A 555,512-nucleotide genomic window follows, 5' to 3' on the forward strand; every position below is an offset into this window, starting at 1 on the left:
AAACTATTTATTAATTTCCAGCTGAACAGGTACCATGGTGTGCTATATAATACACTGTATGTAAATCGCATTATAGTGAATGCCACTTATATGGCATTTTAAGAATATTGACCATTTTATATTTATATGGTCTTTGTTAATATATTGAGTTTATGAGACGCTCTGTGTAATGTCTGTTCTTGCAATATTTCTCAATTTAGAATAATAGGAGAAAAAGAAGCAAATCTAAACAGCACCAAGGCAACAAAGATGCCAAAAATAAGAATGATGGGCCTGAGAAGGCATCTCAAGAGCCCCAGAGAATATATGGCTGCCATCTGAATGGATGTTCTAAGGACAACCATCGTGATTCTGCCAGTGAGAAGCTGGAAGCCGGTTCTCTGGAGAACAAAAGCTCACGATTTGTAGCATTGGCGCCGGGCTGTCCAGAAATCACAGGTCAGTTCATCTGGGACAAGGCACCTTTTAATTGGCAATAGCCAAACCTATTTACATAAGGATCATAGTTTTTACTGCCATTAAGTGGAATATAATAAAAGGAAATCAGAGGGTGATGTTTGTGCAAAATGTTTGCATCTGTTCAAGTTGTGCAAGTAGATCTGTGTACGGGCACAGTTTATCTTCCAACAAGTATCTTTGCAAAATGTCTCCTTTTTTCTTTCTTCTTTAGAGCCAAAAGTCCAAACTGTAATCAGAGAGGCCCAGCTGATGCAGAGTATGACAAATATAAACACAGAAGAATACAGGGTTTGAAAATGGCTTCGGTATAAGATGGTGACAGAAGTGATCAAGTCCCTCACGTGGGACAAAGTAATTTAGGCAGTATGGCCCTGCTGCATAATGTAAAATTTCTTTATTGCCTAGTCCAGACTAGTCCATTTTTTTCCTTATCTCCCCTGAACAGGCTAGTCAAAGTGGATCTCCACTGATTTTCCCTGATAGGGAAAGGAGAGCTTTAGTGTTGAAGGAGAGCAGTCTGATAGCTGCTCAGCGCACATACCTTTCTGCTAAGGTCTACATACTGAATCTGAAGCTCTGGGGAGCAGTAATGCAGAAACTTCTTCCTTGCTGAGTTCAATTACAGGTACAAAATTACAATTTATAATAATACCAGTGAAAACAAACCCTCTCTGCAGGAGAAGCTCTATGAATGCTTTTGCCTACAATTGTCCTTTAATAAAACTCATAATTATTTTTTAGTGCGGTCAGTAGTTGTAATGGTGTTTCATCTCTTCACATTTCAGTCTTCTGGCAGCCCTAGATTGTGGCTGCTGTAGTACTTCCTTCCTGTGTCTTTAGCAGTACGTAAGACTGTGTTAGAAGAACTTCTATTGAAATCCCTTTTTCAGTGATGCCAACTACAACTCTTGAAGCTTATTTTAAGGGAATGTCCTAAATTAATAATTGTCCTGAAATGAATTGACTGCTGCTTCCAGAGGACTTTGGGGAGTGCCAACCTTTGGTCAATTAAATAAAAACTCTGCAGTGCATAGTAGCCAAATAGCAGAACTACTTGTCAAGACATTTTGTCTGAAGAATTGTGTGGGAGGTCAGAGAAACTCCTTGCCCTTGCTGAAAACTCCTACTTATTTTGGATAGAATATGCCACAAGCCAGAAAACTCTGCAGTTCCATCATATTAAAAGAATTTTTACTACTAATTCTGCAACATGTATACATTTGTTTATTCTTTTCCTCCTGATTATGTGGTACAAATATATAATCAATCTGTCATGTCAAATTTGAATTGTCCCTGAAGTGTTTTCTAGCAGGCAACAGACCTGAATTCAGGAACTTACATAGCTGTGCTGTCAGTGATCTTTTTATATGACATTGGGGTTGAGTCATCTGTTTTTCCTCTTTGACATGATGCAGTTCAGATTTGTACACATTAAGGGCAAGAAGGCTCTCAGATTTTTCCTTGTTTTTACAAAAGGCAAGGATAATACATATTACCATAGCTTTACAATTTTTATAAACTTTTAGGTGTGTCCTGACCTAGTAACTGGCCTTTCTAAAAAGAGAGGGAGAGACGGTGAAAGAAGAGGGAGGTGTGAGGAGAAAATGGAAAGGAAATGGAGAGAAAAGAAAGCTGAAACATTAATATTTCTTAAGTTTACCTTACGTAGTAAAATAAATTCCTGGTAACTTGTGTAATACAGAGAAGTTAGGAGATTCTTCAACACTACCAGGTGCACTAGAATTCCGGTCTTGCAGACAGTTTAGTAGCTACTTTCTTGAGGTCAAAAGACACAGAAGTATTACTAAATGCGTGCTGAAGTACATGGAACTAAACAGAAGAGAAGGGTGAGCAGGATCTTTCAGTTCAGAAACTGTGCCTTCATGGTTTTTGAGCAAGTCAAACAGACTGTGCTAAAGGCGTTTGAAATGCTGAAGCGAGTCCAGAGAGCACTTGTCTCACATTTTTCCCTTTGGTGTTGCAGTTTCTTATGTTTTGTCATTGTCAGTCTTGTTTGGTTTTGTTCCTTTCCTATCAATTTAATGTTACTGTAGGCATTTCACTGTCACCTTCAGACAGCTGGCACCATAGAAGTACCACAGGTGTCTGCTGACAGCTCCTTATGTTTTCCTCCCCATGAGAAACAGCATGCTGAAGCCTTGCTTATACCATCTCAGCGCCTGTGAGATTAGGTCCTTCAGAGCCATAAAAGCGTGGCTGCCTGGAAGGGACTCCAGGGACAAGAGAGTAAAGTAAGGCTGGTGTTTTCCTGTAATGTGCCACAGTATGATACGAGAGGATGTGCGGATATTGCATTTAATTTAGGTCTGCCTATTTCTTGCCGTTATTCTGTCTCTCTTTGTATTAGAAGTCTTTAGTATGATTTTTTGTGTAATGGTTTCCTGCAGGGAGTCAAGACCTGATAGAGAATCTTGTAACTCCGCGTCTTGTACCTTAATGTTTTCTTGCAGGCAAAGAATGTGAGCATCAGAGAGTGTCTGTGGAATTAAGCCCAAAGACTATGAATGGAGTAGAGCAGCACGAGCCTCTTCAGTCATCAGTTCAATCCCAGGGTAACCTAGGCAGGCCAAAGTCAAAATCTTCCTCAGTTAAATCATCCAATGCTACAAGCCAACTTGAAACAAAACCAGATGATTCAGTGAAAAAAAGAGGTAAAGCAAGTCCCTTCATTTGGTCGTTGTGTAATAAAATGATTAGAAATCTGGTGCCTCTATGAAAAAGAACAAATATATAAAGAAGAGGCATCTTGGAAACTAGGAGTAAAATCACATTCAGTCTAACAAAAATGAGCAGAAGGATTTATAATTGATTTTAAATCATATTAAATTAAATTTGAAATGGATCATTTGAATTATTTTGACAGTTATCTAATTTGAGGAATGTATGTGAGTGTACATATTTAGGAATTGAAGAATATCGTAGAACTATGGAAAATATGGGCTTGTGGACTTCAGTGGGCAACTATGTTGAATTGTTCCTGCTCCCTCATTCAGAAAAGCCAAAACCAGCTTTCTGACTTTTATGCTATTTTTTGTTGTTTTTTTTTTTTTTGTTTGTTTGTTTTAGGGCCAAACATTGAAAAATCAGTAAAAGACTTACAGCGTTGCACCGTTTCTCTAACTAGATATCGTATGATGATCAAAGAGGAAGTAGATAATTCAGTGAAGAAGATCAAAGCTGCTTTTGCAGAATTACACAGCTGGTAGGTAACTCAGCTTAAGATCCCTCAGCACCACCTAAGAATAAGGGACTCATGCAGGCCACTGGCATTGGTGATGTTACACTCCATTTATTTGTTCTTGTCAAAAAAAAATGTGGTGCAATTAAGTAACTCCTCAGCAATAAGGATGTAATATCCCACCGTTCTTTTTTTTTTTCTCCTCATTGTTTCTTCTCACGCTTCTCACTTCATTTCCTGTTCTCATCTCTAATTCATTTTTTTCCTCATTCTTTTACCTCCTACTCTTCTCTACTTTTTTTTTCCATTATAATTTTGCTCTTTCCTAATCTTCAGCCTACATGTCTTGGCCCTTTGAAAATTTGTAGCTGCAACAATTGCTTCAGTTGCAAGTTCCGTGTTGCTATATATTACTTAAAAATACATATAAAAGGATATAACTTTGAAGAAGTTTAAAGTCCTAAAAATATATTTTTGGTTTTAGGTTTTACTCAACTGGCTTTTATTTAATCAACTAGCTTTTAGTTAATTGTAAATGCCTTATAAAACCTACATTTTATATGTTGTTTGAATAAACAGAAAAAATGTATATGATTCACTTACAAATCACAGAAGTGTACAAAACCTTTTGCCCTCAATTCATCCACAATATTTATCAGGATTTTTGCAAGCATTTCTTAGGAAAGTACGATAGTAGTGGCAGAAAATTATTAACTCGGGACTTCAGCAGTGTATTTATTGTCTTCAGTGATTCATCCTGAGAGACTTCAGTGCCATTGGGCCATTGTTTCTGTATGGGTGGAAAGTTTAAGCATTACTGAGTTTGATTCTGTGGAAGATTCTGTTGCACCAAGCTGGTGGTGTACCTCACTGTCTAGCAGAAAGAACTTTGTTCCTATCTCTGAACTAAATGAGCATGGGCTGTGATTGGCAGTTGTACAAAACTGGCTAGTGTGGTCAGGAGTGTTCCAAATTACACTGTTAACATACAAAAATTAAGTGAATTTCATTGTCAACTTGCACTTTTTGTGGTAGTTTGTAGAAGTATTCTCTCAGGATTTTAGAAAGCATATATTTACTGCTTGTGCTCAGACTGCTTTGACATTTTGTTTGAGTAAACTGATAGTTGGGTCTCATTAGCTGTGTAGTCTCTCTTGCCCTCAATATTTTTTTTGCAACAGTGTTAAAATCATTGCATGTCGTATGTCTAATCTTTTTTGCCTGTAGTCACAGTTAATTGGAGTTTCAAGTAATAGTTATTCTGGTTGTGGAATAGGAGCTATCCTGATCTAAGAATGCATGGGGAGTGGATATATGCTTAGATTCAGAACTGAAATTACTCATTCTGTATACATTCATGTTTTAGCCTGAAAATATATTAAAATGTAGTGCTAAAAAAAAAAAAAAAAAGCCTAGTACTAAAATGGGTTACCTTAATAGGTGAACTTTATAGAGGAAGAGACGTGATCCAAAATGATCCAAAAGGACTGTGTAAATCCAAGTTGACTCAAAATGATGAAAAATAACCAGAAAAATGTTTGAATAGGCTTAGTTTAGTTCCACGTCCTACCAGATCTAGTACTTAAATTGCTAGGGTGGAGTCTGTCAAAAGCTCTAGAATGTAACAGACCTGTGCTCCAAATATTCAGGCCTTACGAAGCCATTTTATGTGTGTAGCACAATATTACGTACAAGGAGAATGTGATGTCAGGACATGCTTATGGAAATTTCAGTGTGGACTTTGTTGATTTTAGCAGCTCTGATGTCTAGTATTCAAGTTTTTTTTTTCAAATATGTGAAGGGGAAAAATGGTTTAAGCAGCAAAATGTATTAGTTAACTTTTGGTGAAATGAAAAAGTTCTTGGATATTTAATGTGACCTTGTGAAACAAATCTCTGAAAAAGATGGGAAGAGCTGTCTCCAGCACCTAATTTATGAGAACTTGCTTCCCACTTGCTATAAACTCACTGCATTTAGGTGGAAATGACTAGAGTCAACAGTACATTTAGCTTCAGACCTCATACATTCAACACATTGTATTCCTGGGCACATGGCAGTTTCCCTACTTAAAAGTTGAACAGTACATCACTAGTGGTAGTGGGAGGATAAGATAATTGAGTATTCAGTCTCCTGCATATTTATCACCCTCCTTGGGCACGAGAATTTCACTGTGGTACAATCAACTTGTCTGTTGGGGGAAAATGAAGCAATTCAGCTAACCGGTGCTCCTAGAATTTTATGTAGTAACCAAAAGCAAGGGTAGGCAGAGGACAGGGAAGTAAGTAAGCACGACAATGATATCTGGTCTTTTTTCTGATAGCGATTCCAAAGCTTTTTGAAAATTCTTGGGGAATCCTGCGACTCCCAGCATAAAATACCACAGCATTTTACCAGCCATAGACACAACCAGACAGGGGCAGTTTGCCCCTACTCTATGAGAAATCTTTTACGTACCCATATGCATGTGCCTGGCTGCCATGCTTCTGCTGTGACCTGGCATTCTCTTCCCTGTTGCTTTTTCAAAGACAGGCTAAGAGAGAGCTAGGCAGAGCAACCTGAATGGGCACTCTTTCTTGGACTTGTGTGTGCACCTGAAAGTTGTGTAGAAGATCCTTCTAACAGTTCTGCCTGAGGTAGTGTTTCTGCTCATTGCATCAGACTGTGGGGCTTGGGCATCAGACGCACCTCTGCGTGAGCAAGAGCGTAAGCTGCTCCAGTTACTGCTTGGATGCAAAATATGTCAGAGCACCACATCACACAGTACGGTAGGACAAGGAAGAGAAGGACAACAAACTGTTCAAGTGCAAGGGAAGGTCAGTAAAGCTCAGTGAACTCCTCCCTCACTCGTATTTGAGGCATTTGCTGCCAAGGTTAAAACTCATATGCTATAATTGTGTTCTCGCTCTTCTACGGAGACTGAATAGTCACCTTGGGGCTAAAAAGAGAGCCCCAGGAAATCTGAGTGAAATGAGTAAAGCACAAATGGAGCCACAGTTCCTCATAGCACCTCTTGCCAGCAAATCATTTGCACATATTGGGCATCCACACAGTCATATGGAGGACTGAAGAGAAACATCTGCTACTTGTCCATACAGTCTGCTTCCAACCACAAATGGAAAGCACTCTGTAGCAGTGAGGGACAGATTTAATTACTCTGTGTGCAGAACCCAACCAAAGAAAGACAAGTCTACTCTGCTTGTTGAATCTCAAACACTTTGGTATGTCCAGTGCTTTATAAAAGTCATGAAAACCAGCACCAAGAAAGAACGAAAAGGCACTTGAAAGCTTCACCATAGTCTGGGTAAAAAATTTTCTCTGACATAACACTGGAAAAGAAAAATGGGCTCTGGCACTGCTAACAATTTAAAAATATATTCAGTTACATTCAGGGAAGCATATGCTGTATGGGGAAGATAAAGCAAGTCTTCAGTTGTTGTCTAATTCAAAATAAAAGCAGAGTAGCAGTTAAATGAGGGAACTTGTTGTTTAAAAGGTCATAGTAATTCAGTGCCAAGTGATAAGCAATACTGCTAGTGCTTACAGCTGCAGAACCATGTCATCCTCTTACTGAGACCCCTACTTGGTGAAGTGTAAAGATTATGGTTTTCTGTTTCCTATAGTCCAGATTCAATGGCACTGGATGAAGACCTTTCCTTATTGGATCTGTAGTAGTGTAGAGTATGGGCAGATGTGTGGGAAGGCCAGGGCTGGTGTTGCTTTACACTGAGTAGAGTTTCTGTGCTACTCTCTGCGTTTCCAGGCAGTCTTCATTAGCTTTCTGTCTACACGTCAGTCTGCCAGCTGACATTTTGTAGTCCTTATGTGTCTACAGAGATTTTCAAATCCTCTGGCAGCTTGTTCTGACACTTGTTTGCCCATCAGTTGTGAGATCCAGTCCATAACCTTGTCAGCAGAGAGGAAAAATATTCTACCAAAAGTTTAGGTTTCCTGGAGCCCAGCTTTGTTTTCAGGTACCTTCAAAGAGCAGTGCTTCTACCTAGGCCCCCCAGCCTTGCTCACCCTGCCTGGGGGGTCTGGAAGGACCAAAGAGAGTAGCTCTGGCCTAAGGCTGGCCACTTGCCTGCAGAGCTACAGCAGCTGGAGCTTGTGCTTGCTTCTCTTCTCGCTGTCTCCAGCAGTTTGGGATTACTTTCTTTGGCTTAGTATTAGAGGAGTGAACAGATGGATCTCATGAAACTGAGGGGGATCTCTTGAAACAATAAGATACATAGTCCCCCTCATGGCTTCTTAGTCTTTTACTGAAACATGCTTAATTCCCATATTTTTTTTACTAAGCTTAGGAAGATAGATTCCACTGTGTCGTGGTCTGTTCATACTACACAGCCTCATGTCTTCCCTTTTCTTACCTGGTAATTTGTAGGTGTGTTTCTTACCTTCAGCAAAATGCAAGCACGTGGTTTTTTGGGAAGTGCAAATGAACTGTTGCTTTTGTATATGTTATTTTGAGAAAAAAAAAAAAGGAAGTGAATATGCCCTTTCTGATCTCAGTGTCACGTTAAGGAGAAATCTGACTTAATAAACACATAAAGGGAATAATCTCAAAAATGCTAATAGATTCCAAGAGCCAAAGTCCTTCTCCCTTCTCTGTGACTTTCCAGGATGCTTTTGGGAGAGTTACCTCTCCTGTGTATCAGGAGCACAAGAACAGGAACCACAGCCTTCTGCCATACCAGAGTGCATTTAGGCTAACTGTATAAAACCGGTACGATTCTGAGATACCAGTAACTGGATCAGAACTGACACTCAGATAGGAAAGAAATCCATTATAAATTTATGTAAAAGCTTTCGAGATTCTGACAAGCCATGGTGCAACTCATACCATTGTTGAAGCTTCGTAAAATCCTAAGGTGATGCCGTCATTCATAAATAAATAGAATTTAGGAGTGTTATTTTACAAGATGCCTTTCCATGTCAGTTTTCAACTTTAAATAAGTTTTTATGATAATAAATTCTTAACTGATTGTAAAGAGATCTACAAAGAAAAATTCAAATAGAGATTTAATTATAATGGCTGTACTGGTAACCACCACACTAGCTGGCTGCTGGAGAGAACAATATTAGGAAAGATACATATAGAGCAATATATAACAAACTTGAAGAACTGAAAGCCACTGGGGGTCTTTTGCTATTACCAGATGGTGCCCTATGGAGAAGAAGAATTCCAATGAAATTGATTTACTGTCTTTTGTTTAGCTGCTTACAGATTGTATTCGTGGTCAGAACTAAAATTCCTGTAATGTGGTTTGCTGTGCAAACATTGTGCTTGTTGTAATACAGTGATCAAATAACCTTCAAGCACTGTGAATGTTCAAATACAATTGAGCTAATATTGGAAGAATATTGCTTACTGAGACATTGCAAAATATGTATTGTAAGAACACCTTTTCTTGCTGTGTTTAATGCTGTAGAGGAAACTTCCAAGTATCATTTCCACGGTCATGAAACATGGCCATTTGGTAATCCTACACAGCTTGTAATCACTTGGTACAGGTCCTGATTGGTTTTATATTGACATTCTCATCACATTGTTCTAGTTCTTTTTGAATAAATTAGAGAGGCACAGTTCTGAGTTGCAGATTGGGGTGTGAGTTCTTTTGTAAAATACGCAGTTTGCATAGAGATTTTTTTTTGTGGTTGTCTTTTCACTCCAGCTGTTTCAAGTATGTTCTGCTACAAGGGAAATGGATATATGAAATAAAGGGCAGTGACGAACCATAAGCTAATCAGGTCTCCTGGATGGAGTTGAGTATCACTTGAATTCATGTGTAATCTCAGCTCAGATATAGTTGAGATCGTGACAGTACTAACTTCCTTCCTACAATTTTACAACTTGCTTGAGTTGTCGGCAGATTGTTGACCAACTCAGCTTTAGGGAGCTACTGGGGTCCGTTCCAAAGCCCACTGCCAGAGCAAAGTCACTGGAAAACAGTGTGTCCTGTATTTTTTTTTTAAGCTAAAGTTATCAGCCCCCAGTAGTGTCCCACAACTAATTGCCTGTTTGCTGCTCCAGGCCACATTCCCTACCTCATGAAAAGAAGACTCAATTTGAATGTCATGATTTGAGCTCCTCACCTGCTGAGACCACCAGTCGATCCTTCCAGATGAAGAGCCCTACTTCAGTCCTTCAGAATGTGACAGCTGGCTATGTCTTTCTCAGTCTCCAAAAAAACCTTTATCCTCAAACTGTGTACAAAGCTGATTGTTTTAAGGAAGCAAGGGAGCTTAGTAAACACCTCTAGGACAAAACTGACACATTTCTGGGGCTTAAAAGAGTTTTGAAATGATAATTTGAATTGCACCTATAACAGTAACTGCTATGACATTCATCTGTGTCTGCTGTTATGAATTGCATCAGCATATGTTTGCCTCCATGTTAGCTTGGTCCTTTTATTTCCCTGACTCTTCAGGTGCACTAGGGTTTAGCATAATGCCTAGAAGAGGTAACAGGAAAGAGAATATTCAGGGTATCTTGAAGCCTTCTGATCCTCATCAATAAGGCTATAAATCTGGTGATCTGAAGCAGTTATTTTTGAAGGAACACTATTAAAATTCCACTAAAATGATTGAAATTGTGGTGTAGCAGCTGACTGAAAACCCACAAGTGAATGTCTCTTTCACTATACATGCCCTAAATTTCATGCTGTAAACTAGAGAGAGATTAATTTGTTTCCACTAATGTCAGAACAAATGTAGAATTTGTTCTGAGTGTGAGAGTGTGAAATGAGGCAGCTGTCAGCATGATTTACCCCTATCATTGCTGTGCTGGCAACTTACTGCAGTGAGATGATGTTTGTAGCTCTTTTGCTGTGGCATGCTAGGGTGACTGCTGACAGCCTAGGTAAGCCCAGGCACAATCAGTGTCCGTTTGACAAAGAGTAGGACACTTAGGCTTTTCCTTTCACAGTATCTGAGGTGAAATATGAGTGCTATCTCCCCAGGAGCATCTCATATCTTTACAGCACGAGCATTTCCTGTGTCCTGGCCACATTTGCCACATTTGAATATTCTCTGTGTTAAGTCTCTTTCTTTATGTGTTCCTTCAGTAGTGTTGTCTCCTTCCTGAAACTCACATCAAAATCATCTAGTTATTAAAATCAAACAGTGCTGAAACCTATGCTCCAAGCTACAGATGTTCACCTGTGGTGGACAGTTGGCAAGATGCTCTCTATAGATAAGAAAGGAATCAAACTGATTCCTGCTCAGCTTCCTTAATAACTGACCCTTCTCTGAACTAAGAAAAAATGTGGCATTTCCTAGAGCTGGTTGGCTTATGACATTTCAAAGGAAACATTAATTTCCTCCATTATTCTATGCGATGTGATAGTTTGATTTCCATGCTGAGAAATGTAGCTGTACACTTCCAGATGAGAATTAGTATGTTCCATTCCTAATGTGGAGAGAGAATCTGTGTCCTCAGCTGGAATGAGTTAGTACAGCTGCCTTTTCCTCAGGGAAGGCAATCCCATGAAGATCTGTCCATTAAAGAAACTTAATTTATTACGTTAACAAGCCTGATACTGACAAAGGCACCAAATTCATTTTTTTCTCTGTATTCCTTTTTCGCTGTAGTTTTTTGATGTCTGTTTATAACTACAGATTTTGTTGCTCCATCGAAGTCATCACAGTCCTGGCCTCTACTGCTGCAACATCCAAATGGTTTCCTGAAATGTTTGTCAGTGACCACACTAAAACATTAGGACTGGAAAACTGTCTAGTAACAGATGAGATCTGACTATAAAATATGAGAAATATACCACTGCTATGACATTGTTCTTATTCTGGTATTAGAAGTGTTTTTACTTGGCATCAAAATAAAATGTTAGTGGCCAAGTTGTTTAGCCAGGATGTGTTGTTGGAGTCGGGGGAGGACAGTCAGAGAATGACCTGGGCCAAAATACAATTCTGATGAGCTCTGCTTTTGTGAGCTTGCTGCTTGAACACTTTTTTCCAGCCAAAATTTTATATAACCTGTGGGGTACACTAGGGAAGAATTTTTGAAACAGAAATAGCAAAAGCAAAAATGTGCAGACTTTTTGAAGATAGGGGAAAGTACTGAAGACGATAACAATCTTTGTGGAGGATATAAACCGAGTGAGAACTTGCGCAACTCACTTCAGTCACCTGCTGTAGAAGCGAAGGAAGTTTATTGTACCACGTAGTTACAAAAGATTAACTGAAAATGAATTAATTCTGGAAAGCTAGCTCTATTCAGATTAAAGAGCTGAATTATCACCTGACTCTTTGGAGTCCAAGATTAATGCTTATGCCTGGAGAACACTGCCAGCCAACAGGAATAAATAGGTGCTTTTGTTGTAAGACTGTTTCTTAACTGATTTTCTCTACCTTAAAAGGTCATGCTGTTTCATTTTCTCTTTGGCTTTTGGGAGCCAGTGTGACGGTGGCATGGTTGATTGATAAAACCTGAGGGTAGGACTCCGCAGAACTTTGGTTGCAAACCTCCTGCATGAATTTGGTTAATTTGTGGGAAGGTGTTCAAGAAGGCTGCGTGGCACTTGAACCTTATCTAACTGGTGAATTTCTGGCTGAGTCAGTTGTGTGTCTTCCATGTGTTGCCTACACTGCCTGCTCGTTAATTTTGACCTGTTTTAGTCAACAGCCTGTGCATCCTTCTCTCCATAAGTCTTTTGTCCTTGACTGCTGCCCACTGAACTCCATAGGATCTTACTTTCTTGTTAAGGATGTTTTAGACAAATGTTTTGATGCTGAATTTTCTGTAATGTTTTTTTTTGATGGAAGCTATTTCACATGGAAGGAAGAAAGATGAGGCAACTCTGCATGTAAACAGCTCTTCAAAACCCCAAAGGCTGTTTAGTTTTCTCTCAAAATCCTTCCTATCCTCTCTCCCACCTAAATGCCATCAACTCACATTTCAAACCTCGTCCATCCCACTGATCCTAAGAAGGCCTCTGTTTTCACCAGTATACACTGTGCCATCTTGCAATACAGATTAGATGCTGAAAGCATGTGTAGAATAACAAATTTGTGTGACAAACTACTGAGAGATCTTGGGCTGGCTCTCCCTGCCATGGCTATGTCAGATTTCAGTATGTTATATTCTGGAGATACTGTGCAGTTTTTCTCAAAAAGCAAGCAAATTTCATGTAGCTGTTTTTAGCTCTTGGAGTCCTGGTATCCTCAGCTGGGTGCACAAGCTTGCACTCAAGGATGATTTTACTGAAAGAGCTGAGAACTCCATTATTCCTTTGTGTGTGAGCCTAGATTTACTCCTGGTGTTTGACCAACTTCTTGCAGTTTCTCCCCAGCTGCCTGAGTTTACTCACCTAGGCAAACAGAACCATTAACATTGAGAGTGTTTATTAAACATGAACATGGCTAAGAATAATCCTGTGAGGGGAAGCTGGAGGGGCATACCAGTGTGCTACCCACTGGAAAGCAGTCTTGATACTTCACTGAATGATGTTGCTGGATTGGTGTTATGAATGTTTTACCAGACCTCGTCTGCTCCCAGTAGACCCACCTGATCAGTTTGCAGTTCGATAACTAAAAGTGCTGTCTGGGATTTCACACCAGGGGCTTATGAAAGGAAGAGCTTATGAGATCTTCAGAAGGCCCTGTAATAGGAGAACCACTCCTTCTAAGACTTTGGTGGGTGAGGAAGCTGTCTTCTGTCGTAGAAATATTTTTAGGCTTATTCACATCACAAACTATTTTCTTGCTTACTCTGACAAACTTTGCAAAAATGTCTCTATAGGAAGAGAAACAGCTCTTTCCATGTGCTTTTATTTCTGTTTTATTGTCAGTACAGCACTGAAAGCTAAGCCATATTAACCTGAGCAGCAGCAGAGGTGTATCTGGCTTAATTAGAAAAGGGACTGTTTTGTCATTTGCTGACTGCTGGTGCCCAGGTAGTGCAGAAGAGGTAAAGCAGGGTGACCTCCACATCTGTGCAGGCACACAGGCAGACCAGGAAAGTGCCTGGTTAAATTAACATGCACTGATTATAACTAATTTTTGAAGTGAGTGTGCCTAGCTTCAGCTTCCACTTTTGAGATCTTTTTGATTTCATTACTTCCCATAACTAAGATCTAAAGACTTTGTGTAGTTAGCTTTTGATGTTGATGGAGTTCTGGCATGGACTAAATGGTGGTTTTCTTTTTTTCCTTTTTCTTTAGCATCATAGACAAAGAAGTGTCGTTAATGGCAGAAATTGACAAAGTTAAAGAAGAAGCAAGTAAGTACAAAACACATCAGGGAACTTCTGATATAGTCATGTAAACATTTGTTTTGTTTCGCAGAAAACCACCCAATATATCAATTCAATTATCAACATTCTCGCATCTTTCGTTATATGCATATTCTTTGGTGTCAAGCTGAGAGCTTCTCTGTAGTTTATGTCTATAAGGTTTGTATATCAACGCTTCAGTATTATAACATTAAGGAGAACAAAAATTTGCATGAAGATAGATTAAAATTATTTGTTTCTTCTACTTACTTAACACAGATTTTTGCTGCTCTTTTTCTCCCTTATTTCTGTGTTTTGTTGACTACTTTATTTTGATTTCTTAATCATTGCTTTTGCTTGCTTGTCATAATTTATGTGTTACAATGCTGGAAGTTGCTAGAGGAACAGGTTATTCTGGTTTTGCATACCTTTAAGGGGTAGTGATCGTGCTCATGAATTAGAACAATAAAAAATCAAAACCCAGATGAGACATAGCATTCAAGGACAAGTAATTAAGGGAATACATTTCAATAGAGAAAGTTAAGCACGGAACTAAGGAATAACCCAAGTATTGTTGGAATGATACTTTGCCTAATGGATTAAAATACTGCTGACATGTATGCATATAATCCTTTCATTTGTTTGTGAATTTAAGACCCTCTCAAGGGGAGTAACAAATTCATGCAGTCTTTTGAATGTTTCATGTGTATTTAGAACTCTCACCGAGCTCACGAATGTATACTAGTTAAATTATAAAAAATATTAAAATCTTCTGTTGCTACTTTAAGTCTCTTACAGTTGTATATGTATGGAGATTAAAAAGAATGAGTTGCTGCAGCAGCAATTGGCTTTCGTTTATGTTTGGAATTTTGTATGCTAACTTTTCTGATGCTAACCCGTGGAGGAGTTGTGGATGGAAAAGTGCTTTTTACCTGTAGAGACTGCCATAATCAGCTATGGAGCACGTGCTCAGTTCCAGGAAAACCAATGGCAAAATTCCTATTGATGTCAGCAGACATGGGTCCAACTCCATAAACAAAAACACATTTTGGAAATCCACAGTCTGGGGATGATGGTATGATGGCCACTTCATTAATTTTGGGAAGGGACAATAGCCATTTTTGTGGAAAGTAAATGTAATTCTTATCTACAGGCACGCAAGTGCTGTATTCACGCATGGCAGGTTTCGTTTCCCTGCTTTCATGCTGACTTGACACGCAACATTAGATGGCTTCTGTACCTGTGTAGTTTCTGTTGTCTCTCAAGGCTGTTGTAGGCCTGTAAAGTGCCCCCAGAACTTTAGGCAGAAAGTTCTTGTAATACTATAACATTCTAACCAAGGCTTACGTTATTATTTTCACATCTCTTTGCTGCACTGGAGAACTATTTTAATGTGGGTAATCTTACTCTTACTGTCAATACTGAGAAAATTTCCAAACATGATCATTCCAGTTTTTGTGAAAATGGGTATTTGGCTGGCATCTCACTCAGTAGTCAGTAGGAAATGAGATCACATGGTTTGAGTGGTCACTTCAGCAAAGGCAGTGCTGACCTTAGGGAGAAACAGTATTATCATCACCTAGAATAAACAGTAAAACTATTGGGCAAAGAAAAACAGCTAGTAAATTCTTCATGTAATCCAATAAACATTTCTCATTCTTGTAGTTTGTATTCCACAAAAAGGAAATTAAAGATCAGCTGGAGAGACAGATAAATGCCTGCTCTTTCCAAAGTAGTAATGTAGGCAGAGGTTTATCAGCAGGTTGAAGGGAGCTGTGGCCACCCCCTGCCTTCCTGTAAGCTGTACCCTATGTGACACATGCTTCTCTACCGCATGATGTGGTTGCTCCCATACAGCTGTACAGCCACTGCTCCATCTTCCCTGCACCTGCTGGACCATTCTGTACTTCCAGAGGATGCTGCCATTGAATTAAATAAATACTAGTGGGTTGAGACATAAAGTCCTCCCCCCCAAAAAAATGATATTATAAAGTATGAGCTGGTTGAGACTTGCCAGGACTGCTCTGGAATTCTAAGGGAAAGGAAGGCAGGAAAGTCTCAGCATCTGCAATGAAATCTCTGGCCTTACGATACTTTACTACAGCTGCCACCCACTTACATATCTGTAGACATAAGCTGCAGACAGGAGGCTACAGTTGAAAAGGCTATGATTGCTAGTGTCTTATATGTAGATGCTGTTTTTCCTCCCTTCTGTAAGTGCTCACCCCACCAGCCATGAATCAGTCTTTTACATTAAGTCACCGTATAGGTAGCAGAATTTGCAATTTTCCACTAAAATTGTTGTATGACACATTATCCTGAATGTAAGTGGACTTGCTTTGTGACTCATGGTTAATCTTTTCCTGTAAAAGTGTAAATATTCATCACTTCCTTATACAAAATATATGATATGGACAGTAGTGAATAATTAGTACTTTTTCATAAGGACTGTTGGCCTTTGTAAGACTGCTTTGCCTAGAAGTGGTGGTGTTTGTAATACTGCTTTGCCCTAGAAGTGGCAGTTGTTCATAATCTGTACTTGAAAGCAAAATTGGAGTGCCAGTGATTTGAACATAAACCAAATATGAACAGATTTTTTTTCAGGGGAGCTATAAGCCCCTATATACATAAAACAGAACATTTCCTCAGAAACAACGCTGCTGGCTCAGGGAATGTATAATGTCTAAATGAAAAGCTGCCTGAATTGTGCTTAAGAATAAGGCACTGGAAGACTCAGAACAGCATGTCTCTGCCGTTTGTCTAAACATTGGAGGATTGGTATAACTTTGATTTTGTGGCAGCTATCCCCTTTTTGAGACTGTTTTCAAATGTCAGGCAGTTCAATTAAATACACTGATTGTCTGTGCAAGCAGCATCGTATTCTGTATGGCTGAAGTGTGGAGCATGTGTGTTTCCTTCGTGGTACAGTGTTAATACCTCAAGAATAATGAATTACAGATCAATTCAGCTTCATAGCATTAATTATTGACTATTGATATTTGGCAGTGGAAATCCTGACTGCTCGGCAGAAGAAAGCTGAAGAGCTGAAGAGACTGACAGACCTAGCCAGTCAAATGGCTGAAGCACAACTGTCTGAACTCAGGGCTGAAATTAAGGTCAGGTATTCACTTTTGCTTGAGCATGTGAGCTGTCTGCACAAAAGCGAAGAAAGTGCTATAATGCTAATATGTCCAGGCTGCTCATTCCTCCTGTGGACCAAAGGGTAACTAGCTTTCTGTGGGGAAGTTGTACCTTATTAAAGAATTACAGGGCCTCTGAGCAATCTGGATATGCTATCAGAGAAGTGTAAGCTATCCCTTCAGAGGCGGAGCAGTGGAGAGTTTTGCTGTTTGTGTATCATTTATCAGACCCAGTTTACGAGTAAACCTGATAGCTTCGGGTTGAGTTGATCAAATGCACGCATCCCAGTGAAGTGACCCACTTCCAAAATGCGGGACAGATCCACCTATCGTTGGGCACTGAGAAGTGTCATTTGGTAAGGATGTGAAAATGTTTGATTCTGCATAAAGATCCTGCCAACAGGACAGTGTCAAGAGATTGCACAGCCTTAAAGTGGACTTAAGATAAGTATTGATTGGTCTCTATAATATCTATATAGTCTTCTGATCAGAATGCAAATTACCATTAATCTGTATTTCTGCAGCACTTTGTGAGCGAACGGAAATACGATGAAGAGCTGGGCAGGTCTGCCCGATTTTCCTGTGACACAGAACAGCTGAAGACCCAAATTCAGCTCTGTGGAGAGAGTAAGTGTTGGTGGTTTATCGCACCTGTGATCTTGGAATGTAGTGTTCCAAATACTTGTCCAGGAAATGCTAGGCAGAGGTAATGGCATGTGTACTGCCAGTGCATGTGTGCGCAGCAAGTCTGACATGAGTGTTATGTAAACACAGAAGGTTTGTTGAGCATGCACACACCACTTTTACAATATTCACCGTACTATACACAGTATATATATGTTGCACAGACCATCTGCATGTACACAGTTGCCTTCTTTGTTAGAGATTTTCAGATATTACTGAGGTCAGTTGGAGTTTTCCATCTAAATGAAAAGTCAGCTGTAGTGAATTCTCAAATTCAATATCTACTTATGAATAACTAGTAAATTGGAAGCTTCTCTGTGTGAGCATAGTATTATGAGATCAATTCATGTATCTCCTGCTAGGAAGCAAGTTCCCAGCTTTACAGGAATATTCACTGGGTTTTTCAGGAGCTAAAGGTAATCCCAAATACTAATTTTATGAAACCATCTGCCCTTCTGCATGGAAATTCATATCCATCTTCTGCTCCATATATCATCTTCCTGACATGAAATGTGAGATAGACCCTTTCTCATCTTTTTCAAGCTTTTATCCCCCCCAAAAAGTAAATGGTATGGTGCTTTGTCCCATGTCACCTTGCTGTATGATATTCTATCAGCACCATCAATCAGGAGAAAAACTAGTGACACAGTACCAAACTAGTGCATTTTGGTGAAAGGAAAATAATTTTAGGAAGAAAATAAATAGTATTTCTAAGGAGTTACTAGAAACAGAAAAATAAAAGAAAAAAAAAAGATGTAGTCTGTCAATGCAATCTTGTGATTGCACAGCTAAAGAACTGACTCCTGTGAGGCATAACTGATTTAATTTGTTTTAATTTTAATAAGAATTGCTTTTGCAGAACACTTTGGAGATCTGCTAGGCCCCTATCCTGTCTCTCATTGCTGCCAACCCAGAATGTTCCAAAGGAAGGCATAAACTTCTCAGTAATGCACCCAGTTGTTCACAGTGACCTCATTGCACCTATCTCAAACCCTCAAGCTCAAGAGATTGAAAATTTTGCATAGCTTATCCTAACCAACAATATAACCACAGCTGCTGTTGATCCTGCAGTCTGTTCTCATTCAGCTACTCTCCTCAATAACTTCCAGCTGCAGTTAATCAGGAAATTAATTATTTGTACTTCATCTTAGCAGAGCATTATTTAAGTGTATTCAGGTATAGACCCATTGAAATCAAGTCAGTGAAGTTCAAAGAACAGCTGTTAGCAGGGAAGTGGTGCCATCTTCCAGTTGACAGAGAGAGCACTGGGTGTCTGGAGAACTTCTGGTCTGTTCTTAGTGACCTTAGAAGAGATAACTTACATACTACTGGCATGTCTTTGCTAGGAGCTTTTCAAGTGTTTCTTTTTGAAGCATCCTACAGTGAGGTCTATACCTTACTTAGGAGGTGCAAGTTTGAAGTACCCTTCAAGCAAAGATGATACCAGGCCTGTAGCTAAAAATAGCCATTATTGAAAGCTTTAACATCAGCAATAACCAAAACCCCCACCTCTGCAAAGGTAAGCATGTTCCAGCACAAGGAGCGGGAGTGCATTGGCAGCATAAAATCACAATGAAGGACAAAGAGGAGCCAAAGTAATTGGACTGACATTTATCCAGAATGCTTGCTGGTGGATTGTACCCCTTGTACATCTTTTCTGTTAAGAATATGTTTTTATGTCAAACACTTGGATTTGTATGTGGGCTTCTGTGTAAGGCAGTCTGTTTTAGGGAAGAGAAAGCAGTAGCATTCAGTAACAGCATACCTTACAAACCTTATGACAGAAAGTGCAGTTCCTTGTGCAGATCACTGCATTGTTTTTGGGAAGAAGACACCTAGTGGGAGAATATATGATGTAGCTTAAGTTAGTAGGAGCCTCAGAAAGCCACCCAACAAAACAGATGATGCTCAGTTGCTAAAATTACTCCACATCTTCATTCTCTGTCCTAAAAGTTGAAAAACTGAAGTACCTACTAGATAAAAGAATAGGTGTCTTTTTCTAGTTTGTCATGTGCCAGAAGAAAACAGGGAAATTACATAATCAGAAAAATCAAAACCGTAAATTAAGATCAAGAGCTTTACTTCAGTAGCCTCAGGCTCCTTTTTGAGGCACCATTGCACAGAAGCAGACAGCTCAAAGAGCTTGTGGAAATGCAGAGAGGTAGGAATCGAGGATTTGTTTGGTGTACTTCACATTCAGATACGGAATTGGTCAAGAAATCCTCTGATTTCAAAATACTAAGAAGCAGAGAGCAGGAATATACTGAGATGAACACTAAATGGTTCTTGATAGTGCTAACTTTGCCATGGTCTGTGTGAAGGGGACTAGTGTGTTGCATTCAGTTCCAGTTTGATAGATAGCCATGGTACAGAAGAGTCTTTATTAACCATTTATTTGGAGAGTCTGCTGCCTGTTGCTCTTTACTGTATTTTCCTTTTTGAAAACTATTTAAAAATACTGAAGAGGCTTTCATAGCTATTAATCGTGTTGTGGTTGGTATATATGTAAACTGCAAGCTCCAGGCTCTTCAGCTTTCATTATCAGTGAGTGATTTTGGATCACATTTGTGTGTGGCATCTTCAGGCACAACTTCCTTTGACCTCAGGCAGTAGAGAGTTACTGGCATACCATTCTCTTCCTTCCCATGTTTCTTCCTTTGTTGCCTGAAGACTCCTATTAGGAGCATTATTGATAGAACAGCAGTGTGAGGGGGCAGTCCTGACAACACATGGATTTACTTTAACTGGTTATAAGTTCACAAGCAAACCCATAGGGGCCAGGAATTTTGAGAAATTTTCTTGGATAACCAAAGCCCAGGGCTGACAGTCACCAAGGTTTTCGTACTCACTGTTGGTGAAAAAGTTTGGTGAATTACAGTGTTGTCTACTTTAGTGGAATAGGCAGTGGGTCTATTTTAGCTGTTTGCTTTGTGGGCTTTGAAACAATTCCAACGTTTGCACAACACATTTTTAATTCTTAAATAGTGCTAAACCAACTTGCAGTCTCAAAAGCCCTCTGATGTAGTCACAAGCTGAACTGTCTTCCAGCTAGCAAGGTAGCTCTCTAGCCTCTCCTTATCCTGGTCAACCTTCAGGTAGCTGCACCAAGGAAAATAATTTCTCACATTTACAGTACAAATGGACAAAGTAGTATAACCCATAGGACAAGCACAAGTCCACAGGAACCAGAGTGTTCTGGCCTTCTGCCAGCCTCGTTCCAGCTTTAGTGCAGCTCCTCCACGTAGGGTTTTTTGTTTAGAGACACCCTTAATGATGAAGCAGTTTCAGAGAAGTAAAACAATATTATTTAATTCTGACCTAGTTATCTAGCTTACTTCATTATCTAAAGTAAGACTTGAATGATGCTACAAAAATTAACTGTAAGCAGGATAAGAATTCAGCCTCAGATATTGATCATTTAACAGGTAATAGAGAATACTTTTTTTATTTTTATAGTTTCCCACCCAAAGAACAATTATTCCTCGAGAACACCATGTAGTTCGGTGCTGTCTTCACTGACCTCACATGCAACAACTGGCAAACAAAATGCACACACTCGGAAGTCCTCTAGTAATGCCAAGAACTCTGATAATAAAACAGCCAGCACTAAAGTACAAAGTCATCATTCTTCCAATCCTACAGAATCTTCTTCCCAGGGAATCCCAACAAATAAGCAGGTAAGAAACTAGTTATAAACTAAACTAAATGGTATCAAAAATATCAGGAAAATCTGCATTATTGAAAGTCTTCACTGCAAAATCAAGTACTTGTTTTTAGTCCATATTTAATTCACAATTTTCAAAAATATGGAAACATGTTTACAGGTTTCTCAGATGTAACATATTAGTCATAGCTCAGTTTTTGTGTTATATCAAAACTATTTCAATACTATTTTCTCTCTAGTTACACTGATAATGTTTTTCTGCAATTTTTGTTAATTCCAATGGCTGTATTTCTTTTATTACTTTAAGAATTCAGATAGCCTAACAATTATCCAATTTCTTTCTGTGTAGAATGGGCCTTCTAGTCAAAGACGAAGATTCAACCCACAGCATCAAAATGTCCGTCTCAATGGATCTCTTAAGCCACAAGGTGCCACTAATGAGGCAGATCAAAATAACATGAAGAGTGGCTCCAGGTCTGAACACAGAAGACAGCAGCATAACAATTTCAGACCTAAAAATAAAGGAGCTATGAAAAATCAGGAGCAGCCCGCAACTGCAAGGACCACGGAGAATGTGACACATCCAGAAAAGCCCCGACGAAAGCATCATACAGCAGACACCACAGATCACAGGCCTTTCCGAGGCAGTGTTGGCAGGGTGTCCCAATGCAATTTGTGCCCTTCAAGGATGGAGGTCTCTGCTGATACCACTGTTCTTTCAGTACCAGCTGTGACTTTGGTGGCTTAAAATGTCACAGTGAAGGCAGGCAGAAAAATCTTCTCATTTTAGTTTCTTCCTCAAGATGCTTGTTGATGAAGAAAATAAATTGGAATACAGTCATTTTAAATCTGTTGCTGCTTAAAACTTATTGGTATCTTCATTATTTACTAATTATCAAAATTAATTATACTTTCAAAGCTTTGCCCAATATGTTCACAGTTATTTTGTTGTGAAAGTACAGAATCTTACCAAAGCAGCATATACTACTTAGAAGAATGAAATCTAGATTGGAAAAATAAACTCAGAATTAAATTCACAATAGCAAAAGGCTTGTTGTAGATATGTGGTTATACAGTCAACAGTATTGTTCTTTAGAGCAGCCTGTGTTAGAAGGATCCCAGGACACCTGTGTGCTGTGGTCTGCAATGAAATCAGATAATCTTGTAGAATTTTTCTGCAATCTCTGTACACCTCTTTATTTCTGTGCATGTATCTGTGTGTGCATATATACACACACATACATACACATGCATGCACACTGTATGCACACAGTATTGTTACATACAAGAACATTTCAAAAAGCAGCACATTTGATTTTAGCTTATTATTCCATAAACAGAGATCTTTAGACTCACCTATAAATTGTACTAAATGTATTTCATATTGGTATTTTTCATTGACAAACTATTTTTATGAAAATGCTCATTTCATTCAAGTTTAGATTATATATAGTCATGGCTATTCAGATGCACAGCCCTATTCTCCATCCTTATCTTTTCTATGAGTAGTTGGATTTATTTTTTTGCATATGAAAAATCACAGGTGTTCTAGACTTGAATCCAGATTATTTTTCTATATTTTTTGCTGTAGGAACCATCTGTCCTTAATGAGAGCTATGACTAATAAATTTGTTACGGCAACATGCAGCAGAATGTGGAGGTACATATTTGAGCAGATACTACATCCTTCTGAGTTTTCTATTAAAATAAAAATCCTAGTGTTAATGTTCTGATTATGTATTTCAGAAAACTTGTTTCTTCCAAAAAAAAATTAAAATCTTCTTTCTAAAATATTCTGGTGTTTGCTGCCTCACAGTACCTAACCAGTTGTGATCATATTCAAATTACATTTGCTTAATTCAGCTGGTGTCAGTGGGAGGCTTTTGGTTTGAGTTTGGCTTGGACCAGGCTTTTGCTTTTGGCTAAATGTCAGTGCCACAAGTGCACAGAACAGCACCTTCCCATTAGAGTTGATCTTGGACAAACCTATATTAAAAGTTATTATTGAAAATAGTAAGGTGTCAGAATCCAGACCTGACATCGAGTGAACTAGAGGCCTGGGGGTCAGAATCAGAGAAGTGTAAAAGGGTCTGTTTCCCACTGAGGTCAGTAAGAGTAGGACACTTTAAACATTTATTGTTGGTTATTGCTTTTTACCCATTTCCTCTGCCTAATTTCCATTAGCTGACTACACACTTTCTTTGTACTGAATTCCACTTTTCCTGTGTACCCTCAGAAAATAATCTCAAAGTGTAAAGTGAGGTACATTCCCTATGAATGATTTTGATTCTTTTTATTTCTCTCAATATCTGTATAGTTTTCTATATGTGAATGATGGTAAAACCTGGGTTTACAAGGCAAATAACTCATCTTCTAGAATAGTGGTGATAAAATAAGTATTCATAGGTAAACACTGGCTTTTTTAGCATTGCAAACCCTTCTCTTGTCTGGGTTAATTACCTATCAAGCTTTTAGGCTGAATGTTTTAAGTAAATGGAACTGAAATTCCAAAATCTCTGTATTGTGCACACCCATCAGAAAAGTATATTTTCAAAATTTGTCTTCTGCCATAGAGTTTGACCTGTAACATCACAGTTAGAGATGTAATTACAATATCTGTATGGGTATTACACCAGAACAATATTATATTGTTACACAATTTCGGGAAGTTACTAAAGATACCTGTTGTATCTATAATGACTTTTACTCCTTCCTTATAGCTTTTCCACATAACAGGATTATTGGAAGTTATTTTATTCCACAAGTCAGCTTCCTTACAAGCAGGGTTCCTCAAAACAAATTAAATATGTAATATAAGTCATAACTCAGCACAGCAGAACAACCTTGAGCTCTTCAATACGAGCTTCTCTCTGCTGTCCTAGAGGCTTAGTACATGACAGATCCAGGACTAACAGGTAAGAGGCAGCATTTATCTTCAGACTGTGACACAAACACATATTCTTTGATGAGAGATAAAAGTGTGGATTTGGCTGGTTCTGGGAACACTGCAGTCTTGACACAGCAAATATGCTTTACTATTGCAGTGCACATTATAACTATTTTACATGGCTGGCTCTGAAACATAGCTGTGTCAGAATGGTATCCCTTTATCTTTTTACGTTTCTGCTAGTTTTTTACAGGTTTTGTACAGGCATCAGTAAGAGAATTAAGGGCTGGACAAGCCTTGGCTTTAAAGCCAGCTATTTATCTCCTTAAGGCCAGCTATTTTCCTCTTTTTAGAGAAAAATAGTTTCCCTAATTTGCAGAGCAAATACAGTTGTTTGGCATCACTGAAACATGGAATTTCCACTGCGCTTTGTACTGTCTTTTGAAAATGGAAACACACCCTAAGGCCTGGTATTTTAAAACAGGTTCAATCTTTTTATCTTTTGTGTACAGTCAAATTGAGATTAATGCTAGAACTCAGCAAAATGAAGGACCAGATATGTGGCTGGAAAACTAGAAAGATAATGTAATTCAACATAGCCAAGCTATATTAAGCAAAACTTTAAAATATTTTAAGATGTTTGAAAAAAAGGGTTTTTTTTTAATGACTTAAAGTCACTGGAAATGTTGCTCTGGAACTGAAACTAATAATTTTGGAAATGATAAGTTTGTACTCTAGTTTATACACCACTTTCCCGGGTCCTGCTGTAGGAGAGCAACATGGTCTGAGCTTGGATGGATAGCATTTCCTATGGTGAGTCTGTTTCCCCATGTAGTGACTGCGATGTATCAAGAATTTATAAATCAGCTGTACCTTTAACTTCCATGTACTTATCCCTGCAGTAGAGATATGATGGGCTCCAGAGGCCACATGCTCCAGAACCACTGCCAGTTACCTACCTGTTGCCTATAACAGAAATTTGCTAGAAACTCAAGATAATACAACTATTTTAGTATAGCAAACAACTAAGCAAACTGTACTAAAATGTTCATGAATATTGTACCAGAAACTAGAATGAGCTAAAAGATGCACGTAGGAAAGGGACAACTTTGAAAATGGTCAAATTATTGACACGTGGCCTGGTGAATTTGCAAAGTATTACTCAGCTAAGTGATAAATGCTGGTGTAAGCAGGCAGATGTTTTTCTTTTCTTTTCTTTTTTTTCTTTCTTTCTTTCTTTTTTTTTTTTTTTTTGCAAAAATAAAGTTCAGTAGGAAGTACTTAGAAAAGAGCAAAGGTTTGTAACATCAGCTGTGCCTTTTTCTGCTGCTTGACATTTTGCTAAAAGCTGTTGCCCAAAATGAATCTAGATCTTTTGGGGACTTTTCTACCACATATTTACAGAGCTTTACTTCTAGCCACACACTCACTGTTTAACTGCAGCTATGGAATAGACAGCATCACTCTCAAGTTTTTGAAGGTACAACTGGCCTTCCATTGTTGCCAGGTGAGAATTTGTCCTTGATGGATTGAGAATTGAACAGACAAATTCCTCCTACCTCCTGGATAATGTTGTCATTTCCTTTTGGCCATAGGAAGATTTGTACTACATGATGTTTATTATCTAAAAAATTTAAGTGGGTTTAAAGGAGTGAATGAACAGCTTGAAAGAAGAAAAGAGGTACCTTCATTAGGAGCAGTCAGTGTGTGAACAGTCAGTACTGTCTTGAGAGAATCATCAGTTGTTTTATTTGCAAGTAACTTGAGCTGTATTTCATAGGGAAGCTTCTCTGAATTAATACCTAGTGCACAGAAGCTCATTTAATTGTGTTGTGTTTCCATGGCTCTTCAGCTGAAAACAAGCCTGATGAAAACTCTCCCTGAGAATCAGTGTTAACATGTGCCCCTAACAGATGAAATAATGGCTGCTTGGTTACATCAAGTACAAGTTCTCCATACTCTGAAGCATACAGATAGCATTACATCTATTTGAAACACATTCTGGTGATAATAGGCATTTTGCATCACAGGTTTAATCATGGAGAAGTAATTTTCTAGAAATTAATTTGGAATTGTATTTTTCTACATGATGCCATATCATGGCTGGTTTGGAAAAACAATAGTGTGAAAGTGAGGACTAAACAGCTGGAAAATTGACTGTGACAGGAAAGAGAAAAGCATCAAAGTTCACTAGTGTAATCCATGTCACCCTTTAGAGTGCAGCTATTAAATTAATAGGTTGAATAATCTTTCTAAATATGGTCTCTTCTATAATGAGTGGCAATTGTACAAAGATGTGAAGCAAGCCATCATCACTTCAGTTGACTGTACCAGCTGATAACTCTCTGAGTTGGACAAACATTAAGAAAACTGTGGACTTGGAAGAAACTTGGGATCATACAGATTTGAGGAAAGTTTGACCTGCAGGGAACTCTCAGACTTGCAGAGTTTCTCCTCTTTGTTCCAGGCCTCAAAAAACAGTCTGTTAGCCAGGTTAAGAGATGACTAATTGTTGGATGGGCAAGTTTGTTTTCAGCTCTCTGCCTCTCAGAGAGAAGATTAAATGCTGTTTAATTTTACTCTTTAAAAGGCTTTGGGTGGATATAGACAAAGCTTTTATAGTCACCTTGAAGGTTCAGCGGTTATAAAGCTGTTTAACATCAGTCCATCCATTACAACAAACAGTTAGCAAGCTTAACAGAGATTAAAAATAATGATAAAAAAAGACAAAAGTGCTTACTTAAAAAGCCATGTTTGTATCTCATCCAATCAAAAAATCAAGTCTCTAAAAAAATAAAAAATTTGCTCTACCTCCCCACCACAGCCACTTTCATTCACTATTTTATCTGCTGAAATTAAAGGGAGTGATTTTTTTTTTTTTTTTAAACCACAAGTCAGTATGTCTAGGACAAAGATGAGACTCATTAAAGCCACTAGAATGCAAATGATATGAATGTTACATGAAAAATACTGTACTACCAGAATGATTAAACAAACCCTGAACTAGCATAGGCTTAGGAAGTCCAACAGAATTAGTCTTACTCTTGTACACCTGCAAGAATCCATACTCGTGAGCTTTTGTATGATGTTGAGAGAAGCCTACAAATTCATCAAAAGTTGAAGAGGAAGCATTGTAAAAGGACCTAAAGGTATACAGTAAAGGGCTCAGCTATTCGGTAAGTACTGAAATAAAAGTCACACAGAAGATAGTTATTTAAAAACTGCTTTTCAAACAGACTGTTTGGTATACATACTGTCAATGATGAATTGCATGCTCAAAGAACAAATTACATTGTTAGTATGTCCCTTAAGTTTTTCTGGTCTTAAGTGAATCTCTTCTGTGGGGTACGGAGAGCCTCGGCATTGTGGCTTTTTAGGCTTATTGCAGTAGTTGAAAGATTTTAAAGGCAGACTGGTCTTCAGTATATGTGTGAATAGCACAAAATTACAATATTGCTCACCTTTACAGTAACTATCATTCATGGCAAAATGTCTCCTTAAAGAGTATGTTAGCACATGAAAATTTGTTGTTTCTCTTTTTTACTTTGCAAATGAAATTTCAAGTCCTTCTGGTTATGATAAAAAGCCTAAAAACGTGATTTCTTCTAAATAACCTAGAAAATAAAAGACTTAACCAAATTTTAAGAACATTTCACTTTGGCAGTGTGATAGGACTTCTCAGCATTAAAGGCCAGCTGTATTTACTGTGTTTACTGTATTTACTTATTTACAAAAGCATTAGCAATGGCAAAACAGTACCCAATCATAAGCAAACAATTGCACAAAATGAAGCCAAATGTGGGAAACTTAAACAGCATTGGTTTAAACAACCAAAAGGATTTTTTAAAAGGTGAGCCAAATTCTGCTTTCCTTTGCTGATAGATACAGCAACTTTTCAGTGTCGTTGCTCAAAATGAACCCTAATATAAGCGAGGACAAGAATTCCTGCAGCAGTGTAATATAGAATACTAAAGCTGCACCACTGCCTGCAGCAGCCTTGCTCTAGCGGCATGTGGCACCCCAGTAGGAAATTACTGTGCGTATGTCTCAGGTCTAAGGAAAAACTGCCTTACTACTCCCTAGCCATGTTCTTCCTTCCCTGCATTTATCAATTTTCTGTGTATGAGTAAAGATGGTCCCTTTAATTGCTATTAATAATAAAACAGCAACTTATCTTCACCAAAAGTACCAGTAATTGTGCATTCAACTTAAAAAAAAAAAAATCTTTACAGTACTCAGTATATTGCACACTTGTGACAAACTTGAATCTAATAACTGGTACTCATTGTTTCTATTTTTCCCCTACTTGAAATATATGGATTAAGGGAATTAACTGTAATTAAATTTGATAAGCATGTTGTGTTTTATGCTGTGCACATATTCCTTTAAAGAGGTCAGTTGTACAGCCTGATGCAAATATAAATGAGATACCATAATATTAAACATGCTGTGTGTTTGAGGTTTTTTTAAGCCATGTTTCTTCCTCCCAACTTCTAAAAAATATTTAGAAATAAAATCAGCAAATACAATTCATTTCTCCCTGTGCTCTTCACTAACTTTTTCACCATGATTTTTTACCAAATCCTTGAATAAATGACAACACGAGATGATGAGCTCTTCTTAGGCAAGGTGTTCCCAAGCTGCACAGCCTGTCAGGCAGTCCAGCATTATCCATCCACTGTACTACTCTTAAGCTTAATACTCTCTGCTAACACAGCCGATTCTTTCTTGTTTAGTACCGTAGTAGTAGTAGGAATTTCAGCAGCAGCTTTGTCCTGTTCACTTGTTTTACTGGACTCAGATGATGACTGAGATGGTGTCACAAGAAAAAGTGGAGTTCGCTTCAGCTTTACTACACGGTTGCTTACAGGCTTTCTAGACACCGAGATCTTGAAAGTCATTTGACACGATGCTTCATCATCAGCACTCTGCTTTCCATGGGGCACCTGGGAATTGCTGGGCTCTGGCGTGCATGTTGTGGACACAGTTTTAGAAGCTGCTTTGTGCAGTATCAAACTTTCATTATTTGGTCGTTTAAGAGTTACTGCAGAATGCGAAGCACTGCAAGCAGCTACCTTTAATGAAGCAGAATTCTTGACTTTGATATGTGTACTTGTTGAGGGACCTGAGAATCTAATTGGCTTGGGACCCACTTTGCATGGTATATAGTCTTCCACTTCAGAGAAATCAATTAAGCGTCTGTAAAACAAAGGATCTTAACTGAAGAAACAGACTATGTATTTTAGGTAATTTTCTTGTAATTACAAAATCAACAATGCACAAATCTGAAGTTCTATTAATTTTTGCTGGTTCCAGTATCACTTATTGTGCTCAACTGTTCATCACAGCAGTCACGCTTGCCTTTGCATTAATAGTACCAGCAATCTCTTCTACCTCTGTAACTGATGTTACACACTAAAATTGGTAAGAAATGGTGCACAAACTGCTATGTGAAAACGAGTGAGGAAGAAGGCAGGAGGAGTTACAAAAAGAAAAAGTACTACAGATTTCATCAGATAGAAAATTCAATAAAAACGAATCTGATATATTTTATCTACAAAAATGTCAAGACCCAGCCACAAAGAAACAAAAGATTTATAATTCACATTATGTAATTTGAGAAAAGAAGAATATCCCTTTCTCCCTTCCCCCTCCGTTTCCAATATGAAGGATTAAAGATAATCAGTTTTTCCAACAAAAATGATAAAAAATCTATGTAAGAAAGCCTGTGGAGTCTCACAGCAACTATAACTATCAAAAGTAATTTTTAAGTAATTCTGAGAACCATTAAAGAACAGAGTAAGCTACACTACTATAGCATTGACATTCTTCAGGATGCTTGCATTTTGGATTTCAAAAGACCTGTGGAATGCCACAGGAATCCATACCAAGAGAGTAAAAAATATAAAAGTGCAGTATTTCTTATTATTACTCTTATAAAAGTGGTATATGGTGACACTTCAAGCAGAAAGCCTGCAAATAACCAAGTGCTTATAATGAATCTAGGAAGGTTTTCCTTAGAGCTCTAAGGTAAAAATGTATTCTCAACATCTGTAGATTGTAGACCAAAAGAACCACCAAAATAAAAGGGAAAACTTAAGCATTTGAAGACTTGGTGTTTTAACAGCTGCCACGTAGTACAGGTAGAATGTAATCAGTAACTATATTAATTTACAATAGTATGTCAAGATGGTGTATGCTTTCACCAGGATTACTGCAGATTATTAATACAGCTTTTTGGGTACAGAAAAAAAAGACAAAACAGAGAAATGGGAGATAAAAAGGCAAAGGTAGTAGTGGAGCATTCAGGAATACATGTGTTCGGCATTCAGTGCAGTGGCCACGCTTCTTCCTTTATGAGCTATGAAAAGCAAAGAATACAGTATCCTAAAATGATGGGGAGATGGGAATTTTCAGTTGGATCACTGTGCTGACGTGGCTCTATGGCTGCTGCTGAAATGACAGCGTGGCCAGAGATAAGGTGAGCAGGATCCTCCTCCCTAGGTAGCAGTAAAGTGGCTGTGGAGTGGCTCAGATAACTGTGTAGATGCATCTGCGAATGCTGCTTTTAGGTAATGTATTGAAAATGGAAGTGTTGTCAGAAGTATGGCCATAAAACTGAAAAAAAATATGCTAGTGTAAAAGTACAGCATCTTAGAAATGTGAAAATCACTTAACCTTTTCAAATTTTCAAGTTCATACACACACACACAAATCCCTGTGCTGTTTTCCATGTTTTCCATTTCATGCTAAGCCACCTGCACAGGTCAGCATACCTTTTATGAACTGGAGGCATATGGTGCAAACTGTTTTTCAAAGAGCGCTCTTCAAGAGTCCAGCATTCAATGAGCTCCTGGGGCACTCTCCAGTAGCTGACACCTGCATTTCAAAGGAACGTTGTATCACTGAGCTGAGAGAACACAGTATTGTGTGTACCTCCACCTGACTAAATTAATGCATGTATCTTATTACCTAGAATTTCAGCTTTGAAACTATGTTGCCAAGTACCTGTGCTTACAACCAGTATGCCTCTAGGATTTCCACCACAATGCTCAGGGTCCCTATCACCTCTTGCACATGGTGGCTCTCACTACATGTATTCATGTATGTTAGCTCACGTCAGCTCGTTAGAACATCAGTCAAGACTTTTTTTTGTTTTCCCTTCAAACAACCACTCTATTGGAGTTTTTACATGCCACATACTGAATTAGTGAAAACATCCACAATTTTATTATTATATAATTATTTGGCAAATCTTTTTTTTTTTTTTTCTGAGAAAAATACTAAAATAGAAGGAAAAAAAAGTAATTCTCTACCTCTTCCTTCCCAGGTGCCGAAAGCATCCATCATCTTTTTCAGTTCAGCTTCTGAGTAATAGCTCCAGATGTATTGGACATTATTTCCAGCTTCTCTAGAAATATTGTTTTTAAGGTAACAGTTATATGGTAACTCTACCTAGGTCCCTAAAAATGTAACACTGATGAAATACTGTTACAGCTATGATAGCTATTATTCCTTTACCAAATTCAAACTATGAAAGGACTTAGTAATAAATGTTTTGTAAAGTGGGTAAGAAAATATTACTTAGATTTCATTGTCATTTCCATAGGAGTTCCAGATCGCCACTCTCTTATTATCTGCATGCCTGTGAACGCCTATTGCTGGAAAAGGTATTCAAGAAAGAATGGATGTTAATGAAAAAAATAATTATAGAACTAATGGTGGAAAATTTATTATTCTAAATATGAGTCATATTTTCAAAGGGAAAACACAGTAGGAGGACAGATAACTGAATTACTATGTACCCGAACATCTCAGAATAGATATTCATTTTCCCAGCCTAAATTTAGGAGAATATGCATCTTAATTATAAACATGATGCAATATCAAAAGCTCTATCTTAATCATTTTGCAGAAGGTGTACAGTGAATTACACTTCTGACTCTGTACTGTGGGACCAAGGGAAAGACAAATTCCTTCCAGACACTCAGAAGTACAGGTCTACTAATATCTTAAAATTACTACTGTAAAAATGCATTAATATTTGTTGAAATGTACATGTTCTTTAAAGAATTACAATAATTTCATCCTCAGTTCTTTTCTGTGTTAATATTTCTTTCTGCTGTCAGAGCAGACTACAAAATAGAATCCCATTAATCACTACCAGCTTTGTGAATATTTTGGGGGACGTTTTCAGGGTTCAATGATAATTCTTGGTGTAAATATCATTGATAATACTTGATCTAAGTATCATCCTAAATTATAATGTAATTTTAAATGGTTGAGACATTTTAAAAACAGTAACTGAGATTTTAGAGCAACTGCGTGCTAGTGACCTTCTGTGGACTCTCTTGAATTCTTGTCCTTTGTGCTTAGCCTTTATTTTGTTAAATGTGAGTATTGTATTAGCTGGGTGTTTTCAAAGCAGGAAATAATCTCATTCCTGCCACTGATTTATAGTATAATAATGCTATGTTAGCTACATAAAATAATATTTAGGTATTATTATGATATGTAAGTGTTCATAGTCTCTTCATAGGGCTTTCATGACTTTGAAAGTCAACTTACCTTTTGTAGATGCTTTTACTATGAATTTTCATTCCTAGCTCCTTATTAATTGCATCAGTCCCATCAGCTCTTGTGGCATACACACCAATAATTTTACTTTCGCAGCTTGCCCCAGAAGTGCTGAGATAGTGCAGGACCCAAACTGTAGGCTTGGTGCAGACTAAATCATAAGAATCGCAGAAATCTAACAAAGCCTGGAAAAAAAAAAAAAAGCAAAAATATTAATAATCATTATGCTTAGTTTTATAAGCTTTCATTCTGGAATCTTCTTAACTGCACTAGTGACCTCTTTTAAGTATATCAAGGATGCAGTTTATCTAGAATACTGTGAGCAGTATATCTTATGGGATGGTAACAGAGAATGTCCTACAAGTAGGAAAAATTCACAGAGCAGCAACAGGAATACCTAACGAAAGGGCAAACCCCGAATTTGAGAAGAAACCTCAGAAGTCTAGAAATGCTTTATGCTTTTCAAGAGGAGATGAATAAGGGAGAGTCTAAAATTGAGAGCTATAGAGAACTATACAGTGTCTTTCTTACTACACAAGTTTTCAAAGCAGACTTGCATGTAAAAGAGTCAGCTTTGAACTGTTGCTGTATTGCAGTGGTGGAAAAGCTGGTGTACTTGATAACTGTGACTGTGTTATCAATTCTAACATTTCTTATCCTAAAATTCTGAATGAAGAGGTAATAAAAAAGTGCTAACTTGCACATACATAGTTTTAGTATCTGCTGCTAATGAATGGTGTGGTACATCTTTAAAAATATAAGGAATATACAGACCTTCTTAAGCTCTACATTTGACCTTAAAGAATATGTCTCCATTTCATTGGCCAAATGGTCAGACAGACTGTATGGATAAGGGATACCAAAATAATCTGCTTCCTCCTGCAATGCAATTCGAATCTGTTTGTCTTCAGGAATCCGAACTTCTCCATGAAGATAATCCAAAAGATATTTAAACAAGCTTCCATCTCGATCAATCAGACAGGCTCCTAAAAACATACACACGATGAACTTAAGATATTGCTTCCAACAAGTGAATACAGATTTCTCACATTCTACCAAATCAAGTAAAGCTTTTGTATAAAACTAGTTTTACTTACTTAGGAGAAGTAACTCTTAGTAGAAGTATACTTTCTCTACTATTTTAAAACTGCTACTTTGTTTCCCTGGAATACTAGTTATTTGAAGACAAAATGAAGTGAAAAATGAAGACAAAATGAAAGTGAATTTTTTGCTTGTTGGGAATGTGAGTGCTATCGCTAATCTGCACAGGACTGTGCCAATATAAAACCTCAACTATACTGCACTTAAGTGCTTAAAATGCAAAATCTCATTCCAAAAGCATTTTTCATTCTAACTGCAGATGTATCCTTTTTTATCTTTTTTTTTTTTTTTTTTCCCTATTGGAGAGGTGTTTTTTTTTTCAATTTTAGATCTAGAAGTTAAAGATGTAAAAAGTAGCACCAGCTTTTGTATGTATCAAGTCTCAACTTCTCTGGATCTTGCTTAAGTTTTAGTTTGTTTTTGTTTCTTTCTTTCTTTCTCCGTTGATGCTGAGCTCAATGACCACACAAAATCACCACTCAAACTGTACACTGCTATATATAGTGTGTTGTTCACTGCAGCTGAAGGATGACAGCAAAACCCTGCCTGTAAAGTTTTAAACATTTCAGATATTTTAAACTGCCAGAAGTGAACAACAAGAAGTCACTACTGTCTATCTACCATAGTTTTACAACTGGGCATACTTTGGCAGTACTTCCAAGTCACTAACAAGGGTGAAATCTGACTCATGAATAGCTTTACTCAAGCTTTCATATCAAACCATGCTGGTCAAAAATGCAGTCTTTACTGGGTACTGAGGCATTCTGAAACAAAGATAAAACCCCAGTCTCCTTGCATAATGAACAGACAGAGCCAGATGCCTTGGGAGAATATAGGAAGGCATAAACAGGACCCGACTTAACACTCATACTGTAGTAGTGTATTTGACAATTTTGACTGCAACAAAGCAGAGCTAAGCACTGTACAAACACGTATGTTTGCAAACAGGAACAGTCCTATGGAATTCCAATGAATTATGCATAAGTCATGCACACGTAATTGTTTTACATCCTGGTATTCAAGAAGCCAACCGATGCTCAGGAAATTGGAAGAAGAGAGACACAATAAAATGGATATGTAAAAGCATGTATTTGCCATACAACTCCCTAGGCGGAATGATTTAGGTGCAGCTTTAACATATTTACCAGATTCATCCATTTTTAGAGGAAAGCGTCCACTAAACATAGAAGCTAGCATTGAATCCTTAAAGCGGCACAGAGACTGGCGCCTGGCGGTGTACAAACATCCTCGCACGTTCAGCCGTAGGATACCCTGCTCCTCTGCAGCCTTGCCCTCTTCCATTGCATTTGCAAATGAGAATGTTAATTACGAGCTATTCCACACTGAAACAGACACAAAGAAGAGTCAATCTAATGCTAAGACCAAAATATCACATACAGATCTAAGTGTTAGCTCAGCTACTATGTTTGTTACATAGTATTGTAAATCAGCTTTTAAAATGTATCAGTGCAAATCGCAAAATTCGAAATAATGTTTACACCTTTACTCAAAAATAATGACATTTATTTTGCTGGAAAACACGAAGTTACTCTTTCGAGGCATATGGAGAGGCAGATTTGTGGTTAGTTATGTGTGAAAGGCGCGCTGGAAGGACGGCAACAAAATGCATCCTAGGAACTCTTGGAGAGCCGCCCCGCGCAGGCCCGAGCGCTCCCTCCTGTCGCTGTTGCCGCTCCGCAAGAGAGGCACAGCCCACCCAGCCCTCCGCGAGCCGCGGGCGCGCACACGCCTGGAAGGCGCCTCCCAGCCGCGCGTGGGGCGGCCGCCATCGCGCGTTACCTGCGCCGCCGCCTCCCCGCGGCCGGAGCGGGCCGGGCGCCGCCGGGCCTCCTGGGCTCCGCAAGATGGCGGCAGGAAGGGCCGGGCCGGGGGCGTGCGAGTGGAGCCACCGCGGCACCTCCCGGGCGGGGGCACCGCCGGCAGCCCCGATCCCAGCGCGCGGGGAGCAAGCAGCCTCCCGGGTGCAGCGAGGGGTGGCTTCGGTGCCTTCGTCCTCTGAAGGAAGGCGGGCATGCATAAACTCGGCCGCTCTGTAAGGCAGAAACATTTTTTTCTTTTCTTTTTAATCTTAAAGCATGTTATTAATGCTTTAATATATTTAAAATCTCCTGGGCAAGTGCAGACTGCTAGGTGCTTCCTGTGCACCCTCATGCATAACAACTTGCAGAAAGTGTGCTAGAAGCATTTTCTGGCTGTGGTACAGTTGCTTGCTGACTGAAATGCTGCAAAAACAGACACAAAGCGTCAGGTTCTCACGCTTTCCTCTCGGCCTCCTTATACAAAACATCTATAAACATGAAACCCTGCTCTAGGATGTATCCTTATTTTCCAAAACAAACAAAAAGTTCCCTCCAAAACAAAAAGACCTTACTTTCTGCCACAACATATGGTAAGAGTCTGATTCTTGTAAATGCCAAATTAATAATTGTACAAAATATAACAATGCCAAACTGCTGGGTTCCACAAACTTTCAGGAAAGTACTCAAGCTGCCTGTACATCTAGAAAAGAGATAAAACATGAAACATTAACAGTTCTTCTAAATCGTATCTGAAGCCCATTAAGAATGCAGTTAGCTTCATGCTGCATATACAGGAATGTGTCCGTATCATTTTTAAGCTTTTAGAGCTGTTACAACAGGTCTGTCTGCTTCTGCCTTTCCCTCACTCCCTCTCATCTCTACTCAGTTTAAAGGCTGATCATAGGATCCTAAGTGACTGCAAACCAGAATTCTGCTCTATTTAAGGCATCTGGGCTGCGATAAGGTGTACAGAGTGTGAAGCCTAGCAGCCCTTTAGGCTCTTCCCCCCTTCAAACAGCTGGCAACTAACTGAGGATTTTATGTGAAATGTGAAAAGTTCCTCAGCTGAATGCAAAGGAAAGTAGCACTGCAGGTGGAAGCACAGCACTTGGTGTTTTATTTTGTTTATTATCAGCAGTTGCAACATAAACATCAGCTGGAGGCAGATTGGTGACTGCTCCCTCAGGAGTTGGGACTGCTGTAATATTGAAGGAAATGAAATCTCATGACTGGATCTGGATGAAAACGCTGCCTGCTGGAAAGCAGAGGGAGGTGAGTCACAGCAACTTGACTGGCTTTCTGTTGTTACAGTTGCATGAGGTTATTCTGTTACTTGCTCAGAATCTTACAGTGGTTGCAGTCACTGAAAGCTGCCTTGGGAGAGGAAATGTACCACAGGTATATGAGGTCTACTGGGTCAAATCTGTGTTTTAAATGGATTGCAGACAAGAACAAGGTTATGCAGCTTCAGGACCATGCTGAGAAACTGCGCCAAATATTATATGGAAATTAGGAAAAAAATACATGGTTTATTATTGTTACTATTATTACAGTTTCAACCTTCCGCATCTCTGTAAATCTTTAAATAAATTAAAGCAGTAACCTTTTTTTTTTTTTTTTCCTCCACATTTTCACAAAACTGTTTACTGTAAATGTACTAATCCTTGGGCCAACTGTAGCAATCAGTATGCCTGCCTGAACTGATGGTAGAACCGGGCTCACATGGGGAAAGAGAATGCACGTGAAAGGAGTGTTAAGAGGCATGGGCTGTACTTTTGGAATCAGAGCAGACTTTGGAGGAAAGCGTTTTGCTGGGCTAAAGTACTTCCTCACATCTGCCAAACCTAACAGTAGCTGAAATGGATGAGAGATCAGTCTTGCTCCGATTCTAACATGGGAGACTCCTATGCGTGCAGGCAGCATGCACACTCGCTGTCATCTTTTGTTTGCAAATTTATTGATGTCATTTTGATAAGTGCCTTGATGCCTTGGTTGTCACTTCCTCTCTTGCTACTAGCTGAAGAGCAGAGAAAAAGAAATTTAGCTCTGTTGACAAGAAATTAGATGGATTTCTCCTTTTAACTTAATGGGACTCCTACACAAAAAGCCATGTCCATAAAGGGCCCTCTACACTACGTTGTAATGTAAAAACTGGGATTTCATGATCTAGTGTAATTCTTTGATTCAAAACAGAAATGCTGCAACGGATAGGAATCGCCCTGGGAGCTCCCTTTGTCCTGTAAATATGCTCCATTCGGTCAGAATAAGATCGTGGTGGCTGTTTGCTTTCCTGAACGGACTGCCTCAGCCCGCGGGCGCGAGGCTTTCCCGCCGACGGCTGTTGGGCTCGCACAGCCGTTGGCAGCCCCTGAGGCGAGGCGGGAGCGCTGCCCCCTGGCGGCGAAGACGAGAGCGGCCGAGAGCCGGGCGGCGGCGGGACGCGCCTCGGGGCGGTTTGCAGAGCATCGGTCGCTGCTCCAACGGACGGACTTCGCAGCCTGGTCTTTCTTGCAGTGTACTTCAGTACTTAACACCCATAACGCGGTTTATTTAAAAAATTTCATTTTAAAATTTGGCCTGACAAAGCTGATTCGGTTATTTTGTCGTGACATAAACTTTTACCTAGCTAAACTTGATGGAGTGTATAAAAGTAAAATCTGTCATCCTTTTAGTCTTCATATTTGTTAGTTAAATGTGATAATGTGACTTAAATCTTGGACAATTTTCTCAGCTTGACATACAATAAGTCCTCATAAGAGGAGGCCTAAGTTCAAAATTTGTGAGCAAAATCATGTGTCATTTGCAGATTCCTCTTGACAGTGTGCATCCCCCCTGACAAGGTTCGTTTTGATGATGGATAAACAAGCAGCTGCTAAATTATCTACTGTTTTTACTTCGGATGCTATCAGAGGACGTGGGAAGAGGGACAGAGCATTACAAACTGCAAAACTGAATGCTTCTTTGGCATCTAAAATCAAATCTAAATTAATAAGTAAGTCCCGTTAAAATAAAACTGAAGCCATTTACTCTACTCAAAATGTATGACTTCAAAGGGAAAAGCAGTTGTATCTAGTGTGATTTGCTGAATGGCTGCTGTTAAAAAAATTGGTATGTTCAGTACTTAAGGAGAGTCTGGAAGTTGAAACACATGATTCTAAGTTGATTATTTATCTAATTCTCTGTATAGTTTCAGTGCTTTGGTGTGTTAGTGTTTCAACAGTTTACGGGCGTTCGGCCCATATACCGTTTTTTATAAAAAACATGCTCAAATGCATTTCTAACATCCATGCTCTATTTATCTTGGGCATCTAAAACCTGAGGTACTAAAATGAGTTAAATCAGTGACAGTTTACAACATAGCTGTCATGGTATTATATGTTCAATTCCCATTTGCAAAGTGGCATTTATAACAAATTCTTCATTGAGACACTTAGAGAATCAAAGAATACTACAGATGTTAACTGACTGATTTAGGCATTTGTCAGAATGTACTTTGCTTTCCCAGTGAGCCAGGATTATATTCAAACACAGTTTTTTCATGCTCGATGGTTGAGTCCACAACACTATGAAATATCTCAAATCCTCTCTGCAAAAGATAGGGAAAGTGTAGATACAGCAAAACACCACTATTTCAGAGATCTCTGGTTCAAGCAGAATGTGGATTTCTGCTCCTCTTTGTGTGAATGATGCAACAAGAATTTTAATGTGATTTATGCCAAGAATATTAATTTCAGTGAAAAATAAGCAGTATAGATGAGTAATATTCATGTCCCTTAGAAATCTCCATGTTGCAGAAATGCAAATAATTCACAAAGCCAAATAGTAATTTCAAAGCACGATGTTTGGATTAACAAAGTGCTGCTGTGATTGCAGGTTTCCCTAAGCAAAGAAATGAAGCCTTGCTAATTTTTGGATGACAGGTCACAGAAGTAATAGGGTAGGACAGTGAATAAATGTAACACTAGTAGACTTCATGCTAACCTTGCTCCTTCTGGCATTGCAAACGAGTATGGCCAGGCTCATCTCCCAGTTAAAGCTAGCTCTGAGTGTACTATGAACATGAGGCAAAATGTTTATCTTGGTAACACCTTATGTCACTGGGGAAAAAAGAGAAATAGAAGTTCTTAAAAGGTTCAGTAGCAGATGTGAGTAGGCAGGTTTTCATTACGACAGTCGACGGCATATTTCGAAGCTTCTTTCTTTTGCTGAAAAAGATGCACATTTTTGCTCAAAATGTTTAAGCTTTCTATCTGTAAAAGTATTTTTTTTGTTGTTAGATGGCTGGAATCATTGTTATGCCTACAAAACAACACATTTTAAAATGATACATTTAAAATTCTTCTTAAAATATCCTTGTTTAAAAAAAAAAAATGAAACTCCACACAAGAGCAGAATCCTTGCATGAGATAAACTCAAAGCTAACAGAAGACTTCAGAATGGCAGCCAACAGGAAACAGTTTTATGTCAGGATTTGCAACTGTTCTGCCAAAAAACACAGATTAAAATATTATTATGTAGTGATAGTGCATATAGAGAGGGCCTGGAATTGGAGCTGATGAAAATGAAATGATATGATTTTGTCTTCTATAGATAATTCATCAATGTTGAAAGTGTCTTTAAAACAAAATAATAAAGCATTAGCTCTGGCTTTGAGCGTGGAGAAGGAAAGTTCTCGGAAGCTGAAGAACGAGAGGATTTTTCTTCAGAAAGAAGTAGAAAAGCTGCAGCTTCATAATATCCTGCTTCGTCGAAAACTAAACTGTTTGGTATACTGCCAATAATGTTTAAGCCTAGATCAGCTAAACCAGGCTTTTGTCTTTTATTGAAACATAATATTGATTCTTAAAATGGTGATTTTAAATACTTGCATCTCAGATTTTTGAAGCTGTCATCTCATAGCAAATCAGTGGTTCTTTAATTTTCCTTTCTTAGGAATTTTTACACTTATCAGTTTATTCATCAGTGTATCTGAATAACCATGGCTATTTTAGAGTCAGCTTCATTTCTACGTTAAAAGATACTGAAAATTTAGCTTGTCCTCAGCTCAGTGTGAAAATTTAGAACATATATTCACCTTTATATTTTGTATTTTTTAGGAAAAAAGTAATTTAAAATACATTTTTTCCTTTGTATGCAGAATAAAACTCTTAGAGAAATAGGAGCATTTTTGAATGATAACCTCTTAACTGCAATAGAAATAAGCAGTCTTTCTGAGGTAAGAATTTTTTTTTAACTGTTACTGCATCAAAATCTATGCAATTGCTCCAGGATAATATTTTCAAAATATCTAAATGACTAAAATGTTGAAATCATGCATTTTAAAACATCTAATCCTATTGTTTAAAGTAGAGGTGAATCCCTAGTATAGTGAAATCAATGGCATTTCACTGTTACCGGCAGTAAAGATACAGGATTTAATCTTGTTTGCAAAAAGTCTGAAAGTTATGTATCAGACGAAATGCAGTTACATGACATAAAAAAACCTTCCCCACTGTTCTTCTTTTGAAAGAATCTTCAGAGTTCTCTTCCTCTGTCAGACAGCCCAAGTAGCTGTACTGAGGACCAGCTGAAGAGTACATGTCAGTCAGCGAGGTAAGCTGTGTTGAATGTGGAAGCTGGTAAGTGTCTGCAGTTTATTTTTCTTACAATTAATCTTTTTATGATCTAGATATTTTTGAAATAACTAGAAGTAGATTTCTGTCTAATTCATAAACTATCTGCAACTTGTAATGATTAGGGAGATAGTGGGAGGAAATATGTGTTTGAATAACTTGCTTCTTTCTACATGAGATCTCACCAGCACAAAGCAGATTTGGTGTCATAAAAACCATTGCCCCTAAGACAGAAGCAGAAGTGATGTGCATTTCTTACCAGAGTTCTTGTTTTCTGCTTTTATATATCACTGAAGAAATGTTTTAGACAGTTGAATATTATGGCATAAAACGTAAAATCTTCACAGTAAAATTTTCTCTTTTCAGATCTGTGGAATTGCCAGTGAAGCTTCCTTTACTTGCAACATCTGCCAGAAAACAGCAAGGTAGCCTTTCTGTGTGAAATAGCAAATTATTTTAGAAGTGTCACTATTTTGTCAAAGGAAATGTGTCCAGATCCAGTCAAGTTTGCATTGTCATTGCCTTCTGGTAAAAGTAATCAAAAGTTAAATGAAATAGATCTGGTAGAAACAACCATTGACAAAATTATATTTGTAGGAGGCAAGATGTATTTTCTGTACAGATGATCTGTTTTTCAGAGCTAGGTGAGAGTTGGTTTGAAACAGTTTATGTCTGATGTGCAATACAGAAGATATAGTAAGACTCCTAAGCTGTAATACACTAATCAGAAACAGTGATCACCCATAAGCACAGGTGTCTCAACTATCACTTGTAGACTAGTGTTCATTTAAATAACACGTATGAGAGCATAACAAAATTTATGTGAATAGAATAGCATTGTGATAGCTAAATAATAGCTGCAGAGGTCATAGAAAACAAATAGATTTTTATTTCATAGAATTATAGAATCCTCAGAGTTGGAAGGGACCTCTGAAGGCCATCTAGTGCAACTGCCCTGCAATGAACAGGGACATGCACAGCCAGATCAGGCTGCCCAGGGCCCGATCCAGCCTCACCTGGAAAATCTCCAGGGACAGGGCATCCACCACATCACTAGGCAACCTGTTCCAGTGCCTCACCAACCTCACTATAAAAGAATGCAGTTTGTCATTTTCTATGCTTTCCATCCAACTTTCAGTAAGGTGTCTTATTCTGGCAAGCTGCTAAAATTTATCTTCTTTTTTTTTTTTCATCCAGAAAATCAGTTTTGCACAGAACTCAACACTAAGAGTGCATTCCTAACTCATTTCGATAGTGTACAACCTCTAAGACAGTCTGAGGAGTTTACAAGACGATATAATGATAGTTCATTGCCATTCCATGGAAATGTGGCTGAAAGAAAGAGATGTGCAACACCTTATGGGTCAAAACCACAACTTAATATAAAAGATTTTGATAAAAAATGTAGCTCAAATCTGCTTCATCGTGTAAGCAGCAGCAGCAGGAGCAACGAGGTGAATTTGCAGGAAAGTCCAAGTGACTTGTCTCGCATTACTCCTTCACGACTTGATTTTAGCAGTGAATGTAAGGAGACGCTTCCTATTGATGGGATTAAATCTGAAGAAACTGTTTATGATACTGATATGGAGTTGACTGCCAGCGATGCAGGTGAACTGCTCACAGTTGCATCAAAAGACAAATTACATAAAAATAATAATGCCAATTCTGATAAAGTATTGGCAAATTTCAGAAAAGTAAAATATTCTAAAAGGGAAAAAGAGAAAATTAAAAACAAGACTGAAGTCAGCTCAAATTTTTATGCAGAAGAAAAGCATGCTAGGACTGACAATAACATTTCAGAAACTACTGACCCACAAACTCAGCTATTCCAAAGTCAGACAGAACAGTTACCTACACAGAATTCTACAGAGACAAATACCAAGGACTGTAATCAAGACCAAAAATGTCTAAGTAAGAATAAAGTTACTAGAAGAACATATCTGGTTAACCTAGTGCATCAAAAACAAGAACAAGATGCAAATAAAGAAAATTCCTCAGAAACACTGGATGATGTGGAAAACAAAATAATAAAAGCAGACTCAAACTTACCTAGTAACAAGATCCCACATCAAGTTTGTTGTGCTGTAAGTTTGGCGTTCCATGATAACACCTCTACAGTACCACCCTTACAGCAGGACTTTCTACATGAAAACGAGAACTGTGTCAGACTGCAGAGAAACAGGAAAACCTTTCAAAACCCTTCTAAAATGAACACAGCCAAATACTATAAAGCAGATAATGGGAAATATGAAGAATATGGTTCAAAAAAGTCTCAAACAGACAGGTGCCAACATGACAGCAAGAGAAAGCAAGACCAGAAGAATATTATAAAGAGTAAATGCAACAAAAACAGTGGTTACAGACAAAGAAAAACTGAAAATGACAGTGTTAATAAAATTGCTCAAAAAGTAGATCAAAAGAGTGGTAATTCTTCACCAAGCAGATTAAAACATATATTGGCAAAGGCTACCCGTAAAGCATATGTAATACCAACTAAAGATCTTACTACGTTCTCACTTTGCAAAAGTGAAGAATTAAAAAATAAGGATGCATTATGCACACAGGCTGTTCATGGAAATAAAATAACTGAAACTCAGCAATCTCAAGGAGCTTTAGTTGCTCAGAATGATATGGCTATGAATATACAGGAAGCTAAAGCTTCCACACAAAATGTTGGCAACAAAGCTGATACATTAAAGAGAGTAGATTCCTCACCAACAGCACATAAAGAATCTAACATTAGTAATTCTTGTGATCATCAAGTAAAAGAAAAAGAGAGCCTTAGTTCTGGTATTACAGAGAGCAGACAAAAAAAGAATTATTTCAGACATACTGATCAGGGACAGCTGAAGTTTTTGGATGACAAGGAAGTCTCTCATGAGATGGATTCCTTTATGAACAAGTTAAAACCTATGGTACAAAAATTAGAAATTTTAGAATCCTTACCTGTAGATTGTTCTAAGAATATGACAGTAAATACAGGTAACTTTTTCCAGGGAGATTTTTCTGAAACGAAGCTCACACCTCTTGATAACCTTAATGCCTCCATGAACTCTATACTGAAAAACTCCAAAATTGTAGGGAAAACTGATCAAGATAAAGCACTGGATTCTGGAAAAGCAAAGCAAAAATCAGATCATACTTCTGAAGAGATTTATGAAAAGACTGTGAAACACTGTCATGGTAAGTGTATGAGAATGGGAAAAAAAAAAACAACATTTTAAATTAGTTTCTGCATGGAATAATGATAAAAATATCTTCTCTCAATACTATTCCACTAATTCCTTGCTTACAGGGGATGAAATAGAAGTGAAAAGGAAAGGCTGAAAATCACTGAAATTATTCATATATCAGTCTCAATACATTTTAAGATTGTGGTAACTAATATCCCTGCTACTTTGTAACATATTCCAAAAAGACATTTTTTCATGCAGATCAAGTAGTCCCTGTTCTTGAGGGGCAGTTATAATTGGAACCTGTATTCATTTTGCACAAGAATGTTGTAGGATTCAGAAAAGTGGGGTTAAAAGATAAAGTAACCTGAAGTTTTATGTAAGAGAAATGTGAATATATACTGTTCCCTTCATAGATGGGGAACAGAAACAAGAGTTGTTTTCATAACGTAGGCTTACAGATTCCACATGCAGTGTTATAGTATAGTAGTCTCAAAATAGGTGCAAGAGAAAAGCCATCATTTATCACGTACGTGTATGAATTTCCTCTGTGTGATCAATAGCAAGCATTTTCTGCCCCAGACAATTTAAGGTGGGTAAAGACTTCATTCTCAAAATGTGAAAATATGAGAGTTTTAATTTCTGTTCCATTCAAAAACTGCATCCCATATGTTCTCATCTGGATATAGTAAATCTAAGACTCGTATCAGCAGGGAATGTACATTCCTGGAAGAAACTGAAAGGAATACAGATTAAGGCTGTGTTTGTTTTAGCTTGGATTGGTACCTGCATTAGATCTCTGCGCTTTCCAGGGAGTCTGTGATGCACTGAATACCTTAGAATTTTTTTGAAATTTGGGGCAATGTAATAATTTCACTATTTCTCCCAAGTTATCAAAATATTTGTCTCCAAACTAAGTATTGAAGTTTAGTCTGGCATTCTGCATTTGATCTTAAAAAATTTTGCAAAGTTGATAGTGCTTCTTCTGAGGCTGGCTGCTTCTTAGTAGGGTATTTCATTTTGACATTTTCAGTGATTGAAAATACAAGGCATCTCAAATAGCTCTGTAGTATACAGTTTTTGAAGATAAGGAGGTTCACTTAATCACCTTGCTGTGCTTAGTTTATTCATGTATGCTCGTGGAGCAGGTGCAAAATTGAAAGATGTTAGTTGTAGAGAATTTTTGTACAGTTTGATTCCTCCAGATTAGACACGTGTGCCCACCCCCTGTATTTAAGGCCATGACCTGTCTGCAGTTTTGTTTTTTTAACTGTAACATTATCATAGAATCAAAGAATCATAGAATTAGCTAGGTTGGAAAAGACCTACAAGATCATCCAGTCCAACCACCCACCTACCACCAATAACCCCAGTAAACCATGTCTCTCAACACTACATCTAAATCTATATCTTCTATTTAGATATAGATATAGATATTATATCTGCTAGCTGCAGATTAGGGCACCTCTGGGGCTTGATTCTGTCCCAAGAGTCACATAGACCTCAAACAGCTCCGAACTAGATTAGGTTGAAAGCTGTTGTAACACCCTTCTCTTTGATCACATTCTGTTCTTTGCAGAGCACCTTCAGTGTAGGAATAATATCCAAAGTACCTGAATTATAAGAAACACAAGGGCTGCTCTGAAAGCAGTATTTTATTATTTTGGTCCATGACATCAGAGGCAAACAGTGGTTGTATGGTCTGACAAAATGGCGTCTGACATAGATGTGTGCATGAAATGAAGGTGTGTCATTGAATTCCTCCATGCGGAAAAAATGGCACCCACTGACCTTCATTAACACTTGCTGAATGTTTATGGAGACCAAACAGTGGATGCGAGCACAGTGAGGTGGTGGGTGCTGCATTTCAGCAGCGGTGACAGTAAGCGTGAAAGACAAGCCACGTTCCGGATGGCCATGCACAGTGGTCACACCACAAAATGAAGACTGTCTCAATCCACTCATCTGTGCCAATCAGCTAATAGTGATGACTATGTAGGAAAACAGTGTTTTGTAGCTGAGAATGTGCTCTATCAAATAGTGTTATTGTGCTCCTTGTATCCGTTGTAGTTTCCACAGAAATAAATAGGAAGCATGACTTTTGGAGCGACATATATACTAATGAAGGGTAATTATGAATTGAAAATTTACTTAACAGTTCAGAAAATATTTAAAATGAATCATATGAAATATTTTTTTTCACAGGCAGAACAGCTTTGCAAGATGTGACGAATACTAGTGAGTTTTCTCACACTTTCTTACCTAAATCCCCCCAAATTTTAGAAGAGAACTCAGCAGAACCAGTTAGACGAGGAAGACCTGCTATTTGCTACAAAGAACCCCCTCTAAACCGGTGGGTATCTATCAGCTGGGAAGGGGTGGTTTTGTTTGTAGTACATAATTTAATGAAGACTTGCTATTAAAAACCCAAAATTCCTAAAAAACTGGACTATTTATTTTGCAAACTGGAGTGGAATGATACTTGAGTGTTCGTGTAAAAAGTTTCCTGTTAGTATGGCAGGATGACATAATAAACTTACAATTAAACTTTTTATAACTGTAGCGAATAATGATGAGTTCTTACTATTTATCATGGCATACACCCCTTTGGAGGTGTATAATTGTAAACATTATACTTAAATGTTATACTTTTGCCATAAAAATGTCCTTGTAATATTGGCAATTGACAAGGTAATTTCTGTAATGATTTTACAGAATTCTGTGCTCTTCCTTTAGCTAACTACATCTAACATAATAAATCATTTAAGATATTTTAATTTTATAATTAGTTATCTAGCTCAGTGTTCTTACTCAATTTAGTAGCACAAGATATCCAAGATTTTTTAAAGATACAGCATAGATTGTCATAGCTATTAAAATTTAAAAGAGGATTTCAAACATCCATTACTAAAATTAGCATATTTATACTTACGTGAATAGACCTAAATCTCAATGGACTGTTAAGCTGAAAATAACTCCTGAACATATTCAGACAGCTTAGCCACCAGTTTTTGGGTTTTGTTGTTGTTGTTGTTTGTTTGTTAGTTTGTTAAACCCAATCAAAGAAAAATTATCCTCTGTTGTATATGTATTAATAGATTGCATATTCATGAGCAAAAGACAGTATTGAGATTTCCCCATAGTAGTCTGGTGAGTTAAAGGGTTATAGCAATTCCTTTTACAAGTCAGGTGCAGAAAGGAGTATGTTGGTGAAAATGAGAGAAGAAAATAAAACCACAAACTCAAAATTTCACACAGCATTTTCATACACTCACAAAATACTTTCATCTACCCCTGTAAGGAAACAAACAATTAAGTGAAGCAGTGAGACTGAGGACAAATAGAAGCTAAAAGCAAAGTAAGAAGTGTCTATCGTTTTACCACCGTTTGTTTGTTTTTCAGAAGTATTTATGCAATGGTGTTTGTAAAACTAAAAAAAAAAAAAAAGACAAAGGGATTAGAGTTGCATTTTTATTTTACTAATTTTAATTGGATGCTAAATTGATGCTGTGATACTATGCCATTGACGCATTCTCCTTTTGGATAATACGTTTTTGTATTTCAGGAGAGAGACAATAAAGCAAAAATAGAAAAAAAAATTGGAATTAACTGATTTTTAGCATTATTTTCAAAAATATTATTTTATATGCCTTGCTATTTCAAATATATTTGTTTTCCATAAAATTAATTTCTTTAGTGAATCTAACTTTCAGTGGGATTATTTACCATTTGCAATTATTATTATAATTACATAGATGTATGGTGATACTCACATGATATTTTCAATTTCTTTTGTTCACAGAAAATTAAGGCGTGGGGACCAGTTTACAGATACACAATTTCTGCATTCCCCAGTCTATAAAGTAAAAAAAAAAAGAAGCTTTAAAAGTAAATCAAAATTTATTTGAAGAAGACAAGAGAATTGCCCTTATGAACAACACTTCTGAAATGGTACTTTTTTTTCCCCCCAAAATATAGTTTAGTAGTATAGAATGCTTATTGTTCTTTGATAGATAAATGTAAAACAGACTTCAAAGTGGAATTTCTCAGAAAGGACCTACTACATAAAAGACACAGAATTCTTCACCAAAGAAGGCAAATTCAGGTTAGGATACAGTCTTGTGTTCTGAATCTTTGCTCAATAATTTATAATCTGTTCAAAGCATTTGCAGCACTTATTAATTTGTAAGAAAAGTGTAAGTTTTAATGAGAATAAAAAAAAATCACGTTTGGGAATTTTACTGTGATTTCTTCATATGTACTACGAGTAGAATAATTTATCAATGCCAGCTGGAACAGATATAAGCATCCCAAATACAGGTGCAGAGAGCCTTAGGTTTGTTTGCCTTTTTTTTTTTTCCTTTTTTTTTTTTTGTGGTTGTTGTTGTTTTCATTTGACAGAATCACACTGAAATTTGAATGACGAGATCTCATTTTCAGGAATGGTAGACAGAAACTCAGCATCCTTCATACGTGCCATGACAACCAGAAAGAAAATAGCACTACATTAAATGCTTAGTATTAAATAGGATCCAGACAAGGCAATCCTTTGAGTTTCCAGTTGAGAGTGTGCTAGTGTGACAAATACTACAACCGTACCATATCACTCAGCTATCAGTTTTTAGACCATTTTCCCTCTGGATCCTCATCAATCAATTCTGCATTCCATTATGCCTTGTCATCAGACAAATGATTTTTGTGGGATTATCTAAATCATAAATGCTGGCAGCTGCAGGCTGTAACTCACAACCCACACAACTTCTGTGGATTATATTGGACCTTAGATCTCATCTGGTAATCTTTTATATGTTACTGGTGCTATTACATTTGTAAAGTTTAAAAAAACAAACAAAAACCAGTACTCTTTGTACCTCATTGTAGCTTGTGTAGCATTGTAACCTGAGTGGGTGAGAAAAATCCTGGTTTCTACAGGTTTGAAAGACAAGGTGTTTAAGAATAGTCAGCATGAATTTATGAAGGGAAGATCATTCTTGACTGACCTGATAACCTTCTGCAATGAGACAATTAGTTGGCTCTTGACAGCAATTTTGACAGGATTCTCAGCAGTCTTTTTCTTTCAGAAATGTACTGTGTATGTTGCCACATTGGCAAAATCATTATGAAGAGGTGAGGAAATGGATGGAAAGATAGGATCCTGCACTTTGGCCACAGCAACCCTAGGCAACGCTACAGGCTTGGGGCAGAGTGGCTGGAAGGTTGTGTGGAAGAAACAGACATGGGGGTACTGGTCGATGCTTGGCTGACCGTGAGCCAGCAGTGTGCCCAGGTGGCCAAGAAGGCCAATGGCATCCTGGCTTGTATCAGAAATAGTGTTGCCAGTAGGAGTAGGGAAGTCATTGTCCCTCTGTACTCAGCACTGCTGAGGCCCCACCTTGAGTACTGTGTCCAGTTTGGGGCCCCTCACTACAAGAAAGACATTGAGGCCCTGGAGCGTGTTCAGAGGAGGGCAATGAAGCTGGTGAGGGGTCTGGAGCACAGGCCTTATGAGGAGCAGCTGAGGGAGCTGGGGTTATTCAGTCTAGGGAAGTGGAGGCTCAGGGGAGACCTCATCGCTCTCTATAGTTACCTGAAGGGAGGTTGTAGTGAGCTGGGGGTTGGCCTCTTCTCTCTTGTAACTAGTGACAGGACGAGGGGGAATGGCCTCAAGTTGCCCCAGGGGAGATTCAGTCTGGACGTTAGGAAATACTACTTTTCCAAAAGAGTGGTCAGGTGCTGGAATGGGCTGCCCAGGGAGGTGGTGGAGTCACTGACCCTGGGGGTGTTCAAGGAACATTTAGATGTTGTGTTGAGGGACATGGTTTAGTGGGAAATACTGGTGATAGGTGGACGGTTGGACTGAATGATCTTGTAGGTCTTTTCCAACCTTGGTGATTCTACGACTCTATGATTCTGTTACAACTTGTATTCCCTGTGCAGGCACTGCAGCAGTGACACACAGTGATTTCGTTTGGTTGTTTGTTTTCTAAATGGTTATTCCTCTCTATAAGTCCATGTTCCTCTTCTCAGGGGAAAAAAAAAACCAAAAAAAACAACAAAAAACACACAATCTTTTGGAGACAGTCTCAATTATTTTTTCAGTGAAGGTCCTGCCTCCATTACTACCTGCTGCTGTTTTGTTTCATGCAATTTTAAATCGAACTGTAAGACCTGGGCTTTATGCCTTATTTTCTTCAACTTGTATTAGTATAGATATCTTTCAGAGTAAGAAAGGTTAAAGTAAGTGACCTGAAAGAGGGTGGAAGTTACTTTAAGTACCTCTGAAATCACATCACTGTCATTACAGCACTTGTTTCATTGTTTTCCATCCTTTTGTTGCTCAAGCTGCTCAAGTTGATGCTATACACTGAGATTACATTTACTTTGTTATTATTTAAGATCAAGTTATTTTATTTATTCTACAAAATGGCCACTCACTTTAGGCACTGCATAAGAAATGTTGGATTACCTACTGAATCTTCAATAAATGTGGTTTTTTTTTGTTTTGTTTTTTTTTTTACCAGATCCACTGGTACATTAGAAGCTCTTGCAAGGAAAAACTGATGTAAAAACAGCTCATAATATTCCAGATAAAAATGCATATGTAGCTGTCACAGGGATTAAGATCTTTTTTTTTTTTCTGATGATAAGGTACTTTGGACTTCTTTTTATAGCATCAAAGTTGCTTTTTTTCCTCATGCTCATGCAATTATTTTTTAATATATATTTAATAATTTAGTTTACCACTGAAAGATTTTGATTGTTTTAAATTTTTTAAGAAAACTATCTTCAATACACTTAAACGGGAAGAGGGAACAGTGATTCTATAAACCCACAGTTGTGCAAGTAGCCCTTATAAATGCTTAGCATACCTTGAAGTTAATGAAAAATATCTTGCGAGTACAAATTTATGCAAAATTTCGACGGGGCTTATGAACACTAATTACTGGGTTTTATCACAATTTAAAATTACTTTGGAGACTTAACTGTTACATAGGTGGCTCCAAAAGTAATGCCTCCTGTTTATTTCCTTGGGAACTATAACAGATACAAAGAGCAAAGTAACACTACTTGATAGAGAAAATTCTCAGCTACAAGACATGATTTTCCAACAAGAGTCTGCATGCTGCACTTGTGAAAGCTTGCACCAGCAGAAGTGACCCACTGTTGCCACCACTGAAATGCAGCACCCACTGTCTCACTGTGCTCAGTTCCACTGTTTGGTCTCCATAAACATTCAGCAAGGGTCGGGGAATGTCAGTGGGTGCCATTTTTTCCACATGGAGGAATTCAGTGACACACCTTTGCTTCACCCACACATCCATGTCAGGCACCATTTTGTCAGACTGCCCCTCTGCTGCCATCTGTCACACAGCAGCAACGTGTAACAGGATATTGGTGGGAAGGTTCAGTCTCTACTGCCATACTGCCAGCATCTTCCTCTGACACTGTGGGCCATCATAACAAAATAGGAGGCATTATTTTCAGAGCAGCCCTCAAAGAAAGTAATAGCAGTTCACTTAGTTCATTTTGCTTTTCAGCAACATGTGTTCTTTGAGAAAGTGGGACGTGTGTCTTAATATTTTAAGATACTTTAACAGAATGAAGTAAATTAATTTTGTGATCAGCTCAAATTTAAGAAAAAAAGCGACTTGTAACTTTTGGGGTCACTTAAGCAACACTAATTAAGTAAAGCTACACAGCCCTTCTGTCACCCATAGACGAATATGTCAACTCAGAGGAATAAGTAAGCTCTCCTTCCCTGAAATGCCTGAAATGTGTTCTACTCCTCACATCAGTCTGAAATACCTGAATTTTCCTGAGAGATTTTGCTCTATTTTATTAAACAACAAAGTTTTCTACTTCACTAAAGGTAACTGCAATAGCCATCTCTTATCTGACCAATATATATATAATCATCTCAGACTGGTGTGTGTGCGTATGTGGCAACGCAGAAGGACCCTGAACAGTTCAGTGAAGAAAAATCTGGCTGCAGTTGCAGCCTTAGAACGTGTAGCCTTAGAACCTCTTTTGTGTCCTCCATGTAAGGATATATTTTAATATATAAATAACGCAACACATTGAAATTAGTCAGGAAAAAGTATTCCGGAGCTTGCATTTGAAAATTTCCTACAGTGGCTGTAGGACATTTAAATAAACATTGTATTTACTCAATAGACACCCACCTCCTTCTGACTGACTCTGGCCAAGCGCCGCTTCGCAGGGCGCCTCCCCCGGCTCTGCCGCTGCCCGTCCGCCCTCTGCGGCGCGGCCCCTCCCTGCTTGCCCAGAGGCTTTCCGGCTGCTGCCGCGACGGCGCGGGATTTGCTGCCCTCGGGATTCCGGGCTGGGACGTAACGATGTCTCTGCAAGGGGCGGTGGGGACTGCGGAGTTGATTTTCTATGTGAATGGGAGAAAGGTAAGTGTCGCTGAGAGGGAGTCTGGGGAAAGAGCAACTGCTGTTTCAAAAGTAGCCCTCAAGGGCGTGGGCGCAGATAGGACTTAGTTTTCTCAGACTTCGTCCTCAGGAGAGCATACCTGAATCCTTCCAAAGACTTCGGAATGTGAATCAGTCAGCTAGTATTACTATGGCTAGCTAGTTCTCTTGCATCTAACAAGTACTGTAAGAAGGGGAGAAGCATCAGAGCTGGACAATTATTGCTTAAAACGTGCCATTTTGACTAGTTCTGCTGAGCTTAGGGGAAAAAAATGTATCAAAATGAAGTGCACTTTCAATTGGCTATCAAATTTGGCTGATGAGTGAACTTTGTTTTCATTTGTATGTGCCTGGCTTCTTGTCTGCAGTGGTTATTGGAGAGGAAATTTACAGAGGCACAAAAGTTAGTCAACAAGGTTCAAGTGCCAAAATTTAGTCTGTTCGCCATTGTAAAGGTAATACTGCAAGAGCGAACCAAAACTTGTTTTTGATTTAATGCAACTGCAAGGAACTAGCTGATTCTAAGCGATGGAATAAGAAATCCTCTAATGGAGACAACAATGCAGGCATTTTTATTGCTCTCAGTTGTTAGTCTAGTAAGATAAATGAAAGTTTATATAAACAAAACTAGAAAAAAGTTACTCCTGCTGACAGCCTTAGAGATTTCCTCTGGTCTTCATCCTAGTAGGTTAAAGTGCCAGAGAGACTTTTAAATCTGCAAATGATTAATTCTTTATGCTATGCTACCTCTATTGTGGCAAAGTCCTGTTGCATTTTTATTTCTAGTGTGTTTGAAGATCAGTTCCCTCAGTATGACCTTTCAGTGAGCAGCATTTATTTTTAGTAGATGCTGGAAACGTATCTGTCTGTGAAGGAATTTTCAAAGTCCAAACTCTCCTGTAGGCTTTGGCAATACAAGTAGTCCTGTGAGAGGGAACCAGAGAAGGTTTTTGTTCTGGCTTTGTGGTAATGTAGCCTGTGCCCTAAATTTTGAAAAGCTTTACTTTCTTAAAGTTTTTTTTTTCCTATTTCCTGCAGATAATAGAGAAAAATGCCGATCCCGAACAGATGCTGCTGTTTTATCTGCGAAAGAGGCGTATCCTTTTCTTGATTATTTTTTCCTTGAAGTCACTCAGTTGAAATCCTTCTTCAAGCAGAATTCTCATAAATGATAATGAAAAGGCTGTTTACCGGGTTAAAGAAGCTGTGACTTCCCTAAGATAAAATAGCTGTATTAAACAGTATGATGGTCTTAAGTCAAATACTCTTCAGTGAGCTGCTGTGTTTTTAGCCTAGTTTCCTGAACAAACAAGCGATCCTATTAGGCACTATGTGCATCTGTTTATCTATCTGTCTGTTCCTAAGAACTTTTTGGCCTGTATGAATAAAGCTTAACAGAGTAGTAGTCTCCACATTTTGTAAAAACTCTCTCTCCCTGGAAAGAGGAAAGACCTTGTGATGATGGCCTAAGTCTGTTGGAATTTTGTAATAATGTTATTTTCTTCTAAGTACTCCAAACAGATTTCTAAACTCAAAAAAAAACAAACAAACAAAAAAAAAAACAGGTTTCAATAGTAAGTCAATGTGAACAAGTATGTTTTTAAAACAGAAAAAAAATAGTAATTAACAAAACAGAATTTGAAAGGACTAGAACTCACACTTGCCAGTTTTCTTTTTGCAGACAATTTCCTCTCCTGTCTTGGATTCAGTCCACAGTAGAGTTCAGTTGCTTTCTGTGTTGTTACAAATTCTGCTCTTGCTCTGATCTTTCCCTCTCTTTCTGTTCACCTGTTCAGAGGTATGACTGTGTGTCTGCTCTCAGCTGTTAGCAATTTTCTGGAATTTGCTGCACCAAGAGCCCAGCGTTCGTAAAGCTGTTGTGTAATACTGTTAAGTAATGTGTTATGTTTAGGGACCCTGAGCCAGGATCAGAGAGCAGATGTGAAAAGCAGAGTCTCCCCTATTTGGCAGCTTCCTAGGCTGTCTCATCAAACACGTCCCTAAAGGACATAGCGACAGGTACCATACACTAGAGAATGTACACAACAGAGAGTTTTTATAAATGTCTCAAAAGAAAAAATTGAATTGGAACATTTTCATTACTGGTCAGTCATAGGGAGGAGCCTGGAAAAGAATAAGTTTCTGTAGTTCAAGTACTTAAGAAGTTATTCTTCAGTAATCTGAACAAATTCAGGCTCCACTGAACCAAAAAACATAGCTCCATACCAACTTTACCACAAGAGTTCTACTTCACTGTTTAAAGCACATTGGTGAGTGAAAAAATTCAGGTCCCTTATGGCACCTTAAAAAATCATTTAACCTTGCTATATCTTTGTACTCTGTCTTTAAAACAAGGATAAGATTAATTTGTTTTCAGGAGCTAGTTGATGGTTTTACTTTATAGTTCAGATACCAACGTAGACTATTCCCGCATTTTGTTGCTTACTACTGTATGATAGTGTGCCATTCCCTAAGATGTGCCTGCACAACTGTATCTAAAACCACTCAGCCAGATTGAGGTACTGATTTTTTCCCTGCAAGCTTCCAAACATGGTTGAGATAAAATGACTAGGAGGACAGCTAATTTTGACTATAGATGGGCCTTACATTTCCAGTGGCACTTCTGGGAAAAAATTGAAATATTAGTTTCAGTGTCCTGCTGTAAAATTATTGTGAAATTATTTCATTCCCGTTTCTGTCCCTGCTTACTCTTCCCCCAAAGGAATTCAGAATTGAGTTTCGTATTTCCTTGAAAACAGGATTTTGTGTCATTCCTTAGCTTCAATCTTTTTTTTTTTTGCTAAAAATTTTATTCCAGTAAAGAAAGCAATCTAATATGTATGCTATTGAATGTAACCAATTATGGATTTCATCAAAATTCAAGAAAAAAGACAGCCTTCAATCTTCATAACAGAATAAAAGCAGAAATAAAACTTTTTTTTTTCCCTAATAGCGGAATTTCAGTCCGTCTTACAGGAACTAAATATGCCTGTGGAGGAGGTGGCTGTGGTGCCTGCACGGTGATGATATCAACTTATGAGCCAGCTTCAAAGAAGATACGGTATCCTTAACAAGAAATCTGAAAAGCTCTATGCAGTATTTTATGGTTGTGTTACAGTTTCCACATATGAATGTATGAAACTGTAAAAATACAGTTGTAAAATCTGCATTTACTAGTAAAATACTCCAAAGGAAGAGTTGATTTAATCTGAAGAAGGATACTATAAAAAATTCTATTAATTCAACTGTGCTATGTATTTGCTGGTACATTATGCTGAAATGCTTCATTTGCTAATATATGCAGACAGCTGCAGTGAGGAGTTCTCTCTTTAGGAGACGTTAATATAACATCCTTTGTACTGACCCCTGGAACATAGCTTTTCTCAGCAGTTTTGTCTCATGACTAGTGTGAGGATAGGGCAGCCAAGAGTATGAGGTGGATCAACCCAGCCTTCTGGTACTGAACTCCCTCTCCTCTCCAAAAAAGGACTTTGAGCCTTGAAGTGCTAATAGATGATGCCTACTAGTTTTGTCATTAAACTGAAAGTGGGAATAAATTACTTTTAGATTGGGAAAACTTCAGTCACATTGTTAAACAGTAACGTTGTTGTCAACGGAATGTTTTTTAGAGGGGGAAAATGTCAGAACGTGCTAGTTGTTCCTTTAGACAATTGCATTCTGTCAGAATGCAATACAAATGAAATGTTTAATCTTATAATAAGAGTTGAAATTTAAAAGAATCAGAATGACACTACCAAAAATAAACTTTTAAGCTATGGTAAAACAAAACATTTTATTGTTAATGATGAAAAACTTTCCAGAATTTTCATTTTTACACATTGTTCCTATTTAGAATGATATTATTTTTTCATTAGAATTTCCTTTGGATCAGAAATTTGAATTTCAGTTTATCAGCAGAGGACTTGCTTCCTGCAGAGAACTACACCAACTTTCCTTTCCCCACTTTCCTCCTCCAAAACACACGTGAAAGGTGCTTGGGGGTAGGATTGATGAGAGGACAATTGGAAAAGACTGAAGTATTAAGGAAGATATAAATTCTCCAGAACTGTCAGTATTATGCCCTTGTTGATACAGTCTGGGGACAAGAGACACAGCTAGTAAGGAAACTCTTCTATATTGCCTTAGTCTCCTCTTATTCCAAATGATGGCAATGACTGCCTTATAAGTATAAAATAAGTCCCAATTTACTGAAAAATAATATTCAGCTGTGTTTAAGTTCTTTATTCACCTTAATGTTCCAAAGACACTATTCAGCAAATGCGTGCTTGCTTCCCATTTGTTACTTGTATGGTATGGCAGTCACCACAGTGGAAGGTGTTGGAAGTACAAGAACCAGAATTCATCCAGTGCAGGTGAGAATACAGTATCACTATGTAAGAAGAGTACTGATTGCTTCCTTTGTCTGGACTATTTGTAGTGACAATGTTTTTAGGGCATGGGAGTTTCATATTTTGATTATTCTCCCTGTTAAATGACAACAGAAGGCAACACAAGTTTCTGATCGTTGGTTGGTTTATGAAGACTGATGATGTATGGCTCATGATAGCCCTTGTAATACTGACATCCTGATCAAATAGTTAGTACTTAAGATTTGTGCCATTAGGGCTAATGGCACGTCTTGGACAATGCCCCTTCTGTGATGTAGAAGAGACAAAAGGCTACTGAAGGTTAGTTAGTTTCCTTGGTAATATGTGCTAGGGCATCATACCCAAAATAATTATTTGACAATGCTTAAATTGTTTTCCTTAGTAGTTCAGAATTACTTTCAAGACAGCATTTAGTATGGATTTGTTATTTATGAAAGTTTGTTACAAAGGCAAAGTACACTGAAAAGAACGCTATTCATGATGTTTCATTTCAGGAAAGGCTTGCCAAGTGCCACGGCTCCCAGTGTGGTTTCTGTACCCCTGGAATGGTGATGTCCATATATACTTTGTTAAGAAACCACCCAGAACCAACTTCAGAGCAGATGACTGCAGCTCTGGCTGGCAAGTATTGTCACTTCTAATTTGTACTTATTTCATCGAACCATTTTCTTCTCATGCTTTATGTATGCGAGTGCAAGTCTGTGTGAGTACACATGCCTGTATGTACTCTAAATTGTGCTTCCCAATAGAGTTCATATTATTCCCCATCATTCTTTTCTCTTGGAAAATTAAGTATGGAGTTGTGGATTGTTTCAGGGACAGGTGTTAAAAATGTCCTCATTTGCATCTTTTGAAGTGTTTTAAATCCAGTGTGCAAGAAATAACAGCAGAATGGATACATAGCTGTACATGGAAGTTTCTGAGATCCTGTTGCATCTGGAGTTGAGTGTGTCATAAGCCTTACAGGAGGAAGGCCCCTTTGTGGTAGGAATTAAACAGTCAAATAAGGTAAAGACATATGCAGGCCATCTTAAGGGCAAATTGAAACATTTTTTGCAGGTAGAATATCCTCTGTTATCTGTTATGCTATAAAGTCATAGCGGAGGCAAAGGCATTTCCTGTTATGATGAGATGAATTAGGTGGGAAGGTATAATGCTCAGCTCCTCCACTATTAAGAACAGATTGAAGGGATGGAAAAACATTTTAAGTGGGTGAAGAACCTTCTACAATCTCTTATCTCCTGAATACTAAGCTGTAGTCAGCATTCCCTCTAGTGAAGCTCTTACATATTTCATATTCCACTTTGAAACAAAAGCCTTTTTTCTCAGGAGCTGCGAAATCTTAAGTCTTGTGATACTGTGATCTTTTTATCTCTTTCAGAAGGCTGACACTTTCCCTTGAGCTTCAAAAACACAAATCTCACAGAAAAGCATTTTAAACCCATGTGCTTTAGAAAAAGATATGTTTGTTAATGATTTCCTTTTTCCAGGGAACTTGTGCCGCTGTACTGGATATAGGCCGATCCTAGATGCGTGTAAAACCTTTTGTAAGGTAAGAACTAGTGATCATAGGAGTACTTTCATCACTATGTTGTGATTGTTAGTACTCTCTAGAGTATTAATAGATTATGCCTGTTAGTTCTGTCACTATGTTTATGAACTAATATTTTTCCTGTGGAAATAGGCGCTTGAGGAGCATGAATTATTCTGAAATACAGTGTCTATGTATGTACAAGTCATGAAGATTTTTATTAAGATAATATGTGTCTAGAAGCCTAACCTGTTTAAAAATATAATTTTTTTTTGATTGCCACAAATGAACTTGGTGTCTAGCCTGGATTATGAAGGGCAATCCAAAGTAAGCAACTGGTTTTTTTTTGTTTTGTTTTGTTTTTTTTAACCATTGGTCAGTACCGGCAAAAATAACGTCGAAGTGAAAGAAATAGGAGACTGAACTGACTGGATAAAGGAAATAATGCAGAATGTGTGCTCTCACAACTCCACCTGATTTCATATAGTATAAATTATTTTCAATTAAGGACTTTGATATCATAGGATTTTAAGATATTATTGGATATTGTTTCTTTAACACTTCCAATTTAGTTTATTATTAAATGTCATCCAGAACTCCATTGAAATGTTAGGAGATACTCTTAAGTGAAATCTAATATAGGGAGAGAATGGCTAAAGCAGGCTTTAAATCATTGCCATTATGGGAAATATTCTACTGATGGAATATTCCTACTTTAGGAATCTGTTTGCTGTCAAAGTAAAGCAAATGGAAAATGTTGCTTGGATCAAGAAGAGGATTTATTTGACAAAAAAGAGAAGGTAATATTTTAAGTATTGTAACTGTCCTGGTTGGATATAAAAGAGAATTTTGCATTAGCACTTGTTATTAAAGTATTCAAGGTATTTACATCCTCTGCCATTTTAATCTACGTTATTCACCTTCTATAATATTGCATTTGTTATATGTAAAATCAGATATTTTATTATTCCTCACAATCAGTGTGGAAATACTTATAAAAATTAAGATTTATTTGTGTATTTTTATGTAGAGGAGATGATGTAGCAGATATTCTCAGCTTTACTTATACTGTAGTCATTGCATTGTATGAAAAATCAAGGCGTATGTGGAACTGCCTAAAAGCAATAAGTAGTGATGAATTAAATGTAACTGAATGTGATGCACTGAATGTAACTTAAGAAACTAACTGTTGGCTTGAGTGCAAAGAACTGTTATGTTCCTAAAAAAAATGAATGTTTAAAACAGTATTATCTGAAATCTCATCCATGCATATGTTTGACTTTGTTCTTTTTCTTTCAGTACTATCTAATCTACTTTTCTGCTTTTTGAGTATTGTGGGTTGCCGTGAAACCAGCTACTTTCTTACAGCAGGACTACACGAAGCCACTAGTTATTTCTTTAGTTACTTGCCTTTACACTCTGCTGTGGTTTAACCCCACAGACAGCTAAGCATCACACATCTGTTTGCTTGCTCTTCCTACAGTGAGATGAGAGAGAGAATCAGAAAAAAGTTAAAACTCATGGATTGTGATAAAGACAGTTTAATAGGATAGAAAATGAAGGGATAATAATAATGATGATGATAAGAGTACACAAAACAAGTGATGCACAACCCAGTTGTTCACCAGTTGCTGACTGATGCCTAGCCACATGGCAGACAGTGTCCAGCCTCTCCCTCCCCAGCCATCTCCCCCCATTTAAGCAATTTAGCATTGAATCCAAAAGGTAATAGAGTTACTGATTTTTATACCAACCTCTGTGGAACCCTTACAGTTTCTTTTTCATTTTGTATGGAACTAATAAGGAGAAAAAAATCTTGGTCTTGTTTTCTTCCTTTTTTAAGGTGTCTGTCAGACTATTTTCACCAGATGAATTCCAGCCTTTAGATCCCACCCAGGAGTTTATATTTCCTCCAGAACTAATGGTAATTTTTGCGGCTTATAGTCTACTCTTAAGCTCTGTATTTTCCTTTATAGTAGTCCATAGTTCAAGACTCATTTTCAATCCATATTTAGCAGTGATTCATCAGAAGAAATGTTATATCATCTTAAATATCATTCTGGATTGATATTATTGTATTCCAATGATTTCACTGATTAATTACACTTTTAAAAAAGTCATATTGGGAAACTGAAGATGCAGAATTAATCATTAAGTGAGAATACAAAGAAGTAGCCTTAGGCAGGTTTTCAGAGCAGCACCTGAATTTACAAATGCTTCCCAGCAATCGGAATGACAAACTCTTTTTAACAATGCCTTTTCCCCATTTTGTCATTTAAATAATTTTTTTCTGATCTTTTCTATTAAAATGTCAGATGGCCACTTAGACTGGTGAGTGTTTAGCCCCAGTGGTTCAAGCATGGCAAAGACACAAGCATCTGAAATAAGGGCACCGAAATGGAAAATGCTAATAGTCCATCATTACTGACAGCAGCATTTGCCCTAGAAAATACAAAAACTCATCGCTTTGCATTATTGTTATGGATTCAAAGCCAAATTCTCTATAACTAGTTGTCTGCTTACAGACAGAAGCTGTGAACAGTGAGGTAGGCATTTCTGTCTATGTATTTGTACCAACACTAATTCACAAGCTGTTTCCAAGTGATCAGTGAACAGTGCCTGTCCAGGCATCCATATGTATGTATAAAGGGATGCAGCTGCTGGTATCACTGGTAATCTCCAAACAAACTAAGTGTGCAAGTACCTCCTTAAATATTTTGAATCACTCTACTATTAATTTCAGCAATTGCAGACCCTATTCATACATTTTTTTTGTTTGGGGGGGAGGTTCTTATTTTTATTATTAATCTGGTCTGTTAGCTCATTGGAATGAATTGAAGATGGTTCACCCATGAAATCTAAAAATTCACCACTGTGCAAAGGATCAGCCTGGCAGTACAATTTCTGTGCAGTTTTGATTGATTAAATAGAACTGCCTTATTTTAAGATCTTTTTACTTCCAGTCTCATAGGTGTCTTATAGACCCTGCCAACTGTATATATTGTAGAACCATAGAATGGTTTGGGTTGGAAGGGTCCTTTAAGATTGCCTAGTTTCACCCCTCTGCTATAGGCAGGGACACTTCCCTCTAGACCAGGTTGCTCACAGCCCCATCCAGCCTGGCCTTGAATGCTTCCAGGGAGAGGACATCCAATCCACAATCTCACTGGGCAGCCTGTTCCAGTGTCTCACCACCCTCACAGTAAAGAACTTCTTCCTAATATCTAGTCTAAATCTACCCTCTTCCAGTTTAAAACCATTTCCCCTTGTCCTGTCACTATGCGCCCTTAGAAAAAGTCCCTCCCCAGCTTTCTTGTAGGCCTCCTCCAGGTACTGGAAGGCCATGTTTAAATGTGTAAATCTGCTATGTTTCCACATCAGAGAATGGCAGAAAATCAACCGAAAAGGACTCTGGTTTTTCGTGGGGAGCGAATGATGTGGATTTCTCCTGTAAGCTTAGATGAATTACAGGATCTGAAAGCTGCCCACCCCAAAGCACCTCTTGTTGTTGGGAACACTGGTGTGGGTATGTACAGTCAGAATGTCTTCTATTACCATATTTTCACTGTGCATGCAAGGAGTGGGGCTACTTTTTTAGTTTATTTTGCATTTTCATCACTGTGTTGGAATTGTGATTATGGAATGTGTCTTTTTGTCTAAAGTGCCTTTCTGTTTGGTAGGACCCGATATGAAATTTAGAGGTGTATTCCATCCAGTCGTCATTGCTCCTGCCAGGATCCCAGATCTGAATGTGGTGAAATGCACAAGTGATGGTCAGTAGACTTTTCTTTGTTCATACATGGGAGATTCCTCTGCAGCAGGGGATATTGCTCTTTTCCATAGTGCTGAAGGTGTTGAGTTGCTGAACAGGAATCCTGGGCTTCCAGCATAAGCCTCAGCATGCTTGGTTATTTCCTGTATCAAGGTGGCTGTGGCCACTGTGCGCGATACAGGCTTTTATCTTCATAACACAATACAGTCCTGATCAGAAATGCTATTAATAATAGTACAGGGGCAGTTATCCTGGTAATACTAGTTCTGGTGCTAAATCATGCAATATTTGATTTATGATCTCTGTACTATAGTGTGTTTTATAGCACGGAGAACCACAGAGAGTGTTAGCAACATTATGCAACTATGCATAATGTTTTTTTTCCTATGTTAAGAAAAAAAAGCTGTGATTTAAAAGGGATAGATAGTATACACTAACTAGTCCCAGTGTCAAACATGAGAGTATTAAATATCGCTAATTAATTCCCTTGTACCTCGATGTATGTATTTAAGATCACTACAGAGATTTTTTTTAATTGAAGTAAAACTAGGTTTTAGTTTCAAAATAAGCTCTATTGAAATTTGAAACAGCAACTAGAAATAGATTTGATAGTATGGTAATGACATACATAAATTTAAAATACGTTGTGCATGTTTACTGCCAAGGTTTTAAGGAAATTTAGGCCCTATGTCTAATGAAAGTTACTTCCTCAGTGCCTGAAGCCACTTTCTTTGAAGTAGTTGTCAACGGTTTACCGGCATTTGGCCCGATTCCATGACAAAGGGGACGGGGGATCCACGGGCCCACGCCCCGGGAAAAGGGAAAAGGGGAAAAGGGTAAGGAGATGGCCCTGAGAGCAAAGAACAGCGGCAGCAATCTGAGGAGAAACAAACTAATTTACTAAATAAAATATCGGAATGCAAAACAACACACTATAATACAATATAATTACAATTTAAGCTGATAAATCCAATACTGAGAGAGAGAATGTCCCAAAATCAAGGTAGGCCTTACTCTACTACCGACGATAAGACGGCTGGAGAGCGAGGTGCTGCCAAGATGAGAGACGGCGGAAAAGGGACGCGGTCTCGTGATCTGCAAGTTTTTATACTGCGAGCTTTTATCTTTTCCCTCCGGCTGGAAAATGGTAACAGAGGAGCAAAGTACCGTGGGGACTGTAGTAGTCCTTCTCTTCTGAGAACCAGGTATATCCACTACATGATGTTATGATGTGGAATACCAATAACCGAAAATCACAAAACCATGACAGTAGTAAAGTATATTTGATGTTTCCAGTATTGCATCTAGAGTGAGTATCTTTTTCAGTTCACTTTAGTCAGCTGGCTCAAGTCGATGACAGATTTGTTCTTAGCTGGCAAGAGGTTGGGAACTGAGGAAAAAAATGTAGGAAGAATGTTTACTGTATCTTTTATTCTGTTAAAAAAAAAAATGTAGTTATGAGGGAGTGAGACTTAGAACATGTCTTATGTTCACAGCATGATAGAGACACAGTTTAATTTGGCAACAAGGAATGTTATTTCCTCTCTTTAATTAGATTTCAGTGCAAAGGATATTTTGATTAATTTTTTGTTTGTTTGTTTAAATACACAATTTAGTGTAGGTTTACTCAATTAATAAAAAGCCATTTTAAAAAGGTATGTCCTTTGGTTTATATTTTTGATTGAATTCCAGTGCCCATTCAGAAATTTCTCACTTTCCATAACTAAAACCTATTAATAACTTTGAATTTAAAGGCACTTTACACTGTTTTATTGTATTAAAAAATTTAAAAATTGTAATCTTGATATACTAATTTATCACTCCTTAAGCAAATGTATACAGTTATAGGTTATCTTTCTAGCGGGAAAAAGAAAAATACAGTATTTAGTGTTAGAATTACTTATTTTGTTGCAAATGCTACCTTAGAACAGTAGCAATGATATACATATTGAAAGTGTTTGAAAAGAGAAAACGCCTGTTGAAGTTGCCTCACCTTTGGGTGAAACCTCACCCAAGCACTTATTTAGTCAAAGGTTGTGCAAGGAAAGCAGGTGGAAGGAGAGAGTAATGTTCTCTCATAGTACGTGTGTTGAATCATTAGCTCAGCTTCATCATTTCATGAAACTCTACCCTCAGTCACCTAAACTGTGTCCCTCTAACATGCAAAAACTCTTTGCCTTAAATCTAACTGTATTGCATTTGAGAAGTCCTGACTGTAATTTGAACATAGTTTAAAACACAGGCAATAAAGCAATTGTTACATTATGCTTTCATAATATTTTGGTTACAGGTTTAACTCTAGGAGCTGCCTGCAGCCTCTCTCTGGTGAAAGACATCTTGAGAAATGCAGTTTTGGAGTTACCTGAAGAGAAGACAAGGATTTTCTATGCTGTCTTGCAGCAGTTAAGAACGCTGGGTGGAGAACAGATAAGAAATGTTGCTGTATGTTGTACATTACTTTCAGTAACAGTTGCATGTGTGGAACAAAACTATGTGAAATTGCTTCTGACTACGTGTAAAACTTGCATTTTAAATTTTTTAGCTGTTATTTTTTTTTCAGTGCATCTTTTTGTTTTTGTTTTCGTTTTTTTGTTGCACCTAAACTTATGGGTGATCTTTATGGTGTATTGTTACAGTGAAAATGGGAACCTGATGGAGAGAAATAACATTGATTTTTTTTTTTATTTTTTATTTTAATTCAAGTCGTTAGGTGGAAACATTGTAAGTCGAAAATCAACCTCAGACTTGAATCCTGTTCTGGCAGCTGGCAATTGTATGCTTCATCTGGCTTCAAGAGGTAAGAGATATCCTTTCTCTGTACTAGTGCCAGAGGTGCTGGATGGTATTGTATGGGGTGTGAGGTTGGGTGGTAATGGCTGTTGAGTGTTTGTAAAGGAACCCTATTCACATCTGTAAGAGAAGCAATTTACAAACCAAGAACATGTCAAAGATTCTCATGTCAAAGTAAGCATTCGGACCAGCTGGATCTTATGTCCTTTTATGGGCGGTGAATTGCCAAAAGCATTCCTAAAACCTCACTACTTGAGTAGCCCACTCCACTGGTAGTTTTCTCTGTAGTTGGTACTTTGTGCTAGCTTTAAAATTACCCCCTAGCCCTGACAGGAACTCTAGTTTTTTGTTTTTATATGAACTTTCAATACAGGAGCTGCTAGTCCAGCACTTTTCTTCCATGTCCGTTTCATCATTTTCCTTCCATCACTGTATACTTCCTTCTGTTAGCTCATTTCCCTGTGCACTCCTTACCATTAAAAGAGTGATGAAATTATTGGTAAGCATCAGCTGTCTTGTGGCTTGAAACTGCATGCTCTCCTCCTTTCCAGATGTCTTACATCCTTTTTTGATTCTATGATTCTAAGACCTATTTTTGCCCTTGATCAAGACTGAGCGTATGTTGCCATTTCAGACCATGTAATACTTTATCCAGTGCCATGAAATAAATATTCTTTATGGTTTTGCTTCTGTGCCAGGGTTTCTTGGAACAGATGCACAAAACAATTATGCTGTATGATTTCCATGACTTCTTCCTGCATAGTTTACCAGTGGAAGTCAGAATACCTGTTGGAATGCCTTCTGACAAATGAAAGCACAAATATTTGCATCCCTTAATTCAGCAACTCCAATGCTATGCCTATTTATTTGAGTGATGAATAGAGTTGCTGACAGATATCTCTTTCTGTTAGCCTGACAGAATTTTACTGCTGGGATAGGTTTTCAGGCATTTTCACAGGTTTTTAATGTATTTCTTCACCAGGTGGTAGTCAGTGAAACCTAGGAAAGGTGGATTGTTCAAGAAAAAGAGGTTGCATAAACATTCTTTATTCTTCTTATTTACCTTAGTTTACAGTGTAAGAGAAAATGCGTCTTCCCACATCCCTGGCAGGCTCCCAGAGGAATTGGACAATGTATCTATACAAAATGTATTATATGAAATTGCAAAGGCAAAATTCCAGAAACACCAGTGCTGCTATTTTTAACAGTGTTACTTTTCAGATTCAAAACTCAGAAAAATAATGTTTCTGTACTAAAACTTTACTGTTACAGTAGTTATGTAATTATGTTATGTAAAAATTTTAGGAATGCAATTTGAATGCTAAATGATATTCTAGGGTGAATAGGCTACTGTGTTGTCGTTACATGGAGCATGAAAAATCATGAGGAAAGTAGTCTTGCTGCAAAGCAGCCAGTGTTGCTGTATCAGACTCATTGATTAAAAGAGGTGAATTTTAATATATGAAACTCTTAAAAAATGACACAGAAGATTATCTGGTTCTAGAAAGTCTTGAGATGGGTCAAATAGATAATAAAAAGAAGTCAGTTTTACATTTTTACAGCAGTTCTCTCTCATTCAGTAGTCTTACACCCTTTACTTCAGCAGAAAAGGTTGTGATGACAGTAGCTATAGAGATTTGGAACAGATTTGACATGAGCAGGGGAAGAGAAGCAGTAGTGCTGGTAGATATGTTTACGGAACAGAGATAGTTCTCCATATTTTAGAACTCTGGGATTATGATACTATGGAATCTATGGAGCAGTCATACATTTATAGAGTATACTACTGGTAAGATGTTATATAAACTCTAAAGCTGTTGTTTACTTACGAAATTTGCAGATATTTCTTGCCTAAACTAAAACTGTTTAGTATATGTTTTTAGCACAATTGTACAAAAGCTTCCAGGTTAATTTCTTTTTTTTTTTTTTTTTAGGAGGAAAGAGATGGATTCCTTTGAGTGATATTTTTGCAGATGGAGTTGGTAACAATAGTATTATGCCAGTAGAGGTCTTAGTCTCTGTCCATATTCCCCATTCTAGGAAGGTAAGTCACTAGTGTGTTTAGATTTGCTTCATGATCACTTAGAGACTTAAATAAACAGCGGGAGTGGGGCATAATGCCTATGTCTAAAGTAATACTATTACTGCTTGTTTTTTGATTCCTTACATTTGATCCTGTTAGTGTCATACTAACTCCCAGTTTCAGTGAAAAACAATGACTCAGCAAGTAGTTGGTGATATATAGAGTGTGATATTTAGACAAAAATGATGAGGGCAATAACAACTGGTATTTAACTACAGAACGGGTTCTTGGACAAGCTGTCATAGTTTTCTTCAACACAGCCTGTTCAGCTGTGATATGGTTAGCACTAGGCAAATAAGAATTGTCACCTCTTGAGGATTTTTCCTGAAATTAGTTAAGACTGGACATGTGTGTGGTGCTCCTGTAAATGTTTCTGAATTGAATATTAACATTTAAATGATGATGTTTGCAATGGTGGATATGGGATCTTAGGAGAGAATTATGGGTGATATTACCTGAGTTAGCTAGTGCCTTGAACCTTTAACATTTTGGTCCCATTCTCCCCTTCCTTCCCTCTACATGATCCCTGTTTTCCAACTATCATGGGAAAGTTTAGTCATCTGAACTGTGTAGGCAACAGAAGATCAAGAGGGGGCTGCTCGAAAATCAGAAGGATAAAGCTACTGAAAATTCAACAGCAGGAAGTGTATGGTACTGAATGCTCAGGGAGTTGAATTTGTGCTCTCCGTTTTTAGGCTCTTGCTTCTTGTAGTGCCAAAGTATGTTCTGCTTTCAGATGCTTACATGTCTGCAAGTTATTCACTTCTGTCTGATCTTGTTCAGGGAGAGTATATCTCTGCATTTAGACAAGCACCAAGAAGAGAAAATGCTCTCCCAATAATTAGTGCTGGAATGAGAGTCCTTTTTGAAGAAGGTACAGACAAAATTAAGGATTTGAGCATTTTCTATGGAGGTGCTGCCTCGACAACAATCTGTGCAAAGAAAACCTGCCAGACACTTATTGGAAGGTAAAATTCCTCAGTGTTTTCTGCATCTCAGAATAAAGAGATTTTCAGAGCTTGGTTGTTTTTCCTTGGAGCATGAAAGGTACTTACCTCGCTGATGCAGTGTGTATTCAAGTGAATGACCTGGTCAAGCCTGAATGACATTCCAGGATTTTTGTGTTTTGGAATCCACTCCAGTTTGAGGTCTGCAGAGAGATGTAAGATATGAGATGTGAAATAGGTAGATGAGGTATACACAGTCAGCTCTGTACCTGGAGCAAAGCAGTGGGAAATGATGCTGGGTCTTGTTGGTTTGATTATAACCCTATTATCAGTGCCCTTGATTTTGGTTCTAATAGATACAAGGAGTGAGATTTTCAGAGGTGTCAAACCTTAACCTTTTCAATCTCTCTTCATCTATAAGATCGTAATAATTTCTGAAGTTGATCCCTGACATTCTGTCCCTATTTGCAGCATCTTTCCAAGGCTTAGGAAACAAAATCTACAAATAATTCAAGTAGTATAAAACCATTTATCTAAATGGAGCTCCACTGGACTATTCTAGCAATTAATACACAACTGTTGCACTAGTTAAAATACTCTTTTTTTTTTTTTTTACCACTTTGTGATTCAATTTACTCTAACATACTTATATTGTGATATCTAGCATTGTGTGACTATGCAGAATTAACTATGTTTGAGATACTTCAAAGAAAGCCTCATCAGAAAACATGGAACAACAATTGAGCATTAATCAGATCCCTTAAAAGCGTCTCCAGTTTGCAACAATATTGTCATTTTCTTTTCTCTAAATATGGGGCAGTATCTCTGGAGTAATGGTAATCCATAAGTGTTAAATCAACTTTCTTCTGGCAGTGGACTCAATTTCATTGACTTAGGATACCTCACGTCTGTGAGCAACATTGACCAACGCTGTTTCAAAATTGAAGGCCGTCATTAAAATCAATATTTTGGTTTCACTGTAAGCAGAACGGTACAAAGATATTACTGATATATATACATATTTATTTACTTATTTATCTTGAGCCCTAGTCTGATGATATCTGTATTATTCCTTCTGACAGATACTGGAATGAACAGATGTTGGATGAAGCTTCCAGGCTAATCGTCAATGAAATATCTCTCCCAGACTCAGCCTGGGGTGGGAAAGTAGAATATAAAAAAACCTTGATAGTTAGTTTCTTCTACAAATTTTTCCTGGAAGTATCACAGTCATTGAAGACAATGGTAAATTAATTCTCCATGTTTCCTTTTTTCCAGTCAAATGGAAGATTTTTATTCTATATGTTGGTGTTCATACTTCGTACAGTATGCTGAATATTTTCTTTTGGAGTTCAGATCTACAGATAAATGTAAACACTTAAATTCCAAAGAGATTTATGGAGAGGTGCCTGCTAAACTTTTTAGATGCCCAAAAATCTTTGTCTTGGACATTGGGCTGTAAAAAATAAATAAATAAATAAAATTAGCAAGGTTAATGCAAAAGTATATCAGTATTAAGATCTCAGATCCAAGGAAAACATGCATGAAGTCTTCTTACTCCATCTGTCTGTAGTTAAAAACAAAAATAAAATAAAAATAAAGGCTTTGAAAAACAACTGTATGTGTTAAACTAACCCTCCTTGTATGAGTTGCTGAATGGGAGAGGTGGACTCTAAAATTTCACTGGCTCAATACATTCTAGCTGTGATTTATTTATTTTTGTCTAAAATCTGTTCTGAGGAAAAACATCCCTTTTGTCTTTCTTTTCTGTATTACCTTAAGCTATTTTCTCTATTTCCATTTCTTAGATAATTTACTATTATCAGGATTTATTCTATACTGGTTTGGATCAGATCTAAGAGCAAATCTCTTCTGACTGTCTCTACTTTACTTCAAACACACATATAAATCTCATTTAGTGAAATCTTAAAGCTCTAAATTATTTTCACATTGTCATTTCAGCGCCTAAACTGTGGGAATCTTGAAAGAATTTTTGGTATAAAGAGCTTGAATTTGGTGATTTCTGTTGTTAGCTTTATGATTTTGAATGTGAGCTTTAATAGTAATTTACTTCCTTTTTAGGACCCTTGTCGCTATCCTGGCATACCTATGAAATATGGGACTGTCCTAGAAGACTTCCAAACCAAAATGCCCCAGAGTATCCAAATATACCAGGCAAGTGATTTCATTCTGAGATTGTTCTGTGCTTTGTGAGACTTGGTAAAAAGTAAAAGTTCAAGCAAGACTCTCACTTACTATAAAGCTCAGGTATAAATTTTCCAAAGGACTGAGAGCAACAGGCACTGAGTACTTGATTTTAAGTGTATCTAAATTATAAAAAGCTTGCGTTCTGGATATACTGAACTATAAACAGCTCACCAAAGATAAATATTCAGAATAAACCTTATTGTCAGCCTGCTTCAAGCTGGTACATGGCTGTGTTCAATCTGTTTGAAAAATCTTAGACAAAAATAAAAAACATTGACAATTCCAAGAATACAGTAATATTCTTGTCTCAAGTTGCGCTTTTCCTTGGCTTTAAGAGGGCTCTTAGTTCTTAGTGTAGATTTAGGAATCAAGCTGAAGTTTGTGATAGCAATGTGCTCAGATTGTTAAAGGAGAAGTCAGCAGTAGATGGCAGCAGAGAACAGATCTTGGATTTTCTGAGCTCTTGGGAGTCCTTGTGACTAGATCTGGATGGGAAATCCAGCAAGGTAAGAGTTTTGATCTTTTCATGTAATTAGTAAGAATGCAGATTAAAAAAAAAAATCAAGTTGTTTGAAACCTAAAGAAATTTCAAATGAAATTTCGGGAAACATTTTTGTTTCAATTTTAGTTATTCCTTAGAATAACTTGTTAGCTTTAAATACTTATTTGTTCAAGTCATTATCTACAACTTCTGCAGACCTACCTTAAAAGTAGTTTAGTGGCAGTACAAAATTAACAAAAGATCCAGAATTAAGGAAATTAGTTTTCTGTGGCTTTCTACAATTTATTCCTGAGCTGCACGAAAGTGACTTAACAACAGAAATGGATACATTTTATTTTTCTGATCAGCCAGCACCGAGAAACACAGAAGATATAGAAAACGAGAATGTCTGTTTTGTCACTTGAAATTTCTAACTTTTGCAAATTCTTATCTTCTACCTGGACTTCTTCATATGAACCTGTTATTTATTTATTTTTAAGTTAGGGGAAAAAAAAGAATACATATCTTGAAAGATAAATATGAGATGAAGTTTAGATGGACTTGCTGAGATAGCCATTTGAGGAACTTCAGTCAGTCAAGTGAAAAATGTCTTTGGACTAATAGCAGAGAATGTACCAGGAAGTGCAAGAGAGAGAAATACAGTGAGAACACTTGTGTGCTGGAGGCCATAGGAGAAAAAAGACTTTGGGACCTGAGGAAATCACTAGCTCTAAATGCAGAAAGTGAAAAAGTGTGATCACTGACCCAGAAACTGGAAAACTGGTTTGAAAGTGGACAACAACTAGTTGATGTGGCAGAATTATCTAGCAAAACTAAATTAACTTTCAAGAAAACCTAGAAAAATAATGTTAATAAGGTGTGACATTCATACACTGTTGTAAGGGAATAAAATTGAGAAGGAAACATTTAAACATTTTCTGTCTGATTTACACTGATAGCACTCTTTCGCTGAGGGAGATAAATCCTACAAACCATTGCAAATTGTGGAAACTAGAACACCACGAACTGGTAGAATACAGAACAGAAACGTGAGAATAATTCAGAGGAGTCTCATGACACCAATCAGTGAGGGAGAATATTGGCCTTCTAAGAAATAGCTGCTCTTTGTATGACTTTGATGTAAGTGATCATGGAAAACGTACATTTAGATCAACCTGTACAAGGTTCTTGGAAGACTCCTTGGGAGAAGTGATTGGAGAAAGCCTCAGGAGCAGGAGTCTAGTTCTGCATCTGTTTTCAATATAGAACCAAATGATGATAATACAGACAGTTATTCTTCATCCAATTTTCTAATTAATGTAACATAGTATTATTTTTAAACTTTTGGGGTTGGTTTTTGTTTTTTTTTTTGTTTTTGTTTTTGTTTTTTTTTGATGATACAGGACGTAGAGCTGAGTCAGTCTCCACAAGATCCTGTGGGACGGCCTATTATGCACCAGTCTGGAATTAAGCATGCCACTGGTGAAGCAGTTTACATTGATGATATTCCTTCTGTGGATGGGGAGCTCTTCCTGGCTGTTGTCACTAGTTCCAGAGCTCATGCTAAGATTGTGTAAGTATTCCAAGCGTATCTGAAGAAAGTGTTACTATGAAGTCTGATGTTTTCAGAACAGACTAATGAAGTTGAATTATCTGTATACAAAATAACATATCTGATACCCACAGTGGCTCAGGTGTTGGAAGCAATATTATCATGGAATCACAGAATCATAGAACGGTTTGGGTTGGAAGGGACCTTTAAGATCATCAAGTTCCAACCCCCCTGCTATAGGCAGAGACACCTCCCACTAGACCAAGTTTCTCAAAGCCCCATCCAGCCTGGCCTTGAATGCTTCCAGGGAGGGGGCATCCACAGCCTCACGAGGCAACCTGTTCCAGTGTCTCACCACCCTCACAGTAAAGAGCTTCTTCCTAATATGCAGTCTAAATCTACGCTCTTCCAATTTAAAACCATTTCCCCATCATAGAATCATAGAATTAGCTAGGTTGGAAAAGACCTATAAGATCATCCAGTCCAACCATCCACCTACCGCCAATAACCCCACTAAACCATGTCTCTCAACGCTATATCTAAATGTTTCTTGAACACCTCCAGGGATGGTGACTCAACCACCCCCCTGTGCAGCCCATTCCAGCGCCTGATCACTCTTTCAGAAAAGTAGTATTTCCTGATGTCCTGTCACTACCCGTCCTTATAAAAAGTCCCTCCCCAGCTTTCCTGTAGGCCCCTGTTCACTCTAGTAGAAGACTCTGATTGGATTTACATATATCATGTATCATGATATTCATGTTATATTCATATTACCAATCTTGCCAATTCTGTCATAATTTTTCACATGAACTCTCAATTTGTAGAATGTTTATTTGTATATTTGATATCTATATAGGCTGTAGAGCCTTAATGAGTTGCAATTATGCAGATTTTTATGAAATCAATACAGTTTAGGCAGCCTAGTGGGTGGATAATTTCCCTGTCATGTTTAGAACATTTTCTAGAATCACAACAAGTTACTAGAATTTTTAATTCCCTTTGATCATTTCTTTGCATACCAGGGAGAGAAGAAAAAGATACGTCTGATTCTGACAGTATGTACAGATTCTGTCTGTACATTAAATATACCTCTGATTGTGTTCACTCTCTGTGTGCAACTCTATAGAACTAATGAATTACATTTCTATCTTTCCATGTACCAATTAGGTCTATAGATACCTCAGAGGCTCTGAAGGAACCAGGTGTGTTTGACATCATAACAGCTAATGATGTACCAGCTACGAATGAGTTTCACTACTCTGATGATCCAGAGATTGTATTTGCAAGAAACAAGGTTTGAAAACAATCTTTTTTAAATTTTTTTAAAATATTTCCTTAATTTCTACTGTTTCTTCTTCAAGGGTTTATAATGAAATTTTGCCTGCTGCCTCTTGAATTTCTGTATAGTGGGTATGTCAAGGAATCATTTTAGGCATATGACATAGATTCAAAGAATGTCTAGAGTTGGAAGGGAGCCATCAAGCCCATGGCTCTACATAAGATTACCTAAAAATTAAATCATATAACTGAAGATGTTGTCCAAATGTTTCTTGAACTCCAGCAGGCTTGGTGCTGTGATCACAGCCCTGGGGAGCCTGTTCCAGAACCCAAATGCCCTCTTGCTGCAGAACATTTTCCTAAGACCCAGCCTGAACCTCCCTCATGCAGTTCCATGCCATTCCCTTGAGTCTTGTTGCTGTTACCAGAGAGAAGTGCCTACCCTTCTGCTCCCCCTCACAAAGAAGCTGTAGGTCATGACAAGGTCTCCCCTCATTCTCATCTTCTCTAGGCTGAAGAAACAAAATGACCTCAACTGCTTGTCGTATGTCTTCCCATCTAGACCTTTCACCATTTTATTTGCTCTCCTTTGGATACACTGTAATAGTTTTGTCCTATATGTTGTGTCACCCAAAGTTGTACACTGTACTCGAGGTGAGGCTGCAACCATGAGTGGAACCAGTGGAACAGTAGAGATTAGTATGATAAGTTCTTGTATTTCCCCACTCCTTTTTTGACTTTAAAACAGCTGATGTGTGATATAATCTGCCAAGAGAAATATGTATAAATCAGAGGAACACATATTAAATCTCACAAAATCATCTGAGTTGTTGGGAGGGTGTATTTCATTTACACTACCAAATCACTTGCAGATTTTTGAAAACCTTGTCTTTCTTGGTTCCCCAAGAGTAAATGTCTTCCTTATAATTTGTTAGCTTCTTGGATGAGCTAAAAATACAAAGTCCTAAGTCAAAACAAAATTCAAAAAAAGGAAACATTAGTAGTTGTTATGTGAAAGAAGAATTTCAGAAGCACGTACAGGAGCAATTTAAATCCACTGTTCTATTATATGATGTGTATTTTACAGGTAATTTGTGTGGGTCAGATTGTCTGTGCTGTAGCTGCAGATTCATATGCTCATGCCAGACAAGCCACTGCAAAAGTGAAGATAGAGTATGAAGCACTGGAACCTGTGATCTTGACAGTTGAGGTACTAATCTCTTCCTTTCTCTTGCTTTTTCACTGTTTTATCTATTTAGATAATGGAAACAGCAGTCTGTGCTCCTCACTTGCTTTTTGGACATGTTTTTCTAAGCAAAGAAGGTGAAACTGAACATCCAGTTAACTAGTTTGTCAGTAACTCTATAAATAACTTCTGAACTTTTGACTAATTTTGACCACCTGTAATATATAGATGATAGTCTCAAAAGTATTAAGGTTACACAAGTTTTGTAATAATAAACATAAGAGTAGGAAAGAAGAATTTTTCTTGCTGTTCCTAATGAGGAAAAAGTAATGAGCACTCTGGTTATTTTTAATTCTTTTGGTAGCTGTCAACTTGACAACCAGCATATGTATATTGGCTGAACAATCAGTTCCTGATTATTTGCAGCACTTTCTATCTGTTGACTAGTTAGAAAGCTGACAAAGCTAGGCTGGAGATGTAGGAACTGTTAGAGGAATGTGTGGGAAAATATATTAGGGATATGGAACATCTTGGAAATGTGATGTGGAACTCAGGGATAGGTAGAAATAAGGGGCAAAGGACACGTTCACAGGGAACTAAAACTAAACAGTTCTGTCAATCACTTTATGACTTGTTTACATAATGTGTATGGAGTATAACAGAATAGTCATTCTGATATAAAAATAGAGGTAATTTCTTTTTAAAGGCAGGCAAATTATCGTATCTCTGAAGAGAATGATATTCTTCCTGAGAGTAAAATGCCATGACAAACTGAGAACCTTCAAAATACACTAAAATCTATTTCTGTTTTTCTCTACTGCAGGATGCTATAAAGCACAACTCGTTCTTTGAACCAAAAAGAAAATTAGAATATGGGAATGTTGATAAGGCATTTGAAACTGTTGATCATATACTTGAAGGTAAATTGCAAGCTGTATTTGATAAGAAGTTGTTGTCAGTATTTGATCTTTCCTGTTTGTTCCTCAAGTGGCAATTTGACCTTTTTTTCAGTGATGTCACATGTGGCTATAAAGCCTGAGAAAGCTCTTGGCTGTCTGGAATGAAAGTGTGATTAAACCTAGTAGTTTTGAGGTCCTGCTTCATTCAAGTTTTCTGTGTCCTCTGCCCTTGAGATAGAATCACAGAATAATTCAGGTTGAAAGGATGTTGTCTAGTCCAACCTCACTCTCAAACAGCTCTAGTTAGAGCAGCGTACTCAGGGCCACATCCAACCAAGTTCTGAAAATCTTCCAGGATGGAGATTCCACAACCTCTACAAGTACCTGTTTCAGTGTTTGACCACCTTGATGGTGGTTTTTTTTTCATATGTCAAGTTGCAGTTTCTTGTATTCACTTCACCTTTCACTTCACACCTCTGAGAACAATCTGACTCTGTCTTCTCTACACCCTCTCATTAGGTAGTTGTGGACAACAGTAAAATTTGCCTTTAACACTTTTCTTCTTATGGCCAAGTAAATTCAGTTTTCTCATCTCTTGTTATACATTCTGTTCTCCATCACCCTCACCATCTTGATGGCCTTCTTGACCTGGTTCAGTATGTCTATGCTTTGCTTAATTGATCTGTGTTTTATTTAATACTGCCAACATTTGTAGGCAGTATTTCTATGCTATTAGTCAAGTTCTGTTGACGTCACTGGAACAAGACCAATTTAAACCTGTGAAGAATTTGACTTATGTTTTTATTTTAAATGTTGCTCCTTTTGTACAAGATACATCAGAAGATTTGACACTGACTACCAGGATTTACATGATGATAGACAGTATTTTTTTCCTGGTTAACTTTTTCCTGTCCTTTTTCTTCAGTAATAGTTGTGGTTTTTTTCTTTGGATCAGGGGAGATTCACATTGGGGGACAAGAACACTTTTATATGGAGACTCAGAGTGTGCTTGCTATTCCGAAAGGAGAGGATAAAGAAATGGATGTGTTTGTTTCAACACAGCATCCAGCATTTATCCAGGTAATGCAGAGCATTCTCAGAGAAAATGGTTGAACTTGTGATAATAGGGCTCTTTAAGTGTAAACCAAATCCATCTTAGCAATTTAGAAACAGTGGGAACGTGAATTTTCACATCTGGATTATCCAACAGGAACTGCTTTGTATTACTGCTATATCCTGTTATACTCTGACCACTCTGTGCTGACGATAAGGAGGAAGTAAATGTCTCTTATTCCAATTTGAACAAAGTACATCTTGCCCCACTAACGTGTTTTTGAGAAACTTCCTGTGGAGTTTCTCCATTAGCTTCTGTTGAGGTGAGGAGCAATCAGCACCCTGCAGTCATTGTGCTGAGGGATGGAGCAACTCTTATTAGCCGTAGGGGAAACTGCTGCTCCATGTCATAATGGTAAAGCAAACTCTGATGCAACATATGGTCTGCATAGCAATGGCTATGGTACGTGAAACTGATACTGTTTCACAACAAATGCTGGCATTTTGTGTTCAACACTCAGTTCAGCTGGGCTTTTCAGTTTCCATTACCTTACTGGCAAGAGCCAAGAAGCATGAGGAACTTTGAGAAAATGATGAATATTACAGATTTGAAGCAAGAGTATGCCTGATATTAGCAAAGCTTTAGATTATTGAAAACAAAACTTTTAACTAAAATTTAAAATCATACTGATGCTTTTGTTAATAAGAATGTAAACTATATTCTAATGATTTTTTGTTAGACATGAAGCTTCTCAGTTTTTCATACAGAAATTATTTACTTTTTGATATGTATATTCTTCTGTCCATGACCCTTTCACAGTCACCATGGCAGACATTTTGAATGAAAACACTGCTGAGTGTTTCTTGTTCTCTTTTGCTTGCTTTTTAAGTTGAGGTAAAGGAAAAAATCTTGTAAGGTGATTTAAAAAAGCAAACAAACAAACAAAACACCTTTATAGCCATTCTCTACAAAAGGTTCTTAATTCAAATTGCAACTTTAGAGCTAAAAGCAGTCCCTGATGCTGATGTAAAACTGTTTCTACAGGAGATGGTAGCTGCAAGTCTAGGTGTTCCAGCAAACAGGATCATGTGCCATGTTAAACGAGTTGGTGGAGCTTTTGGTGGGAAACTCCTGAAAGCCGGTTTACTGGCATCAGTTGCTTCAGTGGCAGCAAATAAGTAAGTGTGATGTGTGTATATTGGGATATGAAGAGAAAATCGAGTGAATAAGTTTTACATCTTGGCTAAAATATCTTGTCTTTTCTCAAAGTTGCTAGCCAAGAAGTCATAAAATCCTGACTATATACATTTCTTAAGACTTTCCAGTGCATTTCTTTGTTCACTTTGTTAGACTGCTTAGGTTGCATTAAGCAGCTTCAGCTCATCTGAGTTGAAGGGACTTGAAGAAATTGTGAGTAGTGTAAGTTAGAAGTAATCTTGAAATGGTTGACCATTTCAGAAAGACCAGTTTCTGAACACTGAAGCTTTGTATATGTATTCAAACCCTGACATTAACCATCCAGAAGTGAACTGGATGCTGCTGTGACAGTGGAAGAGTTCATGAGTGGAACTGCTGTTAGCACACTTAACAAAGTTCAGTCTTAAAATTGGAATTTCATTAACTTTCAAGAGGTGAAATTAAAAATTCTGACATGATTGTAACTGCAAAAGAAAGTGAATGCTGGATATAGCCTTATGCACATATTTAAGTCTATTAAAATTCAGTTTATACTAAAGCTCAGTGCGTACTTTTATGCATTGCTGAATCTGGACTCCTAATTAATAGAATATGCTAATACTGTTAATAATCTCTTAGTTTGTCTGAAATTCTTACTTTTCTTTTGTTGATTTAGAACCAGCAGAGCAGTGCGTCTTATTCTGAGCCGGGGTGATGATATGTTAATCACTGGTGGCCGACATCCTTTTATTGGCAAATATAAAGTGAGTACCACAGGAATTTAGTGAAAAAACACCTGCTCATATTCCTTGAATAAGGAGTTCAGTGTTACCAGTTAATGCTGTTTCTTTTAATTAAAATAATAATAATCAATTTAAAAACAAACTAGCCAGGAAACAAAGAGGTAAAGTTGCTTTACAACCTGTTTCTGCCTCTACTTCTGCAGAGTTTTGTTTTGTTTTCTAGTTCATTCCTGTCCTTTTATATCTCTTTCTGTCTTTCTGCCTGGGACCTGGAAGGCAGGCTAGCTCAGACTTCTGCAGTTCTTTTTAAACTCTACATGCAGTTAAGTTCACACAAAGGAGCAGCTGTTTTTTTTTTTTTTTCACAGAAACAGTGTGATGCATGAAAAGTCACTCTCTGAAGGAAATTTCTTTCTTCATTGCTCATGAAATGTCATTACTCCTAACAGTTTATTAGGGAAAATTCTGTCTACATTTCAATCTCAAATACATAGATAAAGCAGAAGGAATTGTCTAAGATGCATCCCTGAAGATGAAAAAGATTTGTAGCTCATGTTGAGAACTCAGCAACTATCATTAATGGCAACAGGTGAAAAGAGATGTAAGATAAACATAACATTTCTTCATTAATACAAGCAAATGTCATATTGCATCTACCATCTTTCTTACGGTTAGAAAGGAATTTGACTCTGCCTGCTGTGGACATTCCTAGGTGACACTTCAGCCATCTGTTGGGCAACACACAAAAAACACTGGGCTTCCATGCTTCTTCCTTTACCAATAGGCTTCTTGTTTCCTGTATCTATACATTTTTTTTCCTCTCTTGTCCTATTGCAGTTTCAGTAGTTTCAGAAATTAGCAGTGCAGTATGAGCCTGATTATGTGGCTTACATTTATTTGCAAAATATACTAACAGTAAAGAAGTAAATGAATGTCAAATATCTAAGGTAATTGGTGATTCATTGTAGGTTGGCTTCATGAATGATGGTAGGATCAGAGCTGTGGATGCCAAATATTACATTAATGGAGGATGCACCCCTGATGAATCTGTCCTGGTAAGGATTTTGTAAGCTGACAAGTCTTGTAACAGGGAGAAATCATTAGCTGGAAAATGATGAATATCAAACTCACTCGCACAGGTATTGTATTAGTCTTTTGATGTAAGGACTCTGTTGTTACTGAAAAATCTACACGTAGCAGTTTACCTTTCCTTATTTAGTTATGTCAACTACTTCTTGATGTTTTCCTACACATTCGCTTCATACATGGGCTCTCAGGTTTGTTTTCCCATTACAAACATGTCAACAATGTATTCATTTAAAAATACATAGTATCTACATTTGTGCCTGCATAAGGCTTTGTGTCTGCAAAGCTGAGCAGATCTGCCCTAGCCTTCAGAATATATAAACATAGTGATAATTGTTCTGTTACTAGCTCCATGCGATTCTGTCCCAGGTCTGCACTTATTGTGCTGTGTACAACAGTTCCTTGCTTATAGGTCTGCATAGTACAAAATATTGCTAGCTATTTGCACTTGCATAGGTTATTCTAGCTGTAAGTGAAACATTTTTTGAGGTTGCTGCCTGTATGGGTTACTGCCCTGCCTAAAGGTATTTTCTGTGCACTGAAATCTGTCAGTGCAATTGCCCATACTATTGCTGCCAAACCTGTTTCTGAAAATAGACCTGGCTTAGAAAAATAATCCATGTTTAAAGCATCAAGATTAAAACAGACATTTCTAGGAAGAAACTTGAATATAACTTAGCATTGTAGTATAACCGTGTTATATTCACTCTGGTTCATCAGTAACCCTCTTAAGACTGTTGTGCTTCAAACACACCCTTTCTCTGAAATCCATAGAAGTTGTGATTGTAACAAGAAAAATATGTCCCTCATTTTCATCCCACAAATAGCACTGCAGCTTATGTTTCCTAAGTGAAAAAGTAGCATTATATGGCGTTATCCATATACATAGTTATTACAGCAGTACTCTTCAATTGTTCATATACAGAAATGTTTTGAAGTTTATTGTTTAAAGCACAGTAGAAATTGTAGGAATTTAAGGTTAAATTTACCCTTCTGATAAATCTACTGAACACTGAAGAGAGCCAATGGCCTGACTATGAGACATCAAAAAAATTTTAGCCTATTTATTTTGATATTGAGTCTCAAAGTCTAACTAGAGATACCTACTATGGAATTTTCCTTTTCTTGTGTTTTTTGTCAGGTGAAACCTCTAAGAAACAAACAAACCCAACAACAACAAAAATCACATAAGAACCAGAAGACTGCAATACATAGGTTTTCTACAGGAACCAAACCTTAACTGTGAATTTTGATAGGACATGATAATTCAGAATTCTTTCATCAGTTCCTTTCACAGCTTCTGTTGCTTTAAGTCTGTTGTGCCTATTTCTTAGTTCTGTATGGCTTTTAATATTGACGCAGGAGCAAAACCAATCTTAAAATGAATAATCAGTTACATCTTTATGACTAGCTACTGACACTCAACTACTAGTAACATTACCTGTTTTCTATGAATATCAGGTGAAAAGAACTGAAATGTAATATCATGTTGATTGAGAAATGACTGAAAAAAATTGTATGTGTGCGTAATGATTGTCAGAAAACTGAAGGTCTTTCTATGAGATGAGGAAGATTTAAATGTGAATCTGAAAGAATTACTGTTCTGAAATTTAACTCTACTTGTTTGTTCCCTACTTCAGGTAGCAGAAGTGTCCTTATTAAAAATGGACAATGCATATAAGATTCCCAACTTGAGATGCTGGGCTTATGCATGCAAAACAAACTTGCCATCAAACACAGCATTCCGTGGGTTTGGTTTTCCTCAGTCAGGACTGGTGACAGAAACTTGGATAACAGAAGTTGCAGAGAAAACAGGTTTATCGCCAGAAAAGGTGAGAATAAAAAGACATCTTCTCTCCTGAAATGAAATCTGTGAAGTTAAAATTGTTTGGATTAGCTCAAATGTTTGAACAAATCTTTTCTAAGTCAAACATGATTTGTGCTATAATTCTTTCTTTTTAACAATGTCTGATTGTTGAATGGTAGCACGCTTTTTAAAACTGAACCAAACTGCCAATTGTTCAAAAAACAGGAAATAAACTTGACTAGTTGTCTACTAGTACTCCCATATGGTCAGTCTACCTTTAATGTGATTGTGTTGTCTGCTAATTTTATTGTTTCAGGTTAGGGAAATGAATATGTATAAGGAGGATGAGCAAACACACTTCAAACAAAAGCTTGATCCACAAAACTTAATACGGTGTTGGAATGAATGTATGGAGAAATCTGCATACTACAGTAGGAAAACAGCTATTGAGGAATTTAACAAACAAAATTACTGGAAGAAAAAAGGGATTGCCATTGTTCCAATGAAGTTTCCATTTGGACTCGGCTCACGTTACCTTTCTCAGGTTAGTTTTTCTAAAGAGTAAATGAGCTCAACTTTTCATTTGTAGAAGATTATAGTTACTCTACCTTATTAAAAAAAAAAAAAAAGTAATCTTTCAACTTCTGGAAAGCTATCATTCTGCTATTAGCTGTTGCTGGGAGACCATGCTAGCTTCCAGCTATCTGCAAACTGAGATCACAGTTTTTTGGTCTTCAGGACCCAGGCAGCTTAGACCCTGCCTACTTAAAAGTCAGCTTTGTCTCTTAGGATGTGATATAGATAAAGGACAAATTATGAGTATTTTAGGAATGATTGCAAAGAGTTGTTGGGTAAGTTGTCAATTTTAGAAATAGCTCTGGACTTACTCTTTCTGACCATGGGATTAAAGTGGGAGGCTCTTCTTAGACTTAACCCTTTGAAGTCATCAAAGATTAAATTTAAGGAAGAAAAGGAGGACAGCAGTATTTTTGGTCAGTATATTTGTTTTACATTGGTATTCAATACTTTTAAGAATGAATAATGTTTTATCAGTTGAAAACTAGACATTTGACTTCGTTGTATCATATTGAACTGGCCTGTCTCTATACAGAACCTTTGTAGTCTACAGCACCTACTTCCCACTGAGTCCATAACTATGCTGACCACTGACAGCCTGTCAAAACTCCTGTGTCCAAAGGCACTCAAATATCAGTTAGAACCACTAATGACAGAGGTTCTTACAGCTTTTTTTGAAGCTATTGGGATTCTATTGCTAAGTCTGGCTTTATTTCAGGATCTTGCAACAGCAAAAAAGCAGACCTCCAAGGATTTGTATCATTTTCTTTTGAAGCTTTTTTAAGGGACTAGCATTTAAAATGTCACCTTCTGTTCAAAAGTGTTAAGCAAAAAACTCCTTTCTTTTTTTGATCCATCACCATATATAATGATTTCTCACTTGAATAATCTTGATTTATTTATTTTTAATTTATTTTAGGCTGCTGCTCTGGTTCATATTTATACAGATGGATCTGTGCTTTTGACACATGGTGGAACTGAACTGGGACAGGGTATTCATACAAAAATGATCCAGGTAACAAATGATTATTAACTTATACTTTGCCTGTTACATAGATAAACAATGGAAAGTTTTTCTTCTTGCGTATTTAGTGTACTAGATTAACAATTTCTTCATTATTGTTGTTCCTGCTGCTTTACACCGGTAGAGTTGGAAAGCAAAGGTGATAGGGATGGCAGAAAGAGAAAAGATAGAGAGAATATACTGATTATTATTCCAATGATATGTGAAGAGGCTTATTAGAAATAAGATCTTTTGATCTTTAGGGGATAGTTCTATCATCCCTTTTGTATTGCAGAAAAAGTCAGTAATCACATTAGTATACTGTCCAAAGAGATTATATTACCATCATCATCTTTGTTTACTCAATAATTGGAATAATTGAGACATAATCTCTGAAGATAATTAGCAAGCTGAAGAAAGCTTGGGATCTGGGCATGCATAATTTATCCTCAGTCATAGAGGATGTAATCAGCAATTCAGGATCTGAATGTTGGACTCCAGAACCTCAATCCAGAGTTTCAGTGCAGCTTGAACATTGTCCTTCTGTTCTGTCTCTTTATACTGACAAACTCAGCAGAATGACTACAGCTGGAGGCTAGAAGAGGACGTGCTAAAACAGTATCTTTCCTAGTACTACTAACTTCTAGCAAGTACAGAGGAATAGTTGAAATGTTTAGAATGTTTCTCAAATAAAGAAGAATATGTTCTTCTTCCTGAAACAGGTTGCTAGTCGGGAATTAAACATCCCAATGTCATATATTCACTTCTGTGAAACAAGCACCACAACTGTTCCTAATGCATGTGCTTCAGTAGGATCTGCAGGGACTGATGTCAACGGCATGGCTGTGAAGGTAAAGTGTTTAGCTTAGCAAAACACTCTGTTCCTCCTGGTATTTAATGCCTGCCAAATGTTAGGTATTTGTGATTCCATGGAAATTGTTTGAGATTATTAGTAATACCACTGAAGATTATCAACAATTAACGTTTTTTCTTGGCAATATCTCAGTAATGGTGCTTATGAAATTTCAGAATATGATCTGAGCTTTCCTTCAAAAGGCTTATATTTGACCAAACCCTTGCTTCTTCAGACAGAAGCAAACAAGTCCTCTACAAATGTTGTATTTTATTCCTGTTCTAAATTTACTTATTAGTACTGATTCCAGCCCTTTTAACTCAAGCCTTCATGAGGTTTGTGCTTATGAAGTTAAAATGCCAACTCCTGCCATGCTTGTTCTAAATTACAATAAAGGATATATTAACTAAGCAATAACTAGGACATATCTTGAGTAGTACTTTATTTGCAAAATTTATGTCTGTTAATTTTGTGTTGCTTTTTTCTGACTTCTCTCCACAACCAGGATGCTTGCCAAACTCTTCTGAAACGCCTGCAGCCTATCATTAATGAGAACCCAAAAGGCAACTGGAATGATTGGGTAAGAGACATGAAACCTCCTAAATGTGTTTGTGTGCTTGCAGAAACTGCGATGTATATTGTCATCTGTTAGTATTCTCAGCCTGATAATCTTAAAGCTAAAAGCTTTAAAATAGGTTGGTTCACAGAATATTTGGGGTGTAGGTGCTTTGTTTGGATGCATGTGAAATAATCCCTAGATCATATCTAGCTGGAAAGTAAGGAAAGCTATCTGTGGAGTCACATTTGGAGATTCTGGAGTTTTTTACACAGATAAAATGTTAGCTTGTGGAATAGTGTGACCATCCTCAACTTACACTTAGACTATTGCAAAAAGATTTTCAAAGTGTATGTGTACAGTGCCAGTTTTCCTACAAGGATGTTCTTTATTTTTCACAAATCAATAAGTAGAAGCCTTCTCAACCTCATCCTTCTATCTGCTATGTGCAGCATATTACGGAACTGCAAAAAAGGTAGCAGGAATGCTTGCTTCCATTGCTCTGATTTGTAATTTATTATAATATTAGTTACATTTGCTGTAAGGTAGTACAGAATTAATGCTAAAGCTATTCGTATTAATGGCTTGCATCTGGTATCAGCTTGAAGTGGTAACAGTACTTAAGGCAAGGCATTTTCTTAACTAAAAGTTTTCTGCTACATCAGGTATTTCTATGAAGATATGGCTGTGAACCTAGCTGTATTAGTATGTTAAAGGAAAACATTATTTCATTTATTATGAAATCATTATTTCTGATGACCCAGTATTACTTGTTATCCACAGCCTAATAAAAATGACAATCCTTATGTTGAGGCATTTACACATAAGTACACCAGGGTGTTTCTTCTCATGGGATTAAATACTGTAGTAACTGCAAAAAATAACAATATGTTCTTGGCAGTATTAATTCCTGGCAACAGCAATTAATGTTGGGATACATGTGGTAACTTGTTAACTGACAGCTATCTGTGCAAAAATAAAATCTAGTGCCAAATCAACGTGCCATGTCAGCGTGGATAATTCAGACACCTAAAACATTAGCAGCAATAGCTAACCTAAGAAATAACGTTAAACCATGCAGAGAGATCATCTTATGACTTGCAAAGTAAGTAAATTTAATATTTTAAAAACTCAAAACTTCTTTACTTGTAATCTGCATCAATCTGACGTGAAAGTCACTGAAAGGAAATAAATTTAGGACCTCATATTTCTTTTTTTAAGCCTCTGGCAGAAGAACACTGCAAGGAACATTTCTCTTGTTAACTGTCATTTTTATGCAGATACATTGTGCAGAACTTTTGTCTTAGTGACATATCAACCAAATCTGTTCAGCTGACAAAGAGGGACCCATTTCTATTGAATCTGAACAGGAAAGTCAAGCAGGACCCTTTCTGACTCTAGTGTTGCCAGCAATAAAGATTTTGTAAGAACACTACTGTTTAAAGGTCTGTTCCCTATTGCATTTCCAGAAGAGTTCAAGTTACTCCTTCAACTGTTTTTAAGCAAATAGATGCATGTTGTGTTCCTTCCTTACTCCTTCCTTGGCATACAACAAAACTTGCCGTATTTTTCAGATTAAAGAAGCCTTTGAACAAAGTGTGAGTCTTTCAGCTACTGGCTACTTTAGGTGAAGTATTTTTGTTCCTTTAAAATGCATGGTCTTAAACACCAGGCCTGATTTCTGATAATACCAATTCAGTGGATGTGAGACCCTGTCCTTATATTTTATGTAAGTTTTTAATATATGAGGAGGTTGGAGTATAATGTTCAAGTGCTAATTTGTGGCTGGCTCTGTCCAGATTCTCTAGAAAGCATCAAGAGAATATTTCATCTCATATTTGCTCCATGATGCTTCCATTAGAAAATCAGGAAACAGTGAGAAAGTGACTGCTGCCCATAACAGCAAATATGCAAAGTTGGATACAGTTTACTTACTGGAAGCTATATTACTGTATACTATAAGTTGTGCTATATTTTCTTTACATTTTTCCCCTCAAACATGATCACACTATTTTTTTGTAAAACAAAGGAAAAAAATGTGGCAGCACTAGAACACACATCTGGAATTGTCAACCAAGCGCACTTGTTATTTTAGTTTTCACTTGAAGTATTTTTAAACTTCTGTGTGCTTATGTGCTTTGTCATAATGCAAACATTTGTCATTCGTTGTGGACTTTGTTTCTTCCATCAGAGGTTACGATGCAAATATGGACTGGGAGAAAGGGGAAGGACAGCCGTTCACATACTTTCTTTATGGAACTGCTTGTTCAGAGGTTGAAATTAACTGTTTAACAGGAGATCACAAGGTAATAACTGAGCATCATGTAAGTTTTGTAAATAATGTGACTGATCTTCCTCTGGATTCTTTGTGTCACTCAGTGTTCCAACAGCTATTCAGGTTTTACATGAATAAAGCACCTGTTTTCATGTGATAATAAATATATTCTTAGAGTGAATGCAAATTGCGCTGATGTCATTCTACTCTCCTCCAATCTCAACTGGCTTCTGACACATCAATATCAATGTCATACTGTTTCACTTTTGGATTATGGCAGACATCTGGCATATTCTCTGCCTGTCCTCTCCCTGTTAGTCAGCAAACAAATCACAGCAAAATTAAATATTCTATTTCCAGGCTCCTTACTGTTTAGACAGGTAGATGTCATAGCCTACTGATCATACACCCTCTATATGTACTTATTTCCTTGTGTAAATGGAAAAAATCTGAGATGGCTATCTCTGGCTAAAATTCCATTAAAGCTGAGACAAGCTCATTTTGCTTGCAGTGAGGTATGGGAAATTATTTTGAAATTGTATGTATGCATTTTAGCATATATTATTCCACTGAATACCAACTCTAACCCATATTGTGTTCTTATGCCTCTACCCTATCCATCTCTGTCGGTAATATGACACTGAATTTTATTAACAGAATCTCAGAACAGACATAATTATGGACATTGGATGCAGCATAAATCCAGCTGTGGATATAGGACAGGTATGTTCCAAGAATTTCCTGCTGTCTGATTTCTATTAAACTGATAGTCTTATCTGAAGTGAATATTTCTCCATTAATTCAGAAAATATTAATATGCCATATATGATATTAGTAAGTTCTTTACTTGCAGTCTTTCCCCATTTGTGTCAATGAGGCCTGAATTTTACCCATGGTCTCCGATGTTAACCTGCAGTACTTCCTCCATGTATATGTGTTCGCTATCTTCTGGACTTAAATCTTGTTTGTGATCTGCATTCTCTGATTTCTCATGTTGTTTAATCTGCCTTCCTACCTGTTAGCAGAGAAGCACATTTCTTCATTGCGGGCTGGTCCACAGGCTTCATCGTTCATCGTGAATGCACTTGTCTCTGGTATGAGAGAAGAGTATGAAAGCTTTTCCCAACATGGTAGCCACAAAATGTTGAAAAATCCCCTTAGGCAAACAGGAAATAAATTGATCTTCTAACAGCCAGTGATACAAATCAGTTCTTGCCACAGTTTTACCTGTCTTAACGAACATGAGTATGTAATGTTATGTCTTTTCTTATTTAAAGATTGAAGGCGCCTTTGTTCAAGGCATTGGACTTTACACAATGGAAGAATTAAAGTACTCTCCAGAAGGAGTCCTATGTACTCGGGGTCCAGATCAGTATAAGATCCCTGCTGTTTGTGATATTCCAGAGCAGTTTAATATTTCCCTTCTGTCATCTTCCCAAAATCCTTATGCCATCTATTCATCCAAGGTAAGCAAGCCATCACAGGACTTGAGTCTTATATCCCAGGACAATCAGAGAAATTAATATAAAATAAGTATATCTTCTTAAGTATTGCAAATAGGTCTCCATGCAGTTGCTTTACTTTTTTGACGTCAAGGAAGCTAGTATGAAAAGACATAATGCAAGATATGAGGGTGGATGACATGCATCCCAGGGTCCTAGGAAAGCTGGCTCATGTGGTTGCTGAGCCTCTCTCCATCATATTTGAAAGTTCATGGCTGTTAAAAAGTGATGGTGAACTCCCCAGTGACTGGAAAACAGAAAGTATCACTCCCATTTATAAGAATAGGAGGAAGGAGGACTCAGGGAATTACAGGCTGGTGGGCCTCACCTCTGTGCTTGGGAAGATCATGCAACAGATTCTTCTGGAAGACATGTTGAAGCACATGAGGAACAAGTCGGGTGATCCGAGACAGCCAGCATGGTTTCACCAAGGGAAGGTCATGCTTGACCAGTGTAGTGGCCTTCAGTGATGGAGTGATGGCATCACTGGACAAAGGGAAGGCAACTGATGCCATCTGCCTAGACTTCTGCAGGGTGTTTGCTCCCCTACCCCATCCTTATCGCTAAATCGGAGAGATATGGATTTGAAGGATGGATTATTCATTGGATAGGGAATTGATTGGCAAGTTGCAGCCAGAACTTTTTGCTGTGTAGCTTTCATGGCTTGCATGTAGTAATTATAGGGTTTTGTTAACAAGCCATACACAGAAGCTGCAACGTAAATTTAAAGTTTCAAAATATGGTGATAGACTGAGGATTTAGAATGAAAATAATCAGGAAATTAATAGGGAAAGGATAATGACAGTGAGAGCTTACTTGCATGTGTTAAGCAGTAAGAAATAGGAATGTGTATGAGTATTTATATATGAGATAGGCTCAAGTATTCAGCTGATAGAATCATTGCTTCAATTTACACCAGTAAATATTCTTGTCAGTTGCAAGTAGTAATGGTAAATCAAGATGAAGGTAATTCTCCAAAATTTCAGCTGTTCCAGGTATTAATTATACTTTTAGAATTCAGTAAAATAGCATGATGGGAGGAAGAAGCATGTTTTTAAGGTGAAAGTTATTAAAGAACAAATAAGCCCTTTAAAATTATTTAAAGCTGTCTTTCTGACACATCATTTATTTTTTTTAATCTTGTCTAGGTTAAGTGATTACATAGTTGATTCTATAAAGCTGATGCTAATATCGCTCTTCAAACAGATTTTACCCTGTTCTGTGAACGTCTCCTATAATTACCCTCAGAACTCACTCTTAAGTGTGATTCTGTCTTCACGCAGCATGTTTGGGGAAGATGTTTGGTTCTCAAATTGTAACAAGCAGATTGCAATTGCAGTATCTCAATCAAACTCAGATTAAAATATTCAGGATTTCAGCACAATGTATAAGAAGTTGCGTAGATTTGGCCTACTTTTGAGATAAGGAACGACTGTGAATCTTACGTCTGAACCAATGAGAGAATGTAGAGACCATTGAGACCAGTGTTTTCTTGTCTACGGGGAATTAGCAGGAGTTCAGACTTTTTTCTTAGCTACACCTGTTCAGGATTCAGATTGTTTTAATTTAATTTGTTATTTATTCTAAATTTCAGTTTAGCAAGAAGCAAAAAAGATTTTAAAATCAAAATCCAGTATCTGAAGCCAACCTTTTTAAGTCCCTGGGAGCATCCAGCAGCAGCAGACTTGATGTCACCTAAGCCTGCTTCCACTAAATTTAAGAAAAGCATTCTAAAGAATGAAACACTTTTGAGTCACTAACATCTGAGCCTTTCAGTTGGTATTGCTATGGCACACATTTCTCTCATTTCCTCTTTTTTTTTTTTTTTTTTTTCAGGGGTTAGGCGAGGCAGGATTTTTCTTGGGATGCTCTGTGTTCTTTGCATTGAGGGATGCAGTAACTTGTGTGAGGAATGAAAGAGGACTGGAAAAGACCTTCACACTGAACAGCCCTCTGACTGCTGAACAAATACGAGCAGCCTGCACAGATGACTTTACTAAGATGGTATTGGGAAGGTGGGAGAATGGTCTGTTTTATTATCTCTGAGTAAAGAGAACAAAATAAGCTTTTGGGACCTCTGAATGGTGAAGTACCTAATGATGTTTCCAGCTGGGAATGCTTTATATACAGCAATATCATACAGCCTCTTCCATTGAAGGCTCCTTGTAACTGAAATATCTGGTAACAGGTCTCACACGAATAAGTTATTCGAGCAAATTCCTTTCAAGCATTGTTCTGGAATTTATCTGATTTTGTATAATCTTTCTTTCCCTTTAAAACATTTTTTTCAATCCTTTCTCTTCCTGAAGCCTTCTCTTTTCTTCTGCATGGCAAATTCCATAGAGATTTAAATAACTCATATTACCAATGTGCGCTAGATACTAGATCAGTCTCCAAGCCACTTCAGCCTCCTTCAAGGTATTTTCTCCCACCGACTTCCACTCTGCACTTTCACCTCTTTGTGTTACTACTTGCTATGTCCAGAGCTCTTTGGGAGAAAAGCAGATCTAATGAAAGAATACAGAAGAAAAACAAATGAAGTGATACACTTTTAATAATTCTAACCCTTCAGATTCACTGTTTTCTGCAACTGTTTACTGTATGGCCTCTGTTATGGCCATTCTTCTTCTACTTAATGTTAGATTTAGTCTATAAAATCTGTGAAGCAAAGTTCTGGCCAGTCTATGCATCCAGGTTGTGCCCTGAAACTTTGTGGCTTTGGCATGGAAACTTTTGAGCTCTCACTTACAGATTACTCTCTTAGTATTTCTTTGATTGTGGTACATGTCACTGACCCCAAAATCAATAGGTCTATGGACTTGCTTTCATCCAAGAGTTTGCAGGAGGTGAGGCCCACCAATGCAGAAACTCTGCTTCTCTGTCCCTGTCACCCTGATCCCAGTTTTGCCTTCCTTCCAGTTATCATCTGTGGGTATCTTCTGTGGAACACTCTACTGGGCAACTTAGAGGCACCTGATAAGGACAATATCAGAAGCTTGTCAGTCAAATAATACTAACATGTAATTCTTTTCATATCTTGTTTGTTTTCTTAGATAACAAATGATGAATCTGCTTCCTCCACTCCTTGGGCCAGAGTGCATGAGACCTGAATGGAATTCCAGCTACTGATTTCCTGCCCCAATATGCACTAATCAACTCACATAAAATAAAATATTTTCTCATTTTCAGAATAGAAACATATACAAAAAAAACACATTACTCTTCTGTCAGTCTTCATTCTCTGTCCAGAATATTCACTACACCACTTCAGTTACAGCATTTAATTATTAGAAATATATCTCCAAACATATGTATTCCATAAGAAGGGTCTGCTGAATGGCTCTGTTGCACAGCAGCCCCAGAAAGATCAGTTAATATGCTGCTGGAGAAGAAAGCTGAGATGTATTATAAAGGTATGTTATTCCTTACTACCATTTATTACATATAAGTACTTCACAGGACATGATTTTTGAGAAGTTTCAGCTAATATTCCTGGGATTGAAGTCTTGCAGTGCAGGGTCTGTGCAGAAATCTTTGTTGAAAAATTGGAACCTTGTTTATTTAATTCAGTCTCTTTTTGATAGCAAGTGATGCTCTGATTTGTAGTAAAGTCAGTTTAGATTTGTATTGGTACTGACACCTTTGTGTTAAAAACATACCGGGAACTAGTGTTATAATTTTCTATTGCTATACCGGGCAAATTGGTATGACTGACCTATACAGATAGGAGATTAATTTTATCCTCAAAGCTGGAAGAGTCACTTAGATGTAGTTTCCCATTAGGACTTCCTTTTTGTCATGGAGCAGCTCAAAAGCCTCTGAACTTAGTGGGAAAATTCACATGGAGTTTAGTATGCTTTATTTAAAAGCCTGAATGAACCTGTCTCTGGAAAGGATTCTTAAACAGTGCTTAATTCTGTTCTCAGTACTATATTGAGCTGTGAGAGTATAGTTAATAGCTTTTCTTTCATTTGAGCATTACTGTGATTAAAAATGACAAAAACAAACACAACAACAACAACAAACAAATTAAAACAAACAATTTAAAATCAGCAAAAGAGGATCTGCAAGTATCAGTCATCTGATGCTGCCTAGGCAGCACACAAGTAGTAGCAGCTGGAGACAGGAAAATATAAAGCAGCACTGTTTAGAATGGTAACAGAAATGTTGGTGTTGTTAAATTTGAAGAATGTATTTATTTGTAATATAAGACAAGATCAAGAAATTATGTAGAATATACCAAAATTAATATATTATGGAAGCTTCAGTCACGGTTTTCAGATTTCAACATTAGAATCCATGGAACTGAACTCACTGAAAACTTTAGCCTTTCCTCTTATCAAAGCGCAAAGTTGAAATTTCAATTCTGAATGTGCACACGTACCCACAAATATCCAAATATCTGTGGCATTTGGATTTGGGGCTTTGATGTAAGATGCATCCATCGTAACACAGAAAAATTGTTACTTTTTCAGTGTATGTATGTGTGTAACACAAAGTAGCACTTGAAAAAATTGTAGTATGTTCTTTCATAAAATTGAACGATCACACGTTCAGCATGGTGATTTCAGTGAACCTCTGCATCATCTATTCCTTACTGCCATTTATAATGAAAATCAGTGGGTCTAATTGATTTGGCACATCGACCTGCAGTCTCTCATTTCACTTCTCAGTTTACCACAGGCTATTTTCTCTTCTTGCCTTTCATACCTTTTATCAGCTGATACAGTATTTGCGAAGGAAACCATGTTAGCTGGTCAGACTTCTTTTGTTTTGGCTGTTAAAATATGAAATATTTGTTGTTGCACTTTGTGTCTCTGTAATCTCTATGAGTGGGTGAAATTCGTATGCTTAAACCTGGGGATCAAGTGCTATTTTAGACGTGATAAGACAGCAGAGACATAGGAGAGCACACAACTAGAAGATATGAGATTGTAACTGGAGGCCAAAAAGCTTATAGCAGGTCATCTGAAATGACACTGGAAGTGTGGGTTAGGCAGCTGAAGCCTTGTTGGTTTTAACTTCTTTTTCTTCGTTTTCATTGTACTACTTTGTGTCTTATATATGTTAAGAAAATTAATAAAAAAAATGTTCATGCTGCTGACGTAATTAGTCTTTCTGATTAGAGAGATCTTTTGTTGTGCGGCCTTGTTAGTGACAATTTACAACACCACACATCAATAATAGTTCCAAGCTAAGGGTAAATCCTGGGATACGCTGAAACAGGGACCACACGAAATCAGTGAACTGGGGAAAGTGCACTATGTCTGTGCCTCTCCTATGTACCTATGTGTCATAATAGGTGCTGGTAAATTCCAGGCAAGTCAATTATTGTACAAATTGTGGCCCAGCTCTTACAGGCAGTGTCACCCCACCTGCCATGCTGAGCTGTTTGTACTCCTCAGATTCATCGTGTTCTAGATCTGTGCTTTGCTATCTGCAGTACAGATTACATCTGCTTATCAGTATTTTTCAGCTACTATTAGCAAGGATTCCTCCCTGCCTCTTTACAAGTGACACTGTTTTCTGTTTGTCTCAGTGAAATCTAACTATATACTAAACACGTTTTTGTGGATTTTTTTTTTTAATGGAAAGATACTAAACAATCTCCTGGCTTTAAGATAATTGAAAAACTGTGTGGAAGCTAGAAATATCAGCTATTAAACATCCTTTTGTCGACACTATGCCTATAAGGGATATTATGAAATGAATTTTCTTGGAATATACAAGTGTTTAGGAGGTGGGGTTTTTTGTTTTGTGTTTTTGTTGATATGTTTGTAGTATTAAAGATTTGCAGACACAAGGAGCTACATAAGCACAGTGTTAGGTCTCCAAAGGCATGGTGTATTGGATGGCTGTGGACACATTAATATACATTGTGCAGAAGCACCCAAACTGGAAATGGAAGGTAAAAACTTTTTTTTTCTTTTTCTTTTTTTTTTTTTTTTTTTGTGGTAAAGATGTATTTCTATAAATATGTACCTTCATCACTCCCAACCTATGTCTGGAGAATCTTCAACACCTAAAATATCGGTACTAAGTTCTGATTCGGAGTCAGGTGCTCTGACAGATAGGTATCGGATGTCCAAAGTCCAGTATTAGATGGGGTTATTTCTTGTCCTTTAATCCTGCATATTGTACCTGCAATGCATGAGGAATACCACAGCAGTGCTGCAGTTGGCAGAATTCATTAAGGCTTTTGCATGCAGTACCTTACGACTTCAATTTTTTCATTGTGATAATTCTCTTGACATATTTTAGGGGCTAAACCACTAAAGAATCAGCAAGTAGCTCTGCTGGGAGTAATTTCCTTCTAATGGGGAACAATAAAAAGACGGGGAACTGACTACTTTGTCTTGCAATCCTGAACTGTTTCTAAATGGAAGAGACACCTTTGCTGTATAATATGAAAAAAAAAAAGTGACATATACATTAAAAAAGGAGAAAGCCTTGAAAGTCATGCACATAAATTAAAAAAAAAAAAAAAGCCAGCTGTAATAAAGCATTATGAGATTAATGAGCTTGTTTACTAAATGTGAATCCAGAGTAAAGAGAGAAGATTCTAGAATACCAGATTGGGTTTTGGAATATCTTTCTCTAAAAACTTAGCATGTACAGTGTATGATCAATTCATAATGGCAACTGCAGCAGTCAGGCTATTGAGCTGGAGTGGCGTAGAGATAATCAGTAGGAAATTTTAAAGCGTATGTGGTAATAATCCTGATTCTGTTGAGATCTGGTTACAGGAAAACACTAACTATAATGCCGATCAGTGATAGACTAAAGGAGAAGCACAGGTTTTCGATTCAGGCATTCCTAACTATTCTACACTTCATAACATTAAAAAGAGACCTTGCAGATGTAGTTCAAACCCAGAAGACACTCCAGCAGATACCTTATCACTTATGTTACAAAGCTGGAATTAGAGGGGATCTTATTCTTTTCAAATTTCGGCTCACCAGAGAAGAGTTAGAGTGCAGAGTGCGAGCAGAAAGTTTGGTGCACCAGCACCTTAAAATGCATTACTTGCTCTGAAAGTACATACCTTACACTGGCTCCTCCCTATCTACCTGATTTGCTGCTCAGCCTGAAAATAAATTCTGTGGGACACAGAGCAAATTTGGTTGACTTGAGTCAGAGTCATATGACCTAGGTGAGGAGCATGTAGCATTTCATTAATTTCTCACAGTGTATACAGCTTTATTTTTCAGATATTAATGCAGCATCATGGCTTGCCATGACCAACAATCAGATGACCTTGTCTTTTTTGTGAATGGCAAGAAGGTAAGTTTTTAAATGCTATTTTTTTCCTTTGGAAAATTGCTTTAATATTTACTGTTTATGTTATACTGGAAAGCTGTTATTCTGGAGCAATATTTCATTCATAGGTAAACTTCTTGTTGTGGATTTGATCTTCTTTACAGCATCCTGTTTTCTCCCAAAGGAACCTGTGGGCTCTTCCTGACTTTACTCTCTGTCTTTACTGTGAATTGGGTTATTGGATTTCTTTATGGTTTCAATTCAAGACTGAACATTTTTTAATTCCCATTGTAAGAAATCACACTTAAGCATTAAGTCATCTGAGAGAAATTTCAAGATCTTATCTCTGTAACTGTTACTTTTGGCTTACATTAGCCCAGAATTTTCTAGGCATCCATAAAAATTCATTGGTTTATTTGTTGCATTAGTGACTTTAAACTACATTACATGGAATTTTTAGAATTATAACTAGTTACTATTTACTAAAACTTGACAGTAACATACTCCAAAAGTTGATGTAGTTGAAGTGAACGCTACTAGTGTAAGGATGTGCTGTTTGCTAATATAATCTCAGAAATTTAGCAAAAGAAAAAGTTTTTTTTTTCTATTTTTAATGTCAAAAGCTCACATTTCATTTTCTAGTATTTTGTCACCCTTTCTGATTTTCCAGTTCAGGAAAAAAATGAGTTTCTAACAAACATATCACCCAATATATATTAAAAGCTGAAATGAAATAATTTGATTACTTCATTAAAAAAAAAAGTTGCCATGTATTTTTCCCTTGTTTGGACAACAGTTTTATATTCGTGAGCAAGAGTACTGGGTTAAAAACAAACAAACAAACAAAAAAACTAGTTTCAGGTGGATTGAGGAAAAGTGGTTCAAATTTTTCTCTTTTTTAAATCTGTCTTTATGTGCCAACTACGCTTAAATGTATTCTCTTTGGGGGAAAAAAAGGCCGAATTTTGTGCTCTTTTATATTTCGTATAGAAGTATCACATATTACTTGTTGTTATTTAACCAGTAGAAAAAAAATATGATCCTAAATAGCCTATATTATTACCATAGTTTCATCATAGGTGAAAATATTTTGAAGCTCAGAACATTTCCTTTTCCTAGTTGCTCCCTTCTTTGGTGAAGGTGGGAGTTTACTGTAGCACTTTTAGTAATCTCTGAATTCCACAAAACAACGTCCCTGAACTAGTTGGAGCTGGTAAGTTGGAGCATGCTGCTGATATAACAAAACTGTTGAGAGAAGCCTGAAGTGAGATCTCTCTTCATTCTGCATTGATAGGTCCTAAAATAAGTTTTCACACTTTCTGGAGACAAGACAATACAAGTAAGTTAAAACCTACTGATGATATAACAATGTTCTTGAAACAAGATTAAAGCAAAGAGTGCAAAATTTCCACTCATACACATTAAACTTCACTACTCTCAAAATATACTTAGTTATAAATCCTTCCTACTCTCCTTATACTAAGAAGACTGCTTTTATGCTGCAAACAAAAGGGTTAGCAGTGACAGTATTTTCATACACACAAGTCCATGGCTTTAAAACTAAGGGATTTCTGATTCATGCTGATATGAGTCAACAAAGGATCTAGTAAAAAGATCTAGTCTATTCTTTTCCATCCAGTGTTTACTTAGCCTCTCTTCCCTCTCACTTTTCTGAATAAATCATGATTTCTATTACTTTAAAGGGACATATTTCACCAGTACTACCTGACACAGATATTGGAATATCTGCAGATGGTGATCAAGTGTCAGGATCCTGTTGCTGAACAAACAGACCTTTTTAATCTACAATCACAGCTCTTCAGTGTCATAGTTAATCCTTGTGAGAAGGTTATGCCCACTCCCTAATACATAATCTCTCTTTTTTTTTTTTTTTTCTGTGATGTAGGTAATTGAGAGGCAGGCAGATCCTGGAGAATTACTCCTGTATTATCTAAGAAAGAAACGTATCCTTTTGTTTGAGCTCTGCCTTTGAATTCTGCAATTCTGTGAAGTATTATAATTGAGGATTAATATGGTTTGTTCGGAACAGAACAATAAGTAGAAATAAGAAATCTCACATTGCATTTGTTCTTGGCAGAGCAATCCAATGCTTTATGTGCATTATTTTTTTGGTTACGTGTGTTTAACATTATGAAGTCTGAGTGCAGCTCTTCTAGGTCCTGCCCAAATCCTTCTTTACAGCTTCTCAAACAACAAAAAACCTTTCAGTTCATTTTCCATTAAAATCATACCTAAAAAAACCAGAGAACTTCTTTTATAGTAAACCATTTATTTAGGCCCCAGTCCCTTAAAGAATTCTGCATAAGCATATTTTCTTACTATCTACTTATCTTTATTTTTTGTCAGTTAGGACTTTTCAGGTTCCTAAACTGGTGTAAGGATTCTACTGACTTCAGTGACAGTTATTCTAAATAAAAAGATGCCATGCAGGTTGCAAAATTAAGCATCTTTGTTTAGCATTTGATATCCCTCCATGCTGGAAGTGAAACAACATTAACATAAGGATTAAGTGGACAAGGGCAGTAGTGGAAAATACTTTACAAGTTGTAGCTTTTTTATTAGCTTGCATTGTTCAAGCATTCAGTGGAATAATTAGCATCTTTTTAACAGTCAACCACAGTACGATTACTGTTGTGATTACTAGTATGAGTACGTACTGATTACTAGTGGGAAAGCATGAGGACAAAAATTGCACTGAGCATCTAGAAACATGATGAAATTAGTTTGTAAACATGATCTAGTACCAATAAGCAAAACGGATCCAAATATACTTAAACAATGGGAAGAGTAATAGGACTGTATATCATTCTGAAGAATGGAGGAGCTAAGATGAAATGAGTCGGTAGATTCCTTGAACTGCATGGCACCATGACAACAGACAGAGGAGATTATGAATTGAAGGTGGAACTTTTATACTGAGGCACATAATGGAGAAAGTCCTTTCATACAGAACTTAGTCTTGCGCATGTGAGTATTGTGTTCCTTTTTGGGTACTATGCTCCTTTCATGTTCAGGAAGCAGCAGGGAAACATAATGAAATCTGTTGTGACTGTTTTGAAAATGGAAGATACAGATAATTATGTATAAGGCTTAAGAAAGTATTACGAGTAAGGCTCATAAGAGAACCTATTGCTTTATTTCTTCAACATGTTCCAATTACAGGGTACTGATTTTCAGTATTTTGGGGCTTTACCAGGTATTGACTATTGAGGCTGAAAACCTCTGTGTTAGAAGTTTGCCTTGCCCTCATTTCTCTCTGTTCTTACCCTTCTTATCTCTTTATTTGCTTTGTTTTCATCTATCTTGTACACTTTTCTGTGTGTCTGGAGCTATCTGGTTGGAATATCCCTCATCCTTACATGCATAAAACAAGGGAGACTCAGCAGAATATAAAGAAAAGATGACTTCCGCATCTTATATTTTATTTCTTTAACAGTCTCCTTTTGCAGTCCGTCTCTCAGGAACAAAATATGGCTGTGGAGTAGGAGGCTGTGGTGCATGCACTGTAATGTTATCTACATATGACCCAGTTGCCAAGAAGATACGGTATCCTCACACTGATATTTGGGAAAACTCATGTTCACTTGGAAATACTTGGTTTCATTCCATTTAGATAGATCCTAGGGAATTCTGGTACATATTTAAAGCCTTACCTATAGCCTTTCTCTACAAAATAGATTCCGGAGTTGTTGGTCCCATTATGATGCAGTAACAGTTTGAGATCCCCTGTCTCAGATCTTTGCAAAAACAAAACAAAACAGATCCAAAAAAAAAAAAAAGTTCTTTATAATTTGAGATTTCTGCAGCCCTTTTATCATCTGCTTCTTCTGACTCTTGTGCTAATTTGAATATATGTCACTGTCAATAAGTCTTTACTAGACATTTCCCATAATCATTACTAAAATCTCTGTGGGCTTCAGCAATTAACACATTGTATTGTGATTGTAAATTTTTGTCTACAGCAAGGTTAGAAGTTCTAATTTCTTTCTCTCCCTCATTCTTGAAACTTATGTCATTTGGAAATGTTGTGTCTGACTTTCTCACTTCCAACTCTACTCCTCAGGTTTTAATAAAGCATGTGGTGTTTTTTTTTTTAACTTTACTAACTTTCTCTTCTTTAATTAAGAAAGCTTATTGCTTTGTGTGTGGAAAGAAATCCCACCTGCAGGAACATCATGCCCACTCTCACAATCCAAGTGCAGGATTTTGTATTCTTGTGTATTCTTTCCGCAGTGTCTTCTTGTAGCCCAGTAGCTGGAGCATGTACCCTTTATTTCCTCCTCCATGACCCGTATGACAAAGCTATTTAACACCACAGTTCTCCTTTACACCTCAAAGACACCATCCTGCCAACTCCTGTCTGCTCCCCATATGCTCACTGCATGGTGCTGCTGTTACTACCGTGGAAGGGGTTGGAAGCATAAAAAACAGGATTAATCCAATTCAGGTGAGAGCACACTGAACAATGTAGTACACATAGAATGATAATGAGATTTTCCTGTCCTATGTCTGTAACGGAGATGGGATTTGTGAAAAGGTACTGTGAGTTTGTACAATATAGAATCTCTGAAAGAATTCTAGAAACTCTGAGTTTTGTCTGATCTTTTTAAATGAACAGGAGTTATTGGGAATTCGGGTAGTAATTGCTGTATTGTTGTGGGTACAGGAAATGGAATACGGAGCATGGAAGTTTTCCCTAACGTACTGCCATGCAGGGATTATATCACAATCTCCACAGCACAGACCTGTCCATTCCTGTTTCGTGGCATGGCAATTTTCAGAAGGGATTGGGAAGAACAAAGAGCACTGCTCAGTTTCAATTATTACACCAGCATGGCATCTAGCCAGCTCATTGAGGACAACATGCTGCTTATGTTGTGGTACGTGAGGAGTTACCCAAGGTAGCAATTAGTTTGACTGGTATTCAATTAGACACATTTTCACTTTGTGCCAGAGATCTCCCTTGGATTAGATCAGCTCTGTACTTCCTTCATCTACTTTGTCCACAAGAAACATGATCTGACCACATTGATTTAAGGATGTTTTCTATATATTCTCTTTTTTTCTCAATATTGTTTTCCAAGGATATTGGCTCTGGGATTGGTCTGCAATTAAGCTTTGACAGACAAGTTCTTATGTTCTGGCCTTCATGGTTATGGCTTATATTTAAACTGAAAGTCTTGGGTTCTCATTCTGCTCTCATGTCAAGGAATTAAGTTCATGAGTGTCAAACAGTAATACTGCGAGCCAGTATTATCTTTTAACTAGACGATTGCTCTTAGAATTTTCTCATGAGTTGTCGTGGTGGGATAGCAAAAAATGCTGCTCCTTATCTAATGTCTGTTGGTGACAAACCTGAAAATGGTTATTCAGAAAGCCAGTGAAGCCATATGTTTTGTTCTAGGAGAGGCTTGCCAAATGCCATGGCTCCCAGTGTGGCTTCTGCACTCCTGGAATGGTGATGTCCATATATGCTTTACTGAGAAACCATGTGAAACCTTCCATGGAACAGATAATTTCTGCACTGGATGGTACATTTCAGATAGAAAATTTTAAGAAGTATAATGAGACGATAAATATTTACTGGGGTAGCAAGTGTGATATGACTCAAAAGCAGTAGATGATGTTTCAAAGTGTGTTTTGTCATAACTACTGTGGTATTAAGGACATCACAAAGTCATTAAGCCTGACTATGTATTCCTGAAAATCCCTGCATTTAGAACAGACTGTTTTTATAGCCCTCCTACATCAGCAGCCTCAATATAATGCAATATGATTTCAGTGTTACAATCAATATAATCAAAAATAGATTCTTTCTTGTCTTCAGTGGAAGTACGTCACCTACCAATTTTGTAAAATCCCTATTAAAAATTTTAACAGACGATTTCAGGGAAGATAAAGGACATAACGTTGAATGTTGGCTCTTCAAGATTTACTATGATAGATGAAGCAACTTGAACTCATTTTCTAATCCCAAGTTTGCTAACAATCCCATAATTCCCCAAATAATTGACCCCTCCCATTAAACAGTTTTAACTTCATGAAAGAAGCACCAGAAATTCCAGCAGAGATTTTCCTACTGCTATTAACTGTATATGAAAACCATGATAGTGGCCGATGGCAGTAGTTTTTTGATTGGATTATAAAGTCCAAAGATTTTAGAGACAGCAGTAGCAATAGTAGTAGAGTAATTGTAGTATTTACTCTTGGATGCCTTTGTCATTTATTTTTCACATACATTTATAAAAAGTATTTCATATTATTATTAGAAATGGTTTCTGAAATAAGACATTTCAATGATACATCATAATCACTAATAAATAATATTTCTTATTTTTGCAGATATGGTTTTTCCCATTAGGGAGTTAGGGACATAATTTTCAACATTTCATATCTATAGATTTCATCCCAGACTGTTCCAAATTCTGCCAGGGCTTCCAAACATTTTTACAATTTCTTATGTTTCATTATGTGATTTATTTCAGGTAATTTATGCCGTTGCACAGGATACAGGCCAACTATAGACAGCTATGCGCCTTTTGCTAGGGTAGGTCAGTGTTTTTGAATGTGTTTGTTATTTTGAGACTGTTGGTGGGATCTGAAAAGTCTGAGGTTTCCTGAAGAACCTGCCTGAAACATAGCTTAATTTGGAAATTCTTTTTGGTTGAGCCTTTGGAAAATTTGACTCTGTTTTCAAATGTGCTAGGTACTTACAGTTGCTGCTGACTTTAGCTTTGCATGTACTCTTGCAATGAACTTAAGAATCCTTTACATCAGCTTCAGACACTTTGATCTAGGTGCCACTGAAATAATTGTGAGCTTTTTTCTATTCGCTTTATGAGCAAAGAGGCTCAGGTACCCAAAAGGAACTCACTCCTAGGGGCCCCAAGTTTCAAGAAGCCTCCTGGACCAACTTATTGCCTGAGTAAATAAATCTGCTTTGGAACAGGAAAAATCAAGGTGGTAATTTACAAATAAATCACAAAGTTGCTTCACTAGTTTTATAGAACAGAATATGATTTCTTTAGGAGCAAACATGTTGCCAGCTGAGAGGAACTGGACAATGTTGCTTGGATCAGGAAGAACTTGGGTGCTCATCTTCTGGAGTTCGGGTAAGATACATTGAATGTTTGTTGGTTTTTTTTCATTCTCTCCTATCTGCATTACAAAATTTGTAGAAAATGGGCCATCTTTTCTGTCCTTGGGTATTCAGCCCAGACTGAATTTCATGCTTTGGGTACTGGAGAAAAGTAGCACAAACATATCTGCATTTCTGTATAGTCAGGATGAAGATTACAGTGCAGAGAGGCATGACTTATTTAGTGACTTTTTTCAGTGAGAGTGTGGACCTCACTTTTACACATTTAAGTCTACTGCGTTCTGTGAAGAAGAAAACTTTTGAAGAGAAACACTCTTCTTAAAAAAGCTGGTTTTAACATGAAGTTGAATTTCTTTAACAGAAGTTCTGCAACCATCAGCATGGCTTGTTTCTGCGTTCTTGACACGCCAACTCTGAGGAAACAAAGCTGTCCCTGTGCAATATTAGTTTGTGCTTCTAAAGATTTTCATAAACCTTACTGTGTGTTAGTGGGTACAAGATCTTTAAGGAAAAAGTGTCTTCTGCATTCTGCTATAATTGATATATTGGAATTGATTGAAAACAGTAGAAAAAAAAGCATTGTTTTACTCTTACTCTGTACATGGCACACTTTAAAAATCACTCGTATTTCTTCTGGTAAGAGTCCAAGGGGTCTATAAGAGTACATACAGGAACACCGGTAGACTAAGGCAATCCTCTATGTGCAAATCTGAATTTGTTGTGTTTATCCACCTGCAAGCAGAGACCACAGTGCCCTAATATGAGTCTTCCTTGTTTCGTGATGGGAAGTTGAATTCCACAGATGTAATTATCCTGGCTGAACAACTTAAAGGAACTCTAAAGTAACTCTTTAAAGTAAAATACCTTCGGTGATTGGAGACAAACCTATTTTGTCAGTGAAAAACCTTAGAGCTGCACAGACTGTAACTGGATGTGTGTTTGTGCACCTAAATGTATTGTCTCTGCCCATGTAAGTATTTAAATTGTTGGCCAGCTTCTGCCACAGTTATTTGAAGCACAAATTCAGCTATGTAGTAGCTGCTGGTTATAAAACAGCACTTCTTTTTTGTTCTCCCTTACTTGGCTGTCATTGATTTCTATCCCTTTTGATTGCTTTCATTCAAATTGAATAGCTGTTGCTTAGTTACGATGAAACTGGAATTTTTTGCCATTTGATCAATGGAGTCAGTCAGTAGACTAGACTAGGTCATTCAGAGGCAGGTCTTGTAGTTTCTGTGGTCATGATCTGTTCAGAGTGATGGGACGTAATGGCTGCTTGGGGAAGGGATGAGACTAGGGTATGTCAATCTCTTTCTTTCCTTGATATGCTTGAGACCTGTTGCTTTCCAGTCTGACAAGGTTTTTAATTCTGAAGATAAATCGATGGGGCAGAAAATCCTAAACAGTGCTAGAACAGTCTCTTTCCATGTAAACTACTGAAAGCTCAGAAAATGCATAGCCTCATGTCGACGGTTTACGGGCGTTAGGCCCGATTCCGTGACAAAGGGGACGGGGGACCCAAGGGCCCACGTCCCGGGAAAAGGGGAAAGGGGAAAAGGGTAGGGAGATGGCCCTGAGAGCAAAGAACAGCGGCAACAATCTGAGGAGAAACAAACTAATTTACTAAATAAAATATCGGAATGCAAAACAACACACTATAATACAATATAATTACAATTTAAGCTGATAAATTCAATACAGAGAGAGAGAATGTCCCAAAATCAAGGTAGGCCTTACTCTACTACCGACGATAAGGCGGCTGGAGAGCGAGGTGCTGCCAAGATGAGAGACGGCGGAAAAAGGGACGAGGTCTCGTGATCTGCAAGTTTTTATACTGCGAGCTTCTATCTTTTCCCTCCGGCTGGAAAATGGTAACAAGGAGCAAAGTACCGTGTGGACTGTAGTAGTCCTTCTCTTCTGAGGAACAGGTACATTCACTACATGATGTTATGATGTGGAGTACCAATAACCGAAAATCATAAAACCATGACACCTCACGAGTGGCCTCAGCAGAAAAGAGGTATCTGTAGACAAGTAGAGAAAGCTCATTTTTATGATGTGCTGCCTGCAATTCAGTTCTTGCAAAGATAGAGATACTTCAGCAGTAAGTCTGCTCAGATGGACTGCTACATTGTTATCATCTCAGACTCTGTCAGACAGCTCATTCAAAGTCACAGTCTATGAAAAGAACCTAGCTATAGCATCCAGCACCTCATTTTCCCACAGTAGATATTTCACCCATTCTTGTTACACATATGCTGTGACTAGTTTCAGGAAATACTATAAGATATTTCTTAACTCTTGATATAATTTAAGCTAAGGCTTGAGAGTGCTTATTCTGATAGCCTCCTATCTTACAGCAGTTTGTGATAACTAAACGTTAGAAATCAATTTGCCCACCTCAAATTTTTGAATGGAATTCAGCTCATAAACTGTCAAAACTCAATGTGACTTCAGCAAAGAATCTCATGTTTTGGCAAAGACTTTCAGCTTACTCTGAAAATATTTACTCTCCATTTTTACTCCAATTTCTTTGCAGATTTGTTCCGGTCTTTGCAGTCCAGAAGAATTTCTACCCATGGATCCAACACAGGAGTTTATATTTCCTCCTGAACTAATGGTAGGAAGTACTTGTCTTTCATTTTTGACTTTTGTTGTCATGCAGGTGTGACTGAGTTCCTGCAAATACTGTAGTCACGATGACTCTATACTCAGATAAACAGAAAAAAAACATTTTTCATCACACATACTGAGGCATTTTGATGTGGATAATTTGTATGTCATTATTGTTCCAAATTGCTTATATTTTCAAGAAGGAAATGGTTTGCCTCTCCAGAACAAAAATGCTGTTTACAGTGTTTTCCTGAAACATCTCCTTACTGAGAACCATTTAATTTCATACGTTTTTGTGGCACACAGCATTTTGTTATAAAGTTCCCACATGAAATGCTCAGTCTTTTCTGTCTTGTAATTCTCTGTCAGATTCAAATGACCACAGGACCATTGTTTCCTTCCAGCTGGCAACCTGAGACTGGACTGATTGCACGAGAAAGGATGGAGAGGGAAAAAGAGCGTTTATGGCAGCAGTTATTAGAAAGTCACATAAGGACAGATGGAAACTTGAAAGGAGGATGTGTAAAGTGCTGCATGGCCTATGGCAAGAGAAGAGAGCTGTGAAAATGATAGAATAGGGTGTTACCAGACCAGATCAAGTGGAGTCCAAGCAGGCAGGTTCAGGCTGTTGTTTTTCTTTTTAATCCTCATGTTTCAAAAACTTCTTGTGAAATTCCTTATTTGCACTCTTGTTGCAAATATTCCTGTGTACTTCTCACTGCTATTACGCAACCACCTCAAGGACTCAAAAGTTCATTTGTGTCCTTGGAAGCCAAGGCCTGATTTTTTGATTGGTACAGTGTTACAGAAGGTTACTTTTTGGCAGTTAACTTTGTAAACACTTCAGTTACAGAGTACAAGTTCTGTTTTTCACCATTTTCTCTGAGTGCAGAACATGCTGTGTAAGATACAAGCTTGTTCATGTTATCCTGAAGTGGAAGTAGGATTTACCTTTTTGCTACTTGACTTGCCATTGGGAGGCTCATGCTGTACGAGTGCAAGCATTACATGGATATTTTGCAACCTTTATACTTGGATTAAACATCTTTGCTAAAATGCTCTTGACTCAAAAAGCTGTTCATCAAGAAAGGAGATACTGTCGTCTGTTCTACATATTCAGATTAAGTTGCCAGGAGGAGTGATCTGTTTCTTCAAGCTATGTGAGGCCTACAGTGTGACCTAGAATGATTATGCCAAGTTTGTTCAAATTCTGTTGAAGTCTGTTGCAAGCTCTCAGCCAATTTAAATAGGTTGGCCATAAGATCTATCTGAAATTAAGGTTATTTGATGAATTGGAGCCCTGGGCAATCTGATCTAGTACCTGATTTAGTGGACAGCAACCCTGCCCATGGTAGGGGGGTTGGAACTAGAAGGTCTGTAAGATCCTTTTTAACCCAAGCCATTCTATGATGCTATAATATGCATTAAATGTGTGGATACTGGAAAAAGCACATAAAACACAGATGTGAAGATGTGGAGAGCAATATATAAGTGACAGATTCTTCTATGGCAAAGGAGTGCCCATCCACTTATTATGACTGAGTCCACAAGCACAGTGCTCCTTTTTACATGTATTTCAGGCTAGTCTTTTATATAGAAAACCAATTCTTATTGCAGTAGTTCTTCCATTTGCCAACTGGTCAATGTGTTCATTGTTTGCAAAAAAAAAGATGTTTCTCAGTGGTCCCTTTTTGCATATTTTGAAGGCATGATTCCACATGGTACTTGCTGAATATGGTAAGAACGTCTATGGTATTCTCAGTGGAATAAAGGAATAAATTTAGCCTTGTAAGACAGGAGGTGCCTTAGGAACCCTTTAATTTAAAAATAAATAAATAAATTGCAAATACTAATCAACCAGCCCAAGGAGACTGTATTTCCAAACAAATCAGTTCTTGCAGATAAATGAGGAAGTAGCTACTTTTATTTAAAAAAAAAAATAAATTCTGTATCACAGAAACTGATCAGGGTCTAGCAAGGCAGACAGGAGACATCTGGCAGATGGTGATACAGTGATCCTCCCTGACTGACAGAATACACTTGTTTTCTCTCACAGATGCAGTGGCATCCTGATTTCCTTCAAAATCAGATCACATTGCTCTCTTATTTATTACATTGTATACAAAGGGAAACTTTCAGAGCAAGAAAAAGGAAAACATAAGACTAGTCTACCACTAACCCAGTGTCTCTTGCAAAGTTGTCTAGTTGGCTCTTAGCAATAATATAGTTATAAAAACTCAGCAGTGTACAGCACTATATAAGCCTCAGATGAAGAACCCCATTAATGTCTCATTATTTATCATGACAGTGTCCTAGATAGTAATATTATTGTTTATATTGACATTACTCCAAACCAACAAAACTTTATCATTTCCACCACAGAGAACAGCTCAAGAACAGCAAAGAAAAACTCTAATTTTCTGCAGTAAGAGAACAATATGGATTTCTCCCTCTAGCCTGAAGGAGCTTCTGGAGCTGAAAGCCAATTATCCAAAGGCACCTCTGGTTGTGGGGAACACCAGCATAGGTATGGAATGGCAAAAGACCTTTTGACACAGGGATTACATTATCCAGTGGGCACATAACTGAGCCCCATTTAATCTTCTGGGGATCCTAAAAGCATTCTCTCACCCTAGTGATTGTGCTTCTATATTTAGGCCAAGGTCATTTTCTCTGATTTTTTTTTGCAGCATGTCAGAAACTAAATTAGGACTAGTAACACCATAGCCTAAGCACAGGGTCTACACTAATTTCTCTAGTAACCTCAGAGAGAAAATTGTGTGAATAAGGAAGAAGTCACTTAAGCTGAAGCGTAAAATATATCCCATGCACATTAGCCTGAATGTAATAAAAGAATGCCCAAGAAAAGAGCACAGTAACCCCATATGTCATGATATCTAGGTGCTGGCTAGTTTCTACATACTGTTGACAAAGATGAGAGGTTTTCTGTTTTTGGAGGTTTTTTTGTTGTTGTTTGCTGGTTTTTTTTTTTGTTTTGTTTTGTTTTGTTTTGAGGTTTTTTGGGGGGGGAGAGCGATCAACCAGGAGGCATTTCTCACTATAGATAGAGACTGTGGTTCTTTGCCAGTCTCTGAATTTGCAGTTTATGAAGCTGACTGAGAAAGATGCATAAGTCAGTTCTCAGTTATAGTTGCACTACAAACTTCATTGTGGCATTTGTCTAGTAATATACCCTCTCATCCCTCCCTCCCTCCCAACCCCTCCCCAACCATGATGTAGTACTTCACAAAGCACCAGCATGGCAAATCTCTTCAGTCTAAAAGCCTTAAGTTCCTTCATATTAAAAGAAAGCTGCCTTTTGTCATTGGATAAGGCTCTGACAGCTACTGCAGAGCAAAGCATGAGGTTTATTATAAAGAGAGGTCATGAGATAATCTAATTACTACATACATACACAATTTGGGGAATATACATATATATTAAAGATGCTGCATTAAGAGAAAACAAGAGAAGCACAGAAATGATGTAGCTCATATGTAAAGGTGGAATTGAATACAGCTCTGAGGTGAGAGGTGAAATCTAATGTGATATGGGAAAGGGCCAGAAACCAGTTCAGAGGAACATGGAGCAAAAGTCAGGAAAGAGAATATTGAACTTTGGACTTCAGATCAGCCTTCAAACTGATCTGAAAAGACCATATGAGGAGAAAGTACAAAGGGGGTTCGGATGAAGTGGACCAAGGAAAAACTATAAAACATGGCATTCAAGACACTACATAATAAAAAGTCAGAAGACTTTGCAACTACTTAGTTACAATGCTTTTGAGCTTTGCAGTCTCTGTGTCAAAGAATATGGCTGACTTTTTAAACAGGTCTCTAACTATGGAATTGTACTTTGCCTTGCAGGACTCAACAAAAATGGCTGTGATGTCTATCATCCAATCATTCTCCATCCTTTGAGGATTCCAGAAATGCAAGTTGTGAGTATCACAGATGATGGTAAGTCTCCAAGTTATCTCTTCTAATGGTACAAACAATGATGACTGAATTGAGTTTTTTATTTTGACACCAGAAGCAATAAGAACCATTGACTCTTATTTCTGCTGGTTGGTTTTTTGCTTTGTTTTTGTTTCCTCCCCTGTAGTAGTCATTTTACTAAGCCTATTTAACCAATTTGTCAGTTTACTTATGGTCTGGAGATGATGATGGATGGTGACAATTCATGGGACTGTTCTGCAAAAGTATATTTGTTCAAATCTCAAGTTTCTGCAAACAGCATAGGCAGTGGAAGGCCCTACATCAGCCTTATTCCTTTGTTTTAACTGGTCATGAGCCTTTCAGTCACAGCCATTTGTCTAATAAATGTTGCAGAACCTTAATTAGGCTAGGGTTAGATTTTAAATACAAATTGCTTGACATAGATTTCTAACCCAAAATAGCAGAAGATTTTCTTTGGAGTGGTTGGGCTTGGTTCTCAGCTAGTAGAAATTGTCATAGATGTGCTGATGTGAAAAGAACTGAGTTAAGAATACAATGCAGTAGGCACTTCGTGCTACTGAATGAAGAAATTTCATCTGTAGCAAAATATGAAATGCAGCATCTTCCCCATGGGAAATCCTACTATTAAAATCAGAGGAAATAATATATTTAAATAATTGCCTCTTTCTCTCCTTATGTTCCCTACATCTACTGAATTATAAATGCAACTCTGCATTTAAGCCCACTTCCATAGAATTTGGCCCTATTATTCATAAAAAGCTTTTCACAACACTTGAAGACTTTTCTGCATACTTCAGAGTTCAGTGAAATCTATGGTAGTGGCTTCTCTGATACAAGTGGGAATGTGATCAAGTGTTTGGGGCTCATTCATGAAGAATTCCAATAATTTTGTCATCATTCATCCTGATTAATCGACTAATGTTCATGTGTGTCTTTGGGGATACACTGCATAAAAACATGGTGTGCATTTATATGTTCAAATACAGAATGTAATATTTTTCAGATATATGTATAGTGGGAAACATTTCTGAATAAGCAAACGCTATTTGCAGTTCTTGTTGCATATAATATGAAGTTTATCTTACTCTTATTTCTCTGTCGTTCTACTGACAAAAGCTGTCTACAATAGCAAGTCTTTAGAGGCCTTATCAGCTATATACGTATTATATAGTGTGGAATTATGATTTCATTATGTAAACTCATTTGGTTTCAGGGATAGTAATAGGAGCTGCCTGTTGCCTGGCCCAGCTCAGAGATATTCTCATGGAGACAATCACAAAACTCCCAGAGGAGAAAACAAAAATCTACCAAGCTCTCTTGAAGCAGCTGAGAACTCTAGCTGGAGGGCAGATCAGGAGCATGGCGGTATGTATTCAGCTGTGATGGGAAGTAAGTCAACAATACAGATGTATCTTTATGAATGTCACTTACAAATATATGGAGAAAAACTGAGTGAATCTATGATAAGCCTCATAAAGCTAAGTATTTAATACCATCACAAAAATTATATGAAGTAATATGAAATAAATGGGAAATAAGTAGTCAGCAGGGTCAAATATCTTGACAGCTGTAAACAGAGAAACTCTTGTTTTCCCCCCTGACTGGCTGAGCAGAAAACAGAAAGAGACTGAGCAAAGAAGAAAAGTGAAATTCTTTGGAAAGGTACTGCAATCCTGGTGGCCAATCATACTTTAGTTTAACTATGGACACATAGCTGTTTATATGTGAGGCATCTCTGATCTTTTCCCTGAAAAGGGAATTTCCTTACCTCAATACCTTGCATTTATGCCTCCAATTAAGAAATTTGGCTATCACTTATTTTATTGGGCAGAAAAGTAAACCTGGTCTTTCTCAACAGAGATGATGATGAAACAGGACTTTAAAGGGAACAATAAATTAATCACATTGAAAAGTACAAATATAGAACTTCAGTTAAGATTAAACAAAACAAATAGAAGATCTTCCAACAGGCCTTTTAAGTGAATTAAATAGGGTTATGATGCAGATCCCTGTTACACATGAAGAGGACAAGCTAAAAAATAATCTAATTGTTTGTTAAAGTCTTTAGGAGGACACATTGTAAGCAGGGGATCAGCGTGGGACTTGAACCCAATCTTATCTGCTGGCAAATCTGTTCTCAACTTGGCATCAGATGGTAAGCTTTGAAGTTCCTGCCAGATATCTTTGCCAGATGGACAGAACAGTGTAACAGAGAATATAACTATAGGTCATTCGTTTTCAAATGCAACACTACTGCACATCCCCTAAATGAATTAGATTGGTAATTTTGCTGAATGGAAGACAACATTGTCCTGGCTTTTTCCTCTCGTAACTGGCAAGAAGCATCTACCAGAAGAAAACACTGCCTGCGGGCTTCAAAAGACAAAAGAAAACCTCTATTAATTTCATGAAGGTGAAATGGGCAAGTGTGACAGGTCTCTGGATGTGCTGCTCCATTTATCAGACAGGTGTTTGCTTTTGTTGCTCTTTTGTTGTTCTTATTCTAAGAAAAACTGGTTCATTCTCCTGATGTCTTAGCACGTAGAAACTTCTGTTGAAATCATTGGTACTTGTGTGTGTGTGTAAATGTATAAATAACACTTACAGTAATCAAGCCCAAGCAAATTCCATCCATGTCACATAAAATCTGCAGCTTCTTTGGAAAATCTTGGCAATTATTTCTAACTCTGAGCTAAGCGTGTCCAGGGCTCATTCTCTGTGCAGTGCTTGATAAGTTCTTAAAAGCTGGGTGTGCTTTAAGTATTTAATAGTCTAAGAGTTTTTGAAAGAGAGCAGAAAGAGAATAGCTGTACTTAAACCCAAAGTGTTGTTTTTCTGATTATTATTATTAGCATCTGTAAGATATCAGTTTTCCAGAAAATATAACGTACTTGATATTTTTTGGTGGGGGACTATAGCATTCATGTAGGGAAAATATTGCACTTAACCTATATGATAAAGATTAAACTTTCCACTCGAAGGACTTTGAAAGTCTAAGGCCAGTTCCTAAATGAAGGTAGCTGTATGCTTTTAAGCCTATTGCAGCACTGTGGAGCTATTATTTTCCACTGAAAACAATGCTCACTGAAAATGTCAGCACTTCTTTGTGCATCTTCATTTAATTTTCACAGCTGCATGTTTGCATAATTATTTTTACTCACTCCAAATGAAAATAATCCAACTTATATAGATATTCTGGCCAAGTGTATGCTTTTGCACAGATAAATGTGAATGTTTTCTTCTTACTCCATATTCAATACATTTTTCTGTGACAGGTGGCAAACAACAGATTTTTTTTAAATGATCAGTTTCTTGCTGGCCGTAAGCATGCAGACATAGAGCCCAAGGAGGTCATTGTTTCTGTTCTTATCCCATATTCTACAAAGGTAAGATCATTGATGTTCTCTCTGAATTGTTCTGTTTTGTGGTGTCACTTTGTCTTATAGCTAAAGAGAACCAGAGAAAAGACCAAAATCATCGTACGTTTCAGTCTAAATAATGGACGATAGAAGCATTCAGTGCAGCCATTAACTAAAGCAAAACTTTAATAATAGGACCCAAACTGCTGTGAGCAAAGGTGACAGCATGTGGCTTTAGGAAGTTAGTGGTGGAGGAAATGATGTCATTGTTACTGTGTTCTTAGATATCCCTCTAGTGGGTGTGAGGAAAAGTACTAGGCAAGCAGGAGATGCAACTGCAAGCAGGTATTCTGTGACTGAACTTAATGAAAAAGTAACCATAGGAGTAGCTGCCAATCTGACATCAGAAAGTCTGTCCCCAGAATAGTTACCCACTGCAACACTGCGTAGTAACATATGTGGCCTCATGCTGGAAGAGTGCTCCAGCCTTTCAGAAGCTGCCAGCCATGGCAGGTTTCCCAAGAAAAAAAATTCCACAAGCCGAAAACTGCAATGGGATAATCTGCGCTGGTAGCCGCAGCAGTGTTTGGACTGTGCAGAAACTTGGAACCTCAGTGGTAATTAGACAGATAAGAAGGCTGGAAGAGAAAATGAAAGAAGAAAGGTTTAGTTCCCTCCACAGAGTAAGAGGGAAATCCCATCTGCATCATCACATGAGAAATAAAGCAGTCATGGAGGGTCTTCTGGACAGTAGCACTACTGGTGTACTCAAAATGTCACTTCAAAGAGGAGGAAAACTATCTGTCAGCAGTCACATGAACAACATTTGAGATCCAGCAGCTTCACCACACAAAATTAGCCCCATTTCTGGGGGGAGACTGCTTCTGACATTTGCTTCAGTGTTGAACTGTCTCTTTCATTAATTCTGCTGACATAGCAAAAATGCACATGGAGCTGTGTTTGCAGCTGGGACTGCCACAGAGTCTGTCTTAATGAATATTGTGCCCTTCTCAGTTTTCATTCCTAAGTCTCTGTTAATTGTACTGTGAAGCTGCTGGAACAGCTGACCCTGCGGGAAACTTTTTATTGTTTTACAGATTTTCCAGTATCTCAGGGCACTGATATAATCCTGGTCCTCAAGGTGTTGTACAGCATCACAATATCCTGACAGCTGAAATAGAGGCTCGGATTTCAGCTATAAGCGAGCTCAGCAGAATTTACGTTGTTCAGTGGATTTCAGTAAAAATAAATGGAATAACCTGATGCAGTATCTCTCTGATTGTTTATTTGCAAAGCTACAATATGAGAGGAAGAGGCAGCAAGTGGATTAAAAACTTTGTTCAGCAGAAAAATTAAGTATAATTTTTAAAAAATCAAGAAATTTCACCCATATCTTTGTTTTGTTGCGAAACTGAGAAATTTTAAAAATCAAGCTTTGGCTGTTTAGTATCAGTTCATCACAAAAGGCCTTCAACTTCAGACAAGAATTTTTGTTCTTTTCAGAGACTGACTTTTTTAAGGAGTAGAATCTTTTACTGAGTAAAAGCACAGACAAAACACAAATGTTGGAAGTTTTTCACTGTCCCTGACCATAATGTAATTTATCAGAAACTCAACAACAGAATGCACCAAAGATGTATTTTCATTAGGTGTGTCTGAAGTGTGGTCAACTCCAGGCTCTTTGAAGTGTTAGAAGGATTTGATGGGGCTTTAATTAGCAGAAACATGGACAAAACCATTTTTTTTTGGTCTGGTTAGCACTCAGCAGAATACAAACTTATCTGTCTCTTTAGGAAGATGAGCAAGAAGGATTTAGAATGACCTCTGACTATATCCCTGATTTCAGATATGTTTTCTCCAAAGTAAACAATATGAAACGTGATCTGAAGTCTGCCAGAGTAGCTTGCAAAGGATGCTGTCAGAAAGAGTATGGACCCAGCAAACAGGCTAGCTAAGGTCCAGAAGGTTTTGGATCTTGTCTGCCATGGATCCACAGTATGAAGCAGTCATTATATCCCCTTTAGGATTTGTTTTTTTGCTTGTTAAATTGTTGCAATCTTTCTGCGAAAGACTGACATTTACTGGAGATGTGAATGGTATCTAATGCAATGTATTTCTCCAACCTCAATCAGGGCATCTTGGTGCTAATGGAGCACAAATTAGCCCTTTATAATATTTGCCAAGAATATTTTCATTAAATCCAGATCATGTCCACATGGATTTTATCATCAGAAAATGACATCAGATAAAATACGTGAGTAAGGCTTTCTATAATTACTGTTCTGACTTGAAGACACATTCCCGTTTGCAGGATGTTGACCCAGGACAGTCTCCACAAGACCCTGTGGGACATCCCATCATGCACCAGTCTGGTATTAAGCATGCCACTGGTGAAGCGGTTTACACTGATGACATTCGTCCAGTGGATGGAGAACTTTCATTGGCTGTGGTCACTAGAATTAAAGCCCATGCAAAGATTAAGTAAGTAAGAAGAAAAGTATATATACATAAGTATTTTGGGCACATTCTCTCTTCTCATTATCTGATTTGGCCATATAATGAAGTATGCAATTACGCACGAGTATGAATGTCCTTACTGTGTGCTCAAAATAGTGTCAGATATGGACAGAAGAGTTCATGTTAACACATTCACCCCTTTTAGTACAGAAAATGTAGGAAGTATAGTTGTTCTTAGATTTTGAATGTACCGGTACTAGAATTTAAAGAGGTATTTTTGTAGTGCACGCACAGCTGCTCATGCTTTTGTTTTATTTTTTCTCAATATGTTAATCAACACTCTTCCCATTTCTTTTCTATGTAAAGGTATTCTCATACGTAAGAATATGATACTTATGGAATAGGTTTCTGTCCTGAAGTTCATGTAATTAGTTACACTAAAAATATTTGTACTATGTACTGTACTCATATATGCGCGTGCTCTTCTTTCCAGATCAATTGACATTTCAGAAGCCCTTCAGGTGCCAGGAGTGATTAATGTGGTAACAGCAAAAGATGTTCCAGGGAAAAATGGCAATGATGAAGAGGAAGCATTTGCAAAAGATGAGGTATTTCTTGCTCTTGGAGGAGTGCCTGGACATTTTGCTTCAGTCATGTAAAAAATAAAAAATAAGAGGATTTTTTCATACACTGAAAGATATGGGATCTGCACAGTCAGTGTGACCATATATAATGTCCAAGGCCTCAAGCTGTCTCCATCACAACCGATACTGCAGGCTGGCATTTGCAGTGGGGCAGGTGTAATTCCTAGCATGTTGCTCTTATCTCTCTCTTTCCTCTTATCTGAGTTTCTTTCCTCTCTGAGAAGGAAAGCAGCCTGCACCATATGGGGTTTAACTTGATGCAGCATCTGGCCACTTCAGGATGGCCATAGGGAAAATGCCCATGATCACTGCTGTCAGCAGCAGATGAAGGATGCCAATACTATTTCTCACCTAAAGAAGTTAAGTCTGCAGTGGAATAGCATTATTAGAGGAACAGAATCTAAATAATGGCACTGTTTCTGTTTCCACAGAACACTCTTTGTACAGAAATGTAACCATTCCTGTGTTTTTTTTCCTTGGGTAATGTATGTTGGTGTGTTGCAGGTCATTTGTGTTGGACAGATAATCTGTGCTGTGGTTGCAGAGACACTGACTCAGGCAAAGTGTGGAGCTAAGAAGGTGAAGATAGTGGATGAAGATCTGCAGCCAGTCCTCACCATTAAGGTAACAATGCATCTCCTCTTCCTTGTCTGACAGAACTCTTCAGTCACCTCGTTCACTATTCACCTCCTTGTGCAGGATTTTGTCAGGCTTTGAACTTTTTCAAAATAGTTTTTAAAATATTCAGAAAGTGTTATGGGAAAATTTCCATGCCTGTGGGAGCCAAATTCGTGGCAGGAGTAGGCCAGTGTAGAATTAGATTAGAGAGCTTATGTTTGCAGAAATTCTGGAATCACACATCCTACACACATGTTCTGAAAATCTTCGAGTCTGGGTCGCCTTCAATAGCAAGGAAACTGACTCTGAAATATTTTCAATGACTCTGAATGCCATTAACACTTATTAAGTGTTTCTAATCTAGGAGATGGACAGAATAATAAAAACTATGAAAAATAAAAAACAGAAGCTCTCTGATGGTGGAAGGGGAACAGTTGTCCTGCTCTTTCTAATACATAACTGCAGCCATCTGTCCATCTGAATAAAGGATCATATGGATAATTAAAGATTGTACTATATAAAAAAACATCTGAGTGAATTATAATTGTCGTGTTCTTTTTTTCTTGCTGCAGGATGCAATAAAACATAATTCATACATTACTAAAGAAAGGAAACTAGAAAAAGGAGATATTGAGAAAGGATTTAAGTCTGCTGATAAAATCATAGAAGGTAATTTGTGCATCTAGCGCATCAGGAGAGGGAGGGGAGTTGTGCTGTTCAGAATCTTATCACCAGCTGGTGGCTGAATTCAGATTTTTGCTATGCTCTCCAGAAAATTTAACAACAACTCTGCTGTTGACTTTTTTCCCCCTTCACTGGTAATCAAGACAAAATGAACACTAACTAACCCCTGTTAGCAATTTTTCCCTGTGCTTTACCATTCCTATGATTAGAAAGATTATTCTCACGTCTAACTGAATTTGCTGTAACTTAAGCACTGCTACACTGTTCTTACTTCTGTGAGCACGTAGCACAGACTGTTCTCTGCCTCTTTGCAGTAGTCTTCCATGGATTTCAAGATTCATGTCTTCCGGCACTTTTTGCGGCTGAGCCTCCTCAATTCTGTTGATCTCTCCATACAAGTTCATGACCTCTGTGATTTTTTTTTTCTGCTATTCTATGGACTTTTCCCAGCTGTTCCCCATCACTTAATGTCATCTTCTAGTGGAATCAGTTCTGATTCCTACTGCTGCTGCATAAGCATGTGTTTTAAGAATAACTAATCAGGCCTAAGGATGGAATAAAGTAAAGGTCTCAACACAAATCTGAAAGAATTAGCTTTCATGTTGTGATATACTGACAGATTTCCCTCTCTGAAAGGAAAATTATACGAAAAGATTGTGTTGGGTAGAAATGGGTAGGAAAAGTGAAACAGGATAAGGGCATACCGATGGGGAGAGAGAATAAGAAAGAAAGGAAAAGGGAACATTTTCTCTCCCAGAGTATTTTAGAAGAGAATATATTAGAGTCCTATTATAACAGACAAGATGTAACCTCCTAAGGAAGAAAAAGCATCAGCTATTAAATAGAATCTGATCTTATCCTGGGGAAATAAATACAGCTAGACAGGGTTTTGGTAATTGGGCATCTTTCTCCTAAATAAACACATATTTCCAGAAGGTGTAAACACGAGATAAAAAGAAATGAGAAATAACTGTGATTATATTTTCTTTCTGTAACAGAACTATTTTTCTGACATATATATTTATGCGAATATAAATTCCCTCCCAGTTCACTTGAAACCTTGCTTAGATTTTCCTATGATTGTACACATACCAGGTGAATTGCACATGTGAGGACAGAAACATTTCTACCTGGAAACAAATAGTGTGCTTGTTACTCCAAGAATGGAAGATAAAGAAATGGATGTGTATGTATCAACTCAGCATGCAACAGTTGTACAGGTAAAACAGTGTATGTTTCTTACCTGTTTCTTACCTTCCTAAATAACTTTAAACCTGAACTATCTGACCTGGAGTTCCTCTCATTATTCTGTGCGTCTCTTGAAACTCCTTAATTCTGCTCCCAATTCAGATTAATTGAGTTGTATATCTTTTTTAATAAAAATAAGAGGCCTGACTGCTAATGATGAAGCTGAATGTAACAGTAGGTGTTATGAATAGGAAGCTATTTGTTTTATTCAATCCAGTGCAGACAAAAATGAGCAGAATTGATATGGGATGGATAATGTGGCGGTAATCTCATTGAGAAAGACTAATTCTGCAATAAGTATGCAGAATTTATGAATTATATGAAATAATATGGGAAAAAAGGTTAACAGGTCTTAGCTGACAGCATAGTTGGATTATAAGACTATAGGAAAAAAGACTTTCAAAGAATATGCATAGGTTTCTACATATCCAGTATCAGCTTTTGCCATTAAGTATTGACTAGCGTTTTTTACACTTTCCATGTCAGAGAGATATTTTCAGAATGCAGTGATCTGTCAGCATGTTAGCTGCAGTCTCTAGCATGCTGTAAACAATCACTCTGTTCCATTCGATTTGATATTTTAGTGGATGCCTTATATGCAGATGCAGATGAACTCTGCGGTTCTAAGTAGAGTTTACTGTATCTGATAACAAAAATCAAACTAGCTTATGGTGCTTTTGTTTCATTTTGGCTACTCTTCAAAGATTGGATTGTGCTGTCATTAGCATCTCATTAGCTTGTTCGAAATTTTTTTTTGGTATCCACAGCAACTTTAGATTTCTGCCCAGTGTACTTAAGCTTGTTAGCTTCTAATATATAGTTAGCCATGAAAAATAGATATGTAAAATAATGTATTTTGATATGTGATAATTCTTGGTAAAATCACAGATTTCACTTTTGCAGAAATTAGTGGCTTCAGCTTTAAATCTCCAGTCCAACAGAATTATGTGCCACATGAAACGTGTTGGTGGAGCATTTGGTGGGAAGATAACCAAGCCTTCATTCTTTGCTGTAATTGCGGCAGTGGCAGCTAACAAGTAAGTTGATCTCACTAAAGAAAATGAATGGTTTAACTAAATCAAATTTGAAATGATAAGACCGAAATAGAAAGGAACTTTGAACCTGAACCCTGCTTGGGGTGTTGGCTTGAAGACATGATCTTGCTTATCTTTCATATCAGTAAATCTTGGATAGAGGGTTGAAAATTATCTGGAATTCTGGCAATGGAATTCACTTACTGTCCATCTGACAGCCAAAACAAAGCCTTCGCACAGTTTTTCCTAGGGCTCATCTGCACAAATCCCAACAAACCAGGCCTTTCTCAGGTATAGTGGATTGAATCTCATTTTATGTATTTAGTGAAAGTGTTTCTCATCCTGAAATCCTTATTAGGGTTTATTAGGTGTGCTCACATCGGCCCTTTGTGCCACAGGTTTTCACTACTCACATTTCCTTGCCCCGTTATGTGCATGCTTCTTGCACCTCCCAGTTTAAAACACTAACTGAAAGTTACTGAAAAGCACTGTCCTTCTACCTTGTTTCTGTAGCAGAAAATTTATATTTTATCATCTGAATTAGCATTAATGATATTAGCAGGCATGGTCAATAAAATGGTGGTCAGTAAGAAACTGAAACATAGAATGTATTGCTTTACAGCCACCTCTTGGAGTTTTGGCCATATAAATATAATGTCTTTTCCATCTTCATAGATAAACTGTAATTAAAGAGGACTTATGTTTCCCTTAGGACCAGGCGCCCAGTCCGTTTTACCCTTGAAAGAAACATGGACATGTTAATCACTGGTGGACATCATCCTTTCTTTGGAAAATATAAAGTGAGTGACAGGAGACGTTATGTTTCTCAATTAATGGGTAATAATTTCAGCTGGGATAAATCAGCATCATTTTATTGACTGGCAAAAGGCAGCAAGAAACAAACTCCACCTCTTCTGAAATACTAACCCAGCACCAACCTTGCCCTAGTCCTAAAAATATCCTAATACTATGAATAAAAACAAAAGCTATCCTCCTAATCCTACAGTCCATACAATATCCTGTAATAAGCAAAAATATCTATCCCTTTTCTTTCAAAATACTGCTAACATCAGCCCTACCCCATGCTCATATGACAAGTACTTAAAACAGAACTGAATACAAGCCACTTCTGAGACATGAAGCCAGCTCTTCAACACACTGGAAGATTCAGTTAGTAGGAAAACTCTTCCTTTTGACTTCTTTTAAGTCCTCAAAGGTAAGAATAACTGAGTAAATGAAGCCAGCTCTGAAGTCAGCTAGGCAACTGCTGCTAGCAAGTGCAAAACCCTTCTTTTAGGTTTTGATGTATGATATGAGGACACTAAAACCCCCCAGGATAGGGTTTATGAGTCAATATGGTTTGGATAAAGAAGGTCCAAGGAGTTCCTTTCCTACTGATTCTTACATGAGCTATAGAGCTTAGCTAAGAAGTAGGGGGTGTATTTTCATTTTCTTTCTTTCTGAGAGAGACGAGGTATATTTTTCATTTTGCTGAAGATACTGCTTTCAAAGATAGTATTGGTTATGTTTAGGCTAGGTTTAGAACTGGCTTGGGAAAAGAAAAGAGGAAGGTTTCATTTTGTGTTAGATTTTGTATTAACCATGGGAGAAAGAATGGAATTGAGACTGACAGATGTCAATAGTGTACATATTTCATACTCTTCTAGGTATCTATTACCTAATTGTAATTGAAACTAGGATAAAAAGCACATGTTGAGGGGTAGGATTTGGGTCTTGGGAAAAGTGGTTAAGCACTTGGTTTCCTAACATAACTTTGATGCATGGACTTTTTAATGCATGTACTTCAGGAAGCAAGATGAGGGCTAGTTCTGTTGAGGGAAGAGGTGCTGTAGCAAAAATTGGTCATCTCTATATATTTGATACTAGTAATAGCATAAGAACTGTGATTACAGAAAAAAACTGAAGGAGGTTTTGAACTATTTCTCAGTATTGCAGGGGTGACAAGTCTGAATAATTGCATATACTACGTATGTTTATATCAGTCACATGAAACTGCCAGGCTGGAATGCAGCTGTTACCAGATGTGTTTGGAAATAAGCCTAATATAAGTGGCCTTGTTCTCTGGCTGAGGTGATGGTGATGTTTTAAGTGATGATGAGCAGTTTATTTTATGTTTGTTAGTAGCTTATTAGTAGATATTTTTGACAGTGGCTTTATTAATATTAGGACTTAGGCTGCAAGTGTAGGTAGGGATAAGAAAAAGAAGGAATGAAAGGTAATCTATGAATATAATCCTTTATTTAATTGATGAGGATACTGGAATTATTTTCAGATACTATCAGCGTTAGTAAAGCTTAGGAAAAAGAAAAAAGGAGACTTTCTTGAGACTGACATAGATACAAGAGATAGAATGAGAGCAGCTCTTGACAAGAGGTTCTTGGCTTATAATTAGCTTTGCTGAAGTAATAAAGTGCCTCAGTATTTCTAAGACCACCATTAGGATTAGGATTTGAATAAAAATTGTGATTTCTTGTATTTCCATGAGCCTTGAAGTACCACGATAGCTCTCTTAGAAAAGCAGCATTTGGCTTATGTTTTATTTTACTTCAGTTACCTTTTAATGAGAATTGCCATTATAGGTTTAGACTTGTATTAGGGAACCCATCCATGTCCTTTGGGAAATAAAAGCAAGAGGACTATGATTTATTTCTGGATCTTACGTGGATATTTGAGCTATGATGAGTACTGGGTCATGCCTTATATTTGGCATGTGTTTCAAACTTTTGATTCTCAAGTCATCCATCAATAATTGCTTAGGCCAAGTAAGACTTTCATGAATCTAAAATAAGTATCAATAGTGGATAGGATGTATACTTTAGATGTAATTTTGAATCAAACATTGTTTCGGTTAGAGTTAAGGCTATTTTTATAATTGGGACAGTTGGGATTCACAAAGAAATTGATGAGAGGAGTGTTACTTACAAAATAGGCCCCAAGATTTTTTGTGTGATGTTGAAAGGGTTTGCAGTTCATTTCCACAGAGATCCTTCCTAACCAGGGATCTCTGAGATTATGGTTACTGCTAGAGGGGCTGAAATAGACATAGAGAATTTATTTTCTCCTTAAATAATCTATGAGTCTCAAAGTTACTGCTAGTAGCAACAGCTTATGTTTACTTCAGTTCCAGATATTGATTACCTAAGTATTCTGAGAAGGATGTTAGAAGCAGGGCTAAACTTGTGAAAAAGAGATAACTGAGAGTTCATTTTTCTGCTGAGCAGAAGAAACCATTGATTAATCTTATTAACTCTGGTGCAGTTATTCAGTAACTATCTATCTTGAAACTAAAACAAATATTGTGATTTATGACCAAGATTATGGTTTTGGATAAAAAAAAGGAGGAATAATTATGCTTCTCACTGAATTTTCAATAACCTCCACAGACATAGAGTTCATATTTTATTTTGATGTAGTTATAGTTTCCCTGTTTTTCTCCTAAAATTGGGATAATGGGTACAAGTTTGAAGGAGTACGAATGTTGACCCTGACCTCTCAAATCCTAAATCTAACACTTGCCCTACCCTTTGTTTTACCTAAATGCACTAACTGCCCAAACTACATGAAACTGCAGGAATTGCTTAACTATGTTAAGCAAACACCACTTGCCCCATTACTCCCATCTCTTATCCTATCCTTGCAGCTATGCAGAATTTAACCAGCAACTGCATTCATCTTCCTATTCTTAATCCTGGTGAAGGTGCATCACTTTACATGAGTTAACAATTTGGTCTCTAGTTATTTTAAAGTTTTCTTTAACTTTTTCCATGTAAATATTACAAGATAAACTGAATATAAAACCTATTTATTTTTCAGAGAGGAAACCGAAACTGAAATTAAATTTTATGTATGTTTCTGAACATATAATATGCCAAATATATGCACCATTTATTCACTTTATTTTGTTGTTTAGGCAGTGAAATCATCAGAATGGAAGATGATTACAAAAGAAATTCTTCAGAAAGTAGAATAAGCAGAATCACAATTAGTATTTTTTTTAGTGATCTTGTCATCTTACGTCAAGTCTCTCTTCATATGTAAAACAGTGGTGAACAGTCTTTTCAGATTCTGCATGAATAAAAGGATAGTCAATGGTTAGATGGGAGAACAGTTTTGTGGGAAACTGAGGCATTCTGATGATTTGTAGCTTTTATATGTATTTTGCTCTTGGTTTGAATATTCAGGTCCAAATATGTACCATCCTATAAATAGAAATCCATGAAGGTCTTTTTTCCAATTCAGTGGAAAAAAATCCCACTGTGTTCTGTATTCTGAACCTCAAGCTGTATTTGTTAAGAGGTTAGCTTATTCCTAAAAAGAAGTTTGAAATACATCAGAGGAAAGACCACTAATGTATTGGCTGCAATATTACAGGTTGGATTCATGAAGGATGGTAGAATAATAGCTGCAGATTTTCAATGCTATATAAATGGTGGCTGTACAAAAGATGAATCTGAGTTGGTAAGTCCTTCTTCACTGATACTACATGCACAGACTAAACTGGTCACAAAAAGAAAATAACAGCTCTTGGTTCCAATTATTTCTGTTAAGAATATGCCTGTTCTTGCTAAGTGCAGCTCTTGCCTGCATAAAGTAGAAATGCATCTGTGGCCCAGATATTGTTTAGAAAATGCCATTAAGGCAGTACAATATTTCTTGTCAGGTGATATTAAACATTGAAAATTCAGATTTCAGAAAATTTGGGACATGAAAAATGCAGGTCTGTTGAATGAGGACAGAGATACAAGAGGTTTTATTAAGTAGCCTATTATCATAAAATTATTCATTCATTTTCCCCAAACTACAAGTCTGTTTTTTTTCCCCTCAGTAATGCTTTTTCGTGTTATTGTAATTCCTATGATTTAAATGCAGTTTATATACATCAGTGTAAGAAAAGCAGAGCAACAGGGCACCTAAGTATAGCACTGCTCCACCTTAAAGCAATTGCATCTCATTGGTCTCTTGAGAGTCTTTAACAGGTTTCACCATTTCTTTAAAGGAAATGGAACCATTTATATATCTATAATCTCTTATTACAGGTGATTGAGTATATTGTGCTGAAAGTGGACAATGCATATAATATCCCTAATCTCCGAGTCAGGGGCCATGCCTGCAAGACTAATTTGCCTTCTAATACTGCCTTCTGAGGATTTGGGTTTCCTCAGGCAGGTCTGTTTGTGGAGACCTGTATTGTGGCTGTGGCAACACAAACTGGACTACCACATGAGAAGGTAAAGTAACTAAGACTGCCAAATAAATTATGGAATAAAAGAGAATCCTAGGACCTAGACTTTTGGAAGCTCCTTGTTCTTAAGTCAGTTCTTTTAGGTCCAGATCTACCAACTGTACTTGAGCTCAGTGGTACTTTATCCAAGACCTGTTCTTCCATGGAACAATACTTGGTATAGTAGAGGTAACAGTGGACAAAGCCAGCCCAGGATCTGTTGAAAAATATTTGACGATTGCTATTAGTATGTCCAGCTTGAGTCAAAATAGCATCATCTCTTGCATTGTGTGACCAGTTTCTTATCAATTTGTGCACGTTCAGCTGTCACCTGAATCTCAGCTTGTTAGAACTTCATTCTATCATCTATCACCAGTCTAGTTAGCTGGATCCTGTCAGCTCAGTCACCAGGTTGAATTGCCACTTCTCTCTTCTCCCCCCTGGAGAGGCAGTTTCCCAACATTTTTTTCCAGTCTGTGAGATTTATCCTTTTCTTATACATTGCTCAGCCTGATGTAACCTTTTCCTTCTTTGCATGTACTTGAGTAACAAAGCTGTGGTTCATAAATAATTTTCCTTTCCTAGGATGCTAACCATCATGTCTTTTCTTATTTCTTTGAATCTCTTCCCTGTCCCGTTTGCTTTGTGTCCTTTCTCACATTCCAGGAGAGCATTCAGACGTAACTGTAAAGACCAAACAGTTTTTTAACCTTAACTACTGCTCTTGCTTATCCATCTGCTTATCTCCCAGCCCACACTTGCTCCACAGTTTTCCTCATGTCAGCTTTGAGCAGCTCTAGACAAGGCATAATGGTTTTCTTATGTGCTATTAATTTTCTCTCCCCACTTTTAAAAGTCTTCTTGAGATTTACTAGGTGTCCATTTTACTCTTCATTCATCGCTATTGACCTTTTCACCTAGCTCCATGTTGTTCTGTTCTTGTCTAGTCTTATTTACAATCTGAGTTTACCGTGTGTCATGTGAACAATCCCATTGGCACCACTGAAGTTCACGGACATTTTACCTGACTGAAGAGATCAAAACACTTAGGTAGTGATTTCCTTACAGAAACTGATAAAATATTGCATTCTATATGGTTGAGTATTAATTACGTTACTATATTGTTTCCATCCCTTGTTGGATGCTGAAGGCAACACAGTGACCAATGATTAGGATAAGGCTGAGGTACTTAATGGTACTTGGCCTCGGTCTTTAATAGTAAGACTTGTTGTGCCCTGGGCACACAGCCCCTTGAGCTGGCAGATGGGGATGGGGAACAGAATAGGCCATGCACAATCCACGATGAGATGTTTTTGGACCTGCTCTGCAAGCTGGATACTCACAAGTCCATGGGCCCAGATGGATTTCACCCTAGAGTGCTGAGGGAGTTGGTGGATGGGGTTGCCAGGCCTCTTTCCACCATCTTTCGACAGTCCTGGCTAACAAGGAATGTCCCAGATGACTGGAGACTAGCAAATGTGACTCCCATCTTCAGGAAGGGGTGGAAAGATGATCCTGGTAGCTACAGACCTATCAGTCTCATCTCAGTGCCAGGGAAGGTTATGGAATGGATAATCTCAGGATACATTGTGGATCAGTTAAAGGTCATCCAGGGGATCAGGTCCGGTCAGCATGGGTTTATGAATGGTAGATCGTGTTTGACAAACCTGATTTCATTCTATGACAAGGTGACCCACTTAGTGGGTGAAGGCAAGGCTGTCGATGTGGTCTACTTGGACTTCAGTAAGGCCTTTGTCACTGTCCCCACAGCATCCTTGTGGAGAAGCTGGCTGCCCATGGTTTGGATGGGCATACGCTCTGCTGGGTGAAACACTGGCTGGATGGCTGGGCCCAAAGAGTTGTGGTCAATGGAGTTAAATCCAGTTGGCGGCCAGTCACGAGCAGTGTCCCCCAGGGCTCGGTGCTGGAGCCTCTTCTATTCAACATCTTTATCAGTGATCTTGATGAGGGGATTGAGTGCACCCTCAGTAAGTTTGCAGACGACACCAAGTTGGGAGGGTGTGTTGATCTGCCAGAGGGTAGAAAGGCACCACAGAGGGACCTGGATAGACTGCATCGATGGGCCAAGGTAAACCATATGAGTTTCAACAGAGCCAAGTGTCAGGTCCTGCACTTAGGTCACAACAACCCCAGGCAACCCTACAGGCTTGGGGAGCAGTGGCTGGAAAGCTGCCTGACGGAAAGGGACCTTGGTGTGCTGATGGACAGTCAGCTGAATATGAGCCAGCAGTGTGCCCAGGTGGCCAAGAAGGCCAGTGGCACCCTGGCTTGTATCAGGAATGGTGTGGCGAGCAGGACTAGGGAAGTCATCCTGCCCCTGTACTCGGCATTGGTGAGGCCTCACCTCGAGTGCTGTGTTCAGTTTTGGGCACCTCAGTACAGAAAGGACTTTGAGGTGCTGGAGCAGGTCCAAAGAAGGGCAACAAGGTTGGTGAAGGGCTTGGAGAATATGCCCTATGAGGAGAGACTAAAGGAACTGGGGATGTTTAGTCTGGGGAAGAGGAGACTGAGGGGAGACCTCATTGCTCTCTTCAAATACCTGAAAGGTGATTGCAGTGAGAGCGGGGCTGGTCTCTTCTCAGTGGTGACAGGTGACAGGACAAGGGGAAGTGGCCTCAAGTTGCACCAGGGGAGGTTTAGGTTGGATATCAGGAAAAACTTCTTTACAGAGGGGGTTGTTAAGCACTGGAACAGGCTCCCCAGGGAGGTGGTTGAGTCACCATCCCTGAATGCGTTTAAAAACCATTTGGATGTGGTGCTTGGAGACATGATTTAGTGGTGGGTTGTTAGGGTAGTATGGTTAGGTTGCAGTTGGACTTGATGATCTTCAAGATCCTTTCCAACCTGAGCAATTCTATGATTCTATGATTCTATGACATGCCGTTATGTTATGTGTAATATGTCATTACATTATGAAGCCACATTTATTTTCGGCACGTTATAAATTTGTTTGCTGTTTAGGTTAGGGAAATAAACATGTACAGAGGAGTTAAGCAAACAGCCTTTAAAGAAGAATTTGATGCAGAGAATCTGTGGAAATGTTGGAAAGAATGTCTGGATAAGTCTGACTACTACAGCCGGAATGCAAAGCTGGAAGAGTTTAACAAGAAGAATTACTGGAAAAAAGAAAGGGATTGCCATCATTCCTATGAAGTTTTCTGTTGGATTTAGTGCAACCTACTTTCATCAGGTAACTTTTTCAAAATGGTGCTTTTATTGTCTAAGTTCTCTATATTTCTCTCCAAAAACAGAGAAAGTGTAGTCTTTCAGGTGGGCATGAAAGAGGAAGAGAAAATAATTATTACTAGCTAGAATGACACAAAGTATCATCCACTGAGCTGTACTCACTTTCAGAAAGAATATCACTGTATCCAACTGACCTCTTCTCACATGTTCACTCCACGTATGTCTATCCACCTCACAGAACCTGGGTCTCAGATTCCCAGCATGCTACACTTACTCAGCAAAAACCTAAATAATTCAGCGTCAAATTGTGGAACTGTTGATTGGCTCCTTGTGAGGGAAATGGTCACTCCTCCAGTTCAGATAGTCCCAGCTATCTGATAAGTTGAAGTTTCCTGCTGGAATTTCTTGTGGCTCAAGATGATAGCACTTCTGGGAAAATTTTACACTTTTGTATTCTTCTGGTAGTGATAATGGCACGTTACTTTTTGGGTTGTGTTTTTTTTTTTTTTTTGTGGTTTTGTTTTGTTTTCTCATGTTGGTTGGTTGGTTTGTTTTTAATTCATGCCGTGAACCAGAAATTCTCTCAAGTGGGTTCCAGGTTAAAGGAACGAATGTTGTAATTTGTTTATGGAGGTGCAATGCATGAAAAAGTAAATGCATGTTGTTTGCCGCATCTCTTGATTGTTTCTGGACAAATTTGTAGATTAAGTGTTTGGAGAGAGATTCATATATTTCTTTCAGTAATGTTCTCATGGTAAACATTGAACCTAGGGATCACAGTTCACTTGATACAAAAGATCAATGAAAGGCATAAGTAACAGTTACAGTTTACCAAACCGTTCGAAATAAAGGGCAGGCATTGTGCTGATTTAAGGTCTAGCTTTAAGTCATAGAGAATAGGTTTATTGTTTGCTGTGGTCTCTGTCAGCTGAGACTGACTGACATTAGCAAAATGTTACCTGATTGCAAATGTCACAAGTTGACACCAGAGAGGTCACATGACCATTATTTCTCAATGTAAAGGCTCTCAGGCTCCGCTGTTTGCTCTCTAACTGCTGGGAGCTGCTCGCATGCTGCAGCGTGCAATTCTGCAGAATTTTTCTTTCCTATCCACTTTTTCCTTCACAGGAGTGAGTGGCTTGTATGGACTGATTTCTTTCATCACTATTCCTTTGAAAGTTCTTTATTTCTGATTTTACCCATGAATGAAATTTCATTGCTTCCATTTCCAACTGCTTGTTGCATTTCCTCTATTTAGTAGCTAGGGCTGCATCAAAATACAAGCGGAAAGTAAATTAGGTTCTAAGGCTCTTGACAGCCTATGAGAGAGAATGGAAAAGCAATTGTCAGTACCCCATGAAAATTATATACTGTAAACAATAGTTGTATTACTGTCCTGTGTGAATACATACAAACGAAAAATAGTAGAACTAATCTATTGGTTTCAGAAAAACAACAGTACAACTCTGCTACTCTGTTCTAAAAGAAAAAGTTCTGTAACGTTTATATTCAGAAGATAACTTGCTATATGTCCAAAATGCTTTTGCCACGTTCAAGTTCTGCTCTGTCCTTCTCTTACTGTGGATCTAGGGCTGCAAGTACAACTAGAGCCACTATGTTTCTGTTGTCAGTTTCACAAGAAAACAGATATGATTTTCTCTAACAAGAACTAATTACTGTGATCCCTACAGAACTCCTATTAGCAACCGCTAGCTCATTTAGAATCCACCTTGTTCTCGAGTGGTGAAATTTATTGTCAGACTACTGGAGAATTTGTCCTTGTTTTTGGTAGTATACTGATTCTTGTGAAATAAATCCGTCTTTGCCTTGTTCTTCTTATGCACATTCTCTGTCCTGTACAGTAAGAGAATCACTGCGTTTCCATGTCTTTTTTTTAGGCTGGTGCTCTTGTCCATATCTACGTAGATGGGTCTGTACTAGTCACTCATGGTGGCATTGAACTTGGACAAGGAATTCACACTAAGATGTTACAGGTGAGTTAGAGTTACCATCTGAGAGTAAAATGCAACAAGAAAGATAACTGAGCCAAAAACATGGATGACACTAAGATGTGCAACAGGCAAATTCTGTATCAGTAAGAAAGTTAGGTTTAATGTTGGGTTGTTGCTTCAGAGTTACTGATGATGAAAACAAATCTAGGAAAAAACACATCTATAATCAAAGTAATCTTTCAAGGTCAGGATAGTAGCTGAACGTCTCTGTGATATCCCTCACTGATACCAGGATGGCACGGTGAAAACATGCAAAAAGGATTCAACAGTTTTTTTGCTGAAGGAGATAAACTGCTGAAAAATTATAACTTTGCAGTGTATCCAACACTGGTGATAGCATCAGTCCATTTTTATGCATTCTGGTGTAAACAGTGATACATGAGACTGTGTGCTAAATAGGTACTCTAGGGGTGAAAATGAGACCATTCCTTCAAAATGAGTTGAATGGTATCTAAATGTTAGAATGCTGAAAAACACTGAAATATGAAAACAAACTAGCAAAGCTGTTTGAAATGAGCTAGAAAGGAAAATATAAAAATAAGATTTGAAAATCCATGAGGACACATGATTTATTGTTAAATCTTGGTTGAAATATTTCTATATATAACCAAAACCTGATTAAATAGAGCAATTAATTAATGGCAAATATATAATATTGCATTGTATTATTTTATCCTATCTTCTAGTATCTGAATTTATTATTAAATTATTTGTAGTACAGAATAATTGCTAAGGAAGACTTCAGCATTGTCCTGCTTATAGCATTACTGTTGAATTAGGTCATTTCTCTGCGTGCATATGTAGAGAGAGATGAATGGCAGTGCCTTATTTTTCCTGATTTGAAACTGTCTCTTCAAGTGGGACTGGATATCGTTGTTTTTTTTTAAATTTTATTATAGATTGCCAGTCGTGAACTGAAGATACCACTGTCATATATACACTTCTGTGAAACAAGCTCAACAACTGTACCTAATGGCAAATACACAGCAGGATCGGTTGGAACAGAAATCAGTGCAAGAGCAGTACAGGTTAGACATTGCCATTTTTTCACATGATCATCCATTCTGTTAAATAATGAATTCCCCTTTGAGAATTCGTAACTTCATCTTTATTTTTGAGCAGTTTTCAAAAAGCATCAGTTCTTTTATCTCAAAACTTCTGTTGCTAGTTTAATTTATATGCACAGTTTAAAGTAAGGCAAATCATAGAATACTGTTAAAAAGAGTAGCTTTTTAAAGCTTTACTGTATCAGATATACAAATTTTGTTTTTTGTCAGATTTAAGTTAGGGAAAAGTGTGGATCTTCAATTTATTCTTAACATTTGAAGAAAATTTAAAGGAAAATTTGGCATAATATATGTATTAGGCACTTTTTAAATAGTCAAACCGAATAACCTTTATCCACTTAAATACTTTGGGATCAATTCTGCTTTCATTTATTTCAAAAGAAATCATTCAACCCACTGGTTTATCTAGTAAATCAAGATAGAAAGGGAATCGGATCCTCTATCTTCTCTTTGTTTATGGTTTCAGTAGCAGCCTAGTGTGTGAACAAGTGCTGCTTTGTAGCTGGCAGCTAGCAGAGGAAAGAAATTGTAACTAAATGAAGAGAATTATGAACTACAGAATGAATTTGCTAACCCAGATCAGCCTTTCTTTGAGCAGTTACCAAGTAAGAGTAAAACACAACAAGTTGAAGGAGCATTTAACAAACTAACTTCAACAGGAAAGCACTTGAATTTCTTTCAAAACACCAGATAGATTTGGTTTTGTGGTGCTTAACTTCTTCTCTAGCATGCTTATCAAATCCTTTGGAAGCGTCTAGACCCTATCCGAAGAAAGATTCCTAAAGGCAAATGGGAAGACTGGGTAAATGTCTCTCTTTGTTTCTTACTATTAAATTATGATGAAACCATGGGTACAGTGTGACACCTGCCATTGTTCTGGAGGGAGAAAGGAGCCTCTCTGTCAGTTAAGTAAACTGGAGGAGAGGAAGAGAACAAACAGTAGAAAAGCAAGTGATGTAACATAATGCCCTAGTATATCTGGCCAGATTTAGAGATTGTCTTTTGCAATGTGTCCCTTCCTAAAGACCTGTTCAGGGCACAAGAGAATGTAAAGGTTTTACTTAGGCTTCCATTTTCTTTAAACGATTTTTAAAAGCTTCATTTTTTTCTTTAAATATGGTAAAGAATATCAGAAAGATTTTTACAATTTTCTGTCTATAATAAGAAGTATGCCTTTTGCAGATCAGTGAAGCTCACAAGAAGAGCATCAACCTTTCAGCTACTGGCTATTTCAAGTAAGGAAAGCTGTTAGTCTTTTAATCTCTTGTCATCAGAGATGCCACTTGGTCAATATGTTACAGACAGGATAAAACTGTCCCCACTCAGCCTTCTCAAGGCCATATCTGATGCAGCACACAAACCATGAGGAAGTTGCTTGGACCAAACTGCACTGTTTACACAACAGGAAGTCATCTTTCCAGCCCATACTGATTTCAGAAGTGTTTAATATCCCTGTTAGCTAACCAAGGATATAAAAGATTTGAAGGTGGGTGCACAGGGTCTTCTTCAAGGCCAACTACAGTAGAATACGGGAAACCCACAAGGATTTGACTTGATAACCATCATGATTGCAACCTTCCTATTATCCCAAAGAATTCAGTGCAGCAGATATTTTTCAGTGGTGCAATATCCCAGATTGTCTTTGACTATGAAGATCCTATGAAAGTAGTTCATTTAGGGGGTTTACTTCTCATGTTAAACGGTTCCCATAGTGATTTCAACAAGGATTATTTATGAGCATGAGGATAGTGGAAGGAGGGTATCTTATCAAATTCATATTATCTGAGGGATGTTTTTATTTCCTCTAGAGGTTATGTAACAAACATGAACTGGGAAACGAAGAAAGGCCATGCATTCCCATATTTTCTCTATGGAGCTGCCTGTTCTGAAGTAGAAATTGACTGTCTGACAGGAGCACACAAGGTTATGGCCACTATCATTACATTCACATGACATTTTTTTTTCTCATGCTGATTTGACAAAGAAAAGAGAAACAGCAGAACAATAAATGGCTGTAGAGTCCTTTATAATTTGTTCATCCTTTGATAAAATCTGTTGTTAAACAGAAGGATAAGAAACTCTATGAGAACAGCAGAAAATAAAGAAGATCTAATGTTTCTATCATCTATGATGGCTTCAAAATTCAATTAGACCTTGTGGACATCATCCTACAGGTTAGCTTTTCAGTAACACAAGTCCAGATCATTAGTTACAGACCTTTTTTTTTTTTAACAGAGCTACATTTAAAACAGGAAAAATAAAGCAAGGATTTAGAAGGGAAAGCCACTGGACTTCATATAAGAAAGCTCAGTAGACAATTCTCTGTCCCCTTCTCTACATAAGGAACTTCCTTATAGGTGTCAGTGCTTCCACACTCACTGCAAAGCATGGGAAGTAGTTAAACATCACTTCAAGCAATTAAGTTTCTGTCAGAGAACAAGCAACAAATCTGTTCACAAATTCATTATCATTTTGTTACACATTGGATGTGCACATTACATTGCAAGTTTCAGACAATCATCAAAAATGAATTATGTGGATGAGCTCTCCATCAGCGTAACCTGTCTCAAGTAGCTCTCATGTTTCAGAGTAAATTTGTAATACTTGTCATTACATATCTATAATGAGTGAGACTATATATTGCTTAGCATCCCTTTGTTGTTGTGTATTTTAAACACAACTTTATAACACTTTTTATTTGTTTAACAGAACATTAGGACAGACATTGTCATGGATGCCTCTTTTAGCATAAATCCAGCTATAGATATAGGACAGGTATGTACTTTTACAGTTTTGCTTTTTATCAAATATTGGTGCAGATCCCTCTTTATATCTAAAAGATTGCTACTACTGGTCATCTTTATGTCCACCAAAGCCTAAGACATGCTATGCATTAATGATCAAGGAGGCTGGACTAATTAGATGCACTGTTCATTTTTATTTGCAGCTATAAAAAATACTAGGTTAAGTTTTCTATGTCTTATTTATCATTTGAGAAGTGATGAGAGAAGGGGAACCACCAGACCTCATTTGGAAATGTCTTCTAGGAATAGCACCCTGAACCAACTTGTGACTTTTTCCTGATCAATTTACACTGTCATAGAATTATTGACAGAGGGCTAAATCTCAGCCACCTGCAGGATACTGCTGACTTCAGCTTCATGAAAAAAAGTTGTGGACATGGAACTGACGTTTCTTTAAAGGTCCTGTATCCATAGCCTTACATTATGGATTCAGTTATCTACACCTGCAGACAAACTGAATAATGACAAAAGCGGTGACACTCGCTAATAGTTTATAAATAAGAAAGTAGTGATGAACTCAGAAATGTACAAAATAGTTGTCATTTCTTTGCAGAATCAAAGAAAACACTCTTAAGAATCTGACTTAAATTTAAAAAACCTTTCTTATCCCATTTATTTATCCTATTACAGGCTCATCCTTATATACATGTTCTTTGTCCAAATGATTATGCTCATTCTGCACATTCAAGGATTATCAAATCTATCAAATAGTTCTTTCCTAGTAGTTCAATACTATGTTCATCTTGCACCAGTGTTTCTATCAAGTATTGTGATAGCCCAGAGGTCTCCTCAGCCATTGTTCCCTCCTACTTTAGGTTGGCCTGTGTTTTTCTCTTCATATCCAATTTATCAGCTACTTATGTCTGACAGATTGTTGCTCTATAATGTATTCTTTAGCTATCCATAAATCTTTATAAGAAAACAACAGACGGGGCAGACTATTTATGTCATAGATCCTGGGCAAATATCTCCTCATGGCATTCCTGTGAACAGTAAGCTTTAAGTCAGTGGATTTCACTCAACTCAGTTTTGCCAAAGCAAATCAGAGGTAACTACACTAGTTACAGTGAATTTAGCCAGGGATAAGGAAAAGCAGAACTTGAGCCAATGGAAATATTTGTGTAAGTCAGATGAGGACAGCTTGATCCTATTTCAGTCTACATTGGCTAACTTCTACTTTTGGAACGAAAGATGCCAGTTTATGTGTAATCTCAAAAGGTCTAATTCTATGTATGTTTTTGTCTTTTCAAATGCCTGAATGAGTTGTAGAAGTTTAACCGTTTTTCTTTGTTCAGATTGAAGGGGCCTTCATTCAGGGTGTTGGTCTTTATACATTAGAAGAAATCTACTTTTCGCCAGAAGGAGAGCAGCTCACTCTTGGACCAGATACATACAAGATCCCTGCAATCTGTGACATTCCTGAGCAATTCCATGTCTATTTACTGCCAAATTCATGCAACTCAATTGCTATATATTCTTCCAAGGTAAGTATACCAAGCCCACTGTTTGCAAGCACACCAGGTGATTCTGCTGCAAAACCTTAAGTGGGTGTATAGTATGGTAGGTGCTTTTTTTCCCCAAAGTAATTCCAATTTCAGATATGGTGCTTAAAGGTGATATGTATTTAAGTGGTGAAGCACTGTTGTTCTGAGCTTTTGTATTAATTTTCCTCCTATGATTTATTGGCATTACAGTAGCACTTAAGACACCCTAATCAAAATTGAAATTTTTTTTGTTCCTTGTTGTTGTGCTATGCACTCAAAGCAAAAGAATCCATCCTGAAGAATTTAAAGTGCCTAACAGGAGAAAGGATGAAAGAAGGAAATACTGTGATGCTTTTTAAAAGTAGAGAAGTCATGAGATGAGAGATTAAATGACTTTCTAGAATCTCATGGAAAATCTATCATAGATTTGGGAATAGAGCCTAGTTCTTGCGTTAGCCATTGCAGAGCCCCAGCCTTTGTGTTTCAAGAGAATATTATCCTCTGAGGAAGCACCCAGTTTGTAGCCTCAAAACAAAAGCAAAACCAAAGCACCTCAAAACAAAAGGGGAAATCAGAGGAGTACGTAGGCCTCTGGCTACTGAAAGGCAGGAATGCCCACTGTTACAGCCTTGAATCTAGAGTAGATATGACAAAGGAATAAGAATTTCCAGAAGAAAGTCCACTCGAGATGCTTATATACTTACCTGGTATAAATGGTTAAACAAACTCTTCCAGATGAAGAAAACAGATAGAGATGAAGAACACAATATCAGGCTTAGATGGCACAGACTTTGTCTGTGCAAGAGGGGCTAAAGGGGGCTTTATTCCTCAGAATAATCACTTGGATATAGAACAAGTAGTTTATGCAAGCAGTCATAAGTTATTTCATGGCTTTATAATGTGACAGCTGAAGTCACACCATACAGCTTTTTTGTTAGTGTAGCTATACTGTAAGTTTTAAAATGGTCCTCACTAGCCAAATCCTGGACCTTGATGGTTTTCTAATTTGAAAGCTCTCAGAGGTCAGAGTAAAGCTGCTGAATTTGTATATGCTGGACTTGACCAAATACTAAGCTACTGTGAGTCAGTGTAGTTTGGATAACTATAGTGGAGATGTGACAATTCAGCTCTGCTGTTAGTTTTTAAGCCAATGTCTCCAGCTGCCTCTCTCCTCTACCAGGGCATGGGTGAGGCTGGATTCTTCCTGGGCAGTTTGGTGTTTTTTGCAATACGTGATGCAGTGGCTGCTGCACGGAAGGAAAGAGGACTACCCCTGGACTTCACACTGAACAGCACCTTGACTACTGAGCGGATTCGTATGGCCTGTGATGATATCTTTACTAAGATGGTAACAGTATTTTCATTCCTTTCATGAGCTAGCTAGCTTCTCAATACTCCTCTTTAATCTGGGTAGACATAGTGCACGTAGTCTGACCAGTGCCAGAGCCGCATCTCTATTCTTCAGTATGCCACAAATAGCAGAGCTATGCATTTTATTTAATCAGTGGCATTTTTCTCAGCTGTAATATGAATTGACAGCCAGAGTTAGCAACACTCCAAAGCTCTGAGGTATCTGTTCTTTTTCCTCAGAGGTGATAACTCCAATGCAATTAATCTAAGGGCCCTTTAAAATACTTCTAGGATTGTGATCTGAGTTTGTCTTTAGTGCCACTTAATTTGCATCTCTGTGAAGAAATATAACTATGTCTAGACACAGAGTAGGTATGCTTCCTCGCTTGTTCAAAGCTCCCAATCTATGCTAGTTCCACTCTAAGCCATGTACTTCAGTTTCCTACATTTCTTCCTTAAAAACCAGGAAGACGGAAGTATGTGCAGGTATGCATTCGGGTCTTGTAATAACATGGAGTTAGAATATGGACTGGTTGCACAAGAGCACTCCCAAATACAACATTAGAGATCTAGGTATGGTTTCATGCAACACCAGTGGCAGTGGCATACACAGAATCTGAGGGTGCAAATTTAAAGTATTCACTGCAGAGGCCTAAACTGGTTTGGTCCCTGTTACATCATGTAAGCTCATTCTCTGTGTTATGATCTGATAAGTATTCCTGGAGCTATTTCAATGAATGTATCCTCGATTTTTATAAAAAGGCTGAGACTAGCAATAGCTCTTCCCATTGTACAATCCACTTCCAGCTAAGTTTACAAGTGCCTTCAGCCTTGACATTCAGGTCATGCTACCTCTTCTTTCTTTTCTGAAATGAAGCAGATGCTGAAATGATGGGATCTAGGTGGGACAATGGATTTTAAATGCTCCAAACTTACTACATGCTTTCAGTAAACATGCAAAATACCTATTTTCTGCCTACCTCAGATACTATAATTTCCTGTAGATTTGATGTGTAGGTTTGAGAACTGTACAGCTTCCCAGTCTGCAACTGTAACATATTGCCATTTTTCTGGCCATTTTTGACGTACTCTCATCTTCTAATATTTTCTCAAATAGAGGAAGCAACCAAAAGGGTTGACTGTGCACTTCAATCAAAATTTCCCCCAGTTGCTGAAGCTATTTGGAGAGCCATCTATGTACCTTCTCTGCTTTCTTCCCAGAGTAGGACCTCAAATCTACTCTTCTTGCATCTTGCCCTTCTCTCACGAGGAATTGGCAGAACAGAGCTGTAGCTGTTGGAGAGTGCTTCTTTTTGTGAGACTGAGGCAGGAGCCAACTTAAATCCCCCTGTCTGTCCAAGCCAATGAAGATCATACAAAAATAATTTCTTCACAAAGGACAAGAGGGGAATGACCATATTGTTTTCTGACTTACTGGTTTTAGGCCACTTCAACATGTTTTTCACTGCACTCATCCTTTTGGCATTCTATAAGAAGATATATCTGGTGTTGCGTAATACTTTGTCACTTGCCCCACATTTCTGTCTAAGTTGAAGGAAAAAAAAGGAATTAAAAAAAAAAAGAAAGGAATAAAGCATGGGAACAATTATCAGACAGATAAATAGCAAAGGTTTTGCAGCCATTCTCACCACAGTCCATGTCCAATCAGAAAGTGAACTCGATGAACATATTGCAGACAGGGAAATAGGGAAATACCAGACCAAACTGTGCCAAGATACTTTAATGTAGCATTCAACTTAAATCACTACTCCACTGAGAACAGGAGCTGCTGTGTTTTGACCCAACTTATTTTTTGGTAGATCTGAGGAGCCAGAAGTCAGTCTGTGCAGAACATCAGGGACGCATTTCTGGTATAAAATCTAAACAGGGCTGCTTTCAGATCTTCTCTGGTATCTGGTACACAAATCTTCTGGTATTCCAGAAATCACAGACTATTTCCAATACAGTTTTCAAGCTAAAAAGAGGTGCCACACACTAAGACAATATTCCACTTTTGAAAGTCTAATCAAAAGCCCCACGAAGCTGAGTTTGAACAACTGTGTTATAACATAGGCTGCAAATTTCTCTAAGAAAAGGGACAGAAGTTGGCTTAGGCAAACCTGGAGGCTGATGTCTCTTCCACTAGCAGCCATCTGGAGACATTCTCACCTCATCCTGACTAGAGATTGGGACTGTGAATTCCACATCCATTCACTTCTGCTGCCTTCTGCGCACAATATCCAGTGATCAAGTATTTTGCAGTGATAGATTTTCTCATATTAGTAGAAATCATAACCACAACCAAGAACCTTTGTCGTCTAGGTATTGTGCAAACAGTTGTTAACTGCTTAGGGTTTAAATGAAGGTGACATTTCTATCCTGTCATCTGGAATTGATGTTCTATCTCTACCCTCAGAAATTTAGGATTTCCTTGCAGACATCATGGCCTCTAGGTCTTAATGCAGTTCCATTAAACCACATTGCACAACTGAACTTCATATGTCAGTTCCTCCTGTGAGTAACCTGAAACTTTCAGGCAGTGAACGTACCTGTGCTATAGAGATATATCCTTAATTAACTGTTCACAGTTGACTAGAGGTAAGTTGTTTGATTTCACAAATCTTCATTATGTGAAAAATCTTTACTATGTGGGTTTGTTCATGCAATTACATTCAAATGGTTGCAAAGGAATGTGCATTTGCAAATTACATAAAATTTTCTTTCCACTTAGCAAAATTATGTTTTCTTTACATTCTTTCAGATTCCAAAAGATAAATCTGGAACATATAAGCCATGGGCCATTGATATATCCTAAGTGTGGAATAACCAGGTGATTCCTTCAGCAACTTACTGACTGAAAGTATTCCTGCAAGAAAGAAATATAACTGTAGTACACACACACATATATTTGTAGAACAAGGTATACGTGCCAGCCCTAATGTACTGCCAACTAAGACACCTCTCATTTTGAAAAATATATTTCTTTATAAACTGAATTGTTCTCCATGCTATACTGGAATAACTCTGGAGTTACTCCATGAACTTTGAAGAATTTGCATGCAATTTTGAAAATGTCTGTAATAAATCAGAGTTAGATACTGTACAAGTTAGTGATGGACAGCGTATCAATATTATAGTAGAATTGGGATTCTAAGAGTACATACTGGCAAATATTTTCTAGACTATAATATTACTACCACGGTAACCACAGTAATAGTCCAGTATAGTTTTTTGCTTCCTGGCAGCCCATCTCAGGTCTCTACTCCATACCATTAGATCTCTCTGAACCACTACTGACTTTGACCTCTCTCAGAGCTGGAATAAAACCGCTGCTATTCATTGTATTGTCAGTGTTCGCTCCACCTCTCCTTTGTCTTATCCAGTTTTGCTCCTTCTTTCCAGTGAAAAGGTGAAATAGGTCACAGCTGATGCATTCACCTGCAGGTGAACAGAGGGTATGAGGTACAGGAGATGTTCTATTTCAGATAAAAGGACTGAAGTCTTCTTAATTCTGAAATATTTTGTTTTGAAATGGGGTCACTCCTTGCAATGCTAGGTAGATATTTCATAGCAGATGTGCAGCAGGTGACTGAGCTGAAAAATCTGGAGGGGAGCAGGGCTAGGAGGGAACAATGACAATAGAGCAGTCTGTCATTAAAACCAGGTGTGTCAGCTCATGTTTAACTCAACTGTGCCAAACACTATGAGCACTGTGACAGACATGTTAGAAAGGAGGTTTTAAAGTGATGTAGTGAAAGCTGTATGAATCTTGATGGAGTACGTCCTTGTGAGGAGAGGAGACTGAAAAGCAAGTTCAGAGGTACTTCAGAGAAAACAAAGAAAACGTCTGGGATGAATTGAACCGGTATAAATATCCATACAAATGAATATTCAACTTTCACCTTTGATAGTTCAAAGTAATGTAAGTAACAGTAGGAACACATTTCACAGTGTCATTGTTCACCAAAACGCTTGCAAAAACTCAAGTTTTATTTCATATCCTGCACTCAGTTACATAAACATGTCTAAGTTAATTTCATTTATTTTAATGATGAGTCTGCAGGCTTAAATTAGTTAATATAGAAGAGAGCGTGATCTGCACACAGCATCAAATAGATCATTTTATCTACATCTGTAGCAGTACAAGAAGATTATATGCCTTTACAAATAAATTAATATTCCAGATAATGAGAAACTTGATAGCTTATGTTGGTAAAGTTTTCCTTTTATTTTTTTTTCCTTTTAAATCTACCTCTTGATAAATTGTGAGGCACTACAGCTAATGAGTAAAACTCAGCTGGCAATATGCTTTGCAATTTCATAGTCTGAGGCTTTTATTAATTCCTGCAGTCAGTTCCTTAATATGTCTGTGTTCTTTTCCTTAAAATGAGATTTTCATAGTCTGATTTATCTTCTTGGCTTTTAGTTGTGATTTAGACAAATGCTCTCATTTTAGAATGAGTATCAGAGCAATCCCTGCCTTGGGTTTAATATGAATGAAAAGTACTTGCACATCCTACATCTGAATTTGATCTTGCTTGGGGTATTTTTGGATGATGTATTTTCCAGATTTCATTGGGCCATTAACTGGAGTTTTCTTAAATAAGTCTTCAGTGAAAGCATACTTGCAGGGCACTGTCCTGCTACTTGTGACGCTGATCTATAACCAGTACTGTTTCAAGGAAAAAAAAAAAACAACCCAGCAATGAAAACAGTGTGAGAAGTGAAATCTGGCTCCTATAGATAGTAAGAATGTCCAGTGTTTGGTCTTACAACTTGAAGTGAGTGACTTGGCGAGCCTCGTGTTTCCCCATCATTGTGGTTTAACCTGGCAGCAGCTCAGCACCACACAGTCACTCATTCCTCCTCCCAGAGGAATGGGGAAGAGAATAGGGAAAAAAAAACCAACCAAGTAGAACATGTGGATTGAGATAAACACTATTGTCTAAGACAGAAAAGGAAGAGAAAGGAAAATAACAATAGTAATGGTAATAATATATATTTACAAAACAAATGATGCACGATGCAATTGGACATCACTCAGCAACAGATGCCCAGCCAGTCCCTGAGCAGCGGCTGCTCCCCTGGCCAATTTAAAGTTTTTTCACATGATGTCATGTGGTATGGAATATCCCTTTGGCCAGCTTAAGTCAGCTGTCCCCTCCCAGCTCCTTGTGCCCTTCAGTCCCCTCACTGGCAGGACAATACAGAAAGCTGAAACATCCTTGGCTCTGCATAGCCACTGTTCAGCTGCAACTAAAATATGGGTGTGTTATCAAATTTGTTTTTCTCCCAAAGCAGAAACAAAACATCACACCAGACACCATGAAGTGAAAAAATTACACTGTCCCAGCTGAAACCAGGACACCCATTAATCTGCTGCGGTAATGGCTTTCATAGTAACAGACAAACTCAGGGGATTTGGTAGTCCTCTTGTCCTAAATCTGTAAAGTACAGTTGTCTCAATTCCAAAGTACAAGACATACTTGAAAGACACTATTTGCAGAGTATTTGCTCGGGCTGTGTGACAAAATTCTTGTCTCCATGACCACCAAGGAGCCCAGAGGCACAAGGGAAGGCAATTACTCAGCTAGAGAAAGGAGCCCCTAAGCCCTTACCCTGACTCTTCCTGGGGCTGTCACAGAGGGGCCATCACCTCCGTGGGCCATGGGGACACTCAGCAGAAGAGGGTGTCCAGAGCACTGTCCAGACTGGGGAGGGTTATGGCATAAGGTGGTGTGGAATTTATTATGGGACGGAGGGAAAACCAACTGCGGTCTAGTACCTAAACCTACAGTAGAGCGATTAGGTGAGAAACCAAAGGCAGGAAAAGGGACAGCTCATGCTTTTTAAGGGAGGAACAAGCAGAGGAAGAGTGATAAGTAGGTAATCCAGGCTGACCATTGGCAGACAGGTCAGCACACTTGTCTGGTTGTACCCTATGTCTGACCAGGACAGCCTGTCCTGTCTAATTAAACTCCATGTCTGACCATTTTTGTGGGTGAAGAACTATGTTCTGCATACCTGTGCGCGTATAAGAGCCAGAAACAGGAGCACACGTGGTGCCAAAAACTGGAGTAAGAGAGGGTACATATATCAATGTGATCTCTAGCAGATACCAAGCTGGGCTGACCAGCTGACTGAACGTGATTCATAGTGCGTGGGTTGGTGTGTGCAGGGAGGTCTGTGTGCCAGCAACTGGCACGGGGTTGCAGACCTAGGGCTCATACCTGCAGGTACCATCACAGGGGTAGATCTGGAATGGACAGACCAAGTATGTAAGGCCAGCTACCAGAAGGGTCTGTACTGTGTATCTTGAGTACACTTGCCCTATAGAATGAACAAAATACTGATTTTGTTTCTTCTAAGTTTTACAAGTGTGGGAGTGTAAATAAGTGAATGCCAGGTTGGATAACAGCGCAATGCCTGTAGTACAGGCAAACACAGACGGTAGAGGGTAAGCACCCTTGCTGGAGATACAGTCTGAATTCAACATAATCAACTTTATGAGGAAGCAGGATCAAGCACAAGTTAACCAGTTGTGCTAGCTGAAAGAATATCACAGATAAAAAATATTCTTTTTCAGGCTGTAAGTGTAATCTCTTGTAAAATATAGAATTCTTAAGCTATTCACTTATGAATTCATATTTGCTTTCTTAAACACATATTCCAGAATAAGGTTTTCAGAGGACCAGCCTCAAATGAGAAATTTGAGGTGTATTCCTCAGAAAGAGAGTGACAGATGCAGCTCACTTTGCTGTCCTCTGGTGCTGTCGCACATTAATCTCCTGGCTTTCTTCTGAATATTTACAGTTCCTTACTAGGCCAGACAAGACATAAGATTCACAGCCAAGGAAATCTGTTGGGATAAAAAAAAATAAATGAGGCTGGGGGCAACCTTAATTAAAGCCATGGCTGTGCAAGTGATCCCATTTTCTCTTCATAAAACATAATGACTTGCTGTTTGCACACCTGGTAACTTAACAGCTCGAGAGTTTTAGCCAAAGGAACACTACACTTTACACCTGGTGGAAGTTTGGCAGCTGTGTGAGCTCTGGGTTAATCAGTAGTTTGACCTTTTAGGGAGCAAGAAATTCAGCAGCAATTGCTTCTCCTGTCCTCTACTAGCATGTTGTGTGTTGTTAGCTAGTCTTGCAGATATCTCCATCTAAGCATTGCTGCATATGATTTTTTAGACTTATATGACCATCCTGGTTTTGTTTATGTTGTCTTCTAATGGATGCACTGCTCTACAGCGTGCAGATAGGATGAGAGCTGTTGCTACAACTGCTGGTAAAAGAAGCTGTGTGTTACCTGAAGGAAGAGAAGGCCTGTGCTCCTGGAACTCAGAAACATGATTCTACACCAGATGTAAGTAGTTTTTAACCTATAGCTTTGTCTGTCTAGACCAGAATACATAGTCTTTTCAAGGTGATATTATAATCAAGTTTGGAGGAAAAGAAATTACAACTCTGATACAATTTTAGGAACTAATAGTTTTACAGCTCTTAATAATCAGAGGGTTATGATCAGCAGTGCAGAGTCTAGTTGGAGACCTGTAACTTGCGGTGTTCCTCAGAAGTCGGTGCTGGGTCCAGTCTTGTTCAGCATCTTTGTTGGTGACCTAGATGAAGGGATGGAGTCCATACTCAGTAAGTTTGCTGATGATACAAAGCTGGGAGGAGTGGCAGATGGCTGTGCTGCCATTCAACAAGACCTGGACTGACTGGAGAGCTGGGCAGAGAGGAACCTGGTGAGGTTCAGCAGAGGAAAGTGTAGAGTCCTGCACCTGAGGAGGAATAACTGCATGCATCAGTACAGGTTAGGGGCTGACCTGCTGAGGAGGAGCTCTGCAGTGAAAGACCTGGGTGTCCTGATGGACGACACATTGACTACGAGCCAGCAGTGTGCCCTGGTGGCCATGAAGGCCAATGGTGTCCTGGGGTGCATTAAAAAGAGCATGGCCAGCAGGTGGAGGGAGGGGATCTCTACTCTCTACTCTGCAGTGGTGAGGCCACAGGTGGAATACTTTGTCCAGTTCTGGGCTCCCTGGTTCAAGAAGGCAGGGATCTCCTATAAAGAGTCTAGCAGAGAGCCACATGGATGATTGAGGGCCTGGAGCATCTCCCATATGAGGAAAGGCTGAGAACTGTGAGGGGCCTGTGACTGTTCAGTCTGGAGAAGGGAAGGCTGAGAGGGGATCTCGTAACTGTTTGTGAACATCTAAAGCGTGGGACTCAAGTTGATGTGGGTGGACTCTTTTTGGTGGCATGCTGCAGTAGAACAAGGGGCACCGGGCAGTAACTGGACCATGGAAAATTCTATGCTAACATAAGGAAGAACTTTACTGTCAGCATGACAGAGGACTGGAACAGGCTGCCCAGCGAGGTTGTGCAGCCTCCTTCTCTGGAGGTATTCAGGACCCATGTGGACGCCTAGCTGTGCAACCCGCTATAGGGAACCTGTTTAGCAGCAGGGTTGGGCTCAACGATCCTTAGAGGTCCCTTCCAACCCTGCAATTCTGTGATTCAGTGGGAGGAAAGGTAATATGTATTGGACTGATGCTTTCCACGTGATGCCACGTTTCTGCAGAACAGCTCAGTCCTAGTGAAGGTGTCAGTGGCCACTGGTCTGGGCCTGGTGCTCCTGAGGCTGTCTTCCTTAACCGCCATGCCGTTACAGCTTCACAATCCGGTCCTGCTGTGGGTTATTTAACTCAGCACCAAAACAAACGACGCTTTTTTAGCAGCCTCGGGAATGGGCTGCACGCTGGTGCTGCTACATTTTTGAATCGCAGCCGCCATGCTGGTGAACAGCAGCCTCGGCACACGTAGCGAAGTTGACGGAAAACAGGCTTTACCGAACGCCCGGGTGGGGCTGCCGCTGCTGGCAGAGCGGCCGCCCGACTCCGTCTCGCGGCACCGCCGCAGGGGCCGCTGCACGCAGCCGCTGTGGCAATGCCCGCGCTCACACTGCGCCGCCAGGGGCGCTGCCGCCCGCGGACTGTTCCACGCGCAGCGCCGCGCGAGGGGGGGGGGGGGGGGGAACCGCAGGGGCTGCCGCGTGTGACGCCGTCACGGGGGCGCGGGCGCGTTCACTGCCGAGGTGGAAGGGATTCTCGGGCGGGGGGTCCCGCCAGGCGCCGGGGCGGCCGCGGGCAGGCGTCCCCGGTGAGCTCGGCCTCCTTCCCGGCCTTCCGCCCCCTGCGGCGCAGCGCGATGGTCCGTCCCGGGCGGGGCGCGCCCTCCCCCTCCTCTCGCGTTGGTTCCGCCCGCCCGGTTCCTCCGCCGCCGCTCCTTACCGCCGCTCGCGTTAGTCTCCGCTCCGGGCCCTCGGGCGATTTCTCTCTACATTAAAGTCGGTGAGCAGCGGCGGGGCAGGGGGGGCTGGGGTGGCAGCGGCCGCACCGATCGCGGCGGGGCGGGGTGTGGGGGGATCGCTCCGTACCCCCACGCGAGCAGCGGCGAAGCGCCGCCGGGTCGCGCTGCGGGACGGGTGGGACGGGGCCGTAGCGGGGCCTCTCTGAGGCGGGAGGGCGCGCGGTGCGGAAAATGGAGGGCGGCGGGAGGAGGAGCGGCGCGGCGTGGGGCGCGCCGGGAGCGGCGGCGGGGGGAGCCCGAGCGGCGCTGAGAGGTGTGCTGTGCTGTGCTCCCGCGCAGGGCGTCTTTTATGAATCAAAAGCAGCAGAAGCCGACGCTATCGGGGCAGCGCTTCAAGACCAGGAAGAGAGGTAAGGGGCCGCCCGGGGGGCCGCGGCCTGGCGCTGCCCTGCCTTGCCCGCGGCCTGCTGCGCGAGAGCGCCGGGAGCCGCTGCGGGCGCCGCGTGGGGGGGAGTGAAGCTGCGGGAGCGGGGCCGTGGCGGTTGCCGTGACCTTGGCTCGAGGAACGGGTCCTTGGGCCCACGCTGTGCGTTCTTGGCCTGAAGCAGCCGCGCGGTGCTCCTCGGTCGCGGGCAGCTCCGGCGCAGCCTGCTGCGGGTCTCGCTTACGGAGCGGCCTCTGAGCGGGACGTCGGTGCGGGGCCGCTGAGAGCTGCGTTGCCATGTAGTGCTGTACGGGGACCCGGCTCAAAACAAAACGGTGAACCAGCCGTGGAGTGTGCGGTGCCTGCGTGTTGCACAGAGACGCCACAGGCAGAGCTAACGGCTGAGCAAGCGTGAGGAGTGATGTGGGATGTATTTACTGGACGTCAAAGAGAAGGTCGGGGCAGCTCTGATGGTTCCCATCTGTGTGGGAACCGTTAGGGCACGGCCTGAACCGGTGATTGAGCACCTGGTGAAGGGGTGTAGCCAGCCCTGGGAGCACACGTGGAAGCAATGTGGACCTGGGGTCCACCCCTCCCTAACACCTCATTTAGGGGCTGGCAGCCCCAAGGAAAGTATCTCTTCTTGGAGATCAGCAGCTTTAGAGTGCTCAGCCAGCCCTGATCCTTAGACAGGGGTCAGTGATTCCTTTTTTTTTATTACCAGATCAAGACCGCTACCTTTCTTGAGTGACCTGAAACTGGTTTAAAGCAACTATATGTGCTGCCTCCTATCCTTACACCGTCTGACACCCTTTACTGATGTCCTCATGGTGTTCTGGGTCACACTGATGACAGTGAGGGTGCAGTAGGCACTGAAGTAGTAATGGAGGGGCACAGAAGTACCTGGTAGCATGTAGAATCGACTTTAAGTCCTTTAACCGTTGCTTGGCTTCCAAGCAACCCTGCAGTAATACTGAGTTTTATAGGTCTGTCCTGGAGAGCAACTGCTTTACTATTTTCTGACCTCCACCCTGCTGTTAGGGAAGTATTGTAACTTGCACTGAATGTAAGGACACTGACTGCCCCTTAAAAAAATCATTTATTCAGGTGCTAGCAATGCTACCTAAGCTGTTAGATAGCGCTCTAGTAAAGGCTTACAGCAGAGCTCTTATTTTATCTGAAGGCTTTTCTTCCTATGGCTTGCACAGCCTAAGGACAAACTGAGATGAATACAGCTGAAGACCTCTTCATGTAAGGCTGCCTATTATTTGGGTGCTGCGTATTGTGCAGGTCACTCCAAAAGTAATGTCTCCTTTGTATTTCTATGGAAGCTACAACAGATACGAAGAGCACAATAACACTACTTGATAGAGAAAATTCTCAGCTACAAAACACTATCTTCCAACACAGTCACCACCATTAGCTATACTTTTTCACCTGCAATGAACAAAGCCTGCCTGCTATGCTCCTAAAAACCTGCACCAGTGGAGGTGACCACTGGCACTACTGCTGAAACACATCAGCCACTGCCTCACTGTGCTCACATCCACTGTTTTTTTCCATATATGTTCAGCAAGTGTTGATGAATGTCAGTGGGTGCCATTTCTTCCACATGGAGGAATCCAGTGACACACCTTTGCTTCATCCGCACTTCCCTGTTGACACCATTTTGTCAGACTGCCTCTCTGCTGCCATCTGTCACACAGCAACAACATGTAACAAAATACTTGGGTGGGAAGGTTCAACTTCTGCCACACCACCAACATTCACCTCTGGTGTTATGAGACAACATATAAAATAGGAGGCATTACTTTCGGAGCAGCCCTCATAACTATGTGAAAAGGCCATGACCGAATGATTTATCCCAAATGTAAAATTGTGTTCTGCTTCAAAATAATAAAAAAGAGTTAATCATCTAATCTTTATTTAAGACGAAGAGGTTAGCTCAGATTTCTGCGTTTCTGCCCGGCTCTAGGAAGGCGATGGCTTTTTGTTTAACTCCGGCTGAGGAGGAGGAGGTATTGGTCTTCATGGCCAAAAAGCACAGACTGTCAGTTGGCCTGTACGTGGTAACAGGATGCAGTGTCTCAGTCAAAGTATTTCATCTGAAACGGTGAGAGGCCCAAAGGATTGAAACGGAACTTGAGTAATGGGGTCAAACAGTCAACGTTGTAGGGCATGTGTTAGGAATTACCTCCTGGCATGTAGCTAAGCCTTTGTTTTGGGGGAAAAGTTTGTGGTCATGTGTGAGCAGGGGTGTAAGAATCAAACTCAGAAATCAGGTGGGTTTTGTTAGGTTTACATCATCACAAATGACTGCTCTGCATAGTGAAAGGACTGAGAAGTTCATTTAAAGGTAAATAAGGTATGTTTTAGCTTTTGATAGCTTTCAGAGTTCCTTTGCTTGAGTGCTATTAAATTGATATTAAACTTGTTATTATTGGCCATTGAAATTCATGTTAGGCTGCACTGTTAGGTCACTGTGCTAGTAACTCCAGTTCTCTAGGGAGGCTGAAAAGTTCACAGCTCTGTTTTGCTTCAGGATTGATAGTGTGTAGATTTCTTTTTGTTTTTTTAAGACTAAAAGAAACTTTTCACATGTTTAGAGACCAAATAAATGTGTGTGTCAACTTTAGTTCAACAAACGCTTGTCTTTGCAGATGAAAAAGAGAGGTTTGACCCTACCCAGTTCCAGGACTGCATTATTCAAGGTTTAACTGAAACTGGCACTGACTTGGAGGCGGTAGCAAAGTTTCTCGATGCTTCTGGTGCAAAACTTGACTATCGCCGCTATGCAGAAACGCTTTTTGATATCCTGGTGGCTGGTGGAATGCTGGGTAAGTACCCTTCGATGGGGTTGCTGTCAGATTTCATTTACTTGACTTTGGACAGGAGCTTGCTGTTTTCTGTCACTGTAAAAACTCTCCCAAGGAGCCCATTGGATACGTAGAACAGAGTTTGTTATCTGTAGCAAGCTGAGTATCCCAGGCCTAACTCAGCAGTCAGATTACTGCAAAAATACTCTGTATACCGTACCATGCTTTTGCTTGAGATAGTTTGCCTTCTTGAAAGTGTAGGCTATACAAACTTGGCTTAAAGAAAGGCATATTGGATTTTTTTTTTAATTTTTTTTAAACCAAGAGTGAAACTTTATGTAATGAAGCCCATTTCTGCTAATGGGAAACAAACGCTTGGTTCATATTCCTCATGTGTGGTCGCAGAGCCAATGGAGTTGCCCTGCAGGATTCTGATTTGATCCTGTGTCTTGTGCACCCTTCCCTGCTGTTCTGCAAAGTAACATTGTTTGCAGAAGAAACTGAAGTATCTTGGAAGTGCTATTTTAAGTTTGTGTCTAGCAGCAGTGAGGGCATGGTGGGCTCTTAGCATTTATGTGGGAGTGAGAAACCAGGCGGTGGCCAAGTCAGCAGAAAACATATGAACTGAGGAAGTGAAATGTGATGACCAAAGGTATTGTAAACACATACTTGTGTGTCAAGTGCAAAGAATGGAAGGGGTGCTGACCAACCAGGCAAGAAGATGAAGATAGATAAATGAGGTTGAAAAGTGCTAAGGCAGATGCGGTCCTAGATTTAGACTTCATGTTTGACTGCTGTTCAGTGAGAGGGGATTCACGTGGCAGGGAACTATTTAAAATACAGAGTGTGAAGAGGACTCTCTGTCATCTGCCTAGACAGAAACAGTCCATCTCAGATTGTAGCATTTGTTGCCCCATATACTGGGGTGGGGAAAAGGACTTCAGTGAGAAGTTTGGCAGTTGTAGAAGACTTTCTGTAATGTAATAGAATTCAAATGACCTAAATGCAGAGGGGAGGAAGAGGGAATATCAGATTCTGGGCTACAGAGCATGTGATGGTCCTGCAGTTGTGCAGCTGGTTTGGGAAGGCACCTCTGCTGCATGTGCAGAGGTCTGCCGGTAGTACTGGAGAACTGTCAGGTGACTAGCTCAGACAAATGCCAAAACCAAGGCTTCCAGAATGGTGCAATGTAACAAAGCATGCCTGCTTATCCGAAGGCTGTGTGTTAGAACGGTGTTATGTAGGCTGAACTTACTGTGCTACGTTTGTTTTGGCAAGAGCCTCTCTTGCTGATGTTACAAGAGCTGGTCATGTGAGAAAGTAGGCTTGTCTGCCCCATGGAGCATCACTGCTTGGGAATCTTAATGCACAAATTGGGGCAGGTTGCATTTAGATCTTAAAACCACTGCATGCTGTTAGGAAATGTTTTTTCTCAGAGTGAGACTGAGGGGAAAAATGCATTGCTGCATTAGTGGTGATAGAGGGGGACTTGTGTTTAACTTGCTCTGCATAACAAGCAGAAGCAGCTAAGTAGACTAGTTTTGGTCTTCAATCAGGCATGGACAAAATAAGAACATACCACCTCTTAAAATTCTTAACACTAGTGCTTATTTCCATCTTGAAGTCTTGTTTTTGTCTGCTGCATAACAAATGGTTCTCCCTTGCGTGTGGGATGGCAAGAACTTGATCACAAGGTGTTCTGACACTGAAGTTGGTGACTGGAATTCACTCTTATGAAGCAGACTGGGTACCAGTCAAATGTCTGTATTAAACTGAAGGAGAATGCTGAGAAGCATCTCCTGATTTTCAGCCTAAAAAGCTGAAATTACCTTTCCAGGCTAAAGTTTCCAGCTCATCTCAAAGGCACCGAATTGTGAATGTGCATTTCTAGGTGTTTAATCTCCTGTGGTGACTTATTTGGTTATTTAAGACTGATGTAGAAAGCAGCAGCGTTGCAGAAGACAGTAAAAAGTTGCTAGGATTAAGCAGCTTCTGTGTTTTCCTTTAAGGGAAGAGGAGCATGTATAGTCGTATTAACTTGCTTGGGCATGAACAAGATGTATTGTCAGTCCAACTTAGCTGTAGAGGGGTTGGAATATTTAGGTGTTCCTATCTAAGCTGCCGATCTAAAGTTCAGTGCATCTACAGCAGCAGAGCGGATAGAAATGCAGGGGTGTCTCTCTAGTGATGCGGTTGTTCTCTTTACCGTGAAAGGACAATATATTTTTCATGTTATGAGTATTTGATTCTTACTGAGGAGTAACAGCATTAATAACTGAAACCCTTCCTTAGCCCCAGGTGGTACCCTGGCAGATGACATGACACGCACAGATGTCTGTGTATTTGCAGCACAGGAAGATCTAGAAACCATGCAAGCATTTGCTCAGGTGAGTTCTGAGATGAGTATAATTTTACTTAAACCTTTCCGTGGTCAAAAATGAAATGTTTGTGCAGTTGCAAGTTCAGGTAAAATAAAAATGTATGGCTTGAAGAAGCCTCCTAGAAACCTCTTGGCTTTGGGCACAGTAGAATGGTACTATTCTAAGCAAGAAGTGCTCTAAAAGAGTTCAGACAAACTGTACTAAACGTGATTCCTAATTCTAATTAAATGATAATCGAGAGCATTTCAGACACACCATCTCTTTTCAGGTTTTTAACAAGCTCATCAGGCGTTACAAGTACCTGGAGAAAGGCTTTGAAGATGAAGTCAAAAAGGTATGGAGTAGATTTGTTTTGGCAGAAAGATAGGCTTTCAAATTCTGCTGATTAGTCACTATATGGAAGAGTTATATAACACAATAGATTATTAAAATAGGACAGAATCTTGTTAATTGAAGAACAGCAAGCTTGAATGACTATTGGAGAAGACTGACAGTGTGCTAGCAGTGCTGCTGGTCAAGTAACAAAAGTAAACCTCAAGCATGGATGTCAGAACTCTTCCTCCTCTTGCAGTTGCTGCTGTTCCTGAAAGGGTTCTCAGAGTCTGAGCGGAACAAACTGGCCATGTTGACGGGTATTCTGCTAGCCAATGGAACACTTAATGCATCAATTCTCAACAGTCTTTATAATGAGAACTTGGTAAAAGAAGGTAAGTGTTGCTGGCTCCTCTGTTAGAGGAAGGATGATGGGGACAGAATGCAAAGCTTTACTGTAAGTAGGTGGAAACCATGATGACAGTACGCCCCTGCAGCTCTCTGGCTTCATCTGGTGATAGCTTTACTTTAGAATAAGCAAAGATAAACGTGTTGGCTCACAACCTAGAAGGCCTTAGAATACTCCTCGTTTAGGGAACTTGCGCGTAGGGCTTCTCTGCGCAGTGCTGGGGGCTGCAGTTGCTAGTATTGCCCTGCAAGTGACTACGGTGTTCTGGAGAGGGACCTCTCGATGCAGAAGGTGTGCTGTGTCCTTGGACTCCTTCTTAAATTGCAGAAGGGAGAGTTTAGCTTAGTACAGGGAAGCCCTCACATTGCTGAGCTGTGAGAGGAGTCCAGCAGGCCAGCAGTTGTGTCCTCAGACAAAAGTACTGCAGACTGCCAGGGCCACCTCTGAGTGCAGCCATTCCTTGGGGCGAGGGTTTGACCCAGACCCAGGTCTGGGTGCCTTGTACACACTCAATTCCCCTTGTTTTGAATTTCAGTAATATACTGTTCCTGTTTCACAGGTGTTTCTGCAGCTTTTGCAGTCAAGCTCTTCAAGTCATGGATAAATGAGAAAGATATTAATGCAGTGGCTGTCAGTCTTCGTAAAGTAAACATGGATAACAGGCTGATGGTGAGCATTGCTGCCACTACTGATTCACTTCTGAAGGCAGCTTGATAAATAGCTTTCATCAGCAAAGTACTTGTGTTTCTCTTTTGAAAGGGTTGTATACTTTGTTTTCAGGAACTCTTCCCAGCCAACAAACAAAGTGTTGAACACTTCTCCAAGTACTTCACTGAAGCAGGACTGAAAGAACTTTCTGAGTATGTTCGGAACCAGCAAACTATAGGAGCTCGAAAGGAGCTGCAGAAAGAACTTCAGGAGCAGATGTCACGGGGAGATCCATTCAAGGATGTATGTACTTGTCTGCAGGCAAGGTGTATATGCGGCTGGTTTTTTTGTTTTGTTTTTTGTGGGAACGTAGCTCAAATGATCTGAAATGCAATAGTATTTAATACTAACCTGAACAGGATGTATGTCTAAGTAGATACTGAGCTCAGGGACCTAGTTTCCACTAGCAATTGCGACTGGTAGCAGTGTGTTTTGGCTTTGTGGTCTTTCCTTAATGCCCTGAGTCTGGCTGCACTGAAAGCTTCCAAGCTGTCTTTAGAACAGAAGTTTCAATGTAGGTTTTGGTCATATGTGACCTACATGATGAATCTTTTATTCTCTCTGACAGATAATCTTGTATGTAAAGGAGGAGATGAAGAAAAACAACATCTCAGAACAGACTGTGATAGCCATAATCTGGTCAAGTGTGATGAGCACTGTGGAGTGGAACAAAAAGGAGGAGCTGGTAGCAGAGCAAGCCATTAAGCACTTGAAGGTATTGTAACCAAGTTGAGGCTTTTGCATCTCTAGAGGTAGGGCTTGGACTTCCTTTTGTCTCCAGCTCTCTTTCTAAGTGAGTTGAAACCTCCAAGGACCATAATGCAGAGACAGCATTAGATGGGGAGCTCTTCCCCTTGCAGCTGTAGTATTGTTGTTCTTGCTGTCGAGGTAAAAGCTGTATGACTTTGGCAGAAACACTCCTGGAGAAGTGTGGGAATTGCTTCCCCCATATGTGGGTTGTGAATTTCTAAGCAGTGGCTGATTGATAGAATCATGCTTGAAGCCAGTGTAACCAGGTGAAAAACATTAAATGTTATTTCTCTGCATGGCAACTTGTTTTTCCTCATTACAGCAATACAGCCCTCTACTTGCTGCCTTTACTACCCAAGGTCAGTCAGAGCTGACTCTTCTGTTGAAGATTCAGGAGTATTGTTATGACAACATTCACTTCATGAAGGCCTTCCAGAAAATAGTGGTGCTCTTCTATAAAGGTAAATCCCTGTGGGATTGATTTTATTTTCTGTTTAAGCCTGGATTGCAGAATGGTTTGGTCCTGGTAAGGCTTTCAGGGAAGCTCAGTGCTATGACACTGCTTTTCCATCCAATAATTTTCTACCTTCAGTTTGCAAGTGTAGAACTCTAAAATGGAAGTGTAGCTACTGCAGTCTTTGGCACATGGAGAAGTACTCTGGAGAAGGAAGGGTGCTGCTTGTCTCCTAGAGCAAAGCAGTAAGACTTCTATGCACCTAAAACTTAGGAAATCACTGTAGTTAGTTATGTGTAATTCCTAGTTCTCTGTCTGAACAGGCTGTGAACAGGCAGAGATTGAGACCGTCAAGGTGCTCTAGGGCTTCTGCTAAATGGCTGTTGAAAAGGTATTATTCGAAGACATGCTTGTGGGCCTGTTGAAACACCACAGACACTTAATCTTCACTTTAACAAGTTTCCTTATATTGTATGTGTAAACTGTAAACAATTGAAAAAAGCTGGTGTGGTGCCCTTCCAACATCTGTTCTTAGCGGTGGACTGAAGCTTTCCTCAGTACATGAACTCAGATGGCTGTGAAATACTCAAGGCTGTGTTACTACTAAGAGGGGAAGTGCAGCTTCTAGATGCAGTGCTCAGAAAACCCACAGCAACCAATCTGAAATGTGCAGCTCTCAGAACTTTAGGACTTACTCATAACACAGGTATGTCCACCATGCCCAAGGAACAACCACAAATACATGTTGAAATTTCTAGGGGAGGAAGCAAAGGCTGCTAGGTAGGGTTGTTTGCTAACTGGTTTTTGGTGTTTTGTCCTATTAACATCACTCTTGTACATCTTACAGCCGAAGTTCTGAGTGAAGAACCCATCCTGAAGTGGTATAAAGATGCACATCTTGCAAAAGGAAAGAGTGTCTTCCTGGAGCAAATGAAGAAGTTTGTCGAATGGCTCAAGAATGCTGAAGAAGGTAATAAAAAGCTTAGATCGTGAGTTCCCCTTCATTTTGAGATGCTTGGTGCTTTGTTTTGTCAGGTAGGGGGCACTAATTGATTCCCTCAGAGTAGGAGTGCCCCAGTCCTGGCTGGAAAAGCAGTCCCTGAGGTTGAGGGCTGCTGGGCAGGTTGCAGGGGGCTGAATGCTGTGGCCGTGGGAGGGCTAGCCTGGTGGCAGCGGCTGATCAAGGTTCTCTCTTGCAGAGTCCGAGTCTGAAGCGGAGGAGGGTGACTGACCTCCAGAACTGTCCTCAGTAAAGCAAACAGGAGCTGTAGATAAGTGTCATGTCTCATGTGTCCTTCTGATTCTTACATCCTACCTCCCTGTATCAAACATGATATAAGGGCTCTCATGGCAAATTTATTTTAACTGTTTTCTATAGTTATTGAAATACTGGGTTTAGTTTTTAAAACCATGTTTTAAGTAGGTAGTTTACAGGAGCTATAGATTTGACTCTAACCTGCATTTTGTCCTTTCAGTTATATTCTACCTCCTGTATTTTCTACTGTAATAATGTAATTTAAGGCCTTCCACAATTAAATTCATTTTACCTCCTTGGGTTTTCTATCTGCAGTTGAGTAGACATGATTTGGTAAATGAGATTTATGGCAGTTCTGTTTGCAAATTAAATTGTAAAAAGCCTCCGATGTGAAGAGGCTGTGGCTTGTGTGATAACTTGGTGTGACACTTTAATCCATACTACTTGCTCCAGATAACCCTGTTAATTGTCCATCTTCGTAAAGTCTTTGTCATCATCTCTTTTCCTGTACTTCCAGCATAAAGTAATCTTAGAGTCCAGCTGTTGCATGAGGTACCTGCCCCACTGCTGGGAGCTCCTGTGGTGGTGGTGACCTCTGTAGCTATGGTGGGGTATGAAGAGTGGCCTCTCTGAGCCTGCTGTCACAGCTGGTGGCCCAAGTTCCTAAGGGACTGCACCACTTACTGCTCAGGCTGATACGCAGCCAAGGATCAGTTTGCAGCTTCTCTCCTAAGCAAATAGTGCTGTTCTGCATGCAGCTGCCCAGGAGCTTTCTAGAGCCCTGAATGAAGCTGCTCAGTGCTGGGGCAGGGCTGTGCCTTGCTTGTGCTGCTTGTTACATACAGGACTGCTGGAAGGTAAGCTGAGCAAAACCCTACCCCAGCCCCTTACAGGGGGTTATTTTATGCTGGTAGTTGCTATATGAAACCAGATTATCTGTTCACTAAAACTTTGTCTGAGTTCTTGAGGGCAATTCTCAGGAAGCATGTAATTCAGGAAGGAGCTGGTAAAGACAGTCTACTGTTGTAAGCTAATAATGAAAAGCTGAAATATTCATAACCTGGAGTACATCCACTAACGTGAAAAAAGTGGTGATCACAGTGCAATCTGTTTAATACTACAGTGATCTTCCTTACTTTGTACCTTTTTTTTTTTCAAGCAAATAAAGGCCATTCTTACACTTAATGCAGTGGTGTCTGTAAGCATCATTAAACTGCACCATTAGTCCTCAAGTATTTTACTCTTTCTGTGACTTAATTATTCATCCTTTTTAGGAGAGACCTAGTTAATAGGTAAAAGAACACCCTTATGTTAAGGTTAAAAAAAAAAAGCGTACAGAGACTTCATTTATAAGGAAACAATCTGGTTCATCTCTTTTTTTCCTTAAATACCTTTTATTTCAACAACTGCATTAAGTATCCAAAAATCATAATACAAAATAGGACATTTACAAAAAACAACTATACATAATAAATATTTAAAATCTTCTATGTTTCTTTGGTGGACTGATACCATCTGGACAGGCCTGCTCTGCTACAGGAGATAGCTTCCTTTTCTCTTGTTTCAAGGGGAAGAAGAAAGGATGTTTTAGTGCTTCTTCAAGTGTAATTCGTTTAGCTGGGTCATATTCCAACATTTTTTGAATGAGGTCAAACAGGTTCTCATGGTCAGCGTCCCTGCATCTCATGAATTCCTACAACACCACAAACCATGTTTTAATAATCTCCTAATTACAGTTCCCTCCCCCCAAGCCCTTTCCCTTCCATCCCTTTACCTTCAGTGGCTTACAGCGCCTTGCGACGTATCTTCCTGCAGAGCTGTGTTCATCCCAGTCCAGCTGGTCATGATGGAAATACTTACATTTCCTTCAACAAAGAGCACAACTTGTTATTTAAAACCTGTTTCGTCCCTTCCCATGCATCTTTATCATCATGTTTCCTCACACAGGGAACTAATCTGAGAATATTCCACTAAAGAGAAGGCAGCTTATTAAAGCAAAAAGATGAATTTACTTTTTTTTCCTGTTAAAACCTGAAAGTACTGCATTTAAAAATGAGGCAATCAAGGTAGAGAAAAATGACAAGTGAAATTACCTAGTTTTCTGTATCATGTGATTTGGTAAAGGCCCCAGTATTCGTTCCATCATTGCCAGGTGCTCTTTGCTGTCGTGAGTCTAGAGGAAAATGAACATTTCTCTTATCATTACAGCAAGTTACCATAACCTGATTTCTGGACTGTACACTGCAAACAGTAATCAATGTCCCAGAGAGCCTGTAGTCATCTATAGTATCTACAGTAACTTAAAATAGATTTTTTTGTCCTCTTAGTCCTGCCTTGCCTTCTCTCTGGTCACAAATTCCACCTTTTAGTACTGCTGTCAAAACAACAAAACAAAACATGCACGTATTTGAGTACGATCTATCTGATGCCTGTGAGAGACGAAGCCACCTCTGTTATCCCTTCAGTGTGGCACAGCAGAGAAGTATAGCACAGCTTTTTGCAACGCCAGCTGCCTCGAGGTTTTTCCCACTATCGGCACTGTATCTCCAAGGCTCAGTTACCTACCGGAAATACCGTGAACCCAAGGTAGTATTCGATGAGAATACATCCAATGCTCCAAACATCACATGGTTGTGCCCATCCCAATGCTGTGAAAAGAAATCCGGAAAGCTCAGGTTAGACCGAGCTACAAACAATTGAACAGCTCAAGCAAGGCACACGTATTTCTGTAGCACAGTTCCAGACAGAAGGTAGCACAGCTCGACAGCATACAAAAATCCTCCAGGTAAAGGAGCTTGGTGTGACAGACTTCGCAAAGCTCATTACCACTGAAAACATGAAGTATTCTGCCCAGCCAGGAACAATTCTGAACAAGACCTTTTTCCCGTTTTCCGTATTCATCACCACTTAAAATTTATCAGCACTGAACTGAAAAGCACACTACCTCTCTTGGACCAAAAAGAATTCTACTGACCTAAAATAACTTCAGGAGCCCTGTAATGTCTCGTAGACACCAAAGTGCTGTGATGCTCATCATCATACGTTGCACTCCCAAAATCCACCACTTTGATGTCTGGATTTTTTAGCGTGCGCTCATCACGTTTCTGAAGTGAAACACATCATGAGATGCAAATGACGAAATCAACCCTGAAGGTTGAGGGGAAGAAGGGAAAGATGACAGCAACTTACCAGTCTGGGGTTATACTCTTCTACATAATCAGACTGGACAAATAAAATATTTTCTGGTTTCAGATCTGTATGTGTCAGTTTGTTCAAATGTAAAACTGCAAGGTAACAAATACGTGTAAGTTAGCAAGACCCATGAAGAAAACTAAACATATTAAAAAAAACATACACACATATACTTACAGTTCACAGATTTGCAAATCTGATACGCCATCTGTCTAATGTGGTCCAGCCTAAATGGCAAAAAGCCATTCTCTTTAATAAAGTCATAGGTACTGAGTCCCAATAGCTCAAAAACAATGCAGACATGTCCGTGATGCTCAAACCATTCCAACATTCGGACACAGCGACTGCAGAAAGCAGGAAAATATGAATTTCAGCATATGAAAGAAGTGAACATCACGTGACGTGGACAACTATGGGAAATAACCCTTCAGAGGCCTACTATTCCCCTACATATAGCTCATCTGCTTCAAGCAGCAGAGCTTCAAAACAAACAGAAACCCTAACGAATGGTTGTTCCGGGTGAGAAGCTCTTGTCAGCTCAGGAAATTAAAAACAACCAGACCATCAACAGAAGGCATTGCCACGCCAAAAGCAACAAGAAGTCCATTGGAAGCACTGAGACCCTGCGGGTAACACTATAAAAGAAACAAACATAAATCTGGGAGAACCAATTAAGCTTTTCTAAAACTTACAACGAGCATTATAGGGAAGATATACTTCCATGTTGCTAACCTGCCCACGCATGAATACAATTTTTGCTACAGCAGATGCCCAGGTCAGCTTCACAGGCCTGAGGAAGATCAGCTGGAAAACCAATCCAGAAGTAACAGCCAGAGCCGGGCAGGCCTGGGCAGCCCTGCACTGCAGGACAGCTTGTGGCCCAAGGGGCTGGGGTACAGCCATGCGTGGAGGAGAATGCAAACAGCCCTTTTAAGGAACAGCACAGGCGCTCCAGCTCTCAGTAACCTGAGATGACTCAGGAAGAAAAATACTCAAAAGCTATTATGTAGTCATTTTGAGTTCATAGCGGTAGTTTGCAGGTGGTGGTTGGTGCTCTGGTTCTTTCTTTCTTTTCAAGAACACTGGTGTTACAGAAAGTTACAGAAAGTGACATCAGAGCAATCTTAAAGTAATGTACTTACTATGTATTGCTGGGATCTGATGCATTTAAATGTTCCAGTACTTGTACTTCTGAACGTGCTGCTTCAGAGTACCTATCCACATTTTTTACTATTTTCACAGCTACATGTCTACCCTCCCTGAAACAAACAGGTTAAATAGTCATTAGAAGGAGTACTTTCAATTATTCCTTAATTACCACCATATACATTGTATAAAAACAAATTTAACCGGTGAACCTTACCAGATAAAGCATTTTCAGAGAACAGCTTAGCTTGGAAGTAACCTTAAAGTCCACCCAGTTCCAACGCCCTGCCACGGGCAGACTCTCACCCACCACATTAGGCTGCCCAGGGGCCCAACCTGGCCCTCAGTGCCTCCAGGAGTGAGGTGTCCACAGCTTCCCTGGGCAGTCTGTGCCACTGCCCCACCACCCTCTGAGTAAATAACTTCTTCATAATATCTAACCTAAATCTCCTATCTTTAAACTTAAGGCCACTTCCCTACGTCCTAAGACTATCAGACCACATAAAGTCGCTTGCCTTCATGCTTGTAAGCTCCCTTCATGAACTGGAAGTATATACTTTTAATAACAAAGGTCCATACAGACACAAGCACAAGTGAAATTTAGCCTCTCAAGTATTAATTTTTAAAATATACTCAATACCTGGTGTATCAGTGGTATTCTTAAAAGACTGATACACTAGTTTACCTCCTGCAGCTGCCTCCAGCAGCTCTGCACAACTACTACATCAAGGTGCTCTCCCTAGAGCACAGTGCAGTACACATTTACATCTGGGAACAGGGAGAGCCTCCTGCGTCCAACTCTATACCTCACGACTGAAGGGGAAACTCAAACTGCAACTGTGCAGCAATGGGGATGTGTGACGAAAGAATGCCTGCTAATAAGGCCTAACTGCAGAAAAGGTTAAACTCTCTGGAAGCAAAAATGCCAGGCACAAAATAACTTCACATAAGCGGGTGAAGCTTTACTTGCTGAAGTTTCCCAGCATGATATTAAAGCAACTGCAAAACATGAGCACTAGGTGCTCCTTCTGGCGAGTGGAACTGCCACTGGGGCATCAACTGAATGCTGAGCCGGGACAGCCCGTGCCAGCACTCACAGGCCAGGGCTGATGCGTGCAAATTTGAAGAACTGGCTCATGGCACATCTTTGGAGACGCTACCCAATGCACCGCTCACTTATATCCTTTCACATTTAAGAACAAATGTGTGTTTAATTCTCCTCAATGGGTACGGCAAAAACTCTCCAACACCAAACAGTGCATGCTCCAAAGAACACGCAAGAAGCCTTCCCCAAAAGGAAATTTTAACAAATGGAGCAGTCTGATCTCCAGTTCCAGCCACAAAGCATTTTTAACTACCACAATAATATCACTCATGAATTAAAAAAAAAACAAACACCAAAACTGTTAGGCCAAAATGCTAAGAAACACACAGAGCAACCTATGAGCTAGTAAGGATAAAATCAATAAAATCAACCCGAGAGCACTTCATGAACCACACTGTGATTTTATCAGTACAACAAACGACGGGTTTTTAGAAAAAAGACTTACGCTTTGTGATCGATGCATTCCACCACTTTTCCAAAAGCACCTTCACCCAAAGTAGCAACAATCTCATCTATAAAGAAAAAAACCATCAGCCCCAGAAGTCGTAAGTTGCTCAGCCATTAAAAGAAACAAGCAAATAAAAATATAACAGAAAAGGATAAAAGCTATCACTGAAGGTTATTCTAGACTGTGCTTCTTTAAAAATGTAAATAGCTAGGTTGAGAGATGTTACTGGACAACTCTCATCAAGGCACATTTACAGGTATCTCATTCTAGCACATTAATTTCATTTACTATTTTGGGGGGGAAAAAAAAAGGGAAAAAGGAAAAAGAAATACATTTAAGTTCTCCAGAAGAAGATTAACAATCCCCCCTCCCCCCAAATAAAACAGAACAAAAAGAAAGAAAGAAAAGACTGCCAAAGCCCCCTCACATCTTACGCTAAAAGAAATTACTATATCTGAACGTTAATAAATTTTGAAAAATATTCTATACATCTTGCACTTAGTACGTCTCCACTCTGACAGATCAGGTGACCCTCCTCATCATCCTCTACACTCCTGGATCTTTTCCTTCGATGACTCCTCTGAAACGGCACCAAGATGGTCCAGCCAATCAATAAACCCGAGTCAATTCAGGTCAGAATGCGAAATTCATTCAGCGGGGAGATATTCGGGCATTCAGATACACGCCAGGCCACAAACGGTTGGCAGGAGCAATTTCAAATTCAGTCCCCAGAAATTCACAGGGCACATAGTTTATGTTACAGGAGAAAAACATGGCAAGGAACAGATTTTCAGATGAGATACTCAAAGTGGCAAGGCAATAAAAAAATACAACATTGTTTTTTCTTTAAAAAGATTGGTTCACTGAATTTTCATTTAGGTTTTCAGTGCCCTTATTTCTTATAGCAAAAGGATTTAATAATTACATAATATAAAACAGCCTCACGGCTAAATGAAAATACCCCTCTTAAGTAACTGAGTTTAAAATCACTGCTTTGAAAATTCAGTAACAGCTTTTCCTTACATCATAAAAATACCAAATATATTTACTTTAGGCTGTCTCAGCTGAAGATATTAAACTATAAACCCTACGTTCAGCTTTTTCAACAGTTAAATATATAATAAAGATCAGAAAAACTGCCCTGCTAGTGGACAGTCACTGTACTTATCTGATTCTACAGATGTGTAAAAACCTGACATTGTCTCCTTGCTATTTCAGTGATACAAGCTCGAAAGCAAGTCTGAAAGTTTGCATTTGGACTTTTAAGTAGGGCAGAAAGAAATACTTGACATCATAATACATTTTTAAGGCATGAAAGTGATGCCTGCACGAATACTCCAGTTGATGGTTTCTACTCATTAACTGGCTCAAATTACAGCCAACGAACAAAAAGCAAGACTATGTTCTATGGTGTTACAAGACTACAAAGTATATGTTCTCACTACAGATTAAAAAAAAAAACAAACACTAACAAAAAGAATTCTCAATCAATCAATACAAACAAAAGGGCTCATCTACTGATATCATTCACAGACTTCTCCAAACCCCCTCAATTTCTGCTGCCCAGGTGGGAGCTTGTCTCCCTAAGACACAACGCCCTTAGTTACAACTGGACAAACCACCTGTGAGTGACGGTGGTGGTGGCAGGTGCTGTGCTGTGTCCTGTACCACCGCTTGTAGCAGCCCTTCCCGCTGCGGCCCAAGGACCTGCTGCTGTGGTGGCAGTGGTCGCTCTTGTCGTGCTCGCGGTGCTGCTGCCCGCTGTCATAGCCCTGTGCGTGCTCATTCCTGTACTCCTCCACATAGCGCCTCCGCTTGTGGTGCTCCCGGTCATTTACGGATTTGGCTTCTGAACATTTACTAGAAGCAAAAGAATACACAAATCCAATTAAATTAATCCCTGCATCTCCACAGAGACATAGAGTTGTTTGAGTTGGAAGGGTCCCTTAAAGATCACTTAGTCCAACGCCCCTGCAATGAACAGAGGCGCCTACAGCTCCATCAGGTGCTCAGAGCCCCATCCAGACTGACCTTGAATGTCTCCAAGGATGGAGCATCCATCACCTCTCTACGCAACTTGGTCCACTGCCTCAACATCCTTACTGTAAAAACCTTTTACATTACATCCAGTCTAAATCCCTCCTCCTTTAGTTTGAAGCCATTTCCCCTTGTCCTGTCACCACAGACTCTACTAAAAAGTCTGTCCCCTTCCTTCCTACAGCCCCCCTTTGTGTACTAAAAGGCCACTCTCAGGTCCTCCCAGAGCATTCTTCAAGCAGAACAGCCCCAGCTCTCTCAACCTGACCTCGTAGGATAGGTGTTCCAACCCTTGGACCACTTCTGAGATCCTAATCAAACCAGTTTTTTTTTTGTTTGTTTAGGCTGCAGAACATGAGTCCTGAAATACCTCCACCACAAACCATCGCTACGTTCCCCGACAGCCGTGTCAGAGTAGGCCAACCCCACGGCACACGCCCACAGGCACCAGACCGCAGCAGCCCTCACCTGTGAGGCCGTCTGGACTTCTCGTGCCTGTAGTGCCTGCTCTCCCGGGCACCGCTGGGCGATCTCCGCTTCCCCTGGCGCTCACTGCCGCCGCGCCGCCGATCCCAGCGTTCCTTCTCGCCCCACTCGGGCTGGTTGTTGCGCTGGGAACTTCCCATCTGGAATCCACGCAACGTTTTCTTTTTCAAAACGCACCCCCAGACGGGGCGTCCCCACGGAGCGCAGCACACAGCGATCACACGTTCCCCCCTCCCTCCCCACGCGGTCGCAGCCCTCGCTCCCCCACGGCGGCGGCCGGAGCCATTTTCTCAGCCGCGGGGCGGACACACAACATGGCGGCCCGGGGAGGCGGGGGCCGAGTGGTACCCGACCGGGGCCGCACCGACTGGCAGAAGGCCGCCTCCGCTCTCGCACCGCGTCCCTCAACCCCTCCGCCCGGCAACGCGGCCCCGCTCCTGTACCTCAGCAGTCTGGACTGCCGCCGCGCTCTCCGAAGCTGCCGCCGCGCTCTCCGAAGCCGCCGCTACCGCCGCGCCTCAGCTCTCGGCCACGACAAAATGGCGGCACCGCGGAACCTTGTGAAGCGGGCGGTACGTCACACAGCGGGGCGGGGCTGAGGCGGAGCGTGGCGAGGGGGCGGGGGCGCTCCCCCAGTGCCCCGCCCGCTGCCCGTGCCTGCACGCCCGCTGCCGCTCCACAGGGAGCAGAGGGGGGGCGCGTACGTCTGCGGAAAGCTGCTGGGCTCTTCTGCTAAGAGAAACCAAAACGTTGTCTTCAGCCCCCTGGCAGAGAGTTTTTTCTGTCTGGAACACTGCTTTCACCTAGGGGGAAAAATTAGACAGGGTACCACATTTTCTGAAAAAAAAGAATAGGGCATGTTAATATTGACACAGGAAGGTTTCAGAAAGCTGGCAGTATGCAAAGGCCATGGCTTCAACATCGTACCACTATTAAAGATGACAGAAAAGAAAGATTTGCAAAATATCTATACATATATATTTGAAAGTCTTATTTTACAAGTATAAAAAGCAATGCTTAGAAGCCAAAATCAAGTCAATAAAAGTCAAAACACACCCTGGAAACATGGGAACACAAGGCTCCCCTGTGACAATTCCCAAACAACATCACAGTTCCCAAAACCCTGCATTCAGCATGCCAAGGTGCAGCCCATCTCAGACAACCCTGTCTGATGGCACATCAAACGCCGCCATCCAGCAGTCACTCTGACCAGCCTCTGAAGAATGTGTCACGACTGTTTGTGGCTACAGAGCAAAAGGGTTGGCATGGATGGTGATATCTTTGATGCGAACGTCATTCAGAGGTCGGTAGGTTTTCTCATTGACAGGCAGCTTCTCCAGCTCATCCAAAGTCTCCAAGCCATCAATCACTCTGGAAGAAAAGCAGAACCGCTCAGAATCTCCTCCCTCCTACCAATGACTTAACTTGCACAACGGAGGCATCTCAGAACACTGTACAGTTAGCTAAGTGTCACAGTGCAAAGACTCTACAAGCAAATGATACAAAAATAAGGCAGCCAAACACTGTATATGGCACATAACCTATGACTCACCATAGCAACAACAAGGTACTGGTCATACCAAACTTCACTGTGCATTACTAAAATCCATGGCTGGCAAATCAATTTCCAAACCTGTGATTATAATTACTACCTTCTCACTCAAAGACAAAATTGGTAAGAACCATCCACAGCTGTGCAAATCTAATGGCACAGCAGTGTTCACTGCCACATTCACTGAATAAACAGTCTGGCATAGTTCCTGTCAGAGAGTCCACTCTTTTCTAAGAAAGATCTCCAAAAAACCCCAACTTTCAATCACACCTCTAAACAAACTCAACAGTGAAAGAAACACCTATGCTCAGATGCCTATGAACAATGCAAGTGGAAGGGAACAGCATTATCAATTTCTACCCTTTTCCTTTGGATATGTAAGACCCTGAAAAAAACAACTTTTTCTCAGTAAGATTCACAGACTTCTTAAAAACAAGCACAATAAAAGATATTATCATGATTTTGAGATCGAAAAAGCAGTATTTGAAAGACTCAATTAAATGTGTGCTTTAAGGATGGTATATTACCAGAAGCTTCTATTAACATAGGAATATTTTAGAATAACAATGCATCTTAAACAATCTCATCCAATTTCATAAACTGCCAGTTCCACCTACACAGAAGCATGACCAGGCCAGTACTACACAAATTCACATCTCTAGTTCCACAGCAGACCATTGCTTCTCAGCAAACCTTAACCAGTGTATCCAGTTGTTTTGGAGTTTGTATAAATCAGGCTGCACCCATCTGGGCATGGTATGAGACAGCAAGCAGGAACAATGAGCTTAAAAGAAAAAAACAACCAACAACCCAACTCAGCTCCATTTTTGAGGTAATTTTTAATATGCCAATTTCCTCTGATTTCCCTACTGTTAAGAAAAATTGAGCAGCATTTTGCAGTGACTAATCCTGGTGACAGTGGGAAGCATACTTTCACATATACCCATCCAATATTTTAAAGAACTTCAGAATCTGAAGCATCTAAATTTGCATTGCATGTGATTTTTATATATACATGTCCATTAAACACTATGGCAAAGAGGCATACAGTAGGATCACTCACTTGCCAAAAACAGTGTACTTCATATCGAGGTGCGGTTGCTTGCCATAAGTGATGAAAAACTGCGATCCATTGGTATTTGGACCATTGTTTGCCATAGAAACCACCCCACGGACACTATGCTGAAAGACAGAAAAAACTGAAAATGAATAACCTGTGAAAGCAGAACTTCAACATGTACAATGTGCTCAGTGACTTGACCACCAAATCACAGAATGGCTTGGGTTGGAATGGAACTTAAAGTTCACCCAGTACCATCACCCTGCTGTGAGCTGGCTGCCACCTGTCAGATCAGGCTGTCCAGGGCCCATCCATCCTGGCCTTGAGCATCTCCAGGGATGGGGCAAGCACCTGGTACTCTTCCCAAGTATCATTATTAAAAAGAAATCTAGTTGGTTTCAACCAACAATGTGATATCACAACCCATACTTAGCTCCTCAAACCTGCTTTTGTAATTAAAAAACACTTCCCAGCCTCTAGTGCATTAAAAATACTATGTTACAAATTATTTCTACATCTGATTTTCCTTATGAGAACTCTCAAAACTAACTTGTCAAGTAATAAAATGCCTGTTTCTGTTTTAATAACAAGCTTTCTAACTTTTCCTTGATTATACTTCATTTTGCAATTACAACACGGGTATTTAATCCAGCACAACACTGAGCATACACCAACCTGTAAAGAAAATTAATCTGAAAACATAACGGCATATTGAGAGCACAGAAATACCTTTAGGTATTCACTGAATTCATCTTCAAACTTCTTGCCCCAGATGCTGGTTCCTCCTTTCCCAGTGCCTGACAAAGAAATACCACAATACATTACTGGATTTTCAGATTGGAAAATGCAGTAATAATTTAACACTGTAAAATTTTACAACAAAGGTGCCAGATACACCCTAGCGCATTTGAGCCAGGAACCAGGTTCTCCTGTCTTAATACTGAGCGGAGCCATAATTCTATATAATTGCTTACTCAGAAGCAAAACAAAACAAAAAAAAAAAGGATATATCCTCAAATTAAACTCAGTATAAGTGCAAACAGACACACATTTGAATTAGACATTCTCCTAAGAAGCTGATGCTGCCTGTGACATTTTCCCAATTGCTTTAGAGGCAATGTAGCTTTCTAGCCAGAAACCATAGCAGCAACTGTTACCTTTTCAACTGCTGGTAAGTCAGTAGAACCATCATATTTCGTGGAAAGAGTTGGAAAAATTAAAGTTTACAGAATGTTACACTACTGCATTAGATTATTTAGAACCAGGTATTGGCTGCTTCTCTGTAAGCTCACATCATTAAAACCTCTATTAGCAATACAAGATATTTTTAACTTTATTTACATTTTGTTTTTATAAGTATTATTGATGCTTACAATTTCCTTGTATTTCTTGGTATTTTATTTATGTTTTACTTTTATACTTATGCATACTTTTCTACTGTGAGACTCTGACAAAAGAATTTACCTAATGGGTCCCCTGTCTGAACCATGAAGCCCTTTATATTCCGGTGAAACACGCAGCCGTTGTAGTAGTTACTAGCACAAAGAGCCAGGAAATTCTAAGGATATGAAACAAACAGTATGAATAAAACACACAGAAATAATATTCTCTGTTACTAAAATGGCAAAACCAGAAGTAACACTTTTGCCTCTGCTTTGCAATGTGACCATGTCATGGCATTTGTCCCCTGTCCCAGATCACCGCTGGCTATTAAAAAGCATAAATAGCACTCAGGCCTCATCCATCCCTCTTCAGGATTTTTGCCACTACTATCAACAGTACCAAACGTAATAAAAAAAAAAAATCCACAGGTTATATGAAAAATCAAACAGGCCACAATGAAACCGTTTGTGGATAATATCAGCAGATAAGATGAGGTGAGAAACAGGTCTGATAGGAGCTTCACAAGTCATAGAGTGGCTTGGGTTGGAAGGGTGAAAAATCATCTTGTTCTAACTCCCCTGCAGTGGGCCCAGGTGAACCTCATGAGGTAAAACAATTCCAAGTGCAAGGTCTTGCACCTGGGTTGTGGCAACCCCCACTATCAACACAAGGTGGAGGATGAAAGGATAGAGCACAGCCCTTCCAAAATGGACTTGGGGGTACTGGTGGATGGCAAGCTGGACATGAAACAGCAATGTGTCCTTGCAGCCCAGAAAGCCAACTGGGCTGCATCAAAAGAAGTATGGTCAGCAGGTCGAGGGAGGTGATCCTGCCCCTCTGCTCTGTGCCTGTGAAGCCTCACCTGGAGTACTGCATCCAGGTGTGGAGTCCTCAGTACAGGAGAGACAAAGACCTCTTAGAGCACATCCAGAGGAGGCCCACAAAAATGATCCAAGTGATGGAACACCTGCCCTATAAGAACAGGCTGAGAGAGCTGCAGCTGTTCTGCCTGGAGAAGGCTCCAGGAAGACCTGAGAGCAGCCTTTCAGTGTCTAAAGGGGGGCTATAAGAAGGAAAGGGACAGACTCTTTAGCAGGGTCTGTGGTGATAGGACTAGGGGAAATGGTTTCAAGGTAAAGGAGGAGAGAGTTGGACTGGATACAAGGAAAAAGCTTTTTACAGTAAGGTTGATGAGGCAGTGGAACAGGTTGCATAGAGGGGTGGTAGATGCTCCATCCTTGGAGACATTGAAGGTCAGTCTGGACAGGGCTCCGAGCACCCTGATCTAGTATAGGTGTCTCTGCTTATTGTAGGGGTGTTGGACTAGATCACTTTTAAAGGTCCCTTGCAATGCAAAAGATTTTATGATTTTATGATCTATCACCAAAACAGCTGTAAAACCACAAGTCTTTGTTACAAGCTATATTTTCAAGAAACTGCAGTTTGTCTTTAGAGTTCCTGTTTCCTTGGTTTCCTACAGAATAAAGTTAAGATGGGTTGAAGAATCACTATTCAGTGAATCCCACAGAATAATGCAACAAAACAGTCATACTGAATTATGATTAAGTTGCTCCTTCAACACTGTCACGGACAAAAAGGATTTAAATACGGTTGACAGCACAAGGCCATCTCGCTTGAACAAACAAGAGGACTGAGGCATGTCCATAAATATCACTTGCATTCACATTTTTATTCTGTAAATGTGTCATAATTTTGTAATAAATAACTTCAAGCCTCAGGTTTTTGTTTAGTTATAAAGTAACCAATTTCAATGTAAGCTTAATTTTACCACAGAAAAGAAAAGTTGGGGTCTCTGTCAAACTTGGAGTGATTCTTACTTCTTTTTTAAAAAAGTCCCATCTGTTTGAGTGTGAGCAAACCAAGGCAAAAGTGGGAATCCCAGACCATATCCCACGTTTCACCTTAAGGGCAAAGGACACTTTGAAATACACCAGAAATTGGAGAGAAATAACTCTCAAGTAAATCTTACCTGGTGAGAAACAGGCAGCTAAGCTTTAGGCTCTATGATACAGCATGCAAGAATACAGTGGCCAAGTTCCACACCAACTTAAAATGGAATATTCTATTATCTGCAAATATTAGCTGGAACAGTCACGCCTCCTGTTCTGTGGTCTCCACTATTATTGCTTTGCTTCAACACTGCACAATTCCACTCCTGTTATTCAACTTACTTCACATGTTTTCGGTGTTCGCTCACAAAACAGTTCAATTTTAATGTCTCCTACATCAGTGTGTAGCGTGACAGCCTGAGAAAGAGTCACAAAACACAATTAAACCAGCAATGAAAAGCTAACAGCTACAGTTTAGATTAATTTCCTGCTTCCATCAAGAACAGGAGCAAGTTCCCATTGCACATAACCGCTGTCACTGTTTGGCCACAGGCAAGCTACTGTCAGAAACCTTCCATATTTGCAGTGCAATTACCAGAACGTGTTGGTTTCAGTTAGTTTCAGGCCAAACCAAGTTTGCCACAACAATGTAGAAGCTCTGATATGTGCTATTACACTTCAGAGACACATGATTCATCCAAGAATTGGACCTATACTGTCACCTCACTGCAAATTTGAAGAACCAAGGTAATACCTACTTTGGGAGGTCATACTGCAGTGCAATACCCTACTGGTTTACAAGCAGAGGAAGAAGGGATGGGCATTATTAGACTACAGCCTTCTGAGTGAAGGCTAATTCTGAATGGCACTACACATAACTTGCCCCCACAAACAAATAACTCTACAAAACTACACGTTTATCTTAAAAAATTCATAAACAATCTTCACAACATTTAAAATGCCAGCTACCCAGACACGAAGGCATGGGTGTCCAACCTTTTGGCTTGCCTGGGCCACGCTGGCAAGCAGAAATTGTCTTGGGCCACATATAAAATATATCATATAGTTTATGTATATAAGTAACAAAACCTTTTTATAAATGCATTTTTAATTAAAAAACAGAGAGCAACAAAACCATAAAACTAGTGGGATATTTGACCCCGTTTTTCTCAAACTAATGAGTCAAGGTCTGGTTCAATGGAAGTGGCTACAATTCTTACTGAGTTCTCACAGTGTCTGTCAAGAGATTTTCGATGAAATATTACTCTTCCCCTCTTCATCCTTGACAATAATTGTTCACAAATGTACATACTGCCAAAAACTGATGACATGAATAAGGTGTGATTGTGAAGTGAGGGATATTTTTCTCTGGTAAGAGAGGGCTTTTAAAAGTCTACTAGACTTGATCGAATTTTTCTTTGAGTTGAATGTCTGACTGCAACTCTACACATTCCATTTGAAAATTCACAGCTAATTTATCTATATTGACTGAAATCTGAGTTGCAAATACACCAAAATATTGATGATTTTTTTTTAATCTTGAAATCTTCTCAAATTCCTTTATCAATTCAGAAAGCATGGCTGCATAATTTTTGCTGTTCATAGGACTGTGCTTAGCCAATGCATCAAAATGCATGAAATCATTTACTATAACTTGAGCTCGCCATAATTTAAGTTTAAATTTCAAATGCTGTTATGGTTTGAAACATAGCAGAGATAAGTTGATTTTCACCTTGAAGATACACATTTAACTCATTTAAATAAGTGGTCAAATCCACCAAAAATGCTAAATGTGTGAGCCATTTTTAATCTTCAAATTCTGACTCAAATTTCCTTTTGATTCCATAAAGGACTTGATTGCAAATCATAAAGTCTTTTTAGCATTCTACCCTGACTTAGCCACCTTCCTTCAGAAAAGTAAACGATGTCCCCATAATCAGCATCCATACTTTTAAGGAACTCCCAGAATTGAGAATGATTCAATCCCTTGGACTTTATGAAATTCACTGCTTTGATGACGATTTGCATGACATTACCATTTTTAAAGCTTTTACACGTCAATTTTTTTTGATGTATGATGCAGTGGTAGTTCACCAAACTGAGTTGCCGTTGGCCACTGCATCATTTTCTATTAATATCATAAATCTCTCTTTTTGACCAACCATCACTGGGGCACCATCAGTAGCTATACCAGATATACTAACAAAGGTTAAAGAAAATTGCTTTAATGTACTTTTTAACTGCTTCATACAAATCCAGAGACTTAGTAGTGTCCTTCAGTGGCACCAAAGAAGCTATTTCTTCAGTGACATTATATTTGTTATCAATACCTCTAGTATAAGTGCAAGCTGAGCCATAGCTGTAGCATCAGTACTTTAATCTATCGTCAAACAAAAAAAAGAGAGATTAGCAGCTTTTTTCTCCAAATATATTTTGATAGATTTCCCATTGTTTCTTCCATTTGCCTGGCTACAGGCTGGTGAGACAAACTGCTTTCAGAAAAAAATCCGTTTATTTTTTGTCAGGGCAAATTATATCTGCCACACTTTGCATAATTGCTTAATAAACTCACCATCAGAAAATAGCTTTGACTTTTTTGCAACCAGATTTGCTACCACTTAACTACCTTTTATATTAGAGTCTGCTTGAGTTGTAACCTTTTAAAAAGATTTTGTTGCATAGAACAGGAGATACTGTCTGTAATGGCCGTGAAGGTACTGCAAACAGTGGACACAGTTTAAGACACACATTCCTATCTCTATCTCTAGCTTGCTGAGCTCTCAGAAGCTTGCAAGTGTACAGTGCTGCATTCACTCAAAAGGGCTACGTGCCTGCAACTCGAACAATGCTTTGGTGGGAAAAGGAACAAACTGGGTTACCAGCTATTAGCCAAACAAGGCTTAACATGCACTATCTTAGAACTGAGAGTCTGACTATATTTCAGACCGATTCAACTGTAAATTGACCTATTTTCTTTTTCACCCTATCTTTTAAAAACCTGAAATGGAATCCTGCACTTTTCATTGCAAATTCTTCACAGCATCAGAGCACAACGCATCATCATTTGAGATGCAGAGCAGCCATTCACTTTCCAAGACATGAACATTTCAGAAAACACAGAAGTACATAAAAAGTGCTATAGCTCTCACCATGTCTGCTCATCAAACAGCTGAGGTAGGTTCGTATATAGCAACTGCCTGCAAAGGAAACACACGACATTTGGTTCACCCTTCCCCCAGCCCCGTTTATGATTCTGAAACGCCCGTGCGGCTCTGAGCTGTTTCACCACAGCGTTACGAAGAGGTAACTGCACGCAACCCCGGGATGAGACTTCCACCTCCGGTACCACCGAGCACACCGCCGCGCCCCACGGCCTCGCACGAACCTGGCGGTTCCCCACGCCCGTCGCTGCGCAGAGCCCGCCCCTCGGCCTGGCGGAAGCGGCGGAGCTGGGGGTGAACTCCGCCCCACGGCCTCGGCCTGCTGCGGCGGGAGCTGTGCGCGGAGCTTCCGTCCGGCACGCTCAGACGCGGAGTTCCGGGCGGTGCGTTTGCCGGCTCGGCCCCCTCCGCTCTTCTCCCTCTGCAGGTTCCGCATGCTGCTGCTCTGCCGGCCCCTCCGTCGCATCCGTGCTGTGGGCCGCCCGACCTCCCGCTCCTTCATGAACCTCGGGGAGCTCGTTCCCGCCCTGAATGACTTCGCTTCCCTCTCCCTGGCTGAGAGCTGGGACAACGTGGGGCTGCTGGTGGAACCCAGCCCTCCCCATGCTGTGCACACCCTGCTCCTCACCAACGACCTCACCGAGCGGGTGATGGAGGAGGCGGTGCAGAAGAACGCAGACCTCATTCTCTCCTACCACCCTCCCATCTTCGCTCCGCTCAAGCGGGTAACGTGGAGGACCTGGAAGGAGCGGCTGGTGGTCCGGGCTCTGGAGCACAGGATCGGGATTTACTCCCCGCACACAGCGTACGATGCCGTACCCCACGGAGTCAACAACTGGCTGTCCAAGGGACTCGGTGAGACTGTTCAAAACAAAACAATACAATATTGGTTCCAATTACTCAGCGGTATTTATCACATCCATCAAATTATTCTGTGCAGGAGCCTTGCCTCCTTGCTTTCCTTTCCCCTAGCTTTTACAAGTAATACCTTGGAGTGCTACAAACCAGCTGCGAACACCAGAGGACGCTTCCAGGTGCCTGTGTGCTATTGGACACAGTCAGAACAGGTGCAGCGTGTTTACTGTCTATCTTGGTTAAAGAGTTTAGGCTTCTGACTTTAAATCACTGCCTGTAATTTATAAATTTGTAGATAATCTCATTGTTCCTACATGACTTTAAGTATCTGAAGTTCTTTTAGGCTTTTATCTTCTGCTGTGGTTTATAATTGAGAACAGCTGTACCTTTTTCCAGCCTGCTTTACAAACCAGAAATGATTTTTTGGTACAACTGTTAGGATAAAACTTAATACCATTCAAGAATAACAAATGATACGTATCAGTCACCTTATTTGCACTTAACTGGACAAGAGTCCTAAGTTCTAGTAAGGGAAAATGGATTCAAGTGCAAAATTTGTTCAAAGTTGCCCTTCTTTGGGATACATGCTAAATCAGTATCAGCTACATCATTCAGCTTTCTAAAACCAGTCCTCGCTGTGTTTTCTCAGGTGCCTGTACTTCTGTCCCACTGCACCCGTCGGCCGCTCCAAGCCATCCGACTGAGGGCACTCACCGCGTAGAATTCTGTGCAGACACCACCGAGCATTTAGAGACAGTGCTGTCCAAAATCAAAGACATCCCAGAGATCTCCTGTCTCACTACCCTCCCTGTCAGGTATCTGCTTCACTCTCTAACGTTGTGTTCTTTCTGTTGCTTGAAAATATTAAGTTGCTGGAGCTGTGTTTTCCTGTTTGTAACCATTTTATTCCTCTGTGCAGCACTGCTATTTTTTTTCAGCAACAGATCCATACATTTTAAAGATAATCATCCCCTTCTGATCAGTCTGTGTTATGCTAAATGGTAACTATCAACTTCATGTAGCATCACAGGGATTAAAGTGGTGAAGAGTGTTAACAGGAAATACAAAATGAGTACAGTTGAGTTAAATTCCCACGTCTGTTTCCTCCAGGAAAGTAGACTAAGCTAGACTGTTACATCTTTTTTTTTTCTTTTTCCCCTTTCTCTGCAGCAGGCCTCTGTGACAGAACATCCTTATTTTCTACGAATACAATGCTGAAATTTTATCTAGTCTCTTAGCAAGCACCAAACACATCTTTCCTCAGGGTTGATGGTGAGGAGCAAACCCGAGTCAGTCTGAACTGCTCTCAGAAAGCACTGCTGGAGGTGGTGGCGTTATTGTCCCAGAACAGCCTTCTTTATCGCAAGACTGAGATTCTCTTATTACAGAAGGTAATAAAATTGTACATTGCTTCCAGTGAATGTAGCCTGTGGGAGCTGACTGCCCTAAAAACTGAAATCCAGCAACTGCTGGCTTCGCAGGTTTCCTATGCTGCCTGTCAGTGCTCTGAAATAAATACATCAGTTTTCCAAAACAATGAAAATGACCATGTGCCCTGAACTAATTCTAAAATTGGTTCCAAAAGCTAGTGTAGTTAGTACGTTATATTCAATAACATAGATTTTTTTTTCCATAAAGTTGAGAATTGTTTCTCCTTAATGCCAATATGCTTATTTTTGTACATTAAGGAAAGTAACATGAACTGCTGAGTCAGCTTTCTCACAGTAGTTTGAATTTCTTTTCTCTTCAGCCTCTTCTTCCACATACTGGAATGGGACGTCTCTGCACGCTGAGCGAGCCAGCCTCCTTGTCAGACATAATTGAGCGTATCAAAAGCCACCTAAAATTACCCCACATCCGCCTCGCCGTGGGAACAGGCAAAACACTTGGTAAAGAAACCTGCCAGTAACACTGCCCATTTGAACTAGTGCTCCAGGAATAGAAGCAGTGTGTGTGTGTAGGTGTATGAAATATCGCTGCCTTGGACAGTTTTATTTGCAAACAGTATGAAGCACTGTCAAAGGCGAGAGGCCGCCTTTTAGGATGTTGGTGATAAAATCATGCAAAAAGAATGTTATTTGGAATGTCATTTTTGACTGGAAAATGTTTTATGGTGCTTGTCACTGTGAAGCAGGCACAGCATGAGCTGAATATGAGATACCATTTTTCATAATTCCTAGAATGAATGACTTAAGATATTTTCCCCCAAGATATCAGACTTAAGTGTGTACTGCCTCATAATATGAACCCTTATGCGACTGACTGTTAAATTTAAAAGCACCTTAAAATAGCAAAGATGCTTTGTGGTATCCTTCTGAACAAACAACCATCCATGTTTTGATGAGAGATAAATAGTGACAGAGAAGGTAAACCATCTGTCTCAAACTGTGACTCACTACTAAAGCTTGGAACAAGTATCCTTTCAACCAAGTTATGTATCTTAATTTCCAAGAAACACGGCTGTTAAAATTCTTGAGAGCAAATCTGTTGAGAAACCTTTGCATCTTATGAGACAGAAGCCTTGTTACAAGCCCCTTAACACTATCGATCACACTTAAACCTTTTTTGAAGCTCCTCGTTATGGTGTGGGATTGTAGCATATGATTCCACCTAAATCAGCAGTATTTATATGGCAACATACTGTAAAATCTTAATTGAATTTGAAAATTATGTGCCTTACCCCCCCCTTCCTCTTTGTCTTGAACATAACATATATATGGGAAATTAAATTTCCTGTCAGTATGACATATGCAATAGCTTAGAATCAGCAGTCATAGCAAACACATTTGTAATGGCATGGAGCTCTCAGCTTGCATTGAAATCAGCCTTTTGAAAGCAGAGTTAGGAGACAGTACATCTCGGAGTGAAAATGCTCCATTGCTAGTTTGGAAAACAGATACAGTGTAACTTCAGAGTTCTGGAAGGAGCAGCAGCCAATTAAAGAGTTCAAATGCCGAAGTAACAGTGCATCCCTATAAAAGAACTAATTTGCAGTAGCCAACAACCAGCCATGCTGTTGGAGTTCTCTGCAAACTCTCCCACCCCTTGCAGAAAAATTTCTACACCTCTTTGGTACAAAGAGGTTTTTGCTTATTACAGATGTTGTGGGCCTATGACTCTTTCAAACTGTCTCTTCCTCCAGTAAATGTACCTTGACCATAAAATCAAGGTGTTACTATTAATTGTTTCACAATAACTATAGTGACATGAGGGCTAAACAGAGGGAAAGGAGTTAATTATGGCACCTTGCATCCTGCAGATTCTCCAGTGAAGAAAGCTGCTCTGTGTGCTGGTTCTGGGAGCAGCATCCTGAAGGGAATGGAAGCTGACCTCTATCTCACAGGTAAGAGACTACGTTGTTTTGTTATCATTATAAAAATAGGCACTAGGAAAAGAGAGGGTTGTATGGCTGTTGAAAGATTTGGCAAGAAGAATTACTTGTTAGAACTGAGAAATAATAAATTACTGGAGTAACAACAATATTAGAGGTAACATGGATCAGATGGCTGTATGACATAGTGATGGTTATTTGAAGTAAATGTTACTATACATGCATTTTTTTCAACACAAAATCAGTGTCTGATGGCAGAACTTTCTCTTGCAACTTTCAGTGTTTCTTCTTTGGTAAGATACAAGTTATTTCCCCAGTTCCCCACAGAATTCTCAAATGGAAAGCGGAAAATAACATTGTCTACAGAATCTTTCCAAAGAAGATACATAACAACAGCCACTGTATCTGACCAAAAGGACGCAGTCTATTATGCTCTTTCTGACAGGGCAGCAGATACTCCCCACAGCCTGCTCCACAACGTAAAGAATGCCTTGCATTCTGTGTGCTTAATTTAATCAAGTTCTATGGCAAGGCACATTCCGTCTCCCCCTTACATACAGCACTACAGTGCTGATCCTCAGACAGCTCTTCACAAAGCTTCCTCAGTTGCTGTCCTTCATCGTAGCAACCCAGCTGAGCAGATGCATGACAGCTAGACAGTTCACTTTCAAAACCACTCTGCACACCATTTCCTGCCTTAAGTAGTAAAATATACCACTATTCAAAGACAGCACGGAGCTTCTGTGGTTTTGTCTCAATTGTACACTGGGGATATCAGCTGAAAGACCTTCAAGGGACATTAGAATAGGAGTGTGCCGTATTCTTATACTGAGGAGATGGCGTTGCTTTCCAACTTATGGGCTTCTTCCCAGCTTCTAGCTGAGATTCTGCATGTACTGCACAAAGAAATTATTCCCCTCAACTACAAGGAATCTACATGACATTTCTTTCTCCAAATGGCAGGAGAGATGTCCCACCATGACGTTCTGGATGCAGTTGCCAATGGTATAAGTGTTATTCTGTGTGAACACAGTAACACTGAGCGAGGCTTCTTGTCAGAGCTGCGTGACATGCTAACTATCCACCTACAGAACAAAATCAACATAATTCTGTCTGAGAAAGACAGAGATCCCCTCCAGGTGGTGTAAGAGGGAGGAGGGGAAAAAATGAAGTGAGAGAACACAGTCAAGAGTTTAATAGTATCTTGAACAGACCTATCCAAATGCAAGCTGAATGAAGATGCTCTGAATTGGTTCAGTATAGCATTGTATTGAATGTTCACCCAATGTTTGGGATATAAATTGTCATCTGTCAGATACATAATAAATTCTTGTTTCAGGCTACTGAAAGGTGATTTACTGAATAACTGGGCCGCACTTGAATAAATTTACTATTACTATATATTATTATTACATAACCACACCACTCAAGGGTTAGTTTGGGTAAAATACGGAAATCTGACTTACTTCCATTTTCAAGCTTCCACAGCTGTTCTACCTTACTATGGTTATGTCAATACAAATCACTGAAATTTTAGCCAATAAAGCTCTTGATAATAGTTAAAGCGGTATTGATCATTGGTTTGCATTAACAGTTTTAATAAGACACAGCTCATATGCACATACAGAGCACAATTCAGGCATTTGGTGCTAGTATTCAATTGCAAAACCTACCATTACTACAAAAGTAAGGGTGGTGATTGGTTTGTTTTTGGCTTTTTTTTTTTTTTTTTAAGTGGAGGGTCTCTCTACTAAAAAACTTTAGAAGTATTTTTTTTTTAAATATGCTATAACTCCCATCCCATTCCCAGTGGGATTAATTGAATGTGTTTTCGCTTTCTTTTAAAAGCAATTTCTATACTTGCAGCTCTTAATTACAGGATTCCTAAAACTGAACAAGTAGCATTTCCACCATCAATAATGATTGGAGGGGTTTGGTGCTTCATTTGTTTCCTTTTTTTAAAAAAGAAAAAAAATTTCCCAGATGAGTATCTTACTATCTCCGGATTACATACACACCAGAACCATTTAAACAAACTGAAAATACTTCCACTGCAAATTTATAAATATCTGAGTGACAACTTTTAAAATTTAGTTAATAAAACTTGCTTATTTGGCAAGGCCTTTTCCGTGCTGCACACAGCAACTCAGTGCATTTGAGTCCTATGTGAACCTGGAGCTTTGTCTGAAGACTTCATGAAGATTTAGCTGCAGTAGTTAAAATTATCAGGATTCTAGGAAATATTTCTTAGACATTCTTTCAGCTGAGGATGGTCTAATTGAAGACCATGCTCGTTCTCAGTGGAGCACTGCTAGAAGTGCCCTAGTAAAATGTTAAGAAGCTGTTGTGCTACATAGGCTTTCCCAGCAGTCTTACATTGCCAAGATGTTGCCTTGGAGGCAGTCTCTCCAGAACTTTGACATAAGGCTGTGACCACAGGCTTGCCACCACAAGCTGTACTTTAATACAGCTAACCACACTGTCAAGCATTTTAAGACCCTTCTTTCATACCTTGTTCAACAAAACAACTTCAAACCATGAAACAGCCAGCCTGCTTCACTTAAAGAATACGTTACTTGTTCAGCCTTCTAAGTATACCTAGCAGAGTGATGTGATTTATAGGGAGGTCTCAACCCACAATGTATAAAGGAACTGGTCCTACTTCTTTAAACTGACTGGAATCAATTAATTAAATACTCTTTGGGAAACTTCAGTAGTAGGGAGCGTTGCTGCAGCCTGAATCAAGTGTTTACGTTGCAGTTTTTCTATCCTAGAATACAAATAGAATTCTCAGACATAATGGAGATGATGCTTTAACTGTAATTGCATATGTCTTGTTCTGTTTAAGTATAAAGGGAGAAAGATAGCTAAATTCAGTGTTACTGAATTTAGTAATTCAGCTGAATTACTCAGCTGAACTGAAGCTGCTGAGGCTATACAAAAACAATCATTTTGATCAATGACACAAAGACCTCTGATAGGCTGAGAATCAAGGTGAGGCAAAATTTCTTCCTTCCCAAATAAAAGAGGGGGCTGTACACCTGTCAGAGCATTTGTTTTTGAACTCTACAGTTAACGTAGGGTTGGACAGTTTTAGTGGTTTTGATGGCAGCCTAAGCAGCAATAGGCTGGATCTAACGTGTTTTGCAGTTTTGGAATTGCAGCCTGTAAAAAACAGATGCACATGCCTCCAAAGGAGAACATCAGTTGGAAATCATAGAATCAATTGAGTTGGAAGGGACCCTTAAAGGTCATCTAGGCCAACTCCCCTGTAATTAACAGAGAAATCTACAGATAGATCAAGTTGCTCAGAACGCCATCCAGACTGACCTTCAATGTCTCCAAGGATGGAGCATCCACCACATCTCTACGCAACTAATTCCACTGCCTCACCAACCTTACTGTAAAAAGCTTTTTCCTTGTATCCAGTCCAACTCTCCCCTCCTTTACCTTGAAACCATTTCCCCTAGTCCTATCACCACAGACCCTGCTAAAGAGTCTGTCCCTTTCCTTCTTATAGCCCCCCTTTAGACACTGAAAGGCTGCTCTCAGGTCTTCCTGGAGCCTTCTCCAGGCAGAACAGCTGCAGCTCTCTCAGCCTGTTCTTATAGGGCAGGTGTTCCATCACTTGGATCATTTTTGTGGGCCTCCTCTGGATGTGCTCTAAGAGGTCTTTGTCTCTCCTGTACTGAGGACTCCACACCTGGATGCAGTACTCCAGGTGAGGCTTCACAGGCACAGAGCAGAGGGGCAGGATCACCTCCCTCGACCTGCTGACCATACTTCTTTTGATGCAGCCTAGTTGGCTTTCTGGGCTGCAAGGACACATTGCTGTTTCATGTCCAGCTTGCCATCCACCAGTACCCCCAAGTCCATTTTGGAAGGGCTGTGCTCTATCCTTTCATCCTCCACCTTGTGTTGGTAGTGGGGGTTGCCACAACCCAGGTGTAAGACCTGGACTGCCTACAGCTCACCATGCTACTTTTCTAGCAGATATCAGGATGGTTGAAGTCCTCCAGCAGGATGAGAGCCTGCAATTGTGACACCTCTTGTAACTAAAAAAAGAAGGCCTCCTCAACGGGCTTTGCTTGATCAGGCAGCCTGTAGCAGACTCCAACCACAAGGCTCCCTTTGTTGTCTCACTCTCTAACTCATCCATAGGCTTTCGACTTGCTTGTGGCCATTCTTCTCAGACAACTCTTCACACTATTCCTTCCTTGATGTAGAGGGCAATGTGTCCTCCCCTCCTTCTGTGCCTTTTCCTTCTGAACAACTTGTAACCGTTGATAGCCACACTCCAGTCTTGGGAATCATCCCACTAGGCTTCAGTGATGGCAGCATGGTTTTCTAGTAGCACAGTGCCTTCCAGCTCCTCCTGTTTCCCAAGTTATGCATATGTTGGTGTAGAGGCACTTCAGCTGGGCAGCCAGCCTTGGCGCCTTCTTGGAGGATAACTCCTTCATTCTTTTAAGTAACTCCTCGAGTTTCCTTATTGCCTTCTCCTGTTGCCTCAGATGTTCTGGAGAAGGAAGCTAGAGAGGTACTGCTGGCATGTACCGATCACACTTCAGCAAAGTTAAATAGCTCCTATGTTTGAAGAATCAAATTGACAGTGGGATAAGTAGATATCCCATGTTTTCAATACAAATCAAAGTCAGGCTGTAAACCTCTCTCCTGTTGCTTCTGTCAGTGAGGGGTATACCAGTGAGAGGTAACAGTATTATTCTACGTGATGTTTTGGTTCTTTTCTGAAGCTATATACTGGCATTACAAGGCATACAAACTATTACTAATTTTGATACCTTAAAAGAATATAAAATACTTTTCTTAATTAGTTTGAAGTCTTCTGCCCCCTTCATGAGAATTTGCCCAGATATTTGACATAATAATGAAAATGAGGCTTTCACATAATTTCCAGAAAGATCTCTGTCTTCCTGTAACATAAAAACACCTGTGGAAGATGAGATAAGCTAATGAAAATTAATAAAGTACTTTATTTGATTGATTTGAACTATTACAACATTGAGCTGTAACACAGCTACCAAGTGTTAGACATTGGAGTCCTTGAAGTCTGATTAGCAGACTACAGTTGATGAAACTAGGGCTTACTCTCATATACCTGAGAAACACAGTGAAGAAAAGCTGTGAAACTTCAGCACTCTCCCAACCTCTAAGGGCTACAAAAAGGGAGAGCTTGTAAGTGGCATTTAAGGCCTCCTCCACAATCAATGGACACTCCTAATGTAAAAAAATACATATATACATTTTTTTTTTTCAGTAAACAAAACTTCACAGCCTCTTCATATTTCCAGATAACAAGTTGGAAAGTAGATGAAAGAAGCTGGAACCTCTCACTCTCACCAAGAGGTAATCAAAATTGTGATCGACTCAAGTTGTTACCTAAATCCTCTTATAAAAGAATTCCATCTTGGGGAAAAGTCCTTCAGTTCCACTGCCAGAATTTAATAAGTTACCCACAGTATCCCAAACGTGCTCATATTTCTTGTGCAGTCAACACAGGTCTCTTAGCATTACAAATCTTGGCTTCTTCATATGCTGGAAGCCAATCTTATCTAACTGGTAAAGGAGTGCCAGAAAGCACTCAGTTGAGAAAAAATCCATCACTGGTACAAACTAAAGCTCTGACCATCTAGTGGTTTGCAATTCCCATATGAACTGCTCCAACCAAACCTTTATGTCTGTTAAAGAGCAGAAGGCACAATCTTACCAAGTTAGTTTTCCTGACTGTATAGTTGGCTACGTAGATATGAAGAGGGCATCATCTGAGCTAAGAGACAAAGCAGATAAATCTAACCTCAGAGCAAGAAATAGCTTGCTTATAGAAGTTAGCATTCCAAACTACCTGAAGAGCTGAACAAGAAACATTGTTCATTACAGTTAATATATTTCAGTAAGTAGTCCAGCAGCTTTGAGGCTGAAGAGAAAGATCTGAGAATAGGCCCCTCTCCAGCAGCCCTTGAGAGCAATTGCCGTAGTTGTTTTGGGAACAGACTGATGTTATACATCTTCATCCTCTTTCTCTAAGAAGTCCGTCAAGGTACTGTCATCTACAGGTATTAATAAGTACTCCACACCATCAGCTCCCTGAGAACAGACACGCAATATACATTCTGTTAACATCAGTGCATAGTGCAATGCAAGACATTAGATAGCACTGCAACACTTACTTTTAATACTTGCAGCTGGGGGAGAGCTGGCAAGCATTCTAAATGACTACATTGCTAAAACCAGGAATATTTCCCCAGAGCAACACTGGAAATGCACAAGTACTGAGAAAATGCAAAGCTTCTGGTAGGCTATGCTATTGTACCACTACACAGGTCCTCAACACAATATTCCCACATCTAGCATTACTACACTGCTTCATTATTAGGAATGCTCTACACTCTTCTGCCATGCAAATACAGGTAGCTATTTGAATCACACTGTCAGGCTCCGATGTCCATTACCTCTCAAGGTCTTCAGGAAGTTGTATTCCACAGAGACCTGTAAGTTACTGAGTTAACTAAACCACACTGTTGTTTTTTTTGTTTTGGTTTTGGTTGTGGGTTTTTTTTGTTTGTTTGTTTGCTTTTACAGCCCCCTATCCATATGAAGAGTGCTCACTGATTGGAGTTACGGAAAGAGCTGCCATTACAGAATCTCAGCACTTTGCTAGTCCACAGGTACTTCAAACTGCAAAGCCTCACCGTGAGCCATGCACTTATGTCTCAGGTATACTTTTAAGGAATAAAGAAGCTTTTTGTTTAAGTCAACTGAATCCCCAGAATTACTGTCTTTCCGCAACTCACCCGCTTGGTCCGAATGAGCTTGTGGTCCCTGAATTCTGTCAGCTGTGCCCTGAGTGTGAGGTCACTGTTTACAAGAAAGGCCTCTCGACACTGCTGGTAGAAATCTTGGAAAGAGAGGCCTGTAGACAGAAGGGTGAGAACAAGGAACTGAAATGGTAAGTTTGTCCCATTTTTCCAAGTCTAACCGTATACGTTTGTCCCCACCTACAAACATTGCTTTGGCTTACACCACAATGTTTACAGCAACAACATCACTTCAAGTACACAGCCAAGCTAATGTTACAGTAATCAACAGAAAACAGTTGATTTAACATTCCAGTCACCCTATCTGCCTAATAGAATTTTAACAGCACTTCCCAACATAATGAATCTCTCAATTTCTAACTCCTCTACCTCACTTCCATCTTTCTGCACCATTAGCATGTTGCATCTGTTAAGACCATGACAGAGTATTCCACACGGATCCTAGAAAGCAGGAACACGCTGGAGATTACTTAGGAACAGCATGGAAACTGCATCTCCTGTTTTTCCCTGGTTCATTAAGCACTATTGTTGTGTAAGTTCATATCCTCCCATGATTTAATTTTGTAACCCCACAGTCCCCAGTGGTCCTGATAATGTCTAAACATGAAAGCAGACAACACTAAAAGGAGGCTAGAATCCAGCTAGTCTTCAGCACCAGTAGAAAGACAGTCTATACTACTGAGACTCACTGAACCAACGAGTACAGCTCTTTCATTGCTGATGATGTAACCTGCACACCAAAAGCCAGTGCCGCTGTGACTGAGCTAGCAATGCCACCCCAAACAGGTGAGGAAACAGCAGGTATGCACCTGGGTAAGACGGGTTGTCCTTGTTCTCCAGCTGGTACTGAGCAAGCAGTCTGAATATCCCCCTAAGCAAAGGGATGAGAGAAAAATAAAAAAAGAAAAACATTAGCAAATATTAATTTATTTTTCCCACATGACCAGGACTCTGTGCATGCATGTAGTTGCTGGCTAAAGCTTGCTTCCATTTAAAGTAATCAATCACATGAAAACCAGATCCTGTTGTTTTCATCTTGAAAACTGCAGTCAGAAAATAGGGATTGCCTCCTGGTATGCGTATGCCTAACAGTTAACACAGAAGTCCAGAGTAACCTAGTGAAGACTAGATCCTCAGCAGGTGCTACTGTGATGACTATCAGTGTCTTACCTGGCATTGGGAGTGAGGCTGCGCAAGACATGTGTTAGGGAGCTCAAAGCCAAAGATCCAGATTGCTGTACTAACAGTGAGTTTTCATAAGATGTTTCTTCCACATAAGGATTAAATGTGGTTGTCTCATACCAAAGCCAATTGTAGAGGCTTTGCTTCGCCTGATCCCACACTAGACAGAGAGGAAAAAGAACAGACAGAAGTTGGAAGGTTAGCTTTTTTCAGGTATCAAATAAGCAATATTAGAATGTATTTATATCTACTGTAGTATTTGAGGAAAAAAATGTATGCTTGTGAAATTCACGGTACATGCACCCAGACAGTTGCAGTTCAGGCAAGACAATTCTCTGCAACAGATTTGCACACATCCCCTTTTCATACCAGCTTCGTGAATATACTGTAAATCATTCCAGAATCAGCAGTGTGAAAGGAATTTTTGATAAAATTGTTTAGATGTAGTGACAGACATAACATTCAATCTCCATTTCAGTAAGTCATTAAATCAAAGGGTGCCAGAAGCTTGGACGTTTGTTGTTTTCTTTTCGTAAACGTTTTTTTGTTGTTGCTTTTGTGGCGTTTTTTTTTTTTTATTATTTTTTTATATTATAATCAGAGACTGGTAGTTCTTAGCATCTTCATACAGTTTGGGTTGCACAAGGCCACAGTTCCAATCAGGGCTTCCAGCTACTTCAGCCATACATACATCACTAGGTCTATTTTGCACACCAAGAGTAATACATGAGCTTATGAAACATGCTCAGCAGGCCCAAAGCAGAATGCAGATTCTACATCAGGCCCAAGAGGACTCACTGAGAGGAGCATTGATGTGATCGATAGAGGCAATGAGGTAAATGCTAGGCAGAGAGGATAACTGTGCAAGGATCTGCTGACTTCTTTCTCCTCTCAACATCTGGCTGTCCAGGTTATGAATGAGGACATAGAGCTCTAAAGATGAATCTGCAAGGTCAGAAAAAACAGCACAGAACCAATCAAAGAAACTGTACACAAAGCAGTTTCCCATTCCCAGTGCAGTCTAGGACACGTCTATTCCATCAGGCTTGACATTCACCACTCCAGTATCAAATGACTTTCTTGTACAGCTTACTTCGGGATTGTCCTTTTCGGTATGGTCTTTAATCCTGTCATTCAGGTCACTCAAATGTATTTCAGGAGGGAAATGTAAGCACAGTTGTTCAGCTGCTTTTGAGTTATAGGACTAGGATCCTTAAGTCCCTTCTCACACAATGAAAATACACCGTCTATTCAGGACTGGATCCGCAGCACACTAACTTAATTAGAAATCTTTCCCATTGAGCACTCAAAGAAACTGATAAAGATTTAGCTTAGATAATGCAAATAGTAGATGTTACGATTTCCAACTTAGCTTGTTGCTGCTGAACTCATTCCCAGGAAACAGCTTTTTCCTGTTTTTCCAGAAACAATTCCGGAAGAATAGCCAGTTCTTGTGCATATGAATACACACTTGGCTGCCAGTGGAAACCAAGAGTTCCTCAGACTCCCAGTCAGATCAACTGTAATAAATACATGAGGCTGATCTATGCAGATTCAAGTGGGTACTGCTGTTAATCAGTTAATCTTCTTCACTTAGTCCCACCAGAAACATTAAGACAGAGGTGAAGAATGAAGTGTCCACATTTTAACATTTATGTCCTACAAAATTAGGATTCCACAGCAATATCCCATGTATGCATAAGCAGAACAACCTATATACAAAGAGAATTCAGCAGGCACTCAGTGTGTCAGTACCCATTTAACTTTGGTTATGAAGCCATTTCTAAACTGACACTTCTGTCTTTTACTTCATCTTAATGTCAGTATTTACATATGTTAAAATTACACTACTACTCCACTAAACAATGTACATGCAAGCCTTAATTCAGCCTATTCTAAAATTTATGGAAATACCCTCCCCAACACCATAATTTTCCAGAGGAGCTCAAGGGACATGGGATCAATAAAAGTCATTCAAACTGTTTGCAAGTTCTTCATGCTGCTCATTTCATAGAGGTTTATATCAGGTCCTCAAGCAGTGACTCAGAACCATCTTCCCTCTTTTAACTGCATTTTAGCTATCCTGTGTTCCATCAAGAAACATGACTACGGAAACACCATATGAGTAAAGCATAGAGGCACCATGCTAAATGCAAAAGAGATGAGCATTTCTGTTTGCCAGAGGGCTGAGTAGCCTCCGGTTTACCAGAATACTCACACCCTCCTTCATCCTTTTCTACAGAATTCTGTGTGTTAAACACTGACAGCTTGGAATCACATGCACATTTATTCCTGGTCATCAGTAGTGGCATAAAAGACAAGACAAGAAAACACTAGCTACAACAGACTAAGAAACTGTAACAGCACATATAAAAATAATGACCAAAGAAAATGTCCAGGTTTTCCTAATAGTAAATAATGTCTACTGTTTACACGTTCTTAAAAAAAAAAAAAAAAAAAAATCAGTCATTTTACCTTCTTTGAATCTTTTCATGATGAATTCAAGTTGATCGAGTGGGCTGCGGAAGGTCCCTATATGGTCCAATACCTCCTCTGTGATGGAGTTGAGAACCTAAAATAGAAAATTGCAGTCATCACTGCCCCCTTCTGAAGGGCACTGGCACTGAAGGACCTAGTGCAGAAAATATGAAAGTTACTCCTTGACTGTCATGACAGAGATACTGCTATTTTTACCATAAAAGTTTCCCCAAATAGTCAAAATAAAAAATTGCTAGTACTTCTCAGAATTATGACATAAAATAACTCTTTAGACTGAGGAATACTTTACTGATAAGAATCACAGCATTTATTTTAAAAATGCAGTGGTTCAGTTCTTTGAACTCTTAAAGAAGAGATGGGAATTGTTCTTCATTCAGGTGTCTGTTGCTACAGGATGTAGGAAGCTTTCCTTAATGTTTTACACTGAAAGACTTTACAGGTATCTGTAAGACAGGATGGCTAGATAAAAATGAGCTTTCTCACACTTACAGATTTCACAGTGATGCTGGGGAAGTATCCATTAACCACAAGGTGAACAGAATCCTGGAGCATAGATGTACGAAACTTCTCTAACAAATCATGCTTTGAGCCAAGTCCATAAAGCACGATATTAAAACCCAAGCTGAAGAGAACAAACATACTGAATAAGAGAAGTACAAGTCTATTCGTTCTGATTGTCATTAAGCAAAATGATCAGTTGCAATCCTGCCTCTAATAATTGTATGTTTCCAGAAAATGTCAGCTCCAGGCTTAACTTCATCTCATAGCTGACACATAACAATGGTTAAACTAGATGATCTTAATGGTCTTTTCCAACTCTAACCATTCTAGGATTCTATTCTATGATTCTGTAAGGTTAGCTGCAAGAAATCTGATTTATGGCACATCCGTTCCAGTTAAAGTAGCGTTTTAGCAGACTGGAGGCCCAGGAATTTAACGAAACACCTATGCAAAACAATGGGATTGTCTGAGAATGATACTAGAACTGCATCTTCAACATAATGAAGACTAACAAACATTCAGACCTTCAACAAGTGATTAAATGTTTACCATGGGTCACAGTCACTACAAGATCTTTCTGAGGAATAGGAAAAGCATCACCTTGACCAGAAGTACGTGTCAGGTCACTCAAAAAGTACTGAACAAAGGCAAGGTGTTGAACAACTGTCACTGACTTCAATATCACATATGGACATGTTTCTTTTATCCTGACGCATACGTCCAAAGGCTGTTGCTGACATGAGGGTAAATTTACTGGCAGTGCCTGTTTGCTAGGCATCTTCAGTGGTTCTCACTGGATACTTACTGTAATTGCAGCATCCACTTCGAAAACAGGGACTCATATTGCTGGTTTAACTCTTTAATTTCAGCAGCATAGGTAAGGGGAGATTTTTGCAGAAGGTCATGCAATGTTTGCTGTGTTGAAAAAGAGGTAAGGTGTCAGTAATTCAAAACTGGGAAAAAACAGGATATATGTCTGGAGTCCTTATAAATACCCCATTAGCATGCTCTCCAGATAGGGATTACAAGGGTTTTCACCAATGGCACACACAATTCATGTTTCTCTATGTACTTCCCTGTAAGAACTAAGTATAGTTTTGCTACTGGAAAAAAAAAGCAGACAGTAAATGACCTTATTATGGGATAGTGTAACTAGACTAGGACTAGAAATGAGATCTGTGCCACTACTGCACCATGTTTTATCTTTTCCTGCTGAGTATAGGAAAACCACTAGGGAACCACATGGACATGCTCAGAACTTAAAAGAGCATCAAACAATGTAGTAAGAAAATACCAACATCACAACCTTGTTCAGAGGAACAAGGGCTCCAGTCAGCATGCTTAGCAATGGTTCATATGTTTGTGTCTGCAAAAGAATGCTCATAAATATCATCATAGAAAATAAACAATGCAGAAAGGAAATAATTTGAAGCCAATAGCTAAATATCAAGAATTTCAAATTTCAAAACATTAAGAATCTAAGGATTAACTCAGCTTTAAAAACGTGCCGAGATGTTGGTGTTTGAACAGCACATAACATAACAAATGATATCATATCTACATTGGCCTCCCTTTCTCTTCAATTTTAACAGCTTTGCTTTTCATGTAGTAGATAGTTTACTCTGGAAAGAACACAACAGGCAGCTGCAGCATATCTATCAAACATAAAACACTGAGAGACAGAACTGCTAAACCTTTCTTTAGTGCCAGCAGGAGATCTAACACTGAAAGCCTTGATTTTGCTCCAGAGCTGTTATGAAAGAACTTGTTGAGAATCTAGATGTTTACTCCAGGTAGCAATACTAGATGACAACAGCCATTATACAATCTCCGTATATGGCATCTTTAAAAAACAAGATGGGCACAGAAAACAGGCACCTGTATGTACTTGTCTCTCTGAGGTACAGTTGCTTACTTTCAGTTGGCTGTAGAAGTGGCAATGAAATGGAAAAGAAAAAAAAAAGAAAACAGAACAACAAACCAGTAGTTCAGTCACATTTAGACAGTTTATTTCTTCTAGGAATTGAAAGGAGATAAAGTGGTGATTCAAACCTAAGTGATAACATTTAGAGCTGTCCTAGTCCTGCACAGGGCTTTACTCCAAAATGCACAGATGAAAAGGACTCCATCTCCTCTACACATAATCAAGACCGCTTATTTAATTGAAAAAAAAAATGCTGGTTTGGTGACTTTTTTTTTTTTTTTTTTTTTTTTTTTTTTTTTTTTACAGCAGGTCTCTACAACTCCGCTTCTCCTCCAAAATCAAATTTTAACCTGTTCTAGTAACCACAGTTTTTCAACTATCTGCTCACCTGATAATGCCTTTCCCCCACACTTCCCCTTGTGTCTCAAGCCCAAGCAGCTAGGCAATAGCCCACTGGCACTATTCCTGCTCAGAGCACGGAGGCATAAGGGAGATACGACGCTTGAAATGCTACCTAACCCCTGCCAACATCAGTGTTACCACTGAGAATTTCATCAGCAGTTAAACTGAAAATAGCAACATTAGACAGTTTTGATGGAGGGAATCTTCAAAGAAACCAAAAGCTCCGTTAGTTGTGTGATTCATTCTTAAGTGTACCTGATTCAATCTTTTCCTCCGTAACTTCTGCAGCGTTCGGTCCGAAGTGAGCACTTTGGAACTACTGTGAGCTTCAAAGTATTCCTCTACCAGGTTGCTCTAAAAAGGGACAGGAAGATCAACCACACTTTTGCTAACAATTCACCCTTCTCCCTTTGTATCCACAAGCACGTATGAAAATGACCAGTATGAGTTATCTTCTGGACTTTATTAATCCTTACTCTACATTTGCAAAACTGGTCTCTACAGTAGCATTCCGCCAAAGCTAACCCATTCAGATGATTCTTTCCCAGAGATACAAACAGAACAGAACACACTGCACGGGGGATCCATTGTGCTGGAAGGAAACAAAACAAAGCTGAATGCCAAGCCAGAAAGTAAAGTGTAATTCTTTCGGCACTACAGGAATCAATTTCCTCATCATTTCTCAGTACAAGGTCTTCTCCTTCACACAAATCTTAGACCTTCTCATTTTGTAGCTGCTGAGACCGCATTAGCCCACAGGCTCACACGATGCCCGTCTAGTAGGGATTGCTCAGAAGTACAGCAAAAGCCAACACAGCTGGTTTGATTTGAAATGACCATCTCTTCCCCATGTGTGTTCACTAACAGCACACTGTTACTGAACATCCCTTCACTCTTGCTGGCTCAGGGGTGTTCTCTGCACACTCACCATCTTGTCCTTTTTTTTGGATAGGGTTTTTCTAGGAGGCGGCGTAGATACAGCCTTAGTTTTTGCTGGGGTCTTCTGATGTGATAAAACAGTGCTGACCTCTTTCTGGGCTTCTTCCACCTCCTCTTCTTCTGAGCAGGAAGCAGAATATTCACTCTCACTTTCTAATTGAGTATCTGGAACTAGGGGATAAATTTAAGGTTAAAAGCAATCAATGAATTCTTACACAGAACACATTTTGCACAATCTCTCTCTCATATATTCTCTAGATGGTTTTCAAGAACATGATTCCTAAGTATATTTCAGAGAAAAGTAAAAACAAAGCTTAAGAGGACACCAAACACACAACCATTTTGTTCCTAGTTTTCAACTCAATTCAACTCAAAAATTGTTTAGTAAAGCTCTGCCCACTGATACCAACTAATAAACATAATCCCATCCTAAAAAGTGAATAAACATGGACAATCTCTTAGCATCTCTACATCAGCTTTTTCCAAATGCTAATCATGCAATCAGTTCTAGATCACACTCTGCAAAAAAGGTTTTGTAAAACATCTCTGTGAACAATGCTGATTCAAGTGCACAGACATAATCAGGCTGAGTCTTGGTCTCTCAACACAAAAGAAATAGAATGCGAAATGTCACGTACTGAACTCTCCCCTGCTCTCAGCCTGAGCATGTGTAGATAACCAGTTATTGAAAAAAATTACCATAAGCAATTGTGCCAAAGTGAAGCGTCAATACAGGTAGGATTACTCAGAGTTTTGCCTCTTCTGATCACATCTCTGAAGCTCAGCAATTGGGTGCTTCTAACCTTTCTACCCCACTCCTGTGCAGCAAAGTGTATGGAAAAGGTCTACACGGACTTCCCTAGGGATGTTTCTATTCAGTCTGCAGGATTAATCAGACTGCTTCAGTTTGGCAGCTGAAAGCCCACAAGCAGCTGAAACGCCCTCCTCGGAACACAGTGCCTCACTGACGATGGAAACTGACTACGAAGCTTCATCTTTACCTGCTAGCCTCTTCCGGAGCCTGTATGGTGTGGTAGACACAAATTCATTCTTTTTAGTCTGAATTAACAGAAAAAAAAAGAAAAAAAGAAACACGTGCATTAGAAGAAATCACACATACCTCCCCAAAACAGCCTTCCACCAAGCAAAGAGTAGAATCACATTAATTTCCAAGCTGTTTCAGCCCACAAGAAACTGGGAGAGAAGAAGCAATAAGTTCCCATTCACAGCTAAAGAGAGGCAGGATCAGGTTCCAAAAAGGCCTTAATTCTTTCAAATAACATCCTGGGATAAGGAGCAGAACACTATGAAATCTTCAACAAGATGCCAACTTCAGCCCCTTAGCAAGAGGCAGACAGAAGACAAATTGGAAGTGTTTCTGCTTCCCTGAGCAGTCATCTATCTTCTACATCACACTGTGTACTCAGGATCATTTGGATCTCAACTATGAAAACTACCAGGACAGCAGCAGACCACTCAGAATTCAGAGCCCAAAAGGAGCACAGAATAAGGAATCTGAGCTGCGCAGGCTCACAAAGTTGTAGTGGCACACATTCCTTACACGTGTACAAAACACGCACCTGACAAAGACACCAGATCAGGCTTGCAATACTTATGAAATATCTTTGTTAATCTAGTCAAAGCAGATGCGGCATCATCAAGCAGCGAATGTGGCATCCCAAAGCTGCATCTCTTACAGGCATCTCTCATCCATGAACCTTATTCTGCAAAAAGCTCAGCACACATTTCTAGAACGATGCTATGCTGTTTCAGGACCTCAGCTATTTCACAGCATTTGCTCTCTAACCACTACAACTGACATGTGTAGACTGTATGTCTCTGTAGAATCACAAAAGAAGACATCAAATTCTGGGATATCTTTCCAAGTATGACAATTTATGTGGGTTTTTTTTGTGTGTGTTTTTTTTTTTTTAATAAATCAATGCTAAATTAAGAAGTGGAACAGCATCACCATTCTTATGTTCTTGTTCTAACAGCACTGCTATCCTTATAATTAAGGTTGTTTCTTCCTTTGATAAGAAAGTGAAAAGCTACGAGTTTAACTGCATATTAAGAGATTGTTTAACATCCTCATTTATGGGATGCAAGGAAATAGTCTCCACCCATGCTAATTAAGCTGTCAGATTCACTGACTAGCACACTGATTCTCAATTCCATAGCCTTGATTAGTTCTCACTTTAGCTACCTCGCCTTGGATTAGGAGACATCTGTAATGTGGGTGAGGCTTTTAAGGGGTCCTTACTTTCCAGAACTGCAGTAATTTGCCAGTTCAAGTTTTAAAAGCGTGCGTGTGGCAGGGGTGGGATATAATAATAAATCAGAGTATCAACGCTCACCTTCTGCTGAACTTGGTTTGAACTTGAATGTTCTGCAAAGCAAGAAACAGAATAGTTCAGAGTACAGCATATTTTCAGAGACACATTCTTATTATTTTTCCCTTATTTTTCTCTCCTATATAATTGCCTTTATCTCAGCCCATGGGTTTTACCTTCTCTTCCCCATCCCACCGAGGGGGAGTGAACAAATGAATGTGTGGTGCTTAGAAGCCTGCCATGTTAAACCACAACAGAAGTTACACACGTACATGCACACAATCCCACTCAACCCATTTGGCGCTCGACACACCAGCCCAGCTCTTTAATTCAAGTGCAATCATCTGTGTTGAACACAAAGAAAATTGTCAAGTGTGACAGCAACAGACGAGTGAGAAGTTCATTTTCTCTGCACCAGAAGTACAGAATATAAGATGCAACAGACAGGTGAACAAAAGGCCATGCAAATTCAGCCTACAAAGTTAAACAGACCAGAATTCTCAAGCATCTGCTTCACTGTGCAAAGAGGAACCTGTTCATTCAGCTTCAGTTCCTCATAGCATCGTCTACTTACTGCTGCTTTGAGGGGTTTTGGCAGTCTTCTCATGGCACTCGGAGGGATCAGGTACAACACTCTGTCCTGGTGTCTGGGCTAATTCAGAGGCTGTAGGACATGGAAGGGAAAGAAGTTTCACACGTCGGGTACGAAACTTCCAACTTGGATTTGTCAGCAATGGAGTCATGCATCAGAAAAAAAGCCTAAGTTCTAATTTCCTCATTATTTTAGAAAGTGCACAAGATACATCCTTTTTTAATTTTTCCTAACCCTAAAGATTAACGTAACACTAGACAAAAATTTTCAAAACCCAAATTCCTCAGTTAATTCATTTCAAAGTACTGCTTAGGCAATGACAGGGCAAGTTTTCTCCCTGGGGTATAGTACATCTTCAACATTAGAGAAATGCTCTGTTACACCCACTCAGTTCTTTAACACTGCTTGACTGGACACAGTGGAGCAGCAGGTAGAGCAAACACACCAGTCCCCCAGGAGGTGGGTTCTTGTACTCTGCTTACCTCTTTCAACTACTTATCAGCTCAAGCTGAAGTTGAATCACTGACCTGAATACGGAATGCCCTGGCTAACAGTCCACCAACAAATACAGCCTCTTATTGTACTACTTGCCTAACAAGTTGCTATTAATTATCTTCATATCCGTCTGGCTCAGTTTCAACGGTGTTTAGCCATCTCTGATGTCCCAAACCCATCCATCTCTTTAGTCAACTCCAAGTTCCAATTCCAGCCTGCTAGATTAAAATAATCAGCAGCTCAACTACAGGGTATCTCCTGAAAATGGAAGGCATTGACCCATCACCACATACCAGGAAAGTTCAGTGGTATGGGTCAGGAACTCTGAGAAGCAGTTTTCAAACTGAGCCATGGCTCCAAGAGGGAACACCAGTGAAATGTACACTGCTGTACAGATGTAAGAAACAAACTTTCCTGAGACACAGCAGAAGCCCAGAGGAAGATTAGAGATGGAAACAACAGTTCCTGTATCATGATATGAAAGGAAAACCCTACTCCTTCGCAGAATATAACAGTAACTGTGAAAACCAAACACCACTGCAGTTCAGATGGTGCTGGGCAAACAAAGGACTCTTCACGTGAAAAGAAGAACTGTAGTGACAATGGCCCAAGTGTCTCATTTGGGCCAGAAGAGCCCGCTCTCTTCATCACAGCCTGCTTCTTTTAAGTCCACAATTAGACTAGCAAGCACTCTGACAGGCACTTTGTGTAGAAGAAATCCCCTTCCACAAAGCTAATACTGCCTTTTGGGTTGTTTGTTTGTTTAAACTCTACATAATTAGTTATTCTCACATATCCTTTAAAGATACAAAAATAAAAGCCCTGCCATCCTTTGGCACATATACACAAGCTCTTCTCACAGCATTAAGAGACTTCTAATTTTTAGGTATTTATTTATTATAAGCATCTCTTATCCCCACCATGCCTTTGCTTTGCCCTAGTGCTGAGCTTCTGTTTCTGAGGAAAACAGATTCAGAGCTAGATAAAAGCTACTGGAATAGTGCAAACATATAACTTGAATGAAAAGAAGAGATAGATCACATTAACAGAGGTACTTAAAATAATCACAGCCAGAGCAAGATGAAAGAAGAAAGAGGAAAACATACCCAGCTCTGCCATTTTGTTGGAACGTTTGGGAGTCTGGAATGTGTAAACTTCACCACCACCTACACTTGAGCCGTTTGTCACTGATTCTGTGAATAGAAACATTACTTGTAACCACTTTAAAAGCACTAGTATACTCCCAACCCACATAATAGGAAAGGTGATCCTTTATTGTTGGGCTCAAAGGACTTCACACTGTAGATGCTATGAAATCAGTATCATAAAAACAAATTCTAGAAATCATTATCCTCTCCTCTGTTACCACAAACACAGCTAGAGCTGGCCAGTTCACAACAGCAAATTCATAAACATTGTGTCTTTTGACACAAAAAGAATCTCCCAAAGTAACATCTGTAGTACGTCCCCTGTGCCCCAGGTACCTTCACCACATATGCCTAAAGCAGCAACATAGCTCTTCTCTTCCAGGACCTCCTGAGCTTCATCATCTGAGACAGCCTCAAGCTTCTTTACAAATCTCTTCGTATTGACTATCAGCTGAGTTTTGCCTTTCTGAACTTTAATACCTGCAATTGCAATAAAAGCTTTTTTAAATGAAAGCTGTTATTTTATTACTTCTACTGCAGTAGTACACAGCTGCCTCCCTTCACAGACCAAGACACTGTTGGGCAAAATGCTGCACAAATGCAAAGCAGAAAAGATTAGCTGCTACCAGAACAGCTGGTCCGTATCAGGCAGTCAGCTGCCACAGAGCCGTTAGTCACTCCTTTATTAGGGAAGCTAGCCACTGCAGCTGGTAGGAAGACAAGAGCCTCATTTCAGCACACACCTGCTTCCAGTTTGGGAAGAAATAGCAGTGACTCACACGCATACAAGCTCCAAATTGGATGCAAAGAGGGTGCATTTAGCATTCCCGCCCTTGCCTATGGGAGGGTAGCAAACTAAGAAGAGCTAGCGTATGGACTACCAATACGCCCACAGACAAATGTAGGCTGGGAGACTTCTGAAAACCGTCCATCTGATCAACGCTCAAAGCAGGACCAGCAGCAATGTGCATCGGGTGCTCTGCCCCTCGCATAGACACGTTCTGAGGATTTCTGCAGACCGCAATTCCAGATGTTACAAGCAGTCAGAACTGCAGCACAGGGCTCTTGCAACGACCGGCCCGGACCTCATTCTGCTTTGATTCTGTCTGTGCGTTCGAGCACATCAGGTAACGAGAGGAGAGGCGACCGGCCGGCGCCCCGATGCCAGGCCCCATACGCACGTTTCCCACCAGGCAGCTGCAATCAGGACTTCGCACCACCCTCAGCTGAGGACACTCGCCGCAGCAACCCATTCTCTGCGCCGGGCGGGACACAAGCACAGCGCGGAAGAGACAGCCTGAGAGGAGGGTGGCTGAAGGCCTCACCTCGCCGGCAGCCACCCCAAGTGCCGGAGGAGGGTTAGCTGCCCCTGTTCCGGAAGCGCCAGCCCCGCCGTACCTGCGTCGTCAGCGATGTGCCTCACAACGTCCTCGTCGGGCACGAACTTCACCTCCAGGGCGCCGGCGCTCCGGCACTCCGCCAAGCTCATGGTGGGCGCCCGGCGAGCACCCCCACCTCACGCACGTGGGCGGAGCCGCCCGGCCGCGAGGGGGCGCTGCCGGCAGGCGCCCACGGGGGTACGCGGCAGCAACCGCCTGTCGCAGGGCACGGGCCCGACCCTTAGGCCTAGGGCGCCTGCCTCTTCCCGCCCTCACCTCTGGCGGCTCACCACGGGCTCCGGGCCACGCATTGCGGCTGCGGCAAGAGCCTGAAGCAGGTTAATGTGCCGACCGAGTACCAAATCCAGCGCCCTCCCTGAGTGGGTGCGGGACGCCCACGCTGTGAGGACAGCCGCCTGCCTTTGACTGACACAACGCCTCAGCCAATCCGCGATCCAGTCCCCCGGCTCCCGCCTCCTGTCGGCGGGAAAGGTGAGAGGGCGGGACTTCCGCTGGCAACCAAGCGCGCGGCCGCCCGAGGTTGCCGTGGCGACGCGAAGCCGCCTGAGGAAGGCTGGGGCCCGCTCCCTGGCGCTGCGGTGTCGGCCCTGATCAAAGCCGCTCGAAGTTACAAAAACAAAACCAACTCAGAGCAGCTCCAGTTCTGTTCAGAAACAGCACAATATTTATTTAACATCTTTATATATTTATATATATATAATTTTTTCTGCATTGCAGATTGTGTCGAGTTTTATACATCTCTATTTACAATGATTTAAAATAATTATATTTCATCTCTGGCAGGTATTTACAGAGTCAATAGTAACTACATTTCACATTTCAACAACAGTCAACAGCATTAACCAGTTCAGTAAGACAGTAAGATAATGGCTTACATGCACCAATAACATGATCTTCGATACGTGCCATCTTCAGGTCTAAGAATGAGGATTTCCCTGGTCCCAGGCTAAAGGACATCACAGCAAAGGTTGCGGCTGCTCGAAGCCTGTGTGGTTCCATCCCTCCCCAGCACCTCCTGACCACGCAGGCTGTATCCCTGCCCTTGGGCCTAGTCTACCTGTCCGCAGAAGTGGGACGTGCTGCTTATGCTCCTTCTGCGACAGAGATCAGAGTACGTAATGTTAAAGTAGTAAAAATCCTCAGAAAGCTTAGTTCAGAGAAACAAACCTGGTATGACAGAAAAAGTAAGAAAATAATCTTTTAACCCTTGCAGAGTGTTTCTTTTTGCTAGTAAAATTGATGGTGTATCCTGTATTCTTACAAGGACAGTGCAGAGCAAAAGATTCATTGTAAAATAGAGGAGTTACAAATTTAAAAAATGCAGCACAGGGTACTTCGATTTAGGCTTTTATAGCAAATAAAAGCTACCCTAGTAAATCTAAAATGTATTAAGAGTATCTGATTTAATTATTAAAAATCTTTATTAGCTTTTTTCCTGGAATCCTCGATATGGAAAAATGTTAAATTACTCAATTTTATTTAATCATATGTTGTTTCTTCATAAATAAACCAGTCAATTATATCCATCCTAAAAGTACGCACTTTCTGCAAGTAAACAGTAAGAAGTCTTGTTTCAAAGTAATCATTAAACACTGGCACACAAAAACACACAGACACACCCCAGTACTATCTACTAAAAAGCTTTGAGAAGTGGTTTATCTAGAGTGATTGCTAACTCACATCTACTGTATACTTCAAGCCATAAAGTTTCTAATACTCAATTTTTTCATAAACAGCATGAAGGTCTAGCACAACAACAGGAACCACGTGAACTAAAAGGACAGTGTCAGAAGCCAGTACTCGTCACTCCCAAGTCCCACCTATTTTCAAACAAAGCTCATTTCTCTTTGAAAAGGTGGTTTCATTCATACTCATTTTTGTTTTCTGATCAGTTCTGGGGAGGATGAGGACTATAAAACACCGGGAGCTCACGACCAAGTAATTTTTTAATACAGCTTAATCAACTTTGCCCATCGTGCACAAGCTAAAATGTAGGCCAAGGTTTTACTGCACAGACACAAAGTTTTACTGTACAAGTGTTCTCACACAGCAGCTCCCCACAGGAGTAGCTTAGTAATCCTTTATGATAGAACAAATAATTTATGGACCCATTTTAAAATTCGTTTTATCCCTAAAACGATCTATTTTAAAAATCTGATGACTACAGTAAAAAAAAAAACCAGATGTGTTTGGTTTTTCGATTCTAAAGAAAATAAATAAGGAAGGCAGAAATTACTTGTGATTTTTGTTTTCTTCACAAGAATCTCAAATAAAGTCACATAACATGAGACAGATTTTTACTAAATCCATTCCTGGCAGCTGTGAGGTACCCTCAGTCTTCTAGAGCTTGCTTTTAAACTTTGAATGTATTACATGATAGCAGGCCTTGACACTTGCCAAACTTACAAGGTAAGTTAATCAGAAATGGCTAGCTGTTATGTTTTGAAAATTTGTTCCACGATTTGGTTTATTTTAAAATAAAATTTTATAATGACTAAGTGGAAATCATCATACATATCAGTCTTGCAAAATCCATTTACTGCTTGCTTTCATTAACTACCAATGAACCAAGTTGCTCACAGCTCTCTGCTGCTGTCCATCACTGTTTCAGAGGCAGGTGAGTATTTTAGCTCTTCAGCTGATTACAACATGCAGATTTTGACAGACTGGTGTATGTACTCATAAATGCAATATCGATGTTGGGATCTGTTCCCCCAAATCACCTACAGAAAAGCTTTCCAGAAGTGAAATTTATTCAAGAGCCAATGGGAAAACAAACTAATACTAGTTTGAGAAATTAGGATAAATTTGTCTTAATTTAATAAGAGAAATTAAGGCCCATACATTGGCAATAAGCAGCATTTAAAATACCAGAGAAAACACAAGATATTGATCAATTTTATTTATGCCAAGAATGCAATGCAAGTACAGAGGATTAGCCCTCTGCTTTTGGTGCTTGAAAAGGACTGATAATTTATAACTTTAGTTTAGTGATTGTCCTAAACAAGCCATTAAAAAAAGAAAGAAAAAAGAAAGCCTGTTTATTGTTCTGATACAAACTATTCCAATGACATAAATGAATGTTACGAATGAGACCTAGCTAATGGTTTTAGTCCCATATGAAATATGCCAAGGTAACAATATCTTTGGCAGTGACAGAATTGAAAAATTTAAGGATAAGACTTTTAGATCTCCAAAAAACAGAAACATCTTTTTGCTCTGTATGCAGCACATACATTCCATTCAAGTATGTTCCATTATGCTTTCCACACCTCCTCCAGGATTACGAGTTCAGTATCAAGTTTGTACTGATTAAGAATTTTACTCAAAAAGTTATTCTTGGTTACCACTTGGTCTTCAAATAACTTAAATTTGCAAGCCAAGTCAAACAAAAATTTCCGGCTTGTGACCAAAATTAAAACCCTTGAACATTTAAAAGAGATAGCCATTGTTTCATGATAAAATAGGACAAGATTAAACTTTAGGTTAAAATACAGCCATAGCATAGAATAATCTACACCAAAATTAATTTTTGAAAATATAATTCTCTGAACATGCTATACATTGAACGTTGAGGAAGATCTCCCTGGAACTAAAATTTTCCAGGAAAATTAATTATGTTCATTAAAGAAGTAAAACAAGCCACATGTATCTGGAGACAGAAAGGGGTAAGAGTCGGGGCCACCTTTCTACAGAGCAGCTTTACCACCATTAAGGTGCAGGTTTCCCCCTTAATCTTGAAAAATATGTTCATATTTACATACAGTATACACACAGTTGAGGCAATTGATTGTCAACACGTGACAAATGTATGTACCTACCCACACACAAGTAAACCTCACATGGTGAGAAAAAACCCTGTCCCAGTAAACTCCAGTATTCATAAGTAGTGCAAATAAATAAGTTGTCAGAAAACATTTTTTCCTTGTAATTTTGCTGTCAAAACAGATGACTAGTTATGTTCAAGCTAGCAGGAGCATGTTGGAAATGTTAGATTTAGGTAACTGAGACCAACACACTTGCAACTTGCAATCTGCAAGTAACTACGTCTAATGTTACAGGCTGCAACATGATGTTCAGCATTACAGAATGAAGTACACTTTTAAAAACTCTTTCAAACTCACATCAGAAAGTGTGTTCAAAGAAATTTGCATTTAAAACGAACAGTGACATAAAAAGTCTCCAAATTAAAACTTGCAAGAATAATAAAGCGACTTAAAACTTTATCTTGCCACATTCATTGTAATAGATACTTCTACTTCATCACTTTGTGGCCTGCAGGACAAAAAAAACAAAAGGGATCAACACAGAACTAAAAAGCTGCTCACAATAACCTCCTGAAGAGGCAAACCGAAGTCTGATTTAGCAATCTTCTTAAATTTATAAAGCCCAAGGAAAACGAATTGTAAAATGGCAACATATTGTAACATAGTAAAAACTGTATCTGTGTATCAAGGGATAATTCGTTTATCCCTACTTACATGTGTATAGACATCTACATATAGCACCCGCACTTCCTCACCTAAGAATTAAAAATATTTGCACACAAGTATGCATGCACACATGTAGTGTTCTGCTTTTCAACCTTCTTTTATAATGCTGAAATATTGCAGAAATTTCAATCTAGTGCCTTATATTGAGTACCAAATGTTCTAAAACGTGACAAAGCCGAGTGAATTCAGGGTAAAGAGGATTAAGTCTAGATATTTGTCACTGGTATCAGGAATTTTGAGCATGCTTTTTGTTGAATATTTAACACACAATCAGAAAACCAGCAGATTATTCTCTCAGCCCAGATCCTAGACATTTCTAATTTTATTACCACCACAGTAATTTGAAGTGTATTGATGTCACTATATAAAGTTTTGCTACAATCTTCACACACCTTGGTATAGTCTGAGATACCCAGAAGGATTAGAGAAAAATGTGATACACAGCAGTAGCAGAGACTGCTATTACAGTTGGTTTGTAGATAATAGTGACGACTCACTAAGGCAGATGTTGACCAGCACGTCTGGAAAATGACAAAACAACCTCCCACAAATGAAACATTGCACTCAGAGGATAATTTTGATAAGTTACAGATGCTGCACATCAGTACACAGCAAAAAACATTTATTTTTAATAGGGATGAAATTGAACCCTTTTTAAAGTTCTAAATAGGGTAGGTATATATATATGCATATATATATATATATGGTTTGTTCTTGTGTGTGTGTATACATAAACAAACCAAAATAAAATGAACTATAACAAAAGGCACATCATCAAAATGAAGACTGCAAAAAACATCTTGATTTGTAGTTTTGCTGAACTTTTAACTACTTTAAATTGATGCATGTACATTTGATTTCCCCATCTGAAGTCACTGGGCTGTCTCACTTTCCTGAAATAGTGTAACAGGGTGGAGCTCCACTCTGACAAGTATAAAATATTCGTTTGTAAAATTTGGCCCAATGCCAACTTATGTGTCCTAAAACTTCTATAGGAATGTTTGTAATGACAAAAGCAGAAACAAGACAACCTTAGTAACAAGCAACCCTATTTTTAAAGGCATAGAAATATTAAAGTAATTCCTCAAAAAGCTGACATTCCTGACCTTTCCCTTCCCAAAGACTTAAGCAAATCATTTGGTCCTTATCAGTTCATGGTGATGGCACTTCAATAGAATTCTCACTGTGATGATCTCTACAAAATATAAATTGGTACTTTCAGGGAAGAAACTACTATCAAGCAAACTTCTGTAAAACCATAACTTGTGAAACACCTCCACCAACAAAACCTGACAAAATAAATTAAGCAGAGTCTAATCATAAGCAGCTTTTTAAAAAAAAAAAAAAAACAAAAAAAACACAGAAAATCCCTCACGGTTTAATCTCAACTATGCCTTAGTTCTATCTGTGGTGGCCCTTAAAGACTAACCTAAATTTTGAAACAGCAGCGCTTTCATTCTGATGATTCTATTTTTTAACTAAATTTCTGTATCAGTCATTTAATTCACTTTTGTATGAATGTAAGATCTGAAGACTAGAATGCCAGATTGATTTACTAAGTTACAAAAAGCTTTCAAATACTTAAATGAGTTTTAATGTAAATTTGAAAGTTCTATTTGAAATAGAAGTTCTAAAGAAAAAAATAAAAAAATTATAAAACCTAACAATGAAAGTAACACCATGTTATTGTCCTGAATTTCTTAAAGACACTCTGTCGTTCAAAGATAACCTGCTATGTCTAACAGCTTATGTTTACTCTTCACAGTGACAATGAAACCAAAGTGCCCACATGAAGACCATAACTCTTTTCTGTGGATTTACAATTTGTAAACTTCCAGGATATCATACATTACTTAAGAATACAGGATGAACTTTCTCCTTTTCTCTCTAGCAATAGGACAGAGAGAGAGAGATAGGACGACAAACATTTTCCTACACAATCAGAAATGTGCTTCTAAGCAGTGTTCTCTAGCGTAAGTACCAGCCAGTGCCCACCATTCACACCAGTCATATACATTCAAGGCTTGGCTCAATGGCATGAGTTCTGCATTTTCTAGAGAAGGGGCCCATCCACTAAAATAATGATCAAAAATCTAACAGATGATAAATACCAATGCAATGAACTGTGATCTTTCTGGGAAAAAAAAGGACTGTCAGTACCCCTTCGCATAAATGGTGTTTCTAGAAAAGCATGTCACATTAAAGCTTCTGTGTTTCTAGCAAAAAAAAAAAAAAAAAAAAAAGTCTCTATCCCTGAGACAGTCCCTTAAGAGGATGGTCTGTTTGGACTGCAAGATTCTCAATATGACTCCATGACTGGATTTAGGGACACTGCAGAAGAAGCTGAAAGGGGCGGGGATGTCTAACATCCACGATACTGTAGAAAGCAGCCTGAGAAATACTCTTTATCCAAATGCACCTTTCAACTCAGTGATCACCACCTCACAAGAACAACAACAAACACCACCACCACCCACAACAAAAATGGAGCAGAGCTAGCCATTAGTTCCTGGAAACATAGTGTTTCCCTCCCACTTACAAATAAATTTCTTTAACAGCATGGTCTTGTCTAAATTTTAGTCTACATGCAGAATGACCCTGTGTCCTGTAGGGGAAGACATATAACGTTACACATGGCTACAACGCCATTAGAAGTGCATTGTAACCTACGTTATCTACTTACAATCCTCTCTTTGAGGGAAAACAACTTGGTAATAAGCACATCTCAGTTGCTGAACATCAAAAGCTTCTCGGATGAGAGACTAGGGGCAGGCAAGAAAAAAAAACTACCCTCATTTTAATGAAAGTGCTGTAGGCAGCCAGGAGCAGCAATGACAATTCCCTCCCCAGAATTGATTGCACAGACTCAGAGAGGTCCAAAGTCACATTAGAATCTCTGAGGCACTCCTGGTTCTGAGAAAGAAAAGTCATGATCCAGTAGTCTTTGCAGTACTGTAGACCGAGAAAACAAACCCGTTTCTATTTCTTAACAAAGCCAAAGCATCATCTCATAGGGATCACATTCACCATTTCCGCCGGTGTCTCCAGTCTCACAGTGTTGAAATGGGACTGATCAGCCTACGATGGATTGCACATCACCCAAGGAGAAAGGAAGGCATGGAAGAAGGCATACAGTACATTATATACTGCTTCACAACCATGTTTACAAGGGGGCAGAATGAAGGTGGGGGAAGAATTATTGCTGTTTCAGTAATACAGTATGATAGCTAAACCAAATCAAACAGGATCACAACAGTCAGTATTTTCACACTGCAGGATGATGGTTCTTGTTTTGCCTAAGAATGAACTTGTCTGGGGATTTAGGTCAAAGAGGGAGTCCTAACAAAGGGAGTTAAATGTTACACCTGGGATATCAGCTGCATATTGAAACTTGGAGATCGAGACTGTTTGGTTAGGGGAGCTCCTGGAGGGAGAAGATCTTTACCTTCCCCAGCGTGGCCTAGTCGGTCCTCCTGTAGGCTGATAGTTGAAAAACGATTGGTGTTGCCAGCTGCTAGATTGGTAACACCTTCTGTACCAACTCCAACACTGGAGCCTGCTTGACTACCATTCACATAGTCGAACGATTTACTGGAGGAAGCACTGGCAGTCCTGATCAGGCTCAAACTGTTGGCTTTTGGCACCACTTGCCCAGCAGGCAGGCTGAGGTGTTTCTTAGTAGGTGTCATCTCAATCATATCTGCACCAAGGTCAGTGGATTGGTGCATGTACTGCTTCCGAGCTACTGAATCTCGAGGGCTGTCGTTGGATTTTGCTGCAGAAGAGGTTTCTTTATCCTTAGCAGAACGTCCACTTGCCGTTTTCCTTAAGCTGCCCTTCTGGGATACAGATGATTGAGGTTTGGTCCCAACTGGCTGGCTGCTAAGGGATGCTCCTGATGAAAATCCTTCATCAGCATCATTAAGGTTCACAGATTCCTCTCTTCCATTTACACCTTCAGTATCTATTAATGAAAAAAAGGAACAACCAAAAAAAAAAAAAAAAAAACACAACCCAAACCAATCAGAACACACAGTAAGCATTCAAGTTACATGAATACAGAGATGCACAAAGAACATCAGAACAAACCCCCATTTGCTGATCCACCTGTTTTCCACTTGCTAAAAAATTCCTGATTCTCAGCCAATAATCTTCTTGTTAAAAATAGCAGAATAATGGAATGTGACAAGTACTTCCTGAGCCTGATTTGCTCTTCCTCTGCATTACTTTCGTCAGTGAAGATTGTCTCTAAAACTATGTCTATCAACACAGAAGAATTAGACCTTGTATGGCTAATTTGTTTTAGTCCTGTCTGTGAGTACTGGTATTCATTCTCCTACTATATATACGGGTATTGTTATTATTACCATTTATTTTAAAAAAAGAAAAAAGGCTTTTAGACTATTTTATCCTAGTTTGAGGCAAGATCTGAACGTGTTCAAGTTCTTTTCTGGTGTGTGCTTGGTAAGCTTCAGAATTAGGTTACTTCCTAGGCCAGCAACAATGCTCCAACAAGAGGCAGAAGGCTTCTGTTGTATGTAGCCGGCACTTCAAACAATGTGACTACGCGAGTATATGAGTAACCAAATTCCTAGTTCCCTCTCACGGGGCTCAATCCTCCCTCCATTTCCAGCAATCCTACCTAGGTGCTTCCACATCATATTTGCTTTAATCTCAGCATCAAGAATTTTAAGAAAAAAATATAGTAATAGAAATTTAACATCTGAAACATTTCATGTTGTACAAGAAGCTTTGTGCTTTGGAATGAGATTTTAAAGCTTGTCAAGCTTCTTTCTTAAATCCTTGTTTTCAGTCCTATAATATGATTAGGGCTATACATGAATACTTTTTTTTTTTTTAATCTTATTCCAATCCTTTTTCTAAGCTCCAAGTACTTAAAACAAGTTATTGTTTCAGTACTGAACAGCATTTAAGCTTCAAAACTGAAAATTGAGCTTGATGTCTTGTTTCAATGGGAAAAATCCATGAAGTTTAACTATATTTGCAAAAAAAAAAAAAAAAAAGAGATACTCAGGCTGTAAGACTTTGCTTTGCTAAAAAAAAAAAAAAAAAAAGCTCTGAAGCCTGAATTTTTCTTTTTTCTTTTCTTTTCTCTTTTCTTTTTTCTTTTTTTCTTTTTTGTGAGAAAACTGCAAAGCCTCTCTAGCAGCTTTCTTACAGCTGTTAAGCTCTCTCACAGTACCACTGTACTGCTCTACCGGCAGTTTGTCCAGCCAAATGCACCACCAAGGAAATATGTTTCTATTTCATTTGTGGAATGGAGCGGTAAAGATCTAAGAGATCGTAATATTTGAGTAGAACCTCATCCTTTCATACTCATTTCTAGCAGAGCACTACAAAGCATTTTGCTATAGTGAACTGAACAGCTGCAAAACCTTCATTCAGTATTGCTTCCTCTGCGTAGAAGAAACATAAGCCTGATCTAACTTCACACTTCTGAAATGTAAAGCAAAAATAAACTTCATGGGGAGGCTTTACTACTCTCTTTCATTTAAACCTAATTCTCTTTTTAGGAAGCTTTGCCTTTGAATTACCATTATTGTATATCAGCTTATAAACGCCTTCTCCAAATTAGACCATGCTCAGGCCTCTCTCAGCAATGCAGTATGAGACTGTTCTGTTGTTTTATATAGTTCTAACTTGACTTCTTAAGCCTTCTACAAAGTATAAAGATAATATAGTTCACGCTACTGCAGTCTTTCTTCATTGGTAAAATCTTTAGCCTCCTTAGAAAAAGAAAAAAATTAGGATTCGAAGGCTATCATTAATATGAAGAATGCTTTACATGCTTTAACTTCCTGTATCCATGTTTAAAATATATACACGCTCACTTCTCACTGTTTAGTCAAACTAGACCCTTATTTTCTCACCAAGACATATAAATATTTTCTTACATTAGACAGCAAGATATTCTATTCACCATCCACCGCATCTCCCCCCTACCTCCCCCACCTCAACCTTCCCCACACATAAACAAAGATGCTAATAAAAGAATGATGTAACTGGAACCTACGAAAAGAAAGATAATTATTTCAATAAACCGAAGTAAATCTTTCTTTATAACCATGCAAAGCTGGATGAAAGCGTGTTTGGTTACAAGCAGCAATTATAGCAGCTGAAGTCCCCTCTCAATCCCTTTTATTCAAGAAAAGACGTTTAACTTACAAAATGCTGTCTCCAGACAATACTGCTAAGCTTTTTATTATTATGAGAACATTATTGCTTCCTCACAGTTCATGTCAAAACATTTCTGAGGAACAAAATGCTAGAACACATGTTCCTATTCAGGGACAGTGAAGCAAAGGGGTCACACAGAAAAAAAGTGTCATTTCATCCACAAAATTTAAAGACAAGACTGAGAGGGGTTGTTGCAAGCTTTTTGATGCTGCAACTAGACAGAGGCCCAAGCAGCTCAGCAGTGCTAAAAAGTGAAGAAGATAGAGAAGACAACATGCACGAGAATTACTGTCTAGTCAGATCCATATAGCTACAGACGTTCTCAGTAGGACTGAAATAATTCCATAAACATAACCTTTTCCCAATACATCTATTTTTCCTCTAAAAGTTGCCCACAGGAACAAACAAAAAAAGTTCCATTCTTTACACACTGTGTTTGGAGGTAAAATAAGATGAAGTCACAGAGGTTTGTTCGTTTGTTTTTCCAAGAGACCACTCAGATAATTTTGAAAAGAAAACAAAACTCAAAAAGCCAAGCACTCTCTACCGTAAGTCCAGAAGAAAAGAAGACAGCCCAATCTAACAGAAATCACATCAACTGCACTGCAATTGAGATTCCTGCTGTTCCTTATCAGGATAAATCTTTCTCTAAAGAATACATTATCAGTATCAGTATGTAATTCTGTAGGTGTAGATACAGCATTTTCTACCGATTCAAAATAGTGCAGAGCGGTAGCTGCTACCACTCAGAAGCAAAATACCTTTTATAGTATTACTGAGTCATTCTTGAAGTCTTTGGTCTTTTTGTAATTATTGGGTCAAAACACTGATTTGAAAAGAAAAAAAAACTAAAATCCTTAAGTAACATTAATTCTATTTATCCTTTCCATATCTGAACATTGAAAAGTAATTGAAAATGATCAGTCTCTCATTATGTTGTTTGATATCAAAACTTATGAGAGGATATTCACTAACCAGAACTTTCTGTGAAATCAGTATCAATAATAGACCAGTATATACACATACAATTCTGTACTGATCATCAAGCCAAACTCCATTCCCGTGCCTTTTCCCAACTAATATTAACTAGCAGAATTCCATTCACCCAAGCATGTAATTATTCATTGCCAACGTTTGAAGTAGTTAAGTATATTCAACCAACTTTAACTGAAGCATGTGGAATTATCACTTCTCCAGTAACATCTCAAATGGTATAGGTATCTGGAAACAAATTAAGACTAGAAGGCCACATCTTTTTCAACTTCTTTCTCACTTCCTATCTCTTCCAGAATGTTCTCTGCATCTGAGGACTTCTCCATATCCTTCAGGTCATGCACATGCAAAGGAATAAGATCAAGTGAACCAGTGAAGTTTGGAGAAGGCCATACTCATTTACTGAGCATGCTCAAACCCACTATGCACCAAGGAATAGATTATAATTCCATGCTTGATAGCAACTCTGATTAAGGATAAGGATTGTGGTGACACTACATTGAATCTTCAAATTCTCTAGATGATTGTTTCCAGAAGAACAAATCCGAAGCCTATGTAGCTCACATCCGAATCTACAAATAAATCTCATTTATGATCAGCTGTTATGCTTACAAATTTTGGAAATACCAGAAGACTGTTCAGATAGAAAAGGAGACTTAAAATACGAAAATATGTTAAATAATGTCTAGCTAAATTTATAAGAAATTAATTCTCATTTCTGATGAGAAATCATGATTCAAATTCGGTGCTCAAAGCGATACCTTTCATGGAATAAAGATGACAAAATAAACAGATGAACTGAAGTAAAAAAAAATCTCTACCAACTACCGTATCTGCTATTCCTGATTGTAGTGTGGGAATATGAAACCCTACAGCACTTGTGTGGACAGCACAACTGAGTAAAGAAGCAATTATTGTTTCTAAAGTGTTTAGAAACACAAGCTTTTCCTTTTCAGTACTTGTTTTTACAGCAGTCAGATCATTCATCTACACTAATTGTAAGATTATGAGTGTTCAATTAAAGGTTGACCATCAAATAAAACCATTAATAGTTGTGAATCTGTCTTAGATAGGCTTGACTTTGTTCTTGGAAATTTAAGAGCACAGACTAATAAGACATTATTGGAACTAAGTTGTCGCCAAACAAATCCATTTATACTCTATACTGTCTATTCTTCAGGACTGGATTCATGTTCATCTGGTGCATTTTTTCCTCTGAATATTAGATTAAACATGCTCAGTAATAGAAAGTTTCCAAGCAATCCCAAAGCTCTTGGCTATTACCCCTGTCATTTTTATTTGATTGTTTGCCATGCCAAGCAGCCTTTCACCACACAGATGCAAGCCCCAGGCCAGCCCATGTGATAACAGAAGGTAGTACCTGACCTGATGTTAGGTATATAGGGGATGCGTGTATTGCAAAGAGAAGCTAATACACCCTGGGATAGCGGAAACACACACTAGAATGGAAAGAAGTTCTGCTTGGGGATAGGGAGCCAGGATCCTCCTCCAGCAATTGCCTCACTGACTTCTGCCTCCTCATCTCTGTCCTACCCTCTGTTGTGGCTGCTGCCAAGGTGGGCTCCGGGAAGCCATGCTCAGGGGTCCTGCGCATCAGCACCTCCCCCTCTTGCTCACGTTTGATCCCTAGGTCTGTGGAGCCGTGTTGGATCGGTGAGCCAGGTATGCTTGAGTCAGCCTCGTTTGAGAAGTCAAAGCCATCTGGGATTCAACATATAACATTTTAGTGCTTTTCTGTTCCTTTCTTGGCATTCCAACCCAGGCAGGGAAAATAGAAGATTTATGTGGACATAGAACAAACACGAAACACTACTCATGCTTAGTTAAAAGTTTGTGAGAACACCCACAGAAAGGGACAGGTGGGCTATACTCCACACCAGAGACTAGAGAATGAATATAATGGCAGCTACAGTAAAGACAAACATGGCCCAGAGTCCTGAAAATAGAAGACAGTTGCTTATTGTCCTGGACATCCTGATTCACCTGAGGACCAGAGATCATTAAATATTTTGGCACATGGTACAGGGAAAAGAAAAAAAAAAAAAGGAAAAATGTAATACTTGCTTTCAAACTCTTGTACCCTCAGTTTGTTTTTAGGTTATTCTACATTTTGCCTTCAGTCACTATGCAGCTTTTTTTAAATTTATGTTTCATACATGCAGAAAAGAAAGCTTTCTAAGTTTGACAAAATGATTTTAAAGCAGGCTTTTTGCTACAAATTACAACAAAGATTTAACCATATGAAGGAAAACATTACTGTATATTTACTGTTGTTCTTCATATGGTCCAGCATGATTCCACATGATCTAAGCATTCAATAAGGAATGAAGAAAAACAGAATAATTTTAAGATATCCAAAACTACTTTATGACATGTCCCCTCTGTAAGCTGGGCCATACGATGCTAGGAGTATGATGTTCATCTCTTCCATCTCCCACCGTCTTCAGTGGCTGTGGAACCCTACCAACGTCTGAATAATAACATTCATTTCCCAAGCTATTTAAGATGGGAGGGCAACTGAGTTTCAGAGTGGATCACAGAAATAACTGAAATTGTACACTAAACCCTACCACTACAACTTTATGTTCTGTTATAATGGAGGAAAAAAAGACTTTGTAAACAATTTCCAGTCTCTCTTTTTTTCCCCCCTTTTCTTTTTAATTGTTTTTTTTTTTTTTTCCTTTAAACATACCTCATGGTTTTTCACCAAATCAAAATCAAAACAAACACCCCAAATGTTCATGATCATGTAGTGCTCTGAAGATGTAAAATACTATACACTGTTATGGAGAATCATTTTTCAAAAGGAAAAAAACAAAAACAACCATGACCAACTGTTCCGCAAACATTCAAACTCAGAAGCCAAGTAACAGTGATGGTGATGAATACAGTACATTACAGTACCTGCCACTGGAAAAGAAAGCTCACCTTCTCTCCTCCAGCGGTGACGACGGATAGAAGCTGTTGTAATGGCAGTTCGAGAAATCCTCGGCACTGTTGGAGTAACTTCTACTTTCAGTACCTTCTGGCCTTCTTGGGATGCATCAGGAGCATCAAAGGGCAGTGAGTTCTTCATGGCATTTGCAACCTAAGATGAAAGTAAAATGCTGTACTACTACCATCACTGACCATGCTAATGGCAGTATTACATCTCTTTAGATCCAGAAGGGGAAACAACCAAGAATAGTTAATTACACCAGATCCCAATCCAGATGGACAGTCCCATCCCCAAGACTCACAGTTGATAACTAAGTTGAAAAGTCATCACAAGCGTATTCCCAAAACTACAGCCAAATTTTCTCTATTTTTACTTTTTCCATGTAAATCATTTTGTTCTACGTTTGACATCTGTACTAAGAGTGGTAACAATCTACATAATAAATTCTCCATCCAAATGGATGCAAAACAACAAGAAAAATACTATTAATGCTGTATGACAAGAATGGTCACAGCACAGGAGACACAAGACCAGTTTCCACCCTCCACCTCCATAGGTCTCTACGGCATGTAGAGTATTCAGCAAAAATAAAGCTGTTTTACACAATGTTTTAAAGCTTCAGAAAAAAATGAAAGTGAATTTGCCTTGATTTTCCATAATCCTATTGACTTTATACAACCAACCAGCAATAAACAGACATTTTATACCTAACATTACAGCCTCTATAATATATCTTTTATATTTCACAAATATCTGACCTCCTGCATGGTTCTTAGTCCTCATCTAATGAAGATAAATAAGTAAAATAAGGAGGCCAGAGATAACTGGACATAAAGTAAAACAAGCATGGAAAGTGTATGTAGTTAATTCCTATAAAATACTATTTACCAATTGTTTTTATAAGACTTTGGGTAGTCCCCATTACAGCATGTAATAATCATTATGAAAAGTAACTTAGTGTTGTCTCCTAATGGATTTTCTCTTGCATTAGAAAATGAAGTTTAAAAAATAAAATCATTTTGCAGTGGTGCAACTTCAGAGATCAGAATTTAATGTATGACAAGAGAAACACCCCAAATAAATGTGCTTTGCAAGTCTTAATTATATGCAATCTACCTGTTAACCCAAGACAGCAGGAACATAAACTCTTTACAATAGAAATAAAACTATAAGGTGACAATTCTGTCCACTCAAATGAATTACAGATCTGATTTAGAATACACAACTTTGAAAGCTTTTTTCTTTTTTTCTTTCTTTCTTTTTTTTTTTAATTGCATAGTAACTTGTGCTTAGCTGATGGAATAGTATCAACTGTTTAGAACATTGCTACAATCCAGCACTTCCTAGTTTTATGCTGAAAGTAACATTTTCATACATTCCTCTCCACCAAATGAGAGAATTAAGATTCAAACTTCATCCATGTTGTCTCGATATTTTGAGGTTGCCAGAGGCCTTATAAATGTAAGGGACATTCTACTAATTCCCTAAAACTTTCAAAGCCCGTATGCACCAAATCTGCTTACTTAATGAAGTTGTCTTCGGTTGGTATTTGCAAAAACACAAGCAAGAAGAAATGTACTAAACCACTATAATATGATTCTATCAGCAGAACCATATTTCTATGATTTGCCTTGTGAAGATCTCAAATAATGTTCAACAAAAATAAATATGTCAGCGCATATAGTATGCCATAAAATCTACATGAATTGAAAGTGTTTACTAGTATCACAGTAAAATAAACCATCCTAACCATCCAGCAGCCATGTGAGAAAATGAAACTCATTCGAACAGTAAAGTCAGAGGTGACAAGCTATTAACTAAATCTAAGACTTTTCACTTCTTAGGAAGCTACAACAGCTGCCACATAGCTGATTCTGAACTTCTCCAGCTTCTGTTGTGATCTTGTAACACCACATCAAACACCTCTGCTGACTCTGTGTCTGACTCTAAAGTAGCCTAAAGATTCTTGGCACCATTACAGGAAACACTCTTTATCATTCTGTCTTCCACTTGTCCACTTCCAATACAGCCTTTGCTAGTTAATTCTCTCAGATTCATCACTTGTTAGCAAATTGCTCTTCTACTCATATGTAGTCCTTCTTCCATGCTGTCATCTTGAAATGATACAAACCTCACTGTGGTCACCCTAACCTTGACCTCATTAGAGACTCTGAAGCTCATTTCTGCTGTACTGACCCAAAGCGCATCAAGCTCAATCACATAAAGTGGTTTGCCTTCTGATCCTCCACTTTGCTAGAGTTCCACCCTCTTTTGAATAGGTACCCCTTCGCAGTATACAGGATTAAAATCTGAAAATTAGTAGTAAAAGGCTTTCGCAGTAGGACTTGAAAGTGACACAGCACTTGTCACAAGTACAAATTGTACCTCTGGGGATCAAGGAGAATCATATGGAAATAAAATTAAGCAACAGTAAGATTTGGAAATAATCCAAACAACCAGCGTGAAGAAAACACAGCCCTTCTCTGTCAGAAGGGAAAACAAAGGAAAAAAAAAAAAGAAAAAAAAAAGGAAGAAAGAAAAGAAAAAAAGAAAAAAGCTGCAAAAAAAACCCTTTGTCTTCACCTTTCTTAATACTAAGACGCATTGATCCAGCACTAAAAGGTGTGGTGTGTCTCATCATTATGATGACTGATTAGTATATCCATAATTATATAAACAGCCTGGGTACAAAAATATAAAAAGAATCCTACTATGGAAGATGACCTAAATATTAAATGGATTTCAAAGAATTTGCTGCTGCTAGGCGATTGTAAGCAGAGATCTGAACTTGACCGAACTAGATGTACAGATGATATTTTATTTGGTGAAGTAGTTTTGTGCTTAAAATATACAGTTTTATGCTGCTATATTATTTACATCTCCTGGAGACTACAACTAGATGAAAGGACTCCAACCTTTGAAAAGATCTGGAGGTTTGCATATATAGTGTGAGGCCAAAGATATGAAGATCATCTTTTTATAAATCTGCTGATTTCTTGAAAGGTGCTTTTCAAAAACCACTGTGAAATAAGCTGTGAAACAAGGCAAGGATAAGAGCGAGAAAAAAAATACGCAGATGTATATGCACATATGTGCATGAAAAATCTGACAATTAGGAAGTGAAAAAAAAATTGGTGATGTCATGACATCACCAAACAATGGGTTGGAGCAGCAGAACAAATGTTGTAAAAACAGATGCTCTAGAAGATTCTTAAAAGTCATCTCCAAAGACAAAGTGATTAAAAATGAATAATCAGGACTGAAAATTGTCATGTCATCAATTGAATTACATTCCAGATCCTCCTACACAACTTTTCAATGTTGTATTTTGATAAGAAGGTCTAATACGGCAGATTCAACATTTAATTTAAAACTTTCAATCTGATGGAGCAATGAGTCATTTTGAAAAGGAACCAGCTAATATACTAATTCAGTGGATACCAACCATTTAAAATGCAGGACTCTCAGAAAGCCTGTAGATAAATTTTGTAGCCAATATTAATTCATCAAGAGAATAATTTTACTTGATTTACTGGAGGAGAGAGCGATGTCAGATTGCCACAGAAAAAAAAAAAGCTTTTCCCAATCCACTTTTTTCTCAGTTATGTAAAAGCAATTAAATTTACTTTTGTTATTTCATAAAAGCACCAAAGGTTTCTGGCCACAATTCAGAGAAACTGGGATATTCTATTCTACTTAGTTTATTTTCTTTAACGTTCCTTCTTATTTTAAGTCTTGCTCCTACATTTCACATAAAATAAAAACCTTACATTCCTCCTTTTCCTTTGTCAACCCCCTTATCCTCCATCTGTATCCTGCTCAGTTTCACCTCTTTCCCTATTTCTTTTTTTTTCCCCGAATGATCAAAACAACAATTCTATTGGGGGGAAAAAAAAAAAAAAATTGATCATATGAACATCACTTCATTGATGGTCCACTGAAGAAGTTAAAGATTATGATTTGTGTAACTTTAATTAATTAAAATCTGACCCTGAATCTGGATAAAGCTCCTCTTCTCTTACAGTTCTATCCTCTTGCTGTTTTTCTGCCGTGTTATTAGTTAAACCACATAGCATATTCTAAAGTCTTCTGAAGGTCTAGATACAAAGCATACGCCTTTTTCCAACCAGTGTCCTGTAATATATAATCATTCAGTTAAGCTTTTTTGAATTAGTCATCAGTAGCTGGTGCCAAAACAACAAACATTTTGATCCAACTGTACTACATTAGAAAATACTAGCTTTCTGCATCAACAAGTACTAGGAGAACCCAACACTCAAGCAGAAAAAGCATGGTGTAAATAACTATGTTGAAAACACCAGCTGTTAACAACCACTTGCATTTGGGAATGCAGTAAATGGCCACAAATGCTTTCATTATGAGTCCATTTCAGAAATATTTCCATACTCTTCTTGATAATCAAGTCCATAAATTTCAGCAGATTTTTTTCTTACCAACAGAGGTTGTGAGTAAAGTTCAAGCTGCGCTCTGTAAATTATGTCCTCCAATACCTCCTGGCCGAGATCCCATTGACCATTATATCTAAATGTAAAGAAACAAATTTATCTTCCACATCTTAGGAACTCAGATTGGCTTTTTTTTCTGTCCAAATTCAGCTCTTCCCTTCTTCCTTTACGTTTTGTACTATAAACAGGTAAGTTTTGTATTACTCTTTTTGATATAATGAAAAAAGATGCTCCCTGTCACCTCAAAGTGAGACAAAGCTGACACTGTAATCAGGACAAACTTAAAGAATGAAAAATGGGGTCATGATATAATGGTTTACTTAGTTCTTATCAGAAATGGATTTTTGCTACCTCAGAAGCTACTGGCATTCAAGAGGACTGCATTTCATCAGGCTATCTTGGCATCCAAGCTCATTATGCTTGTTAACAGGAGGTTATCTGGTGGTAGTAAAAACTCAGGAAAAGATGAAGCCAGGAGCCTCCTTCACTCCAGTACCTTGTGCTGGTCCTTCACCACCTACTCCAGTGCTGACAAAGATATTTTCAAATTATCAGTTGGCTGAGTGAGTAAGTAACAGGAAATATGCTAACTGAGTTAGATCCTCGTATCATATTAGGTTAAATTCATTTATTCCAATTTTAAAACAACATGCATTTATATTTTAATTCATCTAAAACCAGTCATTTCTACTACTACCAAAAGACGATCTACTTACATAGCATAATAGACACCTGTGAGCAGCTGTACCATGAAGTCAGGGTCTAACACCACTCTACCACAGTGTTCTTTCCAGCGTTTCTCGTGCTGCCGTGGAAATCCACTCACACACAGCCTGAAAAAAATATACCATTGCACCAAAATGTTGGTGCTAAAATGATTTTAACTTTTAAAACCTGTTTTTCAAAACATAAACTCACAATGTAGAATATTACACTGTTGCTCTTCCAATCATTAAAGCAGTTTAACAACAGTGCCTTGAGATATAACTTGCTGATAATCCAGAGTGTTATTCCCATATAGCCATTAACTCTGTTTTCTTCAAGTCATAATCAATTTCTAAAGAATAAGAGTGGCAAACCTGCCAAGATACCAAGTACAAGGAGGCTGTGAATGCTTCATCCCTGGAGGCATTCAAGGCCAGGCTGGATGTGGCTCTGGGCAACCTGGACTAATGGTTGGCGACCCTGCACATAGCAGGGGGGTTGAAACTAGATGATCATTATGGTCCTTTTCAACCCAGGCCATTCTATGATTCTACGATTCTAAGACTCTCCCAGAAATTCAGTTAACAAACCCAATTTTCTATAAAGGAAACATTTCAGTGGTATAGAACAGAGACATGTCATCTCCCATTTTATGTACGCTGCTGGTTAACAAAGATACCTTATTCTTGAGAATTGCTTTCAGCTGCCTTCTATTACAAATAAAACCAGAATTAGTTATGGCCCTTGACAAAGGGACTGTCTTGCCACATACTGCATAGCACTGACTCTACCATTAAGAAGAAACAACACACCAGATAGATTTATTCAGAACTTTGACATTCAAAATGTATATGCAGAACATAGAAACAATACATGGATATTAATACATTCAATGTAACTGTATTGTTTGTTTCTCTCATCTAGTAATCTGGTACTGTGTAGATTCATTTTCCCCTTTAAAACTAGGGAAGTTATTGCATGGACTCCATGAGCACATATGGACACTAAGCAAAACAGAGAAAAGCAAAACAATGAAAATACCAATTAGCCACACACACACACACACACACACACACACAAAACAAAAAAACAAAAAAAACCATAGCCTTCAAGAGAAAAACAAAACAAAACCACAACACAAAGAAGTATTTCACTGCGTTAATGCTCTTATCAGAAAATGACAAAAAATGAAAGGTAATATCTAAAAGGTCTCCCAGCTATCAGCTTTAAACTGAACCCATGCAATCTATTGTTTTGAAATATGTTTTGCAGCCTCAGCAACAAAAACTTCATTCTGGAACGCAAACAGTACCACAATGGAAATTAGCTGCTGACTATGTACAGTCCAGTCTTATCACCAATGCAAGGTACATAGACCCAAGTAAATATGCTAATGGCTTTTTAGGCTGCACAGCAGACCGGGAGCACAAAAGCTTTGAGAAGAAACCACAAAGTGAAGCTTGTATACAGTTATACAAGGAGGATCCAGGATGTTTCCCTTTCAAGATCACACCATTCTATGGAGCAAAATGATTCCTGCTCTAAGTGTACACTGCTTAGATTATAAACTACCACAAAACTAGTGAGTGTAATACTCAGAGTATGAGTTAGAATGGAGTTTACTGTATGGTTCCATTAACATGTCCTCAGATGAGCAACATCATTGCTTGTTTTAGCTGAATGAATACAGCTGTGGAAAGTTAAATTTAGAAGGTTAAGGAAAATGACTGCAGCTTAGAATTCAAGTTGAAATGGGATTGTTGTATTACGCATATTACACAACTATGATGGCATAACACAAGAGAAAATTACACAACTTTTACTCAGTTCTTCATAAAATAACTTTATTGTTGGAAATAGTTTGCTACATCCAAATTATTGCTGTTGCTGCATTGTTTCAAAAAATAAAAAAAATCCTATGTTGTCTCTCTCCTCTCTAACCAAAGAGTAGATCTAATTTTCAAAGGAAAATTCAGCATACTTGCCAAATTCAGCAGTTATACCTCAAATGAAGATGATGGAAGCACACCAAGAACTGACCGGTTTCTATCATAAATCAGAGGAGAGAAACAGGCTATCATTCTACCTGAATGTGTGTTACTACAGAATACACATTTGTCAGAAGCTAGTCTGATCCTTTATTCTTATGTAACTGAATTGCACGTAATTAATTTATTTCAAGGCAGTACTGCGTTGAAGAAAACAAGCTAAATTAAACATTTTTTAAAGAGATCCCTCCTATTGGAGATAGGAGTGAACTGATCTCATTTTAGACTAAATTGCTGGTAGGAACTGGCAGATGGGAATATCAGAAATACTTCAGATTTTTCAGAGCATAAAGCAGGGATCTTTGCCAACCAGATGCTTTTAAGGCTGTTCAAGCAGAAGATTATATAAAGGACATGTGTAAGAGTTTGAGAAATCATGGTACTGAATTCTCCAGAAAGTGGGATATCATTACTGAGGGGGACAAAACAAAAAAAATACACAACCTAAAGCATGGAATACTGTACCAGCACTTCATTTAAACTATCCTCAGGAACAAGAGTTTAATATTTGGAAGCAGAAGAAACTAAAGGTATCCCTCACAATATTCTGAAACTAGCCATACTGAAAAGTACCTGAATGATATATAAATCCAATACATACAAATCAATCTGAGTAGCTTCAGAAAATCTTGCCCAATTTTTTTTTTCCTCCAGATAACAAAAGGTTAAATAACTGGAACTGGAAATCCAGTGCAGGAGTAAAATAATCCAAGTACAGCATCAAATTTCCAAGTAAGGCGCAGAACTGACCAAAAGTTGTATTCAGTAATTTAAAACATGTAACAAGTAAGTTTATTCTTTTCTGCTAGATGAATATTCACAAATCTAGATGTACACTGAAAGACTTTCAAAGGCAAGTGTCTCACCTGGAACCCATCCTACAAAGGGACTGGTAAGAAGAGGCAGGCATATAGACAATAGCAGAATTGTAGCACAGCATGAGAAAGCTCAGCACCTCAAACCTGAAAAGAGACAAGATCAAAATCTTGCATGGTTTAAATTCTTAATATTCCATCTGAAATTTAAAAAAATAATTAAAAAACCTTACAACTCAGTTTGAAAGTCACCTCCAAGGAAAAAGTGTCAGAAATAAACACACAAATCCTGAAACTCTCTTCCACTGTAACTCATTAACTTGAAACAGGATATTAAAGGTTCACTTTAAATTATTACTGAAAACCATTAGCATATGCAGGAATTATCAAGGAAATGACATGTCATAAAATTTGTCCAGGTTGCTACAGAGCTGGACAAGCCTGCAACATTTTAGAAGTTATTTTACTAGGTTTTCCAGAGCTAGTTTTAAACACAGGTAAAGCTGAGAGTCACTAGAACAGCAGGGCACTGAACCAGCTCAGAATCAGCTCTTCAGTGTGCAAGAGACCTGACTAAAAAGGCTGGTGGCAATTACTAATAATGAGTTGAATCGCAATCTACACGTCCTCACGCAGTAGAAACAGGAAATCTTGTTCCTGAGGTTTTTCATCCTCACTTCTTTGCATGCATTTGGCTCCATCCCTTTCTGTCCCGTGGAAAAGGCAATGCCAGCCTTCTGTTACACTTTCAGTAAAATTTGAGTAGACAGGCATAAACTCAAAAGATACTCCTGACAGACACAGAAATGACAGCGAAGTTATTCACTTCTAAATGAACTATTAACACAAAAAACTGGAAGCAAAAAGAAGAATATTCTCCAAGTTTACTGGTTTACTCTCTATTTCCAAGCACTAAACATTAAGAAAGGACTGACCACAGTCTATTTGGTCTTAACGTTTAATGACTTTTTGATCGTCTAGTGAAGCACCACAAACGTTACAATGCATCCAACCTACCTGTTCTGTGCTGTGAAGGTTTCTCTTTGAGGATGAAGATCACTGTAAACTACTCTAATGAGATCATGCTGACAGAGAGCTCCTTCAGTTAAAGCCATGGATCCAATAGTAGAGGGCTAGAAGTACATGGTGAGAGGGAGAAGAAAACAAATCATAAATAAAAGGTCTCCAAAAGCATTGAAACTCCTAATAATGGAATCATAGAATTATAGAATGGGTTAGAAGGGACATTTAAGATCATCTAGTTCCAACCCCCCTGCTATAGGCAGGGACACCTCCCTCTAGACCAGGTTTCTCAAAGCCCCATCCAGCCTGGCCTTGAACGCTTCCAGGGAGGGGGCATCCACAACCTCACTGGGCAACCTGTTCCAGTGTCTCACCACTCTCACAGTAAAGAACTTCTTCCTAATATTTGGTCTGAATCTACCCTCTTCCAGTTTAAAGCCATTTCCCCTTGTCCTTTCACTACCTGCCCTTTTAAGAAATCTCCCCCGGCTTTCCTGTAGGCTCCCCTTCTAGGTACTGGAAGGCTGCTATAAGGTCCCACTCAGAGCCTTCTCTAGGCTGAAGAGCCCCAGCTCTGTCCTCACAGGGGAGGTGCTCCAGCCCTCTGATGATCTTCATGGCCCTCCTTTGGACCCACTTCAATAACTCCTTATCTTTCATTTGCCAGGGCCCCAGAACTGGATGCAGTACTCCAGGTGGGGTCTCACAAGAGCAGAGTAGAGGGCAGAATCACCTCCATCGACCTGCTGGTCACAATTCTCTTGATGCAGCAACCTAGGATACAGTAGGCCTTCTGGGCTGCAGGCGCACACCGCCAGCTCACATTGAGTCTTTCAACAACCAGCACTCGTAAATCCTTCTCCTCAGGGCTGCTCTCAAGCCATTCTCTTCCCAACCTGTATCTGAGCTTGAGATTGCCCCAACCCAGGCATGGGACCTTGCAGTTGGCCTCGAGCATGTCAACTGCATCACTCAGCTTGATGCCATCTGCAAATGTGCTGAGGGTGCACTCAATCCCACTGCCCATATCACCTACAAAGACATTAAATAACACTGCTCTCAGCACCAATCCCTGAGGAACGCCACTCATCATCTGTCTCCACTTGGACATTGAGCTGTTGACCGCAACTCTGAGTACAGCCATCCAGCCAATTCCTTATCCAGCAAGTGGTCCATCCATCAAATCTATTTTTCTCCAATTTGGCAACCAGGATGTCATGCAGGACAATCAACCAAGTCAAAATACACAGTTGTCTTTTAAAAATGAAAATAATTACAACATCTAAAAACATTACATAATTTCATTATCATCAAAAGCATTAGAACAAGTGAGAGTCATTTTCAATTTTGATCATTGCATAGTCATCTAAAGTAGGTTTGTCCTAATTGCACAGGCCTTTTGTACAGCAAGAATAGAGAAAGAAAAATGATTCCTAAGTTCAACTTGTGTTAATGAGGAGTTACAAAAGGAAATGGATTACTTTTATCCTAACACTTAAGAAGCAGCCCATTTGCAACTACAACATAACTAACATAATTAACCTCTGTACAAAGTGGGCACTGTCAGCAAACATTTTACAACATTTACATTTCTTTTCTATTACTGCTACTGATTTAGATTACACCAATTGTTCCAAGATAGTAACACTGAAAACAGGATGCAACCAAAATGGTCTGCTGCTCCAAACGGATGCAGTTTTCATTGCTCTAATAGACCCAAGTCTAATTTACCATAGCAGTTGTCTTACCTCATGATATATCGAGGGTTTAGATAATGAAGGGATGGTGAAAGATAAAACTTTGTTGTTTCCATCTTTGTCAGCAATTTCCTGCATTTAAAACAAAAATAAACAACAGGAGAGAAAAATAAAAAAAAGTAAACAACAACAACAAAAAACAAAACTACAAAAAAGCACAAAGAACAAAACTAAGACAGGATTTGGAAAACTTACAGAACTCCTAAAACCCATTTAAAAAGTAAGAAGTTAGATGCTCTGATAAGACCTAATGGGAAAGACCGTCATCACTGACTGCACTTAAAAAACATCATTGGCTCCTTGATCTTCCTGACTTTGTCAAAAACCAAGAAGTAAAAGCTTCTCTAGCCCACCTTTACATTATGACATTTACGTATAATAGAATTGCATAGTGGAGCAACACTAAACTTTAAACCTAAATATATAGACACATGGGGGTTGATGAGTCACTTGATGACAGAAGGACAGTACTTCAAAATGAATGCACTACAGAGAAAAGGTGAAATCAAGGAGACTGGTGAAGTCTCCTCAGGAATTCTATCAGTAAGAAATATACAGTGTTTTCTCAAAAGGTTTTCAAACCAATTAGATTTTATAGTTGACAGGCTACTTACTACATAAGCAAAAATAGCAGTTTTTAAAGCCAATAAACTAAAAGCAATTACATAGGACATAGGACTGTATCAGAAAGCAGTCTAAAATCATGCTATCGTGGTTTTATGATTTGTGGCCAGTATTCCACATCATAACATCATGCAGTGCACCAGGAGTTAAAGAGTTAATGCTGCAGCTCTGGTCTCAGAAGAGAAGAGTGAACTACAGATCCTGGAAGACTTCATTATTCCGCTTCCATTTTCTGGTTGGTGGGAAAGATCAAACTGACTAGGAGTCATGAGGCTTCCCTTCTTTTTTGCCTGCCTTGGCTCTGTGTGCTCACTGACCATCTTGGCTACAGCATTAGAGTAAGGTCTTTGGTTTTTCAACACTCTTTCTCTCATTTATTTGATTTATTAGCTTCAATTCCAATTAACTTGCATTCTGTTACTATAATTAGTAAACTAAGTTTGTTTTCCTCCTCAGATTACTGCCGCTGTTTTTTGTTGTTTTTTTTTCACCTCCTTGTTACTTTCCCCTTCCTTCCCCCTTTCATTTGGGTGGGCTTGTGGGCCCACTGTCACCGACACAGATCTAGAGATAAAACCGTGACACTTGCCTTTCCACTTTGTACTGTGAATTTCCAAACAATACGTTGAATCATCCAAGTTTACATGAAACCCTAGTCCAAGGTAACACAGTTCCTATAGTGGGTTTTAATGGTCACAAGGGGAAGAAAACTGATGGAATTTAACACAATGCAAAGGATTTATTGTTGTCCTTCTGAAGATTGAGAAAGTAGCTTTACTCTTTCAGTATGTGTAGATGTGCAGAAAAATATCAACAGGACCAAAGAAAGAAATAGAGCTAGTTATTGTCCATTTTGAGGTCTCTTTCTTTAGCATCCCAAAAGAATATGAACTACAAGTTTCAAAGGGACCACAGAAGGACTTCTATGAGAAAACTGATGTCAAAGATGAATATTCAACCTAGCAAACAGTACCAAAAATCAGCAAGCGGGACCCTCTTTTTTCTCCATTAGCATAAATCTAAAGTAACTGGATTTTCCAGTTGTTAGGGGTGATCTAGACATATAGCAGTAATTTTTTTTTTTTTTTATTTTTAAAGAATCACAATGTCTCATTGGTCTCATCACAGGTACAAAGAAAACACAGTTAAAAGAAGTTCGCTACAATATGTAGATCGAAGGACAACATTTTGGTATTATATGCTTTATAGTTACATTTAAAATCACACTTCCACTTAAGACAGTGTCTACCTCAGAAGTACACATGCATCTAAACACTAGCATGCTCAGTAGTTTCAGCTTCAAATTGCCTGTAAAAATAAACTATTGAGAGTAAGACAGGAGGGAAGAGGAGAGAGTGGTACAGGAAGATAGACCAATGACATACTGATATGCACGTAAAAGTTGTATGTTTCAACATTAAAGAGGGCTACTTCATTTTCTTATGCATACAAATACATAACACTAAGAAAACCCGTGGGATGATCCTTTTGAGTTAAAATGTTTGTTCCAAATGGATTTACAACCAATAACAAATGTTTTTGCAAACATGCTTTTACTAAACCTTCACAACATTATGCTTTTTTCTAAATATGCTTGAATGCAGTCGCATTCTAATTTTATATCTACACGTTGTTCTAATAATTTATTCCTACCAGTCAGTGATGCAAAACTTCAGATCAAAGCTTTCCTCAGCCATCCGCCCATGCCTCACTTACCAAGTTGTAAATGCCAAGCAGCAGTGCCTCAATGCAACCATTACTTTGCCTATCCCTGCTGGCAGTAAGACGTAGATACACCCAGATCAGCTCTGGCAAAAATTGCAGTGTGAATCTCTTGAGCCGAACTTCAGAACTACGATATAGTTCAAAGAGCTGGTGGCAAACAGGCTCCAGGAGCTGTGAAAAGACAAAAAGGGTAATGAATTACTCTTAGGCCTCTCTAATGAAGGAGAACACAATATCAAATATATGGGCTACACAATGCAGCCACTGAAGTCAGTAAAGATGACATCTGTCACTGTCAAGTAAATGAACAAACTAAAACAATATTTGTATTCATTTTAAGGAGATCTGTAAGTATAGACTTGAGGGGAACTGGTATGCAGAATTGGGAAATGTGGCTTTACTACAACCATCTTGGTCTTTAAGAATACTGTTTTCTAGGGATGTCAGTATGAGATTTACTTTGTATACAGATAATAATTTAAGGTATGTGACAGATTAATGGCTTGAACTACGTGGAACATATTAGTTCAGGGGTGCAGTTATAATGTTTAGTACATTTAGTACAAAGGTTGGAGATTAGTAGAAGCTACTGAAGATAAGTCTATTGACAGAAACACCAATTAATTTCTTAATCTACTCCATTTTAGTCTCAAACCCAACAATTATGTATTTGCTCAATATAATACAAATAGCACAATAATTTGTCTAGTCATCAGGATCTTAATACCCAGAATTTCACATAGGGTTCACCACCACTGCTCAGAGGTGTTCTTTGATTTGTTGCGAACTATCCTCTAAAACCCTTTTAACAAGTTCCTTGCTATCATCAGAGGAGAAGCAGATAAACATATAATGCCATAAATCTGTATGACTGTAAAGCTTAACATAAACCTATTTAGACTTTGATATTTTACTCCAGTACATCACAGCATAAATTTTGACAGAATTTCTATCAAGATAGCTGCTTTAAGAGAGCATCAATTTTACAGTGCTCGAGAAAAGGTGAACGCAGTTCCATTCCTAACCCACAGTACCCTGGCCAATGAAGCATGCTATTTACACCACTGATTATGTAAGTCATAACATCACATCTGTGTAAAATAAAACTTTGCTAGCAGTCAAATCTCTTATGCAAGGCTTGGTGTAAGCACCTTGTGTAACAAGGCTTCTGATGGACAGTCTAGTTACTTCAAGCTAAAAGCCTGTTTTTACAGCAGAAACAAAAGCAGACTCCTTCAACAGGGGGAAGGAAGAAAGCTGACACTAAGACTGCTGACAGCAAAATTCAGTAGTCTGGAGCACACAGATTTTTATTAGCTATAAATGTAAAATAACTCAATACTACATCTTTTATTTAGGATCCAATGAAAATATAAGCCTTCTACTGCAACCATTTTGAGAGAAAAGACCCTAGCATTCTTATAGAGTATACATTTATTTATTTAGTGTATTTATTCTAACGTTTCACACATGAACAGCACCTCGTGTTTCAAAGATTTACAAGTAAATGTTTTAATATTTACTCAGTGCAAATGCTTATCTAACACTAATTATTAAAAGCATTTGTTACAGTAGATGTTCTAGTCCTCAGAGACAGAACTGTATCCATGTTTTATGAGAAGTCTAGCACTGTTCAGATGCTCAAACAAAAAAGAGAGGTTAATAAATAATTCAGAGATCACCAAACACATGTTTATGTTTTCTTTAAAAGAAAATATGAACAGGAAGCTAGTGTTAAAAATAAAAGAGGAATCTCTATGGAAATAAGAAATACAAATGCATCTGCGAGGAGATAACAGGTACAAGATGAGCTTAACAAACATTATCAGAAACTAGACATATACAGTGGCATTGCTATTAATAGTACTTCTATTAGATTAGAGATGACAGTAGCCCAAAGCTGTTTCCTATTTGAAATTAGTCAGTCTAATCCAAATCTCATTAAAAACAGTGGAAAAGAATAATTTGTTTTAGCTGAAGTCAGACCAGACTCTACCAGAGTTAATTCTACTAAGTTACTGAGTTAATTCAACCTACCTTAAATGAAAATTTTATAAAATTAATCTTAATTTAGATCATTTTGCCTAGAGAGATATGGCAATATTCAGTCAGTGGTACTGCAAGCCTGTAAATACTCCTCATATCTCATAGCTGTGACGTTAATTTTGCAAAAGAGTTAACAACTGCAGCAAGCCTTTTTCAGCGAATTCTCCTAGGGTAATGTTCAGAAGACATTGAATAAACAGAGGAAATGAAACATTTGTCACCAGTAATGAACGTATGAATGAACAGGCATAAATTTTTTCAATTCCAAAAGATCCCTTTGTACGATATTACAGAAAACTGAATAGAACAGCTAAACAACAAGCTAAATAGTCTATTAGAATAATATCTCTTTTCTGACAAACCAAAAGCTTCCATTAGAAGAGTGCTCCTATTAGCATAAAGACCAATTAGCGTAAGAAACAAAACAAGATTTTTTTCCTAACATAAATACAATACGCAACAATGACGTAATTTGCAGACCTCATTTTCGCACCTCAAGAAGATTCACACTAGTCATGTTTTAAGGAAGCTGACTATTAGCTTTTATGTTTGGCTTATTTTACAAGGTTATCAAATCTTAAGAGTCATTGCCAGTCATTTAGGACGAGAGGGAATGGCCTCAAGTTGCCCAAGGGGGGATTCAGGTTGGAAGTTAGGAAATACTGCTTTTCTGAAAGAGCGGTCAGGCACTGGAATGGGCTGCCCAGGGAGGTGGTGGAGTCACCATCCCTGGAGGTGTTCAAGGAACATTTAGACGTTGTGTTGAGGAACATGGTTTAGCGAGAACTGTTGGTGACAGGTGGACGGTTGGACTGGATGATCTTGTAGGTCTCTTCCAACCTTGGTGATTCTATGATTCTACCATATCTTGAAGTTCAAAACTGAGTATAAAATGCATGACAAAGACTGGAAATGTTTGCTTCTTAGATAAATTCAAACACAACAGGAAATAACACACTCATTTTAGACTTAAATATAATACAATGGATGAAATTAGTGTTATTTGAAGATTACTATGTCTGGAAAGTGCTTGGCATTGCAAAGGTGATCATTTTGTTTCAAGGCTGAGCTTTCCAGGTTAAAACAAAATAGCCACACATGAAGAGTCAATATTTAAATTTCATTACTACGTTATTTTAAGATGTATATAACATTTATGTCTATAAGCAGAAACCAATTTAAATAATTAAGAAACTACATGAAAAGAACAGTACTTCAAAACGACTTTATCTTAGAAGGCAAATATTAAGCAAATAAATAAAATAAAAATACATTACTCAGTTAAATGAGCCACTTATGAGCAAAATCACACTCTCCTCTTTACGTAACTTCCTGTTCCAGTCATTATCTTTATCATATTAAGAAACTCCTGGAATTTCCTAAGAGGTACAAAGTAACAGTTCTATTTAACTTGACAGTTTGCTTGCCTTCATTTGTTAGCTCTGAAATTGGTAGACAGATGTCAAACACGAAAAACACCTTAGTTGCTTGCTTTTGTTCTTAAACATGCTGGTTTCATGCTAAATCAACAGTCCTAGTCTTACCAAGAGAGTACTAAGCGATTTTGGCAAAATTCATATTTGCCCCAAGCAGTAACCCCCTTTCAAAACTTTGTTAAATAGGTCAACTTTACAATGAAGTTGTACTAAAAAACTACTTGTCCATCATGTTTAAGAATTCAGCTAGTATTTTTTGTAATGGTTTACCACACAAGCTTTAGCTTCATAAGCAGTTACCTTTCTAATAACAAAGGAACAAAAAAAAAAAAAAAAAAAAAAAAAAAAAAAAAAAAAAAGAAGAAAAATCACCAACACCCTATAAGGCACTTGAAAAAAAAAATCTCAAAGCCAAATATTACCAACAGAATTACACAAAGTAATGAATTTATTGTATACTTTTGTGAGAGAGTTCTGCATGAGGTTATACTCCTCACACGTAAGTTCAGAAATACATATTGCCTTAACAACCAGAACTTGAAGTTAGTCACAAATTTGAGATCATGCATTTAATACTTGAGATCAGAATCAGGCCCAAACAGCATCAGCAGTTCCAAAGAGTAGAATTAGACAAGCATCAATGTGCAGTAACTTAAAATCACTCTCAGACACTTAAGAATGTGCTTTTTTGACAAATTTGTTTCTTTGTATCACAGAAAATAAACCAAATGCTTATTCTCAGAGCAAAGGACAACACTTAGATATTCAGAAGTCTATATGCACATACACACACAAATACATCTAAGATGCTAGAAAGTAACAGTAGCAATGGTGGCTTCATGTCAGAGGGAGTAACAGTAGCTTCAGTACAAAGAAAAATGTCACTACGCAAGTTATTTGTAACACACAATCATAGAATCATAGAATGGCCTGGGTTGAAAAGGACCACAAAGATCATCAAGTCTCAACCCCCCTGCCAAGTGCAGGGTTGCCAACCACTAGACCAGGCTGCTCAGAGCCACATCCAGCCTTGCTCTGAATACCTCCAGGGACGGGGCATCCACAACCTCCTTGGGCAACCTGTTCCAGTGCGTCACCACCCTCTGAGTGAAAAATTTCCTCCTAATATCTAACCTACATCTCCCATCTCAGTTTAAAACCATTCTCCCTTGTCCTAACACTATCCACCCTCGTGAACAATTGTTCCCCTTCCTGTTTCTACACTCCCTTGAAGTATTGGAAGGCTACAATGAGGTCTCCCTGGAGCCTTCTCTTATCCAAAATAAGCAAGCCCAGTTCCCTCAACCTTTCTTCATAAGAGAGGTGCTCCAGACCTATGATCATCTTGGTGGCCCTCCTCTGAACTTGTTCCAAGAGCTCCACATCCTTCTTGTGCTGGGGGCCCAGGCCTGGATGCAGTACTCCAGATGGGGCCTCACAATAGCCGAGTAGAGGGGGACCACCACCTCCCTCTCCCTGCTGGCCACTCCTCTTTTAATGCAGCCCAGACAGAACATAGTTGGCCTTCCAGGCTGCCAGCACACACTGCTGGCTCATGTCCAGCTTCTCATCCACCAGGACCCCCAAGTCCTTCTCCGCAGGGCTGCTTTCCAGGAGTTCTTCCCCCAGTTTGTATAAATACCTGGAATTTCCCCGGCCCAAGTGCAACACCTTGCATTTAGCCTTGTTGAACCTCATTAGGTTCTCGTGGGCCCACTTCTCCAGACTGTTCAGGTCCCTCTGGATGGCTTCCCTTCCCTCCAATGTATCGACTGCACCGCTCAGCTTGGTGTCATCTGCAAACTTGCTGAGGGTACACTTGATGCCATCGTCTATGTCACTGATGAAGATGTTGAAGAGCACTGGTCCCAAGACTGAGACTTGGGGAAATGAAATGTTCCAGAAATGACCTTAACACCCACAAAGTGGTGTTTTTTGGTTTTTTTCTTGCATGAGAATTAAGTAATATCCTCTAAGCTCAATCAAGCGTCCAGCTTCTAAAAGCAGCTGAGCTGTATTTAGTAAAATAAGAAGCTTCCTTAGTGTGTACGCTTGCCATTAAATCTATAAATATACAAGAGATCACAGATGATAAATCAAATATTTTGAATTTTTATCTAAAACAGTTTACACAGCAGAGTGGTATACTTGCTCAATTCATTTAGAAGGCGCATTTCACACACTCCTCCAGAAACAGTCATGATAGAAGCCACTGGAACAGAAAGCATAGCTTTATAGCATCATTTGCTAAAGGAATTACAGACAAGGGTAAGATTTATTTTTTTTTATTGTACATATTTATATTTTGGAGTCCTGTTTCTGCTCTTGTTTGCAGTAGTTTAAACCAAATTTCACAAACATTATACTAGTATAAGCAAAAGACCTGCTTATTTTAACTGCATATAGTGAGTTATACACCAATTCTTTCTTCCACCATAATAAGCCACCAGGTGAGATGCAATTAGTCTTACCGGGTTTCCACTGTAAGCCATACTTTGTTGCACCTGAAATGTGTTTTCTGGGGAAAAAAAACAACTTGCAAAGTCAATTGTAACTGTCAGATGTGGCAAGTAAAATTTAGTAGACAGCATAAACTGTATTTTTGGGAGAAGATGATGTTGTGTCTTATCAGAAAAGCATTCAAGTGAATGTCAAAATGGAAGAGAATAATAAAAGGGATGATACACCTGTCAGACCACATCAGAAAAGAGATTGTTCCTCTCAAAGTTCTCTACATTCAATTACAGAGGTGGAAGCCATACAACCGCGAACATAAGTCTCCTACCTCATTATTTGGGTCTTGAATGACTTTATAAAGAGCTGGTACCAGTGTTTTTTTTCGGTGCAACGTAGCTGCATAGCTGGAAATTTGTGTTTCAGGTAATGCCTAAATTTAAAAAAAAAAAAGTTGCTCTGATAAATCAATGTTCACAAGTACAAACACATTCATCCTCATCCCAATATGAAGAACAATTCCTGAAGTTGAGTAAGTTTTAGAATTTGTAACCTAGTTCATTCAGTACCAGTTCTGCTCCATATAAACTGCATTGAGAGGCAACATAGCAACGTTCAAGGTTATCTTCAGAAGCAGTTTCAGATTTACGTTTCAGAAAAATTACTTGATTCAACTTGAAATGAAGACACTTTGTTTTCCCAATATTTCTTATTTAACAGACACTTTCCAAAGACTTGATTAATCAATTACAGCCTAAAGCCCCACCACGGAATTATGTCTGTAGATTTTGCATCCCTGGCACCTCAACAAGTTCCTAATAACACTATATAATGAATTTTTGCATATCAGTGATGTGAGGAATTACTAATTATTCATTTCAGTAACACATTAATATTATATCAGTCATGAAATCCAGTTTGCCTGCTTATGCATTATCCGCTGTTTCATCCACCACAATTATAAACATGCAGAACAGCTTAAAAATACTTCAGATTCCTCTTGATAAAACAACTCATTTATGCAGACTATAGGAATAAGCAGCCAAACGCTTTCTTTGGTATTTTCAAAACTTCAAACATCTATACTGATTTTGTTAAAGGCAAAACAAAGAAGTTGCTCAATCAGGAATGTAGGTAGTGTTATCTAGCTATCAGTTACATTCTGTCAACTTGATTTACACACTAAGATATGCTTTAAAAATCACACTGTTATAATAGGCAGTGTTTGGCTCTATCATTCGTCTTAGCTCACCTTGAATTCCGACAGCCATTCTTCCACCACACCCCTTTCAGATCCCAGCATTTTCTTACTTCTGTGTCTTCTCTCTTACCTTTACAAGCAAAAGGAAAAAAAAAATAGTAAGGAAGAGTTCTGGTAGAAATACTTTTTGTAAAATCCTAACCCAATGAAAATCCATTAATAATTTCCTGAAAGATGTATATAATATCCAACAACATAGAAAGTTGCGCTCCTGACAACTGGTCCTATTTTCAAACAATGACCAAAAACTGCTCTCTTCAGACTCTTCTTCTGAACTACTGCACTATAATGGAGGGGAAGGTAAAAGAGGCACTCAGTGCTTCAGGCCAAAATGTACGTTATTTAACACAAACGTCATGTCGTTCTTGCTCCCTTACCAAATATAGCGCAAAGAAAAGAAAAGCAGACCAAAGTCAATAACATCATGGAACAAACGATGTTAGATGATGTAATGACAGTTCTAGATGCACGTAATAAAGAAGTTTCATAACAACTGTTATCAGGAATTCTAATAGCAGAATTTCACTCCCTAAAGCTTGATCTTAAAAGAATTGCACAGCTTGAAAGAAAAGCTTCACAATTTAGCTCTTCTAACAGTATGTTGGAATGCTCAGGAAAAAGAAAAAAAAAACAAAGAAAACTGTCAGGGACAATTGTTTTCCATTACCATAATGGTAGAATTCTAACATGTTTCCAATTTTCACAAATTGCTGGTTTGCTTTCAATTTTTTTTCAGTCATATTCTTACGTGCTCAAACTTACTGTGTATAGCTTCTCTTGTTAAAAAACACAGCTACTGAGAAACCTGTCCTAAATGGGAAAACACACATGTTCTGCTGATACACAAGATCAAAACACTGAACACTGGGCCCAAACCATCTTTCTTTCAAGTACAACTTGTTTGAAAAACAAAACTCAGTTTCCTTAGTTTGCAGCAGTGATATTACACAATTTCATTCAAGAAACTAGCAAAATCTGTTCTGACTACCTTAAAGAGAGAACATAAGACATGAACTAAAGCAATCCTTTGGCTCTTCGTACTGTGTTGTACAGGAGAGCCTGCGTGTGCCTGTAGTGAGAGGAACACTAGGAAGAGCTGTGGTCAAGAAAAGCACCTGACACCAGCATTTATGAAGACCTTCTGACCTAACAAGCAGCAAACAGAACAGACAAAGAAAAATGAACTGTAACAAAGCAACGTTATTCTCTGTACACATAGTTCCCTTCCAGCATCCTGTGCTGGGTGATTTGACTATCCCAGTTAAATAATAAAAAGTTCTCCCAACTCCTTCACATTACTTTCAGTATAGTATTTACAACATGGCATACGTAGACCTTAACATTCTGATAACCAAGTAAAGAAAATACACATGAAGAAATTGGAAGAGTCGTCTTCTTCAAAAAGAAAAAAAAAAACCACCATGAAAAGAGCAAAAAAATTACAATTAGCAAAAAAAAAAAGAAAAAAGATGCAATGTAATTTAGGTCAGGCACAATCTCTCTATCATGGAAGAAGATAACTATTTTGTGCGTGTGTCTATGAGCTAGCAGGGCTTTCCATTTGTTTTTTTGAACACTGCAGCACATTCCTAATCATATAGTTAATTTCATTAGTCATATACAGGAAGTCTTAAAACATTTAATTAACACTCCTGGCTTTACTGAAATGCAAATAACCTAACAGGGTTTTGAGCTCATTGTGTCTCCTTTCAACCGTTGCTTATGGGTCACGACAGAGCGATTGGGATAAAGCTCTTACCCTGAGTACGAAGTGACTGGAAAAAAACAATCTTAAGGGGATTGAAGCTGTGAGGAATTCAGATGGACTTAGATTACATCTCCAATTTACTGAACTTCTTATTGCCCCAAACTATGAGGGAAAAAAATGAACAAACAAGCAAAAAAAACCCTACTACAACAATTTTCCTTCTCACCATTAATTATTGCCTTATCCTTCAGAGAGGAGCTCTGATTTGCTAGCCAAGGGATAAAGGAGAGCTGAATGAATTGCTATTCAGAACTTTCTGATGCTTTTTCAACTCACCTGGCAACACAACTCAACACATACTTATTTGGGTAGGTTCAACAAAAGCTTAGGACCAGCAGTTTAACAGCTGCCTGAACAGAAACAAGAATGTGAAGAGATGCTGTATTTTAAGACATATTTTAGTTACTTTTTTTCTGTGGTTTTTTTTTTAGAAGATGATCTAGGTATATCACAGTTACGTGCAATAAAGCTGTCACACACTGTCAGATACATATATCACTTTTTTTCTAAAAATCTATAAATAACCATCAACACCAAAGCATTCCTTAAAAAAAAAAAAAGCAATCAATAACAATAAATAAAACTTTATTTTTCCCCTTAATACAGTCACCATTCTCTGAAGTTCTTTCAGCCTGAAATGGGGAGAAAAGAGAAATGCTTCCAAAACCAGATGATAACTGGCAACTTTAAACCCATAAATACTACATACAAACAATGTCAAAAATAACTAAGTGCTACTATTGGTAGAATTTGTTGTAAATTTCATAGGAAAAGGGCAGCTGAAGATGAAGTGAAATCTTTACTTTTTACAGTTTTCTCCCAGGTGTGTTTTGGAAACTATTTAAGCTCAAACAAAAGTTACGGTTCTGATAAATAAGTTACATCATGGAAGACGTGTGATAAATGGCTTTCAAACAGCTGGCTAAGATGATTGGAATCACCTGTCTTGGTCTTAGAACATTTTGGCTTTGATTTCCTAACAAAGAACTGCACTTAAGAACAAGTCAGTGCTTTTTAAATAGAAAATGACATGAAATACAATATAAAAACTGTGCTGGGAAACAGTAAATTCCATGTCATGCACCTTTGTATAAATGAGGCTGCACATCTCATTTAGCAGTTAACATTTAACTTAAAGCATCACAAGAAAAGCTACTGAAGAAGTTCACATTTAGTTCAATTTTAGCTCACTTTGTCTGGAAAAAAAATTCCACCTAAAATGCAACATCCAACTTTACCTCTCTTTAAAGAAGTCAGTTTTCTAAAGGAGGAAGAGGAGGAGAAACGCAGCAGTTTTTCAGCCTGGGATGCATTTGTCAAGCCTTCAAATACTGTCCTGTTTTCTGAAAGATGAAAATTAACTGATTATCACAAAGTAAGGAGAAATATAATAAAGAAACAGTAATGTGTAAAAAAAAAAAAGTTAAAAATTGTTTAACAATTTTTATCAAGTCTACTAAAAGCATGTAGGTCTTTCTGTAACACTGCAATTTGCTCTTAAAAACAAAAACCAAACAAATGACAATAAAAAAACCCTCAGCTTTTGAACAGGGGGAAAGAAGGGAAAGATTGCCTACGTGAAGTACAGAATGACGTCTTCCCAATGTGGAAAACTTTTACGTCTTAGTGGTGCACAGTAGTACAAGCACATTGAAAAGAAAACTGAAACAATATTTCATACAATGAAAAGTGCAAGGAAGATTCAAAATTAATGAAAAAAAGAATTACTTTTCTAAGAAGTGAATTGAATTGGTTTTATGATTTGGGAGAACACATGCCTCTTTAAAAGGTCCAAATCATAACTGGAATGTATTAAAGACTCTTCCTTACTGTCAGTGTTCGTAACACTTATTCTCTACAGAGCTAAAAATTCCAATTCCACTGCAAGAAATCTTACATAGTGCTAACATTCACGTTTCACTGCAAGATACTTCCTTTCATGCTGAGCAAAAGGTGAAGAGCACACAGATGAGCCTAGTATAAATTAGAGGATTTCAGTATCCAGAGACCTCTAACAGAAAATTAAAGTAAACGAACAATGAGTATATTCCATTCCATACTGCTTTTCCAATTAATTACTTTCCAGCTATCAAAAATGTATCACCTCCTCCCCTTTTATTTTTTCTCTCCATGCCAACAATTAGTACTTTCTGTTAGCTTTTCCTTTCAGACTACATTGCAATTCAGATATAATTCAGATCCGGGCTGCATCAGAAGAGGGGTGGCCAGCAGGGTAAGGGAGGTGACTGTCCCCCTCTGCTCTGCCCTTGTGAGGTCTCAGCAGGAGTACTGTGTTCAGCTCCAGGCTTCCCAACATAAGAAAGCTGTGGACCTGTTGGAGTAAGCTCTGAGTACGGACACGAGGATGACCAGATGAGCACCTCTCCTAGAAAGACAGGCAGAGAGAATTGGGGTTGTTCAGCCTGGAGAATAGAAGGCTTCAGGGAGAATTCATTGTGGCCTCCCAGTATTTAGAGGGGGCCGACAAGAAAGCTGGAAAGGAACTCTTTATCAGGGAACGTAGTGATAGGACAAGGGGAAATGGCTTTAAACTAAAAAAGGGAATACTTACATTGGATCTTAAGAAGAAATTATTTATTCAGAGTGGGGAGACACTGGAACAGGCTGCCCAGAGAAGTTGTGGATGCCTCATACTGGGAAGTATTCAAGACCAGGTTGGATGGGGCCCTGGACAACCTGATCTAGTGGAAGGTGTTCTTGCCTGCAGCAAAGGAGTAGGAACTAGATGACCTTTAAGGCCTCTTCTAACCCAAATCATTCCATGACTCATTCCATGTCTATTTAGCCTAACAGAAAATCCCGCAATAGCTGTTTGCAAAACAATCAGCATTAAGCTGAAAACTGAACCTATGTAGGTGACAAAATTCAGGTGCCACTTCATATTATAGCTAAGCTCATCTAGTGGCTAGCTTATATGAAAAATGAAACGTCCACCTTCCCCACCAGTATCCCACATACTTCTGTTCCAGAGTTTGCACCATACATCTGACCTGTAAGCAGGCCCTGTTTGGGGAAACTATTTCAGTGTACATCAGCTTTACAACCATGGCCATGCCTGCTGCCAGAAGACAGGAGCTGTCTTGAAAGTAAATGCTGAAATAGAGCTTATGCCACGCCCTGTAGAAATAATGTCAGATATGAAACTCTATATGTGATAGGGTAAGATTTTAACAGTTTGACTTACAGTATAGAAGTACAGTGCATTTTGTGTATTTATCTATCTTAGGAGAAAGGGGGAAAAAACAGCCTTACATAACAGATTTTTTTGTAGCATTTCTACTGTGTGGTCTATCCATTTTCACACAGTGAAAATTTCCTACATTGCCTCAAGTGGATGCTTATATAATAAATACAGCTGGTTGTTCTGATCCTTTCAGACCATTTTTAACAGAGCGTACATTAAAGACTAATAACATAAAATTATATCCCAGAAGATAAAGCACTTGATCTATATGCCACTCTCACAACACCGTTACAAGAAAATGTAAGCGTGCTGTGAGACTACTACAAACTATTTTTTTCTCCAAGGCTACTTTTGTATTCCTCTCAGGAGACTTTTTTGGATGCTAAGGCTTGCTTTGCTCATATGACTTAAAAAGGATGTAGACAAGCAGTTCTGCTGTATCATTTCAGAAGCAGTCCACACCTGCTTCAGCTAGGATTACTATGCTAGTTCAACTTTAGGACAAACAAGCTCTTCCCTTCAAATGACTTGGATATTACAAACAATTGTAAGGACTTGTACAAAAATTCAAGTTAGTCAGGACATAGCTTTACAGCTCTGACTCCCTATGTAAGCAATGAGCAAAAGCTCAGTGCCCGATGGCTGTGCCTCCCCACTGTCCCCACCCTAGAGCCAAGCTGCCCTGGTGGAGCAGCAGGCACTTCCCAATCTACTCAGGCTCCAGGCTGCACCAGGCATGCTTCGCCACTGCCTAGAAAGGAACGCGTGCAGAGCAGTTGTGTGGCTGTCTCTATCTGACACGCAGACACACTTTGGGATTTTCACTCCAGCATCTGTAACGCTTGCCTCACGGTTACATTCACTTCTAAGCTTGCCATGCACAGTCTAACATTTGGAGAAAAATAAATATATCAGACACCATGGGGGTGTGTCTCTAAGATAAACTGGTTCAGCAGCATTAAATCCAGAGCATATTTATTCAAAGGTGAAGCAGCTTCAACTAAGAGTACTGAATTTCATTTCCAGAGTGTTCACGTCTCTCCCAAAGCAAACAAAATGTTTATTTTAGAAGAACTAGTTCTTTTCCTACTATCACTCAAAGGTTCTTAAGCAGGAATCACAATAACTAAACAGAAATTTAGTTATTAGCAACAGCAGTAACTAAACACACTCCAATATTTTGACATAAGAACTGATTGTTTCAATTCCTTAAATACCACACAAGCAAGTCTGAAACCATGTTAAAGCAGAAAAGTTCTAGATGGGAACACAGTCACTCAATGTTAAAACCAAATATAAGAATTAATTACTGAAAAGTTTCCCGTAAAAGCACTTGCAATCATCATCATCATCTTCTCTTGAATTGGTTTATCCAGCACAAGAAGTGTCAGGATGACGCTACAGCTTTTCAGTCTTTAGACCTGGCACCTTTAACGCTGAAGCTACAACATTCTGCTCTCAAAGGAAGTCACAGCCTTACATCCTACCTCTGCCAGTTACAGCTGGGATCTAACCAGCATTATACTAAGCCAAAGCGTTCTCCAAACTAGCTCACACTATGCACAAATATTTTAAAAATAAAAAAACCATGGATCCACTCCTGATGTTAATACAATAGCAGCCTAGATATTTAAGAACTTAACTTTCATTGGGATATATGAGACCGCACTATACAACTTATGACTTGCCGGGTACACTCACAATGAGAGTTTGCTGAGGATCAAACCAGTTAGAAAACGCACATAAAGCAAGAGACAATGGAAATGAGGTTATCAGCTGACTGAAACACCATGAGATGACGCTACTTCTGTTTAAATGACCATCCTTCTATTTACTTACACAGAAATATGTTCCTATTTTAAAGAGCCCCTCATCAGTTCTTTGAAAATATCACAATTGGAAATAAAATTTATAACAGAAATACACTATTGAAACAATGAAACATAAAGCGTGGGTAACTACTCAAAAACTTTAACAGTCTACTGTGATAGAAACGAGAAAGGGAAGGGTTGTTTGTAGGTGTTTTTGTTGCTGTTGTTTTTACTTATTCTAAAGGAACTTGGATTTTATGTTGTCTTCAAAACAAAGGAGAGCATTTACATAAATAGGACACACATTTCAAAAACGAGAATATTTCTTGACGTTTATATGCTAGATGTCACAATGCACATAATGTAACCGAGTCACAGCTGCATGATGATTAAGAAAATCGTGTATTTTGACCTCAAGGTCTATGGCAAGAAGATTACGCAATGAAAATCTGGAGCAGGGAGAAAACCGAACAAGAGCAAAGCTTTAAGTAGTATGATCTCTCTCCAGTGCCACTTATGCAAGAGAACACTACAGTCTGACAGCAGGCCTAAAAGAATGGAAAACACAAATATCAATACAGGTTGCTCTTCCAAGCTATATATATATATACTCCTCTCATATATATAATTCATTATTAAACATGGAAAGAAGTGTATTTAAAGAAAGGTTTTTCCATGCTACATCTATTAAGAAAGAAGCATGGAAAGCATCGACACAGCACCTTTAGTCTGAAGTAAATCAGCATTAAATTCCCTTGATTCAGAATGTTCAAGGGGAGTAAAGACATGAGACAAGGTTGTCGGAACTAAATAGGAAACACCCTCCATCCTCTCCTTCCCCTCCGTTACAAGGCTGTAACAAACTCTAGAGAAAGGAAACGGGGCAATGCGTTGACAAATACAGATAACAGAAACCAATCTGAACGTCTCACGTTGAGTTATTCTTGAGTGCAGAGGTTTAAAAGTCTGAATGGAAAAGAACGGAAAATTCATTCAACTAAATGAAAACATCTGCTGAGGAATTTCAAAGCAGCCAGAAAAACAATCAAGTTGTTTAACAACACAGAAGTGGTACAAAGTAATTCTGAAAATATGTAACCAGAGCACACAAAATTGATAACGTGCTCTTATTTGAAATACTGGCCCACATTTGATTCAAAGAGCCTGAAAAAAAAACATACATCAGGCAGAACAGTGTCTAAGAAGCAAGTAATGAAGACAATGATAGTGAAAAATAACTTCTAACCTGAGATTAAAGATATAGGATTAATTTCAAATTCAAAGAAAAAAGACCATGCATTAAAAGCACTTAGAATTAAGTGGCAGAGAAGGTAGAAGGGAATTCTGTAAGACAATAATACAAAATAAAACATTAAAATATAACAAGGTGAAAAAAAAAAATAAGACTCCTAACAAGAAGAGATTTTATATGAACATTTATATAAATATATACTTACACAAACAGGTATTTACAATACCCTTTCTACATTAGTACATCTTAAAAAAATAAGAAAAAAGTAGAAAACATAATGGCATAAGCTAGTACTTAACTGATTTGCTTCACAAAAAGTTCTCCTAGGAGCATCTCCTTCCTTAGCAGTTCAGCAGCAACATCTACATCCAGCTGCTGTTGGATTGCTAGACTGTATCGAACAGCCACGGTATGGTCTTACTTCCATAATGGAAAAGGGACAGTATAATCCCAAAAGAAACAAGATCATCCTTTCCAAAGAGGAACCAAAATGCCGATTTGATAATGTTTTATGCCATTAGCTACAGGCCTCTACAATGAGAAAAATTCAAGGATTACTTCTGGCATTGATTTTGGAGTGTACATATTATTATAATAAACATATTTAAAAATAGCATTATGACTGCCTTCAATCCACCTATATAAATATATTACGCTATAGCAGTCATATTTAACTCACACTTACATAAGCTGCCATTTTGACAAAGACACCAGAAAACAAATTCAAAACCTGTTGTAATCAACGAAGCAGAATTACAACTTCATCCGTGTCTTAGAAACAGTACAGAACTCCCTCAGCCTTAACAGCTCCACAGCACAGAGCAAAGGTAAAATTCTACGAGGCAGAAAACAGATAATGGCAGGAAGAAAGAAAAGGTTCTCTGAACGGTTAATAACCATCAGCTCAAGCCTTCTTTTTGTTAGAAAGAGTCCCTCTTCCGACACCAGTTTTTTGGTAATTTGTCAGCTTAGCAGACAGATATGCATTCCAGCTTTAAAACACTAACACTGATGTATTCTACATGTAGGATTTAGGGCCTTATTACACAAGCCTCAATCTTGCAAAGCACTCAGAAAAGACACAAATTCCATGCCTGCTTTGACTCATTAGCAATATCGAGGCTAAAACAACATTTCATAGCAGAGTTTAAAAAAACCCATAACTATAAAGCTGATATTCATACTGTATTGCACAGAGCAGCCGTGGAAAGCAGCAGAAGTGACTTCAGAGAAAAAAAAAAAAATTCTATTTGCCTCTCAGAGTCTAAGGACCTGAGGAAAAAAATAAAAACAAACAGCCATACCTTGAGCACTTGCAGCTCCATCTCTCTCTTAGGAGTTCATGCAATGAATGTAGCAGAAAAGAGTTAAGACAATCTAGGTTGCGGAAAGACATTGAAAGTACGCTTCTACTTTACCTACATGATTTTGGTGACAACAGTATACGGAAGGAATTATCCTGCACCCTTAAATATAGCAGCACACATTAATTATTCTATTGTGAAGACTCAACACGCTTAAATATACATACACACGTAGGCTTGCCATAGAAATTTTACCTCATACATCCTCTCAGCAGTAGTTTCCTTAGAAACTATTTGATATAGTCATCCTACACTAAATCCTCTTGTCAGGACCCTGTGTGATAACCTATCCAATGCTAAACCATATAGCCTTTTCCTTCATAAGCATCAGTTCAAACACAGTAACTCTTCCCATGCCAGTTTGTCTGCAACTCATGAATTTCTTCACATATGAAAAGGTTTCATGCAAATTTCTTTCCATGTAACCTGCCCGCCCTTGGTTCACAGTTTTGGTTGATGAAGTCAATTACATCAAGGAAGTTCTCTAAAGACAGTAAACACATAACAGAAATGTAGTCTAAAACAAACAAACAAGACCATATATATATATATATATATAAAGGCTAAAGGAAAGCATATAATTGGAGGCTTACACTTGCAAAACCATAGTAAATAGACACCCAGAGCTAAGTGCAAACAAGGAACAGACATCAGTTAGACGCAGTCTTAAGACAGACCGTAGGAACAAAAACAAAACAAGGTAAGAAATCCCCACCATACACTTCCGAACAGGACTGCTAATGTACCAAAAAAGATAACAATCTTGTCGACAAAAGAAAAAAAATCTAGAAATATAAGCTCTGGTGTGTAAGCAGCCTCCCTTTTTCAAGCCATGACATCCTCACTTGATAGAAATTAATATGTTATATGATGAAAATAGCCAACAAAAATGAAGTGTTCTACCAGTTTCAGACAATTAAAATATTAATATGTTTCTTGGTGCAGTGTATGCGTCTGACTGCTATTCACCTGAACTAGAGTTTAGGTTACATACTCATTATTTACTTATCCTCCTTCCCTTCACCCTAAAAATTCCCAAAGCAAAGTGACACAGAGGATCCTCTGCATTACTTGTGTTGCAAGGAACAAAATTCCTCATTCTACTCTTTTCAATTTCAGATGGTAAAGCCTTTGGCTTTTAGAAGTATGGTGTAAGAAAATGAAGCTGAGGTGTCAGATTCTCCCCCCATCTTGCACATATCCACAAACTCTTAAACAAGTAGATACTTGAAGTTTATTTCAACTACACCTAAAATAGGGTCATATTACTATTTTCAAGTCATATATTAAGAACACAAAGTTCCAACATACAGTTTCATAATACCAGCTAAAGGTCCCTGGGCATTATGATATATTATTGCATGATCACCTAAGTTTCATACGTACTGAAGCATCATTCACACTTAGGATGCACAGTTTATAAAGGTAAAATTAATTCTGATTGACGTTCTGGTCTTGCTTTTCCAGTACAAATTCCCAGACATGTAAAAGCAAACTGAACTATCAATACATAGTTACGTGGGACATTTCCGATCCCAATACTATCATCTGGACAACCTCAGTACAGCACTAATCTCTTCCACTTGACAATATGTGAGGCAGTTAAGCCCCACAAACAAACTCCGAAGAGGACTTAAGGTGCACACACAGGGTGCTTGCTCTTCTCAGGTGGAGCACAGTAGCATCAGAATTCAGAAAAACGTCTGTATCAGCTTTCAGAGTGAAAACTGCTCAGAGTATAGCTGCTTTTATTACTTCCAACTATTACTTTACAGAAACAAAGCATCTTCATCCAGATAACAAATCACAGTCTTATTCCGGTGTTGATCATTTTCAGCCTTATATTTGTTTTCTGAATGTTAAGAGAGTCAAAAAACTGCAAAGAACAATCCCATGAGGTGAGAAGAAAAATATTTTTGATTTGTATTATTTTGTATTTAAATTAGACTGACTTCCATTTTACAGAACAGAATTTCCACAAGCAAGAATTAAGATATGTGCCTGACCATCTTAATCCTGTACAACATAGATCCATTAATTGCTGCTTTGACATGAACTATCCACGCAACTGACCCGACTGGTTAAGGTGACTGTCCCGTACAAATCGAAGCTCGTGACCAACCCTATTAACTTCAGCAAGATTCCTCCAGAATTGGAAGTTTGCTTTTTGCTGGACTCCCCTCCATGGAAACATGGCAAAGAAACAATGCCTCTAAAGAAAACAGAACTCCTTTTAATCACCATATTCGAAGTCCTCATTAAACTGAAACTCAGCTTACTGTATGACCAGCATTCTGTGGCCTATCCCATGGAAGTGTAAGTTAATTCCCTGTGAAATAACTTGATGGGAACTAAAGCATTTGTAAATGTAAACTAGTGCATGATCTACAGAAGTTTCCTCTTTTGCTTTGGTATGAGTTTAATAATTAATCGTCACTGCTGACTAGTTAAGTACAATGCATGTTGTTTACACAGCTGTTACTCTTTTACTCTCAAGCTCCCATTAGAACAGGAGAGATTGACTGGTCAGAAGGCAGGATTAGTTAACATCTTGGTGTGAAGCGACTCAATTATTTATTTTTTTAAATAGCGAGGAACGTAAGTTACTAGCATACTGGGACTACTTGTTTATCCATTTATTTGGGTTTCAATCTGAAACTTAAGTCTTTTTTAAGGCAAACTTTTGCATGCAGTCTCTTTAGGAATGCGATCTAAACCCAGCATGACTTCCTCAAACCAGCCAGACCTTCCGTGTGCCCTGTTCGGCACGACTTTCCACAATGCTTTCCGTTTATCTAAGCTACGGATCGATACCAAGGGGAGCAGAGGTGGGAATGGGGCTTCCACAGGCCTTCCTGGCAGAATGCAAAGCAGTCACAGCCTCAGTGATTTCAACTGAAACGCATCACAATATTCCCCACATCAGCCATTGCTGAATTTCATACAGGAGTGAGGATGAAATAGAGAAAAGGGGCGTGACAGCATACTACTATTTTTACGTACATCTTCTACTCATGGTCTGAAGAAAATTAAGTTTTTGTTAAATACCGTCCCTAATTTACTTTCAGAAGCAGGAGGCCTTTCAATATTACTAATAGCTACAGATTTAACTGAAAATCCATGCCACTAGCTTCATGGGACCCTTCCTTCCTCCAATTATGGTTGGCATGGAGGGAGGAATGAATTTTACAATGTTCTACAGTTTCATATACACATTTTCTTGTAACAACTCCCCCCATCTCCCCCTCCAGAAAAAAAAAAAAAAAAAAAGCAGGAATTCTCACTGAGTACTCAATGTTCTAAACTTCAGCCGTTTTTACATAACCTCACCCATAGACAGAGAAGCTCTGGGGCTTTGTTTGTAATACTAAATAGCTTTCCTGATTAAAACTAGCTTCAAAAGCAGTTCGTAGGACTGTGTTTTTCCTTCCCTCAAGTCTCCTGAGTAAACTTACCTTTGGAAAAAGACCAAAGATGGCTTTAAATGCAAACATGTCAAAGAGTTTTACTACTGCTTTTTCCAACATTAATCAAAAGTGACCTTCCTTAAGAAATTCTATGCTGCTCTACAAGTAGCAATGGGATGGTGGGAAGGTTCAACCTCTACGGCCATACCACCAACATCCACCTCTGACATTGTGGGACAACAGAATAACATAGGAGGCATTACTTTCAGAGCAACCCTCATACATTCACAAGAAATACACTCAACATGTACGGGGCAAGTTTCTTTCCTTTTTTTAAAATAACAGTACATACTTCTGACCTAATATTTTCTTTTTGAAAAAAAATGATATTGGCAATACAGCCAATTAGGTTCATTCTCTTCAAATACATCAGCAACAAAAAAAAATTAATCAAAGCCTGATTTTAATTAAATAGTTTTTTAAATGTCCCACTGCACTGCTTCCCCATGGATTTCTGCCAATAGAAATCAGGAGTATTTACTGATGTGCAAGCACCAGGCTCCTGAAATTTTTTGGTCATACACTTTTGGTGTAAGGAATATACTATTCTAATAGCCTTGATACACATGACACCTCAGAAAATGAACGCGGATGGTCTTTCAAGGGGAACTTCGACAGAAAGTTTAGGAACCTTGAAGTTAATGGCACGCAGGCAGTGGACCTGCACAGCATTAAGTAACTACCTGAAAAGTAAGGTTGATCAGCTGCACACACACAGACACCATCACCAAGAAAAAAAGCACGCACTCCAAGCGTGACTGTTTCAGTGTGCAAGAAAACCACTCTGAACAAAATACAAATCCAGGCCCTGGTACTTGCAATTATCTGCACATTTGCACTTAAGATCATCATTCAATAATTACTTCTTATCAGTGAGCAGCAGGAGTTTCACACTCAGGGTGGAAAAAATCTTCATGCTTTTTGCATTATTTGCCAGCTACCTAACCGATGTATTAAGATGATTTTTGTAGCTATATTTTAATTACTTTGTTTCCTAATCTGTCCTGTCTCATTTGAATAATTAAAACCAAGAAATAAGATTCTAATTTCATTTTTCACGCAATAAAAAGTAAATGCTAATAGAAACCTTTTTCATTTTTCATAGATGCAAGGCATACGCAGAATTTACTAATTGCAACATTATGCATTTCAGAAAGCTGAAAAGTCTGCATTCACGGAGACAAAAAGATAATCATCACAATCTACAAATCTGTTCAAAGCCCACACGCATTGCTACAGCAGAATTTCCCAATAGTTCACAGAAATAGCAATAAATAACTATTACTAGAGTTCTGCGTAAAGCCGGATGATGCAGGAAAAATATTTTTGTCTATCTCAATCCATCCAATGGAACATGAATTTGAAATACCTCAAAATTTGCTAAAGATAAAAACTCTCTAAATTGTGATTAAGGTTTCCTCATTAGCACAGTAACATTCTTCACTTAAGATCTGTTAACTCCTCTCTCCCGCCTCTCACAAAACCAAGAATGCCGTATTAAAATAAGTTAGCAAATACCGTTTCTGGCACATTACAATGATGGGAGCATCATCAGTGGAGATGAGCACTTGACTGTCACACCCACGCATACCTCCACCAGCCAAACACGGTAAAGTTCCTACCAAACGCTTCAGTAAAACGACAAGCAGCAGTGCTAAAGGAGTTACTTTCTAGCAGCTAGCAAGAAGAGAATCACGGCACCCTCACTGACCAACAGATCATTTTACAGCTTTCTGCAGCAGACTTCAAACCTTAGCTTATTAGAGGAAATAAACATCTAGAGCCATCCCCCTCCCTATATTTCTCTGAACTTCCTTCTGTTTTTCTCACATCCAGTCCAGTGCTTTGGTCTTCAGCACTGACAAACACTTGCAAGTCAGAAAAGAAGGGCACAGAGGAAACAAACCAAAACCAACCTTTGCACACTTGGTTAATTATACATTGCTAAATAAAGATGTGTGGATAGGACGGAAGACACCCAGCGACAATCAGCACAACACTGACTACACAGTGTCAGCAGTGGCGCCAATCAGTGCCGGCCAGCAACCCCTAACTCAGCCCAGAATCCATGCACAAACCTTAACCCGATTAGGAATCTGAGCAAAACAATTGTGAAATCCCATAGTTGCACATTTATTTTTCTGCTTTAGCACCATCAGTTTTACGCAATTCAATACTGAAGTAGCTAGGGGAAAAAAAATTTATATAAAGGTACAGTTAGTGTATAAACATTATTATAGAATTTACTAGATCATCTCCGACAGTTTTTTGTTCAGTTGGTTGCCTTCTGCATTCCAGACTTTAAATTTGAGCTAGCTTGACAAGTTAAAAAACTAGGTAGAAAATGGTAACGTTTTAACTCCAGCTACAAAGGGAAAACTACTAGTGCAGACATTATAATTCTTTTCATGTAACCTGTAAAAAATAACGGCTAAAAACACAGCAGACCTGTAGCCCGGAGAAAGTATTTTACCTACACAGAAGGGGGGGAAAAAAGCAAAGCACTGTTAAGTGAAGAGGTCGTGCAGTGGCTCCTGGAACACAAGACATGCGCGTGTAACGCTGCTGCCATAAGAATGACTTAAATGCCTAGACGTCTCAAACACATTTTCATTTTTCTCTGGCTGAAGTGACTAAGAATCCAACAGTTTTATTTTTGTATGCACAAAGAATGACTGCTGATGTATTTTCCCCATTGATGCAGAAAAAGCAGACTTTGGGTGACAAGTAGCAGGTATTCTCACATAGATCACCCTACGTATTTCTAGTCCACTCACCATCCACACAAAAAGGGAACGTGACTTATTTCTCCACCTTGGCCTTTGGAGATTCGTGGACAACAGGTCGTGTCTGAATGGGTCACAATCAGATGAACAGACAGGGCTAACGGTCAAGGCAAAACATTTTCCAAGTTTGATTCTCTCAAGTGCTAACATCTGTTCTGGTGAGGAGGTAACGAAAATCTTGTTTCAGTCCTCACTCATAAAAGAAATCCCCAAAGCAACAAAAAGAAAGCTAGCAAGTTCTCCTCTTCCACAGGTAAACAGAGGCTGCTCAAACTCATCCGGTGTTTACAGTCACCCAGGTGAAGGCAAAGCTGAAGAATCACAGCAGATGAAATGAAATGCAGCAGTGCATAAAACTAAGCAAACAGAAAAGGCAGCAGTGTGCTACCAGCTGTCCTGCTTGCTGGGAAATGCAGGCAACACTTCCAACTGAAAGGAAAGGTTCCTGCCACACAACTTCCATGAAATTAAACGGCCCAGAAATACAGTTCACGAATCCTTAACTTAAATTACTTCAGTATTCTATGCGCTTCTTTTCTTTCTTCATTCAGCTGAGCCTTCACCCCAGGATTCCCATCCCTGCTTGTGTTTCCAAAGGTCATACTGAATTGTTTAAGAGATTTTCATGAAGCCACTGCTACTCTGACACGGCAAAGATTTGTGTTGCTGTCTACTGCAGTTCATTAACGTGTATTAAATTATGAGAGCAGCTCACATGAAGCCTGACAAAAACAGCACCGTGTTCCGTTATCTACCCAAGAAATTACCAGAAATGTAGTTTAGTAATTTCCAGAAACATAAGGATGTTACTATTTGAAACTATTGCACAGACGTATCATCGACAAGAGCAGCTTACCACATACCATGGTTTGTCAGTTACACAATTACTAAACAGAACGAGCACATAATTAACAATCTAGAAGAAGCTTTTGAAGCCCAGCAATTTTGACTCAGGCGTGCTCTACGCCAAGAAGCAGCAGCAAGCAGCTTAAAAAAAAAAAAACATTAAAAAATGCTCACACGTAAGGAACTACTCATTTTTCCATTCCAGATCTAAACGCTTGCTCTCTTCTGTGTCCATATTTAGCTCACATCTCTATGCTGTTCCGGCTCAACTGAATAGCTTTAAAAAAAGAAAAAGCAATGGAAAGTTCTCCACTGTCACATACAGAGAAATAGGAGCCGGTGCTAGGATAAATCCTTCATCAGCATACCTTACACTGCCACGCAAAAGGACACGCTGTTATTAACAGATTCCTCAAAAACTTGTGTAATTTCACTCAAGTAAATGGATTGTTACCAACCATATGTCTGTCTATCTCACTGCTGTTATTAGAATACGAAGAGTAAGAAATGATATTAATACCTCCTCCACTTACCCTTATACTATTCCTGTTGGACAAAGAAAGATTTGTACTATCAAGACTGAGCTCTATCTACAAACACAGGCATTAATTTTGTCTGCTGAAATTCAGTTTTACAGATTTGTAGCAAAGTAAATACGGTTACAACAGAAGCCTGGAAAGTTAAGCACGTGACCTTAACCCTATGGAAATAAATGTAAATCTAGCACTGACTTTAACGGTACCAAAAGCACAAGGAATTTTCCTCTGCAAGATCTGGATAGCAGCTATCCAAACCTTCCCAGAGGTTTGACATCGGTCATTAAGTTACGAGCAAGATATGAAAGGCCGGCACAACTATGGCACATTAAATGCTAATCCGGTGCAATACTACTAGCAACCATCTTTCCAAGAAAGAAACTCCACTGACAAGAACACACCAGATATAAAGCCTTCTTCACTATATTCAGTCAGTCAAAAGAGTAAAAAAAAACAAAAAACACACACACAACAAAAGAGACTACCGAAAGCAAACAACACGTATTTAGAAACTGAGTTTAAAAGTCTTTACAAACTCAGCCTTGCACAAACTGTCTTCAAAGGAGTCACGTGTCGTAAGTCCTCATGTAACAAAGGTAAATCAAGACAGGAGACACACATGCTAAAAAGAACAAAATAAAGCCTGAAGTACTGCAAATCATCCTTGCAGCAGCTAATACCGCTGTACATAGCACAGCCCAGTGCCCAGCTGCCTACAGAACAAACAGCAGCTCTACCCAGATGCTGCTTTCATAATTATGAAAAACAAATGAACAGAATTGTTTCTTCACATTCAGGAATGACTGATTTTAAATTACTGTTTTCACAACCACCCACTCCCCAGGATTAGTCCAATTTGAGACCTGAAATCCTTTATATCAATCTGAATTACACACGCAGAGCCCCTGACCAATGTTTTCATGCACTTTGTATTGCCTGTCCAAACAAACAAACAGGAAGGCAAAGGCAAAACTGTCAGAAACAAACCCGTCCATGCAGTGACTTTTTAATCAAAAGAAACCTGGTGGGGTTGCCTTGTTGTAACTTGGTTAAAGCCGAAGGAGCATATACTTCTAAAAAATGTAACTGGACAATAGTCCAAGGATTCAAGAAAAATTAAAAATAAAAATTTGATCTGCAAATACTTCACACATCAGTACCTGAAAGTAAATTTTCATCCTCTGCTAAGTAAGAGGAAGTTTAATCACTGCAACTAGAGGGGGGGCAAAAAAAATCCAACTATTCTAAACAGGGAGGATTTTTAATAATTTTTTTTTGACTGCATCTGCGTTTCCAACAATAAAGCATGAGGGACAGCAAATGCACGCAGAAAAATTCTAAGAGGTTTCGAGCTACTTTGTTTCCACACGAAAAAGAATGCTCTTTAAATTTTCAGAAACAAATTAACTTAAACCACCTCTGAAACAAGATCTGCTATACTTATGCTCAGCTCCCCACAAACGAGTGCTTAGGATATTTAGGCAGGTCGCTTGAAGAACTACTAAGAGGATCTCTGGATTTTTTTGTAAATTAAGTTTCCTACTTTGTGGCCCCATTCCCAATGGGAACGCAGGCAGGCACGCAGAGGGGCTGCTCTCCAGCCCCTTCTAAAGCTCAGGGTACTCTCAAAACTGAAGGAGACGGAAAGAAAAATAAGGAAATAAATTATATTGGGGGTAGGGGGAGGACAGATTTTGCACGTATTTCACCTCATTCTCTTTCAACACATTATCACCTCAGCTGAATGGCCATGAAAAACATAATCAGTCATTTAAACCTTACAGACTTTCCAGACAGATGTAGAATAATTCCCCCTAGCCTCAACAGTTACTGAGGCAGGGAAGAAGAATGGAAGATGACCTTAATCGCTACACTTGAAGGTTCATAAACCACTAAATAAAGGGAATGGAAACAGAAAAAAAAAATCCCAAATATTCCAGCATTGCCCTGCATGAATCAGCAAACTACCGTCATGTAGCCTGCACAAATGTCCATGTCACGTTTCACTGAAATAATTCAGTGGAATAGTAATGTGTAACTATTTAAAGAACTCACAAACCATACACAATGCAGACACCAATAAAGAAGACCTAACTATTTCAATTTACTGAAGAATCACAGTAAAATAAAAGCAGAGCAAGAGTAGTCAAATTACTGAGATTACACAGAAGAACACTGACTTGACGTTTCTGGACTGCAAATATCAGCCAACTTGATTGTATGTACGTAACATTATTGGGTAAGTACTCTGTCCTGCAGTAAGAAGCTCCAAAATAAGCAGAAAGAGTACATTCCTGGAAGAGAGTTTTAACAGGCTTGAACTATTGCAACTGCATCCATCAGTCCTCTGCTGAACAGTACTGTGCTGCAAGGGGATTTAGAAGTCCCAATATTCAATTCTGGGAGACAGACAGACAGACTGACTGACAAGGGAGTTCACCCTTTACAAAGGACATTCATCTGACATTTTAGTGAAATCTTCTTCCAGATACCTCTGGTTCCTTATTTTCCACTCAAAAGGAAGATCAGAAATTTAAAGTCTAATATTCATATTACTCTACAAAATGATACCAAGGGAGCAAACTCACTGCAGGCACTGGGAAACAGGGGCGAGCCAGACGGAGTGCAGAAAAACAGAATAAAATCAAGGAGAAGAAAAAAAGACTTGCCAACGATCATTTTACAGAGCGTCTGAATTGTGACTCCTGGTTACACATCTGTTGAAGTAGATAACTAATTTTCACTCCCAAATAGAATCCATAACGTGAGGAACACTGGATTTGAGAGGAAAAGACCATCTCATGGCAGCAAAGTAACACCGTTGTAGAATTCAGCTTAATACTCCAGAAGGGTACAGGAAATCTAAACTACATGACATTGGCATAAGACAAAAAGATGCAAATTAGTTTAGAAGTAGCTACATGGTTTGTTTGACATATGTTCCATCAACGCATAACTTATTCTTAGGACGCTATTAACAAACATAAATGTCACTCAAAAAACATGTGTAAGATAACCTTTCTAACTTTTTTGGCTCTAAGGAAAACAAAATACTTAAAAGCCTACACCCAAACTCATTACATTTTACAAAAATAGTGTGCTAACAGAATAATGACTAGTGGCCACACTGCAGTTCTTCTTACAACACAAAACTTCTATTCATTATTGATAACCTGCAGCATGTGTTGGAACAGTTTGCAAACTGTACGTAATTCTGCCCAGCACCCAATCGTGACCTAGGTTTATATGTGCTCTTCTCTGTAGTGCTGCTGGCAATAGAGACTTCTGTTTTAGTATATAACAATATTTTATTTCATCAGAAGTGCCCTTCTCTCTCTTGACCTTGTATTTCAAATTTAAAAAAAATAAGGTCAAATTCCATTGGAGAGGGAAAGTCACTCCCAGAAGTATATCCACCGATTAAAGTTGTGTTTTGTTTTGTTTTTAAAGAGAAAAATAATTTAAAAAAAATCAAATTATCTGTCTTGTTATTAAAAGCACGAATTATCCAAGGAAAGGAACAGAGAAAAATTTGACCATTTTAATAGTTAATTTTCAGTTAATGATGCAAGCACAAATTCAGAACACTGTCCTGCTGTCGGAAGAAACTGCATCTATCTGGACACACATTGAAATATAAGAAATTCCACTTAAACATAAGAAAAAACTTCTACAGGGTGAGAGCATTTAAACACTAGAACGTGTTACCTGAAAAGGCTGCGCACCCTCTTCCTTTGGAGATATTCACAGTCTGAGGAACCTGTCCTAGCTGACCCTGTTTTGAACAAAGGCGTTGGAGTACATGATCTCAAGAGGTCCCTTCCAACCTTAACCATCCAGGGATTCCTTTATTTATGAATCTATATTTCTGCCAAATAAGATGATAGAAGAAAAGGTCAGGAAAAGATAACAGATTATTCAGATAATACATGACGCCGACAAGCCTTTCCTAAAGTCACTGTCCCTATTTTACCCTTCCTTTGCACCCTACATGAAACATCTGAACAAGCTTACACAACTCAGAAGTGAATGTTTCCTTGAACACAAATTTGCGTGAAATTTTACCTACCATAAGGAAATAACTGCAAAGGAAGCACGGGGAAAAACAGCATTAAATAAGAATTATTTCTTGTAACTGCACCATCTGTAAATGTAAATACCTGACCGAAGCAGCAAGTCAAACTATGACTGATGGCTGCACGTGCTCAGATCACTTCCTTCGCAAGAGTCACAAGACTTCTACCTAAAAGATAATCGCTATGGCAGATGGCCTTCACTAGGAGTCAGCTGGGGAAGCCTTCAGCTTCATTGCCAGATACTAGTCCGTATCTTTATATGAAGGAACAAGTGCAAGAAAATTCATAAAACCTAGAATTACTTTCAAGCCCATACAAGCGTTTGACCGACCACATCAGCCTGATTCTGAACTCACATCAATCTGCTTGGGAAAGAGCCAAACAGTTCTGTTCCTCCTCCTGCAGAAAATAGGGGGTATCATATGAAGTTCTCAGATAACAAGTTCAAAACAGAACAGAGCAATGACTTATTCACACAACATGAGAAGTCCGGTGGTGCTTGCTGCCAGAAAGGTGGTACATTCAAAACCAATACATGGACTCAAGAGTTTTAAAAAATTAGGTACATCCATGCAATAAAAAGCCATACAAAACATCATCCCCACAGAGAGACTGGGACAGCCGACCTAAGGAGTAAACCGATATGCTTGCCTAGAAAAGAGCGTAAGAATAGAGCATCCGCTGTCAACTACTGCTTAGTTGTGCGGCACAAGCAGGATTGAAACAATGGTCCTGTCACATACCAGGATCAAAGAGCTTTGTTAGGCTTCAGGACAGGATGGCAGATTAGCCCAGCAATACAGTTCTTCCTGTGAAAAATGATCTCTGGGTTGCCAAAAACACAGAAAGGAACAGTGTTGCTCCAGCACATCACTTCTCCTAAATCAAGGTGAAACAGTGGTTTGAGACCGATACGACACATAGAATATTTAGCTCAATTGCAGCTTGAGAAGATAACTAGCTTTCTCACCTTCCATAGTGTTTCTAAAAAACATCCGAAGAAACCTAAGCAGCTTAAGGAAAGATCTTTCCATCATTATTGCAATTAAAACAGGATTGACCATTTCATTCAAATGACAACAGGCTTCTAGTGAAGTATAATTAACTACTGACATAAATCCTGAGAAAGTAACATGCAATGTCAGGAGAAAAACATGCAGTGTTTCACTTTAAGTGGCTCAAATATGTATTAAAATAGTAAGCCAGAGAAAAAAAAACAAAAAGCACCCTCAAAATTGAGAGTACTTCAAGTCACCGTCAGTCACACAGTTCTCTAAGTCAGAAAATAATCACGAAGAGCATACCACTACACACAGAACATTGATACGGAAACTACTAGTATGCACACAGAAGAACAGTAACAATGATGCATCTGGTAATCTAGAATACATACTGACAAAAATTTCTGGAAACACAGGTTTCTGAAAGCTATCAAGAAAGCCCTGCCACCTTCTCCTAATGCGGTAACCATAAGCAGGAATCCCAACTAATTATAACTAGCATGGCTAAACACACATTAATGTAACCATATCCTAGAACACTTAATTTTCAGAAATTATCACCATCACAAATAGTACCAAAAAAAAAAAAAAAGCAACTGAATAACCCATAAAGAGCACTGATTATTTTCACACAGAATCCCAATGACCTTCTCTTCTCAAAGGACATTCAGTATGTTCTACACAAGATAAAGACTTTTCATATTTTAGCTCCTTGTGTGTATTATTGTTATAGTCAAAAATAAATAAATAAATAAAGCGAGTAACTCAGCAAGGCGAAGTTTCCTTCTCAAAAACAGGCTACAGCAAGACCATAAGGCCCCTTAAAGTTATTCAGACTCACTTATTTGGTGAAGATACAGTGTCAGAAAGCTTCCTTTATCACTAGAACAACACATACCCATATTTGCAGTCTTTCATTTTGGAAAGAATAAAGTCCATGCTGAAAGACAAGGCAACTTAGGAAGTAAGGCATTAAGAAACCTCACTACAGAGCAAATCTATAAACTGCACAAAGTTTGTCCTATTAAGAGGTTTTACGTACTTAGTTTTGAATAGCTGTTTCCCCCTACTCTTGTTCAATCCTGACATTTATAGCGTGTTTGAAGGTGAATCTTGCAGAATGTACTCCTCTGCTATAACTCTGTTTGACCACAGTGGGTCCCACAAAGTCAGTATTCTGTGATCAGTAGTGAACATAGAAGATGATAGACCCGTAATATCAGTATGGCTTCATGGACAGATCACCAGGCTGTACTGCAAAGCACCGTGAAAAAAAAAAAAAAAAACAAGCAAACAAAATAAAACACAATAAAGTAAGGCTAGGAGCTTTTTTTTTTTTTTTTCCTTCAAAAAAGGAAAGCATCTTGCCTGGTATCTAACATGTTCAGTGGTCACTGAAAAAAATATTCAGAGTAAAATAACGGCATTCCACAGCAAACACTAGACACTGAACACATACTCTGTAGCTTTTCACCACAATAAGAAACAAGAAATACTTCAGAGATATCAGACAGAACTTCATTATCCATGAAACAGAAATGGAAATCCCTGGTACTCAACAAATAAAGAATCCATCCCAATTTCACCCTCCTACTTTACTGAAAAACTAAGGCATCTTCTCTCCTCCTCACAGGCTATCTCACAGGGAAAAACATCCAGTGCTGAAACCAGACAGAGGCAGTCTGGATTAAACAGATGGCACTCAATTTAGAACAATTTCACTGTTAATAACACAATAATGACACTCATTCTGGAACACTTCTCATGTCCTCCTAATATCACCACAAAAAGCCTGAAAACTAGAAGCAGCTTCACATCAGGTATTAAAACACCAAACCTGCAGTCAATCCTAATGTTCTGCCAGTACCACGCTACAAAACAGTGTTTATTCTCATTCCTATATGTACATCAGAAATGGATAACCTAGAGTTTGCATTCAGCTACAGAGAAACAGCATTACCATAGCATTAAGAAACGATTTAAGATCAAGTCACTGAGTGGCTGTCTTTCCACATTTCTTTCCAGACAAATGGTACTACATATTCAACCTTGAAGAATATAGACAAAGAAAAAAAAAATAGTTACTCAAATAGTGACACTATCAACACGTCATAATTATATATATCAATGGCATGCAAAACTCCAGGCTCCCCAGCGATGAGCACTCAGTGCAAGGAAGAAGCAATCTCACCGGAGAAGCAGGTACTGAGAAAACCTTTAACTTTCAGTTACCTTTCAGCGCAGCTCCAGGATCTCACGCCGTCTCCCCACCTCCCCTATGGAAACAAACAGCGATGCCCTCTCAGGACACACCCGCTAACAGCCCCCCCCCTCCCCTCCCCTCCCCTCCCCTCCCGCTCAGCCTAGCGGGCCGCTCCAGATCTCCCTCCCCTGACAGAGGCAGCCCCCGGGGGCAGGCAGCGGCCGGGCCGGGGGCGGCCGGGCCCAAGGCTTACATAAGTGCAGGGACGCTGCCGCCCGTCCGGTGCCCAGGAGCCACCGCTTGAGAGGAGAAGGAGGCCGAGAGGAGGCTCCGCGCCTCAACGAGCGACAGCGGCGGGAGGAGCGGTTCGCGCCCCCGCACACGGAGACCCTGCAGGCTTCCGTCCCTGCAAGAGTCAACGAGCAATAGCCATATCGGGAGAAGGGAGCAGGAGAAAGAGGAACCCCACTGCAACCCCTGTCCAAGCCCCGTCACCCCACAGTTCTGGCGCGCACTCTTCCCGCCACCACCCCCTCACCCCTTCCTCCAGCGCCGCTGCCGCTGCCGCCACCTCCAGCCGCTGCCAGCCCGCAGCCCAACAACGCGCCCGCCCATTGGGTCGCTCCCGCCCCAACAAACCCCGCGCTGATTGGTCGCGCTCTTCCTCGTCCTTCGATCATCCCCCCTCCTCCCCCCGCTCGCACCTCTGCTTGAGCAGGCGGTGTTTCTGCGTCCGCGTGAGCTGCCTCGGTGAAGCTCCGCGGCGGTAGCACTGCGGACAGGGGGGGCTGAGGGCAGGCAGCTTCAGTGCTTCCACCAGCACAGGGCGGTTCGGGGGGGGGGGGAAACAAAGCGGAACGGAAGCTACGCGGAACTCTTGTGTCCAGCCGCGCATCCGTTAGCGGCTCCGTTCGCTGACTTCCGCTTCCGGACAGCGGTTGTGTCCCTGGCGGAGGGCCGTGGAGCGGGCAGGTACTGAGCACCTGGAGCGGGGACCGTGGTGGGGAAGCAGCCGCTGCCCGGTCTGTAGCACTGCTCACTCTGCGGTGCCGGGGAGAGCGGGGCTGTCCCAGGGCAGGCCGTGCCGTGCCGCCCGAGCCCTTCGCGTTCCGTCAGGCCGCCAGCTGCACCAGCTCTGGGCCGCGGCCCCCTTCTCGGGACAGAGGGCACCCGGCTAGTGCCGCAGTGCGGCTCGAGGCGGTGCGTGGGCCACTGGGGGGGGGTGCTCGTAACCCCAAGCGGTAGGGGGTAAATAGTGGTAGGAGAGCAAGGTCATGAATTTCTGTGGCAAGGTTATAGAGAGATGGGTTTTATTTATTTATTTATTTATTTATTAGGATCAGGAGACGTTTTTCAGGTAGTAACAGTGTTATAGCTCTTGTTCAGATAAGCTGTTCCATCCCTTTGGGCCCCTGCAGCCAAGGCTCTTCCAGAGCTGCAGGCTTTGAAACTGTCACCTTGGCACCGTTGCATTCCAGGCAATTCTCCTAAAAACTAGGGCATTAAGTCAGCTCTTTGCTACCAGATACATGAAGTCTCACTGCATTGTGAAAATAAAGACTTCAAAGCCATCACTGAATAAAATTGTAATTACACTAGATTCTGAAAAACAAACAGTGGCTATAGGGTTGTACAGAGTTGTTTTTTTTCAGAGGCAGAATGTAAGTTTTCCTAAAACAATATTAACTACCAAACCTGCAGAAGGGTCTGGAGGAGTCTCAGGGGAGACCTTATCGCTCTCTATAACTACCTGAAGTGAAGGGAGGTTGTGGTGAGCTTGGGGTTGGCCTCTTCTCCCATATAACTACCGGCAGAACTAGAGGGAATGGTCTCCAGTTGCACCAGGGGAGATTCACGTTGGACATTAGGAAATACTTCTCCAAGAGAGTGGTCAGGCGCTGGGATGGGCTACCCAGGGGATGGTGGAGTCAACATCCCTGGAGGTGTTCAAGAAACGTTTAGATGTGGTACCGAGGGACATGGTTTCATGGGCAGTGTTGGTGGACAGTTGGACTGGATGATCTTAGAAGTCTTTTCCAACCTTGGTGATTCTATAACCCTAAAACCTCTTAATGTTTAACACAACTATTTCTAAATGTAGTTGTACCTGCATCCAGTAGTATAACTTTAAAGACTTTATTATGTCTTACTGTGTCCTGAAATTTTAGAACTTAAGTTTTAAAACATTCTTAGTGACTGCAAGAAATAAATGCTCTTTAAGCAAGTATCAAAGTTAAACAACTCTTGCCTACTATTTAAAGAAAATGATCAATTTTCTTACAGCATAAGTGAAGTTAATGTTTTAAGAAACATGTCTTTTAACAGCTTCCAGCTTATTTGCTTTATTTAAGGAAACAAGATTTTTTTGTCAGAGGGTAGTTTAGCTGATTATCCTTCTGCTGGATGTGTGCATTACAATTTATGGGTCAATGATACAATAATGCTGATTGCATTTTTAATCCGTTGTTTCAGCTGATCTCATTGGTTACTGTTAGTTTAGTATTAGTGCGTGAGATGCACTGGTTTCACTGACAGTGCTGAAGACTGAAAAAGAAACTTGCCGTTTAACTCGTTTCTAAGATCTGTACCATTTCATTTAAAAAAAATGTTTCTTTTAATTAAATAGAAAAGGTCTGCCTTTTTTTTCAAAGTAGTATTGTTGAAGAGATGGTGGCAAAAAACAACAATAATAACAATAAACATCTATTTGCTGCTGTAATATGAAAATCTTCTAAGTGTTCAGTGTGCTATTATGGATGCTTTAAAGCTAGCAATTTTGCCTATTTTTAATATTGTTATATGTGCATAAATGTTTTTAATAAGCTACCATTTCATAAGAATTTTAACATCTAACGTAATGCCCTATTCTTTTATATTTACATTTAGATCTTCCTCTACTATTCTTTTTTTTAAAAAAAAAAATTTGATAGTCAACTGTGGTGAGTGAATGTAGATTCAATTAAATTGTTTGAGTAATTCACAGGTTTTCCTGTCTTTGAATTCCAGTTATTTGAAGGTGTTGGTTTAAGCATGATAGTATTCTATAAAAGTGTATGTAGGTCACTAACTTGAGATTACTTTTTTTACATTCTATATAGTGACTTGTAGTTGTGAAGTTATCTCTACTTCTCAAGCCACGTGGCTATTTTTAAATTCTAAATATGGAATCAGGGATATTTTACTGAGTTAGTATGAGGAAGAATCTGTAACATAGTTAAATAATACACAGATTCTTCCTGTTTCTGGGCAACGTTTGTGTTATGTTAATGCTGCGTATTTCAAGGCCCATGTTAATGGTCTTTTTTTATTAGCAAAAATGCCATGTTTTCTTTCCTTAAATAAGATAATGTTATTATTTCTTTGGAAATAGTTTTACGTGGAGACTCTTGCCTTCAGACATATGGCACATTAGAGTAGCCATGAATGATTTCAGACAAAATAGCCAACTGTTGCTATATATGGGAAATAATTAATAAAACCAAGCACAGTTTGCTTCTTTATCACCTGCTTCTGAAATGCAGTATAAAGTCTCTTAGCTCTTTCTTTCAAAGGCACGCTGTTCACAAAGCAGAAGAACGCTTTGCGTGCAACGTTACTGCTTTGGAGTGTTTTTGTAACCACCTTGCTCATCCTGTAGGGGATATGGGTCCTTCCAAGTGCATGGAAAACAAGCTGACACTCCCTGAGAATTGAAATTTATCTTTGCTTGTAGGTATGGGGCATGGAAGTGAACATGGCCACGGCCATGGCAGAACAGAACTCCCCGACTACAGACAGTGGAAGATAGAGGGTACTCCACTAGAGGAGGTCCAAAGAAGGTTGGCTAAACGGGGTCTCAGGGATCCATGGGCTCGGTAAGTGCAGGACCTTCAAAAATGGTACTGATATGTTGTCTTAACATTGGTGGTTTTTTTTCCCCATTGTGAACTGTGTAAGCTTTGCTCAAGTACTCTTCAATCTTCGTGAATGAAATACTAAATGTCCTGTGTTGTACAGCTCAGTTTTCCTGTAAGAGAATAGCTGCTCGTGCAGTTTTTATAGGAGCCTTCAGAGCAAAGGTTTTACCTGTTAGCACTTTTTTTTTTCTTGTAGTGAGTTGGAAGTGATCTGTTAAAAACTCGCATAATGCGACGTCTGGAGGAGCTTGAGGTTGACAGCAGTCTTCTCCATATCTGTAGTAAATGTACATAAACGTACATATTCCTTATAAATGTAGATTAAGCTGTGTGAAAGATGTCATATTTGGAAATGTCTTTTCCAAATAAGTATGCTGTACTAGCAACTAGTAGACACTCTTCCGTACTAATATGCCTTCTCCCTGAGTCACAGAAACCATTTGCACAAGAGAAGAATATGATCTGTGAACATAAATACTTTACCCCCTCAGTAAAACCTGCCTGCGACTGAAGTGATGGTTCTGATCTATTTGCTTGCTTATGCGCGAATAATGTTTCTTGTGTGTTGTTTTCGTGGTTGTTTTTTTTTTTTTTTTTACCTTTTCTTAAAGGCTACATCCTTAGAGGCTCAGTTTCTTTTCCATAGATTATGCTGGTTGCATGTGTTTTGGTTGGAAAAACTTTTCTTTTTAAGACTAAGCTATTCTAGATGTTGTGTAGGGTAGTAACTGGCCTTTGCAGTTACTCTATCCCTTGCAGGTGTCAGTGCACTACGTTTCAGAGTAAAATCAGAAGATGCAACAATTGTGTAACTAGTTTAGGGAAGTGAGTCTGATACTGCATTTGTGTTACTTGCATCTCCTGTAAGCTGTACCTCTTAAGAGTTAAGAGCTGCTAACATGAACTTTACTGTTACTTGAATACTTACATGATAGAAGTGTTATCATCTCAGTGCACGTCCAGAAATAACCTCCTATTTTTTTCAAACAAAGAACTTTTGTCATGTTTATCACACTGGCTCCACTGATCTTGTTTTATTCTTTTGGTTTTACTTTCCTTTTAGTAATGAAGCTTGGAGATATATGGGTGGCTATGCAAAACCTGCCACCTTAACAGAAGTCTTTACTAGGGGACTCAAGTGGGGATTTGCAGCTTTCGTCGTTGCTCTTGGCATTGAGTATGCCCTGTTTCCCCCAAAGAAGAATGGAGGACATCACTGAAGATCAAATATGACAGTACTTTTCACTACTAAAATGTACAAAAGCCTGCTGCCCACTGTACTTATAATATGCATATTAAAGTCTATTACAGATAAAAGCGTGTTTCTTTGACTTTATTGCACTTTTGTGAAAGGATCAGGAAGTGTAGCCGAGTGATTTCCTTTACTTCAGTCTAGGGAAGGAAAACAAGGAATATATATACTCTTGGGTTTGCTGTACCATCTTTTAAAGGAAAACAATCAGCCCTGCTCTTTTAAAGTCCTGCCAACATAGCACTGAGTGAAACTGAGAAAGTGTGATGCTTTTGAGAGAAAAAATTCTATTTTATTCCTTACAGATTTAATAGCTGTTATTTGCTGGTAAGGGATCTTGCATTACTTGTTATTTTTTAAAAGTATAACTTACCCACTTTTGTCTCTCAGTAAGAAGTAATGCTACCTTAAAGCTTTAAAAAGTACCCCAAACTGCCCCAAAGTGTGTGAAAATACCCAAACATATGCTTAATCATATTGAAGATGCTAATTTACAGATGCTGTGCACCAAAATAAACTGTTCTTTGTAATATTCAGAAATTAAAACTCATGTTTCTGGCACATTTACTAATACTCATACTGATACTCAGCAATAGCTGTACCTTATCTTAGTATGACCTCCAATATACTTGAGTGTAAATTAAGGAAAATGAAAATAGAGAACAACTGTTTTTTTCTAGTATACAGTTTCAGTTATAATTTTGCATTAATACAGCTTTCTTACACTATTTTAGTTTTTTTATATTTTTTCCTTTGCATTATTCAACAATTCCTAGAGTGCTTTTTGGATGCCTGCTGCGAGCAGAGCTAGGAATTAGCACTGGCTGGATATCCTATTTTAAATCTTTGTTATGCCCTTAGTAACAAAAGAGAATGCAGTTATACTATCTAAGTTTTCAATTCAGACAATAGGGTAACTGTGTCACTGAACAGAAAAGCAAAACTGATAAATGTTATGTACCAGCAGACAATTATATACTGTGCTTCCACTGTGAATAAAGTGGAAAGTTTCTTGAGGTAGCTATGTCACATGCTGCAGGTTTATTAAAATAAAATTGAAGCGCCTTTCAAATGGCTTAAAAGTACCTTTAAAAAATATATATTTACGTGACATTTCTAAGTGGAATTATAGCAGAGCTTTATTTTTAGAGCCAATAAGCATCTGGTGTTGTGAGAGGGCAGCTGCAGTGTTCAGTGGAGCTTTACATCTCTGTGTGACATTGCTCAAAGCCCTGTTCATAGGGCAAATAACTGTTTTACTGAATTTCTTTTCTTGCCTAAGTCTTTTTCAGACATCTCTATGCAGTTCAATTGCTCTGTGGAAAAGCAAATCAAGAACATACTGTGTAAAGTCCACTGCACAACTATTTCCACGTCGTCCCTTAGGTAGGCCCACAAAAAGCATATACATTTGCAAAAGCTAATACTCATTTTTCTCCCCCCTCTATCTGGGCCTAAGACTAAGTTGTTTAAGATTACTTCTGAACAACAATCTAAAATTCAGTTAACTACTAAGAGTCAACATTACATGGACTATTAGTGAATCTTAGCTTAAGGTGCACATTTCTCATTTCAGCTGTTCTCATAGTTACTTGTGCTGTACGTGTGTGCTGACACAGCTTTCCACTGCCTCCCAGCCACAATGCCACTCTTCCAGAAGCATAATCATTATGCTTCTGGAAACTCTGCAATAGTTGCTCTTGGTTTCAGTTTCTTGTTGGTAAAGCTTGTTTTCATATTCTTCTATAAGTATGCTTTTTATTGGTCTCTGTTCTATACTAAATGCTTCAGAGTCTGAAGTGAGGTTGCTGCAAGTTCCTGTAGGATCAGTCTTTTAAAACATTAGTCCTGCTGCTTCATTGACATAGGAAGCGGTTCTATTAAAAACAAGCTAACATTTAAAGGTCTCTTCCAACTCAACTGATTCTACTCTGTGATTTACACCAGCTGAAGATGCATTTTTCTTATCAGTAGCAGATGAATGCAGATTTAGAAGTTACTGCAAGCACATTTTCAGAATGCATAACATTGGTGTGCTGCCTATCTTAATTGGGCAAAAATATTGTAAGATACTAATGTGCTCCTCTATAACTTTTTCTAACAGATCGTTTGGTTTATCAAGAGTTTATTGTATATGACCATGATTTTACATAAATATACTAGGCATATCAGCTGTCATGCTGGACGAGCATCAGTAAAATTCATTAATTTATGAATCACTGTGGGATCATTCAGCGATGTAATAGCTAGGCAGCATTTCAGCCTCAGCCCTTAGTTACTGCCTTAATTTACGATGAACGTATTTTGCCAATATTGTGGAATATAAAAACATTATACACAGACAGCTCCTATAAGATACACGAAATAAAAGTCTGTATCATAATACTAAGCTTTCCTGAGAATGGAGTCCTACCTGCCAGCCTCACGAACGGAAAACCATGAAGGTAAATCTTCACCATCGGAAAAACCGGCGTCAGACGCCGGCCGTGCAGGCGCGCCCCCAGCACGCCTCACCCGGAGCCATTGCGCGGCCGGCGGGAGGCGCCGCAGCCTCTCATGTGGCAGCGGCAGCCATCTTGAAGGAGGGGCGGTCAAGGTTGCGCAGCTGGGTTCGCTGTTCTGAAGGAAATGACAGAACCAGAAGCGTAGCGCTTCGCTTGCCTCGCTCCAAAATACTTAATAGCCGGAGTCACGATAAATTGTAAGGGCTGAGGAACGTGGCGCGGCAGAGAATAACGGAGGGTAAGGCAACAAAGAGCGCTGCCCTCGTCCCTCAGAGAGGGGGGATCTCGACCCTGAACAGCGACTGCTGCTATCCACGCGCAGGGGCGGCTGAGGTCTCCAGTAGCCTCGGGAAGTATGAGGGAAAAGCATTTAAGTCGTATTCTGAAACATAGAAGGGTGTCACTCGCCGCCCTGCTCGAAGCCCCGCCCGTTTCCATGCCGGACCTGGCCCCGCTGCTGTAGACGAGACCTTCCCGGCGCGCTTGGGTGCGTTATACTTCCCGCTCTTCTTTCCCCGTGCCCTTCTTTCCGCACACCCTGCGCGCTCAAGCCAGGCGCAGCGCGCTCCGGGAGCGGGCTCGGCTGTACGCGGGCTAGCCGCGCCGGATGTGGGGTGCGGGCCTACCCGTGCTCCCGGGGAGACGTGAAACCCGACACTGCTTTCTTCTCTGGCCGGTTTTGGCTTGGAGACTTGGAGATTCGTTTCGCTTCGTTTTTCCATGTGTATTTAAAGTGACTAGTAAGAAAGTGGAGTGGAAATGTACATAAACTCCCTGGAGTAAAGCCAGTTTTACTTAGTTTATTTTGATGAGGAAGACTGGGGAGCTTGCCATCTTTAAATGGCATTTTGCGTGATCGCTAGTGATGAACATGGAAAGTTACTCAAGCGTGGCTGAGGAATAAGAAGTGTGAGAGGTTCTTTCTGGGACTTCTGCTTTCTCTTCTTGTTCTTTTACAGGGAAATTTGAACGCATGCTGTGTAGTTTTTAATGCTGAACAATGGCAGATCGTACAGATTTGAAATGTAGGGGCTTCCACATGAGCTTATCGCGTGAAGGAAACAAAGAGCATTTTTCAAATAACTATGCCTCTGATGTTATATCCTGTTTTTACTGCTGCAGAGGCGGTTGCGAAATGTCAAACAAATACTGCCTGAAATGACAGGCTCACTTAGACCTAGTTTAGAGCGTGAAGCCTTTCTTGATTTGTTTTGAAAGGCTTTCTTAACACGAGACTTGAGATATGACCCTATCCTAATTAGTACAGCATGCTATTTGCCTTGCTAATCACACTGATATTTTTGAATGTTCTGCAATATCTGCGTTGCAGTCATGGGAGCAAAGGTTTCAAATATGGTGTTAAAACATCGAAGAGTAAAATTGAACCCTGTACAAACATAGCAGCCTCAGCTTACTAATGCTGGCACGGAGTTGCAATAGCGTTGCGTGTCCTTGTGCATGAACTTTTAGTATGTTTTACTTGCTGCATAAAAAAGATGTCCTTGGTTTTGGTTCTACTCTGTATGGACTGTTCACAGCGTGAAAAAGCTCAAAAACAAGAGCATGATTAAGTTTATTTGCATCAGAGAAGCTGATTAACATGCTGGTGGGTTTCTGTCTGTTTCTCTAGTGTGGAATGGAAATGACTTGTGCTTTAAGAAATAAACATGTTTGCTTATACTCTCAGATGTTTATTCTAAAAAAAATCAAAAAATCTTCTGAACCTTGTTGACGCAGTCACAAGTCTGTATAGACTTAGACAAATAGAATTGTCAGAAAGGTAGTTTCCTGTGCAGTGTTTGAGAAATTAAACATTAGGTGTCAAATTTAAAAATCTTACGTTTTGTTCAGGGAAGCCTGAAAGTAAATGAAGACCAGAAATTAGTATTCAGGCACACTTTGATGTTAGCCTCCTTCAGTTTTTTCTCTCAGCTGTTTTTAGGGGACAGGAGGACTGATGGGTCCTAGAATTGATAGTTTTATTTCTAGAGATGCTTCAAGTATCAGAAGAGCTCTTTTTCTGTGAAAATTTGGAGTGATAGTGAACTAAAATAGCCAGACTTACAGAAAACTGCCTCCCCCATCAGTTGTTTTCCCTTACTGTGCCTGGGGCTTTCCTAGTTCCTTTAACAGGAGGAAGGAAAATTATTTTTGTGCTCTCTGTGTAGGCCAGTGTCTTTCATTTACTCCACCCCTAATGTGACCTTTGAGTATCGGTGGTGATCTAAGACTTCAGCTATTTGAAATGATTAACCGTCTTCCTGCTCCAGAAGCTTTGCATTGAAATATTTACTTACTGAACACTGCACTGAATAGAAAAATGTTCAGTATTTTGTTGTGGCAATATTGGCAAATCACATGTGCACAAGAGCATGCAACCTGCTGGGGCAGCTTTACCTCTGATGACTATGAACTTTCATGTCTTTCATGTTGAGAAGATATACCGTTTTTTTCTCACCTCACGTTTTTGGACGCAAAGGTAATAATTCTGTTTCAGATACTGAAGCTCTTCATGTTGCTCTTAGTCATTCCCCACTGAGAGCACTCAGGGAGGGAGTGCTATAAAGTCATACATTTGAATTCCTCAAGTGCTTTTGAAAATCCTGGGTGTAAGTCCGTGGGGGGTGCTTTCCTATGGCAGTGTTTTCCGCCTCCCCTTCTGGAATACATTCCGTCTCACAAAAAAGTTTTTGTTTTTCTGTGGAACTCACAAGTATCTGATGTAAGTTTGAAAATCAAAAGTTAACAGTAAAAATGCTTTTCCCCTGATAGAACACTGCACAAAACATTACAGTTCATGGGAGTGGATTCCCTGCCTGAAAATTTTCCCAGTGTGCCCTTCTGCAGTTATACCAAGCAGATCCTTGTGTGAAACAGCATGTTCAAAAGTACACTCATTTTGTCTACTCAGTTTGTTTTTGTTGGAAACACTTCAATTACTTTTCAGCTTGTTCCTAAATGATGCGATGTAAGGAAGAACACTGTGCCTGTCTCTTTCGGGTTCTGAAGAACAGAAGTGTGTCTGAGGATGTGCTGCTTTTTCCTGGTTCTGTCCTGTAGCAGGAGTAGCATAATCATGCATTTTCTCTACATGTTTAAAAGTATGTGTTGAATGCACATGATATATGGTACATGTAGAATCGACTGTTTAGGAGACTGATAAGCAAAGGTTATCTACAGCCTTGTTACTGTCAGCTGCTTTTGAATACTCTGTGCTTCTGAAAATGAGCTAAAGTGGCCTCGGTGACATTTTGAGTATTGCAGATACATTAGGTCTCATTTGCATGGTGGTACAGAAGCGTAGGTGTATTTAAACTGAGTAATACTTGGGTCTTCTACTGTGATGAATTTATGGTATTTTACAACAGAAACTTGTGTTTTGCTTCTGAAGGTGGCACCTTGGGGTCATTGCAGCTGCTTGTGTTAAAATCCCCTAGTGATTTAGACGTGTTACCAGAAAGATGAATGTGATTATTTTTTGCTTTTTTTTCTCTTTAAATAGTGACGTCTTTTCCTGCTACTGTGGCTGTCATAAAGTGGACGAAAAATCCACTGCAGTCTTTGACTCCATAGAAAATATGGCTCACTAGGGTAGATGTAGATAAAGACAGACTTTGCCATAGGAACTTGAGTTTGATTTGCTGTTTCAGTGGGTAGTAGAACTTACCCTATGGTTTACTCAGATCCAGCTCTTACACATTCTCTGCGTAAAGTCAGTTAAGTCCATAGAATTATTTTTTCATTTAAACAGCTCTGAAATGATAATTGATTTTAAAAAAGCTTTCAGATGAGTTCACCTTATCTGCATATTGCACAGACACAGTATGTGATGGTGAATGTGACTTCCAGGGCCGAAACTGATTTAAAAAAATGTTATCCTGGTCTTACAGTCTTACTGTGTATTAGTCCTTGAAGCTCTATTGGGTTTTGTTTTGCAGATTGGTTTACACAAAACCATATGCAGTGTGCTGCTGAACTGCTTGTAAGGACTAAGATTTATCTTCAGATTGCTCATTCAGATTTATCTTCAGATTGCCCAGCAGTGTGCCCAGGTGGCCAAGAAGGCCAATGGCATCCTGGCTTGTATCAGAAATAGTGTTGCCAGTAGGAGTAGGGAAGTCATTCTCCCTCTGTACTCAGCCCTAGTGAGGCCCCACCTCGAGTACTGGGTCCAGTTTTGGGCCCCTCACTGCAAGAAAGACATTGAGGCCCTGGAGCGTGTTCAGAGGAGGGCGACGAAGCTGGTGAGGGGTCTGGAGCACAGGCCTTATGAGGAGCGGCTGAGGGAGCTGGGATTGTTCAGTCTGGAGAAGAGGAGGCTCAGGGGAGACCTTATCGCTCTCTATAACTTCCTGAAGGGAGCTTGTAGTGAGCTGGGGTCAGCCTCTTCTCTCTTGCAACTAGTGACAGGACGAGGGGGAATGGCCTCAAGGTGCACCAGGGGAGATTTAGGCTGGACATGAGGAAACACTACTTTTCTGAAAGAGTGGTCAGGCGCTGGAATGGGCTGCCCAGGGAGGTGGTGGAGTCACCGTCCCTGGAGGTGTTCAAGAAACGTTTATATATAGTGTTGAGAGACATGGTTTATTGGGGTTATTGGTGGTAGGCGGATGGTTGGACTAGGTGATCTTGTAGGTCTTTTCCAACCTAGCTGATTCTATGATTCTGTGATTTCATCTTTCTCAGTGTACATAATAGGGATCAGAGAGGGACAGATAGAATTTCCACAGTTAGTGGCGATGGAAATCGATCATAGCACCCTAGTTACTTTGTTAATCATGAGGGTTTTTTTCTTTCTAGTTTTGAATTTTTATTTCGGTTTTCAGTATGGTGAAATGTGAATATCACGTGATGAAAGAGGTGCTCTGTGGTTTTACCTGTGCCTTCAGAGTTAACCACTTGGCGTACTGAAGGTTGGAACTTTTTCTTTGGGTGGTTCTTTGACCTTTTTGACCATGGAGAGTGTGGGGGAGGAACCCTTCAAACCCCAGTAACTCATTTAGAGTGCAATCACTTTAAGTGATATTAATAAATAAGACAGTCTATACATTCCTGAATTTGAAGGTAACTAATGTGTAAAAATATTGCGTTATTGTGTTTTTTTTTTAACTTTGAAGTGCGTACCTGATAACAGTGTTTTTATATGTGGTTGGTTTGTTGTTGTTTTTTCATTGTTTTGTCTACAATGGGTGGTTACATCACATCTTAACACTTAAAATGCTTCCTTTAAAATGTCTTGAGACATTTGGGCAGGAGACTGAGTGGTGGGCTGTTGGAAAGAGGTCAGAGCTTTAGACTTCAATTGCAGTTCTTATTTCCAGAAACCCTTGAAATAGTCTTCTCCTCAGCGATCTGATGACTCTTGTTTCACTTCCTATGGAATTCACAGACTTGTATTAAGGTAATTTTACTTTAAAAGAACTTCCATTTTTTTTTTCTGATTAGTATGACCTACCAAGTACTTTTTGTTCTGTAATGAACATCTGGGAGAACCCCTTGAGAACAGGAGGTTCATGTAAACTAAGCTGGCATTTTAGTTATAAGTGACATATGACAAATAGGAGAATTAACTGTGATCTTGTGCAGTAGATTTAGAACTTTTTATTCCTCTTCCACAGAATTACTTACATAAAAATGCATACAGTTACGACTGAACGCCAGAGACATGCTGTAGCAGATACGGACTTCATGTCATGTTGGCCTCCTGTCTAAAAGAAGGAAGGCTGGCAATTTTAAAGGGACATTAAGAAAGTGATGACCAAGTGCCAAGTGCCAGCTGTCCTTATTCACCAGATTGAACAAGAATTGGATAAAGAAGAAGATGAGATGATGGTTTTCCTGTGCCGAGACCTTGCTCCTGACTTGGCTACTGCTGACCTTAGAGAGCTTCTGGTGGCTTTGAATGAAAGGGATCAATTATCTCTTCTTGGTTTGTCTGAGCTGTTGTACAGAGTTAAGAGATTTGATTTGCTGAGGAGGATCTTGAAGACTGAGAAGACAACAGTGGAAGCTAATCTTACCAGGAATCCCAGACTTGTCCCTGATTACAGGTATCTATTTCAGAAAGCTACTGTATTTTCTTCAAAATGTGTGTTTGTGTACTTTTTGGTTTGTTTAATATGTCTTGAAAGTGAAAGTAAAGCAGAAAAGAATGTCATATAAGAGTTATAATAAAAAGATTGTCAGGTTTAATCCCTAAGATAAACCTTAGTAACTTGACAGTCAGGACATTGGAAGCATCTGTCTTTAAAGGGTCGTTTATCTTAATTTATCAAAACTGTGATGATTGTGTAGTTCTATACTAGAAAAAATGATGCTTTATAGAAGCGTCATTAATTGAGTATATTGTCTTTTCTAGCTTGCTTTAGGCACGCAGCCTCATCATAGCTTTTCTCGGGTGACCTGTCCCTTACTGCTCTCTTCTCTTTTGGCTTTAAGAAGCTTAAATTAAGAGGATATAGTGATCTTCCCTAAAGGATTTCAGGAAGAAATACATGTAATCATAAGGAAGATTTTCCTGTGTCAACATCTCACTGAAATAAAAACCCTATCGCTACTAGGTTAAAAGTGAAATATGTGTTACATTGTCTTGTATTCTCTCTCTTTATCTCTACTGAAATATTAAGGAGACTTATATTTCTCCAGCAATCAGTCTGAAGTAACTCAGGTGCTGACAAGCAAGGTGAGGTATTTTGTAATTGGATATTGGAGCAGAGTAGTTTCGTGTTTGGTTTTTTTTTGTTTTTTTTTTTTTTTAATGTTGTTGAACTGGAAATGTTGCCTCAAGACTGGAATGTGGGAGAGATGGGGTAGTTGAACAAGGATAGGATCTTGTTAAAAACCAGTCCTTTAGAAAAGTCTCAACTTTATTTCAGGGTACTAATGGTAGAGATTAATGAGAATCTGGAAAAAGAAGAAGTGAGTTCTCTTGTTTTTCTACTCAGAGATTATGCTCCTCGAATGAAAATGGCAAAAGATAAGGTAATACCTTTTTTCTCATCTTTTCCTCTAGAGCGAAGAGGGTTTAAAGTAAAAAGGGAGGTGGCTGGAAGGAGCAGAGGTTGTACCACAATGGACGGTGATGGAGGATTAGGTAGAAGTGTGAAAGTAGAAGCGGCTTATATTTCATTCTTTTGTTGATGTTCTTGTTTTTAATGCAAGAAAAGAAGCTAAAGAAGTAGTTGGAGGGAACTCTGAAGAGTTTCTGTAGTGAACAGGGTTAGCATGAGTCTCAAAGGCAGAAGACACACTGTAAAACCTTTCTTCAGTGTTACTAATTGGAAAATTCATGTCTGTAGGATCTCAAACCTGTGATAGTATTAAATGTGTCTTGATGTGCAAGATCACTTTTTATGTTTGTGCTCTTGATAGGGTTTTCTTAATAATGTCATTCTTTGTATATTTGCATTCTGAATATTTGTTCCGAGTGCCAAATAAAGTGAGGATTCAGAAAGCTGGACCACTGTGCGCACAGAGCACTGAAAGCTCCTTTTGAATTCTTAAAATTAATCAAAGCAGTGTTCGGACAACGCTTTCAGAAATGTGGTTTGGGTTTTTTTGAGTGGTCTTGTGTGGAGCCAGAAATTGGACTATTTTGTGATAACAGTTTGGTTTTCTGTTGCTGTTACAGAGTTTTCTACGTCTAGTTATTGAACTGGAGAAACTAAATTTGGTGGCTCCAAATCAACTGGATTTGATAGAAAACTGCTTCCGAAATATTCACAGGATAGACCTGATTAAGAGGATTGAGAAGTACAAGCAAGAAGGTAAAATACTTTTGCACTGCTTAGTTCTGATAGTAAGGATCCAATGTAGTCTTACTGAAGACAAAGTTACAAGTTGGAGTATTTGCATGCTCCAAGGAATTGGTCTTTTCATACAAGTCCTATATCATAGTGTATTTCTCTGTGTGTTTCTGTTCAATTTTCAGCTTTCATATCCTCTGTTCGTTCTCAGCCTGTGTATGTAAATGCCCTTCAGGCATCTCTCCCTAATCTCAGTCTGATTGATCCTCCTTACAATTCAGGGGTAAGTATACAATAACTCAGGCAGATCCTTTATATCTAAATATTACAAGAAATTGAGGATTCATCTTTGCAAAGCCCAAGGAATGAGAAATTGCTAGAACAAGAATACTGTTCAGGTTATATTTGTGGTTTCTGTTATGTACTATGTGTAAGGCCTGATAGAAATTTTCTGACCGTCAGATCTCTTTGTGGCAGCTTCTGTGATTTTTATATTTTTTCCTTATTTTTTCTTTGCAAAACACAGTGTTCTTCTTAGTACTCGTGGACTTTGCAAAATCTTGGGAAAGCAGCTTTTAAACTTTAGAAGCAGAAAGTTATGGCTTGCTTTTAGCGATAGCTTTTCAGCTGTTTTCTTTGCTTGTGTTTATTTTAATCTGATTTTAACCAAAGTCTCTCAATATGTCAAAAGTCACCAACTCAATTATTTCCAGTCAAATCCTATTGTGTGCAGCATTGTTTATGTTTGAATTAGGTCTGCTGCTGTAATAGTATTGACCTTTCTTGAAGTCTTTAATCTTTCATAAAAATGTTTTCTGATATGTATTTAATAAATACGTATCAAGCTTACATACAAAACACCGCTGATCCAATTTGCTCTTACAAACAAAGCAACAGCTTTGTTTTCCAAACTACTAATGGGAAAGAATTTGCACTGACTTTCCATGTTGTGAGAATATTATTTTAGTTTCCTTTTGAATTTTATGAAAGTTTCTACTTACTGCTATATAGGTAACAAAACTTGTATCTTTAGAGGGACTTTTACTTGTTTTACTGCCATAGGAAATAAGCTTTCCTTTGCTGTTCTTGGAAAACTGATAAATTTTTGAGGATTAGAGAATTTTTCTCCTTTTTTTTTTTCTTTAATTGTTGTTTTAAAATTCTAAGTAGTGGATAGCTTTGAATCCTAAGCATGTAATCCTTTTGTTGAGTTTAAATATATATGTATTATCGTGTGGTATTTTGAAAGGCATGATTACTAGTTTTGAAAGAGAAAGGGAAACTAAACTTTTCTTCATTTTAGTTTCAGAACACGAACAAAGAAAAATCACAAAATGGAGAAATCTTTTTTCAAGGTAAGAGTATTGTATCTAATCTTTGCTGTCTAAAGATCAGCTGGTTTAGAGCTGTATGATGAATTTCACTTATTGAAAGAACAGCTTTTTGGTGGCTTTGTTTATGGCTAAGCCAGTTAATGTCACCAGGAGCAGAGAGTATTTGGTAACTCTGAAAACTGAGCCTTGTCTTATTCGTTTTGCTTGTGTTGCCAGATCTTAAAATTTTCTTGGAATTGCTGGTGCCTTCCAGTTAGACCACTTTTAAACAGAATAAATATTAATAAAGTCATGGAAGAGGTTAACTAACCAGCTTTGGAGGGCAGCGTAGTGCATCTGTTCCCATGAAGTCTTGACTAGGAAGTTTTTGCATCAATTTAATTGTGGACCCTCCACCAGGCCAGCCAGGAAGTTGTCCAGTGGTTACCAGGTTCTCACCATGTGTGTTGTAGTCTTTTGGGGAACTCAGAATACCTCTCAAATACGATGCTTTTAAAGAGACTAGTTGACTGAATTCTCTCAAAGTACGGGAGAGATGGTTTTTATTGCTTATTGTTGTGTCATTTTCTTTTTCTAGTCATTAGTAATGTAGAGTGCAATCCAAACAACGTTTTATTGTGAACGTTTTTGTTGTTTTTCTGCTTCAGTACCATGCATAGGAACTAGGAGATCTAGGTGAGAGAGAACTTGACCAAACTGTATAGGTTCCTTTTTAACTGATTTGCTGTCAAGGAAATAGCACCAATACCTACACACTGAGATTACTTCTGTATGTTTTAACCACAGAAGAACCAGTCCACACGTCCATTCAAGAATCAGGACCAGCATCACATAAGGTAAGAGCTTTAGCATTTATGATGCATGTATGCATATAAGTTTAAAAAAAAAAAAAGTAGATATTTGTCTTAGTTTTCCTTAGGTTGTGTTTAAACTTTTCCTTAACTGCATGCAACGAGAACTGTATGTACATTCATAGCTTCATTGGCAATAAATAGATTCTGTGAATTGCTTTAGCAGAATGCAGTTTTAATGTAAAATATTTGCTGCTAATATGCAAGCAGTAGTGTGCAAAAAGCATCTATGTATATTGTGCACGTATGAGCAGAGGCTAAGTAAAAACCTGCTGAAAATCAAACCTCTTGTGTCTTTATTAGAAGTGACAGGGCTTCTTTGTGTGCAGTAAGTTCTGTTCTTTAATTCTTTTTCATCCTCCTTACTCTCCAGACAGGAGAAATGCTTTCAGGAAAATAATGTAGAAGTACTACAGAAGGATCACTGCGCTCATAGGCCAGGTCTTTAAAAAGCCTCTCTACCCTGTCTTCACTCTCGAACTTCCTTCTCTCGTTCGTGGTCCAGTCTTTGTTTATGGATCGTTAATGTAATAAGACAGAATAACAGAAGAAGATGAAAGTTAAGGTCATACAGGAAATAGGGAAAAAAAAAAAATCATGAATCCATGTCTCCTGAAGTTTTGTTACATAAGTAAAACATATAGGTATTCCAGTAGATATGCTTTTACTAGTTACCCTATGGAAAAGCAACAGAATATGGTTGAAAGGTCTATAGTGATTAAACACAAAAGTACAAAAGAATCCAGTCTATAAGCTAAGAGAATGACATAACAATTTGGTATTTATCTTTTGCTTTCCGCAGGTGTTGAATGATCGGTACAGAATGCAAAGCCAGCCTTTAGGAGTATGCCTGATTATAGACTGTATTGGTAATGACACGGGTAAGTCTCTGGAAATTAAAGTTCCTCGTTATTCTCAGATAATTAGAACAGTAAGAATATTATCTATATTTTTCAACCAAACTAGAGTCATGTAGTCTTGGTTAGCTTGTCTGTCAATTACAGTTAGTCGTCTAAAGAATAGAGTTGGGAAGCCCAGCCCAAGATTCTCTAAATGAAAGAACTTAACAGGGGATCGGCTGATGTCGGGGGAAGGAAATTACATCCAGAGAGACCAGCAGAGTACTTATGCTACAGCCATACAGCAGGTTATTGGCAGGGATGGTAAAGAAGATGTCTGCCACCATTCCATAAAAATAAAACTGTTGCAGGCTGGAAGTGTAATCATATTGGACACCACAGATTTTTGAATAGCTGAAAGCAAACGGTCCTTTATTAATAATACACCCGGTCCAAGTTGCATGTTGCGCAGTTTAACTGAAACTGTCAAAATAAAAGGAAAAAAAATACTTCTAGAATTCAAAGTAATCGGTATCGTGGTTAAAATGTGAATTCTTCTGATGTCCTTAGCAAAAATAAGAATCCAAAAATAAGGTCTTTGCATAAGCAAAAAAAACAAACCCACAAAAAACAACCCCACCCTTCCCACTACCCAAAAAAATCATTGGAACACATGAGGCTAAAATTAAAATAGAATGCTTGCTGCCAATTTTTATTAGGCTAGGAAATACAGGAGAAGATCAGTGAGATATCTTTTTTTTCTTTCTTATAAGGACCATTAGCTGACAGATCAACTACAATTATTGACGCAGTTAGTGAAGAGAAGTGAGTGCAGCACACAGACACAGAAAGCAAAATCTTGCTGTCTGCTTGATAGTATTTTAGGTAAATTATATAAAATAGTACAGTTTGGTTTGCCAGTTGGGTTCAAGAAACTAAAATTAATTCAGGATCCTGCCAGGTGTGGACGAAGTACAAGGGAAAACACTGAACTTGCATACTTGCAACTGGAAAACATCCTTTGGAATCTGTCTTTCTGCCTATCCCAGCAAGTTTATGAAATACCTTTGTAGCAAAATTAAATATTTTTTTTTAAAAGCCCACAAGAATGCAATTACTGTGTATAGAAACTAGGTTGTTCAATCTAATGTACTTCATTTCTACTCTCAAAAAGCGTTACGCCAACTCTGCCCCAAGAAAACAAAGCCTGACAAGAAGTGAAAGACAGGGTCAAGGGTAGGGCTTTTGAGACTTTAAATAAAACAAATAAGTAAATTCTGCTCTGTGAGGAGGCCTACTTGTTCATTTCTCCTTTCTTCTCACTTTTACAGTAGCTTTAGAGAACAAACACTTTTTGATACAAGAAACTTATTTTTCATCTGGAAGGCAGTAAGCTATAGTCTGGTCCAGGACTGAAATATTTACTTAAGAGTTCAGTTTCTTTAAAGCAAATGTAAAAAATATTGCTTGAGAAATGTCAGTATAGGGAGCTAAAGAAAACGTGAGGTTTAAAAATGGCCTTGTTTACAAAGGTACCTCTTCAGATTTCTTTGTAATAGAATGTGAGCATGCGTTGACCTGAGTTATTAAACAGGAATATTTTACTGTGGCAGGCCTGAGTTCTTTAGATGAAGCGGTAAGTGTAAAAGCAGAGAGGGCACATATGCTTCAGAAAACAGGTAGTAAAGAAGGAACTACTATGCCTGTTCACAATCAGAGGTGCGTAAATTTAGATCTACTCTTCATTTGAAGGAACAGATCTTTTTTACTGGCAATGTAGACTCCTTGATAATTGGTAATTGCAATGAAATACAAACATATGCACAAAGCTTAAAATGTGCTGTTCTTGTGCTCATGTGAGCACTTCAGTATTTGCACAACAACAGGAAGTGTAAATATGAATAAGAAAATCCTGCTGACTGGAAAGGACAGAAATGGATTATGTGTTCAGCAGATTTACATGCAAATCATGGATTTTCTGCTGTTGTGCCAAGATTACTCAAAGCAAGCCTTAGTGTGCCTCTGTCTCCATACATTTGTATAGCACACAGAAGGAATTAAACCATGTTTGTGTCTCAGATTTTTAAAGTTACCCTCATTAAAATGAGCATGTGCAGGGCATATGACATTGTTTCAAGGAATGTTTTAGAAATGTGTTGACTACTTGAGAGTTCTCATGACACACTGCTTCTGAAGTCTGAAAATACCAAAGAGAGAAAAGGGCAAGGAGAAAGTTAGGAATTATATCTGTGGCATGCATTAGAGTCTGCAGCTATCCCAAGATTTAATATGAGGAAGCTGAACCAATGATAAATGCTATAAGATCAAGTATCACAATGATTAAAAATGCTCAGTACAAACAATATGAATTCATCAGATGCTGATAAAGTTCAAATGAAAATTCTCCTTGTTTTTCAAGCAGACATTGGTTCCTCTTGACTTTTTCATTTCCATTTGGAAATCAGGTTTTATCCTCGTCTTATGAATAGAGGGAGAAGGGTAATTTTTGACATAAAGAAGGAAACTCCTTAAAAGACACTGGTGGTTTGTTGGGGAATTGTTGCTGATCTAGGGTTGCTGCATGTAATCTCTTGTTTCGTCTTGCCTCAAAGTGAAATTGCTGTATCTCAAACTTGCCATGCGTAACTTCCAGTTGATTTTTTTAAGCAATAGTATCAGCTCTGACAGTTCGGGTTTATTATTTTTAATTGTGATACTTAGTGTGTGTATGGTCTAAGGTGCTACCGAGGTTTGTATCTTTGTTTACGCGCACGCTAGTGAGATAAGGGAATTACAAGAGCACTCTCCTTGCTGTAACTTTCTTTTTGCGTATGCACTACTGCCCTCTAATGGATGGAGTGCTTCATTAAGTATCTAACTACTGAATGGTACTGAGTTACTCCTGGGGAAAAATATCTTTTGAATCGATCATGTCTTCCACCTGAATTTTCAGAGCATATTTTATTGTCTAAAATAAAGGACACTTTCTTTTCTACTTCCAAACAAGTGTAGAATACTTTTGAAATATTATACAAAATTTAACAAAACCCTTTTTGTAGCTCCCATTCATCACCTCGCTATAATGCAGTGTGTTTCTACCTTGTATGTTGTTGATTAAATTTATTAAATATGTTTTCTGTTCTCACTATGTACTTTTTGAGGGGAATAGTGTGCTAGTGCAACTCCTGCTTTGCTGCTGGTTACCTCTGAAATTAGCTTTTACTAATTAGCCATTGCTAATTAGGGATTGTTAAACTTCTGAAGTCAAGGAACAGCCTAGCTTCTTGGGACTGTAAGGCACTTTTATTAAAGTGGTACTTGTTATCTCCTGTTATAGTTATCAGAAGCTGTATGTGGGCAATGTATTTATGACTCCTACTAAAGATACAATGCTCCAGTTATAATTCGTAGTAACAATCTTCTGTTTCTCTGAATGTTTAAATACATTTGTATTTAACCAACATCACTTCTATATTAATAAACATCCCAAGTAGTTTTTCAGAGCGTAGCACGCTTTCTTGCAGCAAAAGTTAACATGGGTAAAACAGATAGAGATAGACAGACAGATGTAAAATATATTGCTGTCTACAGTTTTAATTTTTAGGATATTGTTTAGCATTTAGTTTCTGAAAATGCCATTTTGTCATCAGGCTTGTCACAGTTCTCCACCTGGAGCTCATCACATTTATAGAATCATAGAATTAGCTAGGTTGGAAAAGACCTACAAGATCACCTAGTCCAACCATCCACCTACCACCAATAACCCCACTAAACCATGTCTCTCAACACTATATATAAACGTTTCTTGAACACCTCCAGGGACGGTGACTCCACCACCTCCCTGGGCAGCCCATTCCAGCGCCTGACCACTCTTTCAGAAAAGTAGTGTTTCCTCATGTCCAGCCTAAATCTCCCCTGGTGCACCTTGAGGCCATTCCCCCTCGTCCTGTCACTAGTTACAAGAGAGAAGAGGCTGACCCCAGCTCACTACAAGCTCCCTTCAGGTAGTTGCAGAGAGTGATAAGGTCTCCCCTGAGCCTCCTCTTCTCCAGACTGAACAATCCCAGCTCCCTCAGCCGCTCCTCATAAGGCCTGTGCTCCAGACCCCTCACCAGCTTCGTCGCCCTCCTCTGAACACGCTCCAGGGCCTCAATGTCTTTCTTGCAGTGAGGGGCCCAAAACTGGACACAGTACTCGAGGTGGGGCCTCACTAGGGCTGAGTACAGAGGGAGAATGACTTCCCTACTCCTACTGGCAACACTGTTCCTGATACAAGCCAGGATGCCATTGGCCTTCTTGGCCACCTGGGCACACTGCTGGCTCATGCTCAGCCGAGCATCGACCAATACCCCCAGGTCCGTTTCCTCCACACAACCATCCAGCCACTCTGCCCCAAGCCTGTAGTGTTGCCTGGGGTTTTTGCGGCCAAAGTGCAGGACCCGGCACTTGGTCTTGTTGAACCTCAAAGTTCATTTAAGTCCATTTTATATAATAGTAAGCATAAATGACTGCAGTAGGTTCACTTTTGACAGATGAAAACAAGTCTCTGTTGAATTATGTACTTCTCTTAAAAAAAAAAAAAAGAAAGAAAGAAAAACAGTCGAAGTAGCTTTGAAAAGTTAAATAGTTGAAACAGACTTTCCCTGCTATTCAGCATGTTCCTTTTCATATCAAGTATATTCTGTGGGAAGCATTTTCTAATGCCCTCTTGCCTGATATTTTAAGTCCTAGAAACGTGGGATACTGGCTCTAAATGAAAGCACACTAACGTCTGTGGGATTAGGAAAACATTCCATGCCACAAAACAATGCCTTTGTCAGGAAGTGCATAAATGATATTAAAAGACAATATGCTTATAGGATATATATAATGTACTGTGTGATCAACACCGAGTACTCTTGATTTTTTTAATTACTGTGATGAAATAAGCACCCTGTTTCTAGTGATGAAATACTATAAATTCTGTAATCCTTAAAGATAATTTAGACTGAGTGTTGAGATACTACTGTGACTTAATTACATCTTTCTTTTCTCAGATGTTAGAAGAGACCTTCAGAGGCTTAAACTATGAAGTTCATTGTCACAAGTACTTAAGTATGACCACCATGAATAAAACATTGCTTGAAGTTGCAAGGTTGCAGAAGCACAGGATTTGTGACAGCTTCGTTTGCATATTGGTCAGCCGTGGAAATGCTCAGAGCATCTTCTGTACAGACCTCACCTTTACTGGATTCCCTTTAGAGCAAATAAAGAAATACTTTATGGCAGACTCATGTCCTGAACTCCGAGGAAAACCAAAGCTCTTCTTTATTCAGAGCTACATTGTGCCAGAAGATGAGCAAGAATGTACTAGTCTGGAAGTAGATGGAAATGATAAGAAAATCATCTCTAATGCGAAAATCCCCTTGAAAGACACTATTCCCCAAGTAGCAGATGTCTTTTGGAGTCAGTGCAAGGTGGACGTGTCTACGCTAGAAAAATCTCCAAGGTCATCCTCATATTATCTGCGTTGTCTGGCTGAGCTACTCTGCAATCCTCATAAAAGGTGAATAAAAATCAGGAAAAAAAGAACCTTTTTTCTAGGACAGCCTACAGTCTTCGAGAAAGTTCTGTTAAATTTCATCCTTCTTGGTCCTGAAAAGTGCCTTCATGCAATGTCCTAAGTTAAAGGACAAGTGTACCTGGTCCTGGAATGATGTCACAGGAAGGTAGTCTAGAGTGAGAGTGAAGCTTCAGATTCTAGAGGGTAAAATAAGCATGTTATGGCACTGAGATTTGTAGAGTAAAAAGGGAAGAACCTGGGTGTAATGTATATCAGTGCTATAGAGTTGAGGTCTTCAGGCAGGATTTGAAATCATTCTTCTCCAACTTATGAGGTGTACACCTAGCTTCCTGTCAAATTGAAGATTGCCTCTTAAATTATTAAGAATGACCTTGCTTGCAGATAAAATGTCAGTGTCTGAGTTTACTCGGGAAAAAGAGCAGTTGAGAGGGGAGGATTTTGTTCTTCATTTAAGTATAATTCACCCACACTGCGGGAAGCCACGAGTTTTTCCAATTTATAATCTTGAATTAAAACTATCAAAAGACATTAATCTATCCAAAGAGATAACCAAGGAGATCTGAGCAAAAATCAAATATGCTTGGATATATACATTTACCAACAAATATTTTCATTGTACAGCTGATCTACCAGAGCTAGCAACTGTTTTTCAGTGTAGTTGTGGGTTAATATTTAGTATTTTTCACAAACCCTGAAATCTTGTAAAGAAAGCACAGATCATCGTTTCGTTAAAATCAATATCACAGCAGAGATTTGGGGTGTAATGAATTTATTTACAGAACGCATATTCAGCTTTGGGTTTTAAATGCGTAACTTCTGCAGTAAAAGGCTGAAATTTGAAACTTTCTCCTCACTGAGCCTATAGTTATCTTCCATCTTGTGGATTCTTAAATAGTGTCTTGCTTCTTTGTCTAACAAAAAGCTTTCCCTTCTGTTGCTGCAGGAAACTCTCTATATTAGATATCCATACGGAACTGAACAGAAAAGTCTACGAATGGAATAAGACAACTGACCCAAGCCAGCAATACTCACTTCTGCTCCAGCACACACTGAGGAAAAAACTTTTTCTTTCTCCCAGTTAACTGCTATTGGAAAGGACATGTCTGAAGTAGCTAATGAGGAACACTTCCTCTGACCCAGTTTCAACCACACTTTTACTTCAGACATTATTACTGCACGTGTGCCTATTGCTACCAAACCCAGCTGTTTAGGAGCATTTTAGGGTGCTTCTTTAAGCACTGTAGATTTTAATATGAACGACTGAAAGCCTGGATGGTAACAGCAGCTGTTGTATAGATCGGCAACAGATCTTACCAGCAAGTGCAACAGGTAAACAGTGTGGAAAGAGCTTTAAACTGTACAGTTGTTGGATTTTCCAGGGTTCTGTGTTTTTATTGTTTGGTTGTTTGTATTTTAGCGTTCTTGATATCAGTGCACTGATCTAGGGTTTTCCTTTGTTGCTTAAAACGAAGACAGGCCAGTGCAAATCATTGAAATTCAGCATGCAAACCATTGAAATTCACTGGGTACTTTCTCATCACTTAAAACACGTCAGGAGAGGATGCCTACTCAGCATACCTCCATAGACTTAAGCAAAACAGAAGTAAGAGAGGGATGGCCTTTTTAAATAATTTTGATTCCATCTGTGTGGTGTATTAGAAGTTCTAATTCACCCAGGATCCTGTATTGTCAGTCCTATCCATAGTACACAAGGATTGCATGCTAATAAATCAGACAGTCTGACATGTTTTGTGCTGTGTTCTCCACTGATACAAAAATGACTCTACATGTAGCAGGGCTTCATGGTAGTCTGTGCAGTTTAAAAAAATAAATATTGGGATTTTGGCAGGGATGCTGAAATGCAATTCACTGTGTGGTACCAGGCAGAGTTGTAGAAGTACACTGTTTACCACATTTGAACCAAAACGTAGCAACCACTGCTTCTTGAGACCAAATGAAATTATCCCAACACCCTCCCACACACACCTCTTTTGCTTATGGAAAAGTTTTATCAGTTTATTAACCGTTTAGGTTTTTTTTCCAAGTTACTCTAATCCCCCAAGAAGAGGCAGTGGTGAAAGTTGTAGCGTTTTTTTTTTTTTCTCCAATAGAACATGTAGCAGCCTAACACAAAAAGTTCAGCTGACTTTGTTATGTAACAGTATAATTTGGGTGAGTTATGTTGAAATTTATTGATGAGTTTATAGCATTCTCTTCCCTACTTACATAGGCTACTTGCAAACTTTTAATGCTACTGTAGTCTCCTGACCAGGAAAAAATGGATTTTTTATTCCTCAATATTATGTTGTACTTCTAGATGTTGGCTTGACATTGTTTTTGATAACCCCATGTTTTATTTATTCTTTTAAAACAAGCTTCTTATATATCAATTCAGATGGAAAACAAATGAGTTTTCAAGTAGCTTCTGTAATTGAAAGTTAAGTCACGTTTATCTGGCTTAGTAGATATCTAACTCCATTAAGCTCACCTAAGTCCTTCCTTGTTACGTGGTATAGGTCCAGTTTCTTCCTGGCTTAAGAGGTTCGTTCCTAAACCGCTGATTGAGGAGAAACCCACTGAACAGGTTTTACCTTACATTCTTTAGCCATCTATATAAGATGTTAAGATCACAATATGTATTTATTTATATGAATATACAATTTTGTATAATATATATAAAGTACGTTTTATATCATTACAATGAAGTCTTCGGTTGTTATGTCTTTAATTTTGTAAATTTTATAAATTTGTTTTTTGTATTCTATTTTTTGTGTTGATGTACAAAGTGAAATACATGATTGTGATGAAAAATGTTTGCAGAAATTCGAAAAATATTTTGCTGTATTACAGATTTATGTATCATACTTCTATATTTCCACTTGATAACGTAGTTTCCCTTTGAAGAAAAGTATATGAAAACTTTTTAATAGCTTTCAATTGGAAAACGTAACTCCTAATTGTATCTTAAATTAGGGGCACATGTATTATTTGTGTTACTGTAATTTTTTGTAGGTCCAGGTATAAGAAGAAAAATGATAGTATCTTTTTCAAAGTCCACACATTCTCTAAAAACTTGTGCACCGTAAGCATTAACGTAGAAAATACTAAATCCAATTTCATTATGTTATAGGTCTGAAAATAAATGCATTTGTAGTGTTGACGGGGAAGGTCAATTCTTCCTTTCAGTTTCTACTTTATAAGAAAGAGCCTGTTAAACTGTCTCTTTCCATACACTAATTGCATATTGCTTCTGTCTTTAATGGTAGCTTATGTCTTAAAATTATATTCTGATGTATTCCACACACGAAAGTAGAAAACTTTAGAGCTTTGCATCAACAGAAGGGTCTATATTGTATGTGATAGTTGATGAAAATAGCCTTCACTTTTAACTCTGAATATTTCATAACTGACTAGCTTATAATAAAATATAGCAAAGTGTAATTTTGAAATTCTACCTTGCTGATGTTTCTTCCATAGGGTGAGAAAAGGATTATAAAATGACAAATTTGGAGTCTTATTAGTTCCTATTGTGACTGGTAAATGAAGCAAATGGTGTAGCAAAAAATTTAGACTCTTCTGTGGCTGTGGAAATCAGGTTTGATTTGTAGTTGTCATATATAAGTATGTGATATTAATAAATGTTATTCCCTTCACAAATTAACTTTATTATTCTCCCATTTTCCTTACTAGCTTTTACATGTGATGAGTACTTCTGCTGCCTTATAGACACCAAATGCAGGGAGAATGGAACCAAGAGGAGGCAGAGAGATGAGGGAAAGAAATACTGAAAACTCAAGCAGAAATGAAAAAGGGTGTGGTAGAGAGAACCAAGAGAAGAACAGGTAGGGAAAAGAAGATACGGAAGAGATGTACAGCATCAATATTGGAAGAAGAAAGGAGAAAAGGTAGAGAGGAAGTAAGAATAATAGTGGATATTATTAAAAGACCTGAAACCTTTTTTTTTTTTTTTTTTTTTGAGTGATGCTAAGTCCAACTATCTAGTAAAATATTAGCAATAGGATATATTCTGTTTCTGAGGGCTTTGGGACAGTATGGGTTTGTGTTGAAGGTTGAGGTGTATTCTCTGCTGTAGTGTAGTCCATATCCCCTTTCTTAGGAATAAAGGAAGAAGCACTGTTTTGAAAACCTGTGGAGACGCCTGTAAATAACCCTTGTAGTAAAGTAAGGAAAGGAGTTGCTTTGTGTTTGGCTGCTTAGATCAGAATTGATCACAGTCCTCTAATGACCAAGGTTTTGGGGACATGTATCGATGTATCGTGCAGCATTTGTGGGTGTCAGCTACTGGATTTCTACCATGAAGTCTTGACCATAAGTAATTCTTAACCCACACTAGTACTCATTCTGTAATCATTCATCTAAGCAGCATTTATTGCCTTTATCTCTCATTCAAGAGTCAAGAGTGAGTAATTGATTTCCCAGACTCTGTGAAAACTAACAAACACTTGAAATCAGTACTTACTAATGTGCAGGAATTTTGCAGTGGCAGAAGCTGTCTGTCACCTCTCCAGTAGATTTTCGCGCCCCTCCATATCTGTGGTAGGGACTTCTTGTTCTTGCTGCGTTGTCTGTCTAAAACTTGAGTCTGGAAACTGAGTGGATGCTGGGCCTAGGTGGCATCAAACCCTACATTCATTTCAGATGGTCTAGCTGAATTCTGTTCAGCAGCTAAAAGAAAAGAGCGAAAACAATTCTGGATTCATCATAACTGTGTTAGCATAGGAACATAGAAAGTGGCAGGTGCCGGTGGAATTTAATGGGCTGCCAAAATGCCTAGTTTTCTGAACCTGCTGTTGAACAAGGATAAGCAAGCCATACCGCCTCTGCTTCTGCATTGTTCCTGCTCAGAGCAAGGCTGTCGGACTCATGGCTCCATGGCATAGTTTCAGTTCTGGTTTCTGAGAGCTGAAAAAGAAGTGTATAGTACTTCTGTATGTGCTGTATATACGAAATGGGGAAAAGAATTGTCATAAATAGATGATGCTTTCCCATTGGCTCAGAAGCTGTAACCCTGAAAAAGGAAATGCTTTGGTGCTTTACTCCAGTCTTGAGTAGCATGATTTTTCTGAGCTTTAAATCCAGTTTACGTTATACCATTACATATTTGCGTCCTGAATTACAATCAATGCCAACTCATGATTCAGAAAAAGTTACATTGAAGAGGAGCTTTGCAGTGCTCACACTGAGGATGCAGTATGCTGTCTGATACTCCTTCAACTCTGTATAAGAAGTAGCAGTGACTCCCATTATGTATATTTGAGTCTGAGAATCTTTATATGCTTCCTGAGAATTTTTTTGTGATATGCACAGCTTTAAATTTCTGACAAGCAGCATGATGTTGCTGAGAAGCTGCTGACTGTGGGGGATGATGTCGTGCAGTCTGTCTGCTGTGTACGTGATTATGTTCCATTTAAACTGTATCTTCTGTACCGAATTACTTGACAGCTTGTCTCTGTAGCTATTATTGGAGAATGTTTTCTCAGTTTCTGTGTTAGTTAAAAAGAAGTGGAAAGTATTTCTGGACATTCTCAGGATTGTGCCTCTTTCTGCGTGCTGTATTTTTTCATTTGCGTTACTCTGAGAGTGTATTTTCAGTTTTTAATTTATATAAAGAATGTCAAAATAAATGTGATTTCAGTCATTGCCATTAGTAAAATAGCAGCATGAGTTAGCAAAATTTGTGCTGTTACTGCTAAATTTCAAATGTTTGCTTTAGAACTGATTTTCTGAAGAAAGTTCCAGCATGAGATTTGTCTGTGTCCCATCAGCCCAGAGCACCTCTTGGAATTCTTGGCCGGCGGATCTTTTGGCCCTTTAGCGCTTGCTAAAGGTGGCTGTGGAGCTACCACCGTCCTGTAAAAACGAAGTGAGAGCATGACGGCCAGAGCACCCCTTTGTTTCATGGAGAATTCACCGCCGGCTGCGTGCTGGGCAGCAGTACGCGCACGAAGGGCTCGTGCAGGCGCTGTGGAGGGGCACCGCGTCGCCTACAAGGGCTGCGCTGGGAAGGGCCCGTTCCCCGTCCTACCGGCAGCAAAGCGCCGGAGGGATGGCCCCGAGTACAAGATGCATTGAAGCCGTCTCCCTCAAGCACTGAGCTCAAGTTGCACATGCTTGAAAAACTCGGCCTCTGCCTTTTTTTTTTTTTTTTCCCCTAACATAAACTGCTTTAAACGGCTCGATACCAAAAGTGAAAGTAGTAAAATAGTTACTTCTCGCTTTTTCATAGAATCATAGAATTAGCTAGGTTGGAAAAGACCTACAAGATCATCCAGTCCAACCATCCGCCTACCACCACTAACCCCACTAGACCATGTCTCTCAACACAACATCTAAATGTTCCTTGAACACCTCCAGATGGTGACTCCGCCGCCTCCCTGGGCAGCCCACGCTAGCACCTGACCACTCTTTCAGAAAAATAGAATTTCCTAACGTCCAGCCTAAATCTCGCCTGGCACAACTTGAGGCCATTCCCCTTTATTCTGTCACTGGTTCTAAGAGAGGAGAGGCCGACCTCCAGCTCAGTACAACCTCCCTTCAGGTAGTTATAGAGAGCGATAAGGTCTCCCCTGAGCTTCCTCTTTTTCTAGGAAGCGTCGCCGTATATATTTTTTTCTGACCGTTTAGCAAATTTCCTGAGCTCGGGCCCAGGGCTGGGAGCTCCCTAAGTCCCGGGGCCCCCCGCGGAGGGCGCTGCCCGTGCGGCTCCGCACCCTGCGGGGAGGAGAAAGGGCGGCCCGGCGCTCGGCCGAACCCTGCGTGGCGCAGCCGCGGACTAGCAGCTCGTCGCGCTGGGGAGTGCGTCCCCATGGGCTTCACCCGTTCGGCTTTGTCCCGCTTTGCTTTCCAGCCCCGTTCCTGGGAATGCCGCCCGCCCCTTGCCGCGGTGCGGCGCGGTGACTCATCACGTGAGGCCGCGCCTGGTCGCGGGGTATAGAGCGGGCAGCGCTGCGGCTCGAGCGGAGCCGCCGCCGGGAGAGGGGACGGGTGCGAACTTACTTCAAAGGTAAGAAAAGAGCGACCGAAACGGAGAGGGAACGAAAGAACGCTCCTTCTTTCCGCTGCTGTGCCGCTGCCACCGGGAGCCGGTTGCTCCCCTTGTTTGCAGGGCCGCGGGCTGGGCTTTGCCGTTCTTCTGCGGTCCGTGGTCTCGCGTTCTTTTAAAATCTTTAAGTCAGGCAGTGTTCCGTTCTGTAAAACGTTAGAGGCAAAACCAGTAATTCGATAATCTTCCTTGCTTATTTTATGTGAGTTTCTTTCCCTCTGGATATTTTGCGAAACGTAAATTAGAGCGGCAGATCCGTCCCCTTTCTGCTGCGCGCGTTGATTTTGTGCCTGCTAATGCCCTGCTGGCGGAGCGGTAAGCGTTAGGATGAGCCGCGGCGAACCTGGGCGGGGAGGAGGTCCTGGCCCTCGAGTGTCGCTTATAAAATGCGTAAGTGGTAGAGAGTTTGAAGAACACGATGGCTGTAGACCGAGCGGCGGATTCAAGCAATGAAGTGGTGGTATCTCCTCTCCTAGAGCTGCTAGCAGGGAGGGCCAGGCCTTGCTGCGGAGGGAAAAGTTGTTACGGACAGCTGGTAAATTCAGCACAGGTATGGTGGCCTTGAGGATATTCCGCACTCAAGCAGAAAGTGTTTGGAGTCAAGAGCGTTCCAGGAGTGGCAGCAGCAGCACATACTTGAAAACTGTTTTAAAGGTAGATAAATAGATAGAATTTGTTCTGGGTCTTGCTTCAATTCGATTTGCCGATGAAATGATTGTGTACACAGTTGTGATAGCCCAATCAAGTTGGGCTATGCACAACTTGACCCTCTTCTCCTAAAGCTGTGATTTAGTATCAGATTTAGTTCAAATCATCGGCTCTAAGTTATGAACAGTCACTATTCAGTTTGAACCTAGTTTAAATGGGCTTGCTGCTATAGGCAGGGATCGATTTAACCTAAGTTATTCTGCTAAATGTATGTGATTAAAGCATCAGAACAAGGTTTAGAAGTAGCTTGGCTAAACTGATCTGAAGTCTGATTTACTGCGAAGTGATACAGTTTCAGCATATGTGTCAGATCGCTGGCCGACATCCAAACTGTTCTGATAGTAACTGGTTTCTTAAAAGAAAAAAGTTTCACAACATGGAGTTCAAATTGAGGAGAGACTGTGAAGAACAGTTACCAGGCTATTAAATTTTAAATATGGGAAAAAGTGATCTGAGGGTTGGTTTGTTTGTTTGTTTTTATGTGGTCTCTGACTCATGACTAAGGGACAGAAGAGGGTGCAAGATTCCTGGAACCTGGCAACTCTCTTATCTGAAATGTAGACAATGCTTGTATCCTAGCTGGGTGCCAGGACTTGGAATTCTATTTTCTATCTATCCTTGAACACAAAATTGCAAAAATCTCTATGCCCCCAACACGCTATGATATCCTTTGTGATCTGCTGAGCTGCTGTCCACCCCGATGTTTCAATAAACCTGAATTTGGAGGTTCTTCTTTGCTCACTCTGCTTCCCTGATTTTTTTTTTTTCCACGTGCTCTCTTACGTAGAAAGCTTGGCTCATTCCAACTGCTCTGAACAAAAGACTAAGAACCTACCTGCCTGTTTGGGTAGAAGGAAGGTACTGAAGCTCTTTCTTAAACAAGCTTCCCTATATAACATTGCACAGGCAAAAAAGAACTGCGTAAGCTGCATAGAAGAAGTTAGTGCCTAGAAGGATGGTTAGTCTCTATTAGGAACTTCAGTAGGATTAAGTTGCTTGTACAGAGGTTTTTCTGCACTAAATGCAAAACAGTTTAGTAGCAGATCAAGGCATAAGTGATTTTACTGCATTCTCCCCATTGAGAGTTGTAATAAGTAAGCAGGGACTCTTCCCACCCACCAACAGTGTAAAGAAGTGAAGCTCTGAATTAAAGACGACAGAAAGAAATAAAAAAGTTTAGGTCGGAAGGGATCTCTTGAGGTCACCTAGCCCGGATCTCTGATCAGCACAGGGCTGACATCAAAGTTAGGATTGTTTAGAGCATATGCCAAATTTGCTGTCTGTAGTTTTATGCTTGGAGAAAGAAGTATGTTTCAAATTGATTTAAAAAGAAACTTCTCTTTTGCAGAGAATTCAAGTCTTTCAAATCTCATTGGATGAAATCTTATTATGAGGACTGCTGGAGATTCGACTGTTACCAACGTTTAATTTGACTTTCAGGCAGAGATCTTCAGCTCCAGCAACATGGAGGATGATGTCAGCTTGCAGTTTCGTCAGCTGCTCCTGCTCATTGATGAAAATTTGGGGGCTGAAGATGTAGCAGCATTAAAATTTCTCTGTACTGACTTGATCCCCTTCAAAAAACTAGAAAGTGTGCAGTCAGCAGTGGACATTTTTCAGCTTCTTATAACTGAAGATTATCTGAATGAGGAAGATACGTTCCTGCTAGCTGAACTGTTATACAGAATTAAATATCACTCCTTGCTCAGTAAGCTTGGCTATACCAAGGAGAAAGTGCAAGAATGTCTGCATGAGAAGGGAAAAGTGTCTCCATACAGGTAAGTTTGTAATGAGATTCTGTTCTTCCCATTACTGCCTTCTGTGACATTCTGTTTCCCTTCCCTTTAATTTCTCATATTGCTTTTAGTTTCTTCACCATCTGTTCTACTTTTGTGTCACTGGTCTCTCTTACAGGCAGATGCTGTATGAATTGTCAGAGAACATTACCAATGAGATGTTGCAGGAAATTGTATTCCTCCTGAGAAACAGTCTTCCAAAGCGACGCAGAACTATTGTATGTCGGGGGAGAGCCAAATATGTATATGGCAGGGAGGGAAGAAGGTCGGTGTGGGAGTGGAATGGGAGGAGAAGCGTGAGAAGTCTTTGGCAGAAAAGATGATCTGTGACTAAGCTGGTCAATGTTCATAGAGTTAGCAAGGAGGAAGCTCCCTCTCCTGTGATGTAAAATTGACTGTTTGGACTTTATCATCTGCTTCTCCTCCTATCAATAATGGGATTATTTGAGACAGACAGGGCTGAAACAAATGGCTTTAAGTTCTAAGGAGGAATAAATATATTTTATTATTTTCTTTATCAGTCTGCTTTGGAGTTGCTGATTTTATTGGAAAAACAGGGTCTTTTAACTGAAAACAATGTGCAGACACTGGAGGAAGTCTTTAGAAATGTTTCACCTGATCTCCTGGAAACAGTAAACTGCTACAGAATGGCAAAAGGTGAGAAATTCAGTCAGAGAATACACTTGCTAAAATGCAGGAAGCTCTACGAGGGTCTGGGCATCTGAACCTTAAGATGATCTGTGTGTGCTTTACTAGACTGGGATCGCTCAGTGTCTTCACACACAAGTTCAGTGTAACTGTCCCTAACTTGCGTTAAGTCATTATCCTCCCAGTAGGAAAATGCTTGAATATTTGAGGCCACGCAGAGCAGGCCAACACATACAGAACTGGCTGAGAAACTAAAAATCCATTTATGGACTTTTATGTTGTGCCACACTCCTCAGTTTCTGTGTGGGTAGCATTCAGGTGATGATGACTATACTATAAAAGGCACTTCGTGATTTATGAATGTATACATCTACAAAGCAGTTGCTTGCTAGTAAGCTGGCAAGGCAAGTTGTGTATTTGTCTGATACGTGGTAACTTTAATTATTAAATGTGTGATTGGTGTTCTCAGGCGGTTGTACTACAGTTTGTGATGCTGCTACACTTAATGTCCTATGGAGTGACTATAAGCATACTGGGGAAAAGGTTCCACTTCCATTTATTTTAGCAATGGGAAACAAACTCTGGGAAGCGTAAAGCTATGTCTCAAACAGGCGTGAGAGCACTCAACACTTCAAGAGATCCAGTCCCATATGCTTCTTCTGTGTGTTTCAAAGTTGTTTTCCACTTTAATATACCTTTCATTAAGTATAGATCTGCATTTGCTCTAATGTGCAGGTTCATAGGGATTTAAATAAAAGGCACGTGACTTCTCTCACTTATTTTCTTTTTTTTGCTCTTCTTAGTGTCTCTGCCTCAGCAGGAGAATACTCTGCCCGTCAAGGAATCTTCACCATCTCACACTGTAGACATCAGAGTATTCTATTCCCCTCAGGTACACTGGAGCACATGCTGCCTACCAGGCTTTTGGTGCTTGGGGTTTGTTTTCTCTTTGCCTTCACTTTGAAACCATACTTGGTTGGCTCTGTGTTGTTTCAGTAATTCTTTCCACTTGATTTAGTAAGGGAACAAGCATATTTGTTCTGCATATAAGAAATACAGCTGGATATAGCATCAAATAGTTTAAACTGAAATACTACTGTTGGTCGTGTGCAACTGAGGGAAAAGGTAATATTAGAAATGTGAGAGAGAGGTATAAGGAGGCCTTCTAGAGAATGGGCCACGCATTGCAGATTTTTAAACTTTCATCTGATCATCACTAAACTATCTCCAAGGATTAAGATTAACACCATGTATTGACAATCAGTTCAAATAGCTGCTTCTAAAGGAATGTTCCCATTTTTTCAGTGTACCTGTCCTTACTCAGTCAGGTCCTTTCTGCAGCTAATGATGAAGCAGATTAGGAAACCTAACTTGCATGGCTTATAATGGATTTCTTTTTAGGGGAGGGAGTTTTATTCCAGTTCTGAATGAGGAAAGCAGTGGTCTTTTTGACGATACTTCCCAGAAGTGCAGTCCTGGTAGACAAGAGCTGAGGAGAATGGGCTATTCAGTATCAAAAAGGCTTGCATTACTGCAGCTTTGAGTTATATTTGCTCTGCTTTCATGCATTGCACTTGGCATGATAAGAAAATTAATGTTCTATTACAAAAACATAGATTGAAAAAAAAATTAAACAACGTACTATCCAAGAGAATTGACAGGGGGCAGTGTCAGTCTTTTTTCTTTGTTTTTAGTGATTGCCCACCCCTATACTGAAAGAACATTTGGAAGTAAAAAAAAAAAATTATTTGCTGTTTCTCTTTATCCTTTTGAAAAAAGTTGTTTGCAGCTCCACGAGATTTGCAGTAAGTGAAAAAGTCTTTTGTAGTTTCATTATGCTTCCTCAGTAGCATAGAATTTAGTATTTTTGTTACCTGCTACTTAGAAAGCTTTGGTGCTGATTAAGCCTATTTTGCTAAAACAACTGTGGAAAAAAAATATGTATATATACACACAATAATTTTAACATTTTATTTCCCCCACTCAAAAAATAGGAGACCTCAATCAAATCTGTCAGTTCCAATATCAATGGTAAGACTTTCCAAAAACATATTCAGTTTTATTATTTTTGTTTAATTTTGCATACTTTTATTTACTGTAGCAAATTTCTAGCATTTGGTTTAATGCAACACACTTACTTGATATCTTACCTTGAAGGGTCTTCTGCTTTCTGCACTAGTAGTTTTGAAGGATTTCTGTTCTAATGTAAATGGGAGAAGAGAAAATTGGGAAATCCCATGCACTTTGTTAGTCATTTACTAGAAACTAACTAATGTGTTTTTTAGTAAGTGAAATAAAGGTTAGTCAGATTAGTAGCAAAAAGATTGTTTGTTCTTCCTGAGAAGAAAAAACAAGTGCTCTGTTTAAATACATCTGGAAGGAATGGATCACTGCGACTGTTTATAAAACTGAACTGTTATTTTTTTTTGAGTGAGACTTTACCTCAGACTTCTTTTGCTATATAGATCAATGCGTTGAAGAACCTGGGAGCCCATGGGAACATGCTGGAAATGTAAACTCTGTACCTGGCAGGCAAGGTTTGTCTTCTCTTAGTATTTCAGTATTAAGCTATTCTTATTCTTATGTGCTGCCTGAAATTTAATGTGTTATTTAAAAGGACCACACCAGTTCTTGTAGCCCTTTCTGCCATACCTCTGGGACCTCTATAGAGAAAATGAGAAGATGCACTGGACTTCACATCTCTTCATTCCGGTTCAGGAATGCCAGTTCTGTGGCAGTTCTTCTCAAACGTTTGCAGAACTGTTACAATGAGCAGAAAATAAAAGGTCTGAGGACCGAGAGAAGCAAACAGACAAAAATTGACTTAGTGCCTGGCACCTTTGTACACTAGAGACAGTATAACATGCATGGTTAACGTTTGCACATCTTCCAGTGGCTTCCTGGAGTAAGTGAAGTTAGTAAGAGTACCAGTTGAGGAAGTTACCAGGTGTTATACAGTGGAAATGGACGTTTTGATTGCATTAAGTAGCCTGTGATAGGTACAAGAGGGAGGGGAGAGTTTCAGCAGGTTCAGAAGGAAACGTAAATAAATTAGCAATAAATTACAATTTGGATCGGGTCTCTGAAAGGATTCTGTGCAAATAACAGTGGATGGTATGTATACAGCTGTCTTTGTGACTCCACAACATATTGGCCTGTTACAAAGTGTCGCAGCACAACTGCTGCTGTTTTCAACTTTGAACTTCTTTGAATGCTGCTTGAAAGTTTTGTCTCAGAGCTATTATGAATCACTGGGGAACTAGAAATATTCTGTAATGGGAGCTTCAGTAGTTAAGTCACAGATCCTTCTTACGGTGCAGTTAATTTCTAATTATTTCCAATTGAAAAATTAATTTGGCTGTTGCAGGTAGAGTCTATCATTGTACCACAGATATCTTTGATCTCTAAAACCAATGCAAGCAGAAACCTTGCCTTTGTCATGAAAATACGTATAATAAAAATAACTGGAGACATGTCCAGACATGTTGTGCCATGTACACGACAGTGCTAGCTCATATAGAAAGAATTATTCCTTTCAACTTATCACCATTTAAAATATAAACAGGGCTGTACTGTAGCTAAATTCCTTTTTGCTACATACACCAATATTGGATTAAACCTCATAAATGTTTATGCTTTTTTTTCCTAGATAACAAAGCACCTAATCTTACACAAGTCTTCTCTAAAATGAACCTGGAGCTGTCTGGAGGATTCAGCAGTGTAGAAAATGAATCCAAGGTTTGAGATAGCCTCTTAAATGATTATTTGTGAATATGTAGGTATGTAAGGTCTCGATCCCTGTAGTGGCATGCAATGACATGTGAGATTTCTCTGTGTCTCATGGAGTTTGCTAAGCAGTCTGATGAACTAGAACATTTCGCGAGTTTTCTAACCTTGGAGGTCAGGAACTTAACAATATTGAAAGACACAGTAGAGGCAAAACGGGCATATTACCTTTGGTGCTATACACACACCATTATCACCCTGATGCAGGCAAATCATCTGGCATAATCTTGTGTTGCATTTTTTGGAGATGGCAGCAGAATGTGCAGGTAGAAACAGAGACAAACCTGTGGAACAAAATGGTGGAACTCTAATTTTAACCTGAGATTGAATTTGAAGGGATAATATTTGAAGTTTTGGTGACTTCTCAATTTTTAAAGCACTGTTTCTTAAAAGAGGGGTAATTTTTAAGTCTCAGCAGAACTGCTAGTGTGGCAAGTTTATTCATATGTGAGATCTCTGTTCTCATTGCATCCCTTTCCAGAACCACCTGCTGTAGGCACTCATCAGTTCTCACCAAAATCAAATCAGATGTCTAACATTGTGCAGTTTGAGGGTAAACCCTCTGCCACTTCAAGTTAAAATCTTTTCCTGACATTGGAAGACTGCTAACCCCATTGGCAGTTCAGATTGCATACAGGTTACCAACTCAGTTGCTAAACCCTTCCTCTGCACTTTGATGGTTTGGTGATAGTGTGCTTGAGACTTCATCCATGCCTCTTCACACAAGGAGGCATCGTGAGTTCCACCTTGTCAAAAATAACCTGGGGTCTTAGACACTTCTAGTGTTTTGGTTGCCAATTCTTAAACATGTATTCCTAGAGATCACACATCCATCACTTCTGTTGAATAAGTTCACTGAAGCTATAAGCTGTTTTTCTTATCCTTTCTACAGATGTCAAGTTACAAAATGGATGGGCCACAGAGAGGAATTTGTCTTGTTATTAATAATGTTAAATTTGATGGGGTTCTTCAAGAGAGGAAGGGTTCTTATAAAGACGCCTGTAAGTTCATAAAGATTTTTGAAGGGTTAATCTATTTTCCCATGCAAGCTGATTGTCTGGTGTTGCTCTATATTTCATTGTACGTGTTTCAGTAAATATTTTTAAACAGTAAAATTTTTTATATGTGTTACGTCAATTGCATATCCTTGCGGGAAGAACTAAAGACTGAGTAACCACCGAGTTTTTCATAAAGTTGGATTGTTCTTTAGTCATTTTGAGAATCCCTTTTTATTTAGTCTATATTTATAATAAAGAATTAAAACTATCATTTTATATAATATAATGCCTAACTCCTTAAGCAAGCAGCTCCATGTGTACTCTTCATTCTGTTTGTCTCTTACTGATTAAACTCTATAATAGTCAAAACTGCAGTTGGAAAAGAACGGTCTAAGAAGGTTTCAAAAGAGATCTCCCTAATTTCCAGGTGTAATTTTGAACTCACTTAGTTTGTGATTGTACATTGTACAATGTCATTGCATGTTCTGAAACTTGTCGAGAAGGAATCAGTTACTGTATTTGAGCTGATGCCATCTTTATTCCATTAACTTTTAGTTGATAAGTGTAAGGATGAATTTGCAGGAGGATCAGTGTATGAGGTCTTTTACAGTTAAAATCAGCTTGCATGATGACCATAAAATGGTTTTCTACTGCCTCAGTTTTTCTTTTTATCCTTAATTACAGGGGAATTAGAGAGAGTATTCACATGGCTTGGTCTGGATGTGAGGATTTACACAGACCAGACATCTGATCAGATTATAGGACTGATGCGAACGTGGCAGCGTTCAGAAGATCACAAGGACAGGGACTGTTTTGTTTGTTGTATTCTTTCTCATGGAGAGTCAGGAGCAGTATATGGGAAAGACGGGAAGCTTGTATCAATCCGCATGATCATGGCCCACTTCACTGCTAAACAATGTCCACAGTTGATTGAAAAACCCAAACTATTCTTTGTCCAAGCATGCCAAGGTAAAGAGATACAACGTCCTGTCTATGTTGAACCTGATGCACGAGTTCCTGACTTCTCTTCTGTACAACAGAGCATTTCTCCTTCTGAAAGTATTCCTGAGGAGGCTGATTTCCTCCTAGGCATGGCCACAATTGATGGATATGCCTCTTTCCGGCATGTTCAAGAGGGTACTTGGTATATTCAGGCCTTGTGCAGCAAGCTACAGTTGTTGGTACCAAGGTAAATACTTAATTATTTACTTAGCTCTTTTATTAAAAAAATGGGGGGAACTTCCCTTTCTTTTTTTTTTCTCTAAAGGCAAATTCAAATAGTAACACTAGTCCATGTTCTGAGATAGGCAAAATCAGTTAAACTGATGGTTTGATAATTCGTCTTTGATAAATTTACATTAACACCACGAGTAGCATGGAGTTAATCAGGTCAATGTGAAGCTTACTGGGGAGTAACCCCAACCCTTAAAAAAGTAAATAAATAAATAAACCTCTCAAAACCTCTGAACTTCCGATCTGTATCATATTAGACAGAGCCATCTGTTTCATAAGTGGATTTAGGTGAAAATATTTTGCTCCATTCTTTTTCATTACTGAGTGTAAAGTCATACAATCATAGAATGGCTTGGGTTAAAAGGGACCTCAGAATCATAAAGTTCCAACCCCCTGCCACAGGCAGGGTTGCCAGCCACTAGATCAAGCGCTAGAAGTCAGAAGGAGAAAAAGTTTTTTATTTCTAGTATGACTCAGATCAAAAGAAGGGAAATTTGGAAAAAAGGATGTGCTTTATTTTACCTTTTTGTTAGCTTTTAAATGTTTATACTATAGCTTCTAGATTATCTGAGAGGTGTTACGTAGAGAAACTGAACCACCTGCTCATTAATAAACCATTTTTTATTTTTGCTTTCTTTTTGGCTGCAGGGGTGAAGATATTTTGTCCATCCTTACAGAAGTTAATGAAGATGTTGGCAGGCGTGTTGACCGCTATGGGACGAGGAAGCAGATGCCCCAGCCAGCATATACCTTAAGAAGAAAACTTATATTCCCAATACCTAGAGACCCTCCTCCTTCACAGTGATATTGAGACTTTTTAAATCCATCCTATTGTCAGCACATCTCCTTAAATGCAGTTTACCACAACACCTGTTTAAGGCAGTTACTCAGACTCCTGAGGAACTGTTAGTGTCAAGGCAAGGCCTCTTCTTTTTTTTTCTTGCCTAAGAAACTTTGAAGCTGAGCTGGAAGAGATGCAATTAACATAATCTGTGTGCCAGCTATTTACATCAGAGTTTTCAAGGTTGGGAGAAGCAAGTTTCTATGATGTTAAACATTTTTGTACTGGCACAGACTGTAGGTGTAAAAGTGTATTTCTGTCAACATAAGGATTGCATATGTAGCCTTCTATATATTCCTTTATGTCCAAACTAAGATGTTAACAGTCTGTTTTAGGCTCATCAAATTTTATTTTGCATACTAGTAACTTTTAAGCCTACCTCTAAAACCATAAGCCATTCACAGAGAAAGGCAAAGTTAGGTATGAAGAGGAGAAAGTTTAAGTAGTAGGCGGAGAAGGATTTCTTTCATTTCTAATTTAAATTACTTACAACTATTGAAATCACTGAGTTGTTCCGCAGTTCACACTGATACCATCTAATAGCTAACATGAACCTCATGTACAAGGAGATGTTTCCAAAATTGAGTGTAGACAAAGTGCTACAGTATTCCCTCTGTGAAACGTTGTTAACCATCATTTCTACATCACTTCTTGTAAGAAAAGTTAGGGTGGAAAAGTTGAGCGCTGTGAAATAATGATATTCAGCATTGTATCCGCATACACTGTTCAGGCTGATTAACTTGAAACGCTGAATTTTCTGATTTCTTGTTTTAAGATCTAAAATGCATTCAAATGGGACACAAGGCTCCTTATTGATTAAGCTTCTAGGAGAGTATGTTTTGGAGTGAACCAAAATAATGTAATGTTATTTCGTTAGAAGCATTTATTATGCATATCTGTGTCCTTCCTGTTTGTTACTGAATTTAATTTGTACTTCTTTTTAAGAACTTGGGAGTGTAAAGAAAAAAAAAATTGTGCTAGGCTAAAGCTTATCCTTGCTTCTGCCTGCCTACCTGCAAAATAGCATGGAATGGAATAGTATAGAATAATTCAGATGGAAGAGGCCTTCAAAGATCATCTTGTCCAACTGCCTGACTACTTCAGGGCAAAAGAAAAGATAAAACATATAATTGAAGGCATTATCAAAATGCGTCTTAGGTACTGACAGGCACGGGGCATCTCTAGGAAGCCCCTTCCAGTGTTTGACCACCCTCATGGTAAAGAAATTTTTCCTAATATTCAGTTTGAACCAACTCTGGGACAGATTTCTGCCATTCCCTTGCATTATACCTTTGTTGGCCTGCATTAATCAGTGGGATTTTTACGACTTAGGCTGAAGTGAAGCTTAGTTTATTTCAGCAAAACAATGATTGTTATCCATAATTACTAGCTGTAAAATAGCTCAAAACTTGGGGTGAAAATGTGAGAGAGCGTGGACTGGTGCTGCTGGAAGCAATTTTTTGTTTGCAGCGTACAAGATTTTTAGGAGGAGAGTTTTGCATCATCCAAAGCATTAAAATGCAGCCAATCTGCCAAAACATATTTGTTATTTTTTGTCCTTATGAACTGACATACATTCTAAGTCAATTCACGACTCCATTTTAGGTCTTCTGAATTAGTACAGCTGCTACACTTGAAGTTTCACTTATGTCACAGGTAGAAAATATTTTGTCTGCTAGTAGAATATGTAACATTGTAGTAGAATCACCAAGTGTCTGGCTCAAAATTAACATTCAGATTTGGCGCACTCCTCTTTTGTATGTTTAGGTAGCAATTGAATTTCATCAGTACAAGCACTGACAAGAATCTTAGAATCATAAGAGTGATCTGGGTTGGAAGAGACCTTAATGAAGTCTCTTAATGAGGTAACCTTAATGAGGTTACCATGGTGTAACTGCATCAGTGGACAAGGGAAAAGCTGCTGATGTTGTCTGTCTGGATGTCAGTAAGGCCTTTGAATGAGTTTCCCATGCCATCCTTCTCTCCAAATTGGAAATATATGGATTTGACAGGTGGGCTGTTCAATGGATGAGGATCTGGTTGTAAGATCATACCCACAGAGCATTGATCAATGGTTCAGTGTCCAGATGGAGATTGGTGACAAGTTGTGTCCCTCAGGTCAGTACTGAAACTAGTGATCTTCAACATTTTCATCAGCGACACTGACAGTGGGATGGAGTGCACCCTCAGCAAGTTTACAGATGACATCAAGTTGCGTGGTGTGGTCAACAAGCCTAAGAGACAGGATGCCCTTCAGAGAGACCTAAATAGGCTCAAGCAGTGGGCCCAGGTGAACCTCATGAGGTAAAACAAATCCAAGTGCAAGGTCTTGCACCTGAGTTGTGGCAGCCCCTGCTATCAGTACAAGCTGGGGGATGAAAGGATAGAGCACAGCCCTGCCAAAAAGGGATGTGGGGGTACTGGTGGTTGGTAAGCTGGAAATGAGACAGCAGTGTGCCCTTGCAGCCCAGAAAGCCAGCTGTATTCTGGGCTGCATCAAAAGAAATGTGCTCAGCAGGTTGGGAGAGGTGATCCTGCCCCTCTGCTCCGTGCTGGTGAGATCTCACCTGAAGTACTGTGTCTAGATGTGAAGTCTTCAGGAGAGTAGTGGACCTGTTACAGTGTGTCTAGTGGAGGGCCACAAAAATGATCCAAGGGATGGAACACCTCCCCTACGAGGACAGGCTGAGAGCTGGGGTTGTTCAGCCTGGAGAAGAGAAGGCTCCAGGGAAACAGGACAGCAGCCTTTCAGTATCTAAAGAGGGCTATAAGAAGGAAGGGGACAGACTCTTTAGCAAGTTTGTTGTGATAGAACAAGGGGAAATGGTCTCAAGCTAAAAAGGGTGAGATTTAGATTGGATATATGGAAGAAGATTTGATATAATTTATTTACAATTGGATATAAGTTATTCGGAAGATCTTTAAAGTGGGATTTGTATCATTGACGAGTCCTGTCCATACTGACAGTTTTTGTGGAGGAGTGTTTTATCCTGGCTTTTGCCAGTAGAGGCCAGTCACTATGCTGAGTAGTCAGTTGCCTCAGCATTTTTCACTTCCTGGAGGCCAGCCTTTCTGGTAGAGCTGAATTCGTGGTGGGCTGCTGTACAAGGAATTAATTGGATCATCAAGACAGTTCTTGGTGAAGCTGGAGGGGCAAACAAGAGCTGCAGAAGAGCTGAGGGAAACTGGAGAGACTAGAGGTTAATGAAAGAGCAGGAATATATTAGGGAAGGATGAGAGAGAAATAAGAAGTGAAATCATAAAAACAGGAAGAACAGGACCAGAAGGGGTGTTCCCTGGAAAGACTGCATGATGGGAAATGTCTCTGTCTGGAAAGAGCTATCTTAGGCTTGGTCTTGTCTGCAAATATCTTTCATACTTCGCTGATCACGGTATTTTGCCTCCTTTAATCTGCAACTGGAGTCTTGATTCATTTAAGACACAGAGCTACTGATGAAGGAAGAGAGACAGTGAGGCGTGGGATGACTTGAGACAGAACTGTTTTGGACCTGAAGATCAGACAGTGCTTGTTCTGATCCTCGGCACCACTTCGAACCTTTGGATAAAAGGAAGACTCGTGCCACTGAATGTCAGACAAATTTTCTGAACTCTTACAAGTGTGTGCCCTTTGGAAGAAGTTTGTAGGCCTCATTCTATTGGAGGGTATGTTATAATTTTGAGTTTATAAAGGTAGGTAGGTTGAAATCAATGAAAGGTAGTTTTCATTGTGAAATTTGGATGTATTTCTGTTCTCCTGTCTCTTTTCATAACACTGACTTTGAGCTTCAGATATGGATGGAGGGTTTGGTAGCTGTACTGATTGCTGTTCATATGTTTCCCAATGCATGGAGGATACCAGTGACCAGCAGACCATACTTGGAACTTTATCACTAAAGGCATCAAAGAGGATGTAAATGCCGAAACATAAATATTGTTTAAATTCTTTAGCAAATGGGGAAATATGAAATAATTTCAAAGGGATGTTTAGCCTTTCAGTTTCCTGTATATACGGAGTACTGCTACTGTATATGGTGCTGATACTTCACTTTAGGAAGTAACCTTCCATAAATATGCTTGTTAAAAGTAGGCTAGTTGAGTTTGTGTGGGACTTCAGAGAATGGAGGTAGGATGTGGAGGATCTGGTGACACAACAGGACAGTGGAACCAAGATATTTTTAAAGGGGAAGATGTAATTAATTCATGTCTCTCCCACTATCTTTTAATTAGGATTTATAGTTAATCACCATTTAACGAGCAGTGCCATATGCTAGCAAGTCCTACGCTGTTTAGTGTGTACTCTCAAAAGCTTTGGTTACTTTTGTAAGTTTACTCATTTTTCTCACAACCACTGTAACAATTTCCTGAAACCAGAAGAGTGATAAATGGAGAAAGAAACTGCTGCATAATTATCACAGCTTATTGCTTTGATGCAACTTCTGTTTTGTAAGTCATGTGACAACACAGGCCATAGTACAACATCCAGTACTTTTCCTGAAACTTCAGAGACAATGACTTTTCAGAGTTTCACTTTTCAGAGTTGTTTTAGCAGTCTCCCAGCCTGTCTTCCCATGTAAGTGAGTTAAAGTGGCTATTCATGGTGCAGAAGGAACAGTTTGCTGTTGTATCAGTTGTGTGTTTTAGTGAAGCAGAAGAAGACAGATGCAGTTAAACATTGTTTTAGTGCGCTCCTGTATTTACAGACCGACTTAAATACAGTCTGTAGATGGCACATCTGTACTAGTTGCAGTAATATTGTGGGCTTGAAACTTGTTTCCTGACTTTTTATTGTGCTCAGAAGCTGGATGCACAAGTCAAATTTAATGTTTCTAAAGCTGATGGAGTGGTAGGTGGTGAGTGGTGGAGGAGGATGATATTTGATATTCAGTAAAACAGAAATGCTTTGACAAGAATTCTCCTGGTCTTTTTGAAGAGGTTGGCATGATCTGTACTTGATTTGAATATTGAGAGATGGGGACTGAATTTTACTTTCTGAAGGTGAACCAAAACGGGAAGGGGTGCTTTGTTTACACTGACCAAGGTCAAGAGCAGTATATTGAAGCAGCTAAATAGCTTAGAAAAGTTGTGCTCATATGGGCCCTTACCTTTGTTTGGATGTAAAACCTTTGTCATAGTGCAAAATCTGTCAGTCTCATTTACTGCATAGTCTGTATTTCACATTTTAAGTGGCTCTTGCTCCCAAATGGAATCATAAGAAATAACAAAAGAAACAACAGCGACTTGCCAGGATAGTACATCTTACGTATCAGTACATTCTGTTATAGAAACACACCATAGGAAGCAAGAAGGACCTGTGACTTGCTGTCATTTTTATTTATGTGCAGTTTTTGATGTTCTTCCTTAAGTCCAGAGAACCAAAAGGGCTAAGGGTCAAAGGTATGTTTGCAGGACAGCCTCTGCCTACTGACGTATTTTTTATTATATGTATTCATCTCAGACTATTCTGCACGGCACGATACCTTTTATAATCATGTTGTTGCACTACTGTTACTGACAAACCAAATCAAATTCTCTCTGTATTTAGATCAAAATCTTAATGTGAAATGAGTGCAGACTTCCGCAAACTCCTTTTTGAAATTTCTGAGGCTTTGGTCACAGAAGAACTGGCAGCTCTGAAGTTTCTCAGCTTGGAGCATGTCCCTGTGAGGAAGCAGGAAGATATTGAGGAGCCCAAAGCTTTCTTTGAAGTGCTGCGGGAGAAAGGGATGATCAAGGTGGGAGACCTGTTCTTCTTGAAGGAGCTGCTCTACCGGATCGATCGGATAGACCTTCTGGCTGCCCACCTGGGCTCCAGCCAAGAGGAGATGGAGAGGGAGCTCCAGATCCCAGGCAGGGCAAAGGTGTCAGCCTACAGGTAGGCACAAAAGTAGTATACTTTTGCAAGAAAAATGTACAACAGTTCTGTTGTGTACTGTCTTTCTTGTTTTCTGTCTACAGTATTATCTTACGAATACCTCAGGATAATTGTATTTATTACAGAATGACTACCTGACCTTGTGAGTTTGGAGACCGTGTTCTACCTGCTGCCACATTTACTTCTCATAGCTTTATTAATCAGTCTTTCTCTGTCCTTTAATGCCAGACAACTGCTATATGGAATTGCTGAGGACTTAGATCCAGAAGATGTCAGGAGTGTAAAATTCCTGCTGCAAGAAAAATTACCAAAGAACAAGCTACAGGACAATGCTGTAAGCAAAATGATCTTGATAAGTTTCTTGCAAAGCTAGCTCAGAGTCAGCCTATTTTAAGACAGAAGGAAGGAGAGACTAGTGCACTCATGAACATTCTGTTCTTCAAAGATTAGTGATGGTAGCCAGCAGATGCTCCTTGACAGCACGGACCCTTTTTTCTCACTGCTTTTTATTCTCCTAGTCTCATTTTGTCTCCACCACATGCCTCGTCATCTTTTCATCTTGCAATATTTGTCATGCTCTTCCTTTTATCTTTGCTTGACACTTGTAAGGCATTTGTGCATAAGATGTATCTAGTAAAGCTGATGTTTGCTGGAAGAAAAACAATGTTTTGGACATCAAGAAATGAATTCTCAAGTGAGTTCCACCACAAATTTTTGTGTGTGACTTGGTATGTTTTCTTCTTAATTGTAATTTGGGGTAACAGAATTTTGTTAATTTCTTCGCAAATGTATTAGGAGGTTTGGTGAGCTAGTCTAATAGCTGTTTTGTAAATAATGAACAGTGCTTTGAAAGCATTTGGTATTACAAAGAAGCTTCCTTAAAAGTCCTATTTGTATTGTAGCACCTATGGCAAAATTAGCAGATTTACCACCAACTTGGTGGACTAATCCACTTTAAATAACAAAGTCACCCCTGAAGATATTTCCTGTGTTAGAAAATGTAGAGTGGTGCAGCTAAATGGCTTACAGCAGTTCACTTGAATCCAGAAACACAAGAGGATGCTGTGTTATTATCTGCTTAAGTGTTTTGCAAGTGTTGCTGAAACAAAGCAGGATAACCTAGCCATAGGCAATTTCTAGAAATCTGGTCTTTATCTTAGTGATTTGTTTCTTCATTCACATTGCCTCCTGACCTTTGTTTTAATGGAGTTTGGAGGAAAAATAAATTGATCTTTAAGTTGATTAGTCTTTAGGAACTGAGGATGTTGCTTTCTCCAGAAGTGCCTAATAATGCAGTTATTGAGAGTCACTGTATGATTTTGGGTTATGCACTTTTTTCATTGTTTTATTTCTTTTCTTTACCAGTCAATGTTGAAGGTATTAGTGGAAATGGAAAGAAATGGGATAATTAAGGAAGATGACCTAACAATGCTGAAGAGTATATTAGAGGCATTTAGAGAAGACCTAAAGAAAAAAATTGATGACTATGAAGAAAAAACAAAAGGTAAATCAATTAATCAGCTGTTTAGGAGGAGAGCTGTTTTTTGTGGGGGTTTTTTTTATGGCTCTATCCTTGGGATATTAGGAATGTAGGATAAGGGAGACTTTTTAAAGTATATTAAGATGAGCAGAACAGGTCTTGTTACCCATGGTTTCTAATGTTCTCTGCTATTTCACTATCACATTATATTTTCTTGTACCTCTCCCTGAAAAATGTTCTGCCCCTTGTAAGTGGTCTGCTTCTCTGTTATCTTTACCTTAAATGCAAAGGAAGCAGCGCAGTGCTGTTTTTGGATGAGTCCAGTTTTTCAGTCACTGAAAGAAAAAGGAAGTGACAGACAGTTGCCTTGGAGAAACTCATCTTGTGCTGGGAAGTTCTCAGCATTGTTTTCTGTTAGCCTGCCTGTTTTCTCTTAATTGAAGGAGAAGTCAGTGGAGACCAGGTTCTTGGCTAAAGTTTGACCATTTGCTTTCTATACCAGATGTGAAATTTCAAGAACTTCAGTATATCTGGGCTGTTGCAGCTGAGGTGATGGCTTATGACACCACAGATGGGCCTTACTCTGGGACAGAGGATATGTTAACCACCACCAACTGAGATGTGTTAAATGTTTCTCCAGAACCTCTTTTCAATTGACTCAGGATGGTTGTGTTTCCTTAAAAACACATCCATACAGCCAAGGAGTTACCTCTGAAGTTACTGATTAGTTCCCTATTGGCATGTCTTTGTGCTGCTGACCTATGCTTGTGTCTCTACAAAAGCAGAAGAAAATGGCTAAGAAAGGCCAGGATAAACAAGCTCCTTGTCAGGAGAATAACTTTTTAGTATTATTGGTATGGTTGGTTTTTTTTTCCCTTGATAAGCAGGAAAAGAGCATGTTTGTGGTTTTTGTTTTCCTAACAAACTAAATTTAAAAGGAGTATTGTGATTTATTTCCTTGTGTAGAATCCTGGGTATAATTATTTATTCACTTATTCCTGGCAGTTGTATTTAAAGCAGTGTTTTCTTGCTTTGAGGAGATTTACGATTATGCTAGTGTTCTGCATGCTTGGTGTGTCTACCGAATCAAAATCCTCTAGAGAAGGGACAGTAACTTCAGAAGTAAATGAGTTGGCTGCAGTGTATCACTATAAAAACGGGTTTACTCTTTTACTTATGTATCCCATAGTGGAGATGCTAGTGAATGGCCTTCCTGGAGTGACTATCATATTCACATTGCTATTATTTGGATCTTGCTCCCAATAAAAGAACAAAGAAATTGATCAAGGCATGCACTACATTCTCACAATGACTGTACCATCTCCTGTCTCAGGCTGCTGTGCGTGCACAGGCCCAGAAGTTTGTTTCTCCCTAATAACTAATATTAAGAATATCTGATCAGGGCTATACAGTCTTAACACAACTGTATAATTTGTTCCAAAGGACACTCTGCACAGCTTCATCCCTCCATCTCCATCTGTGCTGGTGTTTGTTTGTTTGGTGTTGAAATATGCAAAGTGAAATATTTATCCTTTTAGTCCTAAAATGTTCTGTTCATCTCCCTCTTAGAAAATGATTCTAACGAAAAACTGAGCTTTCCAGTCTGTGTGTCTATGCATCCACGAGGACAAGGAGCAGAGGGTGGGACACCATTCCTGGTGAGAAATACCTCAAGATTGCCTTTGAAGTATTTGTCTAACACTTGGGAGCAGGGGGCATAAAAATTTAAGGCTAAGTGAGTGGAAGAGCTAAAAGAGAGGGCTTCTGGTTTTTACGTTGGCCTATGAAGAGTTGCTGTTTTCAAAACAAGATCCAAACCTTGACCTTTAGTGAGGACCTGGCTGTCAGCAACCTTTTAGACAATAAAGGTCGCTTTCCCAATTGTCATGGGAAGAAAACCAATCTTAAAGAGACTGGGACAGCAAAGTCCTGTCCAGGAGTATCCTGGACAGATGGGAAGGGGCCAGCAGCATCTGTTATCTTGCAGAAAGCCAGAAGGACTCTCAGAGTGAATAGTATAGTGCAGAAACTTTTTCTCCACATGTGCAGATTTTAGTTAATACTTTCTCTTGTTCCAAAATCATATTCTAACCAAAGAGAGAGAGGAGGAGGGTTTCTAGAAGAGTGAGCAACTTCTTCTCACCTGTACCTGAGGCTAACTTTTACTCTTAAGCTTTTTTTCTTGTAGCTTTGCCCTCATGACTTTTCTTTTTGTGTGTGTTTGGACATGAAGGAACATATGTACATAGCATATTTCTCTTTTGGGTGATTGGCACTGCTTTCTTACATGGTTTCTTTGTTTTACAGCTAATGGAATCATATAAGATGGAAAATAACCCCCATGGTTACTGCGTGATTCTGAACAACTACCGTTTTCAAAATCCAGATGAAACCAGAGAAGGAACAGTGGAAGATGGAAGTGCGTATTTTTTAAAATCCAATGACTTGTTTGTTTGTTTGTTTGTATTACCCTCTGGAAGAGTTATCTAATCTTCACTGTGAAAAATGATTGCTGCCACTGAGCTCCTTTGCCTCCAAATTAACTGAAGTGACAATCACTGTAGAATTTTGAATACACCATTTTCAACAGTTTAGCTGTTGTCTTTAAGAAGGAAGCTGTTTATGTTGTCAGTAAAAAGCATCATCTTAATTGGTCATATGTACCAAAAAATGACAGAGATATTACTAATTCACCCTTTCACTTTCTGATTGCTTTTAATTTTTACCTATTGTAGAGTAGCATTTTTTAGGTCCTTAAAATCTTTCAATGTTTTGTTTGCATTAGAAGATATAGCTTGGCCATGCTGCAAGCTGAGAAAGCATTCTAGTTTAGTCAGTATGGGCATCTATTTGCAATAATGCTCAAATAAATGCAGTTATTTTCCTGCTTTATAACTTCCCTTAATGCTTGTTTTGCTGCAGGAATCACTTCTTTCTCTTAATAAACTAAGATCTGTTTCACGAAAGCACACATCACTGATGTTTTAACTCCACCCAGCTTGTCTACATGCTTCTTTCTTCCCAGCTATTTTATCTGCCCCTACACAATGCTCAAGTCAATATTTGCTGAGAAGTCCACGTAGCACTCTGTCCTTGCTAGCACATTAGCAGGTTACCCTACTTTCCTTCTTGCTGCATTAATCATACTCACAGAATGAGGGATCTATTTCATTTAAGAATGGTAGTTTGTAAAGAGTTATTTCTTCCTTAACTAGCTAAGGGTTATTCTTAAGCATCTGAGATGGCTATTAGAATAGTGAAAGCCTGCTTTAAAAAAAAACAAGTACGCTTCACTAAATTGTACAGATTAATTTTAGGATGCTTTGAAACCTGCATTTGTTTTAAATAGTAATGTGAAACCCGATTGTGTAGGTGTTTTTGTTTTATTTTAAAAAAAAAAGAAAATTAGGTCATTTACTAATTAGATATGGCAGGCTAAGAGGCAGTCAGGTGAATTTATTGGTGGGATCTAAACACTTCTGCTATTACCTGTTCTGCCACAGAGAGCCTGATGTTTCAGCATCTTTCTTGTCACTGTTTTTGTTTAATAAGTACCTTCTGACTTTTTTTTTCCCAGAGGCTCTGAAGAGAGTATTTAAATGGCTTCAGTTTGACACAATTGAGTACATGGATCTAGAAGCAAAGCAAATGCTTGCAAAAGTTAAAGAATACAGCAAAAAAGATCATAGCAACATGGACTGTTTTGTCTGCTTCATTCTTTCGCATGGTGAAAAAGACAAAATAAAAGGTGTTGATCGTGAACTTGTAAATATTAAAGATTTACTCTCCTGCTTCAGTGGATCTAATTGTCCTTCTCTTGCTGGGAAACCCAAGCTGTTTTTCATCCAGGCCTGCCAGGGCTCTGCAGGTCATCCAGCTGTCACAGTAAAGGAGGACTGTTCTGGTAATCTTCAGACGGATGCTATCCCTCTGCCTTCCATTCCTGACCAGGCTGATGTTCTGGTTGGCATGGCTACTGTGGAAGACTTTGAGTGCTACCGTTCTATAGAGACGGGTAGTGTTTACATTCAGTGCCTCTGTGACAAGATGGAGTTACTTTGCCCACTGTAAGTCTATTCTTAACCCAGGTACAGATTCAGAGTTGTAATGCTGGAACATTACATATAAGCACGTGTGTTTATGTGTGTGTATGTTCTTAACATTTTTTTGACTGATAAATGATTTTTCTTCCAGTACACCTGATGAGAGGCAAATTTGTTGGGCTAGTACATAGGCAGAAAAGCTGTATTCTTTACTCATAATTCTCATTGTTGCCTCCCTCATAAATTTGATTTAGAAGATGGAATTTTTCCTCCAGACACTACCTTCTCATGATGTTCAGAGGGGGGGCTTGGTGAATGCATACATTGGTTCTGTTTCATTTTATTGTGCTATTCTGAACACAACATAAGTAGAGGACTGTGTTAGTTTGTAAGGTTCCTACATGGTAGGTTGTTTTTAATCCCCAAAACGTACTGAATTCTTTGGTTACACAATGGAATGTGCAATTTTAGTTGCAGGCAAGGTGAAGGAAAGATAATAGCCTTCCAAGATCTCACTTTATTGGAGCAAACATAGATCAGCTTCTGGCCAAGCAGCACATACTGTGTATTTTAATGTAACTTTTCTTCATTTTTGTTCAAGACAAAAGGATCTCATAACCATCCTGACAGAAGTGAGCAAGGAAGTGGGAAGAAGAGTATTAAACGGGTGGAAGCAGATGCCAAAGATAACATCAACCCTACGGAAACAGCTTATCTTCCAAATTCCACAATGCCAGTCAACTGAAAAGCAGAAAAATAAGAATGTCCTCAATTAGGAAAAGCTTCTGGAATGGAATTCCACAGGGAATTTAAGAGAACTTGCAAGAGAAATTGTCTGGATCCATGCAGTTAGTTGCTGTCCTGTGAGGAGCCATCTGACCTACATTTTTCAAATGCCGTGTCTAATGAGTCTTCTCAAACTTGAACTGGTAGGTTTCCTAAGGCAGTGGAGGAGTAAGGACTTGCTTTCCTGTCCTACAGAAGCAATGAAGTCTGTTCAGCCCTGATCTTAAGTGAGGAAGCACCTCCAAGCAGTATGATTTTTAAGTGCTACATGCTACTGGAATGATCATTTCTACCTGTTAAGAGAGTAAGTCCTTGAAATCTGAAGAAAAGAACAGAAGATCCAGAGTGCCAGCTCCCTTCCCAGGGAACTTGTTTAAGGCTATAACTGATTTGCCCAGAAGTGAGTGACTGGGTATCTCTGGAAGCTGTGTAGTTTTCCACAGAAAATATCATCTGTGTCCAGAAGGACCAAAAAAAGATGATTATTATATGTCTGGTTCTTTTCCTTCACGCTTTTTAAATTTGCTTTATGTTATTAATTTGCATCGTTGGGCAGCATTGCTGGTTAGGATTTTTAATAATATGTTCCAATTGTGCTCTTTCTCAGAGTGCTTGGGAAGCACTTTTGAAAGGCTGTTGACCACTGGAAGTAAGGTCCAACTCCATGAGGTTCACAATTCTGAGATGCTGTCACCTCCTGGCAACTGGCTGTAGCTTCTACGGGCTCCAAATCTCTGTTGTAATAAATGCTGTTGGTTGTCACATCATCCTTGTTTGTGGTGTTTTCCTCTGAGGAGCTGACCGAGGGACAGTCACAACAAACCTTTGCTTCAGCTGAAGAAGTTATTTTTGCTTTCACTGAAGTATTCTATGGCAGCCACTCTGAGGGAGGGGGGTGGCATGTTGATATTCTTTCCTTAGCAGATGGAGAGATGGTAGAAAAGAGTAAACTTAAAGTTAGGACATTCTTCATAATGGAAGCTGATGCCAGTGAAGCTGTTCTTACTTTGTATCTTCAGTAATGTGTACGTAGTATGTGGGAGCCATCTGGAATTCTAATGGCAACTTCCCTTTTGAGCCTTATAACAATATAAAGGATTGATGTGAAATACTTCATAACTTCTGCTTTTTTAATTTGGGTTTTTTTGGAGATCTGTGTCTAGCTATAATGCAGGGATTCTTTATTCAGTCCTGTTTGTCTTTCTGAAGTGAGGCTTTTTAACTCCTAATTCCTCACAATATGTTGACCGCTTCTCTGCTTACCATTTTCACTTTCCAAGTGAAAGAGACAATGTCTGTTCTTAGAATCACAGCTCTGTTCATACAGGTTTCATAAATAATAAGTAGATATTACGAGCACTATATAAATGAGAATGCCGTTTGTGGCAGTTGTTAGCAGAAGGTGTTATGGGTTATGATGCATTTCTATAGCTGATGTTTGGTTAACCGTTGAGGAAATGTGACAATTCACATTTTTATAGCATTTTCATAAGTGAGACCTTGCTATAAATGTAGTAGTTAATTTTTGAATGTTGTTTTTTTAATTTTATGGAAATATAGTTTAAATGAAATTGCTGCTTCCTCTGGGAGAAGCTTGCTGGAAGGCAGCAGCTTCTCCATTAGAATTAAGAGAAAATATTGCTGGTATTAGGGAAGTGGTGAATCTACAGCATTTCCATTCCTTTCTGTGTCTCCATGTGAGAGTTCTGTCCTCTCAGATTAGGTTCTTTAAATTCTCCTCATGTGGAGTAAGTAAATGTCGAATATCAAATTTACTTGTTTGGCGTTACTTGGGGTTTTCATACAGTAATAATAAACATAATATCATAAAATAGGAGGCATTACTTTTGGAGAAGCCCTCATACTTACAAGTAATTTCAGGAAGAAGTCATACTGTGAGTTGATACGTGGCTCAATGAAGGAGAAAACGCACTTTCATTTTTGTGATTCTGAGCAAAATAAATGCACACAGCCCCATGGCTGAGTGTTTGCAACATTTCCATCCATATTTCATAGAATCATAGGATGGCCTGGGTTGAAAAGGACCTCAAAGATCATCAAGTCTCAACCCCCCTGCCAAGTGCAGGGTCGCCAACCACTAGACCAGGCTGCCCAGAGCCATGTCCAGCCTGGCCTTGAATGCCTCCAGGGATGGGGCATCCACAACCTCCCTGGGCAACCTGTTCCAGTGCGTCACCACCCTCTGTGTGAAAAACTTCCCCCTAATATCTAACCTAAATCTCCCCTGTCTCAGCTTAAAACCATTCCCCCTTGTCCTATCGCTATCCACCCTCACAAACAATTGATCCCCCTCCTGTATTTGTTGCCTTCTACCAGAGCTGAGAGGTATGAAGGAAACTTGAAGGCTGTACTATTTCCTGACTGTTTCTTCTCTGTAGCACAACTTGGGGAAAAGGGAGGAGCAATTGCCTCACTGTTCAGAAAGACCTCAGCTATAGCTATTCAGCCTGCCTTTCCTTTTCTTCAGCTCATGTCTGGGAGGCAGACCTTTGCGCTGAAACAGTGCTGGCACTTAAGTCTGTTATGTTTTCAGCCAATGACAGCATTACCAGCAGGAAGTGGAATCACAAGCTTGCCAGGAAGGCAAGGCTTTGTTAAGTCCTGCAGAGGTAAGCTTGAAAGCAGGCAATCAAAGTGACGCTGTTCAGGAAAGAAAATGCTGAGAAGAGTGGGGGAGGACTATTATCTGCTTAGGTGGACAGTGTTCATTCAGAGGCACTAACGTCTGCCCTTTGATTTGCATCTCCTTTTCCTATTCGTTCAGCTGAACGTCAGTTTAACATCAGTGTCCCACAGAGCTGTTGATGCCAGCCTTCCCTGAGCAGTTTATCATTCTCTCAGTTTTTAGGGTAACCTGGTAATCTGCTGCTGCCGGAGTGGGTTAGTGGCATGTATTAGGAGCCTGCCTGCTCGCTGCTGCCTTCTCTCATTGCATGGGCTGCTGTAAGTATATGCGTTTCCACTACCTCTGTAAGAGTTCACTCTTTTCAAAGTTTTTAAAGTGCTGACAAGTTTGACTACTGGGGATTTTTTATTTAATTACTTATTTAACTGTTTGCTATGTTTGTCATCTGCAAGATCTCCCACAGGAAATCTTGGAAACTCATGAAAAGTGGGAACAAACTCCACGCCCCTTAGAAGATCCAGTTGTGCAGCAGGGAGTCCAGAGCTAGAATGTTCTCAGGAAATTTTCAGTGTTGAGTGAGTCCTTGCTGGCCACCCTTTTTACTTTGACCCCTAACTTACATGGGCACACGTTCTCTGGAATTATTCAGATCTACCTTTTTCTGCTAAAGATGCGTAAACTTACAGAGAACATGTTTAGTTTGTAGTGGTTTCTGTGCAGTGTACTAAAAAATAGTTGAGATCTTTGGGAATTCCCAAGTACTCATTTGTGTTTCCTGTCTGTAGCTGTGCCTTTGCTTACTGCTGTATCTGTTCTATGACAGCCACGGGAATTCCCCAGTCCCATGATGTGACTGGCTTTTGCGGTTCTCAACTGTAATACATTCCTAGCTAGATACAAAGCTATTCTGCATGTATCTTCAGAGCTTGGCCTAGGTCTTTTATATCAATCTGATGTTCCTGTAGCCACTTTGTGTTCAGGCTGCTTTGTCCAGACATGTCAGTACGAAGAGAAGAATCCATACCTTCTGCAGTCTACTAAGTAGAAGGAATTTCTTTTAACAGGACTTGAGGGAATTTTAACTCATACACCATTAAAAAAAAAAAGTCTCACTGCATTCAGATTACTTCCACCTTTGACCCAATCTGTACGCAGGCAGTACTCAAATATCTTGCTTAGGGCTTTGAACACTGGTGACTTCTGTGATAATAATGTAAATATTTCTGCTTAATTGCTGTGTTAAAGGTGAAATATCCAATTTGGCAGATTCTTTTGAATTGATGGTGATAAAAATGCTGTCTGCATAGCACCTGTGAATATCAATAATGTGAATAACAGTGCTGAACTATGGAATACCTCTGTAGAGATTTCTGTCTTTCCCAGGGAAGCACTTGGTGTAACCAAGTGTGAAAATCTCACCCCAAAGATGTCCCTCTGGGGGTGGGAAGAGACAACACTTCTCTTCTTTTGAGAGGGGAATTTCCCAATAAGCGACTTCCAGCAATTACTCCACATAATCGATCCTGTGACTACAGTTGCTCAAGCCTCACAATATTTAGATGGAACTGGGGAGGGCATATGCAGCCTTGTTATGAGGATTAGAGCTCAAGGAGCTCTGGAGCTGTTCACTATTTATAGGGTAAGGTGATTGGCACAGTCATAGTAAGTAGCAGAACTGTGTTATCAGTCCTGAACAGAGCCTTGGGTGTAACACCCAGGCCAAAGGAGGAGGTTGGGGGCAGGGGGAAGCACACTCTCAGATTACTGTCCAACATGGTGTCGTTGTTGTTTGTTTGTGGGTTTATTTTTATTTTTTTTAGAGGAGTGTAAGGAAGAGGTCCTGTTTTAAAATCGGTGCTGAGTGCAGCTTTCCTGCTGTGGTGTTAATGTTCAGTTTCAGAACCATGAAACTCCAACTAGTAGAAACACCTCCCTCCTTCCTCCTGTGATGAAATGCCGTCTGTGTGTTAGAATGCGTAATAGTGGTGATGCACCATCCCAAGGTCTCACCCCATCGTGCTGCTTCCTGTGGGCCTGCTCCTGCTGCTGAAAGCCTCCAGCAAATCTTGAGGGCTGGGAAGGGAGTTGGTTCAGTGGCTGGTGCCTGTTATTAGAGATCAGGGTTGATCCAGCACACTGGACTGAGTGTGCTGTGCTTCCTGCCAGCAGCCTGGGGATGGCTTGCAAGAAGGAAATAGTGTTCTGAGATTCTTTCAATAGTATTAATAATAAACAGCAACGAGTTGTTAGTCTAATCCCTTAGACTGTGGAAGTGCGACTGCAGCAAATGCCCAGGCAGAGGGAGAGCTCCTGACCTTCATAAATGAGTTCAGTTTTCTTAAGACTCCTTTCCGTGCCAGAAATATCCTTGGGATGCATGTGAAGATAATGGTGTGATTTGAGCTCAAACTCTTTCTGAAGAACTCTGAAGTCCTCTTATTTACTGTGCTTAACCACTGAAGTGCCACTCTGGCAATTGATTTTCATGTGCCTCTGTGTGTGTTTCTTCTGAAGTACTTCAGCACAGAGGCAGAGCTCTTCCTTTTGCTTCCCCCACGTTTCCGCTTACTGGTTTTGCTGAGTGGGTGTATGAATTTTATGAAGCAAAAAGGGAAGAATTCAAAAAAAACAGGGGGCAGTGTTTATGTAAAACAGTGCAGAATGCTGTGTTTTGCATGTAATACAAAACCAGCCATGTATGTAAAATTCGCAGTCAGTAGTACGTGTGTTTGAAGTGGTATGAGAAATCTCTCTGCTGGAAAAAGAACACTTATCTGGTATTGGCTTTTTTTTTTTTTTTTTTTTTTAATATACAGTAAAGAGAGTTGTACTGGTATTTCACGGTAAGAGAAGAAAAGGAAATATGAAGTACGGCGCTGCCCAGGCTGAAGGGGAGAGCTCAGCATCTGGACAGCAGTGACGCCTGTGGAGATAGGCGTATGGGAGGTTGGGGCTTGTGAGCGCTGACCAGCCCCTGCGCACTCCCACAGGCCATGCCAAGCGTACAGCAGGGATTTTCTACTTCCTCAGCCTCTTTCTATTTTTTTAAATAGTGCTCCGTAACTGTGAAGGGAGACGGCTTCAGGTGTGTCAGAAAGCTCCTCTCTGGCAGACAAGTAGTTTCTGAGTGGAACTGTGGGTTTTGAAGTCAGGAATCCAGACAAAACTACAGCTCCCAGGAGCCTGGGCGCTGCCTCCGCAGCCTGGAGGCGGGCGGAAGTGCAGAAGTGCAGCTGCACGAGGAAGTGGCGCCCATCCCGGCCCAGGGTTGGAGCTGCTGCGGGGCGATGGAGTTCTCCCAGCTGCTCTATGTGATCAGCGAGGCGCTGGACAGGGCTGAGCTGGCATCTCTGAAGTTTCTCAGCCTGGAGCATGTCACTGTAAGGAAGCGGGAAGATATTGAGGAGCCCAAGGCCTTCTTCCTAGCATTACAGGAGAAAGGGATGATCGAGGTGGGAGACCTGTTCTTCTTGAAGGAGCTGCTCTACCGGATCAATCGGATAGACCTTCTGGCTGCCCACCTGGGCTCCAGCCGAGAGGAGATGGAGAGGGAGCTCCAGATCCCAGGCAGGGCACGGGTGTCTCCATTCAGGTGAGCGGTTGGCAGTGTGGGTTCACCGGGGGCCTGGTGGCGAACACTGGGCAGAGCCTGACCCCGAAGCTGCTTACTGGGGATCAGTTATCCTACTTGGGTGGGTAGGTAGAAGATTTTTACTGATCAGATAACACCAGGGTAAGGTTTGGTAAAACACAAGCATCTCCATCTTTCCAAGGAAAAGCAGGTGTAAGCAGTAGAGAAAATTTATGTCCAGTAAAGAAGACCAAGCTTTCTTCTCTGAAAGAGTCATGAGACACTGTAACGGGCTGCCCAGGGAGGTAGTTGAGTCACTGTGCCTGGAGGTGTTCAAGAAACATGTAGACGTGGTACTAAGGGATACGGTTTAGCGGGGAAATACTGGTAGTAGGTGGATGGTTGAACTACATGATCTTGGAGCTCTTTTCCAGCCTTGGTGATTCTGCGATTCTGAGGTAATTCACAGCCTACAAAGGCCTCCCCGCCTGGGTGCTGTGGGCTGCAATCAATGACTGGGTGTGACTGTCTCTGCTCTCATATCCCAGTGCAGAAAGTCTCCGTGCAATTCTGATTTGGGGAAAACAGACCTTTTTAGTTGCAGCCAGAAATGGTTTGACTTCAGTCTGTTCTGGGACTAATGTCCTCTGATTAAAAAGGAAAAAAGCTGCCCTGGGAAGGCAGCTGGGGGTGCTGAGGGGATAGTTCAACCGTACAGTGTTAAATTGTGCTAAGGAGAATGCTACAGAACATAATGAAACTGTCCTCCACTGTTCCTTCTAGGTATCTGCTTTTTCAGCTGTCAGAAAACATCACCAAAGATGACATGAAGTGTTTCAAGTTTCTTTTGGGGAAAGAATTACCAAAATGCAAGCTAAGCCCTGAAACTGTAAGAAGTGCTTTTTTTTTTTTTTCTTTTGTTTTCTTTTTAATTATTTCTATAATATGTAGGAGCATAAGAGAATCACTAGGGCTATTCCTGTAATGCTTTGGTTCTGTTTATTTCCAAACCCAGAAGAAAACCCCAAACAGATCTAGGCAGAGATCCTTAATAGAGCTAAGGCACAAGAGCTTGGAGTTGACTTGCATCATTGCAAGAGATCCAGCTGCTTTTACACTATGTCAGCCTGCACTTTGGACTGCTAGGTACTTTGTTCTACCTTATCTATCTTATTAGCTCACAGCATCTCTGAGCAGTGGGAGGGGAATATGTTTGTTTTGGGAAGATATTTTTAGTCACTGTACTTTTAGCTTTTGTCGAACTACTTTTAATTGAATCAGCTTGAGGTGTCAACTGAGACAGCGAGACTTATGGTGGGTCACTTGCATTGTCAGTACATTAAAGCCAGCTTGGGTGCACCTAAACATGCTGCAGCTTCCTTCCCAGTAGCAGCATGGATCTGCCCTAAGAGCAAACTACCTTTCTGATCGCTCAGACAATGCTTGAAGTTTTCATGGAGATGGAGAAGAAGGGGATTTTGAGAGAAGACGACTTAACAGTCCTGAAGACTATTTGTGGACAAGTGGACAAGAGCCTGTTGAAGAAAATTGAAGAGTATGGATTAAACTCATTGGGTAAAACAAAACAAGGCCTCTTTCCCATAATTTTTATTCTTGAAGTGACACATAAGGCATCTTACAGGACTAATAATGCTTTTCAGGTGAAGGAGAGATGCTTGTAACAGAGGGGCGAAGAAGCAGCACAGGAGCCCCTGAAGGTAACTGAAACTCCTTCAAAAATGAACGTTTAGATCTTTTGCTTTTTTCCAACTTTTGGACTCTCTACACTTCTTGCATCTTGCCTCTTTAAACATGTGCCTCTCTGAGAAGTGATCAGGTATCCAGTTGCTTACTAACTGATCACAGCACTTTTTAAATGCCCTTTTAATTGTTTACTTATGCATGTTTTTTGTGTGTATTCAGACAGTGCCATATGGCTGGCATCATCTGTGGCACCTGATTCTCTGGGCAATTGTGATCAGTCTTCACAAGTAAGTCAGTTTGTGTCTTAGAAATGTCACAATTTTGTTTCAGAAGAGACCATTCCTTCAGGAAGTAAACAGTTATTATAAGCACAGGTGTTTAGTGCATCTGTGTTTTTCTGGACAGTGCCTTTCTCTGTAATGTCCCTTATTTTGAAACTACGTACCAGGCAGAAGATGCAGCAGCATTAAAACTTAAAAAATGTTTTTAAGGATAGAAGATACCCCTAACTTATAATACCAGGAGACAGGCAGTAGGCAGATCAATAGGCACAGAGAAGTGGGTGAATGCAACGCTTGTGGGCTGAATGTGATGGTGGAGGCTGGAAGGGCTGGGTTCTGTCTTGCTGTGAGGCAGCACATGGCCAAGTCCTGGGAGCAGAGCTGTATGGGGAGAGCTGCCCAGATAGAAAGCTAGCTGGCTTTTTATCCTCTGTGCCACTACAAGGACTGAAAAGCAGTCACAAGAAGTCTCTTTCCAACAGCTTGAAGTTTACAAAATGACCAGCCGACCTCGGGGAGTGTGCCTGATCCTGAATAATCACAATTTTTCAAAAGCCAGGAAAGCAGTGCCAGAACTCAGAAAGATGAAAAATCGGAATGGGACAGATGTGGATGCAGGTACAGTGAACATTACAAATGGATTTGCATATATTCAGGGAAAGTAGACTGTATGTAAAAACAGGAACCATTTTGTGTTCTGCACTAGGAGTCTGAAGTTCAGGCTTCCATGTCAAGGCTATGTTTCTTGCAGTGGTGGACTTGCACACTACTAAAATACACAGAATCAGATTTGCTGGAGAACCAGAATTTTAGTTCATATCCAGCTTAAGAGCGAGTGGGGGATATGGACTTCAGGCACTATTATACTGCTGTTCAGGAGGCCTCATGTTAGCAGGCTGTCCTGCAGAACAGCAGCACAGCTCATTGGAAGTCCTAGGGTCTGTGAAATGGGTATATTTGCACTACCTAGACCAGGAGAGAAAAATCCATCAGCAGAGTTATATATCAAGCACAGGAATGGGCTATCCAGGGAGGTGGTGGAGTGTCTATCCCTGGATGTATTTAGGAGACGTGTGGACATAGCCCTAAATTGCAGGATTTAGTGATAGGATTGAGTGGTAGGTCAGGTTGATGGTTGGACTCTATGATCTTGAAGGTCTTTTCCAACCTTGATGATTCTATAAGAAACCACCCCTCACCTATCTAGAGCTGAAACAACTGTTAACAAATAGCTAATGCATCCACTCTTGGGGAAAGGAGTGGCACTGTTTGACATGTTTTACAAGATTCAGAGACTAGCTGTAAAGTTGTGTGAGAGCTAACAGCTAGGTCTGCACGCTTCCCTTGCAGACACAATACTGAACAGCAAGATCACAAGGAATTCTTTTAATGAGTAGCAAGGGAATGTAATACAAATAGGACTAGTGGTCAGACTACTAGATTATTTTTAGAGAAAGTGTAAATACCTGGATAGCAGGATGGCAGGATTAAAAAAAAAAAAGGTTTATTTGCAGAAAGTGTCCAACTCTTAGAAAACTGCTTTAATTCCCCCTTGGTTTACTTTCCAGATGCTCTCAAAAAAGTCTTTAGCAACCTTCATTTCATAATAGCAGAATACAAAGACTGCACTGCAGAGGAAATCCGTAACATAGTGAACACGTATCGGTGCATGGACCACAACAACAAAGACTGTTTTGTTTGCTGTATTCTCTCTCATGGAAAAAAAGGCATGATATATGGCGTTGATGGGCAGGAAGTACCTATCCAGGAACTGACCACTTCTTTCACTGGGCAAAATTGCCGATCACTTGCTGGAAAACCAAAAGTCTTCTTTGTTCAAGCCTGCCAAGGTGATGCTTATCACAAAGCTGTAACCATTGAAACAGATTGTGAGGAGCAAGATTATTCTCTAGAAACAGATGCAAAATTTCAGCTGGACTGCATTCCCTCAGAGGCAGACTTCCTCTTGGGCATGGCTACCCTGCAAGATTATGTCTCCTACAGAAGCCCAAGCCAGGGGACCTGGTACATACAGTCACTGTGCCAACACTTGGAGAACAGCTGTCCTCGGTAACTATACTTCCTAAGATACTTTTTGGCAACACCTTTATCTTCCTTCTGAAGGACAGGAGTTTGATTTGGATGCAGAGGTAGATAACATGCAGTGGAAGTGATCACTTGAGTGAAAAGAGCAATGTAGAACAGCAACACTGATTGTTTGAAGCAGTTCACTCAACTGCTTTAAAGACTGTTTAAAGCAGAAGCCATTAACATGGACAGATCAAGATGACATATGAGAATGCATCTGATGTTACATCCAAATACTCTAATACAAAACTGCTTGTATTTTTTGCAGAGGAGAAGATATTCTCACCATACTGACAGCAGTGAATCAAGAGGTGAGCAGAAAGATTGACAAGTGGAATGCAGGGAAGCAAATGCCACAGCCCAGTTTCACACTGAGGAAAAAGCTCATCTTTCCTATAAACTAAATGAGAGCAGAGGGAGAGGGCACTGCAGCAACCTGGAAACCACTCATCTCAGCTAAGAATTTGGTAAAACATCAGCCTGCTCTCAGCACATATGCAAATGTTTTTATTGGTTACAGATAAGGAATAAAAGCTTTATGAACTTAAGAGTTAATTTGTGTGACACTTTTTATACTTAAAAGCATCTCAGAGCTGGTCTCCAGTTTGCAACCTTAAAATAAATTGAGGGCCCTTCCAGATGTACCATGTTTCTGTTGCTTTATTAAGATACTTTTCAAATACAAATTCATACAAAGCCTTGTGTATTTTTTGTTTAACTTTTTGTAAAATAAAAGGCAGGAGGACTGCAAATTTTATAGAATACATCAGCTCGCATCAGCATTTTCTTACACCCCCCTTTGCTTTAAATCATTCAGACTTAGTCTCAGTTCTCCTCAAGAAAAAGTCAAGCACTTGTCCTCCAGCATCCTCAGCTGTGACCTGCATTTCACAGTATCCTTTACCTATAGTACTCTTAACATTCTAAACAATTGCATAAGTGCAGCATTATGCTTATGTCCTGTTATCCTGTGTTCACTTACTGTGCTGACCTTCGAGTCTCCATTGTAGGCAGAGCAAAAGAATAATTTATTAGATAAGTGAACAGCTCTTTAAAAACATTGCCGCCTTTGATTACTATGCACACAGTAATGGTGTTAATGTGACTATTTAGCTGATTTTAGCTAAGTCTTCAATGAAACAATTCTTGGAGCCTAAGTACTTGCCTGGATTCCTCTGCTGCATATTTCTTCACTCTTTGCTACCACTGTGACCTTGTTTACTTTGGATGTTCACCCTAGATTTTCTCTCCACATATACTTTTCAGTACTTTACCTTTTACATCACACTTGTATTCTTCAGCAACTTCTTGGACTCCCTACCTCCCCTGCTATTCTAACTGTCCTGCTTGTCACACTGCAGATCAGCCAGCTGGGGACCAGGTGCAGCCAATTGACTGGAGCTGCACAGTTCCCTTTCCCTTGGGTGGAGGCTGGAATTTCTTTTAAGCCTGTATTGTTGACAAAATTTAAGTGAGCCCAGAGATCTTGAAGTCAGAAGAATCTGGCAGCACACTTGCATAGGCAACTCTTGCCTTAAGAATCAAAAGAAAAAACCTACAGGAACTACAAACAGTTACCAATTCTGAGGGAAATAAACTAATTACTTCAGGAGAACAGGATACAGGATATAAAAAATCTGGAGGAATTTTCCAGCAAGACTAATGCATCTCATAAGCAAGGTCTTACTAGGAATCTCCTCATACAATGAGTTTGGCAACTCTTCTTCAAATAGGCATCAAATCTGTCACCTTTCAAACCTTTTCACAATTAGTTCCTTCTTATAAAGCAACTATCTCACCAATTCACAAGGAATCCTAGCAGCTCTGCAGACTAATTACACTCATTCATATGAAGAAAAAAGGAAATTCCCTCTACCTCTTACACTCCTGCTCTTGTAACAAACATGTAAAGCAACACAATCAACAGCAGTCAGGCTTCAAAGGGTCTGTGTGTGCTGCCAAGGCACACATATTGCTGTCACCTGCAGAGGCACCCCTGCCATTGGAATGGTGCTCCAAGCAGTTAGAAGTGGACAGCCACAGACAGGCCACAGCACACGCAGCAAGGTAAACATTTGCACATTTTAGACCGACCCTCATTGGTGTCAGTTATTAGCTGCACACTAAATTCTGCAGCGCTTACCTTAGGGTAATCTCATCACAGAGATAAACTACAGTTAGCTGGTGGTTTTCTTCAACTGATGGAATTTTCTGCTTGATGCTTCCCTTAGCAGCAGGTATTTTGCTTTCTTTGTGAAAAAGGAAGAAAAAAACTGTTTTTTTTCTTTGTAAATCTGAGCAACATCACAACTAGTAAATACGAACAACAGCAAATTCTTAAGGTGACTTGTGACAAACAAACAAACAAACTACCAAACACCAAGTGCAACTTTGAAATAGCCTAAATTTCACACAGAGTTAGGACATTCCTTTATCCTCTCACGTGTATTCGCAGGTTACACTCTAGTAATGCAGCTCTAGGTATATCACCACGACTTCTTACACAGACATGCAGTTTTCTAGCTGCATAAATATGGTGAATATTAGGCAACAATGTAAGTTGCGTACGTACTGGCAAAGCAAACTTGGGGAACTTCTTTCGCAATGCAGATGCTGGCATTCTGTTTGGTGGCTCAACCCTGCCTAACCATCTGTAGGTATGACAATTGCAGAGACCTGTAGGAGAAGAATCTCTCTGCAGGATGTCCAGCTCAATCTTCAGCACATGAAATGCTGAACTGAAAAGTCAGCTTCAATCGGACAAGGGTTCCAGTCCTTTGCCATCCTCTCATGTCAGAAAAGAAAGTAAGCTAAATAAATACAGGATACTTACCATAGGATAATAGTGGTTCCTAATTTCTTGAGAGGTTCTGCATACAGATTGCTAGAGGAACCACTGTCAGTTATTAAGTTAGACAAATTCAAGTAAAAATCTGTTAATTGCAATCAATGCCGTTCCCATTCTGTACCATGGAAGTAATTGAGCATTTTCAAGAAAACAGTCTGAGCCTTTTTGCCACAAAAGCAACTACAAGGGCATGTATCGGAGACATGCACAACTGCAGGCAAAAATTGAGCGCCTCTGTGCATACGGAATTTCAGTGAGACCTGCACAAAGGGAGTACTCTTCAAGGATAAGTAGCTTGGTTTCAGTCTCTGCTCCCACTTTATCACAAGTACAGAGGAAGGCTAATAGAACTTCAGTTACTGAGACAGGAAAAAAAAAAAAGGGTAAATCACACACTTTTCTGTAAAAAGCTCAAAACAATCTTCCCTTGAAGGTCTGAAGAAAAAAAACAAGTGAAGAATATATACTTCCAAATAGGGGACTATAAAATAAATGCAAACAAAGCCACTGACCTAAATGGATACTTAATTCTAGCAGAGTAGCCCAATGTCTTTTCTGTTTCTTGCTACTTGTCACAAAATTGCTAGAAGAATGCAGCATTAGCTGCTGTAAAATGACAGCAGATAAAAACCAAGAGAAACAGAGTACCAGAAAACATAAGCATATTGATTTCAATTGATGTTCACATTCAAATATTCTGTCTAGAAGTTGATGAGCTACTTGTGATTTTTTGTGAAGTTTTATCACTCATAAGTAAAATGTTTTTCAAAAGGCAGCAGAACGTACTTTTAAGTGTTGTTTTCTAGATTTAACCAACACAGCTATACTGCAATCAAAGTCTGACCACAGCTTATATTGCACATCTATATTTTCTTTAATTGCTTAAGTATGAGCACAAATGCAAATAGACTAGCACAGCCTGATCAAGTTTTTGAATCAATTTCTAAGACAGCTTTTATATGCAACAATTATGCAGACACCAACTCACTGAGTCTGTGTGCCAATCACTAAATTCTAGCCAACTTTCAAAAAAAACTCTAATTTTAGTTTTCTTAAATAAATTGCAGAACAGATGATGACATCCAGAAGACACCACACAAGATGACCAACATATTCAAAAAGGACATGTTATATGTATTTATTATGAAATTTACATTCCACCATGAAACAACAGCAAGTGCAAAAAGTAGATGAAAAACAACAAACGTTCCCAGACCGTTCAAACATTGTGTGTAATCCCCTCATGTAACAGCCAAAGGAGGCTCAAACCTATCATCTTCATTCCCTCTGTACTGCTCTTTGAATGAAGCAGACTTTTGACTTCATCAGCCCACAGGTATTTTGAGTGTGAAGGTATCTCCAAGTTTATCAAACACAGTGAAACTTGAACAGTACGTCTATACAACTAGAAAGCTATAAACCTGTACTTGGTTTAAGCCAACTTGAATAAATGTAGACACTACAAGAATTTCCTTCCCAGTGTCTTGAACTTTCACAAACATGATACTTCTTTTCTGTGTAGTATCTATTTTTTGTCTCAAATTTGCAAGGTAGCAGAGCATTTGCCAAGTGCAGTTCTCCATCAGTTCACTCAACCAAATCACACCTGTGCAGGACAAAAAGATCCTGAGCAAGATCTCAGCTACCTAAGTCATCCAAGTTCATTTCCTCTTTTGCAGGAGAGGACAGAACCTAAATGAGTTCCTAGAATGATGGCAACTTTAGTATGTTATCAGAAACACATGTGTTTGTCTGCTCGATTTTGGCACCAAGAAGTAAACTTGGAAGATGTAGGAACTTTCCCTGTTGCTGCAAGTTAGGCACATGTATACAAAATGCACAACAGAATTTCAAAAGCACTGTACCACAGCATCAAAAAACTGGATGAATACAAACACAATAGTATTCAAATTCTTTGATCAGCTTCCTGCCTTGTGTAAAGTATCCGGTGATCCTACAGAAAGCAACCAACCAACCCTGCAAGATATCTGTCAGATTGTTTGAACGGAGCCAGTTTGTCTTGCTAGGCTACGGAAAATGGAACTGTCCTGAAAAGAAACGTGCATTTAATTAATGTGCCACTACATAGCTTTTAATGGAAACGTGGTCTGCCAAAGGAGTTCAGATTTAATTTATTTTCCTTTTTCTGCTGATAACACAAGCAATGATCAAATGGCTGGAGTTATATAATGAAGCTAGTTAGAAACACAGTGAAATAGCTTTAAAAATGATCTGTCTCTTAGATGCATTCCTTGTAATAAATGTACATAAAACAAACAGACTTTTGACACATTATATACTTCCCTGTTTATACCAACGTATCTATTCTTTTGTCAACTCATTCATTAGTCCAATGGGGAGCAAGAATACCTCCCCCCAGCCCTTTCAATCTTACCTTATTTAGCTAGGTAAGGCCCAGTGCACAGTTAAGGAAGTACAAATACAAATACTTACATGAAGGAATTAAATATTTTTCATTAAAAAAAAAAAAAAAACAAATAAACCCGTATATAGTATTTTAAATAAAATTCACCTTTCATAAGATTTTGCTTAGAGAGCAAAAGGCAACTCCAGGAGTTCCTGAATATTTCTGTGCGCTGCTGACAGACAAGTTTCTGCTGAAAATCCCTGTGCAAGTTTGAAGTGGTTAGTCCTTTTCCTTTTACAAAAAAAAGACTGCTATATCAGTCATCGTGAGATCCATAGGGCTGTAAAAGCAGAAAGGCCACATAATAAATCAGTTTAAGAAACTTTCTTTTCCTGCCCTACTCCACTTAATCCTTCAGCAACAAGGGTGTGGGTCATTTTGGATGTGCTGTATGCCAAATGCATATCAGTGTAATTATACTAGTGCTTCACACCACGCATCCACAAAGATGCCAGCTATGTCCCACATACACTAACAGCCAAGGTAAACACTGGCTGTTCTATCTAATTGTACGGAAACTAACTTTAAAATCATTTAAATATGTTAGGTACACTGAAAAAAAAAACCAAAAAAAACCCCACAGATTTAAGAACCTGTTCCCATTCTGGTCACTGGCAAAGATCTATTCCTCCAAGGAATGGGGGACAAATACTTTTTCTTAAGTTATATTTTACATCTATTGTAGATTATTCAGTTATGACTAGAAGCTTGGTCAGGAAGGAATCCAAAAAGCAGGATAGGCAATAATACCTTGCTGAATGTCACTCTGAAACCAGATTTCTCCAGTGGTCTTTTCTTTTGAAACAAAAAGTCTCCCTCAGTGTTAATTCAAAAGCAGGGCCAGAACCACTTTTCATCAAACACATGATTTCAACACAGGCCAAATTGATCTGCATTCATAAAATGCTACAAAGAACACTAAATTTCATCTTCCATTTTCTGAATACAGAATGATAAATTTTGATCTTGATGAAATCTTTCAAACAAAACCCTGCCTAAAATCAGAAATATCTGAACAAAAGGCAATGATGTTGCTGCCAAACTCTCCAATATACAGAATGTCTAGCTGTCAAGAGTCAGATTACTGATTTTTCAAGCATTTAGCTAAATGCTCTCTGCTTATGCCAAATGAAAATAAACTCTGAATCAAGCACCTAGTTTTTATTTCCCTTTGCAATATTGAAGTGTGCCTGAGATTTTTCTTTGTATGTGAAAAAAAGATTTCTTAGCTTGAAATTTTCACCCTAATACATACTTTTCTGCTTCTTAGTTCTCATCCATTGCACTTTCCACTGTATGCTTCAGAAGCTCTAGAAAGAAACTTGTGTAACTCACTAGCACAATTGCACTCTTTCAAAAAAAATAGATCCTGAACATTCACTTTTGTCCTCAAACATCCAATTCAAGGTTCTCTCCTCTGTTTCTCAACATGGGGATTTCAAAAGAGTAGTTTCTGAACTAGAAAATACTAGAATTAAAGTAGTTCCAAGTTTTTCTATTTGCTACAGAGAAGAACTTGGAGAAATGATGCTGGTCAGACCGATTATTATCTTAATATTTGTATTCAAATGATACAGTCTGACTGCTAACAAGTTATAAATACTATAGTCATATGGTAGAAAAAATAAAACAGCACCTGCAAGGCAGTTCTACAAGTACAGTTTAAAAGGCTAAAATACTGAAAACATCTACAATGGGTCTTTTACTTAAGCTAAGACAGATGCTGGATGGATCTCAAAACTAAGCTTTGGTATTTTCTTTCTTCTCTTATCTTCCACAAAAGCCTTCTGCCCCATACCCAAACAATATTCTTTCCTCCTTGATCCCATCACTTCTCTCTCTCCGCTCTTTAAACGTGCACATGCCTTCTCCTACTCTTCTGTAACACACCTAACCATTCCTGCACTGGATGTTTATCCCTCTTGAATTATTTACTATGCCAGTTTCCAGAGCAATCATTTCTCCTTTAGGATATCCATTTTTGATGACTGTGTGCAAACTGTGGCCCCTAATGCTCCAATCATGGCTGGAAGACTCTGGTTTCTTCTCAGTCCTGCCATTAAGTTGCTACCTGCATTTAAAAACACAGCTGAGTCTGGCCTCTGCAAGCTAACTCCTGCCCCCTGATTCTTCTTGTGGTCCTGTGTATCAGGGGGCTTGACCACCCGGGCAATACCCAGCCTCTTCAGCCTGTCCACGAGGTTCATCTTCAGCTGGCCTACATCTGGAGCGTTACGGGAGGGCTTTAAGCCGTACATTTCCTGCAAGAATGTTTCTGCTGGTCTTGAAGCCAGGAAATTTTCTGAGTGATGCACTCGAGACTCGAATGGTGGAGGGGAAGGACAAGGTGAACGTGAAGGAGAATTTGGTGGAGTAGAAGGAATGGGGACTGTTCGAGGGGGCTGTAGCAGAGGCTGTTTTTCTAATAGGGGGCTATCATAAACCTTGGCAGAAATGCCTCGTTCTTGCAAGAGTTGAGCCAGACTGCTGGTACTGCTGAGGGTAGTAGCTGAATCTCCTCTGTTGGTGAGAAATTCTCCAATACTAAGCCTGTAAGACATGGCTGGAGTGCTCACTACATGGTTTCCATTGCTGTTGCCACTATTTCCAAGTGAAAATGAGGCACACGTGGTGCTGAAACAAAAGTGAAACAGAGAAGATACATGGATACATGCATTAGGCATCTTTGTAGTTGCTTGGCTCTATATTTGCCAATTTGCTTTTAGTATATGAAAGGTTCAAGAAAAAGTAAACTTGCTATTTTTGACAGTTTCAGCTTTAGTAGATTCACTATTAGTGTTCTGCAAAATACCTAGAAGGTATTGGTTGACAAAGAGGTTTTGACGTAAGTACCAAAGCATTTAACTTTCATATGCAATTTTTAATGTCTGAACGTGGAGAAGGGAAACAAAAATAAATTGTTACAACACTAACCAATAGGTTTTTTTTTTTTTTAAAAAAAAAAAGGGCAAAAAAAATTCCTATTTCATTCTGGAGAATTTCAAGTTTCCCCTTTGTAATTGCAATTCCTGTAATGAATAACGTTTTATGTGTAGCCTAACTATCTTGGTATTTTTTTTAAAACTTGTCCATATAACAAAAGCCAGAATGCAACCATTTAATTCTATGCAGCAATTCTTAGGATGTCAGCAGTCATCATACCTGGGAGTTACTTGGGTGACATCAGATGGGTGAAGGATTCTACAGGTAGTAAAGGTATACGTGGAATTTGTTGAAGACAGACACTTGCCAGGATTTGAGGCTGCAATGTGGAGAATTTACATCCCATGAGGTTAAAAATAGAGACTGATTATGATTAATGAAAGCAATGTTTAAGATGATGTTATTATCACTGGTAATTTGTAGCTTTTTTTTTTTTTTAAGACAACAAAGACAGTATTGTCTCAAGGTCAGCTATTTCAGTTGAGAAAAAGATATTACTTTTTTTTTTTTTAATCCATTTACTTTCTTGCTTTATGTTTTTTCCCCATTTAAGATGAGGTGAAACTATGCTTTTCAAATGTTAGTAACATCAATAACAACAGAAGCTAACCAGCAGTACAAGAAATACTGACATCCAACTTGAATCGAAAAGCAAGAATCGTTCCACACAGGCACAAGCTTCTGTCTAACCTTTATGAAATGCTCTGAGATGAGAACTGGAAGTAGTATTAAGTATTAAGCTGTATTTGAACTAGCACTTTGAATTACTGTAGTAGAGAATTCTGCAGAAAATGAAGTATAAGGAGACATACTCGTAAACTAAAATCTAACAAAAAGTAGAGTACTGATATGAAATTTCAGTCTGAAATCCCACACTGCAATCAGAGAGCTCAGCATATAGACAGTGATGAAACTCATGCACTAAGAGAAAGCAGGGATGTTTTTCCCATTCTTCAACATCAGCCTTCCTTTGGGATTTGTATTTTGACAAAAACAAGATCAGTGTTTGCAATACATAATTTTCCCATGAGGGGTTTGATACAAATTTGATGTTAGGATATCCATCCTCACCTTTGTAAGGCACTATTTTCCACAGAATCTAAGCTTTGCTCCTTTTACTAACAAAAATAGCACATATTTAATAATTAAATGGAAGATACCAGTCACCTTCAATTAGAAGGTCTGTTAAGATAGCTGCTTAGCATACAGTTATTCAGATTTAACCTTATCCCAGGTAAGTTTTCCAGCAGTGTTGTACCACCTCATTAAAAAAATGACGCGGAAGATGAACATCACCCTTCTACAACTCCTAGCACTATATTCTGCAGCACGCAGATGAAATTGAGAATGTCTCCCTAACAAATTTACTGCAGACTTGAATGGGGAGGGTGGACAATTTGTATAACAGCCAAAATGATCAAGGCATCAAGTATGGATTAAAACCACAGAAATCAGTGTAGAAAAGGAGGAAAAAAAAAATCACTAACTGTGCTTCTTACCAGCGAGTGGTACTGCTACTGAAGTAATAGGTGGCAGGAAAATCCCTGACACTGGTTTTGCCACTGCATACTTTTTTTTCTCCGGGAAGGATTGTTGCACTTGAAATGTTATACCTCCTTCCCCTTCTTCATCATCATCCTCCTCCAAGTCAGAGATGCGGTGCACAGAATCATCGGTCAGAGGGGTAAAACCCTTTGTAACAACACCTGGTCTTGGGTCAAGTATGGTGCCTAGGTTGGGTCGAGCAAGCTGCTGCCAGTGAAACAGGGTCTGAGATCCTGGTGCGACAGAAGAGAAGAGTTTCAGAGAGCAAATACCTACTATTACATCGAGTGACAAGAATGCTTGATCACAACCATTTCAGCCAACTGGTGCTGATGCTGAAGCGCACAATGCACTTGGATGGCAATGCTAAGAACCAGAAAAAGCCTAACATTTAGCACCATAAAAGAAAGCCAAATACAAAGTGATACTGATGAGCTAGTTGACACATAGCCAACAATACTACTTCTTCCCCTTATTAACTATCATATCTGTCAATACACACAACAATGAGTTAGTTGGCGAATTAATGTCAAATTTTTCCCTGCTGATAGAAGGAAGATTAACTGCTCACCTTCAATGGGCTTGACAATTTGCAGTTTTTCTGGTAGAAGGACACGGAGGTTACTGGAGCTGGCAGAGAGATCACTGAATTCTGAGTTTGTACCCAAGGAAAAACAACTTTCTGTTGGTGTACTACAACCACTAGCTCCTTCTTTCTGCTCAGTCAGCAAATGCATTTTTCGATCCCATTCCTTCTCAAAGAACTGCTTCTCACTCAGATAGTTCTGGTGACGGAGGGAGAGCCTGTGCAGAGCTGTGACTAAGTCATTGTCTCCGGGGGTTCCTGGCTGGCCAGGCTTATGCCTGCCCCTGTGAAAAACCAGAAATAATAACAGATATGGAGACCACTAAATTAAATATTTCTCCCTTACATAGCAAAGGTCCAGCAGGGATTTAGTTTCAAGTGAATCAGTTTAGAACGACAATAACAGGCTTGTTTCCTACTTCAAATTCCTCTCAGAGCTGCTCCTCTGGGTCATCTGTGCATGGCTCTCCATCTGCAAGCCAGACTGAAAAGGCTTTGCTGTCATAACAACACTTGACCTATTAGATCCAGGGATTGGTAATGGAGTAGGAAAAGAAGAAGAGCGGCCACGAGTAACATTAGCAACTCTGACAGTGTCAAATACTCGTTTCTGTTGACTCCTGCAGGAAAAAAACAAGGAAACAAATGTGGGTTTCTAAAAGCATTTCTAAAAGGATAACAAATCTTTGCGCAACAAATTTGCCATAGACTACAGAGATCTGACTAAAAAGATTTAACCCCAGAAGAACAGAATAACCTAAGATACTCCTATTTTAATATCAGAATTAGTGCTTACTTTGACCTGGAAGAACAAAACAGTCTATTGGTAACTATCTGAGAAATTTTAGGAGCTTATATTTAACTCTTGCTCAGAAGTGTGGTCTTCAGGAATAAGTCTTCAGAATTTTAGAAATTATTATTGGTATTTAAGCTATAGCTTCATTTGCCAGATAATTCTTCTATAAGTAGTCAAAGTGATAAAACCAGTGCTGCGCATCAGAGAATCTGCATCATGTCAACGGTTTGAAGTCTCAGAAATCAAAGAATGAGATAACATTCTTCCAGCAAATTTCCAGCTTACTCACGGAACCAAATAAGAATAATAGGTTTCAAAGTTGAAGTCTACCACCTAATGAAATCTTTTTTTTAAGCTACATAGAGAACATTCTGTAGAATGAAAATTCACTTATAAATTTCCCCAAGTCAGTTCACCTTACTTAATACAAGCATACAGAAAAGTACTGAAATGTCATAAAGATAACTAAAAACATACTTTTGCTTGAATAGGAGAGATTCATCAACCTGACTCAATTCCTTACGCATTGTCCCTTCAATTTCTGCTGCAAGGGAATCCTAGAGAAAAAAAAATGAGAACCAAAAGAGTTGACAAATCAAATACAATAATTTTAGCAGAAAACATCTCTTAAAATACTTGAAAATTTTCAATTTATTTCTCATCGATATGTTTCACACAGAGTATAATGCATTGACCTTCCAGTCTCTGAAGGTGGGGAGAAGTAGGCTTTACACCACAAGAAAACCTACATAAAACTGTTCAGTTCTCTTTAGCAGAATCTACCTTCTTAGTACTCTTTATGCTTGTTTCTTAAGATAAGCTACACTTGGTAGGACACCTTCTCAAAAGGTCAAAACATACACGAGGGATTCTGTATACGCAGAATGACCAACCAAAACCTGAAAAATTCCCAGCACAGCCCTGAAATTTGAGTACACTAATCAGAATATTCCTGATACTAAGAAGAACAAAATAAATGCTTTTAACTAAACCAATGGAAAAAATGTTATCTTCAGCAATTAGTCTAACACATTTCTGATTATGCTTAAAGTTTAATTTCACAAGATAAGAAGATAAGGACATAAAAGCACATCATAAGCTACTCAAAGGAAAAAATACCGTTTGAACTGTCAAAAAAAAGAATGGTTTGTTTCTTAAATACCATCAAGTTATAAAATTTAACAATATACTAGCACAACTTAGCTCTAACAACTGAACATATCAAATCCTGCCCTTCAAAGTCGTGTAAAAAGGAAGTGCCATCTTAATATCACAAAATGCAAGTGAATGACTAATTTACTGAACATGAAATTCTCAGAAGTGCACACCTTCACAAAATGAGAAACCTCAGCTCCTTTGCCTATTACAAAATAGTTCCCACTGCAGTGCCTCTAACAGCTGTTTACTCTAGGCCATTTGTGCCAGTAGGTATACAATATAGCAGCAGTATTTATTACCATAGGAAATGTTCTACATGCCTGAGGGTGGCAGAGACAAGCAACAGAGCTGGCTCTGCTGCGTAGCAACTTCACTTCTTCTTGTGATTCATGCAACATCCCCAGACACTCTGCGTTCCGATCTTGCAACTCATGTAACTGAAAGAGAAAAGACAACATGATAACATTAAGCTTCAACAGAAGCAAAACAAAAACGCACAGTGAAACTGAGCAACCTGTATAGATTGGATGGATTTGATACTGTATTTCTACCATTACACAGCACATGACAACATCTGAAATTGAAAGCAGTAATAGACAGAAGAAAGACATTGAGCTGTTGGAGAGGGTCCAGACGAGGGCCATGAAGATGACCAGAGGGCTTGAGCACCTCCTCTGCGGGGACAGCCTGAGATATTTGGGGCTCTTCAGCTCGGAGAAGAAGGCTTTGGGGGGGACCTTACAGTGACCTTCCAGTACCTGGAAGGAGCCTAGAGGAAAACTGGGGAGGGACTTCTTAAAAGGGCAGGTAGTGAAAGGACAAGGGGAAATGGCTTTAGACTGGAAGAGGGTAGATTTAGAGGAGAAATTAGGAAAAAGCTCTTCATGGTGAGGTTGGCGAGGCACTGGAACAGGTTGTCCAGTGAGGCTGTGGATGCGCCCTCACCGAGAGGGCTCAAGGCCAGGCTGCACAGGGCTTCAAGCAACCTGGTCTAGAGCAAGGTGCCCCTGCCTATAGCAGGGGAGTTGGAATCAGATGATTCTAAAGGTCCCTTCCAACCCAAGCCATTCAGTGATTCTAGGACTATGCTCAGGAAAACACTCACACCAGTTTCAGCGGTGAGGGACAAAGTCCAAGTTAAGACTCAAAAGAGTACAAAATTAAAACCAAAATACATTAAAAAAACTGCAAATACCGTAACTACAAATGCAAAAGAAGGAAGAGAATTTCCTTAAGCTATAGTGAGCTACAGCACTGTTGATGTAATCAGTAATATTCACATTAAAGCACTCTTTTTCATAACAATTAAGAACAGTAAGTAAAATCTATTTACTTGTAACATCCTTTTTGCCTTTCAGACTCCTATGAACCATGAAAGTATTTGTGCAGACTTAACTAAAAGCAATTATTCTTTTCCTCCAATTATTTGACTCCTACCACAATGAAAAATGAATAAATAAATAATTTTAAAATAAGTACATAGTAATTAAAAAGCAGAAAGTTCATGTTGTCATTTAGTTTTATTTCTCTTGTATTCTGTTACATACAGAAATGCGCACATGCACTTTAAGTACCTCTGCTGTCAGTTGTCTCTGAGCATCTTTGGAAGCTTGTAAGTGAAGTTTCAGCTCTTCCTTCTCAATCACATGCTGAAAGCACAAAAGAGCGTTTATTATTTTCTTAGCTGATTCCCTTGAGTTGATCCTCTGCCATACTTTCCTGAAACAGTCACAGTGATGTAACCCCCAGCCTGCAAGTCTATTTTCACTCACTGCAAGCAGACGTGTGCTTGTGTAAGCATGCACACACACTTCATCAGCACTCCCTTACTTCTTTGAGTTTATGCTGAAGATCCACAATCTGAGACAAAAGGGATGAAATCTCTTCTTGGTAGCGAACCAACTCCTCACTCTTCTCTGACAACTCCTCTGTTATTCTGGAAATCTGAGCATTTGTTTGCCCTACAAAATATAAAAGCATCTCAGTCAAGGGCTTTAAGGAATGCAAAGGAAGAGAAAAAGTTAACTTCAAATGTAGGTGTAACATGATGAAAGTTGAGTATGCAGAAACTAACGTACATAGCAAAGATAGGATTAATGACCATAACATAACCAAGACAAGCTGCTACAGATTACTTCAAATGACACGGAGACCTGCAATCAAGACCAGGTTTATTGGAATATGCTGAAGAAAGCAGGCTGAGTTGATCTTGCTATAAGCTACCATTCGCTGTAAGCAAAGAGATTTTTTCCACACTAACGTGTGGTAACTATGGTTATTGGTAACAACATAGCATACATCTCTTAATCTACCTTTTGATTCTAATCACTATTTGTTCCCCAAAGACCCACTGCACACAATTTCCAGTGGTTTTTTTTTGTTTTGTTTTTCTTTGAACGTTTCCTGAAAAAAAAAAAAAAAACCATGACCAAGCACCTCAAAAGGCTGAAGTATTTTATACAGAATCTCTTGCTATGCTTTCAGGGCAAGTGTAAAAATTCATAATAAAGTCTGATGAATCCTGCATAAAAGGTCAGACTACATATTTAGAAGCATAGCCTTAAAGCAAAAAATTATTTATTTCTAAAAAAAAAAAAGAAATATTTCATAAATATTTCATCAGTCAGTGGAATTTGAGTTGGAAAAATGATTCTCTATAAGTGCTCAATACTTATCTTTTGAAGCAATGTAAATTAGCAAGATGCACCTTCAATTGATAGCGATTATTGTATCTCACAGATTTGCTACAGGATAAAATCCTGACCAAGGGCCTGTAGGCATTTAATCTCATAGTTAGGATCACTTTCCTGAAGACACAAATTTTAAAGCTGCAGAGTAGGCATTCTTTGGAAGAAGATTCTGTGAGCCTAGAGTGGCTAGTAAGCCTATATATGCTATAAAGTTAGAAAAAAACAGAACTCATGGAAATTCTCATTGAAGGAAAATGAGAGAGGTTTTAAGAACTTAACATGTATTTGCAAAGGATATAAGGTTTTGCAGACAAAATAATAAATTAACAACTAGCTAGGTATCAATTCATATTGTTTTATGGTTATCTTGAAAAAGAAGAAACAAGCAGCCAGTCTTCTTTATGGTGGTTGCATAGAAAAATAAAAAAGCAAACTTAAAATATGGGTTTATTATGCACAAAAGAATCAGCCCATATAAAATGACTATTGATTAAAAAATATTATACAACCATCAAAAAAAACCCCAAAAAACAGAATAGCTGCAATTTTCTGCAAGTAAATACACCTCAAAGCAAATGTAGACAACTGTTCCAGACCCATTAAAACACTTGACAATTTAAACTCGTCTATTTTCCAGTGTCTATAGTCTTCAGTTTAGGAGGTTTATACACGAGGTTTTGTGCTGAAGCTGAATACCACAGTGAAGCTTTATGGAATACAAAAAAAAAAAAAAATGTCTGCACTTGGTAAAAGAGTAAAACTCAAATAACTGGCAGAAATTACTGAAGCTAATTTTTTAATTCGGAGATAAATAAGAGAAAGTTTAGGCAGCCGGTGTTCAAGTACTGGTTATTGCAAGATACAGCTTGGATACTCACGGAGCTCTCTGACACAGTCATTGACTAACTGCTGTTCCTTCTCTTCATACGTAATGGTTTCTGTCTTCAGATGGCAGGCCTTCAAAAAAAAATTATTGGTTTTCCCATTTCAGTTTACGCGTACATATGTTAATGCTACAAGTTTTATTTAGGACATTGTTGCAAGTGAAGAATCTGCCCTCTCGCTGTCTTCATGAGGATTTATTTAATCCTTAATATTGAACTAAGACATAATATCAACACAAAAGAATTTCCAAAATACTGCTACTAATTGCAGTCAAGATTTACACCACAACAGGCCACAAACACTTGAGGGTCTGATACGCCCACATTCTTCAGCTAGGTGCTCACATAGATTCACATATTCCTTCATAGAACATAAGGGTATTGTGAAAGGAGTAAAGGTCTCTGAACATATTAGTAGTGAAGGAAACAGAAGGATGTGGAGAGTGGAGGAAATGTGGTTGGATATGATGTGTATACAGTGAAACAAAACAACTATATGTTTCAAGAGAAGCCCAGAAGCTAGATTTTTAAACAATTCTGATTTATCTCACATCCAGCATATGTAGTACATACTATAACTCAGCAATACCTTCGATCGGAGAGCAAGGTTCTCTTCTTCCAACTCCCTGAGTTTATCTTGCAAGATATCCAGCTGCAAGAGACCTTGTGATACACTGAAAGACTCATTGAAACGAAGTGGTGTGGAACAACTAGAATCTGTTTCGCTTTCCTCAGAAGCAATTGAAACAATACGAAGCAGGTCGTCCTTCTTTGACAGTTCATGCTGCAGCTGGTTAACCTAGCACAAAACAAGATCGCCAGCTTGTGAACTACTGCAGCTAAACACTATTACATTGTATTATTTACGCAGCCTCTAAATTCTTGGGATATCACTGCTCTACTCTAAAATGAGATTAAAAACTGCTCACAGGTCACGATCAATTTATTTATATTTGCACAGAAGATCCAGGCCCTGTTTGTCTTACAGGAAGTTTACCAAATCATAGTTTTAGCACTGTAAAGGAGACTGAAAATTTAAGGTAATACAGGAATTGACAACACAGCTTACTAATTTTATTTTTATTTTTTAGGACAACTCACTTCAGATTATTTTTCCAGCTGCCTTGTTATATCTCACATTTTAACAAGCTAGTATCTTTTTGTTTATGACCACTTTTCTGCAATGTAGTTTCCTGGAGAAAAGAACCAGTAGATATCTATGTATGTCACAGAATGGCCCCCTCCAGACTATATAGTAAATGTACTGTAGGACAAAGAAAAAAGAGAGATGAGACAATCTCAAATTAAAATGAATGCCATTTTACATATTGATATTTTTACATGAATAAATAAGCCTACGCTGGCCTACAGCTATTGTATGTATTTATTACCAGCATACTGTTTAATACAAGCAGCTGAAACTATTTCACTATCATTCAGCCTACATGTATTGTCCCCAAAGATAAAAACCAAAACTTGGGATACTTCATAGGTTGTCAACTATGCAATCCTTTTTTTTTTTTTTTAAAGCAAGAATAAAGCAAGAAAAGATTAAATAAAGAATAAGTGCTTAAAGGAAAAGATGGAATGAAGATACAGAACAGAATTCTCTTTTCATGTTTTTTTGTTTTGTATTGTTTTTTTAAATATTTAAGTGGAAGCACTCCATTACGTCAATTCATTTTCTGACTGTTTCTTCACTTGGGAACTTGCTGTGTAAAAGGTCACAACAGACGTCAACTACATAGTTTATTTTTACTTATATTATTATATCCTTAGTTTAGTACCAAGATATCAGACTGATGGTCAAAACAAATACTTGAAAAATGCAATTTTGCTCTAGGTATATCATAATAACACCTAACAGTCTCACAATTTCTCAGTAACTACCACGTGCAGACTTTATAGTCAATCCTTAGCCCAAGAAAGTTGACTGAACTATGACAATTAGGGGAATGATTTCTAAGTACACTACATAGTTTGAAAGCAGCAATCATGTGTTCACAATGGAATAATATATTTCTATTAATCCCACTTCTATAATCATAAAAAAAAAAAAAAAAGAATCACTCACTTGATCTAGAGTTTGTCCTAACTGTTCTTCTAGTGCTTCATTCTGTTCTGTCAACAAATGGTTTCGCTTAAGCAGGGCTTGTCCAATTCGTGCTGCCAGTTCCAGGTCCTGATCTTTCTGCACATAAAAAGAGAATGAATGTCTACTTTTGATCAGATAAAGCGTAAATTCATAGTAATTTTAGATTTTCCTAGTTCCTGTTTAATGCATCAACACTTTGGATCTCTGCTCACTATCAAATGCATTGGTTCTGCAACAGCGTCAAAAAGAATGGTTCATACTTCATCATTTTGATCCAAAACACATCCCTAACTGCATTTCTCTTGCATAGTCATTTTCAATAACAGAGGGACAGCATCTAACCTAGGTATAGTTTTGTTGAGGTTATATGGGCCCTGTTGTATCATTCTAAGAATTCACATACGCTTAGTTTTGTTGTCTTTCAAGTAACAACTTCTGCAGAACAGACTGCTTAAATGGAATAGTGATGAGAGGGTAAAAGCAGGAAAGCAGAAGAAAACTGTCTCGTCCTTGTTACTTGCTAGCTCCTGTGAGGCATCCATAGTTCAGCTAAATTCTGTTTCTGAAAGGATGCAACTGACTAGGCAGCTTCTCATGACCCATGTGTTTGATAAGCAGCTCATGAAGACAACTGAACCAAGATTCCCAGTAGCTGAATAATTTCCTCAAATATACATCCTCATATATATTAACACAGCATTACAGAGATGAACATACCTCAGCTAGCAGATGTTTGACCATATCAGCATCACTGTAGGTTTTCTGCTCCACATTATCTGTACCTAGAACTGAGCAGAGAAGAAACACACTCACTGAAGCACCTTAATTTAAAAGGGGACTGCTGGGAAGGCAGACAACTAAAACAAGCAGAAATACAGGAATCCGTTGAGGAAACTAGCAGAGACTTATGAAAATGCATTTTAACTTCAGAAATATAAACAATACTAATTTGAGAGACTGATCCAATGAGGTATAGAGTATTTACAGCTCTCAGCAATATTAGCTAGAAGTTGAAGTGCTTGCACATCCTGTAAAATTAGAAAATGGAGAAGAATCTTTAGATCAATTTTTTCAATACTACTAAGCTATTAAATCACCCATCAGGCTGGGGAGAAAGGGAGAGTAATGCACATCCAAATATAGCTGAAAACACCCAAAGACTTCATTGAGAACAAGTAGGACTTGAAAAACAGGACTAAAGGGCATGAAGAACATGAGACAACTCTGAACAAAACTCCGTGCTAAAACATAATGCCCTATCCTGTTCTAGTTCTTGTCCTGAGAAACAAAAGATGCTAGTAAAAAAACTCTTAATTACCTTGCGCAAATTTGCAAGATCCAGACAAGGAGGAGGGAGGAAGTTCAATAAGAGCTATAGTAACAGCAAATGAAAGACAGAAGAAAGAAAAAGAAGAGGAAAAAGAATTAAAATTTAAGGCAATAGTCTACTGGGTCTGGCTGGGATGGAGTTAGCTTTCCCCACAGCAGCGCATACACTGCTGCGCTTTGCACTTGTAGCTAGAACAGCACTCATAGCAATAGACAAAATATTGGTGTGTTAAATGGTGCTGGCACAGCATCAAGGCTTTCTTCCCCCCCTGAAAAAAAGCCCAGTAGGCTGGGGGTGGAAAAGAGGTGGGGAGGGGACACCACCAGGGCAGCTCTCCTGAACTATCCAGTGGGACATTCTGTACCGTGTGATGTCATGCTCAGCAATAAAAGCTGAGGAAAGGGAGGGAGAGGGGGGACTCTTGTTATGAAAATGTTTTCCTGAGCAATCACTACACTGTGAAACCCTGCTTTCTAAGACACAGCCAAACACTGTTTGCTGATGGGAAGCAGAGAATAATTATTTCTTCCTCTATTTCTGTATGGCTTTTGCCTGTTGGGTTTGGGTTTTATTTTTCCCCTTTAATTAAACTGCCCTTATCTCAACCCAAGTCTCTTTTCTTCCATCTTATTTGCTCCCCCATTCTTGTGACAAGGGGGAGTGAGAGAGTGGTATGGTGGGGTTTAGCAAGAAACCACCACAAATTGAATGTTTATTTGCACACATCCACCACCACAAAAAAAGTAAAGGGATGTGTAAAGCATACCTTTTTTCATTCCTAAAACGTTCATGGAACTTTTAAGGAACTTAAACATGATTCTCTTCAGGATTAGAATTAGATACCTTACTTACAGGTGAAGGATATTTATGCCTGTTAAAGCTCAACAGAAATTTGCTATTTTCTCTTCATGGAATCATGATCAAAAAGGCAAAAAATGCAGCAATACAAAATGAATAAATATGGAAGTATCTGCTTCAGCTGAAGGTGTAAATTTACCTGTTTTGAAACTAATTCCATCACCGCTGCATCATGAAATTAGATTATTATTGGATTTGGTCTAGATCTTTTTCTGATAATTTTATGCCTTGTTTAAATCTGATTCACGCTCCAAGTGCATCATGGTATTGGTTCAGAGTGTTTTTGTCTTTGTTCTTACTGAGGGCTGCTGATGTAGTTATGAGACAGTGGAGCTACACTGAAGCGTACAGTAACTTTATTAATATATATGATGTAAGCTATATCCTTTGCATAGGTAATGCCAACAAATAACCTGGCATAACATAACACTAAGGCGGTGCTTCAGAAAAAAATAAGTTGCATTTTGACATACGAAGAAACTTACATAGTCTTGAAAGACAGGAGAACAGAAAGAGCAATACAGAAGAATAAGATTTACTGAACTGTTTCTGTGATAGTGTAACAGGGAAGAAAATGAAACTGACAAGCCTAATACTTTTTACCAAGCAGAGTAAAACTTTTACCAAGTAAGCATAAAAAACCAACGCATGACATCCAAATATTAACAAGCTCTAAACTTAAAGCAGTGATATTTACTAATTCTATTTTAAAGTGGGGTGAAAATAGAAAACCAGCTTCACAAAATGTAAAGTACTTACCTGTGGTGAGTCATGCATTTTGTAGGACAGTTTTACTATGCCACTTCCACATCGTTTGCCAAGGAGGCACTCATCTTGCTTACTAATATTTTGAAAATTCAACTGCACACAAAAAGAACTATCAGCCCTTGTAGGCAGAATATTATATCCAGTTCTCCTGTGGAGAAGTATTCCCACCAGATGACTTCAAGTGGAAGCTTCCACCCATTGCTAAATCAACTTAATAAAGATCTATGCTAATTACATACAGGGTTACTCAGATACGTAGGTTCCTAAAAACAAAGATATCTGGTAAATGAAATCTCAGAACTAAAAGCTTTGAAACTCAGCTCTATAAAACCTTTGTTAATTTCCTTCAGTACAGAATCAAAATTGTACATAAGTTTGTTATACCACTGTCTTATGATCACTCACCTTGCCACGTGAAGGCTGCAAACAACTCTTCACTTTGGTTAATATTCTTGTTATGCAGTGCCATGTCCCTTTATTCACATATACAAAGTAGTTCTAACGACAGACATTTTCTAATTCTAGGTTTCGTATGCTACCACAGTTGAAACAGAAAATATTCTTCTGTCTCAAAGAAAGCGTTCTTCCACTTCACTGGAAACGAGGTGAGTGTCAGTAGGAACTCACCCAGTCACTGGATCAACCTGCTAATAGGCAGCAGCAGCCATAAAAAGAGGAGGAGTTCAAGTGAAGTAAGTAGTGTGTTGCCATTTTTTTCCTTAGATATTGACTCTAAATTGAATCAAATCGTAAGTTCACCATTCTTTATAGGAAAAAGTTGTCATAATGTTTCCATACATGCATAGAGAGAGGGAGAGAGATACACATAAAAATCCCTAGTTATGCTTCACGACTATGACCATCACACTTATTCCCAATTTCAGTCAATAGTAAGAAAGATGCAAACTTCAGCTAACAAGTGATTCAGATGTGATTGCAACTAGATCCTGATTTGTGTTTCTGTCTGTCCCGGACCGTGCCAGTATCTTCTTGTAAGTTACTAGGCTCAAAAAGGCTCATATGATGACAGCTCTTTGGACAATTTCTCAGAGAAACATAAACCATATTTATCTTGAATTTATATGACTTGGCAATTACAACAGTGTACTTAAATCATCATGACAGGATGGCTTGGGTCCAGTTCCAACCCCCTGCCAAGGGCAGGGTTGCCACCAGTTAGATCAGGTTGTCCAGTGCCCAACCTGGCCTTGAATACCTCCAGGAATGGAGCACCACAGATTGCCTTGGCAGCCTATTCCACCATTTCACCACTCTCTAAGTAAAGAATTTCCTCCTAAAATCTAACCTAAACCCGCCCTCTTAGTTTTAAATCATTCCACCTTATCCTATCACTACCTGCCCAAGTAAATGATAGAATTAATTCTGTATGTTATATCTAACTGCAATGTTTTAACTTAATGTGATGCATTTCACATCCAGGTTGGGTAACCAAACTTCAGTATCACATACAGAAGTGTCTGCGTGATATTAAAATGCAAAATTCTAAGACAGACTCATTCAAAAGATTCAGTTTTAGACAGAATTTTACAGTCAGAGCACTTTTGAGAACGCCAGGAAAACTGGTGGCTGTTCCAAAGAATTCTCACAAGCAGCTCACTATTTTCACAGAACAAATTTCTATAGCTAAAAAGAACTTTTTGGTGGGTGAAGGAGGAAGACACCAGTTTCTGTAGTATCTTGACAGCCAAACAATACATGACTTAAAACCCCTGCCTCTCACTGATTGGAAATACAGGCGCACATACACTGAAGAACCTTCTCTTGGAACTCTGCTTTATCACACTTGAAACGCAGGCATTGATCAGAGACACATTTGATGTCAAATTGCTACCAGTACTGACAGACTTTGATCCCATCTCTTTATAATTAAAACTCTGAGGATAGTACACACCCCACTGACTACACACAATCACTTCAAGTGAACTATAAAAACGTTCATTCAACTCAAAATTCATTCGTGTTTGCAGTATTATTATCAGAAACAGGCTGGGCAATAATCATTAGGTGGCTTTCAAAACACTTTCCACAGTTAAAAAAAATTCCAAGCATGAAAGTTCAACTGATAACAAGATTGCTTTAAAGTATGGAATACTATATTTGTAAAAGGCAATATGTTACTTTTATTTAATCATTTGCTACATGCCCTGGGTGGAGGCTGAAAGCACAAACAACAAAAAATCCCTGTTCAGAGGTGGCACGTATGTGGAAGAGGTAATCATCACAGAGAAATAGTAAGTTAAATCTAAATACCAAGTTCATTCTCCCAGGTGATTTCTTCTAGCATATGGAGGAAACAGGACTTAGCCATTTACAGAATCAGGATTCTTAGAGTTGGAAGGGACCTTTAAAGGTCTAGTCCAACTCCCCTGCAATGAACAGGGACAGGCACAGCTAGATCAGGTTGCCCAGGGCCGGATCCAGCCTCTCCTGGAAAGTCTCCAGGAAAGGGGCATCCACCACATCACTAGGCAACCTGTTCCAGTGCTTCACCTTCACTGTAAAGGACTTTTTCCTTATTTTCAACCTGAATCTACCCTCTTTGAGCTTGAAGCCATTTTCCCTTGTTCAAAGAGGGTAGATTTATCTGAAAGTGCTTACAATGTTTTCCGCTTTTTACATGAAACACTTGAAATTACAGTCAAGTAAGTGTTAAGAATTTTTTCCTGCAACCTTTCTATACCATTTCATTTTTAACATATTAATGGTTTCTCCACATGATCTGATGTTATCCATTTTCTTCTTTATGATCTGCTAGCTTTAAGGACTGCTGTAATCACAACTGCCTGGTAGCAAAAAATTAGTTATTTTCAAAACTAGAATGCAGTGATGAACACTGATCTAGGACTCACCTACCTGGCTTTCACACAATTTATATCCCCAGAAGAAATAACTAACAGCATCTTAAAAGCAACACTGACACCATACATCAAGGCAAACATCATCAAAAGAATCACAGCATCATTAATATCCCTGAAAACAGAATCACTGCATTTGCCGTACCTCTTACATTTCATATAATCTAGCACAATTTTAGGTTCCCCACTCATCATATTTCCGAACTTGTTTCTAAATTAAATTTAATGATCAGGCAGCCATGTGACATTCTAGCTCAGGTCTAAGAATGGCAGAGTCATACTAAAAGCACTTCATCCTAACTCAGCTTTTTGTTCCACTTGTGCTAAAGCGTCCAAATTTGAACATTAAATATAAACTGATTAATGTTACAAGGGTACATTTTTCTCTTCAATAAAAAAAAAAAATCCTTAGGCCCAGATATACTCACTCACGTAACGGAAGGTCTCCTCATCATGAACTGGAGAAGAGATTTCAGGAAGATGACCATGGCGTGTAGGAGACTGAACCCAGTCTTGATTTTCGTAAAGATACAGAGAGTCCACTCGTAACTTGTAATCTGGCAACTGTTCTTCTAGCATGCTCACCAACTCTACCTCAGGAAGGTCCTCAGTGGAGCAGACATCTAAAAATGATTAAATGCCAGTAGGAGAACATGACTATAAAATATACCACATATTTAATATATGCTACAGTAGTACTGATTCTACTTACTGTAACATATATTTTATAATATTCATATATTTTATATATTTGAGAAGAATTATTCTGTACTGAACAAATGACCAGAATACTTATTGATTTGTTAATTGATATTACAGTATTTGCAAGTTCCTCATTCCCAAGTTACTGCAAAACATCCTGCAGAGTTGTTTTATCCATGGATCCCTCTGATTTCTTGAATATGGTATGTGTAACGAGTTTCAGTTTCTATATTTTCCTGCTTATTGAACTAAAACAGAGACCTGCATTTTACCGATTAATTTTGTAAGGTTTCATTGGCATTAGCATAGTTACAGTTCCCTTTCTTGAAGGAAATTCACATTTTCTTTTTCTTCCATTTATGCTTTTGTTTGCCAATTAACATAGGTTTTAATAAAGTGACTACAAATAGCAACTGAATAATGCCTTGAAATCAGGCAATTTAAGTATACAATTCTATTATCATCCATCTGGAATCACAGTTTATGTGAACATTGTACCTAAAAATTCTGAACAGGAAATTTAGCTCTTCCTGCTTTTCCTTGTCTCCAATTATACTGCAAAAAAGAAACATTAACCCTAAGTTGCTAAAATACTGCATATCAAAGGTATACAATTATTTTTTGAACATCTCTACTAAAGATGACGACTATCTTCAATAACTTCCAATAAAAGAAATATCAATAATGACCATCAGTACTGAATCAAAACATCTCAGTGTGGAAACTGATTTTACAAGCCAATTAAAAAGGACTTACCATTTTTGTTCATTTGCAATACCAGATAAGAAAAACAAAGAATGTGAAATCCAAGGCTGTTTTCAGGTTGGCGATCTATAAGATATTAGATACATTCAATATTTGTTCCAGGATTATTTCCCCAACTCACCAGAGATGCTCTCCAAGATCCCGCGATCAAAATTCATGAGTCTTTCTTCACAGTTCACTTCTTTGGAAATTGCATTCTGTAATCAGAATGTGCACTGTCCCTTTGTTGCTTTGGTAGAAAGATGGCTTTGGTTTAGAGACAGAGTAATTAACAGCCATCAAGCTACTCAGACGCTAACAAATCTGGCATCAGTTCACTTCTGTAGACTGGTTCTTATTCCAGATCTCTTAGGACATACTCATTTCATCTGAGGTACAACTCATCAGCAGAAATATCTATAGGATATTTCATAAAAGCTGAATAAGATTCTCAGCTCAGCCATAACCTAGAAGTAAAACAAAGAGAGTGCCAGAATTTAACAGATGTCACTCATTCAAATGAGACAGCTCAATTTATATGACCTCACTTTTTTCAGTCTATTTCCTCTTTGTATCATCATTTAACTCAAAAAACCCCAAACATTTTAATCCTTAGCTTACACATTACATCATTATATGTTAAGTTATGGCGCTAAAAAAATGTCTTCTCCCCACACTGATAAGATTCTGCTCTGAGCTTTCTATCTCAGCTCTCCTCATATGACAGATGCTCCAGTTCTTTAACCCCTGCAGGACTCGCAATTCTGTCTGTGTCTCTCATACTAAGAGCCCCAGAACTGAACACACAACTGCATATGTGTCTCACATATGGGACAAGGGAGAAGGATCACATTCCTCAACCTGCTGCTTGTGATCCTCCTAAGGTAGCCCAAGAAGGCTGTGGACCTTCCTTCTTACAAGGGCACATTGCTGGCTAATGGTCTACTGATTGTTTACTAGAACTCCCAGGTCCTTTTCTGCAAATATGCTTTTCAGGTTGTTAGTTCCCAGTATGTACTGCTACACAGCTTACTCATTCTGGGGTGCAGAACTTGGCATTAGCCTTTACTGAACAAGAGGCAATAGACAAAAACTGAAACGCAGGAGATCCTGCCTGAATATTGGAAGCATTCGTTGTTGTTCTTGTTGTTTGTTTGTTTTGTTTTTGACATTGGATGATACCTATTTAAATCATTGTTTTATTTGTATTTGGCTAGTCATATAACAAAATACAGAGGAAGAATTTTTTTTAAAACAAAAAATTGGTAGTCAAAAGGAACCAAAGAAATTTAAATAAAGAAATAACCAAAAAACGCTATGCTAAGTATGGTATAGTTATTTTCCATAACTGTAGAAATTTGTTATTATGCAAGAAGTGCACAGCTGGGATGATTTGATAATACACGAGTCACTGTAGAGCAAAAAAAAAAAATCAGAATTCAGCTGTTTCTTCACAACTCTGATTGAATCTTCCTTTGAGTTTTAATAGCTTAAAAATCAGTGTCGCTTCCTCTCAAGACTGGAGGTAATCTCTCTTTTATGTAGTCCAAAGCAGAAACAGCATTTCTCACAGGTCAATATCAGTTCAGCCAATCATGGGAAAAAAGTAAATAATCTGAGTCAAAGTTTCCAGAGCACCATGCCGATAACAAGCTACTGACTTCAAAGGGCAACCTCTTCTGCAACCCCCTTAAGAAGCAAACAGCATAGAAGTCAATACCGCTGCCTTCAAAGCTTCTCATAGCTTTATTCCAGTGTGCCATGGGGTAACTACTCTGGAAATTCAACCAGGCAATACACTGCGCAGTAAAACCCTGAAGGAGGCTCCCTGACCCTTTCAGCCTGCAGTACCGCAACTACAGAACTATCCCTGAAGCGCAGCTTCCATCATCAAGTTCCAGCTATACTTACATTCACACAGGTAACACCCGCAACATTTATAACTTGGCTTTAATGTACATAGCTCTACTATAAGAAGATGGTTAGAAATTCAAATTAAGTAGTTAAGTTGTACTGAGAGATACGCCCAAAGCAGAAGCCAGAGACTTTCTCAGGTATTCTCTTACTCCGAATAAAAAATAAAAATCACACAAGTTGGAAAAAGTGGACAGTGAATATGGAAAAGTGTCACACAATTTAGGTCTGATATTTATAATGAAAAGGATTAAAACATTAAACTTTAAATGCTTTTGCTTACATCGAAACACTGAATTTAAACTACCTCTGTTTGACATTCAGAATCAGGAATTAAAAGTCAAGTATGGCATTGACTAAAATCACAACACAAATGAAAATAATTTGAAAATTCATCTTGTGTATAGAAGCTAAATGAAGCGCAAAGCGCTAAGCAAGGTAACTAATTCAAACTGAAAATTGTATCAAAAAGAAAAAAGAAGTAAGAAAGTTGTTAATTTGGGGAAATAACAGCTAAGTCAATTTTAACTTGACTGCAGCCTTGTCATCTATACAGCAGGTAAGACTACCTGAAAAGCAGAATTGGACCATAAACTTTTCTTCGATATTTTGCAAAGAACAGAATGCAAAACACAGCACCAAGCGACTGAAAAGCAGAAAACTACATGGACCTACTTAAAACAATCCGTGCAGTTCTTCCTACTTTGTCTAATCTGTCCTCTCAAGGCTCAAAGGAAATAGTACTATCAGAGACACGGAAGAAAACACTTCTTGTTGTCTGAATTAAAACCTAGTTGCTCCCTTCCCAAATACAATTTTTTGTTCAAATTTGAAAGTGAATTGTCTAAAAAGCAGATGATTTTTCAGGGTGTAAAAATAGCTCCGCTGTCATCTTTCATGTTCTGCCTCACAATTACGTGACAAAACTTGAAGCACTGTAATACTTTGCTGATACACCTGCCATTCTGGGCCATTTATTCTTAGAAGAACTGCTTTTACAGATCTGGAGTAGCCTCTGGCTTCAGTACTACATTGCAGTGTCAAACTGCACACCCTAAGTGTGTTCTTGGTGTGGTTTTCTTTGATTAAATATTTAAAATTTTGAATGCTAAGTGCTTCTCTGTATATTTTATGATCTTCATCACATAGCCACACAAAACTCACTGTAACCCAGGATTAACTTAGTTGGCAAATATGAATTTTGTCAGAAAGAAAGAATTAAAGTTAGCTCTAAAACCCAGGCCATTTTCCCCTTACAAAAAGGAACAAAGGTTTCAGCCTCCCGTTGGACTATTCATTAACAGTAAAGACATTCAGAAACATTAGTTATGAATTAAAAGACATCTCCTGTTCTTTCTTATTTTGCTGGACAAGAAGACAGCCGTAGAACTTTTTCCCTTCTCCGTTCCCTCTTTCACAGCCATACATGCCTTTATTAACCACCGAACAGTAAAAAAAACTCGAGGACTTGTGTCATAAACTATCAAGAGCAGACTGTGAGTGCAACCACAGTGCACAAAAATTGCTGATTTAGTACTTTTATTACTTCACTTTTTCACATCATTGTTAAAAGATCTTATAAGAAAATGCCTTTTCCACCGCTAGTTTACTATACTGTTTTTACACAAGCGTACTTGTCATCAGTTTTATCCCCATTCCCCTCATACGCCCATTTCCCATTGATGTTGGAGTCTCTTAGAAATAATTTAACAGAATAAGAGAAAACCAAGTAGAATTCAAATGCTGGAGAATGGTTTACATGCAGAAATGACACCCTCTGCAGAGAAGCTGAAACATAAGACAACATGTTATATACAAACATGAGATACACGTGTATGTATGTGTATTTCCACGTGCTCAAAACTAAACTCTCCATCACACCACGTGTTTCAGAATTCAACTATCACCTTGCTTGAAACAACAAACTAAAACAAAAGTGCCCGTGGTATGCTTAAGCAAAGTTTATCTTGTATAAGTTAGAACTAAACCTAGACCTTTTGTAGGTGCCCCATAGAATCCAATTTGCACAGAGATTTACTAGATCATCTGTGCATGGAAAATAGACAAGAGATGAAAAAGAAAGGCAGTGCTGGAGCCTACTCATACCTAGAAATATTCTAGAAAGTGTGGATGACTATCGCTTAGGGCTCAAGCAATGGTCTGATTGTTCACCAATGTTATAACGAGATCTGACAAAGCTCTCAAGGAGAATTATATAAAACAAAACCATTATAACTGAAAAATAAGAATGGCTGGAAGACCATGTTAAAAGCATTAAGAGAGATACACATCAATTTTCTAATCAGTGTTGTCATTGTGGCAGGGGGGCTGGAACTCAATGAACCTCGAGGTCCCTTCCAACCCAAAACATTCTATGATTCTATGAACGTGCATACATTCAAAAACAAAACAGAAACCACATATTCCATTAAAGCACTGGTATTTCAACATCATTCCATCTCGGTAGCAAGGAGAGAAAAATGATTTCTCTTAAGAGCCTGGCAGGAGACTGCAGTGATTTTTTCTTCAGCAAGTCAAAAAATCTCAACCAAGATTAACTTGCAAAAGCAAGATTGAGGAAAGTCTCAGAAAAGTTGAAATAGCCATGAAATAATACAAATGAGATAATCTGCTCTTTTTAACTGCCACTCTGAACAAGATGGATGTGAAAATGGCAGCTGTGCCATCTTATTTCAGAACATAACTCTGAAGACTTTCTACCACTAGAGAACTCTGTTACTTCAAATTACAAACATCTGAAAGCAGAGATGAGCTGCTTTTACAACAGGAAAGACTAGATAAGCAATGTAGGCATTCATTTCTTCCTGCATAAAAAACTTAAAAACACTTTCAAAATACTGGCATCTATTTTGACAACATCCAAACTCAAACAGAAACATGCTGTTATTTTCTCTGTTTGCCATTTGTTGTGAGCATCCGCCTTCTCATCAGCACCTGGAAAGACTAAATGAGATTTGCTCCTCTGTGTAGTTACACGATGCAAGACAACAGGCCACAACTAACACAAAGGAGATTTCAACAACAAAGAAGAAAGCAATGCTAAAGCAACGCTACCTCTCCAAAAAGAAGCCCAACGAACAAGTCAGTTATTCTAGAATGCCAAATTTTACCGTTACATTAATACGTTAAAAAATAATTGTATCAAGTCATTAAACACACTGGTTTTTATACTACAATTAGAATGCTGTCAAGTCAGCTAATAACAAGAAAAATATTTTGCATTTCAAGGTTAATGAAACAGTTCTATTCTTATAGCGAGCATGACCACGCTAAGTTGTTGCCAAAGCATTCCTGGGTCTCCTGCTCATAAGCAGAAGCCAAATCTTCCAGCAGTATATAGTAGGAGATGGAAGACAAGGGAACATACACACCAGAAGACAAGTACCTGTGAACGTGAACTTTTTCAATCGCAATTACCACTTGCTGTGTGCCTCAAAGCTATATTATTTTCAGCTACTGCTATCCCCACAGAAGCCTACTTTAATGCTTGTTTTTCCTCTCATGCAGAGGAATTATTGAAATAAATGATTATTTCAAAGAACAGGCAAACACAATCCTAATAACAGATACTCAGATACTACTAAGTAATCATAAGCAATCGCGTATCAGACCATTGACTATAAATTGTAAAAACTTCCAGAAACAAATTAAAAAAATAGAACAAAACCAGAACCCCACATGCACGTCCTGGACATTTTTTGAACTTGGGGTAGGGGTATGGGTTCAGAGGGGAAGCTGGAGAACATCTCTCAGAAGATGATGTGTATCAAGGGGGTCACAGCACTGACCGTAGCAGTTCTCTCATGATCTTAATTTGGCCTTAAGCCAAGCTGGACGCTTTTGCTCCTTGTCAGCCCTGTATCTCCATCCACAGCAAAACTAGCTGTTCAGTACACAGATATATGCTTTATGTCTGTGTATACGTGAAGTGCTAAACTTCACAGTTTTCGACTAAAATTTTTATGAAGTCTTACATGCTTGGAGATTGTCTATATCATCCATACCACACAATGTAGAAATAACATATACTTAATTGAATTCTATCTTTGGCAGAAACTGTGAGTGCTACCTACATGAAACAACCATATAAGGTTTTATCGACTCCCAGTTCTTTTTTATAAGTGCATGATTATAACATTAGTGTGTACACATTCTTGCAGGTAGACCTTTAGTGGTTTTTTTTTTTTAATTATCCCTTTCTTTAGAGAAAAAAAGAACTATATCTGTTAGTTTGGGAATATAAAAATGCCACATACACTCTCGAAGCAAGGGCTGTGCTCGTATTTCATTAAGGGTTTGTTAGAGGCTTCTTTAAGAATTGAAGCTTGTTGTCTATACTTCAGATGAACTTAATATTTCCCACTGAAATCACTAACATTTTCAGGTTGATGCATAGCTGGATTCAGCCAAGCAAGCAGTTTAAATTTCTTAATATATACTCTAGTCAGCGCTCAGAATTTTAATCATTACAATTCTGTACTTATTAAAATAAACCAGACTGATCAATGTGACCCAGCCATCAGAGTCCTGCTAGCAATCTAACTAGATAAAAGGGTCTGTCATCTCCTTTGTAAACATCTCCGTGAAAATGCTATTTTTGTAGCTTCCTGGAAAACTTATCAATGAATCACATGTCCATCCTTCCTGAAACGCTGCCTTTCAACAGCACGATATTCACCCCAGTCAGCCCTCTATTATATTAGATGCAAACTAACAACAGAATGTCCAGACTTTCCAGCATTCTGCTTCTTAAATCACATTTTCAAATCCTCATTATAGAAACTTGATGAACTGATACAGATCTAATAGAGGACACTATCACTGAAGAGCTCTCAAGTTTCAGGTATTGGTAATTTTTTTCAAGTTACCTTCAGTGTTAAAAAAACAACTAAAAGAAAAAACCTCGAGGATGCATGCCTTCAATACAAGAATGAGGTAAATAGCCTACATAACTGCCCTGAAACGTATTTATACCAACTGCAAGAAAATTGAGATTCAAAGCATAGGCAATGTAGACAAGAAGCAGAGGAGCAGAAATGAATATTGAGCACGTTTAGCCTGGTTGAAAAGCATTATATACTAGTTGTTGGAGGCACATTTCCGTTTTGTTCCCTCAATTCCTCCTTACCAGCCTTCCTCCAAACAGACAAACTGATGCCTAGCTTTATCACTACAGAGTGCCAAATGCCTTCACATCTAAGTTACCACACCGACTCTGTCTGCACATCTAGTCAGGTTGTATTACCTGTGGGTGGGAACTGGAAGGGATGGAGAAAAGACCAACATGCCTATAACCCTTGGAATTAATGAGATCTAGCTTTCCATGTATTTGTTCTACTGTTCTCCTTCCTCCTTTGTCCATTACATTAAACTCTAGGTATGTTAAGACTAGTGGTGGAAATGTATGTAAAGAAGACAACAGATTAACTTCAATACTTTCTATATGGTACTCTTAGCCAACAAGCATATGAAATGAAATACAACCAGCTGCAGGCTTTAGTGCGTGCCTATCATTACAGCAAAGATAAAAGTCCCAATAAGTGATAATAAAATACATACTTACAAAATAAAAAGTATATGAAAGCAAACCTAAAATTCACCATGCTGTCTTGTAACATTGTGTTAAGGGTTATTTCATAGTACCTGATGTATTTGAACCACATTCTCACTGCTAGACAACAGCTCTGAAACGTAACAAAAAAGGATGTTTTCAACAGCCTACAGTTGAAGATTACTTTCAAAAATAATAATAATACAAGGGTGCAGCTCCATGCAGCATTTTTTCACTGGGTGGTCAAAAGGAAAAAAGCTATTACTGCAGTTTACTCAGAAGCTGAGAATGCACCACTATAATTAAAAAGCTGTCAGAAGCCTGAATTGCCTCGCCCTGAAGTCTAAACAAAACCTGAGACACAACTGATACTTCACCAAGCTTCACCTTCTATGAGCAGAGACATAGCCCCCCGTACGGAACCCATGCGTGTAGGAGCACTTTTACCACAGAACGAACTTGGCGGCACGCTGAAGGTCACGCCACGCACCGCCTGCGGTCACGGCCATCGCCACAGCAAAGGTCTGGCATCTGACTGCAATCGGATACGTATATACTGAAGGCATGAAACTTGGCATCATATATACCTATGTTACCGCCCGAAAAAGATCTCCGCCAGCCTCACCACAAAAAAGGATGAGGGCTGCCACTTGCCTCCCACTCGGAACAGCACAGCACAGCATAGCACAGCTCCCCGCAGCCACAGGCCCGCAGCCGGGGCCCAGCCGTGCCCCGGTCAGCCCTCGCGCTCCTCGGCCACAACACGCACCCGCTGCACCTCAGCAGCCTGCACTGAGAACTCGCAGAGCCCCCAAAAGCGGCACAGCCACCCCAAATCAGCGCCGAGCAACGCCTCACCCGCCCTACGCGAGCTTCCTCCAGCGCTCCGCCTCCCCTCCGCCGCCCTGCGCCTACAACTGACAGGCAGCCGCCCTCCGTGCTATAAGCCGGCGACCGAGGAAGCGCAGCGATGACTTCCGCCCGGCCGTCGCGGAACTACAGGCCCCGGCACGCCGCGCGGCGCGGTTGGGCCACCCGCCGTCAGGGGCCGGCCCCGCGGCACACCGGGCCGCTCGCTGCGGCGGCCCCGCCAAGCCTCGAGGCTCCGCGGGGTTCCGGGCTTGCGGCGGCGGGTATGAGCGGGTGCTTCCTCCTCTCCGTGGGGCTTCCCGGCCGCGCTGAGGACCCAGGGGCTCCGAGCCGGTCGCTCCTCCGGCGTTGCTGTCGGGGGATCCTGGAGGGCCGGGAGCGGGGGGCGGTGCGGGGAGCCGGGTAGCGCTGTCCGGGCCGCCGCGGCGCCGAGGGAAGCGAGGGCCGGTGAGCGCCGCGGGCGAAAAGTACGAGCTGAAGGGAGCCGAGCTAAGGGAGGCTGGGGGCGTTTTCTCGCGTTCCGCTCCTTTTGTCACGGACTTCAAGTCGGTATCAGGCAGAGATCACTTAACTCGAACCGCTTCAGCCGCTCAAACCCTCAAGTAGGAGCTACGGACCCGCGTCAGCAGAACCGCAGTAACGCAGGTGGTACCTGGGCATTGGGCTGCAGGGCCTCCGCAGCTCACGTCTTTCTGGAAATAGATGGAACTTGGTCTGCCCTGCATCCGAAGCTTTAGCCGAGCTGCAATGACTGTCAGCTCAGCTGTGCACCACTGTCACAACCTGCAGTAGAGTGAAAGGCTTAGGTTAGGGACTTGACCCAAAGCCATAACAAAAATGGACACAACATTAAACTATGGAATTAAAAAAAAAAGAAATAACAGTGTTATTAGAACAAACGTGGATTAGGGATGCCTCTGCTGTCCGGTTATACTCCTGCATAGCTCTGAACAAGTTCTCCAATGACTTTAGTTTAGCATACCTGAGATACTAAGACATCCTCACCTTAGCTGTTGTAGCTTAGTGTTCCAAGCAACAGGGTAGCTAATTCTGTATAATGGAACAAGATTTCTTTTGCCAGGTATAACAAGGATACTGTAGCTGTTACTGAACTGGCCAACATCTAGAGGTATCTGCGTTTTTTTCTTAACCTGCCACAGACTTCTTCAGTGAAGTGGGTAAGTCAAGCCTAACTTTTAATTCCTAACGGAGCCAAATACCTATTAAGGATCTCTCAGTTTTTCATATTTGAAAAGGAACTGCAACATCTCTTCAAGGATTTATTTGGGGTAAGAATATTAAGGATTACTGGTGGCTTAGATACTTGGCAGTAGGTGGCTGTTTGGTGCTTGTTCACTTTTCAGTGTTGCCTAGATTAAAGAGCATACATAATTTTAATGAAGGACATAATCAAGCTTAGGTCCTTGATTAACAAAATTATCGGGTTTGGATATAGTAGTTCACCTTTTGAAGTTGACTTTCAAGCAATAATTACATGTTAACATGGAACTACACCCGGTGGCTGACTTTGTCAGCTGTCAAGTAGGATTGATTCAACAGAGTAGAAGACTTCCATGAGGATCATCAGGTAGCTGAAAGTAAATGAGGTAGTCCCACTTTATGCTTCAGAAGCTGTGATGTGCTTATTAGACATAGCCATCTCTCTTTGTCCTCACCGTGTAAGCTTTCAAAGCGTTGGACAGAAAAAAGTCTGTTGGAGGACTTGTAGTGATTTTGATCTGTAAGGGAGCTTGAGTGCTGATTCTGTGATGTGAAAAAAATCAGTTGTTTCTCCTCAGGTTCCCTACAATAGTATTTCTTCTTTCAGTTGTGAAATGTGAAGTGCAATAGCTTCTTGCTTGGTTTTGTGAACTAGTTCAGCTGCATGCAGCTGTGCTTCTTTGAAATAGTTTTTTTTTTTCTTTCTTATGAACTGCTAGTGATGCACAAATCCATTTCTGTCTTATTTTTTACGCAGTTGACTTGCAATTAAATTGTTTGTTCAGAAAGAGATCTTATTACCATAAAGCCATAAATTCAAAAGGAAAACTCTAAGTTGGAATGTAGCTGGCATACACTTGATTATGGAGTTTGACATCTATATGCTGCTTAAAGGCTTACTAGACAAGCAGGCCTTCCCAGTGCTGTAGAATTTTCAGTGTGTGACATAACCGAGAGGAATGCCTCAATGTTCTGATTTATAGAAAGATTTACTTTTATCATGGGTTCACGTACAGTCTTACATTGCTACTTTAATTTTTCTAGGATCAATGGGTGTATATGTCTTTTCACCTCATCTAAAGTGGTTCCATGTCTTGTTTGGTAAGTTTATATTTAGGAATCCTTGGTAGTTGTACCTTGTTAGCCAGTGATACCTTAAAGTGAAACAGTTCTGGTGAAATGTTTTGCTTAAAGGGGATTTCCACAGTTCAGAGATGTTGAAACTTCCTTCTGTCAACTTTTAGTGAAGACTGTTTAGTTCCCAGTCTACCATATGCTCTATATTGGTTTTTAACCTCTTGCATGTCTGACTCGTAGCCGAAAACTTTCTGAACTACAGCTTATTGGGGTTACTTGTGTTGTTTTCCCACTGCCGTGTTTAATAAATTGCAGCAAGACCACTAACAGCTCACTTGTTTCTTTTCTCAAGGACTGTTCCTGTATTCTGCGTACACCAGTTGAGTCAATCCGACCAGAAAAGCAATCTCAGAGCAGCAGCCATGAATCCCTGGTAAGAAAAACAAATAAAAAAAGCATTAACTGGCAAAGTTCAATACAAAGTTGCACATGTGGGGGGAAAAAAAAAAGATCTCTTTAGCGAGCAGTTAATAAATACTAACAAGAAAAATAACTAGAGTTCTTTGGGGCTTCCACTTCAGAAGATGACTGTAGTTGACTAAATATTACTCATGATCTTTTACTAGTTTAAAAAACAAACCAAACAAAAAAACAGTAGCTTATTTATGTAAGTCTCAGTGTCGTGGTAGAAGGACCAGCTTGAATATTTTGACTTCAGTACTTGATCTTAGCATTCTAATCGATGCTATTTATGCATTAATTTTAAACATAAATGTACATAGTAATTCTAAGAACCGTGTTTTTCTCCACTGTTAGGCTGATTCTGAGCTAGCCTGGATTCCCCCATCTAAAGGAGGGAATGAAATGATATTTTGCTCTTCCAATGTCTCTCACTATGAACTCCAGGTGGAAATAGGTAAAACAACTGTACCTTAAGATATTTATTGTTCTTGCAGATGCATTCTCTCTGTAGGCCACTGCTAACTGCAGTAAATATTAAGTTTGGAAAATGTATTATCAGCTGACTAAAAATATTCTTATCTACTATCCTCTGTTCATGAGAAAAGCACAGCTCATCTTATCTCAGTTACCATTTGCTTTAAAATATAAGACAAATCAACAATTATCTGAATTTTTCTTTTGATGTTTGTGCATTTGGACATAATTTTCCTAGAATCTGTGGCACGTGAACAATAAATACAACATTAAGTAACATCATAACCTGTAATTTGGCTACTTGAGTTGATTGTCTTAATGATGGCTGCACTGAATCCCACTGTGCAAGCTTAGAATCATAGGATTGTATGAGTTGGAAGGGGCATTTAAAGGTCACCTAGTCCAACTTCACTGCAGTGAACAGGGTCACCTAGACTAGATGAGGTTGCTCCAAGCCCCGTCCACCCTGACCTTGAATGTCTCCAGGGACGGAGCATCCACCACCTCTCTGGGCAACGTGTGCCAGTGCCTCACCACTCTTATTGTAAAAAAAAAAAACAACTTCTTCCTTATGTCCAATCAAAATCTCCCCTATTTAAGTTTGAAACCATTTTCCCTTGACCTATCACAACAGACCTGCTAAAGAGTCTGTCCCCTTCCTTCCTTCTTGTAGCCCCCCTTAAGATATTGAAAGGCTGCTATCAGGTCTCCCTGGAGCCTTCTCTTCTCCAGGCAGAACTGGAGCTCTCTCGGCCTGTCCTTCTAGAGGAGGTGTTCCACCCCTTGAATCATTTTTGTGGCCCTCCTCTGGACACTCTCTAACAGGTCCACGTCTCTCCCATTTATTCTAATGTATGCGCTTAAAGGATTGTTAATGTAGATGCATTACTGATGCTGACAAACGTTTAGATGTCCTTCGTTGCTCTAAAAATAGCAGAACCGAGCTTTAACTAATTTGTGGATATATTTTGCCACAAGTACTTAAGTTGTGGGTGTGCTTAAAGAAAAGATCACGCTGATATCCATTGCATTTTCAGAACGGTAAAGTTCTCCACCTATGAAGAAAATCATGTGGTGACTTACTACATTTTCCAATATTAAGGTATTCACTTCTGGTTTCAGGAAGGAGATTCAACAACTTAACTTCAGTCTACCTTGCACGGCATACACCTACAGGCATGCAAGTTGCTGTAAGGATCACAGACCTGGAAAGCTGCTCAGAAGAGCATCTGAAAGCTTTACAGGTAAAGCAACAGCATTTCTGAAGACACTTTTGAACACTTCAGGGTTTACTAAACAGAGGTAGCCTTCATGCTTTTACTGGGAGATTGAATTCAAATTTTTGAAGGAATAGAAAAAGGCACGTGTAAATTTTAAAGAGTTGCTTTTTGAAGAAACGGCTGACAAGTGTTCTAGAAATACTCATATAATTTTACAACTTTTCCTTTGAAACACATTTTGTACTCTGCATTTAACAGCAAAACTTACAACTGCGAACAAACTAGACTTCAGAAAAAATGCAATCGTATGCAAGTTATTTGGATTTCTATTGCAGGCTATGCTCATCATGTGCAATTTAGTATAAACACACACAGGGGACAGTTTTTTCTATTGATTACTGACATAATGAATGCTCTTAGGAAGACAGTTGTTTTGTGATTAATACATCCATTTTCATTTAATTCCATAGAATGAGGTGGTTTTATCCCACTTTTTCCAGCATCCCAACATAATGACGCTTTGGACAGTGTTTACAGCTGGTAGTTGGCTTTGGGTCATTTCTCCATTCATGGCCTATGGTAAGAAGTGTTAACTGCAATTCTGGAATAAGGAAAAGAACTGATGAAATTTGGGCTACACAGTTCACAAGTGCTTTTTCTTTCAGAATCTCCTGTCTCATAGAGAAGGAGAGGGGATAAAAAGGAAGAAAAAAACTCCAGCAGATATGCTTTCACAAACCACTTGTTTAGATAAGTCTTCTGTAGATCATCTTCCTCTCCAGAACAGATTGGCATTTGAACTGCATTAAATTGCACTTAGTCCTAACACCCACAACATATGGAGTGATAAGTGGGAGACGCATTTGACCTTACAGAATTTTTTATTTTATCAATAGAAAACTTGTTGGTTTCAGTGCAGGTTTTGCCTAGGCTTTCAGCTAGCAAGTGTGACATGAGTGTAATCCTTGGTGAATGCATCAGCTGCATCCATGTAAGCGTTCTTGACGTACCACAGTCAATATAAAGATGAGAATGCCACTCTTGATGAATATATACAATGAAAGAGGCATAGATGAGAAGTTTAAGGTGGCTTGTTAGGCTTAGGGTATTTTTCCCCCTGCTTCCAGGTTCTGCTAGACACCTGCTGAAGACTTACTTTCCTGAAGGAATGAGTGAAGCTTTGATAGGGAACATTCTGTTTGGTGCAATCAGAGGATTAAATTACATGCACCAGAACGGCTACATTCACAGGTAGGACAATGTCAATGCCATAGGTAACAATCAGATTACAGCACCTAGTTTGTTAGGAATTTAGTTTAACTTCAAAACCCATTTTCAGTTCAACTGTTGTCTCCTTTCCTTTTTCCATATATTTCTTATGGCAGATGCAGACACAGTGCAGGAGCAGGTTTTTTGTTTGTTTTTTTTTTTAATAATACAGCAGGATAGATAAGCACTTCCTTACTTTACACTCTTTGCATGGAAGGAGAGAAAACCCTTCTTCAATGTCTGGCAATCAGTTTTTCTTGCTAATTATCTCATGGGGTGTATTAAAAAGACATACTCAAAAAAAAAAAAAAAAAAGCTCATACCAAGTGAAGACCGCCCATGAAAATAATCTGCTAAACAGAACTGCATGTAAACCCCTCAATATAAATTAATGAAAGATTTTCATATTTCTACTTTAACAGTGCTTTGAGTAATTTGTATAACTAAAAATTACCACTTTTTGTTACAGGAATATTAAAGCTAGCCACATTCTGATTTCAGGGGATGGACTGGTTTCTCTCTCTGGCTTAAACAACCTCTACAGTTTAGTTAACAATGGACAAAAGTCAAAGGTGGTGTATGACTTCCCTCAGTTCAGTACATCTGTGCTTCCTTGGCTGAGCCCTGAACTACTGAGACAGGTCAGTGTACAATACACTTCATTCTTCCTATTCCAAGTTAACAGGGTATACCCAACTTCTACCTTACATCTGCTTGTAGAAGTGTAATGGAAGCTGCTGAACTGCAGCAAAAACAAAAAAAAAAAAACAAAACAAAAAGACCTAGATGAACTTGTCTCACTCCGATTATCAGAGTGAGAGGAAGTTCTTTGATATATGCATACCCGGCGTGAGATTAAGAAACAACGGTTCAGATGTTGGTCTGACCAGTTTATTACAAATCCTAGTCAATCAGGGAGATGGGGAAGGGAAGGCCGGCGATGATTATGAATTAAGGTGATGGGGAAGGGAAAGCGGGCGACAGGAAAGATAGAGAAGGAGCAAGAATTACTTAAAGCAGGGATAGTTGCCACCAAAGATCCAGCAGCCATTCTGATGGTCCGAGGCTGATACAGAAGCAAGAGTGCAGGGGAGGGCAGCAGCAGAGCGGCCGGCCTTACGCAGCAAGCAGGTACAGCGACAGCGAGTCCAGGAGAAACAGGCAGGTCTCAGGTAGCAGGCCCAGGAGAGTCTGACAGCAGGCAAGTATCCCGTCATGAGGCATCTGATGTCAGACACAACTCTCTTAGCTGTAGGTGCCTTTTTTTTAATCCTCTTCTTCTGACAACGTGGCATTCCTGGGCACTTAGGTAAGAGTCATGTGCAGGCATTCCTGGGCACTTAGGTAAGAGTCATGCGTAGCACCCCTGAGCATGGAGGTATGGTTATCTCCCTCGAGATGAGCCCATACAAAAGACTGCTTCTCAGCCATTATGCTGCTACTTATCTCTCTCTCCTTGCCCCTGACCTGCAAATCTTCAGACAAAGGATTTCTCGAACTTCGACCAGGACTTGCCTGGACTTGTCTGTCCGTGTCCAACAGCAAGCTTTGAGACAAAGGTGCAAAAAAAGAATAATCTCTTACAGAACTAAATTCTCCTAGAAAGAACAGGTTTTAAAGCTGTTGGTAAGGTGGTTCTGTACAGCTGAGTCTCTGCCTGATTCTCTTCCTGAAAACTAGAGCAGATTCTATCTTCAGTGCAACGTCACATTTTTGAAAGAAAAAAAAAACTGTTTCAATTTGTTAATTGCCTCAATCCTGTGTAGATTACAGAATATTAGAATCGTGTCTTGACACTGACATTTGTATTTCTGTTTGCACCAATCAATGGCTTTAGTGTTTAGTCCAGTAAAGTTTTATTTCTCCTACAGGATTTGTCTGGGTATAATATGAAGTCTGACATTTACAGCGTGGGAATAACAGCATGTGAATTAGCCAATGGACATGTTCCATTTCAAGATATGCCTCGCACTCAGGTATGATGCTTAACTCCATTTCTACTTCAAAGGACAGTGAGATTTTTTTTTCTTTTTTTAAATAAAGCATTACTGAGATAACCCAGTGCTTTTACTGATGAAATGGCTCCTTTTAGTTATTTCAAACATGCACGTTTCTTGCTAGAGTATGTAATCCTTTCTTTGAGATTCACAGCACAGCCTGAATAGGTCTATGGGTGGTACACTCTTACAACCTCTGTTCCTTTCTACTAGATGCTGCTGCAGAAGCTGAAAGGTCCCACGTACTACCCTTGGGATATAAATGCCTTCCCCCATGGGGAATCCAGAATGAAGAATTCCCAATCAGGTGTTGATTCTGGAATTAGTGAGAGTATGACACACACAATGACCAGCGAAAGACTACAAAATCCTGTTTCCAAAACATTTTCCCCTGCATTCTACAACTTGGTAGAACTTTGCTTGCAACAGGACCCTGAGAAAAGGTAATGGTCTGGTGAAAACTAATTTTGTGTCATTTTAGTCTTAGACCAAGTCTAGCCCACGCTTTAGGATACAGTAATTAGCTGAATACTGTTAAAATCAGAATTTCAGACCAGAATTACTACACAAAACGCTACACTTACCTTTGGTCTTGTACTTTAAGAACTGTCTTATCTGACAAAGGAACCATGCTTTTAAGGCTTTGTTTGACTCCCTCCAGGCCTGAATTTCTTATGGTATGAATCTATTTTGTGTTGTGGTGAGACAAGTAAAATTAATTTTAAACACGCATTTTGTCCAAGAAATAAATGGCAAACTTAAATATATGTTTGCAGCATGATGTCTTTTCTGAATGAGACATAAAATACCTTGTTAAGCAAAAAAGTAAAAACAAAACAACAACCTTTGAAAGTAAACTCATCTCTTTAGTAGTGCCCTTGTTACAAATTGAGACATAGAATGTAGGAATTCTTTGCTGCCTTTCTCATGATTCACATTTGATCACATAGATTAATAACCACACAGCTTAAGCTGATTTGTCAGACTCGCCTCTTTTCCAAAAGCAGCATTTAACTTTCCAGAATATAATTGTATTATTCATTTTATGATGCAGGCCATCAGCAAGCAGTTTGCTTTCTCATACGTTCTTCAAACAGGTGAGTTCATTAAATTTGTATTAAATGACACAGCTATCAAAAATAATCAAAATAAGTCCTAAAATATTAGAGTTGGATTACAAAATAATTAGGTCAGCTGGAAGCAAAAACCATTACGTAACAGCTCATCTGCTTCAGACAACTTTTATAAAAGGGTACTGATAGGACACATCATTAGAAGAATCTGTTTTCCCTTTGATAATGTTGGTTTAACTTAAGTCAGCCTAACTGATGAGAAAACTGGTAAATATTCTGGATTTCAAGCAGAAGAATTCCATAGCTGATGTAATTAGTCATGAAAGATGAATTCAATTTTCTGTAGAGTGAGGAAAGGTAAATCTCTTATCCTGTTTTCAATACTGTAACATGCAAGAACGTGGCTCTATGATTTTTACATGTTTTTAATTAAGTCAGATACAAGGTTATGCAGACTTATGTGCAGCTCTCTTTTGATTAACTTCTCTTCTTTGTAGGTAAAAGAACAAACACAGAGCTCACTACTGTCCCTATTACCGCCTCCTGCCCAAAATAACAGATCAGAGCTCTTGACGCTGCCCTCAGCAGCAGCTGAGGCTGAATTTGGATGTATTACTGCAAATCAACATGATACAGACTGGGAATTTTAAGTAGATACCAAACAATCATACCTCTCCTGTGCTTCAAAGAAGGAAAATGTGATTTCTACTTGCTGCTTCAGTTTGTATGGTTACAATACATTTAGACATGGTATACTTGAAAATGCAGTTTAACTGGCCATATTTCCTTAACTTCATCATATGTTTCTATCATGAAGTACAGTATGCCTCATTTTTTTTCAGATCACAAGCAAAACTGCATGTAGGGAACAAGTGAATTCTTATCTCCCTCTTTCAAAATATTTCTTAACAAACATGAGGGTTCCTGCTGTATTTTTACTTTATACTGCACTTTTTAGCTCGTATTACTGCAGTCCAAGTGCCTTTCTGAATTCAGGCTTTGTCTTTTGTCTACAGTTTTTCTTCAGTAATCTATTCATCTTTCATTGTTGCCTAAATTATCTTAGTGAGGAGGAATCTTCCATTTTCAACTCTAAAGCTGAATCTGCAGAAATGAGTTTTTTATACAAATGTTTCTCTCTCACACCTCCCAAAAGGCATGTTGCTCAGTTGACATGCTGTCGGTGTTTGCCCTAAATTAGCTATCCCTCAAGTCTTTCCTGCAGTTTCAGTACTGTATGTTGACCAAAGAAGCTAGCTGAAAAGATGACTCACACTCTTCCATTTTTCTGCATTTTTAGTACAGATTTGTGCTTTTGCATCTCCATTTACTGTTGCATCATCTTAACAAGCAATCTGAGAACCTCCGATAATGTAAAGAAAGTCTTAAGTTTTTTGAAGACCTGTTAAATGATCTGAAGTCACTGTATGTGTTTTTGTTTATACTGAGTACCTGTCCACCACCAAGAACTATCTAAACCCTAATATTGTTTTCTCAAAAGAACTTACAAAACAAAATTAAGCTTCACCAGTGTTGCTGCTTGCAAACATCATCTGCAGTTGGCTTCCCATGATTTGATTCAGCCAGGGCAAGTATTCACAAGAATCTGAGAGGTTTTATTGTCTCTTCCCTGATGAAAAACCATCCTTGTGCCTACAAATCACTGACTTCTCATCTCTCACACTACACCAAGCAACTCAAGCTGAACAAAAGCAGCATTTTTTTAAAAATAAAAAAATAAGCCACAACCTTATCATGTTTTATAAAAAGCTGTGTCCCAAGCCACTACTACTTGCTAACATATGTTCTGACAATAGTGAAAATGTATAGATAGTGAATGGATACATTTCAGTTTTTCAACACATGGAAATTCCACTGTGAAGTACTCAAATCTGACATAGTTGGGCCAATCTGCAACCAGCCCTGCAAATACTACTGCTTTGCCAGAAGCTTCTCTTCAAAGCCTTGAATGCCAAATGACTGGAAGGCAAGCCTGAGACACAACCAATTCTAAATAATCACACTGAAGTACTAACAAATTACTTGATGCTACTCTTACGCTGTGAAGGGAACTCATAGTTCAAAACATAATAAGTAAAACTAAGCTTAAGAGCCTCTCAATAAACTTACCTTGTTTGCCTTCACGTATTTCTGTAATTCTTGTACTCCTATTTTCACCACAATTCAATCATACCGACAGCTTCTTGTTACTGCAAGAAATGTTTCAGATTTATGTCAGTCATTAGTTAAGAAAATAGTTGTCTAAGCTACTAAGCTACTCTTGTTAATCATAAAAATAGCTTGTGTGCTCTTCAGAGAAGACATTAGTCTCTCACGAACCCCAAAAAGTTCTTGATCCCTAACCACTGTAAATCTTGATTGTTTTAAAATAAACTATATAGCACCTACAAGTATTTTTAAGTAACTGTACATGCAAACCCCAAGTCAAAAAAGTGAAAATAGACATGAAATTGCACATACTTTAATTACAGATGTCTGAATGAACATTATTTCACTGTTTTGTTTTTGTTCTTAAGAAAACCTAATGCCAAATTTTCAGGCAGCTGAAGCTCTAGTGTTTGCAGGCTCACTTGAAATAATGGTACTCCGCACTCTTTGTAAAAATAAACTTGAATACTAGGAACAAAGCGAAGTAAAGTATAGCTGACTTAAACAGCCAAATATTCCAGTAGAGTTACTATGCTGCTATCTATCTCTTTCCATAGAAAAAATAAAAGTACTTTTTTCCAAACACTGGTCCAGTTCGTGTACTGACGTAAATTATAAAACTGCACTTCTTTTTCTTAAAAACCTCATGAATCCTTATTGTTAGAATGGCTGAATTTTCAACAATGTTTTCAGTCAAAAGCAACTAAGAGGCACTGTGACTTCTAGAGATTAGAAAAATAACAATAAATACTTGATACTAGTCTCTGGATTAAGTTTGCAGAAAGATTTGTTGCAGTTCTGCTCACTAACTCTAATGAGTTAATAAGTAGTGATACTTTCCTCTAAGGAATAATGTAAAATATGTTAACACAAAAATGTATTAATGCATGAGTTAGCACAGAAAATGCGTAACCATCATACTGTTGAAGAGGTTTCAACTGCATGGCACTGAAAACAAGTTCTTGGAAACTGAAGTGTATTCCACTGAAAATCAGATACAGTGCTACGAAGAAGTTTTTGCATGTAATTTGTGTTTTCAAACTCTGAGATACATGACCTGCATTGTGAAAATGCAGGTTGATGGACTTCCTATTCAAAGCTGACAAGCTTCTAAGCACAATAAATCTCTAATTTCTCAGAACATCCATTTATTGACCTTTACTCATACCAATTATATTTTGCTAGTATATGAACTAGAGCTGAAGTCAGACTTAATATTCTCAAAGAATCTTGCATTTAAGCTCAATGTGATATATTTTAAAAATTTTCATACATTCGCAAAATGTTCTCGTGCCCTGTGGAACAGAAATTAATAGCTGGGTTACTTTCACAATTTTGACATTTGTAGAAATAGAACACAAGGTGGTGGTTTTTCTTTGCTGCCATCTTTGCTCTTGGAATGAGTTCAGAGGAGGGCCACCAAGATGATCAGAGGGCTGGAGCACCTCTTCAGTGAGGAAAGGTTGAGGGAACTGGGCTTGTTTAGCTTGGAGAAGAGAAGGCTCCGGGGTGACCTCACTGTGGCCTTCCAATACTTGAAGGGAGCGTATAAACAGGAGGGAGAACAGCAGTTCATGAGGGTGGATAGGACAAGGGGGAATGGTTTTAAACTGAGATGGGAGATGTAGGTTAGATATTAGGAGGAAGTTTTTCACTCAGAGGGTGGTGACGCGCTGGAACAGGTTGCCCAGGGAGGTTGTGGATGCCCGTCCCTGGAGGCGTTCAAGGCCAGGCTGGACGTGGCTCTGGGCAACCCTGCACTCAGCAGGGGGGCTGAAACTCGATGATCTCTGAGGTCCTTTTCAACCCAGGCCATTGGACAATTCTGTGATGATTCTATGATCTTTCTCTCATCTAGCATTTAACACTACGTAATGTAATGAAAAACTTGCCACAATGGAACGCTTATGTTATGTAACTTCATCCTGAATATGGCCATGCTATTGTGTTTCCTACTGTCTTGGTCTAATGACAGACACAGCATTTTGTGAATGTCTGAATGGATGAACACAGGAAAAAAATGTGATGTAGTCACAATAAACTTAGAATCATCGAATCACCAAGGTTGGAAAAGAACTACAAGATCATCCAGTCCAATCATCCACCTATCACCAATAGTTCTCACTAAACCATGTCCCTCAACACAATGTCTAAATGTTCCTTGAACACCTCCCGGCTTGGTGACTCCACCACCTCCCTGGGCAACTTGATCTTCTATATAAAGTACTTCAGTAAATATCCATTGGAGAAATGATTGTTTCTTCCAATTGATTATATCAGTGAACAAGAGCAAGTATTACAAAAATATTACCAAGTTTTACCTTACCTCTCTTTTCCCAAACCTCTCTTTCTACTCAAAAATGATGTAAGCAGTTTTTAGCCTGCGAAATCATGGACAAATATTTAAAAAACACTGTTCTAAATGTCTCTGATAAGAGGGAGGTACCAAGAGTAGGTGACTTACATGCCCTATCTTTAATGCTAGTAAGTAGCTTTGCTAAAGTACATTACGTTGTCTAATAAACTCTCTAAAACACCTAAGCTAGCTGTAATGACTTGTCCTGATGATGGTCTTCCCTATCCTGTATGACTAAGGAAGAAATACTAAAAATCAGAAATCCTGCACAACACACCCTGTGAGACTGACCTCCAAACAGTAGGAGTACAAACCATACTGTGAAATCAAATCATTTGGTGCAACAGTGCAGCAGAGATTTAAGGATTTAGAAAAGAAAGCACTGAAAATTGAGGTGCTCTACTAATAGGCAGGTAGTAGAATAACTATATGGTTAACTATGGTAATTAAAATAATTAAATCTGTCCACAAACTTGAGATTCGATGAAGGAATAAATACTAGGTTTAAACTGGTTCCTATGGAAACCTCCATGATTCCCAAAAGCAAGCAACTGATTCTACTCCACCGATCAGTTTCTTAAACATGCTAGTTATTGGAAAGTCTCACAAAGTTTCTGAAAAATGCAAATAACGTTAAGTTAGCTGCAATTGTGTTTGGTTTTCCTTTCTCTAAGGTTTTGCATGCTTTTTGCTTAATGGAGACTTTCATTTTATTAGATTGTTTAGCTAGATTTTAAGATCGTCATGGAAGAAATTATGTAAACAAGGTTTTAGAATGCTTCCAAAACTCTCCCTGCAAGAGCATATGAGTAGTTCCGGCTAAAACATATGTTGCTTCTGCTTTCTGCTGCTGACGATCTTGACCTGCCCTAGGCAGCAGTGCCTCCAATATCCACCGGCGATCTGGCTTTGGCCTCTATTGATGGATCTTACGAATTCTTTCGATTCTTTCGTTGCATCAACTTCGTTTCTGAAAGTCTTTGTAATGTGAATTTTTATACGTTTTTTAAGCGTCTCCCTCACCCGTCCCCCTCAGGGAAACCAACCCATCCCCACACCTCCCTCCTGCTTCTGTAACCACTTGCAGAGAAACCTCCGCGCCGAACCCGCCCCTCTGCCCGGCTCCTCCCCTTCCGTAGCACCGCCCGCACCTCGGAAGCCTACACGCCTCCGTTGTCTCGGCCCCTTCGTGTCGAAAGTCTCCAGCGCCGATTGCCCGGAGAAGGAAGGAAAGGCACTACCGAGGTAGCCGCGCCGCCTCCCTCAGGCGGAGCCCAAAATGGCGGCCGTGCAGTCGCACCGGCTGTTAGGCGCGCGCAGGGCGCCCCCTTTTGGCGGGAAGGGGTGTGGCGGCGGGCAGCAGCTCCGGGCACAGGGAACTCAAGATGCCGGACAGCACTTCGTCATAGAATCATCACAGAATCGTTTGAGTTGGAAGGGCCCCTTAAATGCCATCTGGTCCAACCCCCCTGCAATGAACAGGGACGTCGACAGCTGCAGCAGGGTGCTCAGAGCCCCATCCAGCCTGACCTTGAGTGCTTTCAGGGACGGGGCACCACCACCTGTCTGGGCAACCTGTGCCACTGCCTCACCACCCTTATTGTAAAAAACTCCTTCCTTATGTCCAGTCTAAGTCTGTTCTGGCCTACCATAACCCTCCTGAAGTTCACCTCAGTGCTGGCAGCTGGAATGCTCCTGATGCAATCCAAATCTCAGAAAGCACAGACCAGTGAGTCTACTCGCTAGTTCTTGGGGTTTTACAGTGCTATTTCTGGCTGCAGAAGACCAGTACAGTGGCAGGAGTTTGCTGGTGGAAAGAAATGACAGCCATTACTTAACACCAGTAGTGGAAACGGACTACAGAAAGCAATGTTTTCCCATATCATCTGTTCAGAGCTTGTATACAATAACAGCATTAGCACTGAGGAAAAAATGAGTTAGACTGATTTATTTTAAATAGACTAAACATTTGGAAACAGTACAAAGTAGTTCAATAGTCGTTCAGATCAGTTCCTCACTTGTTTCAGATATTTAAAAACAAAAAATTGGCACTAACTTCTCTGCAATTTCTTCTTCAACACAAAATACTGTATTAAAAAGAACGGTAATGGAAATGCACGAAAGCATTTCAATTAAGGCTTCTACAGATAATGCATGTTCTGTAATTAAACATCTATTCTGTAAACTTTAAGATGTTCTTAAATTTTCCAAGTAACTACACACACATACAAAAAAAAAAAAGCAGTTAAATTCCATTGTGAGGCTTAATGGAATGAAAAAACTACCTTGTAAAAGAGGTAATTAGCCATGAAATTGTTTATCTAACTGTGATTTCAAATGGCAAACCTCAAACCTCTTTCATTCATCTAGGTTTATACTCAGGTCCTCAAAAAAAGTAAAAACTAGGAAGGCAAGTCTGGCTTGAACTATTGATTCCATCAAGCCAAATAACTTAATTGCTGCTCAACCACTGTATTTCACAATAAGAACAAATCTGGCTCCTGGCTGGTATTGCTTTGTTCATGAGATACTTACAACGCCAATTCCTTGGAATAATTTCAGAAATGAAATCAAGCAGCGATGTTATTTCACGTTTCTCTATACTGACTGGATACCTTTGCACTGTTGTGTTTGAGCTCCGCACCTTATGAGAAAAGTTATACTTTTTATCACATGCCAGGAAGAAGCATGAAATAGCAACTAGAATCCATTACTAATCGCATCTTCAGGAGCTCAGCAATTCTGTAAACCAAACACATGACGCTTGAAGAAACTGTGATGTGCATTTCCCACTTTGCAAGGAGATCGACTGTGTGGAAACCTACATGGGAACACTAAGTAATGCCTCGTCCCCCATCTCCTACACAAAAATCACAAGAACCTCCAGTGTAACACTGATGGGGAACAGCATCTAGAAACTCTTCATTGTAACGTACAATGCAGTACTAGCCATAATTGAGCTTCACAGTCTTGCAAGAATACAAACACAACAACCGTAACAATTGACAAAAAAGTTAAACAGTTCCTTCCCACAACCAAAGTGAATGCCCTAAAATAGAGCCAGCAGCTATGGAAAATCTCCTTTCAATTCCAGTAGAACTTTTTTTTTTCCCCTTTAGAATTACGTAATTACTTATTTTCTAGAATTACTTAAATTTGCTAGATAAGCATACTAAAACTCAAATTCTTGACAGGACAGAAGCTGTCCTAGTTATTCATTTTCCCAACCTCGTTTTAAAGCAACTTAGGCAACAGTATAGAAAGTTACTGGCTCTTTTAACACCTCCCTTCCACTCTTTCATCTGGCTAAACTCACCATCACTTTTATAAAACACAGTAACCTCGAGGGAACTTTGACACTGCACTCCTTTTAAAACCACTCTCAGATACATTAAATAAAATAATACAAAACTCAATACATATTATAATATAAAACTAGTCTTGTGTGACACTTGCACAAGAAAGGGATTACAGACTAGCTCTTGCATATGTCTGCTAAGAAGACTGTTTCATCCTGCAAGATATCTGCATTTATTCGCTTAAACTGCTTTCTTCCTAAGATTTGTTTTTATCTCTAAGGAATAACTTAACCAAAGGATGTACCTCAACTGCTATCAGTGTCAGTAACAAAACATAGATTGATGATGACAATATAACACTGTTGTCAAACAAGCACTGAATACCAGATCTTCAGCATCCACCTATCTCCTTTGGCTGTCTAGGTAGCAATGTTTACAAAAGTACCTTGACTTTATGTACTAGAGATAATCTACTTTATAAAACAAAAAGCAGATGTAGAAAAGATTTCAGTCACATTTGGATATTTAAAAATTAGCATACATAAAAGATCCATGAAATATATACAATATAAAAATACTTTTTTTTTTTTATGAAAGTTATAATACGTGGTTAAAATACAGAAAGTGTTGAGCCATCAGTTACAGCTACAGCGTGAATGTTCCACACTACGGCTGGACTCTGGGTATGATAACTCCCTGGGGAAATTCCTCAACTTCAGTATGAAACATCAGTTCTGAAAGAAAGAGAAAAGAATACTGTTTTCTTGAAGAAGTTTCACCTGAATAGGATTTCATTATTCCAGAAAAGTTCTCTGGAATTTCGCCAAGCCTCCTGCTTTTCTTTGTAGTCCTTGTATCAGCAATTCAGGAATGCAAAGAGCCACAGCTGTCTTTAGAAAACTATCGTTGTACCCCTAGATTAACACAACTAGTACTGACATTAGCAGCTGATAGTAGGAAGTAGGCTTCAGCCTGGACACTTAAATTTGTATTTGAAAGTAAACTGAGGGATTGTTCAAGTTTTAAAAGTGCCAGAACCAAGAAGGAAGATTTCCATTTAGAGACCTGATTGTTTATTGTTTACCAACAATTCGTCAACGTGGCAAAATTACACAATCTGCATGTGCAGCACTGTAATTTTATCCACTCAAGTCTGAAATTCACACACTTCTTTTTGCTATGCCATTCTATTAGTATTTCTCTACTACTTGGGATAAATCCCAACAGAGTTTTTCTCTTGAAATTGCTGAAGCAGATTACCTAATTTTAGTTGGCATCTGTAAATATGTAAAATCTCATCAAAACCTGGGCTAGATCACGCCACCGTTTTCCTTGAATAAGCCTTTTATTACTTAAAAATGACTTGTAATTACAATTTAGACATCTGCTGTAAGTTTTACCTTCAATGATTGTAAAAGTTGCCAAATAGTTATTTCTTTTTAAACTAATTGAGTTATTAGAATTAAGCAGGGTAACTGGATCCAGCTGAAATATAGAAAGCTGTGAATTAACATTCTAGAATAATCTGAATAAGCACATTTAACCTTCATTGGCCTCCCAGACACAAATCTGTTCCTCGGTCATAACATTTCTCAGTACTAGACTTGAACACCCAACGCAGACTGCAGCAGATAGAAGTCTGAACAAATTTGTTTTTGCCAATTAATAATTCCTACCTTCACTGTGGTCTAGTTCTGGTCGATAAGACAAGAAGATCCAACTTGCCCCAACTAGTATAGACACTACCAGATTCACCACAATCCATGGCTGAAGAATTTCTTCCTCCGTACCTGCAGTCCTGGGAAAAGCACATCAACCCATCAGTCAGGGTACACACCAGTATGCACATATTACATTAATAATTTCAGCAGAATATCATAAAAAACAACTTGCTAAGTCAGATGTAAAAATGCCACTATCATCCCAATGGTCCAGCTTTACAAAGATCTGGTAAAGAGTGTGTATATCAAAGACAACAACTCAGCTAAGAAACCCTGTTAGCGCACAGAGAATGTTCAATTGTAGATTTCAACAGTACATTCCTTTCCCTGGCCAAGAAATAGAAAATAAAAATCAAAATGCATTGTCAGATTTTACTATGGTGAAAGATATCAAACAAAGTCATCAGTAGATCTTATTTTAATCACTTCTTTGCGGGGCAGCAGGGCAAATGAGCAGCAATTCAGTGAAGTCTGCCTGGAAACCAGTGCAAGGACTTGTGGACAGATACTGTAGGCGGGACAGGATAGGGCTTTAGGTAAAGGTTAGGATTTAAGTTGGTTGATATCTTTCTTACTGTCATTAATAGCAGCAGGTTGAAGTTTTCTTACCAGAAAGTAAACTTTTCAATAAACACTTATAAAAGCTCTAAAAAAATGGAAAAATAGCTAACTGCATCTAGCAAAAGAGATTCTTAAAGTTCCTGCCACACTTGATGTTCTCAGCATCATTCCAACAAGATCTTGTTCAAGTTAAAATAGATCTGTGACCAACGTGACTGAGACCAAATATGAGTTCTCATTTCTGAGTGAAGTTTTCAGAGATTTAAGACGCACTCAGACAAAGGCAGATGTAGTAATGAAATTCTTCATTAATACTTTCTTACGTATATAACCTTTTGGACCCACCGATCTGACTAAGGTTCATTAGTGAGCTATGTTACAATTCACAGAAGACCTTTCTGAGATTTCCTACCAGATGCTGCCATTTTCTGAAGGCGGTGTGTAGAGGTTAATTCTGTCACATGTCATCTGCTGACTTAAGGATAAGATAAGAGCAGTGAAGTACACTGGAAGAAAAGGAATTAGCAGCGTCAGGTATAATGCAAATAGAAAATGCTGTCCCATCATGACGTGATAATTATCGCTACATTTTCTTTCATTTCACTGCTTCCAATGATATTGCCTTCTTTACTGCATTCTCTCTTCTTTAGCGTTCTTCTCAAAATCTAGGTATTCTGACCCATCAAAATTGGGTTTCTGCTCTTCTGCAATCTACCATCTACTTCAGAGGTCCCATCTTGTGACTTTAGTTTTTGCTACTTCTGTGTTTTGTATTCGTAAGTGGGGAAACAACCATCCCAGCAGCAGCATCACTAATGCTATTACTGAAAATACTTTAAAAATGTGCAAAGTGTTCATAATCCTCGAATACCATTTTCAGCTGCTCCCTAAGTCACTCATTTTAAGGTAGAAAATAACCATGGAGAAAAAACCCACTGAAAACAGAATGCAGAAGTTCTCAGTTTACTTTCTTTTCTAGGCAACTTCCTACCCACTTCAGGATACTTACAGAATGAAGCCAGTGCTGCTGGGTCTAGGGTAAGAAAACCCCTCAGTGCAACTGATGCTTTTGCCAAATCAATCCTGATTAGAAAAACAAGAGTCATTAACACAGTCCAATAAGATAATAATATTGTTCTTCTAACAGTATTCTGTTGCTTTTATTTTCAAGATACCTTTTCCTGCCTGTGTTACAGTGCATTAATAAGCGACCACATTGCATACACAGGCAATGATCCTCATTATGCCAAACTGAAGAAAGTTTGAAATTAAGGAGGATGTTCCATGAGTTTAGCAGCTTTCACACTGCAGTCAGGGAGAATGTGGAAAGATCTGCCCCCCCCAGTCCTTACCATTCGTTCCGGTGTCCACACCACCAACACAGTTAATGTTAATAAAACTACTTACAAACCTCACACTGGAACAGGAGCAATTAAGAATAACTCAGGACTCCTCCCAGCCATCACTTATTGAAAAAAAGACAATTTCTTCCATAAAACAGATTCCCTCCCTGGCTTACCATGCTGCCAAGGAAACAATCCAATCACTAAAATAAACTTCTACGAAACTACTCTGTTTATGGCATTTTTGCCCCTCTTTATGTTTGTTCCCATCCTTGAGCCATAATGCAGAAACACCAGCTGAGCTAGGAAAACTGTTTATATAGCTAGGTTGCAAACCTAACTAACTGGATAAGGGACTCACATGGAAAGTAACCTAACAGAAACAGCAGCTGCTCTCCACCCCTCTCCACCACAGCTCTCCCATTTGGTTCGCTTCTTGATTACTCAGACAGCACCAGCACATTGATACAAGGCAGCGGGTAATGGACAGAAATGAATAACAAAAGCCTGAATATACAAGTACACCTTTTAACTATATAATCAACTACGTGCAAAATCATTCTCCAAGAGTATCTCATTAAATTATCAACAATTTACCTGTCAAAGGCTGAGACTGTACTGATAGACAGCAACAAATAGAACAAACTTTGAGCAGGGTAGGCTAGCATCTTATACTGCTGGAGCAGATTAGAAACCGTGGTAAGCTGATTTCCTGCCAAAATGTAGATAACAACGATGTTCCATACAGCATAGCCAGCAAGAAAGCCGTGGCTAAAGAGTCCGATCACCCTGAATGGATAAAAAAACATCTGAGAAGTTTAATACCTTGAATTAGAGAAGAACTACAGATGGAAAAGGCCTACAAACCCACCCCTTCAGTCCTGCCACTGTGATAGATTGTTTTCAAGTGCTTTTTTTCTGATCTAGTTTTAAAAATCCTAAGCAATGGGACTTCTGCTTCCTCCCCTGGCAGACTGCACCAGGGCCTGAGCACTCAACCAGGAAAGCGGACGTGTTTTGCCTGGTCCTGTTGCTACTCCCCTTTACCACTGCTACAGGAATCAAATATTTTCACTCCGTCTGCTCCTTCATTTTACCTGTAGCTCCCCAAGACTACTGCCCCTTTCATCTACGCAATGCTCTTTAATTAGTCCTTGAGAGAAAGTCAGCCTTTTCAGAATTTCTTCAAACTGTAATTGCCTTCCTTGCTAACAAAAACCTGAGGAGGAAGCACAGGTTCCCAGGCAAAATACACCAGAGACATGAAAAAGCTGTCATCTTCCCATTCTGAATCACAATACAACCACATATGAAAAAAAAAATCATTTTTTACTTCTGTGTGGAAATTTATGCCCAGTCCAACTTCACTCCTTCTTTTTTACTGGGAAGCAAACAGATATTTTAATTCTGCTCACATCACAGCCAATAGGTGAATCTCATTTTGTTTATTCTGTAGGTCCCTAGTATTTCCGTTATCATACAGATCTCTTTCTATTCATATTTTCTCTGAATCTTTGCAATACGACTTTCTTAATTAGCTTCAGCTTATTATTCTTTTTACAGATCGCATTTCAAATGGGTGTCTTGACTAGAAATAGATATTACTGTCAACAGAAAAAAGCTAGAGCACTTATACCACATGCATACCCAACCACCACCTGTTAGAAGTATCCAAATGAAGTAAAGATACATCACAATGATAGAAAAGAGGTACTAACATCTTAAAGAAAGAAAAAAAAAATCAACACCAGAACAATTTCTGTTTATTTACATCAAAATATTAATCCATCACCTGAAACTTCGGTGCACTGAGAGGGCGACATCTCTGGTGGTCCAAGAAGACTTCACATCCAAAAGCACGTTGATATTTTCAGTGGTTTTAATCAATTCTGCACGGTCAGCTGCTTGAAAACGCCCTAGAAGGATGACAAAGTTTATTTTAGAGAGTACTGTCACCTTCACTCAACATTTTTTACATTAATTCTTGAACTTCCTACGAAGATAAGGCTGTGGGTGTCAAAATTTCCATCAGACTTCTTCTCCCTCTTGCCCCTTTTTCCTTCCCTGTCAGCTTCCACTCATAATGATGCCTCTGTCAGCGTGGTGTACCCTGCACAACTGGGGTAAGTATTCAGCGTTCTGTACTTAAAAGAAAAAAAAAGAAAAACTACCTTCCACACAAAAGATTTTTTGCAATATAGTAAATACTTCTCAATGCGCTGTGACAGTGTTAGGTCAAATAAGCTCAGTTCTGCACTATCAGTTTTTTTTCACCCGCAGAACTCAAAAATTCAGTCAACACCGCAACACTACCTGAAAGATTACAATGTACATTTATTTTCAAGTATTTTTTGCTGGCAAACTTCCTTTTCAAATTCTGCCCAATAGCAAAATACTTGGATTTTAAATACAATCATATGTTCTTCAAAACCAAGAATTTCTTTCTATTAAATAAATCACACAATGCACTTACGATTTTTTTCAACAAACACCTTGCTAACAGGCTGGCTAATTCCAGTGGGAGCAGCAAACACAGGCTGCTGATCTGGGCTCCTCCTGTGCTCATCTTCAATAATGTCATCCTCCTCCACTTCCAGATCATTGGAACAGTGTGTTTCTGCTGCCCGAGCTTTCCTATTATCACAAGTCATACAATGGGGCAGAAAAAGAATTAGAAAACTTACCATGCCTAACTTCACTGATACGAACAGATCAAGCTACTGACCGGTGTATTACCCCCATTTATAATTTTAAAATTATCATTCTCAGTGAAACACACTAAATCTTGATGTGGGGACTTTTCTTCCAATGTAGATACCTTCTTGCATCAAAACACTAAGTTGGGAAGAAGTACAGGTCAAGAGATTAATAATTAGAAAAAATATGTAAAACTAAATACAAGGCCAAGAGAATGGATGCTTGTGGTAGGAAAGGTGACTAGAATGTTGTAAAGGCATGGCTCTTGGGGAAAAGGCCATTCAGGGGGACAGAAAAGCAGCTGTTTCTCAGAAAATTAAGAAAAATACAGGAAAAATGAAAGAAAGCAGTTAAACATTTTAATTTTTCATGCACTGAAACGTTAGGCTCATGTTAACATATTCTGAACTGAAATACATCCAGATATGCATAAAACAAACCAGTGAAGAAAGTGAGATCTTAGCCCTGGACAGGACTGCATGCATACAATTTGGTATTGTGAACTTCCAAGATCCTATGTCTACGTAAAAGGAACACTAAAATGTTTTTCAGCTACTTTTACTATCACAGATATTCCAAATTATGAGCTATTGATCTCACTTGGTTCTTTTTCTCTGTTTGCGGACCACTGTTTCTTCAGCTTCAGGAATGTCCACACCATTTCCATTCTGAAATAAGGATGCAATGTTCTGCTGGGTAAAGGATGTCTCAGAATCTGGAGATGTAAATTAAGCCACATGAAAATTTTACAGCTTTTATAGAATTAGAAACACGTTCACTTAAATACATAAATATTTATTACATAAACATGGCAGAAATGGCAACTCTAGGCTACCATTCACCCAGAGATTACTTCCACTTGTTACAAGAACACTCGATTTGAAATGTTTTAACCTACGATGCAAACTGGCCAGTCATATTTTTGTCACTAAGTTTTATCAGCCCTCTCTGCAGCCTACCATTATTTCACATACCAGGAGGTACTTTCTTTTTCTTGCGCTTCCGCTGAGGAGGGACATCCTGAGGTTCAGGAGTTAGGGGCTCACTGCTTTCAGATGGCCGACGAACAGTTGCTTGGACAATGTCATCTAAAAACCAGAAGAAAAGCTCCAGCAACCTCAATTCAAAGCCACTGAGAAAAAGGCAAGAAAGAGCTGCTATGTGTTATATAGTGTAGAGTATCTGTATTTGCCCAGCTGAGCCGAAAACATACTGGCTAGAATACATAAGAGATGGGAAGCAAATGCGGTAATAAGAATATACAAGGTGAAAACATACAGTTCTCATTTCACCCTCACAATTTCATGTCTGGGAGGAAACGTAGGTATCCAGGAAGTAACACGATTCCCATTCGGGTGTACAACAGAGGACTGACAGAATGGAATCTAATACAGGAAGGAACAATAGCTCTGTATTTTTCCTTTCTACATGCAAAGACAATAATGCAAGGGACAGAAAAACTAACAGTTTGTTGCAAGTTGATTCATACAGACACGTCAGTGTGTTAAGGCAAAATGGTGTAATATTGAAGGGGAATTTAAATTAATTGCTGAACAAACAGCACAAGAATCAAGGAGGAACAAAGAAACAAAACAATTTTGAAGAATGTTTACTCCAATCTGAGAGGAGAACCACTAAGCTTTGGAGAAACTACATTTCCATGACAGGTTAACATGAAATCTCATCAAACATTCTAGCATCAATTGGCATCATTTGATACAGAAGGACAAACCCTGTTATAATGCTTTCGAGTATTGCAGTTTTTATCAATAACAACTAAATGTACTTTTGTTTTCACTTGAAGCAACAGGTTTCTCCACCTTTTGTAGAGTTTTACTGTGCTAAAATGGAAAATTAACCAGCAAATTAACGGCCAAAGTCAAAGTATGTTTTACATCATCATTCTGCTTACTGGAATAAACAGTCACAAAACTCGATCCTTGGGAAGCCCTGCTGGAATCAGCTCCACTTGTTGCGTTTAACAGTTTTACAGTGAGCCCCATATTTTGCACTCTTTTAATCAAATAAAGGAGATTTACCATCACACAGTCCCAAGTCAACTGATTCAGAGAAATCCAGTAGATTCTGTCAATAAATTTTGCTTCATCAAAACAGATCAGACTTGTAATTTTGCTTAAAAGGATATGCTTATTCAGCAGACACACTTCTTTTAAAAATGCAAAGCTCTGGTGTTAGTCCTCTTTCATGCTCTCAACTCTCAGATGACAATGGAATGGTTAACTTGCAACTTTATTTGGCCGAGGACTTAAGTTGAGACAATTTGTTAGACTAGTTGGACCTTAGCTCATTCAAACACTTAACACACTCAACATCGCAAGCAGCTAACAGATGAAAGTGACTGTTTAATTAAGTATCAAAAAATTCAGAAAGGAAAAAAATAGGAGGAATAAACATTAAAGCATTTTTTTCAGTTCGTTATTAAAATTTGCTCTATGAGCAGTACTGGGAATTGATCCAGGGAAAAAGAGAAGAAGATTGAAGAAGTTACCTCAAGGTAGCACTACAGACTTGCTCTAGAAAGACAGATAGTATTGTGGAGGGGAAAAAAAAGCGCTTTACACAAAATCAATTTTAATAAAGAAACAGAGAAAAATACTGTTCCAAATTAGAGTACAAGACTGAAAAAGGTGTATTTGTCAGGAGCTTGGCTGCTGTGAAGGTATCACTCAGGATTACAAACACAGTTTTCAGTCTTGGTGGAACCTTACCTAAAGGAGTCTTTCCTTTGGGCTTTCTTTTTTTGGGACGACTGAGTGGAATGTCATCTGCAGAACAGAAATGTAAGTCAACGTGCACAGCATGGAGAAGCCTCCATTTCCTTTTTTTTAACAGTCACACCATTCCAGGTTAAGAAAGGGAGACTTTTTTATAAGTGAATACATCCTTCACCTTTTACAGATAAGATGACAACTCACCAGTTTGCACAAGCAGGAAAAGTACAGTACGTAGCAGGAAAGCAAGACAAGAAATCTGTCTTATGGGCAACAGAGGCTATATATGCATAGGCACATGCGTTAAGTGAAAAACTGAATGATAATCTGAATAAAAAACTTCTTCTTTAGAACATAGTGACAACATTCCAGTTACCTTAAGTCAATATGGCACTAGCAGTCAGTAAAAAGAACAGAGGAAAACACCAGATAGTTCTCACAACAGCAGCTCAAATACCCATGCAATTTAAACAATTATCAGCCTGCATTTAGGAAAAGTGTAAGGACCAATCCTTCAAGAGAGGATGAAGTGACACCAAAAGGAACTATCAGTGTTTATGATTCTCTTTGATGACAGAATAACTCACCCTGGTTTCCACTTCACATTTAATGAGAAAAGGCGTTGAAGAGCAGTGCAAAAGGAACAAAGGTAAGAAGAGAGTTAGTTTTTAATCAACTACAACTCACAACAGTGACATTCTCTCATCCCCTTATTCTCATTCCTATGTCTTTTTATTAGTATTGCACACAAAAGGGTTAAGTGTACAAAGCAATCATCTAGACTCAACACTTTGTTCGTGACTGTGCAGTTTCTTGATTGGCCAGCTGTAGATCAGATTAAAAGCTATAATCACCTGGCTAATTAAAACTTGTCTGACATGTAACAAACTAACAGAAGTTACGAAACATTTGAATATATACATTACTAAAACCACACTATCTTTATATATTGCCAATCATGAACATCACATTTGCCCTGAGGTACTCCGGGGGAATTCTGACATATCATGCCATAAAAATCTATAGAATTGCTCTTCCTTCCACACTGCCCATTAAAATGCTGGGGAAAAAAAGGCCAAATTTCTCCCTGTATTACGTCAAACTGGTAGACACCTATGCCTCCATTCAATAATATCTAGCTTGATTTCAAAAATCCCTGTCCTGAAGGATTTGTGATTTAAATATACTAAAGAACTTGGGAAGAAAAAAAAACAGAAAAAAAAAACCAAAGAGTTAAGGAAGAAGAAAGTGAAAAGAGAAACATCAATAAGACCGAAGTAGATGCTAATAAAACTGAAGCTGCTATTTGTCCAACACTTTAAAAGGTTTAATCTATCTGTATATGAAAAACCAGGCAACCCAGTAAATTTTCTCAGCCTCTGAATACTTTAAATGCTTTGTACTCCTTGTAAGGGATTCTGGAACAACAAAGTAGCAAGAAAAGCAAACCTTTTTAAAGCCACTGTGACTACGCAGATACTTATCAAACTCATTTTTCTTCATTTCATTTCCTTTAAAAACACAGCTGTAGAGAACCACAATAAATCCTGTAGAACGAACTGACCTTACCTTGGCACTGGAGGGAGGGCACGCGGGGGGCACTGAAAGACAAGAGAAAGACAGAAATCAGCTTCTGCCAGGGTGAAACCATCCCCAGGTCTGTTAAACCACTCCACAGAAAACAGCTGCTTTGAGAGGCAGTAAGAACACAAGCTATGTTTTGCCGCCTATGTTTCTGAAATCAGATTCTAAACATCTCATACATGACCAAACACACACATAAAAAGTAAGAAACAAGTGTCTCCCGTTACCAATCTAAAACTCAGTTCTTGCACTGGATGATTCCCATCTAGATACAGGAAAAGTAGTTTACTTGCTAATTTTGTATTATGTAATTATATTTAAGAAGTACACCATAAAACATTTCCCACGTTCCAAGATTTCAGTCAATACCAGCAATACAAGAGGCTGTCCAACCGGTAAGGCTCAAGGACCCCCAACTTACCACTTGTTTTTTCCCCATACCATTGGAAGAAGTTCCCTGGAAGAGGCACTGTGAGCAGTTCTCCACTCCTGACGTTGCTCATGCTGAAGCTCCGTTAATTCTGAACTAAAAATAAGCTTCTGGCAGCCCGGATTAGCTGGCTGTGAACCTGTCTGCCCCCGGGCCAGGGCCCACTGCTACTCCTATTGGAATCAGTGGTGGCTTGCTCTAGCAGCAAAGCTTGTCCTAAATGGTACCTGCCCCGAAACCGCATCGCTCCACGTGCTGGTAAAGGTCTGGGCGAGTGCTACTTGGGGATTTTCACCTGACAAATGAAACAAACTGTGTGAGGAAGCACTTGCAAGGGAGAAAAACCTTAAGTTTAGCTGGGGCTCACTGCTTTCATTGATTCCTACATTTGGGCGGTAACTATCGTTAATTATTTAGGAGAACCAACTTTACCATTCAGGATCTCCAGCCCCTTAGTTGCAGTTCCTCAGGACCCGGAGGAGCGCGCTGCAGGCGCACAGAGCGGGGGGCTGCTGTAGGTGACGGGGCCGTTTGGGAGCCACCAGCCTCGCACACTGCGCACTCCCGGCCCTGGTGCTGTTCGGTGAGCAGCCGCAGGCCCACGGGAACGCGCCTGGGAACCCTCCAAGGAGGGAATACACCCACGGCCGGCGATCCGTTCAGGGAAGCAGAGCGAGAGGTGCAGCTCCGGTAATGCAGCATCAGCAGATGCGTTTCCCCTGCCAGCGCGGTGACCGAGCTGCCCCCGCGGCACTACGGGGGTCGGTTCTTCAAACTCCAAGGTTTAAGAACACTCAACACTGACGAACTCTTTACAGGCTTAGAGCTTGTCATACTCGTTTTCTTGCGAACGCATAGGGACGGAAATGCGAACGCAACGAGGGAACGCGCGCTCTCAGCCCCAGCGCAAACGAGCGGCCCCGCGGCACCCTTTCCCCTCTGTCAGCTCCGGGAGGAGCCGGCACCGCTCCCACCGCCGGGGCAGGCCCTCCCCGCCGCACCGAGCCGCCGCCAACGCCCACGCCGCGGCCTAGGCCAGAGAAGGCTGAAGGCCCGGCCCCCCACCACCCTTCTGGGGGGTCCCGCCGCGCCCTCACCCGCTCGAGGCCCGCCCGCGGCTCCGCCATGCCGCGCCCGCCGCCGGTGTCCCGGACCCCGCAGGGAGGAGGCGCCGCTCGCTTCCGCCCCGCCCCGCCGCGCTGCTATGGGAGCGCTCCTCGGCCGCAAAACCGGCCGCGGCGCGGGGCTGCCTGCCTGGGGGGAAGTAAGGCCTTTTCCAAACTGGCGTTCTGGCTTCCTTTGCCTTGTTATCACTGACGCTATTTGCAAATGAAGTGATATGCTTTAAGCGAAAAGAAAATAAAACTACAAAGGGCATGAACACCTGATGCTGTGCTTTTCTGGCAGCTGCCTTTCAGTTTACGTACCACTGCTGTGAGGGGCACAGTGCCAGCCCGTGCACCAGTTCCTCTTCCTCCCCCTGCACTCACCCCATCCCAGGGCCGTTGTGGGCTCTGCTTTCCAGTGTTTCTCACCAAGGACACTGGCTCTGACTTCACAAGAAGCTGGCACGGTGTTAGCTGCAAGAGTGGGCTTTCTACATGAATAACCTCTTTCTAGGCAGCACAACTTTCTCCAGTAGATTTTCTCCAAGGAGAACTGGGCCGACAGAATAAGCTGTGTCCTCAGGGTCCAATAAAACTGTGAACTGAGATGAAGAGAGGAAGGAATTTGTTAGCCATAGTCACTGTACCCTTTGATGAAGAGAACGTGCTGCCTTCATAGAATCATAGAATCATAAAATTAGCTAGGTTGGAAAAGACCTACAAGATCATCCAGTCCAACCATCCACCTACCACCAATAACCCCACTAAACCATGTCTCTCAACGCCACATCTAAATGTTTCTTGAACACCTCCAGGGACGGTGACTCAACAACCTCCCTGGGCCTTGCCTCAAACCAACAGGAAAAGGGGCCTTGGATTTGATTACCCTCTTTAATAAATCCATGTTTTGTCAGTTTTCATTCACTTGAGTTGATGGAGGAAGAGCCAAACCCTGCTACACCATGGTGGCACCTGTGCCCCACCGAGTGGCCTTGGGCATGCATCCATCGTTCACAGCAACCGCCTGCTGGTATGCGATCAGCACTGTCTGGGCTGGTGCGGGTCACATGGAGGGCAAAGCAGTGTGCTAACTCAAGTTATGGCAAATAATTGTGTACATTTTGATACATTAGCTGAACACAGTGAACCACAGAAAAATATGCAGCCTTGCTGTCTGCTTTGACACAGGAATTTGAGAACAGATTTCAAGATTGCAAAAAAAACCCAGTATTTTTGGTCCACTTGCGACTACATTCTCTGTTGACATAAACGTATAACCTGTGAATTTTCAAACGGAACACACAGAGTTGCAATCAGACATTCAATTCAAATAATAGTTTGGTCATATCTCTTTACCAGACTTTTATAAGCCCTCTCTTACCAGGTAAAAATATCCCTCACTTCACAATCACGCCTTATTCACATCATCACTTTTTGGCAGTATGTACATTTGTGAACAATTGTCAAGGATGAAGTACAGGAAGAGTAAAATTTCATCCAAAAATGTCCGATGAACACCTCGAGGCCTCACTGAGAATCGCAACCACTGCCATCGAACCAGTCCGATGCATTAAGTTTCACAAAACCAAGGTCACATACCCCACTAGTTTTATGTTTTTGTTGCTCTCTTTTTTTTAAAAAATGTTTTAATAAAAATATTAAAAACTGTTTGGTTTCTTATACAGTAACTACATTGTATATTTTATGAAGGCTGCTCTGAAAGTAACACCTTTGATTTTGTTACATTGGCCCACAGTGTCAGAGGTGCATGTTGGTGGTATGGCTGTAGAGGTTGAACCTTCCCACCAATATTCCATTTCATGTTGCTGCCGTGTGACAGATGGCAGCAGAGGAGCAGTCTAACAAAATGGCATCTGATATGGAAGCGTAGAAGAAGCAAAGATGCACAATTTAATTCCTCCAAGTGGAAAAAATGGCACCCATTGACACTCGCTGAACGTTAATGGAGATGAAACAGTGGATGTGAGCACAGCGAGGCAGTGAGTGGTGTGTTTCAGCAGTGGCAAGTGGGTCACCACTGCTGGTGCAGGTTTTGATGAGCATGGCAGGTAGGCTCTTGTTCATCACTGATAAAAATGCATAGCTAATAGAGGTGACCACAGTGACAAAACAGTGTTTTGTAGCTGAGAATTTGCTCTATTAAATAATGTTGTTGTGCTCTTTGTATACTTTGTTGTTTCCATGGAAGTAAAAGAGGAGTCATTACCTTCGGAGCAGCCTACGTATATTCAGCTCAAGACAATTCCTCCTTACTCAGTGTGGTCCAAGCAAACCAAAAGGTTGGACACCCATGAGTAAATTATACATATACATGCAACAAAATAGATTTTTATTTATTCTTGTAATGGAGAGCTTACAGTGTTTCCTTTTTTATACAAAAAATGGATGCAATTGTAGCATAAAAGCTGAACAGCTACACAGAACATAGTGTGATTATATCTTCTATAGCAGCTTCTTTTCTAATCCTCTTCCAAATCCCTTGCATACAAAGATAAATTCTCACAATCCTGACATTAGGATTATTCTTGAAGTAAAACATAATCTGTAATCTTCATGGAGCTGCCTGTCACTCTGAATTATGTCTGAGTATCTGAGCATATCCATATTGCGGGGACCCACTGGGGCTCGTCCTGTGCATGATGGACTGCAGACAGCAGTTGTGCAGATGCTTCTTGTAAGCTGTCATTCACAATCACTTGATCAAAGAACTGACCAAACTGAGCTTCCATTTTCTTAGCAGAATCCTCCATCTCCTGTAGATCTTCTTCCTGTGAGACACAACAAATCTCTAAAGCTCTAGTACTGTAGAGAGAAACAATCTGCATGGCATCTACAGAACACCCTGTGACATGTAAACAAGAGGTGAGTAGACAAGACAATGCTAGTGTACGTTATTTCAATTTACAGTTGCTATAAAAACTGAAGAATGTTGGCTACAATCAGTTCCAAGCTTCTGAAACATCTGATTGCCATGTTTCTGAAAGAAGTACCTTGAGCCTCAGTATGTTCCACTTGCTCTCTTGCACATGTTCTTACTCTGCATTTTAATTTACCTTCCCCATTGTCATGTTTCTTTCTGTCATAGCAATTATGATTTATTTCCATATATGGTTATGCACTGAGGTCTCTAAAGCTTTAAGATGCTAAGCTTGATTACGACTTGCATGGAAACAATGGTGACAAATGCACTACATAATGTAAGTGCAAGCTATGTATTTCCTACAAGCGGGATTTGTGTTCTATCTATAGAATTCACTATGGAACAGATATCAGTACTGTCAGTAATACATTATACAGCATTTATACATTATACAGTGATACATTACATACTTAAAACTCACGAAAAATACTTTATTACATCACTGAATGAAGCATATTTGATCCATATATTTCAGTACAAACAGTAAATGTATGTGTTGGCTCAACTCTTGTCACAAGGCAGCTAGTTGAAACTGAAGTCTCCTCGTATAAGGACATTTGACCCAAATGCCTCAATTCCTTATGTACAAATCACAACCCTCCTACTCCAAAGCAAATTTAGAGGAAAAAACCAAAACAAATAAAATGAAAAAAAGAACTTAGATCTGATCCTCAAGACACAAACTTGTAAAGATGTAATCAAGTAGCACAGTAGAATGCATTATGTTCTAAACACACAACCCCAGTGTAGCATGTTGGGTCTCTTCCATTCCCACATCTCACCTTGAATTTCATGTTCACATAATAATCTGTAATGATTCTGGCATTTTTACGAGTTTGCCTCATGCAGCTTATGCTGGATGGCTTGATGAATATAATATAGGGCTTTAATTCATGAGTCCGAGCTATTTGGATGCCCTGCAAAGTAGAAATAAAAACAAGTATTTCGGGTGTATTCATCCCAGTTTTATTCCAATAGAAAGCCAGTTGTTTACAATGTGCTATTATCTCCAGACCTAGCAGTAATCTTTTCCACAAACACCTACTTTAAAATGACCTCACTGATAATCCCTGGACCAGACACTATTAAAACAAGTATAGCATACCAGTCACTTAATTCTGCTTGACAACCTTATTAGGAGATGCTTTCAATGTCAGTGAGTACCTGGACATGGCCTTTAACAAACTGACAACATTAAAGAGGACTCTGACTTTAAACAAACAAACAACCTCCAAAAAAACTACTGCGGCGCTACCTTTGGAAAAGTATTCTTGGAAAAGAAAAAAATAATGAAGATACAAATTGCACCATGTAAAGTTGGCCAAGCTATCTCATTTAAAATACAAGTACGCAACTACACAGTAATCCTCCTATCTCCTAGTGATTACTAAAGAATAGTTATGTACCATTACTTCATATCCTTACTAAAACTTGTCCACAAACTCACATTCTAGAAACTCATGGTGGCATATAATGTTGAAGCAGCAAGATTAAGTTTCTTCCCTTCTCCTCGCTCTTGTTCAGGGAAAGTGCAGCAGAAGAAACAGATAGACGTTTTCAGCATCAAAATGAAAACCAAAGCGTAGCCTTATCTGCTCCTACAGCAGTTTGGATTTTGAGTAGTACCCCACAGGCAAGTAACTTTAAAAAACAAAAAAAAGCGCAAACCACTCCTAAACTAAGGCTCAGACCAGCTCAGTGTAATAACAGCTTCCACACGAAAGAATAGTCCTTGCTGTACGCAAGTATGAAAACTCCTTTCTGCATCATTCCACCTGATAATGCAGCTGCTCACTTGGAAACAAATGAACAAGAGAATTATACTGATCTGTATGTACTTCTCACAGTAGTACTTCTCCCCCTAAGACCCACGCGAAGATAAATCTACTATTAATAAACACTGTAACAGGAAATACAAGACAAAGCATCTAACAGTGTTCCAGTAGCTCATGAATGTATATAGAATTGTTTTTCCTTCCAGGAGATACCAGTTATAGATTCCCTGCCCCCACTACAACTCACCTGTGGTTCCAAATCTATTACGCAGATCTTCCCTTCATCAAGGACTGTTCTTACTGCATCAATGCTGGTGCCATACAGGTACCCTTTGTATTCCCCATATTCCAGCATTCTGCAACAGGGGTGAGAAAGAAGGAAAAAATGAAAGACAGCTTCAGTCTCAAAAAGGTTCCATTTAAGTGTGAAACTTTCCAAACTTATCCAGTGATTGAGAGATCATAAAGCATAATGAACACCACTCAACTTCTACCTTTGCTCTTGCCTGCTATACTAGGCACAAAATCAAATCTACTACAGCTAATATGAATGTCCCCAAAGCTTGCATTTTTTACTTATCTTTTACTTATTTTGCTATTACAAATAATGTGTTCGGGGCTTGAATTCTAGTGACAAAAAGCTTGTCAGTTATATACTCAGTACTAATAACTTCATAGATGAGAAGATCTCAAAGCACTTTGCATGGCTTAAGGAGTATAGCTGCTCATGCTAAATTGGCCTGCTTTAGCAGAGAGACTATTTAGTCACAGAAAGGAACAGTTTTTAAAGTTTGGCTCTTATAGCTGAGGTGCTTACATGGAGATGTCATCGCTGCAGAGGTTCCACAGCACAGATGTAGGTTAGGGACAGGCCTGACCTGCTCAATTGTGAAAACCAGACCAGTTTCTAGGAGGGCTTATAGTCCTAACTTACAAATCACACCAGACGAGCTCAGGACTAGAGACCACACTTTTAGAAGAATTCCAGGATTAACTGTAGAGGAACTTATCTGCAACTGCACAAATGTTTTTTGAAACAATGGGCTCAAGTAATTTGACCAAAATATACACGAAACTTACATAGCAAGTGTAAGGAGAGGAGCCCAGACTTAAGTCCTAACTACAAAACCATTGGCTCTTGTATCATGTTATAGTTTACCTGTGGCTATACACCATGTTTTCAAAAGTTTCCTTTGATACATAGTGATATTCACGACCATTCATTTCATAACTCTTCTGAACACGAGTGGTGTCTGGAAGTAGAGATGGAGTAGAAATCAACTGCAAGTAACTTCTTGCAACGTTATAAATGAAAATAAGAGAGCTTTCATGAAGGCATATAAATCAGTATTTTTGTAAGAAATAAAATTAGCTGTGTTCATTTTTCAAGTCCAGAGCCAAAAGCCTTGTCTACTCTACTGGTTGACCAATAGAAAATCCTTGGAAATTTGCTAAGCTATCTGTATTTGTTGGAATGGAAGAAGTATAGAATCATAGAATTAGCTAGATTGGAAAAGACCTACAAGATCATCCAGTCCAACCATCCACCTACCACCAATAACCCCACTAAACCATGTCTCTCAACGCCACATCTAAATGTTTCTTGAACACCTCCAGGGACGGTGACTCAACAACCTCCCTGGGCAGCCCATTCCAGCACCTGACCACTCTTTCAGAAAAGTAGTATTTCCTCATGTCCAGCCTAAATCTCCCCTGGCGCAACTTGAGGCCATTCCCCCTTGTCCTATCACTAGTTACAAGAGAGAAGAGGCTGACCCCCAGCTCACTACAAGCTCCCTTCAGGTAGTTATAGAGAGTGATAAGGTCCCCCCTGAGCCTCCTCTTCTCCAGACTGAACAATCCCAGCTCCCTCAGCCGCTAGGTATTCAGATTAAATAAATCAGGAACTTTTTGGAACTAGTTGCCTAATTGCTTTTCCTCCTCTGAGGTGAAGTAGATTTATGTTCATTCTGAAACATTCCGCAAGCACTTTCATATTTGCACTTTCTTCATATTTGAGATCTTAAGCATAACAGAATTTCTGAGTTTTCAACAAGCTTCTGATTGATACATTCCCTGTTTACCTGTTTACCCAAATCAGAAGAACCAAATAAGCAAAGATAGAAACAATTTCTATGATTAAGTCAGAAATTAATCTGTGTCTCATGCGAGACCAGGAGGCTAATAAGGAAAGCTGCAAAGCCTATTAAGCACCATCTTCAGCTGCCTTCACTCTCATATCTGATCACCTATGAACTTACAATATGCTTAAGGAATACTCTTATTTCTTTATCTACAAAAAGAAAATGGCAAAGATTAGAGAAAATCATACAGATTTGTTGATACATAAAGCTTTAAACTTCCAGGAGCTGTAACCTGAAAGTACCTTGGGCTGATTTACCAGAATAGAAAGATAGTATTTTAAACCAACTTTTATCAAAGCAAATGACTATGGCTTGCAAACAGTAATATAGTAAAGAGTATATGAGTACCCAAAGGCAAGAGGTAGGTACCTGACATTTCCTTACCATTTTTCAAGGGGGTGGGGGAAAGAAGAAGAATATTACATACGAGGCACAGCACTTTGAAACTCTTGTGGGTTGCTTGCAATAAGCCTTCGCCTTAGCTCATTCACACCCACTCCTGCAGGACCTGAATAGTTGGAAAAACAACTAGTATTACTTAAAGGCACTTTTTTGCATGCATCCCCCACATTTTCATAGAATCTTTAAGGTTGGAAAAGACCTCTAAGATAATAATCATTTTCTAACATTTTGCACATACATAAGTGAATTGTAAATACAATAAACTTGTATTTTTGGGTAATAGGCAATGACCTATCACCAGAATAGAAATCAGACTGCTACTTGTGTTGATGGATTATTTAGCAGCAGGTAATCACTCTATAGTTTTATCTTGGGAACTCAAAGCACATGCAGTTTCTGAAAAATATACCAGGATGTGACTAAGTATCTTGATGGATAAGGGTACAAATCACTTCCCAGCAATACAGTTAATTCTAGGAAGCAACTCAGCAATACCATTTTGATAAAAAACATTAAGAGTTTTTAAGACCCTCTTCTTCCTACTGTCATACCTGTGTATTTTTAATTCTAGCTGTAGAAATGCTTGCATGTAGTTATGTTTTCCTAGTGCAATACAAACGTTTTTCATCACTTTATGTATCAGTCCCACCTGAGTATAAAACTGAACCATTTCCATAATAAAATACATTTTCAACCAGAATTCACAACTATATGGTTTCTTCTGATGACTTTGCTTTTTCTTGGCATGTTCTTTTTAAGAAAATTGTCTCGAGCAAAGATTATACATACATTAGAATTTAAAATCAACAATGGATAAAAGTTACAAAACCAAAATCATTCTCAAAATGTCGCTTTCGGAGCTACCTATGTTGTCCGCAGGCACTGCCTGTCACAATTAGCAGCAGAAAATCTCAGCTGATCGGACACAAACTGACCATTTCCTCCCCTCCAGTACAAGCTGTGATTTTTTCATCAGAAAGTAATTACAGCTTACCCACTAGTACAATTAGTCTGTTCCGATCTGCCGGGTGCCGCTGGTACCTAACCACCTCCTCATATGGAGCTGCAAAAGTGCTGTAGCAGCTGCTAGGGCACCGAGCACAACATGACTGCTGGTTGGCCCGGGACTTCCTGCGACACAGGCGCATACTTCTGCGGAAACCAGCTGTAAGGGACAAAGGCATCAGCACTAAGAACCGTAACTAAAATGCAAGCAGTTAGTTTTGTAGCCTAGAGTGTCTCTTTCTAAGCTAAATATCTGCTGCATTTTTGAGCAGGGTAGAAGTTAGTTAATTTCATTAGTGTACTTGGTAGAACCTCTGAGTGCTAGAAGAATAAGGTGAAGTCTCATTAAAAGGTACCTGAAAATTAGCCCATAATTAAATGCCACAAAAATATGCCCCAAACAAGCCCAAAGAGAAATTTATAATCATATGAAGTATCAATAGAAACAGGTCAACCAATTTTGGGGTTTTTCTTTTTTTGAAGGTCCACTCTGCTAAAGCAAATCGGGAATTTAACGAGATTTTTTCTTTTTTCTTTCGTTTTCTCTTTCTTCATTTTCTTTTTTTCTGCTCCAGCCTACAGAATGAATACCAATATTTTAGAGGTTACTATGGTTTAGTAACAAGAATAGGTTTATTGCTTCACTTTACTATCAAACTCTGAGAACTTCACTTTTACATCTACTTTTCTAATGAAAGCCCTCATCATTGTCCTTCATGCATGACAGATAACAGAACAACGTTCTAATAAAGATAATCCTGAAGTAAGGGAAATATAACAGAAAGTCAAGTTAAATGGTGGCCATGTCTCAGTAGAAATCTATCAAGAACAGAGGTTCAAATTGAGAGGGTAAGTACTAGCATGAGGAAAATGGCTTCTTGAAATCTTGAAAACAGAGCGAGCAGAATTCAGTTCAGTAAGTCATTAGGTAAAGTGAAAAACAAATAATGTGATTTAAACTCCACGCAAACATTTAATCTAGATCACGCCCCAGACATCTTACTTATCTTTAGTCACTGCATACCAATGAAGACTCGTTGACCAAATTCACCAAATTCTTCTTCTTCTAGAATAAGAACAAATACTCATGAAGGAAGAAAAGGAGAGTGAAAGTTTCAAAGCTAAACTGCTAGCAATTATTTCTGATCCCATAACAACAGTGTTGCAGTAAACACAAGCTAGTATTACAACTAACCTAGTTTAATAAGCACACTACACAATAAAATGAAATATTCAAACATGACCGAGTTTTCTGCAAGAGCTTGGAAATTAAGCTTGAATTAATTGAATTAAGCTTAGAAAGTCATGGTTTTTTTTCTAAGTTAGATCTGAAACTCAGTGTTTTATTTGTTCAATTTCAAAGATAACTAGATGCCAGACAATGTTTTGAAATACTTCAACTGCAAAAAAGTCCACATAATTTAAGCTTTGCAGGTGAAACCTAGCTTACAAGAATGCTTCAGTTACAACATTATGATGACCAACAACACAGTCAGAAATAAGAAATTTAGAATAACGATACAGGTCAATTTCTGCCCAACAGCATGCCTGGAAAATGCAATGCACATCTGCTCAGATCACTCAGGTGATCATTGTTTTTTTCAAATAATCTTTGGATCAGATATATCTGTACCCCAATATTCCAGAAAAATCTGTTCATTTTGTCCCCATTCTCATGCTGTTTTTTTTAATGATGTAACCATTTTGTCAAGTCTAAATCTCCACATGCATTTTTTAAAATTAAATGTCTTCTACAAAGCTCAAAAATATTACTTTCCCAGTAGATCAATGCTCTACATCAATTGTTTTATTAAGGTGGCAACTAAAAAGCCTGGTAACATCAGTGTTTTATTTCTCTTCAAAAAGGTCTCCTAATTTTCCCCTAATCAATGCATATAGTTATTCAAGCCGTATATTCCCTTTGCGAAGGCTTTGATAAACCAAGAAGACATAGGTATATATTTAAATGCAGTATTTGTTCCAGAACAAGAACATTATCTTCATTTGCAAAGCATCTAATGTATCATATTTTAGAACTCATCAATTGACTGGTCGTTATCTCAACAGCAAGCAGATAGCAAAACAAGGTTAGATGCATATTTTTTAGGCCTGTGCACTCCGCACTACTCACAGCTTTAATACACAGTTTCATTCCTACTTCCTACACACACTAACAACTCTTTGTTTATGACTGAAGAAAACCCTGCTTGGCACAGAACTGCTTGTCTACAGCAAAGTTCAGAGTACTGCACAGCTCATCTGTCTATATCCTTTCTATCCTCATTCATTTTGAGCTGTCATACAAATCATTTTGAGTCTGCTTTATCTACCCTCTCCTTCAATGGTATGGAGTGCAGCACAGAAACTTACAGTGAGCAAGCATATCAGTTATCAGATAATGTAAGAGAAGTATAGTTTCTTGTCATACAATATATCCTGATAAATTCTAATAGACTGCTAACTACAGGAGTTAGAGGAAAAAAAGTTAGCATTACCTTCTTTAAGCTCCTCTGAGGGTTCAGACAGAGACAGACAGAACAGTTAGTATGGACTCTTTTCTAAAAACTGAAATGAAGAAAACCAACCAGCACAGACCAATGAATTTCAGAAATTTGGGAAACGGGTATTGCAGGCTTTAAATCCAAAATACGCCCAATGAAGCATGGAGCGTGGATGTTCAGAATGAGGCTCATTCAGTATTGTACTTCCAAAACAAATCATACAGACAGCCAGCTACTTGTTAAGACGTAGGATAGGAAATATTTGCTTCCTTATTCCTCTAACTGTTTAGATACAGCGCAGAGCTGACTCAGTGGTGAGTAAGGAATAGGATTTGCAACAGTAATCCCCAAATGCAGTTATCAGGTGTCCTAGCCTGAAAACAAAAAAAACCTGTGTAGATTTGTCTTAAGAGATTTGGGCGTTGCCTGAGAGGTGGAAGAAAATCAGTGATCTGCAATAAAAGAAGATCCTTCTGGCAAGTCAAATGCAGAAGAGCTGCAGGAAGAAGGAGGTGGAATGACATTTTCTCCATAGCACTGCGAAATACCTCAAAGAAATTTAGTAGTAGAAGACTTACTTTAGTGGAAAACACATTTATTTCAGAAGACTTAAGGTTTTGCAGAACTCTGAATATGCAATAGATAGGTAGCTGTTACCTAAAAGTATTTGCTTGGTTAAAAAAAAAAAAGCACCTTGATTGACTTATATAAAGCATTCATTTTATAAAAGCACTTTTCTTTCTTATATTCCTGACTATGCAGACAATCAAGAATACAGTACATTTTTCCTCTTTACACATCAACAGCTCCTACAGGCACCGCAGACTCAGAATAGCTTTGAAAGCTAAAATAGTATTCTTGTTTTTGCCAACTGCTCATTTTTAAGCCACTTGATTTTTTTGTGGACAGTCATCTCAAAGCAAGGAATTCAGAGTTAGGTCAAAGGAACTTACCAGACTCAAATGTTTCTTCATCTTTTTAATAATCCGGATAGCAAAGATATTAAAATAAATTCAAAAATTAATTATTTTCCTCTTACAGAATTTCAGAATTAGAAGCTGATTTTCTAGCTCCTATCAGTCTGCTTCATACACATTTCCTTCTACACTGAGGTCATGTCTGAATTAACTGCCCAGTCTCTCTCCACACAGTCTTTCTCCTGGAAATCTGTTTAGAAAATGTTTATTCCCCAATAGCAATGCGTGCAGAAAGTGGACTGGCGTAGGAAATGGAAGACTCTTTGTATGCAGTCTTTTTTTTGTGTGTGTGTGACAGCAACTCTACAGTACCTACTTCTGTGTGAGGCTAAGACACTTTCAAACCCCTCCCATGATGCCAAAAGTAACCCAGGCAAATACCTGAGCCTCTGGCTAAGGATGTGACAGTAAGGTACGTGAAATTAGGGGACTCTGGTCACCATATTCAAGGCATTTCACCATGCATGCATTATCTAACCCTGTGAAGCACCAGGCACCTGATGGCAATAAATCTAAAAGCATTTATAAACAATACTGCTTGGGGCAATGTCTCAGATTTTCAAAGTTACATTTAACAAATTTAACACGATACAAGTAATGTGCTAGCAGTTTTTCATGCTTCTTAATGCAATCCAGATGTGGACTGTATTAATTATTTCAGAAAACTGCAAAAAGTTCTGCAGCAGGTACTTACAGGATCACACCCCCCCTTGAGAACTTTCTAAAATACCTCAGTAGAAGGAAGAATGAGCTATGCCACTTCAGGAAGTGTGTCAAGCTCACTCTCTTCATATATACTATTTACCTATAAAATCCTATTCTTGCTCAGCGCCTAAAAATGTATTCACATCAGCTCAGACTCTTGACAGTGAATTGTGTGGGTTCTTAAAGATTACAATACTCTCTGGCATTAAATAATCTAAACCGATGTTGTCGTTACACAGCCCAAAACCTGAACCAAAGACACTGGTTCTCATTCAGACTTTTTTGGGTGGTCCTTCATTTCAGCACATTTCACTGTAAGCAGTCATTCACTGTACACCAGAACTGCAGAAAGCTCATTTTAATACAGTGACGTATGTCTCCGGAGTATGAAAACAAGAATTTTCTACAGTTAAGTTCACTTGAAGAATGATTCTCTTTACGTAGGAAATAAAACCAGCTTTGACTAGCTATTACCTTGAAGTGAACAATAGTCTCAAGTCAATTCAGTTACCTGTTTCCACACACTTCTCATCAATCTGCATGTCATCCTCTGCAGACAGATCAACACAAACACAAAAAAGTTATTCGGATTAGGAAAAAAATGGAGGGAAAAAACCTTACACACATAATGAGACTGAACTCAGACAACTGAAAGAAGAGATCTGAAGTTCAGATCAGCTTTAGACATATTTATGGATTGCTAGCACTGCAACCACATCTTCCTAATGTTCTCTATCTTTAGCAAGCAGAAGGCTATTCCTTAGCTAGTGCTCTGAACACATCAAACTTGAATTCTCTTTTTGAAATAATAAAAGGTTTAACACGGTAGTAGCTCTGCTTACCCTGTGAAAACCTATTTATTAAATATTACCATTACAGAGTACAATTTTACACTCACTCCATCTTCCCATTGCCTTTAGGTCCATCTTCCCATTATGTTTTGCTCAAGGAAATGGTTTTATTTGGTTGATTTTATTTTTACAAAGAAAGAAAAATAAAAGATTGATTCAGCTCCCTCTTTATGCCCAGGTCACACCAATTCATGTCCTTGAAATCCAATGTCATAGATTTGGGCAACCTCAGGTTTGTGTGTTCTGCTCTTGTGTGTTCTACAGACAGGCCCAGCAGGAGCTCTTTTCCAGCTGACCATGTTCCAATCCCAATAAACTCCTGCTTCCATCCTAAGTATTTGCCCAAAGGTATCCTTTCAAGAGGTACTCTCCTAGAGTTGCTCACGTCATCTTCTGAAGATGGAAGAGAGGAAGGAAAAAGCTGTTTTTCCCTCCTCTAAGCACCCCATCCAAACTCTCAGTTCCCCATCAGATAGTGCATAGCTTAAGCTTGCACTTCTGGACAATGTAAATTTCCACCACTTCAAGCAAACAAAAGGGTTGCATGCAAAACGTCAAGAACTTAGCAAATACATGCAAAAGAAACTCGAACTACCTTATTTCTGGCAACTTTTACAAAGCCTAGAAAACCAACTGCTGTGTTGACTCTAAGCACAGAAATGCAATATAGTCCAGACACCATCTCCTACCTTCTTCCACAGTGCTTACTATCCACAGTATATCCATTGAAGCAGTTAAAATGCAATACAATTATGGTAAAAGATCATTTCAAGTCAGAAGAATCCTATGCAATGAAGCACTTAATCTAGGAGTTATCACAAGAGAAAAAGAGTATTATACAAGTATAAAGAACCATAGGAAAAAATGGAGAGATCGAAAACAGGATGAATGTTCTTCGTGTGTGGGAAAAAAAACACAAGTTTATGGAAAGTTAAATTACGTAGTTAGAAGAAGATAATGTTTCTGGATCTCCCGTGGGCAATGTAGCTTAACTTATACCTTAAGGAAAAAAATACTCCATTCTATTCTAAACATATTGTGTGTCATGTTCCAGTGCAGAACTTTTATCTGTGCCCCTAGAAAGTCATGAGGGTAGTACCATTGTCACTTCAGACCTGACTCTGTGGGCACAGAGGGCTCCTAGGTCTTAAAGATTCCAGAAGGAACTGAATTCACAGCTTCTCTGTCAGGCATCAAGTGCACTGTAGATGACTGCAACCACCACCAGTCCTCCAAATACAACTACCATTAAGTAATTATTTTCAAGGGAATACTTAAAACACTTCTGAAATTACAACATGGCTCTAGATAGAAATAATGTCTTTGACTTAAACTGAATTTGTATGAACTTATAATTTCTATACTCCTGGAAGCAGAGACAAGATCTTTCCTTCCTGCTCTATCATTCAAATAACTTTTCACTCACACATTGATGACTTGAGACAGAGGTGGGGCTGGAAGGGCTGAGACCACCAGAATTCTCGCTGCTTCCTGCATAGAAAGAAATTAAATTGAAAAAAGAAGAAAGAAAGAAACCAGTCCACAAGGGCATTATGCTTCAGCCATATTCACAGAATATTTTTAATATTGATCAGTACTGAGCTGGTGCAAAATGCCAAGAATGGAAATATTAGCAATGTTTTAGCCCAGTGCAGAATACTGAAGGAAAGCTACATGCTATCAGTACTGTTTAAATGTAATTTCCGAATCAGCAGCACAAAAGTATTTTGAGTTAACGTATAAGGACAGGCACATTAGCCATTCTATTCTACAGACTTGCAGAATTAGAAGAGAACTTTTTGCTTCCAGCCTCAGCCACAACCTGGTATGATTTTGACTTCCATTATAAAAACACAAGTAGGTTTATATAGAGTACAAATCAAAGTTTATGTATGATTGCTTGGCCTTATATTTTCCTGAGGCAACACAGATGGGACACATGGTTAGAGGATCAAACTGAAGAAGTGTGCTGCAGCAGTTTAACTTCTCTTGGATGTTTTCAGAAACAAACAGTGCGTTATTTATGTAGAGAACAGGCAGAGGATCCTTGCTCTTTTTCTGAAGCATTTCCATTTATTTGGTGAAATAAGTTTTGACTAAAGCTGAAAAAGTCACTAATGTTTCAAAGGACATCTTATAAAAAAACACACACGTTTTTGTTAGATACAGCTATATCTTTATACCTTACATTTTAGTAAACCTTACATTCACTCGTCCCCTCCAATATATATTACAAACACCATTCTAGAGCTCTTCATTTCCATTAAAACTGTAGCTTCTACACTCCACTACTAGAGGGCTTTTAGTACAGAGACTAGGTAACTGCTGTGAACTTAAGACTTCAATTTCAGATTACATATGTGTTCTGAAAAGCATTTTCTCACACACACTGTTAAGGATGGAGAGAAAGAAGCCAGAGAACAGTAAAAGGAAATATGCTTGTCAGAGGTAACTGAATCCTACTGCTATGATTGGTGAAAGTTTATGTAGCAAGATTTTAATAACTGGCTTTTTTTTTTTTTGAGACTAGAAATCATAAAAATTAAGACTACTTTACCTTTTAAGAAGATGGTTTGAGGGTATAAGTCCAGCACAGGCACTGAGATCTGATACTTTCCTGGCCTGCCACCACAAAGCGTCATTCTGGTCCACAATCTGGAGTATTTCGCCTTTCTTAAAAGGCAAACCTGCATCAGCACATGGTATGGCAGGATCTTGTAATGGCCAGTAATCTGCCATTGCTCGCACATACAGCTGGTAAAAAACAAGGAAACAACAACAAAAAAAACACAACAAGATACAACATAACGTTTATAATCACAAATACAAGTATGTCTGCTAGTTAAGTCTGTTCATGATGAAGTTGAGCTTTAAAAACAAGATCAAGCTCTGAATCCTATCAATTCATTAAGGAGGAGAAAAGGGAGAGTAGCAAAGAAAGAAGACTTGTAAATTGTAAGAAGAGTTGAACTTTGAGCTTTAGATAACTCTAAAAATGTCTTTATTATCTGAAACACAATTATATTTCAGCTTACTCACTGCTTCAGCAACAGCATACTGATATTAGCTGAGAGGTAGTCAGCATGGCAAGTAACGTTTTAGGGGCTGCAGTAAACTTCTAAGCAACACCACATCTTTGCATCATGCTGTTAGACAGACATTATTCTAGCAACTCTTTGCAGTAGCAATATAGAAAAAAGAGCATCTCTTACTGTTGTTTGGTTGCTGACAGGACGATCAGAAACTGGAATCAACTTAAACATAATTGTCCCTTGAGAAAGAGCCTAAATGATTAAAGAGAGGAATAAAACGTGAGTGGCATTCAACACAAATAGCCGAACTTTGTCACTCAAACTTAACACAACATGGCTTTTATGTTATTATATTACACATGGAATTAGGTAGACTGTGTTAATACAACAATATTATATTTTTTCAAAAGTAAAATCAAGAAGGAAACTTCAAAATCTTATTATTTTTAATTCAATGAAAAAGCATGTTCTGTTATAAATATATGCAACTTCAACATGAATTCATACCGAACTTTTCTACTGAAAAGTAATTTAAATTAGAGGTAGGTCTGGTTAGACAAGTGATGTAAAGGGGGAGGAAAAATATTCAACATTTGAAAATTAAGCATTCCAGTTAATCTTAAAATTACCTAGAAATAGTATGTCCAGGGAAATAACACACAAAGACTTGACACTGATCACGTATAGTATCACCTTCCTCACTGGCACTAATACTCTGCAGTGAAAAAACCTGAAAGACTGTGCACAAGGTTGATAAGTAAAAGAGCTCAACAAATTTCTTCAAAAGAATTGGACAAGTGATTGCCATTGCACTTGCATGCAAGTGAAGGCATGTGACTTACAAGTTTATTCACTTCACACTGCTTTAGTTCATTCTGTAAGGTGGAATCTTATTAGAATAGAACCTTTCCACCACATTTTTGTGGAAGATGACCTGACTTACAAGGAGAATTATGCACCAGTAAAGTTTGAATAAATTAATAATTTACTATTTTTTCCCCCAGAAGTTGGGGATGGAAAGGTCACAATTAAGTTAGATTTAATTTTGTTATATCCACATGTTGGATTTTTAGGCTTGAATTTGCACAAGACTGATTTTATAAGCAGCTGCAAATTTAATCCATAGCAATGCAACAATCTTTCTAGGGGGTGGAAGGCAGCACGGGTAGGGAAAAGGAACTGTATACTGTTACCCCCAAAGTACAAAGAAGATTTAAAAGAGATTCGGTACCAGAATATTAATAACTTGTTCAGGTTCAAGTCCATCAACAGAAACTCCATTTACTTCCACTAGTTTGTCTCCAGCATACAGCAACCCTTCAGTAAGAACAAGGATGAAAGCGTAAGCTTTATCACAGCATGGATAATCTTGGTGGGGGGGTAGGGAAACAAAGATATACCACAGCTTTAGATGTCATCTGCAGAAGTTTCCACACACTAGGTACACAAGAATACACTACGTTGCTCCCGAATAAGAGTAGAGGATTCTGCGAGATGTGACAACTTGGAACATTTCAGTTTTTTTATTTAGAAACACAGAATCATTAAAGTTGGAAATAACCTCTAAGATCATCTAAGTCCAACCATCAACCCATCACCACCATGCCCTCTAAACCACGTCCCTCAGTGCCACACTAATCTTTTCTTGAAAACCTCGAGGGACAGTGACTCCACCATTCTTGTGGGCAGCCTGTTTCACGTCCCCTACATAATATGCAATCTACTGATGATTTGCCTTAAAAGTTTATGTAAACGTTTTAATATAGCTTCCTTTCCAAAAATCATTTCTGAGCATCTTAATAAACCATGAAACTTGGAAACAGACCTTTAGAAATTCCTAACTGCTTGGGTGCTGAACAATTAAGAATATCACATTTTCTTTCAACTTAAAATATTAATCAAATCGGGATGTATTTGACTACTGCCTACAGTTTGGGTTTCCTTCCCTACACAGAATCCAGAAAAACTAACAGAAACTTTATAATATTACAGTTCAGTTTTATTTCTTATGTTTTACATTTTAGTTACATTTCCCAAGGAACACAGAAGGCATATAATTCTAGGATGACAAAGCAGTAATGTTTCCAAGGGAAGTTTTTTAAGTTTGCTTAGCAACAAATGCTACCAAAGCATTTAGTAGACTACTGCCACAAAGTATTACTGCACATTCCTTAGAGCCCTTTATCTTACAGAAAGTTATCTATAATTCTATTTCTCCATAAAAGAATGAGCTGCTAGCTTTATACTACATTGTAGTTCTGGTTGTTACTGATCAGTCTCATAGTAGACTTACGTGACCTTGCTTCCAGCATCTGAATAATGAAAAACAGGATTTGTACCTTAACTCTCTCAAACATATCATATTCTTATGAAAATTAAAGCAGTATACATCACTGCATACACAGTGCTGTCTAGTGTATGCATGTCCTTGCTCATAAGGGAAGGCTAACTGTAGAAGTAAAGCTATTGTCTTACTTGAAAAATATCTTATTTCACCTTGAATTTTTGTTATTACCTTGTTTCAAATAATACCTACCACTTCTGTCTGCTAGCCCACCATGGATCACACGGGCAACTGTTATGTCACCTGTTATCTCGTGGCGTTTAATAGTGGCACCCTGGCAAACAAAAAAACCAGTTTCATCACTGAACATCTTCTCAGTTTCCTTTCAAATTACAGGTCTGATCTCTTTTGCAATGACAAGAAGGCATTAAAGGATAAATGTATTTTTTTTTAAAAACCACACAGATCTAGGAAGAATGTATCAACAGTAGCACTATTGCACAGTACTAAGTCATCTAACATTCTCAACTCCCATCATACTAAATTAACCTCAACGTCTGACTCTGAGAAATCTTTTCTGAAGCTGATTAGTCAGAATATAACATGTTTTCAGTTTGTAAGTACAAATGAACCTTTCATTCTATCCTCCTTTCTGTCTTCACTGTTTTGACCAAGGGAGTAGCTCTCAGTTCTATTTACATTTTAAATTTTATGGGATAAAAGCATCTGTCAGATGTTCAGACCCCAACTGGACAAGGCCCTGAACAACCTTCTCTAGCTGTCCCTTCACCTGAGCAGGACCAGATGGCCTCCCAGGGACCTTTCCGATCTTAATTCTTGTGAATCTCCAATTCTATAAAAACTCAAGAATACACACAATCTGTGCAATATTCCTGGAAATAAAGCAATATCCATATGATGCATTATTCAATACTTGTGTAAGCTGAAGTGATTTGACAGATATCAGACAACTCCCTAACCAGAGGTTGGTTGTTTTTCACTAAGCAGACAATCCTCATGGCTTCCTCATTTTCAGGTATGTTGTCTGGCAGTGGTGGAAGTGTTGGTTCAAAATCTTTCTGGGCCACAGTATCATGAGCAGATAGCAAGGCCTGTTACAAGCAAAAACAAATAAACAAATCAACCCATCAGCAAAGATTATACAACAAAACAGATTTATTTATTTTAAACAGTGACTGGTCAGGAAACAGAAATCAGAGGCTAAGTTCCTAAGCGGACAAAGGTCCCTTTCACATACAGACTTTTTCTTCTTTCCTTTTGGCAATTCCAACTGTGAAAAAAGTATCAAGAACAGATCCTCTCTGTGTTTCCTCTGGAAATCTCACAGAAGTTGAAACATTTCTATATTGAGCTCTTAGATAAGAATATAGGTTTTACACACAATATCAAGGAAACTCTGATTTTACATGCCTGCATGAACTGCTCAGAATTTAACTTTTTAAGAAATCTCTCTCAAATGTAGCTGTTAATAAAACACAGCCCAGAGCAGGTACTTCAGACACACAGTCCCCAAATGAATTCTCAACTAGGTTAGCCCATGACTAGGAAACTAAGCCTTTTCTGGCTTCTTTGCCAATTCCCGTGAGCAGCTGGTCATCTGTTTCCATTCCCACTGCAGACATCCCTATGAAAAAGCTTTGGATTTTCTCAAGCAGCACTTACCCTAAAGTGAGGAGCCCTCAGCAATCGCCTTAGCTCTTTGATCTCTCCAGATGGAGGGGCTTCATGCAGTAATTCTACCACCTGATAAAAATAAGAGTAAGCACAGAGATCGATTCTGGAGGATGATTAATATAAAGGAAATTCTAAATTAAGTTGAGGAATATGACATTGTAAGAGTCTTAAGTCCTGCATGTTATATGACTAAAAGCATACCTATACTATTTTCTCTAGAATTGGACCAAACTAAGTCTGGCTGCATGTTGTGCAACTGTGTAACACTTAATTTGATTCAGGCACAGTGCCGTGTGCTCAAATTACTTTTTTTCTATGCCTCAGCCAACATCATCACTACTGTCAGTTTCTCCACTTAGTCATTAATTCTCACAATAACCAGCTATTAGAAAAAAAATCTAAAAAGCTTTTCAAAAACCTCATGTCAAAGTGCTTTACGCTATCCATAACACTGAACCACAATGAGATAGGAAATATAAAAATAAATAAATATAGTCAGTGGTTAAAGCAAACAGTTCATGATCTCATACAGTCAGGGCTTGTGCAGCCTAATGATTACGGCTGTGTATATTTCCTTTCCCTCTCTTAACACAGTAAGTTATCAACTGCTGAATAGGTGAAGAATCTTTCCAGTTCGTATAGTGTACCCAGACCTGAGACACAAAACAAATACTAGAACATTGTTTTCTGCAGCTAAGTTGACTAATTTGGTATTAGTAATTAAAGCAATACATGGTCTTACCTCACGATTCAATGCGTGTGCCTGCAGCATGACAGGAACTGGTCTTTTTCCAAGGTAGTTTTGGAGACATTCATAGATCTATTGCATGCCACAACAGACAAGACAATGCAATGATGGCATCATCTGTTTACTTGACCATATAGATACATACACAACATAGCAAAGACAATACTGTATATTTCTAGGAATTTGTTATTTCAACTAGAGCCAGAGAGCTTGTGATCTCAATCTTTAATGCCTATTGCATCTAGAATTTAGTCTATAAGTAACTGTTTTTCCACATGGTCATTCAGCTAGCCAGTTATGCTTTGATTTTTAATTTTCCAACAAGGACAGCTGATTACATAGGACAGTAGCAAGACAGTGTCAATTCTGACTAGTGGCTTGCTTCCTCTTCCTAGTTGAAGGTCTGATTAGGAAAATAAATTTAATATCAAGTAGCTGTATTTAAAATGGCCTTAAGGGCATTCTGGAATTTTTTTCTTATTTCAATTGTAAAGATTTTTAGAATCCTCACTGAAAGAAAAACAAAATTTGTACAGAATTTGTTTTATAAAGAGATATAGTTGATTCAGACAGAAGTACCAGCCAAAACTCTGTTCTATAACACCACACAGTGTTCAGCTGCATGTCAGATCAATACGATCAAAACAAAAAAGTATGATTTCATCAATATCCATGCCAAGCAGGATATGTAGCCAAAGGCACTTAAGAGTGGAAAAAGACAGCTGAACAGTGTCATGTACAGCCTGTGCCTCTACAGCCCTAGCCTTAATATGGACGCATCAAGTAAAAGAGCTTTTATGTCTAAGATATATGGAAAAAAATATATACTTTTTGTTAAAGTTGAAGTGGTTTTGTTTACCTGGACTGTTGATGTTAGTTCTAATATTAGGACAAGGAGCAGTTAATGTAAACTAATTTTTATTGCCTTTACTTGGCAAAATAAAGTAGCTATCACCTGGAAACATCCGTCTTCATAGCTGAATATTATTTTACCTTTAAAAGTGCTTGCAGCCAGCGAGATCTGAGCAGGTCATATAACATGCCAACACCATTGACATCTCTTTTACAGAGCAAACTCAGTTCTTGTAGCACTAGAGTCAGAACATGAGATAAACCTGAGCCCAAGAAACAGAAAAGTGCAACACATTTCAGCACAAATAGAAGATCAACCAAAGCTAATCAGTGACCCATTCGTCTGAAAAGCAACTTCTTTATACTTGCAAAAAATATACACTGGTTTCCTCTGTCCACTTTACTTGTTTTCACCAATAACTCTGTTGCATGAGAGCTTTCTTCCGTTATTGTTAGGTCAATACTAGCAATTTTAAACTGGCCTGTGAGAAGAACGTTAAGGGAATCCCACAGATATCAAAGCCTAGGTTCAAGCTCAGATCTCCTACCAAAAGTGTTAGGCATAACAAAAACCCATCTTGTTCTTTTTATAGACTTTTCTTTTGGATGACCCACAGTTTGGGCCAGGGACCATGTCTCTTTTTCCACATTCAAGAAATGCAGACATTCTGGTGGATATCACTAAAAAAAATGCACGATCCTTCTAAATATATGCCATTGTCAGACACCCAGAGCACTTCACAGAAAACAGGAAGAGTTGTTCTTAGTGCTAGAAGCAATATTTTATCTGTTAGCAACAGTATTCTAACACAGTGGAAAAAAACAAGAAGCCAGTGTTTTTCCCAAGGAAACAGAAACTCCAAGGTGACAAATAGTAGAGAGATGTAACACAAAGTCAGGTCCAGCTACAAACTATATTTTAATTGAGAGCATGGAATTTACTTTTGTCTCAGAATTAACAACAGATTGTTTATGATGTGTGATGCTCTGCTCAAGAAACATGTTTATGACAACACCAATATACCACCATACTAAACGCTGTATTGATTATGTATGCTACTAGTACTCTTAAAGAGACCATAAGAGTTAGGATGCCTAACTTACTCTTAAAGTCAAACAAAGTTGGCTCTCATCTTTTACACCTTCTAACTTTGTATTCAGTCACAAGGTGTCTCTACCTTTTAATGACAAATACAACACAACTGTAACTAATAGATTTACTGAGTAATTTGGTTGTTGCTTTTAACAAAATTAAACATGTTTCAAGGTGTAATATTGGAAAGATGCTGAAATAAAATCAAGACACTAATAGCTTTTAGTTACATCAAAGTCAACATAGTAATTTCTTAAAACTACAGCTCATCATCCAGCGAGCCCAGAATAACTGAGTGCTCTCTGCTGGAGACAGTATAATCAGCTGCCATTATCCAGTCACCACAAGCAACTGAACACAGAAACCAGCTCTTATTTCTCTCCTGAACAAAATTTTTTTATAGTCACTGACAGTTAACTGTTCCCTATTTCCTGTGTCAACTCTACACTGTAATGATGCCAACACTTACATATGATCTGTCCTCAACTTTAGTTTCAATGAGCTATTTTCTTTACACAATAATTCATACAGGTACTTCCTTGCTAAGCTTCTCCAGATGGGACTTACCTCAACCATCAGGCAGAATTATTGATTATCCCAATTGGGAAGCCTGGAAATGTACCTCATTACCAAAGAAAGCATCTGCATCAGGAAAGCAGACATCTAAACACTTAAAAAAATAATGATCTATCAATTCTGTGAACCCTGACTGTAAGCCCCCACAGGGAAATATATCTGCAAAACACAGCCGACTTTAAAGGATTATCTTCTACAAGAACTTCCTACTGCCCAAGAGAACATTGCTTTTTAAGATCTCTTCCTCATTACTCATTGCCTCCCTCTGAGAGAACCTGCACTAAATACCTCCAAGAATGCAATCCCTACACAAAGTAAGCTCAAATAAAACAATATACATGCTTCCACATAGAAGCATTAGTCTTAGAAATAAAGACAGCCATTTACTTCAGAAGAAAAAAAAACCTTCTTACAAATTAGAATCTTTTCATACAGCTACAGAAATCCTCGACTTTAAGCCAGAAACAACTGTCAGAAATTCTCTTCTGACACTCTATAAATTACCTACCACCATTAGAGACAAAAAGTAATTCTGATTATTAAGTAACAAACCTTCTAGACATAATTAGTCTTTCTCACAACTCACGAGTCACATATGCACAGAATAAAACTTGTTGCCAGTTTTCTTGGAAAGAGAAATGCAAGAGTTACAAGTACCATTATCTTGACTGCAGACTGCTGGCACATCCATTTTTTCTTTCATTCCAGGAGATTCCATCTATGTTTTTGAGTACAGCATTCACGCCAAGTAGGGTTCACAACGACAGATGCTGAACTAGGGAAAATAGCATGTTCATACTGGAAAATCATCAAGTACATTAAATTGATACAAAAGTAGACCAACAAAGCAGTGGCAATCATTTTTATTTTTATACATGCAACAATAGGTTGCAAGCATAAATTGAAGGCATGAGCCTCAAGTGTACGCTCAAGTTACCCACCAACACCCAAAATGCAGAGATAAACCTCAACTGCAATATATCGTTTTATTTCTTCATGGAGTTGCCATTAGCTTGCTTTATTAAGCTATCTAAAATAACAGTCTGCTTGTATTATTTCTGTTCCCCAGCTCTAAGCACGCTACCATGCAAAGTTATTTTCCCAAAGATTTTAAAAGCTTGTTTTACATAGAACAAATACGTTTTTACACAGCTTGGAAAATAATCATATTCAAAAAACAAATTACATTTATTCTTGTTGTTACCGACATTATTAAAATTGAAAGATTCAAGGGCATGATTTGGCAAAGAAGGGATCACTGTTTAAATCAATTAAATGTGAGGTCTTTGAAAGGATTTGTTTCACAGTCATTTCAAATTTTCCCTTGTATTTCCTCAAAGTGAATTAAAACAAACAAAAAATCCCACACCTTACCTCATCTGACTCAGTCATTTATGACTGATTACACTAAGTGATATTGTGTCCTCAGACTAGAAGTGGAGGAAGGTTTCCAATCTATTTCTAACAAGAAACAATGCAGTAGGAGATTGCCTCAGAGAATTCTCAGAATTCTTCATTTAAAAGCTGCAACAAGTACAGAAATTCCTCAGGTAAAGCAGTACTTATTTCTCTTATTTACACAGTCCTGTACTGACTGATCTCTCTAGACTTGTGAGATAATTTGGCGTGTTTCTACACCAAAGCATCAAAAACCCATGTATGAGAGATATAACAAAGATTCTGAATTAATACACATCTTAGTTCATCCAACTTCAAATAATGTTTGATACAAATTTGGAGATATTGTCATGACTGCCATTATCATAAGATTACTCTTGAAGAGCTAAGTATTTGAAAGGGTCACTTGAGAATTTTTGGAGTACAAGTTAAATATCTGCAACATCAGATATCTGAGCACATCAGCCAACAGTGAACAGCAGTATGACGTTGTACACGCAGTGAATGCCTTACCAAATTCTGTTAAATATATGGTAACTTATCTGCTGGATTAGTAAAGCAAAAACGCAGCCATTTTCCTCTAGATTGATCAGCAGACAGAACACCTCAAAGGCAAAAGCAGGAAATGTATTACCTTGATCTGCTTACAAAAGCAGAAGGCATTACTGTCACTTTTACTGCACATCTTAATACTTATTTTTAGACCATTTTTTTAATCTCCTGTTGAACCCCAGAACTGTTTTCAGAAGGCACTGGAAATGAAAGGAGGAAAAAACAACAGTAGTTAGGAGATTCTGATTCAAACATTTTATTGCTGAGTATTGGTAATTCTTTACAAGCTACCTCCACGGGATGCTCAGGTATACGTCTTGATGAAATTCCAATCCAAAGACCGCTTTTACAATTATGATTTCTTCTTGCAAAGACCAGCAAATGCATAGTTTGATCTTTCTCCACCACCCAACGCAACGTTTCCATTTATTTGTTGCATTATACTACATAATTGTTTTTCCACTGTGGAAAAAGTATTTTTCCGTATTTTATCTATGTAACCATTTATGTTACACTGAATCCTCCTACCACACACTCACAGAGAACTGGGTTTTGAGCCACAATCATTATTTTTCCCCTTCCAATATTCTGTTCTGTTCCTTTAAGGTTTTGCCTTCTCCATTGTTAAGCTTTCTTAAATCCATCATTAGGCAGATCAAGTAAGCAGGCCATATAAACCTAGCCATGAATACCTGTTTCTTAATTACTGAAGACAGTAGGAGTAGGCCAGAAATCTTTGCTGTGGGATGGGTTAGACAAGCAAAGAGGAATCTGTACACTGCAAACTACGTTCAGGACATGGTACTCTGGTTTTCACTGAATATTAATATGGAAACACAAATAAGCCTCAGCTTCATTGCTCTGACCGACCTTTTTGGTAACAAAGAGAAGATTGCTACCTTGCCAACTACCAAATTGCTTACTTAAAGGAAAAACTAATTAAAAACTACCACTGCACCTTCCTTTCCTGAGACATACGCACACTATAAGGGGAATACTTGAAGTCTCCTTGACAAGCTTACTGAGCATTTTTAAAAAGGAAAACTACTCAATTTAAATTTGTCAAAATTAATTGTTTGGAATACTGAAGACTGCAAATTAGCTTGAAGGCAGAAAATACCCTTATGCTTTTGTTGTAAGTAAGCCACAAAAACCAGTAAATTGCAAAGGCAAATAATAAGACACAGCATCTTCTAATGATATGCCCTATGCAGAACTTTTTTGTCCTGTACTAAGTGAACTTAGAGTAGTCTCTCCACTAACATAGACCACCCTCAAGTGAGTGTAAAAAGAACTACTTGCTTTTGTACACTTTCAATACTTGAAAGTGCTTGAATTTAAAAAGCCATCTGAAACATAAGCAGAACAAATACATATTTTAAGCAAAGGCTGAGACATCCCTTGAAACCATACATATAAGAATAACTACTGCAAGCCTGAGGTGTTGTTTTTTTTGTTTGTTTGTTTTTTTTTAAAAAGAACATTCATTGACTAAGCCATTCTACAGTATTTAGACAATCACTCTCGCATATGTAAAGCTGCTGATTAAAAGTAGTATGTTACTCCTTGTAACTAGATGTATCTGATGATATGATTAATCCTCCTTTCTTCTAAAACAAATACATATAGCTACACTGATGGTGCTATTATCTTGTTTACATGGTGGTAATACCACTAAAGCACCACCTCCTAGAAGAGCATCACACTCAAAGAAGAATACTTGAGCGCAGCAAACCATAGTCCTGTGAAGCAGGCAGCTTTACTTCCAGCTGTTTATTGCTAACAAGCTGGGCTGAAAACAAAACTGACAAGACGAGCACATTGATCACTAAATCAATTTAAATAGTACAAGGTTAGTGAGTTCATAGAAAGAATTTTCCATTCACATCTCTTCTACAGAATCTCTCACTATACAGGAGGTAGTTCCCTAGACTGTTTTTACAGCAGGGATGATTCAGGGATGAAGTCAATTTACTTTGAGCAAAAAGATTCAATGTATGCAGTACCTGGCATTCAAGTCAGACTATGCTGTGAAGATTAGGAATGAGGAGAAATTATCTTTTTAGTTCCTACTCCCTATTCATACACATCTCTAGTATTTAGCTAGTGGGAACTAAACAGCTACCACAAGTTTAATTAGTTTTGCCATAGCTATGGAAAGACATTAATTTCACAACTGCATGGGGGAAATGCATCTGTGTAGCACAATGGTTTCAGTACAGCACATAATTTCTTACCTGCGAACAGTGCAGAACACACCATATTCAGCTCTTGCAGAATTTCTGGAGAGAAAGAATATTTGTTGGATGTTAGTAAAGCAAGTATCCTCACTGCCCTAGCTAATCTATGGACATCCTCTCCTTTCTAATCCGCAGAAACCTAACCTTAGAACTACTCATTACCAGGGAGAACAAATCCCCTTAACCCTTTTCTTGCATAAAAAGTGTACTTTGTCTCTCTCTTAAGTGGTTTCTTACTCTCAGCAACTTCCCCACTTAATAGGACACCCAGCTTTTTATGTATGTTTTCAGTTACCATGCCTACAAACTACAACATGTAATACTGTAGCCTCGACCTTCCATTGTTCCTTACAGGATTTCCACTGCAACACGGAATATCCAGCTTTCAACTCAAAAATAAAAATAAAAAGATGAGGAAAAGAAATTAATTACCATAAGGTAATAGAGATAGAAGTCCTTCAGGTTAACTCATTCCTCAGTTAGATATAGAAATACCAAATCAAAGCTGCTGTGTATTAATTTCCTAATGCATCACAGCCCACGTAGGCTGTAAACTGGAATCTGTGTCAGAAACACATTTAATCCGAGGATTCTCTTCAGCCAATAACTAAGCTATATGTCAAAAAGGCAAAAAAAAAAATCCATCCCAGGCTTCTAATAATCAGCAAACTGAATTAATAAGTGATATTATTACTATTTTTAAAGTAATTTTTGCATAGATAGAAAAGGCAGATTTTTTGTCTTTTTTTTGAATTCTCAAGTTTATATCATACACAGTAAATGAAGTTAAACATTTTATGTTGTTACATATTTGTAGCTACACCATCTTTTTGAATGGCAGGAAGAGAATGGAAAAACATTCCCATCTGCAGGTGCATTCTCAGTTTAAGGCAGAGAAGCAATATGGAAGTAAAGTCAAACAGAAAAGGGTTCTTCACATGTCAAAGCTTGTGACTGAAATTATACGTTCTTCTGAAATACCGAAAGATGAGGATCACTGATGCTGAACAGTTACAAGAAAAAAACCAGATCTTTTGATGATTTGCACTCCTACAAAATGTGAAATAAATAATGAGTTTACCTTTGCAGATGAAAATTGGTTTACCTGGTTGTTCAGCGTAACTCCTTTTCAAGAAGCAATTCTGCTCCTGCAGTTTTCAGTTAAATATTTTTCTACATTGAATTCTGAGAGATGACTGCATGGAAAGGCACTTGCACAAAAGGTTAAGCATTAGAACTTGTGTCTTATACTTCAGTATACTCTCCACCCCTACTCATACATCTTTTTTTCAAAAAAAATTCCCAAACATTTGATAGATTGCCTTTTAAACATGTTTTTCTTTATCTCTCATCACATTATTCAGTATAATTTAAGCATAGGATTGAGATAAGAAAAATTGTTCATGAAAATGAAGAGGTCTATTATCTCTATTGCTGGTTGCAAATACAACAAGTATAACAATACAGGGCATCGCTCTGCCAGCATGACTCTCTCCCTTTAGTTGATAATGCTAAAAATGATTTCAGAAGGACCAATCTTTTCTTACTTTATTATGAAAATTGCTACATTACAGCCACTGTTCAAAACAGTATTTTGACATGGGGTTTCTTTCCATTTAAGTGCCAATACACAAGCCATGATTACTATTTCAAAAATATTATTAGCATTTTCTATGGTAGTTAGACATCTTAAACCATTATGACATTCCATAATCAGTTCCCCCCTCCTCATTTTTAGTGCCAGTCATGGTAAAGAACAGCTCCTACAATACCCAAATTATCCAGTAGTGTTATTCATATAAATTAAGTTAACCATAAACCACAGAAGAACACACACACACACACAAATCCCCCAGGGAAATTACTTGTTCTCTAAATGTTCAAAAATGCACCAGTGTGGTCTTTTTTTTCATCCTGATATATAAGTGACCAAGTAAGTTAACAAGCAGAAGTCTCAAACCTAATTCATTGTCAGCTTGTTCAAGAGCATGTTCCCATTGTCTTATCACATGGGCTTCTAAAGAAAGTTTGTTCTTAGACCCCTGGTTAATGAAACTTAACACTCTTCAGACTGAGTAATTAATTCAGTGCCAGAGTTTGAATTGGTCAGTGCCTTTTTAATCATTTCATAAACAGAAAGCATGGTGAATGCCTGTATATAATTCTGGCAAACAGGCAAGTCCATAATAGCATATTAATACTGCATTTTCAGTAACTCTCTTTCACCAGGATGCCTCAGAGCTTATACAGCCAAAACACTATAGGATATCCATTATAAATACTAACATATTTCTATTCTTAAATAAACCAATCTAATAGATTAATTCAGGAAGACTGAATGGTTCTGTGGTGCAATTCATCCTGTTTAAACAGCTCCGCTGACAAACCAGGAATAAAAAAAGAAACCTACTGCTTTAGAAGCCATGCGATCCAGACTTTTACACGTACTCTATGTAGATGCCATGCCTTTTTTTTAGTATTTTTAAATTAAAATGAGTAAATGATCTTTTAGAATAGGAAATTATTTCCTCTTGGCAAATACTCAACAAATCAAGTTTTGATCTTCATCACCACTTCACAGATAGCCTCTGGCTGCAGTTTTCCAATATTAAAATTGAAAGTTCAGACATAACTGAATGTTTTCATCTGTAACAACAGAACTGCAACATCAGAGTATTCTCAGTTTTAAGTGTCATGACAGGAAATAAAGTAGTATCACTGAAGTTGACTCAGTAGATAATCCCAAACAGACACGTCGTAAGCGGTGGTCTAGGTAAGCTTTTCATGTTGAATCTGGTAGTAGCATGCCTGAATAAAAACAAAGGTCATTTCAGCATATGTACCAGCTCTCAGCAAGCTGATAAAGAATCATATACAAAAAGGTTGATTTCTTCCCACCTCCCCCAGCCCTCCTTTCCTGTTCAAGAAAACAGGACTAGGCTTTCAGAAAGCAGGTATGATACAGTAAAATTGCAAAATAAAACAATCCTCTGACACTGTAAATAATCAAAAAGAACAGGAGCTTTTAAGTTAAAAGTTATGTCCAACTCTTTATTAAGAAAGATAGCATGACATATGATCTGGGCCTCTGAATAAATTTGTGTTTCTCCACTTTGCGAAGTAGAAGTACATTTTTTGCTTACAAGTCTTTGCCCTTTGACAGAAAGACCTCAAAATGAAAGCATTTCCCTACACTACAAGTATGCAGGTATTAATACATTTCAAAAGCGCGCAGATTGAAAAGCAAAGCTTCTGTCTGCTAGAGAAATACTTGAACCTTAACTTCCACACCTGATCTGCTGCTATTCACTCCTTAACGCTGGTTCAAATACACATTGGATCAGTCACAACCAGCAACTTTATATGTTTCAGTAAACACAAAATAAGATCCTGCTTCTACTAAATAGATTCTCGAAGAAAGTTTAAGCAACTAAGGCCTTCCTTTTTGCAGTACTGCAATAGGTATGAAAAAAAATTCTGCATCCAACTCCATTTCCAATTTGCACAGACAGAAAAAACAAATCATACTCAATTTACAGTTCAGCTTTAGATTTTTATTTTTCAGATTAACAGCCTCCCCCAAAACAACTCCACAGCAGAGCTCTACACACCTGACTTGTCATGAAACCCACTTGTTTCAACAGTTTTGATGAAACAACTTACTTTCACTATGGAAGTCCTAGCTGTACAGTGGATTATTATCAGGAAAGACCCTCCCCTCCTCCATGCTTATAAAGAGAAGGATACTAATTAGACTGTGGAAAACGAAGATGACTTATTTTACAAAATTGAATTCTTAAGCCATCTTGATGTAGTCTGACTTAAGCATTATCAGAATTTTTAATCTCAAAAAAAGCACCTCTTTCCAATTTTTATAAAAGGAGTAAGGTTTCATAAATTGCAAGAAAAAGAAAGGTACACCTGATCATATAGAATAGTCAAGAGCAACTTGTTTTACACTTGAATAAAGTACAGTTGCACATTGCACCATTTTCTTAGCAGTTTCTATAATTGTTAGGCTATCCTAAGCTTTAAGTTTCCTTGCTCATCCTAGATAAAAATTAGACAAAAACTTAAAGTTAAATCCTGATGTTCACACAATTGACCTAATTCGATCATCACTGCTTAAAGCTGATTAATTTCCAAAGAAAATTTTTTCATAACGCTGAAGAATTTTCATACCTTCAAAGTGGTAAACATGATGCCTTGTTCCCCATGTTGCAGGTAAGGATCCATCAGGTCTTCAATTAAGTGCACCTCAGACCCCAAATTCCTTATCCTGTCACATGAGGGGGAACAAAACAGAACAAGTGAAGACACAGTACATGATAAACTGGGCAAGAAATAGTCTTTTTCCTAACCTCATTCTGAGATCACAGTCATCTCAGTTTTGACTCTCCAAAATACATCAGGTCAAAGCAAACAACTAAACCAGAAATTTTACTGAACTACAAAAAGCTAAGAATTAGTCCTATAATGAAAAGCTTGAGAGTTTAACACAGGCATGAGTACTAAAACGGGCCATGCTCAACTTGTGCCTGATGCCAATGCTGGCACCTACCTGGCTCGTAGCACCACATAGAGAAAAACGGGAAAAAGGTCATCCATGGACCACAGAAAATCTTCCTGAAGACTCTCAAGTACGTTCTGAGATATCTCTTCAAAAGTCTGCTGGATTACCTTCAGTTTGTCAGCTGGCGTAAATGTGGTACTGTTTGGAGAGCAAAAGCAAAACAGGATAACAATAAGAAGCAATGTATCTGCATCTGAATTTGGAAGACAGTTTACTAACTAGCTTTCCCCCCATGCAAGAAGATAAGCTAGATCATTCATAGCAGAACAGTCACTGCTTGCAAAGGCTGCGTAGTACACCCCAGTCTATAGCTACCAGTTCAACGCACACTACGCCAACAAGACTATCCTCACAGTTTAAAGCTAGTTAAACACTGTGGAAGGGAAGGGGAAAAAGACTTAAGTTCTTACAACAGAATTCTTTATGTCAGCTGACAGACCTAAGCCATCCCCATATAACAGGTCATTTTATCCTAACTGTTTAAAAATTCACATGCATATTTCATTAGATATCCTTTTGCTTTTGAATTTAAGTGTCTATAGACAAATTTCTCCAATAGTCACCCTTACAAGGCTATACGTCATTCCCCATCAGGAGAATTTTTAACATTTGTAGTAGGAACTCTGAAACTTCTAGCTTGCCTAAAAATAGACCTTGCCTACCACGGTGAACAAACATAAGGAAGAAAAGGATCACAGTTAAGTAGATGCCATTAGAGCAGAACTAGTAAAGAACTAAAAGACAAGCTTTAGAGAATTACCTGATTTGCTGTAAACATTCAACTGCAGAAGCAAAGCAGGCATCTTTTGTATTTGATGATACCTGCGTAACCATGAGAAGATTTGTCATTCAGGTTTAGCAACCCACTCTTCAGGGAAAAAAGCAGCATATCACGTAACATTGTCATAAAAGACTTTCAGACTTCCAGTGCAAAGAGAAGGGAACGTGCCTGGAAGCTAAAGTCATCCAGGAAAGCTGTCCATGTATTTACGTGAGAAGTCCTACCAGTTAAAAATCACAGATCAATACACTTGGAGCAAATAGAAAAGAACTGGTGTAATTGTGAGCTCTTCATAAGCAGCTGAGCCTACAACTTTCTAAATGAAGGAGAGAAAGCATAGATGGATGCATAAAGACCCAGAGAAATTCACAGAAATAAGGTAACTGGATGAGAGAAGTAGATAAGCAAGATGTCTCGCTGAACACATCCTGTTTAATAGATGGATGACCACAGCAAATAAGGTAAATAGTTGCAGATAGCATCGGACACTGTGTAATTCAAAGATATGCTGCGTAGTACTTCATAGTGGAGGGGTGCTGCTCTATAACAGAAAAGAAACAGCCCTAAACAAACAGATGGGTAAACATTTCAGGCAGCTAATAAGAATTCTTGCTTAGTACCTAAAAATACAAAAGATTTGCAGCAACTCAACGTATTATTCATGAATTTCGGAACATTTCAAGGCTAAGTGGAGGCGTGCATCATGTTTCCTCAGGTGAATCTTGAACTCTAAAGTGTCCCACCATTCATGTTTTGGGAAAGAGGGGAGATAACTTGCTGGGAACCCACAGTCTCATGGAAAGGGAGGATAAGCAGCAGCTTTGGTTATTACTATAAACCTGTAACATTTCACTTCTATCAAGGAATAGCAGATTGCTCATGCTCAGCAATTAGCATGATCGAAACGATGCTTACAATAACTACAAATTTTGGCCAAGCCACAGTTATAAAAACAAAAGAGATAATCTGAAGGCAGGGGGATCTAAACGACTGCAAGAAACTCAGAGGTTTGAATAAAAATAGGCTGGCTCATAAACAGATGTGTTGTGAAATACACTGTAAAAGTTGAAACTGTTCAGAGTCATGGTTATTGAAATAATTATTACTGGAGCACAGAGACTGAGCACTATATTACTACTGTTCAAGACCAGTGTTCAGCCTCTGTCAATACGATGAATAAGAATAAAAATAATTCAGTTCTCCTAATCAGAATACATGTAATAGCACAACTTTCAAACAGCTTGAAAATCTGGTAGACATTTTTTCCTCATACATTTTCATAACTGGAGACCAAGCAAAATGGTTACAAATTTCTTCCTGAACTAGAATTTCTTACAGAATGAAACTGTATATGATAAAGCTGCACAAAGAGCTATTCTAAGTAATCACTGATGTAGCTTTTAAGTAGCAGAGACATTTTTTAGGGATCAAGATAATGCAGCATCTCTTCAGCAAAAAGGTTTGTCAAAAGTTCTTTGACCTATTCTTTATGACTTCAACTTCTTTAAAGACGAACTGAACAAAGTATACTGTAAGTCAAGGCCCAACGAACATACCTTTCTACTCTCACCAAGGATGGATACAGTTCCTGGCCAAAATTTCCTGCAAGAAACCCGAAACAATCTATTCAGATAACAGAGCCTATTGATTTAAAGTATTATTTACCTTATGAAAACAAAGTTATCATGCTCTTTTCTGAGTCAGAGCATCTCTTCCAACAGGTAGAACTATATCTAGCATGGATAAGTGGAAAATACTCAGATTTGAAATGCCTCCCTCTAGTTTTGTAGTGATACCAATCCTCATTCCCCTGCTCTCCCCATTTTTTTTTTTCTTATGAGAGAAGCTTTGATTCATGCTCTCAGTCACAGTAATTAGCTTGAAGAGATATTTACATGTATTTTAATCAGAGAAATGAACTCCAGACAATCTTTGACTTGCCTTATCTAATAACACACCATAATCTTTCTTTAAGTTTTGTTTTAGCGTTGAAACATACTTACACTTGCACTCCAAGAAAACTTAGAAGAGCCATATCAGTTTGTTTGTTTAGACGTAAAACACATTCCCAGTAAACATCTTCCTCACGCTCATTGTCTAAGGCATATAACATAAATAGAGGTGGATAGAGTCGTGGCAGTAGTACAGGGAGCAGCAAGCCAAAACTGGTTACCACATAGCTATAAAAAGAAGAGGAAGATGGGGTGAATAGAAAGACACCAAAAAAAAAAGACAACTATAAAGAAAGAATGAAAAAAATTGATTGGAAAAAAAAATTTATTTTAGTATGAATTTATTCTATGAGGAAAGAATAATATAGAAAGTACAAAAAAATCTGTGCTGAGAAATACTTAGCAGTAACCTTTATTTGTAGTCCACACACAGAGCGCTCACTGGGGAGCTGTAGTTCATGTTTTACCTGCATATTCAAGGTAATCATTTGGCTCCCATTCTGAGCCACTCCACTGACAGCTTAGCTTTACCTTCAAAGCACAAGCTAAAAAAAAAATGGGTAAAGTCCCCGCAAGTTGCTTGACCAATGTGAAGTCATTGGTTTCTTTGCATCAAGCTGTAATCTTAACAGGGAAAGCTGAACATCGGGTACCTACTAACACCATCTACACAGATAACTGGGGTCTTCTCAGAAGGTTCTCTCTGCTGATCCCTCCTTCCTTCTGTTGCCCACAACTGATGTGGCTATGGACAGGACAATTGTGGAATCAAGGTTGAGCTCCACGTGAAATTTGCACTTGACCTGCATTAGCCCAATACTCATATTCCAAATATTCTTCTGAAATCCAGGCCTAAGTTCAAACTTGTTTCTAAATCAAAACCAAAGGAAAAAACATCTGCTTAGATCCACAAGCTAAACATAGGGCTTTTTTGTTGTTGTTGTTGTTTTTTATCCCTCTCAAGGAAGAACTGTTAACAGAAGATGAAGTGAGGCCTTCATTAGCTCACAGGGGTTTTTCTGCTTTATGTACCCTGGCTCAGGAGATTCTGATCTGGAGTCAGATTTGCCACTGCAGAATGATCGCCTTCCCTTTATTTCCGTCGGCTGAAATGGAATTGTGCTGCCCTCTTCCGGAAGATCAGGGAACAAGAACCTAAGAGGCAATACAAATGGTAACATACGAAAATTTGAAGCAATTTCCACAAAATGCAGCATAAAAAGAGATTATTGGAGATGAAAGATTAAGTCTCCCAAATTACAACATGGCATGACTAAAACAGCACAGATAATGTATGTACAGTACCACCCACCTGGAATAAAACTTAGAAAGGCTATACCCTTACACGTCAAAGAGACCTCGGCCACTCTGACATCACCTCCCTACAGATAAGGCTTCTAGTGGTTACTAATTTGGATCCTGCCAATCTCAAAGCAAAAATACTCCATTTAAAACTGCAATTGCTCTGAAGAATCTAAGCAAACACTTGATATCAACATGGATGAGCCACATTCCTAATAACCTTACTGGAATATGCTGCAATTTCCTATTCTCGCTACTCTTCTAAACCCTTTGAACACTGTCTTCTCACAGCATGAATATCCAAACACGCTAAATTAGAAATCTGTACTGAACACTCCTCACCCGCATTCTGAAGTGCAACGTGGGATATATGTCACTGGATTAAAGTCTAATTATTTTACTATTATTTTGATAGAATACTGAAGACATCTCAGAAAGTTTAAGGAAATATAATCAACATCCAAAACAGTGCAAAAATGCTGGCACACTTAAACTACATAAACAATAGACTGTTTCAGTATTTGAGATATTTTTTAAAAAGTCAGCAGTAGTTTGACTAAAACACTGGAGTCTCATTACCTAACCAATTGGAAGATGCGCTTGAGATAGGACTTGATCTCTCTTACTGCCTCCTGCAGTAATCGTCGATTAGCTCCTACTCCAACATAAGTCATTCTGTAGACAGCTACTAGTGTTTCCACCAGCTTGCCCAATGGATGGAGAGGAGTATCACATGCCTGATGTGAAAGACACCAATTGCCTGGTCAAATAGGTCAACCCGCTAGGCAGGCTGAAGAAAAAAAGCAGAACTAGAGACAGATCAGAAAACCAACAACACAATTTGAAACAAAATATTACAGCTACATCAACAAATGACCATTTGAACTAAGAAATTTATGTATTAGCTGAATATGGGCTCTTACACTGGTCAAGACAGTACAAGAGCGTGCTACTGCTTGAATAAGTACAAAAATTAACAGGATATAATCGACAAGTACTTCAGGATGCTCTGCTAGGATCCACTGCATAAAAATCAAAACAGCAACTGAGAAGAAACGGACTTTAAGGAAATATTCATTAGATACACGGTGATTTCAATCTTAGTTAACGACTGTTAAACTCGGTGACTTAGGAAGTTATATGTAAATATGAATGAATACAGCCTGGACTATAAACATGCAAATATTAAAGGGATTCAAGGAAGCTCTTACACAAGTTGTAGCTCAAATGAATTTAACATAATGCCTTGCCAACAAGCTATGTGAACATTTGATAATCACAATACCTTTATCAAATATTTTTTTATATTTTCATATTTTTCCAGGGTGAAGGCACCAATGTGTTGTGGAATGAATTCCAGACTTTCCAGGGTCTGAGTATGAGAACGGCTCAGTAATTCTGGACTGCATTTGTAAAAAGGACAAAGATGTACCGATTATTTGAGACATAGAGTAGGAATAAAAACTGAAGCTAAACATGGAAGTTACCACAAGAAAGTGACAAGCCGCAAAAAAAAAGATGGCAGAAGTACACATAGAAAACTAGTCAATCCTCTTATTCCCTTCAACTTTCAAAGTCTTACTGAATCCTTCAGCCTGAACTTCATCTTCCATACCTGCTGCTCAAAAATTCTGAAACTTTACTTAAGCAAACTGAATTTGAAAAACACTGTGGAAATACTCATCCACAGACTCATTTTTATTACAAAATCCTAACTCCGTAAAAATCAGGAACACAGAAGACACCAATACGGACCCTGACAAGACATCCAGGAACTACCAGCAATTTGTCACTACACATTTCCTGGATATCAACAGTATTTACTAAGAGTCACACTATTAATTTTACAGTAAGTTTCTTGACATTAAAAGCCAGCTTCCTGCATTAGTCTTCTGAGCTCGCTTACAGCTATTTCTCTCTTTCTTTGTATAGTCAAATCTGCTAAACGAGCCTTTTGTGAAACATCCTGAAAAGTCTATCCCTTTTTATTGTGTTTTTTTGTTTGTTTGTTCATTTGCTTTATGGCTTTTTTTGTTGTTGTTCTTTTGGTTTTGTTTGTTCTTGTTTTTTTTTGGGTTTTTTTTTTGGTTTTTTTTTTTTTTAAATCTCATGGAAAAGACTATTATCCAAGAAACCTTTTCTTCCTGCTCCTTGAATTTCCATTCATTGTATTTTCCTGATTTTTCTGCACTGATTTCAGTTGTGACAACTGAACATTCCCTTATCAGGCTACCTGATAAAGATCTTCCAGTAGTAATTAGCTAGCACCTTATTAATACAGACTGAATAATCTACCAGCTTGTAACCACCTGAACTAATGCTAAACACCGTGTCCCTGAAAGAGAGATGTTTGTATTAAGAGTTCTGTTTTGATGTTTTGTTATTGTTGTATTCACAACACACACAATTTTTAGTTTCTAGAGTAGAGTACAACTCCAATCTCTTTCAATACTTTCTTCATCTTGAAAACTACATTCCCTAGGAGCCAACCTGTCTTTGTGTTGCCGTCGGTTGGTGGTCAGAGCCACTGCAATGTTGTCCCAAGCCTTCCATCTATCACCCTGGCCTGGGCTCTCACAGCCAAGCTGGTTCCAGCATTCTTCAAATACAGCCTTCCATTTCTCATCAGGAGGCACTGCCAGGATCCCAAGTTTCCGCCTAATAAAATGACCAGTTAGTCTGTTAAAATCAAATGGTCTGTAACAACACTTTTAGACTTAAGTGGTTTCCATAGCTAATGTCAACCAAACATCTCAAAGAACTTTACCTTAAGCTCATATACTTAATAGTTTCTTACCATTTATCACTAAGAATAAACCTAGTACTTGAAAGAATTTCTTGACTTAAAAAGAGGTTAGGTAAACTTGTATTTATACTTACCATTCTCTTTCTTGCTGAGTAACAGCTCTGAAATATGTATTAATCCATGTAACTTTATAATCTACTACAAGATTGAAATGTTTTTAATGCCTATGTGTGGGAGCAACTATGAATGTTACTACTTTATGCACGTCAGTCAATCTTTTATTGTTCCAAAAACACCTTGTTTAAATATGAAAAGTACTTATCTGTTTTACAGTAAAATACAACATACCGTGATTGATGAGTCTTATCTACACCACTGGTGTTCACTCAGAAGATTTGGACACATTCACATAATAAGAACATAGTACGAAGATATCCCAAACATCTCATGATCTTGGAATGTACAAAATAGCCTAACTACACAGATAAACAACAAAAATCGATCTATGGCTTCTGTCCCAAAAGTATTATCTACAGATAATGCTGCATCACATATCAGGGATGAGGTGGTAGAAAGCAAAACAAGTGCAGGCATCTTTTCACTGACAGCCATTGTTCAGGGATTCTCTATACACAAAACCAAGAACTGCTGCCTATCCATATTCAGTCATAAAACTGAATATAGGGCTTCAAAAAGCCTTCAGAAAGCAAATAGAACTGTTCAGCCTGGCAGTGTTTTTCTTGATTTAAATCAAGTTTCAGAAACTGTCAGACCTTTCATAAATACCTTTTCCCCACCAAATTTAGATAAGAACTAGCAACACTGACATTTCTCCATGCTTCCAGTCTCATGAAGCAGAAAAAGGCAGCTTACAAGCTTTTTCACAAATGACATCAGAAGATTTTTCAGTCTCCAGAGAGACTGAAAAGCATTGATGAAACCCTTATTTCACAAGCTATGTTCACAAATACGTACATACATTTATTCATAGACTCCCTACTGGGGTAAAAACAGACAGTTGCTAAGGTTGTAAGTGTTCAGTACAGCAGGGAGGCCTGTGTAACTCCATGCCCATTGTGGGTGTCAGCACTGTCAAAAGAAATTACCAGGGAATGCTTCAGGAAGCATACCAAGAAGTTATCTAGATTAAAACAGTTGTGTTTCCCATTTTAATCTGAAATTTGAGAGTAAGCTTCAAAGACACTGAATTCTGCACAACTACTACTAGTATTGCAGACCAGTACACAGCGCTACTAAACACTGAACTTTCATGTACCGCTCTTCTTAAAATTTACTTAAGTTTCTTCTACTCAAAGATTATGATTTAGATAGAACAAATGTGCAGTTTCTTTCCAGAGATTATACAACTGCTACAAATAGTATTACACATGCTTTGCAAAATTATTTTTGTTAAAATGCCTTTTGTTTTATTTTTGGCAATGGAGCAATTCAAGTATTTTGAATTTCTGCCCTGTTTGGAGGAGTTGTAGTAGTTAGCTAATTCTGTCCAAGCATACCCTTATTGACATTATTAAATTACCATCAGAGTCACTAGCAGAAGGTAGAATACTCTGTGAATCATTTAATCACTCAAATGTAACTTCGTCTCCCTCACAGATATAATCATAAATCATTAGATACGAACTCAGGTTCTAACAGCCAGTCCAGATATAAATAAAAAACAGTGCGACTGCTGCAGGCCAGTAGCAACACGTCAAGTATCCTGTAATTTTATACCATTACTCAAATAGTAATGAATACCACAACAGCTATGAAATAAGGTTTTTTCTTATTTTTTAGAGAGGAGAGAAAAGGAATCAAAAAGGAAACATCTTCTCAAAATCTCATTTTTTCTTTGGAAAAAATAATTTAACCAGCCTCTGAAAAAAGCAAAGGCTTACATTAGACAGCATTACTGAATCACATCAGAAATTATTTCTTTTTCAACACTCACAATGCTTTAGGCTTATCCTTCTCACTCTCATATAAGCTAGGCTTGAAGTAGGTTCCTGTGATTTTTATTCCAGATCCCCACTCTCCACTGAAGAGACCTTCAATATAATCTCCATTTGGCAAGGTCAGTGTTCCCTTGAGAAAACATAACAAAAATTGAACTGAAAGCCATTGGGAAACAAAGTACAAAATTATTATTATTTTAAAGGTAACAGTTTACAAATGATTGTAATATCCACCTTTCCACTCAGAGTCCAGTTATCTGAAAATTCCCCTTCATAAACTGTATCATCCTCAGAAAGCAGAATGCCAGTCCCCTGCGAAGAGAAACATAAATAACAGAGCTGTAATTATAATAGAAGGCCAGACTACAGATCTAAAGATGCACTGAAATATTTGCTACTAATTCTTAACAAGTTATTTTTTTGTGGGTTTTTTTTTTTAAGCAACTTCCACAGTAGTCATAGGTAAAAAAAACACCAGGAACATAGACAGATAAAAAGTAAAAAAAAAAAAGAACAGTACAACAGAAGGTTAGAAGAACAGAAGGCTTACACAATTGAACATATTATTATATATGACCAGCCATCTACCCCAGAAAGGTACTACATCTAGAGGACAAGTTACTGTAGCACAAATCCTAGCGCTCAACTCACCATCATTTTGTTAGTGCTGAAGGCTCCTTCATAATACAATCCAAACTGAGTAACCACAACACCATTGCCTTGGCAAAGGTCATCTTGCCACATTCCCATATACTTTTCTCCTCTGAAGAAAAAATTAAGTAGAAATAATGCAGCTGAATACATATCTTCTCTTTCTATGGATTTATTCTGGTGTTTGACCATCACAAAACACATTATAAATGAGTTATATATCACTTGCTACAAGTCTGTCAATCCAGTTTCACTAGATTAAAGAGAATAAGTCTTTTTGATAGAAAGAAACTCTAAAGAACTTCCTTTAACAATTCACATTACAGATTGGCTATATCCAAGCAAATTGTTCCTGATTGCCTGAAACAGCTAAAGCCCAGTTAAGATCAATTTCTACCCAAAGGAACCCAAGCTGTAGTTACAGCAAATAAGAAACAGAGAAGCGTAAGTCTGATCCAGTTCAGCAAACAAGTTGCATGTGAAAAGAGATCTTCAGCTTCATTAGGCATCTACCCGACATTTTTGACAGTTACTTAGAACAGATGCAATAAGCTTATTTTAGGCAGTCTGCTGCAAAAGTTTTTATTTCTTTACCTAGGCTGGATGACTCAAATTGAGGGGATAATAAAAGAAATCAGAATGTTCTACGTGGGGAGTAAGAAGGAGGCCTACAAAGTCAGCTGACACTTGAAAATGCTATTAGAGCACCACAAATTTAAGGAAATAGGTTATATTGTGGTAAGCTTCTGGACAATATCTCTACGAATGCTGCGAGAAAAAGTGATCAGACAGTATTAAATAGTCTTTCAGTCTATTTAAAATACTTTTTTTGTGACCATTTCATTCCTCAGAGGTCAGATTAGTGTTTGAAACTAAGAGCAAGTTCCAAATCTTTTGAAACACTTTCTAGTTTTTCTTAAAAAGAACAGGATGTTTTCTGTACACAAGCAACAAACAGAATTAACTTAAAGGACATTCTATTTGCTTTTAGAGGGAAGCTAATGATCCATTCAATAGAACTCTGCTTATTACAGAGCAATTTGTGTCTAGTATCCCCAAATAGTTACAGCCAGAATAAGGAGATCAAACCCAGGCTTTAATCTGAATTTAGGAATATCTTCCAGAAGTTTAGATCAATAACCTAGCAGGATTCTGACCTGATCCATCATGCTGACTACATGGGTTTCTGTTGGGTGACAGCTTCTTAAAGAGAGAGGTTCAGCATGTTCAGTTATCAGATGGACACTCAGAATAGAAGTACTGCTTGCTCAAATGGCTAGTTTGCAATAACGACAGCAAGTTATAATAAGACTCTGTAATTATGCCTCATTTGCCTGGGCTGAAGAATAAGAAATGAAGAAAACAAACCCTTTAGCCACAAGTGTTTGCATATATCCTCTGAGATCAGAAAAAAAACAACTACTGAGATTTGAGGAACTCTGGAATAGAAAGTAAATAACACATTCTCTTCCTCACCCACCCCCATGAACTGCCACTGCATACACAAAATTCTGGAGGTGAAGGGAACTGCCAGGAAAGCTCCCATCTCTTCAGTTTGTCCTAGCTAAATGAATAAAGCACTCAGAGACATTCCAACACTAGACTATAAGAAAATACCACCACCACATATCAAGACTAAACGCAAAACTGAGGTTAGGCAATACCTAGAGGTACTCTAGCTCTGTTTCAAGAACTACACACATGCTTCTTTCACCTTCAGTCTTCTTACTATTCTGCTTTGTCAGTGAGCTTTCACTCCAGTTAAACCTAAACTGGTTTCTTGAGCTCCAACCAAAAGATCTCTTTTCAGAAATGAAACAACATTGATTTGGAGACCGAAAAGGCAAAGTTACACTGATCTGTGCTCAGAAAGCATTTACTTAATGTATATTTTTAGTGCAATCCGGAAACAATTCTATTTCTGAAGTCACCACTTTACTAACCTGCTCTGAGAGGAAATATCTTCCCTTCATAGCACTGACAGAATTAGTCTACAAAATACCTGAGTCTGAGCTGAAATTTAACTTAGTCTTGTATAGCAGGTCACTGAACAACTCAGTCTTTACAGGTCTGAGATCAAAGAATACTTCTCATAATATTCACAAAGCTTCCAACACTAACACAGTATCCCTCGCTAAGGCACCATATCCAGCGCTAGCTTTCAGACAAGAGTATGGCAATAAAGACATGCAAGAAATAAATCTGATTCCAGATACAGCAAGAAAAAGAAATCTCTAGATTCATTCTTAAGACTATCGATACAGAAAGTCTAGTGCAAGTAGGAAAACAAGACACCACTGCAAAAAGAGCAGGAAAGAATTTGATCAGGTAGTAATAGCAGTTCTAGCACACAGGCATGTTGTATCAGTGCTTAAGAATTCAAGCAACTCAAATCTTACCTTGTAATATCATCAAAAACCCCATAACCACTCTTCTTATCCATTGTCCACTGTCCAATGAACATACTGGGAGAAGAAGAGGTCAGCTTCCCGCTGCGCAGGAGACCATGGCCGTGACGCATGTTATCCTGAAAGCATCCTTCATATACTTCACCAGAAGCATAGCTATGAAAGAAAAAAAAACCTAATAAGTAAGATTCCTGTAATTTGATGTCCCCTTTTTTCTTATAAGAACTACGCTTCAGCCATACCAAGTAAAAACTATTGTTAAGGTATATTTGGGATATAAGTGAGCTTTGTTGTTTTAAAGGCAACTTCTCCCCAGCAAGCAAGACTGCTATATATTACTCATCTCTGAAGAAAAAAGAAGAATATCATGAATTATTGAAAGGTGGTAGCAACTGTAGAATAGATGTTAACAACAGAACAAAAAATGAATATAATTGTGAGCGATTTAAAGTAAAAGCAGAAAATAAACTAAGCTAAATATAGACCTATATACATGGGGCTGGTTGGCAAGAGAACAGAGAACCAGAAAATCAGGCCTGCTCTCCCTTCTGCAATGAGGGCAACACAAATGCTAAGTTACCTGTAGACTCCATGCCCACACATTTTGCCTTCCTTCCAGTAACCCACATAGTGGTCATCCTTATTCAAGGCTTTATTTGGCACTCTGTATTCACCATACCTGTCAGTGCACAGAAATGGAACACAAGCAGCTATAATACCAATGCACTTCATCAAAAGACACAAAACCCATCCTAAAATCAGAATGCTCTACATTTTTGTGCATCTCTAACTACGTCAGTTACAGATTTATGTAAAGAGAGAAAGCAAATTTCAGCATCATTAGTTCAATTTAGTCAGTACTGCTTTTTCTGCTGTTTGATTAGAACGCTGTTCTAAGCCTTCCCCTCTCTACCACACTGCAGCATTCTTCTTAGACTTCCTAAAGACAAGAGGCTTCTCCTATCTTATGTCTACCTCGGTTGTCTTCAAGTCTTGATAACTCAAATGCACCATTATTGCAGGGAGAGAACATTTAAAAAGAAAAAAAAGATCCTAGCTTCCAACCATGCTCAAGCAGTTGCATATAACTGTTCGTATTTTCACTTTGCCCAAACAGACAATTGATTTGTAGGGCTTGGTCTCATGAAGAGATTAAAATTCTGTTATAAAGATTCTCCTGTTATAGTTTAACATTTGCCAATAGCTAAGGTGCATGTTAACAATCTGCCTGCAGCCTGACCACGTTTCAATTTCTCCTCTGACTCGATACTTTGAAAACACAACTGGAGTTCAATAGGATTCCTTAGATATTTTAACCCTGCCCTGCACAGACATGTCTGCTCACAAGATTCATGTAAGAATGCCTTTGGAAAGTTAACCCTGTAGCCTCAATAATGCCGTAAGCAGATTCTTAGCGATGGATTAACTCAAAGCTGTATAATCAACTATTAGTTTACTTTCAAGAGGTCTCACTTGTTTCATAAGATAAATTGAGAATGTCCAGGACTCACTCCTATTCATCCTATTCTCAAACTCCTCTGACCTTATTATCTTAGTCATCAGGATTATACACTTGCCTCATTCATTTTAAGATCAAAGGCTTATTTCAAGACTTCATCTCCTTCCAAAATTTTTTTTACATCCCTGCTCCACCAGAAACATTGCAAGAAAAAAAAAGGCAGAAGTTGCATCACTACACTGTATGAAAAGCATTGCCTTTCCTAGAAGGAAAAATAAAACACCAACTGGACATTTTGAAAGAACACTGCAACACGAAACATCAGTTATCTACATAGAGGAAAACCTGACTGTAGAGTTTTTAACTAGGTTCCTCTGCTTAGTTCACACCACCTACTCGTTCTTTCTCAACTGTTTTGCCACTCTCTCTCTCTCTATCCTGCAGCTGATTACCACAGTAAGTTTCAGTTTTTATTAAAGAGCAAGTTTTTAATTGTAACTATATAGTCTGCTCTCATTTATCTCTGGGTAAATGAGAGATTATTCAAGTATCAACGCACACGAATATCTTAACATACATAACCCTGAGTCAATGAGATTCACTGCAAAACCTTTTAATTAAAGGATTTACAATCTTCTTATAATCCTTGTTATAATTTATACCAAAAGGTATTTCTTGCCCTCTCCCTCCACAAGTAGTGGGAGATCTTACCCATCCTCCAGCCCAGTTCGGAAGGTCCCTGAGTACATTCTTCCATCAGCCCACTTTAGGATCCCCCTGGAAAATACACAAAGTTTTAGGTGTGTACCAGATAATCAGCTCACTCAGCACTTCCCAAATAACTTCTGTGAATAAGCCTACTTACCAATTCAGTAACTTTGTTTTTGACTGTTATGTTCAAATGCTTTTACCTGCCATGGGGTTTTCCTGAGAGCCATCGCCCATCGTAAACAGCATCTTTAAATCGAGGGTCCTTATAGAAGGTGTATTTGGCACTGCGAGAAATAGGAGGTTCCTGTCTTGGAACATTCCCACCAGCTCCATACAGAATTAAATCAGAGGTCCCTTTAAGGGCCTGATCCACTGCTTGGCTTATTGCCCTCAGCCACTTAGTCTGAAACAGAGTTTTAATCATAGAATTTAGCTAGCATCTGTTTTTGCACTGAATCTCTTCTTTACAGCAACTATAGCTAACTCCTTTGTGCTCTGCAGTACAGTACTGCTACTTCTCCCTGTTTGCTTTTACAGTAGGAGAGAAAACCTCCTTCATATTACTGAAACCATGACAATTTTGTAGATATGCCTACCTTTTCCTGTGGTGTTGCAGAAAGCAGAACAAACTGTTCTTCTGGTGTTGTAATCTTCAATCCATTCCTACAAGGAGGGCGGGGGAGTTATTTTAATCCAGTGAAATTTCATCCCAAAAAAAGGGCAAAGTTCCTTAGAGTATGAATATTGTATCTCCCTTCCCCCGGCCCACTAAAATTCAGTTTAACATTAGGTCATGAGTGAAAAAGCAGAAGAAAAGACTACTGGCTAATCTCTTGATTCTACCTTGTTGTTCTTAATTTTTTTTTTCTTTTAAGGAGAGAAATTCAAGAAAATCTTCTGAAAGAAAAGGGACTACACATGATTACATCCATCCCATTCCGCTCCTAGTTTACAGTAGTTGTTTACAAAGCCCTAATCCTCCCACCCAAGACATCTGATTATTTCAGCATCACAGCACAGTAAATACTCATACTCACACATTACCAGCTTCTTCTGAAAGAGCTTCTACCCACAGTGTGGACAAGGCAAAAATATGATGCGTTGAAAACTGAAGGCAAGGAAAAGGGAAACTTCACTACATACCAACTGATTCATTATCCCTTCCCCATGCTTTTTCTGAATATACATTTTTTCCTATAAGGACTAAGGAAAACAGTATTACAGGCTCCTCATGGATGCCTTCCTCTCTCAGAAATAGCCAACAGAAACCATGCCAACCACAGGGCAACAGCAAACATACATTTAAAGAAACATCAGTAGATCATTTCAAATTCCTTAGTAAACATGAAAAAATACCACTTTGTGTTAAGAAATATTGTAGTGAATAGTGCAAAAAATTACTTTCACTGTACGAAAAATGAGTCACACTATTTGAAAGGAAGTTTTGTTCCTGGATGCAAACTGGCTTACCTGAGCATGCACCAGAGCATCATTAAAGAGGATAAACCAGTTTACAGAGAATCTTCCAGCATGCTGTAGGGACAAGCCCCTATTGCTGCTTTCACAGATTAAACGACGGTCTGGCTTCCGCAAAGAATCCTACAGGTAGAGGTGAAAAATAGTCACAGATGTTTACTTCCCACTGATTGTGATTTAAGGTCAGTGCTATTTGTTTTTCATAGTGTACTTTCATAGGCCAAAACTTTCTGAAATTAGATTACTACAGCAACACAAGCCAGAAAAACGCAATCTGCAATTGAGAGTAGCATACAAAACAGACACAGAATATAAAGTTCACAGCAAGACACAGCAGCTACTAACAGACTGACAATTGTCATCGTACCGTCATTTTCCCAGGAAATGTCTTCCAGAAGCTAAGTGTGTATTCTGCTTCTTTCCTTTTTCTACCAAGATGGACAGCAAGGCTCTCATAACAAGAACTAGAATCTTGCAGCTTCTGGTACTCTGGAGATGCCTAGGGCACAAAGCAAGATAGATCTGACAGAGTTTCTGAGGACTCATACCAATAACACTAAGCCGCAAGACAGCTATCCCATTTTATTAAATTAGCACCAAGTGTATGACAGCTGATCAGATTAATAAAATAAACAGTGGAAGCTAGGTTATTTTCTTGGTCACATGTTCTCTTGGTGCGCCAGGAGTTTTTAGACCACATAAGTTCCATGAACGGTAAAAGCAGAATGATTAATACACAATTACAGGATTTATTTACTTGCAGCTTAACAAGATTTAGCAGAAGTACTAATAACTTCAGGAGTAATGCTTCTAATAACCACATTGGGATGGACATACAAGTAGTTTTTGTTCCTGGGTAGCCATCTATTCTTTCAACAGAATAGAGTTGTATACATCTAAATATACAGTAAAGTCTATCTAATATTTACACATTATTTTCAGTAGAGTGCTAAAGCCAAGGATCACTACACTAACAATGGCAGATGGAAGTGAAAAGCAATATGCAAACATCAAAATAATGCAATAAAAATTTGCAATTAAGCATTCAAGCACACTAACAAGTTCTGGCAGAGTAACAAGATTCTACCTATCATGTAGGTAGAATCTTCATGGTCCACAGAAGTGTGGCTTAAGAATGTGCAAGTAAATGTGTATGATCTTTCCCTGTAGCAAATCTGAATCCAAGCTAGTTTTGCTGAGGACTAAGCTACTTCTAATTACCTGGCATCTGCTTCCCACTGCTATTTCCAAGCCATAAGTTTCGTGTGCATATTTTTTGAGATATAGATAATAAAGACAGCTTACCACTTCAAAGCACGTGGCAAGCTTTAGCAAGGTTCTGGCATAATCATGAAGTCGTCCAAATGGCATGAAAAACAGAGCATTTAGAACTTCCACTAGCTGCAGGTTTTCCTCATTATACTCAGACAGTTTCTGTAACAGCTCCTGGTTTTTACTCAAGAAATCTCTAAATGATAGGACCATCGGGGAACAGAGGGAGGAAAGAAGAATGACAGTAAGACATCAGCGATGTTTTGCATCAGTGAGCGCTGTGCTAGCAGAGAATGAACCTTCCTGGATTTTCATAAAACAAGAATAACAAAGGCAAATGCATGCTACTAATTAACCCATTCCCAATTTAACTTAAGCAAGTACTGTGATAAAATCATGTAGCACTCTACCAACTGCAACACAGGACTTCAATTCTGCTCTCACAAGCTCAGTCATTACGCTAGAGGAAGAAAGCTGATTTAGCTGCCCCACTTGGAGAGTAACTAATTGCCTTTTTCCCCTTTGACACTTGATCAGTAAAAGAGAAAACACGTGGAACGTTTTAGCCTTTAACAGTAAAGTAGTGAGTTTCTACCAGTGTTGACTCATACAAGAAGGCCTGAATGAATCTTAACTTTGCTCCGGTGCACTTTCCTAAATACAACCAAATAATCTCTTCCCCACCCCTGTTGCTCAAGAAAGCTGAGCAGTTTTTCCCCTAACTAGAAAAATTACATCCTACCTCAAAGAAAGGCAGGAAATCTGTTCAATCCTCAGTCTGACTTCCAAGAGGGAGAACTAATCTAGTTCAGAGAAGAAGAGGGAAATGATTCTGAAGACAATGCATTAGTACACAAGACCAGGATTTCTTCATTAAAATGAAAACAAACCTGCTTTTCCCTCTCCTTCATGATATCTGTGTGTACACGTGCTGGCACACAACATATCTGCATTAATATACATCCAGCTGGGAAGCATTTAAACCACAAAGTGCAAGAATCAGGTGAGGGCGAGAAAGTAAGCTCCAGGGACAAAGAACCAGATCAGAGAATTGCACAGCACTCTCTCTAAAATTCTACATGATTAATTTGATGTGCGAAATGGCATCTTATGTATCTTGTCTAGGTCTGCTAATGATATTTAAGAACTCTCTTGTTCAAGAAGCATTAAGGAGAGTCATCTTCAGAGAGAAGGTTGTACTTTCAATTGTAAATTTAATTATTTAACTTAGTTGTAAATTTACACCAAGTCAACCACTTAAATGGATGGCTTACATTTCTGAAGTGCTTTGAGATCCTCACATGGAGGTCTCTCTGCAGGAAAGTGTTAAATAATAACGGTAAGTACATATGTACTCTTATCCACATTTATATACTACATATGTATATAAATAAACTTCCCACTGAAGCCAGCTGGCTTAAATAAGAAGTTAAGACTACTTTTAACTGTTCATCTTCTGGAATATCCTGGAATATCCAGAAAAGACACACTGACATAATTAACCATTCACTGAGACAGTATTCTCTGGAAAAACAAAATCATTATCTGCAAATACATTCTTGACTTCCCTTTTCAGGTAAGGGCCAAAACTTCTATGGCATCTGCTCCCTGAAATCTCAGGACCCTTAATAAATACTGTTCATCTAATGAGACCCTGGTTGCAGTAGGAGAAGCTGTGATACCAGACAGTGCCAATCGGTGTGAAGAATTCAGTATACATAATTTCAGCATCCAGAACTTGTCACTGCTAATAATAGATGAGCTTATACTTGAACTCTGATTTCTTGCAAGTCACTCTAAGAATCGTGACCACTGTGGAAAGATTCTCAATCTTTCTATGCAGTAGGATTTTGTATTCAGTCATTGGCACTGGTCCTCAGGTGCAGAAAATTCCTTGTGTTATATACCCTGATATTTCAAAGAATTTCCAGTACCATTGCTTATGCTACAGTCAAAGTGTATCACAATCAGCTGTAACAAAATCACGTCCAGATGAGAGACTTCAGGAAGGAATGAAAACTGGCAGTTCTTCCAACGTCAGTTAAAAAATACTCCTCTGTTGCAACAATTTCCTCACAACACTTTCAAAGTGAAAGCTGTACAGCATCATTACTTCAATTCCTAGGCATAAATACTATTTAACCAAGAAAAGGCTATATTCTAAGATCTAAAAGCACAATTTCTTCTCCATGCTTAAAAGCATCTATACAATAAGCATCTCTGATGCAGAAATAGCGTGCTATTTTTCCATCCTTTTAGAGAGCTTCCATAAACTTAAAAGAATTCAAACTAAACAATTCACAATATCTACTCTCACTAACTCTTAAAGAAATGTTTGCTGCTCTGTATATTCTTGAGAGCAACATTTGAAAGTATAAAATACTGACAAACACTGAATAGATAATTGAAAACTTAACCTCAATCCTACGCTTTCAGGAATTATGTGAAATCCACTTACGCTTCTTTCAAAGAATTTGCCATCATTTATGATTTTTTTTCCTCCTCTCTCCTCATCTTGGTGTTATAGCAATTGAAATAATTAAGCAGCATTTTAACATGAATTATTATCACAGCTGAAAGGGAGAAACTTTTTTCTTCACCTAATGGAAGATGAGTTAATGTACTCAAGTATGCTCAGGCAATGTCACCACATGCTCATTACTATAAACACACACACACACACACACACACACACTTCTTTAGAACATTCTTCACTAGTTGACCGAAAACTCCACATAACGGTAAAAGTTTGCTTACATTGCTGGCTTTGCAAGAAGCGTAAATCCTCCCATTACCAGGAAATTTGTTATTGAAGTACAATATCTAAAATGGTGAAGAAAAAGAAACCTTTAGTTTCAAACTAAGAACAATCCTGAAAATAGCATCCTTGTAGTTTCCAACAGCATACCAGTGAGATCTGTATTATCTGCTATACAAGTAATCAAAAGTCAAAGGACTTGAGAAAATATCAAACACTGAAATACTCCATGTTATCAGAACATGGAGTATTCACTTTCCATGCAAAGGACAGGATATGCATTACTATTCTACACTGTTGCTGCCAGAGGAACTACTTTACAGCAGAAACTTGAATTATTTTTGTTTCTCCAAATTTGAACAAGTACTGAATAGATCATCTGTTTCAACAGTTTAATATTGTTAGCTTCTAATAATATTAAAGATATAAATTTCTCTTTTTGTCCTATTCATCAATTTATCCTTCATTTCTTCCCTATTAAAAAAAATCAAAAAATGTGACCATTTGGATACAGTTTGGACAACCTGCTCTAGATGGCCCTGCTTGAGCAGAGGGCTAGATCAGATAGCCTCCAGAGGTCCCTTCCTTCCCTTGTAACAAAAACACCATTCACACCAAAAGCAGGTCTCAGTTTAATCCAATTAACTGATAGTCTTTTATGTGTCTTGATGGATCCTTGGAAGATTGTCAAGACTCCACACTGAGGAGCACGCACAGGATTGATATCATATGCAGATAAATATTTAAAGAACTAAGAAAATAGAGGGGAAAAGCAGAAGCTATGCAGATAGCAAAGAGCAGATATTAGTGCAGTGTTTGACAGGAAAGAAGAAGAAATTCTAGTAATAATAAGAACCAATTCTAGGTATCCATGTTAAAAGGAAAACTGCAGTCAGAACATGGATGAAATTGAGAAAATTCTTGGCCACTATTATGAACAATCATTTGATAAACAAAGATGAAAAGTTTCTTTCAGGATGATATGGCTTAATTTTATCACCAGTAGAAACAATAACTTGGGTTTAAGAAAACGTGCAACTGGCTGCACATTCAGAATGCTACTGCATAACAAGTGAATCTTTTAAGTTTACAGTCACAAAATCTTGTTCCTTTATGGATTTTCAGATATCCACTAAGATAGACTGCATTCAGATAGGATACTTTTAGACCCTTTCCTGTTAAGCCAGTATTTTTCACAAAGCCTGTAGAGACTGAGTTTGAGATTTCTGCTACACATTTGGATGAAGTTATCCAGCAACTGTAGAAGTTATAGAGGAGAAAGACAGCAAACAGTTTAATTGCATAGAATTCCTCTACCAGAACAATTAAGATAATAATAGTAATAAAGATAATTCAGACCAAAATTTGAGCGCTAACACAGCTTTGTCTTCTAGGTGTAAGCTCTGCTATTAGCGAGTACCAGACAAAAGAACTGTTCTTCTGGGAAACAATTTTTAGTTAATGACTTCTCAAAAGACATTTTGTAACCACAGTAAATCCTAAAGGTATTCTTACTTAGTGGCTGAGTAACAGCAACTCTATTACGTTATATTAGGAGATCTTTAACTATTAAGTAACAAATATGTCATGCTTTACTGTTATATGTGCAGCAATCAATTAAGTATTCGTACAGAGTTTTACATTCCTAATGCTTTCCTAAAGCCGAAATTGTCCAGTGTGCATCACTAGCAAAATTTGAAATATATAGCTCACTACAAAATGAACTAGTCTGTGAAAAACTGTAAATTTTAAATTGCAAGAATGTAACTTGAATTATAGTTTCTTATATAACTTTCCTTATGATCTATTTTCTCCTGACACAGGGCTTGCTGCGGTCAGTAGATTAAGCCTGCAGACACTCAAGATGAGACAATCAGATACTTACTCAGTGTAACTATCCAAAAAAAGACTGGAATGCTTCAGGATGGCCAAACTCCTGGCCTCTTTAACTCCATGAAGAAAGCTACTTAAAGAAGCACCATGTTGACCAATGAGATAGCACAGCTTGCTGAACCTGCTTGCCATTTCCTGCAACAACTGGATTGTATTTGCATTGCCTAAATTATCTGTAATAAATCAGAAAGAGATCTAGCTTATGTTACAAAAGTAGAACACCTATTAGTAAAAGAGAATTACCCCAGTATGCTGTTTGGATGTTTTATCGGCCCATTTCACTTACTGGCAGTATTATCCATAATCAGGAGTTTAATGAATTTACACTACATAATGGTTCAAACAATTATTTCAGATGAAACAGTTAGGAAGGCACAAATACTAGTAACATCACGCAGATGTCAAACTGCAGCTATGTTACAATAGTTAAGCCAAACGAAGGAGAGGAAAAAAAACCTTGGCTCTGACTTAGAAATATGTAATGACCTAAATCGCGCATGAAGAACTTTATTGTAGAACAGAGGAAATGATACCAAAGCAAATATTTAAAAGTTTTTACCTAAACCTAGAAGAGGTCTAAGAACCTGAGATTTGATCTCACTCAGCCTGAAATAAAACCTTCTCTCAGTAGAAGCCAACTCGTGCAAACTGGCAATATATCCCATTATGTTTTTGTCTACCAAGACCAAACAGTTGTCTCCACCAGCTATCACATTGCTTATATATCCTATCTGAAAGACAAAACAACGACAACAAGAAGAAAAAACGGCTAAAATTTGAAAGTAAAAATTAATAGATAAAAATTAGGATGACTGAGAATAAAGGCTATCTTTATTAGTGCCAAGTGTCACTGAAGGTAGTTAATACTTAAGGTCAAGCAGTCCATTCAATGGCTTAATACAAAATTAATAAGGTAGGAGAAACATTTATAGTCAATGTTGTTCATTATACTAGTACTAACAGTCTAAAAAAGTATTTTAAGGTAACAATCATTGCTTGTTTAAGAGATTTAAGAGACAAGGACCTTAAGTTTAGTCACTTTTAGAACATGCCTATGTAAACAATGTTGATAACAACATAATACCACACTAGCTATTTTTTCTATTAATTAAGCTCTCGTTATCCTCATTTCCTGATGTAATTGTGTTATGAACTACAGTGCATTCTCAACCTGAAAGACATCAATTTAATTGCTAAGAGCAATATTACAGTATTAACAAACTAGACTAATACTAATACCTGCACTAATACCACTCGCAGCTCACAGCTTTTGGAAAAAAACTTCTCTAAGGTCAGCATGTGTGCCACTAATCTAATGCACTGTGGCTCCTCATTAACTCTAGTTCACATGCAATACCATATCATAATTCAGTGTTTGAGCTCCACTTCTCTTTTTTTTTGTTGTTAAAAAGAGGATTCCTTAGAAACGTGCATGTACGTACATATGAACAAACCCAGTATAAAAATTCATCCCACCTCAAAACCTCTCTCCTACTGCTTTTCTGCTAGATCTAGGGATGTAGGAATGAGGCACAGATTAGCTGAGACAAAAGAGCAGCCTTCTACCCAAAGCAGCTCTTTTTTGCTACCTTAAACTCAAATTAGCCTGAATGATACAAAGAGATTGCAAAGACATGGAATCAGAGTATACAATCCCTCACCTCAAGCCAACTTCTTGGTAGCTACAGTGAGATTCAGCTTGAATCAGTATGATTTCTACTAACTTAAAGGAAATATCACTCACCTTACTACAGGATAGTAACAAAACTGGATCCTTACTACAATTATTTTCACTCAAATTATTTTCTGTTGTTGCCTCTTGGCCACAATAATATAATCCAGGTTGGAAGTCTTCCTCATCTGCTAAGAAGAGAGAATACTCTGATCCTGCTGCTGTACTCCAAACACCATCACCACACACCTGAAATTCACGAGGAAGAGGAAGAATTAGAAATCATCTCCAACTGGAAGGAGAGTACCTACAGCTTCTAGACACACATGCAAGTAATACACCTGATAACAAGCTAATGTCTCACAATAACTGCTAATTTTTCCAACATCAATGTCTTGTATCAAGTATATTTTCTGTACTTCACTGAAAGTGATCTCTTTCCACTTTTCTAATGTCTGTTTCTTTTAACCTTTACATTATAAACCAATTTTATTTTTAAGTGGCTATTGGGTGAGTTTGATGAAAGTTATGTCTCCAGTCTTCCCTCTCCATTTGACTGTGAAATCCATAAATAAGGGAGACAGCTAACATGCTGTATGTTAATTTACATAAGGCTTAATCAGAACAACTCTGCCGCTAGTTTTCTGGTGTTTGCCTGTCTTAGTGGAAAACAGGCAAGGATCCGGTCTGACTCAAAAATCATTATTAACCTATTCACTCAGCGTGATGAAAAACCCAAAATAAACTGAGAACCCTACTACCAAAACAGTAAGATTTAACTAACAGCTATAGAAGTACACAAGAAATATGGTCATGACCTAGCAAAACTGGAAAAAGCTAGAAGCATTTGTTTAGCTATCCCATAAAAGTAGAACAGAAAAGTTTCAGAACTTCAACATCTGTATCAGATAAACCAACCGTAAGGCAGGAGTGAAATTAGGTAAGACAACAAAACAGTCATGTTTCTCAGTATTAGAACTTCTACACAGTCAAAAACAGTGCAAGTGTATATGGAAGATTTCTTGGGTAGATTTTTCACAAGCTCATCTAAGGATAATAGTTACGGCATAAACCAAAGAAATCAAAGAACTCTGCTACTATGTATGAAGATTCAAAAATAAGGTCAGCTTTTAGAAATGACTTTTCATTCACCTTTGTAGGAAGAGATCCTAAACTCAAAGAAGAAAGATACAGAGCACAAAATACCTTTGCAAGCCGAGGGACCGTTGTTGGGGAGTTCACGTGACCAAGCTGACCAAAGATATTACTGCCCCATGAATATACCTGTAAGAAACAGCTAAATATCAGTATTTAACAGCTAATATACATAGATGAAATCTGAATTGTAGTAGCACGATGCATTGAGTGTGCAAATATAAGTCAAAGGTATACGACACATGTACCAAGAAGCTCTTCCCTAATTTTTAGTCTTTCTGAATGTGAGAAGATAACTTGAGAATAGCAACAGAAATGCAACAAGTCATTACAGTCTTTAAACATAATTTTGATGGCCCACGGAGAACTTAAATACAATCAGAATTCCATTAGGCACACTGCTTCCGAGTCTCCTCCCATAAACAGAAACTAGAGCTTACAAGTAAAAGAAACACAAACCTAGAAAACATTCAACATGACAATAACGTGATAGATGTGCAATAAATGATGCAATAGCACGTACCTGGGATTTGGCAGTGAGTGCTAAGGAATGATGACCACCAGCAGAGAGCTGAATCACTTCTTTACCATCTAGACTTTTCACACATAGTGGCTGAAGCCTGCCAATTTCCAGAACCCATAAAGAAGAGATTAAAGAAAAACCCACAAAGTTCTTTCTTTTCCTCACCCCTCTCCCACAGAACAAGAGAAAAAGCAAACATATATTAAATCTTTTGGCAATAAATTAGCTTAGTCAAAAAGGCCATGAGGTGCAAAAGTAGACACAAACGTCACCCTAGGTTGGACAATAGAGTCAAAATATCACCAGAACTCCAAGCAATTGCAAGGGAGAAATTCTGACTAACTGAAGTTCAGGAACAACACAGCATGAGACATGTTTTGTGGAAGAATTTAGGTCAGAACACCTCAAAGAACAAGAGCAATGCAAGGCAGGTGACCAAAATTAAATCGGATACTTAAGATTTTCTAGCAATCTACTGAATAAAGCAACGTTTATCAAAGAATCCCACCTTGGCAGAACATCACCATGTCCTAGCTGTCCATCCTTCCCCCTTCCCCAGCTCCATACTTCTGTTCTTAGAGATGGTAAAAGAGCATCTGCCTCACCACTGTAGGTTGGAGTCAGAGCTACAGTCCTCATTTTTGCCCGTCCTACCTTCCGTAACAGCCTAGGAGAAACTGAAAACATGCCAAGAGAAAGAAACAGCTCAATTTTAAATACATCACTTACACAAGCATGTTACACAGTATTATCCGAAATCAAGGCTTTTTCAAGAAGCCTTGATTAAGATTAAGAGCAAAGACTGATGTGCAAGAAGATAGTCTATTGACAAGAAGAAGTAGGGTATGCGCTAAAAGCAGATGGATCTCAAGTAATTTTTACCAGCCAGTAAAGGTAACAGGCATATGAGAACTACGCAGTTACACTGAAGCAAATGTGCCAAAACAAACTATGTATAAAATAAGTATGCTTTCAAGGAAAACATACACTTGCAGCAAACAGAAGTATTCCTATTCCTAAAATCTCTCTTCAGATACAAGACTGATACAGAACTAAGCTACATAACCACATGTTCAGAGCAATTAACACCACTAAAGCCTGTGATGGAAAAACATCACCAGCTTTGAATCCTGGTGGTGAGAATTGGAATACTTCTAAAACCATCTCAGTGCAGCAGGGATCAGAGGCCACAGATATTTCATCTGCTATACAATCTGCACAAAAGCCAGTCATTCTGCAAGAAGACACCTAGACTAACACAATGGGCCCATCTGATGAATAACTTTATATTCAATAAATGTTGTATTTTCAGTCATAATCATCCACATCACTATAGATTTTCAAGTCTTTTTTCCATTTTTTTTTATTTTTTTTATTTTTTTTTTACCTTGGGATAACAGACCAGGCAGTGAAAGTCTTCGACTTCCTCCTTCTGATTCCTCCTCTCTAATATCTACTAAACTGGAACTCTTCTTCCCCTGCATTGATTCCAGTTTGACCTGCTCTTCTCGACTGTCTTTTAGAGCTTCAGGCCCTGTGGAACCACTGCCAGGTTGAGGGCCTGGTTCATTTGAAGGTGTGCCATAGAAGTTCATTACTTTCTTCAGAGACAATGCTCCAGCTTCATATGTAGCAGCTACTCTCACACCAACTGCTGATGCACAAGAGGCCACCAGGCTGTTTAAGGCAGATCCACTTGTACCTGGAGGACCAGGGATACAAGCACCAATTTGTTCTCCTTGAGAAGGCTAAAATAAAATAAAAACAACAACAAAATGCAAAGTATTATACAAGATAACATGTAACAGTGGGCTGATTCACTAATCAAACTAAGAGCTATACTGAACAAGACATAAGAAAGGTTTTTTTAATACTCTGGAATAAACTACTACTAATCCCTGGAATCACAGCTTAAGACTGAGCACCACTTCTATAGACTTGAACAAAAACACCTTCAAGTGTCTTCTGGACTTGCCTCATTGTAGTTCGTTCATAAGGGGCCATGGGCTGTTTCTTTGTGTGTGGTTGTTTTCGGGATTGGTCCCTATTCATTGCACTTTATAACCTGGGAGATGAGGTTTGTTGTTGACATTTTTGTCTTTCCAAAAAAAAAGTGAAACATTACACGAGCATCCATGAGTCACTTGAAGAGCAGAGATAAAGATGCTCAGTTCTGTTAAGAATCAGTGAATCAATTCCACATCTGTCTAATTCCTGGAACTGTGTGAGAAATACTATTTTAGAAGTATTCCAAGAACAAGAAATCAAGACGGAGCATGAAACTACTTGTTTCTGTAATTTCCTAATGGCAGGAGTGCTTCACATGGTTCTGAGGAGTTCACAAGAGCTAGACTACATTTGTACCAGCAAAAGGAAGGACAATTGTGTCTAGGTAACATTTACTAAATAAATGTCCCTCAACGGGGAAACAGAACACGTTGAAACACCAGATCATGGGACAGTCTCTTGATCTTAATACTCCTTACTTTTGTTTTTGCAAGCAGTGGCAATAACAAATTCCAGATAATTGTAAAATGAATTTAAGACATTTATATACACGCATCTGAAACAATGAAAGAAATTTTCTTATTTCTGCTTTAACTTTTGCATATTGGACCAGAGTAGCAGCTTACCTTACAGAAGTTACCTTTATCATAAATCATTATTGTACTCATGTAGGTACTGCAAAGACTGAACTGTATAGTTTCACATTAGATTTTAGTCTAATAGCTTTTGGATTATATATACTTTTCCCCCTTCAATATACAACACTTTTTTTCCAAATAGTAGAAATGGTGATATTTTGTCAGGGAGCTGGGAACAGTGTTTCTTGAACCTTCACATCAAACATCATCAGTTCCTTACTAAGAAGTTCTTAATTAACTGTTGTGCTATAGCATCAAAATAGTACTGTTGAACCACTTCCTGCATCACTCAAAACAGAGTGGTATTTACGTAATTCCCATCCCTGTTTGTACATTTGTGCCACCCTTAGATTATTAACATTGGAAGCCTTTTATTCAATGTTTTAACATCAAGAAATTAAACAGATTTGTGAGGAATCCATTCCATGCGAAGGAAAGAAAGTTTTACCTTAAATGTAAATTTGACAATTTCCACACAAATGAAACCCATACAACACAGAAGGGCTAGAGAAGAGAATGGCAAATAAGCTTACTTGGTTTTGGTACTGTGGAGCACGAAGAGTTAAGACTATAGCACCATCACTGCTACTCTCATCAAGGGGCTACAACTCAACAAAGATGGGGGACAAAAACTCTCCCACTTCAAAGTTGACAGCCATTACTGAGATGAAACACTTTGAAACTATAGGAACACCACAGCTCCATTAAACTGAGTATCTCTTTTGTGATAAGAGTAACATCAAGAGTAACATCTATAATGAGAGTTACAGCACTCTAAGAGCAAGCTACTAGCTACCAACCTGCTCAGATTCTGCACAGATATTTTTCTCCAGGCTCTCATTTAATGTGTGATCTGATAAACTGATTAAGTACTCTTTCACTTCTTTTTTGTCAGAAAGCAGAATATTTCCGGGGCTAGAAATTCCACTGTCTTCCTGTCCATCGTTGCTGGAAAGCAAACTCGCTCCATCAGATTCTAAAGCAACAAGTGTTTGATCTTCCATAAGTGGTTTCTTACAGTCTTCGCTCTGACTACCTGTTACACTTTTTCCTTCCAGGTTTTCCAGTGAAGAACAGAAGGCATGGTTTTCTGGTTGTTTATCAGCCAGTGCAACACCCAGTGGGCAACAGTGACTATCTGAAATGATTACATGATCTTCCTTGTCTGTCATGGTAATGAGGAGTTGGCTGCAATGATTGCACCTCTCTGGAATAGGCTTCATCTCCTGCACAGGGAGACACTGTACCAGAGCCAGGCTGTGGTAGGCTCCACAAGCAATCTGGAGCACAACACGTCCTGCCAGGTGCTCTACCTTCTGCGGCTTTGTCACTGGGAAAGTCGTTGTTATAAGACCCAGCTGGCAGCCACTCCCCCAAGCCCATATCTCTCTGCTTAGTGATAGTGCCAGTGTGTGTTCTTCTCCACATGCTAGCTGCAAAATCCTTACTGATAGCAGAGGACTGGTTTCAGAATCAGAAATACTGATAGGTTGTGGTTCTGGCACATATGGTTGATTAGCAACTGCACACTGTCCAGAAGAGTTGTTCCCCCACATGTACACCACACCACCTTCTGTCACAGCTCCATTATGGAAGCTGCCAGCTGCCACTGTAATAACATGCTGCCCAAGCAAGGTATTTTCTAAAATGGGACTATTAGCACAGAACTCCTCTGGTCCTGATCTCCAGGGCAGTTTTCCAAAACTGTAGACCTCACCACCTATTAAAAAAATAAAAACAAAAAAAGTCATGACTCTAAGGAAGTTAAATCAATACAGTAATTTGAGAAAACTCGATGATAAGTATCAATTTTTAGCTTAATCCCATCTCAGCAGAACTGTGGTTATAGATATAGGAAGATTGCTGTTTGCTATCCGCTACTGCTGCTGCTAAGTTCGACGCCAACTTTAATGGGAAAACAAGGCTGCTAGAAATCCAGAGAACTTACTGTAATGTCTTTTTTGAATGAAATACACTGCATAAATATCATTTTGAGTTAAGACAGTTCAGACTACTTTACCATTTTCAAATGGGAAATCCAGAGCCATCACAAAAAGAATAGGAAAGAAAACACTAAGCGCTATTCCAACACAGTTTTAAGCCATTTATAACTAAAAAGGAAATACTGGCAACATTAAAAAACAGCACCAAAGTTGTGCATGAGACTTGCAGATGTAATCAATGAAACATTCTAAAAGAAAGGCTGGTAATAATTATGTTATTGCCACAAATCTTAAAAATGAACATATTTATTACCTTCTGTTAGAAGTAAGCCATGATCTGTACCAAGGGCTGCCTGCAGTACAGTCTTTCCACCGAGGCCTGGAAGCCTTTCTGGAGTTATAGAGCAGGAACCAGCCCTCCAAATATAGACCAGGCCTCTCTCTTTGGCTCCTTCTGCCTCTTCTGAGCTACAAAAAGATTGGAGGAAGCACAGGAGCAGCTTAAAATTTTCTGTGGTACTGCAATACCGCAGAAACTTGCTTTTCATGTATGTAGGAAAAACTTAGAAGTTCATATATTAGTTTTAAATTCAGGATGTCAACATATTTCATTTACAATTCGGTAATCTTCAATTAAATGCTATTTAAATTTAAAAAACACTTAATTTAAGTTCATTAGTTTTCCATCTTTCCTTTCCTACCCTCAAAGAAACAGTTACTAGTAACCCTAAAGACACACTTATTTGCAAATAATATAACTAATTACATATTGTACTTGTTGCTCACAGCAAGGAGATAAAAATCCATGCACAGTTTTGCCACTGTGGGTATGCTGGGGCAGATAAATGCATCAGCTCTTTTTACATATAAGCAACTCTGTTCCTGTCTACAGTGAGATTTACATGAACACTTCCTAGGTTAGAAAATAGAAGGAACACTTCTCAGTTGTTAGGTTTTATTCATTATTTTGCATTATTTAATTTTGGGAAATCAAGATGTAGAGGAAAAAAAACCATTCCGGATCTTTCAATTCTTAGTGACTTTCTCAGGTTCAAATGAACCAGTCATTCATATCAACTGGAGCAAGGAAAAGAAACAAGCCTGAAACATCATGGGAGTATCTGGGCTCACAGATGCGACCGCAGCTAGCCAAAGGTTCTTTAACACTTACACTCCAGTTCAAATGCTCAGTCAGCAACTTCTCCAGTTCAGCAAAAACAAATTCTCTGAACTTTGACAGCAAGCATAGTTTTAGTAAATTGTGAAGCCACCTGGTATTCTTAAAAAAAGTTTTTTCAAACATCAGGAGAGATTTTCAATTTAAATTAAGAGTTTCCTTCAGATTTCCAAGTTTATATACAGTAGACGCTTATCCACCCTGCAGGAAAAGTAGGCTTAGCTCTTTCTTTGGCAACTGTCAAGTCACTTACTGCCTACATAAAACAGTTCTTGCAGCTTGCCATGAACCTGAAGTTAAATGCAAAAAGGTAACAAAAGAGCTTTAATGGAACAGCCGTGTTTGTCTAAAATAAAGGCATAAAATAGCACATATATTCCATTACTGAGGCAAACTCAGAAAGTTTGTCTGAGAGACAACATCGTGGACAACTTCTAACACCCAAGAAGCACATTCAGAAGCCATAAGCTCTATTCATGAAGACCATTGATTTTTATAAACTAAGTTTTGCTCATTGTGGTGCACTGGCTGAATAACACCTTTGTACAATCCGCCTTTGGAATGGTTAAGAGTAACTAAGAGTAACTGAGAGTAACTAGCACAAGACTGAATTATGTCTCTCTTAGCTGTAGTGCCTATCCTCAATCTCTTCTTCTACATAAGGAAAAAAAAAAAAAAGAACACGATGATGACAAACAAGAACTCTTTACGATTCAGGTAAGTAATGTAACCCAAATGACACGCATAATATTAAAATGCAGAGCCCGTCCTACATTTTAGATGCAGAGAACTTGAGTTTAGAATATAAGTGCATTTAAAAAGAACCAAGTAACATATAAGCCAGAAAAAGAGGCTAGAGATTTGATGATCCCCAGAGCTCCCTTCCAATCCCTACGGTTCTGTGATTGTGTGATTCCGTGAAAAATCCAACACCGCAGTTCAGATACTTGGCTACAACTAGAAATATGGACTTTACCGAGATGGGCGAAGCACATCAAAGAATTCAACACTATAATATAGAGGGCTTTTGTCAGCATACCATGCATTCAATTTAGTTTACAGCCTTATACTTAGGATTAAATCCATTTAATAACCCTTAGAGATCAGTGTGTGCATACTTATACCCCAGAATTTATTACAAGATACTAATTTTCCATCCCAGGCAACAGAGACGATTTTACCATTCACCAGGCAGCGTTACTTTTAAGCTTCCATGTCCACAAGGTTCAACAAATAACTGACAAAAGAACGTGCTGTTTTAATGAGTTGACTGTTCCAGACATAACTGAAACTAAAGCTACATTACTGCTCTCTCCTTCAGCTTAGTTTACACAGACAGTATGCTGACATTACTACGTAGTTTTACAGAGCAGTCATTGGCTGGCACATTTCCAGGAGCCTCTGTGGCTTTACCTAGCCGCTCACTCATTCTCACCTTCTTTCCTGTGAGTCCATCTGTCAGTGGCAGCACTCCATCACCATCAAATCATCTTTCAAAAGCAACAGTCTCTCCACAAACTGTAAAACAAAACAAAAAAATACCTACAGCTATTTAATCGCAAATAACATTAAACCAAAATAATAATAACAGTCCCAGAACCCCAAGAAACAAGCAGCAAAGAGTTAGAACCCACATGTAAAATCAGTAATCATTTCCATGGCACAGGGATGGTTTGGTTCACTCACACAGAGCTGGCAGACAAAGCTAAGCAGCCAGACTTGTCCTACCTACTCTTCTCACAGTAGGTCCATTGTAAGGGCAGACTGATCAAGATCTAGTTCAAAGGCAGAAAAGCTTCTCTCTCTGATTCTCTGTACACATTCAAAAAACATTAAAGCAGAATAATTGATTTATTTTCAGTTTAAGAATTCTATACTTAAGCAAAATGTATAAGGCAAGTATATTTGTATGAGCAGAAAATGGCCAGGAATTCAATCCTTAATCCTGAATCAAATAATATTACCATATGTAAGAGAGTACAATTCTATTAAAGCCTGTGCAGGAATGCAGAGAACCAACTGAAGAATTCAAAACATTTCTTTACAGAGTCCAGTAGCAGAGTATCTATTAAAATAAGATAAGACAACAGCAGCCAATGAGAAGAAAGCAGCTGCTCTATTTAATGCTATTATCCTCTCCAGTTTTGAATTTTGGAAGTTTACACTCACACCTTTCCATCTTCTGAAAGATACCTCTGTATTACTCATCTTGTAAGAAAAGTGACAGTACAGAGAAATTGTTTCTTATAATCTGTTGGGTAGAGAGAGAGTTGTATTTTTCCTTGACGTACAACCTGACTAGGTGAAGTACAAGGTGAATTTTAGTTACATTAAGGAGCACACGTGATCACATTTATTGAAATAAGTTTCAGACAAATTCTTTAGGCCATTTTGTCTTATCACAGTTGCTGCCCGATATCTGCTGCAACAAAAACAGCAAAATAATTGAACATAATGGCCTTTTAAGACAATTCATCTCCAAGAAAAAAATCCAGGATGTTTGAACCCCTTATATAGAGAAAATAGACAAAGTATGTCCAGTCTTGATCACAAGAGACAATAAACACAAAGCTGTAAACTGCATACAGAAAAGTTTCAATTCACACATGAAAATAATGCTCATCATGGTGACAAATAACTGAAGTAACTCAAATTCCAACATCTTCTAGCACTAGGCTGCTCTGACTAATGAGGCACCAAGCAAACCTTCATAGGCAGATCACCAAGCAAATGGTTTCTGTTTTCTAACAGCAGATATAGGACACCAAAATAGTGATTTGAGCTTCAGGATTGACAAAGAACAGATAAGAGTCACAAAAATATAAAACAAAATAGAAAATTTAAAAAATCAAATTAATATGATAAGATAGTGTAGCAATGAATCATATGTACTTTGCTCTTAAAAAACAGCAAGTCAGACCAGACATTCTAGGATCAGAAAGAGTTGCATTCATCATCAGAAAGATACTGCTTTCAAGACATTTCTTCCTCAACAACAACAAAACAAACAACCAAACCCACAACTGTCAATTTTTACATTAACAGAGAAAGTCTCACAAAGATAAAGAAACTGTCATGCAACACTTCAGTAATACAAATGTCGGTGAAACATCAAAAGAAACAGAATCATTCATTCCTAGAACTTCTGTTTTTGTAATGTGTTCTTGCTTGGAATAAGTCCATTTAGATACAGTTTTTACAATTTCTTTTATTGAAGATGTTGGCACTTCTTTGGGAAGAACTGTAGCTTCACATATAACTTCCTAATGCATTAGATGAAGCTTTGATAGAGTCATCAGAGTATTAACAATTGTATCATTTACATCATACATAAATACTTACAATCAGATAAATTAAGTCTTAAGACCCTTGGCTTCTATCATTGAGGAATTTATTTTTTGAGGGCTCAAAGATCTGTCTTTCTCACAAGGTTCAACCGCACAAGAATTTACTATATTACTTCTAGTAAAAAGTTCTGATTATAAGTGGAAAGTTGTTTTTTCATGATCAGAACATGCCATTTCCTATTGAGCCTATCACCTAATTTCATTTATATATAAATGATGTTGTAACTTTGCAAATACATTATTTCACCCAAATTGTTATAAGTAGCAAAGTTTAATATTCACAGAAGTGAAAAAACAGATACCACATATCATTGTCATGGTATGAAAGACTGGTATGTTATCAGCACCTGCACTGCTCTGCCCACACACTTAATTTCTACGTTTTCATTTCAACACTGCAAGAGAAAAACTGCAAACAGTTCCAAATGGAGCCAAATTATGAAATGGATTTTTGTTATAAACAGATGGTCGCCACTGTGACACTGATGTCATGGTTTCCACTAGCAGAGCAGATTGCTAATTCAAGTTCTCCAGAAATGAAGCACTACCACACGGTAACAACTGTTACGGCAAGGAACGACCTGGTGTAAACATTGATCTGATTACTACAGGACTACGGCGCTCACTGGACGTTGAGTACTGAGTACCACAGGTATAAAAGTAACTTCATATTCAAAGCTGAACAGAAACAACATGTACACCTCTGACTTGCGAGAACAATAGAACTGCCATCAGCCTCAAAAATATACTGTCATCAGGTAATTAATTAACCTGCTACAATTAACGTGTAACAACTAATACTGCTATAACTTCCCTATATGTTTACTTACTGCTACAGTGCCATAAAGCCGGTAAGCATGTAACTTATACTACGAGGACTGCAAGTTTGTTGCGCAGTTATCTGCACAGCTGCAGAAAGCGGTTACCTCCAAGCTTCCTAGTTCAAAGCCAGGAGCTGTCACAACACCAGTCTTGCCTACACTTAGGTTCACTTAGTATTAGCTAAAAAAACTGGGATGCAAATTATCTGCTATACCAGCTCAATCAATAGTTAAAGGTCTACTAAACAGCCAAGAGGCTCCAAGATTTCTGAACATCCCTCAGCTCTCTTCTGAAACCGCATCTTCATTCAGCACACATGCAGATGCTCTCCCTCCTGAACCTGACAGCTGGTGACTACAGCTATTTTTGTTAAGCCAACGTACTGCAACAGCGGTGGCAAGATCTTCACCCCAGAGAGGACCGGTCCCTCTACAACTACTCCAGTTGCGCTATGCCACCTGTAGCTGCCAGCCCAGCCGGGCCGGACTGCCACTAAGGGGCTCTGAAAGCTGAAAGTGCACTCAGCCCTGAGCAACCGAGTCAGGCGAAGTGAAAGCACTCTGCATCGAAAGTGGAAGGAGATAAAGAGGTGACTTTAGGTGACCTCCTCATACTGAAAGGGAAAAACCCTTTAGGAACCTGTACGAACACATCCCAGCACCGCTGCCCTGCGGCCCGCCGCAGAGCCCTAAGAGCCGGCATCTCTGCCAGCGCGGCCCGGCGGAGGCCTGCTGCGGGCTCACCTGCGCAGCGCAACGCAGCCCCTCGCCGCCTCCCACGCTCCGGCCCAGGCCCGGGATGCGCACGGAGCCCGCGCAGGGCCCCTCAGCAGCGCGGTTCCGCCCGGCGCCGCGTTCCAGCCCCTCTCCGGCAGAGGCCGGCCGCGTCCCCGCGCCTCCCCCGAACTTCCCGCACCTGTTACCCTCCCGCCGCCACAGCGGCTGCCGGAGGGCCGGGGCCCGTCGGCGGGAAGAGCGAGGGCGAGCGACGGCTGCCGCGCGGCCGCCGCGGAGGAGCAAAACGCGCCGCGCACCCCTTCCCGCGCACCGCCTCGCGCCTCACCGGGCCGCACGCTCGCTTCCACCGCCCGCCAACGCTGCCGAGGCACGGATCAGCTGGGGGACGCGGGGCGGGGCCTGTGCCGCGCAGCGGGCGGGGCGGAGGAGCCGCAGCCGGGGGCGGGCTCAGGAGGCCGCGCCGACGGGTCCCTGCCGGGGACAAACGCCGCCGTGCACGACCGTGGTGGAACGCTCCGCGCTACTGCGCCGCCCTCGGTGCCGCGCGCTGCGCGTGACCGCGGGGTGGGCGGCTCGTGTCGCTGCAAAACTGCACGTTTTGATTGTGCTTCAATATATTTTCAAAGCCCCTCTGTATAAACGTGATCATAAAACTCAAAAATGCCTTCCTGCATGGGGAGCCTTGCAGCGATAGGCAGCCAACGCTCGAGCAGCCGGTCCGTGCTGCGCTCGGACACGCGTGCTCGTGCCTAGACGCGCGTCGGAGTCAGTGCCGCGTTCTGATGGCTGCGAGATACGCGGGGCCTGGAGAGTAAACGAGAGGCTCGGCTCCGCGAGGATCGGTACTTAGCAAATTGCTGCCAACCAGGGATTTAGCAACAGGAAAGAAAAAGCATCGAGAAAACACACAGAAGAAATCACAGCTTGCAGGCAGGCCGGTGCCCTGGTGCCATGCTGTGGCTGGCTTGCACGCTTGCAGAGAGACACAAAAACTTCCCTGCCTTCCCAAGGCGTTTTTGCTTAAAAAATCCTTTTGCTCGAGAAAAGAGAGTTATTGTTAGACACCCAAACAGTAAAGCAAGGGGAAGACTTCATATGACGCATTCAAATAAAGCTGAAAAACGTCAGGAGCCAGCACAGCTACTGCAGTGCACTCCGCCAGCTCCCTCTCCCCGGCCGGCCCTCCCGTAGCCCTTCCCTCGCGCTGCCGTGGGCTGGGTGCTACGCCAGGGCAGCTGCGTGCACCTCCTGCCCACAGGTCCTGAAAGAAGGGGGCTTTCTTCTGCATCAGTGCTGCTCACCCACGCTGCTCAGATAGCCCAGCTTAAACCTAATGACGTATAGAACTGCAGTGGCTATAGACATGAGGAAAGTCATGGTCCGTTCCTGTATGAAACATCAATTACCTAATCTACTAAACATCAACTACCTAATCTACTAATTGCCTAATCTGTTACACTGAGAGTTGCTTAAGTGAAAAAACTTTGTGCCAGCAGGTTTGGATTTATTGCCTATTCTTCCATCTTTTGTTATGAAAATATGTTGGATATTTTTAGAGGACACGTACCCAACACACTTAAGTCAACAGAGCTACTGCAGGCATGAATTTGGATCGCCACATGTTGCACTTTAAAAGAAAAACTGCAGAAATCATACGAATGCTTGAGGCGGAAGCCTCATGCAAGTCATATGAACAGCTAGAGGGGGGAGCAAACGAGAAAAGAGAGAGAAGTGCTAGTGGGACTCAGGACAACACGGGAGACATGCTGTGTGTGAGTGCTGTCAGGGCGCGGTGCTGCAGTTGCTGCTCTGAGGGAAGAGGCTCCCAGCACAGCCGACGCATTCAGCACATGGAAGCAGCATCTAGAGAAGAGGTATTTAATATCACTATGCGATAATTCTGCACTGTGGGAGGTTGTGCCTGGGCTCTTCCCCTTGTTGTGGAAGCACAGATGTTCACATTGGCTTCTAACTAGACAGCATCAAACTTTGCAGCTTCGGGCTTGCGAAACTGCTGAGAGAGCGCTTCATACCTTAGATTGCAAGTAAGTTCCTTTGATGTGATGATCTGGGAAGAGATTGCACTCCAGTAAGCTCTGTGACACCGAGAGATTATAAAACAGGGAGGGAGCCAATGATCTACAGTTCTAGAGGAGGCATCATGCCATAGATTACAAGTCCTGTTGTGTTTGAATCCAATGATAATGCAGGCATCCATGCCATGTAGCTGCTCATGAGGGGCCTGCAGGCTGCCTGCCATTCCTTACTACTGGTTTTATAGTTCATGGCACCGTTATGCAGTATGGGCCAAATTACTGGGCCGTGTAAGCCATACAGTGGTGAGAAAGGTTTAACGTGGCAGGGGGGAGGAGAACAAGATGACATAAATTTAAGCTTCTTTAAATTTTATTCCTGCATTTGTTTTTTATTCCCTGCCCTAACAGATTACCATCTGAAAAGGAATAAATCAAGGGTAGTATAAAATATCATGTAATTAGAATGATACTGATTGAAGTTTCTTCAGTAGTTACAGCAGCTTTATCTCGGTGTCTGTCAGAGTGAGCGCTAACGTTTACCAACACAGAAACATACAGACAGTTGTTCCCCTTCTGGATGTCTCAGAAATCATAATTGAAAAACATGAATGATGGGGAGGGAGCTGAAAATGAAGTGCTTAAAGCCAGTGCAGTCAAAGAGAAAGGAAAGAACCACCCCGGTTAAAGGATTGTTCGCCAGTGATATGGTTTGCCTTCTGTTCCTGTACCAGCTGAGGGATGTAACCAGAGCAGCCCTTCCTGTGCCCTCACTGCAGCCACAGCAATTCCACACTTTTCAGAGTCAAAGATGCAAGATGTGGAGGCCTTGGACTTACACTGATCCTTTCCAAGAACAGGATGTTGTGGAGAGGTTTAAATGGGTGAGTGTGTAGCATCCACAATGACTGACAGAAGATAATTCATCCTATGATTATTCCAACCATGCATCTGTATTTAATTGCTAAATGACATGCTGGTAGCTTCTTGTTCTACACAGCAATCTAAAATACATACCACTTTCTTCATGAAGCAGAGGCAAGGCATTCCGTTTGGAGCTGCCACATCCTACATACATCTGGAGAAGCTGTGTGAAGGGTCCTCTGCAACTGTTTACAAGGGGATCAGCAGGTGAGCATGGATCACTAGTGCTGCTATTGCATTCCAAGTGCCTACCAGTTACAGAAATCATAAGAATAAGCTTGAAGCTGGTCAATTCAGAGTACTTGTAGGAAGATAAAGACTAATCAAATGTCTGGCTTTGCTTTTAAGTGGGATATTTGCAAAGCCCCATCCAATTTTTTCAGAGAACTTCTCCACTTCAGCAATGGAGTCTCTGCCAGCACACTTTGCTGCACAGCAGTGTGCCAGGGAGACCAGAGATGGAGCAAGGGTTTTCCCTGGAATGAGGAATTTCTGAATGATAGCAAAATTGAGGCTGAGGGCACACTGCCGTCACATGGGGGCAGGAAAGCTGTGAGAGGGAAGAGTGGGAGCACTAAGCCACACTCCAGAAATACCTGCTCTAGCTGGGTGGGCTGGTTCCATTCTGCTGCTCAAGAAAACAAGAGATTTGCAACTCCTTTCTAAGCTTGGCCTGGGAGGCAGAGTGAGCCCTAACACTTTTGCCTGGGTGTGAAGCACCTCAGGAGCCTGTTAATGTTGTCATCATGCCAAGCACTGAGGTGCTTTGTGTGACCTTCCACTCTGACCTGACAGGATCAACGGTCAATTGGTGGCACTGAAAGTTATCAGACTGGAGACAGAGGAGGGAGTGCCCTTTACAGCCATTCGGGAAGGTAAGAAATTAAGAGCCTTGTCAAACACTGGTGAAGAGTGTGGGGCATCATTCTTGAAGAGTATTTGTTTTAATCTGAAAAAAAAAAACCTCCATGTGACAGCTTCCTAACTCCTTTCTTGCTGACTGAGTGTACAAGGCTGTGCTTCTCGCAAAACTCTCAGTGTCTTTATCCCCTCATGAAGGAGACCTTTGTGTTGTAAGGGGTAAGCATATGATAGAAGGAGGGGGAACCTGCTGGCCAGTGTATTCCCTCATGTGACAGACAGATACAGCCAAGCCTGTGGTAAGGAAAGGGCTGGCTGCAGCCACAGCTTGTCTGTTCCAGCAGTATAGGACCCCCTCACACCTCCTGCCTGCTATCCAGATTGCTTTCTCACTACCATTTCTAAACCCTTCTGGCAGTGGCAGATCAGTGACCTGCATCTTGCCAGGTGGGGCTACTGGGTGTGAGACAGGTTGCCTGTAAGACGTATCAGATACAAGTTCTAAAACTGGGGGAGACATGACAGGAGATAAGTAAATAAGTCTCCTGCCTAATGTATATGGCTTGATGAACATGCTCTGTGATGAGCTGTCATTCTTCTTGTCACTTAATTTTTAGGAACACAAGGCTGCTCTTGTCAATTAGATTATCACCACTTCTTTTGCAGCCGGGGCACTGAGAAACAGGGAGACACGTTTTGTCCTAGCTACATGGAGAATCAAAGGAAGAACTTAGGCTGCAGCTGCAGACTCTGGCCTCCTTATTGCTCATTCTAAGCAATGGAACAAACATAGTATACATAATAAAGAAGTTTCTTACAAGGCATGTCAAAGAGGGGCTAGCTTTTCAACCTCTATGTTTTCGGAACAGATTTAAGATTTTATTTAGTGGGCATCATCTTGTTTGAAGTCTGATGCCTAGCTGATGCCATACCCTTTATGGCTGTGTAAGAAGAGAGAAGCCTTCCCTCATTGTCCATATTTTGAGCACGAAAAATAAAAATATAAATGACATCAATGATGACATGTGTCAAATCTGCTCTCCAGAGCAGTTCTTGGATGCTCCAGCACTGACTGTGTTGGGATCAGATTTCACCTTTAATGATGTACTACTCTAGGCAGAGCTGGACTCACCTGGCTTCTGTTCTGTCAACACACTTCAGGTCCCTGGCATCAATCCTGCGGTGTGCTATGCCCACCTCTGCACTAGGACTTGAGTGGATGTAATTTCATGGAAGTCATGCAGCTTCACCACAATGAATTCTTTAACAGATCCAGTGGTCAAAGGCCAGAGAACCTGGCATGCAAGGAATTCCTGGAGGGACAGGGAGAAGTCAGTCGTATGCACTGCTTGACCCTCACCCACAAATTACATGCTTTAAAAGAGAAGAACAGCCTTTGTACCATTAGCCACAGGGGCAGCAGGTAGCTTCTCCTGTGTTTGCTTGGGCCCTCAGCTTAGTCCTCCTGTCAGAGATGCGTACTGACAGAAATGCCCATTGCACATCCACAAGGTATCCCCAGGCCACTCAGCTCTCTCAGAGTTAACAGTTTCAAAAAATCTCGTTCTGCTGTCTCAGTGTTCAATACTGAAACAGGCTCAGATTCCTTCTGCTTGGCTTTAAACACCTAACTATAACACATGCAAAGTGTTTTTAGTGCAGAGAGGCATAGATGCACAGGCTGTGGGCTTGCCCAGTGAAGTCTAAACTGTGCTCCTTTCGCTCAACATACAGCCAAAGTTACTGTCCTCCTAACTTAGAGGCCTCTATGAAACCCAGAGTGAGCAAGGTTAAATCCAGACACAGCTATACTGCTATTGTTTTGACAAATGCAAAGCCACGCAGCCACCTCCACAAGCGAAGTCTGCTAGGAAGTAGCAAAGCACAGCAGGTTTTGCACTAGGCGGTCATGGACTGGAAGTCTGCTTGGTGTTAGCACAAACACAGCTGATACCTGGAAGATTACACATCCCAACTTGAAGAGAAATACTTTGAGTAAATCCAGTGCTTAATAACATTTACCTTTTCAACATGGTGAGAAATTCTATCGGTCACCTTCACAGAGCACTGGGCAAAGTATCTGCTGCTTTCTCAAGTTCTTTGAGAAAGAAATGCTTTTGTTTAAGTGCTTGATTTTGGTTGAATGCATTTATGTGTCCCTACAGACACAAGTTCACAAACTGCCTGCTTGATTAAGGTTCTATTTTCATCTGTGCAACTATCCCAAGAGGACCATAATCCAGTTTCTTCCTTTCACAGAAGTATGTAACCTTTGCACCAGTCTGTTGTCTCGTGTCAGTGAGAGCTACGCATGTAAGAGGCCACACATATTTTGTTTTCTACTTCTTACTGCAGTTCAAAACTAGGGTAGATTTTGTTGCTGCTGAGATGGAGTGTTAGAGGCCCGATGTGCCAGCATTCAGAGCAGCCCAAGCACAGAGGGACTCTGACATCAGACAACTCCATTTGAAACTCAGAAAAACCGGAGATGTCAGTGGACTCGCTCCAGGCTTATACCAGTGTAATTAATATGAGAAAGTTAATAAACTCCTTAGCTGATTTCTGAGTGAAAGCAGAGAGATACCAAAATATGGCTTTTTACAGAATGGTTTGTGCTGTACAGTTTGCCTACACTCATTTGCTGCAGTGTTTTTGCTTTGTGTTTACACTTGTAGCCCACCAGTGAAATAAGCCTTAAAAGCTTTATCTGCATAGAACTAATGACATTCTAAAGATCAGCACCCCTTTAGCATGCTCTGCGGAAGGACAGGCTGAGAGTCTTAACTTCATTCATTATGGGAGAAAACCAGGGTGATCTCATGAAGGGCCGACTTTAAATAGATCTTTTGTGTACTGCTGAGCTTTGCAGCATCTGACACCTCAAATTTACAATGTAAGTCCGTAGTGCAAACAAAGCACAAGATTTATTCATGTGGTGCATTCTCTGCTACCCTGGAGGAATGGCACACTGCTGACAAAGAGCCACTTCACCCCAGGAAGCCCCACAGAGCTGAAATGGTTTTTAAGTTCAGTTCTAGCTGTAGCACCTGACACCGCAGCAGGAGGCTGCAGAAGCAACCAAGTGAGGAGCAGTTCCCAGGAGCCTGATTCAGACACAGGGGCTGAATTCTTCATTTCACTGTGGACCCTCTGTACTGCTCCTCTGGAGCAACAGCTCAGTCTGGTCACATGGGATTTTCAAGGTATCACACAGCCAGGTTAGCAGTCCCTTTTGATAGCAGATAGGGTCTGGCTGGGTTACAGCCACAGTACAATTACTGGGTTCACAGGAAATTAGGTACAATGTGGAGCATATTTAAGGTTCATACCACAGTGCACTCGTGGCAGTACCAGCGGCAGTTTAGCTGCAGCAGGACCAAGCTCCATGCAAGACCTAATGGACATTCTGTGCTGCTTCCAGCGCTTACCAGGTATCCCATACTGCTCAGCAGTCTCATTACTGACGTATGCTTAGGCCACACCTGGCTATAAAGCTTTTAGAACCAGTCTAAACTGTTAGGCTGTAAGATGCAAAGTTTGCATTGCCAGTCTAAAATCCTTCAAATATTGTTTGTTTGCACTGTTTGAAGCAAACTGTTGGAGCAGCTCTGAGGCTATGCTGATAGATAGTTAGGCCAATAGACAAAACATGCCAGAGCTGTATAAATTACTGTGCACTCAGTGACTTCGTCTCTGTTCTTTGTGTCTGAAGCTGGAAAAAGTTACCAATGTGCTAAAAGCACCAAGCTAAATACAGCTTAGCATAGACTGATTTCTTTTGGCAGCTTTTGCACCAAAACCTGGAAGCTGATGGAAACCTGCGTTTCCCCAGAAGTCTACTAAGGGCCTTTCTGAGGGCATGTGCTGGGAGGTGGATGGCAGAAGGAACGTGAAGCTCAGTGGTGACCCAGATCCACTGCACTCTGGCACTGGGAGCTCCTAGCCCCTGCCTCTCTCAGCGTTTGCCTGGAATAAATGATTTCTCCTTGGCTGAGAAGCTGACAGCTGAGGACTGCAATATACCTCTCAGAGAGGATGGGCTCCTGCCTGGCCCAGAGCACTAATTCCTCCTTCTCTAAGGAGCTGTTCCGTCCTCTTCCGCATTCAGTATATGCTGCCTTACAGAAATGCCGAGATTGGAATAGTTCCCCCCAAACTTTATTTTCTGCTGCATGTATGGTCTCCTTGAACTTGCAGAAGCAGTAGTGAAGCTGATCTTACTTTTATGTTTCCCCAGCTTCTCTTCTCAGGCATTTGAAACATGCCAACATTGTGCTGCTCCATGACATTATCCAGACCAAGGAGATCCTAACATTTGTCCTTGAGTACATGGTGAGTTATTCTTTTTTCTGGCTTCCTGTGAAGCTAGTACTGGGAAGTACTGGGAAGAGACCAGTGGCTGCATAATGAATTTGTTGCATTATGAGACATCTGCAAAGAAACAAATTGCAATCCTTTAGTGCAGTGACTGATTTCCCTTCTTGATCTCCTCCTTGCCACACACAACTTTATTTTTTTTCTTTCAGTGTATGCAACAGCTGTATGCAAAAATGATTCCACATCTTGTCTCCACGAGGGTGGCAGAAACTATTTACATCCACTTCTGCCTTGACAATACAATAACAGCACTGTTTTTGAGCCACAGCAAGGACAGGGAATAATGATACCAGCTCACATCCTGGTATCAAATTTGTCCCTGACTTCAAGTGGCTCACCAAGACCAAGCTGTAGGATACTATAGTGGGTAGGGCAGGATGCCAATAAACAAGTTCTCTGCATGAGCTTTACTACATTTGTTGATTTTGCTAACAGCTATCAACAAAATTATGAGAATGTTTTATTCATTCTGAAATTTTATAATTAATTATAGCACAAGTATGAATTCTGTTAACTATCAGTTTCAGGCCATAAGCTGCTCGGGAGAGATAACAGGTCAGCCAGCTCCCCAGTGTGACCAAGCACATAGGCACATCCTTATGTTTTGCATCAAATTAGATGTTCTCCAAGGTCAAAGTGATACCTTCATAATGGTTGTATATTTTTTCTATGTACAGAAGAGACGCAGTTGGTAAAAGCACTTTACTCTCATAGTTTTGCCTCAAGTTATCTGCTTTTATTTAGCACACAGATCTGGCACAGTACATGGCCCAGCATCCTGGAGGACTTCATCCTTGCAACATTATGGTGAGTTCCTTAAAAGACTCATATCCCTTAAAGTATGAATGAGAATGTTGTTTTCCTCTGTATATGGTAATTGTAAATTGCTGCAGTGCTTCAAACATCTTTAAGCTCTTACTAATTTATATTTGTCCCATATATGGCAAGCACTTTGGAGTAAAGCTGACTCCAATGAAGATGTAACAGACTACCTCTTGGTCTCCAAAGTCTTTCTGCAGTTAGTTCTCCTTCCCATTTCGTAACCCTAGTTCAGCTTTTGTGGACAATGACGTCTTGTGGCAAGCAAATTTGTCTTTACACAAATTTGTATCTTCTTATAATTAGAATACATTATTAATCTCTCTAGTTAAAAGCTCTCAAATGTCACTCTCTCCTCATCTGAAAGTGTCTTCATATTTACAGTCATTTAAACCTCTTTTGTTTCTGCCACAGCTTTTTGGGATAGGTTGACTGGAACTGAGCAGAGCTGAAGACGTACCATTACTTTGTAGATTGATGTTATAATAGTCTCTGACTGTCCTTTGTACACATCTTCACATTTAATTAATTTTCAGGCTTTTTGCTGCACACTGACTTACAGTTTCAATGCAGATGTCCTCGGTGAATGCCTGGGTCCTTTTCCTGAGTAGCGTCAGTTAATTTATCTTACAGCTGTCGACAATAACTTTGTACCTTATCAAACTGCCTATTCATCTGGCTTTGTCAGATCTCTCTGAAGTTTCTCACTGTCACTTCTTATCTTGGCTAATCTAAATACTTCTGTCATCTTCAAATGCTGCCACCTTGTTCACATCTTTTTTTCAGACAGTTGTTAAGCAACACCAATTCTAGTGTAGTTTCTTGGGGCCCTGAATTTTAACATCCTGAAAGCTCAGCTATGTCCAAGATGCGGCACTGTAGTTTTGGCGCAGATCTCAAGGGCTCTGCTACCAGGCAGGCTTGTAAAGCACATGGAGTACACAGCTGCAGCATGTACCCCCTGGCATTTGTTTGAGTAAAACTAGCCAGCTGCTCTTCTTTCTTGCCTCAAACCCTCGCTGTCAGCAGAAATCAAACTACAAAAATGATTTACTGTTCCTTTAGGGGGTTAATCTAGTTTGTTTCATTTTTGCTGGCAAATGTTGGTTGTTTTGTTTTTTTTTCTCTGAATGATTCCTATTGAAAATGATGCAAGTGTGCAGAATATCACGGGGACATTTTTCTGGTACAAAAATGACCTATGGGTGTCACTGTTTATCTTCCTCTTCAGGTTAAGCTTCTGGTGAAAAATATCTCTTCTCTGATAAACTCTATTTATATACTTCTATTGTGTTTTGTTTTCTAACCAGTAACCAATTTCATACCTTGTTTCTGCCCAACTTATTTTACTTAAGGCTTATTTATACTGCCACAGTGGTAGGAACTAGATATTTCTTTCTAGCTTTCTTTCTTGCTTGCCTTTCTCCTTTCTTGATTGCCTCATTCATCCATCAGATCCTGTCGGATATATCTGTTCCAAACAGGTTCTCGTGTTTTCTCCCAGCTTGAAGATAACAGCTCACATTGTCAAATGAATCAGTTAATTCACTGGTCAAGCTCGGGCTGGGGAGAGGCAGTGTAGGTATGAGACGCAGCCCCACAACTCCCCCTGCTGGTGCACCTGGCTCAACTGGGAAAAACTTCCAGCTCCTTACACCTTCATTCTGCTTAGCTTTATGTCTTTGTTGGCTGTTCCGAAAGCTGAGGCTGTGTTTTGGCATGTAGGTCCTGCAGTCAAACACTCCACTTCTAGAGAAAAGCTGAATTTCCAAAATGTGCACTTAGGCACTGCGTTATAATTCCCCTCATGGAGAAATATTCCACCCGAAAGCATCAGGGCAATCATACCCCACCATAGTTTTCTATGTCTCAGCCAACTCTATTCATTTTTGAGATTTTTACTGGTTTCTCAGGTGCTTGGTCTCTGCTTTGTTCCAGGACTTATAAAGTTCAGAGCTCATGTATCAGTGCAAAGTCACACCAAATCATTTCAGTTTTTTTGTTGGCTTTTTCAAGCTGTTCATGTTCCAGCTTTTGCGAGGCCTGGCATACATCCACCAGCAACATATTCTTCACCGTGATCTGAAACCCCAGAACTTGCTCATCAGCTGTCTTGGTGAGCTCAAATTAGCTGACTTTGGTGAGTCACAATTTGTATACTGCTAATATATCTGCTCAGTCTGAAGCTTTAGCATGCAGATAGATCTGTATCCACAGCCAGTTAAGGCACAGAAGCATAACCTCTTACTGAACTTCAGGAAAGTATTTCTGTGGTCAGTCAAGCCTTTCTTGTCTTTGCACTGCTAGCTGCAGGGAGTAACCTCATTTAAGTCAGAGCAATTACTGCCACATAAAACTGGTTCAAGAGAACTGAGAATCAACCCCTCTCTCTTCAGAAAATCATGTGACATGTAAAGTCCACAGCAATGTACTGAACAGAAGGGCTTTCTTGGCATCAGTTTGTGATGGCTGCTTCAGTCACACATGGTAAAGCCCAGCACAACGTAGCATATTGCTTGATTTGATCTGCTGCAGAGGTATATTCCAGACACAGTTTTTTTTGTTAATTGATTGTAATCTGCATTGGGACTGCTTCTGTTTATTGAACTGAAAGAAAATAATGTTCTGTTTCCAATTATTATTATCATTTCTGTGTTGTACTTATAGAAAGACTGTACTGTCACAGCACTCAGTATTTTTTATTCTGGCAGGCCTTGCTCGTGCCAAGTCCATCCCCAGTCAGACATACTCCTCTGAAGTGGTGACGCTCTGGTACTGTCCTCCTGATGTTTTGCTTGGAGCTACAGATTATTCTTCTGATCTAGATATCTGGTACTGACCTATGTCAAAGCATCTGGGGTCTTTTGGGAAAAAAACATCTTTATCTGAATTAAATGAAGTCAACCAAGTTACAGTAGTTACAGTTGTAAGCAGAGGAATTAACACCTGTGAGTAGAAAGTGAGTGAGCAGGAGGGAGTTTTGTATTGCAGGGTTCATAGACGTTTTGGGGAATGGTGTCACTACATATCAGCTATGGAGTTATATAAATCTGATCTGACAATATTTATAAAGTATGTAAATCTCATTGGTGACATTTATGAAGCACTTTCAGGTCTTGTGTTTCCTTAAAGCACTTATGGTTTTGTATATATGTGGTTGGCTGAGTCAGTGGTAGCTTTCTACAGCCACAGCTTTGTGAAGAAATGATGAATGCAGTCACAAATACACAAATGACGACTCTGGCCTTCGCAACAAAAGATGGCAGTAAAGGGCTTCTGAATGGGTCTGGAGATAGAAAAGTGTCTGAGATGTTCATTACTTCTGAAATACTTTGTCATTCATCTTAAAGAACATCTTAGGTGTACTCTGCGCTTCATACAGGAGAAGAACTGTCTTCAGTTAAGGCTTCTTATCTTATGAGCTCTATCACAAAATCTTAAAATGGCTGGGAATCACGGGAAGCAAACTACACAATAGCAGAGCTGAAGGGAGAGAGGCTACTGAGAATGGGTAGAATGCAGGAGAGGATAAGTGTTTCATAGGGGTCTCACTGAACCTTTTGGGATGGCCTGGATGTAGAGCTGGGTCTGAGTGTGCATCCACTTTCTGGCTCTCTTCTGCACCAACATGAACCTGCTCCCAGCAACACAGTCCTGACTAATTCACGGACAATGTGAATCTCATGAAGGAGCAGCAGGGCATCTTTATTCAGGGCAATTTTACTTCTGTAGATAGTACTGCAGTTCTGCCCTTTCTTCAGACCAGTTGATCCTCTGCCTGTGCATGTCACACTGAGAATTTACTGCTGTGCAGAGTTGAAGGCTGTGAAAGGGTGGGAGCACAGCAGGTTGAAGTATGCATAAGAAGAGGGCTTGGTACATTTGCAAAGATCCCAGCCACCATCCCCTGCCAGAGATCTGCAGCTTATTGGAGACTCTGATGAACTAAGTCTGGAGGGCAGTTCAGGGAAACAGGAGATTTGTTTGTTAACTTCCCTAGGGCTGATGCTAATTTAATTGCTTAAAGATTTCTCTGAGGAGGAAAACTTTGCTAAATTCTAATGGCTTCCAGCTGCTAAGCCAGTCCAAATAGTCCTGACTTCTCCCTCCCACTTCTTGCCACCTCTGCTCTCCAGACAGTCTCTCAGGAACATCTGCTGTGTTTGAGGAAGATCCCTGCCTAGCAGATTGGAGGGTTTGCATTAGGTAGATGCTGGTAGTAACCTGTATTTTTCTCCTGAAAGTTGGGCCTTGTTCAAAGCCCTGGTTGCATACATAAAGCCTGGTGTTTCTGCCTGTGCAAACCCAGCATCCCCGCTATATAACTCTGCTCTAGTGCAGTGAATGGCAACAGAGGGCTGGAATACAAAGATCTCATCCAGCACTCTGTCCAGCTCTAACAGCACAGTACTCAGTCCCGCTGAACTACATTCATACTATAGGCACCTTTGTTATAATGCCTCCAACATTCCAAGTGTTGGCCCTAAAGAAAGATGTCACGCTGAGAGAATAGAGAGTTCTTCAGTGAGCTCTATTCAGTAACTTCCTCTAACAAGGGTCATTTATTATCTTGATGTGCACTGCATTTAAGCTCAATTTTTGTCTATTAGGAAATAATGTGAATTCACACAGATGTTACTTGTCTGTTGCGAAGAAAGGAAAAAAAAACTATTTCTTTTGGATACCGCAATTTACATGAAGGCAGGTCAGAATGCCCTTGCTAATAGCATGAGACAGTGGGTGTTAAAGCCTTGGTTTAAAGAAACCAATTACAACAAAATAAAACATTATGGCAATTCATGCATAGTGTGCTTTAGCAGTAATACTGTCAGTGGGAGGCACACGGGAAGTGAATGAGGCCTTGAATAGATGAAGAAAGAGATACAGAAGGAGACTCACTAGCTCTTGGACTAACTAGAAAAGCTGCTTTAATCTCTCTGCATCTTTTTATTCTCTTTTTCCCTCGCTATCTCTTCAAGACTTTAGGAAATTCAATTAAGGGATTTCAGGGAGACTGACAATGTCTCCCTGAAATGACACCAATGACACCAAAGGCTTTATGCATGTGCAGTGCTAGTTTTCAAAATTGAGTTTTCAACATCATGAGCATCTACAGTCATGGCTTCTTTTCAGACAAGCTTTCCATGTAATTTCTTCTAAGATAGTTGCAGGAATCTCCCCAGATAGATTCACCTAGAATAAGAATTCCTATGCAGTCATTTGACACAGATCTGCCAGGCCCACTACAGCCTTCTCCCAAGTCTGGATCGCGTTGCCCTATTTTGTTGAATTGGGAGACTTAGGCTGGGGGCTCCAGTGTGCAGCACTGCCTGGGGAGGCATGAGGTGAAAGATATACTTGTGGCTAAATGCCAAAGTGCAGTTTCCCAGTGACAGAGAAACTGTGGAGAGGAAACTGTGGGATGCCACAGAGATACCTTAGATCTTAATCCTGATTAAGGTGTTTCTCCATTGTGTGATGCAGCGCTGGAGACTGAGGAGTAATTGAAGTGTCCAAATCTGCCCCAGGGACTGCAGGCTGATGTGATGGGGCTGTCTGAACCAACCCTGTTTGTGTTCACTCAAATAACCAGTTATACTTCTCCTGTTACTTTAGCTGTCAGCATATTGCTTCTCATGCATGTCTGGTGCATGCTGAAACATCATGCCTAGGCCCCTTCCTGAAAGACATCGTGAGGAGCTGCAGATGGTACCACTGCCTGTTGTTTTCTTGTGCAGGATGGTACAATGTCTGCTTAACTTAAGAGGCAAAGGAGAAAACAAACTGCTCTAGGGAGTACCACAAAGTCCTTAGTCTTATTTGCACCGGTGTAACTCTACTGCTCTCAGCAGGGTACTTCTGTCTGACACCAGTGCAAGGGAGACCAGCACAAGCACCGTATTCTGTCTTCCCCTCTCACTACTAGGAACCCATTAATGAAAATACACCAGTCTCAGAGGGATACAGCAAGTGTAAGGAGATAGCTGTGACTAATGAACCGCCACAGAGCAGGCAATGAAGGGCTGCTCTGCATTTCCTCCTCCTGGCAGAATTTGTTGTTAGACCCCATCTAAGTCCTCTGCAGTTTATGATGCACCCCTTGCTCTGCCCCAGTGCTTCCCTAGTCTGCTGTATGGAACTGACATGCTTTGAGAAGCTTGTGGGCTTTCAGAGGTGAGGGCACCTCAGGAATGAACACCAGAGGGCTAAGGGGAAGAGGGGGAAAAACAAATCAGTTCTGACCTAGGACTAACGCTTGAGAAATATTTAAAAATAAAGGTTGTTTTTTGAACCATCATCATTAAGAGAAGGATCTTCATAATGCTGCAAGGGCAGTACCTGTAACTCTCATATATTGGAAGGCTTCTGGAGAGGGTAATCAGATGACTAGCACCAAAGAGGTCTTTTTTTCCAAAGTCCTACTTTAACACATAGAAAAAACTGCCTGGAAAAAGAGGTGGGTGCCCATATGTCACTATATTATTAGTTCAGCTGCTTCTGGACTTTTTGTAAGGAAAAGTATATTTCAGCATGGAAGCACACGGAGGTAGCAACAGTTACAATTTCCACTGGTGAATCAATGCAGTATCAAGCCAGCATTAAAGGAAGCTCATCAGCTGAGTCACGCTACAGGAAACAAATTGTTCTTCCTTTCCAGCTGTTGTGGTTGCTCTGCTAGCTTTGTCTTTATAAGAGACGCTGAGGTTGAAAGGCATCCAGATATTATTGGAATAAACCAGGAATACAAATGAGAGCTGTATCAGAAGGCAAATTTGTAAGAACTCAGAAGTTGTTCCTCTCCTCAAGCTGACAGCTTGCCCATTAGCAAAAAGACTGTTTCATTAGATTTGAATTTTTGAACAATTTGCTCTTGAGAAATTAGCAAATGCTAGATAGAAACTAGAAAAATATAGGGAAAAAATCCAGAAAAAAAAAAAAGAGAGAGAGCCTTCTAGTTCTTACTTCCATTTATTGCTCTGTCTGGATCATATGCCTTCTCAGCAATAATGGAAACCACTGCAAATCTGGTCCACCTGCCATGAACTCTGTTGCTTCAGATCTTTCATCAGAGCAATTTAAGTCATGAAGACTACATTCACAGGACACTTTCACTGTTACTAGATTCAGTTTAGAAAACAGCACAGCACTGTTCATCAGAAGTAATCTCTGCAGAAGGTCCAGTGCTATCTCTGACATTTGGGGGCTATATTGAATCCATATGAAGTTTCTGCTGCTGCCAGTCTAATGGCCATTTCCAGCTAGGATATCAGAACCCAAACTGTGGATAAATGTCAGGATTGCTTGCTCCAGAAACATCCGGAGTTGATTCTCTTCACAGCACAAATCAAGAGTATCTAAATTGCACTGACCATATGTGGTTAGACTTGTGCAATGGCATCAGTGGATTGCAGCAGCCCCTGTGGTTGCAAAATAGGGTGAGCTATCTGGGTATGTATATCAGCTGTGAAAACAGAGGGTTATTATGGCATTGGTCTCAGCAGAATGGGCTCCAAAATAATATCTAGTAATGTGGTAGTACTATGAAACACAAAAATCTGTGTTGCAAAAGCTGTGGGTGAAGTTTCATGATAAGCCTGGATTGCACACTTGACGAATAAGGAGCTTAGCTCACAAGACCCAAAGTGCATCAGAGTTGTTTGTGAAAAGAGCATTAGATACAGATCTGCAAAAAGGCTTGACGTTACCTGAGGATGACCAAAATGAATACCAGAAATGAGCTGCATATCAGGCTTTCAACCGACCACAGCCAAGTGGGAAAAGCATCTGCAGCACTGCAAAAACAGCATGTAAGGTGTATCTGCACTACAGATCACTAGAGGAGATTACTAGTCGTAGCTCAGCAAGTGAGACTAATATTGTTAGAGTCAGTTAGACAAAGCTGGAGTTTCAACATTTAAACTTGAAGGACTCAAATCTGGTATAACAGGAAGATGAAATTTGAAAGGTTGGGCTGGGGCTTAGTGAAAAGGCAGAAAACCTGGAAAATGTTTAGAGGGAAAAGATAAAAAGAGCAGAGTTTTACACCATATAATAAAAGATGGAAGCACCTGAAAATAGATAAATCTATCCTGACCACAACTATCTAATCATTATTCCCAGCAGGACTAATCCACCTTAGTATAATTAAGCATTTTTTGCAGGCTTTGGTGTGTTACGGTTTTTTTAAGCTGGCTGGTTTGCTTTGGCAAAAGCATAGAGCAGAGGATGACATAAAAATAGGATTACTTTAACTTGCCTTTGACACTGAATTCTTTATGCTGTGAAGTCTTGCTTTCCGTTTTTCAGAGAAGGGCTAATTGCTTCTGAAGGGAAATCACTCTACTGGTTAGTGCTTCTGTGTTTTATCTGCATCTCATGTACCCTTCTAGCCCATAAACTGTCTAGTAGTTCTCCATTTATTTTTCCTACTCTTGTCGCACAGATTTTGCACCTTTTTCTCACAGAAAACAACCTACTGCTGCGCAGGCGTCTGCCCTATCTTTTTTAAGGTGGGTTTTTAATAGGATAGATTGAAAGAGACCTGAAATAAAATGTTTGCTGCTGGGAAAAAAAAAAAAAAAAAAGATGGTGCTTAGTGAATTTCTTTTCCAAGGATATCACCTGTCTTGTTTTGTTGGTGAAGGGTGTTGTCGTCTTTTTTTAGTTGGCAGTGCTGATGAGAAAAGCAGATGGGACCATAACTCACAGGCAACTTTGACTGCTCTATGCTATTCTAAAACATTTATCCTGGAAGGATGCAAATGTGATGAATCTCTAGTCTCCTTCGGTCTTATTTTACTTGCTGGGTTTTTAGGTCAAGTGTTTCAATGTGTAGGGCTTAGATGAAGTTGCTGATTACTGCAAACAATTGGGAACAAGGGCCAGATGCAAGCACTTAGAACGGTGCTGGAAGCCCAGGGCTGTATAGCATGGTCTTTCCCATAGGAAGCAGAGTTTTTTGATAATGAAATACCCCGCCTAACACCATACCATGGAGGTAGATCAGCCCTCACTGAAGCCTTCACTTACGTACATGTATGCAGACACCTCACGTCCTGCATTGCTTCCTATATACACACACTAGGTGAAAAGCAGGTGGATGTATACATATACACATCAGACTCATACTTTTTACATGAGATGCAAAACATATAGTATTTACAACTTATGTCAGGATTTCAGAATTTGCAGATCGAGATTTATACATTTCCATTCCAACAATTGCAATTTCTCCCTTGCCCACCCCACACTCATATTGTGCATAAGATGTATGTGAGTGAGTTAATACCTTGAGTTTCTTGCAGGAGTGCGGGCTGTGTCTTTGTTGAAATGATCCAGGGCCAGCCAATGTTTGCAGGAACTTCTAGTGCTCCTGAACAGCTGGAGAAGATCTGGATGGCGAGTAAAATATACCCTGAAATGGGAGAGGAAGGAATCTGTTGCTCCAGCTCCCTACTTAATTGTGAAGTCTGGAGCATAGGTCCTGTGAATAGCAGAAATAATTTGGTCCAGTCTGCCAAGTTCATAGCAGACTTTGTAACCCGTTTTATATTTGGCAACTTTCTTACAGACACAGGAGTAAATTAAATGACTTTCCTTTGATGTTTGTCATCTCATCAAAAATTTAAAGCCAATTAAAGTGACATCAAATTGAAAGAGGCATAGAAGGTGTGCAGGTACTGCAAATTCTATTCCTTCTCATTAATTCCTTTGCTTATTGTAGGATACTGCACACTATAATCTCACAAAGAAGCTCTAATACCGCTAGTAAACTACCTTGGAAAATGGCAAGGCCCAGGGTTTTTTTACAGGTCCTTTGTTATATTGACTTGGAACATTTTCTATCAACCAGATTATGGTGCAGACCTAGAGACTGCTTTGGCATAATGAAAAGTGTGAAAGATATTTTACAAAGGGAGCAGTGAATAAGAAGAGAGATATTTTAAAGCCTCTTAAGATGACTTTTCTGCCGGGGAAACAAAACCACATTGCTACGCCCTCAGTGCTTCTTGGCAAAATTGAGACAGTTCCTGGCACTGGTGGATTCTTATGTTCCTGACTGCTCACTGCTGACCCCACTGCTGGCTCTCCAGAAAGGTCAACCCAGAGGTTCCCATTGCGTTTTGTCATAGGTATCTGCCCTTTCACATCTCCCAGGGATTTACTCTTCTGCACAGGCTGTTTTCCAAAGATGGGGTTTCAAAGGAGAATGTGCAGAAGACTTAAACTTGGGAAGTGGTGAGAGAAGACTTTATAGCCTCAAGTTTGTTGAAGTCAAGCTTTTACTTCTTAATTCCTTCATCCAGAAACACTCCTGTCAGGTTGGGTTTTCCTCTCTGCTTCTAGCTAGAATTTGTTAAAAAGACATACGAGCAAGTCTAGTTATTAGACTTGAGTTCAGTTCACTCAAGTAAATGCTGAATTCTCTTTCATAGAAAGTGAATAGAGAGAGTTATTGAGGAAAAAAAATCCATACTTGGCCAATTAACACAGTTCAAAATCAGGGCAGGACTCAGTTTCTCAGTGTGAATGAAGGCTATCCTTCCACATATGGCTGAAATCTCTGGATACATTTCCTATGGTTTTACAGTTGGAGAGTTATAGCCCTATCGTCATTTCTCTGGTATTACAACTGATACCGTGATTAATAGGATTTGTGCTATAGAAGGTAAAAACTTATTTAAAAATCATGAGGAAGCTTTAAGAGCCATGAAATAATTAGTGCCTTTCACAGTAGGTTTTATGTTTTTATACAGCCTGGAATGAGACTCTGGGTTAGACCAAGATTTCAAAGCTCCTTAGAGGCTTTCGATGTCTAGCTTGAGATATTTCGCATAGTCGGAGGTTCAGAATGGGGATTCCTACTGTTTTCTAATAGTCAGCTCCTTTCATGTTCATAATAGAGGCATCAGGCACTGGTTTAGAGACCGTTTGCATTTGTGTGCATGACTCTATGTCATCCAGAATGCTTATCTCCATGCAGGATTGTTGTTTCAGACACCATATAGGCATACAGCTGGAAAATCCCCATGCTGTGAAATATGTTCATCCTGTCAAACCATCAGACAGTCTGACTGTAAATTCACCAACACTTCTTCTAGAGGCAAATACCACCTTAAGTGGTCTCCATCCTCCTCTCTGTCCCTGGCTGTCTTTCCTGTCTGTGTTACCCCTCACTTAGAGGAGTTTCTATCACAGCTTGCAGCCCAAGCTGCCACTGAAAGTATGACTGGGTGCCAATGCCAGTGGGCAGAATTAGTCCCCAGTGCAGTGCTGGCACAGGAGGACACTTCCAGCAGCGAAAGCAGCTGAACACTATGACCCCTGCACTGGTGAGCATATGCGTGAGTGACACCTGGCAGTGAAGCTGCATACACCTTCAGTGATGTTCCCAGGAGTGACAACATTAAGTCTCAGCAGGAACCCCTCTGTTGTAACTTCAAGTGCTAAAATGTGAATGTCATCTATGTACAGAGGTAGATCCAGTACCACCTAGGGCAGTGCAAATCTGTGCTGGGTCACAGTAAAGGCCATAGTTTCTCTCCATTGAGACCAAGTTGTCCAGCTCTGCACTGATGCAGGGTATGACATACTGAGGCTATTGCTCTTCTCACTCTCTTTTTTTGTTTTGCACAGGTATTGGGGATCCCAACTGAAGACACCTGGCCAGGAATATCCAGCCTCCCCACGTATAAGCCAGGTAGGCTTTAACTCAGAAGGATACAGAGCTTTTCATCTGAGCCATTGACCACTTAAGAATTTTTGGATCATTAATTCATATTAGGAAAAAGCCAGAGTTACTGAATCCCTTAAACTACTTAACAACAGTGTTGTTGTAAGATAGTGGCAGAAGATACAAGCAAAAGTACGTGCGTGGCAAAACTGCCTCACTGAGATACATGTTAGGCTATGGAAGACTTCATTGTCTCAAGTGCTAACAATCTAGTTAGTCCCCACTCCTTGGTGCAAAGGACCAATGTCTCCTGTTTTACACTGGAAAATCTGGCAGGTACCAAGGGACATAGTTTATCTGAACTCTCCTTATTTTTATGGAAATTAGTTTGGGGCCCTTCAGCCTCAGTTTTAAAGGTCACTGTCCCTCATTTTGATGTGGGCAAGGTGAGAAATCTGTGTGATTTATAAAGCTGGCTTCTTTTATTTCCACATGGGCTGGTAGAGAAGTCTGTGTCCTGGACTTCAAAGGGCCAGTTGTCTCTTATTTTGATGTGGGCAGGTTGAGAAGTATGCTTTGAAAAGCTAGCTCAGTCACTCTCCCTCTCCCTCTCTCTCTCTCCCCCTTTCTGTCTTTCTCTCTCTTTTTGTTTAATGTTTTCTCTTGGGAAAATATATTCAAGTGTCAGTGAAGGGGAAATGATGAGCACTGATTCTCAGCCTCTCAGCAGGATCATTCTCTAAGAGAAATATAAAAGTGAAATATTAAAAACCCTAGAATGTGAAATCCACCCATCTGCAGTCTAGCCATTCTCTCTCTCTCTCTTGTACCCTAAGAGAGTGGTGGGGGGAGTCTGTCTCTCTAGAGGGGAAAAAAGAAGAGCAGGGGGAAGAGGAGGAGGGAGAAGACGTGCTTTGAGCAAGAGGTTTACAGGTTTAGTAGAGCATAGTAACATCTTTTCAAAGAAGTGGGTGTTGCTCTGTGACCCAGTCCAAGATGCTCCTCCTTTGATTCTGGTGCATGAACACTAAACAGCCCCCATTTTCACATGGTAGCCACGACTGGCTGAACAATAACCTGGTCTCACAGTCGAAAGGGCTGGAATCCTTCACACAATTAGCTGAGACACATTAATCAAACCAGCGTGAAATGGGAATGTGTCGCTGTCCACAGCAAGTTTAATTTGGATAAGGAGTCAGCACAGAGCAGACAGCTGGAGGAAGCACTTTCTTCTCTAACTTGCTGAAGGCTTGGTTGGGTACTCTACAAGTTGTGAAGGGATGAAAGACACGTTCATGCGTGCAACAAAGCGATGACAATTTTTTTGACAGCAGTCATCTCTGCATACAAGGCCAAAAACTCTCCCGATACTGTGTTGAGAGATACTTGAAAAGTGGGAGAACTAATGGTAAACTAATGAAGAAATTAGCAGAGACAACACAGAATATCTGGGTGCCTAGAACTGTCCCGAACTACATGTAATTCATCTTAGCAAAGTTTTGCCTCAGCAGCAGCATTGTCCTCTGCCACAGCGGAGGACGCCAGTGGCAAGGCTGGGAGGGGCTGACAGGCATCTAGGCAGCATGGCAATAGCTCCAGTCAGTATAAGCAGTTTTCAAACCTGAATTGCTTTCAGACTGGACAGAATGCTTTGTTAATGGACTACAGTGGGGCAGAAGTGCCCTGTGCCATGATGCTATTATGCTGGTGGCATTTGTGGCTGGAGCAGACAGAAATGCAGGAACTGGTGCAGGAGAGGACACCCTCCTGTGGAAGCATCCCACCGTGCTAGCAAGAACATGGAAGAGGGGTGCTGAGCCAGTGTTTGGGACAATACCTGTGCCAACTGGAGAACCAGCATCCTTTCCCTTCCTCAAAGCCTACCAAAGGGGCTCTGAGCTGCTCCAGCCACACAGTGGAGCCAAGCACTTGGCTCAAACCTGGGATATAGAAACCAGCCTGCTTAGAATAAGGCTGTGCATATGTGGTTAGACTATGCTCTAGTCATGAACTAAACCAAGTCAGGTTTTGATGGGGCTTCCAGTAAAAAGGCAAATAAGTCTCTTTGTTTAAAGTTATTTGCTTTAAACATGCCCTGAGTACTTCCCCCCTCTTTCCTGAGGCACAACGGCTGCTGTTCCCCCAGGACACACTCACCAAGTGGAAGCTCTGGAGCTGCTTGAGGAAACCTTCCCTCCTGAGGTTCTTCCCAGCCCAGTTGTACGAATCCCAGTGCCTGGGACAGTTCAGATAAGCAAACAAACTTTGGAAGCTTCCCCAGATCTGATGGCTTGAATGCTTTTAGCTAGTCCTATTGATGTTTGCAGTGAGCAGAGGCAGCAAACAAACAAACAGGTTCCTGCCTGAGGCAAAGCACGAACACGCGCAAAACAAAGCTCTGAGGTGTGATCCTATTCTCATTGAAGTTGATGGCAAAACTCCCACTGGATTCAGCAGTGTAGGCTCAGCCCCAGACTGAGGTTGTTACTGGAAGGGTTCCTGGGCCAGGTGGATTAGTAGGAATCTTTGAAATGAAAGCTGGAAACCTTTAGATGTTTTCCTGTCACTACTGTGGGCTTGAGCACATTCCGCTGCAAACCCTGAAGAGGAGATAGAGAGTGTGAGAGTCAGGCACGCACAGGGCAGCTACAGAAGGAGTGGCTCCCCTGGGCCCTCTGTGGAAAATTGGCAGGGGAAAGCAATACTTGTCCACCGGTGCCCCTCTGCCCTCTTGCACAGAGAAGCTCAGAAATGGGCCCCATGCCCATTGCCTGAAGTTTGAAGAAATCTCAGCCCATGCCCGAACCCAGGTGAGCAGAGAGATAGGTGAGCAACTCTGGCCAGCCCTGTAGCTTGTGATCTCCTGCTCTCTCTCCACCAGAGATCTGGGGCAGTGAGTTATGCACAGCTGTGCAGCCTCAAAGCATGACGTTTCCCCGGCTCTGGCTTCAGAACTGGCTCCTGCAGACTGCACAGTGCTGGGAGAGCTCCAGCCCCATGTCCCAGGGCACTCACTGGCCCTCTCCCCAGTTTCCTGTGCTTAGGAGCCCTGCCCGTAGCGACAAGGCTTTGCCCTGTGTTTGTTCATTTGTTCTGTTCCCCTCATTTTGCTTTCCCTGAAAGAGGCAGTTGTAGCTCTGTTAACACTATTTTTGAAAGCTCTCATGCTGTGTGAGCTCAAATCCTTGCATTAATCTACTGCTGTGTTCATTTCACTGCGCTGAAAAGCAGGGAGTTTAAATCCCCTCTAAACACCACTGGTGACACCAGAAGGCCAGTGTTTTGATCCAGCCCCATTAATGGTTACAAGTTTGAATCTAGACAGCAGGGGTCAAGGGCAGGAAAGGATTAGGAATCACAGCCCATGACGTTAAGCTAGTGCTTTTGCCACACTGGGAATACTGGAGCACCCAATGCATCGTTTTATGCCGCATTTTTCTGACATTTGGATTGTAAAGAGGGGGGGCAGTGCTTATTTGTTTATAATGTAGTGAGCTTGCTGTGAGTGAGCTGTAACTTGCTGTGAGCAAGTTTTGCTCCTCTGTTTATCACACAGACTGACTATAAAGTTTCCTATCCCAGGTAGCATCGCTTCCCTTTGCAGGCTCAAGGTGCTCACTTGGCTTTTTCAGGTGCACCAATAGTTTTTATATTAATCCTTGTTTTTCAGATGTCTGCAAGCTTTGCTATGCTGAATGACATTTAGAAGCTTTCCATAGTCAGCTCTTCCTCCTGAGAACATTTTTAGTATCTTGCTTTTCCAAAACGCCACCGGCAGATGGAAGCAACAAGCAGCAGGCAGTGAAACACAAACATCAAATGACATTTTTGAAAATGCAGATGAAGTCTGAACTCTGAATGCTGCTTTTTTTTTAATCTCACGTTTTATGCTGATGCTTCATTTAATAAATTGGATGGTTGGAAACTGAATTCTAAAGTGATGAAATTTTTATTGTCATAATAAACTGCATACGGCTTTGATCCCAAAGGGAAAAAGCTGTGCTGCAGCTAAGGCACAATATATGCTGGCCAGGCTGAAGGGAAACTCCCTATTTGCCTGGCACTGGGCACAGGCTGCACTTTACAGCCTGCCACACGGGCAGAGCTCATCCTGTCCTGCAGCCACAGAGATTTCACTAATGAGAGAAATTTTCTCTGTGAGCCTTCAACCTCAGTGCCTTCATCCAGCAGCACTAAGCATCCTATTTCTCTCTCTTCATCAATTAGGAAAGTTTAACTTTTGTCCTCTGGCTTGCTTGCCTCATTATCAGTTCATTAGCCACTTCCACCTGGGTTTTCGTGTAGGGAGGTATTTCCTCATTAGCACACACTGCACTGCATACTGATAGAAAATAACAAACCAAGCACTACCTTTCAGATCTACTCACACTGTTAAAAAATCCAATCAGCCCTACAGGATCCCATCACTTCGTGTGTATATCTATCATCACTGTAAGATGATTAAATCAGTAGTTCATCTGCTTTTTTCAGTGGTATCTCTCACCTTTAAGGAATAGATGTTTACGCTGTTTTACAATTTTAGATTGGTCTTAATCTTTACAGTAGGGAAAATATTTACTGCTCTGTTCTTACCCTGCTCAACACAATGGGGCCTCAGAATTCTCTACGGGTTTGTCTATATGGGGTCAGTCAGGAGAGTAATCTGAACTGATTTAAAGTGGATTAGTTAACTGCATTAAATCTCAAGTAGAGACACAGTGTTTTCTTACCCATATCTTCCAGTTACAATCAAAGCTCTGTCTACTCGAAGTGGCAAGTTTGGCTGTCCTCACTCGAGCAGAATTCTGCACTGAGAGATTTGTTTGGACTGGGACAGCAGTAGCTGGCTCACTGACTCTTATACTGCCCCTTGTAGACAACTGTTAATCTCTGTGTTACATAAATGCTAAATTATAGATGAGAATCTTGCTCAAGACATAGCAATTTGAGTATTCCTCCCAGTTCCCAATAAGCGAGCTGGTATTACTATCTGTAATGTAAGGAAAATCCTGTTTCCTCTTTGTTTCTCAAAAACAAAATGATGTTCCAGTTAGATTTCACTGAGACCTTTTGCCCTGCCATTAGCAACTGAACTTGCATTTTTTTAACTTTTATATTAAACTCCTTAAAGTATATTAATGTTAAAATATTTCAGTAAAGTACAATATTTAAGTAATTTTGACATTTTTATTAAATATTAAAGGGATTGGATATATTGCCATGAAACATTTCCATCTCGGTGAATCAAAACTTTATGGCAGAGTTGCAGCATCTGAAAATTTTTGGCAAGCTCAGTGAAGAGGCAAAACCTGAGTCACACACACACACACACACAAATCTTACGCCTTTCCAAAGCATTTTAACTCAATTTTCTCCTCTTTTTCCTGGAAGCTTTACATCTCTACTCGGTACAGACAATTTATTTCTACACTTTTATTACAGTTGGGGAAAAGAGAAGGAAGGAGGACCTAGAGATATGTTAATAGCGATCCAAGAGGAGCGTTCTGCCAGAGTTAATCTCAGTGATTGACCAGGAAAGAGGCTACTAAAGATATATAACTTCTACACAGTGGTGATAATTCCAGAACTCTGGCACCTAAGCAGTCATGAGTCTTATCCCAGATTATACTGCCATTTACCGCTTTACAAATTACTTTACTATTTGGGTGTAAGAGAACGCTTCAGCTGTGACCTGTTACTTACACTGTGATAGACAGGTTTAACAACCTGCTTGCCTGGCTTAATGGTGAAAGATTGCTGCTGGAAAGGTTAAGTGCTGAAAGTTCAGCCATTTGCACTTTTTCAAATTGTCTGTGCATCAAGTCAGATACAGAGTGACCCAGCCCCAGGACCTGCTGCTCTGGAAATGGCTGCACAGGCTGAAGGCAGAGCAGCCTCCTGCTTCATCTGCAGCTGGACATTTCTGTCCCTGAACAGTGTGGCTGAGCTGAGCAGCTTGGTGTGCTCCCGGGCACAGAGGGGCACATGCTTTAGGACTTTGCAGGATAAGGCCCAGCCAAACCAGAGGCTGTTACACACCAGTATACTGGCAAGAGAGCAGTGGTGCTTGCTTCCGGGTGGTCTTGCTGCTGTGGGGTATGCTTATCCAGACCCCAGCTGGAAGAGAGGGCTACACCACTCCTTCTGCTCCCCTTGTCATGGCTAGGGCAGCTTTCATCTCTGCTGTCAGCATTGGTGCTCACAAAAATGTGGCTGGGTATAAGTTACAGCCTTTCTGATGCAAGAAAATTTCTTCATTAATCAGCTGCAAGGGCATTCTTCCATGTATAAGCCATTTATTCATATCTAAGTTTGAGAAAATTCATGTGTTGTAAGAAAGCATTTGAGGAATGTGTTTCTCCACATGTTCCATACTGTTTAGAAATGTGTCCTAGAAGAATGGCAACAACAACACAGCTTCCCAAAACTGCAAACTCTGCAACGTTCCAGTCTGGTAGAGATGCTTGAATCAATAAGTACAAAGCATGCATAAAAATGGTTAACATGATGAATAATGAACTTAGTGAGGGACTGACAGCAAGAGCAGTGGGCAAAAACAGAGTAGGATCCAAGTGCTTTTGCTTTGTCCCCAGTCCTTTTGCCAGATTCATGCAGAAAAGACCCACGTGCCCACATAGGAATACATGAACTTCAGTAGCCCTTGTAAGTAATAGCTGGGGATGCAGGCCTGCAAACCTCTTTCTGCTTCCTCAGCGTGAACGCTTTGGGGACTGATGCTGCATTTATTGAAGTCAAAGGAAAGACTCTCACTGTAACAGATGGAGGCCCAAGGCCTGTATTCACGATGCATGAAAGGAAAGGGTTACAGAATTGGAACAGTCTTATTAACATCAATGCTGATACTCAAATCCTATAGGAATAATGTATATTTATAAATATTAAGATGACAGATTCTATAGGGCCCTTTGAAATTCTGAGCACATGTTTTTGTAAGGGCTCAAAGAATGAGTTTTGGCTTGATTTTTGTTTCATCCTGTGATTGCATATTACACTTTCTAGCACTCGTTGCTTCCAGGAGACCTCAGAGACTGCGAGTGATCTGTGACAGGTAAGCTACCTGTAACGGCAATGTCAAAATGGCCTCTGGGTTTATTTGTTTCTTTATGCAATCATTTAACTTGAAATGAGCTCTTTTGGCAAGCTGAGGAAGAGCAGGGTAGCTCTGTAGTAAAAAGTACATCTAACATCAGCTATGCAACTGGTTTTGAGAGATCGCTGTAGAGGTAGGCACATACTGGGGTTATTATTCTCTGAGGAGGAGGGATTGTTCTCAGATAAGCAGCGATTCAAGGACATTATGTGCAGCTTTTTGTGGGGCAAGGTTTGATTCAGAAGGTCCTGCTTTCCCAGGCCCTTTTGCCTAGACCAAAGACAGGCTTTGCACTGTCCCAATTTCCATTTCTAGAAAAATGCTGTAGGAACATTGCTCAACGGTGGTAAGGAAGACATACCAGGGCAGCATTTACACAAGACAATGAAACAATCCCCTAATTAGTTAGGAGAGGAAAATTCACATTCCTCAGTAGCGAAAATCTACAAGACTAGGGCCTTGCTTACATACCTCAGCTTGAACAGGCATCCACACCACCAAACACTCCTGAGTCTGTAAAGGAAAGGAGCATTTTTCAAGCATTTATAATGTACATCTGCACACAAGCGTACATGCATGCATACATATATATATTAGTGGAATAAATGTATCAGCAGACAAAGTGCCCTAACAACTCAGAGAGTCATTAACATAGCACCCCCCATACTGATTTTGATGGGTCTCTCACACACAACAAGCTTCATAGATGCATAAAAAAGGATAGATAGGATCTGTCCTCAAGACTCTGGTCAAGAATCAACTGTTCTTTGTGGATGTAGCCACATTTTTCATCATTGCTGTTCATTATCTGTTTAGCTCATCACTTCAGATTCACCGCTGCTCAAAGGAAATATGCTGTCCTTTAGAGCTGGGTTTCCCAGACTGTTCTGAATTGCTAAACAAACTTGCTGAAGTTTTCAGCAAAGCACAGGTAGCCGAGATGCCAGCCACTGTCACACACATCTTCAGAAGGACACAAAGCTCAGTACATCCCAACCCCTGATAACACACATCCTAGAACAGAAGAGACCCTCTCTCAGTCTGAACAAAGAAATAACTATATTCCTTGAAACTCTGCTGTACTGCACTTCTGAGTTTTGGCTGTGGTCCCTTGACAGGCTCCCTCACTGCTGCACGCTGACGGGCCATGGCAGAGCTCTGGCCGCATGTGGGCTAGCCCCAGACCTGTGAGGCATCCTAAGGCCATGTTAGCACGCTCAGCTCTTGAGAAGGAAAGAGCTGCTTCACACAGACCGCTCAGCCATGACTCTCCATGGCCAATTAAGAAATCAAAGGGGAGCTCTGTGCAGAGATTGGCTGTCACCAGGAAGCCTCAGCAGTGGTGGGAAGCTGCCAGGGTGGCAGCTTGCATCAGCAGGGTTGCGGGGCAGTGGGCTCGGGTAAGACCCCACCATATCCTGAGTAGTATGGATATAGTGAGCACCTCTGGCTGGATGCCTCAGCTCCCTGTCTGTCCCTGCACCCCCAACAGCAAGGGTTCAAACTGTTTTGTTGGGGGTGAGAATTCAGCCCTTAAATACCACAGTGAGGCCGGATACCTTTTACAAATGCTTGTTAGACATTTTATACCCTCAGAACAAAATTGCTGGCATGTCAGATGCCTCGTGCAGGGAGGGGAAGTGGAGGGGTGGGGGATCCTGGCCATGGTCTCATGGGGATGGGGCACTGGGGGCAGAGGGAGGAAGCCCAGCAGAGTGGGCTCCATGGGCCTCCTGATGCTGAAACATGATCAGAACAAACAAACAAAGTAAAAGCATTAAAACTAAATGACTGTTTTTATTTGTTTGCTTGTTGTTTTGTTTTCTCTCCTTTACTTCCTTGTCCCCAGCTGCGTGCTCCTCTAGGAAGCAGCCGCTTGGGATTAGCTTCTGCTGGGCTTGGAGCATGTGTGTTGCATCTATTTTAGTCTCTCATCCTGGAAGGCAGACTCATCTCCCTGAATCCCCAACACATTTTACAACCAGATACATAACTGATGGTAGGGTACGAGACGGGGAATAGGTATTTCCTTTAGTTTTTTAGTTTTGACCTCTGGTCTGCTCAGTGGGCAACTCAAGTAATTGTGTGCACTTGCACTTCTCCCTGTAAATCATTAACTCTGACCTCTGACATTCCAGTTATGCCATGTAAGATGCAACTCACCCAGCAGCATTTTCCCCTTTACTCACAAACTGCTTTAAAAAACTAACAATTAATTTTCAAAACTTCCTTGAAAAGATAAGCCTGAGCTGAGATCCTGGATCTGTTCCCCAACATAACCAAGCTAACATGGCAGAGCAAATGTCCTCGGAAGCCATGTATCTGTGATGAGCTTATCCAGCTCCTGTGGGTCACCATCTCTGCCTCAAGCTCTGAGAAGTTCTGGGTCTAGTTTTGTTCCAGCCTTCTGTCCTGTGCTCATCTCCTGCACTATTTTTCCCCCTATTTTGCTAGGCTGAGCAGGGCACCAGCAGCAGAGGACTTGGCCTCCAGAATGCTCACAGTCTTCCCTCCAGGGCGAATCTCTGCACAAGATGCCCTTCTTCATGGCTTCTTCAGCCCTCTGCCTCCTCAGCTCTATCAAGTGCCTGCTGGTAAGCCGACCCTTGATTTCACCTCACCAACAAAGACCTACTTAACATGCCATTCACTAAAAGTTTCTTCGGTACTTTGGACCTGGACATCTCATTTCCCCCTGCCCTCCCTTCCCACTCCTGTATGCTGCAAAGTTTACATCCCAGTGCAAATTCCACAGCTTGTTTTTCCATTTTCCTTCACTCGACCACAGAGTTAATAAAAGAAATGGACCTGGATGGGATGTGCCCACGCTCCACATTCAAAGCTGAGGTCTATGTGCTTTGAAGGGCTGTTTCTCCCCCATTCTATAATCCCAGGGGCCCTGAGCTTTTCCTCAGGCTGGCTCACGCTGTGTATTCAGTGTAACTGGCATGCTGGTCCCTCCTGATGTCCTGAATTCCCAGCTGCTCAGCATGATGTGCTAGCCCCCGTTCCCTTGGACTGCTCCTCCTTCTCTCTTTGATCTTTGGAAGCAACAGCTGGTCCTCGTACCCTGTCACACCATTTCTCCCTCAGTTCTACCTGCCTTATTTTCTTCTCCCCTTTTCTTAAGCACACAGTTGCATATACTCATCACATACATCTACCTTTCCTGCCCTGAGCTGATGATAAATATATATAGGGTATCACAAGCTATAGGTTCTGTTTCTCAGTTGGGAAGAGCTCCCTTCCATTGGGAGACAGGCCAGAGAGCCCTAGCATTCTCTGTTGTCTCCCAGGCACCAGCTATGCTGGTTCGTTTTGTGGTGTTTTTCTTTTAAAGATAGGGGCAATTAAGAAGAAATCTTCTTAGGCTGTGTTGTCAAGCTATTTGAAAACTTAATTTCTGGCTTCTGTGACATATCCCAAGTGAAGGAGCAGCCAGCAAGCATCTCTCCCAAACTGCCGCCCTTCTGAAGGTGCTGTGTGTGCGTGAGCAGGAGTGAGAGACATCTGCATTCCTTTTCTGTTCACCCAGCCACAGAGCACAAATCTACTTTGACACTTTTAGAAAAATGAAAAGATGGAATCTCGCAGGAGCCTGCCTGTGCCGGGGGTGGGGGGGGAGGAGGGGAGCATGCACAGCAGGAGGGAAGTTGACTTTTCTTTATACATATAGGGTTTTTTCCATGCAGAGTTTAAATTATGCCTGATAAAAGGAGTTTCGTGGATGTTTCAGTTCTTTCAAACCCTCCTGGCTTCCTCCCAATTAAATGAGGTTTGTCAAAGCCACAGGGCTCTGCTGCTGCCGGAGAGGCGGACAAGCACTTCCCGCAGTGACATCTCCAATCCCCAAGGGAGAAGATGAAAGTGTCAGTGCCAAGAGAGAGAGAGTGTGGAAAAAAACAGGTACAGAGACAGGCAGTGTGAGAGTAAGGGAAAGAGTGAGGAGAAATAGAAGGAATGAGAAACAGATTGGCATAATGTGTCAGTTTCTCAGACACATTTCCAGAGATTTATTTCATCTGGATTTCTATACAATCCCATATTTATTATCCTCCATATTGCAGCAAGAAATACCTTTTGGACAGGTGACTGCATGGCAATAACTTAGCAACCAACGTGCTGGGGGCAGAATCAAAGTGCACAGGGCAGAAACCAGTGCAGTATGGTCATGCAAGACCATATTCATGAGTGACTCATTAAGCCTGTAAAAATCAGGCAATTCTGAATAATTTCCCATGTGGTCATCCCTATTGCCATAATTGTGTAAGACATTTGTTCTCTTGTGTCATTTTAGTATCACTCTATTTCAGAATTTAACTGTATCATTTTAAAATTCTGGTTGCTATGATAACACAGCGCAGGTTTTAAATATATTCTGTTCCTACTTTGTTCTGAAGGATGCTGGCTATTAGTTCCCATCCTCTGAAGGAGAAAGTTAAAGCAGAAGGGCAAAGAATGAGTCGGAGATGAAAGGTGAAAGGAGGAGGAGGTTGATCCAAGGTGTGTGAGAGTAAGCAGGAAACAACATGTGAAAAAAATAACACGTTCCTGTAAGAAATTATTTTCTATTGTTATGAAATAATTGTAGACATAACTGTCCTTTTTATAAGATGCTATGACAAGCTGGAAGCCAGAGGATATTTTTCAAAGGTCAATTCCTGGGAAAAAATAATTGGAGAAATCAGAGTCTCAAAGAACCCCCCCGAATAGCATCTTTCTCATTACTGAGGAGAATGCGAATGGCCAGAGCCTGGCTGCTGCCCTGGGAACGGGGAGGGGAGCAGGGGGCTCTTTGCTTCCTGGTCGGCTCCCAGAGTGGGGAACAAGTTGCTGTTGCTTATACTCATCTGGATACAAAGTGCTAGGAAAAAAAGAGTAACTCATGCTGCAAGAGAGAAAGACTTTGTCCCCTGATAGCATTTAGTGTCCTTTTTCTGGCCTAAGCCAATCCCGAGACAATTATCTGCGCAGTGTAGCCCTGTGCTACAGCATCTCTGATAAAACTTCAGCCTAACCTTTGCCACCTGCTAAAGCAGAATGTTTTCTGTCCAATTAATCATTCCTGGAAGAAAGATGAGATCCTTGAATCAAGAAAGCAAGAGCTGTGCTCTCAACCCAATGTCAGTCCTGAAGTGCAAAAGGCTTCCTGAGAAGGTATTTCACTCTGCTGTCAGGTCAGACACAGTAACAACTGCAGTTTAATATTCGTAGTTATAAACTTGGTTTATTTCCATCTGTTTTGGCCACAAATGCTTTAAAGCAGGCTGGTAGGCAGGGAGGGTGGACAGTGGAATTTGGAGTTAGCATGGGTGGGTTGCCAGCAAAATGTACTGTGAGAAGAGCTCCAGCCACAAAGCTGTAGATCAAATTAGGCTTGCTCCTTTTGGGTACAGATGGGCTCCCCAAAGCAATTGAAGATCAGTGTGCCAGGTGATGATAACCCTTTCCTGTTTGTCCTAAAACTTCCCCGTATTTAGGCCTTCAGAGACAAGGAGGGGGAGGGAGTTTTGATTTTGACAAAGAACTGTCATTTTAATGCTTGCTGCATCTAAACTTGCACAAAGCGAGTTTCGGTTGCAAGCACTGCCTACCAAAAATCCCAGTTCCATTGGGATTAGCTAACTCTGGTAGTTGTTAACACAGGGCATGTATAAAGAAGAGCTGGCTTTCACAGACAGCTTGTTTGGGTTGGCTGCTTTCCCTGTGTTCTACATAGCTGAAAGGTTTTTACACTCATATTTTTTTGGTTTGTGTGCTTTGCCACCTCTGTATACAGAAAATGGACATTCTTCACTGAAAATCAGATACAGACACCTAGAAATTGACATTTCCACCAGGTGTATGAATCCGGTTTATAGTGGGTCTATAAGGGAATAAACCAAAGCTGGTGTTGAGTAGCAACTCAGCTGTCACTTCTGAACCAGAAGCAGTCTTTTCTGTGAGCTGATAAAGTCAATCTTCACTTAACTCAGGCAAAACATCCCTCAGCTCTTGTGGCCTGATCTCCACAGTAGTGGCTTGTGAAAATGCTGGCAGGACTCTGAGGTTTTATATTATGTCATTAAGCCACCATCCTCAGAAAGAGACACTGCAACCTCACAGATGTTTCCAGGAAGCAGCATGCCAAGGGCACGAGCCCCTGGAGATGTTGTCCTGCTTAAGCTCTTCCCTGGGCATTGGCCTGGAGCAGCCATAATGCTTGCAGGTTCAGGAGCACAAGGCAATGAAGAAGAAAGGACAAGAAGGAGGGTTTCCTTTGCTCACTCCCCAGCTCATGCTCCTGCAAAAGGATAACTGGCACCAAGTTTGGCCCACATGACTTGGGGAAACAAAGTCCTACAGACATGGATCAAATGCTCTGACTCCCATTGATCTCTAGCCAGAGAATCTCTATAAAGGTCCTATTGTTCAGGGAGATGAACTGCTCTGGGAAGGAGCACTGCTAATACCCTTCACAGAGGCAGACACTATTGTATCAGAGGTTGGCAGACATTTTTCAGTGTTTTGTGTAATTGCAAAGTTATATCTAAGGTTTATTTAACTTTCATTTTCCTTTCAATGCTCTTAAATGCAAATCTGAGAAGATTTAGTTGTTTGTCGTGAAAGACATAGAGTCTGGAAGTCCCGTGTACTTATTTCCCATCCTCAGGTGCACTTCTGCCTTCAGCCAGTTATCAGCAGAAAAGAGCAAATGGGGATGCAGTGATCAGATTTCTAAGGCACAAAAGTTAAAGCTAAGTTTGAGATTGTGACAGCAAGCTAGGAACTCAATTAGCCTGAAAGACAACTATCTCATTATCTTTCCTAAAATGATATAAATACATAAGAATATAAAAATTTAAAATAAACTCTCTCTCTATTGACTGTCTAGATGACTGAATTTCACTGCTCAATTTCTTTAAACACCCACTTTAGTATTTATTTATTCTAAGCGTGAAGCAGCTACGATAATTAGACTGTCAGATTTGGTAAGTTAATGAGGAGTCACTGGAGTGGAAGGTTTTGCATTTGTGAGATTGCTGAAGGAGAGAAGCTCCGTGCCTTTGCTCTATCTCTTTTTTCTTTTTCTTTTTTTTTTCCTCCTCTGCTGGGTGGGAAGGAGAGAGCTTGGCAGTGCGTAGATCCATTTGAATCCTTTTGATTAGCGGATTGCATTCCCACCACTGTTCTACCAGATAATATTTTGCTGGCTGCTCCAAGAAAAAGAAAAAGAGAAAAGAAAAGAAACCACAGATGAGATTTCTAGAGGAGGGAGCCTAGATTAAAGAAATCCTTTTCCAAAAAAATCAGGAGGAAAGGAGATATGAGAAATAGGATCCTGAATTAGTTTATACTGTGGGTAATATTGCAGGAGAGTATTAGGAAGGTAGCTCAGTGCAGGAAAAGGACCGCTTTGCAGCTTTCTCCTTAACCTGTTGTTGTTTTTTTTTTCCACAGGACAATCAGTGCTTACAGTTCCAGCAGTGAGACTACAACCTGAAATCTGTGACCTGTTTGTTTCTTATCATAAAGGACGTCTCTCAAAAGGTTCAAGCAAGTTTTGGTAGAAAGCAGAAATGACTGACTAATTCTTGGGTAAGCATGTGGTTGCCGCTGTCAAAGCTGCTGCCATCATCCTTTAGCATATGAATTCCTTTATGCACTGAAGGTGGAAAAACAGAACCAATACCCACTGCTGGAGCACCACATCCCAGGCTGAGGACAAAGTGGAAAGTCTTCTCACATTCAGAGAGAATAGGTCAGCAAGCCAGTGGCCCCCAGTGCACAGTGGTATCGTGGGAGGTCTGGGTTTGTTTTGTCATATTCCCGAATCTCAGACCAGTGCCCTTTCCTCTGATGCCTCCCCAGTCAAAATATGGTTTCATTTCCACATTGCTTAAACTGACCAAATTGCTTTGTTTGCCTTTGTCTATGTCTATTGACTTCACATTTTATAGCTTACTTGTTATGATTTAACACACAATGGAATTTGCTCACTGAAGTACCAGAAATGACAAAGAGCTCTACCCAGGGGGGAGAAGAGCAGTGTCGTAATGGATGTTATGGCAATGTGTATTCTTCCATTGGAGTGATGAAGCCATAGCTCCACCTTTCTTGGGTTCATCCTGTGTCATAACACCCTGCCACAGTGAGCCTCTGATCAGCAAACTGGAGTTTGTTGTTGGAGTCTTTTTTCCCTCAGGACTCCATACAATGTTGTGGCTTGAAGCAGACATTCAATCACATCAGTATTTCTGATGTGATTTGGTTACTCTGCCACACGTCATACTTTGATTTCATCTATATTACTGTATCAGCATGATGTTGGACTAATGTCACTAAATTGATCCGCCTAATTTTCTGATAAATTTGCTTCTTATGCATGTGCCAGAACCTGAGCAGAGCTAGGAAAAATCCCTCAGGTTTGTAACGTTAATGGTTTTAACTGATCTGTATTTTAGCATGAGTCACTTTAAAACATCCACGTCCAACCTGCTAGTTTTATGTTTTTGTCACCCACTTCTTTTTATGTTTTAATAAAAAATATTTAAAAATAAAATACGTTCTGTTATTTATATACATTAACTATATTACGTATTTCATATGCAGCCCAAGATAATTCCTCTTCACTCAACGCATCTCAAGCAAGCCAAAACGCTGGACACCCATGCTTTAAAATGTTCCAGCACCAACATTTATCTCCTTTTTGTTACAGAAAACCTCTATTAACAAAAGATCGCTTAAAATCACTGTTATTGAAAGAAATTACAGGAAAATATCCTTTCTGTATATCCTGTCTCTTTGTTATTTTGTGCATTTTCTAGCAGCAAGTGTCCAGTCAGTGTCACCAGCTGAGTCTCCTTGCAGGGCAGACATGGAAGCTGGTCTTGAGGCCAAATTAGCTTGACTTACTGTCTGCAACCCAGCTGTGATAGCAGGACAAATCTCAGCTATACCCCTGTGCCTTCAAATGCATGTAGATGGCGTTTACTGCTGTGAGATCAGGTCCCAGCACCCAGTGCCTGGTCTCACAACCTTGCTCAACCCCATCTGTCCTCATCACGTGGACAACAGCAGACAGGACAGCCTCAAGTCCTTTCGAGAAGGAGGAAACATTGCCAGCCTTGTGGCCAGACTGGATTTGGAAGGCAGCCTGAATTCATTCCCTGCTCACCTGCTTGGCTGAGGGCAGACAGGGCAGATGTTCCCTCCGTGTGATCACTCATCCTGCCATAAAAATGGCTGTGAGTTCCGGTAAGGCTTCTCAGACAACTCACTTGAGGAGGTCACACATGCTTCAGTGTTTACTGACTTGGTTTCGGCCAGTTTTACCTGATTTGGATGCTATTTCACAAACACAAAATTTAAAATAGTGAAACTATGAAAAAAGCAGGAGATTCTCTTAAGTGAGTTATTGTTTTGTTTTGTTTTGTTTTTAATGTTAACCTGGCTTCAAAGTGACTGTGTCCCTTTTTTTAAGCTCCTTACAGAACATACTAAATAAGCTTAAATGTCAGCTCAAGTTTTCTTCTGGAGTTAACTACAGGAAAACATTCTATAAGTGATGTTTTTCAGATTATTAAACTTTTTTTTTTTTAAAGAAAAAGGCATCTGGATTTAGACATGCAAGCAAGGTTAAAAATGAAGCAGTAATTGTTTTGTCATTTTAATAGGCTACCAACGGAAAGCAGGGGTTCTGTGCACTGTTTCAAATCTAATCAGAGGTAGATAGGCATCTAAGGCTCAACTGCCTCATGCTGGTGCATGAGAGAATGGAATTTCCTGGGAACATAATGAAACTGGCCAGCCTTCTTTCACTGGCCAACCTGAGTTAAGTTATAAAAATAGACAAAACCAAATAACTAAACATACCAGGCTCAATCATGAATCCATGGGCCCTGAGCCACACAGCAAGAGACAAAACATCATCACAGTCTCCTCCTTGTTCTCCTTCTGGTTTCAGGAAGGGACCAGATAGTGCCAGGCGTCTATCCCAGGGTGATATACACTCCATGCCATTATACCATCTATCTTCTACTCTATTCCACCTTTTTTTCTCTCTGTCTGCTGAGAAGAAATGTATGGATTCCTGGAATCTGCTTGCTTTCTCATGCAAAGACAAAGGAAAGTAACTGAAGTCACCGGCCCCGCAGAATATTTGGAATTAGGATTTATCTGTCCTTTTGATTCAGGACTTAGGCCATATATTTTTATGCTAACAGAATTCCTTTGCAACGGGAGCAGATTCTATACTCCATTACAACAAAGACCTTTGAAATAACTTTTCATATTGATGAAATGAAGCAAAATCCTTGCAGGTGTAAAACAAGGGCAGAGTCTTGTCCAGAGTGGCTTATTTCTTAAAATCACCTTTCACCAGAAGTGAACAAAAGCGTGCAGATGCCCTGCCTGTTGTTTTCTCAGAAAGCAACGTCAGAAAGATTGACTTGGCAATGAAGATGTAACAGCAGAGTCTGGACACTGGACTTGCAGAATAAACGCAGCCATGTGTCACTTAATAGAGAGATCCCTGGACCAGAAGATCGATGTACAAACAGGACAGATGGGTACTGACAATTGAAAGAATGTAGAGGCTGATCCAAGGCTTACAGAGACCTGTCATTCTTTGGGTTTGCCTACAATCTACTTCAACAAAAGAGCTCCTGAGGGAAGGAGAGGATTAGTCAAAAGTTGAGAGAAGTCTCCAGGGAAGATGGCTTCTTGGATAAAGCTGTCAACAAAAGGAATTGTTTAAGACTATTTGTTATAATTTCCTAGAGGGAGCTTCTGCCATTGCTAACGGGATTACCAGCATACTGGTTCCACACCAGCAGAGCATTAGACATATGCATTGCAGACTGGTTGCTTAGAGCTGAATTCAGGGGTCTTCTTATACTGGGTCCCAAATGTGTGGAGGTGCTGGTGAGCAGAGGGGAGATGGCAAAGAATTAAGATGAAGTCAAACACAGGCCATTTTTGGTCCAGCTGTTGCAGAGTCCTGGCTCATTAATGAGTTACCAGGGCGTATTAATCTCCTTGATCTCAAGGGCTGCTGGCAGGCTATGAGAAGGAAAACTAATTTGAGGTGAGTGCTGATCAGGATACATGGGGAAACGAGCAGGAGCTCTTTCCCAGCTATAATTACTGTGAAATTCCTCATATAATTTGTATTGGAAGAATCAGAAATACAACTCACTGCGTTCATGTACTAGGATGCCTGGTTTCAGTTATCCAAGATACTTTCTCTTCCTTCTGCGTCCTTAGAAGTCAGAAGCCTTAGTGTAATCTCATAGCAGATCTGGGAGGAAAAAAGAATACAAATCATTAAGGTGTAGGTGTGCAAACTTTCTTGAATACTTCTTAGGCATCTGAGTAGTGTCACTGGCAGGAGTAGGGCAACTTCTCTGAGCAAGAATTATGCAGGGCATTGAGGTATTAGGACAAAACCTGTTACGGAGCTATGACAAGGCACTGGAGAAGTGGGTGGCAGCCACAGAAAGAGATGGAAGAGGTCATTTTGGGTTAAAGGAGCTACAGTTCCAACTCTACCCTAGTCCACTGAGTGCTGACTAAGCACTGCATATATAAGCAAAAAGCAGCACAGCTGTTTATGTTCCCCTTTGCCCTTGCTATATACATAATTGCAGAGGAAAAAGACATATAGGCTAGCTGCAGGTACTGCTCAGTTAAGAGGACCATTAGTATTCCTTATGTTACTGTTAGAGTCCTCAATATTCTGTGCTTTGATAAAAAAGCCAGCTATGTCCCAGAAGTTCTTCCAACTCTAGATTGTGTGGATCTAGATCTACCAAACACCAAGCACTCGAAGTGAGTACAGATGCCTGACCTCACTTTGCAACCCTGAAGATAATTTTGTGTCCATATCAGGACTTTATGCATTTTATTTGTTTTGCGATGAATATGTAATTACAGTGACCTCACAGCAGCATAAACAAAATCTGACTAGAGCCTATAGCATTCTACTTGGGCACATATCTCTGTGTCAGCTTCCCACGTGCAGGTTTATTTGTGGAGAGAAGGGCAACTGGAATCTCTTTCAAAGCAAAGCAACAGTTCTTAAGCACATCAGCACTGGCTGCTGCATTGCAAAAGCTTCTAAAAATGCTACAAATAAAATGTCTTTTAAAAGTGGATCTGTTTTGGTAAGAAATAGCTCTCCAATTCTGAGTTACACTGCACTGTAATATGCGTGTTCAGAGTGTCTATAAATGATGCCCAGCTTGGACAGGGAGTTCTGCATTCCTTTTGCTCTCTTGGGGATGGCAGTGAAGAGCAGTGAAGATGCAACACCTATAATGCCTGTCATGGTTATGGCTGGATATCTACTTCAAATTGGGAGACACTGAATAATTGTTCAACAAATGTGAAATAAAAGGTTTTTGTTTTGCAAGGGCAGCAAATGATCTAATGATGGGAATTGATGCACTTTCCTCATGGTGTCTAGAATGGTTTCATTTTTACATTGCAGCTACCCCCGCAATGGACAAAGTTCTTATGCTAAATTGCCAAAGGGCCAAATGATACCTGATGCTTTTGTATCTGGAGGGCAGGAAAGCCAGGAAGACCGTGGCAGAAGGATGTGCTGCAACCCAGCACTCTTCATCTGTTCATTAACCCAACATCTGAGGCCCAGTGCCTTAAATATGTCAGACCAGAGAGATGACTGCCCCAGAACCACCTGCCTCCCACGCTAATGGACTACTGTTTACATCAGGAGTGTTCATTTCAGAAGATTCTCCATCCCATGGTCTGCCCAATCTCAGGCACAACAGTTCTCAGAGAAAATGGATGTTGTGTTGTAACGAGTCAGGAAGAGTGAACAAGAAATGCACTTGGATCCATGGACCAAGTTAGTGCCACCCAAAAAGGTGGTCATTATTCCCCACTTCTCTCCCTGCTTGTATTGCCACAGTCTTTCTCTTTTGCTCTTTGGTGCTTTCCTAAGCCCCAGATGAGCTGACTTAATATACAGGTGGAAAATGGTTCACTCTTTTGCTGGGTTAGTTTTTCATTGCTATAGTGAACTGAATCAGATTACAAAGGAGTCAGACAAATACTATGGTTTGTGCATAGCTAAACGTGGAGTGGGAAAGGAGGAGCAATGAAAGGCCATGAAGTTCTGAAACTTATCTCCAACCTGCCCACATCCAGTTCTTGTAGCTGGTCACCCCCTGAAACATCTGGATGTTTCATATTCTGTTTTGAGGTAATGACTGAACAGGTTCTGGTGAGTTAGTGCTCAGGACTGCTATGATGTACGTCGGCTCATCTCAAATCTTTGTCTCTGCTGGTGAAGACCTCACAAAAAATGCCAGACAGTGGTGAAGACTGACCTGTCCTTTTTCCAGAGCAAACTTCTCTTGGCAGATGCAGGATGCCTTGGTAAAGCAGGTAAGAGTTTATAAGTGCAAGTAAATGGGATTTCTGTTCTTGAGGGTTTCTTCTCACCACCTAATAAAAAATTGAAAACAAATCTGAGATTTTGGAGAAATCCTCTAATTTAGAGAACATCGTCTTTTATGTAAGGAGAGTTTAACAGCAGACTTAAATATTTGCTTTAAAAACATCCTGAACTAAATGCAATGACTTTGCTCCCAGGCCAAGATTCTGTTTTACTTCAGGTCAGAGCAGGTCTATTGGCCAAATTACATATCCCCAAGAAAAAAATCAGAGGGCTTTAATACTGGCAGAAGCCTGTCTGTGGTGGCACAAGTGGGCAATGCTCTTTAAAGGGGAAAAAAAAAGCACCAAGAAAATCCTCCGCACAACCCAGAATTGCATTTGGGGAGCACAGATGAAAGCCCTGATGTGGGTCATGTGACAGGTGTCACTTCGGTAATGATATTGGGGCAGAGATAAAAGTCCTCGCCGGCTGGTCATGTGACACCGCTTCATTACTCTCACAGCAGGTGGTCGGAGAGTCTCAATGCCTTTATTTTTTTATTATTTTTTAATTTTTTTTATTCTGTGATAATGAGAAAATGTTTAAACTTCCATCCCTGTGTTTAAACACTCCTTCATGCTGACAGCAGCAGGAGATCCCTTGATCAGCTGTCAGATTGGAAAGTGCAATTTTTCTGGAAAGTAAACAGCGTGTTTGCCAGTTGGAAATCATTTTCTGTTTGTTGGGACTGCGAGTCGCAGAGTGATGGAGCCGTGTCACTGCATCTGACAGCTCAGGAGCAGGGAATAGAGAAGAGCCTGAAAAATGTTTTTTAGACTCTGCCTCTGACAACAGGAGCCTGAGATTTCTGATGCTTCGCTATTGTTATTGTGTGAAAAAAAGAATCACTTATGGATTTGCTTCTGAAACTTTTGAAGCAGTGGCACTGTGTCAGCATGAATATGTGGGACCTTCTAAAAGAAGCTCCTGCATTTTAATAAAAACTTTCAGAGGAGAAAAGCAAACGGGATGCACAAAGAACTGAGCAGGCGTGGGGACACATGGTGGTGAAGGTGGCCAGATCTCATTCTCAACGGGCAGGGAAAAATGAAGAAGTCCCCTTATATTAGAAAATGTTTCGTGTCTGATGTCACACAAGCTCTGGGAAGTCAGAGGAGGTTTCAGGTGAGATGAGGAAGGGAAATGCGGTCCCAGGATGACACCAGCAGCCCTGGGGCTGACCAGGCCCAGCTGTAGGTGGAGTGCAGATTGCACTCTTCTTCCCGAGCACCTGGGACCCAGCTACGTGCACTTCGCAGGTTAACCACTTTTATTTTGTTTCCTATTAGACAAATATCTCCTCAAAGTCATTCTCATAAAGAACAGGACATACAGATATAATGCACATAATTTTAATTAAAATTATGGTTTGAATGAGCGTATGCAGAGGCACACAAAGCATTTTTCCTGTGCAGACATAGACAACACCTCAAACGCAGAATCAACAAGTCAACCTGATTTCAACACTGGGAAAGTTAATTACTCAGAGCATGGCTTGGATCACGTATTAGATATTAGCAGCAATTACGTTACGTGGAGCCTTGGTAGTATCCCAGCCAATGTTTCCCTCTGAGGGCTGTGCTGCAGAGTCCCACAGGTGTGTTCTCCCTCTTTGTGAAGCTCCCCATTAAGAGCTTCCTGGGTATTACCTGTCAGGAAGATTTGCCTCATTAGAGCAGAACACCTGATGCCCTATTGCCATTTCACTTGTCCCAGCAAAGTCCCTGAGCTGGTGCTCTGCTTCCAGCTCTGCACTGTGCGTGGCTCTGGGCCCCAGGTTGGTAGAGCCCCATCCTGGAGCGTGGGCAGGGCCTGACAATCAGCAAAAATGATCCCAAGCAAAAAGATCAGATCCGAATCTGGCCCTTTGTTAGCAGTCATTAAAAAACATAGCGCTTTTAATAGGAGCTTATTCAATTAGCAGACTAACAGGCTCCATCAGATAAGCAGGGGATTTCCCTGGGAATCTGAGTCACTATGGCACATAATGCTGAAGCTGCTCCAAGCCTTATGATTAACCCTCTCCGCACTGAACCAGATGAAGAGGCCAGATCTCAGGAAGGGTTCACTTCTGGTTTCCTAAGGGAAAAGGAAAAGCTCTCCACTCTGCCTGTGCACCCCGAAAGGTGCCAGTGCTGAGTGTGACTCACACATGCGGAAGGAACCCGGAGGATCACGGCACCAAACTGTAAGTGCTGCAGACAGGAGACTCGCCTGATCTCTGATAAACACGCTGACATTTGGCAGCCTGACAGCTTCACAGTTCCATAAGAGTCTTCCTAATTAGAGCCTGGGTGAGAAATAATCCACAACTTGAAGTTTGTCTCCAGCTTCCTCGCTCTACTTTTTTTTCTCCCTTTCTATGCTCTTTCTCCCTTTTCAGTGTTTTCTCTCACACATTCTCAACACATCCCCTCCCTCCAGGCGGAAGCTGTTTGAAACACCAAGCAGGAGGAAAGTTAATTTTTGCCTGTCCTCTCGGCTCAGAACGACTCTCAACAAAAGCACCTCTCTTGCATTCCAGTGTTGCCCTTGAAGGAGACTGGGAGATAGCACAGGGAGAGGACAGGACATGTGGAAGTTAATAATGAGGCAAAGTACAACTGGTCTGGAAGAAAACTAAAGCAGTCCCATTCATTCCTAGTAAGATTTGTAGGGTAGACCTAGTGCTCCTAGCAGCGGAAGAATGGGGACTCTGGGTCAGGATCCAGCCTTGCATTTCACTTTGCTCCTGTTGCCCAGCGCCGCAGCAGCTGGCCCCAAACAGTGCACTGCAACAACTCGAGCTTCATCTGCAGCCAGGCTCCGAATGCAGCACTGCCCTTAGGTCTCACAGTACAGTGATGCTGTCATATCACAGCACAACATTGGCCCAGCTGGTCTTACAATGAAGTACATCTTTTAGAGATATGAACTGTTACAAGGGCAGATCTTTAAAAGCTAAATTACATTCCAGTCCTTTATTCCATCACAGCCATGTTCCCCAAATAGTTCCAGAAAAACATCAAAGGTAATAACCTCTGAATTTGAGATCACATTAACAAGCAACATCTGCTAGGACAAGTATGACTCTTGTACTGTATTTACTGCTCAGGAGGATATTTGCTGACAGTGGGGTTGCTTGTCCTCTGTTAGTAACCCAGTGTCTCTTCCAGAGTAAAAGGATGGATCGCAAAGTTGTTAAAAGACAACAGCCAGCGTGTACTCTGTAATGGCTGGGATACAAACATAGAACCCACTTTATACTGGAGGGTTGCTCCTATTCACTGTTCTCCTCAATTAATACAATATTGCCTGGATAGCCATGAGAAACCCGCAGAAATTTTGGATTCTCCACATACATTCCACAGGACAGTTCTATGTCACCACCATTCCTGACAATGACACTGGGCCAACACCTACAGATATGTAACTACTAGCTCTCTCCAAAGCAAAGAGAGTTCATTCAAAATATGCACTTGAAGCTATTTCCAGGACAAGCATATTTGTTGCTGAGATATACTGGTAGATCAGTCTTATCCAGATGAATCAAGGGTCCTTCAGGAGTGTTCTCTTTGGAGGTTTCGATTTGTGGGCTTTATTACAATTGCCAGTGACCAAGTGTTTCATATGCTGGAGATGTCTGTGAGAGAAAATACACCTTGGTAATGGGGAGAATTCCACCCTATATGAGGACGGGAGAAGTCTGCGAAGTTGTTCTCATCTCTAATGCCTGTACTGTTAAGATACTGAGGCTGAGAAAATTGTCTGTTAAAACGATATTTCCAACAAACAGATGTCTATGAAGCAAGCAGAGCTGGCCCCTGAGGTTCTAACAAATTCCCTGAATATATTGTAGCTGTGTGTTTTGTACCACCCCTTTCCAAAAATGAAGCATGGATTAGTACACTCTATTTATAGAGTGCAACCCTCCCAATTGCTCAGAGCATCCCTGAAGCTGAGGGAGATGAAGCTGCGTTTGTAGCCTGACACAACCTCTAGGGTCCATGTTCCATCATATTAAAATTCTGCCTTGGAGCACAGTAGAAACCTTGGGGAAAAAATGCAAGAAGTTGTTCTGGACCCAAGATATCTGGCCCCATGCCAACCTAGATATTCTGCACGATATGTCAGTATAGATATGAAGAAGGAGGACACAGACATGGGGAAAAGCTCTCTGGAAGGCTGACGGGAGGAGACAAAGCAGGGCAACGGTGGGCAGCTTACGCTCTGGTCTCTGCCCCTCAGGCACTGCCTTTCTGTCACTGCAGAGCGGCACTGGGGTCAGAAGAGCAGCATCTTGCAGATGAGTGTGTGTTTGATATGAACCATTTTAAAATTCATAGGAATCAGCGGCCGTGAAGATTAGCGAGGAGAAAAGAAAAACATTGATACTTCTTCAGTATTCAGTATATAACATTCACTTTTTCAGAATTTTGGTTATTTAAACCCTGTTTAGACTAAGTCCTGGAATACAAGTTGGCAGCCTGACGGAGTTAATTAAAAAAAAATTTTTTTTTGAGGGATTCACTCAAGTTGATATAGTCTGTTGTTTTTTTTAATTTTTGATGGTTTCAGATGTTTAAAAAGAAATTTAAAATAAACAAACAAAACCCAGTTGAAAATTTGGCAAGGGCTGAACCCTTTGGGATGAATTTTCCCAGGAGAAGCACAGATCTCTGATAAGTGACAGAGAAGATGCCGCATTTTGCAGCTGCAGTGCAGATCTGTGGCCTCTCTGGGGACTCACACAGTCTAAACAGGGATTTCTTCAGTTTAAATGCCAGATCCGCTGAGGTCCCAGTGGAACTCTGGAGGGGCATTACCTAGGAAATGGGGCACATTTAATCCATTCCATCATTAATGCAGAGAACAGTCTCAATATTTTTGAAAATCAAAAACATGCATTATGAAAGGTTCTTCATGCCTTGTGTAGATTAAACATCACTCACTTCCCTAGGCAGCAGGGCTGCAGTTTGTTTGTGATATATGGGTCCTCCTGCATCTGTATGTAAGCAAGTGACAGCTGGAAAGCTGGCCTGACTGGGCAGTTTCCTGAAGGATGTGCTGAAAAGTTTTGTTGTTTGGTAACCACAGGTGCAAAAGGAAAATAACAGCTTTGAGCAGCGTGGTCTAACTTTGGTTTCAGCCTTCTCATTGGGAGCAGTTGTTTCATTTTCTTAGCAGAACCTTCCCCACTAATGAAATCTGAGGCTATTTTACAATTTGACTGGAATTAAAAGCAAGAGGATGAAGAGATTCTATGGCTACTGAAAAGAATTATTGAGTTCACTGCCATGCAACAGTACTACCAAGGCCAGCTCTCTCTCTAATTAATCTGGGAACAATCCTTGCAAGCCAAATACAATGCTGTTCCATCTGTCTCTGAGTAGTGCCTGTGTGGATGTTGGTGAGCCATGGGTGAGCGGCATAAGCCTGCATCCTGCAAGTGCTGAAATGCCATGAGGCGAACTACACCATGCTGCTCTGGGTGCTGCTGAGGTCTTGTCATCCAACCATCTCTGCTGTACACAAAACCCTCTCAGAAGCCATTCAGCTGGACACAGACCTGAAAGACTTTGTTCAGCTGAAGGCACACAGTCTGCAAGAGGCCTGTAAGTGGAGATGCTGTTCCCACTGCAGATTCTATGCAGAAAGAGCCAGGAGACGAGCCTGAGGGCAGTGGTGAGGCCACAAGCTCCAGGCTGTGTCTGAAGATCCGGCAGGCAGAACAAGGAGACTGCTGCGGGGCTGCGTGTGAAGGCGAGCCGAGACCCCAGGAAAGAAGCAGCCCAGCCTGCAGAGAAGGGGCCATCACAGCCTGGGCATGAGGAATGGATGCAGACAGGCCGCGAGCCCCACTCTGTTCTCAGAGAGCTGCCTGCCTGTGCTGGGCTGCAGCACGGCCACCACGGGGGGGCAGGTTCTGCTCCAGCTGGTACCACCTGGGGAGAGCACTCGGCCTGGAGGGCAGCACGCTGTGAGCAGACGGTGCCGTGGGCAGCTGAGGAGCAGGTGTCCCAGAAGGGATGCCCTGGGGTCCTGGCCAGGGGAAAACATCCCCTGAACGCGGCCCCACTTGTTCTGCCCCTTCTCTGCATAGCAAGCACGGCTGGCTGGAGTTCCCTTCAGTTTTCACCAGTGAGGGAGGAGGAACGTGGCCTAATCGTGCAGATGTTGCCCACCTCCACCATGGCTCTGGATGAAGGTGGAAAGGCTGTGAGTCAGAGACGCCCACCATTGGTATCTCCGTGGGCAGTGCCCATGCAGTGAGGAGCACGGTGCTGTGAGCACCTCACAGTGAGGAGCACTCTCAGCCCTTCCTCCAGCGATGCTCACAGTCTGTGAGCCTGAACTGTGTTGAGGCCGATCCTGCAGCTGGCACTGAGGAGGAAAGGCAAACCTTGGGCAGATTGCCGAGCATCCAAAGCACTTTCAGGAGTCTGAATGTATCCTTCACTGCCAGTCTAACTACAGCTCTAATGAGATTTGAAGCAAGCCATTTCTTCTAAACAATGGCACTACCTCATTCTAACCCATTTAGATGATAATCTGCTCTTCCAGATATTAATATTTTCATATTAATGTAGATCCTTTTATCCCTGTAGCTTAGTGCTGGGTTCTGATTTATTAATAGCTGGCTCCCTCCGGACCGGGGGAGCAGGATGCTGCATTGTGATGAGCTTAACTACTCACTGCTCCCCATTAGGAAATCACAGACTAGAACTTCAGATTTGCAGAGAGAATTAGGTTGACTTTCCCTCATCCCTTGAAGCATCTATCTCAGTCCTGTTGTGCAAAACTCCTGGCTAAGAATCACTCTTAAATGAGCCAAGCGCTCTGATCCAGGTTCAGCCCACTCGACTGAACTTTTAACAGTATTTCAGGGAGCAAGGGCTAGAGCAGAGGTAACAAATTTCACTGGCTTTCCCATCAAATGGTGTCAGGGCACTTTTCTGGAGGCACCAGCAATATAACACCCAGAATTAATGTATTTATTATTTTAGAAGAGCTCATGTTTTTTTAATGTCTCCCAGTTTGAAGGAAGGGTTGAAAGTAAGGGCAGCCTATTTGCATTGTGAATAAAGTTATCTGGCTCCTCCGCCCCCGGGAATATGCAGAAATAAATGCCTTCTAATGAACCCTGGGGGGCTTAAGCTTTGATATGGATCTTGCCGGGGGTAGAGTGGACGGGAGAAGTTCTCGCCAGACTGAAACCCAGCGTGGCATGGGGGTAGGCAGCCTTCCTCAGAGAGAGAGGGAAGGAAATTGGATTATCTTGCTAGCAGTTGGTGTTTTTCTGTCTCCAAGAACTTACAGATGAGAGGCCCCAGTTGGGAAGTTAAATTCAGCCCTCCGCAAACAATAATGTTTTTTTCCTCATCTGAATAAAAGAGATTTGCCTGTCCAAGTTCTGCAAACTTAATTCTCTTGCTCTGGCTGGACGCAGAGCAGGTGGGCAGGTAAAGAAGAAAAATTGCAGGATTTGAATGTTGGTTTGGTGGCTGTTGAAAGTGTTCCCTATGTGTGTTTGTAAACACAGATTACTCTCTGAATGTGACATCTGGCTTTCAAGGAGCTCCCACAGCAGGCAGAATCACAGCGGTACACACTTCAGTTCCCTCAGACAAATCTATTGTAGGACAGAGCTTTGCAGTTTACAACACACCAAATAAGCTCAAAAAAATGCAGCTGAAACCCCTTAATAGAGACAATCTGGTTAAATGGGTTGCTTTCTGGGAACAAATTGTTGAATAAAAAGAACACCCTGGCAATGGGAAAGTTTTCTGCGTTGCCAAGAGGTTCCATAAAAAGACCATTTTACAGTGTTAACCCATTCGCTGTACAGCCAGAGCTTAGTGCAGAGCACCCCATGCTGCCTGGAAGGCAGCAGCACAGAGAGATGAAATAGAGCAGCCATTGACAGGAATGGAGTGCAGCATCCAGGGTGCATGTAAGTGTGGAACGGTGCCGTGGGGATGCCACAGATGATGCCAGCCCTAGCAGCTCTTCCCTCACGGTGCAGACACAGTGGTTTCCTATCAGAGGGGGCTATAGCAGGGTGCTAAGCAACCTTCTGGGTGCATAGGATGTGCCAACGAAAAGGCAAAGAGAATCGCTGGATTTCCGTCCTCTCCCAGAGGAGAAGGACAGAAAAGAAATGACTCTGGAAGATAACCTGGACAGACATAAAGTGCTGCTGCTCTCGGTTTTCAGTGCAAAGATGCCACACCAGTAAGGTTCACAGGATTGCAGCATCCTTGTGGCCGTATCCTGGCTCTGGCATCACTGATTTCCAGGCCAGCAGTGCGAGTCTGTGCCCCATGCTCCACTGCAGACTGAGAACACACCTAACAAACCTCATGAGGAAGCCCGGGCTGCCATGCCGCACATGGGCTAGCTTTAGCATCCGCCACTTCGGTACCAAAAGGTGTAATGGAATTTTAATGACCACAGATGGCCACAGCTTCTGTTCTATGTCCTTCCGAGCCCCCGCCTCCAAATCACCCCCACGCCACCACCATAATCCCCTCCCAACGTGCTGGGACAGAGCAGTGTGCCCGCAGTGCTGTTCCCGCTCCACCTGGGTTTCCCTACCAACAAAGACCACAGTAACGACATGTAAATATGGGCAGCAGAAAACTCTGTAAGTGAATGCGGAGAAAAATACTATGATCCACCTCCTTCAGAACACTCCAAATATGTGTCCTCGGGGTCTCAAAGACACACATTAGCTGGGACACCTTGTTTTTGTACTGGAACACGAGATTCCCACATTTTTCCACAGGCAAAGGAAGCATGCCCAGATACAGTTCATAGCAACTGTGCACATTTACTGTAAGTAGTGGACAGATGTTGGCAAGCAGAGGGTGAAGAAAAGCATGTACTATTTTCTCATTTAAGTATATAGGAAAATGGATCCTCCTACCCAGCTGTGAGCCTTTCCAGAATACATCCTGGAGTACAGCTGATGTATGTGCCTCCCACAGCTCGCAGGGTTTGATGCTGTTCCAGGCGTGCTTCATGGGGAGTATTCCATTCAAAATAATTATCAACTTGAATAGACTAAGTACCAATCTATGTGAAAGCCACTTTGGCTGCTGCCTGGGAATAGATTACAAAGCACATTTGGCTATTGTGTGCACGCTTGTAAATTTTAAAGTGCTGGGTGAGATCTGAGTCTGGAGAACATCAGAGGATCTGGAGAGCAGTAATGAAATGTGGAACCCAAATCTTTCTGCTTCTTCCTCCCAGAGGAGTCCCGGGCTCTATTTGGGAAAAGTCACCACCAGCTTCAGTAACTCCTAATAAATCTCACACGAGCTTCAGATTTGGGGATCCCACACAAGAAAAACCTGCTCCCAGACTCTCATCTCCCATCTTGGTTACATTAATTTCTCCTTGTGGTCGTTCCTTGACATCCATAATGCTCCACCTCCAGCCCAGGCAGATCAGAGTGGCTCAGATCTGACTCACGCAGCACTGCCACCACATTGCTCTCTCTAAATCCTTCCACTGCTGCACCCTGTGCATCACACCACAGCACACAGCTTTCAAGCTTCTCTCTCATCCTGATTCTTCTTATTTACCTGCCTGATCTTCTTCTCCACTGCCAGAAGTACGCTCCTCCAGGGCTAGCTGCCTGTTTGCCTCATTTGCTTGCATTCCCCACAACTGCCTTCTTGCCCCTCAGAACAGGCCTGTCCGTGAAGGTCTGAACAATATTGTCTTGGCTAGACCCTTCCTTAGTATGAACACTCTTTGCAGTGGACATAACAATCTGCCTAAATCAGTCTGAGGCCTCCATACTTCACATCTCCGTGGTTTTCTCTTAGAGGAACAAGGACAGTAGTTTCTGAGGTGCACCTCAGTGTAACAGATGAGACAACATTCTGTGTAGTAAGAGCACGCAGCAGGCTTGAGGGGTGCCCCACTGTGCTCTGGACACACTGCCAGCCAAGGTACAAACCTGGATTCCCCACATATGGTAGAGGTATGCAGTCTAGGCCACAAAGCTTTGAGATTTAGGCTGGTGTTTGAACGTAGTGGTTCCCCGTATTAGATCAAAAATGCCACAGCCTTATGACATGGAGCATAGATCCAGCCTGAGCTTGCTCTGCTGAGTGCATTTAGAAAATGCATTTAGAAAATCTAGACAAGTTAGTCTGAATACTCTTAAAAAATTCAGACCAATCAGTTTCACAAGGCAGGGCGCTGCAGCAGGCCGTGTACGCCCGCCTATGGCAGCCCACTCTTCCTGCCAGCTCAGGTATGGGCTGCCCACCACAGCCGGTCTAGAGCTGACGTAACAGCACAGTATTGCACACACTCCGCGCTGTGTGCTCAGGCTGCTTTGACAGAGATGCCGTTGTGTGTCCACGACCAACCTAGGTGAAATGGAGGCTGCTGGGTGCTCTGTTAGTGCCCAGACCCACAGTGCCGGTGAAACGTGTTGGCGGGCTCTTTCTTCCAGGACACAGCAAAATTATCTGTGTTTGCAGCTGCATGGTTCATCCTGCCGCAAAGATTTCATCAAAAACTGAAGCAAGGGGTGTTGTGTGGACTGCAGGCAACTCTGAGACTCCAGTAAGGATAGCGGAGGGGGGAGCGGCTAGCATTGCCAGCTATCCTTCTGAGATGAACACTCTCGTAGGCAAAGATTGACTGCACTAAAGCACATCCCATACTGTGAGTGAAATTGCACTGCCTGCAATAAAACTGACTGGTAACCAGTCACAAACACAGCCCAGCCTGAGAGTTCAAGTGTTTCCCGCACACAGAAACAAGCAAAAGCGGCATGAGGTGCTGCATCCCAAGCATGGGGAGTCAGTGGGATGGGCTGGCCCAGGGAAAGGGGCACTCGGGGAGGCACGGAGTGCCCCTTCTCCAACCCCGCAGCCCTGGGGAGGGCTATGCAGCTGCAGAGAGTGCTCGTGGAGGCAGAGGAGGGAAGGGGTTAACCGGATTCGGGTACCCCCTCTCTGTTGAACTCATTGATTCATTTTCTCTGTTCCTATTTCTTTCTCTCACTTTCTTCTTCTCTCTCTTGCAGACTGATTAAAAACTCTTTGAGTTTGAAGGTTTTTGTGTCAAAACAGCTCAGCTGCCAGCTGGGTGCCAAGCGGTGAATATTCATGGTATTTAAATGTGGCGGTGCGGTGGGGGCTAAAGGACGGGCTAGTTAGCTCTTTTTAGATGGAGATTAGCTGCCTCTTTGCTCCTAATCACCGCTGTTGTTGAAATATTACAGCTTCTGTTACAACTATTAATGTCCTAAATGAAGAACAGGCTCCTCTGAATAACATCAAACATGGAACGGTCACTTCCAATTTCAGCCGGTTTCTCTCCTCTCCGCTAATGCGGGCTTCCGTTTGCAGCCGGAGGCCGCCTGGGCCCCGCAGCGCCGCCTTCAAGCCCCGAGCAGGGGCCGCGAGAGCCCGGGGAGCCTGTGCCGGGGCTGCGTGCTGCGGGGGGCGGCAGCCGGCACGGGGCTGTCTTCTACTTCGCGAGGTGGCTGCTCGCAGTCAGTACCAGCCGCAAGGTGATCCCTCCGAGCCGAGCTTTCAGAATCTGCTGCTATAACTGAGAGCCTTGTTCACAGCCCGGCACGGGAGGGAGGTAAATGGGCTTTTTCTTGCACCTAGGAAGGGTCTGCGTGAGCGTGGGCCGGGGCCCATCGCCGCAGCGATGTGCGGGAGGCACAGTGCCCCGCTGCTCCCAGCGCTGGTATTTGCCGGGGACAGGATGCAAACCGCAGCGCTCAGCCCCACCAGGAATATTATTGATGGTGAGGTAAGCTGGCAGCTCCCGCCTGGGCTTTGCTCAGATAAAACTCCCACTGAAGCCAGAGGCTGAATAACATTTGTGACGGGGCGACGTGAGTTGGTCCTTTCACAGCAGTACCTGGAGGGAAGCCTGACGGAAAATACTTTGCAGCAAAAACTGCCCAGATGTCCGACGCTTGTTTGGCCATTTGGAAGCTCTCCGCGTTCATCCCCCAAACCTGCCCGTCGCTACCAGGAGCATGCCTGGCAGTGTGACGGAGAGGAGGGAAAGCCCATGTGTGGTCCTTGGGCTCTGGCAAGAAACAGCAGAGCAGAACACCGGGCTATTGATTGTGTGTTTGCTTTAAAAACAACCTAAGTGCATTCCTGAAGCAAGGCTGGTCTGGAAGCCTAAATAAAATAATATTCTTCAGCCTTGAAAACTGACACTAGGCTTCAGTGACTGCTTTAAAGTCCCGTCCCCTAGGCTAGGGCCTGCACATTTCCTCAGCTCTTGTCTACACACAAAAATGGTGCTACTTTTACTAAGCCAGGTAGCTAAAGCAACACATCTCTGCCCTCTCCATCCCTTTCTCCTTCCCTACATGACCGTTGCTACAAAGCGCATTTATTTGGACAAATCCTTCCTCCTTGGAAGAAAATATGCTTTTGCCGATATCAGTCATATTGGTATCACCACATCTAGCAGAGCTAGTGATAGCATTACTATTTCGGTAGCAAAACATCACATCCATAAGCAAGCTTGGACTGTCTCAGAGGGGATGCACAGAGCAAACCTATGGGAAAAGGCAGGAATGCATCAAAAGAGGCCTGATGCATCTTCCTGCTGGCTGGATTTACACGGTGCATTCCACAGGACACAAATGACTCCATCTGAGATAGTCAGAGGCTTCTACAACACTCACAGGGCAGCACGGTATCTGGTTAAAATGTGTGCACATTATTTACAGTGTACGGGCAAATCAACAGAATTCAGATGTTCCACAGTATGAGCAAATCAACAGAAACTGCACATTAGCTGAGCTCACTGGAAAGCAACAGCAACAAAACAACAACTGACCAAAAGCCACAATGCACCCACAGATACTAACAACAGATTGGAGCACTGAGCCATTAGCAATGTGGATTTCCATCTGTGGTAATAGAAATACGTGGGCCTGGCCCTTTAAAATTCTTGCCTCTCCAGGAGAATTGCATTGAGTAACACTGAGCTCCGGAAGAAAAAAGAAACTTTTTTTTTCTATAAGATATACATATATTCCCTTCTGGCAGAACATCGGGACTATAGATTGCGACAGATTGCATTTGTTATTCAAGATGCTCGTGGGCTATGCAGTTGCAGAGGAAAGCCACCACGATTTCTCACTGGTACTTTTGTAAAGGCAGCCTGCATTAGACAACCATAATAATAACAACAGCAACAAACTCTTAGCTTCTGTCCTGACACTCTCAAGATTTTACTGCATCGGCCCCATTAGCAATCAAAGTGAACAACTTCCCAAGGCTCTAAATGCAGTATTTAAAGCTTCACCAATTTTAATATTCTCAGTAATGATATCAAAGACTTCAGGTGTTGAAGTTAGCATGACCTGAATTGCGTTACATTTTCCCTTCAACAGTGGTTGCTTCCTTCTTTCTAAGTAAACCTGATGGTGCTTAGTTCATACTTCTGGAGGAATTAAAAACAAAAGACAGATGGATATGCTTCCAGCAGGCAGCAGTTTGAAAACACAGCACCAAATACATCAATAGTCCCAGTCTGTTCTTTAACGTATTGGAGTGCCTCTTGCCTTCTGAAGATAATTTTCTTCAAATCTGTTCAGCTCTCACAGATTCTGAGCTCCAAAGTTGTATGAAATGGGAATATTCCCAATGCAGGCATAACTGAAGCTGCGAAGTGGCACAGCTGAACAGCCAGAAATGCAAGTAACCTCTCTCTAATCCATGCAGTAATTTGAGGAATATTCAAATGTGAGCGCTGTTAGCCAGCAAAACTGAAGGTAACAGTAGCATGGTGCAGCTCTTGCTGCAGGGTTGGGAGCCCTTTGCCTAAGGGCTAGGCCACATCAGGGAGCTCTGTGTTCCCAAAAGGAGCGTGTCTGCTCGGTGCGGTGGTTGGCTAACCTGCATCAGGACAGGAAAAAAGGAGAAAAGCTCTCTAGGTGAAAAGGGGACTTGTCGAATAGGCACACTTCAAGGGTGGACAGCAAGTCACATCCCAGCACTGCTGCTTTTTAGTCAGGAAAGAAACAAAATGACAGCCCACACTGACAGTGAGGGCTAGAAATTCCTAACGCCTTTCCCTTCTCGCACCAGCGGTCACAGAGCAAAAACCATCTAATTGCTCAGAGGGCCTCCCTAACAGAGAAAGAGGACACAGAGTACCAGGCACACTTCTCATGGTCAGAAATGTCTGAGGGCATCCTCTTTGCTTTGTAACTTTTCATTGAGGGTGGCCAAAGCTGGTAAGGAGTAATGATTTCTCACCTAATGATAGTGAGCATAATGAACGGAACAGGCATGACCATCTTGTCCTTTTGCTATGGCCACATAATCTTATCTGTCCCCGCTTTCTAGCTCACCCAAACCTCACTCCTGTGGTAGCCTTCCCCCACTTCATTACAAGGGTCACATCTTCCCTCACTTCAGGACTTCATCTGCTGACCCCATGCCCTTCTCAGCCTTCCCCTTCTTGCTCCGTAGCTCCCTTTGTGTCTTTTCAGCTCCCCAGTCTTTATCATGCTGATCTCTCCTTCCCACTTTTGAGCCACAAAGCCTTCCCCACCTCCTCCAGGGGCACCACTTCTGGAAGCAATCCATTCTCATCACCAGTATCCCTGTTATCTCACACCTCTGGTGTGTTTGTTTCACCTGCCTTGAAGTGATTAGGGGAAGACTAGTTTGCAGGCCAATGTCCAACTTTGATTTATGAAGTGATTGATTAACGAGGATTTTTGTGTGCCTACTTCATGGAGGATAAGCAGGATGTGCACCACCACGGACCTTCACAATCAGGAAGCTGTGTTAGGTCCCTCGTGTCTCCTGGTAGCCCAAGTAACCCACCTAAGAAGCCTTTCATGCCTTGTTTGACTGGGAGGCAGATGGCTTCTCTTCCTGCTCAGAAGTTTGCATTGAACTGGGCACTCTGGGCCCTGCACACTGCTTATGGTCATCCTCAAGCTCACTGGTGCTGGCTGGAGCAAACCCCAGCTCAGCTGAGAGGACTTGTGCGGAGGTCCCTGAGCTCAGGAGGAGCATGGTACTCCTGCTCTGGCCAAGCTGCAAATGGGCTCTGAGGAATATCTTGGGGTTCATCTCACAAAAACCTGCTTGATTTAGAGCCTGCTGTCTTTGAGATCATTGCCTCTTTTTTTTTTTCCAGCTTTCCTAAGTAAAAACAAGTTGAGTGTCTTTGTTGATAAATACTGAGTGACTTTCACCTCTGAGCGATGCAATTTAAACCAAGGGCCAAGAGTGCCAATTACCAGCCAGTGGTGATTAACTAAATGTGACTCCATTATTAACTGTGGTTGTGGATGTTTTCTGTGAGCAAAGCTGGAGGTAACCAACCTCCTCCTAGAAATGAGTGGAGCACACTGAGATTTGATAGCAAAACTACAAGCACTTGTCTCCCTTCCTCACAGCTCAACGCACTCATCTGCCCAGCTCCCTGCTGCATCCCTGTGAATCCTGGCATTATGCCTTCTCCACGTGCACTTCCAATGGCCCTGCCTCCAAGGACATTATTCCAAAGCGGCCTGCTTTCCCATGTACTCATTTTTAGGAGTAATTATGTGAGACATTGCTAGATGGAGGCTACACAAATTAATGTTTCCAATAATTCACCTTCACAAGATGGGGATTTTCTTCCCTTTATCACCTTGTGCATATTTCCTGTTGGCTGTTAGGCATGCACTCCAGCACAGCCTAAGCAAGGCTGAGGTGAATGCTTCCTCAGTTACAGCTTATCTGAGAGCCCAGAAAGGACTTTTTTAGGTCACAGTGCATAAAATCTGCACTTTTGTCTCATCCATTCACCAGCAGAGATGAGGGTACACATCACCTCAAAAGGCCAGCTGTGCAGCCTGTGGCAGGAGGCACAGCAATGACAGAAGACCTCCCAGGCCAGCAGCTGCCCATTTGCTGCCTCTACTTGAGCTCTCCAGCCTGGCCTTTCCCTCTAAGCCAGTGTCTAGCCTGCATACCCGAGGAGAATGATTCTCCATCTCCATTTTCATCTTGTTCTTTCTTTCTGTTGATCAGATCTCTGTTTGGTTACTTTCTAAACTTATTATTCCCAGTATTTAGTAAAGATTATTAAATCTCATTATGGTTTTGCTCATTAAAATGTTCTGCATTTTTGTAGAGGGGGGCTGACTTCTCAAGGCGCTGCATTGCTGCTGATTTGTCAAGCAGCATCAAGCACAAGAAGCTGAATACAGGGCCTGGGTTCTTTTCACAAAACTGCAGCCAACTTTCATCCAAGACAGCAAAGTGTCTGCATGTCCCCTCTCCCGGACAGGCCCCTGGCCAGGCTCTGTGAGGAGCTCTAAGTGGAGAAGCACTGCTAGCCCTGCGCTGTGTAATGGCGCAGCCCCCTGAAGCAGACCCAGCTTCAGGATCTAAGCCCTGGGCAGGATTAATTACCCGGCAAGCGGCTTGTTAGAAGCAATGCTGGCATGCAGATAAGGGAACTGTAATGGAATCAGCCAATTAACCAGCCGATGGTGCTGAACTAAATGTGACCCCATCGTTAATTGTGGTTGTTTCTCAGCAGTTTTCTCATCGCATTCGGTGCTGTGAAGAGGGGAGTGTGAGTGAGCTGGTCCAGGTGCTTAATTTATTTCTGCTCACAAACAGGAACCATGGGATACAAACTTCATGACAATCGCATGGCAGAGTTTTAAATCTTACTACACCTACTCCTCCTGAAAGAGAGGGGAGATGAAAGTCCTGGAAAAGCAGAAAAGAAGGCCTCCTCGCAGTCTTCAGCAGAGTAAACAGCTGTCCAATATAATGAAGCCTTCTTAGCACAGTTTACCTGAAGGTAAATTTTCTGTGTGAGCAGTGTGAGAGGAATTCCTCTCTGCTGCCGCACTGCCCGTGGCCCAGCTGCACCATGCAGAATGGAGCCGGCACTCTCAAAGCAAGTTGACATGAAAAGCTCAGAATGGCCCCGAGCTACAGCTGTGGATCTGGCTCCAGACTTCCCCTCAGTTCAGAGGTGTTTGAATTTCAGCCCCTTGCAGAGCCTTTGAGCCAGATGGAAAATCCAGGAATGAGTTTCCTTAAAGTTCAAGAGGGTTCAAGAGGTTTTGCTTTAAATCCATCTCTGGGGATGACCTAAAGCAGTCCAGTGATGCAGAACAAAGGTCTGTCTTCTTGTGACTGCTCCCCGAAAGGAAATGGTTGAACAATTCTTTGTTAGGAATTAATCTCACATGCTCCTCAACAGCTAACCCTTCCCTGGAGTAGGACTGTGATGAAAGAGCATCAGTCACAAGAACGGGTACATTAATTGCTAAGTGTAGACTTGCTTCCTGGAGGAAGCTGAGCCCACACTCATCTACCCACAACCAGACCTGTAAGTGCGTCTGCCAATACCTGGTGTGGACTTCAAGTCCAGCTCTTTCTGCATCCCATCTGGCAGCAGCCAACGTGGCGTAAAACACAGGAGAGGAACAGAATAGAGGTTCTCCCACTTTCCTGTAGTCTGGAGCTCAGCAGCTTCCAGAACTGGAGGTTGTATCTACATCCTTGAGCTCAGCAGCCCTTTGCTATCAACTAGGAACTCATCTGTAATCATGCCACTGTCTAAGACCTCTGGCAGTGATTTCCAGGTGTGGCCACATATCGATGAGAAGGCAGTTCTTTTCATTTTTCATTTCCCCTTAAATCTTTTGCCTGGTAACTTTGGTACCTCCTAGTCCCTGCACTATGAGTAATAGTGCACAATAATTCCTTATTCACAGCTCTGTGCACTTTGTAGTTTGATGGATCTCTAGCATAACCCCCTTTGCTGTCACCTTTCCAAGCTGAAGAGTCCTCCCCTGTTTAGCCACCCTTCCTAAGAGAGCCACTCCATATTGTTGTCTCTGTGCTTGCCACTCCTGATTTGCAGCTCTTCAGTGTTTCACCCTGAGGCTGCTCCCAGCTCTGCCCTGCCACTCCTGCCAGCCAGAGTCCCTGTCACACAGCGGGATGCCTGCCAACACTGCCACACTTTTTCTCCTTCCATTATATCCTCTCCGGGGGACCAGGACTGCGTGCAGCATTCAAGACACATATGCACCATGGATTTATACAGCAGTATAATGATGTTTTCTGTTTTGCTGCTGGCTCTTTTCCTAACCATTTCTGCCCCACCTTGAGTTTGACTGATGCTGCAGAGTTTTCCTCCCCAGGATGGCTCTGGATCTCCTTTCTGGGTGGTAATAGCTAATGTATGTACACATCCCCTTATCATTGTTTTTATCCACATTATTTCTACATTTATCAACATAGAATTTCATCTGCCATTCTGTCACCCACTCACTCTGTATCCTGTAGCTCTCTGTTCATTACAGCTTATTACAGCAGTCTCATGGAAAAACAAGCTCATTACAGTCAAGAAACTCACGCCTTATTCCACTGACTGAGGGGTTGCCTGTGTTGGAGGTAGTGCTGACTGCTTGAATTTCTTCCCAGCTATTAACAGAGGGCCCAGTGTGCACTCCCCCTACCCAGAGGGGCAGGCCTGATTGAGGCTCCTTCATCAGCCAAAAGGGCAAAGGATCACATGCACAACACTCCATTATTTCCCTACTTCTGGCAACTTTCTCCCAACAGACTGCTAATGGCAGTCATCTACCCAGACTTCCCTCCAAAGCTACCCGTCCCCAGCACTGCCACTTCTCAATACAGATCAGCTGAAGCAAGACCCTTTTCGGTGCAGCTCTCCCACTAAGGATCCAAGTAGAGTCAAGAGAAGGGAAGTGCTTTGGGCAAAGCTATCAACATCTATCATAATACAGAAATGAAAAACCAGAGCAGGGAAACCCAAAACATTATTGCAGCAGCTCCTTGGACCATTATCATGGACAGGATCTGGGCCAAGCAGCAGCATCAAGCATCTTTTTTCCAGCTGGGTGTGCTGTGCTTCCCACACTTCCCCACCCCTTTCCCTGGACTTTTCTGCATGGTATCCTAGGGAGAAGTGAAGAAATGACCTAATATTAGTGTCAATTCTGTTTTAGAATTTTATCTCATTATTCCTGGTTATAGTCTCTTACAGCTACTTAAAATATTCCCCTCCCTTGTGGAACTCACACCCGGCAAGCACATGGACACATGCAATCTCGTTTTCTCAGGCTCCTTGCTATCTGTGTTACACTTATTTATTTTTCTTCTTTCCTCACCAATCAGCTTCTCCAGCCCCATTGCACATCTTGGTGCCTCTGCCTGAATCCTCCCTAATTTATCTAAAACATTGTGCTGTGATGCAGCCCAGGACTGAAAGCAGCATATTTTGCTTGGGTTCTCATCAGAGGCACTGAGGGGAACGGGTGCCTCTCTCAGCTGTGATCTGATGCCTTTCCAAATGTAGATAAGAATCTCATTACCTGCTTTCTCTTGCTACAATAACACACTGTAGTCTCACTTGATATGTAGTTTGCTGTCTATGATCCTATTCCCATCCCTTTCCACTTTCCATCTCCCTCTTTCAATAAGCTGCTATGACCCAGCTGATCTAATGAGGCACACTGACTTGCACCACTGAAAGATGTGGCTTTCTGTTTGGAATGCCTCCTTTTTAGGCCAACCAACCTTCTTTATGCCAGGTCAAATTTCACGTCACTTCATGCTCATATTGCTGATCTCTGAAGCTTCAGGGGACTTTTGCCCAAGGGGATGTTTGTAATTCTTTTTCTGTTAGCACTTGCTTATTCCCAGCAGCAGTCTATGAGATGACCGAGTGCTCTGCCCCTTTCGTCACTTTACTTCCTAGAATACTGCCTTTCATTTCCAACACTGTATACGTGGTATACAGATGGCATGTTCCAGTCAGCAGGCCAGGTATGAGAATTCCTTTCCCAAATGTGCAGTTCCAACAATGCTGTGCCTGATTTTGCACTTCCCTAACTCTGGTTTCAGTGGCAGCAACCCTGATAGGCAGGCAGGGCCCAGGAGTGCGGTGCTGAGATCTGTGAGCCGGGGCTGTCTGCGTCACGGCTTTCCGGGTTTCAGATTTCATATAGTCCCATACTGCAGGGAGAGCTCCTACGAAGCCCTTCCAGAACTAGCTCCTACAGTGCACATGTCTTTTTGCCAGCTGTGCAAAATATCGCTCAAGAGTTATCAGGATTTAGACCAGAACAATAAGGCTGATTTTGGCCTGCACGTCCCTACCAGGAATGCGATGCTTCAGGGAAGTGGTCACAAGGCCAGGGGACCCATCTCATTGTGCTGCCGACTGCCTCTTTGTCACCATTCATCCCACAAAAGGATGAGATGTCGAGAGGGCCTTTTGCTTGCTCTCTAGAGAACTGGTATTCGCAGCTGCAGATAACTGATTGGTAGAGCCTCCAAGCCTCAGAACACAATAACCAACTGGAGAGCTGCTGAGTGTGGAAGGATGAGGGAGGAAGGCAGAGGGGGCCAGCTTCTTACCACGAATGCCCTGAGAAGCAAAAAGAGTCCATCCTAGCCTATGTCAATAGCCAAAGATGTACTTTACTCCCCCATGTTAAAGCAATATCCTATTCCCAAGAGCTCCAAAACATTGCGTCCACATAGCACAGCAGCTTGTACATATTTAACAAAGCCTGCAGGCTCTGGGAGTGCTGAGCAGGCAGGGAAATCAGAAGAATCAAATCCCCATGGGGTTACAGGGCAGGTCTGAGAGCTGGGGCAGGTTGCCCACAGGCTTTTTTCTTAAAAATGAAGGTCACATGTACCACATTCACTGCTTGCAGTTTCTGTGGAGAATGTCAGCTGGCTTTGCAATGAAGTGCCCTTCTCCAGGTCTATTCTTTGTATTTTCATAGTGGCCAGGTTTAAAAGCAAGTAGAGAAGTCTATCCAGACAAGTTTGTAACACTAAGACTGGCATTTCATGAAGAATTTAAGCTAGAATAAGGCACCGTAAGGGGAAATAAAGGTGCCTTTACAGAGTCACGTGCTCCCTGATCAGTTCGTAAGCTGTCAGGAGCTTTCTTGTTCTCTGCTGAGAGCTGAGGCTACCGGGGACTGGTCTCGTTCATTCCTGGCCTGCTGAAGTCTCCACGAGCTTGAGCTCCTGTAAACTGAGCAGCGTCTCAGCTATATTTGCTCTACTGGCCATTTCCCTGGCAAGTCAGCTGCATGCGCATACCAGGGAATTCCACAGATCCCTGTTTATAGCAACATTAAAATCCCCTTAACGACAATTAGCACAGATAAAGGAGGCAATGAGGGACTAGAGATCTGCCCCGTAGATTTTCTTTATCCCCTGCAGATGGACTTTCACACCTCAGCCTATCCTTCAGCCTGCTCTCTGTACCCCAGAAAGGCAGCGCATGGTGTTCCCTCCTGGCGTGCAGCAGGGTGGGAAGGCCCTGCAGCCTGCTGTGGAACTGTTTCTGGACACAGACACATCACACTCAATCCACATGGGTTGTGGCTCCCAGGAAGATGGGCCCAGCTGCAAGGAGCAGTTGCCAGTTGTTTGAAGCATGGAACATCTCAAAGACCTGAGATGTCACTTGCCTGTCCAAATTTACAAGAAAAAAAAGTTAAAGAGGTAACTTTATCCTTGCAGACTTGATGCTGGATCAGGTATCACAGTGTTTTCCAAATGTCCTCCTTCCCCACAGCTGACAGAAGCCAGCACCATGCACTGCGCAATTCAGCTACCTGGCATGAAATCATTTGGACTCCCCCCTGACACAGACAAAGTTGTGCAGCATGGGGACCCAGTAGAGCAGAGAACTGGCATTAAAGAAGGACAAGCCATGCTTTTAAACTATGCACCTACACAGCATGCTGCTGCACCAGGCAGTGCCCACCCCCCTCAATATTCACATGCAATTGCTTGGTAGCAGGACGGGCTTCATCCCCTCCATGATCTGGCTCCTGCCCCCCAGGGATTTAGGAGAACAGATTTTAAAGATCTTCCCGGGAGCTCTCTCAAGCTCTCTGTTTACACAGCAGATTGATGGCTTCTCGTTTGAAGTCAGGATTTAAGCTGTTCTTTCTAATTACAGAGAGACTCTGAAATCTGAGAGATCTCTGCTGCTGAAGACTAAGCACAGAGACAAAAAAAAACACAACAATTGCACCAGTTGCATAGGTAGAACAGTACAACATCCAAAATCCACCATTTGCTTTAAACAGAGGGCCCTTGCAGCAAAATAGGACATATGCTCTTATTCGTTCCCTGTAGTCTCTTTTCATTATATTATTTTCTGCTCGTCACCTCTGCTCCTTGCAAGTTATCACCAGCACTCAAGGACATTTGTTCCCCTTTGTCTACTACAGAGGATGGGGGGTAGCAGAAAAAGTCTGAACCCTATCAAACTTCCCCAGATAGCCAAATGAAAGTTTGGCTATTTCCATTCTCTCCAAACCAACAGCTGTCGTGGGATATAATTATATTAACACATTATAGATTGAAGTTCATGTGAACCGATCAGTCACTAATGTTTCCATTACAAGAATAAAAAGGAATACAATACCATCTCATTTCAGAAAGGCAGTTAACAGTTTTTAAATTATTCTTCAGTAGTTCACGTGTTTGTAAGAGCTAAAACATCCTGAGCCAGTTCCCCAGTTCCTTTGTGGGTGTCAAAGCTTTTTATACACTGATCTCTACAAGAAGGGCAGAAAGGAAGAGGAGACATGGGGCAAAGTGGGGCAGCAACGTTTGCTCCCTCCCAGAGCGCCTCATCCCTCAGCAGCATAAGGTTTTCAGCGAGAGGGGCTGGTTCTCACAGCCCCTCCTTATGACGGTGCCCTGAGCTTTACTGAAGCTTCCAGACATCATCATCAGCTGTGTAAGATGGGACAGTACCTCAACTCCTTTGCTGTTACCACAAGTGTGATATTTTGGCAGTTGACAGAGGAGGCAGGAGGTGGAGGTGAGGTGAGAAAAACCATTGGAAACTTTCCCAGCACATCAGAAATAGTCACCCAGCTGCACAAAGCCAGAGCTGACTGGTTTCCAGTCCACCTTGGGTGCATGAGCCAATCTGGGAATACATGAAATAGAAGGTGGAATTTAGGATGTTTGAAACAAGCTGAAGCACATGGGTCTAGTCATAAGCTGGAAACAAATCCAGTCCTTTTTTCACCTGAGCCTCCCATGCAAAAGAAAACTGCTGTCTGCTGGCTCAGAGCAGTGTCTGTCCCCTTGGCTCACTCTGATCTGAAAGGTTGGCACTTCTGTAATCAGATTAGGAGCCTCAAACAACAGCTGTGTTTGTTCTCTGAATTAAAGGCAGAATAATTATAAACTATTGTTTTTCTGTACATTAAAAGACGAACTGTCTCCTCTCCTGATTGCCAATTTGTTCCTTAAATAAACTCACTGCAGCATTAACAGCAATGAATTATTGCTTTTTGAAGCACACCGATCTGTGCAGACTTTATAACATTTATAATCTCTTATCTGAAAATGACTTGAGGGAAGGGGGCCATAAATCCCATTGAAAGTGAATTCCTTCCAGTATTATCCACTATTCAAATGGATATAGGCTGAATAATTGGACTTGATTAATTAAAAGCTTCAGGGCACCAGAGAGTAAGACTAATATAGGTCTTCACTTAACCCTCCTCACCATTTTTGCTGTTATTTTTAAAGACAGGATGCCCTCACCACCCGGGCTTCATTTGTCCTTTTGTCCTGCAGAACAAACACAGCTATTGTCACAACATTGTGCTAGCACAACATGGTAATGCTGGCTCCTTACACAACGTAAGGGACTCCTTGCACATACAACAATGTGCTGCAGCTTAAGTGGTTCCCCTCCTTGGAGTTTCTAACCAAAATTATTACATTAGCAACAAAAATTATTACACGGACACTGGGGAACATAATCCTTGTTTGAAGGTAACTGGGTTGCGGCTGACCTAGGGATATGATCCAGAGCCCAAGGTGGACACAGCTGCAATACCATCTTCCTGCCCCTTGGTTCAGCCTGGGACTTGCCGCTACTGCAGAGAAAACACCACAGAAGTGGGAGGTATTTATGTGGCTGAACCAAAGCGTGATGATGAGATTTCAATGCAAATTTTCTGCCCTATGTTCCCGGTTTTAATGACATCTGGGCACCAAAAAACTCAGTGCAACAAGACAGTGCCAGACCCAGCTTCTAAGGCAAGATGAATAGGATTTGATGGGAAGCAAATGAGAATTCCCTCAGTTCTCACACCCAGGTCATTATTTATTTACCATACCCACTCTCCCCTCTTTCCCTTTCACCCACGCAACCAAATCTCAGCAAGATCTCCAGTGGGTGTCTGATGATTTGGTGACAACTCCAGGAGCTGAGCCCTTCAAGATTTGACACTAGGAGCAGAAATTACCACTGTGAAATATGAGTCTGTATTCACACAGCACAGGAGGGGAGGAGGTAGGCTGAGCAGAGAAGTCGCACCAAATCTGCAGTGTTAGTCATATTTCTCCTATTTCCAAGTTAAACTCACTGGCTTTCCAGCTTGAATATTTAGCATGGAGCAGCAGAGCAGCAGTGAGACAGCTGCAGTGATGAATTTTTATTCCTTTATTAATAGGGAGATACAGACTCTGTATGGAAAATAGTGAATAAGAGTGGCAGGGGAGGAGGAGAAGAGAAAAAGCCAGCAGATGTTTCTGGTGCTGGGAAAACTGCTCATATTGAAGGTAACAGTGTAAATTTAATTTCAGTGACACATACACCCACATTTCCCCACAGCCACTTTCTCCCTTGCTCAGAGCTTGTCCATACTTAGTGAGGCCCAGGGACGGTGCCTGGGGCACTTAATGCTGCTGCAGAGAGCAACCAGCATGGCACTGCCGGGCAGTTTCCTGTGGGGTCCAGCACTAACAGTGCCCTGCAGCAGCTTCTGCTGGGGTGATAAGGCTTGCTCCCATGGCTAAGGGTTTTTTGTCTCTAAAATGCCAGCCAGAAGCTGGTTATTCTGCTGCATTTTAGCAGACAATAGCGACAGAAAAAAATCACTCTCTGCTCTTTGGATTACATTTTTTTATTTAACTCTTCGCTGTGGAAAATGATTATCTTTGATAAAACTAAAGATCGACACTTCTGGTACTTAGAGTAGCGCCTGTGTCCCAACCATGGCTTGCTTGGCTTTAGCTCACTGGGAATGCCTGAGGTAGGAACTATGTTTTTGCCACCTGAATATACTTCTTCTATTCAACAGAATAAATCTTTTGCAGTGACAGTATGCTGAAATCGTTGAAGCTAATAATCATCATGCTCCTAGGGACTATGGACTGAAATATACAGTTTAGAAACTCCCTCTCCACCTCTTGCTTGTTTAAAATCTTCTAAAACCAGTCTCTGCCTCTCTGTGCTGTCACACAGCATGATCAGACACATCTGAAGAGGACCACAAATGAGAGAATTTAATACACACTCACATAACATACTGGTTTGGCAATTATATGGCTTAAGAAGTTCCTGTCCCATTCCCTTGCTGTTTCTTCCTAGGCCATGTCACAGCTCAATGCCCCTAGTTGTGCCTGAAGAGAAGAGCTCGTAAGCCGCAATGCAAATCAGGCACTGAATGATCTGGGCAAAAAAATAACCTTTTTTTTTTTTTTTTTTTTTACTGGTGGGCTGCAGCATGTGGTTTTACCTAGAGATTTTATACTTATGATTAAAACTTTAGTAATCAATAGTTATTTTTACCTCTCTGTTTTTTGTTTTTTTTTTTTTTTTTGTATTTCTTTTTTTTTTTTTTTTTTTTTTGAGTTATTTTTGCACAATGAACTGTACTAGAAGATGAAAGTGACTTTTTCCTACGGGAATAATACAGTTTCCCTACACTGCTGTTAGCTTGCCACAATACGAAGCTGAAACAAAAATAATCTGTTCTTGTGTCTAGAGAGTAGGGGAGCCAAGTAGGTCATCAGAAAATGCTCAGTCAAAGAATCTTCTCTGGGTAAGGACCACAAAGCTGAATTTCATCCTTGGATGGCTGATCCCAATATCTGCTTTCACCCAAACCTATTATGAATTGAATAGTAGCCCCTTAAAATGTATCCAGCTCAAATTCCCTGCTACCCCAATGGTGATGGCTTTTGTTGTACAAACTATGTGTGCAGTTCCAGGCAGCTTTCCAGAAGTGTCGCACCAGATGAGCACTTCTCATCAGGTGAGGTCTCACAGTGGATGGGCTCTGCCCCAGAAGCCACTGTGCCACAACCAGGTCTAGCTGCCCTTCTCCTGGGCACTTCAGAAGGGAGCCATGGGCTGGTTGGCAGGGGTAGGGCTGATAAAACTGCTCTTCTGCAGTCTTCTGCAGCAAGTGTGAGGGACAGGATGAGGAAGCTGATGCTCTCATTAGGCATTTTGAGAGTTTCATGCTGGTGCTCTGATCCCAAGGCTGTGCTGGCCTGGGGACTGCAGTGCTGGACAAATCCCTTGCTGCTGAATGAAGCAATGCAGATTGGGCAATGCTGGGCCACCCTGGACGCCACAGCCGCCCTGGCACAACCCCTGAACAAGCAGCAGGGACTCGCTGGGAGTTCTTTCATCCCAGCCCTGTAAGCTGCTCCTGCCCTCAGTTCTCTAGGGCTTAGGTTTGTATGTATCCTGTTGAGATACAAGGAGCCTCGCAAGGACGGACCAGCTCAGACTTCAGTTGCTAAGGCTGGGCTTCAAGAGTGCCTAACTCATACCCACACAAACAGCCTGAGATTCTGTGAAGAAAACCAGATTCCCCAGGGTATGAATGGAGGGTGGGAAGGGCCTCTATATAAACACTAAAACAAGGTCACCTGCAGTTTAGGGAAAGGTAAAAGCCGCATCAGAGCTGGAGGACAAAGAACTGTTGGTCAGAAAAGGATTAAACAGAAACAGAGGAGGAGTATTCCTCTACCCCTTGAGAAAGCCTAAGGCAAGAGAGTATGCTGAGGGCAGGGCTGCTTTGCAGAAGCGCTCAGAATAGAATTAGAGCCTTTCTGACTGTGTTTAGGACACAGAAAGTTGATACAGCAAAACATATTCCTTGTACCTGCACTGTTAAAGTTCATGAACTGCACAGACTGCAGGATCTGGAAATTGTTTGACCAACCTTTACATCCTAGGACCTAGGAACGAAAGCTCTGAAGGGGAAGTCTGAGGCCACTGACAGCAAAATGAAGGTGTTGCATTTTCTGAAAGTAACAATAAAAATTCAGGAGATTTACAGGCACTGAATTTTGTCACAGTTAAAACCAAGAAGCCTTGTAAAATGAAAATGAGTCACATAGCTGTGTGCTGTGCAGCACTTGCTGAAATAAGGACTCCAGCCATTTCTGTGGGGGAAGGAGAGGCACAGTTACACTATTCTCCTGCTGTGTTTGCTTAAAAAGTACAGGGCACATGATGAGTTTGTCCTTTCCTATTTACTGACTCCAAATTTCTCTCCCTTCTAATACAGTATCTGGACTCCTTTCAGGGGAAGTCCATTTTCTAACTCAGGTATTTGACAATTTGCTTTTCCAAGGCTTGTAGTGAACGGCCTCTGGATTTGTTGGGGGAATGTAGAATTGTACAGATGTTTTTGCAGCAGTTACAGGGATAATTTGAGAGAGGAGAGCCTGGAGTCCTGCAGACATCTGCAATCCTTGTGGTGCCCCCCTGGCAGGTACCCCCAACCTGCACAAGAAGCAAGCAGTGCCCAAGTTCAAAGCAGGGCCAGGACAAAGCCCGGTCCCCAGAGTGATGCTTCAGGGCCCCAGTGCTGAGGGACAGCCAGGCAGAGCAGTGCTGGGGACCAGGAACTGTACCACATCCAGGCAAGGCTGGAGCACAGCAGAGAACGGGGAAACTTTGGAGTACATAGGAGGGAAAGGTGGAGGTAAGGCAAACCATGAATTAAGGCAATGCATCTTGAAGGTGCTCTCTGCAAGCACTCCTCAGTAATAAAACTAACGAGGTTGAGGGGGATTTGAGTGTAATTTGCAGTTTCAACACTGAGGTTAGGCTAACCTAGCATGCTGGATCTGCACACCCAGTACATATGGAGGCTGAGATTGGACCAGGTGGGACCTGTTCATACAGAAACAAGTGCTTTCCATTCTTCCCCTCTTTTTGGGAGTGAACTTTTATGCCCCTGTGAAACTGTGGAAAAATTCTCATCAGCAACAACAATAATCAGGAATTAACACTGTAATATACCCAAGTCCCTAGATCTCATTGTACTAAACATGACTCTGTCTCTTCGATGTGTTGGTTGCTCAGCAGATTTGGCATAAACAATTGGCACTGGTGGGGTTTCACAGTAGGGCAGCTTGTTACTGCTCATCAAATACTAGCAGCTTCCACTGCGCGCTGCAGAAACCCAGAGAAAAGTGTCTAATCTCATCCAGTTCTCATGTGTGATTGTATCAGCATTTTTCTGAGATGCAGTTAGTTGGGTTCTGGTACAAAACTGTCACTCCACCTCTGAACAGATGATAATAGCATTTCACCTACCCCCAATGAAAGAGACACTTGCTAGAGATTAAATCTTAAAACCCTGTCACCCTCCGCCAGTTTTAAAGTGCATGAAGTACTAAATCTTGCATCTCTGGCAGTACAGAGCATGACAATTAGTGCCAAAAATTCTCCCTGAAATGCTTATTGTAAATGAAGTGCCTGAGACCACCCCCCCAGACTAAAAATCATAGCAGCAACACACAAGAAGGACCAAGAACTTTTCCCACCTACCCCACATAGCCCTTATCCTACAGACATGGGACTGGAGGAATGGCACTATGGCTGGGACATACGCACTTTTTCAAGGGCCCTGAACTCCCCCCAGAAGAGGAGAACAAGCCTCCCTTGAGCCACCAAAGGACAGAGACCCCCCCCATTGTTTTGCTGAGGGAAATGTATCACTTTGGCATCTCCTACCCATGCTCCAAGTGCAAGTCCCTGGAGGATGCCCTGCTCCACTCTGAGGCTTTTAGATACAGGTTTAGAAGCCACCTGGCAAACTGAGTTGATATTCTACATACCCATCAGAGCTTCTGTAAGTTCACACACTTTTGCTTTCACAGTAAGAATACGCAAAGAAATAAAAATAATTATCTGTAGTGATTGGGCTTATGAAGCAAACTCCAGAAGCTGCAAGCAGGATACTTGCTGTGTGGAGCACCCTTTTAGGACACTGTTTCTAACACTTAACAACAAACTTCAGCTCCTAAAAACAGTGGCTAGTATCTAAAAAAAAACTGAGTCAGGCAGCAAATAACAGGGCATAAAGGTCTGCCAACAGTGTGTATCTTGTAAATGAAACAACTGGGAACTCCCTGAACTAGAAAATACATCAGCAACATGTACAAAGGAGTAGAATCAGTGCCACTCTCACATGGCATGTGGAACACTTGCCTTCAGGTACAGAACCTGTGGTTCAGCCTTGTGTTCCGAGGGAGCTGAGAAAATATTCAGCAAAGCAAGGCTGGCTCCCAGACATTGCTCTGAGCAACTCCTCAAGAAGGTGAGAAACAATTAGAAGGAGAATGGATGCTGTAGGGATCTGCTGCGGGGAAAAAAAGAGAGAATGCTACACTATTCACAGATGCAGTCTCAGTAGTCAAGTGCTCATCAATGAGAAGGGTTCCCTTCTCCTCATCTTCTACTCCTTACTTTTATTCCTGCTTCTGTTTCCCCAGCTCATCTTTTCACAGCGAGCCATATCTAGCCCTCAGGCTACCTGCCAGCAGGCCATTCTCATTCACAAGGGGCTGAAGAGAAGGCACAAAGCAGGCCAGTCAGGGGCATATTAACCAGGCCTCACAGACAGCAAGCCTCTTTCTGCCCTCCCAGAGTCCATTCAGGGCACAGATTCTTGCTATGCAGAGAAAGACGTTGGATATTTCAAAGCAGAAAGGCATCTGTGCTTGCTTTTGTCTGAAGATTTAAGCACCAGTTATGTGTTTGTCCCAGCAGATTTAGTCAACGAGAGATTTAGTGAACAAAGAAAGGAAGGCCAACCTGGACGGAATGGGGCTGGAAGGAAGGCAGCTCGGGTTTCCAAGGCAGTTAAGTAGGGAGCCATCATTAGGTGCTGCAAAGTGCTCTCAGAGTTTCATGCTGGAGCTAATCTCAATCCAATCGATGCCAGTCGTTCCATCAGTTTCTCTAAGATACTGGTCAGGCCCCTTTACAGGAAACTGTAAATTGGTACCAGCACTCCATTCCTGAAAGTAGCTGATGCTCTTTTTTAACACACATTCCCACTTTCTGATGGATGTTGGTCTGACAGCTGTATTCTGGTGGCAACTGGTCTGTGGGAAAACTTGACAAAAGATAAAATAGGAAGTTCTTGCTTTGCACAGTGATTACTCAAAAATGAGTTGCTGAGACTCAGGACTTCTGGCTGTCAAGAAGCTGCAGTGGGTGCAATTCCCTTTGCCACACAACACAGCTACAGTAGCACCGAGGGTACTGAAGATGAGTATGGGCGGTATCATCAAGTCATCCCACCAGAACTGGTTGGCTTTGAGCATCCTTTCCAGGACACTTAGGAGACAGCCATACTGTCTTTATTCTTCACCACATCACGGAGTAGTCTGGGTCAACACTACAGAGCAATGTAGCGATGGCTGTCTGGAAGGTGCAGAGCCTTTGTACCCTACTCTCTTTTTGATTTCCAAGAGAAGCCAAGAGAAACGTCTGCTACCAGAGTCTGGGTTCAAGCAACGCATGCAATACAACTCCTTGGAGACGAAAGGCTGGAGTGGAATAGTATGGATGCTCCAAGTCACCCAGAATGCAAAGAGGTAAAAGCTATATTTGCTTGAGCTGCAGAAGTATGGGAAAAAATGCTCAGCAATGCTCCAGCTTCCCTGAGGCACAGAGTTGGAAACATAGTCAGATTTCCATTTTGGGGGTGAGAAATCTTTAGGATGGTACACTACAGCAGTTGCTATAATACAAGAGGTGTTGCAGGTTTGTGGAGAAAGAAGGACACCTGGGATAAATGGAATAAGGCTGTATCACCTCTACAAAGCCCAACTGTTCCTGGCTGCCTAGAACAGCTTTTTGGATGTAGTTGTGAAAAGGAGTGGTTTATAGAGTTACCCTGAGATTGTTAAATGACACTAGGATTCAGAAATACGTTGTGAACAGATGCCCTGCCTGTAAAATCTTTCAGCTTCCAATTAGGACAACACTGAGCTCCTTACTTAAATGCATGAACTTAGTTATATAAATATTTTTATTTTCCAAAATGTGAATTGTGGGCCTAAGCCCAAAATGTGTACAATGCCAGCTTTTAATAGAACAACAGCAATTAACATCAAGTGATGCTAGTAAGTTTTGGATCTTATGTTCTGTTTTTCTTTAAAAACAAACAAACAAACAAACAAACAAACAAAAAACTATCAATCGGTGTTCCTGGTCAACTGGAGAGGTCCCAGAAGACTGGAGACTTGCCAGTGTGACTCCCATCTACAAGAAGGGTCGTAAGGAGGATCTGGGGAACTACAGGCCTGTCAGCCTGACCTCGGTGCCAGGGAAGGATATGGAGCAGATTGTCCTGAGGGAGATCATGTGGCATTTGCAGGACAATCAGGGGATCAGGCCCAGCCAGCATGGGTTTGTGAAGGGCAGGTCCTGCTTGACCAACCTGATCTCCTTCTATGATTGAGTGACCCGTCTGGGGGATGAAGGAAAGGCTGCTGATGTGGTCTACCTAGACTTCAGTAAAGCCTTCGACACTGTCTCCCATAGTATTCTCCTGGAGAAGCTGGCAGCCCTTGGCTTGGACAGGTACACTCTTTGCTGGGTAAGGAGCTGGCTGGAGGGCCAGGCCAAGAGAATGGTGGTGAATGGAATTAAATCCAGCTGACGGCTGGTCACGAGTGGTGTTCCCCAAGGGTCAGTGCTGGGGCCTGTCCTGTTCAATATCTTTATTGATGACCTGGATGATGGCACTGAGAGCACCCTCAGTAAGTTTGCAGACGACACCAAGCTGGCAGGAAGTGTCGACCTGCCTGTAGGTAGCAAGGCCCTACAGAGAGATCTGGACAGGCTGGATTGTTGGGCTCGAGCCAAAGGGATGAGGTTCAACAAGACCAAGTCCTGCATGTTGGCCGCAACAGCCCCAAGCAATGCTACAGGCTTGGGGCAGAGTGGTTGGAAGACTGTGTAGAGGAAATGGACCTGGGGGCGTTGGTCAATGCTTGGCTGAGCATGAGGCAGCAGTGTGCCGAGGTGGCCAAGAAGGGCAATGGCATCCTGGCTTGTATCAGAAATAGTGTTGCCAGTAGGAGCAGGGAAGTCATTCTCCCTCTGTAGTCAGCACCTCGAGTACTGTGTCCAGTTTTGGGCCCCTCACTGCAAGAAAGACATTGAAGCCCTGGAGCGTGTTCAGAGGAGGGCGACGAAGCTGGTGAGGGGTCTGGAGCACAGGCCTTATGAGGAGCGGCTGAGGAAGCTGGGATTGTTCAGTCTGGAGAACAGGAGGATCAGAAGTGACCTTATCGCTCTCTATAACTACCTGAAGGGAGGTTGTAGTGAGCTGGGGTTGGCCTCTTCTCTCTTGTAACTAGTGATAGGACGAGGGGGAATGGCCTCAAGTTGCGCCAGGGGAGATTTAGGCTGGACATGAGGAAATACTACTTTTCTGAAAGAGTGGTCAGGCGCTGGAATGGGCTGCCCAGGGAGTGGTTGAGTCACCGTCCCTGGAGGTGTTCAAGGAACATTTAGATGTTGTGTTAAGGGACATGGTTTAGTGGGGTTATTGTACATGGATGGCTGGACTGGATGATCTTGTAGGTCTTTTCCAACCTAGCTAATTCTATGATTCTATGATTCCTCCAGGCATTCTCACTGTGATGCTCATAACACTGGCTGTGCCTGCCTTGCCAGGCAGTCCCAGGGATTTAGGCACCAACTCCATTACAAGAGTTTCAGTTCCTGTGACCTGAAAATCTCAGCCACTATGTGCATGTTTCCAATGTTCATTGTTCATACAGCATTGAAAAGAGCAAATTATGCAGACAACTTAGCTACATATGCAGATGATATCCAAGTGTATCTGAGCCAAGAAGACTGGGCAGCCTGGGATAGAAAAGCCTTGGAAGAAGATCCCCACAACTATTTACATCCATTCTGCACAGCTTTAGAGGCCTTTGAATCTAGTCATAGAGCTGTTTTCTCTGGCCTGGTTCTAAGTTTCACGGTTCATGATGAGAATTTGTCCAGTGCTCACTGAGCAGGAGAGAAGGGTGCACAAAATGGACCAGTCTTCAAGCAAAAACATTTAATAAGGGCAGAGTAGTTAATCAAGATTTAACCATATAATTTAAGGCTATTTTGCTTTTCAGAGTAGTTTTGTCACTATGTAGGGATAGTTTAGAACTCACTAACTCTGGTGCGTCCCTCTTTTAATAGAACCAGGCCTTAAAATCCTCTGTGTAAAGCAGCTCTGTGCTGGCCCTGGGCTCTTTGCTTTCCGAGGGCATGTGCCTGCCAACATGCCTCACGCCAGGGAAGAACTAGGAACAGACAAAGCAGAATGCCATGTGCCATGGCTAGAGAATCTGGTCACTGACAGACACGGATCAACTTGTACATGAGCAGCTGGGCAGGGCCAGCTGCTGTGCCAGCTGCTGAACAAATCCTCTGCACTTCCTTCCCCTCTGCTGCTGCCTCCCACACACTGCTTACAAGGGCTGCATTACTGCACCAGACACTTCATTCCTTGCTTTGAAAGTCCAAGATAATTGAGTGACAAAGTCATTCTTCCTTGCATCTCCCTTACTCTAAAGCTCCTTTCATGTTCTGACCTTCTCCTCTCTGTCCTTCTCAAGGCCTGGCTATACCAAGGCCCAAAAAGGCACACAGAGGGGCAGCTATTCCCTTCCGAAGGTACATTGAGGCCTCAGCCTCACCAGTGCAGTTAGTATTTTGGGAATTCCTGGTGGGAATCACGCAGGGAAATGCCAGCATAGCTAGGCTCTCTGGGCAGAGTGCAGCCTCTCTACAAATCCTGTGCTGTAAAAGAGCATGCACTGTTCCTGCATTCTTTATCCAAGGGCAAAATTCTCATGCTCCACCAGCAAGCCGTAGGTTACAATTACTTTGACTGACACTGTTCCCCAAAGGCTCAAATATTAGAATTGGGGCTCTTCTGCACAAACTGCAAAAACATGAGCCAGCAAGGTTCCGTCCCCTGCCCGCTTCCGGACTGAACACAACGTAAGAGAAGGGCAGAACAGAAAGTACAGATGGGAGGGATAAGGCTTCCAGGAATCAGATAATATTACTCAGGCTGGACATAGTGATGACTGTTACATGAATCACCTATCCGACTGCTTAGTTCTGATGAAGCAGTTTCTTAGAAGAAAAACAATAGTAAAAATTAAAAAAGAATTAAAAAAATACAAAACAATCACGAAGAATTTAAATAGGGGGAAGTATGATGCTTACATATATTAACCCTCAGTTTACTACTAATGCCAATCTTTCCCCAACAGTAGATCAATCTCTTATACTGTTTTGCTTTCACAAACTTTAAGCTTTTCTATTCCTATCATCTCTGCACAGCCCACACTGCTGGTCTTGCAGTCCCTTCTGCCAGATATGGTCAGACATGCTGATCTTGAAAGAGCTGATGATCTCGAAGATTTTGTACAACCTAAATGATTCTGCTTCTATGACTCTCTAGGCTCATATCAAAGAGAGACAATAAGCAGAACTGTGTGGCCACCATGATTCCCACTGATGGATGCCCAAGTGTTATTTCCTAAGAAGATACGTGTTTTCCTTCCTATTTGGCACCAGTATCCTCTCCTTCCTGTTACAATCCCCTATTCTCATCCGTTCAGGAGAGTACAGTCCTGTGGTTGCCCACATCAAAGCACAAACAAGCAACATCTGAGACAATTTCCAGTTAGGCTCCCACTGATTCATGACATGATATTTTCCCTTCATAATACACAGATAATCTCAGCAAGCGAGGGTTTTTTTCTGCAAGAACTGTCAAAGTGCACTGTTGCATTCAAACTCCCACATGGTTGATTCCTCTCCATCTTCCCCAAATCATCCTGTCTTAAACTGATGATCTCTTTTTCCACCTCTACACTAAGCAGCACAATCCACCTCACAGACCATCCATCCTTCAAGAGAATCCTATCCGTTCTTTCCAGACGAGAGGGGGTACCTCTGCTCAGGCAGCATACAGCACACACTGCAGCAGTAAATGGCAGAATTTCCTGTACTATGAACAACTCAGTGCCTAGAGGTTTTCCACAAGGGAGGAAGAAGAGGCTGCTGCCATGTTCTGTGTTCAACACAGAAGTCAGGTACTACTATAAGTTGTATGATGGTCCCAAAAGTGAAACGGAGACTAGCTCAACCTTAGCTATTTGACATGGTTATGAAGTACCATAAACACAATGTTAATTCCCCAGAGTAAGTGGCTTCATTTCCACAGGAGACTTCACAGATTTTACTCCTCTACAAGATCTCTATGAAGAAGAGCATGAGATAAATGCAAGTATACACTGCAATATAACATTATGTCTTATGCAGCACTATATTCTTTGAATATATATGTGTACATACACATTTATATTTAATATCTTTCTATGATAAATATTAGAGAAAGAACTAATAAGTGCATAGAAATTACTTTTCTCTTGCAATGAAGCTAATTATCATCAGGTGAAATGCACGGATTCTCTTCTGGAGTGTTGATTTTAGCCTAAGAAGCAATTGCAGGCTCTGTTTTGAAGGTACAAGGGCTACTTTGCTCCTCAGACTTTCTTCTGTGTGAGCATCCAAAAGGAAACCATCTGGCCAGAAAGATGGCTACGCTATCAATTATCTGTGCGGATGCACTTTCAAGGGAAATGATATCCTTTCAAGGTTTGGCTAGCTTGTTTAGACAACTGTACCAGGAGAGAATTTTCTTTAAGCATCCTAAGAGCGTAAAATTTCAAGAGGGAATGTTTGTGAAATAACAAAATTTAAAAGGTCAAACAGGAAAGTGAAAAAGCAAGCTGGCTGTGAGCTGTGCTATCAATGGCATACATTGTTCTGCCAGGAATCACTAACTGGGAGGTATTCAAATCCTCAGAGAAACCACAGAGAAAAAGATGCTACCTGATAAATTTGTGGAGTGCAGAAGTCAACAGGGCAGTTGGGGGAACAAGCAGAAAAAAAGCAGAAACAATTCCCACATGCACCACAAGAAAGTGCTCAGACAGTGAGCATCTCCAAAACATGACCAGCCTTGGCTCTGGCATCTAAAGTCATAGTGGGCTACTGCCAGGCAAAGGAGTATTGCATCCACAGCATTGACTGCTGATATCTCAACACCTCTTCTGTTCTCTTCCCAAGAACTGAGGAGGCGAAGTATGATGGATGAGTATAGCTGGCTCTCGCTTAGCAGGACTAGGTAATGCTCTCAGGAAAAAAACAAGTTTGAGATCAAGAGTCACCTTCACCTGATCTCCAGCATGCTATATGCACCTGCTGAAAATTCCCTGTTATTACTTACATACCACAGGCAACACAGTGGTGAATACCTGCAACTGTTAGCAGAATAAATATGGCCTCTTGGCATGAAGGTAAAAGGACTCCTGAAAAGTGTTCAGCTGAGAGGAAATAACTAGTTCTCAAGATGTGCTTCTGATCTCTCCCAGTTTCTGCTACGAGTCCATTTCAAAACATATTTCTCAGTTTGCACTTGGGCCTCCCATTTAATACATAACTGATTTTACATCTTCACAAAACACTGCCATGAGGGCAATTGCCTCAACAGACAATTGTTGCATTCTTTCCATACAGTTTGAATAAATGTTTTCAAACTTACAGTAATTCTGATCTCTTTTAGAGTTGTTTGTCATCATGCAACACAGTATTCAAAACACATTCATAGCCAAACACTTCCATTTGAAATGAGTAAGCTGATTTTTAGCAAATAGTTGTATTTTCACATTCTACACATTTAAGGAACTCCATTAAAATCAATTGATGCTGTTTCCATCTTGCTCACCACTAACTGGACCACTCAGCTGTAGTCCAGTTCCACCAAAGAAGGGTGAAAAGCAACAGTAAATATCAGTTGCAAGCACTTAAAGCCAGGAAACTGTAAACTACCTCTAATTACAGACACATGTCTATACCTGCAGTTACTAGTTACAGCTGCTTCTCATTCTTGTGTCCTGGAAAAACTGTATTGCTGCCATCTCCTCTGAGAAGTCCTGAACAAGACAACTGCAGCTTGATGAAACCTATTAAACCTTCCGTGATCTACCAATATTTTTACTTGAGACCTTGCTGCAGAAATACACATAATAGATCCTGCAAGTACAAGGACAAGTTCTGCCTGAAGATCTTTTACTTTGAGCATGGTTGGCTATGTAACTTAGAATTACTTCTAGGACATGGAACTACATTTAGTTTTAGGACTCTGAACCAAAATCACTGCAGCCACCTAACCTAAGATGCTGATCTCACGTGATGGTACTCTTCAAACTCTAAAATGTTTGAAGAATTGTGAAGGCTCGCAGCAACCACAAGACAGTTTGGGCTGTTGAGCTTGAACATGTCCTGTGCTGCACAAGTCCCACATTTGTTAACAGTATTCAGCATCTCTCACTTAAAGTCTTCAACCAGCTTACCAGTCTGGTCTGCACAGCACCTGACACTGACCTTGCCAGCATGATGAGACACAGCATCCACACAGCAAGCAGGAAACACAGTATCTTTCTCCTGATCTGACACCGACTCAGCAGATCACTTTGGGGAAGCCATGTCATTCCTCCTTGCCTGAGCTTTCCCAGCTGTAAGATATGGATAAAAATGTTCTTTGAAGTCTATCCAGATCCTTTGATAAAGGACAAAGATTTTAAAACATTATTCTTGACTGCACACTCTTCAGGACATGAATTGCGTCTTTGGCATGGGAAATCCTCTAGCACACTGCAAGTGCTAACTCTGCTCCAAAGAGAAAACAACAGAACTCTGCATCAGCTTATCATTACAGGCACTGGAAAAATACACTTTGGTTGCTGATACACTCCTGGATTTTGGCAAGTTTATGTGTTATTTCTGAACACAGTCGCAAATTGCTCTGAGTTCAAAGAATTATTCAGTGCTGCTCAGGGTTATCTAGGAGGCAAGCCAACCTCTGGCTGTATCACCCCATGTCCTTGGGAATATTCCTGTGGTTTGATCTGAAGCTGAGTGGACTGTGAAGACACACAGCTGGATTTCTGGACATCGTCTAGTACTGTATACATTCTGATCGATGAATTTTACTTGCCAGGCAGATTTTTAATTTTCTTATTTAGAGGAATGAATTTATGTCATGAGTGTTTACGTTGGCTCTGGGCGATCATTTTTCTGTTTTTCTCCTTTCCCTTGAAGATCGTATAATATTTGTTCTAAAGCAGTGATAGTTGATGGAGCATGCACAGCTCCAGCTCAGAGCAGGGAGGGTCCTTCTTATGTCACTGCTGTCAGCTTAGGACAAAAACTGGGATGAATAGGAAAAAATAAATAAATCTTTTGTTTTCCAAGCTAAATAGCCAAAAATGCAGCTAGAAAAGTTCCATAAAGGTTTAGCTTTCAGCAACACATAGTGGAAACAAAGCTGATTCCTCCTCTTGCTGTGCCCCCTGACCTCGGAGTTTTATATGTCACTGCCGAGAAGGCCTCCAGTCACGGCAGCCTCTGTGCACCGCGTTCCCAGGACTTTCAGGGTTTTCCTCGGGGGATGCTTGAGTTGGGGAAAAAAGGGCTTTAGCACCAGCCTTCGATTTAAAATAGCAGGGGGAGTTTACTGATTAATATTCATGAGGAGAGAACAGTCTGCTTTTTGTTACCGCCACCGTTTCCCATGCAAGGTGGGTTGAGAGGGAGGAATACATTAAAAAACATATCCTACTGTCACCAGTGCCACCACCTTTAGAGATACAGAAAATCAGGAGCCTAAGCAGAGCTCAAATGGTAAATATTTAACAGGGAAAGGACTTCCCTCCTCTTTCTACCTGTATATATTAAACTCATTATTTCATTTTAACAAGGGAACTGTGTTTTCCTCAGCTCTCTACCCTGACCCACACCCGCCCCAATTAAATTCTGGCCTAAGTGGAGAGCTCCCAACATGCTATAAATCCCCTCCACACCACTAACACAATTGAATGTATTTCCCTGTTTGGTTGGTTTGTAGAGTCACTGCTAACACTCCTCTGCTAGTGGGAAACGATACTGCTATTCAGTGGGGCACAATGAAGAGCAGACTGCTTCCTTCGCACTCATACTAAGAAATTTAGGGATAACCCGGCTGAAGTCAGTGATTTTATACCAGCCTAAAGACGCCATATCGAAAAAGCATGAATGAGGCAAAGTTTTTTGAATGCAGCTGCTGATTCAGGGTGCCTCTGGCTTTCAAAAGCACAGAGCGTGGTCCGCCCCTTTGACTTCCTCAGTCCCCCTGGCATCCACATCGTCATCTGCGTCTGGGGATCCCAGAACCAGGAGCTATTTCTGCAAATTATAGTTAAGGTCCAAAACCTCTCCTGAGAAGATGAGCAAAGGAGACCTTAATTTTGGTGCTGTCCCTGGGAAAACACAACAGCTCATTTGGCAAAGCCAGCCTTTATTTGCTAACTACCTTAAGAGCTGCAGTACCCACCTCCACCTCTGATGTCAGAAGGGAGGAACTGAGAGACCCCTCTAAAGTACCTGGAGAAGCAAATTTATGTCTATGCTCATGGCCCTCTAATAGCAAGGTAGAAACAAAGTAGCTGAGGGGGCATTCAAAAGAATTACTGCTTGTCATCTTCCTCTGCGCTGAGTGAAACAAAGCAGAACCGGGCTTCATCTGCCATAGCCACACTGTCTGGGCACCGCAGCGGTATGCGCAGGGACACCCTGAACCTCCCAGACAAAATGAGCCAGCTGAGCTCATGCATCTGAGTACATCGATCTGAGCTAACCACAAGCAGCCTACAGCCGCATGCTGTTGGGACCGCAGCTGGACATTAATAGCATCACCCTGACTTCTAGCTTTTCCTCATACCTCCACAGAACAAGAGCCCCGGTGAGCCAAAAAATGAAGAGCAGGTCATCCATGAATGACTCCCCTGCCACAGAGGGCAAAAGGTGCGACACTTGGAGAACTGGCTTTGCCCTGCAGGCAGAGCACAGGGCACACCAGGGCTGCAAGGCTGTGATACCAGAACAGCCACACTGTTTGACAGATGTCTAAATGCCATTAAATAGATTGGTACAGCCAGCTTCAGCTGGGGGAGGGAGGCAGGGAGGGGGGGATGAAGGAAAGGTTGGCAGAAGGAGAGACAGAAGAGAGAAATTACTTGTCTCACTCACAGCAGCTGTCCCTGCCCCAAAGGCCCTGCACTACTGCAGTATCCCTCTGTTCCTACAAGGCTCAGCCAGAGCCTTTTGCCAGTGGAAACATTTTAGGTTTGCAGTTTTACAGAGGCAAAACCATGAGGTAGCTGTACCGACTGCAGTAGTTTCGCTTGTATAATTCTTGCCCCCTGGGAACAGAAACGTGCTACTTTGGCACAGGACATCCACTACCACAAGAAGACACGTTCCCACTGCTGGGGCAGTCAAACTGCTCTGGTGGTGCAGATAAAGCAGATGGCAAGATGACTCCCTTCTGCGTTGGCAGCATGTTGGGGTGGAGGCATGGCCTCATGTCCAGGTGCTTACACAGCAGCTCTGCAGATGCTGCTCAGTTTGGCTGTCTCCTACCAACTGCGTGTAGCTGTGTATCACAGCTCGATCGTAAAGCTGTGGCTGCTGAAACCTGAGAAGTGAGGTTAGGTTCAGATGGCATGGGGCGTGAGCAGACATTGCATGGAGACAGGAGCAGGTGGTCTTGCTGTGCCAGCAGAGGCTAAGGGAGAGCTGAGCCCTTCCAAACAGGTCTGAGAAGAGGAGGGCTCCGTGCCTCTCGGGCCACCTCCCCGAGCTGGGCCATGGCGTGATCCCAGCTCACGCAGAGCAGCCTTCACTGGGGCTTCGCTTTGATGAAGTACGCCTGATGCCGAGCCGATTGTGAATGCAGAGCACGACCTATTTTAAGCAGGTAGGCCAAGAAAACCTCCATCTCTCTGCCTGTAGGGATGTGTTTCAGAATACGGAGGACTTACTTTGAAAATGTTTTCCATACTGTTTGATGTTGTGGAACCATCAGTGGGAATACTGAGAGCATTAGAAGCCTGGGTGGCTCATTGATTTGTTCTAGTTTTATTAAACTGACTAAAGTTCATTCAGAAGTAGTCTCCCTTCCCTGCACTCAGCTACCTATTCTGAATGCTGTCTTGAGAGGGGCAAATGGGGAACAAAAGGGAATTTGGAAGTTGAAAATTTTTCTAAATAAACCTGTGATGTGAAAATGGACTTAATAAAAGTATATGTTATTTATATCACTATTCTGGGCCCAATAATTCTCCCTACTTAAATTCTAGACAAAACAGTGTTTGTGTGTGTGATGTTTCTAATGACCACACGCACACATATGTGTACATGGGCTGAGGAAGAAAGACCCAAGAGGAATAAGCCCCCAAAGACATTACATTTTTTTTTTGTCAACCAAAGAAATGAATGAAAAACGTAGATTGCTGCCCTTTTTGTGAGCAAGAAAGTTGAGAATTACATTCCTGGTAACCTATACCCATGAAGTAATGACAGACAAATTAAATGGCTGAGGTCACACAAGACCAGCCCAGACCTTTCCCCTTCCCCCAAGAGAAAGATTAGACATCCGTGGAGGTTTCCAAAGAACTTTACAAATTAAAGTAGAAGCTGTGAAAACCACCAGTGTTCAGCATCTCAAAGAGGAAACCGGGAGTGCATGAGGGCAGGTACAAACTGCTCAGGTCTGGCTGAAGAAGCACAGAGGAAGAAGTGGGGCAATGATGGCACTGCAGGTCCTGGAGTATTCCAGTACAGATGGGCCCTGCTGCTGAGAAGCATGGGTCAGACTGCAGAAAGCAGCAGGCTGGGGTATAACATGTAAGTATCTCCTTGGATCTGGTTCCAGACTTATCCACGCTGACACGATCCAGAGATAAAACTTCAGAGAAGTCAAAAGATCTGCATCTGTACAGGACAGGTGTGAGAACTGAATCTGATCCCTCTCTTTGCTTCTTCTTTTGCTGAATCGTGAATTCATTTCCACGTTACTAATCCTGATACTTCACTTTTATTATGGTCGCACAGAGAGACCAGGAGAGATTTAGAGATTTTTCTTCTCAGAAAGGCCTTTCTCCTCCATCTCCTCTTCCTCAGAAAAACGCCACAGATTTCATCTGCAACGGTTTTGCAATTTTTCTCTGAAAAGTACGGATAAATTTCCTTATTTCCTCCCAGAAGGCCATTTAAAGGCACAAGCAGATTAAAATTTGTAATTCTTCCTGCTGTCTAATTCTGGATGTATTTTAAGATGCATTTGTACTTGAAAAAGATCTTTTGAAAAAATCATTAATTGAATCTGTCTGGTTCTGTCATTCTGCCCTCCCATTCTCCACCCAATGAATCAGTAAATTGTAACAAGAGAATCTGGCTAAACAAGTTCCTAATTCAAACGCCATCTTATGGACAAAGAAGTCTTTGAAAATAGTATCCGCCATCCGGCTCCTTGCGACGGAGCGGAAAGTTCTGTTTTTGCTGTTCGTGGAATTCATCTCTGCTGTCAGTGCTGTTGGATGGAGTGCAGTACGGCACGGAGCGGAGTTTGGGGAGGGGGGGGGAGGCCTCTGCTAAGGCAGCCCAGGGCAGGCAATTTCCTGCCAGCTAACACCCGGCTGCTGATAGCATTTCTCCCAAGAATAGAGTTCCAGATAAGGAGAAATTTTATACTGGTTGATTCCAGGTTATTGATAGAGCTTCCTTTTCTAAGGCCTCATCTTCTGCTCGCTGAAATAATCGGCTTCAGTGAAAGCGCTACGGGGTCTCAGAGAGCGCACAAGGCAAGCTTTCTTTGATCCCAGAATTAAATGAGTAGCAGGGGAGTCCCGCTCCCTAACAGGATGAGATTTCAGCTCTAAAGCTGAGCGTGGAACTCGTTACGGCTCCGTGCGGGCATCACTGAGCTGCAGCTCTCCGTGCAAGCCATATTGCACCCACGGCCAGTGCTGCAAAGTTCATTAATTCATCTGCGCAAAGTGGGTTCAAATTCAGGCACTGTTCTGTCCAAGGTGGTTAGATAAACAAACAAATAAAATCATCCCAACTACTAGAAATCTACAAAACTGATTTCAGGTGGCTAATCATGTTATTATAAAGCAACCCACTCTTTGCGTGCGTGGTATTTTTAGGTTTTTTGCTTCTACTGTTTTCCTTTTGGAGTACCTGAGAGAAACAGAGCCCGAGGGAATTGGAATAAAAGACATTTGTTCTAAGTCTAAACGCGAGGGGCATTTTATGTGAGGAAACGGCCCTTTTCCTTCGCTCTCCTGCATCTTGTAGCTTCTTTGAGGAGCTGGTGGGAAGAGGTTAAAGGTTACCTAGAGCTGCCAGTAAGAGTGAAAAATGGTGGGTAGTGCCCCTGTTCTTGACTGCAAGTCCCTTTATTTCCCTTTGTCATGGCAATACCTTCCCAGGGAAGGCCTGAATGTTGCAAATTAGTGTTCCAACTTATCTTTCTAATTACTTCTTCAGGTGTAACAGTGAGCCAGCTGCTTGCAGGAACAAAAGAAACTGCTCAGCAGTGCCTATGCATCAGCATCTGTCACAAACATTTTTAGGCTCATAAAGTATCTGGTTTGTTATTAAACAAATACAGTAACAGGATTTTCCTCCTTTTCTTGGGGAAGTAAAGATCTTGCTCTAACAACTTTGGCCTGTTACAAAAAGTCCAGGGAATAAATCTCGCCTTCTACTGATATTTCTGAAAGCAACACAATTAGGAGACCAGCAGATAAAATCAGATGTATGAGCTGAGCTTGAAGAAACAGGACGCGTGCATTACTAAAAATGAGACAGACCTAAGAGAACCCCTGAGCACAGACTGGGGAGGCTGACTTCTGCTAGAGGTGCATGAACAAAAGCTGCAGATTTTATTTCCTAGCACGTTTCTTGGGTGCAAAAGAAAAATCTGTCGGATGGGAGAAGATACAAATGGAAAGGACCTCATTTTGGTGACCACGCACAAAAGAGGTCGCAGGAGAAAGGTTCAGTCCGTGCCCTCGTTCAGAACAGAATCCTTAGAAACCTGAAACAAATTCCCTGGAGTGCTGTCATCTGCCTCTGCTTCCATGGCTCTTCTTGGGAAATGGGATGCTGCCAGGGAAGTTTCTTTCCAGGTGTAACGAAGCTGCAGCGTTCTGCAAGAATTTTCACCAATAAAGAACTGAAGCAACTCGAAAGTCAGGACAAAAAGATAACAGAACATTGTACGGAACTCTCTTTGTAATCATAGACAACACAGCTTGAGGCAGGATACCAAACCCATCCTGACAGATCATGGTCCAGGAAGACAGATGAGCTAACCCAGGCAAGGCTGACCTGAGCAAGCTGCTAAATCCAGCAGGCACATGAACTGAGGCAGGAGAATCTGATTCAAAGTCTACTGCAGTGGAAAAATCTCTCACGGAACACCATCAAAACAGACTGAACTCTTACCGACAATATAAATTCATACACACACACACACATATATGTACCTACATGGAATTAGTGGCCAAAGGTCCTGTGCAGCTATGCACAAGCGCAGAATATGAGCTGCAGCGAGGTGAAAGAGCTCACCACAATGAATGCTGGGCTGTCTTGGGTGTACAGCTCTGAGTGAAAACTGAATTGTCACTCTTTGGGTCCAGCAAGGAATGCTGAATTCTTAAAAATTATACCCCAAGCTTTATTGTGAATCTGATCATGGGAATGTATGAATTTTCATTTTCATCACTGACTGGAAAATCCTGTCACCAAGGAACCATTTAAAGAAATAAAAAACCTGCAATGCTATGTCTCAAAACAAAATAAAATAAATAAAAAAACCCACAAAAAACCCCACCAAAACAAACAAAATAACCCAAACCAAAACAGCTTTTCAGCAACAAATAAAGGGAAAAACTTATTTCTTTATTTTATTCTTGTTCCTGTGGGTGATGTCTACATTAGTATTGCAGTCCAGAGCAGTAGTAAATTCGTGAAGCAAATATAAATCTACTGAGCACCCACACTTCATAGGAACTGGTTTGCTTTGCAGATTGGTTTTGGTGTGGGCCAGCTTGACTCCTCCTGCATGCTAAGCCAGAACTGCTCTGGATGCAATTTAATGAGTTCCAGAAACAGGTCTGAGTCAGTGCTCGGTCCTCTGGGCAGATTCAAAATATGTCTTTGTGGGAACATTTGGTTCAAGCAACCAGACCACCTAGCACAAAGTAAATCCCCAAACCTTCAACGTGGCGTGTGTACGGGTCTCGGCACCAAGTAACTTCAATCTACTAATCCACTCACTTTACAGAAAACTACTTTAGACAGTGTCTAACTGACTCAAAATATGCCGAGTGCTTACTATTCCCTAATGAAGAGCTGCAGAGCTGTGATTCCAGCTCCGAGCAAATGATTACAGCCAAACTGTACTAAATAAATCAGTGTTTATGCCAAGTCACAGGGAACCGTGCAGCAGATTAGGCACTCATTAGAGATTAATTTCCGATCTACGGACCAAACAAGGAACAGATGTGATACAAAAGTTTTCACTTAAACAAACCCACAAGGTTCTGGTCAAATTATGACAACAGCTAATGCATTCTTTGTGGCTTTTTATGTCTAGATAATCCTGAATGTTGTCGTATTTTCTGTTTGTTTGTGTGTTTTCTATTTGTTTGATAGTTTACATCATCATCTTGCCACAGAATAAGAAAGAAAATTTAAAATGCAAAGTGTTTTCAAAATTTCATTTCAAAATCATCTGTGGAGAACACTTTGATGGGCGCTGGTGTCGGGGCATCAGAATTAATTGAGACACCCAAACCAGTTCCCTCTCACCCTCTAGACTTAAGATTAAAAGTCATTTGTCAACATCAGGCCTTACAGATAAAAAGTAAAAGGCTCTGCATCAGAAACAGACCATTTTTCTAGAAGGCAGTGGACTTTTTTCAATTACTATTACATACATGGGTAAGAAAGACATCCTGGAAGATTCAGACAGCTTCAGATATCTATAGCTTAAACACAAAATACTGCAAATATTTATTCATCTAATATGTAACTTTTCAACATACACTCCACATGTTGTACGTTTATACACCCCAAGCATATATGTTCATGTCACCAGAAGAGCTGACATTCACATTCAGAATTTTCTTTCCTCTTCTGTGCATTTTTCTACTTGCTAAAAGCTAAATTTTACTGAAGATGACCTATATTTACTGCACCATTATACAGCATCTTCCCTAGCAGGCTGTTCTCGGGAGACTCGGATGCTGCATACTCTCTGCATACTCTACAGGTTTGTATTACAGATTTCAGCAGCTTCATTTCAGTGACAGAGGGCAACAGAATGGCAACCAGGTGGGAACTACGTTAAAAGCAAGTTACCTAAAGGACAAAAGGCAATCCTTCTTTTCCTTTCAGTTTCAGGACACGATCTTACTAAGTTGCACACAATCACCTAGATTAAATGAGACTCACACATTTATGTCTTGATACTAAAGGGCCTCGCCCCGTTCACCGCAGAAAAGGTGTCCATCCAGCCGATTTCACTGAAGGCAGTGGGGGCTTTGCATGCAGCAGGCTCATCCACTGACCAGCAAGGCCATGTGAAAATGGACTTCCGGAGACGGTGACAGGACTTTTACACCAGAGACTGCCCTTGCCACACAGTGTAATTAAACTGGGTAAACAACGATGCAAGAAGAAGCATGCCTTGCCTTGTTCCACTTTCATACACTTCCATAAAAAGTGGCAGCAACCTGCTTCTCCATCTCTTCCAGCTCACAGTTACCTCCATTCTGCTTACAGAGAGGAAAAACTGAGAAACAAAAGGCTCTGCTTCCATTGCCTTAATGCAATTGCTAAGCAGCAGGTCTATGTTCCGAGGGGAGTCACCTGCCAGGGAAGGAAAACAGAGGGTGGGCGAGCAAGGCAGGTACTGAATGAGGTCAGCCAAAAGTTCTCCAAAATCCAATATTTAAATCCAAACAGAGTTGTGCAGGGAGAGTAAGTGAGGCAGGGAAGGCAGACTGCTTTTTCTAGCCCGGCTGATGACTAATCTAAGTTTTGAAATACGCTTTTTGCCTGTCTTTGAGAGTCAAAGGTACCATGTACCTGTGGGGCATGTTGCCATCTGATGGTTCAAGGTTAGAGGCTTCATTTGCAGCCCTTTGGCAGTGCGGGAGCCAGGGCACCCCAGATCCTAACATGGGCTTTACCCCTCCGAGACAGCACAAGAGCTCTGGGGAGGCTGCAGTAAGACACCCACCTCCAGGCAGTCTAACTTCTGCGTGGGGCCTGCAGGCTGTATACATGGAGAGAAGGAAACATTCATTTTTTTTCTTTTGTTCTATCTGCAATTTCAGCAGCTGCTCCAAAGCTCAATCAGATCTCCTTCAGAGCTTTCCGACTGTGCGGTTGCGAGCCCCACCCTGCAGCCCAGGATAGGCAACAGTTCTGTTTACATCCGTCTTGTTTGGGGAGGTTTGGGAGCAGGATGGTTGGCCTCATCCAATGGCCCGGCTGAATGGGATGGGCTACATTCAGATCGTCCCAGAAAGAAAGGTAGAACTGAATGCAAATACGTGAAACTGCTACACACAGATTTGCCATTAAGCAAGCACAGTAAATGAAGAGGAGATTATAAACTGGGAAAGAAGACAATGTGGAGTGGGAAAAGTACTTCAAATCTTGATCCTGTGGAGAACTTCACACTAATTACTTTTGAAAAACACTGGGAATTAAAGGCTGCCTCAAGATGCTAACATTACTCACAGCAAAGTGTGGTTTTAGACTGCCACACCATCCATCTGCTGCCTGATTTATACACATCTTGCAAACATCCAGCAGACAGATTAGAGCAAGGCTAACACGTCTGGGTTTAACTGGACATGCCCTCTTCTACCCACAGATTTTGTTTGGAAGGAAAGGAGAATCTCAGGACTTGCTTTACGTTAATGTGGGAGTTCTGGGAGCCCAATGGCCCAGCTGGCAGTACTGCGTGGCAGCGATCCCCAGGTTACCCAATGTCCAGAAACCCCAGACATTTCCATGGCATCTGTACAGATCAGCTGCGCAATAGAGTCCAGCATTTCCAAGAGATGTCAGAGTGCATGTTGGGATCAGCCGTGAGGCCGGAGCAGAGTAAATGCAACACTTCCCAAAGCACTAGATTTGTGGGGCACGTGCAGACCACCTGTGCAATACACCACCAGCACCACCTCATTATTTTTTTTCTCCACAAAACTTTTTGCACACATTTCTGCCCATAGTTTTCCAGAAAGAAGTATGGCAGCTTTGGACTAACAAAAAGATCCCAAGGAAAAGGATCGGATAAGAACCGTGACTACCATTTCTGCAGTAATGAGGAAAAGATTTCTGAGCTTGGCACCTAGCAGCTCTGTTGCTATCAAACGTGGACCCAAAAGGGTTGGAAGTCTATAGATCCCACACTGGCATCATGCAAGTGAGCTGTTGGTATGAAGAAAGCAAGAAATATCCTTCTGTGAATCTGTCACGGAGGGGTTGCGGAGTGTTCTGCTGTTGAACAGGACCAGAAATAAAATATTAAGTTTTCCTCTCATTGGAAAGTAAAATGCAGCAGAATTTGATTTTCGGTGGACATCAGGGTAAAAAGGAAGATGCAGCTAAACCTTTCTAGTCTCTTTCTTGCCTCTGAAATAACTCAAAAACCTATTTAGAGAGAGGAGAAACTGCAGTACTTTTAATCATCACCAGCAGGTCTTTAACCTCACAGGAAACAGAAAAGGAAGGACAGATTGTAAAATATCCAGACAGACCAAAGGTCATTCTTCTTTCCCTTGAGATGAAACATTGCATTTCGCCTTCAGGACAAATATGCACCTACTATACACACTCTGTCACACAGAACATCCACATCTCTTCACTGTCACTTGATAGCCGTACACCAAGTTTACATTTAAAAACGGAGATAGGCATGGCAGAGGTGAGCAAGCAAGCAAAAGGATAGACAAAGAAAAAAAAACAAGACAGTTCCCTACAGTAACAGAAGGATCAGCCCAAGCCAAACATATTTAGGGGCTGTGTAGTTAAGATCATGTACACTGTCTCAAAAAGCCCTGTGCTGGAACAGCTGCATGCTTCCTAGAGCTCTCCAGCTCTTCCCTCACTGCTGGTGGGCAAGCCAGTGGAGCAGACAAAACCAGTGCAGAGCCAAATGGGCTGCCTGGGGTGGGAACAGGAGGCTGCGGGGCAACCAAACATGTGCCACCCCACCACACCTCTTCACTGGGGCAAAACACCTTGGCTGAAGGAGCACTGCACACCTTCCTGCCTGCATCCATCTGCATACAGATGAGACTTTTTTTTCTCATCAAAGCCTGAGGACCAACAAGGGCCAGGGGTCCTCAGGGCTTGTTCCCTCCTGAGGCTCTGGCTCAGAAAGGATCACTTCACTGAACCACCTCTACTCCAGGTTAATGGGATTTGCTTCCCTTCCCAGGCCACCGTGCCTGCTAGGGATCAGAAGAGCTCTCGCTTTTCATAGCTCGGAGCACAGACAGGGAGATGTTCATTTGCAGCTCTTTGAGCCTCCAGAAGAAGGGTGGAGATGGGCCTTCAAGCAACACACCACTGCAGCTGATGAGGAGGGGAGCTGTGGGCAGGAAGGAGGAGCTGAACGCAGACAGTTCTTGCTGCAGCGCTTCAGGACCTGCTGCTTGCTCTCATGTGCTGGCAAATTCCTTAAACAGCAGGAAAAGAGAAACACTCTGCAAAGCTGCCCTTAAACGGGACATTATCAACAAACTTGCTCTCCAGCAAAAACATCTAAGGGCAGATGACAAGACACGGTGATTTGGAACCACGAAGTGGCCAAAATCAGTCAAGGGGGCTGTGATCCCTGCTGCGGGGTGAATGTTCACACCCTACCCACTGAGTCCTGGTGGAGGAGTGAGGGCGAGTGGGCAGAACCCCATCACACCACAGAAACAGGCAAATGGAAAAAACACTGCTGCTCTCAGTTCCCAAGCCTGTGTAAATAATGCTTGGAATCCTTGAGCTTCGACTGAGCTTAATCACCCGTCATATGAACACTGCAAAACAGCAATCCCCAGTAACGCCCCATTCCTTGATGGAGGCTGGGCTTGGCACATTTTTGCTGTTCCCAACAGCAGCCCTGCCATGGGCCAAGTGACAGGACCCACCTGCACACTCAGAAAGATGGAAAGCCTGGGCAGGCGTGGGGTGCCAAAGGGACCCACCCAGGAGAGGTGCAGGCAGAAGCTAACCTGAGCAGCCAGCCCAGCACAGGGTCAGATGCCCCATCAAGGGCGCACATGTCCTGTACAGTGGAGCTGCTCCCTGCCAGCACTTCCTTTGTCGTGCAGCTGCAGTCATTTCTGCAAAGAGTGTCCACGACCAGGGCAGCCACATTGGGCAGTTTGGAGAAAGCGGTTTGGGTGAGCCTTAACATCTGGGCAAGATGGCAAAATCCACTCAATGTCCCAAAGCAAAGAGAACAACTCCTTCCTCCCACAGCTCCGTCCGGCATTGTAACAGCAGGGCTGATCAGCTTTCTGAGCGCCCCTGGGTAGGCTGGATGGGAGGAGAGGGCTAGCAGCAGGGACAGAGGCAATGGACAGAGGCACTGACACTGTTATCCCTTTGCTGAGGGCTAGCACCGAAGTTGTTAACTCTCCCTTCGGGGAGAGAAACTGGGATTTCACATCTCGAGGAGGCCAGGCTTTCAGCAGCCACACCACAGAGGGTGAGGGAACACAAATTCCCTCAGAGAGAGCCTGAGTGAACAGCTTGAACTGAAGAAGGGCCAGAGGAATCTCTCACTGCTCCACACCCTGTAAATCCTTTGCTAATTACTTTATTGCTGTTATTTGTGAAGATAAAGGAAAGGGATTAATTAACTATGTGGAGAGCACGCATCTCTCTCAATGGGCTTCATAAATTGATATGGGAGAGAGAAAAATCAATTAACAAATTCCTTTGCCCTCCTGATGGGTCTGGAAACAGAGCTGAGGCACTTCTTGTTTGAGATTGTAAATGGTGAAAACAAGCCCGCTTCCTTGGCCAGCTGGGAAGGATTCATTCATCTGTTTGCAGTGAGTTCCTGAAGCACAGTGGTGCACGTCACAGACAATTTACAGTTCTGTGACAGCAAGCAGCAATATGACAATGTCAGCAAGGTGACAGTGCTGGGCAGCAACTCTCTTTAATTTTGAAGCTTCACTCTTAGGAGAGCTACTTGATTGTGACAAGAAAATTTAACTAAAAATAATTATAACATGGGCACTGGTGTCCTCTGACATTTTAGACTAGCACGTGATTTCCTGCAATACATGAGAAGCAGCAAAAGAAGCAGAACGGTTAGGGAATATCATGTACTGCATGTGCTGGTAGGATTCTTATGTCTTCTTGAACCTTTCCACAAATGCAGAGCCAGAGCCAGGCACTGAGATGCCTTTCACGTGGCATACATATTAGTTGAAGGAAATGAATGGTCCCTGAGGATGAGGCCTCAGAGGGAAGGAAGTGTTTGATGAATGAGGTTAGAAAGGTCTCAGTGTAGCTGTGTCATGCCTCGGTGAGGGCTTCTACAGAAAAGAATGATGGTGGTTTCCATTGCCTGCATAAACAAGGGAGGATAAGCAGCAGCTGCGCTGCAACGTAAAATAAACAAACAACCAACAACAACCATCAAAAACCCAACTCACCCTATTTCTACAGTTTCATCTAAAAGCAACTGGAGTAAACCAGATGTAGTATATTCAATTGTTTAAGCATTATAAATCATTACTCTGTGTTAAAAACACAGACGCGGGAGAGCTGTAGTTATCAGCCGGGAATTACACAATTTGGATCTGATGTCTTGGACAGTAATTCTTAAGTTTCACTGTCACTGTCTCCCAGGGATGAAATTAGTGAACAAAGGAGAAGAAGAGAGCACAGGCATTGAAACTGAGAAAAAAAACTGCAGAAGAGGGACAGAGCAAGCTAATAAATAAAACAAGAGCCTGAAGGGAAGAGCTGCTTTGTCAGAATATAAATATTTCCCTTCCTCTTTTATCTTTAATGTGGTGCGAGGAGCTTATTAAGGGAAGTGTAGCTCTGTCCCTGGAGTCCATCCACATAACCATGTAGGGAGCTTGGTCCAACGCAGCCAGCACAGTCACTCACACATAAACTCTTCTCTGCTGGAAACGAACGTAACGAACTGAGCAATAAAAGGGAAAGGAGAACCCACCGCGGTCATTACAACCCTTATCTTGCTGGCCCTGGTGCTCCTCTGCAGGGATGGGCACAGTGCTGGCAGGGACCCAGGCTGGGGATCTCAGCTCTCAGCTGCAGCACGGGCTGGGCAAGCTGCATCCTGCTGGGGATGCTCTGTTGTGGGAAAAAACCTGTGACAGCTTGTAATGACGCCAGATTTTATTTGGGGTGAATAAAGAGAGGGGGGAGGTGCGTAAAGAGGGAACTGCCAGTGAGTCCTTGCGTCTGTCCAGCTGAGTGTACGGCCCTCTGCTCCAACAGGACATGCAGCACCGTGTGCTGAGCCACCCTAATGGCCGCTGAGCTCAGCCCTGCCACGGGCCTGGGCTTTGCCTTCCCCCACAGGATTACGGATCAATAGCCCCTCTCTCAGAACTCTGATTTCCGCTAATGACTCGGTTCCCTTCTCAGCACTGGCACCAGCACCTCCGTGCCGGCCCTTCAAGATGTTCGACCATATGGCTGCACAAAGCTGCGCCATCCGTCAAAGCGTCCAAGGCAGGAAGGGGTACAGTTTCAAATTGCTGCCAGCCGATTCCTTCCCACTATTTCCCTTGCCTGAGCTGTCACAGATACAGGTGTCAGCCTGGCTCCTCCACTGCCTCACTCTTTTCATCTACTCTTAAAAAAAAAAAAAAAAAAAAAAAAGGAGAGAAAAAGAAAAGCTTTGCATTTCCTCTGCTCAGGCCTTAAATTGGAAAAATGAAGGGAATTCATTGTCGGTGCTGCTGATCCCTCCACCCCTACTGTTGCACCACTGTGGCCTTTTGAGCATGACAAAATGAGCTCCCCAGGCTTGATTATGCAAGGCACTAATTCCTCCCTGAGCCAAGGGGGTGCCTGCACTCACTGCCCATAGATCTGCATAGATCTGCATTTACCCAGCTTTTGTTTTAGCTTCTGTTTATAAGCACTTGGAATTTCTGCCTTAAAAATTGACTTCATTTTTCTTTTAAGTGTACACACATGAATAGGAAAAGAACACCACGTACTCTTGCAAAACCCTTTTTTCAAGTAGTATTCAGAAGAAGGTGTTGGGAAGATCTGCACATGGGGTTTTCCCCCACATAAGCGCCTATCCCAAGCACCGTTTGTTGTCATGTTTGAAAAAGACACAATCTTAAACACCACCCATAAATTTAATTTTCTCTGAAATCTTTCAACATACAATTTTTTTTCAAAAGTGATTTTGATAAAAGTGTACTGAAAGAAAATTCAGAGTTATATCAGTACTTTCAAAGAAGGATAAAAGCAATAACGACGTTTCACACACCCATGATGGTGGTTCTGGGATGCTTTTAGCCAGCCCTGTTAGCAAACATGGCCTTTGACCCCTCGCTTGTGCTGTCCCTCAGCTGCCCAGCTTCAGCCCCAGCTCACAGCAGCCTCCTGGGGTGGGTCGGGGCCTATTGAAGAAGCTCAGGAGCAGCCTAGAAGCCCCCCACACTCCTCTGGCCCTCCTTCCAAGATGCTGCAAGAGGATGCATTTGATTCACCCTAGAAGTGTTTTCATCGTAGCTCTCCTTATCCTACACTGTACTTCTGTGGCACAACAGCTTTAACAAAAATAAACCGGTAGGAGCCTGGTGAAGACACCAGCACTAATGTCTCTATCTCTCCAATTGTGCTTCAATCTTACTCAGCAGCTGAAACTTCAGTTTTCGCACCCCAGGCAAAACACAGCACCTCCAGTAGCACGGGCTGGGAGCAAAGTAGGCAGAGGAGAGCCACCGGCTGCGGCCCAGCATCACTCCCCATGCCACAGGCCCCAGCCCAAGCAGCCCAGATCCCGAGCGTGGCCCCGCTGAGCCCACACGTGGCTGCCTGCTCACCTTGGGGGGAAACAGAGTCCTGCCAACATTTCACTCTTCTTCCATAACCTGATTTTTTTTCTAGGAGATGTAACTTCTGCTCCAGGCCAAACTTTCAAAGCTGTTCATAAAAAATCCCGAGTAGCACAAGTTTGGGACATTTTGGAGTACTAAGTGTTTATGCCTTCCGAAATATTTAGTGTACTTACAATTTTAAAACAATACTGTTTTTTCATAATAGATATTGGATGCTTCATTATGTTGGGATATGGTTTCCTCACTCTTGAAAAACACAGCATAAATATGAGCGAGTTAGTCATTAAACCCATGGCTTTACTGCACATGCGTAACGCCTGACGAAAACACGGCTTTAGGGGCAGGTATCCGGTCAGCAAGTTGTAGCTGTCAAAAGAAGCTCATCTCCTGCCAGCAATAAGGTTCTACAGAGTCCCAGAGCAAAGTGAGCTCAGTTCCACCCGTGTGAGCGAAGCAAATGAGAAATACACCATTCCAATTTGTGCTGGAGTGCTGTACGTCTCCCCTCGAGGTGCTGAGTTTTCAGCTATCTCTGAACCCGAAGGCAGGATCTGTGGGAGCAAGGAGAGCAGGAGCTGCTATTTTTAGAAATGAGGAGTGAAGCAGCCTACCACATCAAGCGCCTCCGAATTTGGCAGCAAGTTGGGATCAGAGAGCTCTGAGTGCCTCCCTGGACTAAGCCTGTGGATTACAAGAAATCGTAACCCTGTCTTCAGCCGTGCACATTTCCTCAGCGTTTAAAATCCTTTTTTAAAAATGCAAAGACTGAGAGAAAAATATTAAATACAGATCTACACATATTCACCATAAAAAGTTGAATCTCCATTGTTCTGAAGTCTAGGAAAAAAAAAAAAAAGACTGTAACCATGGCCCAAGAAAACATGGAGGCTGCAAAAGCTTTGCAATACTGGACTGAATGCAGAACAGAATTTCAGACGTTGCTTTGAATTTCCCAGCTTTGGTAGGTGCAAACCAGACATATGATGTTATTTCTTTGCGGACCATATGAGAAAACATTACATGCAGCTGAAATCTATTTCAGACAGCAATGTTTCTTTAGCAGAATGGGATTTCTCTGATGCTTTGCTTTGCTCCATATGCTTCTAATTATTGCTCAATTCAAACAGCTATTTCTGCATTGACTCGCAGGAATCTCAGAAGGCACCTTCTACGTAGGCAAGAAGCATAGCCCATAAATAATTTCAAAAAGTATTAAAGAGGGGAAGCTTCATAGCTTTTCATTCCAAACTGACTATGTGGTATTTAAATAAACCTCTGTGGCTTTCCAGTAACATAGTAGGAACTCCCAGGTGGCAAGGCTGGGGAAAGAGAGGGAGGAGAGCACTAAACATACTAATGAACATGTAATTAAGAAAATGGGCCCTCATTCCCTTCGGAGACTGCAGGAGGAGGGAGCTTATTTAAAGCGCTGCTTTCTGGTTCCCCTCCCTCCACAGATGGAAATCGGCTCAGTGTCTCCAGCGCCATTCAGTGCCGTTCTCAGCAGCTCCAAGAAGTTCAGTCAGTGCAGGCTGGCAAGGAGGGAAAAACTGCAGCTTGGAAATGACTGGGTAAAAAAACAACATGTGCAGGGGAGCTCGAGATGCTGGTCATGGCCCCAGCTCCTGAAATGCTTTGGATCACCGCTCCCCGGGGGCTCTGGTGGGAAGGGAAATTCCCGGTACAGCAGCATAGCTTTTCTGCAGGGGCTTGAGGGGGCTGCAGAAGTCCCACAGCAAACCTTGGTGTCCCCTTGCAGCAGGGAACCACCTCGGCAAGCGCGTCCCCGGGGCATGATCAAGACCAAAGGAAGAAATAATTCTGCCTAAGAGCTTAATTGTAGTTGAGGAGCATAAGGGTTAATTTGCACAAGCTCATCAGGAAGAGGGAAAATAAAAGTAATTAAAATGTTTGTTTCTTTTCCCAAACTCATTTTGGAAGTGAAGTTAGTTAAGGAAATTTCACCCTAAACATAGGATGGTAGCAGTGATTTGTAATTTAAGCATTCATGGGAGGAGGAGAGAGGATTTTGTAAACAGAGGCTTAGGAATTCCTCAGCCTCTTTAGACATCTGGCAAATTCTGTATTGAGTAACAGCTCTTCTTCCCTTGTTTTCTAAGCTTTGGAAACAGCATATTTCTTAGAGGCTGCACTCATCTTTAGCAGGCCCTAATCAAGCTAAGATAAACCATTTGTTTGAACATCAGGTAGTGGCTTCCTGCCAATGTGATCCTTAGATGGCAGAACCGTGTCCCACAAGAAATAGCAACGGTCCCATTATTCAAGGTATTTAAAATTAAGATAATTAAACCACTGGCATTTATGAAAGCAGAGACTAAGTGATATAATGGATCTTTCCCATCTCTTGTTTTGAGTTAAATCCGTTTCTCCTTCCTACATAAACAGAAGTTGAGGCTTTGGCTCTGTTTCCATTGAAACAAGTGAACCCTTACCCATTCACATAAATAGGACAAGTGCAAGCCTTCTGTCTGTGCATTAGAAAGTATTTAAGATTCAATCTCAAATAAATGAGACTATAGAAAGACAAACTAAATCAGCATTGGGCATAAATGACAAACATGTAGTGCAAGCATTTCATTATCACATTCCTCACAATCAAAGAGTATTGACAGGAGAGCGATCAGAGCAACCAGTCACTAAATCCACTCAATCTTTTGGAAGCAAAACATAACTCCATGTTCACAAAAACCCTGGCACCATCTGCAATGAGATGGGAAACTGATGAACAAACTTGAGAAAGTTGACTGTGTTTCACTAAATTGTATGCTGCCTATCTCAGTCAGGGCATGGTGGTGATGGGCTGGCGGTTGGACTAGATGACCTTAACGGTCTCCTCCAACCTTAATGATTCCATGACTCTATTTCTTTTCCCCCACCATCCCTGGAAGCTTCCCCTCTTCATACTGTAGTATCACTGCACTCAGAGACAGGGCGATGGCAGGGCCTGGCTGATACTGCTGCTGCTCAAGAGAATTTGTCTTGTTAAAAATCGCTTTGCTTGGGAAAGTAAAATGGCCTTTATACCAAAGGGCCTCTGCAACCCTAAAATTGTGAGAGAGCAGATTAAATTCACTTCGGAGAAACAGGGGAATTCAAAGAGTCATGCAAGGGTTAAAGTGTAACTGATGTCCTCAGTGAAGTGCCCAGTGGGGATGAGCTGATCAACTTCAGGTTTTGTTTTCTTATTCATGGATCTCAGAGATAAAAGTGATCATCAGATAGCTCATCTTTGTGAATGCTTCCTAATGTTTTCTCCAATTTGATCGTAAATGTGGAAGGCACTGGAGCTCCCACTGTATCCTTTGGGATATTACTTCATAAGCTAATAGTTAGTTTACAAATACATGATGCAACTGGCATTTGCCTCTCTCACTGTGGAAACCACATCCCCTCCAGCGGTATCCCCTTCCTTTTGTCACCTGTGCACTCCCCATCCACTCTTTTCAATCAGTTTCTTATGCCTTCAATCTAATTTCAAATTAAGGCTCAGTGATGCGGGGCAGGGCCTGCCTTCCCCCACTCCCTGCCCGTGAAGAACCAGGCTCTCCTGTCTCACTGTAGAAACACCAGACTTCTCTGGTGAGCTCAAACAATGTGCAATTTAGAGTTGTCTGTCAGACTGATAGAAATGCAAGCAGATATAGCACTGTTAACTTATTTCTAATTATGCAGACTGTTATGTAGAATTTGCATGCATCACTTCTCCCCGAGGCTCCTGGCATCTCCCCACTAAGTTTTAGGGAGGGCAAATTTTGATGTTCATAGCTCAATAGCCTGCCTGATCATGTACGAATACATGTGAGTATGCTTCAAAATGTTGAGACTGAAAATTGTCCTGGAAGTCCTTCAGTAAGTGTAAGTGCAAGAAGCCCCACAGTTCAGCCAGTCACAGCTGGGATGGTGGCAGGGCACCGTACCTGCATCAGCAGAGTTTCAGCAGCTATGGAGGAGAAGTGGTAATGCTGTTCTTTGTTCTTCTGAGGGCAGTGATGTCTGGAAACCTTGCACCAGCTAATCTGAAAATGCTCACCCTCGGGCACTTGAAATAACTGCTGGCTGGCAGGGTGGGGAGGGGGATTTGTTTTGGTTTCCTTCCCCCCATGGGAAGAGTTTTCTATCAGATGGGATAGAAAACAAGGAAAATGATACTGGCAACATTTAAGGAGGCTTTAAAACAGCAGGAAAAGATATCATGTAGGGATTGCTGTGCCTCACTCAGACTTAGCTTGGGAGTTGAATTGGATCTATTTTTAAATGTGTAAGAAGGCAGAGAATTGTCTGTTCCCAAGAATTCCTCGCTGTCTGCGAAGTCCGGTGCTCCAGAGCTGGTACCAAACCCCAGTCTCACGGACTTACCAGGACTTTGCTCCTCCAGCTTTATTGCCATGAGACAATGTGGGATATTCAGAAGAGCAGTGGCTGGGAGATTTTCAGAGGAAACCTTTTAAACTCCTGTATGGTTGCAATAGTTTCCCAGGAGCTGCAGAGCCCTGAGCAGCGCAGTTGCTCTGAGGGGCTGAGGACCAACAGCAACTGCTGGAGCTTAGTGCTGATGAGAATCCCTGCTGTCGGAGGAAGTTTAAGTGACTTTGCAGGCTAACACTTGTGAATTTAGATTGTGGTAAAAGCAGGAGATGAGCACAAGTTTGCTGCCGCTTGAAACATGGCTGATGCTACTTAAAGAGGCTCTGGATGTTTTGGAGTAACTTGCAGAACCCTGGATTTTGCTGCTGTTTTTCTACTTTTTTTTTCTTTCTTGTTCCCTGAAAGCTGTGAGGATGTCTCAGAGTAATGTAGTAGCTGGGATTTTCCTAGGCCACAATCTGCAATTCTGAGACTGCCACTCCCTGTGTCAGTGACTGCTCCCATCTCCCAGTGGTCTAAATAGGAAAAAAAAAAAACCAACCAACACTGGAATTTGATAACATCTCCAAGAAACTTTCTTCTTCCATCTTAGTAAATGCTGTTGCACATTCCTGCCATCTGAAATGTCCTAGCAGCGTAATTCCACATGGTAAGTTTACTCTTTTCTTATCTCAGTATGAAATAATAGAGAACACAGTTTTCCTTCCTTCCTCCCTTCTGCGTACTTCTTTTTTTACCTTTTGCTTCACTGATTCTATGTTACGTAAAACACAAATGTAATGGAGCTTTTATAGCTCCTGGCCGTCCTTTCATTCAGACCGTGGTTCACGAGAATGACTCTAATGAATGGAACCAGCAAAAAACAGGGGGAAGCACTGATGCCATCTGCCCTGTCTTGTAAATAAATACCCAGCTCAGGTCTTGCCCTGTGATTTGACATTCCTTACTCTGAATAGTTTCTGTCACTGTCTCCACATTGCTGAAAGAGTTTCTTGCAAAATCATTTTACTAGCTCCAAATGTCTCCTTACATACAAAAATCAGATCGGTCAATGCACAGGGCAGAGCATTTGCAGTTCCTTTCCTCTCTCTGCATTGTCATTGCCTGCACTGAAACATCTCCTTTCCTCTGACATTTTTCATAGTGAATGTCACAAAATGCCTCACAGATGAAGTCAGGCATACATGCCAGAGTGAAATCTAAGGTGATTAGTAAAGATAGATGGCTCCACAGCTCATGGAGTGTCACAAAAAGATGGGATGGAGAAAAAATGAAAAAAAGAATCTTTCTGAAGATTACCAACAGCCACAGTGGGGCACACACACACACACACAAAAGACCAAAAAACAGTAACACAAATAAGTTAATGGAGGGTTTTTCCACTGAAGGTCATTTAGGTGAAGAGTATCAGAAAAACCTGCCTAGGCACTAGGTGCACAGAAGTATGTCCTTCAGACAACAAGCCGCACCACACTGCCATGCTGAAGTTCCTCTTAGGGCCCTTCAACAGCTCCGAGAACGAAGAAAAGGCTTCTTGTCTAGAAGCAACTGCTGTGAGCACGAGTAGCTCGTCCTGCCTTGCACACAACTCGGGAGCAGCAGAGTAGTTTTAAAAACATGTCCACTTTTAGAGGAGTACATTTATTTTAGTAAGCCCATTTATAACTGTCAGTTTCTCTTAACAAATATAACAAAAGCTGAAGCTCCATGGTCTTGTTGGTATGAAGACACATTGTTCACAAGCAGGAGAGGATATGGGAAACATTTGTCCAACAATTGCTGTTTGAGCTCTCCGAGCCACACTCTGATCCCTTGAACTGCCCCGGAGGCTGCACAGATTGGTGTATTTGCTTAGGCACAATATGAGCACAACCGAGACTACAAGAGCAGAAGCAGCAATTTGAATGGTATAGTTCCTGTCCTCAAAGGGAGGCATGGGTGGGTTGGACAATACTTGGCCCCTAGGCCAGAGTGTGAAGGGAAACGCAGCCTCTGCAGTAGGGCTTTTGTCGAGCGCACACCCTCTGTGCTGCCCCGACACTCCTGGCCCCAGAAACACGAAGTTTCCAGCAGCCGGTGGTGCGTCCATGCACCTTGGAACACAGCTGTGCAACAAAGCCACACTTCTGTCCTCGGCGAATGCACGCCAGCCTGGCTCTGGGCCCTCCTTGCATCATCCGCTGCCCGGCACTGTCCCTCCCCTGACCTACGGCATTTCGTCTCCCGCAGACGGGCCGGGTGCTTCCACAGAGGAGCTACTGCTTTGTTACACACCGTTCGGGCCTCTTTAAGGGGTTGCAGTCACGCACGGGGGGATTTACATTTTTCCCCTCAGCATTGGTAGCAGTGGACATTTCAAAACAAGCTGCCTTCCCTGCCGAAAGCTTACATCCGTGTGAATAAAGCGCTCATTCTGCCAGCAAAACGCAACGGTCACGCTGCGATAACAAGTCAGCCCCCCCGCTGGGGGAGGCGATGGCGTGCAGACACGGACATCCCACAACACCATCAGCTCATTCCGCAAATGGACTCGCGCGGAGCTTTCTTCTTTTCATTTAATAACTCCGGGCACAGGCAGCTGTTTGCATTTTCAAAGCTCGCTCAGAAAGCAGCCAGTTAATTTTGATTTGCTCGGGCCACCCTGAGCGAGCTCGCTGCCGCCCCCCGGCCTTGCCTTGCAGCGGGGGTGTGAGGCCCCAGGGCAGCTCCTCCCGCCCCCGGCCCGGCCCGCCCTGCCCTGCCCTGCCCTGCCGGGGATGGGAAAAAGTTGAGCGCAACTTCTCGGACAGCCGCGGCCCCGCCTCCGGCGCGGCACGGGATTGGCGGGCGGGCACTGTGAGGCCCCGCCCCCGGCGCGGTTTGTGAATGGGGCCGGCGGCGGGGGCGGGGCCGGCGGCGCGCCCGCGCGTATATGTGTCTTTTTTTGTGCCCGACTCGGCCGCGGGCCGGGAGCTGCGGGGCGGGTGGTGGTGCACGGCTGCGGGCGCAGCGCAGTGAGGCGATACGAGGCGAGGCGCGCAGCTCGCAACGGCGCTCGTCGGGAGCGGAGCCGCGGGGAGGATCGCGCAGTAATTGGATTTTAAAAGTTATTTAAACCCGCGAGTAAAATACAGGGCTCAGCCGGGCGCGGTAATAATCCGTTTAGCCGTAACCTAAATCCTCGGCGTCGGGGCTCGGAAGCCAGGCGGGGAGCAGCGCCAACGCCTCGCCGCGGGATCCTGCGCGGAGCTACCGAGAGCCGTCGCCTCCTCCAGCACGACCGACTTCGGAAACTTAACGCCGGGCAGCGCCGATCCGCCGCGGCCGAGGAGGAACGCCGCGGAGCCGCCGCCGCACCCTCGCCCCGCGGAAGGGGCCCCGCCGCCGCCGCCCGCCGGGCGCTCATGCCCCTGGGGCTCGGCGCCGCCCGGCTCTGACGCGCGCCCCGCGGCTTCCTGGGCCCCGGCGATGCGGCCCGCGGCGGTAGCAGCGGGCGCTGGGCTCCGCTGGCTGGGCCTGGCCGCCCTGCTGGCCGCCCTGCTGGGCACCCCGTGCGCGGCGGCGCATCAGGACGATAAGGCCATCTCCGTGCCGGACCACGGCTTCTGCCAGCCCATCTCCATCCCGCTCTGCACGGATATCGCCTACAACCAGACCATCCTGCCCAACCTGCTGGGCCACACCAACCAGGAGGACGCAGGCCTGGAGGTGCACCAGTTCTACCCGCTGGTCAAGGTGCAGTGCTCGGCCGAACTCAAGTTCTTCCTCTGCTCCATGTATGCACCGGTGTGCACCGTACTGGAGCAGGCCATCCCACCCTGCCGCTCCTTATGTGAGCGGGCTCGCCAGGGCTGCGAGGCGCTCATGAACAAGTTCGGCTTCCAGTGGCCGGAGCGGCTCCGCTGCGAGAACTTTCCTGTGCATGGGGCGGGCGAGATCTGCGTGGGGCAGAACACATCGGATGCCCCGCCAGGGCCTGGTGGTGCGGGGGGTCGTGGAGCCACGGCGCAGCCCACAGCTGGCTACCTGCCTGACCTCACCCCACCGCAGCCTGCTACCGGCTTCTCCTTCTCCTGCCCCCGGCAGCTCAAGGTGCCCCCCTACTTGGGCTACCGCTTCCTGGGGGAGCGAGACTGTGGAGCCCCCTGTGAGCCGGGCCGGCCTAACGGGCTCATGTACTTCAAGGAGGCAGAGGTGCGCTTTGCCCGGCTCTGGGTGGGCGTGTGGTCCGTGCTTTGCTGTGCATCCACCCTCTTTACTGTGCTTACCTACCTGGTGGACATGCGCCGCTTCAGCTACCCGGAGCGGCCCATCATCTTCCTCTCAGGCTGCTACTTCATGGTGGCGGTGGCTTACGCAGCAGGTTTCCTCCTGGAGGAGCGGGTGGTGTGCCTAGAGCGCTTCTCTGAGGATGGCTACCGAACCGTGGCCCAAGGCACCAAGAAAGAAGGCTGCACCATCCTGTTCATGATCCTCTACTTCTTCGGCATGGCCAGCTCCATCTGGTGGGTCATACTGTCCCTCACCTGGTTCCTGGCAGCTGGCATGAAGTGGGGCCACGAGGCCATTGAGGCCAACTCCCAGTACTTCCACCTGGCTGCCTGGGCCGTGCCTGCTGTCAAAACCATCACCATCCTAGCCATGGGGCAGGTGGACGGTGATGTGCTCAGTGGGGTGTGCTACGTGGGCATCTACAGCGTGGACTCACTGCGGGGCTTCGTGCTGGCACCACTCTTCGTGTACCTCTTCATTGGCACCTCCTTCCTGCTGGCCGGCTTTGTGTCCTTGTTTCGCATCCGCACTATCATGAAGCACGATGGCACCAAGACGGAGAAGCTAGAGAAGCTGATGGTGCGCATTGGGGTCTTCAGCGTCCTCTACACAGTCCCTGCCACCATTGTTCTGGCATGCTACTTCTATGAGCAGGCCTTCCGTAGCACCTGGGAGAAGACATGGCTCCTCCAGACGTGCAAAACCTACGCTGTGCCCTGCCCTAGCCACTTCGCCCCCATGAGCCCAGACTTCACAGTCTTCATGATCAAGTACCTCATGACCATGATCGTTGGCATCACAACGGGCTTCTGGATCTGGTCTGGCAAAACCCTACAGTCCTGGCGGCGCTTCTACCACAGACTGAGCACCGGCAGCAAGGGCGAGACGGCGGTATGAGAT

General features: G+C 40.2%; 24 protein-coding genes across 70 annotated transcripts in view; 15 read left to right on the forward strand and 9 right to left on the reverse strand.

The window, feature by feature from the left end:
* SPATS2L (spermatogenesis associated serine rich 2 like) overlaps positions 1 to 23,104 on the forward strand; it is an 80,297-nt gene extending 57,193 nt beyond the window's left edge. Inside the window, exons 6-13 of the mRNA XM_021400540.1 lie at positions 201 to 438; positions 2,931 to 3,131; positions 3,547 to 3,682; positions 13,834 to 13,892; positions 16,890 to 16,999; positions 17,548 to 17,650; positions 21,164 to 21,384; positions 21,721 to 23,104. Coding sequence (XP_021256215.1) covers positions 201 to 438; positions 2,931 to 3,131; positions 3,547 to 3,682; positions 13,834 to 13,892; positions 16,890 to 16,999; positions 17,548 to 17,650; positions 21,164 to 21,384; positions 21,721 to 22,119 — 1,467 coding nt within the window. The 3' untranslated portion in view covers positions 22,120 to 23,104. The remainder of the gene's footprint in view (positions 1 to 200; positions 439 to 2,930; positions 3,132 to 3,546; positions 3,683 to 13,833; positions 13,893 to 16,889; positions 17,000 to 17,547; positions 17,651 to 21,163; positions 21,385 to 21,720) is intronic.
* KCTD18 (potassium channel tetramerization domain containing 18) lies at positions 25,981 to 35,835 on the reverse strand. Its single transcript, XM_021400541.1, has 7 exons — positions 35,737 to 35,835; positions 35,082 to 35,279; positions 33,610 to 33,821; positions 32,827 to 33,020; positions 31,575 to 31,669; positions 31,035 to 31,137; positions 25,981 to 29,457 (listed from the first exon to the last, which is right to left on the reverse strand). Exons 2-7 carry the CDS (start codon positions 35,236 to 35,238, stop codon positions 28,926 to 28,928), a joined length of 1,293 nt encoding a protein of 430 aa, XP_021256216.1. The 5' UTR covers positions 35,239 to 35,279; positions 35,737 to 35,835; the 3' UTR covers positions 25,981 to 28,925.
* Positions 35,848 to 48,777, forward strand: SGO2 (shugoshin 2). 6 transcript variants are annotated; one of them, XM_021400536.1, is made up of 10 exons: positions 36,903 to 37,028; positions 37,950 to 38,279; positions 38,563 to 38,748; positions 40,347 to 40,522; positions 40,894 to 40,971; positions 41,266 to 41,348; positions 41,735 to 41,793; positions 42,566 to 44,551; positions 46,747 to 46,894; positions 48,344 to 48,777. In XM_021400536.1, the coding sequence occupies exons 3-10, from the start codon at positions 38,607 to 38,609 to the stop codon at positions 48,447 to 48,449; spliced, it is 2,778 nt and encodes a 925-aa protein (XP_021256211.1). In that variant the 5' UTR covers positions 36,903 to 37,028; positions 37,950 to 38,279; positions 38,563 to 38,606; the 3' UTR covers positions 48,450 to 48,777. The 6 variants fall into 6 exon arrangements, with proteins under 6 accessions (XP_021256214.1, XP_021256213.1, XP_021256209.1 ...); XM_021400535.1 differs by having other exon boundaries at positions 37,950 to 38,271; XM_021400537.1 differs by having other exon boundaries at positions 37,950 to 38,257.
* On the forward strand, positions 52,625 to 93,826 carry AOX1 (aldehyde oxidase 1). Of its 2 annotated transcripts, none has more exons than XM_021400811.1 (35): positions 52,625 to 52,958; positions 54,015 to 54,072; positions 55,941 to 56,037; positions 57,241 to 57,349; positions 57,859 to 57,985; positions 58,855 to 58,916; positions 59,615 to 59,695; positions 60,739 to 60,819; positions 62,277 to 62,421; positions 62,576 to 62,668; positions 64,958 to 65,109; positions 65,371 to 65,464; positions 67,392 to 67,501; positions 68,324 to 68,508; positions 69,570 to 69,732; positions 70,570 to 70,662; positions 72,580 to 72,749; positions 73,896 to 74,022; positions 75,094 to 75,216; positions 76,016 to 76,112; positions 77,047 to 77,171; positions 78,190 to 78,323; positions 78,998 to 79,085; positions 80,033 to 80,119; positions 81,791 to 81,982; positions 82,274 to 82,501; positions 83,453 to 83,548; positions 84,259 to 84,387; positions 84,895 to 84,969; positions 86,520 to 86,572; positions 87,137 to 87,251; positions 87,878 to 87,943; positions 88,498 to 88,686; positions 90,559 to 90,726; positions 91,776 to 93,826. In XM_021400811.1, the coding sequence occupies exons 1-35, from the start codon at positions 52,899 to 52,901 to the stop codon at positions 91,830 to 91,832; spliced, it is 4,029 nt and encodes a 1,342-aa protein (XP_021256486.1). In that variant the 5' UTR covers positions 52,625 to 52,898; the 3' UTR covers positions 91,833 to 93,826. The 2 variants fall into 2 exon arrangements, with proteins under 2 accessions (XP_021256486.1, XP_021256487.1); XM_021400812.1 differs by having other exon boundaries at positions 52,635 to 52,958; positions 90,559 to 90,737.
* On the forward strand, positions 93,934 to 103,575 carry LOC110400698 (aldehyde oxidase 3-like). The gene is made up of 8 exons (XM_021400845.1): positions 93,934 to 96,006; positions 97,889 to 97,946; positions 99,453 to 99,549; positions 100,342 to 100,450; positions 100,670 to 100,883; positions 101,408 to 101,534; positions 102,489 to 102,550; positions 103,032 to 103,575. Exons 1-7 carry the CDS (start codon positions 95,950 to 95,952, stop codon positions 102,490 to 102,492), a joined length of 666 nt encoding a protein of 221 aa, XP_021256520.1. The 5' UTR covers positions 93,934 to 95,949; the 3' UTR covers positions 102,493 to 102,550; positions 103,032 to 103,575.
* LOC110400690 (aldehyde oxidase 2-like) lies at positions 110,994 to 135,407 on the forward strand. Its single transcript, XM_021400824.1, is given in 19 exon segments — positions 110,994 to 111,039; positions 111,736 to 111,829; positions 112,950 to 113,060; positions 115,345 to 115,514; positions 115,984 to 116,098; positions 116,639 to 116,758; positions 117,325 to 117,421; positions 118,532 to 118,656; positions 119,588 to 119,721; positions 120,431 to 120,518; positions 124,111 to 124,197; positions 124,776 to 124,967; positions 127,943 to 128,101; positions 128,103 to 128,171; positions 130,066 to 130,161; positions 131,079 to 131,207; positions 132,429 to 132,481; positions 133,956 to 134,021; positions 135,346 to 135,407. Coding segments are annotated over 17 exon segments (1,791 nt in total). The 5' UTR covers positions 110,994 to 111,039; positions 111,736 to 111,826; the 3' UTR covers positions 133,999 to 134,021; positions 135,346 to 135,407.
* Positions 146,095 to 156,898, forward strand: BZW1 (basic leucine zipper and W2 domains 1). Its single transcript, XM_021400840.1, has 12 exons — positions 146,095 to 146,245; positions 146,544 to 146,614; positions 149,289 to 149,465; positions 151,737 to 151,831; positions 152,094 to 152,159; positions 152,397 to 152,532; positions 153,106 to 153,215; positions 153,327 to 153,497; positions 153,823 to 153,969; positions 154,327 to 154,465; positions 155,306 to 155,428; positions 155,658 to 156,898. The coding sequence occupies exons 2-12, from the start codon at positions 146,554 to 146,556 to the stop codon at positions 155,687 to 155,689; spliced, it is 1,257 nt and encodes a 418-aa protein (XP_021256515.1). The 5' UTR covers positions 146,095 to 146,245; positions 146,544 to 146,553; the 3' UTR covers positions 155,690 to 156,898.
* Positions 157,088 to 164,938, reverse strand: CLK1 (CDC like kinase 1). Of its 2 annotated transcripts, XM_021400835.1 has the most exons (13): positions 164,571 to 164,938; positions 164,110 to 164,267; positions 163,227 to 163,464; positions 162,094 to 162,184; positions 161,602 to 161,668; positions 160,048 to 160,164; positions 159,083 to 159,249; positions 158,903 to 158,997; positions 158,688 to 158,817; positions 158,279 to 158,361; positions 157,807 to 157,886; positions 157,488 to 157,578; positions 157,088 to 157,406 (listed from the first exon to the last, which is right to left on the reverse strand). In XM_021400835.1, exons 2-13 carry the CDS (start codon positions 164,265 to 164,267, stop codon positions 157,191 to 157,193), a joined length of 1,533 nt encoding a protein of 510 aa, XP_021256510.1. In that variant the 5' UTR covers positions 164,571 to 164,938; the 3' UTR covers positions 157,088 to 157,190. The 2 variants fall into 2 exon arrangements, with proteins under 2 accessions (XP_021256510.1, XP_021256511.1); XM_021400836.1 differs by lacking the exons at positions 162,094 to 162,184; positions 164,110 to 164,267; positions 164,571 to 164,938 and having other exon boundaries at positions 163,227 to 163,366.
* On the reverse strand, positions 165,083 to 173,498 carry PPIL3 (peptidylprolyl isomerase like 3). 4 transcript variants are annotated; one of them, XM_021400846.1, is made up of 7 exons: positions 173,358 to 173,446; positions 173,122 to 173,169; positions 170,315 to 170,389; positions 168,204 to 168,297; positions 167,469 to 167,536; positions 166,743 to 166,861; positions 165,083 to 165,498 (listed from the first exon to the last, which is right to left on the reverse strand). In XM_021400846.1, the coding sequence occupies exons 2-7, from the start codon at positions 173,122 to 173,124 to the stop codon at positions 165,372 to 165,374; spliced, it is 486 nt and encodes a 161-aa protein (XP_021256521.1). In that variant the 5' UTR covers positions 173,125 to 173,169; positions 173,358 to 173,446; the 3' UTR covers positions 165,083 to 165,371. The 4 variants fall into 4 exon arrangements, with proteins under 4 accessions (XP_021256521.1, XP_021256524.1, XP_021256522.1 ...); XM_021400849.1 differs by lacking the exon at positions 170,315 to 170,389 and having other exon boundaries at positions 173,358 to 173,498; XM_021400847.1 differs by lacking the exon at positions 173,358 to 173,446 and having other exon boundaries at positions 173,122 to 173,351.
* Positions 173,532 to 184,095, forward strand: NIF3L1 (NGG1 interacting factor 3 like 1). 4 transcript variants are annotated; one of them, XR_002440035.1, is made up of 7 exons: positions 173,532 to 173,988; positions 174,638 to 174,803; positions 175,253 to 175,379; positions 175,739 to 175,877; positions 177,248 to 177,331; positions 182,598 to 182,686; positions 183,920 to 184,095. XR_002440035.1 is itself a non-coding variant. In XM_021400843.1 (7 exons), the coding sequence occupies exons 1-6, from the start codon at positions 173,568 to 173,570 to the stop codon at positions 182,652 to 182,654; spliced, it is 960 nt and encodes a 319-aa protein (XP_021256518.1). In that variant the 5' UTR covers positions 173,532 to 173,567; the 3' UTR covers positions 182,655 to 182,686; positions 183,920 to 184,095. The 4 variants fall into 4 exon arrangements, 3 of the variants coding, with proteins under 3 accessions (XP_021256518.1, XP_021256517.1, XP_021256516.1); XM_021400843.1 differs by having other exon boundaries at positions 182,632 to 182,686; XM_021400842.1 differs by lacking the exon at positions 183,920 to 184,095 and having other exon boundaries at positions 182,598 to 182,730.
* Positions 173,857 to 198,113, reverse strand: ORC2 (origin recognition complex subunit 2). 5 transcript variants are annotated; one of them, XM_021400831.1, is made up of 16 exons: positions 197,569 to 198,113; positions 196,507 to 196,650; positions 196,129 to 196,215; positions 194,510 to 194,599; positions 193,960 to 193,991; positions 192,604 to 192,661; positions 191,592 to 191,773; positions 190,919 to 191,017; positions 189,143 to 189,252; positions 188,326 to 188,458; positions 187,813 to 187,909; positions 186,136 to 186,282; positions 185,326 to 185,497; positions 184,965 to 185,026; positions 184,132 to 184,250; positions 173,857 to 173,994 (listed from the first exon to the last, which is right to left on the reverse strand). In XM_021400831.1, exons 1-16 carry the CDS (start codon positions 197,657 to 197,659, stop codon positions 173,962 to 173,964), a joined length of 1,656 nt encoding a protein of 551 aa, XP_021256506.1. In that variant the 5' UTR covers positions 197,660 to 198,113; the 3' UTR covers positions 173,857 to 173,961. The 5 variants fall into 5 exon arrangements, with proteins under 5 accessions (XP_021256506.1, XP_021256505.1, XP_021256508.1 ...); XM_021400830.1 differs by lacking the exon at positions 173,857 to 173,994 and adding an exon at positions 182,286 to 183,424; XM_021400833.1 differs by lacking the exons at positions 173,857 to 173,994; positions 197,569 to 198,113 and adding exons at positions 182,286 to 183,424; positions 197,496 to 197,538.
* Positions 198,212 to 257,492, reverse strand: FAM126B (family with sequence similarity 126 member B). 11 transcript variants are annotated; one of them, XM_021400820.1, is made up of 15 exons: positions 257,427 to 257,492; positions 256,918 to 256,961; positions 235,580 to 235,684; positions 234,618 to 234,691; positions 232,565 to 232,643; positions 231,644 to 231,745; positions 225,368 to 225,547; positions 223,019 to 223,099; positions 221,265 to 221,380; positions 220,299 to 220,394; positions 217,396 to 217,548; positions 216,668 to 216,755; positions 212,204 to 212,363; positions 210,809 to 210,976; positions 198,212 to 206,027 (listed from the first exon to the last, which is right to left on the reverse strand). In XM_021400820.1, the coding sequence occupies exons 5-15, from the start codon at positions 232,613 to 232,615 to the stop codon at positions 205,423 to 205,425; spliced, it is 1,800 nt and encodes a 599-aa protein (XP_021256495.1). In that variant the 5' UTR covers positions 232,616 to 232,643; positions 234,618 to 234,691; positions 235,580 to 235,684; positions 256,918 to 256,961; positions 257,427 to 257,492; the 3' UTR covers positions 198,212 to 205,422. The 11 variants fall into 11 exon arrangements, with proteins under 11 accessions (XP_021256495.1, XP_021256490.1, XP_021256493.1 ...); XM_021400815.1 differs by lacking the exon at positions 234,618 to 234,691 and adding an exon at positions 257,142 to 257,294 and having other exon boundaries at positions 257,427 to 257,485; XM_021400818.1 differs by lacking the exon at positions 234,618 to 234,691 and adding an exon at positions 256,646 to 256,733 and having other exon boundaries at positions 257,427 to 257,481.
* Positions 257,586 to 262,101, forward strand: NDUFB3 (NADH:ubiquinone oxidoreductase subunit B3). 2 transcript variants are annotated; one of them, XM_021400850.1, is made up of 3 exons: positions 257,586 to 257,860; positions 260,601 to 260,742; positions 261,848 to 262,101. In XM_021400850.1, the coding sequence occupies exons 2-3, from the start codon at positions 260,603 to 260,605 to the stop codon at positions 262,002 to 262,004; spliced, it is 297 nt and encodes a 98-aa protein (XP_021256525.1). In that variant the 5' UTR covers positions 257,586 to 257,860; positions 260,601 to 260,602; the 3' UTR covers positions 262,005 to 262,101. The 2 variants fall into 2 exon arrangements, with proteins under 2 accessions (XP_021256525.1, XP_021256526.1); XM_021400851.1 differs by lacking the exon at positions 257,586 to 257,860 and adding an exon at positions 257,922 to 258,088.
* On the forward strand, positions 264,603 to 281,979 carry CFLAR (CASP8 and FADD like apoptosis regulator). Its single transcript, XM_021399930.1, is given in 12 exon segments — positions 264,603 to 265,027; positions 270,159 to 270,590; positions 271,416 to 271,521; positions 272,171 to 272,306; positions 272,471 to 272,568; positions 273,589 to 273,640; positions 274,406 to 274,455; positions 275,273 to 275,351; positions 275,643 to 275,644; positions 280,346 to 280,854; positions 281,816 to 281,945; positions 281,947 to 281,979. Coding segments are annotated over 11 exon segments (1,491 nt in total). The 5' UTR covers positions 264,603 to 265,027; positions 270,159 to 270,294.
* On the forward strand, positions 287,301 to 298,937 carry LOC110400691 (caspase-10-like). 5 transcript variants are annotated; one of them, XM_021400829.1, is made up of 11 exons: positions 287,301 to 287,896; positions 290,084 to 290,421; positions 290,558 to 290,657; positions 290,961 to 291,096; positions 291,891 to 291,979; positions 293,082 to 293,118; positions 293,553 to 293,624; positions 294,737 to 294,825; positions 295,766 to 295,874; positions 296,556 to 297,060; positions 297,753 to 298,937. In XM_021400829.1, exons 2-11 carry the CDS (start codon positions 290,108 to 290,110, stop codon positions 297,907 to 297,909), a joined length of 1,608 nt encoding a protein of 535 aa, XP_021256504.1. In that variant the 5' UTR covers positions 287,301 to 287,896; positions 290,084 to 290,107; the 3' UTR covers positions 297,910 to 298,937. The 5 variants fall into 5 exon arrangements, with proteins under 5 accessions (XP_021256504.1, XP_021256501.1, XP_021256500.1 ...); XM_021400826.1 differs by having other exon boundaries at positions 287,303 to 287,896; positions 289,992 to 290,421; XM_021400825.1 differs by lacking the exon at positions 287,301 to 287,896 and adding an exon at positions 288,316 to 288,485.
* Positions 297,888 to 310,893, forward strand: LOC110400694 (caspase-8-like). 3 transcript variants are annotated; one of them, XM_021400839.1, is made up of 8 exons: positions 297,888 to 298,021; positions 303,488 to 303,817; positions 304,046 to 304,151; positions 305,183 to 305,321; positions 306,867 to 306,955; positions 307,605 to 307,716; positions 308,875 to 309,364; positions 309,942 to 310,893. In XM_021400839.1, the coding sequence occupies exons 2-8, from the start codon at positions 303,507 to 303,509 to the stop codon at positions 310,114 to 310,116; spliced, it is 1,422 nt and encodes a 473-aa protein (XP_021256514.1). In that variant the 5' UTR covers positions 297,888 to 298,021; positions 303,488 to 303,506; the 3' UTR covers positions 310,117 to 310,893. The 3 variants fall into 3 exon arrangements, with proteins under 3 accessions (XP_021256514.1, XP_021256513.1, XP_021256512.1); XM_021400838.1 differs by lacking the exon at positions 297,888 to 298,021 and adding an exon at positions 299,624 to 301,635; XM_021400837.1 differs by lacking the exon at positions 297,888 to 298,021 and adding an exon at positions 299,624 to 301,608.
* LOC110399293 (caspase-8-like) lies at positions 312,810 to 321,055 on the forward strand. 2 transcript variants are annotated; one of them, XM_021397702.1, is made up of 9 exons: positions 312,810 to 313,090; positions 315,590 to 316,365; positions 317,128 to 317,233; positions 317,781 to 317,919; positions 318,006 to 318,062; positions 318,268 to 318,335; positions 318,812 to 318,947; positions 319,898 to 320,399; positions 320,686 to 321,055. In XM_021397702.1, exons 2-9 carry the CDS (start codon positions 316,061 to 316,063, stop codon positions 320,819 to 320,821), a joined length of 1,449 nt encoding a protein of 482 aa, XP_021253377.1. In that variant the 5' UTR covers positions 312,810 to 313,090; positions 315,590 to 316,060; the 3' UTR covers positions 320,822 to 321,055. The 2 variants fall into 2 exon arrangements, with proteins under 2 accessions (XP_021253377.1, XP_021253378.1); XM_021397703.1 differs by having other exon boundaries at positions 315,827 to 316,365.
* Positions 324,379 to 368,640, reverse strand: TRAK2 (trafficking kinesin protein 2). Of its 4 annotated transcripts, none has more exons than XM_021397699.1 (19): positions 368,494 to 368,640; positions 364,948 to 365,027; positions 356,658 to 356,752; positions 354,677 to 354,807; positions 345,811 to 346,135; positions 344,651 to 344,845; positions 339,108 to 339,178; positions 338,370 to 338,486; positions 336,885 to 337,094; positions 336,290 to 336,368; positions 334,552 to 334,682; positions 334,296 to 334,370; positions 333,042 to 333,158; positions 332,041 to 332,120; positions 331,187 to 331,387; positions 330,753 to 331,051; positions 330,136 to 330,414; positions 328,856 to 328,955; positions 324,379 to 328,327 (listed from the first exon to the last, which is right to left on the reverse strand). In XM_021397699.1, the coding sequence occupies exons 5-19, from the start codon at positions 345,845 to 345,847 to the stop codon at positions 327,649 to 327,651; spliced, it is 2,670 nt and encodes an 889-aa protein (XP_021253374.1). In that variant the 5' UTR covers positions 345,848 to 346,135; positions 354,677 to 354,807; positions 356,658 to 356,752; positions 364,948 to 365,027; positions 368,494 to 368,640; the 3' UTR covers positions 324,379 to 327,648. The 4 variants fall into 4 exon arrangements, with proteins under 4 accessions (XP_021253374.1, XP_021253375.1, XP_021253373.1 ...); XM_021397700.1 differs by having other exon boundaries at positions 356,651 to 356,752; XM_021397698.1 differs by lacking the exons at positions 354,677 to 354,807; positions 356,658 to 356,752; positions 364,948 to 365,027; positions 368,494 to 368,640 and adding an exon at positions 354,013 to 354,148.
* On the forward strand, positions 354,153 to 365,569 carry STRADB (STE20-related kinase adaptor beta). Of its 5 annotated transcripts, none has more exons than XM_021397704.1 (13): positions 354,153 to 354,287; positions 355,106 to 355,202; positions 356,290 to 356,346; positions 356,675 to 356,755; positions 357,139 to 357,238; positions 358,381 to 358,502; positions 358,949 to 359,057; positions 359,606 to 359,729; positions 360,217 to 360,388; positions 361,619 to 361,723; positions 361,958 to 362,187; positions 362,799 to 362,841; positions 363,315 to 365,569. In XM_021397704.1, exons 3-13 carry the CDS (start codon positions 356,335 to 356,337, stop codon positions 363,465 to 363,467), a joined length of 1,251 nt encoding a protein of 416 aa, XP_021253379.1. In that variant the 5' UTR covers positions 354,153 to 354,287; positions 355,106 to 355,202; positions 356,290 to 356,334; the 3' UTR covers positions 363,468 to 365,569. The 5 variants fall into 5 exon arrangements, with proteins under 5 accessions (XP_021253379.1, XP_021253381.1, XP_021253382.1 ...); XM_021397706.1 differs by having other exon boundaries at positions 358,979 to 359,057; XM_021397707.1 differs by lacking the exon at positions 359,606 to 359,729 and having other exon boundaries at positions 360,249 to 360,388.
* On the reverse strand, positions 369,276 to 382,916 carry TMEM237 (transmembrane protein 237). 2 transcript variants are annotated; one of them, XM_021397462.1, is made up of 13 exons: positions 381,701 to 382,794; positions 381,265 to 381,296; positions 380,283 to 380,293; positions 379,693 to 379,749; positions 377,938 to 378,051; positions 377,564 to 377,678; positions 376,740 to 376,900; positions 376,059 to 376,182; positions 374,864 to 375,055; positions 373,933 to 374,006; positions 373,336 to 373,429; positions 372,318 to 372,439; positions 369,276 to 371,375 (listed from the first exon to the last, which is right to left on the reverse strand). In XM_021397462.1, the coding sequence occupies exons 1-13, from the start codon at positions 381,716 to 381,718 to the stop codon at positions 371,308 to 371,310; spliced, it is 1,182 nt and encodes a 393-aa protein (XP_021253137.1). In that variant the 5' UTR covers positions 381,719 to 382,794; the 3' UTR covers positions 369,276 to 371,307. The 2 variants fall into 2 exon arrangements, with proteins under 2 accessions (XP_021253137.1, XP_021253136.1); XM_021397461.1 differs by lacking the exon at positions 381,701 to 382,794 and adding an exon at positions 382,807 to 382,916 and having other exon boundaries at positions 370,419 to 371,375.
* Positions 385,145 to 408,548, reverse strand: MPP4 (membrane palmitoylated protein 4). The gene is made up of 21 exons (XM_021397463.1): positions 407,054 to 408,548; positions 404,869 to 404,990; positions 403,870 to 403,947; positions 403,116 to 403,196; positions 402,413 to 402,544; positions 401,685 to 401,766; positions 400,380 to 400,465; positions 399,329 to 399,400; positions 398,674 to 398,870; positions 397,543 to 397,607; positions 396,806 to 396,823; positions 395,777 to 395,815; positions 394,537 to 394,557; positions 393,578 to 393,592; positions 392,107 to 392,148; positions 391,072 to 391,242; positions 390,103 to 390,183; positions 388,691 to 388,784; positions 387,779 to 387,887; positions 386,539 to 386,673; positions 385,145 to 385,604 (listed from the first exon to the last, which is right to left on the reverse strand). The coding sequence occupies exons 1-21, from the start codon at positions 407,112 to 407,114 to the stop codon at positions 385,413 to 385,415; spliced, it is 1,893 nt and encodes a 630-aa protein (XP_021253138.1). The 5' UTR covers positions 407,115 to 408,548; the 3' UTR covers positions 385,145 to 385,412.
* Positions 412,108 to 450,994, reverse strand: ALS2 (ALS2, alsin Rho guanine nucleotide exchange factor). Of its 4 annotated transcripts, none has more exons than XM_021397457.1 (34): positions 450,873 to 450,994; positions 447,077 to 447,159; positions 444,778 to 444,932; positions 443,322 to 444,241; positions 441,264 to 441,624; positions 440,385 to 440,553; positions 439,877 to 439,973; positions 439,405 to 439,482; positions 438,271 to 438,447; positions 437,086 to 437,257; positions 436,519 to 436,699; positions 434,633 to 434,698; positions 431,909 to 432,071; positions 430,971 to 431,102; positions 430,598 to 430,726; positions 430,165 to 430,235; positions 429,724 to 429,790; positions 429,328 to 429,530; positions 429,128 to 429,193; positions 427,538 to 427,636; positions 426,949 to 427,113; positions 424,550 to 424,661; positions 424,133 to 424,210; positions 423,895 to 424,028; positions 421,685 to 421,852; positions 420,480 to 420,597; positions 419,774 to 419,931; positions 418,925 to 419,047; positions 417,944 to 418,120; positions 417,497 to 417,542; positions 415,920 to 415,981; positions 415,148 to 415,297; positions 414,769 to 414,865; positions 412,108 to 413,394 (listed from the first exon to the last, which is right to left on the reverse strand). In XM_021397457.1, exons 2-34 carry the CDS (start codon positions 447,094 to 447,096, stop codon positions 413,356 to 413,358), a joined length of 4,953 nt encoding a protein of 1,650 aa, XP_021253132.1. In that variant the 5' UTR covers positions 447,097 to 447,159; positions 450,873 to 450,994; the 3' UTR covers positions 412,108 to 413,355. The 4 variants fall into 4 exon arrangements, with proteins under 4 accessions (XP_021253132.1, XP_021253133.1, XP_021253134.1 ...); XM_021397458.1 differs by lacking the exon at positions 450,873 to 450,994 and adding an exon at positions 450,726 to 450,866; XM_021397459.1 differs by lacking the exon at positions 450,873 to 450,994 and adding an exon at positions 450,554 to 450,578.
* Positions 452,152 to 486,839, forward strand: CDK15 (cyclin dependent kinase 15). The gene is made up of 13 exons (XM_021400636.1): positions 452,152 to 452,421; positions 453,315 to 453,464; positions 453,614 to 453,711; positions 454,300 to 454,379; positions 458,603 to 458,697; positions 459,487 to 459,549; positions 461,578 to 461,701; positions 462,273 to 462,393; positions 468,867 to 468,960; positions 471,199 to 471,262; positions 478,256 to 478,304; positions 480,801 to 480,940; positions 485,787 to 486,839. Exons 1-13 carry the CDS (start codon positions 452,167 to 452,169, stop codon positions 485,894 to 485,896), a joined length of 1,443 nt encoding a protein of 480 aa, XP_021256311.1. The 5' UTR covers positions 452,152 to 452,166; the 3' UTR covers positions 485,897 to 486,839.
* The window catches only part of FZD7 (frizzled class receptor 7), a 3,520-nt gene continuing 1,789 nt past the window's right edge, over positions 553,782 to 555,512 (forward strand). Inside the window, exon 1 of the mRNA XM_021400003.1 lies at positions 553,782 to 555,503. Coding sequence (XP_021255678.1) covers positions 553,809 to 555,503 — 1,695 coding nt within the window. The 5' untranslated portion in view covers positions 553,782 to 553,808. The remainder of the gene's footprint in view (positions 555,504 to 555,512) is intronic.

This window comes from Numida meleagris, chromosome 5 (genome assembly GCF_002078875.1).
Source record: "Numida meleagris isolate 19003 breed g44 Domestic line chromosome 5, NumMel1.0, whole genome shotgun sequence".
Lineage (NCBI taxonomy): Eukaryota > Metazoa > Chordata > Aves > Galliformes > Numididae > Numida > Numida meleagris.

What these genes read in the sequence shown, in the direction of transcription:
- KCTD18 (XM_021400541.1), bottom strand. Translation starts at nt 35,238, where the DNA reads ATGGAAGAGGGCAAGGCTGCAGAGGAGCAGGGTATCCTACGGCTGAAC. An exon ending in CAAATGTAGAGCTTAAGAAG is followed by an intron (nt 33,021 to 33,609) that starts GTCTGTATATTC and finishes TTTTTTTTCCAG; the next exon opens with GCTTTGTTAGATTTCTGCGA. An exon ending in ATGCCTCCAGTTCATAAAAG is followed by an intron (nt 29,458 to 31,034) that starts GTATGCTGACCT and finishes TTTGTTTTACAG; the next exon opens with ACGCTTAATTGATTTCTCTG.
- SGO2 (XM_021400534.1), top strand. Translation starts at nt 38,607, where the DNA reads ATGATGGATAAACAAGCAGCTGCTAAATTATCTACTGTTTTTACTTCG. An exon ending in GTCGAAAACTAAACTGTTTG is followed by an intron (nt 40,523 to 40,893) that starts GTATACTGCCAA and finishes CTTTGTATGCAG; the next exon opens with AATAAAACTCTTAGAGAAAT. An exon ending in AAATAAGCAGTCTTTCTGAG is followed by an intron (nt 40,972 to 41,265) that starts GTAAGAATTTTT and finishes TTCTTTTGAAAG; the next exon opens with AATCTTCAGAGTTCTCTTCC.
- AOX1 (XM_021400811.1), top strand. Translation starts at nt 52,899, where the DNA reads ATGTCTCTGCAAGGGGCGGTGGGGACTGCGGAGTTGATTTTCTATGTG. An exon ending in CTGTGATCTTGACAGTTGAG is followed by an intron (nt 75,217 to 76,015) that starts GTACTAATCTCT and finishes TCTCTACTGCAG; the next exon opens with GATGCTATAAAGCACAACTC. An exon ending in ATGCCATCTATTCATCCAAG is followed by an intron (nt 88,687 to 90,558) that starts GTAAGCAAGCCA and finishes TTTTTTTTTCAG; the next exon opens with GGGTTAGGCGAGGCAGGATT.
- LOC110400698 (XM_021400845.1), top strand. Translation starts at nt 95,950, where the DNA reads ATGGCTTGCCATGACCAACAATCAGATGACCTTGTCTTTTTTGTGAAT. An exon ending in TTTTTGTGAATGGCAAGAAG is followed by an intron (nt 96,007 to 97,888) that starts GTAAGTTTTTAA and finishes TCTGTGATGTAG; the next exon opens with GTAATTGAGAGGCAGGCAGA. An exon ending in CCAGTTGCCAAGAAGATACG is followed by an intron (nt 99,550 to 100,341) that starts GTATCCTCACAC and finishes TACACCTCAAAG; the next exon opens with ACACCATCCTGCCAACTCCT.
- BZW1 (XM_021400840.1), top strand. Translation starts at nt 146,554, where the DNA reads ATGAATCAAAAGCAGCAGAAGCCGACGCTATCGGGGCAGCGCTTCAAG. An exon ending in TGAGAACTTGGTAAAAGAAG is followed by an intron (nt 152,533 to 153,105) that starts GTAAGTGTTGCT and finishes CCTGTTTCACAG; the next exon opens with GTGTTTCTGCAGCTTTTGCA. An exon ending in AGTGGTGCTCTTCTATAAAG is followed by an intron (nt 154,466 to 155,305) that starts GTAAATCCCTGT and finishes TACATCTTACAG; the next exon opens with CCGAAGTTCTGAGTGAAGAA.
- CLK1 (XM_021400835.1), bottom strand. Translation starts at nt 164,267, where the DNA reads ATGGGAAGTTCCCAGCGCAACAACCAGCCCGAGTGGGGCGAGAAGGAA. An exon ending in TCAGATCCCAGCAATACATA is followed by an intron (nt 159,250 to 160,047) that starts GTAAGTACATTA and finishes TGCTTTCTGCAG; the next exon opens with TCGCTGTGTCCGAATGTTGG. An exon ending in AAGAGTATAACCCCAGACTG is followed by an intron (nt 158,818 to 158,902) that starts GTAAGTTGCTGT and finishes GTTTCACTTCAG; the next exon opens with AAACGTGATGAGCGCACGCT.
- PPIL3 (XM_021400846.1), bottom strand. An exon ending in TCAGACAGGGGACCCATTAG is followed by an intron (nt 167,537 to 168,203) that starts GTAAATTCTTTT and finishes TTTCTTTGTCAG; the next exon opens with GCACTGGGAAAGGAGGAACC. An exon ending in AAGTACACTGTTTTTGGCAA is followed by an intron (nt 165,499 to 166,742) that starts GTGAGTGATCCT and finishes CTTTTCTTCCAG; the next exon opens with AGTGATTGATGGCTTGGAGA.
- NIF3L1 (XM_021400841.1), top strand. Translation starts at nt 173,568, where the DNA reads ATGCTGCTGCTCTGCCGGCCCCTCCGTCGCATCCGTGCTGTGGGCCGC. An exon ending in CTCACTACCCTCCCTGTCAG is followed by an intron (nt 174,804 to 175,252) that starts GTATCTGCTTCA and finishes ATCTTTCCTCAG; the next exon opens with GGTTGATGGTGAGGAGCAAA. An exon ending in AGATTCTCTTATTACAGAAG is followed by an intron (nt 175,380 to 175,738) that starts GTAATAAAATTG and finishes TTTTCTCTTCAG; the next exon opens with CCTCTTCTTCCACATACTGG.
- ORC2 (XM_021400830.1), bottom strand. Translation starts at nt 197,659, where the DNA reads ATGAGCTTGGCGGAGTGCCGGAGCGCCGGCGCCCTGGAGGTGAAGTTC. An exon ending in CCAAAAAAAAGGACAAGATG is followed by an intron (nt 191,018 to 191,591) that starts GTGAGTGTGCAG and finishes GTCCCTTTTTAG; the next exon opens with AGCAACCTGGTAGAGGAATA. An exon ending in GGAGGAAAAGATTGAATCAG is followed by an intron (nt 189,253 to 190,918) that starts GTACACTTAAGA and finishes TTTTCAACACAG; the next exon opens with CAAACATTGCATGACCTTCT.
- FAM126B (XM_021400813.1), bottom strand. Translation starts at nt 232,615, where the DNA reads ATGCTGGGATCTGAAAGGGGTGTGGTGGAAGAATGGCTGTCGGAATTC. An exon ending in TTCAAGACCCAAATAATGAG is followed by an intron (nt 225,548 to 231,643) that starts GTAGGAGACTTA and finishes GTCTTTTCACAG; the next exon opens with CTCCTGGAGCCTGTTTGCCA. An exon ending in ACAGGTGTCTATTATGCTAT is followed by an intron (nt 216,756 to 217,395) that starts GTAAGTAGATCG and finishes CTTTACATTTAG; the next exon opens with ATATAATGGTCAATGGGATC.
- NDUFB3 (XM_021400850.1), top strand. Translation starts at nt 260,603, where the DNA reads ATGGGGCATGGAAGTGAACATGGCCACGGCCATGGCAGAACAGAACTC. An exon ending in CTCAGGGATCCATGGGCTCG is followed by an intron (nt 260,743 to 261,847) that starts GTAAGTGCAGGA and finishes CTTTCCTTTTAG; the next exon opens with TAATGAAGCTTGGAGATATA.
- LOC110400691 (XM_021400825.1), top strand. Translation starts at nt 288,354, where the DNA reads ATGGCTGTAGACCGAGCGGCGGATTCAAGCAATGAAGTGGTGGTATCT. An exon ending in GGAAAAGTGTCTCCATACAG is followed by an intron (nt 290,422 to 290,557) that starts GTAAGTTTGTAA and finishes TCTCTCTTACAG; the next exon opens with GCAGATGCTGTATGAATTGT. An exon ending in CTACAGTTGTTGGTACCAAG is followed by an intron (nt 297,061 to 297,752) that starts GTAAATACTTAA and finishes TTTTGGCTGCAG; the next exon opens with GGGTGAAGATATTTTGTCCA.
- LOC110400694 (XM_021400839.1), top strand. Translation starts at nt 303,507, where the DNA reads ATGAGTGCAGACTTCCGCAAACTCCTTTTTGAAATTTCTGAGGCTTTG. An exon ending in ACAAGCTACAGGACAATGCT is followed by an intron (nt 304,152 to 305,182) that starts GTAAGCAAAATG and finishes TTTCTTTACCAG; the next exon opens with TCAATGTTGAAGGTATTAGT. An exon ending in AGGGTGGGACACCATTCCTG is followed by an intron (nt 306,956 to 307,604) that starts GTGAGAAATACC and finishes TTTGTTTTACAG; the next exon opens with CTAATGGAATCATATAAGAT.
- LOC110399293 (XM_021397702.1), top strand. Translation starts at nt 316,061, where the DNA reads ATGGAGTTCTCCCAGCTGCTCTATGTGATCAGCGAGGCGCTGGACAGG. An exon ending in CAGCACAGGAGCCCCTGAAG is followed by an intron (nt 318,063 to 318,267) that starts GTAACTGAAACT and finishes GTGTGTATTCAG; the next exon opens with ACAGTGCCATATGGCTGGCA. An exon ending in TTGGAGAACAGCTGTCCTCG is followed by an intron (nt 320,400 to 320,685) that starts GTAACTATACTT and finishes TATTTTTTGCAG; the next exon opens with AGGAGAAGATATTCTCACCA.
- TRAK2 (XM_021397699.1), bottom strand. Translation starts at nt 345,847, where the DNA reads ATGAATTTTGATCGCGGGATCTTGGAGAGCATCTCTG. An exon ending in GGAGACCTTCCGTTACGTGA is followed by an intron (nt 339,179 to 344,650) that starts GTGAGTATATCT and finishes TTCTCTGCTCAG; the next exon opens with TTCTAGGTACAGATAATGTG. An exon ending in AATTGTCAAGCCCATTGAAG is followed by an intron (nt 330,415 to 330,752) that starts GTGAGCAGTTAA and finishes CTGTCGCACCAG; the next exon opens with GATCTCAGACCCTGTTTCAC.
- STRADB (XM_021397704.1), top strand. An exon ending in CAACAGGACCCTGAGAAAAG is followed by an intron (nt 362,188 to 362,798) that starts GTAATGGTCTGG and finishes TTTATGATGCAG; the next exon opens with GCCATCAGCAAGCAGTTTGC. An exon ending in CTCATACGTTCTTCAAACAG is followed by an intron (nt 362,842 to 363,314) that starts GTGAGTTCATTA and finishes TCTTCTTTGTAG; the next exon opens with GTAAAAGAACAAACACAGAG.
- TMEM237 (XM_021397461.1), bottom strand. Translation starts at nt 382,836, where the DNA reads ATGGCGGAGCCGCGGGCGGGCCTCGAGCGG. An exon ending in GAAAAAGAAAGTACCTCCTG is followed by an intron (nt 377,679 to 377,937) that starts GTATGTGAAATA and finishes TTACATCTCCAG; the next exon opens with ATTCTGAGACATCCTTTACC. An exon ending in AAACAGAGAAAAAGAACCAA is followed by an intron (nt 376,901 to 377,563) that starts GTGAGATCAATA and finishes TTGTGATAATAG; the next exon opens with GAAAGCTCGGGCAGCAGAAA.
- MPP4 (XM_021397463.1), bottom strand. Translation starts at nt 407,114, where the DNA reads ATGGAATCTCCTGGAATGAAAGAAAAAATGGATGTGCCAGCAGTCTGC. An exon ending in AACAAGTTATTAATATTCTG is followed by an intron (nt 399,401 to 400,379) that starts GTACCGAATCTC and finishes TTAATCATTTAG; the next exon opens with GCTCTTTCTCAAGGGACAAT. An exon ending in TGGTCAACGAGTCTTCATTG is followed by an intron (nt 391,243 to 392,106) that starts GTATGCAGTGAC and finishes TGTCCCTTACAG; the next exon opens with CTGGTTTCCGCAGAAGTATG.
- ALS2 (XM_021397457.1), bottom strand. Translation starts at nt 447,096, where the DNA reads ATGGACTCACAGGAAAGAAG. An exon ending in TCTGTGCAGAATCTGAGCAG is followed by an intron (nt 441,625 to 443,321) that starts GTTGGTAGCTAG and finishes ATTTTATTTTAG; the next exon opens with CCTTCTCAAGGAGAACAAAT. An exon ending in CATTTCCTGGGAAAATGACG is followed by an intron (nt 430,727 to 430,970) that starts GTACGATGACAA and finishes CTCTACCTGTAG; the next exon opens with GATTCTTTGCGGAAGCCAGA.
- CDK15 (XM_021400636.1), top strand. Translation starts at nt 452,167, where the DNA reads ATGTTGCACTTTAAAAGAAAAACTGCAGAAATCATACGAATGCTTGAG. An exon ending in CTTTACAGCCATTCGGGAAG is followed by an intron (nt 454,380 to 458,602) that starts GTAAGAAATTAA and finishes ATGTTTCCCCAG; the next exon opens with CTTCTCTTCTCAGGCATTTG. An exon ending in TTCATCCTTGCAACATTATG is followed by an intron (nt 459,550 to 461,577) that starts GTGAGTTCCTTA and finishes GGCTTTTTCAAG; the next exon opens with CTGTTCATGTTCCAGCTTTT.